Below are 525,332 nucleotides of genomic sequence, written 5' to 3' on the forward strand. Positions count from 1 at the left end.
TGCCAGATTAATAGTATTTATCTAATGACAGTATTTCAGTACTTCCAAAGTGCATCTGAATTTGAGATGAAGAAAAAAACTGGAAGAATGCTTACATTGGTTTATCAGGATTGGATGTTCAGCTAATGATTTAATTGTATTTAAGGAAATTGTGGTTTGGTTTTAGATTTTTAATTCACCGTTTGACAATGTGCCTTTTTACTAAATTGTGTCAAAAAATAATGAATGTAGGAGGATAAAAAGGTTGGTTTCTGCTATCTCAGATTCTATATCCTTAAACTTGAGAGTGTGAAATGACGTACTTTTCATAAAACCCTTCCAGGTCTGGCTTTGATTGCACAATTACGGTAGCTACTTCTTTACTGCTAATGCTAAATCAAATGAAGGGCACTTTCTATTGATGACTACTTTTTGAAAATGTCTTGTATTTACACTTGAGCTGTATTTCACTTTACAGCGATGTCTTTTGGAGGCCAGGGTTTTGCATATCACAGGAAGCCTTAGTGTGCAACTCTGTGCTGTGCTTTAAAATAAAAATCTTTCAAGAAGTATATGAGATCTCTATGGAAATCTGGATTTATTTTTGTGTAAAGCCCAAAATATTGTCCAGGAAAACTAATTTTCTATTTTTTTTTTGCATTTTGTAACATAATCTAGTAGCTGATACATATTTCTAGATATAGCATATTTCTGGAGACCAAAACATGTCAGAAAATAAATATATGGAGAGACTGGTGTTTAAATTGTGACGAATGTATTTCTATTTATTTTGGTGAGTGGGTGTGACGCAATATTAAAGTGTTAGTGTGTAAATAAGGGTGCTTCTAGTTTTAGCCAATGATTTTTTTCCTTTGGGGATATCACGTGTGCACAGTGTCTTTTTACACAATGTGACAAATCAGGTTAAAAACTGGTCCATAGCTTACCTGCTCTCTGGTGCTGTCAAGGAAGTGTATACTTTAGCACACACCAAATGCATAAAAATTTTGCTGAGTATGTGTACAATAAATTACAGGCATTAAACATTTTAGTGCTATTTCTCATTGGTTTACTTTTATGGAAGATTTATCAGAATTACTTTCTGCTGTTTCCTCTGAACTCCACATACAGCAGTGTCAGTCTGAATGTTCTCTGAGAATGGTTCTCATGCAGCCACCAAGAAGGTATGAAAAATGTAATGGAGTCACTTAACCCTTCAGAAAAGATCTGCAAGTTGCTGGTGTCTCCTGCAGTTTAGGCTGTGACATGGTATGTACTTGGAGGAACATGTATTTAGAATTATTATATGCCCAAGTGTGCCCATTGCCTTTAATCTTTTGCATTTGAAGTGCTCACAAGCAGCATCCTTCCATGTTCCCATGTAAGGAGTCTGAACTCCCTTGATGGCTGTCTCCTCTGGAAGGGTTTCTGCTTTGATGGTGGAAGTGTAAATGACTGTTCTGATCAGCTGGTGCTGTGACCCACTTCCAAATGGATGAATGGATACACATCAGTGAGCACACCTGCCTTTGTGCCAGCATTGCTGTTCCTCATATTCTTGTGCTTGAAAAACCAGTCTTCTAAAATATTGCAAATCTTCATTTAATGTGTCCTATGATTACCTTCTTTTGAAGGCATGTAATCATATCTTCCTTGGAACTACCTTGTATAGACTTCCCTTGATATTTTTAATATATCTTAACAGCTGTGATGAGTCAATCTCAGCTGTTATTTCAAGGCAGAGGTGTTCTGTTCAGGAGGAGGGTGGCTTTGCATTGAGTCATTATCTTAACCCAGCCAGTAAAGCTACTTCTGGAAGCAAAATTATTTTACTCAGATTGGGGAAAAACAAGTAATTACAGGTTTCCCTTGTTTGAGGACCACTTTTAGTTGTAGTTTATTTGGAATAAGATTTCAGTTCCACAAGACAGAACTGCAATTTATTTATCCTATAGATAGCCTCTTCTTACCCTTGGAACTGCATATGGAAACATTTATTTTTCCATGAGTCTGGGAATCTAAAAAGCCTGGGTGTACTATGGTTACCAGGCTCTGTGGGATGAAATTAAGGACAGAGGTCATTCCTGAAGTACTCATATATGTCATGAGTTTAGTTCTGATTTCTCTGTCCACAACTAACAGTTCTGGTTTTCCACACTACCTGGTGCTTTTTTGCTTTGAGGGTTCCTGCCTTTGATTCTTCATGGCAGTCTTGGGTTTTGCCTACGTCCTTCTCCCTCCACTGGCAAATTCATGATTTTGTTTCCTGGATGTAACTTTCTTAACATTCCTTGCTTGAGAACAGGCAAATATTCTGAACTGATGCCATCTCATACTCTGTCTGAAAGTGCCATCAACAATTTAAAGAATCAAGAGCTTCAGTAGGTTTTTTTTTTGGTTGAAGGAGTTGGCTTGATTCTGATTTGAAAAACACTTGAGTGTAGAGTTGCAGGTTTTGCAGTGCATGGGAATAACTGAACATGTACTAGTGAACACATGGAGTACAAAAGGCTGTGTGAGTGCCTTTACCTGCACTTTTCCATGTATGAAACCTCTCTTGTGGATTTCTTCAGGAGGGGTAAGTAGCTTCCTTGAGTGATGCAACAAAGGGTACATGATGTTTGTTGTGGGTCTGTCCTCAGCTCCCTATCACAATGAGGCAGTAATTCTCCCTGCCACCTTCTTACAGCTCTTGTGTTGTATGGATGCCTTGTGGTCCTTACATATGTTCAGTATGTCAAGATTTGGCCAAACAAATGCATATGGTAGAGCAGAGCCCCTGTGGATTGACCTGCTGCTCTGCAGCTGATGAATAACACTGATTACAGTTATTTTTGGACAGGAGGGGCACTTTATCTAGTTCTTGATCTGTGCAGAATGTGCAGGAAGGGTTTCTGAGACCTCCACAGTAGTGTCAAAATGGGACTGTAAATGATATGCAGACAGGCACCTGGTCCCACCTAGTCCTGGTGAATGCTGAGAGTTCAGGCAGAGGGATGTGCTGCTGTTACCACCCTCTTCCCTAGCCAAAAGGAGGGAGCCAGCAACCCCTCCTTTATTAGCCTGGCTTCTGTTTGCCAGCTGTGTACACAGGGAATGTGGTAATGGCAGGGCATGGTGCATGACATGGCCCAGGCTATGGACACCTGACCCCTGGACACCTTTACAAGCAGTGTGAGGTGCTGAAGCTGGCAGGAAAATATAACACTTTTGTGGAAAGTCTCTTCACTGTTATTACACTTTTTACAATGAGGGCTGATGTACCTCCTAGCTGCTGGCTTAAATCCAGCCTTGCTTGGTTGGTGCTTTGTAAGTGATTGTTATGACACACAAAATGGTCCCAGTGTAGATCACACACACATGGGTGACTTGCTGGTTGCTCAGAACAAAGGGGAGCATTGAGATACATAATGCTCTTAGTCATGATATTCCCAGAGCTGGAGATGGTTTGGGTTTTGTTAGGAAGCTCATTCCTGCCACTTGTGTTGTGGTTGGCCTGCAGTTATTACCCAGTCTTTAGTAGCTGGGATGATCACTTGAGTATACTTTAGAAGTGCAAATTTTCCCCTTAGCATGTAATATTTACAAGTCGGACTTGTAATTTCCATTCCATTACTCTGAAGGTAATTTAGACAACTCATAGCATTGCATGATTTTCTCCACTGGAGAAAATCCTTTAAAATGCTTCCTGGATAGTAGTTTCCTATTGTTGAGAATCATTTCCCCTGGCTTATCTCTAAGCTAGCAACTGTATAGATGCAGGATGTTCACAGGCAAGCAGAGTAATAAGACTTGTATTTAGAGTATGAAAGTGTGAGGCTGTAGAAATGTCATTTTCCTCTTGGGTAGAGCTGAATAAAATTCCAGAGTCATATGCTGCAAGACAAGATCCATGTCACCCCAAGACTGTAATTTTGCTTTGCCTTCTCCCTTAGCACTTGAGAAATTGCAATCTATTTTCTGTTTCATTAACCATCTTAACTTTTCTACCAAGTCTCAAAGAAAGCATCTCAGTCAGAACAAATGTCAGTACTGCTGGCGAAATGCTGCTTTTTAATACACAGGGTAACCTTTTCTGCAGTGAGGAGTTGTAATAAGAGCTGGATGTATTTCTTGATAAATCTCAGTTTGGGAGAATTTCTACAGCTTGTTTGGTAAGAATATATGCAAAATTCTATGGCTTCATTTGAAAGAGTGTTCCCAGTGATGGAGGCAGAGGAACTGCTAGAGGATACATGGAGTAGCAAGGCTGTGTGTGAGCCTGCTAGCAAGATGTTTCATTACCCAGAGATTAGTTTGCAATACTCTGTTGATATAATACAGAGTTATTCATTGCAAATGATGTTTAGAGAAGATGTTGAATCATAGTAAGTACTAAGAAATTTGCATCTGTAGTTTGGGTACAAGCTTAGTCAAGGGTGACTTCTAAGCCTCAAACAGAAACACTACTACCAGCAGCAGTGTGTCACTGCCATGGGGATGTGGTCACTGTCCTGGTTGCTATGCTTGTTTTGGTTATGTATGAACATAGAGATTTTTAAAGTGTTTCCAAACATCAAACTTACTAATAACTGTAAATATCTATCAGACTTTCCCTGTGAAATAAGAAAAATTTAGATGTTTGAGATTTAAAATTTTAAAGGAATGTTTTATTCTCAAACATTAGTCTGTGCTAAGGCCTTTATGAAACAAAATTATTTCAAATTATCTCTTTAAAAGTTTAGATAAATGTTCATGCTGATCATTCTCTAAAAGTTTAACTGAAGATGTACTATGCTTGCTGGGCAAATGATGTGTAGCACTTGCTGGAATCTGCAGTGCCTGAGGACTGAAGGATTGATCTTGTGCTGTTTTCCAAACTGAACACTGAAGCTGTAACATTCTTCATTACATCACACACAGGTTCAGTATAGAAGCAGAATCAGCATCATTAAGCATTATGTATGATGGAGAAGCTTAATGAAGGTTGTTCTAAACCTAATTATTGTCTGCTATGGCTGTATCAACAACTGTGCTCTTAGTTACTGTCTGCTTCTGGCCTCATATCAGAGGCCTAAAGTGAGGGAGAAAAAATGGTATGAGCTTGCTCCTTGTAAAAACATGCTATTATCATGCTTGGTCTGTTCCATTCTATCAGTTTTCTGGTTATTTAGGGGGATAGAACTGGCATTTGTCATCATTAACCTTGCTGGGCCTACTGTGTTTTCCACTGCATTGGCCATCAGACTTGCACGGCCCACTTTCCTAAAGGCAGTTTTCCAGTCTTTCTGCTGTGTTGTAAGAAGGCTTAAAAAATAAGAGACTAATGCAGGGAAATAAATTCATGTCAGGTTTGTATTTACAGACTTTTAATTCCATAAAGTTGCAAGTCAGTTTTGATACTGTCAACACTGAGGGAAGAAATCCCTGCATTCCTAAATGTCTGTGTATGGTCACAAGGATGGGGAGGTGTCTGGAGGGGAAGCTGTGCAAGTGGGTGAGGTCACTTGGCTTGTTCAGTCTGAAGTGAAGCGATATGTGGAATAAATAAACTTTACAACCAGATACAGGTATGAAGTGGGTATGTATGTCAGCGCCCGGCACAAGTGAGATAGCTCTCGTGAAAACTTGTGCCCCGAGCCTCAGTCTGACCCATATCTTTATTCACAGAGGTATTCCATATACAATACATTGCACAGCTTTGCCATGCATATTCAACCCCGGGCCCCGCCTGTTCTCGCCTCGCATGGAAATCAGAGCCACGTCCTTCTGGGCATGCCTTGTTTGCTGTGGTGGTTGCACAGGGGTCTCTGGTGGTCTCTGAGGCTGAAGATTGTGGTCTTGTGGTCTTCCTCATGACTGAACTTTGGAACTTTTCTCCTTTGCGCATGCACTTTTGGTCCCTTGATGCTTATCTGAGTACGTCTGTCGGCCTTGATTAGCTTGGAGACGGAGGAGTCCCTTTTTCTGGGCTCTTTGCATCCCTTGGTCTTCTCTGGTATTGTTCTTTATGCAAGAAACTTCAAAAATTTGCATTTTCCTATGCCCTTTGTACCATGGCAGAGGTTTCTTAAGTAAAAAGGTTAAAATTCAACACATAGTTCTACAGGCTAGACTTTAAATGCTTAATTCATATTGCTAATTCAAGTGAACTATAAAAATCTCTATTTCAGAAGGCGACTGAGGGAAGAGGTCATTGCAGCCTACAACCTCCCCATGAGGGCAAGCAGGGGGGCAGTCACTGATGTCTTTGTGTGGTGACCAGTGACAGGACCCGAGGAAAGGGCATGATGTGGTCAGAGGAGGTTCAGGTTGGATATTAGGGAAAGGTTCTTCACCCTGAGGGTGCTTGGGCACTGGAACAGCTCCCCAGGACAGTGCTCACAGCACAGCCTGACAGAGTTCCAGAAGCATTCGGACAATGCTCTCAGGCACAGGGTGTGACTGCCGGGCTGTCCTGTGCAGGGCCAGGAGCTGGACTCCATGGTCCGGGTGGGTCTCTTCCAGCTCACCATAGTTTGTGATTCTGTGAACAACACCTTGATCTACTGCATCCTTAAAGCTTGTTCGTCCACGGGTGTCCTTGACTGGACGCTGGCTGCTGCCTCTTCATCTAATTAGGCTTGAAAGTATACAATGATCTTACATCAAAGAAGATCCTGATTCAAGATACTTCCACATTTTGCAACACCACGGCAGGTGGAAACAGCATCTAGCCCAGATGCTCACCACGCACTTATGAGTCCCCCGGCTCCCTGATGCCTTACAAGGGTAATGAAAACCCCCGCTCCTGGCCCGTTCTCCCGGCCGAGCGCAGCCCGCCTCCCTAAGGGCGGTGCTGCCCCGCGCGGGGCCCGCCGGGAAGCGGCGCGCGCCGCCATGGCGCTGGCGGAGGAGGCGCTGCGGCGGCAGCTGGGCAAGGTGCGCGCGCCCGCGGGGAGCTGAGGGGAGGGGGCGCGGGCGGCGCTGAGGGAGGGGAGGGCGGAGGGAGCCGGCGGCACGGGGAGCGCGGGGCCGGGAGCCCGGCGGTGTCCTGGGGGCGGCTGCCCAGGGACTCCCGTCCCTCCTGTCCTGTCCCTTTGCGCCTTCGCATCCCGGTGTCTGCGCTGTCCCGATACAGCCGAGCTTTAACTTGCGCCACGCATCAGTTTACCCCCTTACCCCCCTGGTTCACGCCGTGCCTTACGACTCAAACCTTACTCTTTAGTCATCGGAAATCCATAACTTTGGTTTTTTGGTTTTTGTTGGGTTTTGTTGGGTTTTTTTTGTGGGGTTTTTTGATTTTTTTTTTTTTTTAATATTTTTGTGGCATTCCCCGCGTTCGCGCCTCCACGCCTGAGGAGCACAGGCGCGTTGTTGTAACATCACTCTCAGCGTTTTAATTCCCACGTGAGAAACGGAAGGGGGTGTATTTAGGCATCGGGCATGCCGAATAATTTTGGGTGCGAAATGAGGAAGGTCTGTATGTGAGTCACCCCGTAAATCCTGTGATCTTTAGAAGAGGACAGACTGCTTGATAGGAATGTTTTGTATTATGAGTAGAAGGAGGCCAGCTGGGGAAAGCTGACTTTGGTTTCACAACCAGATATACCAACGCCTCTGAAAAATGCCCTAAGTGTAGGTTGTGTAGACATTCAATTAGGGAACGTTGGATTCTTTTCATTTTTTCTCTACATGAATTTCAGAATCCAGTGATGGGGAGAAGCTGACTGAAAGGTGTTTTTTGTCAGTAGCTCTGTTTTCCTGTAGACAGTAGAAAATAACTGTGCCATGCTCACAGCTGTCACATTGCTGCTGGGGCAGCAGACCCAAGAGAAATTCGATTTTAGCTACTGTTTTGTGGCAATTATTCCAGGGCAGTGAGCAGCTCTTTAGCCCCTGTCAGGCAGCAGTTTTGTTTGCTTAGGCAAGGGTTCCAAAAAAACAGCACCAGGTTTCCTGAAGGAAAAGCAGAGGCTCTAATCTAGGAAATGGAAAATACTCTTTGTAACTTTGGGATGTGGGAGGATGCAAATCTCTTGAAAGTTCAGGTATTGGACTGGTTGGGGACAGTCTGAAGCAGCAGTAATTAATTTTCTCAGCTCTCAATGACAGCTTAAAAATGAAAAAAAAAATTTCCTAGAGCCTAGTTACTTACACATTTGATACATTTGTGGAAAGTGACATGTTAGTAAACTCTTCTAAAATGTGCGCAGGTGGACCCGAGTTTAACTCTGTCAGTAAGAAAATAACCTCCTTTTCCTAAGAGGTTCATATTTTTATTATATTTTTAATGTGTGCAGAGAATACTAAATTTTACTAAACTTCTGCTCACACAGCTGTAAAGGAGAAGAAATGGTATGTAAGGAGTGATGTTCAGAATTTCAACAGCAGTAGCTGTAGTTGCAGCAGAAGCTGTAATAGCTTCAAAGCTTTTGTAATCAATTATTTTTGATAATTCATTTCACATTAAAACTATTAATAATACTGAAAGGCATATTCTTCCCCTTCTTGTGTTTCTGCCTTCTATAGTGTCCTTTTCCCTAACTCTCACACAGAAGCCTTTGAAGTGAAACTTTTTCCTTTATTTTTTCCTCCCCCTTTGCAGTACAAGTTCAGAGACCTGACCATAGAAGAGCTGAAGGATGTTAGCAAGACCTACCCCAACTTCACCTTCTCCATGAACACATACAGTAAGAAGTGATACAGTAACTCTGAACTGTTTATGGGGATTCTTACTTGCCACAAATGCAGGCTGTGTGTAATAGAATGGGAACATATTTCTGTTGTGTTCCTGTCCTCATGTTGACTTGCAGTAAAATTCCTCATGCCGTGTTACTGCTCCTGAATGCTCTTCCAAGGATGCAGACATAGAAAAACCTTGGCAACTCATTTACTTCATGCTACTTCAACTTGTCAGTAATTATAGAAGATTGATACTTTAAATTCTTTATATGTAACAGCTTTTGCCCATATTTCATTATTATATTGAAAGTATTTTGATGGCTTTAGCTTACAGAGTGTGCCTTCCAGAATCCATCAGCCTGACTGGAAATTCCCACAACATCAGCATTACACAGGACAAAAGGTTTTCAGACTGATGATGTGCTTAGTTGTACCAATGGGATTTCTGTTAAAATTTCATTAAGAAAGTATTTTAAAAGGTTGGGGGGACCTTAGTAATATTCTAGCCTTAGTTCTTTCAGGAGCAGTGCATTTGATTTCTAAAGAAAAATCACTGTTGGATATTTGTAGTTGTGGATGGGATTGAGGATTGAAAGGAGTTAATTTTTTTAAACTACATTTTTAATTTCAGCCTTCAAGGATGGATCACAGAAGGACCTCCTGAATTTTAGTGGCACTGTTCCAGTGAAATATGGTAAGATAAATCAAATGTAATTTTCTTGGCAGTTATGAATCTAAATGTAGAATGTGTTGGGTTCTGCCTCTTAACAGTTCACTGTGCAGTGTCTTCAAAGGGGACTAGAAAATATTTAGTTTGAATTGGCAGAAGTCACTTCTACTGCAGAAAGAAGTGCACAGATGCTGAAATAAGGTGTTATTAATTAAACAAGTAAATTACCTATTTAAAAAATAGTGCTGTTTGAGACCATGTTGGGAAACTCTTTGATGGTAATGGAGCTTGTGTGAACTCTCTGAGACCTACACTTGTATAGACAGCATCCAAAAATAACTTGTAGGCAATTTTTTATTTTCAACTTAAAGACTTTGAAGTCTGATGCAAAGCTCTTTATAGATGCTTTTTTGCAGTAGGTGTTAAGTCAAAATGAGTATGAAATACATGTATGAAACCTTTCTTTGCTGGGGAAAGGGACAGGTTGGCTGAGAGAGGACCCTGGGAAGCAAAACAGCAACAGAGCTTTATATTAAGAAAGGCACAATAAGTAGCATTTCAAGTTGATTTGGTTTTATTAATTACCCTCAGTAATATAAATATTTTCCAGTGTGAATCTGGAAGTGCTCTGTCAGGCTTTTTTCCTTTGTTACTACAAAGTGTGAATTACATCACACGCAAACTGGTCTTAAGTGCCTTTTGTCAGTGCAGAAGTTCTGAATGGCTTTTATTTCAGCAGGCAGTTCCTATAACATCCCTGTCCGGCTGTGGATCCTGGATTCCCATCCCTTTGCTCCTCCCCTTTGCTTCCTGAAGCCAACGGCCAGCATGGGCATTGCAGTGGGGAAACACGTGGATGCACGGGGCAGGATCTATTTGCCCTACCTGCAGAACTGGAGCCATGTAAGAGGTGGGGTGGCTGCCAGGGAGGGAAGCTGTCCTGGTTTAGGGCAAATTTGTTAAAGAATCTGCAAAGGAGGGCCCCTCCAGAAAGTGAAATCCACACGGCCCCTCCCCCCAACCGGTTCGGGCAAAAATTCCTCGGAGAGAGGTGGAAAGAACCTGTTTATTTGACTGGCCCCGCACCCCCCAGCACACAAAATGAACAATACCCGATGACACCGCTCTGAGAAAGATGGCAAAATCAGAAAGTCTCTTTCGGGGGTGGTTGCTCTGTTCTCAGTCCCTCCGGCGCTGGGCCAGCCGCTGCAGCCAAACCTTCGGTGTTCCTGGGTCCCAGTCCAGAGCAGGTTCGAGGTGGTCACAGAAACAGGAGAGGAGAAACAGTCCAGGAAGCAATGTGGACTGTTTAGGTAGAACTAGCTAATAAGCAGAGGCAGAAAGCAGAGCAGAAGCAAGAGCAGAAAAAGAGAGCAAGCAAAAGCAGCAAGCTGAAGCTGGAAGTGAAAAAACAGCCTCATGTACCGCTTGTCTCTGTGTCCTGATAAGAGAAACCCAAACAAAACTTCCACTCTTCAGAGCTGGTCTTAAAGGCACAGAACAGATGAATGGGGATATACAAGCATCATAACGTCACCCCAGGACAGAAGCATTTGGGAATACTGCAGGGTGTCATCTGCAGCTTTCAGGCAGTCTGAGGCTGCTGAAAGCAGTTGGGAGTAATTCTCGTGAAAAAGGAACCAATTCTTTACAAAGCAATGTAAGCCTCATGATACTTTGTTGCTGTCCCAGTTCAGTATCCCTCAGGAAGGTTCAGTGGAAGTTTCTGCCTTTTGGGTATGTCTCTTTTGGCAGAACTCTGAAACAGCACAGAGATTCAAAAGTCAGTGCTGTTGATAAATGATTTTATGCACTGTATCAAATTACTCACTTAAATATGACTGCCAGGCCAATGAAAATTATTTAATGAATGCCAACTTTTTGAAATGAATGGGCATGTAAAATGTGTTCTTCACAGTGTGTTTTGCCTGGAGGAGAACTGAGATGCCAGAACTCTGGACAGTTGAGCTCATCTAAGAAGACTGAACTAACTTCTCTTTAGCTAGGATTTGTCTCTTTTATAATACTGGATGTGGCTATATCAAAGGCTTCCATATATTCAATGGATGCCTTCAAAAACCACTAGCACTGGTAATTTCAATTTTAGAATTCATTTTGTTAAATTCCTCATACTCCTGTTTGGAAAGTATCTTCTCAAAGTGATGCTTTTCTGTCCCTTAGGTGTTTGTTTAAATGTTAAGAGTGTCAGTATTTATAATTTGATTAAATTTTGTGTGGCTCTGGCAGTTCAGAGCTGATACCACTACATGAAACAGCTGTTCAGCTGTTTTGTCCTCTGTTTGTCTGCTGTATTTCAGCCTAAATCAACTCTCACTGGATTAATCAAGGAAATGATTGCAAAGTTTGAGGAAGAGCTCCCTTTGTACTCACTGTCATCTTCTGATGCAGCCAGGCAATCAGAACTTCTCTCCTATATTGCAAAGATTACTGAAGGTGGGGATGTTTTCATGGACTCATTTCTAATGTTCTTATAAAATATTCACTTACTGTCATTACCTGATGTCACAAAGGAACCTACATGGTTTATATGTTACAAATTGTATGGCCATGGTCTGTATGCACACCTGTAACAGTAGCAAAGGGAGTGCTGGTTTTGTGGTATCAGTGTTCAGCTTCTTGCTATTGTCATGCTTGTGTATTTCTACTTAGTGAAAAAAACATTCCTGTCTAGAGAGGAATATTTGTTTTACACCTTGCAAGTTGTGATGGATTTTCTGTGCTCAGTCTTGACTGCTATTTTGAAAAAGTAACTTGATTTAACTCTGGCACAACCATGATCCTTTATGAAGCAGATACAGTGTGGACCAGCAGCCAAGTTTGTGGTTTTCTTTTAATTGCAGGAGAGACTGACATGAAATCAAGGAATAAAATTGGAAGCAGAAATGAAGGATGTTTTAACAAAATTACTGTTGTTGGAGCTGGAGATCTTGGCATTGCATGTGTACTAGCTGTTGCAGCAAAGGTACATAATTATTAAAAATAGCAAGAGACCTGATTAAGAGAGAGGATTCCAATCTAACTCTAAGGAATACCTCATCACTTTTAACAACTGTTACTGCATAGGTCATTTGTCTCTTCAGTTCACTTAAGACACACAGAGGTGTTCATTTTCTGCCCTGGTTTCTCAGCTTTTTTAATTCAAAGGGTTGAGTATTGAATTCACTTACTTTGAAAATCCCTAAAGGATTCTTGTCTCAGCAGTAGCCTCTTACAACTGGCATCTCCTAGTTCCCTGCAAAAGGATAATCTGTAGATTGGCTGTGCTTCATCACAGCTGTATGTTAGGTGCAACAGTGACAGTATATTTTAACAGTCTTTTTTAGCATCAGTAATTTTTGACTTCCCAAAGATAGTTTAGGAAGTCTAGCTGGAAAAAACACATTACAAAACAAATAAAAAACTCACAAAACTAAATCCTTTTCCTTGTGATTTGGCAGTAATTTTGACCAGTAATTTTGTTTGATTTGTGCACAGTACAGCAAACAATGAAATGGGAGGAGTTTTGGTTTTTATTCCTCCCTCCCACACGAATGAGTTTTGTTTTGGTTTGTCTGTATTCTGATCTGTATTATTTTTATTCATACAGGATGTTGCAGACAAGGTGGTTCTTTTGGATCTTTCTGAAGGTGCAGCAAAAGGAGGCACCATGGATTTGGAGATTTTTGCTGTGCCAAATGTGGAGATCAGCAAAGGTACGAGATGCTGTGTCTGGAGCAGGAGTGGGTGCTGTACTGTGTGTGCTTGTGCCCATTGTAACAAGAGCAGGACACCTGGGGAGATACAGTGGTACATGGGCTGTTTTTATTTAAAAGTCTGTACTTGCAGGTGAGAGGCTGATGCTGAAATTGGACTCATGCAGAAATACAGAGAAGCCAAGCTAGAATTTCTGTCATGGGCAGAGGAAGAGAGGAAAGAGGGGAAAAAAATATTTGCATGGGAATTAGTGAAGGCTGTGAAAGCAGTGTTCCAAAGGCTGATAAATAAAGGTGTGTTTCAAAGTGCTGCTTTCCTAGCTTGGTGCTCATTAAACATGCACATGACCAGTAGTGAGTCCTTGATCTCAATCACTGCACACTCACACAATGAGTTCTTAATAACCTTGTCCTCAGTCAGCTGTGAGCATACAACTCAGCAGAGTCAGTGCCACAGCTCTCTAATTAGTGATTACTTGTACCCTTTGATGGTTGCAGAGGTTGAGGCCATGCAGCTCTGAAGTTTTCCCACAGGGAAAGCTGGAGCTGGATTGAGTAACATTCTTCCTTGCTCCTGTGTCATGTTTCCATGTTCCTTGCACCCTTTGCAAGATGAAATGAGGGGTTTCCTTGTGCTTCTCTTTTAATTTATCTTATTTTGGAGACAGGGACTAGTTCTGCTTCCACCAGGCATCTTTGTGGCTGATTCTGCAGAAACCTGGCATTGCCTGCTGTACATTCTTTGATCTTATCTTGCAGGTTTTGCTGCTAGCACAAAAAAGGTGTGCTGAACCCTGGTTGTGCAACTGTTCCACAAGTCTGTTTGTGCCTCTGTGCTTGCCTGTTGTATGTTTGCATTTAGCTGTGATATAAGAAGCTCAATAGTGTTACAATACTGCAAAATGCTTGTATACTGTCACCTGCTATTTTACTATGTTTATATCTAGTTTTGGAGCAAGCTGGTATTAATTATATCTTGCTTAATATGGTTTTAATTTGTCAGTGCATTAGACCTCTGCTTTGGCTTCAGCTGGTTACAAAAGTGGTGCTACAGACAAATCACCTTATTTCTGTGTCCAGGCTGATCACCTGTGTGGCACTCAGATATTCAGAGATACCTGCTCAAGGCAGCTTTGACTTATAAATTCCTGCAGCAAGTGTGGTTGTGTGTTTCTTTGGGCTAATAAGTATAATTTGTCTTTTATTTGAGTTAATAAATAGACTTTTGGAGTGCCTTTCATGTGTCTACACACCCTTGATTAAGGAATCAGATCAAAGATTATAGAAGAAGCCTCAGATAAAGGAGTAAAAGTCTTTCCCTTTCTTTAACAGATGGAATAAAAATTAAGGAGACTTTTCATGGATATTTTTTCTTTCTTGCCAAGAAAACTTGGAAAAGTTTATCTGTCAAAGCTGTCTAGATGTTTTCTGGTCTCTGCTCTGTAACCTTGGACAAATTGTAGCCTGCCTTTTGTGTCTGACACCTATAAAACAGGAAAGCAGCTCTTTGGGAGAGCTGTGTTTTATAGGTGCTGTGGAAGTGCCCTAAATTCCACACTGGGGGATATCAGGGGGACAGCAGGCAAAGAATCCCTAATTAAGCTGGATGCTGTAGTTCAGCCTTTAGAACAGCTCCTGGTTTTGCATCCAAAACTCAGTAAGATGACATAAATGTCAAAATTTTCTTTATATTTCCAGATTTTTCTGCTTCAGCTGATTCCAAAGTTGTGGTGCTTACAGTGAATTCTCTGGGTAATGCTCAGACTTACCTCGATGTCATACAAAGCAATGTGGATTTGTTCAGAGGAATTATTCCAGCAGTGTCCCACTACAGTCAGAGTGCTGTTCTCCTTGTTGCTTCTCATCCAGGTATGCTGGTCCTCTGCATCAGGTTCTGCCCCTCACCTGGCTTTTCCTCTGGCCTCTTTTAAAAACATGTTACTGCTGAAAACACCTGGTTAGTCACAAATTCTTGCTACTCTGAAAGATGTTTTCCTTTTCAGCTTTGAGCAGGACACTCTTTGAGGGTTTTTTCTTTACTGTTACCAAGATAAAAGAAAATAATGTACTTTGTTTTGTGTAACAGGTATGTATTTTGTGTGTTTCTGTGCATAGTTCCAACCTGTGTCTACATCATTAGCATCCATTGGCTGTTGTCTTGTCAGTTGTGAGTTCTGTGTGCACATTTCTCCTTGCAGGAAGGATAGATCCATGTGGGTTATGTGCCATATGATCACACTTACAGGCTACTCAGATACAAAGTATAGCATTAATAGTGAATATTGCAGCTAGATTTTGGTGGAAGGTTTAAATTTCCAGGTCAGTGGTACTGTGAACAAAGACAAAGCAAAATCACTACTTAGGAAGGGGAAAGAAGTGTGAGCCTCTATCCTGTAATGCATTGAAGCTCTTCTTACTCTCTTACCACTGTTCTTATTTTTTCACTTCTTCCCCACCTGACTTTGTGTTTTAGGTTGAAATTAACCACCAGTATGTTCCCACATGTTTATGCCTTTTCTAAAGCAAAGAAGTCCAGAGTTTTTCATAATGATGATTCAAAAGTTGCATTTGAGTTGAATTTTGAGTGGTCCTTCATTGACAACATGATTTTGTCTTTGACATTTAGTTGAAGTAATGACATTTGTGTCCTGGAAGCTGAGCTCATTTCCCAAAAGCAGAGTCATTGGAGTTGGTGCCAACCTCGATTCAGAGAGATTTCGGTACATTCTGACCAACCTTTTGAAAGCAGAGGTGCTGGCAAAAGATGCTTGGGTTATTGGTGAACAAGGAGAAGACAAAGGTAAAGTGATGCTTTTTTATCACCATGAGCATGTAACATCCTGGCAGGGCCTAAGTAACTGAATAATGAAAGAATAATTCAGAAAAGTAATGAAGATAATGAGAAAAGTAATAAGAAGAGTGGTAAATTCTCATTATAATGGCTTTAAGTAAAGCAGTTGTGGGGTACCAAATCTGTAGACCTGGAGTAGTGGCAAAACTATTTGCCATCTGTCACAGAAAAAAAAATACTACTTGAAACAAACTACAACCTCACATGCTTTTGTTGTTGTTGTTTCTCTTTAGTACCATCATGGAGCAGCTGTAATGTAGCTGCAAATCAAACAGAAGCAATGGCTGCTCGTAACTCAAGGGAAAAGGTGGCTAACAGGTAGCACCACTGTAACCTTTTTGTTTCCTTCATGTTTAGGCACTTGATTTGGCACTTGTTTACATGTTCTTCAGCTCTTCATGAAGTGGGGGAAGCTTGCTCTAAAATGTTCATACACTGAGTTTATAGAAATTTAGATCAAGTTGTCATTCACTTCTGTGGCTCTGTATACAGCCACTGTTTTTCTGAAATGCTAACATTGTGCCTGTGGCAATGTAAGGAGACACCACAATATACAGCAGAATATCAGAGCTGTTGGATTGTGTATTTAAAACAAATACTAGATGAGCCTTCTGGCCCACTTTGCTCAGAGCTTGTGTTGGAAGCATTTGCTTCAAAGTCAAGCACCAGTTTGGATGAATTTAACTGATTTAATTATCAGTTACACCTCTTGACAGGAAGGAAAATTGTTATGAGTGTAGAGAAAAATTATTGTAAAGAAATTCTTTTCAGCAATTCTATATCCCATTGTGTTGTTTTCCAAAACAGAGAATCATATTTTTATAGTACGCTTTACCTGACATGGTACACTTAAATCTGTATTTTGGGTTTTACATAAAAACCAAAATAAAAATAATTACAATCTCAACATCACTTTTTTCTCCTTTTCCTGGTTTATGTGTAGAGCTATGGAAGTCCTAAAGGGAAAAGGTCAGAGATCATGGTCTGTTGGGCTCTCAGTTGCTGATTTGGTTGACAGCATTCTGAAAGATAAAAGGAAGGTTCATTCTGTATCCACTCTGGCAAAGGTAAATATGTTACTAATACCTTTTGGTTGGCACTGTAATTATATTATTTATCCCAGATGTGACCATTAATTTTAGCAGCACAGACATCTCATTGTTCTGAAGTAGTGCTACTGCCATTACTTTCTTCCAACAACAGCTCTCAACCCTAGTCTGAAAATGAGCAAAAATCACTTGCTGTTTTAACCTGAAACCAATAGTAAAAGTGGATTATTCTCCTAAAAGTACAAGTCCAAACAGAACATACATTTAAAGCTGCTGCCCAGCACCCCTGGAATAGCTGGATTTGGCAGATGAAAAGTGAGTTGTAGTTCCAGAGTGCTTACTATTAAATGTAGGCTTTTTTAGGAGCCAAAAGAATTTTTTATCTTTTCTGAAAGTTTAAAATGCATTTTCTGCCAACATTTTATTTGATTGTTTGAAACAGCTGCTTTTTTACTCTTTAATACTTTCCTTAAGAGGAGAAGATTATGAAGCAATAGTTAACTTAAAATTGTAGACTGAATTTTGTTTGAAGTTTCTCCTGAGAGGCTTCACTGAAGCATTAGGACATTCCATATGATGAGAAAACCCATGTAGAAACATTTATTTGTCACTTCAATTTAGAGCCTTCAGAAGGACAATTTGCATGTTCCTGTGCAGGGAAGTTGAGCTGGATTCTTATTTAATTGAGTACAAGCACATACCTAATTAAATAATTGTTTCCAGTGAAGTTTTTAATCATTCCTGAACTAAATATAGATACAGAGGAGACACAAGTCTCTTGAAGTATCTATAGAATGTAAAATGTCCCAGATTACAAAAATAAATTCAATCCACAGTGTAAACTTGAATTATAGGCATATAAGTTTGATAAATTCTTTTGCAGAGTCTGTATGGGATTGATATTTGAGAAATTTTCCCCAGTTCTTAGGCTGCATTATTTAATTTATTTTGTTCAGTCCTAAAGGAACTGATACTGTACTATGAAGTGTCCCTGCTACTTCTAGCTAAGAAATGGTGTTTAGTGGTATAAACTTTGTGTGCATTACAGACATCTATCTATCTTGGGAAAATTCCCCAATTGTGGCATGGTTCACAAATTTTTATCTGCATGGTAATATTTTACAGTTTCTATACAGTAACCCACTGCACAGTATCTAAAATAAATAGTATTTGATCTAGCCAAACATGCCATATGTTGGAATATCCTTGCTTAATTTAAATAATCATGTCATTTTGTGTAATTGTATGCTTTTGTGTAGTTGCAGCATAAATAAGTAAATGTGTGTGTGACAGTGTTCTTTGTGTGTTGTTTCAGGGGTGTTGCAATATAAACAGTGAAGTGTTCCTGAGTCTCCCATGTATTCTTGGAACCAGTGGAGTGATTGAAATGGTCAGACTGGAGGAAGACCCACTGGTGCAGGAGAAACTGCAGAGCAGTGCAGGCTCAATTCATGACCTTCAGCAGCAGCTGAAACTGTAAGGAAGCACAAGGGAAGCCTCTGTGTCTGCTCACTCAAGTTGGAGATCTGCAAGGCAGAAGAGGTTGCTCCATAAATAAGGATTTCTACAGAAAACAGGAAGCTTTGTTATTTTACTTTCCAAAAGTGCTTTCTCAGTTTAGGTTTAAATAATTTAATACCACACTGTATGGCAATTTTTTCTTTGTAAAGTGCACTTTTGGTAGCCAAAATGAGGCAGGTAACACACAAGAATATTTTACCTAAATTCAGGTGGCACTTGCCTGTGGGTTTTGGCTGCTAGTTATAGCCTGATTCTTGGGTTATTCTCAGCTTTTTGCACCTCTTTATGAGGCAAAAGAGAGGGGCTTACCCAGCTCTGCAGAAACTCCAGCGTGCACAGCCCACTTGAACCCTCCCTCATGGCTTTTAAATGCTGTGTCTGAGGCTTGTGTGGGTACAGGCACACTCCAGCTCCACAGGCACTGGGGATGCAATTCCATAGCTCCATCCTCTGTGGCTGCACATGTTCTTATGTCAAAGGACTCCTGGTATTTCACTATTTACTATTTTTACTATTTACATGGTGTTCACAGTATCCTTCAAACCTGAGCTACTGGCTATGGATTTCTGGTCACACTTTATTATGTCTGAAATACTCCAGTCATGACTTGCTTGCTTTTATTTTGTGAGGACATTCAGAGCACTGAAGCACCTGCAGTTCTCACTGCACACGTGCAGCACTGGAACAGAGGCTCTTCGTGAATGGAGGAGCAGGAGCTGGGCTTCAAATAAAAATAAAAGATAAAATCCAGCAGTTAAACTGCACAGGAGTATCTGCACATTCAGATGTCAAACCAAAGCTGGCTGGGAGCTTTACATCAGCCTCAGGAGAAGGCAACAGAACCTGTAACCCTCTTCCCTGGAGACCAAAGGTGTGATGAAAAAGCAGGATGTGGATTTGTAGATAAAAACCAGATGGTTTTGAGATCAAGGGTTTTTTTGGGTTCTAACTTCTTGATTTACTGCTGGTAAAAGACTGTGTTACTCCTGATTGTACCTCAGCATCACATGGCAGGCACAGGGGACTTGGGCTCCACTCCTGCTGTGTGCAGCTTAGGAATGTCATTCCACGTTTACACTTGGAGGGGGGGCTGGTTGGAAAGTTTACAGATATTGTTGGAAATTTGTTCTGAGCAAAAGTAGGCTCTGTGGCAGAGCAAAAAGATCTGATCCTTTGTGCCTTCCAGTTCCATCTCACAAAGACCATACATGCAGGGAGTTCTGACTGTATACTGATCTCAGAACTGGATTAAACATAGAAAAAAAAAAAAAACTGAATTACTGAAGGTTATTTTTTTGAATAGCCAAATGTCTTTCACTGTAGTGGTTAATGACGGGGCAAAATTAGTGATGTCTGCAGGTAACCAACTTTGCTGCTATTTTTTTTAAAAGCTGCACTTTGGGGTTTGGTTTTTTTTCACTACTTTAAAAAAAATGAATTTAAGGTTTTACATTCTTTTTCATGGTGGTGTTTGTCATCTTTTGAGCATTTATTTTCATGCGAATACTCAAGCTGTTGTTTATTTGCTTTGGTGTTTATGTAATCCTTTTAATCTTAAAATGCTGCCAGCTCTTAGAGGCGTGTTTTGTCATTGATCCGATGTCGCGTTTGTGTCGCGTTCTTTGCTGATCCCAAAGCTCCGGCCCCGCTCGGTGCCCGCCCCGTGACGCGCGGCAGCGGCGCCGCCGCCGGAAGCGGGCGCGGGGCCGCTTCCTGTGTTTATGTAGGGCCGGGCCGGCGGCAGCGGGAGCAGCGGCACCGACACCGGCAGCGACGGGCGGCCGCCATGGCCGTGTCCGAGAGCCAGCTCAAGAAGATGCTCACCAAGGTACGGGCGCGGCCCGGCCGGGCTCGGCCCGCGGGCGGCAGCGGGGCCCAGCGCCCGCCGGCTCCGGGGAGCTGGGTCGGGAAGGGAGGAACGGCTCAGAGAGCCTAAAATGGTCGTGCCCGGCCGCGGGGCTGGGCTGGGACCGTGCCGGGCACCCGCGGGGCACACACGGCGCTTGAGCTCCCCGGCCACCGGAGGGGCAAGGCGAGCTCTGCATCACTGACCGGGTGGGGTGCGTTTGGTTATCGCCCCTGTGTAAGGAAACGGGAAAATCTCGTGGAAGGCAGGTCATTAACCACTGAATCATGCAGAGCCACGCGTGCCACTCCTCACTGAAAACTGCCCTTTGTCCAGCAGCTGGCAATGAAAACCCCTGAGGATGGCACTTAGCGGCAGTTACGGCTTTGTTGGGGGGATTTTGGAATTTTTTTTTTTGGCACTGTTTAATCATACGTGTAGCGTTTTGAAATGAAGTGCAATAGGTGAGAATCCGATCAAAACCAAAGGCACATTCACCTGCATGGAGTCATAAGCAGATTATTTTTATCAGCTTGAAAATGAGTGTTGATTACCCAGTCAGTGTCAGCAAATGAGATCATGTGTGTATTTGTATGCACCTGTCTTTGCTAAGTTAATTACTGCGATGCCATAGAAGAAATAGAATTTGAGGTGGTCCATTGTCCTTGTTCCCCCACACTTGTTAAGTTTATACTCCTGTCTGACTTCCTGTAAGTGATGAAAAATGAAGATGCTCTTTCATTATATTTGTTTTTTAAAAATAGTTGCTCTTTCTGTTCTAGAGAGGGAAGTTTAGTAATATTTCACATATTGGTTAGTTCAGTGTATGAGATAACAAAAGCTTGATCTTAGTTTGGGGGAACCTAAGCACTTAATTTAACTTGAGGTATTTACCTGCTGTCAGATCTTGAAAAGCTTCATCTTTCTGTGATCTGTTTCCTAGTATGTAAAATGAGGGGAATGCATTTGCAATCTAAGAATGGAGGAGGAAAAAGGAGTCTAGAAATTAAGAATTCAGATTAATCAGTTTTAGTTACCTTTGTAGAAATCACTAGGATCTTATCTTTTCCAAAGAGATTTTGACATTTATTGGAAATCAATCTAAGTACAGAAATTAACAGCTGAAATTAACATTTAATTTTGCTTGTGGCAGTAGCTGGAATCATACAACTGTCTCTCTACTGAGTAATCATCACTCAGTGTAAAAACCATTTGTAAGAATATTATCTTGCTTTGTTTTAATAGGGATATGAAAATGCTTGCTTAACGTTCAGGTGTTGTGCCTAATTTTTGAAAGCACTCCCAATAACCAAACTTGTGGTTCATCAGCCCTGTTGTGTACCAGATTCACAGAGTGCCTGCTGAGCAGGCAGGCATTGTTTTATCAGTTCTTGACTCAAGTGACTTGAGATTCTTGTGCCAAAAGTGGAAGTGGAGCCTGACTGCTTGCTTCTGTACTGTGAGGGTGGCAAGGTAGTGGCACAGGCTGCCTGGAGAAGCTGTGCATGCCCCATCCCTGGCAGTGTCCAAGGCCAGGCTGCAAGGGGCTCTGAGCAGCCTGGGACAGTGCCCTGCCTTGGGGCTGGGAACAAGATCATCTTCAAGATTGCTTCCAACCCAAACCATTCTATGATCCTCGTGCTTTTTTGGAGCTTCTGTTAGCAGAATCCTGCTCTCTTTTTAATAGTGATTGTGCCAGTCTTGTTGAGGCTCTATCCTGGACCATAAGGTTTGTTCCTATGAGAAGACCCTGCCTTTTGAAAGTAGCTGCTAACCAGCTGTCATTTGTCCTGTAGTGACACCTGCAGTGGGCTGGGTGTGTGCTGCCAGTCTCTGGCTGGTGTACATGAAAATTCCTCCATGCCCAGGCAATGCCATGGACAATATCCTGCTTCTGCCAGGTGCTGGGCAGGGAGGGAGGAATGTATTCAAATATTAACCAAGTTGTTGCTCTGTCAAGCCCTGCTGCACCAGTTTTACAAAGGAGGCTGAGATGCTTTGCTGCAGCCCTCCCACCAAAACAGCATCCAGGGGCTGATTGACCTCTGTGCTGGTGCTTCCCTGTGCACACAGGAATCCTGCTGGAGGGGTTGCTTTCTGTCCCACACACCAGCACTTTGCAGACAGACCATGGGGCTGTTTTGTCCTTGGTCCTTTGAGGGAGAGCAGGCACAGCATCACCCGAGGTGCTGGTGCTTCCTCTGGGCTGAGGTGGCACGGTGGGTTCATCTCTGCTCAGTAAATCCAAGTTGTCATGCCCCAGAGGAGCATCCTTGTCCGTCTCTGGAGGTGACAGGAAGAAGAGGTACTGTCTAAGCTTCACACCTCATGAGTGTGTGTCAGGGCCAAGGTGACCTTTAGCTGTGGCACCACAGTTTGCTGTTGGATGATGTCTGAATGAATTTGTTCAGATGTTGTTAACATTTGCGTGCTTTGGATGTCAGACATTTCATTGTGCTGGGCCCTTTGTCTTCCTACCACGGTTCAATGAAAGGTTGCTGGCTGTGTTCCTTATAACATCTGAAGATTGCAGTTTTTTAAAATTGTATTAGAATGAAAAAATGTCAAGGGACCACATTGCTGACTTTTAAAGCATAATTATTAAGAGAAATGACAACAAGGCTAAAGGGCTGCACTGTGTGGTGAACCAACTCTCTGTTGCCCAGGAGCCTCTTTGCTGTCTGTGGGTTGTGGCTCTGAGGCTGGTGAATTCTGCAGTGGGGTATCTGTACATTCTGTAGGGTATCTGTGCTGTTACTCCCTGCTCCTGATAAAAGGACAGGGGTAAAACCAGTATTATTGCTGGTAATATTGTGCCTTGATATGTCTGCTTTCTAGCTGACAAAATACATGTAAATGCTAATCAGTGATGGATAAATATGGTGTTGCTTTGAAAAGTACTATGAAATAGATCTGTGTGGTTCATATCCTAGATAGCTGTTGAAAACATCACCATATTTGTTTGGAGATGACTTTTTTTTTTTTTTTTTAAGATGCATTCATATTTCTCAGATACACTTGGTTGTGGTAGAACATGAAAGAAAATGCAATAGCTCTTTCCCAAATCAGTTGATGCTTACATCCTTGTTAAGAATTAACATCTTGTTAAAGTTCAATGAGTTATATAGGCAGTGGTCATTTAAGTAATATGGACAAACAAATTATTATTCCAAACTAAGAGTGGAGAAGAATGTCCATGTATAGATGTAAACTCTCATAAATGCTGTCTGTTGGGTAAAATAAAAAATTGAATTAAATTATACTAAAAATTAACTTCTGAAGTAATTTCTTTCTCTTTTGTTTTCCAGTACAAATATAGAGACCTAACCATACAGGAGACAACCAGTGTTATTAGTCAGTACAAGGACCTCAAACCTGTCATGGATTCATATGGTTAGTCTGTGCATGAGAAAATTTCTGTTGCTGAATTGCTGATGTGTTAGATGTCTTTGGTAGTTTTTGTAGGGGAGGAAAGAAGATTAACACCAGAAAACATAACTTGAGTTTCTCTTTTTTGTCTCTGACATCAACTTCTTTAGAAGCACAGACTCAGTAATATAGTAAGGTTACTTTAGAAAATAACTGTCTAATGTGCCAAGAAGTGTCACGTTTTTCACAGCTTAACTTTTAGTTAATCACTCACTGATGTCATCAGTTGGTGTCCTGAGATTGCTGGTATCTTACAAATTCAGCTTTGCTGCCATATAAAGACATTTTTAAAATTCTGTGTAGGAAGAACTGTAAATCAATGAGGAAATACTTTGTTTAAAATCATTGTGGTAGTCCTTAAGAGTATGAGGAAAACAGAGTCAAGCACACAGAAAATTGGCATGAGAATTTTAGAATGTAAATTATCAATGATAATCACTGTTTGTTAGCTGTTTTAAAGTATCTAGGTTCATTTAAGTTGAAGTGTGTTAAAGGAAGATGATACTAGGGTTTCACAGCATACAGTGAGCCAGTGTAGGTGCTGAGGTCAGCCTCCTCATGGTCACCTTTTTTTAACTGTTACCTGTGGGATTCTTCTGTGATCTAATTTATATTACTAATGCATCATCAAAAAGTTTAAAGTCTTCTGCTTTTTAAGTTGTGTATCTGGATTGAGAAATATTAAAAAGGGACATGGACAGGTAAACGGTGAATTAGTTTTAACTTGAGTAGCTGCATGCCAGCAGCTGTCACAGAAATAAAAATTCATGCAGTGACTGGAGAAACAAAACAGGAGTGAAAGGACTGTGGCTGGAATAGCTGCACAAGTTTGCATAAGATGGTGATCACAGTTCCAGATATCCCTGAGCTGTAGCCATTTGTGTTCCCTAATGCTCTTTAAGCTGCCTGGAAGAGGCTAAGCACAGAATCACTTACAGATAATCAATATTATTTGTAGCAGTGACATCAGCTGCAAGAAAGTGATTACATGTGGGAAAGGGATTTGTAGAGAATTCTTGTGTACTTCACTGTACATGACAAACAATGAACAAAGCCATCAAGAAAGTTTTTTCCATTCAAGAGAGAGGGGAAAATGTGGGAAATGGATTTGTAGAGAATTCTCAAAGCCTGACAGAAGGCTCACATAGGATGCACCTTTATGCAAACCTTGAGATAAAATCTGCTGGCTTAGAAATGCATGGAACTAGAAACAAATTTCGAAGGATGGCCTTGCAAATAAGACTTTGGAGAAATAGAACTATGAAAGATACATTATAATAAGACCTAGGAGGGATAATTTTAGATGATTGGCTTTAAGACATTTGCAGCATGTCTTACATGCAGTAAATGGTGTAGCAAAAGCTGATAGGCCAAGAAACGCTTATAGTGTATTGTAATTAGGAAATAGTTCACTTCTAATTGTGATGTTGTGAATTATAACATCTGTATTGTCTCACCCTTTTCATGAGACTAAAAACAGAATGAAATACTTTAAAATATCTCTCAGTTGCTCCATCTTTAAGTCAGAGAAGAGTATAATCTGACAATTACATTGCTGATGAGACAGTTTTCAAGTTAATATTATTAATGAAATACATATCCCCATTGACATCCCAACATGTTCTACCTGCCTTTGCAGAACATCAGCACCACAATAACTGTGCACAGTAACCTACATCTGAATTGTGGCTAGAAACTTTCAGGAGGAATTAAACAGATAAAAGCTTCCTCAACAGAAGCTGATTCATTCAGCCAAGAATAATGTATTGGATTAAAAGTGTGAGGAAACTAAATACAGCAACTCAGTAAATTAAATCAGAGTTCTTGTGCAGTTTGTGACTAATATTTGTCAGAGTCAAGCACTTTTCCTTCCTCTTCAGTGTGTTACTGTTTGGTTAAATTACCTTTACTGATTTGGTAACAAATGCCTGTGGCTCAGGAATTTTCAGTATTCTTGCTGACCTGTTTTTTTGAAGAAGGCATAGGGAATTCTTGTATAAACCTTAGATGACAGTTGTTTTTTTAAATCAAGTTTGAGTTCAGGTTATCTTTGCAGCAATTTGCATTACTTGCAGTTTGCAAGGTTCCAGCATTTTATTTGGTCACTGAATGAGGAAACAGTTTTATTTGTAGAGCAGGTAGTTTGGCAATGGTTAATCATTCATTTCTCAGAAGTGTGTTATTCATGAGGAGTTACCTGACTGAGGACAGTCATCTGCTAATCCATAAATGTGCAAGAGCTGAACCTTTCAGGCTGAGTTTATATTTATAGGTGTGTAACTTGTGAAAACTTATGCCAGTAATAGATGGGGAATAACCTGAACTGAGATTAGCATAACCAATATGTTTGTTTTTAAAATATTGTTTGTTCTCTTTCAGTTTTTAATGATGGTTCATCCAGAGAGTTGATGAGCCTCAGTGGAACCATTCCTGTGCCTTACAGAGGTATGCATGTATTATAATGATCATCATCCCCATTGTTTTCCCAAATTGCATGAAAGACTTGGATTTGTCCTTTCAACTTCACTACTTCAGTGATCACTCTTTTCTTGAAATCTTTTGCTTGTCCAAAGCAAAATATTTTAAAGAAATTGTTCTCTGTTTTTGCTGCAGGATAACATTTGAATGCTGAGCATTGCTTCTTCAGTCATTTACAGCTTTGTAGCATCTTTTTTCTTTCAGGATTGCATGTTTTTTCAGGCTTGTCAGTTGAATTGAGGGTTGCAAACCGTTTATTGCTGCAGCTAATGATAATTCAAATTAGAGTCTTATAATGTAGCATTACAGAACAAATGAGATTGTGCATTAGTGGTGAGCGATGATTGTAAATCAAAGTTAAATTGTTCTGAAAGATGTTGAGTTTGTGGCCATAGTGTTACCTATTCATTGAATGTTATTAGTAAATTTTGGCTCTGGCTTCTAGCTTTGTTAGCAGTTGAGTTTACTGGGTTTAGGAGTTTTTTATGAATCTGAATACAGGAGGACAGTTGAAGAATTGAGACAACTTCTAAAATCTTTCAAAATGTCTTTTCTAGGTAACACATATAATATCCCAATTTGCTTGTGGCTGCTGGACACCTACCCTTTCAACCCCCCAATTTGTTTTGTTAAACCCACTAGCTCTATGACAATAAAAACTGGGAAGCATGTTGATGCAAATGGAAAGATATACCTTCCCTACCTGCATGAGTGGAAATATGTAAGTATGGGGAGCTTGGAGCTCTCAAACTGCTCATTCTGCATTCCTCAAGAAAGTTGTATCATTTTTAATAAAAACCACAGTCTTTGTTAGAGATCTTAAACCATTTTTAAAATAAAATCAACTGTGTGTTTTTTGGAATGTCTTAAAGTTCAGGATGTTGCATTCTGTGTTCTGGTTATTTAATGAAATTAATTGTATTTTCTGTTACTACTTGTCTGATTAAACAGTGCAGCACAAGGTGTCCTCTCCCCTGGCAAGAGAGTGATGTGAAGATTTGTGAGATAAGAATATTTACAGAAGGAAAATTATAAATTTACTTAAAACATCTGTGACTAAAATGGACTTTTACAAGCTCTTGGGCTTCTTTATGTAGGCATTCCTGGAGCCTCATGTATATGGATATATTTGCTTTACCAGTAAATAGAGGCATTGAGCAGTGCAGGCCTCACAGAAGTTTTGGCCAAAACATGGACTTGTAAAGAAGCTGAACTGTGTTGACAGGATTAGAAAAATGATACAAGATAAATGGTTCTGTAAAAAGTGATTAACAGTAATGCATTTACTAAGGCTGGGTGTGTGGTAGTTCAGTGCTTGCATGGTAATAGTGGGAAAAGACTGCCCAGGTCAGGTGTTACACAGAGCAAGGAGATCATCTAAGGTACAGCTGATACAGAATTCTTTCCGTTTGAGAGGTTGGTAAAAATAAGTGGATTATAGAGCTAAGTAAACTCTGAATTGGGGTGTTTAATGTGATGCTGCATTCATGATGCTTGTTCTTATTTTGGCAAAATGAAATCATGCTTATTTTAAGTAGTTATAAACAGAGAGGCCTGGTTTAGCTGTATTTCAAGGAGGTTTGTGCCACTCCTTAGTGGGTTAGGATATTTTTTCTGTTGAGACATTCTGAATCAGAGCAAAAGCTGTGATGTATGGAATTGAAATGTCTAAAAAACTTGGGGATCTGTATATTTTTCATGTTGGGGGGGTGGATTTAATTTTTTAAAATATTATTATGATTCATCATTGGACATTTATACCCAGTCATTTATTGTCCTGCAGTGGATCTGGAGCCATGTATTACCCAGTTTTTTCTGGGTGTGTTTGGCTGCATGTTTTGAGTACAAGATGACTGGGTTTGGTATTCTAATAGAATCCAGAAAGAAAGTTAATTATGCACACATGTATACACATGAGAGATACACATTTTAAGAACATTTGAACCCACAAATAAAAGGAATGCTTTGAAGAGCTGATAGAATGGCATCCTATTATTGCTGCAGTCAGTTGAACTCTGTTAGCAAAATGAACAGCTTGTGGTTTGCTTTCCCTCCCAGCCCCAGTCAGACTTGTTGGAGCTGATCCAGGTCATGATTGTTGTGTTTGGAGAGGAACCTCCAGTGTTTTCTCGTCCTACTGCTTCCTCCAGCTACCCCCCTTACCAGGCAACAGGCCCACCAACCAGTAAGTGCTATCCCTGCTGATTTCTGCAGATAATCATATTTCAAAGGGATTGTTGCCCTGCAGTTAGCCCACAAATAATGCATTTTACTTTTTGTATTGCTGACTAATGAATTCATCTGGGCTGTGAATTTACTTCACTTTACCTTGTAGGACTCATTGATCTTAAAGGTCTTTTTCAACTAAAAAGGTTCTGTGAGTCTAAGAATTCATGTGAGCATTTGGGTTTTGGAGGGGAGAAATCAAGTTTGTATAACACACAGCAAAACCCAGGCAAAACCAGAACACCCTCAAAACAACCAGTCTCCTGTCAACATTCCAAGACAGACTTACAAACTGATTATTCAAATAGCTTTGTATCTGAATTTTTTTAATTCTAATAATAAAAGCCCATCTTTTAAGTATCCTGCAATTGTTGATTTCATAAGCACAAGCATGTCTTCAGCTTGTTTCATATACCCACACTCCTGTTTGTGTGGTTTGTTTTTCTTTTTTTTTCAAATTGCTGGTTGAATATTAAAAAAAAAACTTCCTTGTGATTTTTTTTTTCTTTGTTCTCTGTTAAGTTGGTGTTCTGACTTGGTACCCATTCTTATTTTCCTGCAAAAATCCTCAAGACTTTTTAAATCATTTATTTATTTAAACCTCTGGAGGCATCTTATTTTAAAGACTGGGGATAGGCAGGTGGGGGAAAAAGAAGAAGTGGGAAGCAGAAAATCTTAGAAATTCTTCCAGGAGGAGACTCTGTATTAGGTGGGAAAAAGCCAAAAAAATATTAGCATAGACCTAAAGTCAAAGACTGGGGCAGTAGGGAAGGGAGAGCAGTTTAGCTGGAGATTGTTTGTTTAATAAGGTTATAACATTTCCACATGAATCTAATGGTCCAGTAGCTGTATTTGGGGTTAGTTATTTTTGCCAGATTTTTAAGGCTGTGTCCATTTTCTATTGAAATATGGCTTTTACTTGATCACAGTGTTCCATTTGAAAAGCTGAAGTGCCATTTGTTGCCATTTCCAGCAGAACCCATTTTCAGCAAGGTTTTAGGCTCTGGACCTGTGAGAAAATGGGTGGCAAACATAAATGGGGCCATTAGGAATAATTGACTAAAGGCAGGTGTTTGGGACTTCTCAGCTTGTCTGTGCTGCTTGTGAGAGCACCAGAGTGTCCTGATTCTCCAGGAACAGTGGGGGTCAGTGTAAGTGTGGTTTGAGCAGGGACTGCCTTAAGGACAAACCTGCAATGAACCACATTTGACTGCTCTTGTAGTCACTCAGAGCTGAAGTGCTTTGAATTCCTGTTTTCAACTGAATTGAACTGAAGTACTATCAATTAGTTCATGGCTGAAGTAATTCTAGTGAAAATGCTTCAGGCTTTTGAAATTATTAATAGCTACTTGGTTTTACTAGTGTAGTCAGACTTTATTTTACAGACATATAGGGTTTGGGTTTCTTGTCATTACAGATACATTGTTTAAGAAGAAATAAAATCCTTTGACAGAAATTTTAATCATTTGAAAGTATTGAAGAGTGGAAATAGCTCCACTGTTAATAGCTCTTTAAAAAAAAAAGTTATTTGATGAAATATTCCTAAAATTGCTAGAAATGTGGGATAAATATGTCCAAAACATAATTTTGTCAGCTTCTCAAGAAAAATCTTAAGCTAAGACTATGTAGACATTTAAAGCTAAGACTATTTAGACATTTATATGTGCTGACAACAAATTTTTAAATACAACTTTTAAATAGCAGAAATTACTAAATAAGGACATGGTTGGATCATGAAACAGCTAATCAACTACTCTGAAGGTACTTAAATTATGCACTTGTTATTTAGTAGCAAGGTATCATTGGCTAGAAAGGTTAAATTCTTTTTCCAGCTATTACATAAAAAGTGGAGACAGCTCTTCAGGTGGGTCATCTTAAATACCATGTTTTAGGGTCTTTTTCTGAGTACCCTAGCTGCAGTTTCTTTTTTTTTTCTTAGTACACTTATTTGTTGTGCATTTTTAAATCAATACCTACTTTTATCCATGCAGTAATTAGTTTAAATGAATAAGAAAAAAAATCCAGATAACAATAGGATTATTTTTATATATGAGGAAAAACTTCTTTACACTGAGAGTTTTAGCTTCTGAAATGTAAAAATGCACTAAATTCTTGTTTTATTTAGCTTCCTATGTGCCAGGAATTCCAGGTGGAATTTCTCCCTATCCAACATCAAGCACTCCAAACCCAAGGTAAGAGTCCCTTTAAACTGTCATCATTTTCCTGATAGAGAATTTCACTGAATAGAGTCTAACCATAATTGTATTTTCTTATAGTGTATTTGTTGTGTAATTATTCATGTTAGAAGGGTTTGTTAAAAGTGAGGGCTGAATTCAGGTCAGTAGCCAAAATTGGGGGAAGGTCTAGCTTTCTTAATTGCTTCAAATAAAAAAATAATGAGTGTGATAAATAGATTTTGAAATTACCTAACTCCCACTATTTATCTTTTTCACTCATATATTTTTATATATTTATATTTTACATGACATAGAAAGAAATGTACCCCTAAAAGTCAGGATTTTATTAGCATCTCAAAAATTGAACAAAACTTTGCTGAGTTAATACAAACCTTGACTCCAGCATTATTGTGGACTTTGTATAATCTGAGGGAATTTGAAGAACACAAAGTTACATCAAAAGCTTTTTATTAATATTAACCAGGATTTCTTTCTATATAATAGTTAGGAATAAAGCATTTTTCCAGAAGACTTGCAGATCTGTGTTAGTAAATAGTGAGATGTTGACTACTGCCTCCTAGTGTGTACTTATATTTTTTACATCATAATTGATTGTTTTTATTAGTAATATCCTTATGTCCTGATTTTGTGGTAGGAGCATATGAGATTTTGGTGTAATATGGAGCATTTTTATTTTAAAAAGACATTTAAAATGTAAAAACTTCTGAGGATTGGGAGGTGGAGAGTGTTGTGTTTTAAGAGGAGGAAAGTTAGGATTTTTTTAAGTTCTTACAGCATGGTTTTTCTTCCTGAATATGTTTGTTTAAAGCACTCTTAATGGTTGTACAAAAGTAATAGAAGAACTGTTTTCAAAATATATAATTTATTAATTAATGGGAAGGTTTTAAGAACTATTAAATTTGCAGTTGCCTGAAGAGAGACAGAACATCATTATTTTATATTTTGCAGGGGGTTTGTGGCCACTTTGTTTAATTATTACTGTAGTTAACACTCTGCTGCATGCAGGTGTTTGTCAGTCTAGTACTGACTAATTTGTCCTTGTTTTAGTTGACAGCAAATGTATTTTAGAAAGGTGTTGTAGACAGTCACATGTCATCTTATTGTTGTTTCAGTGAGCAAATGAATACTTTTGCTTTCTTTATCCATCAGAGCAGGACTGAGGATTTCTGGAGGAGTAGGTTTCACCTTGCAACCATATTTTGCACAGCATTTTTAGGTTTACATAAAGCAGTTCATCAGTCATCTTCTTAACTGTTTTTATATTAAAAACTATTAATTTGTAATTGTTGTGTGGGAGTTTGTAGCTAGAATAATTTGTTTTGGATGCTTGTGGCATTTCATATAGCAAAACAAGGAGATTCAGGAGAATTTGTTATTCAAATGTTGACCAGGCAATAACTAGATAGGATTTCAGATAAAATGGTACCTTAATACCAGAAATACCAGTTGTGTAAGATGTTAATGTGAACAGGAAAAAGGCCTGCAATTTTAACATTTTTATCATGCAAATGGCTGTTTAACATGGTGGCAATAAAGATAATCTAGGTGGATGATATTTTACTGACAGTTGTATAACATTAGCATATCTTTCTTTGTCAAAGCAGCTTCCCAAGCTATCCTTACCCAGGGGGTGTTCCCTTCCCAGCAACCACCAGTGTGCAGTACTACCCTTCTCAGCCTCCTGTCACCACTGTTGGTGAGTACCTTGGGAAGGGTTTCTCTGAAGTAAAGCTTCTCTCTATAACTGATATGTAAAGAAAGAAAATGGAAAAAAAAGTGTTGTTCTTACTCTGAAGTTCCAAAGCGTTGATCTTTAATTAAAGTTTATTCAAATGAAGAAAAAAATACATTTTATTCACCTTCAGTCAGGAATTTGATGAATTTCTGGGCTTTTGCAATACATTGTGTGTGCTTTCTGAATATTTTGAAGAGCGCTGCATGTAACTACGTGTGATTTTCCTCACCCTTTAACTGTAGGTGACTTTTGATTGTCTGTCTTGCTCTGTTCATGGTTTAGAAAAATACCTTTATCATCATTTAAGCATCAAAGGGACTCTATTTATACTTTCTTTCCTCCCTAAATAGTAACTTTCTAAAGTAGCCATTTGGAATGAGCTTCATTTTTAGTGAGTTTCTTCTCCGGCCTCTTCCCTGTTGCTTCTTGCTGATCTCTACTTGTCACTTGCTCCTTTGTTCCCTTCAGCATCAGCATTTAGGCTGTTGACCTGTGTCTTTTCCCAGTCTGCTGCTCTGTGGCCCTGGCTTTCCACCCTGCCCTGACTGTCAGTGTATGTGTAGAAGGCTGGGAACCAGTGATGGATGGCACCCAGTTCAGTGGGGAGCTGGTGCAGTAACTTTCCAGCTGGCTGATATTCCCTTTGGCACAGTTACATGGTGAGGGTGTAGATTCTCTTGGGATGCTGTTCATTAGCAATCCATTGTAGACTCTTGAGCCCTGTAATTTAGAAATGCATCCATAGATTCTTCATCTAATGTGTGAACTCAGTTATTTATGGAATGGCCTGGGTTAGAGTCATAGAATGTCTTTTCTTTCCAGAACTGTGTGTATTTTGTGGTTTTTCTTCACACACATGGGGACATGGCAAGGGAAGAGAGATGCTTCTACTTTACTCTTACTAAAATATCTGAGGAGTTCTGTTACTACAGAGTTTGAAAGCAGCAGTAAGTTGTATGTTGTATTTTTCTTGTGCCTGATCCTGTCCTTTGTGTCCAAGTTCTTTCAGCCTTTTCAATTCAGAAGGTATCTTCTGAAAGTTCTTGGCTGCTTCAGTGGTCCCCTCTGAGGTGATGGGAGTCTGCCATGCACAGTGCCAGGAAGCTGCTGTCCCATTCAAGTCCCTCAGACAGTGCTTGGGGTTGTGGGGCTGCACCTGTGTCTTGGAGAATTCCTGGTGTCCACTGGCTCTCCTGTAGGGAGCTGATAACCTTTCTAGGCAAACTTGGCTTTCTGCAGCGTTGTTCTCAAACAAATCCAGTTTTGCCTTTATGTAGCAGAGTGTCAATTTAAAATAGAAATATTCTATTTAATTTTTTCCCTTCCTTTTCAACCCCACTGGAGATGAATAGAGGTGCAGTATCTGGCAAAGATGGAAGACTCTTCCAGTCCTGAGTTAGATCCTGTGTGATACCAAGTTGTAATGCTAGGTTTCATAGTGACAATTTAACATTACCCTGACTCATTTGCTGCAGCTAGGTAAAAGCCCTGCACCTGGTTTACATGGCTTATCTCTTGTGCCAGATGAAATGCAAACACATCTCTTTGATCATCCACTACACTTAAAATATTGTGAGGTGGTTTTGTTATGTTTGTTTTCTTGGGTGTTTTTTACAGTCCAGTATTGTTTTTTTCTTTTGAACTGAAAAAGTTTCTTTTCTGTACAGTTTGTTTGGCTGTGGTTTATTGTGATGGTTTATTTAGGAGCATATCAACTGTTACAGCTTCAGAGTTTTGTGTGGGTGGTGATGTTTCCTATAGTGAATCTAGTTCAAACCTAGTTTGAAATCAATGAAAATGTTCATGCAAATTAGCTCATGTTTTTCACCATCACTGGTTTTTCAAATAGTCCTTTAGGCTTCTTCTCTCTGTTCAGTCATCTGCCATTAATTACTTTTCTGATGCAGTTACTGGTTTGGTGATTCTGTAAGGTCACTTCTGAAACCAGACTCTGCCTAGTAAAGGTTAAAGGTTTCGGAGCTCTGTTGATTTAAAGACCATGTGCCATGAAATCTTCTCCAAGCTGGGCTAATTATGGAAGTGACAGAACATGCTATGGGTTCATGCTCTGTAAGAAGATACGTTGATTGAGCTGTATTAAAGTGATGCTTTTTATGTTCAAAGCCCTCTACCATACCTGGGAACTGTGCCATTTCTGTGGGAACTTTCATTGTATTAACTGTATTGTGATTTTATTTTTTTTTCCTCTGTCCTCACTTTACTGTTCAAGTGAGCCTTGCATAAAAGTTCCCAGAGTGAGGGATGTCAAGGGGAAAGAAAGTAAGCAAAAGTTTTACTGGTACTGGTTCTGGCTGATTCTGACTTTGTGTTAGAGTCTAATGTATTATGTAAACAGTAACTAAAATCATGCTAATGCTGTTTTTGAAGGGAAATCAAGCCTTACCTTAATCAGGAAGGCCTATACAGTGAATAAAGTCTGTCCTAGATTGTTTGACTGACTTGGTTTAAGTTTTACTTCTCAGTGTAGACAGTGCTCTTGTTCTTTTCTCCTTTTCATAAGAGGCAGCAATGATGGATTCCTGGGTTTCTGTATGAGGTGCTATTTGGCAGCTTCTGTTGCTGGCTCTAAAAGTTAACCAAGTTTTGCAGATTGTCTTGTTGACTGACAACAGGGTGATTTTTTTTTTTTAGGCCACAACTGTAGATCAGATGAAGTGATGGGTCATTTATATTTTCTTAAGGCTTTCTTTGCACCAGTTGTGTAATATTCAATCTCTTTATTTTTTCAGTGGTAATTTGCTTATCTTTTTTAAAAAGTACACATATTCTGGTGCAACTTACATGTATACAAAGTGCTCACATTAGTAATGATCAAAATTTATGTTTTGTGTATTTTAGAAGGCTTTGGTGGATTAGTAAGCATGATCTGCTTCTTCCTGTAGTTCCTGTCGTTCATTTGCACAGGTTTATTTTCCCATGCATGTGGCTTGGTGTAGGTTTTGTGGACAGGAGCAGAGCAAAAAACATAGGGAAGAGATACAGTTTTATGCAGTATTATTCTGATGGCAGAATTTTAAAAAAAGTATTCAATTATACAAGAATCACGTGAGCAGTGATGCGTGTTTTTTTATTTTGTTGTTTTTTGAAATCTAGGGCACTGGAAAATGTGATGTGCATAATGTAACAGCTTCAGGGTTTTGATAGCTGTGTCTCTGGATAAAAAGATACTCTGGTAAAAATTCTTCTTGTTTATTTTCTTTGCAGTTACAGTGTTTCAAATCTCTCTGTGTTTCATTCATAGCAGTTGTGAAGTTTGGGCACAAAAGCTGCTGTAACTCTTGCTGTGTTGTTACAATGCAGTTGAAATTTCACTGATATAGAAGGTGTGAGGCACAAACCTGGGGAAACTGACCCTGCAGTTCTTCCCACAGAATAATTGAAGTGGTTTATGATAAATATCACCAGCAGCCACTTCACATTTGCTAGAGCACTCTGAGTTTCCTGGTCTGGAGACATATTGCACTTGTTGTGACGGACACAAAGTACTCACCTTTCTATTTAAAAGTGTGTTAGTGACAGACTCTTGAAATGATCCTTGAAAGGCTGATTTTCAGAAGCTTGTTCAGGTCTCCTGCCCCTTCTGCTCACTTGCCCATAGGGATGTACTGGTTTTGAGCCTGGAGGAAGTGATCCTTGGATATTCACCTGCTCTCTTGGATCCCTCTTCCCTCTATGGTAAATTCCCATGGAATTCTTCCAAGAAGGTCTATGAAGAGGCCAAAGTTAGCTCTTATGAAGTCCAGGGTTGCAATCTTATTCCTTCCCTGCTTTCTACTTGAGGGATGCAGAACTCCATGATCTCATGGTCACTGCAGCCAAGGCTGCCCCAACCCTCACATCTCCAACCAGATGTTCCTTGTTCATTCTGCAAGGTCCAGCAGCACATCCTTCCTCATTGGCTGCAGCTGTATCAAAAATTCATTGTCAGTGCTTTCCAGGAATCTCCGGGATTGTGTTCCTGCCTGTGTTGTCCCTCCAGCAGGTGTCAGGGTGGTTCCCCATGAGAACCTGGGCTGCATGCCCTTCTTGGGACCATCCCCACTTGAGCTGAATGGGTGGTGTCTGTAACTCTCCGTTTGTCTTTCCTAGTTTAACTTTCCTTACCAGGCTAGGCAATTAAAAAATAAAACAGAAAAACAACAAACCCCAAACTAATACCTGTAGTAGGTAAATACATTGTGTTGAGCTAGCTGTTACTTTAATTCTGGTGGAATATATCCTGCCCTTAACTCTTGTTCTTCTTTAAAAGGTCTTGGACTAGTAACATTTATGGACTTCAGAGGAAATGGCCACCTCATTTTTTAAATTAAAAAAAGAGTGTGGATGTGGGAATAGTGAAGTGAATGAATGGATGCATACTCCTAAATTTACTTGTGTCCATCCTAGTGTGTATTATCTCACTGTGATCTCTTTGCTGCTTCTGGAAATGATTACAGAGAGCAGCTTATTTTAATGTCTCACTGACGCTAAAAAGTGCAGTGAGAAGTACACAGAGCAGCTTGGCCACGTGCTATTGCAGCTGGCTCTGTAGTGCAGCCCAGCAGGGTTGTTGAGCTTGTACAATGTGCTCGTGCAGGCCCCAGCAGAGATGGCACCATCAGCGAGGACACCATCCGCGCCTCCCTCATCTCGGCCGTCAGCGACAAGCTGCGGTGGCGCATGAAGGAGGAGATGGATCGCGCGCAGGCCGAGCTCAACGCCCTCAAACGCACGGAGGAGGACCTCAAAAAGGGGCACCAGAAACTGGAGGAGATGGTGACTCGCCTGGATCAGGAAGTGGTAAGCTGAGAGGAGCCTCTGCTCCCCACCTGAGTATTCCTAGTAGGGAACAGAAGCTTGGAATTAATTAATCATTATAGATAAAACAAAGCTTCTAGCACATTGTGCTTTCTCTCTTTTGCAGCTGCGGGTTTGTGCTCAGAAATAGCAGTGACCATGAGATGCAGTGTCCTGCATGTGTCTTACAAATGTCATTGCTCAGTAGTAGGGGAATAGTGTTATTTTCCCCCATTCTTCCTGTGCAAGATGTTAGTGGTGTGAAATTATTTCATATTTGCATCTCAGTTTCTTGATAATAATGTGTAACAGCAGTACTGGAGAACAATTCAGTGTCTTAGTGTAAAGAACACTGATTTTGGTCACAGCCTCCTTGTATAACTTCTCCTTTTCTTGTAGTCTCTCCTACTCACAGTGTGCTCGGAAATTCTTGCATTTTTTCATTAAGACATCTTCTGCTTAGTCCATCTGCTTCTTGCACTGCTGCTCAGGAGAAAGATTTTGGGATTGATGAACAGTTTGTGAAACCAGCTCAGTGTTCAGATGTGGTTTAAAAATTATTAGAAGTTATGAATTGGACTAGAGAACTGGGAGATCCTGCATTCTAAAGAAAATAATTACATTGGCTTTGCTGTTACTACCTTTAGCTAGTTTAAATGGTTATTTTTCCTAATGTGGCAGCTGAAATACTTGGAGTGTTGGCATGCCTTCTCTACAGTTATAAATCAGTAATTATCTGAAACAGATGCTACTTCTTTAAAAGAATCTGACAACTACGGGTTGATAGCTCTTCTGTAAAAATCATAGTAAAGATAAGCAAAGAAGTACAGAATGAACTGGTATGTCTAAAAATCTTTCATCTAGACAATTGTATCACAATAAGATAAATAAACATCTTAATTGTTTTTAGGCTGAAGTTGACAAGAACATTGAACTTCTCAAAAAGAAGGATGAGGAGCTCAGTTCTGCCTTAGAGAAAATGGAAAGTCAGTCAGAAAATAATGACATAGATGAAGTTATAATTCCTACAGCACCACTTTACAAGCAGATCCTGAACTTATATGCAGAGGAAAATGCAATTGAAGACACCATTTTCTACCTTGGGGAAGCACTGAGACGTGGAGTGATAGATTTAGATGTCTTTTTAAAGGTAGGTTTCGTGGGATATTTTTAAAATGTGCATTTTAAATGTGTTTACTTTGGACTCTTTGATTTGACTTACTAATGTGCATGATCTCTTCACATTAGAGGATCCTGTAGGAACAGGACTATTTATACATTCAAGCATAAGTTTTAGAAAGTGATTTCAGAATTTAAAGACCAATTTTGAAAGCATTATAGGTACAAAGTCATGTTGTTTCCTTCCTGTGTAGACCTTGTAGTTCTGTTTATCTGCTGTTAGAACCATTCTCTGCCCCATGGGAAGTGCATTAGTCTGATTGCACCTTATGGAGTGTGTATTATTACTTTGATAAGAATATGCGTGGAGTTAATAATCATTGTTATAATTTAATGAATTAGTTAATAATTAAAAATCATAACAAATAGACTATAGCAATTGCATTTGGTAGCCATCTGCCAGTCATTTTAAGCCAAGAAAATGCTATTTAGTAGAATAATGAATTTAGTGTTTCCAAAAAACTGATATCCCATTTGGGTCACGGAGTACATTTGTGTGGCAGTGTTGAGTTTTTGTGAGAACTTTACGGTAGCCAGCTGTTGTTTTTCTGTCTGCAGCATGTACGTCTGCTGTCCCGCAAGCAGTTCCAGCTGAGGGCACTGATGCAGAAAGCAAGGAAGACTGCTGGACTCAGTGATCTCTACTGAATCCCCAGACTAGCTGGGAAGTTGGGTTTCCTTGTGAAGCAGCCGTTCTCTTGATCTTTCTCTTAATCAGTAGGTGCCCAGAGTAAGTTATTACATCATCCAAGTGTAAGATATTTTGAATCAATAATATATTTTCTTTTTGGTAAAGACTAGCTTTTATTAATGCACTTTCTATCTCCTGTAATCTTTGTGCTGGTGGACTTAACGCTGAATAAAACTTGTTGCATATTTTCTTCCTCTACAGAGCTGTGTATGACGTGCTTTCTTTTCAAATATGCAGTGTCAGCTTAACCATGCTTTCACTTGTGAGATTTAGAAGACATGTGCCAAAGAATGACGTGCTTTCACTTGTGAGATTTAGAAGATGTTGTGCCAAACTGGAAAAAACACATTTATTATGACCAGTGAAAACTGAAAACTCCAAAGGTTCTTGGTCTCAGCACCATAACCAGCGTGGCTTAAGACTGAGCCTTTGCCTTAAGGCTTTTCATGTTCCTGCTGGCTCTGAAGAGGTTGGAGTTTATTTTAAAAACCTGGATGAGACTTCCATAAATGTATAACTGCCTGAAGCCTCCAGCACAGCTGAACACATAACATGATTACACAGGTGATGTTTGAGTTAGTGTGACTTGGAAAATAGAATTGATTTAGGTGGGTGGAAGTAGAATTGCATGTGGAGACAAAGCCCTATTAAGAAAAACGAGGAGACAGAAATAACAGTTTGTGGTTTATTTGGTGTTGTAGTTGGTACTACAGTTGGACAGTCACTGTCTTGTTGCACATAGAAACCATAACATTTTTTAAACATGCTCTGGAGACAGAACTTACAGCTTGACTGATATAGTACACAAAAATAAGGTTCTCTAAGAAAAAAAATACCCACAAAAATTCCAAAGCAGTGTTAGGAAAATACACTTGGACCTATCAACAGTGAAATATTGAAGCAATTCAGCTGGCAGAAAAGGTTGGTCAATTGGCTTGACAATCCTTTAACTTCAAGAAATGTCTTTGGTTTCCCATTGTGTAGCAATTACTCCTTATTCCTTTGAACCAACATGAAACAAGAGGAAAAGGCAAAGGGTTTTTTAGGCAGTGCTGCTTTGAATGCTGGATTTGTCATACCACTTCACTGAACAAGGCTGACTAGGTGATCTAGCTCTGGCTAAGAACATGGGTGTCTGTGAACAGGGAAAACCCTAGATTAGTTTCCTAATGCTATCTTCAGGAAACTCCATTGTTCAGATTTGAGCTTTTTGTGTGTTCTAGTTGAGATAATACATTGAAAGATTTGACTTACTTGGAAAGTGCAACGTAAGACAAACCACTAAACCCATTAAACTGCTAAGACCCAAAAACTGCTTGGGCAGGTTTAAAACTGTAGTTCCTTCTGGATTGCCCACAGTGTGTCTGCACTCTTCTTTAATTTGTCCTCTTCCTCAGGTTTTAGGATCATCTTTACTACATCAGTGATGCCATTACTGCCCAGTACACAAGGAACACTTAGGAAGACGTCTTCTTTAATTCCATGCAAGCCCTGAAAGGTACATAAGGATTGTTAGGCTAGAATTTATGTATCTCTGTATATTTCATATCTTATCAGGAAACCAAAATTAATTGAAATTAAACTAGAAAGTGATTGCTGTTTTTCAGAATTCCAGACATACTTAATTCTCAGTAAGACAAAAATTAGGAAAAAAGTGCTGCTCACCTTAACAATGGTAGAGATGGGGTGGACTCTTCTCAAATTCTTCATAATACTTTCAGCTAGGTCTCCCACAGAAAGGCCAATAGCCCAGGACGTGTACCCCTTCAGTTTGATCACCTCATAGGCACTGCAGAGACACAACACTCATTAAAGAACAAGCACCATCAACTGCACTGCTTTGAGTTTGTCAGAAAAGCTTTTGGAGGTCTCCAGATCAATTTGTAGGCATCAGAAGCTTGACTGATTTTCTGGCAGTATCAAAATGAACTCAGCAGTGAATAATTCTATTTGCATTTTACACTAGTGCCCATAATTATACTGGAAGCCTGGAAGTTTAAGCTCTTCTCTAATTTAAAGGTTATTAATAATGAAAACTATATTACTCCTTAAAATATTATTTCATGTTCCATTATGTTTGCATCCTGGCATTTGGGGCTACTGAGCTATTCTACATCTGGTTACTGCAGAACAGAGATTTTTCAATCCTTCATTATTTGTTCTTGTGTTGAAATTTATAAAAAAAGCCAAGCCAGTGTTTACCTGTCCACAACCTGCTTATGGACCTCCTTCCAGTGTTCCTTGTCTCCATCAGTTCCCAGGTCTGGATGAAGAGCCTTCAGAGAGACGCCAGCAACGTTCACTCCACTCCAGACAGGCACTGAGAGTTGCACACAGATTAATTACCTCACAATACTCAGTTCTTTTCCAACTAACATGGCTGGATTAATCTGCAACACATCATTACGATTTACCTATAATCTTAAATATAGGATGACCTATAAGGCCAGCCTAAACTGCAGCCTGAGAACCTAGGAGCACGTCAACATTTATACACAGTGTCACAAAGTTTGAATACTTTGTTAATGTGAAATACCTGGGCAATATAAACTGAAATGACAGTCACTGCTTTTTGCAAAGTTTTCCCAAAGTAAGGATTCCAGGTGCATTCTGGTGCGTGTCAGGAAGCAGACAGCACAGCTCTGGTGCCGCTTGGAAAAGTACAGGTTAAATAAGGAAAAAGTGCTTTCTCCTGTCCTCCAGACTTGCCTCGGCAATTCCTATATACAGTGATTGAGAGATGCCAGGAATGGCAGCTGAGTGACTGCCAGTAAGTCTGGTGCAGACCTCTGAGAGGCCCTTGCAGAGAACTTTATCCTCCTGCTGCTTCAGTTTGAGTTTTTTTGGGAGTTACGTGAACAGTCTAGCCTGGAAATGTTTAGCCAGCTCAGGTTACAGTAACGACCTTTTCCAAGCACAGTCATTCAGGTCAAATATAGATCATCTAGGGTTACTCTGTGCAGCGAATGGCCTAAATCAGAACTTGCATTTTTAAGGTGCTGCAGTGCAAAGGTTTTGCAGCAATATTTTGCTGTAGCCTTTCAAGGTGTCCCTGGCAGACAGCATCAGGGATTTCGGTGTAACAGCCAGCCCAATTTGCCCCTTACCACTGGAATCTCCGTGCTCGCCAACGATCCATCCGTGGCAGCTCAGCGGGTGGATGCCCAGCCTTTCTCCCATCAGGTGGCGGAAACGGGCAGAGTCCAGATTGCAGCCGCTCCCAATGACACGGTTTTTGGGGAAGCCACTGATCTTCCAGGCCACGTAGGTCAGAATATCCACTGTGAGGAGAACAGGGGCACAAGAAACACCACTCATGAGCAGATTGATAATGAGGATGGTACCTTGCATTCATCTGTAGGCATTTTACCTGCATGCTAGTTTCAGGAACAGAGCACAAAGCTGTGCCCATGGCCAGACACTGCAGTGGGCTAACATAATGACTGTTTAATATCACATAATGACTATTTTGAACAGTCTCTCAGCTCTGCCTTTTTGCTATGCATGCAATCATCAGTGACCCTAGTGTGCTCAAGATCACTTGGTCTGAAATCCCAAGTTTATTTCTCAGAAGACCAAACTGCTGAGCCTGGAGAGGGAAGATGACATTTTTTGCTATACAGATACCATAGAAAGGCTTTGGTTGAAAGGAACCTTAAAGGTCATTTCATTCCAACCCGCTGCCATGGGCAGGGACACCTTCCACAAGACCAGGTTGCTCAAAGCTCCATCCAACATGGCCATGACCATTTCCAGGAATGGGGCATCCAGAACTTCCCTGGGCCACCTGCTCCAGTGTTTTGCCACCTTCATAATAAAAGAATTTCTTCCTTATAGCTAACCTAGAGCTACCTCTTCCAGTTAAAGCAGTTGCCTCATATCACTACATGCCCTTGTGCAAAGTCCACCTCTCTTTTAGGCCCCTTTAGGTACTGGGAGGTTCTCCAGGGTCTCCCCAGAGCCTTCTCTTCCCCAGCACAAGTATTTTCTAAAAGCCTGTGCACTAATGCCACCTTACTGAAGAAAGACTATTCTCTAAGCCAAATCCTCTTAAGGCAGCACAAGACAAACCTGGGTTTGAGACAATAAGCAGCTTGCAGTCAGGGCTGTATTTAACGACGTTGGGAATGATGAATTTGAAGATATTCACGTTGCGCTGCACCAGGTTAAGGCGGCTCTCTCCTTCTTGCTGCCGGGCACCAGCAGTGACAATGACCAGCTTGGAGTGTGCAGTCACACTGTAATCTGCAGACAAAAGGCTGTGTCAAACATGACCTCTACTACACATGGTTCAAAACAGGAGTTCTCACTTCCTTTCTGCACTGGGATCTCAAATTCTCAAGTCTGAGCGTGCAGCAACTCCCCAGTAATTGTTACCCTAGACTTTGCCTCTATAGAAAATGAAATTTAATTTTAAGACAGGGGTTCTTGCCACAACATTGAGGCACGTTGCTATTTTAACACACAGCTGCAGGCAGCCTTGCTCCTTGCTTCTCAGCCACAAAGGGGACTGGGGATGGCTGTTGGGATGGCATGCAGGGTAAGTGCTGTGTAGAAGAGGAAGAAGGCTCTGCCCTCATAACCTACTACCTGTAGGAGATGTAATTAAGGTATGAGCCAGTTAAGCCTTTGCCCTACTCAAGGCTGCCACTAACAGTTATCAGAATTAAGCTGTAATGAGTTCAGGGGTTAATTGGTCATGAAATAAAGTTCTCTAAGGTGCACAAGTACTTAAGAAATCCATATTTTTTACTGAGTAGTGAACACTGGAAGAAAATTCTTAGCTGGACTGGCCATAAGAAGGTATATTTTAAAATGTCAGCTGAATACTATATCCATGAGCTTTCCCACCAAGAATTAGGGTGACAGGCTGTCCTTGTGAGACCTGAAGTGGCTACCTCCATTTAGAAACAATGGGCACATGTGAGCCAACTACTTGCCTTTGCCAGAGACGATCTTTGGAGTTTTAAGGAAGAGGCTGCCATGCTGGAGATCCAGCATCTCTCCTCTGAGCTTGTCCTCCACCACATCAACAAGGGCAAGCTCATCAGCCAAGTCCTACAAGAGACCAAGAGCAGTGGTGAGTTTGCTGCCTCTTTCAGCAAACCATGGAGTTACAATTATTTTAAAAACTACTTGAACAATTTTGGTCATCTCTAACGCTCCACAGAGTCCTTCAATTAGTCCCCTGGGATATTCACCTTCTACTTTTCATAACCACATTTTGCATGAAATAGGAGTAGAATTAAGCAGGACAACAACAAAGAATAATTTAATAGTGATTCATATACAACCTATTTGACCATCAAGAAAAGCAAGCCTGATGTTAACCACAGCATTTTCAGTATGATAACTGAAGGCAGAAGACAAGTCATTCAGAGTGTCAAGGACCAATTTTTCCAGACTACACTGCAAAGAATCATTCCATTGCTCTGCTCAAGACAAAATAATCCTCAGTTCTCAATCCTTTTGTATATTTAGAGTGTTAAGAGAATTCCTACTTAGAAGGAAGTCTGCAAGTCTCACAAAGGTAAATGCAGCTCTTAAAATGATACATAAAGGTCATTCTGCCTGATCCTGAGGCAAACTTAATCTACAAGAACTGCAGCTATTTGTTCTCTGTCAATAGCTTGAAGACTTGCTTCATTTCAGGCCCAAAAAAGGATTGTATAACCAGAAGTTCATCTAATAAGGGTGACTACTTTTTTTGCCCCTCTTTTAGGTCTCAGGCTCTTCTGCTGCTTCCTCCCAAGCCTGACACTTACCTTCATGAGGATGCTGATGGCACAGGCCATTCCCACTGCACCCACGCCAACCACGCTGATCTTATTTTCAGCATGGCTCTCCTGTTTGGCGACCGTGTGGATGAGCTGATCCTTGAGAGACATGGTGCACTGCTGAAAGGAAAGAAACATCATTTCTCTAAGCTTTGGAGCTTTTACTGATACCAAAACAGTTATATCCAGCAAGACAGACTTTATTCCAGGATGATAAGAAAATGGATACAAAACACATGAATAAAATGTCTGGCAATGCTGACTGTATGCCACAAAATGATTGCAAAATTGAATTACTGGTGACAATCCTCTGTTCAAGCTCACGCTAGCTATGCCTCAAGTACAGCCTGACAGCCATTGATTATATTCCATAGGTGGTAGCACTCCAGCAGCAGCAGAATGTTCTAAATGGCCATCCATATTACATTTCAGTTCAGGAAGCCATTTTAGTACTTCTAAGCATAGCACAGTCTGGCACTCTCTGCTCTCTCACCCTGAAAAACTGGTATTCTGTGCCCCGAAGCCTTTCCAGAGCTCTAGTTGTGCAACACTTAGGCAAGCCCTTTTTTAGGGCAGCATGAGCCTCCACGTCAACTTCATGAATTTGTTTTGAAGTGAAACTGCAGAGTTTTGCATTAAGATGGCTGGAGTCTGGTATTACCATCTCTCCCACCCTCACATTTTAGCTGCAGCTGCCCAGCATCCTGGTTAGTTGGGTTCTGAGAGCCAAGGGGGTGCAGAAATGGCGCAACGATGACAAAGGATTGTGCATTTATCCCCGTCTCTGCGTGGAAGCCACCACCACCACGCTTTCGCAGGAAATGGTTCTGCACTGGGAGCTGTGCTGGGAGCAGCCCGAGGAGCCCAGGGCAGGAGCAGCTGCACACACGGATGCAAGTACAGACACCACACGACCGGCTGCGTGCTGAACAGGCAGGGACTCGTTCAGAGCATGGGAAGCCGAGCCGAGCAGCAGGTAAAGAGTGCAAATTTTGGGGCTGAGGGGAGGACCAGGAAGCCGGCAGGGCCCATATTTAGGAAAAATCAAGCAAGCTACGTCAGCCTTCCTGTGCAGGAGCCTCCTGAAGCGTGGCCATGCAGTGCACTCCCCACGTGCCAAGTCCTGCCTCAACACTATAAGCGCTTCAAGGCTGATCAGAACCACCCACTCAAGCACGTCTCTTACACTTATTTTTTTTTCCTTTTAAGAGTGCCATACCCCTCAAAGAAACAAGAGAATGTAGGTGGTCCACTAATCTGTATTTGAAACGCAGCCCTAAGCCCATCCTCAAGTCTCTTTGCAGGATCACTCCCTGGGGCCGCACGCACCGATTACGGGAAGCGAGTTAATCCAAGGAGGCTCAAGGGCATGGAGGGAGGGACGATGGGGGGCTGTGAGGGGAAATCTCGCCGGCTGGACTCCATCCCAGGGCTGGAATCTCCATCCCAGGCCCGTGCAGATTCCATCACGGCCGGGGGGGGGTCTCAGCGGAGCAGGCGGCGTGGAGCGGACTTTGTCCATTTGTCGCCGCCTGCTCCACCGCGTCCCCCGGAGGTTTGCGGGATCAGCGCCGCCTGCGGGACCAGCATCCCCTGTGGGACCCCTTCTCGCTCTGCCCCTGCTCCTGCACCCCCGGCTCCTGCACCCCCGGCTCCCGCACCCATCCCCGCCCGCCACGGCGATCGCACCTACCGAGCGTCCTCACCCAAGCGCAGCTGTGACGGCGGGGCGGGGGCGGTGGCGGCCGCCGCCTTAAATACGGCCCGGGCGGCTGACGCGCGGCGGGCGGGCTGCGGCGCTGGGGACGTGCCCGCCGACACGTCGGGGTGGAGAGACCGAGAGGGAGGAGGGGGAAGGAGCAGCGGCGGGAAGGAGATGGAGCGGAGAAGTGGAGGGAGGGGAGCGCAGGGGCCGGGGCGGGGCTGAGGCGCTGAGCTATGCGTGCCCTCAGGACTCGTCTGAGGGCCGTCGGCCGGGGAGATTTCACTCGCTCTGCTGCCGGTCGGGATAAGGAAAAGCAAACGCACCGGCTCTGCGGAGTTTGTGGGAATTCAAGGCATTCCTGCCTTTGTTTCCAGCCCGGGCAGTCCCAGCCCTGCGCTCCTCCTCAGGGGTTCATAGCCATAGTTCCGGATGGGGCCTCTTCTCGGGTGGCTGAAAACCAGCTTCTCATTTCCATCTAAATCAATAGCTGTTTGTGGTTTTTTGTTTACTTCCCTTTTCCTTGTAGTTACGTATCCAATTCCCTCACATTTGTTGTGTTAGGTTATATAAGCCAAACCTTTTGAGCCATGCACGGTCATACAAGCGGTTCCCTGGTCATTGGGATGTATGTACTGCGGCACTTTCTCAATTTAAATGCTTTTTAAATGCTTTTTCTCCTGAGAGGGGCTGCTGCATGGAGTGCCCGGCGGCGGTGCCTCAAACACAACACCAATGTTTTCCTGAAGCTGGTGGAAATTCCATGACTGGGCTCGCACTGGTCGGTCTCAGTCACACCATGCCGTCAGTTTCCTGTCACCCTGCTGTTGGTTAGTAAAGACAAATCCTTCTCCCATTCACTTATTTCTTGCTCGGACTCCCAACAAAAAGCAAAACTAATTTTTTAAAGTTTATTTCCTGAATGCCTGAAGTTTCAATTTTGTGGGTCATCCTACAAAACTGGATTTTAGTAAATCCACGCTGCCTTTTATCCCTTTCGTTGAATAAGATGTTTTTAGTTAGATTCCCTTTGCAAGTTTTTCTGAAGAGCTGCACAGACATCAAAATCACAGGCCCAAACTGCTCCCACCATGGCTTACTTCTTAGAACTTGCTGTTTTCTGGTCCTGTGATGATGCCTTCAAGTAGGCAAATTTACTTAAAATCTTTTGGATTTGTGCACGTCAGAGTTCTGGAACTGAGAATGCCTGGCTCTTCCAGCTGGAAAACAGCAAACTGGCTGAGTTTTGCTCACCATCTGTGAGTTGTGTTCATTTATTATCTTTTACCCACTTCTGCTTTTTTTTTTTTTATTCTCTTAGACATCCTGTCCTTACCCCATGGATTACCATGTTCATCCTTACTGAAAATCAGGTAAGTATTAATTTAATCTTGTGTGAGTAGCTGTGTTACCTTTATTTTCTCATTCTTGTTTTTACAGCAATCTTTTTGCTTCTTTTTTTTTTTTTCCCTATTTATTGTAGTTGTGGTACCTTTACAATCTTTGACTTTATTTTCCTTTTGGGATTTAACTGATTTTTGGCCATATCTGTCCTCAGCTCCTAGGATGTGCTTGAGTTCCTTTGGAGGTGCTTATCTTGCTGTGGCATGCCTGGTCACACACCATCCCAGTGACAATTCCCTTCTCCTGGGGTGATCTGACAGCAAAGGTAACCCAAAGCCTCACCATTTATTTGAAAGCTCATTGGCAAAATAACAGAAACAAAAAATACTGGGGAGAAGACATCTTGAATCATAGGATTTACATAGATTTGCATGAAACAAGACAGAAAAATACAAAATTCTGCTTATTGTAAAGACCAGCACTTCCAGCAAGGGAGATTAAATATACATATTGGTTGTTAAAGATACATATTTATACATAAATATATATTTTGGTTGCACTAGATGTGCTCTGTTCCTTGCTGCTGCTGGAGGAAGGAGCAATGCCTGTGGGATGTGCCATTTCAGAAAAGACTGGTCACTAAGGAAGGGAGGTGTGGGTAGATGCTGAGCTTGCCCAAAGCCACATGAATGCAGGGTGAAAAGGAAACATAGTTCTGTCATTCTGCATTATTCTGGGTTCACTGAGCATCTTGTTCTCTCAGAAGCCTCAAGGATGGATTAGGAAGCTTAGTTCTGCATCCCAGGAATCTGTATTTACAGTGCCTCTATATGAATGGGACTGAACAGCTCATCCAGGTTGGAGTCACAGACATCTGGCAGGACAGAAAATAAACATTTGACAGGAATTAAGACCAATAAGAAATATTTTTGCCTGTAAAAACTTTTACTTCTAAAGAGTTTAAATGCAAGATAGGAAGCTTCTATGACAATACTGGCTGAATAGAATAATAAGCATTTTAAAATGGGTAACTAATGTAAAGCAAGTGGTATTTTACTACTCACAGTGAGACCAAAGCTCCCAAGAGAACACTACTGGAATTGTAAGAATCTTCTTAGGCTGTGGCTCAGACAAAATGAACTTGGACATGGTTTTCAGGGTGTAAGTTCCAGTAACATCTTCACTTGCCTTCACTTGTGTTGGCGTTGCTTGTTACTGAGAACAGAACCAAGAATGAATTGCTGTTATCTATAAGGCATCAGGTTGTCCTTATCTCTCTGGTGCCTGTTCAGATACCAGGGGTCCTACTTTTAGGACAGCAGGCAACAGAAAACCAGCTGGGATGTTTCAAGACTGTCCTGGTCCCAGTGTGTCCTTAGTGATGATGATAAGCAGATTAGAACCCTTTTTTAAATTAAAAAGTAGAGTCACCTTTCAATATGCCAGTGCTCATTCACCTTTTAACTTCTCTCAGTTACAGAACTGAGAAGGCAGCTGTGATGGCCACATTTTTCCTTTTATGTGGCCTTTGGGATCTTATTATCAGCAGTAGATGCTCAGGAGGAGAGCAGTCATCTGGCACGATTGACACTGATTTTCTGCCTCAGAGAGCCTCAATGAGAGAAGGCTCAGAACTGCACAAACAGAATGGGGGGAGCAAATTACAGGCATTTTTCTTGCACTTGGAACACGGAGGCCAGGTCTGTTTTGATTTCCTGTAAGTGATTGATTGTAGGGATGGGCTGACTTATCTCACATGTGTACATAAGAAATTTTATTCTTCCTGTTCTTTCTCCACTGCTGCCTTTTATCGTGGTGGCAGGAGGTGGTGTTGATAGAGTGATGGGAATGCCAGAAATGTGACAGTGTCTCTCCAGGGAAGCTTGACCCTTCCTCAGGCTGCTTGCCCTCCTTTTCATAATAGTTTTCACAGATTAAACATGAATAATAAAGCAACAGAAGTTGCTGAATGTAGAAACATTTATATATTTATTCTAGGAGTTAGAAACAGAGCCTTTCCACTGGCCTCAGGTGGCATTTGGTCAGGATCTGAGTGATAACAGATGGAAACAAATGCCACATTCTTATTAAACAAGGTGTTTGCCTTCAAACTATGAGATACCATTAGACCATTGTCACAAAAATAAAGACCAGAGGCAGTTATACAAGGTGAGTTCAATGTGTACAATTTGCTATTTTCAGTAAAACACGAAATGTTAGTAAATTTCTCTCCATTTTGCTAGTATACAAGAGGTTTTACATTTAATTTCTGCTCTCTCCATTTGCTCAGGTCCTGGCTCATGACAGACTGAGTCAAATCTGATGGTGGTGCAGGGGTGAGCAGGGACACCAAAGCAGGACCTGCAGGTTTGCTGAGTGACCTACAGCTCAGCTGGGAGTTATCAGTAACCCAAAGCTACTGGGGATGCTGACCAGCCCTGGAAAGGTCACTGGCATTTCTTCCTGAGACATGAGGTTTAATTTGCCCTTAAAAATCCTAGGGGCTGTTCCATTTATGATCAGTCCTGCCTTTGCTCTGACATCATCAAGGGCTCTGCTTTCACATGCTGTCAGTGTGTGAGGGAGCCTGGCACTGCACAGAGCTACATCATGTTCCTGTCCTGTCTTTCCCTTTGATTTATTCTGAGACCTGAACAATTTCCTCCAGCTTTAATGGCTTCGTTTCTCCTTTGTAAAATGTGAAGGTGTTTTTGCCTATCAACTTGATGGTGGTACTGCAGAAATTTGTTAATTATGAAACATTTCAGCTTTATAAAGCAGTATGAAATTGATGGATGGTATTTTCCTGAACTAGACAGGCCCAGACTTCAGAGTGAAACTTGACACCAAAAGTTCATAGAGCCAGATTTCTTGCATTATTCTTTTGAAATATTTACCAGGGTAAGATACAGGAGTTAGTTCATACTCCATAAAATTCCATATTTTGTGTGGCTCCAGTTTGGTCAGTACAGCCACATCAAACCATTTGAACTGATCTCCTAAGAAAACTAAAAGCTGAATTTCATCCTGGCTTGCACTAACACGTATCTCTGCACAGAACTGATTAGCCGGGATCCATACAGCTCTGGGTCCCTCTCCTTGGCTGCTCCCATGCACATGTGAGGATGCTGGTGTTACAGACATCCAGGGCTTTTGCTGCTTCACGCCCGGTTTCTCTGCACCGTCATTGTGGGCAAGGGGAGGGGCCAGCTGATGCAATTCTCATTTCCGGATGTTTACGGCTCCGTGTCTCTGCAACCCGTTTTTAAATGTGCAGGAGGGGAGTAAATATGGAGAGCTGTGTAAGTAAGAGTCAATTTCTGGAACACCCAGACTTCCACAATGTTTTTTCGGTCAGTTGTCTGGTTTGATTGCAAACTGCTTTCTAGCTGTCATCTTTCAATACCCAGAACTTCCCAGTTACACCAGGTTTTCTTTTCCCTTTAAGAGGTTGATTATGTTTGCAAGTCCAACTGCAGTGGATTATTAATTCAATATAAAGCTAGATCAAACTGTATTTTTTTGCAATGTTTCCTAAATCAACACTCTAGGTAGCTGGACTAAGTAGAAAACACGATTTTGTCTTGTTTCTCTAAGGAAATGAATTAATTCATGAAAGCGTGAGTCATCATGCAAGATTCCAAGCCAAACCCATTCCCTTGATGCAGCTCTGGAATCTTACTCATTTACTTAGGAACTGCAGGAAATGGGATGCTCTGATAAGTGATATGTACTTAACTACACAATATTGCCTCCCTTTTGGACAGAGACACTTTTCCAGCATTTCAGACCTTCTATATCTGGTTGATGCTCTGTGTGATAGCAGATTATGCATTCTCTCCCAATCAAAAATCAAAAAGTTTGTGTCCAAACTTTCATTTCTGTTAATCAGAACTCCAAGTTACTGGAGTTTGCTGGAAAGTCAGCCTCCCTATGGGGAAGAAACTGCTGGGCCATACCAGCCACTGCAGGAAGCTGAGAGCACTTCTCAGCATTACAGACACACACAGACTTGGTAGAGGAACCTGTGTAATAAATGATTATCCCTTCCTTGGAGGAGGAAGATGAAGTTTAAGTTGCAGTTCAACAGATGCAGCAATAGAAGGGAGACAGGCAACCAGGTGCTTTCAGTTTGGTTCCCACACCTGGGCCACCCCTTAAAGAGCTGCAGCTGGGCTGCCTGAGCCCAAGGGTGGCAGGCCTGAGGGGTGATGTTGGCTTGCATTGCAGACCTCAGCTCTTCTCAGAGGGGAAAAATAACTTCACTGTTTCTGCACAAGGTATTCTTTTAAATATTGGGGTTTGTGGTCGTGGTGGTGGTTGTTGGTAGCTCTGTAGGTGGATTCAGAGCCCTTAGCAAATGACATGACTGTGGCATGCAGGTGCTGTCCTGGGAGGTTACCAGGCAGAGTTTTAAATGCAATTTATATCCTGTGTGCTAACAGCAGAGCCCTGTTGTCCTATGTATGTTCAAAGTGTGGCTTGTCAGGAAGGGAAGAGTGATTTCTTCTCCTTTGCAGGAAAGAGTTGCTTTTTAGTCCAAATTTCCTTCCACACCCTTTTAATTTTAAGTGCCTGTGTTTCTTAATTGAAGCATGATATTTTGTACCATGACTCAGTACCAAAGGTCTGAACTAGGGCAGTGATTCCAAGGAAAAATGAAGATGGGGAGAGAGAGGTGCAGCCCCAGTTGCTACAGGGCAATGGTCTTTTGACTCAGCTTTACTATCTAGCTGCAGTGAGATCATGAATACGCTTCAGGCAGGCACCAAGCTGCACATCTCTGTTGGGAGCACAGCTTTGCAGCACAGGCACTGTAAAGGCACACAGCAGAAAGGGCTCATCAACTTAAGAGGCAGAATGAACCTGGGGGGTGAAAGTGGTAAAGCAGAACAATTGCCAAATATGGTTCTTGACTTGGCATGCCGTGTTTTCCAAGAATATTACACAAATACTAACTCTTATCTCCATTGATTAATTCAGGGGTTTTATTTATACTTTAGTTTTAAATAGAAAATGAAAGGTTGCTGCTTGCCTATGGACTGCCAATGAATCGTTTTCACAGTGCTAATTGTGGCATTTCTGACTTGTGTTCCCTCTGTGCATGTGTTTGGATGAAATTGCACAAATGTTTAGCAAACATTTGCAGGGCATGACCTCATTGTTTTGCAAACTGTGATGAGTCTTGTTTATGGAGGAGAATATTACCAAAGGGAGGAAGAGAGAAAGAGTGACTTTTAGCTCTTGTGGAGAAATCCTGGTGCTTACAGAGCCTCGTGGTTCTCCAAGTTGGGCCCTATAGTAAGAGGAGCAGCATGCCTGTGTCCTAAGTGCAAGGTACAAGCATTTCTCACTGGCCACCTCAATCCTGTGTTGTTTTTCTCATGGCTCTATGCAAAATCAGTTTTATCCCTAAACCTTATGCAGCTCTGGCCTTAAGAGGCAGTGTCTCAGTTCAGGAGCGCTCTAAAAGATGCCCTGTGATGAAAATGTGAGATGCTGGAAGACAGTATCACGTGTTCTCGTGTGTGTGTGTGCACAGAGCTGGATTTCTGGAGGCTGGGCCTTCTGAACAGTTCACTCCCCATATATTGTCCACATCTTTTCTGCTAGTTGTACAGCATTTCTGCTTTATGCTGTGGGCTGTGTGTTTGTGTGATATTTTGTCAAAGGAAGGGGACCAGGACACCATATGGTTCATCACAGGCCCTCAGGTCCAGTCCGGTCCCTCAGGTCTTTCAGGTCTCGTTTATTGAAGAAAGTATCAAACATTTATACAGCAAATAATAAGCTTATGAATATTCTGTAAGCCAAGCAATCTATTGGTTAAACTATACCATGAACACTTCCTCATTCCTTAGGGGTTACATCTCTCTTTTCTCATGTCTCTTTCACTGTTTGTTATTATACTACAGCTAGGCCTCAAGGACCTGCTATCTATGCAGGTACAGGACTTGGAATTAGCCACAGCTTTGTAATTTTCCATTTTCTAGCAGCTAAATTCCCAACAATATTTAATCCTGTGATGGAAGAAGGGAAAAGATAGCTGCATGCTTTATCTTTTGCTCACAGTGTGAGGGCAAACAGTGTCTGGAGTGGCAGCAGGGCTGTGCAGTCCCCTGCGTCAGCATTAACTCCCTGCCTCATGAGGAGCCTTTGGGAGCTGCTGGGCAGTGGGGCTCGCCCATTCCTTCGCTCTCGGCCTCTGGACTGAAATGTTTGCAGTCTGGGCAGTGCCAGTTTGCAAAAATGTCAGCATTAGAGTTTGAGAGACACAGGACAGAGCAGAGGCCAGGTTTTTAGCTGCTGGGATGTGGTGTGGTGTATTCACGTGCTCTGACAGATGGAGCTAGGACTGGTGCTTTCTTTATTCTGTGCGTGTGTTTGGCCGCTAACCCAGCGTTCCTCATTTTTTGAATCTCATAAACTCTTTGGGGGTACATATTTTGAAAAGAAATCTGTTTCAATCTGAAAGCTTCAAGAAGCTTTTGGAGCTTCTTCTTCTCCAGGTTTGGACTTGACAAGTGAAATCAGTTAAAGGCTGTGGTATTGAATAACTTTTGAAAAATTCTGGATTAAGGATATGTCTTTAGTGTTCTGTTTGTATGTTTAGGTGTTGAGCATGCATTCTTTGGGTAATAACCTTAAGCTTGCAGCTCCTTTTAAAATGTGCTCCTTTGCAAACAACATTTGGAGATTTGGAGTCTGTAGTGTGTTAGGTTATGGAGAGAATGAAAATGTTTTAAAAAAATAATCTCTGCAATGTTTCATCTCTCCTAGGCAGAAGTTACTGAGGGGCAGTTAGTTCGGTACATGAAGCCTCTAAGAGTTCTTAGGCATATAAGAGCAGCCAAAAATAGCTCCTTGGAAGGTCAGGGAAGGCATCTTTCCTGCGTGTGGGTAGCTTTACTTTTCCATCCTGAACATCTATATGCCTTAAGGAAAGCAAGAAAGAATGGATGGAAAGAAAGTAGAACATCAGAATAGGCTTGGAGGACAGCCAGAGCCTGTGTAATATGCTCCTATGTTCATGGGGCACTGCCAGCCTTGGAGGCTGGTTTGTACATGAATTGGAGAAAGCCTGCATTAAGTTCTAAACCATGTTTCAGAGGCAGAGTGGCCAAATAAAGGCTGGATTCAGTCTCTTCCATTGGTGAACAGCAGCAAGAGGGATCCTTATGCTTTAAAATGGAACCATAGGCTCACATCCAAGTGGTTCTAAGCTTCTGACTAACCCTGGAGCCTGGAAGAAATTTCAGCTTGTCAGACTGAGTGTTCTCTTTGGTGTGATGTCTGTATGCCGAGACAGAGTTTACGAGAAGCTTTTATAGCAAATCCCAAAGTCGGAGTCACTGCAGAGCACGTTAATTATTGAATAGGCGAGGGCTAATGGGAGAGGGAAAGGCTCTGTCGTGCTCGGGTATTAATCTCCTCCCCCGCCCCTTCCTGCCCAAATCCTGCTGTTAATCAGGTTATGTTTGCCCTATTTCTCTTGGGGAGCATGCAGAATGCAGTGCTGCTACAAATGGAGGAAGGGAAAGAGGAGAAGGGCATGCAGGAAGCAAGCGGGGGTAGAGAACGCTTCAGAAATGGAAGGCTCACTCTGACAGGGCTCCCAGGCTCTCAGCAGGATGCCCTCAGGTGTGGCATGTCTCTGTGCCCTGTCACGCTTGCTGACATGCATGGTCTCACATCCCAGGCCGTGTGCCAAAGGACAGTGAAGGAGAACCTGTCTGCCTGTGCTCATCCCGGAGGTGCTGGTGGTCTGTGGCAAACAAATCCCTTCCCCAGCACCCACCCACAGCCCGTTTCAGCTGAGAGCCCTGGGAGGGGGAAGCTGATGTCCCTGAGGGGGAGTAGCTGATGTTCCTGCAGAGCTCAGGCTGCCTGCCATTAGCCTGAAGTGCAGGTGGTTGATCCTGGGGAGGCAGAGTGTGCTGCGTGCTTCTGGACTGTCACACAGCCTTTCATCCTGGCTGCACTCATCCCCTCGGGGATGTGGCTGCAGGCCACAAGAAAATAGCACAGATGGACCCACCAAAGTCAAATGCTGCTGTGATGAGCAGGGAGCCAGCACAGACACAGAGGGCACTGCTGACCTCTCTCCTAGTGAATATAAGTTTCCCCTTAGTCTGAAGTCCTGGAGTTTAGCTGTGAGTGTGCTGTGATGGGGGTGGTTCTTTATATGGGTCTGTGCCTCAGAAATGATCGCATCTGCTCTCCTGACTGGGAGACACTGGTCCAAAGCTCTTCTGTGCCCAGTATCAAAACCCAAAGCTTGCAGGTGAAACTGTTCCAAGAGTGTGCAAAATTGTTTATTCTGAAGCCTGGGTCTAATTAGCATTAGGAGAACCAGGTAAATTGTAATGGAAGAATTACATTCAGTGATTTGAGTGGTTTTGGGACTGTGGCAGACTGTTCAGAAGGATGTAGAACTGCAGGTCTGAATGTGTATTCTATGTCTTGAGGTGAATTTATCTAAAAGCTCAAAGCCAAGTCTTTCTAGACCAAATGGCAAGGCTTCAGGGAGTTTATATGTAACCCTCTGGTCCTGGCTCAGGATCAACTGAATGTCAGACCATGCTTGCCACTGCTTGCAGACCATTTGTGCCAGGAAGTGCCAGGCCACACAAACATTGCCTAATTCAATTTTGATAAGAAAAGATGTGTACTAATGTCTTTACAAACAGTTTGATGGGTGAGGGTATGGGTGTTAATGTCTTTGAAATGAGTTTTAATGTCTCTAACAACCTGAAGCCTTTGTTAGAGATGGGCTACTGAAATAGACAAATAGGTCTGTACAAGCCTGAGTTTCTGATTTTTGAGGGAAAATGGCAGGTTCAAGAGAGGATATATGGTAGGCAGCTCGGGAAGGCCATACCTCCCTAGTGCCTCAGCCAGTGGGGAAAGGAAGAGGGCAACATGCAACTGGGAATTTCGAATAAAAGGAGGCTGCATCCTCCAAAACCTTGTGAGAGAAATCCCGTGGGAATATGCCCCAGTGGACACTCTATCCCTTCATTGGGATGAAGTCACAGAACTCCTCTGTCTCCTTTATGGACACTGACTCTTCATAGTGTGATTTTTCTGCAGTTTTATGTGCTGGCTTCTTTGCTTGGATCGTGGTGCACTGTTTCTTTGAGAGACATGGACTATTAGAGGAGGTTTTTAGCACCTCTCCTTGTTCACAGCATGTATAATGTACCATTTCTGTAGCTCTAAACCAGGTGAGTGCTCTTAGGCGTTCTTCCCAAAGCATAAACATTGGCAGGTGCAAACCTGAGCCAGTAAATCCTGTAGCTGTACCATGTTCTCGTGATTCCACATGGTCCCCAGCACAGAGCAGCACCAAGTGGGTGGCCACAGACCCTGCAAGAGTGAAGGCAGGCAGGAAATGAACCTCCAGACACCGTTCCTTGGCAGCAGAGGGCTGTGCTGAAAGGAAGGCAGAGCAGCCCTGGGCTGTGGCAGGGACACCGGTGCCTCCAAGCCGTGCAGGGATCACCGCAGCCGTGTTGCCGTGGCTGGAAGCGTGTGCTGGGCTCTCGTTGTTGCCTCAATGGCCGTGGGCTGGTTGTGCGCTGCTGCAGGACCAGCCACCAGCACTGGTGGCTTTGCTGTGCTCCGGTATCCTCTGTGCATCCCTTTTCCGGCTCTGTGGAGAAGCTGGGGCGCGGTGCTGCAGGCTTCTTTCAGCACAGGGAGCATCCCTGCCCGCGGGAGCCGCACCGAGCGAGGGGAAAGGGCTGATCCACCCTGAGCGGCTTTGGATGGATCGGCCTTGGGCAGGAGCCTGCCCCGGCAGGCTGGGCGTGGGAGGGCTGCTGGAGCAGATGGTTGGCATTCCCAGAGTGCGGGGCTGGCTGTGTGCAGGCGGGAGGAGGATGGGCACAGCGTGGCAGCCTGCAGGCGCAACCAAACTCACAGGAGGCCGTGCTGCAACTGGCTGAATTACAGCATGATCCAAGGAGCACATCTCAGCAGTTTTCTAGGCTTTGTCTACTCCTCTTTGATACTGATAGGTAAAAGGCTGTCAGTTGAACAAATATATACCTAAATCTCCTTTTCTCCCCTACCTCCCTCACTAGGCTCCCAAAACTACATGACTTCCTTAAAAAATCAGAATTTACCATCTGGTGTGCTTCTGATTGCCTTTCTGTCTGCTAAAACCCGAATTTCTGTTTCCAATAATCTTTTTTATAAGTGAGGAACTGTTTGTTCACCAAGTCCCAGGACTCCAGAAAGCGGAGCTGTAAGAAAAACTTCAGCAATGGCTCAGCCCTGGTAGCAGCACTGAAAGGAAGCAGAGAGGAAAAATCCTGCCCTGAGAGGGTGAGCCAGGGCTGGAACAGTGACCCCATTGTTTGACTTCTGCTGGAGCCCATGGATGTGGCTGCACGTCCCAGGGAGCAGTGGGTTACAAATACATAGTTCGTGGTGTGCACACCAATCACATCACAAGGTAATTGCTTAATAGAGCTGTGCAAGTAGTGGGGGTTGTGAAATAGGTTAAACAAAAAGAAATATCGACTCTCTAAAGTTCAAAGCTCTGCTTGTATGATCTGGTTTTAAGAGAGAAAGAAATAGGAAGTTTAGAGATGAAGAAATAATTATCTTGCTGATAGTGAATTTTGATAGAGGCTGTGGCTATGCTCATTTCTGTTTCTGAACAGTGAAGTTTATAACCACTTAAAACTCTAGGTATCTAATGCATTGAGGGTCTGATTTTGCAGAAAATACTGGTGCAAAATATCTATTAAAGTCAGGGCACTAAAAAAAATACAAATCTTTAGGACCATTGATACAATAGCAGGGGATGAATTTGAGGGACAGAGTTCTTCACAAGATCCATAGAGCTGGAGGTCCTTAACTAATAAAAATATAATTATTTTAATCCAAAATGTTTCATCATTGCCATGCTGTTCTGCTGAACACATGACATGGAATTTGGAAAGTGTGAAATAAAATGTTAGGATTTTAAAATGTAACTTTTATTAATATATGTCAGTTCTTACATGCAGTTTCATGTATCCTGCAGAGATCAGGTTCTTGGAAATTGGATACTTTATGTCTGGACAGTACTTCCTTTAAATACAGCCTTTTTAAGCTGTGGCACAGTTTCTCTGAAGTTTATTGTCCCCAGATTGACCTAATCTGTCTAGAAACCTCAAGCAGAGCGATAAGCTCTTTATTTCGTATAAAATATGAATGTGGGTGTGTGATCAAGTTGGTAGATGCTTAATATTGGCCAATGTATTAAATAGTTTGTTGCATTTCTAGTACTTATAATTGTACTTACAAAGCTTGCTTGTGATAAAGCAGATTTGAGAAACTGTGTCAAGTGAAACAAGTTTCTTTTCCTGTTATTTCTGCCCTTTTGAACATCTAGCTTCTCTGAAATGAGTATAATCACTGCCATCTCCTTCTGGCAAAGAAATACAAAAAACAAAACATGTTTCCCAGCAAGTATTGATAACCTGCCCAAGTTACCTGAAAATGCCTGTAATCTCAACCTTGTAACTGGACTAAAGATGTCATTAAAGGCCTGCTGTAAAAATAATTGTGCAAGGCCTTTAATATGAAAATTAGTTTAACCTTTGTGCTGGTCCCATTTCCTCACTTTATGTAACTTGCCATTATTACGTGCAAGTAATGGGGAGGAAAAAACCAACATACCCAAAAGTAAGGTCAACCAGTGGACTCTGGACTGCTTCATGGACTGCTTCATTTCCACAGATGGAAAAAATACTTCAGGGTTAAAGATTTGCCTTTGCAATCATTCTGTAAACTGTCTGCACCTAGAAAGAGCCTGAGGGCTGGCCTGGGTGATGATTTTGTTCATGTAGCTGTGGCACTTCCACCAGGGCTCCTTCCACAGTCAACCAAGAGAATTCATTCCATGGATTCTTCCTTGGGAAGAGCTGAAATTGGTTTCTCTCCCCCTTAGATGGGTTTTCAGCCATTGTTATTAGGAGACCCTTGGAGATGTGTGTGTGTCCTTGCACACAGAAGACAAGCTTGTTTGACCTGAGAGTGTTTGCACATCTCTTGCAATTAACCTGTGGACCCTCAGCAGCCTCAGACACGACTCTGATGCAATCCATGGTTTTATCTTTCCATAGAGTGTGAGGAGCCCAGCTGTGGGCTGAAGTTAGCCCTTGCCAGTATCCTTTCTACTTCTCTTCCACTCAGTCTGCTTCTAGGTGTCCTTATAAATGGTCAGTTAAGAAAAATTCAAACAAAACAGCCAATTCTTCTGGGACATTGTGCTGAAAAACAAACCTCTGTCTGTGGCCTAGATCCATTGAAGTTTTGAATTATTTAGATCACGTCTTGCAGATCATGCAGGAAACTTGGGTTTGGGAGAATGGTGTTTTAGGTTGAATTAGTTAATGGTCTTTTCTTTAGAACATTCGATGCTGACTAGGGACAGCTGAAGGGCTTTCACCACTGCTACTGACTTTTTGATTACATAAACATTCTTCGCAGCTGATGGTAACCTTGGGAAATGACCGATACTAAATGTTGTCCCTGATCAGTTTTTTCCCTCCTGCGGTTGTTTGGCAGATTCCAAAGCGGCTGTACAGGCTGTGTGTGCAGCTGCCAAGGTTTGGGCCCTGTGCTCCCCAGCTGCCCTCCTGCCAGGCAGTGCCAGCAGGGATGGCCCAGGGTTGGCTTTTTAAAGTTCCATTAAGAATTTTACTCCTGCTGCATCTGGTGGGAGTTAGATGCACAAATACTTGCTTATAAATTGTACCAGGTAGTTGGGGAGGCTGCAGACAGAGCCTGGGGCTCTGGCTCACAGCACTGCTCTCTGGAGATGCCATATGGCTCATGCTGCACCAGGATCTGTGGTGTTCCTGCAGGGCAGTTCACCCAGCCCCTTAAAAGTGACAGAGCTATCACGGTGTCAGTCAGCTGAAAGTGAGTAACATGAACTACTTATCTGATTTATTAGTGTGAGTTGGTGCAGATAGACCAGTGCTTCCTGGTGCAGCTCTAGGAAGAAGTCTGGGCAGGAACTTGCCCTGCTGCTGCAGGGAACAGAAAACAGAAATGTGATAGAGCTGTGAAGCCTTGGAGTTTGGAGCCTGGCTTTTGAGATTAACCTTTACATGAATCAAAGCCATTTCTTGGTCTAACACTAGTGCCTTGTCAGTGAGATTTGCATGGAGCTGCGAGCAGCTGTGTCTGCTTTAACAACCTGTGTGCCTTAAAGGGGGCTGGATATTGAGCAAACAGTTGATAGTAAGGACCTGGCATCCTCTTGGTATGTGTGCTGGAGGTTTTACTTCTGGCAAACTCCGGTCTTGTCCTGTGGACTGACACCCGCTGCTGACTGGAGTTCACCTCTGGTTTAGTTTTAGAGCAGGGGAACCTGCAGTGCTTGCAGACTGCCTCGTCATCTGAACCAAAGCTCAGTGACCACGGCCACTCGGGAGATTTTGCTTTAAGAGCTTGTCTGTGATGTGATTAAAATGCAAATGCAGCTGGTGCCCAGGAGCTCCGAGCTGTGTTGTGTAACACAGCAATGTGTGCTGCAGGGCTGTCTAATTATAGCATCAGATTGTGATGGTGGAGAGCTCGATATTTATCACTCAAAAGGGGGTGTGGGTGATGTTTGGGGGGCAGTAACAGTGGAATAGTGCAATGAGCCGAGGCAGCAGTGCAGGTGCCGGGGCAGGAGGGGTGCCTCCCTCCCTCTCTCCCTCCCTGGCAGGCTGTGTGCAGCCTGGCAGCCGTGGCTCCGGCTGGCACCGGGCATCGCCGGCTGCGCAGGAAGCGGAGCTGTGTTGCATAAAGGGGAGCCACGGCTGTGAGTCAGGGCTGCACGGGGGAGGCGTTCTTGCAGGGAGGGAAATGTCAGAGTTCGAATGGAGGGGGTTCTGGGCAGGGCTGTGCTGTGCCCTGTAGGATTAAATGGGAATCTGACTAGGGCAGAAGAAAAACTGCTTTCTGCTCGTCTTTCTGAGCTTTTTCTCACTCATGTCTGTGGCTTTTCCTGTGGTGGAAAAAGCATTGGGTAGTTCTAGGTGTGAATTATGATATTCCTCCTTTCCCAGGAGATGCAGATTAGCCGTGGACTGAACCAAGCTGGCAGAAAATCAACCACTGGATTGAAAAGTGCAGCTTCTCCATCTGATACTTCTTCCAGCACAGGGTCTCCTGGACACAGTCGGGTTTATGGCTGTTGACACTGACACATTGAACCCTTCTGAGGACAAAGATATCTTGGAGCAAAAGGACGGAGTAAAGCCGTCATGCCTGATGTCAGTTCTGGCTGCCTGGTGCCAGCTGTGTCTGGAGGAGAGCACTGACCCAAGTCCAGAGTGATAAGAGGCTGCAGAAGGTGCTTTTCTCTGTCCCAGTGCACACATGCCCCGGGAGTGGGGGCTGTGTTTGTGAGTGTCTGTGACAGCTCCAGCTGCCCCCAGGCAGGGTCTGTGTGCCAGGTCAGTGTTGCTCACCCTTCCCTGCTGTCTCCCTAGGAATCAACTTTTTTTGAATGTAGGACAGAGCTCCACAGGCCTGTGGCATTCTCTGTGTGAGTACAGGGCACGGGGCCTGATTCGAACTAGGATGCTGGGGTGTGGTGTAACTTCCCCAGAAGCAGCACTCCACACAGAGATTTCTTCTAGCTGGTCTCCAAGGGTACTGAAAGAGTCACTGACCCCATGGAGACTGGGCTGTGCCTTTAGGGCACCTCTGCTGCCATCTCCGGTGGCAGGAAAACTTGCTCTTTCTTCCGTGTCTCCAGATACGGAGTCTGGGATTGGCAGTACTTTGTCCCAGCTCTCATCCAGCTTGGGCATGACAGGGAGCTCTCAGGGAGGGGTTCAGAGCATGTCTGTGGCCTCAGAAACCAGGCTGCCCACACTAAGCAGGGCTGGGGGTTCAGGGATCACGGCAGGGCTCTGCCAGCTATGCTGCCCTGGGTGAGGAGGGAGCAGAGGGGATACAAAGCAGACATTTCCCTGAGAGTGAGATGTGCCTCCCTAGCTGTCTGTCATGATACTTATCTGAGCACGGGCTGGCAATGGCTAGCACCACTGAATTTGGGGGCTGGTAAATGAATGAACACTGCTGTTTTGGGAGTTGGTTTTTTTTCTGCCCCCTCATGTGCTTTGACATGAAGGTGTGTGGCACAGAGTCAGCTTGTCAGTGGTGTGGCTGGGGAATGAGGCTGAAAGCTGCTCTCATCCATCTCCTCTCATGAGTGATCAGCACCAATGAAACTGCTGGCAGTCTCTGCTTTCCAGATGGGAATGCCTGGGCCTGGCTGAGATCTGGGATCATCCCCTTTTCTAGAGCTAAAAGGGTTGCCAGTCTTGTGGTGTGAAGTCTAGAAATTGTGGCATACTCCTGGGAAGAAGTATGATGAGGAGGGATTTCCTGCCTCCCTGGGGAAAAATTAATATTAAATCCCTGTTGGATATCCTGAATAGTTCAGCTGAATAGGACCTTGCTTAAGGACTGGATCACAGCTCTGACACTGGTTCTGGTTTACCACGGTGGAGTGGTGGTGCTTGCTCAGTGTGAAGTAGTGGGGTTATCACCTGAGAATGGTAATCACAAACCCGAATGGTAACCCCGTGTTTGTCTTAGGGCTGTTGTGTGTGTTTGCTTTTGTTAAGGCAAGGTGAGGAGCTGTGCCCAGGGGAGTGGCAAGCCATGGAGAAAGGCAGTTCCATTGCTGCAGCACCCAGGATCCTCATCCAAGACTGAGGTCCCTAAAGAAACATTCACTGCCTGCTGTAAAACAGCACAAACCAGTTTGGGAGCTCTGCCTGAGGGGTGAGGGAGGCAGAAGGACCGTGAGGGCGCAATTTCCTGAGCTGTGCAGGGCCGCAGGGCAAAAGGAAACATTCTGGTTTTGGTGACATAACATCTCTGTACAGAGAGACGTCTCCCCCTGTCCCATGCCACGCTGAAGCATTTTGCACAGTGATGTGCTTCACCTGGCCTGGTTTTGCAGAGCTTACCAGCAGAGATGCCTGCTGCCTGCTCCTGGCCCAGCAGTCTTTGTCCTGCTGAGTCACACCTGGCAGGGCAGGGCACTGATGCCAGCCTTGCTCTGCGTCCCTGGCTGCTGCTGCTGGTTCCCCTCGTGATCAGCTCGTGACCGGAGCGGAGGGAGCCGTGCCCAGGCTCAGGCATTGTCACTTAGGGACCATGTGGCTTTACAGCTCTGCATTTATTTCCTTAACATGCTATCTGCAGCTGGGCAAAGGTAGAAATGGGGGAGTGCTTACAGGGAAGTGGCTGTCGTGGGGCTGTTCAGCTGGAGTTGTCAATTGCCATCATGGGACATGCTTTATGTCAGAGTTCCTGTCAGTGCTGTTTGATCTGGGTCAGCCCATCAGCTGCAGGTGGAGAGGCTGTAGGTGAGGTCAGGGAGGATGCCACCATGTTGCTGTGGTTCGTGTAACAGGCTGGAACACCCACTTGAGGCCAACACTCCCTGTGCAGCACCTGCAGAGAGGCAGCCTCTGCCCCAGAAAGTCTGGTCACCTCTGGCCAATTCCCAAAGTTTTTGAGTCTTGTGTTTTTAGCAGAAGCTTTAGCTGGAGTATGCTCCAATGCTTTTCTCTGGAACTTGCAGCCAGGGTCCTGTTGAGATGCTGCAGACAAGGCTTAGGGTTTGGGGGTTGAAGTGCAGAGCTGTGGGTGCACATAGGTTGTGTTGGCAGCCAGGTCCTTGGGAGCTTACACAGAAGGAATCTGGGATTCCCAGGCTATGAGGTGCTTGGCCATGGTGTCCAAGTGTGGTGGGGACAGCATTGAGCCAAAGATGTGATGGGCTGTGGGTGAGCACACAGGGCAGGAGCTCGCTTTAGGAGGGTGGTGCAGGGAAGTGGGGATGTCAGCAGTGCTTGAGGCTGCTTCTGCTGGGTGCAGGAATTCTAACAAAGTGATGGTTTGTCAGCATGTGCCTGTGTGTGGACTTAGAATGGAAGGGCATGGAGTGGGGCTGTGTGGAAGGTGATGCTCTGAGAACAAAACTACGTCCAGGTTTATGGGTATTTGGGGGGGAAGCTGCCTTCAGCAGATTCAGATTTAACTTTTAGTTTGTGAGGGCTGTGAAGATAGTAAAGCAACAGGATCTTAGCATGCATGGAGGGCACAGTCTAAGTCCCGGACACTTTTTCCTTGGGGAAATGCTGACGCCTGAACCAGTGCAGTAGTTTGGCTTTTTCACAATGGAGAGGAAGACCAGAGGACTGTCAGGTTTTTGAGGGGATGGAAATGTTTGTGTGGGGACACAGAGCAGCTGAGAGCATGTGTAAGTGCCAGCAGGGAGCCCCAGCCTCGGGTGCATTCCTGAAGGCACTTTTCCCATCGCTGTGGTGGCACTCTGCCACCCGGCTGTGAGCCCAAAGCTGCCTGGAGAGCAGCACAAAGGAGAACTGGCATGGTGTGGGCTGGGGGAGCAGAGTGCAAGGGTACAGAGCTGCCTCACTGAGGGTACCAGGGGTCTGTGGGGCACACACTGCCAAGGCTGGGCACAGCAGTGCCCAGGGGGTGGCTGGCTCTGGTCTGTGACCTCTGGTTCCTTCAGCCAGGTCAGCTGTGCTGGCTGCATCTTGCACCTCTGGGTCTGGTCCCTTCCACCCCAAAAGAGCCCCCAGAGAGCTCCTTCCATCTAGGAGGAGTTAACAAACTCCCTTGCTGTCAGCAGACAGACAAGGGCTTGGCTATCTTTTGGGGAGGTGATGTGCTCAGAGAGCTGAGAGGAAATGCTGTAGCCTGGAAAACATGTGGGAGATTGGGTTAGGTAATTTTGTGGCTCCCCAGGATTTTGAGCTCTGCTGTAGGAACAGGTGTCACTGGGTTTATTGAGGATCAGTGTTAGACCACCAGTGATGTCTGATTGCTATTCAAGAACTTGCTGTGTCCCATCTGGATTGAGCTGCAGTTCTTGCTGCAGGGCAGGGGAGAGCACAGAAACAAGTTGAGAATATCATGGCTCACACTGAAACTCCTCCAGTACAAAGCCTCCTAAGCCACAGGGGTACTTGGGCAGGCTCTTCCCTTAAGAAAGGGAAACAGGATGGATAATGGAAAACTGGGTCTTAAGCTTTCTCATTGTTACCTTCTCTATTTATTAAAGTGATTTTCTGGACAAAGCAGCTGTTCCAAAGGAGTTTGGGAAAGGATAAGGAAAGCTTTCTAGTTGACACCACCAGAAGCTGTAAGGATGTACTTACAGCATAAGTAAGGGAAAATAGTTGTTTTTTTAGCTTTAAAAAAAGCATCTTAAGCAGAGAGTGGTGGAGAAACTCATCCATCTGGGAAGGCACAACAGGGCCTTGGTGAGACCTTTGCCACGTTAGGAAGCTGCAGATGATATTCTTGAGAGCTACCCTGTGAGCATATAAGAAGCTACTTCTAGGGAGGCTGCAGTGGAAGGCTGTCACCTCCTGTCCCTGAGTGGGGAGAGCTTTTGGGAGAGAATCAGCCTGATCAGCCCTTTTTTGTGGTACATCTAAATATCTTCATCTGCTGAAATACACAGGGTGGTATCTGCATTATCCTTTCTCCATCACTGGCAAGCCTTGGATTAGAGTGGCTGACAAAGCTCCTGTGCAGCTCTCCTGAACCAACAGCTGCTGCACCAATATATGGAGCAAGCAGAGTATTAATCCCTGGAGACTTCAAGTGGCTTTTGTATGATAGGGAACAGAGGGACAGTAGCACTAGTAATGGTGTAGAGTTCTGAAAATGAAACAATTTGACAATAATTATATTGTAACCCTTTTCCTGCTGACCTATCAGCACCAAGGGACAGCTAAGTGAGTGACACACAGTTCTCTCAATTTAGACTTCAACATTGGGATCCTTAACAGTCTGTTAGGGATTTAATTCAACCAGAAAACACAGCCTAAGCATTAGAAAAGACTTCACTTCAGAATTCAGTAGGGTTTATTCTACAAATCTTAGATCAATGCCAATGATACAAGTTTTATGAATTCTCAGTAAAAATACAAGTCAGTATAAAGATTCCAATAGTAATATAATGCATGATGATTCTGTTTCAAAATTTAAGGAATGAATCTGTGTTTTGGACCATGCTACAGAAAAGGGGAACACAATGTAGAAAGAATAGTTACCTCCCTTTCCTTGAGGAGGGGCCTGTGCCTTATTGCCACAATACCTGAAAAAGCAATATGAAGTGCATAGCAGCCTTGCCTGTATAGTCTCCAGGCAAAACTTGAATTTAGTATCATAGTCCTCCTCCCCCTAGTTCTGGTCGTTAAGGTACATTTTGATAGCCTGATATCATTATAATAACTTAAAGCTATTGCAATACCATCCCCAAAATGGTTATAAACATCACTTCTTGGAGCTGTAAAATGTTCTTGTGATGCACTGACACCTTTTCACCGTGTTAACCATTTTGCCCAGTCTTTCCAGGAACATTAAATACATTCCAATTAAAGGTGAATTAGTTCCATATTCAAAACTCTCCTAGGATTTAAATGAAGTCTCAGTGCAGTCTAATATTTAAATGTGTTGTTCATAGCTTCAGGCACAATTAGAATGTAAATCAGACCTCTTTTCTTGACCCTAGCCCTCTGATGTGATGAAAGGTGTGCTAGCTCTCAAGGAACAGCTGGAATTTGGCCCCAGAATTGCTAGACCAAATGCTTTGGATTGGGGGAGAACAAAACTACCCTTTTTTTTTTCTGGGAGCTGCCTGCACTTAGAAGGGGATTTGGCTTCATAAAGCCACACCCTAAACCTAAATTTTAGAGAAAGTTTAGCTCTCACAAGAGGTAACTCTTGACAAGATGTGCACCTCATCCCCCAAATGCTGTGGTACATCTGTTGATTGCCAGTGCCATTTTCACCCTGTCAGGCCCAGTGGGCATCTGTGGCTGAGCCCAGTCATTTCTTGTAGCAGAACCCCGCGGATGGCGCAGAGCAGGGATCATGCATGGATCTGCAGCAGCACACAGGGAAGGAGGCTGAACAATACGCACACAGCTCTGAACAGGACTTTGGTGCAGACAGTGATGCTCAACTGAAACTCAGCTTTTACCAAAAGATTATAGCATAACACAGAAATCTGAAAGAAAAGGATCAGAAGAAGCCGCTGACTTCCATGCACCAGATAAAGAAAAAAACCCTCTTGCATAAACTGAGCAGCTGCACAGAACAGGCACCCACTTGGCTACACCAATACATCTTTTCTGCTGTAGGAATTTTCAAAAATTATCCACCCAACATCATACTACCACGTTTTAGCATCATACCAAAATGTAGTATTAAACCATCATGCAGGTTTGGGGAATTTCTTCTGCTGTACTAAAAATTCAAAGCTGCTTGCTTTGAATACATACTGTCAGTCTGATTTGTCTTTGTAGTAGATGCATCTTTAACAGTCACGTTTAACTTAAAGTAAAAAAAAAGTTCAGTAGCCCATACTGAGCTCTTGTCCAGTCAAAGTGACAAAAAAATACAAGGTTCTCATTAAACTGCATATATTCTAGAAAAGGGGGTTACTTTGCATTTAAGTCACATTTAATACAAGACAAGTTGGTTTGAAACTGTGAACTGATTCTATTTAGAACAAAGTATGGCACAGATTCCCAATACCTATGGACACTGTGTAAATAACACATTTTTCTCTTTGCAATGATTATCAATTCGCCAAAAACAGTATAATAGTCAAAAGGGAAGGGTGAAGGAAAACAGATTTAGGAGAAGAAATAAAAAATGCCTAAGAATTGAAAATAAATGACTTCTTTTGTAAGAAACTTTATTTAACTTCATTTTTAAAAATGCATTCTCTCCTCAGAACAAATGCCACCATAAAAAAAAAAAGATTGCAGTAGCACACACTTGCACTCGAAAGGAAACATGCAAAACTGATGGCTGAAAAATTTTTGCATAAAAATTGAAGACTTCAGGCAAAAGCTTGCCCCTGTGTACCTTTAGGGACCCCAGACCATGAACAGCTTTCAGTGCAATGTCTCTTGCTTCCAATTGGTAGGGAAACATATGGCAGGTGCTTGTCTTCTGACAGCTACACTCTCCCAGATGTTTGAAGCAAAAACAGTCTCAGCTATGTTTTAAAACATCATTGTTAAACTGTTGCAGGAAGTACAAACAAAATTCAAGAAAATGTCAGAATCCAGTGAAGAAAAACTTTTGAGATCTACCCTGTGCCATACACTTCTTAAAAAAAAAAATTAGACAGAAAAACAAATTTTATTAATACACCCTCTTTAAATTTTTTATTTCTGAAAGCAGCTTTTTATGCAAATCAAAAGCAGTTCCTGAGTAACTGCAGTAAACAGTGTCTTTTAAATATATTTGCGCCTCAGCTCTTCCGTTTTGGTTCTTCCTTGTTTTTCTCCCCAGTTTTCAAGTTTAATCTCAGTTCTTTTTCAAAAATGTGCAAGTTCAGTTAGCATTGTTTCCAGAAGTCCACAGCTTGCAGGTCTTCCTGCAAGAACTCTAAGATCTGCACATACCTAGGCTGTAGTCCTACCCTATTGCAGGCTTTGCTCTCAGACCTGTCCAGGATGTGCCCTCACGTCTTCTTCAGCATGCGCCGCGACTGCCACGTGTGGAACTTATTGTAGGCTGTCTGCAGCATCTCTTCTACATGACTTACCAGCTGAAACAGGAAAAGGGAGAAAGCATTGTCCCAGCTGCTGGAAACACATCCCTCCCCTTCCTTTCAGGTGCATTCTTGCTTTTATTCACTAGGAGTAATCTCGCTAAAATCAGAGAAAGGACCTTGAGGCTCTGTTGTAAAATATCTATAGAGGGAGCAGTGCAGAGAGCTGCTGAGCTGAAAGACCCCTCCATGTGCTGTCTGTTCTGGTATTTAGTCTGTGACCACTTCAGAGCTCTCCTCCCATGTCAGATTTGAAGTTGCTCAAGTTCTATTTCACAGTGGAAGTGAAAAATGAAACATGACTTCCTCTTTCTTTCTATCACTCCTGTAATTTCAGGTTACAGTTCTTGTCAGTTGCTGGCATCACTCAGCAAACTGGACAGGGAGAGACAACAGCATAACTGTGTACCCAATTTCCCTCTCCCCATTTCCTAGTCAATAAAAAAAATAAAATGTCCTAGGATAAGAAGTAACAAACCTATCATCCTCTCATAGTTAAGAATGAAATTATTAATATGCACCCACATAATTAAACAGTACTTTTCCCTTACATTTGTGCTTAAATATTGTCTCCGAATCTTTTCTTGGAATGGGCAGAGCTTTGTAACCTGAAATCTTTCCAAGTTGCTCCTCATTTTCACAACCTGAGAGAGACAGAAACCAGTATTACAATACTGAAGAATTACAGTAAGACAGAAGTTTCATTTCCTTTAACAAATTGTTCTCCAACAAAACCTTATAACTAATTCTGGGGGCTACTTTGAGTTTGTGTAGTTTGAGGAAGGAAAGTTATTCAAATATCTCTAACACTTCTCTGTATTTATTTTTGAGTGCAGTATGACTGAAAGTGCAGTGTGCCACTGTGGTTATTACCTCTGTATTAACAGACATAAGATATTCACAAAATGTGATATATTTTGTTATATATAATGTGATATTCTTATGAATAGATACAAGATATTCACAAAATGTTTTTCTTTTGCAAGCAAAGACTGGATTTTCAGGTCAGATTTTGCAGCAGATATGCAAATGTACCTGAATGCAAATTTTAATCTTTGTTATCCATGTGAGGTTAAAAGTAACAGAAAAATAGTTACAGTCATAGACCTGGCTGTAGGCAAACATCTGTCCTTGAAGGCAACTTAGTTCTCAAGAGCGGTGTGTGTTCTGAAGGTATGACCGTGATTTTGCAATGGATAGAAGAATGAGGGATACTTGCTTCTACTGTGTAACCTCACTGTGGAGGTTATTTCTTGGAGCTGGGAAAGGGAGGCTTTAGTTTTTCTCTTTTAAATGTGAACCTTGCAGCTGCAACTGAGCTGCCCATTCTGTTTGAAACTGGCTAACAGCTGCTGTTCCTAAAGGGAGCTAACAGGCAGGCAGGGACAAGGATGATTTCAATTAATAAAACCAGCAGAACTGCTGAGAAAAATAAGGTTTCATGTTATTTTGTGACTTTCAGTTCTAGGGATGAGTAAGTGCTGCACTGATTTGATGCATGTGTATTAGTTCCATACTTCAGTAATGCCAGCCATTGTAAACCACATCCATAACCAGGGCCATAAGAGGGAGCTCTGCCTTACCTTTTCTTCTAGGAATGGCGTGTTAACAGGGAAGCAGGACCAGAAGTGTCGTAGCAATTCCCCTACTGCCACATACAAGTGTTTTAGTTCAGACTGAATGTCATTTGGCACCATCTCTGCAACAGGAAAAAGGGTTTTTTCACATCACTCAAAGGGTCCCATGAAAAATGAGAACTAAGGCTAACAAAGGAGCTCAGTGATGCACACTTCCACTACAGTCACAGAATGACTGGCTGGGAGGGGACACTGAGGTGCCTCACAGCAATTAGATCAAGACTATCAGCAGCTGTTAGATCAGGTCAGCTGCTATTTATGGCTCTATACTTGGAAGCTTGTGTATTATTTAGGGAGATCCATGCCAGGCAAAGAATGGACACCAAACCCTAATCCAGGATTAGAAGCAGTGCATTTGTATTGTTCCAACAGTGTGGCACAGAAGCAGTGCATTTGTCTTGTTCCAACAGTGTGGCACAGAAGCAGTGCATTTGTATTGTTCCAACTGTGTGGCACAGAAGCAGTGCATTTGTATTGTTCCAACTGTGTGGCACAGAAGCAGTGCATTTGTATTGTTCCAACTGTGTGGCAGTGCTGCTGCTGGCTTGTCCCAACAGCACAGTGCTAAGAACTCAGTGGCACTTCAACTTTTTCACTCTGTCTTATGTTGGTAATATGGTTACAGCATGTGAAAAATGAAAAATCCAGACAGGAAAAAAGAACTATGTTCCAGATATTCTTACAGAAGAAAGGGTGACAGGGTTCAAGAACAAGGAAAGAGCCACAGCTGTAAAAACTCAAACAAAAAGTACAAGTAGTCACTGAGGATGAGCACAGTGAACTGAACAGTGAATATCAAATTTTAGGATGAGGCTGTTAAAAGAAAGAAGTGGTGGTCAAGCTCAAAGAAGTTAAAGTGTAGCACCCTACATGTCAATCAGGATGGGTAAGAAAGCCTCACCACGGCTTGCTGATTCCTTTTATTTCAGTACCATAAAGAACTCATACTTGCTTTTTCAGCTGTCTGAATGACTTTCTGCTGCTTTTCAGACCAGGTAACACAAGATAAACTGGGAAACTGTAATAAATCTTGAGAACAGGGATTCATCTGCTGTGAGACTGAAGAGACAGGAACTCAAACTGGCACTCAACGTGACAATAGGGAAAGGAGTGGTTGACTGGAGGCATGAGGAGGAGAGGCTGTCTGATTTGCTCTTGCAGTCTACAAGGAAGTTGCCTTTTTTCACAGCAAGCTGTGAATCTTAAATGCAGGCTGCAAAAAACTTAGTTTCAGATTATTATCTAGCCTTTGCTTCCTTAAGAGTTTTCAGAGTATGTTACATTCTACAATCCAGGGGAAAAAAAAGCTGAACAAGTAAAACCTCACATCTATAAGACAATTTGTATCTATCAGGTGTTTCCTTCATTAGTTGCTGTGTAAAATGTTGTCCTGTTCACTTGCCTCAGTGCTGGTGTAGCCCTTACCACCGCCATGGTGAGGCTGGTGCTGGCATGGTGCTTTTCTTTTGCTTTTGTAACCCAGGACTACTCCAGCTACACATTTCCATACTTTCCTTTATCACTGGAACATGTTTTAAGGGAGAGATGTACCAGCAAGCCAGCTAGTGCTGTGCAATGCACCAGGGTACAATTAAAGCATTAGACACCCCAAATCCTTACGGTTTATGGCTTGCTGTGTTCCACCCTGCATAAGTGCTCCTCCAGGTGACAGGACTGCAATAGTGCTGGCAGCATCACCACTGGAAAGAACCTGGAGAGAAAGAGAACAAACATTCCAGGTCATTTTTTCTAATAAATTCTTTTAAAAATAAGATCAGTTGAACACCTACATGGAAGTTCAGGTTCTGCTCTTTTCCAGAATTATGTGCTATAGCTTGTTTGCAGTGAAAACTCTAATTAGTTGTAACCTTTTCCCTGCCTAGACCTTGAACAGGCTGTGCACTTACTCTGAAATGACAGAAGTGTACTGTTACTATGCAGAAGTGTAGCAGAATGCTGGCTGCTTTACTCAGGGCCAAACTTAGTTTACAAACAGATGAATTCAGATGCTGGCTGGGGAGATTGGCCACAGGGCTCTGCTGCCCTCCAGGTGCCAGCACAGAGCTTCTGTGCAGCCCACAGCACACTGACAGCCTGAGTGCTGTCATTTAGGAGCAAAAGGCCAGTTCAATTGAAAACCTGCTCACTGTAACCTCCTAAACTTCTCAGGGTGGATGAATACACTGGCATGGGCATGACTGTCCTCCTTTAGTACCTTATACCTTTACTGTTTCCTCAAAAGAAAGCAGGAAAAGAAGAATATAACTGAGCATCAGCAATGACAGTTTCCTCTAGTGTAGATTTTAAACTTAACAGCTCAAAACCTTTAAAATAAATAGGTTAACAGAAATTGGAGATTACTGAAGTTTAAATTTTTCATGGTAAACTTCAATTGACACGAGACACAAAACTGTATAGAAAGTAAGATGCTAAACTAAGATCAAGAAGGGCATTTTTAAATATATTTCCATACCTGAGTTAGTTTGGGTACATATGCTTCCATTTCTTGTCTAATACTCTGAAATGAATTAATTATATCCTGACTAGTTGCATATTGCTGTGATTGAATTGGAGTTGGACCATGGTAATACCTGTGAGGTGAGAAAAGGGAAGTGAGAAGTGTTACTAGTAAGAGTAAAGCAAGAAAAAATCTCCTGGACAGTTCTTCTACTGTTTCTAATTTTAGATGCTTTGCAACTGTTACCAGTACTTTATATATTGACAAAGTACAATATATTGCCACATGGGAAGAGGCTGGGTTAGGCATAGTATAGCAGCATATAACAGCTTCAGTTGTTCAATCTGTGATCATTTTGCCAAAGAAAAGCCACCTTTGCCACCAGATTCTGGAAATATCATTAGAATGGAGCAGTTCACATAACTTTCAACTGAAGTTAATGTAAATGAAGTTAGGTGCACATTGGAACTGTTCACTTTCAGGTAGTACTGCTCCTTTTCTGATGTAACCGTGTTACATCTATGGTTCTCAAACTCAAAAATCTAGAAAACAGGAGGACTACCACCAGAAACATCTTAGACGACTGAGCAGTCCAAACTATCCCAACTGCACTTTTATGCCTGGGAGAGGATTCTTCTTGGAATTCTATATATTTTCATATAGGCTTTCACAGAAATTACGTGTCAAGGTCATTCAGGTTGGCTTAGAGACTTAACCCTCTGAAAAGTAAGATGGAATATGGCAGGGGTGTTGGACTAGATGATCTCCAGATGTCACTTCTTACCCCAACCACTCTGAGAAATGAAACTATAAATTTAAGGGGAAACTGGTTTATGCAAATGCTCATTTAGGTTCCTAAACTCAGTTGTAACACACCTGATGTGGCACAGTAGGGACTAAATCAGCTGGTCCTGTGTGGGCTGTGATGAAACCCCTGCTAAACTGGCTCTGCTGAAATAGCTGTGCATCATTTTAACTTACCTATCAGACTTCTTTAAGTTTAGTGCAATAGTTTTAACGCTATTATTCTTTGATAAATCTTCGTATTCAATGGCCTCCTGCAGTTTTACCTAAAATTAGCCAAATAATGATACATGTTACTAATGAAGACACAAGTCCATACATCCAGTGCTTTCTTCTGCTGCATCAAGTTTGAGCTGAAGGGTTACTAAAACCTAAAAGAAAATCCAGGTATGGAATGACTCATGCCTACCCTCCAGAGGGAGTGATGCCAAGTGTTGTTCAGGATGGGCCATTTGGAAGTCTTGGCACCACTGCTTTTTCTCCAGATTCTGCAAAAATTAGGCAGTCCCTGCCACTTCCACAACATGTTCCAAAAGGTATAATAGATAATAATTTGTGCTCTCTATTTATGTCCATCTAACTCCAGATTAGCAGAAATACTCATGATTTCACAGCTGGTGCACAGGAGTCTGAGACTAAAACCACAGTAATTACCCCAAGCTCTCTGGTGACAGCAGAGCTGTGGAGTATTAGCAGTGAGAGGTAAGAGCACAGTGACTTTGTACAACTAGAAAACTGTTTCAGAAATCCCCTATTCTTCCACTACTTTCACTCTCCTTTTCATCACATTTCTTCCAGTCTTGCTATATAATTTTCTGCTCAGTAAAACTTACAGCTTTTGAGGAACATCAAAGACTACCCTGACACTTGCCAACTTGTATTCTACAAGGTTTTCTCCCAATATAACCAAGTTTGGAGTCTCTGATGTTTTCTGTTTAGGCTGTCAGCTCCAGGAAGAGTATTCAATTCAGTTTTATAGCAATTAGAGTACTCTCTTCCACTTTGTGAGCTGCTCTGGTTAATCTAGACCAGGCTGTTGCCCTGTATTTCACTGCACCAGGTGTCACTACACTCAGTTCAGCCTCACTTCAGCTTCTGACTAAGATGAAGGCTGTCATGTGCCAGTTTCATCATCCCCTCTACAAACAACACATTTGACAGGTTAATATTGGTGCTTGAACACCGATATCCTTTTCTGATGGATGTTCTTTAGAAGTTTTCAGGCATTTGAAAGAAAAACAAAATGGAGGAGGCTGAAAATAGAACTGCAGCAAATGGAAAGAACCAGATTTCTGAGTCCAATCTGAACTATCTTAGAATTTTTTACTTTCATTGGGCACTATTGAGGAGAAAAACAGCACAATACTTCAATGTGTAACTTATTTGTGTTTACTAACACAGGTAACAAGGCTTCTTACAGGCTGTCAGGTTTTAATTCTATATAGTTCTAAACAAGGCTAAAAAAGTTTTACTTCAGATGTGTCATAAACCAAGTAAGGAACTTTCAGCAATTTTTTGAGACAGAGCTTCCAGTTCCATTCAGTTAGAATCACATCAGCTAACTTTATACCTTTTTCAGTGGTGGCTGAAAGAAATCTGAATCCCTGGAGTTTCCATCCGTACTGCTGGTCTCACTGTAATGGTCATTTTGTGCTTCTCTTAAAATAGAGAAACAGCATTAAGAAGAATTCACCTCACAGGAAACTTAAGATACAAGCTAGAGACAAAGTAAATACATCTGTTTCAAAAACTTCATATGCATGTTCACATACTTTTTTCCCCTTATGTCTTAATTTCTAGCAGTTGGTGTAGACAGAAGGAACCAACTCCTCACATTAACCCTGTTTGTCACAGGGGAAATTCCACAGCAGGGGAAGGTGCTGGTCCCTCTCTTCAGAAATAGCAGCATGCCAACACTGCATGTGGGACACAGCAAAATCGTGGCTAAATTAGAAACACTTTGTACACATAGTTATGCACCCAGGTATTAGCAGAGCTCTGGGAGCCCTATCCTGTTGTGCCTTTCTGAACTGAGAAACAAACACACTTTGCCCAAAAGAGATTGCTTAAGGTGCAGAGTACAATTTGTGCAAAACAGAGGAAAAATGTGAGGGAGCCCAGCCAAACAGAAGGAAGTGTTAACTGAGATCTCTCTCAGTTAAGGTCTGTAGGGTTTGGGTAGAGTAGTAATCCTTGCTGGTTGTCCATAAAGCAGTTGTAGAGCAGTGACCTGCCAGGTGGTTTTGGTCAGGGGCAGAGTACTGCACCTTAGGAGTCTTTCATCTGATCCATCTATGCCCCACTGCAGGAAACCCCAGCAGACCTGCTCCTGGAAGGCAGGAAATAGGAAATCCCTGCACCAGACCTCACCTCCACTACTTCTGCTGCCTTCACTAGGGCTAGACATCTAAGGTAGACCCATTCTTTTCTTTTTAATCTGCTTTATATCATAACTCAGTTAAAAATAGCAGTCATCATTTCAAACAGCTCTGAAAAACTTCTATAAAGAAAAATGAAACCTAAAGGTATTTTCATTTTTAGAGGAAAATAACTAATTCATAAAAAAATTAAAAGGTTGTATGAATAACTGAAGATGTTCTTTTGTTTTGGAAATTCCTTAAAATTTACTCCAGAAATCTATTAGACAACACTGCAACTTACTGTTTCCTGAGGCCAGCTGCAAGGACCATGGCACTATGATGATTAAAGCGTTTTATGATGGCAGCATTGCTGCTTTCTCTAGCAGACTTTGAGGCATTTGATGTAGAGGCCACAGAAGCAACACCATAGCCCTGCAAAGAAAACAACATTCATTCCCTCTTGGCTCCCAGAGCAGCAGGACAATTCTGTTTTCCCTGGAGTCAGGAAGCTCCCTCCTCTGCATCATCACCATCCAGAATTGTTTTCCTAGTTTTGCCCCACCATTTCCTTATGTACTTTGAAAAATCTCCAGTGACTATTGCATTCTGCTAACACTTGGCAATTTAGAGGTGTCAGAGGGAAGGTATCAGGTCTTATATTGGTAATTTTATGAGACCATGATTTAAGTAAAAAGTGAACTAGCTTAAAAAAATTAAGGATAACCTGTGCAAAACAGGCATTGATGGTAAGGAAAAGACAGCAATTGTTTTACTGACTGATTTTTAACATCTAGTGGCACACCAGCAGCCTACAGGCTAAAATATACCTGTCAGGAGGATGTGATACCACTGGAAAATTCAAAAAACTTCAAGCTTTAAAATGCTGGTAGAGTTCCCCACTTGCCAGGTGGCACTTTACCCCATGGGCAGTTTCATGCTTGCTGTTCATCAGCCTCAAAAGCAAATCAGGGCAGTTTGCAGAGCACTTATAACACATCTATCCTAAACTCATGGTCCACTTTCAGGCTGCTAGCTTTGGACAACTTCCACAAAAAGAAAATGAAAAAAGAAAATACAAAAAAAACCCACTAGAAAACTTAAAAATGCAGCTTCATTATTAACTACAACTGAATGGTTTCAGTTACATCAAGTGCAGAAAAGCACATCTCTCAGTTACTTCACATTATGGTACACCATTGATATGAATTGTTTTAACTTGTTCTTGGAGGCAGGTAATAATTCAAGTTAGTTGTAATTTTAGCAAAAAAAGGTATTTGAAGCTAAACAGAGAACACTGCATAGAGTGTCCTTCAGTTAGGCTGAATCAAGTATTAGTGTTCAAAGTAAGAAAAACATCAAAGACCTTTCCCTGGTTTGTGCTACTCTTCTGTACATTGTCACAGACTCTTAAAAGTAGGAAAAAACCAGAGTTCACTTTAGACTGAAAAGCCAACTGAAAGAGCAATTCTTTAAAGAAGGGAAGTCCTGTATTGACACCCTGCACACCAAGGCAGATGTGACCACACAGGTCCATGGGCACAGTCTCCATTTCCCTTCACACACACAACAACAGCACTGTTGAGTACCCAACCACTGCAACTGCCTAGCAAGGGATTGTTTTTAGAATTAGCATCTGTAGTGGTTTTAAAAGAAATATCCACATAAGTGTAACTAAGGAAGGGGTATGGTTTTCTTTTTGATTTTTTGTTTGTTTTCTGTTTTGTTTCCCCAAGTACTTACTTCATCTAATGTTTTATCTTCCAAAGCTGTTAAATCTATCAGAGGGTTTTTCACTCCTTGAGACACCATTGCTTTTAACCCTGTGTGAAACAAAAAATCATGAAAAAACTGTATCTAAACAAATAGCATAACATTGGGATCATTAGGTTATATTTAATCTTTAAAAGAAGACAGACATTCAAAAGAAGACAGGCCCAAATAACACTGGGACTAAAACCCTTTAAACCCTTTTTAAAGTTCCATTTAAAATAAGTAATAAATGTGGGAAGTTACTCCAAAACATCTTCCTACTAATTAGCCCAGTTTTCACCAAGTTCTACACATCACTGAACACTGATTAAAAAAATAAATTGAGATGCAGTTATAGTCGTGGGATCTGGGAAGCCAAAATTGCATTTCTTCTAATTTTGGCACTGTTCTGCTGTCCTGCCTGGGCAGTATGACAGTTTATATCTGGTGATAGCTTTGACTTGTCAAGGGTTTTGCATTCCTAATAGAAAGCTTTCAATACATACTATGGAATGGTGGTAAGTGATCCCAACTCTCCACATTTTGGTATCATCACAAACCTATCTCTAAAGTTCCTAAAAAACTTGAGTCAGATAATATGTTATTATTTCAGATTAAAAAGACTGACAGAGAAGAAGGATGACAATTCCTCTGGGAAATCTGGGCAAACAGGAATCTCATTTACTAAAACCCCATCTATAACAAAAGCTGTTGTAAATTGTGCACGTACTACAAAACAAAACCTATTATGTACACAGAATTATTCCATAGTAACTCATGGCACATAATCAATCTACCAGGATGGCATGCTATGGAATTTGCAGTGAAGCTTCCATCTAGTGCTGCCACTTTCCAAAGGTAATTTGTTCCAAGAAATGCTCTCACTATGAAACATGCTCAGAATGGCAAAGTTGTAGCTAACTTGCCATGACCATCTGTAGTTTTCAGAGACAACCAGCTTACCTTTCTCATCCAGTTTGGCACATTCTGCAAAGAGGTCTTTTGAGCCTGTATTGAGCCTGTCCCGATGAAAATAATGAGACTGAAAAAATCGTGTCCAGAATTCCCTCTCAGTCATGTTATGTGGAACATTCTCTGCATATTTCATTTTTACTGTGAACAAAACCCAGAACAATTACAAACTGTTCCACAAATCTTAACATGGTATTTTAGATCACCATTTCCTTGATGGCTTCCTTGCTTTCTGGCTGCTTCCATTCACTCCCATTAAATGCAAGGGACTGCAGCAGGTAAGCATGAGTGAACAGGTACTCACTTATGCCTTTAAAGCTTTGAAAGGTACAGGTAACAGTGGCCTGAACACTCCTGAATTGCCCTCACACTAGGGGCCAAAATAAATCAGTGTCAGTGTTCATTACAGTGGATGGGAAATGATGGAAAACAGGTTATTTACCTCCCAAAGGTGATTTCATGAAAAATAACAATTAATTAGAACACTGAGTAGGAGACTGTCGTGGAAATCAAACAAAACCAAAAGTCAACACAAGTTAAAATGTTTTAATTTAATAAAATCTCAGATGAACATTTTAGTCTTTCTACAGTAAAGCAGTAAAAAGGCCAATCTTAAATGGATGTGTTTGGTCTGTAAAACTCTGCTCTTACCTGCAGGGTATGTCCGAAATATGGATTCGATAATATCCGAAGTCAGGTTGTACCTCAGCCCGTTGCAGCCGTCTGTCTGAGGCCGTACATCAGCCTGAGAAAAAGCACACAGGGAAAAACCAGTCATGTCTGCAGCTTTCTCTGACTGGAGAAGGAAAAGAACTGGAATCTTGCAAGCAAAGTCTGATGCAGGTAAAAAAATCTTCTTCCTCCAGTAATCTATAGTGTATTTGATCGTACATAGGTATTTTAGAATGAGGAATGAACAGGCAAACATGAATTATTTTCGTATACTTGCCATTTAAGGGATGATTTAACAAGCAGACTGCAGGCTTTAGAAAGCAAAGAGCACTCCATTGGTCAAAACAAGGTATGCTTAATTAATTTATGCTTATCCTTGTGTCAAAGTTAAAATAAGTAAGCATACTGTATATGCCTCATGTTTTATTGTTCACTCAACAATTCAGCCAGTGAATGATCAGTGGCTATAATGAAGTGACAAAAAAGGATTTATGGCTCTTATTCCCTTATAATATAAGTATACACAGTTGTATACTAAAAACATCTTAGTGTAACTGATAAGTAACACTGAATTTAAAGCCTAAGGATTAGCCTTAGTCAGAACTTTGATCTCAGTGATCTCTTTAGGAAGCTCTGGAGGAGGAGTGCTCTGTCCAGTTCTCAGAAACAGGAAAAGTACATGATTGCACAGCCTGCTGCCTTTTCCTCCTTTTCCTGTGTACCTCAAGCCTAGCTTTTGTACCATCATCTTCATAGGCTAACATATTCTGAGCAGAGTCAGTCAGATTCAACTTGAATTGGGACACACAAATATCTAAGATATCTTCTTCACAAATGCAGAGAACACAAACATAACCAGGTGGTTTAAGAATGTTTTAGTTTTCAAGATTTGGCGGGTTTACCTTTCATTGTGGTTTCTTTTTTTTAACATTAAGGTGTAATAATAACGGGAAACAGGAAATCAGAGCAATCAAATTTGTCTGGCAACTGATTTTGGTATTTCCACAGGGGAAAAAAAATCAAATGGTTGTACAGCAGCTAAATTAAACCAATTCCTACCTCCTCTTTCCCTCCCAAATCCACTGTGAGCACAGTCATTACAAAGGTGGAAGTGGGATTCCATCTAAAGAGTCCTGTGAGTTTTGTTGCAGAAGCAGAAACATGTCTCTGTGTGAGTAATCTGATGTTGTACCTAGATTACTTTTAGACTGCACTGATTTACTCAAGCACAATTTCTACAAAGGGGTAAAATAACTGAAAGTTAGAGAAAGAAAGACAGAAAATGAGCTTCCAGACACACAAGTTGTTCTTCAAGTAGCTGAAAGCACGTACTGGTTTAAAAAATTGGGGAGGGAATAAAATCCTATGTGGAAAGGTTCACTTATGCATGTCAATGCTGCCACAGATATGCTCTTTAATTTAGTGAGCTCATACATTTTAATCTAGTGACCATATATTCACATCACTCCTGTTTTACAGAAGGCAGAGCAGCAGTACAAACATCATCTGCCTATTGGCAATGTGAAGTTCAAATTGCGCATCTTCAACTGACAAAATGTTGAGGTTGCAGATTAGAAGGAAACCTTTTTTTTTTCTCCTTTACACTTGGAAAAGCAGAGAGATGTTGAGGAACCAGCAAAGTTCATGTATATGGGAATAAAGTGCATGAGCAGAACCCCAATTTGTTTGCTCTAAAATCCTATAAGTTAAAGGTTCAACATACCAGGAATGCTGCAGAGATGCCCACATCTTGTTTATTAGGTGCTGCAGAATTATCCCCTGCATTCAGGCTTAAACGGTTGGCCCAGAATTCTTCAGCACTGATTACTTGGCTCACAACAAGGTCTTTATAGAGCTGAAACAAAACAGGATCTTCTTGCAGCATTCTGGTAAAAGAATGTATTGAATAGAATTGAAACACTGCAGAATAAATCACTAGTATTTCCACAACTAACACAAGTTCACAAAAGGAACAGAAAGCAGCTTTTCTTTCAAAATGCTGTGCATTTCTTAACAAGACTGTGTAAACAACCAATGTCAATAGCACTGCTTGTCTGAAAAGACTTAAGAAATGGATGTTAATACTGAAAGTTAGAAAACAGTAATGCCTAAGAAAAACTTATTGTGGGATTCATGTCTTGTCCTAAAATGTTCTGAGATGCTTTTGTGTCTTTGCGCACCAGGACTGGAATCTTCTGAACTGTAAAAGCACAATGAATATTCTTGCTGTTCCATAACAGAAATATGATGAGGGAGGAAAAAAGGAGATCTGAGTGCTGTCCAATTCTTGGTTTAAGATCTTAAAATTCAGTAGCTACAGAGCTCTATTCTAGTGCAAGAGTATAGATCACAAAATATGTATGGGATAAGATCTCTTAAAACACACTACTCCAATGGTTCATTTATGTTTCTGTGGTAGCAGTAGGATCTTCATCCTTTAATCAGATAATCAGACACAGCACAAGTATGAGACACGTTCTGTGTCACTACTTCCACCAGGGAGCATTGTTTACAAAAGTTATCATCCACATATCAGGTATCACTACCCAAAATGCAAAGACTGTGCATCTGAATCTTCACTCATGCTTCAGCAGCTGTTTTTACAGCTGTGTACCTTATCAGAAACCCACTGGGCTATTTTCAGGGAAGCATGCATGTGTGTTCACAATCTGCCAATAACCCACCAGTCTTTAGCTTGTACCTCAGGGTCCTGATCAACTGCAAACAATGAAAAAAACCAGGAGTCTTATGGATACATGGTCTAGGGATGAACATGGGTAAACTGCAATCTGAACAGAATGAAAGCCTTTAGCTGCTCTAAGGACAAAGCAGGATGAGGTGGAAGTGAAAGCTTTGTGACAGGATTATTATGTTTTAACCAGCAGGGTTTCTCCAGTTTTTCTTATTGTCACAAGTATGGATTAGTGGCAATTCCTACAAATTAGTGCAGCTGAAAGCAGTCTGTTATTCTTGTTATTTCATTAAAGCTTGGAATTTTGATACATACTCAACTCCCACATATCAACAAATGAAGGAAGTGCCATGGAGGAGGAAGGACTCTGGATGTTGTACCCTCCCACAACAGGCTGGATCTTTTCTGCCTGATCTGTTGCAATCAAGCTAATGAAGCCCCATCAGCAGGCTTGGGCTTCTAATCAAGAGAAGAAACTATGGCCGAGTAGGTGCAGGGATTCTGGCTTTTCTGTAACTAGAAAAGCTCCTGATACTTCATGGTGTGATGCTGTAAATCTCCATTTAAGGAGGCAGCGATTCAGAGCTAAGACTGCCCGTGTTCTCAGCACCAATACTGTCAGAAAAAAGGCACATAGCATAAAGAAACGAGTATGGGAACAGTGCCAGTGCAGGCTGCACTGCTGCAGACCCTAGTGGCTGCTGCAGTACTGGAACCAGTTAATCCTGGTTGTGTCACAGCTCCAGCACAAGGGCTCTTGCTCTTCTGCTGGGAAATCTCCTTGGACAGATCCAGTCTGTCCCATGAGGCAATGCTCTCATGTTTTGAAAAATCTACGTTCAGAGCTAGAAGAGTCTTTGGAAATGGAAGCCACAGACACAGGATTCACAGCAGACACTAAAATGAAGTGAAATTTGTCAGGGGAGATGCAGAGAAGAGACCTCTGTGGCCACAGGAATTGGATTAACAAACATGTTAAAGGAACGGAAATGTATCTCAAGAGCCCATATGGGAAAAGGACTTAGGTCCTCAACATCTTCTCAAACAATTTCTTAGAGTAAACATCCTGTATGCCAAATAACAAACTGCAGCCTCTCAAGTGAGATGCATGAAAATACCTAGCAATTTAGTAGTCTATAAAACATCAGGAAAGATTTGAGGGGCAAATGGGGCTTCATGGGGAGGAAAAAAAATCACCAGGCTCCACAAAATTTCTGGAAAAGGAAAAAAGAATCTTTCAAGCAGCTTTTCTAACTGATACATATATATTTAAGAAGACTAAAGAGACTGGCTGCCAGTTGGGTGCTCTCCTCTCATAGCTGTGGATAAGAAAGACCGGGTGGCAGCCAGACTGGCTGCCTTGACACCTCAAGAACGTGTCACTAAGCACACAAGTGTAGTCTCAACATGTGACAGTTATGCAAGTCTCATGGAACTGCCTTGAAATTGAAAGCAGGGAGATTTTTACTAGGGAAACAAATGCTGTATCATTCATGACGGTGAAATAACAACACATGTTAACAGAAATACACAACAGTTAGCTAACAGATAGAAGAAAAAAACCCAACAGACTTTTAGGATGTTATCCCTTTACCTGTTCTTCTCCTCAAGTTCTTTATTAGCTTTCCTTTTGAACTTGGGCAAGAGCTGTTGTAGAAGATCCTTGACCGCATCTCGCTCCTTCACTGCTGTGCTTTCATTGGAGAAGTGGAAGTTGGTTGTGTCCCCTGCATGCAATACCAGCTGCAGCTGAATTTTAGCTTTACCTTCTGGACTGATTTTCTGGCCTAGATTGCAGAGAGACAGACAGTAAGCTTATACAAGAAACTGTCTTCCCTAGAGTATTTACTTATAAGCAGTTATTCTCATCATCCAATTAAATACCATTACCCTGCATGTGAATTGCAGCTGCGAAAATGGAACAGTCAGTCTTCCCCTTGAATTAGATTGAATCCTGCACCTTGTTCACTCTAAAGTACAAGACACAGACAGTAACAGCCTGTTGCTTAATACCCTTCAGCTCTTGAACAGGAGTCCTGATTCATCTTTGTATTCCCCACAGGATCCATTAGAAAACTGCTGCAAATGAGGCTGTCATCACCTGGACACTTTAACCTGGAAGCAATCCAGGCTGCTGCTGAAAGGTGACTTCATTCCCCCTTTCCACTTCTTCCTGCTGCATTTCTTGTGTGATGGCTAGTGTTTGTGCAGCAAGCTGAAGCAAGCAACTGATCCACTGAAAAGCACCCCCTTTTGTTTTTGCAGCTGGCCCAGCTCCTGCAGAAGGACAGTGGTAGGAAAGCAGAGGTAGGGTGGGTAGGAGCACATCTGGATCCCAGTTTCTAGTGGTGAGCTAAGTGCAGTTAGCCACTAATGCTCCCCAAATTAATCACCAGTGCCTCCAAGGTACTACTACATCCTCATGAGTCATAAGAAGAATCTAATTCCTGCTTCCATCCTCATAACCAGAGGGAGCAGAGGCTGGGACACCTATGCTTATGGACTATTGTGCTATAGTGACTTTAGTGAAGCACTGCAAATGGCACTAACCTAACTTTTAATAGCAGCCTTTTCTCTAAAGCAAGTGGGAGACAGGAACCAGATGTCAACACTAAATCACCTTCTCTATTACAAATTTACAAAAACATCTCATCCTTTTTTTATTTCAGATGACAAAAAGCACATCTTTCATCTAAGTTAAAAATACTTCAATGCCTATATATGTGCATATTTAAAATACAAGGTGCTTAAGTGTGAGTTAATAGCTAAATAAAACCTTCACAAAGTTGATTATTACAGGTGAATGGGGCTTTTAAACTTCTTATCACTTTCATATTTAAGAAAATATCATCTTAGTTCTGATTCATCACACACTTTCAATCATGCCGCAGTGCCTGTATGTGACTTTAAACAGCAATAATCACTAAACCATTACAAAGTGACACATACAACTCACTTTTTATTCCTACTTTGGCAATAAAGCACGTGATATTAAGCACTAATTGGAGCCAGAAAGGCAGCATGCTATAAACATCTACTGTTTAGTTTTGACTTGCAAGTACTCTGCTGTTGCAACAGCAAATGCTTATTCAGAATGTTAGCAGCTAGGCCAAACTACAGAAGCTGACACTTCTGAAGCTATGGTCTATTGGATGAAAATAAAACTGAGTTCATTTTATATGAAAATCAAAACAGCTTTAGATACTGAGTTAAACAGATGACATGCCAGATAGTTTCTGTGTTAGACTGAAAATCCTATATGCTTCCTTGATCCTCCTGCCACCCTTCCCTCTACAAGCATATGGCATGGATTATTTTTCTGTCCAATTTATTGCAGAAGTTTATCAAAGTTAATAGTAAATGCAGCAGATGTAAGTTAAACATCTGAAGACTGCAAAAGTTCTGTGGTAGCATCCTTAAGCTGGTGCTACTTTACCAGTCCTGATCTCTGCTGCTACCAAGAAGCCTGGCCAGAGCTCCAGGGCCCTGACACCCCTGAGGCAGCAGCAGCCAGCAGGCAGGGCAGGTGAGCTCTGGGTGGCACTCAGGTATCCGTGGCACTTGCACTGAGTGCAGCAGGCAGCGCTCACTCACATTTGATGTCTGCATACATGTGGCTGACGGTGAAGCGGTCCTTGCCCTCGGGAGCCCAGGCAATGCGTTCGGCCATCAGGTACAGGGCCCCATCCTGCTTCTTCTGACGCACCTTCTTCACTATCAGCAGCACTTCTTCCGACGATGTTGCCATTGTGGCTACAACGAGCTGTGAAAAACATACAGTTGAGCTGATTAGCTGTGCTGTAACTCTTTCACTACTCCTATCTATATTAAAGTATTATTTGTTCATGCCTATATCATTTTGGGAGTATTTCAGATAAATGTGCTCCCCTCTTTCAGTACAATCAGCAAATTTCTTTAAACAAAATACTCCCACCTACCTAAAGAATTAATCTAATTATATTGCTGATACTACTTTTGATCCACTAAAAGACCCACAAATCTTACTAAATTTTCCTGTTTTATTGTCCTTTCACTGGTTTTTCTAGTTCAGAAGAATACTGAAGCTAAGCAATGACGAATTCCAAATCTTCTCTGGTACTGGCAGCAATTCCCTGCTTCAGCGAGAATGGCAGATGCTAAGTCATTTCAGAAAAGGGAAGGATACAAGGTATGTGAAAAATCATGGATTTTCAGTTCACTGTGCTAAAGATAAGGTAGCCCAGTAAGACTCAGGTGTTCTTATTGTGGTGGCTTTTGCCCGTGGCTTGAACAATGTTTTGTACACTTGACTGCAGCTGGCCAGTCCCTCTCCTCCGAAGTCTGAGGAACTGATGTTACATGTACAACAGCACAATCATAATTCTGTCAGCAGGCTCAGACTTTGGATTCTTGCTGCATTGTTCTCCCCAGCAGTCACTGTCATTCCTCTCCCCAGGTTCACCCTACAGCCTTCAATTCTTCAAGAGATAAAAGATATGGTGAGTATAATTATACTCTGTCAAACAAAGCTTGGCACAATTATCAAAAGTGTACATCTTTTTTTGATAAGTGTTGGTACTTATCAAAAATGTACATCTTTGCTGAAAATGTTTAATATGTCCAGTTGTTTTATTTTGTGTATCATAAACTCTACTGCTGACATGCAAAATAATATTTTTCCAATGCTAATGTGGATGTTGCATGTGCTTCAGAATACCTATAATATTGATGGGATGCACACTGAAGTTCAGATTATAACCTGCATCAGCTATCACACTACTAGTAGGTATCACAAAATGGTAGTTCTAAGCATTTAAATTCACATACTTCTTTTTTTTCTTAAAAAACCCCCCAAAACAACAAAACACCAACCAGCAGCAAGACAAGACATTTTATTCTGACAGTCTGGACAGTAGCACAGCATTCTCTTCTACAGAAGTCTTTCAAGCTCCTGTGCAAATGAGTTAAGTAACACACTAGATGGAAAGACATAATGGCAAAAGGGCTCTGCACTTACACTTCACTCCTTCACCATTCCAGCCATCCAAGGCTTTGCTAAAGAGTTCAGTCATGCTGAGCTGAATGTGGGGTTTCACATCAGCACCACTGCAGCAGTCACTAGAACACACTGTGCCACATTCAGAGCATCCCTGGTAATACTTCTTTCTCAAAGAAAACTGCGTGGCATGATTTCAGGACTGTTCCCTAGCTTAATCCATTACAGTTTCCCAGCAGCACTACTCCCTTTCAGTGCTATTCACACAACCATTTTATGTAGTTTCCTGTTGTGGGTCTGCAGTCTCACAGCACCTCATCCTTACTGGAAAAAGGCAGCTGGCCACAGACTCTCAGAGACTGGGAATCTCACCATGTGCAAGACCAGGGATTTGGTGGTTTTCTCCCTTTGTTACTTTATAGTCCTTTTAAGGTCGTTATTATCCAACGCGATGGAGGCAAAGCCACGGAACACAAAGGAATTCAACCTGTACAGAACAGCGAGGAAAAGGAAAGCATTCCCACAGTCAGGCTCATTTTGATGCCAGCTGCTCTGCTTTTCTATCATGCCATTTCACCTACCTACACCCAGTCTTTCAACTACAGAAGCAAAGAATCAGCAGCTACCAAGTTCTCCTTCAGAGCCCTTCTAGTACCCTGCAGTGTGCAATCTGTGAGAGCACAATTATCCCACAAGTGGCTCATTCCACCTTCTGGGAGGGCGAGCACATGGCTCATGCTGTTCTTCTTTCTGTCACTGCTGTACTTCCTTTTTCCTGCAGTAATTTACAGTGGCAGTGGGATGATACAACTCACAAGCACAGTAAGCGTTACCCAAAATGGAGAAAACCCTGAGCTGTCTTTTGAACAGTACATCAGAAAGAATACAAAAAAATGTTAATAATAGGGATTTAGGAAGGTTACCGTCTGTCACTAATGGAAACAAAATGGCTTCGTGTTACAAGAAGTACAGGAAAAATTCTAAAACAGGAATCTTGCTTCAAGATTTCATTCTCTGTCTCCTACAGGGAAGGCTACATCCCTGCTAAGCAAAGCACACACACTCAGCTTTTTTTTTTTTTTTTTTTGGTATGTAAGGCTTACTATGCACCAGAGAGCCATCAATGATGTACTTGCTCCTGTCCAAATCTCATAACCTCTACATTTAACATCTGAAGCTTCCAGGAATCAGTACTATGGATGATGACACTGCTGCTGTGCAGGGCAAGAACTGACACATGCACACAGACAAACGCTGTTATTTTGTGGCTTTAAGTGATAATTTTAACCTGCTACAGCATTAGTGTTCTTCAGCGGCTGGTTCAAGTATGAATAGGAAGGTCAGAAAATTTATTTTAAATTCTGCAGCAACAGAGCTTGGTCAACATTTCTAAAAGCACTCGGATCAACCAGCATCCCTAACAATGAAGTACAACTTGTCATCAGGCCTGTCTGGGGGCTGTTAATTTCAGCTGCAGTGTACAACAGGCAAGGTCCATCAGGAAGCTTCAGTGTTGGCATAGACCAAAAGAAATGTTCTGTGTGCTTATCCACCTACAAGCCCTCCCCTCATAGCTCTGTGGGAGCAAAGAGCTTCTGGAAATACCATCCAATTCCAACAGCTATCTTTCCTCCATTGCAGGGAATCTTCCTAACCACTCTTCTCTTAAGATACAGTACCTCTCATCTCTGTTTTTTACAACACCTGCTCTGAACGCTCTCTGTCACCAGCACTTTTCTCCAGTCTTTTTCCATATGGTTATGTCGAGTTCTGAGCAGAAATAAAGGAAACGTTTGCACGTTTTAATAATCCTGACTTGGCCAGGGTGGGGAGGGGCTGGCAGGCAAGCTCTGACAGATCAATGCAGGCCTTTCTGCTGCTGGGCTTCCGCTCCCCGCAGGCAAGAGCAGAACCACGGAATATCTGTGCCAATGGCCCAGGCTGACCCGCAGCGGCACGGGGACGCTGCCAGCTCCGGGCGCGGGCAGAGCAGCGGCCCGCGGGTGGCAGCGATCTGTCAGCGGGACGGAGAGGCGGCAGCAGTGCCGCTTGTCCCGGCACACCGGGGGGATGCACGGTGCTGAGGGGCCAGCCCGGCCTCCCCCGATCCGCATCACCCACGCTCCGGGAGGGATGTCACCCTGCCACGAGACCGGCCCGAGGACACCGCACGGTGCCGGCGGGGAAGGCGCTGCCACGGCACCTCTTTGTCTGCCGCCCGCAGCAGCGGGCCGAGCGCGGGGCCAAGCCCGCTGCCCCGGCAGCGGTGCCGCCAGCAGAGCGCTGCCGTATCCCCGCCACCGCCCGCGGCCCCGGGGAGCGCAGATCGGCGGTGCCGCCGCCCCTTTCGTCCCTTCCCTCACCGCAGCTCCGGCTCCGGCCCGGCCACCGTCACACGTCCGCCGGGCAGGAAGGAAGCGCGGGAGGCCAAAGGCCGCCGCGGCACCATCGCGACGCGGTCCCGCCGCCCCCGGGGACGGATTGCCGGGGCAACGCGGCCGTGAGGCGGATCGGGCCTCGCGGCCTGCCCGGCGCCGTCATTCCCCCGCGCCCCGCGCCGGCGGCTCTTACCGTGCGGGCTGCGCCGGGAGCTGCTCCGAGTGCGAGCGGCGCTACGGGGGTCGGGCCGCGGCCGCCGCCGGGGCCATGGGGCGGGCGGGGCGGGCACGTGACCGGAACGGGCCGCGGGGCGCCGGGGGTGGGGCCCGCACCACGTGACAGGGGAGCGGCTCCGAAGCCGCGCGTCCCCGGCGGTCACGTGGCTCCGGCGCCCCTCCCGGCCCCCGCCCCGGTCACGTGACGACCGCTCCCCCGTCGCCATGACGGCGGCGGGCGGAGGGGCCAGTTACGCGGCAGTAAAACGGTACCGCCACCGCCCCCCCGCCCCCATCCCCGCCGCGCCTGGCCCGGCCCGTTTCCCGCCGTCACCCATCCGCGCGGGCCCCGCTCGTCGCCCGCCATCGGCCCCGGCGGCCCGTCCTGCTCCGCTCCCGGGTCGGCGGCGCCGCCTCGCTGCGGGGGAGGGGCCTCCCCTCGGCCCCGGCCCGCGCGCCGGGAGGGAGGGGGCGCCGTGCGCGTCACGGCGTCACGTGGCCGGCGGGCGGGTGCGCGCGCGCGTTACGCCGCTTCCTCCTTCTCCTCCCCCTCCCCCTGCTCCTCCTGCTGCTCCCGCGCGGGCGGCGCGTGATGCGGCGCGGAGCGGGCGCGCGCTCCCGCCCCGCCCTCCCGCGGGTCACGTGGGCGCGCTGTTTGGAGGCGGCACCGGGAGCGGCACCGGGAGAGCGCGGAGCGCGGTGAGGGAGCGGCAGGGCAAAGGAGTAGGAGCGAGTCGTGGTTCCTGTGCCCTGCCCGGGTTCGGCTCCCGTCCCCTCCCCGCGGTTTCTGAAGGGGTCGGGGGGTTCCTCTGTCCTTTGCGATGCTGCGCCTTGCTCCGGGTGCGGCAGGCAGGGTCCCGCGGGGTCGCGGCTCAGCTCAGGCCACACCGGCGGGATGTGGCACGGAGCGGGCACGGCAGAAGTGGCCATTAAGGTTTTTAAGACGCTTTGAGAATTTACAAGCAATAACTTTTAGTTTCGCTGGCTAAATGTGCTTCTTCCCTTTTCCTAGTGCCTGGTGAGAGTGAGCGCTCGCTTTCCTTTAGAGGAAATGTAAATTCCCCCCATGACAGCTTTTCTGGGAGGGAGTTCCTTAATCTATGGGACCGCATCCTAAAGGGTACTTAGAAATTCCCGGACTTGCCTGTGCAGTGTAACAGGTTTAGCGTTTTGTTAAGCAACGTACAAGTTTAAACTTTAAACTCCACGAGAAGTTATTTTGAAGTATGTGCTGCTTAGGAAAAATGCGAGGTTGCAATTTCAGTGGTTATTTAATTCTTGGATATCACTCTGTGTTATCTGTTGAATGTGGGAAAAGACATTCAGTGGAGAGGATAGCTTATCATTGTATCAAAATGCACAAATGCAGCTAATTTAGTATAACTTTAGAATAATGGTCCCTAAATTTAGTATAACTTGAGAATAATAGTCCTTAAATTTACTTTTGGGGGAAGATATGATATAGTTATAAAATGCCAATGTTAAATGTTTTCCTTGAGAAAATTATTTTCAAATCAAGATTGCATGCTGTGGGGAAAAGTGAATTTTTCCAGAAAACAAGGTGTGTGTTAACTTTTTTTCACAGACAGGTGTAAATATAACTACAGTCTAAATATTTCCAGGTGGGTTATCCAATAGGTTAAGTTTTCAGAAAAGAACTCGAAGAAAAACTTGTCATAAATGGAGCAGTGTAGTAAACCCCTCAGAGCAGGAGTCTTATTTTCCAGCCCTTGGGCCTCTTTTTGGTGAACTGAAACCTGATGGTTTTTGAGTAGGAAAACACTTGGTGTTTCTTTAAGCACAGAACACCAGCTCAAATGAAAAAAAAGTGAGCTAATGAAGAACTTTATTTTTGGCAGGTGCAGCTAAAAGCTGAAGCCATAACACACCCATGAGTGAGCAGCACTAGTCGTGTGCATCCATGGCCTCTGTGCCAGTAATTCCAGACTCTTACAACCATGTCTTGGCAGAGTTGGAGTGTTTGGATCCATTGCTTTCTGCACTCAGGTTGGATTCCAGTCGTCTTAAGGTGAGTTTGTGGTGTATGGGTTTTTTTTAGTTTTAAAATTTAAAGTAATGACCCCATTTGGCTAATTATTTGATTAAGCTATAGGATTAATCTAATTCTTTTTGGGATGTGTGCATATCTTAGTTGTGGGGGGGGGGAGTACTTTGGGAAGAAAGAGTGAAGATAATGAACCCTGTTGCTCTGTGTGTGTTTCCTTCATGCAGCTGTGGGTGCCACAGCCTGGCACAGCCCACACTGATTGTTTAATGATCTTCACTGCCAGTGGTTCAGGAGTGGCACACACAGCTGGCAAACAATGAAGCCTTTAAAAAACCCACCATAATAATGCAAGAAAAAGATGCTGTGATCAGAACTTACCAGGTCATGCATTTTGATTTTTATTCCCTCAGTGCACATGTATAGATGTGTCAAAGAGATGGCTGGCTCTAGGCAGCTCAGGAGGAGGACTGAACCTTATCCAGAAGGATGGTTGGAAGCAAAGACTCTTTCTCACTCACAAGGTAAGGATAAAAGTTTTTAATGAAAAATTCCAAAAATGAGGCTAGAAACGAAACATTATTTCAAGTTAATGTATTTTCAGAGTGCCTTCAGCTTATTTAGGTGCCTTCAGCTTATTGGGTTGTCCAAGGAAGGTGAAGTTTTGGACTGCTGTGTTTAAAATAGGTTGTGGTTCTGGAGGGTATCCCCAGAGTATGTGGTATATTAGATTTCATGAGGTGTGAAAAATATTACTTCAGAGTGTCAGACCTTTGTTTTTCAAATTCTTACTTTTTAACAGCAGTAGCAAAGTCCCCTGAATATTTAAGGATTAGAAGAAAATTTTGAATATGAAACCAGAGCAACTCACAAGTAGCTAACTGCCAGTGTTTGAGTGTTAGAACTGTGGCATACCTGGATAAGTAAAGATAGACTGACTTACTGTTGCTGGAAGAGATTGTGAAACAGGGATTGTTATTTGTACAGCCAGGAGCTATTTCCTAGGAGCCACTGCTGCTTCCAGTATGGCATGAATGCAGCCAGTTTTTTAAGGCTGGGAGCACCAAATGTAATTCTGTCAAAACAGCTTCCAAAGGTGTGAGGACAGAGCAGTGATTTCTGTGCTTCCCAAATCAGAGAACGCACTGCAGTCCTTGCTCTTGATTTTGTTGTGCTGTTGTCAGCTCCATCTTGGAGTAAACTCAGTGTTTGCAAACAAAACCCAAGCAAACAGGAAGAACCAACCACATCTCAGCAGGGTGGTAGCATCTGCTGGCATGAATCTGGTTTATGTCTAAAGGTGAAAGCTGCACGGGGGTAGTGGCAGTACAGAACAAGTTTCACCTGCTCTTACTGCCCTGCTTGCTTTCAGGAAGGTGCCATTTCCCGGGTGGCCTGTTGTTTGCATGATGAAGACTATGTTGCTGTTGCCACCAGGTGAGTGGTCTACTCACAGACCTGAGCACTGGATTAATATTTTTAAGAAGCTTCAAGTTTCAGATGTGGACAGCTGCTGAGAACTCAGAGTTCATTTATCAGGTTAACTGGTAGAGGCCACTACAGGATAATTCTCTGCACAGACAGTTTGCCTTTTTTTTTCTGGAGTAGTAATTCTAGGTTAAGTATTATTTCTGTAACTGAACATCTATGGCAGAGCTCATGCATGTGAAATTATGATGATAAGTGTCTTTCTGAGACCTTTCAGCATAAAAAGAAGCATTTTCATTAACATGGTAGAGTGAGATTTATAGTTAATTCCACTTATATTTATTAAAATCGATTTAAATGTTTTTCCACATCCTCACTTGCAAGTGTAATAACTGTAAGAATAGCCTTACAAAGCTGCTTATACATTGCTGTGCAAAGAAGGACACTTATTCTTCTGCAAAATTAAGTGTGACACTTGTTGAAACTATGCAGCCTCAAACAGAACCAGCTCTGAGGCATGCTGCTTTGCTTGGGTCTCCTCTTTCTTTGGGAAAAAGCATCTTTATTAACTGATAAAACTTTGCAAGACTTATTTTCAACCTGTATTCTCCTTTTAACTTGTTGTAGCCAAGGCCTTGTAGTGGTGTGGGAGCTGAACCAGGAGCGTCGTGGGAAGCCAGAACGGATTTATGTTTCCTCTGAGCATAAGGGCAGGAAAGTCACAGCTCTGTGCTGGGATACAGCTGCCCTTCGAGTTTTTGTAGGAGATCATGTGGGGAAAGTATCAGCCATCAAGATTAACACCTCGAAACAAGGGAAGGTAAAATGTTGCATACTTTGATTGAGCTTCATTCACAGGGGGTGATGTGTGGAATCTCTTTGTTTATTTTGCCAAAGTGGAACAGAGCATCGAAGTAACTAATTAAGCTAATTAAGTTCTGGTAGCTTTAACTATTGGGATGAAGAATCAGTCTCTTGACACAACCATAGAAATCCTGACCCATGAACTCACCCCATCCTTATTCTGTCTATTTTGGTAATGCAATTTGAAAATGCTTTCAAATGTTCAGAATTAAAAACTGGTCAATCTCCTGCTTCTTGGAATTTACAAGTATCAAAGTTAAGGGTCTTGGTGTTTCTGAGCTTATTGGATTCTTTAGACTCCAGTTGCAGATTCAGCTGTTTGGTTTAGTCCTCAATTCAGCTGTTGGTCAGAGAAAGAGCAGTCCCAGACTCTGATTTTGTTTGGCTTTGTCTGGATGCTCTCATTCTTAAATGTCTGGGTTGGATAAAATAAATGGTAGGTGGTCATTGAGCCTACATGCTTTACATTCTGTGCCAAGGACTCACTGTTAGTGATAGCAGCCTGATTTCTAGCCCTTGAGTGTTCTTTAGCTTTTGCTTCTGCTTTCTTTTTAATCAGTACAAAGGAGCCAGAACCTGGAAGTAGTTGTGTTCATCCAGGTGCTTTCTAGCCCTCATAGAAGATTTTGATGGAAAATTCACTTATAAATAGCAAGACCATTATTACATTTAAATAAAGAGAGGGGAGGAAAGTCAGCTGTGGGAGGAGAAAAGGACAAGGCCCATGGAATATGTGTCTGTTCACACCTGTTAAAGGAACAGGATTGTTGGGTTTCTCAGATAATGCACTTTGTCATATTCTTAAGAAGGGAAATCAACTCTAAGCTGGCAAAAATGGTGACTGTCTGAAAGCAAATTCAAATGCAGTTCCCAGTAGTTTCCTTATCCATAAGTCTTATCTGAGACTGTTCATCCAGCCATGCAAACTGAGACACTGGTAGGATAAATAATATGTAGATAATTTGTGGCAGGGTAAGAGAGAAGGTGAGTTTGTGAACAATCTAATTCCAGTAGAAGTTGTTTTTTGTATCAATTAATCCCTCTGGTCTGTTTCCATAAAACTGGTAGCTCAATGTACCTGTGGGGAGAATTGGAAAAAAATCACAAAACTTTCAATAGCAGGAATGAAACCCTCTCTTAATGTTACAGGAAAAAACCCTTTATAAAGAAATATCTGGATGCTACAGGGACATGACTCTCTTGAATCTTCAATATTGGTTCTGGGAAAAGGAGGATTTAGATTTCTGTGCTTCTGAGCATTGTAGCCTTGCTTTGTAAAGCCAGAGGAGAAAGGCACTGCTCTGTCTCATGCTGTGTATTCATAGCATACATGAGTCTTTTCTGAGTTTTGCTGGTTTAACATAATGAAACAGTTAACTTTGAACTGAAGACCACCAGCATGTTTTCTCATTTTTTTTCCTTTTTTGACTGTAGGCTGCAGCTACTTTTGTGATGTTTCCTGTCCAGATTATAACCACTGTAGATTCTCGGGTGGTTCAGCTCGATTATTTGGATGGAAGGCTGCTCATATCTTCACTTACCCGCACTTATTTATGTGATACTGAAAGGCAAGTTCTGTTTTCTTTCTGAAATACTGGACTTCAGAGTCACACACAGTTCCTGAAATGACATCAATGTCTCTTTACCTAGCTCATGTTCCTTCAGTCTGTTTCTGAAGATGTTGGGAGGGGTAGTGTCAAAAGTTTTCCTGAAATCAAGATAAACAACATCTGCTGTTCTCCCCAACATTTCATGTTGGAAATGATTTCTGGGAATGTTCCCACCTTCCCATCACTAGGTTGAACAACTGGTTCTGCTGAAAAAAACCCCTTTGATCTAAGTATTCATTTCAGCTAATGAATGCACCCTGTCTTCTATAAACTTTGGGTAGGCTTTGTAATATTCATTACAGATTTTTTTAAGCACCAAAACCAATTCAGCAGCTGGGATTAAGAAAAACATACAATTAATTAGAGCTTTTATTAATGCTGCCTTCCTTAACAAGTATATTTTTTCCCCTCTAGAGAGAAGTTCTGGAAGATTGGTAATAAAGAGAGAGATGGGGAATTTGGAGCATGTTTCTTCCCTGTTGGAAAAAACAGTGGGAATCAGCAGCCATTAATATACTGTGCTCGACCTGGCTCGAGGATGTGGGAGGTGAACTTTGATGGGGAAGTGCAAAGCACACATCAGTTCAAGCAGCTGCTCTCATCTCCACCTCTTCCTGTTGTTACTCTCAGGTAGAAACGCGAGTGTTATCAGTGTTACACTTGTTTGGGATGTCCTTAAGACTGAAAAGACTAAATCAACTCCTGCTTCAGTCAAACTTCAGTCAAACATTAATCCTAGTTGTCATCTTAATACAGTCTTCTCTGAGAGGTGTAGCCAGTAATTATCAAAAATGCCAAAACCTTGGTTCTGCAGCTATGTCTGTGAGCATAATGAATGCTGCTGTTATGAGACTATATTTATTTAAGCCAGCCATGTATTCACAGGATTAAGAACTTTAGAAGGTAATGGTATTGTAGTTATGCTTGTAGTTGATGATAATTTTATTTTACAGGCAGGATCCTCATTATACTGGTTCCAGTTGCTCTCCACAATCTTTATCTTTCTCCAGGCTGCTATATTTGACGTGAGTATTGACAGCATAGCTTCCTGTTGATAAAGTAGGCTTAAAAAATTAGATATTCTCCTAATTTATATTACCAGCTTCAGGGTTTTGCGTAAGAATTTCCCAAGTGTCATGCTAAACCTGTCTCATATCTCACTTGCTATGCTTAAGCAAATGCAATCCCTGCATATTTTACATTTTTTTTAAATTTTACCTATTTCATCACAATTGATTGTTGCTTCATTAACACATACTTTAATTGCAGTGAGCACTGTGTGGTGACCTGGACAGAAAGAGGCATTTATGTTTTTCTTCCCCAAAGCCTTCAAGTCTTACTCTGGAGTGAAGTTAAAGGTAAAGTTCTTAAATGTTTCTTTGTAACACTGTCTGTTACACTAGTCATTCCTGAAGTCCTTGCCTAACATGGAAGCTATTCAAGCTCAATTTCTGCAGCTGGATTGCAGAATATTTATTAAAAACTTGTCATCTATCTGGTATATCCTTGAATATTAATCATCTCTGTGCCTCCTCCAGCTAACCCCTCCTTCCATAGATCAGAAAACATGCTTCTGGAGAAACAAAACATGGTGTAGAGTGACTCATAAAATACAGTAATTAAAATACAGGTGATTAACCTGCAGTATCTGTTCCTCTTTACTCAGGCTCATTGTCAGTGTCCTGTGAGGGATAATCTGGCTGCTGAAAGTTTAAAACCTGGTTGTTTTTTTTTTTCCTAAAACCTGCCTAAATTGCATAGAGGGAATATATTTATTTGGCAAATGAGTGAAGCCTCATAAACAGTGGTGTATTTGGTTATAAGTAGAGTCCTCCAGTAGTTATTATCAGTCAGTCTTTCCCTTTCTCCCCATTTTGGTGTTAAGTTTGCAGTACCTTTGTTGTGGAGCATTTGCATAAAGCATAAGTATTGTATTTGAAAACTTCTGGAAGGCCAAAGTTGTTTTTTTACCAGTGATTGTTTTCAGTCTGTTTTAAAGCTAACAGTTATATATTTATCATCTTTGTCAGGCTTTAATTTTTCATCTCAGAGCAAAAGGAAACTTTCTGGTAATTTAGTGTATTTTGGAATGTTTTCTAGAAATGCAACTCTGGAAAGTTTTGACAGTGTGTTCTATAGTGATGAGGTGCTAGGTCAGCAGTCCTCAGTGGTTGTTTTCCCCATGCATCTCATGCTCTGCACTCATTTGCAGTCAGGTGGGAATACGCTTTCACCTTCTTTCAGAGACAGTAAAGAGTGTTGATTAATGCCTTCAGTCCTTCAGGTATTGCCCTGTGTGTGGTTTTGCAGATATTCAGGATATTGCAGTTCACAAGAGTGAGTTGTTCTGTCTGCACACAAATGGGAAAGTTGTGCACCTCTCCCTGCTGCCGGTCGATCGCTGCGTAGAGCGTCTGATGAGAAGAGGATTCTGGACCCTCGCTGCCAGGGTCTCTTGTCTCTTCCAAAATTCAATTGTTTCTTGCAGAGTAAGTAAATACCTCTTTAAATAAATGTGCAATACAACTTCACTGTCTTTCCTGTCCCCCTCTCCACTAAGTTTCATGGTCACTGAGATTCACTTTGTTGGAATTTTTCAAGTTATTTAAACATTATACTTTAAGGATGAAAATCATCCTGCACATATGGTATCTTTTGTTTTCACATGTCCATTAGAAATAATAATGCTTCTGTTTCACTGGGTGCTTTTAGGCAAGAAAAAACCTGCCTCTAGACAAGCTGGAGCACTTGAAGTCTCAGCTGGATGCTTCAACCCAACAAGATCTCGCTGCACAACTGGAAGAACTGATTGCAAAGTTGGAACCTCTGGATTCTGCATGCAGCAGTAGAAGGAGCAGTATATCATCTCATGTACGTGTATTGGTAGTGCCAAAAATGTTATCTACAGGTTTTATCTGTATGGCTTGAAGTCACCCCATTTGCTCCCTTGGAAGATGAGGCTTTCATTTCTACCCTGTCTACAACAGCCCATAAATGCTGCATTCTAAAACTAAGTGTGGTGTAGAGGTATGAAACACCACTACTTGCATTCTGTAAGCTCAGACCTCTGCCTCTTTCCCACATCATTTTAGGGCTAATGGCTGAGATGTGGACAAAGATTGGTACAAAGATGGCTTTTTCCACAGCTCTGTTTAATGTTTTAATGTGCTTCACTAAAGGTAGTCTTGGTTATAACTGTAGTTTTATATGGTGAAAATGAATGTCTGAGTGCTCAGAGCTATCTTAGCCCTATGTAAAAAATTGTTGCACTCTAAGAAGCTTAAGGAGAAAGCTCAAAACAAAAAAAAAATCAGAGCATATTTCTGATAAATATACAGCTGCTTTTCAAGAAAGGGGAAATATTTCATAGTTGATACAATATCAGCTCCTGCTTTCACTTTAACAGTATTTAAAAGGAAAGTTTAAAAAGCCAAGTAATGTAAATACCATTTTTGATGGTATTTACAAGTTTTTCTTCATTAGCCACTGTGAAAGTAAACCATGTAGACTGACCATGAGCAAAAAAAAGTGTGTTGGTCCTGAATCTGAATTGTTTTGTGGAGTCTGTAATTGTGCTAGCTGGGTATGGCTGACCAGCAGGAGGACAGATTCTTGGGTATGCAGCTACAAAGGGGGGAAGTGACACTCTTGACTGCAGGACTAAAGCTGAGGTGGGTTTTGCCTTGCACTGGGTGCACCAGTTTTTCCATAGGCTGCTTTCCTAAAAGCAATTGCAGCACACACATCTCTTTAAAGGCACTGACCTGCACACTTGCTGGCATCTGTGCCCTTTTCCATTCTGGATATGGTAGAAGTACTCTGTTAAACAGAAGTTTTCCAGGCAGGGAATTATGAAATGCTCTGAAGTTGTTTGTGTGGGTACAGTTGGTTGAGTTCATGGCAGAAAGTTGAACAAGGGAGTGCAACTCACATGCTGTGTAACTCCCCTCCTTGGTCTGACAGGAAAGCTTCAGTGTCTTAGACTCTGGAATCTACCGCGTTATCAGTCGGAGGGGCAGTCAGTCAGATGAAGACTCCTGTTCTCTCCACAGTCAAACATTCTCAGAAGATGAGAGACTTAAAGAATTTCCTGCACACCATGAAGATGAACAACTAGAACTTGGTAATGTTTCTTAATGAAAATGTTTGTTGAATGTATTTGTTCATTCCACAGGAATTCGACTGCGTTGGCTCTGTGCTCTTACTTTCCACTTTCAAGTTATTCATTATTAATACATGTAATTTGATCAATTGAAAGAGTCACCTCACCTTCCAGCCAAAATCCTTCCTGAAACATTGGGTTGAAAAGCTGCCTCCACAGAATCCTGGCTTAAAAGCAAACAAAACCCAGTGAAACAAAAGGTCCAGAGGGCTTTACCAAGCATGGGCTTCACTCCAACTTCCCCCTCTCCATGTGTAATTGAACATTAGTGATAAGATTTTTTCAGCTGTCTATACCCATATCAATTGACCTTCAAACAAGATTTGTTTGCTGCCAATATCTTTTTGTAATATTTGTTCCAGAAAATAATTTCTTAGTCTGGATTCTGGCTTAGATTTCTTGAGGGAAAGCAGAAGGATTCTGATAAGTGTCCTTAATTTGTCACGGGGTCTGCTTTGTACAGGGGATCATCTCTTGCACATGCAAACATTAGTGGAGGGGTGCTAGAATAGTTAATAACTATCATTTAGCCCATGCAGGGAGCTTTTTTATTTTCTGACAAATGCCTGTCACTGGGCTTAAGCTGGAGTGAGACTGTAATGGGTCTTGTTCTCTGCTCTGTTTGGGATTGGGAGGGGATGCAGAAACTTGGGATGATGAGGACCTGCCTTGGAACTAAGTGTGATAGAGAGGCTTTCCTATAAAAAGGCTATTTTTTTAACTTTTGCAAGGAGTGGGTGCTGGTTGAGGATGGAGAGAATTTGGATGCTTTGGAGGAAGCCATACAGGGGAGGGAGAGTGCAGAAATTGGTATTTAGTCCCCTACTTGTCAGTAGTGTTGTCCTGCTGAGTAAGATACACTTAGGTGTACATGTGCTTCTTTACCTGCATCACTGCGAAAACAAGTGAGGAAACTCTGAAGTGCATCATTCCCATCATTAAAAGTCAAAATTCAGGTGACTTAATTTTTGAATGTCAGAAGATAGAAAGGTTCTGTGTATTCCACAAGAGATGACAAATTCACTCATTATTTCCAAGCAGAGAAATTCTAGATATTTTTTGAAGCACGAGTACTTGATTTGGTATTTGGAAGAAATGGACCTAGTGTTCCTCTGCTCACAGTGACATAAGATGTAATGAGTTTTTAGGTTTCTAGTCTGCATGATGAACAAAAGCAGCCTTATTTACAGCTAATTGTAAAGTCAGTTGTGACCTTTAGGCACTGTTGAGGGGTTCTGCTGGTAGATTTTCTGTAACAGGGCAGCATCTTTTCCTTTCAACGCTGTGGTTACTGCTGACTGTTGCAAAATGCAGTGTCATCCTGACTCTAAATGATCCTTTTTTCTTGTTGACATCACTTAAAGATACAGTGTGTGCTTGTAACAGGAAATTACTGAGTAAAACACATTGTAAATACTGTTAGGGATATGGGAGAGAAAAGGAAGTAGTCAGTGGTTCTGTATTTCTTCTGATTCTTGCCAAAGGCCAGAGAGCTGTGGACTCACTTAGATTTTTAATTCCCTTCAAATAACAGGGTGATTTATATCCTAACCATGGCTTATATGTCTCTCTGTTCACATGTAGTTTAGGTTCTGGAAATCATGGTCACAACTGACTTTACAATCAGTTGTGAATTGATATATGCCACAATACTTAATTTTCCTAGACGTATAAATAACTCAGTGGATTAAATTAAGGTTTTGTCCTCTAAATGATCTGTAAGTCTAATTTTGGGAGATAGCTTTCATACTGTTGTTGATGATTATTTTTCTTGCTGTAAAGGCAAAACACTATTAATGAAGCAGACTTAACTAGGTTCAAAGTCAGTAGTGAAATGGCCCTTGAAACCTGGCTCCATGTGTTCTTGAGTATTAAAAAGGAAGGTACAGTGGGCAGGTTATCCATTAATGAATTGGTGACTTGTAGGTCGTTTCACTATTTCATTTTTTTTGCCAGATCACTGTTTCATGACTTTTTATTTCAATTGCATTTGTCAGAGAACGTATCTCATGCATCTGTGGTGGTTGAGGCTGACCGGAATGAGACATTCCTCCCATTCAGTATTCCTTTGTCATTCCGTTCCCCATCTCCTCTCGTCTCTCTCCAAGCTGTCAAAGAAAGGTAAAACATGCAGCAGGGTCACTCATCCATTACATCTTGCCCTCTTCTGTCCCCTGGATTTTTAGCATTGTGTGGTTTAGTTCACACTCTGTTCTGCAAACGTTCCACCTGAACTGGAACACCAGAGATGCAGTCAGGTTCGCCAGGCAGTTTAAATCTTCATCTTGGCTCTAGTGAAGATACAAAGAGCTGCTGGTAACTTCAGTGGAGCCAAGGCTTCAGCCTCAGTTTTAAACAGTTAATAGTTGTTACATGTCTAGGATTGTTTACTGTTACCCTGTGAACTCTAGTTGTGGTTTGTATTCAAAGGAAAACTCACTGAATATTGTTTTGGGATTTTGCTCTCCTGTATCTTAGGGGGAAGGCTTCTTATGTTGCATAGGGACAAACATTAAAACATTCAAAGCAGATAAATATTGCTAAAACACACTTGCAAAGTGGTCTGTCCTATCCCCATATGAACTTTTCAGTGAATCTAATTGGTTTCCCAAACACTTATGGAATAATGGTAGCTTATACCTGCTGCAATTAGATCTGTATCCATTTTTTATATAAGTATTTTAAATCTCTTTTAAAAAAAAATGGAGGATAAGGGGGTGGGTGTACAAATACAAAGGTAATGGTGTTATATATCTCACTTAAAATTTCTATGAAAGTGCTGTATGTTAATTACTTAGCTAAAATGTCTCTGGCCTGGCAGTGGTCTGAAAAACTGCACAGACTTGATCCCTTGATCACTTCAGTATGTAATTGTGCCCTGCAACAAAGAATTGTTGCTGCTGTCAGCAGTGTGAGGGGCTCAGAATAAACATCAGAAGTACATGCAATGTTTTGAATTCTTTCTAAACCATAAGCAGCCTTGAGGACTTTACTAGTAATAAGTGTTTCTGTTAACAATGAAAGCTACATTTTCAAGTATTCCCTGCATGCAATTAATTATTAAATAAAATACTATCTTATTTACAGTTAATTATGTTGAGTTGGGATTTTTTTTCTTTTTTCTTTTTTTTTTTTTTTAGTTCTAGAGCAGAAAGCAGGAAGCTTATTTTTCTGTCCAAATCTTGTTGACATAGTTCTCTTCATGGCAGTGGTAGAAATAATTGAGTTCTGGTATGTTCATTGAGCTTTCTCTTCAATAAAATACCTGAAGGAATAGGGACTGCTGAGTGAAAAGGATGTTGTTGGTGAGCTTTGTAATCTGAAGAATTATTTTGAAGCATTGTCAAGTGGTTTCCTGCCACCAAGAGTGACATAATTTCCTAAAGATGCTTTATGTTTAAAAGCTTTAAAATGCAGTTTAGCCAACCTGCATTTATTTGCATACTAATCACAAATACATGTCCAAAATCTATGGCTGATGTTGGTATGTGATCCTGTTTCTCCAGCAGGAGTGTTAAACATTTCAGGTTTCTGTGATGAAAACACAATCGTGACTGGAGTACAGATTTTGAGCACATTCTTAGTAAGTTTTGTCCCTGTTGATCATCATTGCTCTCATCCTTTGCTCAAGAGTTCTTCAGATTATAAAGTCTCTGAAATGATGGTTTGAAAGAAGAGTGCTTGGTTTGTTTGCTTCTGAACTCCTGATGTTAAATGTTTGAACTTGTGATTCCCAGTGTTTCCAGCTTTGTACGCAAAACCACGGAAAAGATTGGCACACTTCATATAAGTCCTGAATCTAGAGGGAAGCATGAAGCAAAGGATGATGAGCAGCTGCCAGAACTAACTCTTAATCCAGTAGCATCTCCCCAGGAAGAAAAAGAGTGAGTGAAAATCACATTTTCTTAGCAGTTGTGCATCATTTGCCTGATGTCCTGAGGAAAGAAAAAATTCTTTCAAGCAGAATGAGTAAACTTGGCATCAGGTTTTTCCAGCTGCCTTCATTCCTGTGGTGGCTTTCAGTGGTTCTCCCAAGTCCTTTTTTAGAGCTGATGAGGCAATGAGCACAGAGCTGAGTAATTTGATATTCCAGTGCTTATTTACCACTTTGGACTAACTTTCTTACAGTTGCATGGTACTGTTTTTGCTTCAGTACCTGCAGAAATCTACTGTAGCTGCAGTAGAAGCAATAATAGAAAGCCACCAAAATAGTATTGTCTGTTGCTCTTCATGCCCAGTTTATCCATAATTTCTGTTGAGCTGTTCCTTCTTACAAGTGATAGCTTTGTATTTAATAAAGGAATTAGTGTTGAGGAAGTTTTTCAGGAAATCCTCATGTAAATTATTGAAGCTAATATATCAGATAAGACTGAAATGAATGTGCTTTTCTAGGTCAGAACCCCAGAACTGCCAGCTTCCTGAGGAGGACCATCTGAGAAATCTCAAGGCTGCAACTGCAGAAACTATGTAAGCAGAGGAACTTTTTACTGTATAGATATGTAGGCCTTTGGCAGAAAAAAATGATTGGGTTTTTAAAATTTTTCTTTTTTTATTTGTTTTACATGCATGTAAGAGTGATGCTCTAAATGTCTGTTAACATAACCTGAAGGGATCTCATTTGGTGAATAATTTGATTCCTCTTTTTGAAACCAAGCAAAAAGCTAAAAGCTCTTCTAGCATTATCCCTTTGTCTTAAGTACAGGCATAGTTTAAAAAAATCAAAATCACAAATAAAAATTCCTTCTGAAAGAAATCCTAGGGAGCTCAAAATGTGCTGAGTTTAAATGTAGACTGTGCAAAGTAGCCTCAATTCTGTTTGATGCACTCAAAATCACAAAAAAACTAACAACTGAGTCCAAGTCAAGTGTAGGAGTATAGTTACACAAAGCATATTTGAAACTTCACTTGTGGCTTCTTATAATTGTTAAACTTAGCAAACTTGTTTTTCACGCTGCAGAGCCAAGCTCCAGGATCCCCTGGTTTTGTTAGAACCTCAGTGTATGAGAAGGGTCTTACAGGAATGGCTTGTCCATCTAGAAGAAAAATTCAGCCAGGAGCATTCTGCTTTGTCTGTTAAGAAAAACAAGACTGTGTGTGCTGAAGAGCAGAGGGCAGTCCTGGAGGAGAACATGCAAGTGGCTCCAGCTGACAGAGACCCAGCAGACAAGGAACAGAGTGATATTTTGGAAGACTGTATTGAAAAGGAAAATACTGCTGAAACCTGTGTGAGCAAATCCATGTGTGAAAATGGTACTGATGTGACTGTGCCTCTGGGCTGTGGCTTTCAGCTGTCTCCTCCATGTGCCATTGAGCCTGACGTTCTGAAAGATCTCATGGAGCTGACGACTCTGTGCTTTGAGCTGCGTGTCTTTTCTGCTGGGAGTGCTGAGGCTGAGGAGAGCTCTGAGGGAAGCCTGCCACCATCAGCTTCAGGGACCTTGGCTTGTAGGTTTATGCAAAGCTACTTCTTCCTTTTGGATTTAAAGAGAGTAAAGCAGTGTATTATAACCACGTGTGCCACCAGCCCTGATGTATGGGAGACATACATTGCAGGATTGAAAGGTAAATGATGAATGTTGTATTGCTTCTTAAACTGAAAATAAGGCTGTTTGGGAGGAAAGAAACCACCAAACTTTGAAGACTCTTATAATTGTGTCTGCAGATTTTCCTTTTGCCAGGGGAGGATGCTTGGTGTGGGAGTTTTTGTTCTGGTTTTGGGTTGTTTGGTGAATTGTTTTTCCTCTGGGTACTTCCCTTGGGAAGAACTTAGCTCAGCTGGTTAGAACACAGTGCTAATAATCCCAGCATTGTGGGTTCAAGCCCTGTGTGCACCATTCTCTTAACACCTGGACTTGATGATTATTGTGGGTCTCTTTTAACTCAGAATAACCTGTGATTTCTTAAAAAAAAAGAATTGTTGGCTCCTTGGAGAGAGATTGTTCTCCTTCCACTCTGCAACTTCAAACCTGTTAGTTACAGGGGCCTTGTTAATGGAGCACTGTAGTGATCCCAGCCTGTTTACAAACATATGAGCTTCTAAGAGCAAAAGCATCTAATTAGAATCAGAAGTCTGTAGAAACAAGGCAGAAGGGAGAGGAGGAGCTTCAGCATTTGCACTAGAAGATTTGGCCTGGAAAGCAATGTAATTAATATGAAACAAAACTGAATGGAGTGGATGGTTCCATGTAGATGAATGGCTTGTGATCACTTCATGCTTCCCTGTTCCACAGAAATACTTTCTGATCTTTTTGATCTCCCTTTAGTTTTATTGAACCAAAGCTTCATGGTGATATTGGAAAACAGAATGTTTTCTGTTCTCTGCACTCAGCTTCTGCCTTATGTAATTGTTTTTAAGAGTGAACTAAAGTCTTAGTATTGATTCTGCTCCAGCTGAGAGCAGTTAAACCACACAATCTTGCTTTGAGGGTTGATGTTTGGTGTTTGTGTTTCTGGGAATCCCTTCACTGTTTGGATTCTGTGAGCCCTAGAAAGTAGTGTATGCATTCCCAGTTTGTCCTTAGTTGGACTGCACTTGGGCCTGGACATTAATACCTGCATTTCATTGGGATTGAGGTGGGTGTTGAACTTCCCATGAAAGCAGTAATAGCTGTTGTTCAGCAGAAGGATGGAAAGGAGGGCCAGGACAGGTTAAAGAAAAAAAAAATGCCCAAATCTTGTAACTTGTGTGCGGATTTATTTCAGAAATAACTTGTCACAGTCCAGTGGCTTTAGCAATGGAAAGTGAAGATATGTTGAAAATACTGAAGCTGCTGCATGACCTGGGGCCATGGGATGACAGCCCACTGTTGCTGGCACATGCTCAAAGGTTTGTATCCAAATCTGAACTTCCTGGCAGGAATTGCTTCACTTACCATGTCATGAAGATTCCTGGACTCTCTTAGAGAGATCACCTTTCAGTGCTATCTTGAATTTGCAGGAGATCTTGAAAAATTTATTTTGCTGTTTGGTACTGAAAGTAGGTTTTATTCTCTTTCTTTCTCCAGGCTTTATGAAAAATTTGGGGAAACAGCTCTTCGGCCCTTGATCAAGTTCCACCCCTCTATTTTGCCTTCTGATATTAAACAGCTTTGCAGGAATGATCCAGCTCACTTTTTAGCATATTTAGATAGTCTGGTGAAATCAAAGCCAGAGGACAAAAGGTGAGGGGAATGTAGAATCCTTTTCATCTGTCTGCTCTCTCCATCATGTAGCTGTGGTGGGGTTTTTTTTTCTTTTAGCTTTTGGGGGCTTTTTTTTGTGTGTCTGCTTTGTGTTCTTAAGCATTAGGTTCCAAGTAATTCTGGCAGTTGTAGCTGGCCTTAGACTGGAGTTTTTGTTAGGTTAGTATCTAGTTTTAAAAGGCATTTACTAAATAACTCTTTTAATGGAATTGGTTTTTTTTGGTTTTTTTTTGGTTTTTTTTTTTTTTTTTTTTTTTTGTTCCTATATCTGCACTTCAGAGTACCGGGGTTAGATTGCATGTAAAAAAACTCCAAGCAAACCAAACCCAAGAACCCCACAAACCCAAAAAAACCCCAAACCAAACGTGTGGGAAGTCAACCTGCAAACTTGATTTTCTGTGGTTGCCTCTGTTTATAGAGACATAAATTATTTGAGGCTTTTCCACACTTAATTTTATACCACTCCCCCAGCCCTTTTTTTTTTTTTTTTTAATGTTAATTTGTCCACACACAATCTCTGCTTCTCCATATCTGATATATTTAAAACTGGTAGGATTTTTTTTTAGTGTCTGCTTTGTTTTCCAGGCCATTTCTCCTTAGGTCTCTTCTGCAGCCAGAATCTGTACGGTTGGATTGGCTGTGCTTGGCAGTTTCTCATGATGCTCCACAAAGGGCAAACACTGTGGATGAGGAAGGAAATCCCAGGTAAATTGGTTTCATTCAAGTTCCTGAGTGCAGCAGAAAGGCTTAACAGGTCTGGGTTTGGGTTAGATTTTGTGTGAGAGTTTGGATCACTGATTCTTTGGAGCATTTTGCAGCATTCAGCAGAAACAACCAAAGGATTAAATAACTTTTATTTGCAATGCCTTCCAGAGTGGCTGCTCTGCTGAGACTGCACATGGTGTTTCATTCATTTTTCCTCCTCTCTTTTCATAAATTTGGCATAATGTTCTGAAAAAAATCAATAATGCTTTAAAACTGAATTTCTCATCTTCTAGGCCAAGATCACATTTGTTTACTTGGGGCTACAGCCAGCTCATTCTGCTCTTGATTAAACTTCCAGCTGATTTTGTGATGAAAGAGAAGATGGCTGACATCTGTAAATCACATGGGTAAGGAGAAAACTTGGTAATTCTAGATACTTGGTTAGTAGGTATTCTGACCCTGAGAAGATACAAATGTGAATGACCTATCTGCTTCTTGTTTGGACAGGGTTTTTTTAAAAACCTTTCCTTTTTTGAGGGTGAATATTCCATGTCCAATTTAATGTTTCAAATGGGAGTTATTCCTCTCTGTTTATGACATTCATTAAATTGAATTGCTTTTGTCTTTACTGATGTGATTGTTCTTGACTTTGGTTTGAGCTGAGTATTTGGTTCCTAGAAATCTTTACTCTCTTATTCAAGATTTTGGCCTGGATATCTTTTTCTCTGTCTGGAGCTGGATAGAAGAACAGAAGCCTTTACTAATATTGTTCATTTGGATGATTTGAGCCTGTTGAATGGAGAAGATGGTTAGTAATTCTTAAACTTTTTAAACATACTTCTGTAATGTAGGAATGCCCTTATATAACAGTTTGCCCAAAGTTGAATTCAACTTTTATCTTTTGAAGTGTTTTTGTAGCCCTGTGTATAGTACAGCATATTTGAAACACATAAATGGCGTTGTGCTCTTGTAACTTCATGCTGTACTTTGTGAAATCAGTTGTGCTAGAAAATGCTTAAAAGTTAAAGAATCTTGATTTATTTATCAGTTGGGAATAAAAGCTAACCTTGGTGTTGTAGACAGAGGAGTAGGAAGCCTTTTGCACAGCACAAAACTCCCCCACTACATGTGCAGACACCCAGAGTTAGGGTGAATGAAGCATTGTACCACAAGGCAGAACTTGTAAGAAAATTCACTCTGGCCCTAAGGTGGACAAAACTTTATCTCTTGACTTAATCCAAAGCCTCAAATACTGAACTATTGTGAAGCCATGTATGTTCACCACTAAATCTTTACACTGAGTTAGGGCAATACATTTCTGTGTACAATTTGCTTGGTTGCCTACAATTTCAGAGCAAAACAGAATAGCTAGCTTCCCTTTTAAGTACAGATACTGTGTACATACTAGGCTAGAATAATCCTTGCTTTACAAATAGTGTAACAAACTCACTTTACATCTAGGTTCCATTCCAGAGACCATAGAAGAATGGAAGTTTGTTCTGCATCTTGCACAGAATCACAGCACAGCTTCCCACCAGCACAGCCCACAGAACGGGGTCGCTGTCAGCAACGGGGGCCCGGGCTGCCCTGACGGCATCACGGTGGAAAACATCGCTCTGCTGCTGGCCAAGGCCATCGGCCCCGCCCGAGCCATGCCTCTCTTGCAGGAGTGTGGCTTGGCACTGGAGCTGTCTGAGAGGTTTACTGGTGTCTGTGAGATACTGAGAATTGCTGAGAAAAGGCAGAGGTGAGAGATGTCAGATTCTTTTTGGATTTCCTCCGTGCTTTAAACTTCTTTCTTGGTTTACAAGAAGATATAGTGCTTCATATTTTTACCTTGTTTAGACTCATCTGAAAGCTTTCCTCCTATTTTAGACTCATCTGAAAGCTTTCTTCTTATTTTAGACTCATCTGAAAGCTTTCCTATTATTTGTTTTGCAATGTAGGCATTTTAAATTTGAAAATGTGGAAACAGAAAATCATACATTAAAGGTTTATGTGAAGAGGTTGTTTGAAAGAGATCTGTCCTGCTGGGACCTGTACAGACTCTGATCTCTCCTTCTCCTTTCAAAGGTTTGAATGGTGATGTCAGGATGTTACTTCTGAAATGCAATCATATTTTTTACAAATTTCTCTTTAAAAAGCAAACCAAAGCTCTGTTGTTCTTTCTGTTGTTAGTTTTTGTACTGTTTGACTTTTTTTGTTCCCTTTGTTTTGTTTGCAGAGCGCTGATTCAGTCCATGTTGGAAAGGTGTGACCGGTTTTTGTGGTCTCAGCAAGCATAGAAAACAACTTGGGAGAACTCTGGGAACATTTTATACTGTCATGACTGTATATTCAAGTGCCTCTTAAATTTCACAGGCCCTTAAAAAAAACAAACTCCTGTCTAAAAAGTTCAATTATACTGAGCCAATCTCCATCTGGCAGGTATCTGGACCTGAAGTGGTGACAGTTCTTCCTTATTCCTTTGGAGAAGACTTTTGAACTGTAGAATATAGATTGAAACAAGCCAGTATTTATCTTGAAATTAAGCTTACAGATTTCCAAGATGAAAATTGCTGAATTTATTTTCTGAGTCTATAACTTAAGTGTTCAGGGATATGAGCCCCTAAGTATTAAATTATGGTGTATAAAATTTTTTTGCTTTTTTGTTTGTAAACATGAGAAATTCCTTGGAGGTATCTAAGCCTATACTTGTGTAACTTTCCTGTAAATGGCATTTACCTTTACTGTTGCTGTAGAAGTGTCTGTTATGGTACCCATTGGGTTTTTTCCCCTTCTTAAATTATATGGACAGGCCTTAACTATTTGAAATATGTTATTTAAGCCAAGTCTTAAAATGGGAGAGTAATATTTTTAAGTAGTGGATTTATGGTAAAAGATGCTGTTTAACCGACAAACTTGTTAAATGAACTCACTGTTAAACTACAAACATAATATTTCTAAATTGCCCATGCCTGTCTGTGCACTGTGACTGTAGACATCCATTGTGATACTCCAGCAAACCTCGGGACAGTGGATCAGAGTCATTTAAGTTGCAAAAGACCCTGAAGATCCAACCCTCCAACCATTAGCCTCCAACCACTGCCAAATCCACCACTGAGCCATGTCCCAGAGTGCCACATCTACATGGCTTCTAAATGCCTCCAGGGATGGTGACTCCACCACTTCCCAGGACAGCCTGTTCCAGTACTGGACAATGCTTTTGGTGAAAAAATGTTTCCTGATATCCAATCAAAAGTTCTCCTGGAGCAACTTGAGGCCATTTCTTCTTGTCCTATCCCTTGTTACTTGGGAAAAAGAAACCCAGTCCCACCTGGCTCCAGCCTCCTTCCAGGCAGTTGCAGAGAGCGGTGAGGTCTCCCCTGAGCCTTTTCTCCAGGCTGAACACCCCCAGCTCCCTCAGCCTCTCCTCACAGGACTTGTGCCCCAGACCCTCCACCGGCCCCATTTCCCTTCTCTGGATTCACTCCAGCCCCTCAATGTCTTTCCTGCAGTGAGGGGCCCAGAACTGGACACAGGATTCAAGGTGTGGCCTCACCAGCACAGGGGGACAATCCCTGCCTGGTCCTGCTGGCCGCACTATGGCTGATCCAGGCCAGGGTGCCCCTGGCCTTCATGGCCCCCTGGGCACCACTGGCTCATGTTCAGCTGCTGTCAGCAGCACCCCCAGGTCGTTTCTGCCCAGCAGGGTCCCAGCCCCTGTGCCCCAGCCTGTGGCCCTGTCTGGGGCTGTTGTGCCCAAGGCCAGGCCCCGGCCCTTGGCCTGGCTGACCCTCACACAGCTGGGCCTCAGCCATTGCTCCGGCCTGTCCAGATCCCTCTGCAGAGCCTTCCTGCCCTGCAGCAGATCAGCACTGCCAGCCAGCCTGGTGTGTCTGCAGCTGACTGAGGCTGCTCCATCCCCTCATCCAGATCACTGAGAAAGAGATTAAATAGGGCTGGGCCCAGCACTGAGCCCTGGGGGCACCCCTGGTGACCATACCCCAGCTAGATAGAACTCCTATTTCCCACCACTCTCTGGACCTGGCCATCCAGCCAGTTTTTTGGTTGGTGAACAGTCCATGTGTCCAAGCCATGAGCTTGGACATGAGTTTCTCCAGGAGAATGTTGTGGGAAACAGTGTCAAAAGGTTTTCTTGAAGTCCAGGTCAACTTTGGTAATTCCACAGTTAATTCTGACATTTTGGAAAGTGAGAGGCCTTATTTTAATAATATTTTTAAAAGCTGAAGGTTCACATAAGTATTTTTAGATGAATGCTGTCAAGAAAGGTTTTTTTATGTATCTGGTTGAATATGAAGATTCACAAAATTACTTGGATTTTATATCTCATTTACATAACTCTGCTTTGTACTCACACTCTTTCTGCATTTAATACATCTTTGAATGAGTTTCTTTTTTTGAGTTCTGGTTTTGAATCCTCTTCACTGTATGACTCATTTTAAGCAGAAATTCACAGCATCTGGTCAATATTCAATTTTCACAAATATCATTTAAATAAAAAAGTAATGCATTAATTGGAACCAAATTTAATTAAAACTTGATAATATTGTTGTAAAATTATGTGAAAATACTGCTTTATAAGGAATCTTTTTATGTGGACTTGCACCACTTGTATTGGTGCAAAATAATGCTTTTAATCAAAATAGGACTGAGTACAATGTTTGGCCTTTTGAGAGATGCAGTCTGCAGAATATTTCATTTTGTCAGCAAGAAAAATTTGAGTGTGGTGGGTTGGTTACTTAACGTGGGGAAGGGAAATTGCAGGGTCACAACGCATGTCAGGCTTGCAGCCAGACTGTTGCTTGTGGAAATGCCAATACAGCACTACTTCTAAAAAACAAAACTTTAAAGCTTCTGGGGTTTACATACTGTCTTTGGAAATAGAAGGCTCTGTGCCATCAGGAACACCCCATGCTCTCACAGTAAGGCTTGCAATGGGAGGCAGGCACCTACCAGATGGTGTTGGTGCCTGTTCTGTTCCCTGCCACATGAGCTGCTGCCGCCTCAGGGGCTGCCACAGTTACCCACCTCGGGCTCATGCAGTGGGTGGTGCAGCTGAGTGCTCCCCTTGCCTTCCTCAGGATTTCCTGGAATTCTGAGAACGTGCCTGGCTTACCTCTCTATAGTTCCACTCTATTTGCTTGGTGTATTTTGTGCACACATCAGTCTCTTATTTCTGTGGGGGTTTTGTACACATGGTTAACTTTGACTGAGGGTTGGGGCCTATTTTTTTTTTCAGTAAATCATAATTCCAGTTAGAGCCTTTAAAAAACAATAAAATCATGTCAGAAGGGTCATGCAGATAACATAATGGGAAGTGTGTGTTCAGATTTTGTGTCTAAAGTGATCTTGTGTTTATCATTTCAACTAACTTGGCTGTCAATAAAGAGTGAGAATGTGCTCTCTGAAGAAGAATTAGAAAATTAATGTTTCCTATTCTGGATGAGTTTGTTTTCATCTCATCTGGGTAGGGTGAAGGGACTGAAATGAGAGGGTCTTCTGTTCAGAAATGAAACAGAAGCTGCCTCAGTTGCACAGAGCAAGGCTCCTGTCAGCCAGCTGAGCACATCACTGACAGCTCAGCCAGCCTCATGGGGAAGATGAGCTGCAGCTCAGCTTTGGCTTTTTGGGGTGGCTGGTGGTGGTGGGAGAGACCCTTGAGAAGCAGAGATGAATAAATAGAAACTGCTGCTGGTATTTTCTTTTTATCAAAGAAAAAAGTATCATACATTGTTTCACTATTAGAAACCTATGGGTAAATCAATTTTACTTCAGATAAATACCTGCATTTTCAATCTGCTGCTTGAAAGGAGACAAGTTTCCAATCATTCTCCATGTCTATAAGCCCAAAGTCACTGGTAGTGTATATTCAATACTTGGCAAAACTCTTGAAATCAATTATTGCACGTGTAAGCATAAAAAGGTGCTGTTCTTTCCCAGATTAAGAAATATCTGCAGATATTACTGTTCCTGAGCTGGGAATTCACCTCATCCCTTTTCTCAGATTGCAAAATTGTGGAATGTTTGAGGAACATAGTTTGCATTCATAAATATTTACAGTTACAGGGCAACCAGCATGGGGTTGCTTTTTATCTTAACTGCATCAGAATGTACAAACCAAGACATGGTCTCCTGGCCCCCTCAGGGTGTTGTTCCCCAGTGTGCACATGCTGCCAGTGTTTCTTGCTAGGCAGGAGGAAATGCTCTGTTCAAACCCTCCTCCACGCTTCGCCTCTCTGTGTTGTGAAAGCAGCAGTGTTGGCTGCAGCTCATTTCTGTCAGCCAAGGGTCATGACCTGGAGTGCAGGACAAGGAGATATGGTGTCACATTCATATTTTCTGAAAAATCCCTTTGCCCAGGAGTTTCTCCTGGGAAGATGAGAAGCCTCAGAGAAAAAGGAAAATAAATTCTTACCTCATTTGTTTCTCCCGTGTTGTGGTCACATGTGGAATGTGTTTGGAGCTTGTTTATCCGAGTGATGATGGCTTCATTGGTTTCATGTGGATCATTTTGACTTATTGGTCAATTATGGTCAAGCTGTGTCAAGGCTCTTGAAAGAGTCACGAGTTTTCATTATTATCTTTTCAGCCTTCTGTAAGTATCCTTTCTCTATTCTTTAGTTTAGTATTCTTTAATATAATATAGTATCATTAAATAATAAATTAGCCTTCTGAGAACATGGAGTCAGATTCATCATTCCTTCCTGCCCCACAAATACAATAATTCAGGGAAGCAGGGCTCAGGCTGTTCCCTGCTGGAGCCCCGAGCTGCAGCTTTAGCTCAGCTCCAGCATTGTTGTCACTGCTGCTCTCCTCCTTGCTGGACACCAGGGGATGCACTCTGAGATGTCCTAAAGAATCCCTCTAGCACCTGCCTTCTTGCAATTGTCCTTATGTTTTGCAGAAATGCATTTTTTGTCCTCATTGTCCTTCGTGTTGTGCAGAAATGTTGGTTTGGAGAGAATGTGAAAGAGTGTAAGATTCAAAATATCCTCTACAGTCCAGAGTGTGTGAGCTCTTGTAGGGAAAGGGTTCCTTAGGTCAGTTTTGAGGGCAATGCTTTGTTCCAAGTCCCTGGGCAAAGTGCCACATGCCTGTACCCCAACTTACAGGAGTCATTCTCCTTGTTTTGTAAAAACCAAAAAGGTGATGGCCGGGGCTATCTGCAGCCAGCAGAGAAGGACTTGAGCTGCTGTGTACTGCAAGGGTGTGGATCATCAGGCTGTGAGGTGGGTTGTAGCAAAGCACAGCGCTCCAGTCCCTGCAGTGGCTAAGCTGTTACACTGTGAAGTATCAGCTTCAGGAGGGCAAAAATCTTTGTCCTTGTGCTTCGGGTTTAGATTCTTGTTGCAAATTGTTCCATTCTGAGATACATCATGCTACAGAGTATCTGTCCTGCTTCAGGTTATGGAAAATGTCTCTGCTCCCCTTAAGCCAATTTTTTTTTTTTTTACTGAAGTCCAGTGACACCCAATATAACAGTTACTGTTGACACTTTGTTAACTTTATTGCACCTCTTCCAACTCATGCCTGTGCCCTGCAGCTCCAGGAGCAAATTGTTCCCAGTAGCAGAGTTGCGTGTGGGGCAGCTGCCCTTCACTCTTCAGAGGGGCACCTGAAGGGCTCTCCTGGACTCACCAAATCATGTACAAGGGCACACAATGGGGACACCTCCTGCACACTCACTTGAGTGCAACTGCACTCAGCCCTGGAGTTTTCTGCAGGGGAAAGGGTTGTGTCAAGCTGTTAACCAAGAGGAGTGAGCAGGCTTTAAGCAGGGAGAGCACAGTGGGTACTTAAACAGTGAACCATGCCAATAGGGCCAGACAGTTGATTTAAAGTCTAGCAGAATTGTGGCTGTATGGATCTGAATTAAGTCAAATGTTTACTGCTACTTCCAAAATTTTCCACCTGAGCCCCATGGAGCTGCTGTTGCAGCAAGGTAGCTGGAGACCCTTGAGAGGGGCCTGTAAGAGCAAGCCAAGGCAAAATGAATCATTCAGAGCCTCTCGATGGTCTGTGTGTCTGTGCTATCCTAGATCAGCAGGGATGTAGGTGTATATGCTTTGCTTTGCAATGGAGTTAAGAGCAACACTTCACATTTTCCATTTCATTCACTCTGGAATTCATCTGGCAATCCCAGCACGCATGGGAATTTCACTTAGCAGTTTATGCAACCCTTCTGGTAACATTCTTTGTGCACAGACACAGACCTGGCCTCGTGCTGCAATGTGCAGGCAGTCAGGCACCTTCTCCTCCCAGCTCTGTTCAGTCCAAGATCCAAATAAAAGCATCACACTTAAGATACCAGTAACACTTGAAGCACATGGAACTCTTCAGCCTTTAAGGCAGTTTGTCAGTATGGCTGTTATGAGGAGCAAATAGTCCCAAGGACAGCTGAAGAAGTGCCGTAAAAGAAGCGTCTCTAAAAGATTGCGTAACAGGAGCTGTGGACTTTCAGTAAGGACAAGTTTCCAGTAATGATTTCTGTGTTGAAAGTTCTGTTGGGGATTTCCCAGCCATGGGTATCCTTTCCAGTTTCCTCTTTTGAAGGGTTTGAATTGCTTATAAATACCCTCTTTGAGTCTGAGAGCACACGAGACCATCTCCATCTCCTTTGGCTTTGCTGTTCTGCAGTGGTGAGTGACATTCTGAATTTGTGAGTTGTGTGCAGTGTTATGAGCTGGTGTTTTGGGAGCAGAACGAATGCTTTAGCATGTGGGGCTTCTTTGTACTCATGGCAGGAACAGCAGGGAGTGCTAAAATGCTGGTTTCTCTTGTGCACCTGCTTTTGTTGTGGAGCTTGTGGTTGCACAGAGGGCACCACTCCTTGCAGGGGGAGAAGGGGGTCCTGGGTGAGCCCTCAGCACTGAGACAGCAGCCCAGACAGAGCTGGGGGTGTGGTGGGTTCTCAGTGGTGCTCCAGAACTGCTCATCTCTCTCACTGTCTCCCAGCTCCCTGCCAGGCTTGGCCAGGAACCATGAGGCTCTGGGTCTGCATGGCGTTGCTCTCCGTTGTTCTGTGTGTGAGTGCTGAGAGACCAAGGATAGTCCGAGGAGTAGCCCAGGCCGGAAAATTTGCCCGGGATGCAGTGGGAGGTAAGCTGCTGTAACCAGGGGCCCTTCCCTCAGGAACCCCTCCCCAAGCACAGGCTACCAGCAGTCAGTGCTGCAGCCCTCAGAGCTGGGAAATCCTCAGCTCCACGTTAGAGACCCCCTGGTTTCTGCTGCTGGACGAGGGCCTTGATCAGTCCCACAGGTGCAAAGATGTCCCCTTTCTGTGCAAAGATGATGTGGGGCAGTGCCCCACTCTGTTACTGCTCCTTGGGCCTTTCAGCTCCTGGCTAAGGTAGTACCAAACTATTTCTGGTGTGACTCTTTCAAGTTAAGGTTGTTTCTGTTTCTCTGCCTTCTTCAGGAGCATGGGATATGTACAGAGCATACAGGGACATGCGTGAGGCGAATTACAAAGGTGCTGACAAGTATTTCCATGCCCGTGGGAATTATGATGCTGCCCGGAGAGGACCTGGTGGTGCTTGGGCAGCGAGAGTGATCAGGTAATGGAGTGTGCTTGGATTGTTAACAGTGAGTTATTGGGATCCAGGCATTCCAGCTGCAGTGAGGTCCTTTCAGACTTGTACTCAGCTTAGTACCTAGAAGGACAGCAGAGGGGAGGGGAAGAATTTCCCATCTGGACAGTCGGTCTCTATAGGAACGGTGCCACATGAGCATGAGCCTTTCTTCTTGTCGGCCCAAGAAGGCAGATTGCTCTCTCTGCATTTCTGATAAGGAACTTTCCTTCATTGCTGGTTCATTTACCGACATAACAGATAGAGATTCCACCATGGGCTCTCAGACAAAGGCCGAGCATGTGCTTGCATCTCACCCTGAGAAGCCTTATGGAAACCACGAGTGAGGGAACCCACACAAGGCTGAGTTAGATGCAGAGTGTTCAGGTGCCTTTTCTCCTCCCCACAGCGACGCCCGGGAGGGCTGGCAGAGCAGCGTGAGCGGCAGAGGCGCCGAGGACACCCGGCAGGACCAGGAGGCGAACAGATGGGGCCGGAGCGGCGGGGACCCGAACCGCTACCGGCCCAAGGGGCTGCCCAGGAAGTACTAGCGCTGTACTCCGCTCCTGCCACACCTCGCTTTGTACGGCACAATAAAGGAATCCTCCTGAGAACTGTTCCTTTCTCTGCGAGCATCCATCCTCCCGGGGCGCGGGACTGCGGGACTGCGGGGGCGGCCGTGTCGGTGTCGGGGCATCAAAGGGGCTGCCAAAGGGACTCCATTGGGACCCTCGGGGTGCCGCTCCCCGCCGAGGGAAGGCCCTGGGCGGGTGGGTCTCGGTGCGATCCCGGCGCGATCCCAGCACGACCCCGGCATGGTCCCGGCGTGATCCCGGTACAGGCCCGGGCGCGGGAGGCGGCAGTGGCCGCCGGTGGGCAGGGGGCGCTGTGGGGCGGCGGGCGCCGCTCCGGCCGCGCCGCCGCCTCGCTGCTCCGCACGGCTGTGGGGCCGCCATGGACCGCAATCCGTCGCCGCCGTGCAGCGATGCGGAGGAGGAGGAGGGGGACGCGGTGGGCAACACGGTGTACAGCAAGCACTGGCTCTTCAGCGTCCTCACCCGCCTCATCGAGGTGCGCGGCCGCCGGGAGGGAGCGGGCGGCGGGCCCGGCGTCGGTCAGCGCTGGGCGGGCGCGACGCTATCCCTGCCAGGGCCGGAGGGGACACCGGGGACCAGCCGGGACCAACCTGGGGACACAGCTGGGATTCACAGGGCACAAATCCGGGGCCGGGCGGGGACACAGTGGGAAAACACCGGGCGGGAACTCCCGGGTGGCGCCGGAGCCTCAGCCGGGTCGTTGTTCCCCGCCCCGCTTGTCCCAGGTCATCGCCCCCGCGGAGCCGGACCCCGGCGCCAGCCCCGAGGGAGCCCGGACGGAGCTGGACGAGGAGATGGAGAATGACATCTGCAAGGTGTGGGACATGTCGATGGACGAGGTAGGAGCCTTGTGCGGCACTTCGGGCCCGTCTGCCCCGAGTGTCCCGTCAGAATGGTGCTGGCAGCGGGAGAAGGCAGGGAATCAGCCGGCTCGCTCGTTCTGGAGCTGCTGCCCACGCCCGGGTGTGGGGCAGGACAGCTGGGCTGGGGCGGCACCGAGCGGACTCACCTCGGAGCTGCCCTGGGGAGAGGAGCAGGGCAGGACAGCAGCTGGAATTAACTGGGGTGCACAGCCTGTGCCTTCAGCACTTGGATTGTGGGGATAGTACTGGTGCCATCTCTGAACAGGGATATTTTCCTCTAGTAATTGCCAAACGTCGGGATGGTAAGCATAGCTTTCTCTGATAGATAAACAGCCTTTCAAAGTTTAGCTGCAGACTTGCAGTGGCAGTGTAACACTTAGTATTATTTCTCAACACTCTCAGATGCTGGAACAGATTCTTGAGATATATATATATATATAGATATAGATATATAGATATATATATTAGTTTAAGTATTATTTTATTCCCTACCTTGTTGCTCAGATTTTTCAAGTAAACATGGAAATGGGTCTTTTACTCCCAAACAGAAAACTAATCTTGTGTTTTAATGTGGTAAAATGAAGAAGAGATTTCCTCTTGTGTGTTCCAGTCAAGTGCTAATGACAGTCCCTTCACTTGCTTCTTTTTTATATGTCATGGTGATGTCATGCCTTAAAACATAATATTTACTGAATTCTGTTTGAGTGTCTGTTTCTGTTGAGATAGGCAGCAATTTGCATTTTCTTGCAAATGTGACTTTTTAGCTCATTCTACAGCAAATCACTGGCATACTGAACCACCAGAGGGGCTTGCTGGCCTTCTCTCATTGAAAAACAAGGATTATTGGTATTAACTCTTGGCAAATAAATTCCTTGTAGTGAGTTTGTCATCTCTTTGATCCAGTCCTTGTGCTGTGGGAGCATGTTTGATTTTGCATTTGGAAATTGCAGAGGCCCATTTACTTCTCCATCCACTTTCTCCACAGGATGTTGCTTTATTCCTTCAGGAGTTCAATGCCCCTGATATATTCATGGGAGTGTTTGCCAAGTCCAAATGCCCTCGGCTAACTGTAAGTATGGACTGCCAAAAAGCTCTCCTGTGTCAATAGAAATAGTAGATTGCTCTGTACATGCATTTACATTTATCTCCCTTCTCCCATTGCAAGTGTAATGTATAAGGAGAACCAGGAGAAAACATAAAATCAAGTTGTAAAATGCTTTTTCACTCTGTTTTTAACATGCTCTAATCAGTAAGAATTTTGGCGGTGCTGAAGCTGGTACCTGCCTGCTCACACATCCTCATCTAGATACATTGATGAAGGCCTGAGTTTATCAAACAGTTACAGGACCTTTTATAGAACCTGTCTGGCCTTTTTTTCCCTTTTGACTTGTTTCATGATTACTGAACAGAGATGGCCATGAATTTGTTTAGTCAGACCTGGAGAAGTGTGGCTGGAGGCCAGGTACCCCCCAAAGCTACTCTGTCACTCCCCTCCTCAGCTGGACAGGGGAGAGAAAATACAACAAAAGGCTCATGAGTCAAGATAAGGGCAGGGAGACATCACTCACCAGTTGCTGTGATTTGTCATGGGCAAAACAGACCCCACTTGGGAAAATTAATTTATTACTGATCAAATCAGAACAAGATAATGAGAAATAAACACCAAAAGATTACAAAAAGTAATCTTTGGAATTGTTAAGACACCAATACTTTCATTTTTTTTTTAATTTTCCACTTGTTTTGATGTCACTGATTTCCAGCTTGTGCTACACAGTGCACTGCAGGCCTCAAAATGGGATTTTCAAAGGTATTCAGTGTTGATGTAAATCCTCTTTCTCAGAAGTTACCAGATGCTTTACTCCAGATCAGTAGAGACAAATGGAGCTTTGAAAGTTTAGTACTTTGTCTTTGGAAAGTATAGCCCCAATTTGCAAGTGAGTACAAGTTGGCTTTCACAGCTGCTGTCATGAAAGTGTTTGCTGGAGTGCCTGCTGAAATTTAGCAGAGGTTATAGCATGTTCATAATTAAGAAGACAACCTTAGTGGAGAGAGTTGATTTCTGACTTTATATTGCTGCAAACTGACTCACTTTGTTTTAGCACCAGTCAGCTGCAGGTGTTTCACAGCTCTTATGGTCCTCCTTACACAAGTGTGCATCCTCTTAGTGATTACCTTGGCATGAATATCCTAATGGGATGCACTGCTTTGGGGCTTGTTGTTTCTTTTATTTTATTTTAGATCTCTTTATTCAGAAAGTGGGGTTTGCTGAAAGCTTGTATTAAGGTCCCTTTCTTTTGTGAGCAAGTGAATATCATGAGGGTCAGGTTTTAGTGATATTTTTGTTTTAGGATTCCTTTTTGCTTTAATAACAGGGCTGTCAAATTAGCTTCAAAACTGTATACAAAGAATATGCAAGCAGAGCTGATTTCAAGATACATTTGCTTTTATGGAGCACCTAAATATCTGCATGGTACCTGAGAGTATTTTAGGCTAGTCTGATAGAACAGAAAAATCTGTATGGAATCTGTGGAAAAATTTGTATCTTTTTCATGAAATCAGCAGGTCATACAAGCTTGGAAGTCAAACCAGAAAACATCTTTGAACCTCTCTTGCTTTTGTCTTATGGCTCTGGAAGTGAAATTGTGGGCTTGCAGTTGTTTCATTACACTGTGTTTTGACTTTCCAGGAAATCTGTGTGGGAATATTAGGGAATATGGCCTGTTTCCAGGACATCTGCATGTCCATTAGCAAAGATGAGAATCTCGGGTGAGTGTCTGTGTGCTTTGTACATAAACAGGTACTGCTTGTCTGGACTCACAATCAGGAAATTCATGTTGGAGAAGGATTTAAGCTTGCCTGCCCAGCCTCATCTTCATTCATAACTTTTGGCTGGCCATGTTTGTGTGGGAAGTGCTCAGGAAAGGAAGAAAGGACCCAGACCACTATTTTTGGGGCTTTTTAATTACTAATCAAGCTAGGTTTTAAGTTTGGTGGTCTTGAGACACTGGAAGTGCATGCACAGTTAGGAAATCTGCCATTAATCTCAGAACATGGCTGAAGTTATGAAATTAATATTTTTATAAATTTTTTAGAAATAAAAATGGATTTTATTAACTTTTTTCCCCCTGCATTTTCTCCTTAAAGCCAAGTGTTACTGCAACGTTTGTGTGATTCAGACTCCCCAACCCTTCTGGAAACAAGCAGGTAGGACATCTCAGGAACTAATGCATCATTAGTGTCGTTCTGCTGTGCTCTGAGGCCTGGGGAGAAAACTGACAAGTGGGCTCACTATTTTATTATCCTCTTATCCTTTTCTTTTATTGTTTCTGCATTGTTGTGAAATCACTTTGCTGTTAGATTCCTGTTTCTGTTTCCACTGTCATTGTTTTGGATTTACACTGGTACAGCTAAAAGGAGTGAACTGGTTTCTAATTTATTAAATGTGGAATTCTTGCCCAGGTTGTTGTTAACTTGCCTCTCCCAGCCTGAGGTGGCCAATGTCTGGGTGGAGAGGATCCGAGAAAACCCCTCTGTGTACGACTGTGTTTGCTTCATCATGTCCAGCTCTACAAATGGTAAGGTGCCAGAACAAGCTGGGATTTAGTGGGTGTTTGCAGAAGATTTCAAATAAAAATTTCAAATACAAATGTTTTCAGTTGGGTTAATTCCTTTAAAATAAAGGAAACCTCATGAGCTTAAAGGACACCAAAACTAACTCATCCTTCATTTGCAGTTTTATACATATATAAAAAACCAACCAGAAAAGCACTTATAGAGGAAGAAGAAAGCTCTGGGGGGGAATAAAAATATGTTTAAGTTGAAGAAATTGTTATTTTCCACAATAAAAGAAAATATCTCATTCAGGGATATACACTTGTCATTTTTGAATCTTGAAACAAGACCTCATTTAATTTGTTTTTTTCAAGTCAGATATGGATTTTCTGTTTTAAAGCTACTGAATCTCTGGAATGTGAACTGGAGGAACAGTTCAGTTACCCTGGCAGCTGAATACTGTGCAGGCTTTGGGTATGCAGAGAGTGCTACACAAATCTCTCTTAGCACTAATTTAGCAAAAACCACACCAGCCATCTAAAAATGGAAATATTTTCAATAGCATTTATGTTTAACATCCAACTCAGCTGTAACAATAGTTGTCATTTGCAAGAATCCTAACAATACAGCTTTTCCAATTTTTTAATACATTTTTTAATGCAAATTCTCAGAAATCCTGCTCCATCCAATTGAAATAACAGACCTGTGTGAGTAAAATGCAGATTGGCAGGTGGATGATTAGCATAAAACTGCATATCTAGGACCAAATCTTGAAAAGTTTTACTTCAGAAGCAGAAGTTAGGACTTCTCAGGAGCATAGCATCTCTTTGCAGAATAAAGTTACTGCTTCACATGTGGCATGACAAGGTAGAAGGTGTCAGGGGGCTTTCCCTATGTAGCCAACTCTTTACCTGGTATATGCCACATAAAGGAATTAAACACAGCAACCAGCAGTAGGTCACAAAGAAAATGAATTTATTTCAGTCCTGAATTTACTCCAAGTACTTGTATATACTAGCATTTTGTGAGCTAAGTTCTGCTGTTCATTTTTATTCTTGTTGAAATAAAAAATAACATTCTCTCTTGTGCAGTTGAATTGCTGGTGAAAGTGGGTGAAGTGGTGGACAAGCTCTTTGATCTGGATGAAGAGCTGATGTTAAACTGGATCAAGAGTGGCACCTGTCGCTCTGTGGGACCCTCTGTAGATGATTCTCCTGAAGAACTTCCAGACTTTAAGATTGTGCCTTGTATACTTGAAGCAGCCAAGCAAGTCAGGTATGGGAGATTTCTTTTTGGTTTCATGGCTGGGGAGATTCCTTGTAACCTTGTAAGGCCTGTGCCCAAACATCTTGCTTTTAGTGGCACAGTTTGACAAATCACTGGGATATGTTTTCCTGGACTTACGGTTTGATATTTGTTTGTTTGCAAAGGGAATGGCAGTGGCTGCTGATGGGCTTCTCTGTGACCAAAACACAGAACATAAGCTCAGCAAGCAGCACTTTAATTTGTCTTTTTGATGTTTGTTCTGTGTAGATCAGATAACCCAGAAGGGCTGGATGTTTATATGCATATCCTGCAGCTCTTGACCACGGTGGATGAGGGAATCCAGGCTATTGGTAAGAAGCTGGAATTGCTGTGTGTGAGGGGACCAAGAGGGGCCATAACTCCTGGATCACCATGTATTTATTGGGGAGAACAGGAATTCAGTACCTGGAATAAATTTGTTCTCCCCATATTTATTGGGGAGAACAGGAATTCAGTACCTGGAATAAATTTGTTGTGTTGGTGGGTTCTCTTTCTTTCTTTCTCAAGTGCAGGCTCCTGATGGAGGAAAAGAGACTTGGAGTTTGCTTTATGAGCTCGTTAGCCAGGAGCTTTGCCAGCCAGATGACCCACCCATCATTGTGCAGGAGCAGAAGACTGTGCTGGCCTCTGTTTTGTCTGTGCTGTCTGCTATGTTTGCTTCACAGACAGAGCAGGAGTACACCAGGATGAGGAAAAGCAAGTCATACTTTTTTTCTGTTCTTTTTTTTTTTTTTTTTTTTAAAGTTAATATTCACAGTTGGCTTTGTGTGGGTGTGGAAGGTGGCTCAATTCAGTGACATTGCATACAGTAAGACTCTTCCCTGGTTGCTCAGAATCACAGCTAGCCCAAAGTTCAGTTGCCAGGTGGGCTATAAATTCTAAGGAGTTACAGTACCAGAATCTACAGATTCTGCTCAGTCTCACTGCAAACTAGTGAAAATTTCAGAATTTATTTTTGCTAAAATATAGTAATACATTATTACATTGTTATTTTATACATCATATGTATATAATCAAAATATATGTACAACATATATTTTTATGTAGTAATTTTTTTAAGTAGGGGGAGATTCTGCACTTTCTTAAATCCCTCTATCATTTCTTACTTTTCAATCCATGGAAAAATCTTTAGAATTAAAAGCCTGTCTTGAGAATATGAGTCAGGGTCACCTGCAGCAGAAAGATGCTGTGCAGTTTGGTTTGTCAGATAGGATTATCTGGATGCAAATTTACATACTGCCCTCACTGAGTACTACTAAAGACAGTTTCCTTCTCATGTTCCTTACACTGGCATATATATTTTATAGATACAGGTCAGCTTGCAGGAAAAATGATTTGGGTTTTCTACTACATTTCCACTTGCTTCTTTAAAACCGTCTCTGAGTAACAAAACACAACACTGTCAGAATATACATCCCTATAGCTTTTGTGTAAAAATCTGATGGTGTGTTTCAAAACTCTAATGCCTTGAATGGATGGACAAGAATTTTCAGTGTTGAAGTTCACTGTTCTTGTTACTTTGTGTTAAGATATGCCACTGATTGGGAGCTTGATTCGTATTTTACAATACATGGAGGGCTGTGGGAAGAGAGCTGTTGAGAACTCCAAGGAATCTGAGCAAGAGGAGACTGGAAGGACTGATGTAAATGAGGAAGATTTCCATTTAAAAATTTTGAAGGATATTTGCTGTGAATTGCTTTCCAATATGCTTCAAGAACTAACCAAGGTAAGAATAAACAAAATTATAGTAGGGATTTCTGCAGGGTAGGTAAGAAAAAAGTATTTAATATTAATGTGGACATTTTTCTGTGCAAGTGCAGTTGCTTACTGGGAATTCATTAGAGAATCAACCAGAAGTAGCAACATGTGTGGGAGATGGGAGTGACACAGGTTTTCTGAGGTGTGTGCCAAGATTCTGTATGATAAATTCTGTAGATATATGTTACCCTTTCTTTTGAATGAAAGTCAGTTTATTTAAGGAAAGGAAATAATGTCAATATATAATCTCAGGCTAAGAGACTTGTGATGTGTGAGCTTTCACACCTTTTGGCATCAGCTGTGTCTGGCTTTCTCTGAGAACTGTAAATTCTGGTTGTTTTACCCATTTGTAAGAACAAAGCACATTCTGTAGATGCTGTGCACAGTTTTGAGTTTGTGCTTCCAACAACTGTTCATGACATGCTGGTTGCATTTCTGATTTTCCAGGAGAATACCTTGGAAGGACTGCACCAGGGACACCTGAATGAACAGACATGTTCCTGTGCTTTTCAGAACCTCTTACCTCTGTATTCTGCTTCGGTGAGTATGGGGCAAGGTCTGTGACACAGCTGAAAAAGTGCTCCTGGGTGGCAGGGCCTCTCCAAACCTGATACACAAACAGGACAGAATTGCTAAGGCACAGGTAAAACACCATCCAGTGCCAGACAGTCTTACCCCTTCTGTCTGTTCTGCCTCACTTCAGCCAGAGCTTTGCTGAGATCTTCAGCTGATGCCAGGGCCAAACTGTGCTGATGTGAATGGATGTCTGAAAATTTATCCTAGCTGAAAAGTTGTCCTGTATATTTTTATAAAGGAATTATTCTAAGTATTTTTCATAAGGAGCTTTTCTCTGGGTGGTAAAAGTTTCTGTGTTTCTTTTAAACAAGAAAATAAGGGTTTGTGGAAAGTGGTACCACTTCAAAATTTAGACCAACTGGAGTTGTGAGGTTAAGGAGGAAGGCAGCTACTGTGGGGCATTTTCCATCATTCAGTGGCTGCTGCTGGCTGCTCTTATTGGAAAGGTAAAGAAGTAGAAAGAGCCCCTGTGCCAGTATAAGAATTCTGTGTTCCATGCAAGTTGGTTTTGGTTTTTATTTTTTCTCCTTGTGTGTGTGTTTTATTTCCAGGTGGAGAGTTTCCTTGAAGTCCTGCGTGAGGCTGATCAGACCCTTGCTGACAATCTAGAAAAACGTTTCCCCAGCCTGAAGGTTCACACCCAAGAATGTACATGAAATATTTTCCTTCTTTGGAATGAGGATTTTTGACTGTTTCATTACAGCATTTCAGGAATCAAGTTTTCAGTAAATGCAGGAGAATGAGTCAACCTCTTTACCAGCAGGTGGCTTTTAAGAAATGTTCTGGGTAGCCCTGATTAACCTAGGGTTAACCTGGTCTGCAAGGGGAAAGAAATGACTGTGGATCACTTCTGCATCTTCCATCCTGTTTGCTCTGGTAATGAGAGACTGTTGATTTCTAATTGCTCTCCTGCAGAGTAGTTTTATTTGAATAACTCTCAATTCTGTGCTTTTCAACTGAAGTTGAAACAGCAAAATGAATGAAATGCACTGAGCAGTTCTTTAACACGGTGCTGGTTACTTTCAAGTTGCTGTTGGCAAAAGGAGGTTTGCTCAATAGAAATCCCCCTCAAGCATCTGATAAAAACAGTTAAATTATTTGGGATTTTTTTAGATCATATCAATACCTTGAGTAGGTACTGTAACAGAAGGGTTTCATTCTGCTCCTTTCAAATCTTCAACTTCTTCTGGAGCTCTGAGCTGTAGTGTCTCAGTGCTGTGCAGTTAAAGGATTTGAGAATATTGTTACCAATGGTCTGTGCTGCAGCTTCCAGCCATTGCAGGTGACTACCCACAGTTCAGAGTTGCAGGGCAACTTTGGATTCAATCCCTGGTGTACTTGCAGACCTGTGGGGTTTTTTTCAGCAGTCTGTGCTTCAGTGTAGGAGTGTAACGTATCAGTTCTTTCCTTCTTGATCTGTTGTATGAATTATCTCAGAATGGCATGAGAAATGCCATGTTTTCCATGGGAGAGGTTAGGGTGTTAGGTCACTTGCAGGAAATTCAGTGTACAATGTCCTAAAATTTTAACTATATGATGTTTTAACTGCATTGTATTTTTAGATCCTGTGTCTGCAGGCAATGGACCTGACATGTCCTGAGTCTGAAGAGACAGCACAGCAGCACATCAACCTCACTGTTTCTGTAAATGAGAGTGGAAACCAATTGGCCTTTATTAGGGTTGAGATGTAAAAGCAGATGGGAACCAGAGCATAGAGAATAACTGAGTGTCACATACACACATTCCCTGGCTCTCCAGGTTTTACAGACCTTAGTGTTGTGCTGGGCCATGTTGTGTTACCAGAGTTACCTGGACATGTGGTAAAATACAGTATGTGTATATGTATATATAACCTTTCCATCCCAGCCTCCAGTTTTCAAAACCAGTGCAATTCAGTCATCCCCCTGCCAGCAGCATCTTTGTTGTCAACAGGGAATTTGGAATTGCAAATACCTGACTTGTGTTGCCAAAAAGAATTGCCATGGTTTATATCAATTTTTGTATGCTATGTTTGTTGGAGAAATCTGGTGACTGTGAATCAGATGACACCATTTTTCATACTACTTTGACAGTTTTGGGATATTTTCTTAAACCTACAGATTTGTAATAAAGCTTCTTTTTTTATAAAAAAACCCCCAAACCTGTATGCTTTCCTTCATTCTAGTGTCAATTAAATTTGTTTTCTGAGCCACTGGAAATGTCTGTTACTCTTAAGTGTGTCAGTTGTAAAAAGAAAATCCAACCTCTTCATAATGTCTGTGTGCTGTAAAAAGTTTTCCTTCATTGAATATTTATTTTAACTCTTGCTTTTTTGCACAGTCATTTTTATGGTCTGGAAGTTAATGTGTGTCTCATCCCATAAACATTTTTTGAGCTTGGTTTGTCCCCAGCTGTATCATAAGTGTCTTCCACCATAGTGAAGAATTATTTCTGGTGTGCATCTCCTGGAATTTGTGGTAGTTGAAATTCTGCAGCAGCCATGTAATGTAATGAAGAAAAAAAGCTGAGACAAGATCTGTTTTTTTATTTTGTTCCTTCTCCTTTTCAATACACCAATATCCAGTGTTGGCTGATGAACTGTTAAGTGATACTGATATCTGGTGACAGAAAAAGTTACTGATGTCATGTGGGAACCCAGGTGGGTCCCATCCTCCTGCTCACCTGCAACAGAAGGAGCTGCAGGCATGGTCAGCCAGCCTTGCTTCAGCAGAATGGTAACTCAGGTATGCTGGGAATTTTCATTTTTTAATTTTTATTTTATCCTTGATGGCCAGGGTGGATTGGAGACTGGGATTCCCCCTTTGCCCACCCCTGTGCGGTGGGTGCGGCGCTGCCTTGGGAGTGAGGCTGGTGCCAGGGTGGATGAAGGGAACTGTGCCGGGTTTTGGGGCTCAGAGAGGGAAGAAATTATTTTTGGGGGTAGGTGGAGGATGTGTTTGGAGCTGGTGCACGTGTGTTTCATCATCCTGCCAGCAGGGACCTCCCTTGGCCTGTGCTTCATCAGCAGCAGGTGTTTGGGGTTTTGGTGGGGTTGGGCTTTTCCTGGCAGGGTCAGGGAGGTGTTTGGGTTTTGAATTTGGTATTTTTTAAAATTCAGTCTCCTAGACCTGTTTTGACACCCACTGGCAAGGCTGAGCTCTCTAGGCCAGTTGATTCAGAATGGTTATCTGTCTGTCTACAAGCAGGTGGGCAGCTTTCTTCCAGACCAAAGATCTGATTAACTCCAGAACATCCTCCTTTGGGCAGAAATGAGAAGTACTTGTTGCTGCTCTGTGCAGAGCTCTGAACAAAAGGGGGTACCTGAAGCATTGAACTAATACAGCAGGAGTTCAATCCTGCTTGGACAGAGCTGGATGTGACTTGTGGCATAAGAGCAGTCATAGAAAATTGACACAGAAGGCAGACTGGAAGGCCTTATTTTAAATTAGTCTTAATAGATCCATATAATAATTTTATTCAAAGGTAGGATTCTAACATTCTGTTGACTCAACTTTTATGCACATGTGGTATCCTTATCCCACATTATAACTTTTTTCTGGTGGGACAAAGCACTACAAAACCAAAGAAATTTGGGATGTGGGAAAAAAAACCAGTGGCATTGGAATGCTTTATCTGCTCCTTTAGCAGTGCAAGGAGGTGGTTACTGATATCCTAATGCTTTCCCAATATTCATGATGCAAATTTGTTCTTTCTCCATGAAACCTAAAAAGCTCTTTTCTGTGCTTCTCCATATCCATGTCACTCTGCTTGCTTAATTTTCTGTCACTACTATTTTAGTTAATATTTTTTCTAAATGCTGTGGTGAGTCCTTTGTGAGATGAAACTGCCCTATTATAAACACCTGTCACTGAAACTAAGCTGAATCCAAAAGAGATAATAAGATAAAATATTTATTTTTAAGTGAAGTATCTTCATAGTTTATTATATTGGCATTAAAAGGTACAGAGGTGTTACTGCAGTTTTGTTTGCCTGGAAAATCTGTGTTCTTTCTCACTTATTTTGGCTGCTACAGGGAGTTACAAAACCAGCAGTCTTTCTTTTATTTTTCACCAAAAAATTGGCAAATTTTTTTCCTAGAGCAGAACATTTTAGCAGCTCCCTAATGTATCTTTTATTTACCCCTCAAAATTAATTTTCCTTTTTCAATGCTCGCTTTGCTGGCGATGATGATGAAATTCACGTGCTCTGTCAAAGTCAGTGAGGAAGGAAGAACCTGCTGCACCTGGGGCAAGGACCAGTCTGCTGTGCTGTTACACAACCTCCCAGAAGCCCTTCATGTGAAGGCAAGCCCGGGCAGCCTCCTCAGCCCTGCAGGGAGTGAAGCCCCTCAGTCAGAGCCAACAGGGCGTGAGCTGAGCGAACCTGACATCGCCAGCACGGCAAAACAAACCAGGTTATTGCCAGCAGCTGTCCACTGAGGTTTGCAATGGGAAATGCTGCTCCTACACCTCCTTTTGTTCCCCTCCCTGATTCATTTCTGCAAAAAGAAAGCAGGTTTTATAATGCAAGGAGGTGACATCTAAGATGGGTAAGAGAATGGGTTTGCTTCTGAGTTGTTACTGTGGAGAAAATGAATGAACACAGGGAAAACCCAGTGGGGCTCAATTCCTCTTTCTCCCAGGTCATTGCATGTGAGCTGCAGGTCTTAGTGATGGCTCAGTAAAGTCTGAGAGCTGAATTTCATACAAAGGCTACTGTGAAAGAGCTCACAAAGAAAAGGTAACAGTGGTAGGCTGTGAAAGAAGACAGTAGTAGTAGAGGAAGAAAAAAGATTAAGAGATACTGGAGAAAGAAGGCAAATAGGGAAAAGCCTGGAAGAATCCTGACAAAGAGGATAAATAATAAGTGAAGGAGAAAAGTATTACATATCAGTAATTATGTTAGCATTCTAGATCTGTCCAGGTGGAATAGCTGGTGTGCAGTCACCTATCGAAAGTCTAACACTGATTACATTTTCTGTTTTCAAACCTGAATTTCCTTTGCAGTTTCTCCTGATCTGATGGAAATGAGACAAGCTTAAGGTGAACATGAGGTCTTAAAAACCACAGCAAGTGGGCTATTGAGTATTGCTGGATCTTTTCAATTTCTTTTTTTAATTCACTAACTCTTCCCCCATGTTTTTTGCTGGCCAGGTGAGGCATCGAGGAGCCAAATCATGATGGAGGTGAGGCAGTCAGGTGTTGCAAGCCCTTGTTTGGCATAGATCTTGACATGACAGAGGCAATTTGTGAAAGCAGAGTCCTGCAGGATTGGTGCTTGCAGCCTACAGCCTGCTCCTGGCACAGGCACAGCGACTGCCTGCATCTTTGTGCCCATGGTAACTTAAGTCCCATGTTGACACTTCCCCAATTTATGTCCCTTCATCCTGGTTTCCAAGGAAATCTTAGAAAAGCAAATGCACCTTGGTATTCCGTGTTGCAATAGTGGCAGTTATTTACTCTGTGCTTCAGGTTATGCAAACTTCATTTTAATTTTGCAGTGAGTTTGTATCAATATTATTTCTGTTGTCATGTATATAATTTTTGGTGACAGCTCTGTTTAAAGAAGATGTAACTTTAACAAGCCATCTGTTAACCTTACATAGAAAGGAAATGCTTTTGTCAATTATTCCAATGAAATCAGAAAAATAATTTCCTGGCCTCCAGTAGCAGACCAGTCTCCCTATCTTCTGTCAATAGGAGGATATTGAAACATGCAGGAAATACATGCACACACTTTTATCCTGCCCTGCAATACAGCCACAGTGCTGCATTATAATCAGCCAGTGATGTCAGAAGGTTTCATTTTCCATGAAGACTTCTTTGTAGTGCACAAACTCTTTCATTCAACATCAGAGAGTTTCCTCATTAGTCAGGTGGGAAGTCTGGACACAGAAACCATGGGTAGATATTTTGAGTTTATGCCAGCCTGATTAGTAAAGATTTTGATTTAATAAGTTAAGAAAGTAGAAAGGAGGGGCAAACACTTCAGATTAGGTGGGAATGAAAAAGCCTGCAAAATGACTCCATTTTGTCATTTAGGATGAAGTCATAACAACGGCTGAAAGGAAGGAAGAACAGTAGTGAACAGAAAATAATGGAATAATAGGGAAGAGAAAAATGAATGGAGAAAACATGGAAGAGCGAGGGAGGAGTCTGGTTTTGTGAGGTTAGTAGATAGAAGACATTTTGAGTGGACAAAAAGAAACACAGGAAATTGTCCATGAGCTGACAATTGGTGTAGGTTCAAGGAAAGTCTTTGAGAGACATAAATGTTTTGGGCACTATGTAGAGTGAGCTGCTCTTGTGGGAGAGTCCCAAGCCCAAATGAGGGGAAGATTTCTCCTTTTCCTTCTTTCCTTATTGGAAAGGTTCTCACAACTCTTAAAAGAAGATGGGAGATAGATGCAAAATATACTGGCCTTGAGCTACTCTGGAGAGGGGTTGGTCCAGGCCAATTCCTGCACAGTCCACGTGCTTATGGACACAAGCAAGAGCAGCAAGGGATAACGCTGAAGCAGCTTTCCTGCTTCTCCAGCCTTTCTGGACAGCAGAGCAGGGGGGTGAGGACAGCATCCAGCAGTGTGTCTGTGCACATCCTTTTGATCTTACCCTGCTCACTTCCCTCTTGTCCAGCACCCAGTGGTGAACATAAAGGTCAGAACCAGATCTTTTATTGCAGCTTTATCAGTAACTTTAACCAACAGATCTGGAGTCAACCCCCACAATGGAAGTATTGAAAATAACCACAGTGCTACTCCACAGCTCTCAGCTTTTGCATTAGAAGAGCTCTTGATGTTGGAGTGTCACCTGGGAGGCAGACATTTCTTGTCCACAGTGTGAAGGCTGAGGGTGCTTTGTTGGAAGAACCTGCTGAATGTGACACTGCATGATATGATTGTCCACACAGGGTAAAGGAAATGCTGTCATGATTTAATTAATCAGTTCTGATCTGCTGATCCCTGAGTTTACTTAGACTTGAAAGAAGTAAATCTAATTAGATTAAACAAAGGTCTTTCCTTCCCGCACATGCTCTGGGCCCTTTTGCGTCTTCTGTGAGATAACAAAAAGCTTATGAATAACAGGCACAGAGGTCTTTGTTGTTGTTGTTGACTTAATGCGGAAGGCTGGCAGGAGGAATATTATGCACAGGTGCAGTATGCGTGACATCAGAGGAAGATGACACATGGGTGCTTGAAATGAGTTTTTTAAAATTTGATTTCCAGTGTAAGGTTGCAAAAGGATAAAAATGTCAAGGTTTCATTGTTGCCTGTTGCAGATCAAGGTAATTTTGACAAAATGTGGTAATGTTTGATGGAAACCTTATCAAAACAGAGGAAAGGGGTAGAAGAGTTTAGAATTCAGGTCTTGGTTTATCCAAAGGCTTTTTGTGTGTAACTGCCTAAAGCTGTGCAAGCCCTGGGTGTCCTGGTGTGATTCCACAGCAGGTCTGGATGGTTTTCCACCAGCCAGAAGTGGTTCCTGTGCAGTTGTACTGGGTGCCTTTGAGAGCACACTCACAACTTTACAGTGGTTTCTTCGGTCACAGACATTGTGTAAAACATGTCCTTGTCCAGTTGTGGGCTTCCTGCCTCCTCTCACACGGAGCTGTTTCTGCCAGCAGCTGGGACCTGCCCTCTCCAAGCACCACATCTCCATTCCTGGTCTTGTGTCTGTGCTGGAGAGGTTTGTGGAGGGAGATGAGGCTTGGGGAAGGCAGTTCCCTTCTATTCTACTGCATGTACTCATGTCATGTGTTTGTCATTCACAAGTGACCCAGCATGTGGCTGTGCAGATGCCATTTATGGTGTGCTATGCCAAATCTCCCAGACAATCCCTGATAACTCCATTTACCATGTGGTTTTTCAGATGAATTTGCCCCTGTATTTTGGGAAGTTAATTCTGGATTGTATTTTCTTTAACTGTTTGTACTAATGGGATAAGAGAAAGTGGATGGGGTGAAGAAGCCTAATAAAAATGAGAATTACCCAAGCTATTTAACCCCCTTTGCTCTCTGGAGTAATTGTCACACCAATCAAAGCCAACATTGATAAACACAAATTGTTCTTGTCTAAAATCAGATTTTAAAATAAGCAAATATTTTGTCCATGTAATTTGCCAGATATTAAAGATTAGTTTGACTCATCCAGAATGAATTTTTTCCATCTTTTCTTTCTAGAAATTGCTACTATCTTTTCCAATCTGTAACTCTTTTCCATTTAGTCCCATGTGAATTGGTGCAAAGAATTGTGACTAGATGGGAGGCATAGTGTCAGTTCACTAAATATAGTGTTGTAAATTGCACTGAGCTCTGCTTGCACCTCTTTGACAAATCCTCATTAGCCTGTTTTGGTCTACACTTGCATCCTCTTGCCAGTTGTAAGTCTGCTCACAGTTTGCCACCCTAATCTTTTATCCATGATCCTGGTTACTATTTAGCTAATGCTTTCAACCTTAAATAAGCTTATAATGTTTATTTCTCTGAAATAAAATTTTGTACCTCGTGTCCCTAAAAGCAAAGCTCTCTAATCAGGCAGATGAGACTCATTAGTGTTACATTTCAAGGAGCCTTACTTTGATCCAAATTAATTAATTTTGCCCCAATACAAAATTGTCCTAACTATAATGGGAACTAAAATCTAATAAGATAAAAGAAATTCAGAGGGGAAAAAATATCTGTCATGAGAACACAGCAAGATGAACAACTTTTGACAGTCTTGGAAATGATGATGTGTTTCACAGCTCTGAGGCTGGACATTTTACAATTGCCATGTGTCTAAAGTTGCTGCTGTGAATTGATGGGTTTACATTGCTGGTTTCCATCCCTGGAGCAAAAAGTGACTGTGATTTAATTTATGCTGTTCATGCTGGTCAATGGCCAGTGTCTAGACCAGAGGCTGCCCTCTGTCATCTATTTCCTGTGTGGTTTCAGGACTTCAGTGGATGGGGGTGTCTGAAATCTGTCAACAAAGAATGGTCCATCCTCTGAGCTCACGTTGGTGTGAAACCCTGAGGGCTGAAATTTAACAGACTAGCTGGGAATGAACAACCTGACCGTGGCCTCTGTTTCAGAATGGCTGATCATCTTCAGCACAGGGTGAAACACAGCAAAAACCTGCTGGAACAGGCAAACCCAGTGTCTTCTGGCATTGTTTGGGCCTTGGAGTCATCTCTTGATTTCCCTTGGCCTGGCTTGTTTAGGGTGTGTGGAACACATGGCATACAGTCTGCCTGCTCTTACATTCAGCAAATCTAACATTGGATACACTTCCTAAACAATGTGAATATGGCAGAGGCTGGTTCCTGGCCCAAGCCCGTGTTGAGGCTGTCAGAAGTACCTGGAGAGCTCTTGTTCTCTTTCCTGAGTGGATCAAAGTCTGCTGAATCGCTTTCTGAGCTCTGCTTACTCATATCATTAGAGAGTACAAAGCTTTCCCCTTTGTTCACTTCTCCACCTCACTCTGAATACACAATATGCTGCTGTTCTACTAATTAGGCCAACAGGCTGAGGTTAACAAACAGTCTGTGACTGCTCTTATCAGCAGCCTTATTTATGCATTTGACTATTTTGCTTTGTGTTCATCTGTGATGTGAAAGCACTGGATAATTCCTGAGGTTTTGTAGTGATAATGTGGCAGAAATAATGGTACCAGGGTGGTTCCTCAATGAATGGAGTCCCCTTCTACCTTAACTTGTGCTTAAGGGATGGAGAAGTATTAGGATCTGGTCAGAAGCAATCCCTGAATGCCAGGAGGGGCTGTTTTCAGTGATGGTGGCTGAGGTTGCCTTAAGCTCTGGCACACTCTCCTCTTTTTGGATGCTTTGTCTTTAATTTTCAGGTTGGGCATCTTGCATCTGTACCTGGTGCCAGAGCCATCAGCACTGAGCAGCTTCTCAGCCTCCCCACCCTTGCCAGGCTCTGGAGCTGGGGCCAGGGTGGTGCAGGGCAGAGCTGTGACCTGGCTCAGCCCGTGAGAAACCAGCTGGCAGCCTCCCCTTCAGCCCTGCAGGGCAGAGCAGTATCTGCAAGGCTCCATGGAATATTCCCTTGTCCTCTCCAGGCTGCACTGCATTCCCAGGCAGCAGGTAGATCAGCTTGTTGAGCTTTTCCACCTGGTTTTCCCCATCTCTGGTTGATGGTTCTGGCTGGACTGAATGCTGTTTGCTCTAGTAACACAAGGAATCTCTGCTGGCTGGTTTGGGACCATGTTTAACTTGAGGTGACTTGACCAACCCTGAACAGATAAGGAAATAAAAGCAAGTTGTAATTGGCACTTCTGTACCCAGTAACTCCAGAGTAATTGGAGCAAAGAGCTCTTTCAGGGCTTTGGTTCCCAGCCAGATATTCCCAAATAATCAAACTTTGGTTTGAAATGTAGCTGATTGATATTAATTTTGTGATATAATTTTCCCTAGAGAAAACAAATCAGAGCCTGGTTTGTCCATTGTCCCAGCAGCATCTAAACTAACCTTTTGTAAGGAGTTTACAAAGGTGCTGTCAGGAAAAACTACACCTTATTTGCTCAGAGCAGCAAATAGCTCATGTCACTTGTGATTTCATTTAGCTTTTATGAAACGAAAAATATTTCCTGCCTCAGATGAAAAGGCCAATATTGCTTCTTTAAACAGTCCAAAGCAAATATACAAACAGTGCATGGTCTGTTGGCTGGCTGTGCTTCAGCAGGTTTACACAGCAGCTCTGGCTTTTCAAAAGAAGTGTGCTTGAAGGCTGTTGATACTACAGCTGGCTGAGGCACGATGAGAGGGTAATTTACCTCATTGGTTCTTGCACTTTTCATTGGAAAAAGATATTTATAAATGTTTGAAATACTTGTATAATTGAAATCCCCCTTTTCCTTTTGTCGCATATTAACTGGTTATGAAAGAAATGCTTTATTGATCAACAACTATTCAGTGGCATGAATTGTTAACTGCTTGCTAAGCCTTCCTCATGGGGATGTGGTGCCCTTCTCAGGGGCTGAGCCATCCAGGCATTTCTCTGAGGCTGCTCTGAGCTCAGGCTGTGACACTGTCACAGCCTCATGCTGGTGAAAGGCTGGGGGAATTGCGCTGGAAAGTGTTTGCTGGCAGAACTGTGGTTCGTAGAAGAAGGAAGAAAATGGAAGAATTTTCTGTAGAAAGACTTCAGGATTTCAGATCCATACATTTCTTTGAAAATTTGAAAAGCTTTGGATTTGGAGCTTTTTGACTCCCTGGATTTAGGTAAATGCCATGATGACAGGTTACCTCATTTAGGTGAGAGAAGTCAAAGGTTGAGAGAATGAAGGTTAGAAAGTGATTGGAAGTGAATGCTGTTGCTTGGGTGTTGTGACAATAAATGCTTTATAATTATTAAAAATCAGTAGAAAAAAACAAGCTAGACTTTGAGACCAGCAGTTTTTTGGGCATCAGTATAAAAGGACATTGAAAAAATTAAATCAGAATATGAGGAAGATCTGTAAAACTTATACTGCAAAGCAAACTGTGCAGAGGCCTGCATGGTGCTCATCTTCACTTTTCCCTGTGTACTTCCACAGTGCTTGTCTAAGTGCCATGAGATTCTTAAGGCATAACTTGTCTGCAGCACTTAATTAACAGAAAGGCAGAGGGCTGTGATTAGAATTTTCAGTTGTGTGCTCTGGAGAAAGTAATTATAATTAGAGCAGACTTGGTACTAAATCGTATTAAGCCTGTTTTGTTCAGGGAGTTACCACTCCATACCTTTTTCTGGAAAAGTTTCAAGTGGCCCCTTTGCTTCAGAGAAATGGTCCTGCTTGGAAGGCAGATGCCTGGGCCAAATAAAGTCCAAGGGGGTTTATACCTCAGAAGTGATGTTGTGAAATTGCTTTATTGGAGATTACAGCACTTTCTCCAATCACATGGGGAGATCAGGTAATTCCCACTGATAACCTTGATGGGATTGAGAAGACTTTAGGGCTGACTGATTCTCTCCATCACCCTTGCTGCATTCAGGTAGATAATCTTATATTTCAGCAGAAGATTAATATCCTTATAGAACGTTCTCAACCTGCTTTTCCGTGTTCTTGCCTGACCAGTTCAACAAATTCATCCTCTGACTCTGCCCCAGATTGGAACCCCTGTACTACATTGATTTTTCTTTTTTCCACCTTTATTTTCCCCTCCCAGACCAGCTTCCTCAGAGTGTTGGTAAACACAAGATTTGTGTCATGTCTGCAAAGATGTGCCAGGTAAGTTGAGTCCCTACATATCTGAGCCACAGAGGACAAATTTTCACAGAGTGGGAGGGAGAGGCAGGGCAGAAGGTTTAGGTTGTGTTTCAGAGAGCAAAAAGGGTCCCTTTAGTGTGGCCTCCTAGGGAGGGGGAGATCTGGAGGTGTGACAGCTTGGTTTTAATACTTCTCAGCCTAAAAATCTCCAGAGCAAATCTACAAATGTGTATTCCCAGGTGTCAGAACACTGCTTGATTGCAAACTCTGCTGTCAAGTTTCTGCTTAGAAGAACAAAGCAGAAACTCTCTGAAAACTAGAGCAGAGTCACCTCTGAGCTAGCAGAGGGGAAGGAGGAATAGATTCATGGTCTCTTCTGGAGATGCTTGATGTTCCTGGAGCTACTCCAGCAAAGGACTGAGAAAAGTGCAATGACTTCAGTCTGACACCATCCTGTCACTTGGATCTGAGTGAGGAGAGTTCATTTAATGAGGAATTAGGGGGGGAAAGGTAAGCAAAGCCACTCTGGTAGCCTTCATGTGCCATGATTGCTCTGTGCCAGTGAGAGAGGTTTTGTGGCAGCTGCACATGGCAAAGCCCTGTCCTGCAAAATGTGATCAGCTTGAGCCCCTTTTGAGCAGGGTCAGACCTGTGCTCCATCCTCAGGTGCTGATTATCTGTCTGGAGGGCTTTGTGTGCATAAGAGGCTGTATGTGAGAAATCTCCTGCAGGGTTTAGAGAAAAATCAGTCACTGTATTGCCTTATCTCCTGTGCCATAAGCGGAGGTTTCTCTCCCCATGGTTTTGATGTCCCAGCTGTCCTTCAGAGTTCCTTCCCACCTCAGGCTCTGTGTAGATTTCTGACATCCCACTGAAAACTCTTTGGCCTCTCTTTGCCTTGGTGCTCCTGCAGACCAACAAGGTCCCATTTCAGACCTTTTGTGGGTCAGTGTTTGCTTGTGCCACTCCTGCCAGGATGAGCAGGGTGGTTCCTGTGCATTTTGCTGCCCTGTTTGTGTTGTCTCCATACCTGACTGCTGTGCCATACTGCTCTTTTCTGTGGAGAGGGGCTCAAGCCGCCGTTCTTAAATGGTAGAATATGCTACCAGTTTTTGAGAAAAGGTAGAAATTTTTCTCTCTGTGTGAAAACACAAAGCAGCAGCTGAGCTAGTGACAGAGTGAGGGTTTTCCAAAGCCCTGCAACTACAGAACTGTGAAGATTGAGCTTTTGGATAAAACCTTTTAAGTAGTTCTTCTATTTAGCCATCCACAGATTCCTAGGAGCTGGAAACCCAGTGTGGAGAGGAGCAGAGCAGGCTCCAGTGAGCACCCAGTGGAAACAGGCTGTAATCGAGTCTGTTCATGCTTTGTGCTTCTGCCCTTTCAGATCAGGGGGCATTGGCTGTGGTGAACAAGCACTTCTTACCAAACCAGTGAATCAGCTTTAATCTGCTCCCCAAAACCCTGGGCACCCCAGTTATCTTGTTATGCAACCAATACATTCCATATTAGGTTAAATTTCCTTGGCCATTCCTGAGCTCATTCCCATTGTTTCAGTAGTTATAGGTCAGGTTGTCCATGGGTTCCCCATTCTTACTGCTTCATTTGAGCTGGGGAAAATTGACAGATTAGTCATATTCTATCATAAGTGTCTTACTGTGCCCATGTTTACACATTTGCCATTAACACCAGGCTCTCACACACTTAGGGGTCTGCGTAAAGATCCTACAAACTGTTTGCTCTCTGAGTCAGCTCATTTGATGGGGAGATTTATTCTTCAGGAAGGAAGTGAAATGCCTATTGTAGAGATAAGACATATATTGATAAATACTGCATTTTCTTTATGCAGGGAAAATTGAAGCATCTGGTAATGAAATATGTGCCATTAGCAAACTGGAAAAAAAAGGGGTTTTCCAGCTATGTCATCCTTCACAGCCTGTGCTGTTTCTGAAGGGCTGTGCTGGTCACTGTTTCCAGCTAGAAACAGGATTGTTTGAAGTTCAGTCCTTCTAGGTAGAAGGAAGACTCCGATATCATCATCGCAGATGTTGGTGCAAGTGTGACTGTTCCTGCCTGGGTTAGGTGTCACCCTCTATATTTGCTTCATCAATATGATTTACCAGGTGTGTTACACCAGTGTCTAAGGGATCTAGCTGAAAAAATCCTCAAAACCTTTTTAGGCACTGAAGAGAGAGATACTGGGGATTTTTCCAGACACTTGATTATATTCAAGTGAAACTAGCTGCTGCTGATTTTGAGCATTTCTATGAAAGGTTTGTTTAAAAAAAAACATATTAAAAGGATCAGAGTCTTTGGTTTTGGACAGCTCAAATAGAAAATAATCAATCTCTCCTCCCCAAGAGACTCCTAACACCTCCAAGAGATTATGTTCCCAGGGAACGTTTGGCATCTCCTGCTGTGGACCAAAATCCCCTTATCTTAATGTTGCCAAGTTGAGATGAGACAGTGAGGACTGGAGTCAAAAAACCATGAGTTTTTGTACTATAAACACACCTAGATATATGCAGAAAATAAATAACAACATAAATGATATGAAAAGATGTAGTTTTCTGCTAATTGAAATGCAGTTACTCTTCCTGCGTGCACAGGAGGTTTTGCGGAAAGAAGGAATACGCTGCAATTTATTTTCACAGCAGAAATGCACTGCTGTTTTTAGTGAAGATCTCAGTACATCTGCCCACCGCGTTTGGGACTTTGGGACTACAACCTGCACTATGTGCTGTTGAGAATTTAGGATGTTGCTGAGTCCAATGTGTAGCCTCAGAGGCCCCTTTGCTCAGAGCCCCTCTGCTCTAGAGGCCCAGCCCTCACCACCTCTCACTTCTGATGCAGTTTGCCTTCCATTCCCCACGGGCAGCGTACGGAGCATTTTACAGGGAGTGCACAAGTGCTGGGAAGCGCCTGTGTGGACACGGTGGAGGAGGACTCCCTCACCCAAATGCTCGCTGCCCTCGGACCCGTGGTGTGTAAATTTATGTTACCTGCAGAACCCCTAGAGTCACCCGCACAAAGTCAGTGTCCTGTGACCCCTCTTGGGTGACCCTGTCCAGGTAACTCAGGAGGCAAAGGGCTTCTCCTTGTGCGGGGTTTTCCGGCTGCAGTGACGGGGAGCGGGTGCGGGCAGTGCCCGAGCATCGCTGCTCTGCAAACCGGGTCAACATCGTGGAGGGGCCCAAGGCACCCCTTTCCCAGCCGGGCCGGGCAGCGCCTCCCCCGCCTCCCCGCATCCCTCCCCTCGCTCGGGGGCGGCTCTCGGCCCTGCATAAAGCCGGCGGGGCCGGGCGCTGCCCTGAGCCTGCCCGGCCATGCACCCCGCGCCGCGCCGCGCCGGATCCCTGGAGGCGGCGCCGAGCCCGCGGGACCCCGGCAGGCAGGTGAGGAGCGGGGCGGGCACGGGAGTGCGGGATGGGCACGGGAGTGCGGGATGGGCACGGGTGAGGGGAGCAGGATGGGCACAGGGAGTGCGGGATGGGCACCGGGAGTGCGGGATGGGCACGGGTGAGGGGAGCAGGATGGGCACGGAGAGTGCGGGATGAACATAGATGAGCACAGGTGAGAAGAGCAGGATGGGTACGGGGAGGGCGGGATGGGCACAGGTGAGGGGAGCACGATGGCACGGGGAGTGCGGGATGGGATCCTCGCTGCCCGGCCCCGGGATCAGTCCCGACTTGCGGAGTAAACGCCGCTTTTGTGGAGTCACAGCTCGGGCGCTTCGCTGTTGCATCTCTCGGAACGGGGATTTGGGAAAATCGGGAGCTTTCTGGCCCCGGTTACTTGGAGAGCAGAAATTGGAGAGACCTGGGGTGCGGCTCCTCTGGCGTCAGTGGCAGCGTTCGGTGCCGGTGGGATTGGGATGGAGCTGCTGTTTCGGGATAAAAGAGAGGAAAAAAAATCTCAAAGTGTAAATGTGAGCATATGAAATTAAGGTAGAACAAAGGCAACTTTTGGTGTACCATTGCTTAAGAGACAGAGGGTGTGACATAATTCAGAAGAACTCACTTCTTTTATTTATAATATTCTCCATTATAGTGGGAATTTGCTTAGTGCATCAGAGATCAGATAGAAGCAGCACTGGCTGCAGTTACTGATACTGTGCAGTTGACAAAGTCTGTAAAATTCCTTGTGAAGGCAAGAATGCTGACAGTAAAGTTTCACAAAAGCATTGCTTTGCTGTATCCCTCAGATACCTGGAAGCCAAATAAGCAGCTCAGTACAGCTTTTGCTTTGGTGTCTGAGGGCTAAATCTTAGGAAGAACTTTGGTGTAGCTGGAAAATGTAATGTGATATCTAGTTGTGGTCACTCCTAATATTGTGTATTCACCCTTCCCTAGAAGTGTGTCAAAAGGACAGCAACAAAGTAAGCAGCTACTTAAAGGGAAGAGAATATAAAATGCCCATTGCCACTTTTTATTAATTGTGATTAATGCAAATCAGTATAAAACATTTTGAAAATAATTTTTCATCTTCAATTTATGAATTGAAATGTGATTTTTTTAGGCAAATATGTTTGGATAATTTAAAATCCTGATTATCCATTAATATAAAGAATTAAAGCACAAAATATGCTCCCTCATATATCTTTCTCTCTGTGAACATCCTTTGGGGAGAGGGAGAAAGGAAAGATAATTGCTATATGTCCTAAAAAGTGAAACCTTTAACTGGACAGCACCTAATTATCTACGTAAATAAAGGGCTTAGAATATCCCTGTGTTTATCTATTTTCATCAAGACTGAGTCAGGCTGGTGGAAAATCAGTTAAAGATTTGCATCACTAATAAAAAACATCAGTGAAATATTAACTCCCCCTTCACCCTCCAAAAACTTCAAATGTGTTACCATGCAAAAGAAAAGTTTCAGATTTTACTAGAGCTGGGTTGCTGAGCTACTGATAGAGGTTAAAATATAAGTGAAGTGCAGCCACAGGAGGAGAGGAATTGTTTCTGTGTTACCTTTTCTCCTGTTGCCTTGCACCCAAATGATTGCTGCATTGGGTGATTGTCTTCATTTTTTAATTAACGCAAAAGGTGAGCTTTGGTGTAGGGTTAAATAATGTCTACAGTGTGCATTTGGCATTGTAAGCATCACAATTTCTCTTTTCCAATTTGTAATTCCTAAGTTAGAGGTCATTTCTAGAGCTTGATATAAGAATATTTTATGTTTTGTTGATTTTCTTCATTGATCTCTTAAACATAAAACTTCATAGATGCTGTCACCTGATCCTAGACACAGTGGAAGTTGCAGCAGCAAAACAAAAAAGAAGAGCTTTAGTTTTTGGCCCAGGTAGTCCATTCCAGCTGTGCACCTCATAACACTGCATGCAACTGTGCCAAATCTCATAAAGGCTGATTCAGGCTGAAGCCAATGATCCTAGACGTTAAGTCAAGCCAAAATGCTGCATATCAGCCTCTTCTATAAACCAGCCCTGCATTTATTGCCTTCAAAGACCACCACCTAACTCTACTTTAGTGGAGACTTCTTTGCTTCTCCTACAGCAGCCCCATCTGAACAGGATTTGGCTCACACAAATGGCTCTCTGCACTTGAGAAAACAGCCCATGACCTGTATGTAATCGTGGTGTTTGTAGCTTTTTATTTTCTGTTTGAAGTGCCTGTGCTCAGTGCCTGTTCCTGGCTCTTGTGATGGTGATCTGACACCGGAGTGAGCTGGGAAATCTGCAGGCTGCTCAGCTGAACCCTGACTGGGCTTGCCAATTTCCAGCAGAAATCTTGGTGTCAGGACTCAAGCTGATGGAGTTCATTGACTTTGGTGGATCAGAAACAGCGTGATGGTCTGACTCTGTTGTCCAGGCTCATCATATTGTGGCAACTCATTCGAAGTGGGAACCCAGTCAGAAATCGAAATATTTTCATTACATCGTTACAGTTGGAGAGACTGTATAAGGGAATCAAAGGAACTGTGCATTTTGTTTGCATTTTTATTTTGCTCTTTTCATTTCTGAAAATGTCTCAAGATAGTGATATCTTTAAAGTTGTGTCCGATCAAAAAATAATTCCAAATAGCAATATTGTGCCTTCATTGTTCCTCTCCTCTTTCTTGGTGACTCATTCAGAAACCTCTCCTTTTATTCTTTAATTTTTGCAAGGTTTGAAGACATATGAGGGATAGCCTCTCCTCATAAGCCTTGTGTTTTTTCTTTATTTTGTATTTTCCTTATTCTTTACTGTTTCAGTATTATCTCTTTTTATGGCCTGGCTACTGGTAGCTAAGAATATGATCTGTGATAGCTGCTGATTTCCACACAGCCAGGAGTGTGTTCACTAGGTGCAAAACCACACAGTCTGACAGTATGGGGTGTCTGAATTTTCAGTGTGTGATTGTGCCAAGGGTCTGAGACATGAATTAAGGGACATGGCAGATGGAGCAGCTGGGCTGTGGTTGGTCAGAGAGGGAATGTCTCTATAGCCAACAGATTCTGGTCAGCAAAACATTTTACCTCCTTAGGTTTGTCTCCTTGCCCTGTGAAAACAGTGTTTTACAGTTATGTAACAAGAGAGTGATTTTCAGTTCTGATCTACTGAATCCTGATTCATCTTTTCCTGCCTCTGTCCTGTGGGATTTGGATTATTCTCTTTGCCAGTGTTCACTGAACTTGCTAACCCCTTTGTTAGTGTTTTTGTTCAATGTACTATTTCTGATGGCATCTTATTGCTCCCCTTTCTCCCAGTAGCAATGCTAATAATAAACTGCATATTGAAAATATTTTCTGCATCCTAGGGAATGAATAAAGATGTCCATAAAATCATTCAATTAAAAAATCTTGGTATTTCAGTGTCTCACAAATTCTGTCTGTGACTAACTTTATTCCTATTATTTTGTAATATTTGAATTCATAATTTTCCTTTTGTGGTTGATCCAAGCACAGTATTACCCAAGACACCCTGAAATGTAAAAACTTACACTTTTTTCACTTCTACCTATTCAAACAATTTTTTTTTGTTTGTTTTCATCTAGTTAAATAAGTCAGCTTACATGATGATTGAAGATAACAAAGAGAACGAAGTCTATGCATCTGAAAGAGGAAGGACAGCCATCATTTTTTCCTTGAAGAATGAAGTTGGAGGACTTGTGAAAGCATTAAAACTCTTTCAGGTATGTATTCTATAATCTTATGATCATCACAGCAGCTCCCTATTTTTAAATTGTAAGGGTAGTTTTAGAGCACACAAGAATTGATTACATCCTTTTATTAAGGATGTGATTCTTAACCTGCTCCCACCTGGCACCCAAAATTACCCACAAAGGCAAATGTGTGCCTCAGAAATTAGATGATGGCTGTGGCTGGCTAAAACTCTTACCTGCACAGACAAGTTTGTCTTTTCCCCTCATGACAAGAGGACTGGCACTCAGTGGTTTTGCTGGAAATAAGAGGTGGTCTGAAGTCCCTGCTGATGGCAGGTAGACACTTGGGGTGTTGATCTTGCCCTTGCCACACTGCCCAGGCAAACTGGAGGCGGCAGAGGAGCTGCACTTGCACAGCTGCTGGGCAGGTGCTGTGTGAGGAATATGTGCAGCGCCACTGTGCTCTGGTGCGTGGCTCTGCGTGCTTTAGCCTGGGGTTTTCTCAATGTTCCTAATATAAAACACATGATTAAATAATTCTTCAGATTAAAGACAAGTGAAACTAATGCTCTGAAAACTACTGCTTTTAAATCCCTTGCCTGCTTGTGAGATAATTATATGGTGACTTGATTGGCATTTTGGTGAATTTGGCTAATCAGCTTCCTACGGGAAGGATAAAAGAAAAAGGTCCATGAATTTAAACTTCCTGACTGTGTCTTTATGTGCTTCCTGAATGTAAATAAAACTGAAAGAACACAGGTTTGCTTTCATTTTCTTCTGAATAGAAAAGCAAACCTTCGCCCCCTCCAATAAGCAAATTGCTATCAAGAGATCCAATTAACTAAAATAGCTTCATAGACGTGGTGAATAGTTCATGGCAGTAGAATATTAATTTGAAAAACTATTTTAACTTTTATTCAATTGCTTTTACCCTATCTCTTTGCGAACATTGCTTCTTACTAAACAGGAGAAGCATGTAAATCTGGTACACATTGAGTCACGGAAGTCCAAGAGACGAAATTCGGAGTTTGAGATCTTTGTGGACTGTGACAGTAACAGGGAACAGCTGAATGAGATTTTCCAGCTCCTGAAATCCCACGTCAACATCGTCTCTGTGAGCCCCACAGAGCATTTCAGTGTCCAGGAAGATGGTAGGTACAAAAGGCAGTGCTGATGAAAATGCACTTCCAAATGTGTTGGTTTGAAATCTTTTTTTTGGTTGTCCACACCTGCACTTGTGTCGTGTCTTCAGGCCCCTGCTGCCAGGTACCTGTTTCTGTGCTATGTGTGAGTGTAGTCTGGCCTGAACCTGGGAGTTCAGGCTGTGTCAGGCTGTTACAAATTGTGTGTCTGCTGTCTGTGCTCCTGTCCCTTCCCAGCACAGCCCAGCTGGCACCAGCGAGAGCTCTGCAGGTCAAAGCAGGCTGGCCTGTAAAGTCTGAGTACAGGGCTTGAGTACTTTATGATGGCAGAGGTGTGATACTGACAGGTCCCAGTTCAGTTCAGACACTGGGGAGAGTTCAATATGGATTCTGCAATTTCCTCATTTAGTTCTTGATTTTGCTGTCTTTTTTACCCACATTTAATCATAATGGCCTTCTTATATTAGTACAAAAGAGGCACCCTTTACTTTAAAATACTACCTGTTGTGTTTACACCTTTACTTTTAATTAAAGAGATGCCCAAAGTTCAGGGCAGCAGGAAACTGGTCCCATGTATTTTTCAGTCATTGTGCTTGGGAAGGGGAGATCTGAAGTTCTTGGATAAAATGGCTTACTTTAGTCCTAAGTAAGGGGAAATTCAATCTAAACAGTCTCCTGACCTTTTTAAGTAAACTGAAGAGCATTGAGGCAGAAAAACAGTGTATTAACTGCTCTGCCCAGGGCTTGGCAAAAAACTCTATTAGGGCAAAAATAACCCCAAAGTAGTTGGTAGCAAAACTGTAATGATGCTTCTGTCTCAGGCAGCAGGGCCTCCTGCTCCTCCTGCCCCCCATACCCCTCAAGGGAAAACTGGGTGCTTCCCATGTACATAACCATGGGGAATCATCCATTTCCCATGGTCAGTAAAACATGATGAGAGGGCTCTAACCTGCTCCCACTCTGCCCAGGGACGACCACAGACAAATAATTTCTTTTCTCCTTTGCACCCTTTGTGCCCTACAAGATTGCCAGCAGCTGTACACATGGAGACCTTGTCTCCATGGGATCCTCTGGATGCCACTCATGCTAGCTGTCCTTCCCAGAGGCTCTGGGGCTGGCTGTGCTCTGCAGGCAGCCTGTGGCAGTGACCAAGGAGGAAGTGTGAGCTGGAGGCTGGTGCCAGATAGGCAGAGGCCTCCCTTGTCTTCTTCATCCCCTTTAATTTATGGAGCGAGCTGTAACCGCCGTGGCCATCCCTGGAAGCAGCGCTTCCTCCCTCGGTGTGCTGGGTGTTATTAATAACCCTGTGGATCCCATGCCTTCCCCAGGCATGGAGAACGTTCCCTGGTTTCCGAAGAAGATCTCAGACTTGGATAAGTGTGCAAACCGGGTGCTGATGTACGGCTCTGACTTGGATGCCGACCATCCCGTAAGTACTTTTCCCTCCCTACATCCAGTCCATAGATGGAAACAATTCATGGAGCTGACCTAAAAAATTGCAGTTTTTCCTCCTCCCTTTACTCTCCCTCAATGGTGTCTTTGGAGGTCTGAGCACCTTCTCTTGGGGATTTCGTGTCTCTTTCTTTGCTCAGGGAAGACTGACTGAATTCAGTTCCTGTGCTTTTCTGCAGGGTTTACTCGTGCAAGAACTCCAGGTCTGGGCCTTGAGTGGTCACATCCACATTAAAGAAGCTAAAAGAAAGTTATTTTGAGGCAGGCTTTCTTCCCCCTCTATCTTTCTTCCTTACTGGAGAAACCAAGCTGGTATTTGGGCAGTGAAAACGGGCAATTTGTTCTGTAATTTTCAATAATCATGCAGGTAACAAACTCTGTATGAATACTGATACAACTAAAATTAATCCTTCTACATGGAATATATAGTTGCATAAATCAGCTGATTCCTACTTTGGAGTATTTGCTCAGTTCACATCTATTAAACATTTTAGATTTCAGCTATGAGTTTCCTGCCCTCTCCTTTCATTCTTACATATCATACTTTTCTATTCCCCAACTGCAGAAATGTCAACTGTTCTGTTTTAAATTGATTGATTTATTTATTATGGTTGGGAACTCACTGAATTGTGTTTTCCTTTCTCCCCACCAGGGTTTCAAAGACAATGTTTATCGCAAGAGGCGAAAGTATTTTGCAGACCTGGCTATGAACTACAAACAGTAAGCTTGAATTCTTCCAGAAGAAGCCTTCTGCGTGCTTTGAAATGACAGCAGAGTGGGCTGTGAGGAGCTCACCTTCCTGGGCTCAGACCAGGCTGAGGCATGCAGGCTCAGCTCAGGGATCAGAGCCAAGGAGGCGAAGGGAAGGGAGATGTGAGGCAAGATGAGAGTGTAGATCAGGCAGCCCTGGTCAGTGTGGCTTGGCCAGCTGCTCTGCAAAGGAGAGGGAGGGGAGGCAAATCCCAACGTACAGCCCACTGACCACTGAGAGTAAACTTTCTGAGCAAAAGTTAATACTTGAATTTTCTTTCCTGGTTCAACTAGCATGTGTGATGTGTAGATAAGAAGTTTTCTGTGAAAAGAAATTCTAAGAGCTTCTGTCTTTAGAGATGCCTCTTGGCAGGGGGTGGAGCTCTTAAAGCAGTAAGAGATTCATGACCTAGTGCTGTAAATTCTTTCTAAATGTGATTTTCGTGTGGCCTGATTGAATTTAGCTGTCAAGTTCCTCAACTGAACGTGGCCTAGAAAATGTCTGTATTTAGAGTTCTATTGCACTGTGTGTTTAATGCAACTGGTTACCACAGTCCCAAGCTGATTATTGCTAACCTGTTGTTGACAGAGATTCCCTTGGGAAAGCATTTTCCATGCCAGTTACCTGGCTGGCAGTGGAAACACAGTGTAATACTGGCCTTGCCACAATCCACTTTATCCAAGGTCCTGAGGACTAAATAGGAAAGAGAGACTAAAATTAATATGGTCAGACAGGCACTGGTCTCCTCTGCACAGAAACATAATTTTTACCTGATGTGTATATTTAGCTGCTGTCGCACTATGTGTTGTTATTTTAGGAAATTCTCCTTTCTTAAAACAAATTAAAAGGGTAATGGAAAATAATTGCAGACTTAGAAATCCAACATGGAAAAGGATGTGTTATCAGCTCCTGAAGCTGTGAAGAGATTGTGTAGGTATTTTAAACCTTACTCTTGGCATTAAACAATTAAGAAACTGTTTACAGAACCAATGCTTTAAGTGAGATCAATGCCAAGATTCCTGACAACTGGTTAAAGTGAAAAAAAGGCAAGTCCTCAGACTAAAAGCTTTCCAGGACATAGACCAGATCTCACAGTATTTGATAGAGTCTAATGGCAGGTGTCACAGTCATACAGGTATTAAATACTAATAGTAGGTAAATTAGTCACCTCTTATTAGCCATTTTCTGAGGAGTGTCCTTTCTTCCTCTTCTCCTTGCAGTGGTGACCCAATCCCCAAGATTGAATTCACTGAGGAGGAGATCAAGACTTGGGGGACTGTGTACCGAGAGCTGAACAATCTTTACCCAACTTATGCCTGCAGAGAGTACCTGAAAAACCTGCCCCTGCTCACCAAACACTGTGGGTACAGGGAGGACAATATTCCTCAGCTGGAAGATGTGTCTCGCTTCCTGAAAGGTAATCTGCTGCTTTCCTACAATTTTCTGATTTTCAAAATAAATTGAGGTCCACTGCAAATCCCACCATTTTGTGGGCACAAGGAAACATTCTTGGTGTCTTGTATTCATTCTGGTCCTTTAAGAGGCCTTTTGGCCATCTGTGTTTTAATGTATTTGTCTTCAATGCAGGCAGTGACACTTGAGGGGCAGTGTCTAAAAAGATTGTTAGGACTGGCTAAGGAGATACCTGGCTGTATTGTTGAATCTAGGCATGGCATCCTAGGAAATCCAGGGGCACAGAGACAGGGCCATTTTGAAAAATGTTTCTCAGACTCAAGCCTACGTTTGATTTTTCTAGTTGTGCCTCATTTTCCCACGTGCTTTTGAGCCAAGGTAGTGCTGTGGTTGTCACCTCAGCCCCAGCAGGAAAGCTGACAATGCTGTGCACCCTGTGCTAAACTAACATACAGCTTCTCTGGTCACTTTCAGAGCGCACAGGCTTCACCATTCGCCCTGTGGCTGGATATCTGTCACCCAGAGACTTCTTGGCAGGACTGGCATTCCGAGTTTTCCACTGCACTCAATATGTCAGACACAGCTCGGACCCTCTCTACACACCAGAGCCGTGAGTCATTTAATCTTGGGCTAGAATTTGTGAGAGAGTTTTGAATCTGGCTTGCCCAGAGCCAAGTTACTTAAAAGCTGTTCAAGAACACCAGCATAAAACTTATTTTTAAGGTGCTGAAGACTCAGCCTTCATGCTGAATGTAATGAATTTGCAGCATGCTGAAATGCCATCTTCGTAAGTGCAGGATTTTCAAAAGTGCAGCTTGCTATTGGAGATCTCCTCCTGATTGCAGTGTGTGCAGTTAATATCCAGTTTCCTTACACATGGGGAGCTCAGACCTGAATTTTAGGCACCTTCATTTGAAAATCTGATTTTATGCACTTGATAGAAGCTTGTTATGATCTGCTAAGTTGATTTCAGAGAAATGGGCAATGCTTTTAGTGTTTAAGTTTAAAGTTTAATGCAAGACATTGTTTCTGTTCAGTGGTGCTGCTTTTTCACTTTGCCACGAAGACAAATCAGGAGATTTCTTGTTTTGTTTCTTTTTCCAGTGATACCTGCCATGAGCTCCTTGGCCATGTCCCTCTTTTGGCCGAACCCAGTTTTGCTCAGTTCTCCCAGGAAATTGGTCTTGCATCACTTGGGGCATCAGATGAGGCTGTCCAAAAACTGGCAACAGTGAGTGTTTGAGTGCCTGGGGATTCCATCAAAACCTTTGTGCTTCACTAAGCTGATCCCATGCCATCAAATAAATTTGGAGCTTCGTGTCAACGTTAGCCACACCAGCTGCTAAATCTTTGTGTTTCACTGGTCTCTGGATTTTAAAGCATGAAAAAATTTTCCATGCTAGGAAAAAAACCCACTTTAAAGTTGATATGATTGGTATTTTTCTTCACTCTACTGTCAAGTAATGGTTTAGCTTCTGCACACTGAAATTTTATGGTCTATTTCTTTCAGACAAAGTCTTCTTTCTTCTGGGAACATGATTCAATGATTTGAAAGTTCTATTTCTTTAATGTGTAGAATGAATTGAAATTATATGGTATTGAATGTGGTGAGTGCTAGCATTAGATACTTTTCAGTCAAGAAAGTAAAATAATATAAACTAATTTTCTGGATATCAGTCTCTGGACGTCTTGGCAGGGGTATTTTAAGATTAAAAGTAAATTTTGATGAAAAATAATCTGTGCCAGTTATGGAAGAACTAGCTTGCTGATTTTAAAAATTTCTTTTCCCATGTCATGTGTAAAACTTGTACTACCTTCAGTGGGGGCAGAAATAAGCCATCTATGAAAACAGTGTTCCTTCCTGTATAGCAGCAGAAATCTGAAATTCAGCAAAGAGAATGTCTTTAATTTTACAGCACACTAAGCAAATGAGAAACAAACTGCATTGGGCTGTTCTTACTCACCAGAGATCTGCTCTACCCAGTGATTGTTTTAAGCTGAGACTGTGATTTCATGTCAGTATTTCTCAAAAGAGATTTACACCTCAATGTTTGCACTGGCATTAGCATCTTCCAGCCCAGCCGGGTGATCTGTAACATCCACCTTTCTTATGAGAAACATGCCATCCCGTGGTTCTTCATCCTTCCATCCTGGCTTTCCTCCTCTTTAAGTGTCTCAGGATAACTGAGTGATAACTCTCTGATATTTGCAAATATTGGATGCCACCTACAAATAGAAATGCTTCCATCTCTAGCTCACCACAGCATCTTTGATGAAGGCTGAATTGTTTTACTTCCTTCTGTGTTTCAGTGCTACTTCTTCACGGTAGAGTTTGGCTTGTGCAAGCAAGAGGGGCAGCTAAGAGTTTATGGGGCTGGCTTGCTCTCTTCCATTAGTGAGCTCAAGGTAAGAATGGCTACTGCTTGCTTGCCTCTTTTCTTTGTGCCTCATTACCATTGCCACTGTTTCTCCCTGCTTTTTATGAAGTATAATTTCTTGATGTTACAGTCCAGGTAACTACTTTCAGATCAAAGCTTTGTTGGTTTAACCAGATTCTGAAAATATTGCTCATTTATACACACGCCTCGTGTCTGTGGAGTCCCTTTTCTCACCCAAACTGGCAGAATATGACTGTTTAGAATAATTCAGTTTGTTAGGCTTTAATCACTGTTCATCTGCAGATAAAAATTTCAAGATGAGATGCATTAAAATCATCTCACATAATCCTTTTTCTTCACTTCATCACATGTCATCTTCCTCCTGGATTCTTTGGATGGTGATGCTCCTCTGACCCATGGTAACACCTCACCAGCACTCACTCTCTGACAGCGCCAAAGTCAAACCTTTTGATCCCAAGGTCACCTGCAAGCAAGAATGTATCATTACAACTTTCCAGGAGGTTTACTTTGTTTCTGAAAGTTTTGAAGAAGCAAAGGAAAAGATGAGGTACAGATTCTGTCCCCCCTCCCCATCTCCCTTCTTTTTGTAAAAGCAGATTTGGGTTTATATGTCTTTCTGTTGCAGCACAAAACCCTTTTAGTCTTATCACAGTTTTGTAACCATTTTTCACAGTAAAGGAGTTCTGGTTAGTATTTTCTTGGTCTTTCAGGTACTGGGTGGGAGATACATAACAATTAGGACTATTTTAAAATACTTTAGAAAAGTGGGTATTGATACTGGCTGCATACAGAGAATGCATTTGTGGTTTATGTCTTGTTCATAACATCTTCTTTTGGATATAACACACTCTTTTTTTTTTTTCTTTTTTTTTTTTTTTTTCTTTTTTTTTTCTTTTTTTTTTTTTTTTTTTTTTACCTGAACAGAGAGTTTGCAAAAACCATCAAGCGTCCCTTTGGGGTGAAGTACAACCCCTACACTCAGAGCGTGCAGGTCCTGAAGGACACGAAGAGCATCGCCAGCGTGGTGAACGAGCTGCGCCACGAGCTGGACATTGTCAGCGATGCCCTCAGCAAGATGGGCAAGCAGCTGGAAGTTTAACACCCTGCCAGCACTGGGCTGCGAGCCAATCCTCCCCTTTCCCCCACTGATTTCTTTCTAGGCATATAATGTGTTGCATGCAGAACTCACTCCTTTGCACATGGAAGAGTAAACGGCTCTTAAGAATAGAACAATTTAATCTTGTTACTCTCTGTAAATTTCCTCAGATAAATGCATTCCTCCAACCCCCTTAGGTAAAAAAGGTCCAGAGTTGCCTTTTAGAAGCTTGTAGGGGAATGGAGAAATTGTTAGATTGGAGAAAAAGTGTAGTCTGTGGATCAGGGCTGAGATCAGATGCTGCAGGAGGTGGCTTATGAGGCAAAAATGGAGTAATTCACCCCAGAGAGAATTCAATTCCTGACTCCAGCAGTCTCTGCTACTGACTGTATGGTGCTGAACACTTGACAATGTAGAAGCTGTGGTAATTCAGTGTTTCAAAGACTGTGCTACTAAGTTTGAGACTTGAATGATTACAATGCAGGCATCAGGACACAAATAGCTGGAGGTTCACACAATAAAAGGGAGGAGTCAAATCTTGCTTTCAAAGGGATTATTCTTGCCACAAAGAGTTGCAAATGTGATGTTTGGCATGCTTCTAGTATAAGGAGAGATACAGCTATTGCATGAAATCCTAATTATGTTTATTTTAAATGATTTGATATTGGCTTAGAGTTAGGATTTTTTTTGCTGTCCTTGATATTGCACCTGAGGGAAGACCTTTCCTTACAGAGATACCATTTGCCTTTTTCCTGATTGAATTACTTTAGCAAAAAAATACAGCAAGCCATCAAGCATTGATTTAGCATAAAGCCCAAAACCATTTCCAAACTGCAGCTTCATATTCAAAATAGCTTAATTTGCTCTAAAATAACATCAAAGTTTAAAAAAACACCCAAAGCTCATAGACCAGTGTGCTTTATGTAAAAATAAATATCCTATTGATTGCTCAGTCACTTTTTTGACCTGCACAAGCTACACAAATACACATTTAGTTTCTTCTTTACCTGACTTGAACACCTTCATCCCCTATCTATTAAATTATAACTGAAAGGCCCAAGCATTTCATAGGAATTCTGTGGTTTTTAAGGCAAGAAACTACCTTGTAGTGTAAAGCATACCTGATCCCAAAGAGCACTTTCGAAGTGTAGGGAAGCAGTGTCCTGCTGAATTGTCTGCATTGCACAGTAGTAAATTGCCTGTGTCGAGGGTCCCACAGTTCCAAGCACCTTGCAGAGCTGGGCAAAGCTTCTGCCACCCCTGTTCTGGCATGGACATGTGTGCAGGATGTGAGACATTCAAAGGGGAGGATCTGTGATGTGCAGGGTGTATTTAACAGCACCCTAGGCACTGTTTTGTGTCATACGTAGATCTTATCAGGAAATCCAGAAAGTGTGCTGGAAGAATGATCTGAAATCTTAAATACACTGGAGACGCTAGTCCAGGATTTTGAGAACTTGAAAGGACTTTCATGAAACCTCTGTGCTTGAAAATTAGCTTGAGTTTCATATGCTTTCTAGTTGGACACCTCTGCTCCATAAGCAATTGCCAGGCCAACCTTTCCAAGAATACTCACTGTTTAAATCAAGACTAGATAGATTTTTCTGTGGCTATTAACCCACTATAACTTTGTTTTAAAGAGCATTTAAGATGTAGAATTATGGTCTACAACATTTGTGGCTTACATTGCACTTAATTTAAAAATAGGCTTAGGAACTTTGTCTTTCTAAAGAAGAAACCTTCCTCTAATTGAGTAGTAAGGGAGGATCTGTTTTGTCTGCTTCTGTGATAACAGTTAATATTCAGCTACAGTTTTAACCACACTGAATTTATGATGTTGTTGAAATATACATAGGTCTGTGTTACTTCAGCCTTGTCTGAGCTATGTGTACGTTTCAAGTAGGAGTTCTTAAACTTGTTAAAGTAGCACCTACTTTCAAGTACTTTGTAAAAACAGCAGTTGTATATTTATTTGCATTTGTGTAGCAAAAGAAAAAGTAAACTGCTAGACATAATACCGAGACGATGCACTTCCACGGCACTAACAACGTGTATGTTTGGCTTTGCCCCCCCCCCCCCCCAAACCTTCGGTGAAACCACGATAATTTAAGTACTTTAAACCATTATGGAGGATTAAATGTCAACGAAATAAAGGAGTTGTGATAATTATCAGAACCACCAAGGCCCTTTACTACGGCACCGTAGCAATAAACACGGGAGGAAAGCTCATGTCTTTACTAACAAGTTGCTGGGTGAAGGTGTGGGTGTTAACGCCAATGAAATGGACACCAATGTTTCTAGCGACTTTGGGCAGCGGGTTTTTTTTTGAGGCCAGGCAGCTCGGCTCCTAACACAGACATGGGTCTGCACAAGCCTCAACTTCTGAATTTTGGGGTAAAACAGGATGTTCAGGGTGGGATATGTGGTAGGCGGTTCGGGAAGGCTGTGTCTTCCTAGCGCCGCAGCCAATGGGGCAAGGAACAGGGCAACATATGGCCGGGAATTGGGATAAAAGGAGGGTGCGTGCTCTGAAACCGAGAGAGGAAAATTCCACAGGTGAATGCCCCAGTGGACTCTCTCCCTCTATCCGCATAAAGTTGCGGGACTCCTCTGTCTCCTGTTTTGGACACAAAACTCTGGCATTTGTGGATTTTCCCGGCAAACACGAAGCGCTCGCTCAGGGCCGGCGTTTCCCGGCGCGGTTCGGGCACTGCCCGCCCGTGATCCCGCCCCGCGCCCGCCCCTTCCTGCCCGGCCCGCGGGCGGCGGGAAGCGCCGGCAGCCGCCGGCCCCGTCCCATGGAGCCGCGGCTGCTCGCCTGGGTGAGTGGGCCCTCGGCACGGCCCGGGGGGCGGGAGGGTGGCGGGGCCGCTGCTCGCCCTGCCGGGATGCGGCGGGCCCGCAGTGTGCCCGCTCCGCAGGGACACAACGCTGCGGTGTCACCTGGCGGGCACAGCCGGTGCGGGGCCGTGCCGGGGCTTCCCTCACGCTGCCCAGCCCCATTTGCCCCGCGGGGCCGGGGCCGGCTGGAGTGAGGCTGGCGTTGGGATGCCCGCCTGCGGCTCCCAGCCCCTCGGCTCCTTCTGCGGCTCGCCTGGCTTTGAAGGCTTGTAAATTCATGGCGAGTTACGGGCTGAAACGGGAGGTTGTGAGACATCCTTTAAGAAGACTTGCTCCTGTTAAGTAGTATCACACTCTAAAGCGCGTATCACCGGCAGTGGCTGTGAGGGAACGCTTGGTGTGCCGGTGCGGCTTCGCTCCTGATATCTCCCTGCCTGCCGGCTCTGGGCTGGCCGGGCAGCCCGGTGCTTCTGTGTGAACTGCTGGTGTTTCTGTAGGTACAAAATAGTTATTGTATAGTTTCTGTAGGTACAAACTGGTTATTGCTGAATAACAGCAGCCCGGTGGTTCTGTGTGAAGTGTCGGTGTTTCTGCAGGTACAAAGTGGTTATTGCTGAATGCGGCCGTTCAGCATTTACCACGTGCTGCATCTTTCGGGATGGGTGGAGGATAAATTGGGTGCACAGGTGAGGTAGGGATAGGATTTGCTGGGGATTACCAGCTGTGAGCATTGTGGGTTTGGAGTGTTGCTGTTGCTGCAGTGTGTGGGGTGGCAAAGGTGATGGTATTCCCTTTTTTGTGAATGAAGGTTGAACTGTTGGACATGGAGCTGAAATTGACTAAGAAATTCCCTGACTTGCTACCGTGTTGACAATTGCTGCTTTCCCCAGTGGGTTTTGTAGCTATAGTTTTGTAGTTCTATATTTATATAATACTTATACACTTATATAATTAGTACCTGTAATTGGTATATTTTCATTTTGATTTCTTTCATTTAAAATATTTAGTTAATGAGTTTTTAGTTAATGTTTCTGATTTACTTCTTTAGGTTCCAAAAAAAGGTCTTTCTGTTCTCATTTTGGAGGTAGCCTGCCAGAAAGCAGTGGCATGAATAAGACCTTAGTGATGAGTGGGAATCATTGGTATTAAAATAAAGGTGTGGTAATCATCCTGACAGAAAGGTTTTCCTCCTTATAAACTGTGCGTCTGCAGTTGAAGTTTTAACAGTTTGTATTCCAGTATGCTTTTTGAAATACTGGGGCTGCACAGACACCCTTAATGACAGCAAAGATAGGAGACAGTCCTGGTCTGTAATGCTGGGAATCTTGTGTCATATCAGGGGATTTTTAGGAGCAGGCTAACCTGTGGCATATCCCAAATATGCTTGTTTGTCCCTGGGAGTATATGTGTGCTTCTTTTGTTAACTTTTAAAAAAATGTGTTATTTTTCTGTGTGCATTTGAAGGGTGCAAACAGCTATGGACAACTTGGTCTTGGTCATAAAGAGGATGTGCTGGTTCCTCAGGCCCTGGAAGATGTTTCCTGCAAGTGTCAAGACATTGCAAGCATTGCTGGAGGAGGAGGACATTCTGCAGTTATCACTGGTAAAAACACTGCTCTTGCACGGGGTGTTTGGCTTTTAATCACTTTTTTGGTGTGTTTCCCTCTTGGTTCAGTGCTGCCACCTCTCTGTGGCTGCTGTTTCTCAACAAGTACAATCCTTAGCTGCAAAACAGTTTCCTCTCCTCCCAGCTAACTCAATATTTGGGGAAATGCCTGTTGCTCATATATTGTGTGGTTACTTTGTGGCTGTGTGAGGATTGTTTCTTCAGCCGTTTCTTTCATACAAAGATGCCAAATTTTTTGTATTGAGGATGGGGGGTGGGAAGGAGGAGTCAGAGGTTATTCAATATTAAGAAGTGGTAAGGTAAGGACCAGGACATAACGTGTGGCCCTTGAAAGGTTGTGCTGTATGCCACAGCTAATTATGTAAAGAAGGAATACAGGCAGATGTGAAGATGATAAAAAAAGCATCTTGGTGTGAGAGGTGCCTGTCTCACCATATGGATTGTGTCCCTTGACAGACCCAGCTCTCCAAAGCTATACTTATTCAGAGATATTTCTGATGTGTCAGAAACACTGTTTCTCTTAAGTTTTACTTGATTGTTGTGCCTGAAGTGACACACAATCACTGTCCTTGTTTGTCACAGCATCTCACAGAAGTAGGTTTCTTTTTAGTCTGTGAAATGGAATACAATTTGTTTGTTTGCTTTTCTTCCAGGTGCAGGACAACTCTTTGTCTGTGGCCACAACAAAGATGGGCAGCTGGGACTGAATCACACAGAGGATGCGCTGTGTTTTACTTTGTGCACTGCCCTGTCTGGCTTTTGTGTAAAACAAGTTGCATGTGGCTGGGATTTTACAATCATATTAGTAGGTAAGTCTTTCTCTCTAAGTGCTGAGGAAATACCTTGATGTAGAGAAACATGCTGAATATTCCACAACACTATTGCTTGGGTGATGTGAGGGACCTGGATGAGTTTGAGAAGGGGCCCATGGGAGCCTCAGGAAATTCAACAAATCAAAGTGCTGGGGCTGCTCCTGGGTCAGGACAGCCCTGGTACCAGCACAGGCTGGGGATGAGCAGATCCAGAGCAGCCCTGCCCAGGAGGACTTGGGGTGCTGTGGGTGAGAGCTGGACATGGCCCAGCCATGGCACTCCCAGCCCAGAGAGCCAAAGGTGCCCTGGGCTGCACCCAGAGCCCCTGGGCAGCAGGGCAGGGAGGGGATCCTGCCCCTCTGCTCAGAGCCCACCTGCAGCTGCATCAGCTCTGGGGCCCAGCACAGCAAGGACAGGGACCTGCTGGGGTGAGCCCAGAGCAGGGCACAAAGATGATCAGAGAGATGGGGCACCTCTCCTGTGAGGAAAGGCTGAGGGAGTTGGGGCTGCTCAGCCTGGAGAAGGTCCTAACCCTGGACAAATTCTCTTAACCTTATATGGAATTTGGTTTAGCAATGGTTCAGGGTTTAGCCATTCTCTGAAACCTGACATATTTGAAAGATGGCTTTCACTTTATAGCAAATATTACTGATGATCACGGTCAAAAATTCTCTTAAGAGTAATGGATTCAGAACTTGTTTGCAGCTCATTGTCAAGTACCCAGTCATGACATCCATAATCAATCTTAGTAGTACCTTGACTAGTCCCATCCACATGATAAATCTCTCTGACATCACTGGAGCAGATTGAATAGTAAGGTACTACCTACTTTGATTAAAATGGCATAACTGAGGCCATGGTGTTCTGTATTTTGCACATCAGACATAGGTTTAGCCAAGGAGCTACCACCCCTCTAATTATACTGCCTTGTATTGGATGGTGCATTGTGGTCACAAAGCAGCACAGCCCCATCATAAACTAAAGGTGCACCTGCCCTGGGACATCTGTGATAGCAGTGACCTTTCAGAGCCTTAAAGGAGCCACAGGAAAGCTGCAGAGGAACTTTTTACAGGGGTTTGTAGTGATAGGACAAAGGGTGAAGGCTTTAAACTGAAAAAAGACAGGTTTAGATTAGTTATTAGGCAGAATCTCTCTCCTGGGAGGATAGTGAGGCACTGGCACGGGTTGCCTGAGAAGCTGTGGAGGAGTGCATGTCCCATCCCTGTCAGTGTTCAAGGCCAGGTTGGGTGGGGCTCTGAGCAGCCTGGGATAGTGGAAGATGTTCCTGCCCATGGCAGGGGGTTGGAGCTGGATGATCTTTAGGTCCCTCCCAACCGAAACTATTCTATGATTCTATGTGCTGGCACTCATGGGTTTTAAGCTTTGCAAGCTAAATCACCCTCTGTTCCTTGTGTCCCAGTGAACTTGAGACCTTTTCTGGACATGGTGTGTAAGACCAGAAGCCTTTGGCCTCAGGGGCTTTGTAAAGGGACATGTTAAGTCATTTCTTGAGTTACTTGGCTGTGTTATTGTGCTTGTTATAATGTTACAGTGCTATTGCTCCTGGCTTTATTGATTCTGCTCTAACACTTCATTTTTTGCAGGATCTGGCCTTGTGCTGTCCTGTGGGTCAAACTCTTTTGGACAGCTGGGACTTCCTCAAATTTCAGGCCCATGCTTGATTCCACAAAAGATTGAGGTAAAGATTTAGAAGGTGTTGTGCTTTATATTGCTTCCAGCAGCTTACAGAGGTCATCTGACCTCAATGGGCTTTAAGCCAGACTCTTCAACTAATTTTTTATAGTGCCTATCTGCTACAGATGAGCTTACAAAGTAAAGGCCCAAGTTGAATTGAAGTGCTGAGGCTGCTTTTCTTGCTGTATGAAAAGGTTTCCCACTTCTAACAGAATCTTGATTCTTTCACTTCTCAGACAAGAAATTATTTAGCATCATGGCTCATGTCAGATGCTCCTGTGTTGCTTTTTTAATGTAGGAGAAAGAGGATGGCTGATCCCTTAGGTGACCTCTAGTGAGTAGGAGTTAGTTCACTGGATGTTCCTGTGCCCTTGATGTTTCCTGAGAGCATCCATTGCAGAATGGTGCCTTAAAATTGGGTGGTATTGACAGGGCTGATGTGAATCTCTCATCCCTCACCATACAAACTGTTCATGCTGAATATTTGCTCTTTTGGTTGGTATCCCTTAAATTCTTGGGCTTGATGCCACCTGTTTTAAATACACCTGCTGCTTTTCCACCAAGGATAGATATCCAAAGGGTTTGCAAAATCTTGTAAGAGCAAGATAGGATGTGATTGGAGGTAACAGAAGAGGGAGACTTCTATGTGATTCCTGAGATCTGTTACAGTGGAGGGAAACTTTCAGGTTTTTCTCCAGTTGAAAACAAAAGTTCCATCAGTAGGTTGTCAAGACTGAACAGGTTAATGCACCGTAGCACTGCCTATCACCAGTACTTATGTGGAGGTTTTGGTGTAATTCTTGAGGAACACTGAGTTAAAATTAAGAAATAAACATTTTTGTACGGCCAGCATTTCTTCTTTCATGTGAATATTTTGACTGTTTTTTTATTTATTGCCACAATGCTGTGCATCCAGTTGCTTTGCTGATTGCTTTTCTGATTTATTTTATTATTTCTTGAAGATGTTCCCACTGACTTTTACAGGTCAAAATGTACTTACTTTGTGATACAAAATGTTGATATGTATTGGGACATGCAGGCTGGAATTGAGAGCACTATTTTCTTAGTGTTACATTTCTGTTTGGCCTATTTTGTTTTTAGAGGCATTAAATGCAAAAAGCAACTAAATGATAATTTTCTTTCATTTGCCTAGTCTCTCAAAGAGAAGGTGGTGGGTGTTGCTGCAGGACTGAGACATGCACTTGCTGCTACAGGTGAGTATGTCATAATTTTCATCTTTTAAAATCTGAAAATTTATTTGAAAGGATAAATAATATTTTCAGTAACAAATGAAATGGGATTTTGATGGCTTGGAGGAGGAGAGGGAGGAAAAGAGGATGAAATTTATCTAATCTTTTATTTATTTTAACTATCACAGGGAAAAATACACCATCAAGTCATGGACTGTAAGATTTGGGGACAAATTAACATGAACAATAAACATTCTAGAACCATCTTCCTGGAAAATCATGGGGCAAAACTTTTACCAAGAGTTCAGAGTGGTGGTTTATTAAGTTAATTTTCTGATGGATGGAAAAGATACTGATTTCTTTTTGCTTATTCTGAAACAAAACATAAAAGGAGGTTTTTCAGGAAGGAGGGTTTCTGCTCAATCAAGGTATCTTAGGATTTGAACTCATTATAGTTACTTCAGTTTGTATAAGAGGCTTCAAAATGGAACTGCACATAAATTGTGGCTTTTTAAATTATGTGACTGAAATTGACACCTGAAAAATCACAGGTATGAAACTAAATATTTCTCCTGCTGTTATTAGATACTCTGAGTTTGTTCATGGTGTAACAGTAGAAATCAAACTCTCCCTTTTAGCATGCTTCTGTTAAAACTGAGGAAAAACAAACTGTGCCAACTAAACACAACTCTTGTTTTTAGTTTAGTTTGTGTGAATTTCAGTATGGATTCCAGGTAGTGGAGCTGAAAGTGCACAGGAGATGCTTGGAAGAACAGTGGGATCTCTGGTGCTTGTATAATATGGGAATTGAGATTCCCTGTGCTGCACAGACAAATTGGTATCAAGAGGGGGAAAGGGAAGAAAAAGTACAGGAACTTTGTGTCCATTCCTGAGGTACTGCAAACACAGGATTTCTCTTACTGAGTCTCCAGTAGCTTCCCACCTTTTTACTTTTCTTACCTGCATACTGAGACTACAGCTGTTTGTTGCTAGATGGCTTCACCAGGGTTATCTGAATGTTTTTTTGGCATAAAGGTCTTCTGAAGTGTCATTTGAATTGGTGAAAATGACTTGAATGAAATAATTTTGAACTTTCACATGATCATTATTGTGTGAGGTGATTTTTGTTGGTGGCTGATGGGTTTTAATCTCTTTTATTTGTGTTTACTTTGAAAAGACAGCGGTTTGGTGCTGCAGTGGGGGACTGGGATGGCATCTCAGGCAAGGCGTGCAAGCCAAGGCAAAGCCCTCCCTGTGTTCCTGACAGCCAAGGAGCCCTGTGAAGTGGCAGGTAACCCAGGAGTCTGCTTCCTTTGTGTGGGTGGATAGAGCAGAAATTTAATTTGGAGTGGTACATATCTTCCTTTCTACAAAGCCACGTGGTACTGTAAACGTGGAGTGGAGTACCTGAGGACACAATTTTCAGGTCACAGAAAATTGTGATTTGTGGGGAACATGAGAGTCCTGCCATGTGTGTGGCCCAAGGACAGAGCCTTTTGTTATAAAAGTGATCTCCATCCTATTACACTTGTATGCATGTTTGTGTGTGAATTGATGCCTGCTGTAGAAATTTTATCCTACCATGTTTTTTCCAGGCCTGGAAGATGTAAAGGTGAAGGCAGTTGCTGCAGGCTCCTGTCATTCTGTGTCCCTCACAGGTAGGCCTCAGGTGCACAGGTGAAAGCCCTCATCTCACCCTTCAAAGGGTTCTCTGCCTCTGAGATGTTGTCAGTTGTGGTAAAACTGCTGAAAATTGATCTGGCCTGGTTAGTGCTGGTAGTTGTTCTGTAATAGTTTTGCACTCTGAGAACTTTCCTTTTGTTTTAAGAGCGGGATTTGTGTTTCGGGTTCTCTGAGTTTTGTGGGTTTTTCTTGGGGTCAGGCCTTAGCCCTTAGGTCATTCAAGGTCTGGGCTCTTAATGGCTGGAAAGTCTGAAAGGATTTGTAATTCTCTGGAGCTGCAGCAGGATGCCCTCCTGGGTATGGTTTCTGCTGGAGCCAGTGCAGCCTTTGCCCAGGGAGAAGAGCTGTGCTGGGTGGCTGTGCCAGGAAAGGCAGCAGCAGCAGTGTAGCCCCAGCAGCGTGAGCTGATGCCTGTGCATGGGGCACTGCAGGGCTGTGAGCAGGCCTGGAGCTCTCTGAGGTGTCTTGGGCTCCACTGTGACAGTGTGTACGTCTCTGGTGTAAGAGCACAAAGCTTATTTGAAGAGTAGGAAGCTGCTTTAATTGCTTAGGCACTTCCATGATGTCTGCCATTTGTTCTGTGATCCTTGGGCTGTGCTCCCATGCTGGAGTGCTGACTATCCAGTAATGAAAGTCTAATAAAGATTTCTTTTTATTTTGACAGATTGGGAGAAGGGGAAACAGAATAGCTTTCATGCTGTAATCTTACAGTTTTGAAGTGTGTAAAATATATTGAACCTTATGAAGACAAGTCTTTGCCAAACTTCACAGGAACAAGTTCTTAGCAAATCTGCAGCCATCTGGTACCTCTGTCATCATTAAAGGAGCACTGGAGTATTTGCTTCTGCAGATCTATAGAGATTTAGTTGTATGGGGAGATGTTCCAAGATGTAACTTGTATTGAATTCAGAGATGCAAAGTGTATGCAAGATTAGTGAAGACAAACTGTAAGAACAAATAAAATCTACTTTAGATAATTGGCAGTCTCTATTTAGACAGTGAGCAGATCATTCTTTCATGCTTTTGCTTTTGATTCAAGAGAGCGGTCTATTTGGCAGCACTGGGACCAAGACTGAAAAAATAATGCCAGATACTTTTATAATGTGATATTGTTGCTGCCCTGCAAGATAGTTCTTATTTAAATATTTTGTATTTTAAAGATGCTTGATATAATAAAAATACTGCTGCAGGGTGTGTTTTATTTAAATGGGCCCTTTTTTCTAGGAATACTTTGCACTGTGGTGCAGTTTTCTTTGCTTCTGTTCCATGAGTCACTTGCTGGTGGGACATCAAATGCCTGCAGCCAGGCAGGCTTGGGACACAACTGTTGATGTGGGTTCTCCCAGACATGGGTGGGGGTTCCTTGGAAAAAAGGATGGTAGAGTCTGCTGGTGTCCAAAGGGGCCTGAACCCTCCAGGGGTGAGAATATGGTGCTAAGTCTAAGTCTGGTGTCTCAGTTTTTGCTCAGACCTGCTCAAGATATAAGATAAGGGTTGAGCATGTGACTTTTCCCAGGATAAAGCAAATACACCTCCTGTAAAAGGAGGTGACAGAGGCAATGCATGTTAGTGTGGAATATGAATGGCCACAGTGTTTCTTTGTGTTTCTGTCACTCTTTTCTTTTCTTTTCCTCTCCAGGTGTGTGTACTTCATGCTGGGAAGGAATTTATCAATTTTAGTGGAGAGTTCGAATATTTGAATGAAACAATTGCTTGACTTGTTTTTCCTTTTTATTTCAGTTGTGTTGTTTTAAAGAGGAACATGAGGAGTCCTGCAGATGACTGTCAGTACTGGCTTCTCCTCCCACTCCTTGCCAATTTTTCACCAGCAGTAGTATAGTGGAATTCTCCTGGCCTACTCTATTGCTGTTATTAAATATACTGTGGCCTAAGTTTTATTTTTTTTTTTTTCTTCTTTTCCCTCTGAAAAATTTACTTCTGTCATGGTGCTTGTAATGAGTTCAGTGCTGGCCTGAGACATCCTGATGCCTTGAATGTTGTGGAGGTGTGCTCCAAACAATTCCATGTTGGAACTTACATGGCTTCCAGTCTTTCTGGCCCATAATAATGTGCAAGATCAGGTGTGCAAAATATATTTCTTACACTTTCAGCTTGTGCAGCTGGCAAAGGCTTCAGGGAGGCCTGACAGTTCGTGTTGTCAAGTGGTTTTTGTGGTTTTTTTTTTTCTACTGTGGAGGCCTAGGAGCTGGGAGGAATGGTTTTGTCCTGAGAAGATGGAACTAATGATATGTCATGTCTGCAGAAGGACTCCTCTGGGCAGTCACTGTGTCAGTGTCCATTGGTTGTTAGGCTGTGAGCAACTCCAGCTTGCATTGATGTAAAGGACTGGTGGGTATTTCTGTGAAAAGATTTATTCCTGTTTGGAATCCTGGAGTGTGCATTTGAACAAATACCTGTTTTAGAAAAGAGATGTGGAAGGCAAGTGACCACTTACAGAAGTCTCTCAGGTGTTGTCTGGTGTGATTTTGAGGCACAATAATATTTTAATTTTGCCTTGTGATGGGTGGTGCCTGCTTCAGTTGTGTGTTCAGAGCTGCATGTCCAGTCCCTTTAGGAGGTGACTGTTCAAGGTGAGCCATGGAGCACTGGACTGTCCTTGCTTTGGGGGATTTACTGAATTTGCTGAAGCTGAAGGAGGCAGAATTGGTATGAGCAGAGCTGTGAGTCTGGCTCTTGTAGAGAGGCTGGGAGACTGTAAAGCAGAGCAAGAGCAGCCAGCCAGGCTTTGAATTATTTGCTGCAGTCCAGAAAGTTATTTACTGGATGTAATCAAAGCTTTGGAGTGGAAATAATAGCTGGTCTGCAAGGACAGGCTGGACAGAGAGAGACTGCTCACTGAATGTCTCCAAGATGCTTTGATTTTTTTACTCAGAGAAGTTGACTACTGTGGTTAGTTTTTAAATAAAAATTAGTCTTTGTTATAAACATCTAGGCTGTTTGACCTGAAAGGGCTCTCACTGCTTCAGGGAGTCTGTGTAGCCCTCAGAAAATAGGCTGTGCTGTTAAGGCCCTTGCAAATATTTCTCATAACCCAGTTGCAATGGTGAAGGGTGGTAGGAAAATGCATACAGTGAGAACATAAATTGAATTAAATGTTCTTTCCTCAGCATCACTGAACTGAGACTGTATCTGATGGTATTAAATCTGTATCCCTTTAAACAGATTTTACTTCTCTGTCTGTTGCAGATGAAGGACATCTGTATGTCTGGGGCAGCAACAAACACGGGCAGCTGGTGAGCAGGAACATCTTTCTTGCTGAGCCTAAGAAGATTGACACTCAGTGCTTCTCACATGAAAAGATTGGAGCAGTCTGGAGTGGCTGGACCCACCTGGTGGCACAGACAGGTAGGATATTTAAAAAGCAGTAACATATGGCACCCAAACAGCAGATTGTAAGCTGTCTTTGTTTCAGGCAAGCAGTGCTCTTTCTCACTGGTAGTGGCTGGACACACAGTGTAGCAGTGTCACCCAAGTTCAGTTGTCTTTTGAAAAATTGATGAGGGCAGAAATCCTTTGGCTGCTCTTTTACTAGGGCATTAAGGGCAAAGAGAAGAATATATTCAGAAGAAAATCAGTAAATTAAAATAAGCTGGCAGAAAATATTTGGAAAAGACAGGTTAAGAGAGGCCCCATTACACTCGAAGAGCGTTCCCTGAAGATGGAAATGAAGGCAGATTTCATGTTGAAGCTGCACTTTCCTGGAAGTCTTTGTGATGAGGACAGTGTGAAAGCTGCCACATATGGAGGGCTGTGGGATTAGATCCTTACCTAGGAGGACAGGAGGGTTATGTAACAGTGACATTCATGTGTAAAGGGATGGTTGAGCTGATGAAGCTCATCCAACTGTGAAGCACAAAGGCAGGAGGGAAAGGTAGATGAGATGGAAAGGCAGGACAAGCATCTGAAGCTATTTTGTGTTTGTGTTCTTTGCTTCTCCTGTTGCACAGTGTGTGGTGCCATAGTTAAGGCTAACAAGAGTGTGGAAGTCTTCCACAGAGGAAAAGGAGCAGCCAGAGCTGTGATGTGTGACTGGAAAAACAAATTGGTTGTTTTCTGTTTCATTGTTCTCACATATCAAAGTATGTGAGAGAAGCATGTAAAAATCTACATCAGCTGTTCTTTTAGCTATTTATAAGAAATGTCTGAACTCTGATTTTTAGAGGATGTTATACTGAAAATTTGAAAACTGCAATCAGTGCTATGAGCTGCTTGGAAACTTTTCAGGTGGAGTGAAAGAATTTATCTCAAAATCTGTAGTTCTTGAATTAAGTGCTTGATGTCATCCTCATTGCAACAGAAATGGTAGAAAGAAGCCATTTGTCAGGATAACCTGATTTTTAAAGAGTGAGTCTTGACAACTTGGTTTGCTTTCCTTCACTATTTCTTAATAGAGCATGCCCACTAAATAAAATTTCCCCAGAGTTTCAGTAACTTCAATGTTTCAGTTACTTGATATTTATCTGTGGGCATTACAGACATGGAATATATTCAGCAAGTGTTTTTATACAACAAGAAGAAGTGTGTCAAGGGACTAGCAGGGCTGTTTTGCTGGTGAATGTTTAAAAAGAATTTATATAAAAATAGGCTGACTTTCTACATCTGCATTAAAAAACTGGCCAAGTGATGCAGTGGCACAAGTTATTGCTGAAACTGTATTTTATGTATTTAGAATTTTAAATCTCTTTGAAGAGCAATGGACCTGAACCTAAATCATCTGGAATGAAATTTTGAATGGGCTTTGGCAGCCTCCAGACACCAGTCAGGATCCCATGGGAATTTCAAGGGTTGTTCAGCTACTAGATATAGTGTGAGCTAGAGCACTTAACTCTTTCTGGAAAATCATTTGCTGCATTAAACTTGCAGCTGAATAACTGAGAAATGCAGCCCACTTGAGAGCTGTCCCCTGCATGCAGTTGTTCCCACCAGTATTTTTACCTCTTTCTAGCAAAGGAGGAAATGTTGCTTCTGTTTCCTGGTGCTGCAGTCATAAACCAATGATCCCCAAACATTATGGACCAGTAAAGTATTTTTTGAGCATGCAGCCTCCACTATATTTACACTTATTTATTTATAAATTACATAATGCTGTAATATGAAAACTATAAAATATGTACAATAGAAATTTTACAAAGGACGAGATAAACACTACTTAAAGTATTATTTTATTGACTTAACTAATGAAAACCGTTAATAATTGATTAATAAATTAAAATATTTATATGTCATTTTCATCCTGCCCTCCAGTGGATTGTCTTGTAAATACCTAGGGCTGCATGCACTTCACTTTAGAGATACTGATACAAACATTTCCTGCTTGCTTTATTCTGTGGGAGTTCCCCAGTTAGTGGAAAGGAGGCAAAATAAGAGTGATTTTTGGACACAGGAAAATGTAAAGAAAGGGATATTGTATTATGATGCTTGTCTGCTCATTGTGGAAGATAAAAACATACTTTGGAAAGACATTGCAGTGTACAAGGATTTTGCTGCATGAAAGAATGAGTAAGATTTTTCTAGTTAATAATCCCACCACAATGCAAATTTTGGTAGTTTAAAGTTTGTTACTGTATCTGAATTGTCATCTAATGTTTGACACAGAAGGTAGTTGAATTTTAAGAGGCTCTTACAAACACCTCAGAGTTCTGTTTGAATTTTTTTTCCCAGAACATTAATCCTGGTCAGAGCAGTAATAATGGAAAACTTGTTATTGCAGCTGTCTTGGCAGTAACTAAGAACTTTTCTCATTGGAAAGACACAGGAAGGAACTGGGTGGATAAACACTGGACACACAATTCATAAATTCACAAATTCTGCCATTTCAAAATGACATTTTAATCTTTGTCTGCCAGGTGAGCAGTCCTTGGCTGCAGAACTAATGGAAGAGTGAAAAGTAAATGAATGTGATGTTGTTAAAAGCAACCATCTGGGGGAATAATTGCCAGTTCCATGGCTGCAGTGGTTTGACAATTTTAAAATGAGTCCAAGCAAGTTATCAAGTTTGTTATCAGAAAAAAGGAACACAGCATAAATATTTTTGTCTTCTGTCTTTCCCTCTTATGTAAGCTGGCCTGTTTTAAGACTTGCTTTGTTTTTCCTTCATGCTGCTGGCAACATTTTGTACTGTAACATAAAGCAAAATGCAGAACTCATTTTAATTTCTTCCCCATTCTCTCTTTACAAGGGATTTTAATTGCACCTGAAATCACTTTAATACCTGCATCTCTTTCATATACTATGTTCTACCTCACTCAGCAGAGGTTTCCTGTAATTTCTTTTTAGAGTTTGATCAACTCTTTTTTCATTTGCTGTTGTTTATATCATAAAGCAGTTTGGATTCAAGACGTTATTCCTGAGAAATTAATTCCATAACTTGAAGGTGTTAAGGAGTATTTTCACAAGATGTTGTGTTTTTAATCCTTACTTTTAACTTATCCTCATCAGCTTCAATTCCTTATTCTTTTTATTGTAGAGGTTTCTTTTGGGGCTATTTCCATTGCATGCACTCTTACTGTAAAATAACTCACAGAACCCTTCAAAACAATGAGTGCTTTCTTTTCCTGCCTTGATTACTGTTTTCTACATAGAAGGGAAGCACACTTAGACTTCATGGCATCACCAGCACTCTTCGAAAGTAAGTTATATTATTCTGATAGTAGAGGTGGTCCTAGTTGATGATGGTTGGACCAAAAAGATGAAGTTTGAGAAGCCCTGGTTGCTCTTTGATCAGGTCTCTGATGATGAGATAGGAACTTGCTGGTGCCTTTGGTTTATTTTCTGTTTTCTGTGTGAATGCTTGATTCAAGTGACTCTCAGGAATGCTTTTCATTGATGGCAGGGCAGTGCTGTTGCTGCTCCATGTGCAAGGCAGAGCCAGGTGTATTCCTGTGGCCTTGGACTCCAAGTACCAGTGCTGTTCTCTGTACAGGGCTGGCTTCCTGACCAGCACTCTGCTCAGTGGCACAAGGAGCACCACTGCAGTGTAGGTGATGTTGGTTTGGAATAATGAGCAGCTGTCTTGCATTGCTCTCCTTAACAATGTCAGCTTTAATTTGTGGTCCCTATTGAGTTAATGCAGATACTTTGAGGGTAACTGCTGAAGGAGAGGTTATTGCTTAGGTCATTTAAAACAGAGCTAAGCTGTGGCCTGTAATGTGGAAGATGTAAATTAGTCTACTTTGGGGAATGATAGAACCAGTCTGACTTGAAGGCAAACCCAAATATAGCAAAAGAGGTATTTTAAAGACTTTGAGGTGAATCATCAACTTCCATTCAAAACAAGATATTTTATTTTTAACTGGGAAGCCTAATAAATAACCTTCCTTAATCTGGCCTGCTTTATTATCTATATATTCTCCTGAATACATTCCCTAATCTATTTGTCACATAGTGTCACATGAAGTTATGCTTTGTTTGAGCTCAGATAAAGAATTCCAAGCTCTTTCACTCAGAAAGTTACACTATTTAAACTGCATTTTTGAAGTTTCTGCTGCCTGTGCAAAACTGCCTACAGCTAAAAAATCTTGGAAGAACGAAATGCTGTGACACAGTCTGAATAATATTCTAAATCCTCATTCCAAATATGCATCTGAATTTGTGCATCTTTGAATGTCCCTTGATGTCCTGTCATTTAGGCCACACTGAAGGGGTCTGACATTTAGTGACCTACACAGTAAAATAGAAACCATCTCCTGCTTTTTTCTGAAGCAAATGACAGCACGTCCCTCCGAGCACCGAGAGCAGAGTGAGAGGACGTTTCTAATGATCTTGTTTGAGTCATTAACCTTTAGCATTTGAGTCTTTCACAGAGGCTGTGGCTGCACCTCTAGGTGCCTTTTCTGATGGCAGTCACAAGGTAAAGCTGCTGGGCTTTGCTGGCAAGTTGTGCAGCTGCAGGGAGGTGAAGGGGAAGGACGTGTCTGGCACCCGAGCAGCACAGCCTCAGCCCACTAGAGGTCCTTTCCAGTTTGCTCTTGAATCCAGGCTCTGCAGCCTTCCTCTGGAAAGCAAACTTTCTCTGCCTTGAGATTTTCTGCAGCTCCTTAGGGCAGCAATTACTTCTTTGTGCGTATATATATCTCATATATATATTTTATTTTAATGCTTGTCTCTCTTTAGACATGGCAGCCAGGAGTTTGAAATTGGAGCCCTACATGAGGGAGCTGTATTTCATTGGAAGGATGTTGGGTTTTGGGAATACAGGTGATAAATACTAAAAAAATAGCTTCATCAAAACCTCCTGATTGATAGGTACTCCTGAGCTTCTTTGAAGCATAACTGGAGTTCAAGAAATGAGTATTCAAAGAAGAAAAGCCTTTGTCCATCTGCTTGGGGGTCAATTTTGAAGCTTCAGGGCCTATCTTGAAGTTCCTGCATTTCATTATAAAGTGTAGACCATGGAAAGAGGAGAGAAAGAAATGCACAAACTTGGGGACCAAAATTCAGACATGAACGCTGGGAACTGTGGGAAATTTAGTGTGCAATAACAGGATGAAAGATTCTAGATGCATATGGAAATTTCCTTGTTTTCTGTGTTGTCTTCAGAGCTGTCTTCTTGTTCTGTCACACATTCATCTCATTGGTGTTCAATTCCACAGTGATTATTTTAAAATTTTGTTCTAGGTAGCTGTAAATACCTAGAAGATTTTGGCATTTTTCTTTGGCTTCATGGGCTGGCATCATTACTTGGCTTAATTTTAAACTTAAAAAGTTAACAGTGTGTGTGTCTGTGTGTTTGCTTTGTGATTCTACACTGCTATTCTTGCTTTCTCTGCTGGGAGTTACTTCTACATGGTTTTGATAAAAGTCTTGAAGAAAATAATTCAGTGGTTTGGTCACTGAAGAGGAAGTTGGGTAAAATGAGAGCTGAAGGTACGTTCTGAAAGGTTATTATCAAGTGTTGGGAGTTGATTATATGCAAAGATTTGCCACAGAATCTTCCTAACATCATCTTTGAGTAATTGAGTTGTTTCTTCAGTCACCAGCCCTCTTTTACCTCTCCTTGTTACTAGGAACTTCCATTTGTACGGTAAATAGCTGTGCATGCCATCTTATTTCTGTGTGAAAAGAGAGGTTGTCAGGAAGATGCTGAACTGTCACTAAGTGTGATTGAAGGTACTCATTGTAAAATGGAAACATCAGTGATAGGCATAAAGGACACAGAAACTTACCTCAGTATTTGAAATTCCCTTTGTGAGCTGTGACATTGCATTGGCACATGGAGATTCAGATGGCCTGGGAAGAGTAGGATTTAAATGGATTTTTGTGAAATTTAGCTCATGAGTAGAAATGAGCCCAACAGAAAGAAAACAACTATCAAAATTTTCCAACCTGTTCTGCTCCTCTTACGTGTGGAGCAGCCCACAAAGTGCCCTTCCCAGAGCAGAAGGGGAAGGTAAGGTAGGTAAAGCTGGTTTGTCTTGGGTCTTCTCCTGGATCTGCCTTGGGTCTTCTGGCTATGGCTTCCTCTCATGGAATGGCCTGTTCCTTCCTTGGAACAGGCTGCCCAGGGAAGTGGTGGAGTCAGCATCCCTGGAAGTATTAAAAAACCTGTGGATATGGCACATGAGGGCATGTTTCAGTGGACATGGCTTTGGTGCTGGGTTGACAGTTGGACCTGATGATCTCAGAGTTCTTTTCCAGCTTTAATGATTCTATGGTTCTGTGATTCACACTTGCTTAGTCCTGTCCAGATGTGTTTTACTAAGCACTCCATGATTGCAGGAGTTTGGAAAATGACTCAGTCATCATTCAGCATTATGTTATGGGGCTTTAGGCCATGTGTGTGGAAAGAGGCACTATTACATTGAATTTCTCCCTCCCCTTTTTTTCTGTGTGTGTGTCATATCTTCTCTTTTACTAGTGGGAACAGTGATTGTTGTGGACTTAAATAATGTAACTGTCCCAGTTTGACAGAATTTTCATCTTTAAAAAGCATTCAGAAAAAAATTAAAGCTTTAAAATGTGGATTTGGTATAGATTTTGCTCAAGTCATTAGTGGGTGAGATAAGGAATTAATTACTTTCCTTGATTTTCCTTTTTTTTCCCTTTGGTTTCTGTGGTTGGACTGCTGCAGTTTATGGCTAGCCATCTATTTAGCAAATGTAATAAACAAGGTCAGACACATTAATAAGTATGTGTTTGTGTGCAGGAAATCTGTAAATGTGGTGTTTGTTCTGTTTTCAGTATCCTCCAGCACCAGAGCAGCTGTGCAAGAGGAGCTGTAGTGGGCTGACAAGGGCACCTTGTTGGCTCTGAGCTATTCCTTGGGGGTTTGTTTTTTCTTACTCTTTTTCTCTTAAAGCAAATTAAACTCTTGCAAAGGTAATGATGATAATTGCATTGAAAACACCACCCCTCTCACAACTATTGTGAAACCAGGGCACAAAGCTGATACAAATTTCCTTAAATTAAGAATAGTTTGTCCAAAAGTGTCCCTGTCTTTTTAGTTCTTCTGACTACTTGCAGCTGGAAGTGCTGGCACTGTCTGAGCCACTTGCTCTTCTGATTGGCTGTTTCTGCTTTGTTATATGTGAAGCCTTTTCTCCTGAGCCATACTGAGATCTTTCACATTGTATTGGGTCTCTGTCAATTCACCTATTTGAAGCTGGAAAGAAGCAAAGGTAAAGGCAAGAGAAAATTCACCATTTCTTGACTTCTGTCAAGCTGCCTCCAAGTTCCATATTCATAGGTATTAATAGAGTGAGATCCAAATGCAGAACTCAAAACATCACTGTTGTGTACTGCTATCACAGACTGGGCCAGACATTCTATAACTCACTTCCTTTTTTGCTTCTCAGCCTTTAATTCAGCTTCAAGTCTCCCATATGCTGTGGGTCCCAGCAGCTGTCCACAATGATGCTTCTGTATCTTTTTATCCAGCAAAAAGAGCATGGAGTAGAAGACTGGGTTGGGGAATTCTTCCCTTCACCCTCTTCTGGGAGATCTGAGTGGGGGACAAAAGAATTTACAATTTCATTCTGGATGTTATCATAGCATATGACATAGTTTGCATGTAGTAAAAGGGTGATGGGATTGATTGAAATTTTGGCAACTCAAAGCTCTTAGTGTAGAGAATTGATGTGAAGCACAAAACAAACAGTGAGAATTTGCACATCAGAATTCCTGCAGTTATGCAAAGTGGATATAACATTGTCAAAAAGTTGGAATCCTTAGAAAGGTAGAAGTGCTTTGCACTCACTTGGTATGGAATAAGAAGCTGGAACCAATCATTACCTCATAGTTGAAGCAATGTGCATGGTAATTTATTGCCAAGAACAAGGTATATGTACTCTGCCCTCTTAGTTTTATTGGTTTTTGAGGAGACAAGTGGCTACTGCATTTTCAAATAACTTCATTTAAAGCTGTGCATTTACTAAGCTAAGCATTTTTAAGCTCAGCTTCTGAAAGCAGCTATGTGAGCACCATCTATGCATGTAAGTGCATTGATCTTATTTAGACTTAGTAGTATTTTAAGGCCATTAAATACTTGTTTTCATAATCTTTAAATGACATTTCCTGTTTAGTAATTAATTATTCAGGTTTAACGAGTCTTACTATTCAAACACAGGTAGTGGGCTTTTTAAGAGCTGAGTGGCAGTTGAGTACCTCTGAAAAACAGTACTTTTCAGGAACTTTTTTTTTTCTTAAAAACCTAGACACAAACAGGAAAAATATTCATAAAGCCTACATAGATGGTTCCTTTCATGATTACCTTGAAGTAATTTTGATATAAACAATTTTATGTAAGGTACTGTAGGATACAGGAGATATATCAACAGCTGTAAATTTTCAAGAATGAGTCTTGTAGTCTTGTAGAATGGCTCTGATACTTGGGTAGTATGATAAGATCTGCCAAGAGTGTGTGGCTTTTATTCTTTAAAGTATTCCTGTTGTGAGGAATCACAGCTTGTGGTGTGGTGGTTGAAACTGAGGATGACCTGCCTCTTTTTTTGTAGCTCCTATTTGGACTTCATTGTCTCTCAGGGTAGCTACATATATTCTGTATGGATCCCAAACAGCTGAGATTGAACTCTGCAGATGAAGGGGAGTTATATTTTCTATGTTGCTTAAGATACACTTTAGGTTTTTGGGATGTTCTGCTGGATTGAGGAGCCTATGTGGTTCAGGTTTGCTTTCTTCTCTATCTAGTATTATGGGGCCCACAGTAGGTAATAATAATATAATCACAATGGTTTATTTTTGGGGGACAAAGACCTGGAGGAATAGAAGGTATTAGCATCTGATTCATGCAGGAGAGAAACCCTAGGAGGGGTGGGATTTCCTTAGCTGACTCATTCTCTGTTTTACTTTGTATCTAACTAAAAGAAAAAAATCTAAAAACCACTGTGTAGTCAACGATCTATTCAGGGACAGTGCTTCATGTCACTTTTGCTAAGATCTTTTTATAGTGAATATAGAAAATCTTACTTTTATAGAATTTTCAAAAATTTACCTTTACAGATCTGCCCAAAATAATCATACAGAAAGTCCTTAAGGAGAATGTTTTCCTGCTTGTCCTTTCCACCCCAAGATAGAAAGCAAACTGAAAATCAGTTTGGCATTTCTCATCTTGAATTTTGAATCTTGTAGCTGATGGATATTTTGTAGGAATTTGCCTGTACACACATTTCAGGCTTGTGCCTGCTAATGACACATCTGCCTGGAGCTGAAGCTGTTTATTGAGGACAAATGGACACTAAAACATCCAGAAGTGAAGGTCAGGCTGTGGGGACAAGAAAAGGGTGGCAGTGTGGATTACTAGATATTCATGTGGGTTGAAGAATCATCCTGACAAGTCACGCAGCACAACGGAGGGTGTTAAATCCTGTTTTGTCTCCTCTTGCTTGTTCAGTTTGCCAGAGAGAAACAGAACACACAATGCCAAAAAAACCCCAAAACACTGTGGTCATGCACACAGGTAGAAGCTGATAGTTGCAATACAACAAACTTCTGCTGTGTGTGATTAAAAATCTGAGTAGTTAGTTAAAATTCCTCTAGTTCACCAGAGCAGTGTTCTAACAAAGTCCATGAAAAGCTGTTTTAGCACAGGAGAAAACTCATGGTTTCTTTAGAAACTACCCTATCTCACTGAATTGTGTGAAGCATCAATAGAAGAGTACAGCTTCTTTTGATCAATATCCATTGTAACGTCAGAGAAAAGAAGGTATTGAAAAAACAGGAGCTTTTTGTTCTTCATTGGTGTCCCCTCCTTACTCCTAATGAGAAGTTCTTTTATTTCTCCCTTCTCAATTTAAAACCTAAGCCTCTGTTAGTAACAGGCTGCATAGCACATCAATACTTGCATTACAACCCTGCTCATATGCACACTTAGGTAACCTTACACATAGATGTGTTGGCACACAAGCAGATACAGATGTTGTAGCTCTATGGATGTAACTGTGGACAGCTTTGCTCCACTGCGTAAGCATCAGAAGTAAATCTCACTGGCATCATTCCCTCTTGGCTGGGAATTTCAGATTCCTTCACAGGACAGACTTGCATTGCATTCATCAGTAACATGTCTATAATTTCTAAATTTTTATAGTTTTGCTCTGTGCCTGTGGCTCTGAAATGCTGAAAACACCCCACAATGGTACAAGACATAGACACAAGAAGTCAGGAGTCAAAAGCAACTCTGTTAGGTGCATAGTGTCCCCTTGTGAAAGACGGAATTTTTTTCAGGGCATAAGTGGCATTTGGATGCTTTGACCATTATGCAACCTTTTACACCTTTGTACACTCTCTCCCTGCAGTCTCCTTGATGTTAAGGATCTTGCCATACCCAGGTGGAATCTTGTGTTGTGCTTTTATTTCTTCCTCCACCCCCTTACCTAACTCTTAAACTTTCTTGTGGGTGGAGGGAGAAATTGGGATGATATTCCAGAGAGAATACATCACCTTATTGCTCATTATTCATCTCTTGACTTCAAAGGGTATGAATTTTCCTTCCCATCCCCTTTTAGACTGTTTTGTTCCTGCTGTCAGCGGGAGCGCTGCTCATTATTTGAGGTGCACAGCCCACTCTGTCTTAGTCAATTGTAGCTGCTCTTGTAATGGTTCTGACTCTGAACAAGGCGGGTGATCTCCTGGGAGGCTCTGGAGGTGCCATTGTTGGGTTTGTGGCACTGTTCTCGTCTTTGTACTTTCTTTCTTAAGAACAGCACATAGTTAGGGTTGAACTGCATGGGATGTAGAACTCGGCTGCTTCTGGAGGGACTGAGGAAGTTCAAGCCACTTAGCAGATCCAAGGACTGCTCTTCTAACACTTTATTTCTGTATTTCTGTCTGAGGCTTGTTATCTAGTGAAATCTCTTGTGCAACTGGTCTCTGATTATTGGGAATGCATCTTGTGGCCCACAGTGAAAAAGCCCAGCTCTGCTTCAGGCTGCCATTCCAGAGCATTTCTTTTGCTTTTTCTGTGTCTGCCTTTCCACAGCATGCCCTTGAGCCTTTTGACAAGGTAAATATTAGCACTGAGAACTTAATTACCTTCCCTTTGTTTATCTCTTGTATGCACACGGCTGTTCCTTCCGAGGCTCAGATGGTGATGGGATATTGAGAGTAGCAGGATCTTGAGTTCTCCAAATTAGGCAGAGTCACAAATGTTTGCAACATTGCAGCTAGAGGGTATGCTTTTCATAAAATGGTCTAGAAAACATGCCTATGCTGTAATTTGTAATCTCTGAATAAGACTTTCTGTAGCACTGTACTGTGTTAAGTCTAATGAAACAGGACCTGGGCCTTGCCTCAAAGGGGAAAAACATCTAAGCAGTCCTTTTACAGACAAAAAATTAGGAAATTGGACACAAGAAAATAATTGGAAACAAATAAAAGCACATGCAGCGTATTATGATAGTTCAAGGGTGTTGTTTTCCCAAAATGGTGTCCAGAAAGAACTGGATGTCTTTCCAGTTTTCTGGGGAATGTTAGAGGAAGAGATGCTCAGCAGCAGAAGGAAGGAAATTCCAGGTTAGAGAGGCCTGTATGGAAAATAAAACATATAACAGTGCAGAAGGGCATGGAGATACAAATATAGAATGTCAGTAAAAGTGTATGACTCATACTGCTGTAGTAGCATAGTGCAGAATTTATTTGCAGAAGTACTGAACAAAAACCCTATGGTATACTATGATGCTTTTGCAGATAGTTTTCCATAGCTGCTTACTGTTTTATGCATCCTGCTTTTTTGGAGACATCACCAAATTGTGCTTCAATTTCCTTGTTTTCCCCTGCTTTTTGTTAGGACTTTGTTTTTAGTTGAAGAGTTAAGTCCTCTATTGAACCTTGAATGCAGCAGTTCTGTTTGCTGGGTAGAGATGAGTTAGATTTGTTTTTAATCATGTAACTAAATTTAGCCAGCAATCTGCATTTTAAGGCATTGCTATTAAAAGTCTAAAAGTGAGATATGTATCATAGTTTGAATTTAAAATAAGCCAGAGGCACAGCTGGTGAAGCAGTCATGACTCTCTAATCATGAGTGGAGGGAAATAAGGAGGGAATTTTCTCACCTTGCAGGATGAATGCAAAGTCTGATAGGTGCTGTAAAATCCCACCTTTGCCCCCAGCCCCCTTCTCCAGCTTGGTTTCATGATTGCATGGATTTCATGACATTCCCCCACTTTTTTTCATCCAGGATGATATATCTGTAAGATGTCAGAAGTATGAACACAACTGCATATGCATTTAAGTTGTTGCATTTTAGTTTTTCCTCTGGTTTATTCAGAGCTTTTATTTCCAATCTCTCCTCTAAAAGGAGAATGGAGATACAAAGTGGAAATATAAAGAGAGAGGAAAATGGCCAGTGTCCCATGGAAAACCTGAAACAGAGACAAGACTTCCAAGGCATCTGGAAAGTCCTGGAATTGGCCACATTCAGAGTTATTGTTCAGTCTTTCAAAGCAGTGAAGCATGCTGTTAAGTATGTGAATAATCCCTTTAACAGAGCATTGCCCATCTTGAGACATAACTTGGTGTAACTATGGAAGCAAAAAAGAAGGAGTATGCCTGGGTTTTAGTGAATGAAAGTCAAAGCTGTTTAGATGTTTAGAGATGTCCAAAGTGCTGGTAAAGATGGATCTGCTGGAAACGTGCATGACAAATATAGCATGTCATGGAAATGGCAAGTTATGCCTGGCCTATCATATGGAATATTAAACTGACTTAACACAGCACTGCCTTCAACAGTGTTTGCTGTAGCCAAGCTCCCATTTCCCAAGGTTGCTTTTCAGCCAGATCAAGTCCTTAGCTTGGTTTACCTTCCTTTTCACAATTGGTTCAAGCATAATGAATGCAGATGGCCTAGTGAGGAGAAAACTGTTTGGGTCTAAAATTCCTTAATGTAAAGTGTTGCCAAAGGAGCTCCCATTCTGCACTTGGAGCATTTCAGTCTGTGTTACTCTCACAGTCCTGGTGTCTTCTCTTGGTGACTCTCACACATCCTCAAAGCTTCACCTGCTTAGCTGAGTATTTTCCATTATATCCTGTGTTCATAAAAGTCTTTGAGTGTTCCGTATTTTGATATCACCAGGAGGCTCTGAAAGGAAGCAGGATGATTTTCTCCTTTTTTATTTTTTAATTTCCACAGCAGTGGGAATGGGTCACAGTGAGAAGCCATTTGTTTGCTGGATCACAGATGAGCTTCTGATTGTAGTGATGTGAAATCTTGTCAGTTTGTCTTGCTCACATCCCTGTGGTTAAATTTGATCACCAGGTTTAGGGACATCAGATGTAGTTCGGGCTGGCAGGAATCTTTGGCCCACTTCATGAGTGTAGGAGTTCTAACTGGCAAGTCCATAGCTGTTACAGGAGGCCTGGTGATGCCCTTATGGTTGTCTTCCTGTCGCTCCTGTGGCCTTTTGTTGCAGCTTTAAATCTCTTCAGAGAGTGCTTGAAAACCCTTGTGAGCTGCAGCTTGTTGTGTGGGTGCTCTATGGACTATTCTGAACCAGCTGTGTATTGCAGCCTGTGACTGCAGAAGGCTGAAAGTGGCAATGGAAATGTCTCTATTTTTCTGTTGCTGTCAGCCTTGAAATGCCTTTGCTGCTTTGTTTGAACTTCCCTGACGAGGCATGACCTCAATACTGTGCATAGATTTGTGTTTTACTGATACATTCTTAATAGCTGTTATGAATGAATATGGAAAAAATTTCAGGAGTGCCCTATTATATGAAGCTGCAGCAGTTTTTAAGGAGGGCATGGGAGGGAGATGTGTGAAGAGATGTGGACAGCTCTGGTATGCTGAGCTCCTGTGTTAAAAGGATCAGGGGGCCATCTAAACCTTTGTCAGGGCAGATTATCCTGTGTTGTACTGAAACCATGCACAGGTGCAGGTTCTGGGCTGCAGGTGTGGGGATGCCTGGTTTCCAGCTGCTGAATCAAAGCTGTCTTCAGCCAGTGTAGAATTTAGGATGTATGCATGGATGTTTTTCTGTTAGGTTTCCCTGCACAAGGACTATTTCTAGGCAGATGAGGAAGTTTCTCAGAATGGGTCAAGGACATCAGTGGTTTTCTGAAGGAGAGTGGAGATCTGTAGATTTGGGAGAAGTGTTACACTGTGTAGGGCATGGAGGAGGCAAAAGGCGGCCTCTAAATGTCAATTTTTAATGCCTGCTCCTGTGAATTTTCATGTGAAAGGAGGCATTAAGAATTTTTTATATAGAACTTCATATTTCAAGCCTGAGATTAAGCATTCAGTGTGAATATCCAGAGTTCATTTGAAAAGTAATCATTAATGCAGCCATGAACTGAGATAGCCTGGATGAACTCTTTCATCTAGTATTTATGAAGGAGAGTTCAAAGCTTGCCTGGGTACCAAATAGAGACTTCAAGGAGATAACACTAGTGCATGTTATTATGTTAAAACAGGAAAATTGATATAAAGATAAATCTGAGTCTAGTGAAAATAAGTAAATTTTAATGTACCTATTTGTCTGTTGTGTTTTACTGGGAAACAATCAACCTTTTTTAAAACTAATGTGCTTATTTTTTTTATTGCTAACTCTTTCCACTTATGTGGCTGAGCAGATTGATTAAAAAAGTGCTAAAAGGGAAAAATGACATGCTCTGCAGTCTCAGTAGCAGTATAAAACAGCACAGGAAAGCTACACTGTCAGGCAGGAAGCAACTAGAAGTGCTTTATGCAATGTTGCTGGATTTGCACTACTCTGAAGGCTATGAACTTGTAATTTTGAGGACATTCTCAACTGTCTGTACTTTGTTATACATGAGGACAGAAGGATGATGTGAAGAAAATGCAGAGGAACCTCTCAGAGAGTGGTTTGTATTCAAGCCCTTGAATATGTATGTACCTTCATCTGTATTCTGTGAGGGACCTGAGCATGTGTTTTGGGTGATTTGCTGCTGTGTGTACACTGATGCAGACTGCTGTGTCTACAGTTCAAAGAGCACGGGCAAACCAGATCTGCATGATCGTGTAGAATCCCAAACAATGTAGTGTACTGTTCTTTGTCTGGTTTACTTAAGAAGCTGTCAGAAAGTTTTTTCTTAAAAATCTTCTCTCCTGTGTCTTTTTTCCAGCTTTCTGAGCTCCTGTAATGTGTGGTTCATTCAGGTTGTAACCCAGAATAGCGCAGGATGCATGATTTTATATCTCTTACTCCTTAATTCCAAATGGTATTGAACCCTCTGGACTTTATTTGATGTAGCATTGCCTGCTGAAAAAATGAACAGTTGCTCTGAAATCATCTGGGACAATGTGGATGTTCACAGTAGAACAACTGAAATGCATTTTGGAGGCACCATGCTCAGAGCATGGCAAGATCCAGGTCTTAGGAAGCAGTGTTAGTATCTTAGAAGAACTGGAAAAGCTTTCCAGAATTGTACCCTTCTTTCTACAAAAGCTGTAGAAATAACTCCTGCCTTTTGTGTGCCCTCTTCCTGCACTGAGTCTGGTATGAAATACCACATTTTCTGATGCCTCAGCCACTTCCATGGCAGATGTACTCTGTCCAGTTGACTCATCACTGTGTATGTTTTCCTGACTCCTAATTAAAATCTGTCCTAGTCTAATATTAGACCAACCCTCCTCGTTATATCACCCTTCATTCTTAAGTAATTCATCCTGCAACCTCCTTACTCTGTATGACTAATGTCTTTTTCTCAAATATTCTTAGAACATTTTAAAATACCATCTATTTTATAAGCAGCACAGTAGCAATACCTCCCATTACAATTGCTCAATGCTTTCTGTCATAGCTCAGTGCTTTCTTTTCCTCAGGATTTTGACGAGACTCTAACCTTTGGCGGAATTTTCCATGCATTGGTGTTTGCTTCAACCTGAAATTTCTACTTGAGACTGGGTTTTTTTTGTTTGTTTGCTGAAAGTATAATCAGGATTTCATAGAAAAGGCACATCTAAATCAGTTTCTGTCAGTTTCTCTCACAGAAAAGACAGATTTATGTACTTTGAGGTTTTTTTTTTTTTTTTTTTTAAAGGATCCCTGGGCAACTGTTTTTTGGCTGGAAAATAGTAATTTTTGACCATTAGCAGGAATCTGAGCATGGGATAGGGAATATTCAGCAAACAGGAACAAGTCTGGGGAAGGAATATGTCTGCATTGATGAGCAGTGAGAAGGAACTGGTTGCTTAACTTACCTTTGGGCATTCAAGAAATTCGTCCTAAAAGCAAAAATTAATGTATCTGGCTTTAATATTTTTAAATGAATGTTCTCCATGCTTGAGTACTAATAACCACCTGAAACCTGTTTCCCTTATTGTGGCAGAAAAGAAAAAGTTAATTGCAGTGGTCTGTGTTTGTAATCTGAAACATTTTACATTTATGTTTTGCAGAAATAGTTTACATTCTGCTAAGGCTTCTGTTTGGTTTTGCATGTGTAAGTGATTCTTTGCTAGCTTGTTCAGTGAAAGAAAATAGAATCTGTGGGTGGCAGGTGTTTTGTTGCAGCTAAGCATCGTTGCTGTTATAATCCTTCATATATATTTGCAGTCTTGAGTTGCACTGGAGCAGTACCCTGGTGGGATGGTGCAAAGGTTCATTTTTGTTTTGTGAGTCCTTTTGTGGTGTTTCTTGTTCCTGTCTGGGTCCAGACAGAACACCAGATTCATTTGAGGAAGGAGTTGTTTCCCCAAAAGGTTGAGTTGAGAGAAACCTTTGTTGCCTCTGTGTATGTTTAGTGCTGCGGACTGTGTGAGGATCTGGGTCTGCATTACCAATTCAAAGCTTGCTTTCTCAGAGGCCTTGCAGCTTGCTGATGTTTTTGCCTGTGGCACTTGATACTTTTGGCTTCTGAGAGTTGAAATGCTTTAATTCAACTACAGTTCTTGGGATCAATACAGCAATGTCTGGGTAGGGCTTGAGAGCCTGTGGTAAATTAATGATCTAACTAGATGTTACAAAAATTCTTTCTGGCTTTAGATTTCATAAAACTCAGTTTCAGTTCCTGTATTTCATATAAAATAGAGCAGCCTGCTTATCCTTTCTCAGTCCACTAATAGGGTTCTGTACAAAGTGACCTGGTCTGATGTAAAAGCCTGAAGCTTAGTGTATGTTCAAATTTTTTATGTACATTTTTGCAGCTGCAGATATTTTTAGCAGAGATCTATATAAATTGCAAAGTAAATATACTAACTTCAGAACAAGCATGTTTTTTAAACCTCAAACTGTCTTCCTAATCCAAGATACAGTGGTAATTCTCTTAATGAAATTTATTTTTATCCTTTAACCTAACAAAATGTAACTACTATGTTAAAAGGCCTCACTTGTATTAAATGTAGTATGTGACTGTTTTCAGCTTTTCCCTGAACTAAGAGGAAGCTGCAAAGGAAAAAAGCTTTGTGCCCTTGAGAGAGAAGGACAACTAATTTTATCACTTAATTATTTTAGGGGAAGCATTATCAGTGAACTGAGGGAATGCATCTGAAAAACTTGCAGTGATTGGAGTGAATGATACCACTGCCAGCAGATTTCCAAGGAAAATGCCTATACTTCTGTATATGAACTGAGGTTTCCAGTTCATTTACAAAATGCCTTATCACCTTAAACTCCACAAACCAGCAGTGCCCACCTGTGTCCCTATCAAGACAGTTTAACAGCACCCTAAGGAAAAGGGAGGTGTTCAGATTTCCAAGGGTTTGTGTTTTGGCATCTGTTTAGAAACCTCTCAGTTGTCACCTTTGGGTGGTGTGACCGTACCCCCTGCCCCTGACCCCTCTGTGGGGCAGGGAGAGGTGTGGATGTGTGTGCAGCTGACTTGTTGGCTGCATGGTTTTTTCCCCATATCCACATCTTTTGGCCTATAAATGTGATGATTTGAGTTCAGCTCTGGAGAGCAGTTTGAGGCTTGGCTGAACATTACTCAAGGTCATTGCAGGTTTCTTTCTGGGCTGGAATGTGGGCTGATGCTTCCACTTAAAACCAAGTTGAGGACTTTACCTTCTGCTGTGTGTATATAACTTTTTCAGTTGGAAGCCCAGAAGGGACAGGCTTATCTGCAGGGAGCTAATCACTTCATTAAGAAAATAAAGCTGTCACTTTGATTTTTTTTTTTTAATTCAAGGAAAGCAAAGGTAAGAAGGATGTTTATGGATGTTATCCATACAGGAGAATGATGTTTTGGTTGTCAGTCCTGCAGCAGTGCACTTGGAATAATAACCCTTGGAGAGAAGGATGAGCCATATAGTGCTGATTTCATTTAAAGTTGCCTTTCCTTGGCCAGTGTGTGATTCCTGTGAAAACAAACCATTTCCAATGCTTAATGGCAGTTGTGCTGGTGCTCCGACTAACCAGCTGTCTCCTGAGGACTATAGCTCTGCTAACACTAGTGACAGAATGTAACTTCTATCAGGAAAACATAAAACTCTGTTAAATGCAGGTCATGGAATGAATTGTCTATGGCAAAGAATGGGAATAGAAAATAATTCTCTTTTATGTACAAGAATAAGCTGTTTTGTTTGTGCTTCCATTAACCTAAAATATGTCCTTTGTTTAACCAAAATGTATTTATTGTATACAGAATATCCAGGTTATGCAGCTTTACTGACATGGTTTATTTACAACCCAGGCCATCATTCAGATGTTATTCTGCTAGAAAACAAGTAAATGAAGAATGAGTTCATAGAAGTACACTTCATAGAAATATAACATAATATCCTGAGCTAGTTTTTAATGTTTTGCTTTTGTTCTGTTCCAAGAAATGACTTCTCACCAGGCTTTTGAAGCTGTAGATGAGATGCATTTACAAGTTCTGGTTTTGAATTGGCATACACAAGTTTCAGGAACTTGGTGAATAAGTAATCTTGAAATGTATTTTGTGTTTAGAAGCTGGCAAGGTGTTCACCTGGGGCAGAGTGGACTACGGGCAGCTTGGAAGGCACGCCGTGGTTCCCAGTGGGCAGCAGAGCACAGCACCTGAACACTGCTTGGAGCTGGGGAGCACCCCAGTTTCAGTTCCTTGCCTAAATGGAGCATCTCAGGTAAATTGTCATTTCTACCCTCTCTCCATTTTTTTCCTTTCTTTTTTTTTTTTTTGTGCATTAAAATAATCAGAACAGTTTCCCAATAGAACAGTCTCAAATGCTGCAGCACAAACCTTTGCTTTCTCTTCCTGTAAATTTAGAAATTAGTAAGATTCAATTGTTTCTTTCAAAAGGCTTTTGCATTCAGGAACTGATCTTTTTTCCTTGGTGGAATCAGCCTTAGTAAAAATTCCAAGTTCTCTCAGGTATCAATGTGTGCAGGTGTAAGCTGTGCCTGCAGTGCAGCTGAGCAGAGGATGTGGGACTTTGCCCAGGTGTAGCACTATTTTTGTCTGAAACTCCAGACCAGCACCCCACAAATCACAACCAGTGGTCTCTCTGATCCATGGGAAAGGCTTGCACAGCCATACAGTTGTCCTGGCTTGTACTGCAGCTGAGAAGAGTGGAAATTCCCAGTACTGTGGGGGCAGGAACAAAAACTTGTGATGTGTTTGAGACATGTGGTTGATGGCTGATCCAGAACTTCTGCCCACTAAGCTTACTCTTGATCCCTTGTGCTCCTTGAGAAGTCTCCAGTTTGAGTTGTAGGGTGAGTGAAGGAGGGGATGTGTTCAGGAAAGCAGAGATGGGGGAATAGGCAGAAGGTGGGCTTTGTTTGAGGTGCAGCTTTGTTGGCTTAAAATCAGATTATTGATCTGCCCAGGTGCCACTCAGAATGTAGTCATCCAGGGCATTAAACTTTAGTGAGATATTAAAGAGAACCTGTGAAACTTCTGAAGACTTGCCTTGTTCTAAAAAAGGCCGAAGAGTTTCAATCAACCAATCCAAAACTTCTCCAGCCACGTGGCCCAAGTTGCAGAGGGCAAAGGCAGGGACAAGGAGAGGGAAGCAGTGCTTACTTTCGGAGAAGACCAGGTTTGAGACCATTTTAGGAACCTGAAGGTGCACAAGTCCATGGGCCCTGATGTGAAAAATCCATGGGTCCTAAAGGAACTGACAGAGCAACTGACTAGGCCACCGTCCATCATACTTGAGAAGCTGTGGCAGTTTAGTGAAGTTCCCAATGAAAAAAGGGAAACATAACCCTGATTTAAAAAAAGGTAGATAAGGAAGACCTGGGGCACTACAGATTGGTCAGACTCACCTGTGTGCCTGGCATGATCATGGAACAGATCCTCCTGGAAATGATGCTAAGTATATGGGAAATAAGGACAGCCAACATGGCTTCACCTGACAAATCTGGTGGCCTTCTATGATAGGGTTACAGAAATGGTGGATGAGGGAAGGGCAACTGACATCATCTACCTGGACCTGTGCAAAGCATTTGACACTTTCCCACATGACATCCTGTCTTTAAATGGAGAGACAAGGGTTTGATGTGTGGCTGACTCAGGATAAATAGTTGCTCCATCTCTGCAGTCATGGGCTTGAGGTCAGTGGGGGGTGGTGTTCCTGAGGTTCTGGTACTGGGACCAGTGCTGTTTGTCAGTGACAAGGACAGTGGGATTGAGGGCACCCTCAGCAAGTTTATGACACAAGCTGTACCATGTGGATGACATGCTGGAGGGAAGGGATGCCATCCTGAGGGACCCTGTCTGGGGCCCCAGAGCCCATAATGCTGCACTAATGTTTAGTCACCCCTGAGCCTCAAACAGCTTTCTTACCTGTTTTGATACAGGTGTCCCTACTTTTTGTCATTAGTTATGTATATACAGCTCCATTTGTGAAGCTGCTTCACTCTGTTTTTCATCTGTGCTGTGTGCAGTGTCTCAAGTACGTTGTTCTGTTGTTTCTCAGACAATACAAACCCCAGGCAGCTGCAGCTTTTGCACAGTGGAACTTACCCTTGGCAGGACAAGTGATCCATGAAAGTGAAGGGATGTATTCAGATAGATTCCTTGAAAAGAAAGAAAAACAACAATCTCATCTTTATTCTGCTGCCCTCAGCGCTGTTCCTCCTTATAGACCTGTGAGAGACCTGATTTGAGTGATTAGCAATGGCAGTGTTCTGGAGCAGACATCATTCTTTGCAGAGATAACAGCACAAAGATGACTTAAGAGGATCATCTGCATCCTAGGAGGAGCTGTGTTGACGAAAAAAGGAAAAACAGATAATAAGGACCTAAATTGTTTCACTTCAAGATTACAAAATAATTCTAAAGCTAGAATTTATACTTGAAAATGCTTTAAATTGCAGTATGTAGGCTACGTAAAGTGAGCTGTTCTTTGTTAAAACACAAGCTACCCCTTTTCCTATTTGTTGTCATGTGGAGATAGGATTTGATTTGAGAGCTGAATTGAAAGGAATATAGAGATGAGTTCTTTTCCATGTTTACCTTGAATTAACAATTCCAATTTTTGTGTTTAATGCGGAGAGACAGTTTAACAGTTGAGGATTATGACTGATGATTTTTATTCATGGTCTATTTTTATAAATCACTTTTAATGATTCAACTGAATTTTTGGCAAAGCTGTGGTCTGCTGATTGCCTCTGCACTTCAGTTAATATTGTTAAAGTCAAAGTGGAGAAACTAATCTAAGGATTAGAGGACAGTATAAAAGACACACAGGTTTAGCTCAAGGACAGAGGAGTAGATTTAATGTCCTGTGTTGCTCTGTGTCTCCATGCCCATGGCTTGCCTACTTTCTCCACCAAAGACCAGGGATTCTCATTTCTTTGAACTGACACTGTTAAAATGTGTCTGCCACTTCAAAACCTGATTCTTGAAGTGTTGTGAGTGACCTCTTCCATTGTGAGTTTGACTTCAACTGAAAACATTGACCTTGAGAAATAAGAGTACTTTTTTCCTTTAAACTAAAGCAAAGTAGGGACAAAAGCCTGAGTTTTAGATAATTATCCACTAATCTGAGTGTGTCTTCCTGGGAGGTTGAAAGGCATGGAGGTTCCTTGTGGTATCCACATTCTCTCAACAGAGAGAGACATAATTCTCTCCCCTAGGATTTTTTCTGGGGAAGGCAGTGAGAAGCTTACAGAAGAGAAAACAATTCTTATCTTCACTTGCTGCTCCTGTTGTTTGGCACATGTGAAATGAGTTATGGAGATTGTTTAGTTTGTTAATTGGACTCTGCTGGATCGATCGACCAATTGGGTCAAAGTTGTGTTGTGACTGTCACGGGTTTTTCTTTAGTATCCTTTTAGTATATATAGTATCTCTTTAGTATAGTTTTAGTATAGTATTAGTATAAGATAACATAGCTTAATAAAGCAATTCTTCAGCCTTCTGAAATCATGGAGTCAGAGCACATTATTCCCTATGCTGGAGTCACCCTGCATCGATAGTTCCAGCTGTTGAATGTGTTTAAAGTTCTTGCATTTTGCCACTGCAGGTCTGTTTGCTGTTTTGTTCTCAGTGCTTCAATGCCTAACCAACATGGAATGAGCCAAGGCACTGAGAAGTTGTTGTGTGAGGCATTTTTCAGGCAGTGCTCTTGTGTTGTGGGGTGTCCTTGATGGGACCTCTTCAGAACATCTGACTCATCTGATGTGCATTCATCCACCGCTCTTCAGATGAAAGGACAATTAAATACAAATGGCCCGAAATATGATGAGTCTCTCTATTTAGCAAATGCTACAAAGATCTGGTTTAATGTTTCCTCCTTGTCAAAATGCTTTTCCAGTCTGTTTGATATTTTTGGCTTTAATAGCTATCATTCTACTGTTTGTGGTATGTTCATCATGCCATTCACATTGCAACAAACATTTGCTGCAGCAATAGACAAGTGAGAAGTGCCTGTGCAGTGCTGAACATTTCTTGCTGAGCTGGATGGAAGGAAGGGCTGCAGTTTTGGCTTCCCATGGAGCCATGTTTTCATCATGTCCTTTTCTACTCAAAGCAAACTGTGCTAGATCACAGTTTTCTGGGGAGGGATCTCTGAAAATTCAGTTGGGAGATTAAAAAATAATCATCACTCAACTTGAATCTTGATGATGGATGTAGGGACCAGTTGTGTCAGGGAAGGAACATAACTGATAGACTGGTGACGTGTGCCTACTGTGTTTATCCTGATCCTGCTGTGGTCCATGGTTCCAATGTGCATGTTCATCCTGTGCAATTCAGTTTCCTTTGGATCCTCTGTAGGTTCCTTTCTTTCAGGGAATGACCCCATAAATACCCACATTCTCATGGTGCTTTGCAGTCCAAGTTTATTGCTGTTCTTTTCAGTGCAGTTGCAGTAAGATATTTTTGTTTAAGTGTTTGAAATATAGCTTTGGTATTAGCATATTCTTGTTTTCCTTCCTTTTCCCCATTCATGTTGCAAACTATGAAGCAACTGCCTACAAAACAAATCTAAGGTATCTGTATGATGACAATTAATTGCTCATATAACTGGTAGTTTAATGTATACACATTATTACCTTAACACATAGTCACAATAATATTGAAAATGAAGCCTTTTAATTTTTAAAAAAATGACAACTGTTTGTGACTTATCAGGGAAATTTGTTAAAGGCCTCTTTGTAAGTAAACCTATAGTTGAGGCTTTAAGGGGTATCAAAAGAAATAACCTCATATTATTATATGTCATCTCTATGCTCTGTGTGTGGCTTTAAATACTTATTTGTTTGCCTGGCTACTGTAAGTGCTTTTATTTTGAATGTTCAAAATGAGAAGTTTGTATTTTTGTGGTAGAGAAACAAGTTGAACTTCCCTAAACCAGATTTTACTGCTAAAAGTTTGAGAGTATGTGTGAAGTAACTGATCCAATAAGCTGCTTAAAAAAACCCACTTTGGGTGTTAGGGAAGGAGGTAAATGCAAAGAAAAAGTTGAAGTGATGTCTAGTTTCTCACTTGCTAAGCAAGTAATACTTTGGTGTGTGTTGAGAGTTTTTTGATTTGGTGTTTTTTTTTCCAGTTATGATCTGGTGTCTTTTATGCGTTGGTTTTGATCCACGTCTTTTGAGAAATGGCATTGTTGAATTTTCCTTGATTGATTTGGTTATGTGGTTTTAGAGATGCTATGATGAAAATTTTAATATAGAGATGGTCCCGTTAATATTCTTGCAATGAGTTCTTGGCTTATCAATTAATTTTAAGAGACAATGAAGGAAAATAAAGGCCACGGAGAAGTGGGTTCAGAGTGCAGCTCACTGTGTGAGTGACAAATTGCAATTAAGGATGAAACTAAGAGACCAAATGGTTGAAATTATTATTAAGGGGGAAAAACCCAAACAGGATGTAACAGAAGATGGAAACTACAGTCTGCATACAAAATGCAGCAAGTCTGTGTTTGATTAGGTGTGTTTGTGTGCTCTGCATGCCCTGTGTAGGAGAGTAACACCAATCTTGGCAGCACTGCAAGAACATTGGGAGTTCACAGTCATGTCACAGGCAATGAGGGAACAGGATTTATTTCTTAGCTTAGTCAGTTCTCTCTGCTGCTCTCCTAAGCAGAAAATTGAGAGCAATACCAAACTGCTGCAACCCAAATGCCACTTTTTGCCTAGGTAGCCATCCCACTTATTCTGTGCTTTTCTTATCCCATTAAGACATGACCGTGGTTTGTGAGGAGTATCTCATGGCCTGGGTAGAGAGACATTTAACATGCACAGCAAAGTCATTTCTGCAAGTTAAGAATAGCAGTGTGTTAGGAGCAGAGCTTGGCTCACCAGCTCTGGGTCTGTAATTTTTGGAAAGCAAAGAGGAGGTGATACTGGTTCCCAGCACTGTCCTTCCTGCCACCCCTACCAATTTCCCTGCAGCTGGCATAGCATGGAGGGAGCTGGGAAAGCAAAGTCACACGCAGGGAATGGCAAAGGAGAACTCCCGCGCTGCCGCTGCGTGCCAGGGAGCACATGCTGTGTGGGTACACACTAGAGGCTTTCCAAGTAGCACTTCTGCACATAAGGATTGGTTTAGAATGACCAAAATTGCTCTGCTGGGGCTGTACTGCAGCAGTGAGGTGGCAGCCAGGGCCAGGCTGCTCTGCAGTCTGTATGGGAGACCAGGAAAGGTCGATTTCCTGACAGATGGGGTGGTGTAGGAGAGGAATGACATGGGATAAAGTCAGGAGGTGGAGACCCACCCAGCATGTGATGACTGAGGTGTTACAAATGTGACTCTGGGCAAGACTTAGTCTTCATAAGTCATAAATTAATTTTCAGTTTGGTGGTGTGTTGCAGTTAGAATTCCAAATGAGTATCTCACTTGGAGATCTCTGAAAGTATCAGGAAATGAAAAGGGAATAAAACTACTTGCAGCAGTAGCCATGGCTTGTGCAGACAGGCATCAGCTGTGGGTAGTGAGGCCCCAAAAATGACACCAAATTGGCAGCTCTATTTAATGAGCTTGTTGGCAGCAGAATACTAATCTAAGTTGCCTTGCAACTCTCTGATCTCTTCATGTTTACTGCATTCCTTAACTTAAAAACATGGGCTGAGTCCCATCCTTCTGCATGGATTGTTCTAGTAACAGTGCACCATGACTGCAGCTCTGAGCATAGAGACAGCTTGTGATCCTGCTCCTTGGAAGGATTTCTTTGCACCAACCAGTGCCATAAATGCTCAGTAATGCCCTTCAGATGCATGCTGCAGTTAGTGCTAATCAACCATGGGCAGTGCTGCAGAATTACTTGAAAATGTACTTGGTTTTGAGTCAGTCTCTGTGAGCAGCAACCTTGGAAGTGACACAACTCCAGTGCTGCCTCACTGGTGTGGTTTTGGCTGTCTCGTTCGTCCATGAGAAACCTGAACAGAAAGGCTTCAGTATAAAATGCACCCAAGCTAGTTTAAGGTGAATCAGATCTAACCTAGGGTAAGTGCATGGACATGTTCCAAGTTCAAGTGAAAATATGGTTTGAAGCTAGAGGCTGGTGGAAAAGGCCCTAAAGCATGCAGTTTTTCATTCTCAATTTGTCATTAGGACTGTTACAGAGAAGGGATTAACAAATCAATGCAGGCTAAAACGAGAGAAAATCAATAAGAAACTGTAGTGAACTGGAACAAAGCTATCAATTTGCAGTGTTCTCTGCAAAGAAATCTCATCCATAGCTCCTTTTATGGATGGGAAAATAATGCCAAAATGATGATGATTTGAGGTTAGAGGTATTGTTTTTTACCTGGCTGACCTCAGAACTTTAGGTCAAGAAACTTCTGGTGTAAATCCTGCTTATCTTCCCTATTTCAATTGTGTTGATGAATCTTATTGGCAGGTTCTGTGAGACTGTAATCTTATTGAAAAACAGTCAAGGAGAAATACATAATTTAAGTTACCCTCACAGGAATTTGATCAGTCCTTTTAATGGTTTACTTTTTTGTATTAGTGGAAGTGACTTTGTTAGTTGTTCATTGTTTTTCTGTCTCCTAAAGAAGAATGTTACTGCTGCAAAGTTATTCTTTAATAGGTAGTATGCATTCTGTAGGTAGAGAAATGCAAGTATGCATTACTGGGTATGTTACTGCAGTGAATGAGATGGCAGAGAGCTTAGTGGTGCCAACACTACCTGTTTATTGTGTTGTAACATTGGTCCTTTCAAACCCATTTGTCACTGTGGGGCCATAAATACACCAAGGCAGTGCCAGCAAACAGACTGCTTCTCCCTGCTTTTAATTTAGGGGTTTTGGATTTGGTTTGAGCCTGGCTTTTATGCCTGTGATGGTGTTTGTTTGTGTTTTCCTGATGTTTCCAGCTTTCACTTACCAATGAGTCACTCAAGCTCTGGGCCCTGCCAATCCCTCTGGCCTTTGTGTTTAGGTTCTAAGTTACTGTAAAGCTGCTGGTTAAGGAAAGATTGAGCAAAGGGAGATTTGTGTTTCTGCTGTGAGGCCACGGCACACAGCAGCTTTCCAGGACTGCTGTACTGGGAAGCCTGCTCAGGGACCTGTTTGTCCTCCCACCTGGTGGCTCTTCTCCCTCACCTATTGGCTGCCTTTCTCTGATTTAAACTGAAGTTGTCAAAGGCAGCAGCTACTTCTGGACTCTCTTTTTCAGATGGTCTAATGCAGTCCATGGCCTTTGCCCCAGCATTGAACCAACAGAACTTTTTTTGTGGAGGGAGGAGGGGGAAGGGGAAGAAAAAGTAAATGTGATTCATCTAGTCCTGTGAGGACAAAAATGCTAAACTGTCTCCTGTTTTAAAACCTGCCTAAGGCGTTTTTCTTGGTCTCCTGGCAGTTGATTGCTGAGGTCTCCATAAATTCAGTGGATTTTGCATGTAATCAAATGCCAGCAAAGACTGGAAAAAAACTATTCCTGGCAGTACTTGTTTTTTGGTCATAGCAAAAGTAAATAAAAACCTTTAAAAAGAATGAAAAAAAATCATTCTCAGAGAGAAAAAATTTGATAGTTCTTACTTTAGAAGTATAAATTTGAAAATGCCTCCTTCTACAGATTGCCGTTTCAACTCCCATTTTTACACCCTCCCAGGTGTAAAACTAATGTGATCAATTCCTTCCTTGGTAACAAGTGCATCAGGATGCAGTAAGGAGTTTTTAGGATGTGTTTGTTTTGCTGGAACATTGTTTGGCATTGTGTTGTTCTCTTAAGTGTTAAATTAACAAATATTAAATAGCCAGATTTCTTACTGGCGATTGCTTCAGTGGAAATTCCTTTTGTCCAGCTTTATTATTTTTTTGAAGTTGTCAAGGTTTTCCTGCAGCCTCCACTGTTGTCTAATTTAAAAAGTATGAACCCACTTAAAGCCTTGGAAGTCTCAGACCATGGTCCATTCCTATAGAAGGAAAAATGAAAGTTAAGTAATAAAAAGCTGGGTGCTGCTGGACCTCACAGGAGAATACTGAGGCATGAAAGCCATTTGATAATGGCTAACAGATCAGACAATGATAATACAGTGTCTGACATTTGATTAAGTGTTATGACAAGATACATTGCTGGTGGTTATAGCTATGCAATTCCTTTATTGCTTTTCTGTATGCCAAGGTGTTGTACTTTGTGTTGTTTTGTGTTCTGATGCAAGTACAGGATGTGAATTTTGCTTCTTGGATTTATTCCCTGCTTGTATCTCCTCTGTTTGGCTCTCTATTTTGATTTCTCATGGGTTTGTGGTGTGTTTTTTTTCTTTTTAATGTGTGGATGAAGGAAAATCCTTTTTCTTTGGTACTTTTGGGAAAGGGTTTATGATTTAAACACACAAAAGTTAATTCCAGAAGTAGAAGATAGTGAATGGATGTTTTTTTCTTTGATTTCTTCATCTGCTACTGCTTCTTTTTAGGATTTAACCACTACAAAGAAAAGATAAAGGCATCCTGATTTTTTTAAAGATGTATTACTCACTGTGGTAATGAAGTTGAAATGAAAAAGGAGCGCCCACTTCTAGGGTAAGCAGCTCTGTATCCATAACATTTAGACAATAATTGGTTTATGATTATAAAAAGAATCCAACTTTGTGACTTTTGGAAACACAGTTACAAGATTTTTTTCAAAATGTTGCCAGAAAATAAGGACAGGAAGTGAGATAGAAAGCATTACAAGGTAATTACAAGCATTACAGAGGCAAATCTGTCTCAACATCTCACATTAGAGCAGCTGGCAAAAGTTAATCTTTTCACCTTTACTGGTCTGCCCTACATGTATGAAGAACAGATTCAAGTCTGAAGCCTCTGTTTGATCCTACCCTTTGTTTCATCTTCTTGAGTGGATTGTTGGGCAAGGAGAGCATTTATTAAAACAATTCTTATCAGTGCTGGAAATATGAGTATTATGGAGCCTAAGTTTTATTACCAGTGATCTTATCTTCAGCTAGTAGGTGTCAGCTTGTCTTTTGAGCATTTGAATTTTCCATGTCTGAAAGGATTACTTTGAAAGTGCATGCCAAGTTCTTTAGAACACACAGATTGATTTTTTTCACTTCACAGTGAATCTAATGTTTTCACTGGGAAGGCAAGTCACAGGTTGTGGTGGGAGGGGATGTTGTCAGTCTTCAGAAACCAAAAATTCACAATCTTCTTTTTGCTGTTTCATGGCACCTGTTGTGCTTGGATTCCTAATTCTGTTTTAAAAGAATACAAAATATTATTTCATGGTTACTCTACCAAGTAACCTTAAACAAATGAGGTAATGGAAATCTGTGATGACGGTCACTTCTAAAATTTTACTGCACATTCCTGCAACTTCCTCCTCTCTGATACTGCTGATTTGACTCAGTATTTTTATCTGGGACCTCTGTCACAGAATTGGGGCTAAGAAAAATGTAGAGACTTGTAGAAATGCATTTACACGGTCAGTTGTATAACTTTCTCAGGATTTTTGTTGTTCAGTTTACATGTTAGACATAAATCTCCTAAACAAAACATAATGTTGAGATTTGCAATTTCTGAAAATGAGAAAGTACTTGGAACAGAGTAATAGAAGGGCTCTCTCTTGGTTCATCTGTTTGTATTAAGTCTTACAGGATTAATTTGCTGTCTCTGTTTTCCTTGCCACAGCAAGTCTGAAATGCAGACTGCTTGGAGGAGCATAAAAAAGGAAAATACTTGTGTCTTTTTACTTAGATTAAGATAGTATTTGTGAATTACAGTGATGGTTTTAAGACACAAATGTTTTAACTTAGCTGACAAGCTGCTCAGAAATAGAAAATGGGATTTGATGTGATGTTAATGTCTGTCATGTTTGAGAGATAATAACCCCCATCTCTAACAAATGAGGACAGAGTAGTGTCCTGTGTTGCTTTTCTGCATGGTACATGGAGATATCTACAATGTCTTGTGGCCAAATGAGTCAGGGGTGCACTGCTGGTGTTCAGGGCCTTCAAGGATGGCTGGTTTTGTGTGTGAGGTCTCAGTTTTGCAGTCAGATTGGCAGAAAGCCAGTGAGAAAGGACTATTTATTCACTTATGTTGCATTAATGCTCAGCATGCCATGCCAGAGAGAATTCAAATAAAGTCATTTTATCAGAGGACTTCAAATTTAGCAATGCTAAGTATGTGAGGGATTACTGATGTACCTGTGCTGAAATTAAACATACATTCCAGATTTCTCTTTCAGTCCTTTTCCCCCTGTACTCTTCCTCTTTTGCTTTGCTTACTGACAACTTCTATTAGATAACTTGTGCTCCTACAGGGATTTCAAATTATACTCCTGCTTATTATCTTTTGGCAAGAGGTAACATGCTTCAAAACCATCTCTTCATTCAGTGAGACTGCACTTGCAGTCCCGTGTTTGCAAGAGAACATTCTCTTCTTTGGTAATTATGGAGCTAAGCACTCTATTTTGATAATTCAAAAAGTCAGGAGCAAAGTCTAAAAAATTTTATTCATGTTAGATCAATATGATTGTGATGCACTTGTGTCATATGCTTATGCATTTATTAAGAGAAATTTTTAATATACCACATAATGCTCCTATTTGAATTCCATCTAAATCTCTTGTTCAGTGCTGTATGTTGACTGATACTCAGTGGGAAGAGGAGTCAAAACCATTAAAACACTTGGAACTTTGAGACTGAATTAGTTTTATATTTGAGCTAGCAAAAGTGAATCTCTGAATTCTAGCTTAGTTCCTCAATGAAGCTATTTTAATGTCATTCACTTAGTAATTTTTAATTCAATTCATGGTAAGACAGTGTAAGAAGTGTTTGTGTTGTTACATGTAAATTTACATACACCTAAATATAATTGAAGAGGATTACTTCCATTTTGGAGAACTAGTATTAGAAAAACTGTGGTTTTTACTTTTGTCCAAGCTGCATCTCCCAACACTTCAGGTAATTTGCTTTCACTCATAATTTGTTTGACAAAGATCTCTCATGCAGGACCATAATCATTGCACAGGCCTTAGCTGGAGCTTCCTTGTGAGGTGTTTAGCTGCTGTGCTTTTTCCTCTGTTTTTTTTCCCTTGCTCTCTTGCCCAGGAGAGTTGTTGTTGTGTAGACCTACTGAGAGCCATCTGGTGTGCCTGCTGGGAAGCCAGAGCTGCGCACCTAAACAAGCCTGTCACACTGTTCACATTTGTCACAGGGCTGGACCTGCACCTGGGAGGGATGCTCTGCAGATTGTTACCTCTTTTGAAAATGTCTCTTTGGCCACAGACTTTTGGATACTTCAGTGCATTGCTTGTTTCTCCAAGGTTCACGTGGCTGTAAGCAGGTGTCCTTAGCATTTGAAAGCTCTTCAAGGTCTGCAGTGAGTTTGGACCTTCAGGGGATAGCATTCAGGCCTGCCAGTCACTGTCTCCAGGACACTGTATGCTATACATCTCCTACTTTTGCAAAGAAGACACATCTGTACTGTAGAAGCCTGAAGATATGGCTTCTTACTCATCCTTTTTTTTAGCTAACAGCAGTACCTTGGGGTGAGATGTGGTAGCACTTTTATTTCCCCTGGATCAGTGTCAAACTTTTCAGCTGAAGGTTTAGCGCTGACCTGCCTGATCCTTAAATACTCATTTTCTTGCTCTGGCTGTGTAGCAGCACATTTCCCCCATCCTTCCCTGGCAGATTGTGCTACCAGAGCTGCTGAAATTAATAAGACTTGGTGGTCAATAGTTACATTTTCCACCTCTTTCTCAAAGCATAAGCACTGCTACATGTAGGAAAACCCCCAGATGTTCCCCTCCTATCTGTTTGTCTTTGTAAGACACTTCAAACCTGCCATTGCTGGGTGGAGATATGTGAAGACTTGAAGACCAGCACCTTGCCAGTCACAACAAGGCAAATTTCCTGATCCTGAGGGAGCAGGAGGAATGCACCAGTCATTTACATGACTGCAAAATTATTTTGTCAGCTGAGTGTGCGTAAGCCCAGCTGCATCTTCCCATCTAGAAGGTTCAAAGTACTGTTTGTACTGCTGCTCTTGTCTCACTGCCATGCTAAAATCAGAAAGCATTGTGTACCTGTCTTCTGCTCTGAGTCATGTCCCAGTGGGCAGGGTTCTCAAACAGTCTTTGCAGGTGAGCTGGCTCAGAACAGCAACACAGTTCACAGCTTATCTTAGGAAAACAGCTGCAAAAGGGAGAGTGGTGAAGCCCTCATGGTTAAATAGAGCACTTGGGTTTCTGATGGATGCAGGAGAATGAAAGGCACGAGGTAAAAGCTAGCATGCATTCCTATGTGCAGTGTAACTCTCCATAGGAAGTCTCATGTATAGAACCCATTGATATTGTCTTGCAGACAACACTCAGCTCTGTAGTACCCTTGACAGGAGACCCAAAATGCAGCAGGAGTTCCTGGGTCAAGTCCAGTGCTGATACAGAGAGGTGCACTCAGGTCAGTGTAGCTCTGCAGTATCCAGAGGAGTTGCCCAGCAGGTTGTAAAGCCGTAAGATTGCTCGATTTCTGGTGGCTGTCACAAAAACTGATGGTATACAAGTGTGTACCTGGGATTCATTTAAGGTAGTGATGACATGATCATCTAGGAGAAGCTGAGTTATGGTGTCCAGGCAACTTTTCCTTGAATGGCTTCTGGTAACTGTGATGGGTTTAAAAAAAGCTGTATGGAAAGCTTGTTTTCCAGAATTCCTCAAAACATGAAATTTCAGGTTCTAATGCCAAAGTGAAAGGTCAAGATTGCAGCCTCATGTTGCCTTTTTAAAGGAAATCTCATGATTTTAATTTAGCTGTACTGGACTGTTGTACTTTAACTGAGTTTCTAAAATGTTTTTGGATAAAATATTCTAGCTGTCATTTGATAAACATTCAGTTTTAGATTCAGCTATGAAAAAAATGCTTAATTAGGCCTATTGATTTGAGAAGTAAGGTAAAGCTGGAGACGTTAAGTGTAACAGATTTTAGTGCCATGCAAATGTTTTTAAGAAATGAAACACTTACTTATGAGCAAGAATAAGCATACCAACTTTGATGGGGGACAAGTGAATAAACTGGCTAATAACACAGTCGGTGAAATAGTGGGAGAAGTTAATGTTTGTTGTCAAGTCTCTTTTTTTTCTTTAAGGTAATTGAAGGGCACTGAAAAATGAAGGCAGTTTTAAAATGTGCTGCTGTATTGCTGTGTGTGTCTTGTGGCAGCTTACTGTTCATGTGGCTTGGTATAGGCTGCTCAGGCTGACTTGAAGTTTTTTATATTGGATTTGAGAAATCTTCTGGAATTGGGCCAGAGGGTTATGAGTTCCAGTAAATGACTAAAAGTGAAATTGTGTCTAAATGACTCTTTCACTGATATCTAAGCCATTGGAATATGTGTTATCACAGTGACTGAAAAATCACTTAATTATTTCAGAGAGCTTGATTTTAGTTAATGTAACCATCTTCTTTTTTCTAATACTGATTTGGTTTATGATCTATTAGATTCAGTAAGTATTTGAAGTTTGAATGTCCATGGCCTATGTCATGTTAATGTGTTTTTAATGCTTGGAAAGCATAAATTATTCCTATGAAGGTTTGCAGAGTAATAGCACACAGATCCTTAGAGAAGAGAGAACTTTAACAGCAATATTATGAGCCTAACCCAGTATATTTTAATACTGCTATGTGTGAAGGCAGCATAGCATTTTCTGTTCTAGCTTTCTGTTTGGTTGCCCAAATTTATTGCAGTAATTTGCTACTCAGGAGAGAAATTTCAGTGTTCACCCTCTGTTCTGAGTTTGCTTTATTTTGAAACAGTGACTAAAACCAATCCATTCATCCTTAAATTGTAGGAGACTTTGTTCAGCCCTAGAGTAGTATTGATGATGCTGAAAACATAAGATGTGTTGTTCTGAGTAAATACTTGCTCAGAAAAGGGAACTTCCCTTAGAAAAATCAGAGTTCAAAAGCCCACTCCTGTGAGATGATTACAGTTTCTTTGAAGATCATGTATTTATTTTAAGACCTGAAAGTCGGGGGCCTGTTTTGAGGAGGTTACTGTCTCAGTACCTTGTTTACTCTTAACTGAAACTGATGGATGAAAATCTCATGATGAAAACCTTACTAGGTTTGCTCAGCAGGGAGAAGAGAAAGTTTCAAGGGTACAGAGTAGCAGCCTGGCAGTGCCTACAAGGAGGTTCATCGAGGAGATGAACTTGGAGAAACAAAAGACACAAATAGAAACACGAGGTTTGGACTTAATGTAAGGAAAACCTTTTCCACCACGAGGACAATCAAGCAGGGGAACAGGCTGCCTGGGGAGGGTGTACCATGTGAACCTTATGGAATGGAAAAGATCTCATGGCTGATTTGCTTGGGAACAGGAGGTTGGACTGAACCTCTGGAGGTCACTTCTGGAGGTCAGAATAATAATAATTATTTTGGATAATCCTGTGATCCTGAGGTCTTGGTTTTGTCCTCAAAACATGCTCCACACATGCTCAAGGCTCAGAATTATGAAGCTTCAGCCCAGTGCTGTAATAATAAGCTGTCAGAGGGATGAGTTTTCAGGGTAGTTGTTAAAATGTAATAGTCAAGACTCAAGTTCACTTTGCAGGAGCAATGCTTCTTACTAGGGGCAACCAGTGAGAGAGAAGGAAATTGAAGAAATCATGCTGCTTTTTTCCTGTCAGCTATAATACACATTTTGGGTGCAGCAAAATGTATAGAAGCATTATGCAAGCAGTTCAGAGCTCTCAATGTGCCCCTCTGCATAAAATAAGGTCCTTGTATTACTCTGATAGGGTAGAAGCTGGCATCTTCTTTCCAGCACTGACTAGGGAAAAGAAAGCCTGTAACTGAAATAGCAGCTTGGAAAAACTGCTTCATGGTTCAGTAGTTCTTTGTTGTTATTTTGTTTCAGCCCAGAAACACTAAAATTAGCTGTCCTCTCCTCTTTGTTCTGATTTTCCTTGTACTCCAAAGTTTGCAAAGTAGAAAATTAGTTGAGAAGCCACTCTGCAGTTTAACTATCCATGCACTGAAAACCAGAGCCCTTGATCTGGAGGCTTAAAATGATCATTTTGATTTTCAGGGCTTGTTCTGCAGTTTCTCTAGGTGTGTGCCATCTTCTAGCATAAATTCCTCTTTGGTCATATAAAATTAAGTTGAATTGGTTTATGCTGACAGTTTATAAGACTAAGTCTAATTCTGTGCCCTTCTCCCTGTCCTCTGTTTTCTTTTGAGTAGCAATAGATGCACAGGCTGTGTGACAGATAGGCTATTGAAATGAGTTCACTAAAAACAGGCTCTGCTCTTCAGAAAATTAAAAAACCTGATGTCTGCAATGTTGTGTTCTTCTGCAAGGGTAAACAGAAAATGAGACAGAGGAGCTTAGAGGTGACACAGATGTGACTTTGTCATCATTAAAATGTTTCTTGAAAAAGACTGTCCTGATTCATGAGAATTTTTTTTATTTGAGTTTTTCTTCGGAGTTGCAGTATTAGTCATCTAGAATCATGTATGCTGTCTGCAGTTCTTTTTAAGGATCTTTGATTGTCTGAAGAAGTTCCCTTTATTTTTCTTCTTTCTCATAGTGGTTTGTGAACCTTTAAGCACAAAGCTAACTTTTTCACCTCAGTTACTCTTGACATGTTAAGTCAGCTTTATCCACAAATAACTGTGCTAGAAACAAGGCTTTTGTATTTAATTTGTTTATTTTCTACCTATACCTGGACTTTCTACTTTGGGTTTGAACCCAAGGCCTCACAATCAATTTTGTGGAAAAACAGCACATAGTCTAAGGTTTATTTTTCTTTGAGATCTGCAAGACAGCTACAAGGAACCTTTTCAGTTCTTTGCAAGAGCAGCACAGCAGCTGTTCTTACAGACCATGATGCTTGTGGATCTGATGGAATCAGACCTAATGAAATCACTGTGGTTTGAGGAGCTGTATATTTGCAAATCACCTAAAGCACCAGCCTTGCTTTTCAGGGATTAATGCATGGTGAATATGCATTAATTCCTGATATTTGCTTCCTAGTAGATGCTCTATGCAGAGGAGAATAAGGAATGGGAGAGCACTGATAGTTTTTCATGGCAGGTAAAGCACTTCTGTGGGTTGCTTGGGTACCTTCTACAAATCTGCTTTGGATTAAACATGGCTGGGGAGAGCAAGGGCCTGCTCTGTGTGCAGAGCAAGTGGGAAAGTTGTTGTGGTGGGTGGCTCACGGCTAGTGAAGATGCCACCCCATGTGTCTGACTGGGAAACTGCTTTTTTGGAGGCTTTCCTGGAATGTCACAGCAGGGTCAGCACCACTTCCACATGTGGACAGTCCAGGTTGTTGGTTCCTTCAGTGCTGTTGGCAGGGATGGTGGCTGCTGGCCTTGAATGCTCTGAAGTCAGAAATCTGAACAGCACTGAGTGATGCATCCCATACGTGATGCTGGAAAGGTGCCTCATCAGTTTACTTGAAGGCATTGAAAGGACACCACAGGGGACTGAGATTGTTTCAGGTGCTTCAAAAAGTTTGAAATGGTTCAAAGGCAAAGACTTTATAAAGGCTGTTCTGAATGCAGCTTGCCATTGAACCTATAATCTCCTGTGATACCTATTAATTTGAATTTCTGTATAACAGCAACGTTTGGGGCAAGTGATGAAGTGTGAAATTTCTGTCTTTTCATACATAAAACTTAGCACTACAAAGGGTGTTTCTTGCAGGTTTGCAGATTTTTCAAAATTCTCTGTAGTTGTGAAGCTCCAAAGGGTTATTGCAGTTAGTGGTATCATTCTGTGTGTGTCATAATTGTGGAATGGGCAAAGGAGAAACATAAAAAATAAGTTACTTTTTTTTTCTCACATGTTAAAGTACATTAGAAATCACATTAGTTACTTAAAAGTGCTAAATCCAGTAATTGTTCAGGTAGAGAGGGCAAGTCATAGTGGTTCCCAACAGGATCTGATTTCACATGGAGTTCAAAATATGTACATCTGTAATGCCAAATGAATTTTTCAGAGAGTTGTGGCTATCTCTGCAGTGTATGTAGAATACCATTGAAATACATAATATTGATACATTTGGCAGGATTTATAAGCTTTTCTGGTACTGACAAAGCAGACATTCTTTGCTGTTTCAAGGTGAAGTCCAAAAATAAGCACCTCAATTTATGATAAATAGCCTGTGCATTAGATGTTGTCAAGGGCTCTTGAGTTAAACATGCTTGAAATTTTTAGATCAAGCTGGTTTTGAGAGATGATGTGCCAAAATAGAGCTGGAAAATTTTGACAGTGGTACTGCATTTTTTCCATTCTTTCAGTCACAGAAGGGAACAAACAGACCTGAAGGAAAGGGACCTGTATTTTCTTACCCCCCCAGCCCTGCCTTGAAACTACTGCCTGATAAGTGTAGGCATTGAAGGGGAAGAAGGAATTCTTTTGTATTCTGTCCCCCTAAATGGTTGCATGTCAGAGTTTATTTTGCTCATGTTGTAAGAGTGGTACTGCAGCTCTGTAGGAGCATTCTGTGGCTGTGAGCCTCTCTGGCAGCTTGATTTCACGCCTGCAACTTGGCTTGTTTAGTTCTACACAAGAAATTCTGCTGAAAATGATCTGGTCACAAGGGTGTAGGCATTTTTGTTGCTGCTGTTGCAGAAAAGGAGGCATAAGCTGGGAAAAGAAAGAGATTTACAGTGGTAGATTTATTAGGCTGTAAAAAAAAATCCCCAAACTTATCCAGAGGGATAGAGACCCGAAGAACTTTTTTGCTGAGTTACAGGTTAAGTTTTAGTCTGTTTTAATCAGGGAGTAGTGGATAGCAGACTTCACTCTCCTGGTTTGATTATCAGGGAGCCCTGCTCTCCTTTGTATACGACTGACAGGATAATAAAATCAGGTGGTGTTTCACCACATTTTCCTCAGTCAGAAACTCAGAATGGAAGCTGAAGTGGATCTCTCAGAATGAGGCATGTTGACTTCTTGGTAATTTTACCACCAAAATCAGCTTTCAGAGTTCTGACACCTCTGATCAGGGACGGCTCTGTTGGTGTTGCGTGACTGTGCTACGAGTCTGTACTTGGAGGGCAGCAAATTTGTCCTCTTGGAAGAAGGTAGGTTTATAGCACTGCAGGTCTGAAATCAGAAGTATGATCGAAGTCTGGGAGCCAACTTGAAGGCAGAGCATCAAGTTCTTCCTGAAAACTTTTAAACTCATATAATGAGTGAGGTAAAAAGCTGTATTTGAAGAGGCAGCTTTCGCTTTGGAAAACTAACATGGATATCAAGCAGCTTTGTGGTTTGTGGTTGCATCACTTGTCAAGTGGCACTGGTTATGCAAGTAATGTTTGAGTGCTCTGCTGTCCCCAGAAGAGGGAAAATTGGGGTTTAAGGTGTGTTTCAGGTTTCCAGTCTCACTACCAGTCCTCCTGACTACCTAAAAGAGAGAATGACTTGGCAACCTACCAAAGCCCCTTATTTTAGTGGGCTATGTTCTTCTAAAGATACCATCAGCTGTCCTCTGAAGTTTGAAAGTAGTGCACACTGCTCAGATCAGTAGGTGCACTGTCTGGATGGTGTCCTCAGCTGTGCTGCAGTCCCCTTGGAATTGCTTGGAAGAGCTGGAGCAGTTTGGAGCAGCCCAATAGCCCAGGGTGTGACTGCAGCCTGGAGGGGACTCGTGGTGCCCCCACAGCTTCTGGGAGGCTCCTGGCAGGGTCTGGGATGCAGGGCTGCCCTCAGGAAAGCCTCTGGCATGCAGAGCTCAGGGCTGTACTGCTGCTCAAGGCTGCATCTGCAGGCACTGTGACCCCAGGGGGAGCCTGGGGACAGGTGGCACCAGAGGGGCTGTGCTGTGGTCCCAACTGCTGGAGCCAGGGGCGTGCTATGTTTGAGCTGGCTGGAGTGAGCCTGGGCTCTGCAGGGCTCTGGGAGCTCCTGAGCTCCAGCACAGAGCTGCACCATCCCAGTGTGAGATTCCAGGCTGGGCTTGGTTGGTGTGGCTTCAGTGAGTGCCTGGGTCAGCCTGCACCTCTCTGTGCAGGTGCTCCAGGGCTGGTTTAAGGACAGCCTGGCTCTTGTGCACTGTGCAGCCGCCCTTGTACTGCACTGCAGATATTTGCAGGGTTATGTTCTGGGGTTTGGCTTCTGCATCTGGGATTTGAGGGGTGCAGAAGTTGGACAAAGCCTTGCTCAGGTTGCAGTTTTTGGTCTGTACCTCTGAGAGAGACAAAATAAAATCTTTTTTCCTCGTATTCACAAAACAAAAAAAAAATATAGAGAACCAAAACTGGATGAGAAATAGAACAACCTAATGCATTCTAAGAAAGCAGATATTAAGGCAACTGTTAGAAATAGTGGTTTATGTCTCTAAACTATTTATAGTCTAGTCATGATGTCTCCAAAGAGAGCAATACTATATCACCAACATTTGATAGTGGTGCTCTGAATAGAGAACAGAATGCAAGACAGTACAGATGGCTGACAGACTGCAGCAAATTCCAGCTAATGAAGAAATGCAGTATGTTTGTTTACATGCAAGTTGAAACAGTTGGCTGTTAAAATTGGTTTTAAATCCAGTTCTGAGCTGTGTAAACATAGATCACCCTTATGCAGCTAATAATAAAAGATTTGTTTGCATTTAAGGAAAGAAAAAAAAGCCTTCCTTTTGACAGCATTGCTGCAGTTTGATAACTTGGCTGTGCTGTATTCGATGATCTTCAGTGCATGTGCGAATTAATGCTGCAAGAAACAATCCCAGTTTACTGAGTGAATTTATGCTTAGCCTCAAATTGTGAATTTATATCCCTGAAGTGTAGGTTTTATGTTTAGCCTCTGGAAAAAAAATGAGTAATTTGGGTAAATTTTGCAATGCCCTGTACATATAATTCAAGCAGAGGGAACAGTGAAGACCCAGACATTCTGCTGAACTGCTTCATCCACTGGATCGGGTTATAGTTTTTCTAGGAGTTTACACAGTGAATTGGGGAGGTGGGAGTGTCTGATTCCTGAATTTTAAGAGTGATTTTCTGATTATAGTAGTTTTTTCCCCTGCCTCCTTCAAAAAATGGCATTTTTGAGCAGCCAGCAAATCTGTTGTTATTTAATATTAGGACAGCGATGCCATACAATAGGAATACTGCAATCTCTTGTGTATCAGGAAGAGACAGACACAGGGAGAATAAAATGAGGACTTATTAGTACATCCTTTTCTGTAGTACATCTCCAAAATTCATGATTTGCTTGTCAGAGTATTTCTGAGAATAAGTTCACTTTACTGGGGCAGCATTCATCTCGTTTGCTATCATTTTTTAAAAGCATCATCTGTATTACAGAGAGCTGTTAAAATTCTGGAGCACGTTTCAGGAAGATGTTTCAAATGTAGCTTATTTGCTCTTGTTTTCCTTGCTGATGGGTGTTTAGAATGCATTTGCTGGTAAGCATTATGTGACAATGAAAATGTTCTTTACTCTCCAGCAGCAGGGACAGGCGGCTGTTCTGCAGCTGACCTCAGTGGGCAACTCTAGAGCAGAGGCCATTGATAGGAGAAAGCAGTAAACAGGATGGGTTGTTGTTTGTGTTCTTTACCATAACATTTAAAGGCTTTCCATACAGATGATGTGTTATCAAAGCATTACAGGCCTGCAGAAGGTGAGATAAATCACTGCTTCATGTGGTTGGCTTTCAGAGGCATGCATGTGCTTGTGCAAAGGCCAGTCCTCACATGTGGGCTGTAGGGAGACCAGAAACTCCTCTGTGAGGTATACACACATGCATTTAGTTTATGCTGATGAGGTGGGTTTTTCACTTCACAGATTGTAGTGTGATGGACAGTTGCTGATTCATGGAGAAAAACAACCTTCCTGCCAAGAACTGGAAATCTGCCATGATGCTGAACGATCTGAGATCCCACTCCCAGGGGCATGTGTGGATTTGCAAATCAACCAGGAGTCAGCCTACTGAGCAAAGTAACATTGAAAGTAACCATCAAAACCAAGGTTTATTTTTGTGGCTTTTCTCTCACTCTGACTCCATAGTCCAGGACTAAGAAGCAATTTAATGATTGCATCTTAGATTATATCCCATAGAGTGCTTTCTTGATTTGCCAGATATTTATTACTTACGTAATTTTCCATGTAAACCAGAATCTGTTCTACTTTTGCAGCCAGAATTTTTTAACAGATGTTCAAGCAGTAACAATTCAGATTAGAGCCTTGGATTCTTAGACAGCTTTTGTTTGATTAAAAACAATAACAAATGCTTTGGAAAAGGAAATATATCATAGCAGGGCTCAGTGGATGTTTGGATGCCAATATTGAGCATTTCCAAATTCACATAAAAAAAGCAAACAAAGATCTGTATAGTCTCTTGAAAGGATATAAACTTTTATGGACCCTAAAAATAGACTTTGTAGGTTATTGTGTAACTGTCTGGCGAGGGTTTCTGTTATGTGCTTGTGAAACACTTGTCACTGGAGTGGGCTGATCCAGTATAGTAATTCATTTGCTCTTCCTAAACTCCAAGGCCTCACTGTGTATTCTCTACTTGAATTGAGTAGATGTGAGGTTAGAGAAGCAACTTCTTAAGGTATAGGTTTAGTTTTGTGGTGCATGGCTCAGGAAGCTAAAATCAAATGAGCTGTAAAATTTAGTCCTGAGGAAAAACTGTCGAGAGGATCTCTGCTTTGCCAGGAGCTTTGCCCTGGGACAGCCCTGAGGGTGAGCTTATCTTCAATAAATAACTAGGCAGCAAAATAATCTCTTAGTGGTGTTGTTGATCCCATTGTAGGTAGGAACAAAGAAGCTCTGTACTTTTAAATACCCTCTTTGCTTGCCAGGTGCATGTGAATTATGGTAGATCTGTCACTAACAAGTGTCCCAGCTGCGTCCTTCCTGCAGAGCCCTGTTGGAGTCTGTCTGCTTGTCTTGGGTTTAAATGTGAAATACTTGGTGTGAGGGCACTGGTGGGTAAAAGAAGCAGTCTACAGCAGTTTTTTGAGGTTGAGTTTCTTCTGCATCTGCACAGCTGCTAGTCTAAGGGTGCTGCTTTATGTAAGCTGTGCTTCTCGCAGGGTTCCTTAATAATAAAAATGCAAGTCTGGATTGCATCTTCCATCTGAGGATGAGAGGTCCTCCTTGGGTCAAGGTAATGAGTGATGAAATATAATTACCTTGTACATTATAATAATGACTCATATATTTATAGGTGCCTGTGGTAGAAATTTGGATGAATTGCACATTCTGATGGATGTTTAATTTTGTTTGCTCTTGCTGTTGGCTGGTATCATCCCACTTAATGGATAATCAGACTTCTTGTTGGAGAGATTTTACATAAGCATTTTGGGGTCCATTTTTAGGAATCATTGGTTTATTTAGTAAATTAGTGTGATTATGGTAGTGCAAATGCAAAAAAAAAAAAAAGCCAAAACCCATCACAGTGCCATCAGTTTGTGGCATTTGCCAAGCCACAAGAATTAGTTTTTAGTATTAGTTCTTCCTAACCAGAAAAACTGATCATATTGCACATGAATAGACTGCTGCAAAGGATTGAACTTGTGCTTGTGCACAGTGGGACTGCTTTGTGAATAATTGCTCCTCATGCTCCCTCCTGTACACAATACCTTCTATAAATGATCCACAACTGTAAGGCACTCATGGCCCTACCGGGTATGTTCAGTACTTTTGTTGCTGCTTTTATTTATCACCAGTCTATAAGTTTGTACTAGTTTGAGTGTTTTAAATTCAGCGTATCTAATCTTAAGACACTTAAAATGTTTTGGTATAACAATTCTGACTAACTCTCAAAACTTTTCTTGATAAGGATCTGAGTTTTTAAAGTACAAAAATATTTCACTGAACAGAAGAAGTGTCTTGCCAAGGGTTTGGTAAGACCCACGAATGTTTCATATTTCAGTGCCTTCTATGTGCAAAATATTAGCAATCTATGGTATCCACCGCAGAACACTCCAGTTAACTTCAATGCCCAGGAAGGAAGTAGTGGTTTGCAGTATAGTGAATTACTGCCATATAACTTAGAGGCTTGGCAGTTGGATTTCTTAACTGAGGCCCATGTTATGGCCATTTTTTACAATATTTCCCTATAAAAGAAGGGAGACACCTGCAATTTTTTTTTTTGCAGATAAAGGAAATATGACCAAACTCCAGTTTCTTGATCGCAGAGGTATTCACCTATTACACCTTAACTTTGGAGCCAGAACAGTCCTAGCTGTCTGGAACAATCATTAATTTTCCAAAACAAATTTGTCCCTTACACATGTATGTGCAAGTAAAATCTGAAGTTAACTGCAAGTAGAATTTGAAATTAATTCTTAAGTGGCTGTGTCTGAAGGAGGAATTTGGTTCTTGCATGTAAGAAGATAATTTTAATAGCTGTAGTGAGATTAAGTTTACAACTTCACTGGACATTAAGGTGTAGAGCCCCTCTCTAGTTAAGAATAAATGACAGTGAAAGGAATTATGGCAGATTTTAAGTGGCACAAGTTCTAAGATTGATTAGGTAATCCAAAGAAAAGGTACTAACTCTATTAGCTTTTGCCATTTTCAGCCCTTGAGTAGAAAAGATCCTTTTGGATTTACTTTATGCCTAGCAGATTTAGTAGATTCAAAATGAAAAGGCATCTTTTAAATCTCTGGAGCGCTTTTGTGTGGCTGCGTTTGACGTCAGCTGCCGAAGATGACTTCAGCGTAATTAGGCTCCGCTGATACAGTACTTTTCCACTGGATTGACTCGCAGCTCGCCGGGCTGCTGGAACGAGCTGCACTGCAGGCTGCAGTATCTGATTGTCATGCCAGGAGCATCACTAGCGTAGAGCTAAATAGAGATTGGTGAGCAAAGTGGGTCAGGAAGCAGGCCTACTGTACCTGCAGAGACTGCAGAGAGCAGCGAGCCCAGTGTCCACAGCATGGCACTGTCCTACCAGCCATCGCGAGCGCAGCGCCTCAGCAAGTGCTCCAGAGAGGATAAGTGGCATGGCTGGGAGCTGGAGATGCTGCTTTTATCCTCTCTTCTCTCCCCTACCATACACACTTGTTTTCCTGGGTGATTTTAGCAGGGCCCATTTCATTTTTCTCTCTCGGTCTTTCTCTCTCCCTCTTTGTCTTCTCTCTCTCTCTCTCTCTGTCTTTCTCTCTCTCTCTGTCTTTCTCTCTCTCTCTGTCTTTCTCTCTCTCTCTGTCTTTCTCTCTCTCTCTCTTTCTCTCTCTCTCTCTTTCTCTCTCTCTCTCTCCTTCTCTCTCTCCTTCTCTCTCTCTCTCTCTCTTTCACTGCCAGCGGACAAAACCATCCTGTCCTGTCAGGCAGACTTCTAGAGACTTGCTTGCTGCTGACACAGAGCTAGATGTTGCTAAGGACTCTTTCCTGCAATTTTTGGATATAGGAGAGGCAAAGGTGTGTAAGATGCTACTCTGTAGACCTCAGTGTTGTTGTTTAAAAAAGCTTTTCTGAGCTTTTCTTGCTTCACTTGCAAAACTAGTCTTGCTAGAGGTGACATTCAGAATAAAATTACACTACAAACTGAAAAAGAGCATGAAAACTGAAGCATCTCTAAGCAACCAGTTGGACAGGCCAAAATTAGCTGAGAAGTGGAAACTACAAAAGAAAGGGAGAAAAAAATTCCCAGAAGAGCCATCATAAGAATTTTTGCTCACATGTAAGAGGAAATGGTGAAAGGAACCAAAAAAGATAATTTTGAAGTTCTTCAGTTTCCTCTGCTGACTGCCTTTGTCACTGTGGAGCTTAATTGTTGTGGCTCAAAATAGTCCCTTTTTGTAAGTCTTTTGGTAAGCTGTGTGCCTCGTCCATGTCCTGACCTTAAAGAGGACATCTAAAGCAGGGGACAATAACAGACTAAAAAAAAGCACAATAATCTTTAGCCTTAGACATAGCTGGTTTCATTATACTTCATTTATTTGAGAAGGAATATATTTCACTCATGAGATTTGAGACCTGAGAGTAGGAAGGAAAGACAGAAAGGTAGTTGTCTGTTTTTCAGTGGGGCAAGGCCCATACTAAAAGGGAGTGTTTTCCAGGAATCTTTTGGAGTGTGAATCTATTATTAATCCAGGAAAAGGAAGCGGATTGGGTTCAGAGGCCTTCAGACCTTAGGTGGCAAAGCCTGCAAGGTTCTTAGATTCTCAGCTTCCACTGCAGCTTCCACAGCACTGATAAATGGTGTAAACCCAAACACTTGTTGGCTTAAGCAGAGGGATTACCACTGATTAGGTTAAAATAAAAATTGAAGGAGAAATAAGGTAGCTTGATACTTGCTACCCTGTTTGTCTCAAGGTTTGGTTGTCAGAGACATGGTGAGAACAGGAGATGGGCCACAGCCATTTGGTGCTAAGAAAAGCAGGGTGGTGCAGAGAGCATGATCGTGTGCCTTCAACCTGCTTCCATTAATCTTGGCTTGAATTGTTGTGCAGAACAGAACATCCACACTGGAACAGCATGGACAGAGCAGATCAGATCTGCCAGTAACTCATGCTCATCATGATTGTAGGGAAATCAGTTGCGTGGAGCACTCAGACCACCGAAAAGTCCTCTGTTTCATTTTGTGATGCACATAGAATGATACTGAGAAAATGCTTTTGAAAACAAAGCTTTGGTTTGTAAGCAACTTGGATACTCAAAAGAAGAGACATCCTCAGTGTCATAATTTCCAGACTGTGTAATAAATGAATGATAACATTAATAGCATTTCAAAGACAGGAGAATAAATGCCTCAGACTGAGACACCTTCAGTTGCTGTAGTAGCACAGACAGTTTAGGGAACTGAATGTATTAAAATTCATGGATGCTAGCAGCATTAGTTTTATGTTTAAGCCTGAGAACAGCTTTACTGTGATAGTTCTTTTTTGTTTTGATTACGCTGCTGAATTTTCTTCCCTACTATGGGTATTGCAGATAAATCCTGTGAATTTCCTGGTGCAGGTTGCTGAAATGGACAGTGCTTTGGGTCACTGCTGCTTTTCTGAATCAGCTGCTGGGGGGATCCATTGGCCATCTAAAACTGTTTCAGCTCACAAGCCTTGACACAGGGAGCATAAACATATAGGGGTAAGCAAACATGTGCCAACAGTAGTAGTGACAGCATTCCCTGGCTTTCACTCTGAAGGGAGATGACTTCAGTTCCTAAAAAGACAATTTGCAGCATGTACCACATGATCTGTGGACAAGATCATGGAGTGCCTTATGTGCTATTTATGTTTAAATACCAAGTAAAAATCTTGCTAAGCTATCAAGGCTTTTCTTCTTAGTTGTTCTTTTATTTTGTATTTAATCATGGATGTGGAGTTAATGTGATAACAAAAAGAGAAGGTGAAATTGTATGTGGTCTTTGCTCACTTTCTGGACTTTGAGTGCTTGTGCTGCCTTGTTCTAGGCCTGCAGTTGTATCAGCTGTGCAGTAGATTTTCTCCTGAGCAGTATTATCAGCAGTATTATAGTAGTATTATCTCCTGAGCAGAGTTATAGGAATACTAACTTGGCCACAGACTTGGTTCAGGTTGGAAAGGACCACTGGAGGTCATCTAGTCCAACCTCCTTGTTCAGGCACATTAGTCAGGATTGTCCAGATGGCTTTTGAATATCTCCAGGGAAGGAGACTTTACAACCTCTCTGGGCAATCTGTTCAGCACTCAATCACCTGCACAGTAAAGAAGTTCTTCCTGATATTCAGGATAAATCTTCTGTGCATCAGTTTGTGCCCATTGCCTCTTTATTGCTTGGCAGCCCCAAGCAGAGCCTGGTTCCATTCTCCTGACAGCCTCCTTTCAGACACTGACAGACACTGGTGGGGCACCCTCTCAGTCTTCTCTTCTTGGGACTGAGCAGGCCCAGCTGTCTCTGCTTTTCCTTGAGAGAAGTGCTCCAGTCCCTTAATCATCTTCACAGCCCTCCAGCTGCTGGACCCACTCCAGGACCTCCAAATCTCTTGTCCTGAGGAGCCCAGAACTGCGCACAGCACTCCAGGTGAGGCCTCACCAGGGCTGAGCAGAGGGACAGGATCACCTTCCTGACCTGCTGGCAATGCTTCTCCTAATGCCCCCCCAGGATAGCATTGGCCTTCTTGGCCACAGGGGCACACTGATGGCTCATGGACACCTTGTTGTCCACCAGGAACCCCAGGTACCTCTGCAGAGCTGCTTCCCAGGGGATCAGCCCCAGCCTGTACTGGTTATTCCATGGGGTTATTCCTCCTCAGGTGCAGGACCCTGCACTTGCCTGTGTTGAATTTCAGCCAGTTCTGCTGTTGCCATCTCTCCTGTCAAGCCTGTCAAGATCCTTCTGAAGGGCTACACAGCACTCTGGGCTGTAACTTTTAGGTCAAACTCTTTTGGACAGAATTTTTTTTTTAAAAATAGGACTGTTATAGTGAAAGGCGCCCAAACCTCTCACACTTGTGCAGTGTGTTGTGACAGTCTGGATAGGAATGAGCAGGTAATAGCCCAGAGTTTTGGAAGCTCTGGTTTAAGTCATACTCTGCTGTTAGTCACATAAAGCAGCTGATTTTCCAAGATCCTGCTTGTCTTGCAATTTCCACTTGCCATCATTTTTAGAAGTAGGGTATTTAAACTCCTAGATATGTTATTTAACTGTGTTAAATTTTAATCAGATCTCATTTTAAAAAATTATAAAATCTTTGGCTCTCCCCGTGGAATGACTAAATCCTTTGACAGTACTGCAGACAGGCCTGTAGAGGGGTTCTTCTGAACTCCGAGTCTTTGGAGGAGATGTAGAGATTTTTGTGGCTTTTTTTTAAAATTAACCTCTTCATGGAGGGAACAGTGTGTTCATCCTGTTCAGTCCTGTCAGCTCCGTGTCACCTGTCAGGAGAGAGGCTGGCCTATTTCTCTGGCTTTTCTGAGTTTGCAATTGGCTTTTAGTTTACCATTGTTCCTGCAAGCTGGATTAAGCAAACTTCTGCCTTGCTTTTCTTACTAGTAAAATATGCAGGGTTTCAGAAAATGTACTTATTTTCACATCTTTAAAAAAAAATTGCTAGCTATTTTCTTAAAGACCACCAACCAAAAACTTGAAAAATTCACATTAAAAGCAATAATTTCCTAAAGAAGTTTTTCAAAGTTTGAGCTCAGAGATGCAAATCCTTCTTCTCAGCAGAAACTTGTCCTAGGAATGCTTATCACACCACCATGTTGGCCAAGAATATCTTAAAGTAATTTAACTTTAGTTACTAATGGAGATGATGATGTTCCCAGTGCTTTAGGTATTCTGTCCTTGGTGCTTCTGACCTTGCAACTAAAACTATTTCTTTGGGAAGTTGTATGGCCAATTACAATTTTTAATGTAATTCTTAATTTCAGGCCCCATGGACTTGGAATTTCTCCCATATAACTAATGTGCAACCCTTTCTCCTCTGGTTTTGGATGGGAGCTCTTCAAAACTGCTGTTTTAAGCTGTATCATCAGTACTTGATCATCATTTCCCTTGAATGCTTTATTAACCTGTCAATGGCTTTCCCAGTGGGATAGCTGCACTCTCAGACTGCATTTTTCCTTGTGCCTCCTGTGCTACCCCATATGATTCCTTGTCTTCAGAGTCCTTAATATCCTTACTGTTATTTTAAATTCTACAACCCTTATGCTCAACCCTGGTGCTATAAATATGTGAGTAGGAGTGGCAGACTTCTGTTACAAGCTAACATTTCTCTTCCTTGTATTTTGCTTTTAGGATGTGTGTTTGAGTGATGAGGAACATTATTATCTTATTTAGGGTAGAGGCAAAGGACTTCCAGACAATCCTAAACCTTGGTCAGAAGTTCAGTGAGTAGAAAGGGAATCAAGCTGCTTGTTCTCTTCTTTCAGAAGAAGGGAATTTCTAATATGCCCAGATTTAAATGCAGTAGATAACTTAACTTAATATGCAAATCCCTGGTTTCAGGATTTTGCATTTCTACCGTATTTGAAATAAGGTAAGGCTATTCTTGTTCTTCTAATTGGAAGTTCTCCTTTCAAATGGAGTTTCTTCTGCTGATGTGTTAGTGATAGAGGATGATGAGGTTTTTTTTTTTTACTTCTCTCACAAATTTCACTTACATTTTCCTCAGGCTCCCACATGTACATAGCAAAAGGGTGCCTTCTTCCGCTTCTCCTACCTTGTGAAGAGTTAGCTTCTGCCTACATAGTTTTTGCCTTGTCTCCTTCCAGTTTTATTCATTAAAGATGCCTTCCATTGTAAGGAGTAGGTTTTCTTTTCCACAGTAATTTAGAATTTGGTGCCTGTGATTTTGTGTGTCCTTTTCTAGCATTGCTCCTGACATCTGGCTCTTAACATGCTGCTCTATTTGTAAAGTTTTTAAGAGGACAAGGACTATTGAAATTACATAGTCATATTTTCTTAACTCAAGCTGGACACTTTACTCAAAATGTTCCTGCAACAGGAATAAGTTTTTTTTGTGTGGTGGCATCTTTCTTAGGCTACCCAGTCATGACTTTATATGGTGGAAAACTCAGCTTGTTCCTGTTGAAGTTGCTGCAGTAGCTTCTTTTATCTTGAGCTTGCCTGTTCTTCCAGAGGTAAAGTTAATATCTGTTGTGCTGCAATGTCCTTTATTAACAGAGGGCCAAGAAATTTGAAGGTTTTTGTAAAACTTATCAGAGCTAATGTGATTCTTTTCCCCCAACTGTCAAGGCTTGGGTGTATAATTGTGTCTCTGCTGCTCTTGTAGCAGACAGTTTCTGAACTGCCTGTCTTCTAGAGGAGCCTGAAGCACTCTTCTCTAATGAATCTCTGGTATGGTGTGACAGCCGTTTGCTTGCAACTATATATACACAATTGATGCTGGAATTACCTGTGGTTTGTCATAAAGATGTATTTCAGGAACACGCTGTTATCTTTATAGATAGCAAGACATAAAAGCAGGAACAGTCCTGTTTAATTTGATTAGTTTTGATCCTTTGCCAGCTTCCAGTCTTTTTGGATGTTTGTATCCCGTGAGCAAGTTGCAAATTCTGTTGTGCCATTTGATTGTGTGGGGGGTTACTTTTGCAGCTTTACAGTCAAGAGATTGCATGCCAAAACTTGAACATGTCAAAGTTTAAAACTCCTTTAAGCAGAAACAACTGATGAAGTGTTTTCTCAAGTGATATTTATGTTTTGAACAAGTCCTTATTTTTTATTCTTTGGGAGTGACAATTGATCACTTAAATATTTGAGTAAAAAAAAAATCTTGCATTTCAAGGGGAAAAGATTGATGTGTTTTTGTTTATCTGAAAAAATAGGAGGAGCAAATGAAACAAGGTAAATAACTCACTAGTGTAGTTTAAGGTTGTAAATTATTCAAATGCTCTGTTTGTGACTAGTTTTTCTCAAGACACGTGCTGCACCATACATTTTCTCTGCCTTTAAACAGCATTAGTGGAATGATAAAAGTATGTGTAAAAAGAAGCAGCTTATATGTTTTGGTTTTTTTTCTTGGTTTGGGGAAGTTTTTTCTGATCGCTATTAGAAACTGAAGTCTCTTGCTGCAGAAATGTGCTGTAGATCTTTATTGTAATCTAGTAATTTTTCAGAAAACAAAACAAAAGATGAAAGCATACTTGATTCCAGCAGATCACACTTGTAGTGTGTGGTGAGGTGACAGTTTATTAGCTTGCAAGCTGTTGCTGTCAGATGGCACTTTGAGAGCCCAGCCCCTGCTCTGCTCCTGCAGTGCCTTTCTCTTCCCTGTGCTGTGGCCATTGTTGCATCTTTTCATGCAGCAGTGCTCCAGACAGGTGCAAGGTGTTGTCTGATCCTCACAGATCCCTGTGCTAAGTGGTAATCTGTAGATAACCTTGGTGGAAAGCGAGAAGCTTTGCTGAAAAATGTCCCTGTGATGCTGTTGCTACGGCAACTGTGTCTATTGTGTGCGCTCAGCAGCGTCTGGCTCCTGCATACTGCAGTGTGCAAAAGCACTGCCTCGAAAAGGGCCTCCCCTCCCCCATTTCTGGGGGGCTTGTTGGCAGCCAAGGCTGATAAGGCCTCCCTTATCAGGCTCACCCTTCCTGTTTTGCTTTTAGTTTTGCTGCTAGTTAAGGCATGCTGCCTAATAAGACAGAAGCACGCTGAAAATGGAAGGGCTGCTGATGTCTGGCTGCAGCTCAGGCTCTCTGTTGCTCTGTGGTGATAATCCAGGATGATTTGCAGAGGCAAGGCAGCAGCACAGCAACAGGGCAGGGGATGTCCCCTTTCCTGCCCTGCAGAGGGAGAGGAGCCTTTTGTCTGTGACAGTGAGGCGGCAGTCGTGAGCAGTGGAAGAGGACTGGAAAAGATGTGTGCTGCACAGTGGAGGAGTGGAGAGGAGCACACAAGGGATGCCAGAAAGGTGGGCTGAAAAGACCATTCATCAGCAGGACTCCTAATTTGTACTCACTGGGCAGTGAGCTGGCTATTCCTGATTCATAACCATAAAATGTCAGCATTTTCTTAAACCAAAATAACAATAATAATGATGATATCCCAGTCTGCTTGATGGTGCAATTTTCTGCTACTTTGAGAGGGTGCTGGGGGGGTGTCAATCAACCAAAATCACCTTCTGCAGTTTCACATGGATAAATATTTTTTCTTTCCATATATAAATAGATATATGTACTCATATATATTCTGTAGAACATTTAGGTGTGTGTACAGTCCTGTTCTGTGCTGGCAGTGTTTTAGTGGCAGATGATTGAAGGGTACCAATATTGTGCCTTGAAGAGGCTTGAGAAGCAAAAAAAAGCCGCATTGATGTGGAAGTGCAATGGGAAATAATTTTCTGTAATTAATCTAAAATTTATTAGGCTGATGAAGTGGATGTCAGATTCAGCATTCCCTTCCCTCAGCTGCACGACCTTCCTGTGGGAATGTGCAGATGCAGTAACTGGATGTCCCTCTCACCATGGATAACAAACACCTCCTGCTTTGGAAGTGAACTTGCCCGAGTCCTATGCCTCAGTCTGATGAAAGCTTTCACCCTCCTCCCTGTGCTCTGTAGTTCAAAAGGGCTTTAAAAATTCTTTATGAATCAAGAGAGCCCCAGTTTTTGCTGCTAGCTCCTGATTTAATATTGCTGAATCTTAGAATAGGGCTCTGTGTATTTTTATCTGAGGTTATCTGAGTGAGAGAATGAAGGTGACGTGAGGAGATGCAAGCGACATGCCAAACAATGAAGCTGTGCTTGGACAGCATCTGAATGGAAGCCAGGGAAATAATTTTAATGGATAGCCTAGCTACTCATTTTTTCCCCCTCCAAAAGAGTCTTTTGTTGTCAAAGTATATTTTTAGTCTTTTTTTCTGTCTGGTCAACATTTCATTCATGTTTGTGTTGAATAGATTGTTCCTTCAGTTTTCAAGGGACTGATGCCTGTAGAGGTGGAAACAATTTTCTTAATTGCTGAGGCTGAGGTGAATGCTATGCCCTTCATCCTGACCTGAAAGAACCTCTTTCTTCAGGCAGTCTTGTGGACAATATAGCTTTTCATGTTTTAGTCAAGATGTAGCCTGCGTAAAAAAGCATGTGAAAAATCCTTCTTTTAAAAATTATTTTAAGAAGCAAGATTTTTGCACTCTGTAGATCATAGTCTTATACTGAAATTATTCTTTTTAAAGGTGCAGCCTAATTTTAAGCTTTTTCTTATTTCTGTTTGTTTTAAAATTAGCAGTGCCTTCTGTTCTCAGGAAGATCCAAAATAGAAACTTATTTTCTAAGTATGGGCTTATATATGTTCCTAATAGTGATAAATTTAGGGTTATGCTAAATATGTTCCTCATAGAGTAAATTAGCAGTAGTAGTAGTCTGTTCTCTCTTGTATACAAGGTTGCTTGCTCTTTGGTGAGGAATTGAGGGTGGGAAAAATGAGGAAACAGTGTATGGGAAATGTTCAAAAGCCTGATAATTTTCCAAGGCAGGAGGGTAAAAGAGAAACTTTGCACTCCCCTTTACTTTCAGTCCCTTTTCCCTTTCTGTTTTAGATCATGGCAGACTATAGAGTAAAGTCCACCAGGAAAATCTACAGAATATTTTACTCCCTTGTTTTCCATTACAAGTGATCTGAAACCTCTTCACAGACCCTCTGCTCATCTATTAGCTCTTTTCCCCAATAACTTCACTCAGGTGTTGTTTTACTTCTGGGTGAATGTAGGATGTCCTTCATGTACTCACAGAAAGAAAAGAAGGTAGGAGACTGCAGAGGTGAAAAGAGAGGATGAATAGGAAAAGGAGTAGTAGTAGTCCAGGAGAAGTGTGTGTGGCACTTGCAGATGGTTTGCTTCATCTCACACAAATGATGTGAAGAATTCAGCAATGAATCAATGGTCAGAATTGTCTGACATGTATGACAATGGTGCTCAGCAGTTGAATTATGGAATGCTTCAATCCTCTGAGCTCAGGAATGGATTTCTTCCATCTCCAGCAGTAGTCCTATGAAACACTCTTTGGGCAACTGGATAGGTGGAAGCTCTTTAAAAAAAAAAAAGATTTTCAGGCATTTAGTAAGAAAAATGTTTGCAAATATGAGAAAGGTGTAAAGATTCAAAAAGACGTGAAATGTAGCAGAAATTCCTGGACAGGTAAAAAGTATTTTCTTGGATAATATAACATTTGAATTAAACGTAAGCTAATTAATCAAAATATTTTTCAGGTTGTGTGATTCTAAAGGTATTATGGCTAACCAAACTCTCCCCTACCCAGTAAGTACCATAGTGTTTCAGCACTAGGTTGGTCTAGTGGGATAGAATATAAGAAATCAAAGATAGTGTAGAAAGTAATCTTACCCCTAAAGAGTTGCAGCTGGGCCAATTAGCAAAGATTAGGAACAGGCCTGGCTTTCACAGGCCACAGCTGTAACCAGTGAGAAGAGTGCTCTAAAAGAGTGGGGTGGGTGAGAGGGGAGCTGGGGGTCAGTGGCTACTTTGTGAAGAAGTAAGAGTCAGTCCTCTGAGGAGTTGCCCACGAGAAACACCCAGAAGGTATGGAACTTTTGTGATAAGGAGACAACAGTATGGAACTCTGTAAATAAGATGAACACAGGTTGGAAAGGCAAATTGCCTAAAGCTGCCATTCCCATTTTTTTGTGGCCAAGTAGTTGGGGATGAAGTGCTGCTTTGTACTTTGCAATGCCTCAGATATTTTTGAGGTGAAATCTGCTACAGAAGATGATAACCCAATATATTGAAACAGTTGGAAAATCAGATAATGGTCTCTTTTTTTTCCTGCCTGCAGTCATTAAATGTGTTTTGAGTGATTGGAAGTGATGGACTTGAGTTGCTATTTTTATTTGAAATGGTAATAGCAGGGCAGCAGTTTTGTGCAGAGACCACCTCCATTAAGAGGATGTAGCTTTTGTTTAGTGTCGATATTGGAGAGTCTGGGCAAAGAAGTAAATGTTCAACCCCTTGTGCATCAGTAGCCTGGGAATGTGAGCTGCAGCTCTCACTTGTTGTGTGTCCAGGAATGGTGTGCTGGCCAGAGAGTGCTCATGTGAGAATGGCAAAATCTTTGGTTACTGCCAGCCTCCAACACTCCTGATATTTGCTGGTGTGCAATCATGTGTGGGCAGGAGAACACACAGGTCAGGTCCTGCACAGCACACTTGGGCAGTGGTTCTTAACCTCCCACACATGGTGACCTTCCTTGTGAGGGTAAATCACTTCTGAAGCTGGATGACTGAGAACTCAAGGCAGATAAGGGTGGGTTTTTGTGTTATGCAGTTATTTCAGTTTAATCAGGTTCAAGAATATCCAGGGAAGGCTTTCCTGTTGTTGTTATTCTTAGCTGGGCTTCATATTTTGCTTTAGGTTAAATGAGTTCACCAAATGTCTGTAAGGTTCTGAAATAGGGAGAATTGCAGCCTCTTGATTTCCAGTTAAACAGTGATGCCACTTGGAATTACAAATGCACAAGAGGTGGGTGTGTTTTGTAATTAGTGGTGAAGTCTGGTGGGCTGTTGACTTTAATATAACCTCAGTACTTTTCATCTGTTGCAAAAATGCAGCTACTTTAATAAAAGATATTAAAACTCTGTTCTTGAGAGTTTCTATATTTTGTCTTCTGTCAAGTGGCATAGACTGTTGTATCAGATGAAGCTAGGATTTAAAACCACATATTATTTAACTAATATTTTATAAATTGAAAGGAAAGCAGGTGTTGTGAAGGGTTTTCTGATCACTAAATATACAGATATATATCTAATATTTAATACATATATCTCATAATATCTATGTTAAGCTAATAATATATATATACAGATATATATAATGTAAATATACAGAGTCACAATGACTCTCTAGTTGTACTGAGGAATGTATTCCTGTCTTCAGGATTTATTTTAAAGCATCCATTCATTTTTATAATGAGCATATAGCACTGCTCATGAAATGTTATTTGAAAAATTTTCCTGTCTTGATGATTCCTGTGTGCTGTTACAGAGCCACCCTGTGAGAGCAACAGGAAAAATGTGATTTAACAGTAGGAGGATAGGGGCCTGACTTCTGTGCACGTGGGAACGTTGTAATCTTTCTGAGCAGCAGGAAGACAGATGAATTCATGCAGGATGCCACTGACAGTATCTCTGCCCTCCTCGCTCTCCTTTAAGCCATGATGCAACAAAATATTTCAGTGTGGAACCTTACGGAAAAGGTGATTGCAATATCAGCGACTGTGGTCACAATTTATTCAGGAGGAGGGCATTTTATATTAAAAATATGGGAGTGGGCATTTCATATTAAAACTGCATTACCTGTTTCTAAGTCATTAACAAGTTGGAAATAAGAGGTTTTAAGGGATATCCAACAGGTGGGAAATCCTTCCAGTCCCCTGAATTAAAACATTAGGCACTGGCTGCAGCCTGGCCTGTGAGCTACCACAGCACAGAATGACCAGCTCCAATTAGGGGGGATAGGAAAAGATCCTGAGGGTGAGTTTGCTCTCAGACAAATAAAAGAGACTAAAACATCCTTGTTAATCCTAAAACATCTTAAATATGGCTATTGGCAAAACCCTGGGAAGGCAAATTCTGTATTAGTAGAATTTTCTATTTTGCATTTAGGGGAAAAAGCAGAAGTATCATAAAGGAATGAGATTCTCTTCTCCATACCAGCATTTTTTTCAGCCTCTAGAGGTAGAATTTTAGAAATCAAAGCTGCAACTTTTTATTTTTGGGAGTTTAAAAAGAGATGGCTCAAGTGCTGTATAGGTTGTTGGTGTGAATAATTTTTCCCCAGAATGTCAGGTAAGTTTCAGAAGATTGGTTGGAAGACAATGCCCTGCCAGTATTTTGAAGGACTGAACAAAATGACTCAAATAATTTTAGGCCTGTCAGCCTGGTATTTGCCTTGGCTAAGTAATGGTGTGCCTTGACATGAATTTGGATCAATAAAAGTTTAAAGGATGATGATGTAGTTGCTTGCAAGCGAGTATGTGACTATGGAAAATATATCTTGTCAGTCTAATGTGATACCTACTTTTTGTGAGATAAAAGCTTGATAAATGCTTCAGTGTCAAACACAGGCCTAATATACTTGGATTTCTGTCAGGCAGTTGCCTGGACAGTGTATGGCATTCTGATCAGGAAATCAGAGAGATATGCAACTGCAATAACAAAAAAAAAAAGAAAAAAACATTAAAAAAAAAGACAAATGGGCTCTGAAAGGTCCTAGAAACATGACTTCAAATCAAAGTCTTTATCAAATGTGTTTCTTGTGGAAAAACTGGTATTAATAAATTACCAGGACTGCTTGTGTGCTTAGGACTAAACTAATCTAATTTCTTGCTTTTTGTGTTGCAGTTACATATTGAATGGATATTTCTGGTGAATTGTCTACAGTGATGCTATATAGTTCCCCTGAGAGGTTCCAACTAGTTTATAATCTTTCTGTATGTTTGAACAGTGCTAAATTATTCTTTTTGGTATCCAGGAAGATTTATTATGCTCTACCTGACCATGGTAAATTTTGTCCGTCTCAGTCTTGCCCATTTATCAAGCTTTATGAACTTCTTCTGGAGGTTTGATTCAAGAACTCTAAATGAATTCCCATTGCAGAACCTTCAATATCCATCCTGTTCCCTTTGTAGGAGGAGCAGTAAGGAAAGGGGTCAGCAGAACTGTTACTGCAGACTTCCAAACTCTTTAGGAGCCTGGTTGACAGAGTCCCTTGGGAGGCAATCCTGAAGGGCAGGGAAGTCAGGAAGGCTGGACATTTTCCAGTAAGGAAATCCTAAAGGCACAGGAGCAGTATGTCCTCATGTGCTGAAAGAAGAGCTGGTGCAAGAAGACCAGCTTGGCTGAACAGGGAGCTTTGGCTGGAACTCAGAGGCAAAAAAAAGTGGGTTTATCACCTTTGGAAGAAGGGGTAGGCAGCTCAGGAGGACTACAGGGATGTCATTTGGTCATGCAGGGCCAAAAGCCAACTGGAATTCAATCTCGCTACTACTATGCAAGACAATAACAATCTTTTTATAAATACATTAAGAGCTAAGGAGAATCTCCATCCTTTATTGGATGTGTGGGGGATATAGGGTGACAGAGAATGAGGAAAAGGTTGAGCTGTGTAATGCCTTCTTTGCCAGTCTTTAATAGTCAGACAAGTTGTTCTCCAGGTACCAGTCCCCTGACTTGGAAGAAAGGGAGCAGAATGAGGCCCCCATAATCCAAGGGAAATGGTCAGTGACCACTTAGACACACACAGCTCTTCAGGCTGGAGGAGTCCGCCTGAGGGAGCTCACGGAAATGCTCACCGAGCCACTTTGCATCCTTTATCAGCAGAACTGGTGCACGGGGGAGGTTGCAAATGTGACACTGAGTTACAGGAGTGGCCAGAAGGAGGATCTGGGGAACTTCAGGCCTGTCAACCTGACCTTGGTACCTGGGGAGGTCACAGAGCAGATTGTCCTGAATGCCATCCTGTGGCACATGAAGGACAACCAGGAGATCAGATAGGGGCTCATGAAAAGGCTGGTCCTGCTTGACGTACTTGATCTCCTCTGACAAAGTGACCTGCTGGGTGGATGAGGAAGGGGCTGTGGATGTTTTCTGCCAGGACTTCAGTAAAGCTTTTAACACCAGTTCCCACAGTGCTCTCCTGGAGAAATTGGCAGGCCGTGGCTAGGACAGGGGCACTCTTTGGTGGGTAAAAACTGGCTGGATGCTCAGGCCCAGGGAGTGGTGGGAAAAGGGAGGTGAGTCTGGCTGGTGTCTGGTTACCAGTGCTGTTCCCCAGGGTTCAGTGTCAGGCCCAGTCCTGTTCAGCATCTTTTTCAATGTTCTCAAACATATTTTTGAATCTCAATGATTCTATGATTCTCTAGTTCAGCTTTTTAATAAAAATACCTTTATATTAGCTGTGTAGAGCCTCTTCAGACATGTTCTTTTCCCTAATTCTTTCTTTGTGTCTAGTATCAGGGCTCAGTCTCACTACTTGAGTCCTTTCAAATGGTAAACTTATTTATTCAGAAGAGCTGTCTTTCTGATTTTTGCATTGGACTCTAAGCAAGTTTACATTTTATTTATTTCCAGCAAGCTTGCTTTAGGGAGCTGTGCTGTTAGTAAGTGCTGCAGAAACAGAGAATCCAACATTGAAGAGCAGAGTTACATGATACCCTAAAGACATAAGCACCATTTATTTGGAGAGGTAAGGGAGCGGACAGTCAGCAAAATTCATGGCTTGGTATTCTTGTACAAGGATACAGAAGCTGCATGCCTGCAGCTCTTCTGGAAAGTAAATGAACCAACAAAATTCTGTCCTCAAGTTGAGGTAGTTGGTGTATGAAAGAGTGTTTTTGTCTTCCTCTGTTATTTACTGTGTCATATTTTAGAAGAAGTTCTTAATATGCTGGTGTTTCTTTGGCTTTGAGTTACATTCACAACATTTCAATTTTTGCATGCATGTTTGTGGCGGAGGGGGAGGTCAGTGAGTGTCATGCTGGAAATCAGGCAAAGATTTGCATTCTTGAACAGCTGCTAGTTATCTTGAATAATATTTCCCAAAGGCATTGGGTCCCCATAAAGGATCCTTCTAATGATATTACACAGTAGTATTCCAGTACTTTAAATAACCTGCTCATTTCTTTCAAATAACATGAAATGTTTTGGAAATTAAGTAAGTTTTTTATTTCCTTTGATGGCACTGTACTTGTGTACTGCCAGTTGACACAAGCGCCCCTGCACTGTGAAATAGGGGTAATATTCCATAATGACATCATTACTGCTATTATTTTGATAATATTGCCTGGAGTTTTGGATGCAGTTTTTTTATGAAGGATTGCATGGGTAAAAAGCATGTTAAAGAAGAAAATACTGTAAGGATGTTGAAAAAACCCCACATGCTAGAAAAGAAGGGTTATGGAGGGTGAGCAAAGTCAGACCTGACAATGGTGGGGTCAGTTCTCCCTGGCCCTAATGAGGTGGCCACAGCCACACTACAGCACTTGCTTCCTTTAAAGGGGTATTTTAGGGACATTATCTGCCTCTTCACAGCATCCAGTTAGACTACCCTGACAGTCAGTTGTTTGAGGGTATGAACTTCATAAGAAGTGCTCTTTTTCTTTTGAGCCCTAAAAAAAAAAATGCAGGGCTTTGTGCTATTGTGTAATCCTGCAGGCTGAGTGTCCCGAGTTCACTGCAGTGTGTTTGTTGTGGAGAGGAATTGTAGCGACACGTCTTGCAGTAACAGCACAGTGAGGGGAGAGCTCAGTGCCCCTGATATGTGTGTTTGATTGCTCTCTGATTCTCCCCAGCTGCACTGAATATTCCAGAAAATATTCCAAATGCATTAAAAACAGTGGACTGTTTTGCCACAAGGAAAGACATGTGAAACCCAGATTCTGTTGCAAAACTTAAAACTGCAGTTATACATCCACAAAAGAACGTGGTTGTTTAAGTGGAATTCAGTGTTTTGTTGCCAAATAACATGCTGTCATGACTTTTATTCTAAGCCTATAAAATTATTAATAATGATATATACTTTGACAGAATGTTTGTCTGTAATCATTGTTTAACAGAACCATTGCATTAATTTCAAAGTACTAGAAATTAGCACATTCAGATAGATAATGATGACATTTATATGCTATAGTGAACTTTGTTTTTTTGCTGTTTTCATGTACAATACAAAGAAAAGACAGATACTGACTGGGTTTTTTGCATGCTGCAAGCCACAATTCTTGACCTGAAAACATCAGAATAATCTGATCATAAGGATGTATGTGTTGATGGTAGAGACAAATCTGTGCATAAGGATGTTTTGTAGCTTTGTGTTTCTGTGGCCTTGGCTTCTTTAATTTCTTATGTCAAAAGGGTGTTTGTGGCCTCAAAGAACAAACTAGTTGCAGTCCCCAAAGCAAACCTGAATAGATTGTAAGGTATTCATTTTAGTGCCTGTCATTCAACTTATGAGAGAGTGACACTGAGAATGCACGGAGCTGGGAGTTGTGCATGAAACAAACCAAATCAAAGTAATCTTGAGACAAATGGTGAAGTTGTTCCCTTGGGTGAAACTGTGCATTTGCTGAAGACCCCATTCCTCTAGCTCATGTCTGGATGTCTGTAATGTTAGTAAGGATTTTGGTCTTGTGGGATTTGCAGCGCACAGTCATAGGTTTAGGAGTATGTGTATGTTACCAGGCCTGCTATGATGTATGATTTGTTTTTCAATCAGTAGGAATACTTCAGTCCTAATTTTCACAAAATAATGAAGCCTGAATGGAGAGCCTGTTACAGGAAATAAACTGAAATTGAATGACAATTACTTCGTTAATTTTAAAAATGATGAAAGGACAGGCAAAAATTGCTTTGTGGCTGAGGTCTTGATTACAAAAATGGAAAATTTTGATGGACCAGTGTGGCTGAGGGATATATAAAAGTGGCAGAGCTTGATTTTCCTGGAATGAAAGATACTAATGTTTTCTGGACCCCAAGGGAGGGAGAGAACTGCCTGAAGAAGGGTAAAAGAACTAACTGGAAAATCTTGAGGCAAGAGAGAAGAGCCAGCTGACCTTGCTGACTTGTAAAGATTTTTATCACACTTGTTTTGGCTGCATTCTTGTCATTCAACTAAAACCTAATACCACTGAGTGTTCTTACTGAGATCTCAGCACTTTTTGTTGTTCTGGAGTCATCTAAAGATGAGGTGTTTTTCATAGGTGGACACAGATCTTACTCTGTGTTGACCTCCTCAGTCTTTTCATTCTCACCCTTAGGCAAATGGTCCGTATTTACTTTTTTCGATGTAACCAGGTTTTCAACCAGTTATCTCCCTTCAAGTAGACTTAGGAGGCGCACATGGGTTACTGTGATGTAAACCTTCAGTGAAAATGTTGGCTGCTTTAACAAATAGCTTTTCTTTCCTTCTTTTATTTTCATCTCCTGTGCCTTATCACTAATGACAGGGTTTTGGGGTTGTGGTGTTTCCTCTCTGATACTAAAAGATTAGTTGGTTTTTGGTATGTGGTTTTATTTTGGCTGTTTGGAGGGGTTTTGTGCATTTGTGGGTAGTTGTGTTTTTTTCTTATTGGTGGTTGGGTTATTTTTGTTGTTGCTGTTTGTGGTTTGTTTTTTTTGTTTTTTTTTTTTTTGCTTTGTGCTTAACAAATGTTTCCATCTTGTGCAAGCACTTGAGACCCAAGGTGCACCAGCTGAATCACAGAAGAGCAACTGCACCCTGTCAACCACAAGATGGCTTTCCTGGAGGTGTGGTGCTCAGTCAGGGGAGAGCAGAGCAATTTCTCACTGTGGTTAGTGTCACAGAGTGGGAAGGTGTGCAGGGACACACATATGTGTCGCATGGCACAGGGGGTGTGAAGGCCAGCTCTTGGCTTTTTGGTGACTGTAAGGCAATTGGCAGGGCAGGGTGTTGTTGAGTGATGGAAGATGGGACTCTGAAATCAGTGGCTAGAGAAGCAAGGGAAATGCTGCATGGGGGAAAAGCGTTTTGTGTCTTGTGCTAAAAGTGATGCAGGCTTGGAATTACTTTCAGGCAGGGAGGGCATAGATCATAACTCTGGAAGCTACTGGGAGCTGTAAAATCTTCCTTTGAAAGCTTACTGCATCCTGGCAATGCCTTAATGCTTCCTCTTCTCCTCCGTGCTTGCAAAGGTCTGCTTACGTGGCACGTTAGCTTTAGGTCAGGTGTGTTTTGAGAAGAAATGTTTTCTTCCAGACCTTATTAGGTGTGTTCAGCTTAAAATTTATTGTGAATTTTCTTATTGTAGGGGAAAGTAAAACTACATAAAGACTTAAAAGCCAATCACACAACTATAAAAAAAAAATCTGTTTTAAGTAGAAAACTTGATGAAAAATGGTAAATATCCTGTGATCTACAGGACACTAGCCCTCTTACTTTTCACCTGCTTCAGCCAACAGCTAGGAACATGTTCTGCATTAAAGTGGACTTAGTCTTATGCTGGCCAAGGAGTGTGACTAGGTTAGCAAGCTGCTTTCTTATCAATCAGGAGTCAAATGATCCAGAAGAGGAACACAGAGTTCCTAGTAAAGGATCATTGGAAGCAGGACAGCTTTGCTAATTAGATTCCTTTTACTTTATTTTTACACATCAATAGAATTCTGCATACAAATGCAGTTGCACCGAGGGTGTCAAACAGTACAAATTGTTGTTACACACATTAATCAAGGGCACGGAAGAGCAACTCCGGGAGAGAAGATTCCCCTGCCTTATGTAAGCTTTGATCTGCAGTCTCTCGGTCACCTCCTCTCCTTCCATTAGGACTTCTGATCTCAGGAGGAATAAAATTTGCCATCTTCCGGCCCTGGCAATTTCCTTACAGTGAAATTTGTCAAAGGACATGAGATGCCATGGCTAAAGTCCTGGATCAAAGTACTTATGTGCCCACCCTTTCAGAGGTCTCCTTCCCTTGCCTCCTGCCCTCTCTCTCCCTGAAAAAGAGCTGAGTGCAATTAGGAAGACAGAGACTAGAATCTGCATGCCACTTAAACATCAGTTCATTCATCCTTATAAATCTTCTTTGTACATCATGCTCTCATCTCTAAGAAGTGATAGAAGCCTCCACAGCCTTTCATGTTTTGAGAAATAATTGCACTGAAGGGAATTAACGTGCGTTTGTAGGGTGGTGAAACAAAAGTAAATGGCATTGAGGTATTTTTGTTGCTCTAGCTTAACACCTTGATGTTTGGATGCTTGTGACTTTTCAACCTGTAATCCCTCTTGTGAGTCCAACTCCCTGTGCTTCTTCTTTGCAACCTCTCCTGTGGTGTCCCTTCCCCTCTGCTGCAGTGGGAGGTTGATTTTGCCTGCAGGTCTGATTCCATTTTTTTGCCTGCAGATCTGATTCCATTTTTTTCCTGGTGGGTTCCACTCAGTCCAAGCGCTGGGGTTACAGAAAGAAAAGAAAGAATGGCCTTGTGGTCATGGTACTAGCCTGAAACTTGGATTTTTATACACTTTGTCAGACTTGTTTTGTTACAGTACTCAGAAGTCCCTTAGGGAATGGTTGGCAAAAGGTGTTTTTGTGTCTTAATTACCTTTTGAAATCCAAGGGAGACTGCATGTCTAAATATCCACAGGAGTCTTGTCCTGTATGTGTTGGCTTGCTGTCTGCAAAGGTGAGATCTCTATTCTAGACAGAAAATGTTTTGTCTGAACTTTCTTCCTTGATAAATATCTTGTTTAGTAGATAACCTTCTTTTCCTAATGTGCATACATATATATTTTTTGTATCTATGCACACACCCAGGTGTATATGGGAATGTTTATATAACATGTGCTAAACATTATTTTGCTTCTTCATGTAGTACTTTTAAGATACAAAATATTTCACTTAAGAATAAAATATTTTTCTCTTTTTTGCATAACTCATTGATTTTACATACAGTCAATTAATTTTTGTGAGGACTGGGCCATAAGCATATATGTAGGCTGCAGAAAGGTGTTGGTGTTTTGCCCAGAGTTTGTGGTTGCTGTGCTAAGGTTTTTCCTCACCATCCTTGCAGCTTATGTCTGTGATTATGCTATTTATCATACTATTTATGATTAATAAAATGCTGGTCCCTTGGCTGCTTACACCAGACGTGTTAATTCTGGATGGATGGATGGATCTGAACCACAGCCATTGCTAGGTACAAAACGGCTTGCTAGCACACAATTTGAGGGAAGAAACAAAAAATTTATGTATGGTTGAAAGAGCACAGATAATAAGGTAAATAAGTTCTGGGTGAAATGGTCCCTAAGCATTCTTTGCCTGCCTTATAGACATTTGTCACGTGAGATCATTTATATAGAGAACACAATATCCTTCACAACTTCTCCAATTTCCCTCCAAACTGAGAACTTTAGTGTGAATTCTTTACTGTGTAGGGAGTTGTGTTTCTTGAGCTCACAGAATGCTTTGCTCAGTAGCAGTCTCTCTGATTTGTCATTAAGTTTAGTGATTTTTTTTTTCAATTAAAACATAATGTAAAATTATTGCCCAATTAGAAAGCATTATTGTGTGTTTATAAGCATCCCTGAATGTACTAACCCACTGGAAGCGTGCAGATGTCTGTTGGAATTTAATTTCTCTGCAGCACATTGGGGGTGGGGACAGAAGAGAAGTAGCCAGAAAATTATAGTTGCTGCAGTAAATACCAGGCTTCTCCCAGTGACCTGCACTGACTGAAGAGTTTATTACATCTAATGGAAGCATAAAACATCTGTTCAGCAATGCTGTTCCCTGTATTTGTACCAGCAAATCAATCACTCTTGGCTGATTGTTGCCTGTTGTGGGGAGTCACAGAGAAAAGGAGGCGCCACATTTTAAACTTTATTGTATGAAAGATGTTGTGGAATACCTGCAAGGCTTCAGTGTACATTAAGCAGTGGCAACCTTGCTTCACCTCTGTGGTGTGGTCCCTCCTGAGCTCCAGAGGCATAGGTGGGCAGGCCAGCAGGAATCCTGTGGGTGGATGGAATAGCCTGTAGCAAGGAGCATGGATCATGGACAAGGTGTTCCAGAAAGCTAAATTTAGAGCTCTCCAAGTTGTTTTTTTTTTTTTAATCTGGGGGTTCCTACAAAGTCAGTCTGTGTTGTCAGGTGGTGACACCCTGTGATAAGGCAGAGGTGTGGTGAACCTTGTGCTCTAAATTGAGCAAATTCTGCTTTGGAGCATAGAACTGCTGCTGGTACAGGGTGTGTGCTGTCCTTGCTCTGGGCTGTCGAGGGTGAATTCAGGGCACTGCCTTCAGCAGAACCATTTAACTTGGTTCCGGTTAAAGCTGGCACTTCACTGAGGTGGTTTTCACCCCCCAGAAGAGGTGTTTTTGTGCTTTGCAGCAGCTGGTACCCCATCAGCCCCAGAGCTGCAGCATGCTGGCCATGAGTGGCTGCCTTGGGGGCAGCTCCCCAGGGCTGGCCAGTCTGTATAAAACAGCAATTTGGCCAAGCCCCTCACAGCCTGATAGCCGGCTGGTGGGAGCTCTGAATGGTGGCCAGAGTAACAGCTCCCTGAGCAAAGCTGTTTGACATCACCAGCGTTCTTTTATTGGCTTTGCAGGCTCTGTACCTGCTGCTATTGGATGTAGCAAAAAAAAAAAGGCTTCTTTGTCAGGGGTGGTTTTTTGCAATCTAAATAACACCTTGTTTGTGTGGGGCTTTTTTTTTCTCCTTTTTTTTTTTTTTTTAATGTAGTGTTTCTGGAGCAGGTCCTGGCAGTGTCAGCCACCAGCCTGAGCAGTTCCGTTTGCCAATGCTTTTGAATCTCTGCCTGTGTCAGTGTATTTCCTAGGGAATTAGCCAAGATTATTCACACCTCAGATAAAACTTATTTATTCTATTAGCAGTAACTTCAATATATCCAATTTTCAGCACTTGGTGAAGAGGAGAATTTTGCTTTTTTTTGCTAGAAAGCCTTTGCATGTGCTTCCATGTGTGGATCTTGTTGCCATGGCATCAGCTTATAAGCCTGAGAAGCACAGGTGGGAGCATTAGCCAGTAAATAGGCATTAGGAGCCAGCCCTGCTGCTGTGTAGGGCTCGGTCTTGTCGTGAGGATAGAGATGTGGGATATGGCAGTGATTTATGTATTTTCATGGCTGGGACTTGGAGCTTTTCCTGTCTGCAGTATTGTGGAATAAAGGACTCGATGCAGTCCTGCTAGTGCTCTTTCAAAGGCATTGCTTTTCCTGCTGCTTTGTCTTGATTTTTCTGAAGACGAGGCCATGCTGGAATGTGCTGTCACTTGAATTATTTTTCTTGCACTGTTTTCCCAAATGCTTTAATGTCTTGTCTAAGGACCTTTATTCTAAAGAGTCTTTTTCTTCTTCCTTGCCATTGTTGTGTTGGGATGGCTTTGCCCAAATATTTTCATGTAGCAGTTGTGGCACAAGTAAAATGTGCGTAGTAGTGATTGTGGTGCTCTTTTGTAACAGACGAGCTCAAGCTACTCAGTGTGTCAGTCTTGGGTGTCTCTTCACCAGTAAATTCTCAAGCACAGTGAGCTGAGCACAAGGCCTGTTTTATTAACTTCTATGGTTTTATGTTCTGCAGACATGGAGGTGATTATAGCTGTTTCTCTGGCTGTAAAAGCTATAAAGTGATGCATGCACAGAACCATATAAACTTTTGATGGTATAGAACTAGTTTTTAATATAATTGAGTATATACTCCTGTGTTATATTTTGCCATTGCAAATGTTCTTTAGGAAGAAAGTGCTTATTAGTTTTCTCCAGCTCAGTATTAGGTATAATGGGCAAGTACTTTCAAGACAGTGAACTGGATACAGAATTTTGAGGGGGTTGCTTTTATTTAAATTAAAAACTTGAGGACACTCAGCAGAGTAACCTTGTGTGAAATCTCGTACATCAGACAATTATGCCAGCAGTGACCTTGCAAAAGAAATTCTGTGGGAAAGACGAGCCCTTGCAGTAAGGACAGGGGGCAGCTCTGGGTGCCTGTGTTACCATCATTGATGGACAACTTACAAAAACTCACTGCACCAAAGCAACTTAAGCATCAGGCATGTTCACTGCACCTACAAAGAAGGATGAAAAATACCTGAACTATAAGTTTGCTTTGAAAAGAAATTCATTAATCATTTAATGATTTCCATCATTAATGAGCTAACAGAAGGGTTGAGTCCCAGGGTAGTTTTTCTCCGTTCTAGGCAAGTGACTTGTAGGGATCATATCACATCAGGTTTATCACACTGAGCCTGTATAATTTGAGCAGTTCCTCAGGGGTCAGCTGGAAAAACAATATAGGTAACAGAGGTGGAAATCTTCATCACCCTTTTGATTCCCAGCTGCCTCTGTATGGATTAATCTGTGTTTGCTCTGTGCCTCTTGTTGGATCCAGTGGGTGTTGTCAAAGGTGTGATGCTTTTGCAGAATTGTGGCCAGTCTTGCTTGAAAGGGTTGAAATGTCTGCATTTTGAGAAGAAAATACCTCTTTATTAAACAAACAATCGTGCACTCCTGCCACTAAGCCCCTAAGTGAGGCTACAAATGAAATTCCATTTAAGAATGGGAACACTTCAACCTTGATTTTTGCATCCTATAAACTGTAGTTGTTTGTTTCAGGTTAATTTTTAATTTCCTGTCATAATTGTGACTGTTTTCCTTCTGGTAAGCAGGTAGTGATTTAGTCATTCATATTTCTTTTTCAGATCGCGTGTGGCTCAGAGCATAATCTGGCAATAGTTGGTAAGTAGCTTAATTTTATAACAAATCCTCTCACCTTTTTTTCATTTTTAGTAGCACAAGATGAAAGAAAAATGTGTACATCAAACATACTGAATGATTATGGGCATTGCGTGCAGCTGAAAGGAGGAAAGTAACATATAGATGTAGAGGAAAGAAGAGAAACTGGTGACAGTAAGTGCTGGTGATGAAATTGTGGCCTTGTAGACTAGCCCCTGTAAGGAGAGAGGGGTTGATGGATGTAACAAGAAAATACATTTGCAAAGTGTTACAGCCTGTTTTAGCCTGGAGCCATTGCAACAATCCAGGCTGCAGATTCAGAATAGCACCCAAGCTTGGTGCTGGTCAGAAGTATCTCTGTTTAACAAGATGGAAATTATTAACATGGAAATTATTGTTGAAAAGAATCCTGGGTCTTTTGTTGTTCAAAGCTTGGAAAATCTTCAAAATGTCAGTCAGTGGTAGACAGGTTCTTTAGTGCATTTTAGCATAATGCAGCTGTAGTAATAATGATGGAAGTACTAGGAAGCTAATGTCGGTGCAGAAATTGAATTTTGTGTACTAATTCCAGGAACAATCGGATTCTTGCTTTCATGTGATGAGTTGATAACTGAAGTTTGATACATGATTGCTATTATATGTAATTACTTGTTTAGGAACATTTTTAACTGTATATTTTCGAGTGCTTTGTAAAGGAGGTCAGCATAATTATCCCCATTAATAGACAGGACAAGACAGATGAAGAAAGGAATTCTGTGCTAATGAGAGCTGGAAATGAAGCAGCACTCCATCCACTTAGATGTTTTTGATTGCTGTGACTGATGCATTGAGGTGTCAAGTAAAGAATTTCCTTATTTTTCTAAAGTGTAGTTTGACAGAGGTACAGAAAAGCAGCTGTTTGGTGTTCAACCTGCTTTCCATGCACTATTTTTTCAAGTTCTGTTAAGTGACCACAAAGGTGGCATTTTCTATATTTCCATATCTGCTGTAGTATATTTTCTAATTATCTTTCTCCAGTTAAACCTTGTAGTGAACTTGTTAAAGTGCTATTAAGTTTATGACTGGGTTTAAGAAAAGATTTTTCTTTTGCCTTCTCCCTACTTGTTCAGTGTCACATGCCTGTATTAATTGTCAGGCTGGTGCTTCTGAATGTCGACTGAAGAGCAATCTTGTTTCTTGCTGAATTGATGAAGTAAAAATGTGCTGCTGGCAGATTCCTCCAGTGTGCATGAAAGCAAAGCATTGAGTTTGAACAACCTTCTCTCTGCCTATGTCCTTTTAAGCTTTCTGCCTTCTAGGCAGAAATCTCTGGAAAAAATGGGTTGGGGAAAGAAATTCTAGAAGAAAGTTACAATAAAGGAAGAGCTTTGCATATGTAAAGAACACCATATGCCTATCTAAGCTGCATGCTATGCTCATTGAATTCAATGGGGGAATTATCAGTGCTGGAAGCCAGTCAATTTTATTTTAAGGACAACAGAAATGTGATGTTGCAATTTTTTTGAACTAAAGAACTATGATACAATTTTCCCTGAATTGAATTTTACATATGTTTTTAAAAGGTTGACTTTTAGAACATTCTGTGGTAAGATTTCTCTGATCACTGGCCATTCTTGGTTCCAAGCTGTCAGCTGGTATAGTTCTTAAAAGATATTACACGGATTTCCATGAATGTCTACTTGATTGTACAAATTTCTAATAACTTATTCAAGCAGAGTTCATTTATAACAACTATATCAGCCACGTCTTTCTTAATTAGTAAATGCTTGAGTGATTGACTTTTAAACTGAAATTATTCAAGTTCAGTATGACAGGTAAACTGAAAGGCCTTTAACAGTATAATATTCAAGTCATTATTTCTGGTTGTATATACCAATGTGCTTGTGCTTTTTTTGTTGCATCATCTTTTAAATGGAAAGATTTTTAGGACAGAGAGGCTGGATTTATGATTCATTCCACAAATGCTGAAGTAGTGTCCCAATCATCTTGCTGGTGATGCAAGCTGTTTGATTTGTAGGGCTAGCAAGCAGTTAGGTATTTTCATGTGGCTTTATGTAGTCTGCATCCATTTGTACAGTTCAGTTATTTGAATTCTCTTCTCTTGCTTTCTTCTACTGGAGTCAGTGCAGAATTTTTCTGCTCTCTTCACTGTGATGGCTCTTGCTCCTTTTTTTGTGGCTATATTGGTAGTATTTTGGTTTTCATTTGGTTTTCATCATGAGGTAAATGTTTGATATAAAGGCGAATGAGATGTAGGTTGTCTTGAAACGTCCCTGGTTTTCTAAACTTAATGAGTTAAAAGTTGCTATTAGTTCGTAAAAAAGTGTAAACATCACTTCTAGCCCTTGCTGAAAACACATTTTTATCTTCATTTGGGGTTGTACTGTGAAATTAATTCTAAAACTTGTAAGTGTTGTAATATTTTTTTACGTTTGAATGACTTTTTGCTTGAGAACAAAAATCCTTGCCTGTTTAGAGAAGACCTTGCACTTTTCACCTCAATCAAGGATTAATCATCTTAGGAGCCAGCCTATTTTTGTACTGAAAGAAATGGGTAGTTATTTAATAAATGTTGTATAACATATCTGAAAAACACCTTGCTACACTGAAAACTGTGTATGTATTTACTGAGCACCACAAAGATGGCTTTTCTACCTGAATGTGATAGCTGCAATGTTAGTGCTGAACTTTGTGATACTGAGACAGTATCTTTGAATGACTGAAATACATGATGGAACTAAATCACTGTGACAAATCTGAGCTTTTTCCAGGTTTAGGAGCTATAATGTTTTCAACACTGAAAAGGTAAGGAGGTTTGATTATTTTCCTAAAAAGCCTGTGTTTAGAAAGAGTATTTATGGAGAAGGCTCTTATCAGTTTTCTACCAACTCCCCAGTAAGAATTTGATGCTCCTTTTTTGAAAAAGAGAATAGTTATCTTTAAGAGAACACGTAATTCATGCAATGCTGCAACTTAAATAGTCAAGCAATATTAACTGTGCAGAAGTAGAGATGCTGCTAAATGCAGCAATGCCTTCACTGTGCTGCAGCCACAGAGCACAGGACAGAATGCTGTGAAGAACCTCCAAATGCATATGTCTTATTTTAGTAAAAATTAAACCATGGAATTTTATTTAGGCCTCCTGAAGGGAAGTTAAATCCCCCTCGCGCCCCAAATCATTACAAGGGTGACAGTTCTGTAGTCTGTCTCCTCAAAACCTTGGTGATGCACTACATCCCTTTTTGGTCTTGCTTTTAGACATTTTCTCAACCTGTATAAACTAATGAAAATCTTTTAAACAAAAGGTAATGGAGGAGATGTAGGGAGGAGTGCTTGTTTTAAAAGCTAATTAGCTTCTGTTGAAGTCCAACCTTTAAAGGAGCCTTCAAAGGGGAATTTGTTTGTTTGGAAGAGAAAGATGTGGATCTTTCAAGTTAACATTTTCTGGTGTGGTGTTTTGAAGGGGATAAGTGTTGGGACATGTGGCTACTTCAGATAGCGCAGAAAGCTTTTTCTTGCACTTTCCTAGTCAGCACAGTGAATTAGGACTTTGCTCGTTTTCTTGCCTGGAAGATTTAAAGCATCTTTCAGTGAGATAGTCCCCAGAGCCTGGCTTGGTCACTGCTATGTGGTGACCCACAGCACAGAGGCACTGCCAGGGCAGGTGGTGGGGGTGCAGTGGTGCTCACAAGGAGAAACTGGGCTTTGTGATGCATGGCATTGTTACTCATTTGATACTTCTCTCTGTCTCCTTTGGCTTTTTCCCTGCCCAGGTTACTTACTCAGCTCTGCTTAACCCCCATGATTAGTGATAGTGGAGAGGGCACCATGTAATTAATGTTAAAACAATAAAAATGAGCCCCAAAGGCCCAAGCTGGCCGCCCAAGCTGGCCACCCAACCATAAGAGTGTTTTGCACACGGAAGTGCAGGTGATCTGTGAGGCGACGAGGCCCTGCCTGATCACACTGAGTTTGTGTGTTCAGTGCAGCCGCATTACATTTTTAAAATCACCTCTCAACTTTCTGCTAAACCACAGGCCCTTCGGAAGAGGGTTAATTGTCTCCCATTGCCTTTTTTGTTTTCTGTGGATTAGAACAAGCTTCAGGATTTTGTCTTCTGTGGTTAGTGTGCAATCACAGCTGTAAATATTACAACACGGGCATTCACATCCTTCTGAAGCTGCAGTTGGAGAGTAAAACCTAATACTAAATTTAATGGAAGAATAGTCTTCGTAGAGAAAATTAGGATTAGACATCCTTCCACTCAAATTGTAGCTCATGCCTCAAGTGGTCTGAATTAAAGTATGCAGTAGAGTTAGAGGGGCAGTAAAAGAGCTGTTACTCCATGCTTTGCTGAGATTTTCTTTTTATATTCCTATCCTGGAAGAACATAGCAATTATGAGCTGGAAAACAAATGTGGTCAAAGCAATCAAAGCTTAGGGAGATGGTGATACACATCCTAAAATGGTGGTGGGTGTTAATGCCATTCCAAACACTTTGGTTCTATATTTTTTGATGAGGAAGCTGAAGGGTTCCTATGTGCAAGCCAGTCCCTCTTAATTAGCAGGGTTCTGTACTTTAGTGGCGTTCCGTGGTTCGGTTCCACGATTCCGAGTGAATTATTGTCCAAAGCATCAGCTGGGGAAGGGCTGTAAGAGATGATGGAAGATGTTTCTCTGGCAGAGTGAGCAGCAGTGGGGAGGGGAGGCCGTGCAGGCTGAGGGACGGATCCCTGCCCTGTGCTGACAGTGTTATTTAGCTGTTCACAGCTGCCCTGCCGAGCAGCAGACACAGTCCTGTGTCTGACACTGGGCCCGGGGGACTCAGCAGTCTGTCACGAGGAGGAAAATCGTAAATTCTCTCTGTTGCTGTGGTGGTTGGAGGAATCTTCAGCGTACACGGAGGAGGGCACTGGTGTTCAGCAAGGAGCCTGAGTCTGCTAGTCTGTTGCTTTATTTATTATGCATGAAAAATCCCAGTGCAGCCAGGGACTGTATTGTAAAGGTTTCCTGGCAGACCAGCATGGAGTCATGTTGCAGCACGCTGTCTCTTTGCATTGCAGCACTAATCACATTCTCTGCTTATTAAAGGGCACCTGGCAGGACTTCGAGTAACCATCACTGTTGTCATTTTCATGCGGGTTATATGTCGACCTTCTAAATTTATTCTCTGGCAGAGCCATTTCGTATGTCATCTAGCTCTTAATGTGGCTTTGACTGTTAAAATAGCTCTTCAAAATATAAGCTCCTTTGGTTATATTTGTTGAGAAAAAGCAGCCTCATATCTATCATTACCTGAGCGCTTTGGACATAGCTGGATATAGATTTGACATCACAGTTTTCCTGTCATAGTTAGATACAGTGAGTTGTTAAAATATCTTCTCACTTTGTATTTCTTTTTTGTATACTGTTGGTGCTCCAGGCAAACTAATTGTTCTTCTGGTAAGATGGAAGCTGAAATCGAATTTCAAATTTCAGAAGTCTGATTATTTAGTTATTTTCAGCAGGTTATACTCAAAAAATCTGTTCCTGTGATCTCTTAGTGTTTCTTTTCCAAGGGCTAATGGAAAGCCAAGTTGCCAACTATCTCAAGAATTTGTGGGAGTAAGGTGATGAGGAGAGAAATGAGGAAATGCTAATTTGAGCGTTTGGAAAAGCCTTCTGACGGGGCTAAAAATGGCTTTGTACCAACTGAATTGTCTGAAGTCAGTGGCTGCTGGCTATAGGAAAGGATGGATATTTTGCTGCGAAAAGCTGATTAGGTTCACAAGAGAAAACAGAATTGCATTGACTCCCTAAAAAGAAACTCCAGAGTTTAGGATAAGATCTGACTGAACTGCATCTTCTGTTACTGAAATGAAGTCTAGGTTTTACAGCTACCTTTTCTTGCAGGCTTTGTCACTGTATTGAGACATGTTTTGGGTGACTTAACTCTCTGGAATGCTGTATTCAGCTTCTTTTCTCTGTGTGGCTTGTCAATTTACCTTGTGAAATCTTTGGAATATAAACTGCCTCTTGGTGTATTTTAGAACTGTCTAGAGTAAAGGGATCTGATTTTTATTTTTAGTATTGCATTGCAACTAATAATAGTTGCAATCACTTCCATTCCCCTCAGAGAAGCAGTTTTAAAATATAATTAGTCGTGGTGTGTGTGTCTCTATCTTAATTTCTATCATTTAGCATATAAACAGGTAATAATGCAGTGCTTGTCATATTGTTTACAGTGTAGTTTCCTGCTGCTACCAGATGCAGAGCTGCTTAGGCAGGCTCTGAAGATAAAAGCTGTAATTTTTTTTGCTGTACAAAAAGCTAACGGTTCTTGTAGAATTTTTGTCTGAACTTAGGATATCACCGTGGGGTCAGCTTAGAGTTTGTCTAGAGCTGAGCTGCTGTGTGCTGTCAGTCTGCTTCCTGAGACACTGCATCACATCCACAGGGATGAATCTGCTGTGTCAAGAGCCCTCCTGTAGACGGGGGAGAGGCAAGGGAGCAGTGTTAACCTCTGGTGACAGCTGAGCCCATCCAGCTGGAGCTGGGAGTGGCAGCCAGAGGAGATAATTGTCATGGGAAGACAGTAAACAACCAGCCAATGCTACCAAGCAAGAATTTTTGCTTGAAGCTGAGCGAGTGGGGAGCCCTTCCTTGCAGATATTTGTGGAAAGGAAAAGTCCTTCCACCTGGTTTTGGAAAATCACAGAGGATGAGAGCACTCTTGAGAGTGGGAGCTGCAGTGTCGGTGCTTGGAGTCCTTTGTCAGAGGGTTCACTGGATGGATACTGAGAATTTAGAGAACAAATCAGGTTTTATCATATTTGTTTACTCACAGGCTCTAAGCAGAGCAATTACTTTGAAGGAGAACAATAGTTCCAAGGCATATCTAAGGCATATTTACCTGAATTTTCAAGGAAGCAAACAGGAGTCCCGAAACCAGGCACCCTTGGTCACTAAAGAGAGGTTAAGTGTTTGGTGGCTATGAAATGAAATAAAAGGGAGGACAAATGTCTGCCTTCAGGGAGTCATCTGGAGCATGTGGGAGAGGTGTTCACCCAAGTGAAAGCACAAGCCCAGCAAAGCAGCTCTCAAAGCACTTGGAGGGCAGCAAATGAAGGCTTTGGTGCCCCTCTGCTGAGCAGCCCTGCAGTGAGCTGTGCTGGTAATTCTGGATTCTGTACATACAGCCTAACTTCACATTCTAAGTGTGTCACTGAGTAGAAATTTTGCAGCTAAATGGCTGGCTGGCAGGAGGGCAAGGTGGTTTATATTTAGAAAGCTGGCATGAGGAGTGCCCTGACCCTGCTGGGCGATTTGTGGCTCTCCAGGAGGGAATATCTTGCTGCAGAACCTTGGGTTGACACCCCTGTGTCAGTGTGTAGTCACTATCCACATCCTTTATGGAGCACTAAGAAATTTTTCTCTCAGCACATGGGTAGATATTTGTGACCAGCTTTGTAACATGCTCTGAGTGAATAATCTCTGAAGCTTTTTCCTTTTGATATTTTGTGTGTGTGTGTGTTTTACTAACACCATCTTAAATACTCTGAGTAGCTTTCTGCATAATAAAAAGATGGAAGGGATTTTCAGAGATTGGCTTGACTGAGTTGGTTTTTTCTCAAATGCACTTTAAAAGTCATGTTTGCTGCCCAGTTTTTGGATTTTGCAGTGTGTTTTGGTCATACTGTTCTCTTTCAATTGTGAAGGTCAGAAAAAATCTGTCAAGAGCCAAAGCTGAAGGCAGGGTTGCTGACAGTGACATGGGTCTGAGAGATGGTGTTGTAAGGATATATGGGAAGTATTGCCAGGCTGCAGGTGAAACAGGAACACTTCTGGGCCAGCACTGCTCTGTGTGGCTAAATGCACACATCAAAGCAGGCTTCCTGAAGCTTTTGTAAACCAAGGTGGGGTGGAGAATTGTTTTTGTACCTTTCCATAAGAGCAGATCCTCTTTTCCCCCTTTAGGATTTGGGACTTGGAATTTGAAGGTAGTTAAAATTGCAGTGGAGACAATCTTGAGGTATTAGCTGGCAGGCAAGATTATTTTACTGCTAATAACAAAGAAGAAGCTGTTCAGGCTTGCGAGCCTAGAGCAGACTTTCTGGGTAAAAATGAAGAATTTTATTAAAAATCATTGGTTTTAGAGAGATAAGTATTTAAGAAAAATATTAGGGGAAAAAAGTCAAATGAAAAGAGATTAAAAGTTGGGATATTTATAAAAATTACCCTTTACTTGTCCTTGCTTTTTGAACTTGTTTCACTCAAGTGCTTCTTTATAGAAGGTAGGTAACAAAGTAATTAAAATTAAAAATGCTTTTGAGACCCATTTCACTATTGTGCTTTTTCCTGTGCTTTTTTTTCAGTGTCTCTGAGGAGCAACTAGGCTAAACTGGAACTTTTATTATTTCTGAGAAATGTCTTCACATAATTTTATTTTCAGATTGTTGGTCTTATTTGAACTGTGAGAAAGTGTGAAGGACTGAAAGCTATATGAATAGGATTTTAAGAGGTATTTAGCATACAGCATTTACCGTTCCTGTTGGAGCAGTGAGAAGGGTTGATATATTCCTGGTGAACAAGTAAATCACACAGGACTCATGTCAGGCATGTTACATTTGTTTATGGTGAGGCTTCAAACAACTGGTTACCAGGAAGCTGAAGTGAGAGACTACTGCCACATATACAGGTCTTGGTGCCCATTAGTCTTTGAGGAGCAAAATGCCTCTTTACCTGAGCATTGGATAGCTCTGAACTTGCTAGGATGGCAGCACATCTGTCAGTGTTCTCAAAACCAAAGAAACCCAACCACCACCACCTGCAGTAAGACACAGGAACTGTAATGATTTTAAAAACCAGTCTGCTGAGGCCTTCCTGGCAGATTTTTCAGATGAGATAGTGACGTTTTACCTAGCTTAGGTCTGGCTTACATCCTCCTCCCTTCTCCAAATCTAATGGAATAATTACTTTGAGAAGATAATATAGGATGTATTGATCCTGGTATAAACTTTGTTTGTATTTATTCTAGCCCTGATTTGCTAAATTAAATGTTGTCTAGGAGGACCTTTGTATGATGCCAGGAATTCATGCTATAGGCTTTATCTTCCTCTGTTCAGATTTAGCATCTTATGCTATCCCTGCCCTGTAGCCTTGCATTGGAACAAATGACTGGATTATTGGGAAGTGGTTATGGTGGGGATCACCAGCCCAAATGAGCCCATAAGGAACATGAAATCCAGTTTTAGCTCTGCTCCTATTCATGGGTCATATCCACTATGATTTTTTTAATGTGAGTTGTTCAGTGAGCGGGAGGTAACACCCAGGGAGCCTGGCCACCATATCTGCTCTTTTGTGCGCCTTTTTTTGGAATACCTTCAGGCAACTCAGGGATGCTGTACCACAATGACACTTCCAGTGCTTATCCCAGCTGTGAGAATGATCTCCATGTCCTTTATGGCCCCCATTTGACCTTTCCAGCCCCCTGTTCCTCTGGGGAATTTAGCAAAGATGTAGCACACTCTCAGTTTGGATGTTATGTGACCTGCAGTGCTGGTGACTCAACACCCTACAAGCTGTTCACAGATCTCCTGTTATTCACCTTGTAAAAGAGAATCCCCCAGAGCTGCCCATGACACGTGCTGTAATGCCAGACACAGTGCTTTTCTAGTAAGTGAAGGATGTACATGGCTAGAAGATTTTAGGTGCCATTTTTCTCAGTAGGAAAGAATTTCTGTCAGCTAAGACTTTAGAGTAGGAAGGATTTGGAACTTGATGAGTTTTCTTTTTGTTTTCCTTGTGGATAATGCTCAGAACAGCAATTCAGTCAAACATGGGAAAATTATTTTATCAGGATATATCATTAATCATCTCCCCTTCCCCTCCTTTAGGCATTTTAATATTAATTAAAAAAAAAAGTAGTTTGCCATGACCTTGGTGACAAATTTGACTTGCCAAGAGATTGAACAAGTAAGCAGCTGCTTTGCTGAATGTCTGATATTAAGCTGGAGGTTGGCTTCCCTATGCCTTTGGTTTTCAGTGACACCAGCTGCTATCTTGCTGAGTTGAGACATCTCAGAAAATGGGCAGGATGACAAGCAACACTAATCATATAATTCTGAGTAGGAAGCTCACTTGCCTTGAAAGATAGTTTGCTTTGGCTTTCAAACTTCCTATTTTTTCCTCCTGAACTGTTTCCTCTTATGCACTGCACTTTTTTTTTTTTTTTTTGATTTATGAGCATTTCACAGTCTTTTAAAATTGAATGAGATGAAAGGTGTATCTCTTAAAGGCCAGCAACATGTTGTACTTCTAAATGAGCACATGGGACACTTGGTGTGTGATGTGGTAGTGGTGAAAGATGTATGTATGCTCAAGGGGTAAGAACTTCTTTCCAGTGTAGCCTGCTGGATTTTGTTCTATTAACAGAATCTTGGTAGCTGTTACGTTTTTCGAGGTGTGGGATTTTTATTGTGATATTGATTTAATAAATGCTTGCTTGCAACTCCTGTAAAATAAATTGTTCCCTAGTTTTAATAGGAATAATTCATGATTTGTTACTGTTCCCTGCTGATAGATCAAATCTGAGACCTTTATTTCAAGGGAAGCTCTATTACTGAGGCCTCCAAAAGGAGTTATTTCAGAAATACCAGTTGCATATGAGTTCATCATGTTAATGTGTGCTTCACATTGAGCATGCAGGATAATGTGTGAAGTATGACAAATTTGAAGCACTCACTGGTTTTCTATGATGTAGACCCAGTGTGTGGATGATTCTGGCCCTTTTGAGAAGCAGATGTTTGCTTAGGCAAGAAAAGTATTTACTTTATTTGTGTTACTTCTGTCCAGAGGAAGGGAAAATTGTCACCTGTGTCTGTGTTCTACAGTGGGTTGTTGGACTCACCATCTGGTTTGTGGTCACTGAACGTGACTTTAGTCTCCTTAATTGTGAGGCTTCTTGGTGACTATTGAAAGGTTTCATACTGGAAGCAGCTTTTAGATGTGTTTATTTAATCTGGAGTCTTCTTTAGTCCCAGTAGCAGTTTTGTTCTTCTCCCATGGAGAAATGCCAGGCAGGAAGCAGCCAGCTGTGAGTTTCCCTGTGCCAGATTGGAGCCTGCAGACAGGACCAGGTTAGTCTGTGCTGCTTTTTTCCATGCATCTGGCCAGACATAGCCTTAAAGCTCACGTGAACTTACTGCTGCAGGCACAAAAGAGAAAAAAATGTTAAAGATATCAGGAATTAGTGTCCTTGCTGTTCTGAGGTCATGCACCCTATTTTCACGAGTTTTTTCTGGCCCAAGACTCATCTTGCCACCTACCAATGAAAGGAGGCAGGAATCCAAATGTATTCTGCTTCTATCCAAACCTTGTGTTGCCTGCCATTTATAGCAGGAGTAGTGTGATGGTTTGCTGTCACTCAGATTCCTTCAGTCTTGCTACTATGCTGTTGATCAAGTTAACTGCAAGGCAAGATTCATCCTAGGTAGATTCTGGGTACCCTTAAATAAAAAAGCTTGAATGCTATTGTGTAGCTCTGTGGATTTTTTGAGTAAAGAAGCTGGCACTTTAATTTTTTTAAGCACTGTAGTAAAGAAATCTTGTTCTGTTGACAAGTTCAGCATGTGTCTTGTGCAATACTTCTCTGTCTGCTTGGATCCTCCTCCTTCTCCCATCTGCCACCTTCTCACTCTGGGGAAAGGAAACTCCATTCTGTCAAAGCAAAGTGCCAGTGAAAAATGGGGAAGACTTTTAAGAGTAGCTTTTGGATGAGACCATTCACTAAAATCAAAACAAATATAACCACAGCTCACTCCAGTTTTGCCCTGTGTACTTAGCAAAAGGTTAAAGCTGACAAGGTAGTAAGATAGAGCACCTCAAGTGAAGGCTGTGCAGTTCAAAAAGGCAGAATCATTTACTTCTGCCTGTGATCAGTGCTCCATGGCAACATGTGCTTTGCAAGGAAAATAGCATGAATACCTATTAGGCAAAGAGATTCCCCAGCAAGTGAATTAAATGCCAGAAATCGAACAAGAGTGGGGTTGGTGGTTTTTTTTCCTTTCAGGGTAATTGGGTACCTACCAATGAAGTATCATAATTGTAATGGATGCTCTCTGAGTCTTCTGAAGTATGAAATGTCCCTCATTTTGAAATATCCTGCTTCAGAGACTCTGCATTAACTTTGAGGATTGTTTCCCTCTGCAAAGGTTTTGTGGTTTCTTTTGCCTGATGCTGACTTGCAAAATCAGTGTGAGCAGTTAAAGCCTTAAGAATGATAAACTCCTATTATTACAGCGACTTTGTGCATTCATTGAAGTCCCCAGGACTGGAGCTCAGACTTGGTAATTGTCTTGGATTAAATGAATGTGCCAAGTTTCACCCTTATGCCTGCAGCTGGTGATCTCTGCCTGGTAGAGTGAAGGATTACAGAACTTCAGGGCTGTTCTTGATAGTTCGGCTTGATGTGCAGTCACCTATAAAATAATGGTAGTAAATGTGCTTATGCTTTCTTTATAGCTGGAATTTGGTTGGCTATTTGAGGCAAGGGCAGCAGAAATCAACAGGACTTTGTCTGCTGGATGTGCTGAGCCTTCAGGCTCCAGAACTCAGAGTGCTGAATATCCAGGGGAGTTAAACCCCTGGGGTTCTGCTTGAGTCACTGTGCCTCACTCTCTGCTGCTTTGGGCACTCCAGATTACCCTCATCACACATTTGTTTGGGTTCCTGTGGCCATGAATTCAATGGTTTTCATTTCCTCTCTTAACAGGGTTTTCTAAATCCTCATTCCTTGCTTGTCTGCAAGCATGCTTTACTATTCAATGTAGTTTTAGGATATGTGCTTCTCTCCTCAGCCCTAAAACCTAAGCAAAAATTCTAAGTCAGAATTTTGTGATCTCCTTGCAAAAAGGTAGGATAGGTAAGAAAGAGATTATATAGGTGAGAACTGTGTAGGTAAAACTTGTCTGAAGTCCAGCTCCTCTGCTTTATCGGGGGGAAGGACTGCACTGCCTCTGTAAAGGCAAAAAGCAAGTATTTTTTTCCTGTGAAGAGCTGATTTCCAGTCTGTTATACAGCACTGTAAAATTGTCTACTGGCTGCCTTTGTGTTGGCTAGAAGAATTAAACTTGGAGTTGGGCTTGAATCATATTTTAAGTTGCTAAACCCCTGGCCAAGATAGTAAAATGTTGATGATGCTGCAGTACTGCAAAGCTGTAATTTGGTGAATAAATACTTTCTATAAAATAACGCTCCTCTCTTTGGTATTCCCTACATGATAATGAAAGGCATTTTGAGACATAGAAGTTAAAAAAATTAGTTTTATTCCCTTAATTTAGACAAAAAAATGTTAAGCAGAAGTTACTTCCATCTAATTACATTTTTCCTGCTCAACTTGAAGCCAATCTCATGGGCACATTCTCTATCCCTAAGTATAGAGAAACCATGCTGGAAGAAATGGAAAATCATGTCATACTTTAGTATGCAGTGGGAAAGTTAAGTTTGTAGTGTGTGGTGCAATGATCCATCTGACTTGGCATTTAAAAAAATTATTTATGTTTTTAAAAAGCTGTTCTGTGGCTTGGAAGAGCTGGAGTTCAGCTGTTAGGCTATTCCTAGCAAGCACAATATCCAAAAAGCCCCCATGGAACTGTGATGAGGAGGTTTCCCTGGAAATGAACTTCACTCACTTCTAGTCTAGTTAGCTGCCATCAATAAATGTACATATTAGTTTAATACTGATTTGTTTCAGAGCTAATGAACCTGTGTCATCCTCCTGCTCTGGAATGTTTCTGGTGCACGCTTCCCTGGTAAATGGGACACATGGCACTTGTGTGGAATTGGGCTGATTTCAGCCAAGTTTTTTAGAATTATTTTAAGTTTAGTAATTTTTTGTACGTACATGTCTTTTGGACACACAGCTTCTTGAGTTCTTAAGGCAGGCTGAATTTCATCACAGTGGGTGATAAACAGGCTCACTGTGATGTATCAGATTGATTGCTGTCTTTGAGTATTCCTTTTCAAAGTTTTACTGTTTTCATATTCTGGTGGTGCAGGATGGTTATATGGTAGTACTCCTCAACTGCTTCCTAAATCCAGCCAGATTGCAGCCCCTTCATTCTAGAATTGTAAATTCTCATGTCAGAGCCAGGCAGATGCAGGCATTTAATACTTCAACTCTTAGAAGAAACAACTGGATAAGTTTGAACATACATATGATGTATTGACCTGGGTTTGTGAACTATTTACATTCAGGTTGATTCAGGTGTTTGAAAGATGTGAAAGCACATGTACAGGAATGACATCTCAAAGTTATCTCTTTTTCATTCATGTTCCAGGACCACAGTGCAATAAGTTTAACTTATTTTCTCTCCATATTACAATAATTTTAAATATTAGTAGTTAAATTCAAATAATGTTAAATCCCCTTTCCCTAGAAGGCTAGGCTGCTAGTCTAGAATATAATAGAAAGTATTTTTAAGGATTTCTGGGTCTGGTTCTGAGGTCCCCCCAATTTGTAGCCATTTTAAAAAGGGAATAAAATAGTTTTTAGTTGTCTCATTCCTTTTTACTTTTTTTCCTGAATAATCTGAGAGATGCTCAAGGTAAGAGAGATTCTCAGGCCATTTTTAATGTAGAATTCAAGAGATCTGCTCAGTAACTTCAGCCTTCCTGTTTTCTGCGATCTGCACTACTTATCCATCCTGCTCACTGAGAAGTGTTGAGTGTAGCTGAATTTGATGATCTTCCAAGTTTTGTCAGTGTGATTCCCAGTTTAAAAGTTCAGGTGCATTATTTTGTGTATTTTGGACAGGCAGAGAAGTGACAGGAAAGTTGATACAGCTGTTCACAGGAAGCCATTGGGTGACAGATGAGTTGCAGTAAGATGGATCACTCTGAAATAGAGGGGGAACAGATTTCTCTGCAGGACACAAGGAACAATCTGAGATTCTGATAAATGCCTTTTCAGAGGGTATAAGATGACCCAATTAATAATTTCAGCAAACGTACAGCCGAGCCTTTGATCTGAATGTTAAGCAGTTAGAATCTCTAATATTTTTGTGAGGGCAGTAGTAATCAGGCACTCCTTTATAACTCCTCTAGTGTGACCCTCGTAAATTTGGTGTCCTCTTCTCAGTACCTTTACTTGTGTTCTCCCAAACCTACCTTAGTTTTTATATTAATATTCACTGAATTCCTTCTTAAAGTTCAGCATCTCTTGCTCTTCAGGATTTGTGCTTTCTCTTCCATCTTAGACTGGCACTTTGCCATGTTGTGATTTTGGTAAAGCAAAGTCATTTTAAGGGGACCTTCAGCTTTCCTGTCATGCATTGGTGCTGCTGTTCTTCATGGCAGTCAAACGGGAACAGCTCTGCCATGTGCAAGTCAGTGCTCAACAGAGGGGATGGAGTCTGTAATAATTCAGGGCAGTGGTTGTTCCTTCAGAGCACTGAAAGCTGCATTGCACTAAAGGAGCAGTGGTCTCTAAATAAGTGAAAGACTCCAGCATGTGCAGAGCCTCTGCCTTCCTCAGTGGGTTGGTTCACAACAGCTGCAACAAAGGAGAAGGGGAAAAAAAGTTTGTGAAAGCACAGGAAGTGCTTCAGCTTCCTCATAAACAAGCAAGACATTTCTCCTCTGAGAATGCCTCTGCCAGATTTGCTGTGCCTTCTGTCTTTATCACAGCAGGTTGGAACAGGCATCATAAAGGATGACCAAGAAGAGGGAAATGTACTGGATTTGTGTCTAAACATGTAAAAACTTTGTAAATGTGATAATTGAAAGCACTTTATTCTGGGGAGAGGAGGGGGTATGCAATTTCCAATAGTCAGGTACTTTTGTGTACAAATAGCTGGGTTGGCAGCATGCATTTTGTAATCCTGAAAACAAGGAGCATTCATGTGAGGACTTAGGTGGGCAGTGTATGTAAATCTTGGTTATTCTTCTTAGAGAATATTGGTCATTCTCCAAAGCTTGTAGAATTCATTCTCACATAGCTTCTTGCTTCTGGGGGAGTTGTACCCAAATAGAATTAACGAAGGAGTAACAGACTAGACCAAAAGTTTAGTATCATAAAGTACTTCTCATCTCAAACCAAGACTCTCTTTGAACTCTGAACACAGAGTAACTAACTGTCTCCATGATCATCTCCATGATAATCAGCTTATTTCCGACCTTTTTTAGACATGTATTTTTCTCTTCCAATGCAATTTAAGTGTACAGTGATGAAACTACAAGGAACATCCTCTCAGAAGTGACAGAAAAAAGGATTCAGTTTTTTTTATTTAATCATATGTGGTATGCTGTAGTCCAAGTGCCAGTTGTGGGGTTATCCTGGGATGTAGCAATGTCCAGGAAAAGAAGGTAGTTTGATATTAAGGGTTTGTATTTATGGTTTCAGTTTAAATTTGTGCCTGAGTGCAGACCTTGCACTGGGTTTGCTCTGTGCACAGAGGGCTCAGCCCTGAGGCTGCCATCACTGCCTGTTGGGGGAATTTCCCCTCCACAATCCACAGCTGTATCTGTGGTTGGGCTCTTCACCCAAAGACAGACAGGGATCCCATTTGAAAGGGCACATTGTCAATGGCCACTGCCATGGTGCAGTGCCTCATTACATCATTAAATGTATCTGTGAGTGTGTAGATCAGCTTAAACTGTGCCTGATGCTTTTCTGCTTAGCAGCATCTGATTTTGCATATTTTAGATGTTTATCCAAAGGCCTCCAGAGATGCCTTTCATGGTTGGCTGCAGATAATTGTAAGTTGGCAGTTTTCCTGTTCCTGGATGTCAGGTAGCCTTTCAGTGAACCTGGCCCTTTCAGAGGTAGCTGTTCCCTGTGGCTCAGTGGTGGGAGCTGTAGCTCCGAAATGATTTGGAGATTTCAGTGGTGCTGATGGCTCTTTACCATGCTGAGTTTTTAAGAAACCTGGCTTGCAGCCCTAAGAGGCACGACTCACCTTGGGTTACCCAAGGTTTGACTACATGGCTAATTAGTGATAGAGGAAATCTGACAAATATGTGACTAATGCGCAGGGATTCACCTAATGAAAATAACACCTCTTTCCCAAATAGCTCCCTTGCAACATTTAGTTGTGTAGCAACTATTGCTGTTTTCTGAATGAAGTGGATTCCCCAGCAGTCTTTGTGCACACCCCCACCCCCTATTAGGCTCACAAAATTAATTTTAGAGAATATAAGCAAAAATACACATGGTATAGGTAATAGACAATACAGGTAATACTGCAGCTACACTAGATTAAATGTAATTTCTCATTCTTGCAGAAGGCTCCTTTTCTGTGAACCTAAAGTATCCTGGAAATGTTGGAGTTTGTCAGGAAATGGCCAAAAGCGGGAGAGTAAATTCTGCAATGATAAGGTTCCATTCCTTATTGACCATGTTTTTCTCAAGTCGTGAGGAGGCAATGACAGCACATACAATTCTGATACCTGATAAAATTGTCTCATTTGGTCAGGGTGAGAATAAATTTAAAGAGCTGAAAATACTGCTTTAAATGATTGCTCTGCTTGTAGTTAGCAAAAAATTCATCCTAAAGAGCCAAATAAGCATATAATTTTGTCGTGGCTAGTCAAAATTTCAATGTACATTTAAAAGGAGGGTAATTTTCCCATTTCTATTTTAGAATGTTCCTTATTCTGCCTTTATAATTCTGTCCATTTCCTTATTAGTGCTCCTTTCAGAGCCCAAACATGTCAACAGTGACACCATTATCAGCCTGAAATAAAGGAACAAATGTTCTGATCTTCAGTTATGGTTTGCCTATGGCAGATATTTTTAATTTTGCAGCTGCTGGAGGATGAGGCAGATTTGCAGCTGAAGACTTGGCCCCTGTATCACACGTCCACTTTCCAAATGCTCTCAGAGGTGTCAGGAAATGTGGGGCTTTCCAAGGGGTCTCTTCACTGAAGTAGCACTTCTGGAAAAAGAGACAGGAGGGAGCATGAGGCAAAGCACTGGCAGGAGAAGGGAGGTACCCTGCTGATTTAGCATTTGCTTGCAGATGTTCAAAATGGAGTGTGATGTGGCAGCTGATCCTTATTTTTCACCTAGTGTGAATATGAGCTGAAAAACCTCACACACTCTCCCGTGTACTCTGAGCAGTGCGAGTTCCAGCGGGTCCTCAGCCTCCAGGATTTTTCTTTCCTGGAAAAGGAGGTAATGTGACTTTTTGGCCATGAGGAGCAACTTGTGCTCTTCCCAGCCTTGACCCCTGCTGACCTGACCTTCTTGGCTTCTTTTCTTCTCTGTCGAGGTCGGGATTGAAAGCACTCAGGACAATATTTCATGTTCAGACTCAAATGTTTATTTTTTCTTACCTGTGTTACAGTCTGACAGGCAGTGAGTTCTGCAGTGTTCTACTAACAAGGTACAAAATGGCTAACTATCTCTCCCTACAAGGTCTTTTAAGGCTAAACTATGCAATCAAGAAATGACACCTAAATTATTTTCTCTTTTAACCCAATCACTAATCACTCAAAGTCCACAATTGGACTTTTGTGTAATTGGACTTTTGTGTCCAATTACATAATACCACCCAAACCCATGAAGAAGGTGAAAAAAAAGGATGAGCCACTGCCCTAAAACCTCCATCTTAGCTCTATATGTGTTACTGTATTCTGAAACCTTAAACTCTGAGTTTTCCACCCTGTGATATTGCACACTTCTAATCAACTACACACCCATAATCCCAGTGCTGTCAATCAATTTTGGACGCCTTCTCCATGGACTCAGGTCAAATGCAGTGCTCTCCTGGGGGTCAGGGTCTGTCAGCACACAAAGTCTAATGTTCTCATCATCCAGAACTCCAACAGAGCCCTGTTCCAGATGGGTGCCATGACTCTGAGTTGCAGATGAAGCTGCAGAGCACACAGGAACTACAGTGACCTGGGCCTGCCTTGACATGGGCATTCAGCCACGTGAGCTTTGGTGCCCACCGCTGGCAAAAGTGGCCAGGCATGGAAGCACAGCTGTGGGAGTGTAAACATTATTTATTGACTTGTCACTTCACCTAACCTTGTTCAGGCCTCAAAGTGCTTCCTTTGTCTTTGTGCCAATATTTCTGTAATTTATTTACAGTGATAGAAGTTAAGATGTGGCAGTGCATTTAGTTAGTACCTCTGAGTGATGTGGATGATAAGGATTGTTGGTAACAATCCTCAATTTTCTTAGATGCTGAAACACCAAAGACTTTATTTTGTAGCTCCCCACAGTCAGAAGACAGTGATGTGAAGAACTGAGCCTAAATGATGAACTGGTTGAAGGTTTAAATGGTAAATTCTCTGTTTTGGAACTGAAATATGTTTTGAAACAGTTTGTTTAGTTTTATTTTGTCTTTGGCATTTGGCCCAAAATGCATTGCATGTTGCCTACTCTTTTTGCCAAAAATTGAGTAGCAGTGGTGCCACATGTGTTTTCCCTGAACTTTGATATCTATGTTAGTGGATCCAGGCAATTTGAAAGCTGCATAGATTTTCTAGTGATCCATAAAGAACAGTTTATCTAGGTCTTGGACAACTTTAAAGCTTCAGAAAGATAGTTTTTTTTCTTTTGCTGGTTTGCAAACTTGGACTAAATTGACTTGAAAAATGTGATATTAACTATTAAAAAATAATAAAGAGGGTTCAGATACTTCCACATTTGGCCATGGTGTTAATTCGGTGGTTAAATACTTATGATCTTTTGGTTTCATGTGTAAGGATCATGGAAAAGTAATGCAAGTAATTTATTTTCTAATAATAATAATAATGATGATGATGATGCTTGTGTTGAGCGTCTTTGCTTGAGTACTGTTGTTAATTATCTTGCTGCTCTGAACTTAGCTTCCATTCCTGTTGTTTACCTGACCTATTGAATAGTCTGCTGTATGACCTTGGACTTTTTGATCATATCTCTCTGAGAGTAGATATAGACATGCACATATAAATAGGGTTTCTAATAGAGGCAGGTTTTATTAAGCAGAAGCATTGCTGGGAGAGTTAAAGAAGAGAATGAAGTGATGTGTCTTTGAAGTGCAGTCACTGCATTAAAGTGCTCCAATGTAACACTCTTTTGATCTCCTAAGAAATAAAAAGGCAGTTCATGCTGTAGCATCTTGGAGAAGCTAAGGTCTAAAAGGACATCCTGTTGAGAGTACTTATTAGTTATGCAGTCTAAAACTGTGGAACATGCTTAATCTTGTAAAAAGGGCTCCATGTCTTCATTTTGTAAGGAGCTTAATACCCATCTCTCTTGCTTTCAGGTGACTAACAGGCCTTTCAGAAAATATCATATTAATTTAAAAACAACTGTCCAGAAATGTCAGGCATCTCCAGTGTCACTTGTGCCCTGTGACCTGATACCACTTAAGTGGATAGTATACCTTTGAAATGTATAGAAGATAAACCTTTCAAACATATACATTAAAAATATATGTCAACAGACCAGCTTTACCATGACCTACTGGCTAGAAATAAGAATATCTACTTGGTGGTTTGTTGTTTTGTTTTATTTTAAATCCGTAGTCAATCCCTAGCAAGATGTGGCAAGTCTTGAGCTTGAGATGGTCAAAAATGCAGAGCCAGGCTGTTTGCAGTGTGTATTTCATGTTTTTTCAATGAATGGGAAACTGACTGCAGCTTGGCTGGCAGGGTCAGTTCCCTCCTCGTTCTGTGAGCACGTTTCACATGTCCTTGATAAGGGACTCTGTGGTTCCCCTTGTGGTGATGTTTTTGAGCTCATCTCTCTCAGCTGGTAAGGCCACGGACTTCTCGCACAACTTGTGACCTACAGTGCCTCCAGCATCCCTGTAAATGACAACAGCTGAAACTCAGGCAGAGCTGAGGCTGTTTGGATTGGATTTTCCCTCTGTCAAAAAACCCCAGATTTGGCAGATTTTGTTCTTAGAATAGCAGGAAGGGAGAAACTTGGTTTCATAACTAAATAACAATAAAGTTAGGTTAATGAGCCTGTGAATCATTTGAATGGTTCAGCCCTGTGTGCATCTGCTGCATGCTAAAAACTTCCCAGCAGATTTTTCAGTGAAACACAAAGCTGACATAAAGTCAGTTGTCTTTGATCTTTGCTTGGTTTTGGGGTGTGTTTGTTTAAGATTGGGAAGCTATTGATGTGATGAAATGAAGATGCAGTATTAACCCAGGGAAATATGCTAGTCTTAGTCTGTCTAGCTCAAATAAAACAGCAAGGATGTAGCATATTCTTTGTTTGTTCACTATCAAGCATGAAATGGTCGATAATACCTATTTCAATCTCCTGTTTTGGATCCTCTAATAAGTTCTTGCTCTGTAAAGTTCATGCTGTCCTCTTCCTCTCTCTTTTAAGTAGTCTGTGGCTGTTAGGTCTAAATTTGCCAGCTCTCTTCATGGTATGATAATCACGAGATGCTTTGGATTGGGAGTTGCAAACACAGATCTTTTGAAAGAAGGTCTTTTTAATTTGGAACATTTTGACTGATTCCCTCTTGTCCCTTGCTTTCCCTAACTTATCCTAGTGAGGGGGCTAAAAAAGAAAAACTTGGTTGTTCTGTCAATAGAGAGGTCATTAGGGCTGCTGTTGTATCACTTGTAACATGAAATCCTTTGAAACCATATCTTGCAAGAGTAATACTGTAAAACATATTGTGAATGCAGGCAAATTGGAAGCCAGGCATTTATATTCATGATGCAATATAAATAACTGGGTTTGGACATTTAGCTGCAATGCAAGAAACATTTCACTGATATAAGCAAAGTTGTCTGTGTCTTTTTATCCATATGAGAAGACTGGCTGCATCCCTGGCAGTGAATAAGTTAACCTACTTAGTGTTTTGTGTGTAGGCAGCATGCAGTTCTGTGAGATTGCAGTGGGCAATGAAGCAGCAGAATTCAATTTGCAGCAGTGACCTAAGAGGGACTATTTTTAGTAATAAAATAGGTCAGGGGATGTGGTAGTGCAGACTGATAAATGAACAGTCTTCCCTTCCACTTGTGGGGCATGTTTTTGTTCACCATTGATGAAGCTCTGCGATGGAGTCTGTGCTGTCACGTGATTATAGTGTTAGGAGTATTTTATTATTTTATTATTTTATCATATAGGAAAGTGCTAAGTTTTATTTTGGTGAAGAAATAATATAAGTAACTACATAGGGATTCACGGAAGGTAAAGCCAACTTGGGAGCAGGGTGTTTTGAAGCCATTGCTCAAAGCTGGTCTCAGCACTGCTGGAGATCTCATTTTGCAGTGTTGTCCATGTGACAAGTTGTTCTTGCAGTCTTTTTCCCTTTCACTCTACTGGCTGTTCTTATGTGTTTTTTTAGCTTGCTTCTGTTTCCAGTTTGCTTTCTCAGTAATTTATGCAGATGAGTGTTAGCTTCTTCCTCTCAGGATGGCAAAGATGAAACACTGCTTTATCCTGTTCCTTTGAGTCTCTGGGCTCTTGCAGGAAGCTTGCAAAGGATCTGTTCAGCCCATTCTTATGACACAGAGCAGTCCAAGTCTCTTTTTGCATTATACTACTTGACTTTTGCATTTCCACACTTCTGTGGCCTCCTTGAAATTCTGTTTCAGAGCAATCTTGGAAAGTGCCTGTCGACTGTTTGTGCCTTTATAATCCTGCTGTTAATTACCGCTGTGGCAAAGTCCCCAGAATCTCTAGTCATGGAGCAGTGTGTCTTCATGCCATATAAATAGCAGAAAACCATCAACTTTAGCCCTAAAGCCTTTTGATTTTTACCCTCGAAAAAGTGTGCTTAGCAGGAAGCAAGTGATCTCCAGTCCTGGCTGTAGCCGCATCAGTATCAGTGCGTCACCCTGCGTGAGAAGTACAGTGCAGGATGCTCAGGCTCTTGCTGGAGCTACCTCCAGGAGTTAATGAGCCCTGGTGAGATGCACTGGGATGCCCAGTTCTCCTGCTTTGGAACTAAGAAGATTTCTTCCCCTGGGGCTGCTTAATGTTGTGTGAATTACATGCCTGTGCTGGTGCTTGTTCCTGCCCTGCAGTGCTCTGTGAAGTACAGATATGTCTGTATGGCATGGGGGAGAGATGTCCTTAAACTTTCCCTTATTTTATATCCCTTCTAGCAAAATGTGCTTAATTTTCATGGTCTAGTTAAGACCATGATGAAATATCATCTAGCAGAGTTTTTAAAGTGCTTAAAAGTCCTTGAATAATATCACTTTGATATCATATTTATAAGGAAAGTAAGCTCAACATTGATCACTGGCTTAAAAATTGTAAACTCAAACTGTCCTTGACCCTCTTCTTTTTTTTTTTAAGGTTACAAGTTAGTTATGAATCATCCTCTAATTTAAAAAAAACCTTAATAAAATGGTTAGTAATTTGAATTTATAACTTCTGTATTTTTCTGCATCAAAGGTCTGTTTCTATATTGCAAATAAGCACTGCACACCTCAGATAACCAAGAGCGAGCAATGGGAAAAATACAGAAAGACTTCCAGTGGGATCAATACAGTGGAGTTATTTTCAGCAACACTCTAAGAAACATGAGGGGGGCTTTTGTTCATATTCCTTCATCAGTGTGGTATAATGTGCTTCTGAGGGACATCTTTTACTATGAATACACTGCCCTGCACTTTCCTTTCTAAAGAAAAGGCCTGTATTTTTGTTTTATTTGTTAATCTGTTTTTGCAAAAGATAGCTTGACAATATCATAGAATATAAACTGAATCATTTGGTGTTCCTGTCTATCCTGCTCATCATGGGAGCTGGAATTCCATGGCAGTTCTCAGCCTGTTCACTGCACACTTGTGGGTCAGCTCAGGTGATCAGAGCACACTGAGCCAAGAGCTCATTTATTAGGCATGCAATGAGAGAAATCCACAAATACTCACAGTTTTTCTTCTTAGGAGTTTGGAACACTGCAGTCCACCCTCCCCATAGTCACCCACCCTGTAGATTACTGGCCTGTCCCATATCTGGTGTGCTATGCTCTGTTCCTGAAATACCAGAAGTGGAAAACTTGCACTCAGAAAGTAACTGGGATCATCCTTTTGCTCCTAGCATTTAATGATGGTTTCACATTTAGAGGGTGACTTTTTCTCTCCATTACAAACTAATTTATTTTAATTGATTTATGAAAACTCTTGCTTTTCTCTATTTCCTCATGTTTTCTCAGCATGACTGACTGAAAAAGCACTTTGTGCCAAAACACAGAGCTGGGAAGATGGCTCTCTTTCTCTCCTGTGAATTCATTTTTGGTGTGGGTATTGCAGATCTGTTTGTGTGCAGTGTTTTCCAGTGCCTTGGTAAATGCGATAAATGCTCCAGCATTTATTTTTTGCTTGTTGTGGGGGCATGAGCCTGGTGGGGAGACATGAGCTGCAGTATCTGACAGTGGAAGGTCTGGTGGGAAAGTCCCCAGTGACTCTGTGACAATGCTGTGTGTTTATTCAGATTATCCAGTCAGCACTTGGATTGCCAGTAGGCTCAGGTATGGGAGAAGTGCATCCTGCTCCTGCTGCTGCTTTAGCTGACATGAGGTAAATGTCCTCCATCATGTCTCCCTCCCTCTTTTCATTTGGAAAATGAAGGTGATGATACATGATCTCCATCAGGCGAAAGGATGTATATTCATCATCGCTAAGCTTTTAATCTAATCTTTCCAGAGTAAAGATTTTGTGGGTAATTTCTCGACTGGTCTTGGCCTAGAGAGCTGCAAGAGGAGCCATGTGGTTTGATCTGACTATGTGCTGCTCAGAAGGAAAATCTTTGCTTTCTCTATTCTGGATATATTTCCAACCAAAAACCTAGGAGTGAAACAAGACTTTTGTCATCCCTCTGAAAATCCTAGGTCTCTTCCAGCTCAAAAGACTTCCCAGAACAAGTAGCTCCAAAGTTTACTCGAAGAATGTGATTGTAATCCAGAGGTGGAAAACACAGCACTTTCACACTAGGCATGTCCAAAGCCAGTTCATACTTTGAACAGCCTTTTTTTCCTCTTGCTTTATATGCATGCACACACATTTGAGCAATGAAGAAAACTGAGGCACAGCAATCTGCCTGTGTTTCCCAGTAGTATTTCAGCAGGAATGCCAGGAATGAGTTTTATGTCAAGTCACAGATAAATTTGTCCCCAGATCCTCTCCCATGTTTGCTGGTTTTTCAGCTCTTTTGTGTAGAGGCTGTCTGTGTGTACTGGGATGCCCATGACCTGTCCCTTCCCACTGTGGCATGGCCACAGGGATGGATTGTCAGAAGAGAGAGGAAGCACAGCCCCACAGGGTGGCATAAGCAATGGATTCTGAGCATTGTTACTAGCGTGACAGGACCTGCAAAATTAATATGCTAGCTGGAAGGTACAAAATGTAGCTCTGTTCTTCCTTTAGGCTCTGACTCTTCTCAGGGCACAGCAATGCCTGCAAAGAAGTGTTTCTGGTGTTGCTGTCACTCCTGGGTGTATTGCCTGGAGGAGGCAGCCTGTGTAAGGAGCAGGTGAGCTGCAAAGGGCAGCAGACGGTGTCCTCCCAGCAAAGTCTAGTGTCCTGAGAGGACCCTTAGAACTTGTTTTTTGCTGTGTCTAAGGTAAGAAATTGAGAATATACAGGGCAGGCTCTAATGGTGCAGCGAGCTTTCTGACTTGCCTGACATAGTGTTTAATAAAATTATTGTTGGAGGTTTCTCTCCTTGCCTGCTCCCCCAGTTCTATTTCATTGTATTTCATCACTTTAATTCCTACTGTTCTGGTACAGGGCCAGATGAATTGAGGATGTTAGGGCTTTTTTTTTTTTTTTTTTTGTGCAAAAGTAGTGTTGTGTCCTTTAGTGGACTCTTCCTACTCTCCTGCCTATTATTGCTCTGCTGATCTGCAGGGCCAAGCAGAGCTGGCAGCAACCAGGCACAGTTCTCCAAGCTGCTGTTCACCATCCTCCCAGGAAGAAATTGAATTAGGGGCTGTGTTTCTGCTTGCATTTGTAGGTGCTGTCATGCAGTTCTGATCAATGTTGGGTGACTTTGGGCTAAAGACCTGGTCACAGCAGTCTATGTGTGCAGGTGGAAACCACCTTGTGAAAATTTGGCTGAGAAATGGTGTATCAGTTACAACTGAGAGAACAGGTGCATTTTGTTGCACACAGGGCAGGTCTTGGCTATGGTTAGAACTATTTGGGAGGAGGAAAATTGGGTTCATTGCCAGGTTTGGAGGTGACCTGAAAGGATTTCTGTAAAATTAAAGGTCTCTACTGTGCAGAGACTTCGATTAATAAGCTCAGTGAGGAATCATAGCTGCAATAATTGTAATTGGAGGCAGGCTTTTGCTGATGAGTCACCTTGTTGGGGCTGTCTTGACTGCCCTCCTTGAGCAAGTGGAAATCTGGAAGAGAGGAATTGGTGTGACCTGTCAGTACCAAGCTGGCAGTAGAAATTGGCACAAGCTAGACCCTGCTGTTGGAAAAAGCCTGGAGAATCAGCACAGCCCTTTGTGCTCAGTTGGTGCCACTTTAGGTCACAGGTGTGTCAAAGTTGTATCCAAAGGGAGAAAAGCAAACCAATAAAGATGATTTCAGCATGAAGGAGTGTGGTAGAAGTGAGAACACCAGGGACTGCCAGGCAGCTTCGTCCTTCACTGGCCCCTTAGATTTCAAAAGTTTTGAGTGTGATCATTTGGAGCTTGCAGAGAATACAGTCTTAGTAGGAAAACAGTCTTGGCTTTTGCCACTTTTGTGTAAATTTGGTGATGGGTTTATGTGAAAAACACAAGTAGCTCCTGCACTGAAGCATGCATTTGCAAAATTCAATAGAAGCATGATCTGGTTGTTCCTAAATTTTTGGGGAAAACTGGAGGGAAATAAGAAAACTGTTGGGATTTAGAAGATGAGCTTTGGGGAAAAAAGACATGTGCAACTCAAAGGCAAATAAGTTTGACTCAGAGCAGCTTCACTGAGGCCTGAAAAACTTTTTCTCAATAGTCACTTGCTTTGAGCTTTTCCAGAGATACTGTTTAATTTAGTCCATTGTTGCACAGAAAATTGAATAGTAAGTGAAAATTTTCAAAATGTCTTTGACAAAACTTTAAGAAGTTATTTTTGTCTGTATCCCAAGGGTAAATCCCTTGAGTCCCTGATGGAAAGAGCGTAGAAGCTTCAGGCAGTGATAACTTTCTGCATGCCTGAAATCTGTTTGTATGAAGTGTTACCCAAAAAGGGAAGAGCTAGGGTCCTTTTTGGAAAGTTATAGCTATCTATGCACTAATAATTTGCTGAATAGTCACAGGCTGTTTCAACCTATAAAGTAAATTTTCTGATATTAATTTCTTTGAGGATTAGAAACCTGGAAAGAATAATATGTTCTGACACAGTGTTCTTGGATGACACTTAAATTTAAAATAACATTATATTGTAAATGGTTAAGAATTAAAGAAACAACCAATTGGTAATGTAGGCCTTGAGCAAAGTACAGTATAGGAAGCACTGAAAAATGTTTCTCTGCATGATTAAGAGAGTCTGGTTTGCTGTTTGATTTATTGGCTGGCTGAATGAATTCATTAATTGTGTATGACTACTTTTACTTCTGGGTGGTCATTTTTCATTTCAGATTTCATTACTGAATGAGCTTTTCCTAGGGATGTTCTTATCATCCAAAATTAAATACATGAAAATGTTAGGGAGGCTCAGCCCTCCCTTTTCATCTTGGTATTTTTCATACCATGGTCTTACCAACTGCAGAAAAATTTACTTAGGCTGCAATACCTTAAGTTTTGTGCTCATTACTTGAACACCAAAAGATTCTCTTACTGCAATACAGGCCATGTTCTGTGTTATGATTTTCAAAACAGTGGTATGGAACTAGAAACCCTCTTTGTTAATTAGATGGTGGGGAATGAGACAGACACTTGTTTCTGAAACATTTCAGGTGTTTCAGATGTCAGCATTCAAACATCCTTGTGATTCCATTTGTAGAATGGGAGTTCTGGGAATGCAGCTCAGTGGGAGGTAAGGATAGGTAACATTTGTAAGGAATCAGAGGACTTAGGGAGAGATGCTGAACATCTTGGCTTGTGGTTTCAACACAGTTTTTTTAGGAAGGACTCATTTCCTGGACAGCTTGCAAACAGTATGGTCTGCAAACACTCCTCTCTTCAAGGATCTTAAGGCTTTCAGCTGCATGGAGAAACAGCATTTCAGGAAGCAGATAATGCCACCACTTCAGCAGCCAAGGATGCTGTTCCAGGGAATGGTGCATCTCCTGGAAGGCAGCTCAGCAGAACCTCAGTGGCCTTGCCAGCCCTTCCAGCCAGAGGGCAGCAATCTCTGGATGCGCCCTGGGCCCATAAGGGCAGGGGGTTGGATATAGCTATTAGGAATTAATTTTATTCTCAAGTATTCTCCTTAAAGTGAGGGAGGGGGGGAAAGGGAGTGTAGGGAAATCGTCATGTTCTTCCTTTTCTTTCTTAGCCCTCACTTTCAGGTTTTGTGTTTGCAAGTAGAAGCTGCAGAGTTGTTAAAGACTACAGAGTGAGGACTTTGTCATCCTGTCTCTCCCCCTCAGTTTTGGCTCAATGCTGACCCCTCTTCCTGTAATTGTGTAGCAGATGGGGTGGGTGAATCCCCAAGTTGGCTTTGTGGCAGAAAAGGCTACTGTGATATTTTGACAAATCTGTTCTTGCCTGTGGGCTCTGGCACGCCCAATGTTACCTCGTGTTTTCTGTGAGAATTATCTCTGACTATGTAATACAAATAAAAGGTCTTGTGAGGAAAGGAGGTGAATGAGGGAACACTTACCCTCCTGTAAACATATGGATGTGATGAGCAGGAGCCTGGGTAGGAAGCATTTTTCCTGCTAGCTGGCTTGGTCCCATTCAGTACCAACAAGCTGTAATTATTGATCTCTTCCATAGTTTATTTTTTCTCTGCCTTTACAATATTGATACATATCTGTAATGTCAAACTCTAATTTACACCTGCTGTCCAAAATGGGAATAATAGCTCATGCTTCTCTACCAGTCACTCAGCGGAGACTGACTGTAGAGAAATAGAGCCTACAGAAATATGATTATTGCTGTATGCATGATGTCTGTGGGTAGTTTATTTTTAACAAGAATAAATTCTGTAGTGCAAAAGGTGAGATTTGTATTACTTTGTTTCTAAAGTCATTAGAATTAATAGAATTTATACTTTTTTTCCAGGTGGATTAAGTGAGCTTTACCTTGGTAGTCATGTACTTAGATAACAAAATATAGCAGAGACATTAACGATGAAACTGATCTGAAGCTGGCTGATAAACACTGTGACAGTGCCATCCTATTTTTGTTCAGAGCTTCCTCCTGCTCCAGGGTCTGTAAAGTGACCTTCTCTCCATAATTTAGGATGCACACTCATCTGAACACAAACACAGCAATGATTCTCACTGGCATAGGGCTAATCAGGGTAAGTAAGAGTCAAAACAGTATTGTCCTCCCAGCAAATAAATGTATTGTGTGAAGTTAGTTTCAGCAGATGAACCCAGCAGCTGGCCTTGAAGATCATGCAAATTGGTCTGTTCTGGGTGACAGGATTAAGGCTGGAAATGTCAAATCTTGTTTTGGAGAACATATTTAGCCTGTTTGTGAATATATCTCTGTGTGTGCATATAACTTACAAACACAGATGTGCACACACATGTAAAGAAAGCTCAAATTTGTGAGATCCAGGATATGGATTTGGGTTTTTTTTCCTTAGCATTCATTTGACTTCATTATAAATGAATACTCTGCTGTTGCTGACTGTGTTGTCTCTGTATAACCTGACCTCTTCCTTGCAACACAAGGTCCCTGTCACTCTGTGATGCCTCTGGCCTGGAGCAAAGCTGGAACATGGCAGCAAGGGGCACATGTCCCTCCTGTCCCCTCCTGTTACCCAGGCCTCTCTGGCTGTTGGTTTGCTGAGAAGTGTTTGATTGCTGGTTTGGGGGTGAAGAAGGACATTAGCAAGACAACTAATATCAGATGTCAGCATTCATACACCCTTGTGACTGCATTTGTACAATGGGAGTTCTGGGAATGCAGAAGATGAGGAAGTTGGACAAATTCATCATATTCTGTAGCTCAGTCTTGATACAACCAGAATTGGCCCTTAACAACAAAAAGCCCTGTTTAATGTCTGTTATTTTCCACTCTTCTCCAAATAGCAGTCTTGACACCCTGCAGGATGTCAGCCACAGTCTTAAGGACTTGAGAACTCAGATTTTTCTCTCAGTTCTCAGCAATGTATTTGTGCAGTGAGACACTTGACTGCTTTAGGGACATCTCAAGAAACTTGAGCATCTCTAGGGATGTCACATCCTGCAGCCAGAATGTGGTGAGTCAGCACCAAGGATAGCAGAAGTTCAGTCACTTCCTCCTCTTCACTGCAACTGCAGGATGTCACTACTTACAGTTCCCTCCTGTTGAGTAACTTCTGATGTCAGTTCTTTTTTTAATATTTATTCAGTTGGAAGCTATCTGTAATTTTGGACTGCTTATGAGGCTTCTTTTCTTAATATCATCATACTGGGAAATCTGTAGAAATGGTAAAGATTTAGGCCTTGGCATAATGCCTTTACTTCCAAGGTTTGTTATGATGTTAGGAGAGTTGCACCCCCTCAAAGTCAGAGTACAGTAAGGAAAAATGATATGGAAAAATGGGACTGATTATCTTCACAACTGCCAAAATCAGTGACAGAATGGAGCCTACAAAAATATCTGCCATATTAGGACTACTTTTGGAGCTCTTTTGGGTTGTTTCTGGATAACTTACCACCTAATCCTGTGTGAAAAAATGAGAGAGACTGGGCTTGACTTCAATTCCTGTGCATAGAGGGGTAACTTAATGACAGTTTGCTTTGTGTTGTGGGAGGTAAGTCAGATTTATCATGTTTTGTTTGTTGTTTTTTGTTAACTGGCATTTCTGTTACGATTTGTCTTCTTACACTCCAAAATAAGTTGCTAACTTTTATTTTAAAATGAAAGAAAAAATCTCCAAAATCCCTGCTCCATGCTGTAAATGACATGTTTTTGAAAAGACTCCTATTTCTGCTCCCTTTTCTTTTCCTTTGTTGAAGTTCCTGGGCAAAGCTGAGTGTTTTGATAGTTTAGTACTGCTGTTAGTAGATTTCTCTCCAGGAAAATTGCAGACACAGGAATCTCACTCTTCATGGGCATGTAGGAGCACAGCAAGCCACATGCTGCCTGCTCCAGGAGGGCTGGATTGCAGCCAGTGGTGCTCGGTGGTGAATCCACAAGGGTGACAGCTCTGATCTTGTGTTCCCAAAGCTCAAGGCAGAGCTTGCTTCATCATGGGAATTTAGGCAGAGTGATAAGAGGACCAAAGAGAGGAAGAACAAGGAGAAACCCAGATTGTTACCCAAACTTACCTTAATTTTTTGTTAAAAAACGACCTTAAATAGTTGTTTAAATTGTCACGGGAACAAAATACATCATGAAAAATGAGATTACACTATTAAACTGTCTCCTTGTGGTGACCACTTGTGGGCTTCTCTGCGTCTTTACAGACAGGCTTGAAATCTGTAAGAAATTTATTTGTGAACTTTAGGCAGGCCAAACAATGGTGTGTCCCTGGGGTGGAAGCCCATTCACTCTATGCTCATTTTGGACTTTAGATATTTATTATTGTGTCTCAATGTGTAACAGTTACAGCTTTGTCCTCTCCCATGCTTTTAATTTTTAAACTGGAGCTGCAGCACGCTTTCAAATGCCTATGCTATGGGTTCCATGCGATTTTCATGAAGAACCCTGTCAACAAAAAGGATGAAGATTGAACTCAGTGTTGCCTTTCACTCTGTCCTGCAAGTGTATGGAGGGGAAGGGAGGGGGAGATGAGAATTGCCTCCAAGTCAGCTGGAATAAGCAGCATGGCCTTGAATTGACAAAAGCTCAAATCTGAGAGACAGCACACAATGGTAATAATGAAATATCCCAAGTTATTGCTTGCAGGGCATCAGCAATGAGTGTCTCCTCTCTAATTGCATTCAGTCTTGCCACTGATTTTCTTTATGTGAATCTAAATATTTTAGCTGTGTCTGAGACTTAGGAGCATTTCCTGTTCTTCCACACATCTCCCCCTTGGGAGATTAGTAGCCACAGCATATTGATCATCACCATTTGATTGGGGCTTGCCCTTTCTCTCTTTTGCTGCACTCTATGGTACATCTTCACTTGTGTTCATCCAGCAAGTTAATTGTCCAAGAACCAGTGCAAGTTTCTAGAGGAGGCTCCAAGATTTTTACAGATCTCGAATAATTAGATGACTGCATGTTGCTATATTCCCAAAATCAAATAGGTCTCCTTAATTGGAGATAATGTCTTTGACTGGATGAGAGTAACAAGAAAACAAAATGTAATAACACTTACATTGCAAGGACCTCCTTGTTTTCAAGCTGCATTTGGCTTTCTTTATTCTTTCATCAGGTAATTTTTCCCAGAAGTGACTAACAGGTCTGTGAATCCCTCAGGTTTTGGTTATAAGAGTTAGTTACAAGCAATGAAGATACCGGATTTCAGAGGGCAGGAGGGGCCAGTTCTAAAGCTGTAATTCTTTATTGAGTCTCACCAGGAATAACTTTGTACTCTTTAAAATGCTCATGTAACTCTGGCGACATCTAATTCTGAACTCAAATCAAGCATTTGTATGTGCACTGCCTTTAATGTGCACATGTGGGTGATCACAATCATGTCTCTCCATCACACTTCCTCAAAGAGATGGACTTATTCATTAGGCATTTGTAGCATCCTGTATTCTTAACTCCCTTTCCTGTGTTTACTTATGGTATTTTTTTGGGGTTTTTTTTTGTTTATGGTATATTTTTTGTTTTCAAAGAGACTAGTGAAGGTAAGGAGATTTGTTTCTTCTGTTTTATAAATTGTGTGTTTTGCACTCCCAGTGCAAACTTGCTTACTGGTATGATACACCTGGAGGACAACAGCTTTAGTCTTTCCTGTTCCAGTTACCTTCATGGACCAATGTAATTTAACACTAAGGTAATATCTTACATGGCCCATAAAGAGATAATATGATTTTGAATCCTCCTTTTCTGGTTTTCATTTTAGAATGATGCTTGGTTTTGCAAACCCTTAGTTGCCAACTTCAGTTTCAGTACTTGTATAAAAGTTAAGTGCACTTTGGGTACTTCAGTGTAAAATCTGACTTTTCCTAGCTCAGATTTAAAACAGTTTGTACCAAGGCAAAAATATGTCCCTTGTTATCTTGTCCTGTCTGTGGGCTTTGTTATGCTGATGTGTGGTGGTAAGATGTTCCAGAGTATTGTAAAACTATTTTTTGTCTAGATTCAAGGATCAAATTTTCCACTTGGATATCATCCTTGTGTGTAAGTAAATACTTTCCTTGAATTCCTTCATATCAAAAGGCAAACTCGGGCCTGTCTAAAATGGGAATAAGGAAGCTTGCAAACAAGAGTAGCAAAAGGATCGAGTGTGGAGGTCACAGAAGCCAGATCTTAGTTTTGTAAAGGTTTTTCTGTTCTGCCAAAAGAGAAAAGCAGGGGCACAATTGTTTTTATTGAATCTCTCTTTAAAAGGGACTTCTTTTTTGATAACTGATTCTGATACACATTCAAAGTGAAACTCGCTGTCTCAACCTCATGGCAGAACAAAGGCCAGCAGATGTAATTACTAAATTCTTGAGATTCAAGTACTGGAGAAATCACCAGAGTTAGCAAGGGCAGTACATTTAATTGCTTGCAAAGGTTATAGGTGCATTTGCTTCTCTGATTGGAAGGCTGGAATTCAATTTAAAGTGAGGCAAGATGTGACCTTGTAAAACTCAGTGCAGATTACTGATAGGTGTGTGAGGGTGTGGGGTCTGCCAGCTCTGCTCAGAAGGAAAGGAGACTGTGAACAGCCCATCTGAAAGTTGAGCCTGTTGGTTGCAAAATGTGTTCAGGAAGAAATGAGCTTGGAAAAGGCAAAGATGGTTGTGTTTTACCCTTCCTTATGGTAATATTTGAGGAGAATTGCTTTAGCTAAATCCTTTAGCTATAAAGTACAAAAGATCTCTCAGTGTGAGGGGATTTGGGTAGGAAACAAATGGGAATGGTGATGGAGGGGTATGGATTGAAGGATTAGGATATCTAGTGTCTCTCACTGTTCAGATGCTGAGATGTTGGTATCAGCCTTTAGGAGTCTGTTCAGTTACAGCTATAATTCCTGGTTTTCACCTTTTCTCTGCTGGCCATGTTTAATTTCCCTTGTCCTTGAAGAAAAAGGAACAATTTCTTACATGTCTAGCCTTTTTTTTCCTTCCTTCTTTGTAAAGGTTATCATTGCCCATAATCTCTCTCAAGCAGCTGCTGGCTTTTATGCATGGCACCTTGCTAGATGGCTGTAAATTTTTTAGAAGACCACCACTGTTTTCAGTGAGCTAGAAAAGTGTAAGTAACTATTCACACAGCAGGGCTCTTGAAATTCTCTGCTAACTTCTGACTGCAGGTATTGGGGTTTTTTTCCTGGACTGCCAATTTTATATTTTGTCTATCTGCTTTCAGCTTGTGCTTGGGGACCCTCACATTTTCCCCTTAGAAATGTGATTAACCTAGACAACTCTAAAGGAGGAAACATCTGAGCTGTAATTGCCAGTATTTAGAAATATGATTGCTTGTCCAATTCAACAAGCCCTACTTTCTCTGGTATTTTTCCTTTCCTTCCTCTGTCTCTTCAGATTTGCTATCATCAAGAGTTTTTAAAATATATTCACATTTCAGGCTTAAATATAAATTTAGATTAGCTACCATTTAATTAAGATAACATCATCAGGATAATTAATTTCCTAAGATGGAACAACTAAGCCCTTGTGATTTACAGCCTGTGCCTTGTGATTTTTTTGTTCTGCACTGGAAATTCATGCAGGAGTGACATCAGCTTTGAGATGCCACGTCTGGTCACAGTGCCACCCCCAGCCTGGCTTGCTGGTGGGAGAGAAATGGGACTGGCTGAGGCTGAAGCCATAGCTGGGGGAAAACTTGACTGCATGGGAAGCAGTGCTTTTCTGGAGCTGCTCTGAGCTATGGACTCATAAATTGGTTGTGGAAAAAAAAAGGAAAAGTACCATATATTTCATATATTTTAGCTGTGTTGCTCCCTAAGCTCCTAAAAAGCTCTTTCTGTACCTCCATTTTGAGTTCAGTGAGGTAACCTACACAGGAAAAACCCGAACAACTTCGTGTGCATTCCACAGAGATTTGCTCCTGGCAACCTTTGAAACAACTTATTAAAAGAAATATTTCTGCATTTGTAACTAATTTTGTAGGAAACAGACTTTGGTTAGCAAATGTGTTTCTATGAGGACAAGCTGATTCATGCTTTTCCTTCTACTTCATAATCTATGCAGATGAATATTACTCTTATCCTTCCCATGCAGTTCTTTCAGAAATATTTTATACTAAAACAAAGTAATTTTTTTTCAAAAGTAACAGTAAATTGACTCAGTGGATTGAAAATTAATATTTAATTCTTGAATAAGATGTTGCTTGAGGAAATGAAAAATCAAGACCCATAATAAATATAGCGGTTAAAGATTGGCCAACTGGAAGTTTCTGTATTTTAGATCCAAAATATACATTAGCTGTCGGAGAAATGGTTAGACAGATGGATGTTTAGTGTATGTGGATGGGATTTTTTTCTGGAGTTCTTGATTCAGCAGATGTACAGATGAAGTCTGTAAGATAATAGTGCTGAGCCAAGGCAAAGTTGCTGAGTACAGTGCTTTTTTTTTTTTTTTCAACTTATGACTCATGGGTGAATCTAAACTAGAACTATGTTTAATACTAATATGAAATTCAAATGGTGGCTTTCATGGCAGACACTGGAAGTACATCTTTGGATAATCTTAAACCAGGCTCTTCTTTCCTCCTGAATGTGGTCTTCCAACCCACTGTAAAATTTTGCAGTGAAGAAAACTTTAGAAGAAACAAAATTGATGCCCTGGACCATATTTTCAGCATGCTTGTACATAATCAACAACTTTCTGCATTTGCTCTGTTTGCCACCTCATGCCCAATTCTCACCAGTTCTCCAGTATTCAGTGCCAGTTAAGGCTCTCAGCTTGCATTTCCAAACCCTCAGCATGTTCTTGTTTTTTCCCCTGGGCAAAAGCCTCCCTGCTCAGGCACTGTGCAAACACTTCACCTCTCTGTGCTGCCCTGTCCCCTGCGGTGCCATCGTGCCCTGGGGACAGTGGGTGCCCCAGACTGGCCCTGTTTGCCCAGCCCTGTGTGCCCAGCTACCCCTGCAGTGCCCTGGGGACAGTGGGTGCCCCAGAGTGGCCCTGTGTGCCCAGATGCCCCTGGAGCTCTCCTGGCTGAGCACAGGCACTGCTGCTCTGTCTGGTGCTCAGCTGTGCTCCTTATGGGTATCTCTGATGCTGCTGTGGGCTCCTTCTCTGCAGGAAGGACTAGGGGAAGCTCATCCCAGCAGCTCAGCTAAAGCCAGGCCAGGAGTGAAAACCTGCTCTGCAGCTTTTTTGGCATGGTCCGTTCGCCTAAAACTTGATGAGCTTCTTAGGTAATCCTGATGCATTCTAGAATGTGCTGTGCAGGCTCCATCGGTGCCTTTGAGCAGGAGGTGAGGTGTGTAATGTTAGCAGAGCCCTGCCAGTGCACTCAGCATAATGGCTTTATTGGAGTCATTCAGGTGCCTGAGCTGCTTCCAGGCAGGTGTAGGCAGACTTCAAGGACAAGATAAGAGCATATCCTGAGCCCTTGCAATCAGTTGCTTGAGCTGGTAACTACTAAACAGCAAGTTAGGGAGTTTTGGTTGTTTGTTATTATGTTTGTTGGGTTTGTTGTTTTTGTGAGGGTTTTTGTTATTGTTTTGTTTGTTTTTTTGCAGCAAAAGGCTGCAACTCCTCCTCCTTTCCCCCTGCTCTCAGAGTCCTGTGAGAAGAGTTTTGAGGTATGGATGCCTGCCTGCAGTCCCTGCAAAAGGCAGCAGTGGATAGCTCCAGCTAGGAGCACCTCGGGCTGTGCTTGTGCCTGATGGCTTTGGCGTTAGCAGGGAGCAGGGGCCCTGCAAAGTGCCACAGTCTGCTCCACACCGAGGGCTGCTTCTGAGGCAGGGAGGTATAAAGGGAGGAGAGAGCTTTCCATGAAGATGCTTCCTCAGGCTAAACAAATGCTATCCTGTGTACTTCCCAGCTGAGGCTTAAAATAGAGATAATAAATTGATACATGTTGTGTTTTGTTTTTGAGCTGGTCTTCAGTCTCCAGATTGGCTTTTAAGTATCCTGTTGCTATGGAGAAAGAACAACTCTCTCTATGCAGTGGGTGAGGAGAGCAGCACTCCTCACAGCGTGGTGCTGTGCTGCCTCTTCATCCTGCAGCTTTTTTTCCCGAGGAAATACTGCTGTTACTGGTGTGCTGCTGTTTGATCTTGTCTGTTCTTGTGATTGATTTCCTCCCCCCTTTTCCTCGTGCCCTTTATGAATGCGCTTTCACCATCTCTGATTTTCATCTCCTCTGCCTTTTTTCTCAACGAGCACTCCCTTCAGTTCCAAATGAAAATTAGGCTGTTTGCAAGGAGTTATCCTCTCTCTCCCAGACAATTTCTTTTCTGTATTTGTGGTCGGTGGGAGATACCAGATTTGCGCTGGGCACAGGAAAATACTTTGCTACTGATACATCTGCTTCTCTTCCTTCATTGTTTTTTTTGGAAGTGAAAATGAGCCGGCACTCTGGCTCTACACACACAGCAGAGACAAAGGGTGTTTATGGAGGTTGCAGCAGCATTATGCATCTGCTGCTGCTGACTCCTTAGAGCAGCAGAGTGTGTCTCAACAGGCAGGCATGTCAGGAGCTGGACATGTCTGGTGTTGGTGTCGCTCTGCTCCGTGTTGTTTCCCTCACCTTGGGCTGGGTGCCCAGGCAGTGCAGGCTGCAATGCAGTTTGCTCACAGGTCATCTCCCCGATGATGAGGTGATGTCTGTGCTGGGGGGAGCGAGGAGGAAGGCCAGGCCCAGGTGGTGGCAGGGAATACAAATGCACAGCCCCATGTACCCCCTCTGTCCTTGGGACGTCAGGGGAAGGAGCAGCTTGTTCAGCCCTGCTGTGTCAGAGCCCTGGAGCTGCACATTCGGGTGCATTGCTGAGGCTGTATCACTGAGAGCTTTTGTTTTTATGCTTCTCCTCCCCTGCTGCTAACTGGGGAACCAGTTAGGAAAATAAGAATGGTATTTTAATTGGAAATACACAAATGAATAGGGAAAACTTGGAATGAGCCAGAGGAAATGCTGTGAAAGCAAATTCACCTCCTTTGCTGGTGGTTGCTTGATATCTAGGGACTGTTCCAGTTATTTTGAAAGGGCTCAGCTCCCAGTGGGACTCTGAAGTGAACAGGCCGCTTTTTCAAGGCCATCTGCTGAGCTTCTGGGTGCTGCTCATTTCTGGAGACCTCTGAAAAAATCTTGTTGTCTACTTGTTTTATCAATGAGAATGCCATGTGCATACCAGATTGACCCAATTTTTTCCCTTTAATTTGCTGTATTAAATTGAATCTGTCTCCATTTTCTGAATTATCTCTGATCCCCTGCGGTGTGAAGGAAGGCTGCTCATCTCCTGCTGCTTCTCTGAGCTGATATTACATTGTTGAATTGCTTGTTGCTCACAGCTACTTCTGTGTGTCTCTCCAGCCAGGGAGGTCTGAGTGTGTTGCTGCTCTGCCCCTAATCCTGCAGTGTCCATGGTTGTCTGCCTACCCTTGGGTGGCCTCATCTTTGGGTCTGGCAGTCTCCGATGGTGGTGCTTTGTGCAGCCCAGAAAGCAGTTCCAGGAACAAGGCTGGATTTACCTCAGGGGAGTGCAGCCATGCGTGGAGGGCAGGCCAGTGCTCCAGGCAGTGACAGATCTCGTGTCAAAAGGCTGCCTCTGGAGAAACATGACACGATTCCTCTGGTGGGCTCCACCTGCCCTGACCCCCTTGGCAACCCAGCCCTTGTGTCAGTGTGAAGTGCAGTGGCTTTCTTGCTTTGTTTACAAGGAAGTGGGTTCTCAATCACTAATTATCAGCAGTCATTGTTCAATGTACCGAACAACAGGGTGTTGAGAACATAGGGCATTACAGTGTCTGGTATTCCCATCAGGGGCCCTTTTGGTACTACCAAAAGAGAAATACTGTTAGCATTTCAGTACTGTTGGTATTGCTCTGAGGTGACCTTTAGGTCACAGTAGGTTGGCAGTGCTTGAAGTGTTTGCTGTCATGGTCATCTTGTGAGCTGAGAGCTCAGTGATCCAAGTGTGAAACTTGGCAGAACAATCTCGGAGGCTTTTCCAGGATTCTCTGCTTGTGTCTCCATGCCGACACTTCTGTTGCTGGGCTACTTTTTTTGGAAAACGATCTTCTTGTTACTGAAACAATTATATTCAGTGATATCTCCATGAGCAAAGTGCTCTGCCACGCTCCCTTGGTGAGGCTGGAAAGGGAGAAGGGAAGAAGGGCACTTTACAATTCAGCTTTCAAATGGTAGTTGCTAGAAAAGGAACTGTGTGCCTAGAAAAAAATTCATTCTATGTTTATGAGCAGATTTAAGTGTTTCAGAATCAGACTTAGAAAAAAATGTATATGTATACATAGCATTAAAATAATTGGTGTATTTCTGTAAAAACAGATACCTACTTATCTGCTGAAGGGAATTAAGGAATGCAAATGCTACATCATCATCATCTCTGCTGGCAGGATCAACCCAAGCATGAAGCTGGAGGTTGTCAAGATCTCTTGTTCCTGGGATACAAATTGACACAATAAGATGAAGCCTAAAATCTCACAAATAACACAGATGTGAAGAATTTCTGGTTTCTTTTAAGGCAAATAAGATGTTGTACCAAGGAGTAATGGTTTGATATGTCCATATTTTGATTTAAACCTATACTTAGATGTTTTGGGTATGTGTGTATATATGTAGGAGTGAACAGGTTGTCTCTTTTGAGCTTGTGCCTTTTCCTGTTGGAGATGACAGGAATTTTTCTGTGTTCTGCAGGTTACAGTCCCAAGTCCTTCACTGGGGCTACATGTTATGGTCATGTAGTGATAGGTTGGACAAGAAGACTTTTTTTTTCTCAGTACCAGGGCTTAAGCAATATGTTCTTGAAGGGCTCAGTCTATTGTTTAAGACCTTGGAAAAGGATGAGATATCAAGGCCAGAGCTTCCCCACTCACATGTATTTAGGACAGTTAAGCCATGGAAGGCAAACTGCATCCTATCACATGGCAGAGTTTGGATTGCTCCTCTGTAGGAGCCCAGGAGACAATCCTTTCAGCATTTCAAAATGCTTCCCTGGTCCTCTAACTCACCTAACCATTAGGCACTTCACTGAATGAAGGACAAATGGCTTATTTTGACAAGCACTGTAACCTTTGTTTCAGTGGTTTTTTTTAATCCTCTCAACATGTCTTGCAATAAGAGATGTTTGCAGACTTGCAAGTTTGTAAAATTGCAGTTATTTAGGAAATTTATACAATGTGAGCTGCAGCAGTTTCATCATCAGTGCGAAGCCTGTAGCTGGGAGAAGGAAGAGGAGGAAAAGACCTTGAAGGGCTATCATTTAGAGCTTCTGTGCTGGTACATTTTGAGGCCATATCCTGATGGCTCAGCAGCCAGCAAGGCTCAGTCCCTCGCTCTGTGGTCTCTGTGTCAGCAGGGTGTTTAATATGACAGTGCTTTTTGTGATAGGAGCTGCTGACTTCTGGGACTACCAGACAGATGGTGACTACGTGAGAACACGTGTAAGTGGCTGACACTGTAGATCTTGTTTTCCCCAGTTGTCGTGCTGCTCAGGATGCAGTATTTAGGGCTAGAATCAGCATAAAGGGTCCTCTCATCAAGAAAAAAAGGAAAAATAACCATCCCCAACCCAAATCAAACCCAAACACATTGAGGCCTCATGGTTCTGAGGCCCTGAGCTATAGGGAGCTTGTGAAATGTCCTAGTCTGACAGGTCTGCCAAATTTTAGAGAAGGCAAAAATAACACTGCAGAGTAAATTTCCGGTGAGGAGTCGAGAAGTATGGTATTATTGCAAAATTCAAGCTGTAAATAAATGTGGATCTGTGTAAAAAGAGGACTTTGGAAGCAAAGGAACTCAGGGGCCCAATGTATATAAATAAAGCAATTTGCAATTTCTTACATCTCCCAGTAAGGACAAAGGAAATGACAGTATCGTCTCTCCTCATGAGTGTTTGAAAGCTGCACTGTGGTGCTGGATTCCTCTTTGGCAATCTTTTCTTACCCAAGTGGCCGAAATCTGTCATATTCCAATGGACAGAAACAGAACCTGATTTCAGGGGGTGTAGTTGACCTTTTTCTGAGACGGATCTCAGAAACGTCAGCCTTCTGACGTTTGTTCTTATATCAGCATATCTGCAGCTTGTGGAAGTTTAAATATTAAAGCATAATGTCTGAATCATAGCAACCCTTCAGTGTCCAATGAGAAAGCCAATCTGTCATATTCACATGGTGTGTTTTACTCCATCTGCAGAAAGTAGCTGTATGTGAGCTTTTTAAAGTAAAGAAAAAAACTGAAAATCCAACCCTTTTTGAAAATTACACTATTTTTCAGCTGGCTAGTGCATAGGATTTTTTGCAGAGTAACATTGAGTTTCTCAGCAAGAATGAGGATTTTTGTCTGGAGAGAAGTGTGAGTGGAGGAAAAGCAAGATACCACAAGTTTGCTCATCTCAACCAAATTTCCCATTTTTCCAAACTTTAAGCTGCTTCAGAATACCCAGTTGCTTCCAGCTGTCTCTCTGGGTACTGTGCCTGGTGCAAAGTCTAAGATAGCAGTGCAGAAATTTCAAGGCATGGGAGTAGTTGTAGTAGTAGGCACTCAAGCAGAGAGGTTAAGCAGATGGTCTCCAGAGGTTCAGACTAACTTGTTCCGTGTCCTGAAGCTGTTCTTGCCTGGGATCCATCAAAGTTCTGAACAGTAAGTTGGGTGTAAAATACAGACATGGAAAAAAGGAGAGTGGTGAGGCCACACTGGCTTTCAGGCAATAAAAATTACATAAATTAGCTCAAGTGTCACGACTAAACGGAACTTTCATGAGGATGGGAGGCTGGGGGCACTGTACTCCAAATGTCACTATGTCATTCTCACTTTCCCATAGGCTGTTTGTCTCCAAAATTTTGGAGAGACAGATGCCTGGGTGGAAGGACATTTGGAAATAGTTTGGTAGCCAGTGGAGATGCCCAGGCAGCAGCTAAACCCTTAAAAAGTAACAGGAATGGAGCACTGTCATATTGACCTTCTGAGCCAAGGGGAACTGCTGTACTGCTGAGATACTGCTTTTTATTGCTGAAGGGGTAAATGAACGTACTTATTTAGCAAAATACTCAGAAATTTGGTTGTATATTGCACTGCTGATGAAACTGGATAATGGTTTTGTTCAGGTTATTTTTGCATGGTGGGAGAAGGGACAATGTTGTGTACTTTGTGCGAGCCTTTCCAAGACAGGGTGTCACTGTCCTGACCTGCTGTCCTTGGTTGTCTCCTAAGAGAAGGTGGTTAAATAATGCTGGAGTTGTATGACAGGAGTTTTGTAATGTGAGTAAATATCATCTGTTTAGCTGTAAGCAAATAAATCTTTTAAAATATCACAGTGGATACCTTAGGGGAAGAAGAAATAGAGCTACTGCGTAATGCTTACACAGTGGGATCCTGGTTTGGGGGAGGGCTGTGCCTGCAGTTATTATGTCTTCATGTTAATTACAAAGCCAGGAAAAGGAAATGGGAGTATTGTTGGAGGAAATCAGTGTATTTCAAGTTTAGTTTAAAAATAACTAACACCTTTAAAATCTTGTACAGTTGATCAGGAGATTAGTGTCAGGGTTTTTTTAGAACACTTGAATCCTGACTATAACAGTGGATACAGACAGCCATATTCTTGACAGTGCTGGTGTGTTCTGGGAAGCAGAGTGTGGAAAATCACCCCTACTCGATATCTCTGAAGCTGAAACCAGATAAGTCTGGCCTCTTTAAAGGACATATTGTTCCTGCTGTCACTCATATCTCTTCTGACATTGGTACTTCCAATATTCTGATTCAAGATCTCAGAGCAGTAAAGATTTATGGTTGGTAGGTCTGAGAGTTGGTTTTCTTCCTGAATGACTTGTCTGAATGAACCACTGGAGTCCTACCAGGAATGCTGAAACAGAGGAATATTGTATACATGAATGGAAATTAATTAAAATTTTAAGATAATAATTTATAATGTATGACTTTTGTCATGGTTTCAGCTGGGATAGTGAATTTTCTTCCAGTAGCTGGTGAAGTGCTGTGTTTTGGACTTCAGATGAGAAAAATGTTGATAATACTCTGAGGATTTAGTTCTTTTGAGTAGGCTGTGAGAGGGGGCATAAGGAACTGAGAGGGACCATGGCCAGGGTCAGCCAGCCCAAACTGCTCACAAGGATATTTCATACCATATGGCATCATTCTCAGCAAAAATTTGGGAGGGGAGCTGCTGCTGCTTAGGGGACTGGCTGGGCATCAGCTGGGGGGTGGTGAGCACTTGTATTGTGCATCACTTGTTTTTGTGTATTCTTCTTTTATTATTATTATTCTTTCCTCCTTTTTTGTCCTATCAAGCTGTCTTTATCCCATGACACAAGTTTTCAGAGCTCTTTCCCATCCCACTGGGGGGCAGTGAGGGAATGCCTGCCGAGTTCAACCACAACTACATTAGAGAAAAAAATGCACCTGTTTTTTCACAGTATGGATTTCTTGTCTTTTCAGCTTTGCTTTGCTGTTTTGTGATCCAGAATAGAGAGCTTGTTAACTGTTTATTACTGTACTGGTAGTCTTAACATTGTCCTTAGTTATTTATAAAGAATGATTTAATAGAGTAATAGTAGCATTAACCAAGTCTTGCTTATTGATTTCCCGATATAATAATAAATAAGTGTACTGACATAGTTAACTGTACAGATAATTAGTGGCTGCATGTTTGGAGCCAGATGCTCTGCTATGATAGTAGTGAAATAAGTGGAGATTTGCCAGCAAATAACTTGGCCTGTTTTCTGTTTGGCTGTCTGGAAATGCATTTTTACTTTGTAAGCTCCAATGTTTTGAAAGATCTGTCTGCAGGTATGTCATGGTTAGATGGAAGCTCTAATTTCTAGCAAGCAGCAGATGTTTAGTGTGTCTAGTGAGTGACAACACTGGCACTGGGCTGATTGTCACATCCTTAATGGACGTATCCCTGGTCAATGGTCTTAAGCCAGTAATAATCAAAGACCTGATTTATTGAGTTGAAGTGGTTGCTTTTTTTGAAGGGGGAGGAGGTAGGGCATATCGATTAATAAATTAAAAAGCGGCTTCCTACATGCACAGGATTTTAATTTGGGAAGCTGGTATCTATTGCTGTGTGGAATAACAATTTTAAGTAGCTGAACTAGAAAAGTGCATGCTAACATTGTTTGTGAATAAATTAATTCTTAATGTTGTAGAGCATAGCTGGATGCAGGGAACATTAAAAGAGCTTGACAGTATGTAAACCAAGATTCTGGTGTCCAACAGGAGGTAAAATTCACTTTATTCTAATAATTGATTAAAATTTTATTAGCAGACTTTAAGATACTGGTGGGGCAGCTCTTCAGGGATGAGCAACCTAAACATGTGCCTTCCTGTTTCCATAGCAACACATCATTTTCATCCTTTCCAGGCTGCTAGGATTGCATTGTGTACTGCAAGAGTATTAGATTCAGTAGAGCTATATTAACAGCTCAGTATTTTCCCTAAACCTTGCTATTAAATATTTTCATTTTGGGTGATGATTAAAATAAAAAAGTAGTTGTGATTATTGTGCGTTTTTGAGAGAAATAAATCGTGACAGCAGAGCAGGAAATGAGACCTGGCAGCTGGGGTAAAGTGTTTTGGTCCCATTCCTTGACTGCAAAACTGGCAATTCCTGTGGCCATACAAATCCACTATGTCAATAACGTCAAGGTTTTTGCAGATCTAGCTCTCAGTCTGGTGGTAATTGTTAAAATCTTTGGAAGTGTTTTGGATTCATATTGTTGAAGCTGTTGGAGAGAACTGAAGCAATGTAGTAAAGGTTAAGGCTATAAATGTTGGCCATTAGCAAGGATCAATTTTCCAGCACGGTGGATCATGGCCTTGGAAGCACATTTAGAGGTGGCATTTTCAAGCTCGACGTAAGTGATTTGGTAACTTTCCAGGATATTTGCGGCAATTTCAGACTGCAGCATATTCATATTTTGCTGTGAGCTTAAAACTGTTCTGTTGGATTTGGAATGTCAAACTTGTCTATCAAGTCACAGAACTCTTTAAGACTGGGACAAAGGATATCAGTATCATTTTCACACAGTTCTCAGCTACTGTGAGCAGAGGAAAATCCTTTAAAATGCATATCCTTTGGATAGAGAAATACCTTTTAGAAAGATGTGTCTTTTGTCTTGTCTGTTGAAGATGAATAATTCAGTATATCCCTATGCAAATGTTTGTTACTCTATGAAAAAAATGTGTGCACCTTATTCTTCTCTTCATTTATGTAGTGTCAGTTTCCCAGTGATGAATCTTTGTCAAATACAGCCATGTGCTATAGTGTTTTCTGAACTGATTGCAAGTGTATCTTATGTTTTGGCATTGTGGAGGCTTAAATCACTGTTGAAACTGCGAATTTTAAAATGCTATTTTAATGTTACCGCTATACAGTTAAAGAAGCAAATTGCCACGAGGAAGTATTTAAGCAATGCATGGAGATGCAGATCACCACAATATTTTCCTTTGGCCTTTAGGATGCTTAATTTTCTGTTTCTCTAATTGTATAAATTTTTCCACGGGTTGTTGCAAGGCGTGTCAATAAAAATCGAGAGCTTTCACGGTAGTTGTCGCTATAGTTACACACTGCAGCTCTTAGCCTCCTGCACAGAAAGTAAACCTCCTGCAATCCCCTAAAATCCTTTATTGGCAGAGAAAGATTGAAAGAGACGCTGCTGGTGAGCAGGTACCAAGCAGATTCTCTGTTGCACTGATACATTTGCAGCTAATGCTGTCTTCATGCAGAGGTCTGCAGAAATGTTGCGTGGATGAGGATAGCAGGGAGAGCAAACAAAAGACATCTTTTTGGGGGGAAAGAGGTGCTGGACACAGAAAGAGGAAGGTAAGAAATAAGTGCCAAAATGAATTAAACAGAATCTCAGTTCATAGATGATGTCTCCATAAAAAAAGGAGGAAGATGCCTTTTACAGCCCTGTGAGCTGTACCCTCCACAGGAGCAGAAGTGTCACGCTCTCAGGATGCTGCTCTTCTCCTGACTCTGGAATTCCGTGCTTCACTTAATCCTCAGGGTCTGTGCAGCACAAGTGTGGAAATCAACACTGACTCCTAGCAATAGCTTTTTGTCTCAACAGATCCCATGTGCATTCAGGAGCCCTCATGGCTTTTAGCATGACTTCTCTGTGCTTAACTAGTTCTGCTTTCACTCTGTATTATTTTCTTTCCTCTGTCCTGAATGGCCATTTATTTAAGGATGTTGTATGAATTACTCCTGTAAATAGTGAACTTCTAAAATGTTCCCTGGGATAGTTAGATATCCCTGGACTAGAGATGGGGAAAAAAAGCACTGAGGAGCATTTTGCAAGGAAATAATTCCTTAAAAGCAGGCCTATATAAGTCACCTTTGCCTTAATGATTCCTTCCTTAAGTTCTTTTCATAACTGAATAAAGTAATATGGGTTTATTTCATGTCAGTCACCATGTGAGAAAGGATAATTAAGTGCATAATGTCTTATGTTAAATTTGACTGTTCATTTTTTCAAGTGTATTTTAAACACAGGTGAACCAAATAACACCTTCAATTTGGGGTTTTATTTTCACTTCTTTTCTCAAGTTCCAGATTTACAGAGCACCGTGAATCTAAACCCATGGATGATGAAATACAATAGAGATTTTTAGAGCTTTTTCATTATTTATTTTCATTACAGAACATCTGTGGGCTCAAGGTGAGATGAGACCATGCAGTAGACCCTTGGCCTGAAGAGATAACAACCTAAAGTAGCTACAATGAGGTGGGGAAATGTAGAAAGAGCACAGTCAGAGTAGCCTTTAGCCAGTAATGCTGCACTCAGAGGTTTAGTCCCCTGCTGTCTGCTGCTTCTTGTGATGGTTTCTGCCATTTGTCAGAGGGAAGGTCTGACCAGATCCCTTCAGAGCTCAGGAGGGAGCATTATAGTTCTGCTTTGTGCAGGGCAGTTCTTCCTCTGTAATGAGAAAGTTTGGAGCACACAGCTAAAAGGAGCAAAGCGTCAGTAATGGAAACAGATAGCTGGAAATGAAGGAATTAGTCATGACTCAGGGTTTTGCTTTCAGTTGCACTCAAACTTTTTTCCTCATGGCTTCTTTTTTCATTTCAAGGATAAGAAATTGGTCCCCTTTGCCTTTCCCATCAAGGCTTGCCTTTGCTTCTTAAATCCTGTTAAGACCTTTGCTGATTACCAGTTGGAGAAGCAGCTTTGAACCCATCCATGTAGCCAGGCTGAAGGAGAACTGGTTACCTAATCACACTGCCAGCTAAGGAGTTTTTGCGCCTCCTGGGACTTGGGTCAAGCCAGTGCACACTGACATGAGGCTGAACTTGAATTACATTGCCTTGTGGATGGAAAGTTGTGGTCAGTATCATGTTAGTCAAATGAAACTTTCAAAAATAGAATTATGCTTTGGGCTGAATACAATGTTGTCATTGTTTAATTGTCCCCTGGAGAGCCAAGAAAATTTCTCAGTAGCAAAAGCATCCAAAAAGCATCTCTTGCAGAGAAAGCAAGAAATATTTCTGCCTGAGAGAGCTTTGGGAGCTTTTTAAAACAAATAAAAAAACCCCAACCAAGCCAAAAAACCCACAACACCTAATTAAAAAAAAAAGAATTGAATTCAATAAAGTGCTGTGGGAACTGTAGACTAATTATTAGAAAGACTTCCTAAGAAATTTCTGAAAAAGATAACCTTTCATGCTGGAAAGTAAACAATTCCATGAGCAACCTTTCAGCAAGACATGCTGGCTAGGAGAGAAGGTGTTGAAAATCAGAGCAACCAAGAGTATTCAAACCATATTTCAACACAGTAATTTAAAGTGTTTGAAGCAGTAGCTACTACTTAAACATAAGAATAATTCCCATTTCTTCAGAAATTACTCCAATGTAATGTGTTTCCTCCATAATAATAGGCATTCTCATGCAGAAATCGGTAACAATCCATCAAATCCCAAGCTGAAAAAGCTTGGGAAGTCCCTTTGGTATATATTTGAATGAGCTAAAGATACCAAAGATGCAGTAAAACTAGGAAGGCACAGTTTGGTGCTGAAGGGGCTCCTAATGCAGAGCTCACCATCTTGCTATAGAAGGTTTTGTTAGGTTGACAACATTTAGAGTTTTCTGTGCATAGATGACATTTTGGACAGGTTACATAAGTATGTTCAAAATTGTTTAAAAATTTGAAATGTCAGTGGGTTTCTGATTTTGCCTGGGAAGCATCTAATGTTTCAGAAAGCTTAGTGTCTCCTGGCAGCAAGTTTGTAGAGCAGGTTGGGCTGGGCATCTGGGGCAAGGTCTGCTTGCTTTGACTTGAAACTCTGCCTGAGCTAGTCAGCTATCTGTAGGCAGTGGAGAGGAAGAGATGGGTAAAAGCATGGTGGTTTTGACTTCAGATATTTGCTTTGGGTGAGATGAATTCCGCTGTAAAACAGCCTGTTTGTCACTGGAGTGTCGGCTGATTTAGATTCCTCTGTGAAGGATGTCTGTGTGCATGCACAGGTACATACACCATGGATGTTTTGGGCTTAGGCAAGATGAATCCCACTCATAGAAACTCAGGTACTCCAAAACACCGGTGAACATCTGCAGAGGAATGTGTGCAGAGACAGAGATCGTGCTGTGCCACAAATGACAGAAATCATGTTGTTGCTGTCCATGCAGGGTCTGAAAGCGTGAAATCTGTTTAGCAAACATCCCTAGTTATACGTAGACTACATGTCTGTATGTGTACATAGAAATATTTTGCAAACACAAATATTAAGTGTATTATTGCCACTCATGTTCTAATCCTTTTTAATATCTGTTTTTGGACCAAAAAAAATGACACATGGTTAGCTGTGGTCATCTTGAAATTATTTGACCTGGATGGTTCTTGTATCCTTTGTAGTATTTTAAAGTATTTTTTTATTTTTAACCATTCTGTGTCAGTAATTATTACAGAGAGCTTTAAAATGCTGATAGTGCCTCCTCCCTCTCCTCCCAAGAAAAAGAAATGAAAAGAAATGAAAAGGCTATAAATCAGAGAATCCAAGCATTTTTAAATCTTTAGATTAATTTGCAACATGAATCACTTCTGCTAGGTTGATTGAATGCTTAAAATTCTTATTCTTGCTTCATCTATTCTTGAATAGATTTAAGAAACTTCCATATATTGGGTCTCACTGAGGTGGAGTTCATTTTCCAGAATCATGAGAATTGCATTTTGGTTCACCCATGAACAGAACTTAAGTTCTGTTAGTAAGTGAGCCTACAAAGTAAGGATCTCTTAGCTGTACTGTACAAGGAATATTTTCGTGATTGGTGTTCAGCAGGCCTTAAGTTATTACAAAAAGAGAAAAAAGCCATTTCAAAGTGATTTAAGAAAACATCTCAATATTGTCTGGCTTTGTTGTTTTCATATTTGGTTGTTCTGTTTTCCAGCAGTGTAAAGAATAAATTCAGCTTCTCTCATATTCCTGTTGCAGGTTAGTGAGAACTACTTTGTAAAGTGTTCATTTGTTTGGATGTTATATACACAGTTCTGTGGACACACAAGCATGTCATCTATTGCTTTTCTTGCTGCATACTGAAACTTGCTGTTTTACCAGAAGTTTGAGCTTGATTGGATTTTGGTTTTTTACACTATTTTCTCAGTATTATTATCTATCACTTTAAAGGTTTTCATGCTATTGCTTTTTCTCTTTGAGTAATGATAAATATTTGTTATAAGGCCAAATGTGGCTTTAAAATCTACCTAATCCTTTTCTGTCTCCCTTTCTTTCTAGGCTGCCTTCTATATCTGCTCCTGCTGTGTAATTAGTCTAGTGCCAAATATAAAATGGAAGAAACTGGCTTTCTGCATGGACACAGGAAAGAGCAGTTAGGCTAGTGTATGGAGACCTCACATTTCCAGTGCTGCTGTTTCCTCCAAAGTGAGGAGAGCAAAGCTCCTGAATTTTTAATTTGGTCAAATATTATTTCAGAGATTGAAGTATTTGTTTTGTTTATCTTTTTTCTTTTGAAGAATACTTTGTTATTCCATGTCTCTGGTAGATATAATCCTTCCAAAATGGTGTCAGATATTTCTGTCTTCAGTCTAGCTAGTTTCTTCTTCTCCCTGAGGTTATGCAGAGGATCAGATGGGAAAGTGCTGAGCGGCGTCTCAGGGACCCAGCTTGCCTTGTCCATTCTGGTCTCCAACCTTCTGGAGCTGGCATGGTGCCTCTGAATCCCTCTGCCCATCAGCTGTTCTCCCTGTTGTGGTGCCAAACACAGATTTTACTTTCCCGCTTTGGATCCTTGAACCTGATGCGTGAATGCTGTTTTCTGTACAGCTAATTTGCCAGCACCCAAAAAATGTAGCGGAGCAGAAACTTTCAGAAAACATCTCACAGCATTGGTTGCAGGAATTTTTCATCTCAGGACACTGTTTTGTGCTCATCTTTCCTCAAGGACTGAAAATAATCCCTCTGCTTAAGGAACTACCCCCAATTCAGAATTTAGGTGAATGTTCTACTGATGGAGGCACAGTGGTGAGGTGTCCCCAAAATGTACCTTGAACGTTATGTGTAAGGGATATTTTTTGCCTTTCCTAATCAGAACAACTGAAATGGTGTCATTTCCCACCCAGTGGCATCCCAAATTGCGCCAATGTTTTTCTCCTTGCCTTGTGCACTTCCAGGGAAGATTAGGTAAGAAGGCTGTGAAGGGTGAGTGTATGGATATCTGACCCACAGAGGAGGGTGAAGGTAGAAATATGAAGAAGCTGGGCTACAGCAAGGTTATTTTCGGACTACCTGGCCTGAATATGTAAAAAATGCACACCCATAATCTGCTCTGGGCCACTCAGGATTGGGATCTGTTTAGCCCTGAGTGTTGCTTGAAGTGGTCGTATTTTGCCAGCTTGGTTTTGAAATTTAAGCTTTGTTTTTTTCCATCAAGAATTATGGGTTTGTAATGAAATAGTTCAGTGAATAAAAGTAATAGAGAATAGGGTAAAATTGGTCCATGCAGATAAAAAAAGATAAAAGTTTGCAAGCTATGCTTTACATGTTGCCCAGAATCTCTGTTCTGCACCAGAAGTGATGTCAAAAGCTGTTTCCATCTAAGCAAACTCGCCTTTGGTTTTAACACGTATTGATGGCAGAACTCTTCTTTTGCTTAATATCAACAAGCAATTCCCCCAGACCTCACTCAACAGTCATGTATGATTTTGAAATGATGATTGGAGAAGCAGATCCAATCCTGCCTTATAGGCACTTTCCTTTTGAGGCTGTCTGCTTTGATTCTCTTCCTGACCATTTTTAATTCTTAATGGTATAGTACTTGTTTTTAATTATAGCTGGCTATAGAGTTCTCCCACTTTTTCTTTCATAGCCAGTTTTGACCATTTGCTTACTTTTCCCAGAACTCTTAGTGAAATGTGACACTAAGTGAACTCTTGCTTTAAAAATACATTTAAAAGAATAGAGTTTTTATTCCTATGGTCCTGGTCTCCCTAGCTATTGCTTACCTGTGGCGAAAATTCATGCATCCCATCTGGTACACATTATTTGGCTCATTACTTTGTGTAAGTTTCTCAACACAGTGATATGACTGAAGTTCCTGATCTTTTCCTAGCCCTTAAGAAATAGGAAGAGCTGGATCACTTAGTCCTTCTTGGCAGAAATCAGACTAATGGCTTAGCCGTGTGGATGAGTGTGGGATCTCAGCACCTCAGGACTGAGGTGCTGAGTCACCGAGACCACCCTTGGGGGGCTCGGGAGTCCTGGAATGTTGCCAGAAGTGTCTGGTGGCTGGACTTTGACCCTACATAGGAGACGACACCTGTATGAGGATAGGAGGATTTCACCGGGGTGAATGGTGAAGGGATTAGTTAATTAGAGGGTGAGACACAGGGTTTAGGATTTCTGTACAGGGGGGTTTAGAGAAGTAAGATGGAAGAATTGGGGCGTGTCCTGTTCTTCTTCTTCTTCTTCTTCTCCTCCATCTTCTGTGGTGATGGTGGCACTTTAGGATTGGTCATTACTAAAAGTGCACCGGGCAATAAGGGTAAAAGGTATTGGGGAAAAATGATAACTATTGTACACGTACCAATGGGTATAAAGATAGGTGACTGCCCGGAGGGCGAGACAGTGTGCTCATGGCTGGCTGCTGAGCAGACCTCTGTCGGGCCGAAAGAAAATCTTTTAGATAAACAATTAATAAACACAGAGACCGAAAGAAGAACTGAAGCCTCTTCTCGTCCTTTGATACGCGGGCTGCCCCAAGGCCACCTCGGGCCTTTCCAGGCCCTCCAAACAGCCGAAAACCGGACAGATGAGACTGAGGGTGCAGTTTGTGGTGTTAATACTTTTCAGTTTGTGTGAGGTTTAGTTGTGGGGTTGTTTGAATTGTTTTTATTCAGTATTGCCGTTGGAAATTAGCACCAGCCCAGCCATGCAGAGCCAACCTTGGGTAAGAGCATTGTGTTTCATCAGCCCTTCTGAGAAAACATGGCTTGCCTTTGGTGCCCACACTTGACGTAAACCTCTCTGGGGTTTGTGTTTGAAGTCTGAATCATGGGAATTTTTTTTCTTTTTTTTTTTTTATTGCTTGGTTTCATCTTTTGTCATAGCTCTGTCAGCTGTCTGTTTTCTTCTTTGAAATGGGTCCTGTTAGTTCACAGAACAATATTGTATGAGGCAGAGGGCAACAGTGGCTGCAAATGCCATCAGTGTGAATGTGATAACGTTACCACTTCTTACTTCGTTTCTAGGTGCTCAAATGACCCAACCCTTGTTGTGTCTGAGCAGGTCTAGAGCTATCCCATTCAAACTCCCACTCAGTGGCGAGTATAAGAGTCCCTGTAACAATAGGCACAGGCTGAGACAGACAGACGAGACAAGGCACATGACCCACAGGAGTTTTATTAGACGTGCGCTTGCACTACAGTACAGTGCAAGTAGGCACAGTTGAACCAGGTACAAGTGGGTTAACTCAAGTACAACAGTTGCAGCACAGAGAAAACTTGCAATCCACAAATCCTGCCCAGAAAGGAGGGTTAGTTCACCCCGAACTCTCTCTGACTTACAGCTATGCTATAGCTTTTATCGAGCTATGTATTTTAAAGCTCTCACAGTGCAGTACTACAGTGCTGTCACTGTTACAACTGCACTGTGACACTTGCAGGGGTGCCACCATCTGAGCCATTGTGATACACCAAGATCACAACTTGAAACTTTGCAAAATAAGGCATCCTAATATCAGCACTGCTGAGCTGCAGCTACTTTTGTTCTGTGGCGATGTTTGCGTAGCAGTGAGAAAATCTACCAGTTTAATCAGAAACTCAGCAACTCAGTCACCACTTGTTTCCTTGATTTCTCTCTTTGCATTTCTAACACTAGCTTATGACTGCTGGAATTGATCTCAGATTACTTGTTAAGCATGGGGGGGGAAAAAGCCCTCACTTGTTTAATATCAACAAGCAGTTTTTTTAGACTTCACTCAACAGTAATGCACATTCATATTGTGTGTCTTGAAATTTGACCAAAATGCAGCCTTGCAAATTGCTAAGGGACAATGAAAGGGAGAAGTTCAAAATAAAGCCCATTTAAACACAAAGCTATTTTACATAAGATGTCCATGTGGAAGGTTTACACATTTCAATTCTTGGTTCTGAGTTGGAGAATTGTGTTCTGCAGAAAAGGATACCTTCAGAGATAAACCCCAGAACACTCACTTTTGTTCAGTGCAAACAGCCCTTCAGAGGGAAGAGAATAGCAGTCAGAAGAGAGGAAATTGTAGGTAAGTGTAACCATATGGACTATCTCTTCAGTTTTTGTTGTATCATAAGTATTTTCTGTAAGTTGCCAAGGACTGACAGTCATCTATAGCCTGGTCTGTGTGGTTGCCTTAAAGTTCATGCTTATAAATAGACCAGTGTTCTACAAAGGGTCGCTGTATGAAATATGTTAAGCACCAAAGCATTTCCAAAATATCCTTTTCCACCCTAGCTGTTCTTCCTTGATGAGAGAATTCCTGAGAGCCCAGTGGGGTCTCTTGTTTTAGACTTCAGCCAGCAAAGTAGGAAGAAGCACCATTTCATCTGCATGCGCCTGCTCATCCTGCTGACTGTCCTTTCTCCTGCTCTTTGATTTGCTTAGTGCTGTGAAAGCTACATGTAGGCCTGGAATGCAGTTTGAGGGGATTCTCAGATTCTTGCTTCTGTGTTCATCTATGACTTTTCCTAGGCCTGTGCTGAAGATGCCCTTCCGTTCTAGGTCTTGGAGGTAACGTTGTAGGTCAGATGAATCACAGCTGTCCCCTCCTTTTGTTTGTGTCATCACTTAGGTCAGTTTGAAGTGTGTGCAAATTTGAGGTGGTAATGCTTTACTGCCCAGAATGCACGGGCACAAATGGCCCTGGCACCACATGGTCCCATGGGACACTTGGATAACTCACACTCTTCTAGGTGAGCTCTGACATTCTGCCTTGCGTGGGTGACCTCTTACTAAGCACTGGGTGTAAGGTATTTTCTGCATGTTCTGTTTCACATAGTACAGAGGGTCATGAAACTGCAGTCTCTAGCCCTGTGGTGAGACTGTGATTGTCTAGTTCTGGTCATACAAAGTTGAAGCACTGTGACACATTGAATGCCTGTCACTGTGAGAGGCAGGGATGTAAGTTCTGAATGAATATCACTCTCTGCCACGTCTGATATCCTGATGGAACAGACACTAGTGCCACGGTCAGAGCTTCAGGACAAATCTCTCCATTAATTAATTTCTGTCAGGTGTTTTTGTCCTGTACTTAAGTGACCAAAATTCAAAGATTTTCTTGTCTTCTACAGGTGTAGAAAAAAGCATCTTTAATGCTTAATCCTCTCTGCACTGCAGCTGCTTCGTGTATGATATAATCCTCATGTATTGTCAGTGGCCCAGTAACGTTCAGTCTTGCACAAAGTCGTGAGCCCAGGTTTTGTTCTGTGTTGAGTTGGAGATGCTTTCCTGTTGGGAAGGAATTGACAAGTTTGAGTAAAACCGAAACAAAAACCTTGTGCAGCACCTGTGAGCTTTAGACATAGTTAATACCATTCATGTTTCCCCATGGAAACAGAAATGTGAGCAGATAATCCTTGCAGTAGACTTCTGTCCTTGCTACCTACACAGAGCAAAGCAACCATCTCCATCCTACAGGGCTTCAGTTCCACCACAAAACTGCATGGGTGCATCTGCCCAAGAAATCTGTAGTTGCAAGTCTGTTGTTTTTTAAATCCTAGGATATAATTTTGCAAATTTCTTCCTTTTTTTTTTTGGTTTAAAATGACTGTGCATAGCTGAGAAGGAAAAAATAAATTGTATCATAAACTAGACTGAGTGGTAACCTAAACTGTTTATTTGATGTAATGTGGAGTAATTCTTTCGAATAGATACATATTAATTGTGCAGTGAGCCATTCAGCTCCTGCTTTGAAGTGCCCTGCGAGAACAGAACAAAATTTCTATTGTCATTGTAATTTGGCAAGATAGCACTTCCTCTAGGGGTGGGCTCAGTTATTTGCCTGATGCTAAAAACAGTGCACAGGAAAATGCACAGCAGGCTTGCATGGATCTGCTACAGCTTTTTTTGCTAAGTGACATCTTACTGTGTTTTTCCCCACTTCTCTGCATTGCTGGATGTGGGGCTCCTTCTCCACAGACAGTTCGCAGGCTGTGGCAGATGTGCTACATTTCCCTTGGAAATTATCATAGATGTGATTCCTTTCCCTTCCCATTTTGTAACTCCTGGCTACTTATATGCTGTGGAAATGAAACAGAGAAGATTAGATGTGCTCTGTACTGCTCTTCTGTTTGCTGTTTGTGGGGTAGACACTGACATGGAAGTACAAACTAGAAATTAGACTTTCCCAAGTGAAATTTAAGTGCAAAGGAGATGTGTAGCCTCATTGCTGCATTTTGCTGTACTGCACATGCCTAAGCTCCCACTAGGCATATTGTATTCTCAATTTGATTTTCTGACTCTCTTCAGTAGGTGGTTATGGATTGTAATTGGATATTCTGACAGCTGGCCTTGAGGCCGTGACCCAGTTTGAAGTCCCTGCTGTATTGCACAAGATACAAACCTAGCCAGAGAGAAGGTCCTATAACAAACCAGGGCTTCTGCTGGGGAAAAATAATAGTTCACATAACATATTAGTTTAGAGATGTCCACACAGTGCAGGCTTTGTGCATTTGCTGTGATGAATTGTTTGAGGACATTGAAAGTGGCTCTTTCCAGGTAGCAGGATGAACCACAGACACATGACCTGAAGTCAGCTCCCTTTTCACTTGTGTAAAACCTCTGCTGAGGGGACTGAGTGGTTTAGGTCTGCTGCCTGAGGAGAGCTACTAATGATGTCAAGGTGGAGTGAGGGCAGGTTGTTGACTGGAGGCTAACTTTGAAATGAACATGCCTTTAGCACCATGGCTTTGTACTTAATATCAAACACGTATGGTGTTTCTTACCTGTATATTGTGTTAGCACTGCAATGTGTCTGATTTTTATCCAGCTCACTCCCTTGAAAGCCAGACACACATTTCTGTGGGTTGAACAGCAATTGGATGGGCTGCCAGGAGCACATGACAGCTTGCTCCTTGAAAATGTGGAAAAATGAATGTGATTCTTATGGTTCTTTTATAGTTTAGGAGGTACAGCTGTCTATTGAGACGATGCCATCATACATTCCACTTACCAAGCTTTGTCTTTATTGAGATTTTGCCCAATGCCTAGACTTCCCTTTTAACTACTAATACAGTTCCATGTTTTTCTGCAGAAAGCCATTTATATCAAGCCTATTTCTTACAATTTAAAATTGCAGATCTTTTGCACTAATGGCAGAGTTGTTGCTATTAAAAATACAAAAGTTTAGAGGGATGCTTATTGCCTTTTATTTTATGTGACGCCCTGAAAACCAGATGGCCTGAAAAAAACAGAAAAACATAGTAATTTGTGTTTTGCAGCTCTCTGGGAGAAGTAAAGTCTAAATCTCCTTCTGTGTAGTATTACAGAAGGAGAGGTTTTAGTATTACAGTTCTTTGAGAGGTTTTTACAGCTTTCAGATAATCAAGGGAAGGTGGCTGAGATGCCTGAATTTTGTTTGTGGTCCAGCCCTGATGCTGTTTAAAGAGTTGTGACTTGATCTGCTTTGGTCTCCTACCTACTGTAACTTTGTCTATAACAAAAGAGTAGAGTAGCGCTAATTTAAGGTAAAAAAGAAGTAATAATTTGAAGTATTGTGGAGTTTTGCTATAGCCAATATAATAGAGCTGTACTAAAACATTTTAACATTTCCCTAAAATGTGAAGCTCTCTCTTGAATAACTTGACTTCAAGATACTTTGCTTGTCTGTAAGCCAACCTCTGTTTATTTGCTGGTAGAAGGAATGGGAAAGAAGAATCAGAAAAGAGAGCTTTTAAAGATTTTAGTGATAAGCTTCCAGGGCTACGGCTGGTTTAGAAGCAGACTGTTTGTAGCCTGAAGCTAGGCTACAGTGATATTTGCAGCTTCCTTGTTTCTAGTTTTCTTTGCTTTGCCTTCAGACCAGTTGTGAAGATGTGATTTAATATAACCTGTCTTCAGCTGCATAAAACTGATATGCCAGGGCTGGGACAATCCCCTGGTCTCCCTTTATTATCACCAAAGTGAGACAGACTTGATTTTCACACCAGTGTTTGCATGAGATGGATATCTCACTCTGCTGGAGAGATGCAGATGTCTCTGTTGGCTTTTGAGAAATACAGAGGCTAGTGATCTGTAGCTAAGTTGCTTGATTTTTTGGGTGGCTGAAGTTAAGTGCAGTGAATCTCACCCAGAGTGCCTTATTTGCCAACATTGATTCTTCCATCTGAGGATTCCACTCAGCAATAAGGAGCAACTCTAATTCTCGTCTTTCTCCAGAATTCTCTCCAGTCTTATTTTATCTTATCTACTTTTCTCTTACTATTTCTCTGCAGCTTTATTTTACCTAGAAATATTTATTTTACTCTTCTCCAGTTTAATGAAGCCCTAGATTGCTGCTGTCACTTCAGTTATCTTGAGAAAAGCCTGGATAATTATTGCAGACAGAAGGAGAGCAGTAGCCCCTTCTTGTGTTGTTTGACCAAAACAGATTTGCTCAGAATTTTGTTGTCCCTCTGTCTTGTATATTTAATATTTTGGGAAAAATCCTGCAGAACCTGACTCTGAACTTTGATTAGAGTTACTGTGAGTGCAACTGAAATTCCCTTGGGATTCTGCTGTGTTCCATGTGAATTCTGTGGGTTTGGTTTGTACTTTGAGTACTCATGTTTTAAAAGAGAAGAGTAAATGCAACATTATATGTGGTTTCACTAAACCACTAACATGGAGTAATCTTCCCTCACTTCACCAAACACAAATCCTTTGGTTTGAGAACATGCCACAGTGCTTGATCTAAATATTGTTAGAGGCAATTTGTAGATGTGCTAATACACATCATTCTAATGCTCTTCCATGCTGGGAAGGTCTGACACAGACATAGAAACAGAATTTTCTTGTGAAGGCATGTAGGGCTGCTGGTTCTGTGTTTTTATCAGCAATAAACTGGGGGATAAAAGCAATCAGAAATAAAAGAGGAAAAGGAAAAAAGAAAGGAAGGGGGACATGGGAAAAGGAAAGAAACCATTAAATGGTGCCCTTTGTCCAGAGGCTAGCCATTAGCTCTTCTTAGGGTCTGCCTTTAACTCTGCAGATACTCCTTTTATGTAGTTTTTGAAATAGATGCTTCATTACCTTCAATCTTCACTGACTTTCACATCTGTGCCAATGATTCACTCACTTGTTCCCTCCTGGCCACTTTGACTGCGCTCATTTTGTCCAGCCCACCTCCAAGTTTTGTTAATGTGCTGCTGTCCAAAAGATGGACTTGGTGTGTTTTCTGCATGTTCTGCTTTCTCTGACACAAGTCAAGCATCTGGCTATTTCTGTGTACAAACCTTTCACTGAATCTTCTACAGGCAGATGTGGTACAGTTGCGCCTTCCATTTGCACAGCAAAAATTCTCTGCCTTTTGGCTTTCCTGGTTCTGACTTGATGGTGATGAGAAACATTTTTATGGCCTGTCATTCCATATCTGTCAGCTGCCCTTTCATCTCTTCAGATTTCTGCCATCTCTCCATGGATGTACAAGGCATTTTTGTGTAAGACCATTCATAAATCCTACTTACTTTCTATTTTTCTTTTGCCAGTTTTCACTCTTGTCCCATTTCCCTGACCTTAGCGATCACTGGAATCATGTAGAAAAATCTATTTTGGTGGCCTTTTGACATGCTTGTATAGAAAAGACTCCACAATCATTGCTTTAGGAAAGATGTTCTTGTCTAGGGGATCCCTAGCTTGTAAATTTTTCTATGATGTTTTTTCAAAAGATGTTTCACTGGATATGTTTATTAATTTGAGAAGTTCATGTCCTAATGCACTGTTTCTCTGACTATTTATTACAACAATGTTCCACTGAGCAGTTTGTAATACAAAGTGACCAGAGCATTTCTGGTTTCCTCTCTCTTGTCCTGATGGGACAGGATGAGAAAAGAAACAAGAAACCCTTTAAACAGATGTAGTGAGTCTTCATAGAAGCATGTAAGTTGTTGTTGTAATTGCTGGTGTCTAGTTACAAAAAGTTATCACTGTGATCTTGTTAAAGTTAGGGCTTGTTGCATTCTCTTTTCTTTACATTTGTAAGCTTGGCTCATTCTGCAGGGTTCACATATTAACTGTGCCAAAAGATGTCTTTTCTTGGGTGCAGCTTCCTTGAATGGTTAGTCTGAGATGTGTCTCCAGCATGGGCTTGAGGTGTCTTTTTTTTCTGTGTTTTAATATTTACAGAAACGTTTTTACTTGGAACCTTACCAAAAAGCAAAATTCCCTTAACCTGTAGGACGCTCTGTTGATTTTTAAATGGGATATGTTGCTCACTCAGATTTTGGCACTTTTTGGCAGCACATGTGAGTGCATTTGGGGTGTAGGTTGTGCTGTCAATGTTGCACATGCACAACCATGAGAACATCTGGTGACTCCTGAGATAAGAGAGGCAGAACTTATGTATCAGGTGAGATGTGCCTTGCCTGCTGTGATTTTCTGGTGGTGCTTTGTTGTGTTCCACTGCCTTAAAGATTGTCAAGAAAATGAAATGTCATTGCTTAGTTACATCTGGCCTCAGTAATGTTTACAGTTCATTGCAGAAGAGGGGAACATCAATATACTGATAATGTAAAGAGAGCAGAGGACAGTGAAATGTTACAGGATTTGCAGGGAAGATAGCCCTGCTAGCTTTGCAATAATCTGTTTCTGAATTTTGAAAAGTAAAATTGTGACTGAAATTATGACTGAGATTAGAGTTTGTGAATTTTGGCACTTTTCTTCTCATCATTTGGAATCCAGAATGCTACTTCCTGCTGTTATTACCTGCTGCTTTTCAAAAATAACAATGGCATCACTAACATGATTATATGGCAGGATGGCTTTTTTTTTTAGTACAGAAAGTCACAGACACAGTCTCTGGCAGCTAAATAAGGAATAGAAAATAGCGAAGAAATAGCACTTGTAGTTCAGAACAAGGAGGTTTTGGTGGATTTTTTATTATGCCAGCCTTTTATAGAGCAAAATTTGCATGTTGTGCTTCAATAAAGAGTACTATGGGGTAGTAATAATACATGAATTGTTATTTGGGATATGAAAGAATAGATATTACAAAAATAAATAATAATGTGGAAAAGTAAGAATAATAAAATCAGTGGAATTATGTCAAAGCAAGCCCAAGAGGTGGGATGATTAAGAGTAGGGCATGCTGTTGAAGGCTTGTATTTAAAGGAAAGAGGTGATATGTGAACTTGAAGCTAGGAATGAAATGCAATGTGGCTGAACTCTGGCTTTGTGTTCCCCAGTCCTGCAGATCGTGCTGTGAATGAATAAAGTCACTGCTCTTGATTTATCATAATCCTGCTTGCTGGGGGAAACTTGAAAGAGATTCTACATCATTTCAGGGAGGGCTCTTAAAATGCAGAGAGATTTCTGTGGGCTCTGCATAAATACTGAACTATGTATTTACTAAGTGATTTTCAAGTGTCTTTGTTATTTTGATCTCTCTTCTGTTGCTAACACTATGAAACAGGATGGAGAATCAGTCATTTGGGTTTATTTACATTTTGAAGAAAACCAGAATATTTTTCCCACCTTAGCAGAATTTCTTAGAACCTAAACAGAAAATGACTTGACAAATCTGCTCCTCAAAGCTAACCAAAGCTGTTGTGTTACTGTGGTGTTTATTCTGTATTTTCTGTCCTCTCTTACAGATGGCCAGTGCTTCTCTTGGGGATGGAATGAGCATGGGATGTGTGGTGATGGCACAGAAGCGAATGTTCATGTCCCAAAGCCAGTCAAAGCTCTTGGCTGTGCAAAACAGATCTTAATTGGATGTGGGGCAGGACACTCCATGGCCCTCTGTCAAAACTCCTCACTAGACCCAGCACACCTGGAATCATAACATCATGGATGTGGATGGAGTCCTTTGGATTGTGCAGCTCAGAGGCACTACAGGGGAGCTGCCCATGATTAACAGTTGGAAACTGCAGATATTTTTCCTAAATCCCAAAGGAACGACTATGCATAAAAAGCTGTAATATTTTAAAAAGTGTTTCCTGGGCTCTTGCCACAGGAATTGACTTTCTTACCCACAGACATTCTGCCTTGGTGCAATACAACTGAAGACAGATTTACATTTTCTTGTTCTTCTGAGAAGTCTTTGAGGAAGAAATTGACTGCTTAGTGGCTTACTGATGTATAAATTCAGTCTGAAGAAATAGTCTGACAAAGGTGGTTTTTGTTATTGTATCTTTACATCATGAAATGTTTCACCTGCCAACTTCTACTGCGGTTGTGACCTCCCAGCAGCTCAGAAAATTGTGTCACAGAGAAATGCCAGTGAAAGTGGCTAGATGCATGCACAGTTTTTAAGCAGAAGATTAGGATTAAAAGAAAAGAAGCAATATAATTTAGCAGGCTGGCAAAAAGGGAAAAGGAGGCCCTTTTGAACTAGCTTTGTCTTGATTAAACTGAAAGGAGCAATATTTTTCATCTATTATTTTCTCTGCCAGACATCAGTTTATAGATTTACAGGGATGCAGACCTGCGTAAGTTATTAACTTGCAAACCAAACCTGAAGTTTCTGAAGCTACTGCTTAGGGAAGAAAAACTTCTAAGAGCTCTTAAAAACATTCAAAAGGTTCCTATCAAAGGGCATAAGTCAGTTGTGGCTGCTGAGGACAGCTTGATCCAGTTTAGCTCCTGTGTTTCCATCTGCCTTGGAGTAGGAAGACATCAAAATCTAACCAGAAAGATTTTACAAGTTCTCCAGCCTAAAAGGCAGACCAGAATGCTCCTGATAATTTCAGGTTGGTTCTCACTTCTGTTTTGCAGCCCAGCTGATTTGCTGTTTCACAGCATGCCCACAGCACTTGTTCCAGGTGGGGGTTTGACAGAGAACATAGGCCTAGCACTTGTAGGAGAAAGGAACAAGTGTAAAATGTGATGTTTGCCTGTTAGTAGTAAAATTTTGGAAGCTATTTATAAAACTGGTTTTTTTTCCATACAAATACAGTGGATGCCATTAAACTGGATGTTTACCACCCACAACACTTACATTTGCTGTGGTATTTAACGTATTTCAAGTTCTAAATATAGAGAATTCTACTGTGTAGTAAATGCACCTTTTAATGAGACCTACTGTTGCTAAACAGTGGTTTAATTTTTAAAGCAGGCTTGCCAAGGAAGAAGCCTTACAGAATTGCAGAGTGCTCAGAGAAAGGCTCTTAGGAAATAGGACAGGAAGACCTTCTAATGATGTATCAGCTTACATATGAAAGGGAAGGAATTAAGGTGATAATATGGGCTGCATGGGTTTTTTCACCCTTGATTTTACAGCAGTTATAGTTCTTGGCTTCGCTTTCAAGAGTATTTTATTTTTCTATTCAGCAGATAAGAAACTTGAGCAGACTATGAAGTTGATTTTAACTATTACAGATACCAAAAGAATAATCAAATGGATCCTATGAAAAATATGTAGAATTCAGATTTCTGTTGTAAAATGGATTCTTTTAAAAATCCATGTGTTAGCTGTGGCTCTTCATGGCAATATACTGTTCCAGGCTGTGACCTCTTGCACTTTTAATTATCTAAGTTGATATTTATTGACTGTTCTCAATGCCACTTTCTGGATACAAAAGATTCTCTATTATATGCACTGAACAGTTTCTCGTGCTTTCTTTCACAGTTTTGTCTGATGTTTCTATTTATGATTTCTGCAAAATCTGTCTACCAAATAAACGTGTTCTCTTGCTTCAGTAATCATCTCCTCTAAATAAGTCTGTTCCTAGATTAATCATGCCAATATGTGCCTTACATGAGGTTTACTGGACTGGACATGTTGTGACTGTGTGTGCTATAGCTGTAGTTCATTACAGAGGAGTCCAACAAATTATGTAACAAATAAACGTGAATTGGGTATTTGAAATTGTTTTCAATTTTTCATTCCTGTAACATGAACACACTTTCGGAACGCAAGGAATGATTTGGGGTGATATGGTGAAGATGCAAAGGAGTATGTGAGTTTGTTCCTGGTCCTGATCTGGTGTTTCATATCTGCATCTGATCTTCCTCTTTGAAAGGCAGGAACTGCGTTTTTCTCTCCTTTGTTGTGCCTGTACAGCTTGAAGACTTGGGAAGTAATGACTTTTCTTGACGTAGTGAGGGCTTTGTCATCAGTCAGGGCTTCTGGTGCTGTAGTACAGAGTGAATTGAATTCATTGTAGAAGGTACATGGCTGAATGTCAACACCAAGTTGCTGCTCGTTCTTTCAGAAGTGAATGCCCTGTTTTGTATGTCAGTGGCTTTGTTTGCAGAATAAAGCACTGTACAAAGTCAGCTATGGCTTTCTCTGTGAGGAAGGGAACACACAGTGAAAAGTTCTAATCAAGTGGAAGGAGACAACTTTCCATGCTGATGTTAAGAGTTTATGACTGTTGCCTGTTGATAATGCTCGTGGATAAGGTCAGTCTCTGCAAGGCAAAATGCAGACCCAGTGTGCTCTGGTTCACAGAGTTCTTTAACAGGTCTTCTGTGGTAAATGAAGCAAGAAGCCTGTTACATAAGCATTCTGCATTCAGGTTCAATTGGAAATGAACTGACAAAGTTTATAATATATATATATATATATATATATATTTTCAAAAAGACACTGGAACAAGTTAACCACGTGTCTGTGCAGCTGCTCTCCCCTCCTGTTTTCTGAAGATAAGTAAACCTGCCACAGTGAGCTGACATTCATGAGAGAGAACAAGTTGTGAACTGCTGACCTTCAGTCCAGAGAATTTTCAGGCCTTTTGGTGGAGGGGGAGAAAGAGAAGAAAGCTGTTGTGTGCCTTTCTGTTATTTGAAGTCCTAGGAGATCTGCAGATGTACTCATGAAACCTCCATGTGCCCCTGCACAAGATGCTCCTGTTCCAGTTCAAAGAATGTTGGTAGGACGATGTGTGTGTTGTGTCAGAAGTTTCTGTCTCTCGGCGGATTTTTTTGGGCCACTTGGTGGTCACTGATATTATTTGACTTGGTGTGGCATTCTCAGTTATTTGATGCATTTGTGCTCAGCGTGCCAGGCTCTGTATTTGAAGTGTGTTCATTTGAAAGATGGAAGATGGTTTGCCCAGTCACTGCTCCTTATACAACACTGACTTCTCTGTCTGCATGTGGGCAGTCCTTTTGGTGTCTGACTAGTCTTGCCATCTGCAATCACCACAAAGGTCACTTCTGGATGAGTGACAGGAGCTTTTTCTCAGCTACATGTTTTGAGCACAGAGAGATTGTGGAGAGGGTAGGAGAAAGTGATTTGATTGTGCTTTTTATGGCATGTGTTGAGTCGTGAGACTTAGAAATAAGGATGGACAACTGATCAAGGAGATCAGTTTGAATGTACAAGAGAAAGGTGACCATGGAAAAATATTTAAATCAATGGCAATAGAGAGCCTGATGCAGTCATCTAAAACATAGGGAAAAGGAGGGGGAGGACAGAGCCAAGATACAGCTCCTGAGGACTGAATAATCTCACGACACAACAGCATTCCAGCCTGCTGCTGTGGTGGGAGTGAGATGAGAGACAAGCAATTCTGTTTCATTGATGTTATTGTTCTCCCACTGTTTATTTATAATAGTGTGAGTTGTTGACCTGCAGTGTTTGGGTGTTTTCTCATCCATAGCATATCTTGAAATTTCCAGTTCTCCTCAGCAAAACCAGCAACATCTATCTTCACCTTGCAGACTCAAAAATATTTTGATCAGGCCTCTGATCTAGTCCAGCATTTAACCAAATACTTACTATTTTTTCCATTTGATTCCATGAACTCTGGATCTGATTTAAACAAGACTTAAGTAATTTTGGGATTCCAGTTCCTTTTTCCATGTTAGAGATCAAGACAATGACAGACCTTGGTCACTCTGAGCAATTTTGATATTTTTATGGTGCATGGTAAGTCTTGGACTTTTTCTTTTAGCTAGGTATTTTCTAGAAAAGGACTCCAGAATTTTTTATCAGTGTTTGAGTCCTGCTTATGCTATTTACTACTAGCTGCAAATTCCAAAGGCTCGGAATGGATACAGCCTGGGGTTGAGAATAATTTTGTGTGGTTTTGATTGTGGTTCAAAATGTGCACAGTAGAAAAGTGGCACCTATATGGAATTTGCTGACAACTCCAGCTTACACAAAAATAATTGGCCACTTTTAACTTTTTACATATTAATATCTTGATACATGTGCAAAAAAGAGGCAGTATGTGCTTTGTTCTTTTGCTTTAGCTTTTGTGCTGTTCTTATTTCCCAGTAAATGCTGATCTCGCATGTTTTGCTCTATGTTAGCAAAAATAATAGCCTTGAATTTAAATGCTTTGCTTTTCTGGAAATGGCCTTCTACTGGGTGAGTATAACCGAAGATGTAGGTCTGTATCATATGTGCCTTTGAAGCTAATTTGGAGGAACTGCATGTGTAGAGCCCTTGTTGTTTTGTAACCCATTTAGATGTTAAAGGACTGAAGTCAGGCACAGTCTTGAGCTATTTGTGCATTTCATTCAGGTTCATCAGTCAGTTGTCTCAGCATTCACCTGTTTTTAATGCAGCAGCAGTTTTTACTCATCAGTGCCTCTGTAAAACATCAAAATAGAGTATGTGACTGAAAATATTCACCAGCGAAAATAGTCTCTGTGTTTGAATCATGGCCTGGATGAACCACGTGTTTCCTTGTGGGAGAGTGAGGAAGCATAAATTTAGAGTATTGGGAGAACACATTCTTCAGCTTGATTGGAAACAAGAACAACAAAGTAGTTATGCCTGAATAAAAGCTGGCCTAAAGAGGAGAAAATTCAGGAGTGACATTTATTTTGCAAAATTTTCTCTGGCATTTTTATTTGGTGACGTGTTGGATTTTGTCTCATTTCCAGATGTGCCTTTGCAGGTTGGTAGGGGTGGAGTGTAAGTCCAATTCCTGTGTTGGTTAGCCTCTCTCTCAGTTTGTTTCCAACTTCCTCATCTGTTTCCAGGCTGCTTTGCCTGTAGAGCACCTGATTATCCAGATACTATGCAATCTTTGGGGGCAGTTCTGTCTTCAGATTTTGGGGTTGAGAGTTGTAAGTGGAGTTTCAGAATGTCAATTCAGTATTGTTCCAGTACTCCCTGGTCACCAGAGTTCTTTTAAGTATATGTGAACACTTTGCTAGCAGACTGCGTTTTTACTTTTTTTTTTTAAATTTAGAAGTGAGGCCAGGAATTGGGAGATTTTTTATGTTCTGACATGACTTTAGTTTTTGGCTGCAAATGTCAAGTGAGTTTAGCTTTTGTTTTGTTTTTACTGATTTGAATGCATGAAGACATGTGGTACCTAAATTAGGGCAGCAGAGGAGTTGCCAATCAGTAACGAAAATGCTCTGTCATATTAACTGTGTGGGTGCTTAATAATTTTCCATGATAATCCTCTGCTTTAAAGTACAAAAGAAAAGGGATTCCTACAGGGCCATTGTGTTCTTCTGCAGACAGGGAAATATGGCATCTTTTAAATAATGAAGAGATACTTCTCTCCTCTGGTGCCTTAATTCTGAGTAGATTATAATAACTATTCCTTCTTAAATATGGCTTTTCCTCTTTTGACATCAGAACACTTAAAAAGAGCATAATGTCACAGAAACAGAAGCTGAGGCACAAAAAATTAAATTGGCCCAACCAAGGTAAGCCAGCATGTCCACAAGGGAGTCAAGAATAAAATTCCCATTTCCCTAGTCCCAGGCCAAGGCTCTACCTTGTAGGCTAGTGGCTCTTGAGGATCATTTTGAGTTAATCTCACTGCCATTCTTTCCCCTCTCCGCTGATTGCTGTTTCCACTGCTCCTGCTTGCATAACCCATTTTCCAAACTCATCCCGAGTCCTTCTCATTTCCCACCTCCTGAGCTGCTGCCTTTCCTCCAGTCACCCACTTGCACTGACACCACCCCAGCAAAGCGTGGCCCCTGCTGAGCTGCTTTCCCTGGGCTTAAGCCTTGTGTGCTCTTGTGCTGCTGTGACTCACAGTCAGCAGCCTCTGCACAGGCTGTGTCATCCCTGCTAAGCCCTTTGAGTCCAGAGGCACTGCAGGTACCTCGGAATGACAGCTGAGCTAACACAAATGTAACATTTTGCCTTGTGCTGCCCAAGGAATCTCTAGCTTGGGCAGCAGGAAAAACGGTGGAAGCCTTGGAGCACGCACTTTCAATATTTGGTGTCTGGGGATGTTTGGACCTATTCTCTTGCATTAAGTTTTTTAAGTGTTCAGGTGAATGCTGAGAGTTGGAAACCTGGCTTTGCCAGGCTGAGACAGGGAAGATATCTTGTTATAGCGTTTGCTTTGTCAGATAACGAAAGTCAAGGGATGCAGTTCTGGACCTGTTTTTTAACATTCGGTTAAATTTGAATTCAAATATTGTTCTTGATTGCAAGTGAACATTTGTATTTCCCTAGGAGAAAAACTGGGCCCTTACAGTCCTAGATGAATGCAGAGGCTTTGGGAGTCCTGAACAGACAGGTATTTTATGCCCAAACTCAAGTAAGTCAGTGACTTAAAAATAACCTTCATCATTTAAGCATGTTTTCCTGAAGTGAAGGTAGTTTGTGTGTGAGCTCAGAGGCAAAGTTCCTTCCAGGATTTATGTGGAAAGCAGAAAAGTAGGTTGCTTTGTTTTGAAATTATGAAAGGGATATGCAAACTGGCAGAGTAATATCTTCAGGATATCTTTTTTGTAAGCAGCTTTGTGCTCAGTTCTTTTTTGAATGCTCTCGCCTTAGCCCTGCTTTCTGTCTTCTTTATTTCAGTCGGCTCATTTGTCCTAGCAGACATTTGTTTCAGTGATGTATTTTCTTTTTGGCCCTGAAACTTTAAGGAGAGAGGAGGCAATTTACATGAACAATCACTTTATCCAGATTAATGACTGCTGCACTTGACTGTTATCACAGTGGTTTTAGCTAGGGTTTTTTTTTTTTTTTGGAAGACTGAAAAAGCAGAAACCTCTTCTCAGAAATTTCTTCTGTCTGAAATTTCAGTTGTAGAGACACATCAGGTTGGTCCAGAAAAAATGAGTACCTTCATGCAGTCAGAGGAAAAGCTATATATGTAGAAGTTGTGGTTGAGCTTTAAATGTTAGCAATTAATAAACCACTAATTACGTACCAGTGGGTACAGATGAAGGGTCAGCACTGGTTCTTAGAGGTGGGAACTCGCTGCTAAAAGCTGAGTTTACAGAGGAGGAAGCACAGATGTTCTGGAAACAGGCAGAATATAACTGAGCTGCAAAATCAATTTCTGCTCTTGCAATGGTGTGAACTCAGGAGTAGCTGGTGGCATTACTGAAGCCTGAAGTCAGAATCTACCCACATGGATAGTTTTAATGCTTTCATAAAGATATGCACCTCCTATAGGGAGAGGGGGCAGGCATGAAGGAATTAATGTTTTAATCATAGTACCCAAGCAAAAGCTTCTTAACTGCAAGGCAGCTGGGACGATGTGGTAAATTTCCCTTAGGATTCAATGCAATAGCTTGTGAGATTTTCCACTTCTCATTTCCCTCTCACCTTGTGTTGTCAGAGCTGCTGCTGTTGTGCAAGGGGAACTCTGGGGTCAAACAGATCTTATGCTTTAGAGCATCTCTTGAAGGGCAGTGGATGGTTGTGTTTCTGAAGGGTTTATAGAAGTCACCCAGAAGACATGGTTACCTCAAATCAGACTAAGCAGAGAGGAGAACCCAAATGAAAACGAGAGTGAAGAATGTAAAATGTAGCCAGAGTGACAGTTGTCCAAACCTGTCCTCTAAGGCTCAGATAGATGCAAAGTGCAGTGGAAGGTGAAGACCTACATGGGATTTACAGGGCTGAATTGTTGGTATTCCTTATTGTAATGGAGAATTAGCACTGGGCCCTTCAGTCAGTGTTAAATAAAAAATGGAGTAGGTTAATCTATTTCTGGATTCCTAATACGTTATAAGAGGAAAAGTTGTTCATTAAGCAAATCCTGGATGAATCTGGATCTTACCTCTGGAGGTAAGAAATTTCATCTTCTGAGAATGACAGCATAGAAACAGTGTGAGAAAAATAGTTCTTGGGAGAAACTAAGCAGAAATCAAGTACCTAATGCTGTATCTAGGACTACAAAGGAGTTCTCTAATGCACAGCCTTTCCTCTATCCCTAAAACACAGCTTGAGGTCTTCCTTGTGTTTCTTTTGGAATAGAGTTTTGTGATGACAAGGTCCAGCTGCAGGTGGGGATTTTTTGTGTATAATTTAGCACTTACCAGAGCCATGAGTGTTTCTTCTGGGTTTTTTTTTTTGGGTTTAATCTCTACTTCGTCCAGACTATAGGGACATTATTCCTTTACATTTCCATTCCCATCAGTAGTTGCAGATGCTGTAGGTTGCCTAGAAGATTGCCAGCTTTTTTGAAGTTCCTCACATGAGGATAAAGGTGTGTATCCTTCCTTTATAGAAGTACTTTACCGAAAATGCTCAGGCAACTACAATGCTGTTGGCACATAGTCCATAGTGGTCATTTGTAGCATCTAAAATGAAACTTAATCCCATTGTGTTTCTCAGATCTTACTGGTGCATGTTTTGTGTGGCAAATCAAGTGTGACTCGGACGCGTGGATTTCTTTCCGTTTCGGATCAGGTGAAGTGGTGTGGCTCAGTGATGAACAAGTGAAGGACGGGGCCCAAAGAAGTAAGAAAAACTGAATTCATTTAATCAGCTAAAAAGACAAACATTTATTATTGTTGGGGAGGGAAAGGAAGATACCTAGATCATTATAGGGGTTTTTAATCTTCCCTTGTAAAATTACTAATGGTGTGAATTCTTTAGACATCAGTTGTATCAAGTGTTTGCAGGCTTCATTTATTATCTACTAACCAAAATTAGCATTGTAGAACCAAAGCAATACCAAGCTTTTCTCCTACATTTCTGTTGAGAACACTGTATTTATTCAAGATTTTAGAAGCAAGTCTCTGGAAACCCCTGATTGCTTCAGAAAAGGATTCCCCTTTACACTATACAGCAGGCACTGAAACCATGATACAAAATTTATTTTCATGCTAGAATTGTTTTGCATAACATTGTGCATGCATTTTACTCAGTACTAAATTGCATACAATGCTGTTGTCTTGTTTCTTAAACTTTGAGACCATTTATACTTGAGTATTTTCCTGATTTTGTACTATAAGTCCCAGTTTTAAAATAACACCTCTTTTGTTTAAAATTCATACTGATTACTTAATATGAACAATTTATGAAGGGTCTTTATGTTGGATCTATACATCAATAAAATACAACATAACCAGAGCTGGAAAATTACCAGCTGTTACTGTCAGGTCCGAAGGAAGGTCCCATGTGTCACAAGCATGCCAACAAAAACAGACAGGAAAAAGTTTTTCTTATTTTTATACACTTCTAGTTGGATTAAAAGTTCTTGATTTCCATGTTGGTGTGATGAACTGTGAAGGCGTGGTCAATATGACCGATGACTGCCTGATTGCACTTTTTAAAACCATTACTCTTTATCTTGTATACAAAAAGAAGCGATCCATAGCAAAGAAATGTACAGTTTTATAATGTTTTACATTTTCGCTACAACAATGTATGTAAAAGTAAAGAGCTTTGAAAGAAAATATATAACTTTGCTTTTTTTTTTCTTTTTTCTCCTTAATCATACATTTGCAGTATTTCTTGTGTGTGTGTTGTTTTGTTGGGTTTTTTTTGTTTTATGGTTTTTTTTTTTTCATTTTCATTTTTGTCTTCATGCAAGTCATGCTTTGGAACAAAAAAATAGATTAAAAAAAAAAAGAAAGATCTTCTACAGTTTTGTTACATTTTGGCCGTAGAAAAAGCCTGCATCTCTAGTACAACTCCAGAACCACGAAGAATCATCCATAAAACCTGCATGGAGCGAGTTAACTTTGTCCAAATGAGAAGGTCTTCTATGCCTGCACAGTTCCACAGAGATGTTTATTAGCCATCAATGTTCATCTCCATCTTGCCTTGTCAGGTCACTCTGACTGCCTCTGTTGGCATATATTTAGCAATGACTGGACTTTCTTTGCAAAGATCTGCATGTAAAGAATACAATCAGTACTTGAGCTTCTTCCCTGCGCTTTTCACATCAAGCTCGGCATCTTAGTGTTAAAGGAAGGAGGAAAAGGTGAGATAGCTACATGCAGAGGCAGCCATATTCTTCTTCAACAGGATTTTTTTTCCCATGCAGTCAGCCAGACTGAGACCTCTCTACAGTGTGTCTTAGTATTGCTTTCAGCTTAAAATAGGTGCCCATGCAAAGTTTCATCCTACTGTGCTTGTTTGCTCAAACTCCTGCAGGGTTCCTATGGCTCAAAAATATCCTGAGAAAAGCAAAATCTTCCATCGTTGGCATGTTTCAGCATCGACTAAACGCCTAACCCATTCCATACAGAGCCAGTAGATCCACCATTAGCCACAATAAGCATATACTAGCAGGATGCACCAGGAAGGAAGCTATCTGGTGCATCTACCCTTCATCCTATGTAGTGATACCATGCAGCACATATGGCCCACCAGTGCTACGCCAATGCCTGCCTATTGTCATCTGAGTGCTATTTAGGAGTGTTGTCACCTAAGCATCAGAAGTAACACCGTTTGCAGCGGGTGCTACTGTGAGACATTGCATCTTCAGACTTAGTCACCTGGACTATATGCAACATCGCATAGGCTAATTGAAAGTAAAGCTTTTTAGACCATTCTCTGCTACTGATCCATGCTACAAAATAGATGGGATGGGAGACCAAGAACGTCTCACTGGGCTAGGAGAGCTGTAGGGCGCAGACACTGAGGATAATCCTATCGCTTTTCCACTTATGCCAGCTATGCTGTTAAGGCTCCGTGACATTTCGTAACCTTCATTTAAAAGAAAAATGCAAAGTACAGCATTGGATCAATGACAGAATGGACTAAGAATGAGGTCAACATTGTAGCCAGTTCAATAGCATCTGCATGCACGGACATGCCGAGAGTAGTATCGCTTGCAACATGACTCAGAAGGCCGTTGGAATACAGAAAAAATTTAAAATATATACATTTAAAAAAAAATTCATCATTTCTCAAGATGGTCAGGCTATGTAATTGATCCTACAGGCAGCAACATGGTTGTACCCTAAAAAAAAGAAGAGTCAGTGGGAGGGATTTTCTATGTCTCTGTCATACACTCACACATACCTCTCCCTTCCACTTCATGCATTGTGACCTCAGGCAAAATTAAGGTTTGTGATATCTTTGTGGGGCAGGAGGGGGACAAGGCAGCAAAATCCATAGAATTGAATGTGTTGCTGTAGAGATACTACTCCTTTGTTCTCAGCGTTAAAAAAAAAAGAAAATAAAAAGAAAGAAAAAAAAAAATTGCATGCATTCAGTTTCCCTCCCTCCCTCCCCCCTTCTTTTTCAAGCATGCACGTAAACAGCAAGTGTACAGAGAGTTGCACAAACTATGGATGAAATTCTGTTGGAACAACAATTAAGATGCTCTCAACATGTTTCAAACAGGCCAACAATATGCTGACGTATATTACTCTTTAGCCAACCAGCCTCTGTTTCATTCAGGAACGAGAGGAGGTTGCAGTGCATCGTGAAAACCATACATTCCCCATCCCAAAGGATGTGCCATTTGGAGTGTTCCCCTGATCCACTGGAACCACCTGAACTCGCCCAGGCTGAATGAACACGGCCAATGCTTATCCAATACAGAATCAAGTAAAACGCTTTGCTACAAAGGTAAATTTTAGAGAATATACTTTCATATGAAAGTCTTGTGGTCCTACTATATCTTTGTTGATGATAAGCTTTAGACTTATAAACACATACGCTATCTATAACTGGCATTTACTATAACTATTGCCCATCATACAATGGCACATGGGAATTCCATACTCCATACTCAGTGTATGGTTATGTCATACAATCTTTGCAGTTTTAAAATATTGACTCTATCTTATACTATATACAGTACACCAGTGGTAAACACTGATTTGAAGAGAGTGAGTTCTTTTCCAATTTTCCCATTCCTTTGATGCATATAGATGTAGATCTAATTTTGGGTTTGTATGGTTGCCTCACATTAAATTATTTAAGCAAAACAGTCTCTTTTAAGAAGGGAATGCTTTTTTAATGGGATTTTACTTCAGTTGCTAAATAGATTGTTCTGGCCATTAGCAAGCTACTTCTGAGAGGTTCATACCTGTCAGAAGTCTGAGAAACTAACTAATAATGATTTATTTATGAAAGGATTTTAGATGGATTATTTTCTGATTTTAAGAAACCTGTGCCAACAGATGTCCGTGCTTTTCTTTCTCTCTTGAACTAACCAGCTGTGAATGTCCAAACATTTCATTTTAGTGCTCTGTTAAGGTCACCAAATAATAATTTCTTATTTTCTTGAGTATGTTTTGCTTTTGTGTTTTATCACTTCTGTCTGCCACCTCCAAGACTGTGCTCCTCAGAGTCTGGTAAGCTCTGTGAGCTTTCCAAGTGGCAAACCTTCATTGCTAGGATACATTAATTGGTCTGTCCTTATGGGATGGGCTAATTTAAGGACATAGTAGAACATCCTCCACTAAAGCTTCCTGCACCAGCTGGGGTGGAAGACTCGACTGCCTAGCATATCTGCACGGGGTAGTTACAGCTCCTCAGGCTTTTCTTTCTGAAAGAAATAGGTTAGAAACTCCAAATGCAGACATCAGGTGGTGGTTTCCAGCCCAAACGTGCATCTCTACAGCAAGCGCACTATCGCGTGCTACAGCTAAGCTGACTTTCTCTTAGTTATTTAAACCGGTTGCTAGCTACGTAGTACAGGGCCCCAGCTACATACCCTTTCTTATTCCTCCATCAGGCGGGCAGGGATATTCCCCGGTTGATAAGAGGAAGCAGGGTCCATATCTCTCCCGAGTGCCAGAGCGGGTAAAGGGCAGGCCCTCATCAGGCGTAATAGCCTGGTCTATGTGGGGACAGTCTTCGTTTGCCAGCGCCGCCTTGGCCACCTCACCATTCAGTTTCGAATCTTCAAACATATAAGCAGAAGGCTATTGAAACACTATGCACTGTTTATTAGAGTTCAGGTGCAAATTAAGGGTTCACAGCTAAAGACTTCTATAGCGACACTCTAAAAGGTAGCACATCTGTCCTAGACACTGCGTTCGTGTGCACTGCACCAAAATAAAATAAAGTCTGTTAAGTGGGAGGAGAAACAAAAGATGATCCCGTTAGGTGTGACAGCAGCCACCTGTACGTCCGCACTGAGGGGCCCTTTCAGAAAGGGGCGTGCAGTGGTTCCTAGTCCTGCGAGCAGAAGACCGCGTTAGAAATCAGAGTATGTTTTTGCATGACATTGGATGGTGCATGGATGACCTGTTTGTCATGGAGCCTACTGTCGCTCAGAGCTCTGGAGAGGCAGTGGACTGAGAGTTGTTTGAGTATTTGAGTATATTCTGGTTGTGCTGGTTTACACCCATGTGCGGTATTACTGAGGGGGAAATTCCTGCTCTTCCCCTCCCCAAAATTTACCCAGATGGTTTTATAGCATCTCCAGTATCAGTCATGCAGAATGGCTGTACACATTTTAGACACACAGAATACGCTACTATGGAAATACGACAGCAGAACGTGGATTTAAAGAAAACCCAATCCATTTTCTGATGTTCTCCTCTGAAACACATAGAGTATTTGCAATGCCAGCACAGGACACTACATACACAAAACACTACAGCAGGCCATGAATTTGGAAACTAGATAGAGTAAAATTTACTCTTGGCTGTAAATAGCGACAATAGGTTGTCAGATTTGCCCATTTTGCTCCACACATTCCCATGAGGATAGACTGAGAATCATATGTTTTCTCTGTGCGACTGGGTTTTACATTTATAAAACAATTTAAAGTGCTAAAAATCCTAAAGTGTAGGATTTTTTTTGGGTTTTAAAGTGCAAATTAGTGTATTGAGAATATACTCGAAATATGGCACAGCTCAATATGAGTATTTTGGTTGAAGGGAAGGAAAAACAGTCAAAATGTGCTTTCTGAAGCTCCACAAATGCCGAGATATGTTAACTGAGCAGTACTGGCAGCATCCTACACCTCGGTTGCACAATGCTTATTACCTAGACACTGTAAGGCAATGGGTGATCCTGCAAGTCTTTAAGGAAAGAAATTCAGTGGATAGATTTAATTTTGGTTCCCATTCTACATTCATGTACTGGCTTGTTCTAAATGCTATATAATATCATCGTTTAATTTGCAATTGTTTTGAAGCCAGCTAATAAAACAAGCCTCAAAGAAAAAAAAATACAGTTAGGTAGGGTTTGAAGGTATGATTTTGATCATCTGATGGACAACAGATAGGTAGAAGGCAGAAGCATTTTCAAGTTATGTTTCTTACTTTACATACACACACACACACACACACACAGGTGTACATGACACGCACTGTGCACCTATCATGCACTAGTAATTGCATTCTAGGCCTTTATTTTTCTTCTATTTAGATGTCACTGGCTTGTCACAACATAAACTGTCGTTGCTGCACATCTCACCTCTGCCTCCATTTTTCTTTGTGTAGTATCAGCCAATTTTTTCCCCTGAGAGGGATGTAGTAATGTTTTGTTTTGTTCTGTGAGCAATGAAATAATTAGGTCTCTCAACACATTTAAAAATGTGGCAAAAGCTGTAGGGGCGTTTTAATACTTGTAGACACTAATTTCAATAGGATTCTAGAGTTTTAAGGTTTCACTGTGTTGCAATTTCTTTCTGTTCATAATAATCACTGCTATTTAATACCACTCTGAACAAAAACCTGGCATGGCTGCCATAGAAACCGTGACACTGCAGGAACTGAGCCATGCGTTTAAAAATCACTTAACTGTGTTTGGGGAGAGCTGCAGTCCTCCTGAGGAGGAGCAAGAACTGGGCTGCTTCATAAGCCTCTACTGCTACAAGCTGGTAGCTCTAATCCTGAAATGAGGCAGCTGAGTCAGCAGAGCTCTGCACTGAAATCTCCGAGACACCCACTGCTGCTCCTGAGCCCAGGTTTGCAAATGAAATTCTTGGTGATCAAGGGCAAATTGATCCATTCAGGAGCTCAAAACAAGTCTGAGCAGAGTGGTTGTGGGTCAGGCTGCTCACTGGTAACAGCCATTGATTCTTTTGGGAGCAGCTTGCAGGCTCTGTTGTGCTTGAATGGCAACAAAATTGACCTTCTTCAAATTAATTTATTAAATTGCATTATAAATCTCTAGTAGCTTGAGCTGGAACTTGCTCTTACAGCCTCTTCAGGGTCCCTTAGCGCTGATGATTTTTCCTCTATGCTTGTTAAAATTCCACAACCTTGTTATTTTATTTCCATTCAAGAGGAAGAGAACAGAGTAGCTGGAGATGTGGGCAAATTACTGAACTATCCTATTCATGTCCCTTGAACATTACAGTCACAGGCCATGCCTTAGGGATTACATTCTGGATAGCCATGCTAATCCACAATGACAACTTGGGTGAATATTTAGGAAGCAGAGAAATTGCCAACACAGAACACTGCATCTATTGCTGGTGTATGTAAGTAAGTGCTAAGTAGAGTAGTTGTGTTCCAAACCACTGGCTACAGTACCTAATTCTCTGGAGGTGTGTGGATTAGTCTGTTAAAGGAGTAAAGGAAACATAAACATCACTGATGCCATCAGTCCACGGTTAGAAGTTCCCGTTGTTTTACCTAGCAGATTGACATGCTGAACAATTTTAGGAATAAGGTCTAAAGATGGAATGAAATTACATTATTTCAGGTTGATTTCTTCAATTTCTATTTGCATGTTTGCTTTTTCCAAGACTGACCCTGTGTTTGAGAAGTGCAGATAAAGAAAAACTATGCAAGCATTGCTGTCTGGTGACTCTGAGTCCAGTTATACTAATGACAACTATTTCCAGATGCTTAAAACTTCTAAGGATTGATTTTGGCCAAACAAACTTGTGAGTCCTTCCATCCCTGCTAGCAGAATCTGAATTAGGCTCATACAGCATTTTTGTTCTTTAGGTTCTGTTCTATGAAGAGAAGTCAATATAATCATCTCTGTTTTACAGATGGGTAAAACTACCATGCAGTGAGGTGACTTGCCTACTGCTATGTAAGAGGTTATTTACAACAAAATCTTCTGACTCTCAGCTTGACACTTTATCTCCCTAATTGTCCTATCTGTGAATACCTAGCAAACTGCACCAGCTCAAAACATTCTCCTGCAGATATTTGGCTGAAAGGGTGAAAAAAATATTCAGCATATTTCCCAGGTGAATAATTTGTGTCACAACTACATCATTTGTGTGGTTTCCACTTTCTTTTTTTTTTTCCCTATCTCATCCCTCTTCATTTGTAGAAAAGTACATAAAAATGCCTTGTGTGTTTCCAAGCAAATGCTGGATTTCAAAATGGGGGGAAAGAATTCTGAAAAATATCTCTACTTAGGAGAACTGCTGGATTTTGCATTAGCGTACTCTGCTTATTGTGGAGAAGCACAGTAGAGCTGCCCATGTACCTGCTGCTCCATTACTCATGTCTTTTGCCACAGCAAAAGGTTGTAAATTGTTACAGTGGTTTTACCAGTGCTGCTGGTTTTGATTATAATCAAGAGTCTGACACTGACTCTCCAACTATTTGAATTGCACCTTATGTTCAGAGTATCAGTGGACATAATTGTATGATACGTTTATTGACCTCAATCTATGCTTAGAAATGTGGCACTTGTGCTGAAATGGTTCCTGCATGGGGAAAGTCACCCCAGTCCTCTTCCCTGAAGCAAACACTGCCATTCTCCAACAGCTGCCAAGAAACAAGTTCATGGCCTACCCTGTAGGTATTGTCAGAAGTTATGTTGGTGTCAGGGGTGGTGGCAATTCTCCCTGCTTCATCTCAGGATCATAGCTGTGCCCCCAAACCCCCAGGCCTTCCTCTCCCATGTGTTTACAGACCTGTGCAGTGGTCACTTATTCCAAAGACTGGATGAGTTGAAAGGTACTCTCAGAGGGAATAATTTTCAGTGTTTACAGGATCACTCTGGCTGAAACAGGGTGGAGAGAAACCCCACAATCCACAGCAAGGTATCTGAGCATAGTCACCCACGAGTCAATGTCTGAACACACGCACAGTCACAGATTTGTCCACATTCTGCTAAAGAAAATGGGGTTTTCTCAGCTCTAGATCAGGAACAGAGCAAATAGGAGACTTAGTTTTGGGGTTTTTTTGTCAAATGAGGTGACTGGCAATTTCCTCCAGAAGAACAGAGAAAGTGTTGCTCCTACCCTTGTTTAAAGATTGAAAGAGATAAGGACAGAGCTTGAGTACCTACAGCTTTCCTGAACAGACATTGGGTGACTTCAGAGCTTGTTTTGAGGGAAGGGTTTGACAGGCAGGAGCAGCTGAGAACAGGGCCAGGAAAGTAAGTTTCTTGAAAGATGAAGATCTTGCCATTATTACTGTTTGTGGATAGTCCCACTCCTGATCAACTGAGTGTCGTTTGGTTCTTTCTCAGAACATGAGGGTCATTTTCATTTAAAATGTGCCATTAATGTTTACAGTAGCTGCCTGAGGAGTTTTATGAAGAAGGATCTCCATGAGATTCCCTAAGAGCAGAGATCTTTAATCCAGCTGGCTCCCTGAAGAAAATATTGGTATGTGTTCCACAAATTAATTACTCTTCTGTATTTCAGTCCTGTCATACTCTCCTGGTGATGTAAAAGGGTTGTTACTGTGGCAAACATTATCTGTGTCATACTCTGCTGGCAATGGGGAATTCTTCTTGAGAAGATGGGTTTCCCTGGCTTTTGAGATCGTGACAGAAAGCTACAGGAGCAGGGGTGGCACAGCTGAGGTGAGGGTGGAGAATTGCTGTGCTCTAGCTTTTCTTAGCTACAAGGCTCTTATCTGGAAGTGGGAAGTAGAGCAGCCGTGAGGCTGCTGGAGGACAGATTTTCCCAGCTGTCTTTTTCTTAAGAAAAAAAAAAAAGGCAAGGATTTTACATTCTTTTTTGCATCCTGGTTTTGCAGCAGCACTTTTGCCTGATAATTCTTGTGTTAAGCAATGATTACGATTAAATTAGGAGTAGGAATTCAAGTATTCAAAGATATTTACTTTCATTTGTGGAGGAGTTAAGAGCTGCTTGCTATCTGAAAATATCCATTGACTTTATATCCCTAGATTTTACTTCCCTAGTCAGCCAGCTAGAGAATATACCTCACTGGACCTGTTGTTTGTGAACAGAGAAGGGCTTGTGGGTGACGTTATGGTTGGAGGCATCTTGGGCACAGGAATCATGAAATGATACAGTTTTTGATTCCTAGAGAGTAAGAAAGGGGGGTCAGCAGAACTGCTACCTTAAACTTCTTGAGGCAGACATTAGGAGCCTGGTTGACAGAGTCCCTTGGGAGGCAATCCTGAAGGGTAAAGAAGTCAGGAAGGCTGGACATTTTTCAATAAGGAAATGCTAAAGGCACGGGAAAAAGCTGTCCCTGTGTGCCAAAGAGTGAGCTGGTGAAAGGAGACCAGCCTGGCTGAACAGAGAACTTTGGCTGGAACTCAGGAAAAAACAGGGTTACTTTCACCTTTGGAAGAGGGGGTAGGCAGCTCAGGATGACTACAGGGATGTCATGAGATCAGGCAGGGTGAAAATTTAAGGGGCCAAAGGCCAACTAGAACTCAATCTGGCTATTGCCATAAAAGATAATAAAAATCTTTCTATAAATACATTAGCAACAAAAGGAGAGCTAAGTAGAATCTCCATCCTTTATTGGATGTAGGAGGGATATATGACAGAGGGTGACGAAAAGACAGAGGGTGACGAAAAGGCTGAGCTATGTAACACCTTTTTTGTCACAGTCTTTAATAGTCAGGCCAGTTTTATTCTGGTACTCAGTCCCCTGAGCTGAAAGACAGAGATGGGGAGCAGAATTAATCTCCCATAATCCAAAGGGAAATGGTCCGTGAGCATTAAGACACAAGTTTTCAGGCCAGAGGGGTCCACCCAAAGGTACTGAGGGAGCTCGTGGAATGGCTTACCAAGGCACTTTCCATCCTTTATCAGCAGAACTGGTGCACTGGAGAGGTTGCAAATGTGACACTGAGTTACAAGAATGGCCAGAAGGAGGATCTGGGGAACTTCAGGCCTGTCAGCCTGACCTTGGTACCTGGGAAAGTCACTGAGCAGATTGTCCTGAGTGCCATCCTGTGGCACATGAAGGACAACCAGGAGATCAGGCCTAGCCAGCACAGATTTAGGAAACACAGATCCTGCTTGGCCAACCTGATCTCCTTCTATACCAAGGTGACCCACTTAATGGATGAGAGAAAGGTTTTCCATAGCATTCTTCTAGAGAAATTGTGTGCTCATAACCTGGAAAAGTGCACTGTTCATTGGGTAAAACACTGTCTGGATGGCTGAGCCCAGAGTCTGGGGATGAGTGGATTCCATCCAGCTGGCAGCCGATGCCAATGATGCTCCCCACGGCTCAGTGCTGGGCCCAGTCCTGTTCAAAATCTTGATTAGTTTTCTGGATGAGGGCATGGAGGGCAGCCTCAGTCAGCTGCAGACACACCAGGCTGGCTGGCAGTGCTGACCTGCTGCAGGGCAGGAAGGCTCTGCAGAGGGATCTGGACAGGCCGGAGCAATGGCTGAGGCCCGGCTGTGTGAGGGTCAGCCAGGCCAAGGGCCGGGGCCTGGCCTTGGGCACAACAGCCCCAGACAGGGCCACAGGCTGGGGCACAGGGGCTGGGACCCTGCTGGGCAGAAACGACCTGGGGGTGCTGCTGACAGCAGCTGAACATGAGCCAGCGGTGCCCAGGGGGCCAAGAAGGCCGAGGGCACCCTGGCCTGGATCAGCCATAGTACTGCCAGCAGGACCAGGCAGGGATTGTCCCCCTGTGCTGGTGAGGCCACACCTTGAATCCTGTGTCCAGTTCTGGGCCCCTCACTGCAGGAAAGACATTGAGGGGCTGGAGTGAGTCCAGAGAAGGGAAATGGGGCTGGTGGAGGGTCTGGGGCACAAATCCTGTGAGGAGAGGCTGAGGGAGCTGGGGGTGTTCGGCCTGGAGAAAAGGCTCAGGGGAGACCTCACCGCTCTCTGCAACTGCCTGTAAGGAGGCTGGAGCCAGGTGTGTGTTGATCTTCTCCCAGTAAGAAGTAATAGGACAGAAGTAAATAGCCTCAAGTTGCAGCTGGAGAGGTTTAGATTGAATATCAGGAAACATTTCTTCACCAAAAGGGTTGTCCAGCGTTGGAACAGGCTGTCCAGGGCAGTGGTCAGGTTGCCATCCCCAGGGTTATTTAAAAGTTGTGTGGGTGTGTCACTTTGGAACATGGTTTAGTGGTGGACTTGCAGTGCTGGGTTAGAGATTGGACTTGATGACCTTAAAGACCTTTTTCAACCTAAAGAATTGTGTTATTCAGTGATTTCTCTTTGAGATGTTGCATGGAAAGGTAGTACTTACAGTTAAATTCCCAACTCTCTTGAGTTTCTTGAAGTCAAATTCCACTTGTGTTAGCAAGTGTTTCTGTTTTAGTTGCCTGGAGAGTGTTTACTCTGCATTAATATTCATTGTCCACTCATCAATTGCATCAGTATAAATTACTGTATTCTTTTATGCTGGACTGCATGGAAACTCTGCTGTGCTTCTTCACTTATTAAGAGGGGGTCAGAGCATAACAGCAAATCAGGTAGTAAAGGAACTTCACCCTGAGACAAATAAACTTTTCTTGAGTTGGTACATGACTATAGTGACTTCTGAGTTCCTGACAATTAAGAATAAGCAATAAGCTTCGTGCTGTCCCTCTGGAAAGGGATCAGAATGTCTATCAGCTACTTTTTACCATTCTTTAAAACTAGTTTATGGGAGTAATTGGGGAAGATTGTAAAACAAAATGCTTTGCTCATGACATCATTCAGCAAAGTAACAATTATACTTCTGTGCCAGACAATCTTAGGCTACAGAAATCAATTTTACAGGCTACAGAGCTTCATGCAGGATTAAGCAATGTGAATCCCATGGGTGGGGGCTCATTTTTCTTGTTGTTTAATCAGGTCCTCAAAGTGAAAGGGATATAACTATATTACATTAGAAAAAGAATTATGTAGAAGATATATTAAACCACAGACAAAGCATGACAAATGATGAAATGATGACTTGGAGAGTGTGAAAGGAAGTTTAGCAGAGAGAAGAACAGCATAGAAAATATGGGTTTAAGCCTTTGAAAATAAGCAATGATATGTTGACATAGGCACCATTGGTTTTCACATGAGAGTGACAAGAATCCTAGATTGGTAGGTTTGGGAGTGTTTTCTTCTGGAGATTAATGAAAATTAATTTTTCCCATGCAGACTATCTGAAAAAAAAGAAAGTAATTTGACTAAATAGCTCTATTTTCATACCAAGTACTTACTCTTTGCATTAATACCTTGCATCAGGTTTTGTGTCACAACCTCAGTGAAGTTACCTATAGTCTGTGACTTTCCTGGTTCTTTTGCAATAAAGAACTGTTTTGTAATCTCCTCGGCTGCCCAACATGGAGCTCAGGTTGATGGGAATTGGAGAAAAACTTCACAGAATAAAATGTGACAGTCTGTAACATACACAAGTCGCAAGCAACGTAGAGCAATAACAAGTAAATGTTAACAAACAGAGCGAAAGAGAAAGAGAAAAAAGAGAGAAATGTGAACATGTAAAAGAATTAAGATTCCTATATAACAACTTCATTTTAGTTACCCCAATATTCTAAGGTCATTAAAATCAATATCTACGTATGTTTATTATAGTTTCCTGGTTTTTATATTACTGCATATTTTGAAAATTCTGAGTACTGAAGGACTTTACACTGCACAAGAGCAGAATTTAGTATGCTACATGAATTATGCAGAATCCTTCCAACCCAACCTACCTCTTCAACATTTACTCACCACCAGGGTCCCTCCAGGAAGCCGTGTCCCCAGGAAAGGCACTCCAGTGACGGTGGTGACCGTCTCTCCCAGTACTAACTCGGCCAACATAGTAACGTCACTCCCAGAGAATATCACCCTTGACAGGTACTACTTCTTGAAGTGAGGTGACAGTATGTTGGCTGCCTACCTACTGGTACTGCTAGAGAAGTACAGGAGCTCTAGGAAAGTCGATCCAGTGCATCTTGCTATTTACAGGCATTATTGGATATGTGCTTAATGCAGTGCTGAGAACAGTTGCTTCTGGAAATCCTGCATTGCAAAGAGCTCTGGAAGATCCTTCCTAGTTTCATCCTGATCCTCTCATGGGTTTACTTATACCTACCCCGAACACCTGAGAGTCTCACTATCACCAGGGGGATCATTGACAGGTTACAGGAAAATGCAGTCAGGTGAGTCATGTTACCACCTTATATTGCTGCTCTGACTGAGGAATACAGTATGATGATCTATACAGTATGGAAGGTGTCTGAGACATGGAACGTGGATGAATGAATACAAAGAACAATGACAGCAGGAATGGTAGAGTGCTTGTTATTCTGGCTTTGTGCTTATAAACAGACAAGCAAGTCAACAAAAGGCTCAGAGAAAATATCCAGCAAGTATAGTCCAAGAGGGATACAAGCAAGTGGACTGGGCACAGAACTGGGACCTCATACCCTACACCTCCTTGCCCCTGGCCTTTTGTAGTAACAGGTAAGTGATCTGGTGTGTTTAATTGTACTGCAGCAGAAATGCACTTGTTGCACAGAGGTGCCTTTTCTTGCATCTGTCCTGCAAACACCAACCATACTCAGTACAGCAGAAGGAACTTATGCCAAGAGTATCTTTTTCATATTCCAGGAATGCATTCTGCACTGGCTGGCATAGGAACCATGTGCTTGAGAATGAGGATTTACCATATTTATACCTGCTTTATGCTGGAGGATTGGCGCAGGTTGGCCTTATTTGGCTGAAGTGCTTGTATCTGTGTTTTCCCATGACTCCAAGTGCCTTGTGCTCATTAGGTTATTAAGGCATGAAAACTCCTAAAATTTATTATTTAGTTCTGCATTTGTTTTTTAGCTTAGTGCAGTCCTTTCCCTAAACACCCTCAGCCCTGGCTGAGGTCTTGTATGGTGAGATTTTCTAATTTTATAAGTATTTTTTCACATCTCACCTAGTGCCAGAAAAAAGCATGAAACATTAAGCACTGTGCTTGGATACATCGCTCCTCCTCTTTGTTTTTAAATTACTTGACATAGAGGATGTTATTTTTTACTCACATTCTAAAGTCAACAGTTGTACAAGTGACACCCACCGGTTTTATCTCTACAGGAAGTGACTGATGAATAATTGTACAACAAGGTATTACATTATATTAGTTATAGATTCTGCTTTATATGTGACCCTCAGCTGTGAGGTTGCAGGAATGCCACACGAGGCAGGAGGCAAGGAATAGATCCAAAGTGCTTCCACAGAACTATAGGCACTTAACTGACAATATTGAATTAGAGCTGCAGTCACCTGTGATCTCTTATGGAGAAAGACACCCTCAGAGGACAACTCAGGTCATAAATGAGTGGATTACTGTTGGAGGCTGCCTGGTTCTTCTTCTAATATAAGGGGGGCCACAGACAAATTAAAATTAAGTTAGATGAGAAGAACTGAGTGTTATTCCTTTTGTTTTGAGCTGTTAGCAACTTCTCCATTAGATCCCAAACACTCCATCATCAGTGATATCAAGATGTGATTATTACCTCATTTGCTATTTTGGAGTGAGGAGGTTTGGATTTTAAAGACTAGGAAGGCTAAGTATAGTGAGGAAAGAAAAAACACTTCCCTATTACCTTTTCCATTGCCTTTTTAGTACTTTTTATGTCCAACACCTTTAAACACCTGAGCTTTTTAAGCTGAAACAGACCTAAGCTCTTAGCAATTACTTTGCCATCTATTGTCCATCTTACAGAGAAGGGCAAAGGTTTTATGGCACTAAAATTAGATGAGACTTTTTTTATAGTGTTCAGAGACACTTGATCAGAGAATTTGCTTCCTGGAGGTTTGAAGGACCACCACAGTAACTACATACCTATGGCTTTAACAATGCTTTGTTCTCCATCAAAGCCACCGAGGTTCACAAGCTGCAGTGAAATGTTAGGCAGCAGAATGGGCCTCTGACAAGAGCTGCCTAGAGTTCCCAGCTCCCACTGAGCACTGGCACTAGAATTACAGTGCTCAGCACACTTCTGACGTTAGAGGCAGTGTGTTGCACAAGGAATAAGGGTTATTTAGGTTATGATGACAGAAGAGATGAAAAATGAAGCCCTGAGAAAAGAGCAGCTCCTTCAGAAAGCATGAGTGATAAAGCTGGAATGGGTAATTCCACACGATTTCTTTAAAAGGAGATCAGCTCTCTCTCAGGAAATTGCATTGAAATAATGGGTTCCTAACATAACAGTTTGTTCCAGTTCATCTGACCATGGAGTACACTGGAGTCAGTGCAACTTTGTAGCTCCCTTCTGTCAGTGTTAGACTTGGATTACTTTAACTATTCAGACATCAGGATAGTCCAGGAGTGGGTTATTGAAAATTGACTTTGGGGCAGAGAAGTAAAAGAACGACAGAATGTTTTTCTGAAGCTGAAGTCTGTGTTAGTAATGACAGATATTACCCCTCTTCTCTTAGCTGCCTCAGTTATAGTAATTTTTTTGTGTATTTTACAGCCGTGCACTGAATAAAGAATTTTGCCACAAGTACACTGTGAAAGAGCCTGCACAAGGATATCTTTGGAGTATAGCTTAAGTGAAGACGCATGCAGAGTGGATAAGAGAGGTGAGAAATTCTTAATTTGGCCATGTTAAAGTCAATATAAACCTTTTTTGGGCTGGTGTTGTAAATATATTTATGAAAAGAATAAAAGGGTGGGGTAGATCTCTGAACAAATCACAAATAACCTATCTCCTTGGCTTATGTATTATGAATGCATTCTTTAGACCATTGCTATGTGGCGCCAGACAGTACTGTAGGCATCAAATGAAGTTATGAATTCTTGAATTCTTGTTCTAAATTTCTTTTACATATTGGGAAGTTACATTCACTGCTTCATCCAGTGACAACTCTGAGATGTCACCATGCAGTCAACTGGTCCAGCAGGTGAGCACACAGCTCATGTAAGAGAAGGGCTGAGGAACTGGGCAACACTTTAAAAACAAAGCTGAGAGCTTTTAATATTTGCTTTGCAATTTTTGAGGTCTTAAAATGTTTCACTATGTACTGAATTAAATTATTATACCTGTAGGATAGTGTGAGGTTTGGGACAAAAGTCATGTTTAAGTGGTTGGAACCATCTTTCTCTGGTTTTTGGTGTTTTTTTTTTTTCTCATTTTTTCTTTTTTTTTTTTGTTTTTTTTTTTTCTACTTCTGTTATGATACTGACTGTTTAGAATACTCAAGCCTTGAGATAAAAGACAGTCCAGCACAGTGTTGTCAACCATAGACTATGGTTGACTGATGCTTTTTTAGTTGTATTCAACTAGTGACTTTGCCACAGACCTTTCAAGTAATCTTCCTCAATTAAATTAAGTCCTGTGTCAACTGAAAATATTGGAGATAATTTCAATTTTATCTTTGCTGTCCACTTAGCCTGTTGGGTATTTGATTGCAGTATAGTGGTTGTCCTGTATAAAGTGATGCCAAAATGACGCCCTGATCTTGAACAGGGCCTGTAAACAGCACTGCGTTATAACAACATTAATCCTTTGACATGGAGATGTTAGAATTTGGTGGTGTATGTTAAGTGAGGGGGGACACCTGTTCTCTATAGTTTGAGATATCCCCAGGTAAAGGAGTTTTGGTCAAATTGGTCAGGTGAAATCTGCTGCTCTGTATCAGGCCCAGTTTCACCAGGCACTCTTTAAGCAGACAATGATTTGTATAGAGGAAATTTCTCCTTTCTTAATACTGCTGGTGAAGGTCTGCCTGCAGCTCTAGCTCTGTCATCCTCTACTCTGAAATGCCTTTCCTCCCTTTTGCTGGTTTCCCAGCCACCCACTGGTGGGATCAGACAGGATGGAAAACAGGAAGAGCTGCTGCAGGAAGGGGAGGTAAGGTAGAATGAAACTGTTGTTCTTGAACTCTGACAGATTAAAATCAAGTGCTGTTAATTAAAGATACCCTCCTGCCAGGTGTAGATTAGCCCATGACTGAGCTGCTGAGAGTGTTGGGGGCAATAAAAAGATTTAATTCAAACCTGCCAGTCTTTAAATTCAAAGCATCTTTGCTTTGGCTGCAAATGACCACAGCAGCTTTGGCAGCAGCTGTGCAGCCTGTGGGCAAAGCTCTGCTGTTTGCATGCCTGTGCCAGGAAAGTGCTCCTTATCCTGGGAGGAGGCCCCAGGCAGAGCTGTGCTGAGCTCTCTGCAGAGCCCCCTTGGCCCTGAGGGCATGGACCAGGAACAGATGTGAAGGGCTGACTCGAAGAATGAGAGAGAGAGTTCATGTGTAGAACTGCTTCATGCTCAGCCCTGTTTGGTGATGTGTCTAATCACTCCACTACCAATAATATATAGAATTAATAACTTCATGTGATGTCCTTTACACCTGAGCAACTAAGCAGGCTTTTTGTTTTTTAATAACATATTGGATAAAAATCACACGATCTTATGTGACCTAGACACTGTCACACTGAACCTTTACAGTTAAAAATTACAAGAAATATGCTGGACAACTTGGACACTATTTTAGAAAAGTTAGGCACCCATTCTGTGTTCCTAATGCAATATTAGCTATAATATTAACTATATCTAGTTGTTTACAGTTAGATGATGTTAACCAATCTAAAGATATTCACTGCTTGCAAATCCCTGTATTCATATAGTGCTGGTTATGGTTTCAAAAACAAGTCAGTTCCTGTGAATGCTTCATGTTACAGAAATGAAACTTAACATCCGAGGCAATGCGGATCTTGTCTTAACAGTTTGGTCCTGATGGTAGTATTTTTTGCTTTTCTCCTGCACACATATAGATCTTTCCCTATTTGGAAACTTAAAGATGCAGGCAATATTTTTTGTTGCTAGTGGTGCATAATAATTATCAGAAACAGAACTCCAGCTACAGTGTTACAATTTTGTTAGCTGAAGTGTAAGTGTGCTTTGTTGCTTCTTAAAATATATATATGCTTGTATATGTATATAAAAATAGTCTCTCTTAATTATTGCAGAAATAGGTAAGTTGCTGCTACTATCAATACTTCATGGATATTGTGGTAACAGCTGAGTTTAGAGCACTGGTGGTGGTGAAACAGTTCCACATTGAACCAAAATTACATATATTCTCAGGATACCAGGGTGGAATTGTACTGAACTTATAGAGTTCCTGGTCCTCCAGTTCGCAGAGAGGACCAGGGTAGGTAATAGAAGGAGCTTTATAAAGCCAGGGATTTCTGAGCTGATTTCATGCTGTAGCTGACTGCTAAAGTACCTCAGAGTCTGGCATTTTTTGCACCCTATCATGGAGCAGTTGGCACATTGCTCATGGTAGGATACACACAATACTGCTGTGCCCTCTTTCCCTCTTGATACATGATACCACAAAAGCATCTGCTTTATGAGGAAGTTTGCTGCTTGAACATGAGCAGTGATAAGCATTTGCAACCTGAGGGGAATGGATGACAGAACCATCGCTTGTGTGCGCCAAGGGTACAATTGGTACAGTCTATCAGTCACGTGAATTGTGATTGGCCTGTTGCAATGGAAATAGCCTTTATAAAAACAAAATGAAAGCTATTTACCTTTTGAATGGATTTTACATACTTGCACAGAAGGGAAAAGAAATAGGAAAGGAAGAGAAAAGAGAATAGGAAAGAAGAGAAACATTCCCACCAGCTCTTCCCCTCCAAAATTAGCATTGGCATTGGTGAAGTCACACACAAAGGAAAGTCTCACTTTCTTTGTGCTTCTCACAATGACATCAACATGCATGGCTATGAGATGATGAGAAAATATCTCACTCACAATGAGTAACAAATCAGAATTTTCTTCAAAGCAAAAAATGATAACACAAGACCATCATAGGTATATGCTAGCTTTTCCAAAACACCTGTTTTGAACTCTATATCTGTTGAGATCACTTGGCTGGCGATCTGTCCTTTCTAATATAATGCAGGGGGACATTCTGAAAAGGCTAAAGAATGTCTACTATGCAACTTGGCTGGAATATCTGCCAAAAATGAAGTTGGCATTGTTTTCAACGTGGTTATCTACTTTCAAATTACTCCATAGAATAGATAGTGATATTCCATGGGTAGAGGTAGATTATGGGGTTTAAAAAATCAGATTGGAGCCCCGTAATTTTGTGTGCTATAGGAGTCTCATAGAACTGAGATATTCCCATAATTAACCACTAGCCATGGGATATTATAATATATTCCATGGTGACTAGTATTCTTTCCATTTCCCTCCCCACTCCCAGTAGAATTAGAATGGTTAATTTAGCTCTGGTTTCACCTATTGCTAACATAAATCAGTACAATTAAAAATAAGAATGAGGCAATCACTGTTTAGGCCAAACCAGTCGGTAATGACCAGTCAGACCTTTTCCAGTTGGCCTTTGCTGCTAGAAGGTTGAAAGAGCTGTAACTCACCAACCCATACTTGCAAAAGGAGTATGTTTTAGAAAATGTGGTTCAAAACTTGTCATAGTTCTAAATGCTAAATTCTAGTGGAATATTATAGAATAGATTGATTTGCATGCCATGGAATAAACATCCTTACTTCTAGTCTTGTCTCAGAGTGAGTCATTTTGCATTAGTGTCAAGAATTTGAGCTGTTGTTCTACTTTGCAGTTAATCATCAGAAAGAGACTGGATTGTCTCATGAATATGCATGATGGTATAGTTGTCCCTTCAACTTACTAGGCACCTAGTTTCTGTAATGAGATGTACAATATCTGCCATTTAAAACAGCTGAAAGATCCCAAATGGGAACAAATGAGAAAGCATCTGGCTGTTTCGAATTCCAGCCCTGTTTTGTCAGAAAGCTCTGTAATTGCTGAGTACTTGGCTCCTACTCTGCTCTATGAAGCATTCAGCTCTCAGGAGCCTCTGAGATGCATTACACAGTCCAGCAACACAGCTGTAGAACTCTCAAAATTCTTCCACTAGATGTAACAGCTTTCCAAAATATCTTGAGACTTGTATGCCCTTAACCAGGACCAAAGTTTGGGCTCCTAGAGCGTGCTCTCATGCTTAGTTTTGCTGATCAGCCTCCACTGTACCATTTGTCCCTGCAACCTAGACTTCACACATATTATTCACTGTGTGATGGTGGGACTAGAATGGATAAATGTGCTACCCATTGCTCTAAGAAAGCAGTCTGGCTGAATCTTAAATCACTACGCGGGATGGAGGTTAACGGTCAGATGGACATTCCTCTAAGAGGTTTCCTACCTGCTCTGTTAATTTCTAAAATTTCTTCTTGGGCCAGTGGGCAAGTGTCGCTCTGAGTACTGTGGTGTGGAGAGTTTACGACAGATTTACAATAATTGGGGGATCCCAGCTGGGGTGGCCTCGGGATATGCTTCTTTTTTTTCTTTGGTAGCTTCTGCTTAGCCATAGCTAAGGAGTAATACATTCCGAAATTGTTCACAATGACAGGGACAGGCATGGCAATGGTCAGCACACCAGCGAGAGCGCAGAGGGCCCCCACCAGCATGCCTGACCAAGTCTGAGGATACATGTCTCCGTAGCCCAGGGTCGTCATGGTGACAACAGCCCACCAAAAGCCGATGGGGATATTTTTAAAGTGTGTGTGTTCACTGGCACTAGGGTCATTTGGTTTAGCACCTATTCTCTCGGCATAATAGATCATCGTGGCAAAGATTAAGACGCCCAATGCCAAAAATATGATGAGCAGCAAGAATTCGTTTGTGCTGGCACGGAGGGTGTGTCCCAAGACCCGCAACCCGACGAAGTGGCGGGTCAGCTTGAAAATTCGCAGGATTCGCACGAAACGGACTACACGGAGGAAGCCCAGGACATCCTTAGCAGCTTTGGAAGACAGGCCACTGAGTCCAACCTCTAGATAGAAAGGCAGTATGGCCACAAAGTCAATGATGTTCAAAGAGTTTTTGATAAATTCCACCTTGTTTGGGCAGAAAGTGACTCTCATCAAGAACTCAAATGTAAACCAGACCACGCAGACACCTTCGATGTAGGTGAGAAAGGCTTCCGTCTCTGCTTCCCTGTAGTGCCGCACCTGGGTGTCATTCCCGATGAATTCAGTTTCTGTCTTGTTCACAATGGGGTTAAATCTCTCATGGGTCTCGAGGCAGAAGGTGGTAATGGAGACCAGAATGAAGAACAGGGAGGCAAATGCCACATACTGTGGAAAGAAAGATATGAGAGAAATGTTAAACCGTAGGTTAAGTACGGGGGCTTTGATTCTGAAGCATCAGGGAGAGGCAAGAGCTGTATTAAATGTGACTATTATGCCAAGCTTTCTTCCTGTGGGCTTAAGATGCCAAGTCTCACCTGCAAAGACAGCCTAACATTCAGCCTGGGAGGGAAAGCAGTATAACATGTTAAAATCCATTCTTATACAGATAGTGCCTTAGTGAGAGTGTACATTTAAGCAAGCACTTTAATCTCAGGACTGTCTGTGGGATTGAAGGTTAAGGACATATTGAAATTGTACTTTCCTGATCTTAGTCTTTTGTTACTTCCTTGCCTTAAAGAGAGAGCACACCTTCCAGGACAGCTGCCAGGCAGTACTTTTCTCGGCGTTCTCTCAGCAGTACCATGGCTGCTCTCAGCTTAGTGAGAGCTGTGATATTTCAGATCTCAGAAAGGTGCTAGTAAATACTGGTGGTAGTCTCAGGTGGGCTCTACAGCAAGGAGCAGAATTCTTGGCATCATCAAACTTTCTTGGCAAACCCCAGACACAGGTTGAGAAGAGTTACATTATGAAACAGAGCTCTCAAATGCCTCTGTTCTCAATTCCCTTCTCTAGATCTTTTGGGAGTGGGGGATAGGGGGAATAAGGAAGAGGTTTCAGATAAGCCTGTCAGCTGATCCCGAAGGACACAGATCTATTGGCTTTCACCAGACACAATTTTCTTGAAGAGATTCTCATTATGGTGTAAGACTTGTACTAGAATTAGATGAATTTTTTTAAAGGATGTTGGATTACTATTACAATCTGGCCTTGAATGTTTCCAGGGATGGAGCATCCACTACCTCTCTGGGAAATCTGCCCTTGTGTTCCACTGCTTTCATTGTAAAAAAATCTCTTCTAGCATGAATCTTCCCTTGTTTAGGTTAAAAACATTACCCTCCGTCCTGTTACAACAGGACTTACAAAAAAGTCGATCTGCATCTTTCTTATGAGCTTCCTTTAAATATTGACAGGGAGACCTTGTTGGCAGCAATAAGATCTCCCTGGAGAATTCTATTCTCCAAGCTGATCAAAGCCAGTTTTTTTAGCTTTTCTCAGCATTTCCTCAGCCTAAAGGAGATCTCTTGGTTGTATTCCAGGATAATTGAGGGGTACAGTCAGTGCAGTCAGGCCAAAATTCACACGTCTTGTAACCACAGCTGCCCTGCTCAGTCCTCCTTTAACCAATTAAGTAATTTGCACATATCTAAGTCTCTTTGTGTGTTTGAGTAGTACAGTCATGGTAATACCTCTTGCCACTCCACTCCCTACATCTGTTAACCTTCTTGTTTGTCATGTGTGTCACCTTGACAAGAGATTTCATATAAGGCATTTCCCTGTCTTTATGAGCATGAGCAACTGTGATAATAAAAATATTAGTTTCCTGTTCCTTTTAGTTGCCTGTTACTCACAGTGTCCCTTTTTCAACAATGTAGTCAACACAGGGGTTTAAAAGAACTAGTTTCTTCTATCTGGGTGTTGCCAGTAATGCAGTGCAATAGTCTGAACAAAACTGCTGCCAAAGGAACAGACCCATTAAAAATAACCTATACTTCAAACTATCAAAGCTCTCCTGCAATCAAGAAGTTCCTCCTGTCTGCCTTCCTGGGTAGACCTAGTGCAGAATTACACTTGACCTTCTATATTAGCAAACAAAGTCAGAAGCATGGATTTGCCACATTTTGAGGCGAACCATTTAATAGAATACAAAGAAAATGGAAGAGAATAAAATCACGAAGTCATTTAGGTTGGAAGGGCCCTCTGGAGGTTGTTTGGTACAATTTCAAAGATGGACCAGGTTGCTCTTGCCTACTCCAAGGCTGGAGATCCCACAGCCTCTCTGGGCAGCCTATGCCAGTGTTAGGCCAGTAAGAGCAAATAAGCTTGGAAGGATATAGAAGCAAACAGACTCTTCTACTTTTCAAATTCAGCGTGGTTGCCAAAGAGATCAGAACAATTGTTGCAGATTTAAACAATAAAGTGATATTTTCCCATAAAGTCTTCAGGTTCTCACAGCACTGTTATGTGAAGATCTGCTATACGTGTTCATATGTGCTAAAATCAATGCCTAATATATCTGGCAGATAAACAATATGAAGATTAGGGAACTTGAGAAACAGGATTTTTGGGTATATTTTTTTGTCAGAATCTCCTGTTAAAGAGGGAAATTTCTTTATGCACCATTTCTTCATCTGTACAATTGGTGGTGTTGACCATGTACTTTGTGATCCTATATAAATGTGTGCACGTTCTATATGCTTTTATCTAAACATTAGTGTCTTTAGTATATCAACAGTCTTCCTGAAAAACCCCTTTTGTGTACGATATCAATAACACTCGGAGATTACTTGTCTACATGTGAGTAAAATGAGAAACGAAAAGCATCTTGCAGCAAGCAGTCAGGAAGATGTTCCTAGCAACCTGAGCATGTCTGCTGTGTTCCAGCCTGGGGCAGATTGTCTCATGGAATCATAGAGCCCTGAGAATTCAGGCTACAGAAGGAAGTGCTGACACTTCCTTAAGGCAGGTAGGATGAGGAGAAAGGGCAATAAAGCCATTTTGCATTTTAAGGGCTTATGAAGATGGCCCCTTTCTTTATCCTGACTCCAAATGCAATCCTCTTCTTGGTGTATAAAAATATATCTCCTGAGTGAGTTTTTCCTGCTTAGGACAACCTTCAGGCTGACCTCGCAGAGCAAGTATCTTGAAACTGATGTTTTGCTGTATTAAAGAGAACAAATAACCAATTCTGACCAGGCATTAAGTTTTCTGCAGTGGTACAGGTTGGCAGTGCTAGCGGTAGAGAACATCACACCCATCATCTCTCATTGTTAGCCCTTTTGTGCTCACACCTTGGCTTCAGAGAGTAATTGAGAGCTTTTAGTCCCCACTTCAGCAGAGCAGGAAGCACCTCCTAAATGAGTGTGAAGTGTCTGCTTCCTCCTATCTGGTTTTAACAGCATTTTTCCCAGGGATGGGCATGTTTTTGTAGGCTTTGTGGCTTTGAAAGCATGAGTCTGCTTTCAAGATTTCATTAAACTATGTATGAGTAATTGTATTGACAGGAAGAATCCCAGTATTTTTCTCCAATTTAACTTTTCTCCAGTTTAAGTTCAGAAATGCCTAAAAGTCAGGCCTGACAATTTGTTCACCGCATCCATCTCTGATAGATTTATCACCTGCAGCCTCTTGAAACACAGGAATTTATCAGCTTACTGCAGGTATCACTGGCACAGATTTATGTTTGTGATCCCCAGTTTATATTGCTCTCTTCCCTTCTTTCTCCCGAATATTTTTCTTTGTTAATCATCTGAGATTTAGGAAACTGTAAGCATGATCTAATAGCACAAAAATCGGTGAGTGGACTTTTCTAGGAAGACCAGCATTAATTTTTTCCAAAGATGTGAAAAAAAAAAAAGAGTTCTCCCTGGTCTACGATCAGAGGGCCATTGAGTCTAACATGATAACTTGTCAAATCCAGAGATGGGCAGTGCTGAAAAAATCTGGTGAAAAATATGGGACTCACACGTGTTCTATTGCCTGAAAATAAGTCCATCTCTTTTTATTTCACTAATAGTGGTCTGAAAACTAATCAAACCAATGGATTGCTCTTGCATAATTTAGTGGTACTTTATCTTATATTTTACAGCAGTTTCTCTTTCTCCTAGGATCTGGATGGGCTGAGGGAAAAGAGTGAGGATTTTAAGAAGTGATGTCACATGCTGTTGAGTTACATAATGGCATCTAAAATTTCTATAATTAAAGAATATACTTAGGTAAAGTGTTTGAAGTGATCAAAATTCTTTTATTTGATTTGACATGTGAATGATTTCTATTTCACTAGAAATGCTGCTCCTATCACATTTTTTTTTCTGGCTCTAATACCAACAAAGAAAAATCTCAGATTGTCCAAAACCACAAAAGCCATAAGTAAAGGCAGAGAGGAGATTTAACAGGGGAGATTTGGATTAAAATGTTTAAAATATTTTCATTCTGGAGACAGAAGAAATTACACTCCTGCATAATTTCTCTTAATACTGGCTATATTTTAATAGGTTTATTTTGAAAGAGTCTAAAAGGTGTCATGCCCCTAAGTGGGGAATTTTGTAACCTAATTTATCTTGCCTCTGATTAAATCTATATATCTATCTATCTTATCTTTCTACCTACCTACCTACCTACCTGCTTCTTCTCCCTGCCTTATGCCTAACCCAGCCATTTTTGCCAGGGCAGTGGGAACGTGAAGTACCAATTAATTCATAACAGTAGTGTTTCACATCAACTTTGCATGGCTTTAAAAGGAGCAAGGTAATGGAATCAGACATAGCCACTCATGAATAATTGTCCCGCATCTTTTCACTCAGCATGGAAAGAAAACAAAAGTTCAACAGCCTTAAAAACACAAATAAATCTTCTAATACTTGAGGATTTAGAGGCTAGGCTTACATAAAAGGTCTGAGTATTGGACTAGACAGTATTAAATACAGAGGTTTTGCTCTTTACTTCTGGGAGTAGCTTTCTAAAACAGCACTTTACCTTGCATAGTTCTGGTCTTAGAGATAAGAAACCTTTTTTTATGCTTGGGTCCACACAAATATGCTGAGTAATATGCTAGAATTCATTGATATGGTGCCTGGAATTCCCAGACTTCAGTGCAGATGGGCAGTGAAGGCTGGTGACGAAAGTACCAGATCAGAAATCAGGTGACTGAGGCTCTTTTCCAACCTCCACCATTGACACATTCAAGCATGTGGGTCTGCATCTTTTGCACCATCCTTTTTTATTTTTATTTTTAATTTAATTGAGATAATGAACTCTTTAAGGCTTGGAACTCTCTGCCAACTTACATCTGCTCCCTGTCCAGACTGATGTATGTCTGGAGTAGGGACTTGGGAAGGGAGGCCTTGGCTGAATCTTGGCAGCACTCTTCGAGACAACAAGGAAAGTGTGTGGTGGCAGTGGAAGCAGCAGGGCTTTGCAAGGCAGGTTTCAGTGACTGCAGAGTTTGTTTTCTAGGAAATAGCGTTGTACACGACACACTATTCATAATTCATTCCGGATCACATGTTCAGAGTGAGTTAGTAGCAGCTGCACGCCGCAGACACGTGCTCTTCTCCTTTGATACTGCTCAGAATCATTTAACAATCCTACTCAAGCTAGATGGGAGAAAAGAAACACAGCACACTCAGAGAAGATTTGCCAGCCTTTTCCTTTCCATCTGCTATCAGAAATATTTTTGAAAGTGATTCTTAATCCCTATCTTTTTATAGGGAAATTCAGGAAATTCTACCCTCCCTAGAACCTCTGAGTGAAAAGCAGAGGAAGGTGGCATTTTGATTGAACTACATCTGTTAAAGCATCAGGAAATTCTCTGTATAAGTAGCACCATCTCTTTGCTGTTGAACTAAGCAGTTGTCATCTCAGTCTGCATGAGCAGGGCACTGAGCAGCAGGAGGTTTCCTGCTTCTCTCTTAGGAGGACCTGGGGCTTGCCAAGACTTAAATGGGAGATGAGAACACAGAACTCACCACAGAACTTTGTCTTTGAGGGAGAAACAATGGTAGTCTTACTGCTATGGAGTTTCCAGAAAAGTATATTGTGACTCTAGTGAGTTCTACTATGTTTGGGTCAGTTTGTTTTGGGGTTTTGTTGTTTGTTTTGGGGAAATGGGAGGGGGCTGAGGGGTGTGGATGGGCAGAATAATACAAAAATTGCAAGTCTAGTAATTTTTCACACTGTCTATCACTGCTACACACTTGCAGGAAAAAGTTAGGCTCTGAAGAGTTTCAATAACATGTGCTGGCAACAGAGGAGTTGGTTTTCTACAAAACATCGGTAATTCAAATATACTCAGAGACCTGTACTAGACCTGTATAAAGCACTGGGGTTTCTATTTACAAGGTATCTCTTCAAGTACTTTACCAACTTTCTTTTACAGTAGTTTATCTGATTGAGGTTTGTCTCTCAAAACCACTGCACTTCCATGAAAATGCCAACATTTGCCCATCTGTGACTCGAATCTCAAAGCTTTGCCTAGTTTTTGTTTTAATCTGTAAACAGTATTTTAACCACTTTTAATTTAAAAATAATTTAGTTCAGCCTATGTGCCCCTGGATTATTTAACAAGACAAATCTTTTTGCTGCAGCTCAGCCAAAGTATGGGTTAAGTGAAAGCTGCCTTAAATACTTAGCTTTATTTTATTATGTCAAGACCAATTTTCCAGGCTTTCTTAGAGATATGGACCCTGATTCAAACAAATGACTCATTTTTAATGTGCCGATAATTCTGCTGAATTTTTGAAAGTAATACTGAATCTGTATGACTGATCAGATGATTAAATGTGGGCACATGATGCCAACAACCAGATAATGCTGGGGAAGTGAGCAAAAGCTAGGACTCTGTCAAAAAGCAACCTCTGCTATATTTCACTAAGAATCCTGATGGAAGATGTTTCAAGATCCTGTGAGCAATGATCACAAAAAGGAAATTATTTGCATGGGAAAAAAAATCTAGATTTTTACGGGTGTGGTGTAGATATATGAGGGCACAATCAGATGTTAGCACGAAGCTGTTCTCAGTGAAGGCAGAGATGACCCTCTCAGCAGTCTGCCTTTCAGTGAGATGATAATACAATTGATAGAGAAGCTCACATCAGCAAACATGCTCTTTCACTCGTAAGATTCAAATTCATGGTTTGTAGCTGAGACAAATGGAAGAAGGAGCCTTGTGGATAGACAGAGCTTGCTCTAGAGTTGGATAAAAAGTCCACTAGCAGCTCATGGATCAAATGATTATGTAATGCCAAAAAATATATGACAGATTGCAAAAAAATCTTGGAATGCTTTGTGGCACACAGACATGAAACAGCGTGTTAAAAAAAATGTGCAGTCATCTGTGGAAAATATGCTTAAGTTATTCGGTGTTGACGTTGCAATAAATAAATTAGAAGCTGATCTCTCAAATGTTAGTCCTAGCAGGCAGCCATGTGCTTTGACAAGGTAGTTACTGGGATAAGCAAGGCTACATCAAAACTGGAAGTGGGGTATGGACAGTGCTCCTCTGGGCCACATGGCCTGCCAGGTGGTCACCAGGCAAGGGCTGGAATGGTTCTTTTTAGGTCACAGGCAAGCCTTCCAGTTTATCTAGGACAGATTAGGTCTTGTGAATTAATAGGAACATTGACACAGTAGAGAAGTGAATTTATTTTGCAAAGCTTCCTTGCTGCTCCCTAGTCCGGTAGTGAGAACTAAATGGGAACAGTATGGTGGGACCAAGGAATGCTTCATATTGCTCAGCAGTGGTGCAGTGGAAAATTGTTAACATATATAGATTCCTGATCCAAAAGGGCCCCAAGACTCCTGCAGCTGAGTATATGAGACACAGCAGAAGGAGCTGTAAGTGTGAAAGTTAGCCTTGCATCTCTGAGGGACTGCAGAAATGCATGCTTAATAGGGACCTTCAAAATTGTCATTTCCCTGTCCCAAAGCACAGTCTTTGATATTCCTGAAAGTTGTTAAGGATCTCTACTGGTGAATATCATGGAAATTCTGCAGGAAATTTATCCCAGTACTTCACCATTTTTTATCTATAGTTTTTCTTCCTAATGCCTAAACGAAATCATCTTCATCTTAAGCTTTTCCATTTTTGTCCTATCCATCACAGACATCTAAGCATTTAGAAATTTTCAGGCATTTTCCTTCTTTTGTAAGCTAACAACCACTAAACATTCAAATACCCCATGAGTCCTAGGCTTCTGTTTTCATATGCTCGTACTTTTGCTGCATAAATTCAATATAATTATTAATCTCATTTTCAGATGATGCCATACACTTTTATGCTATCAGTTCTATCAAAAGCTTTAGGATTAAAGAAACTGAGAAAATCATGTAATATCTAATACATGGAACATCTACTAACACATGGCAAAAGAAACCAGAGAACTTTAAGTGCCCATTAATAAAAGGAGTTTCAATTTTTTTCTGTTAGGCAATTGGTAACATTTTTTGGACTTCACACAGTTTCTGTTCTAAACTGAATGGGAGAGTTTTGTAGCAATGAATGGTGGTGGTGTCATGCGTTAGGATTTTCAGGATCTCACCTCACCACCTTTGTTCTGGATTTATCTCCTGAGAAAATCACACTTCCTTCCCCTCTAACTTGCTGCTGGTCTATTTTTTTCCCTTTTTGTTACAGCTTCTGCACTGTGACTTGCCCAAAGCTGGCTTAATTCATATGCTCATATGCTTATATGTGTGCAGCCTCTCTCAAACCTACTTTTGAAGACATTATTTCTGCAGCCTTTTGGAGCCCACCCTCAGTGAGGTTTGATTCACCAACCTCAGCTTCACAGCAGCCCCCAGGACTGAAATTGTCACAGGTATGAAGGAGGCAGAGGGTGCTTGGTGGTCTCCAGCTCCTTTAGAAAGAGCATGCCCTGCTTACTTACCTTTTTTTTTGCAAGAGGAAACCCTCCAGTGTGTGGGTGTATTGAGTAGAAAAGTCCATAAGGAAACACCTGAAACACAGGGAGGCTTTGCCCTGAATGTAAAACCCTTTAACTTAACATGCAAGGCCAACTTTCCTCCCTGGGGCTTTTAAGCCAAGGTGTTTGGTGTGTGTTCCAGATCATGTTTGTGTGCAGGCAATAATGCTTCTGCTTCAAGATAAATTAAAATGAGTACCTGTCCGACCCATGTGGGACGGCTGGCTACAAAACCAACCTTGGACAGGGTGTGAGGTCTGTCTGCACACCTTCCACACTCATTCACACAGAGCTGCTGGGGTGTGGCAGGTATAGGATGATGCTGGCAGCTCCTACTTAGCATGAAGTGGAAAGTCCAGATTGCATCAAGCCCCAAAGGTGAGCAGTTTATATCTGCAGCCTAAACCCAATTTCTCTCCCAAAGCAATACTATAGCAAAAATAATTATAACAGAATTCATCTACAGGCCAACTTACTTCATGTTTGACCATGGATTTTGAAACCTTGGTTTCTGACTCTGTGGGATATGTTCCATAGAAATTTAAATTCTGGGAGCAGCTGAGTGTTTACCCTCTGATAGTTGAGTTTAGCACCTCAGAACAGAGGCACTCAAAATAACTCCTCACCCTCAAAAACTGGAAGCCCTGGGATCACTATAGTGCCAGTAAACGTTGAGCTCAGGATTTCCTGTTTTCACTGCAGTTTATGTGGATGGATGTCACAGATGATGTATTCCCTGAAAAGTCAGAGTTCTTAACAAGGTGTCTAAAAATAAGGATGTTAAACCTCAGGCATTTTAATTCATTTTGGATAATTTCACCATTTCTTCATATTTTTTTCCAGATTATGACTAGCAATGTGTTGTGAGCACTTTCCCTTCCTTATTGTTTGCTTGGCTCAATCCATAGCTAGCAGTTTGTTCTTTTAAAGCATTATGGCCATAATTCTTTCCTACCTTTGGGCAGTGTGTAGCACAAAAGTCCTGTTAAGCTCCTAGATGGCCTAAATATGGTACTAAATATTGAGACCTTTTTGTGCCTTTGCTGTACAAAACCTAAATATCAAATATCAGCATTATTATATAATTATATAAAAGTATATCCACCTTATTTGTAATTGCAACTGTTACAACTTAAAAAGAAAACCCCAAAATTATTTAAAAAATAGGCAGTATTTTGGAAAGCAGAGGATGTTTTTATTCCCTAGTTAGGCAGAGGCTCCTGCACAGCTTAATTTTTGCAAGGATAATGCACAGGATGGGAACGTACAAAATTTTCACTGACAGCAATCTTTGTCAGTACTGGGTTTTGACTGGCTGTGAGCCATTTTAGATGTCCAAATTAGTGACAACATAACTTATAAAGCTGTGTTGGTAGCTCTTTTAGGCAACTTCCAAAATAGTCTTTGTCATATAATAAAGATGAGGACGAATGTTTGAGCAGGGCCTGTTGCAATTACATGAGAGTTAATGGTTTTTAACTTAATGAGGGAATCAAGCTTAGCTATAAGGAAGTTTTTTCATCATGAGACTGGTGAAACACGAGAGCAGGTTGCCCATAGAGGTTGTAGATGTCCCATCCCTGGAAATACTCAAGGTTAGGGCTCTGAGCAACCTGATGTAGTTGAAGATGTTGGACCACATCACCTTTAAAAGTCACTTCCAGCCTAAAGGATTCTGTATAGGCTGTCTTGACTCAGACCAACAAGATTGAGGGTATTTTTTAACATCAGCTCTCCTGTCTCTCTGAAGAAGAAAATATTTATTCCTGTATTTCTGTGGCTCCACTCTTCAATGTGTCAGTAGTAAGCAACTGGAATCATAACGTGGCCACTAGGTGCCAGTCTCCTGTTCAGACAGTCACACACTTTGCTTCCCCAGTAATTTTTTAAATCTTTATCTAATATCTCATGGAAAACAGCCCAGTTTGGTATTGGTGAGATTCCACTGTTTTGTGGGCAAGTAGAGATGTGCTATTTACAGAAAGCATAACATACAACCCAGACTCATGAGGACATCTGCCGTGGCATGAGCTGCCACCATGGTGACACGGGGCAGTCAGAGCACATTGCCACCCCCCTTGCTGACAGCACCATCCTGATTTCAAGGAGAAAGTTGTAGCATCTTTTCTTTCCATGGTACAATATTTTCTCCTACTGTACCCAATCTAGCCACAGTAGTGGCTTAGAGACTTGCAAAAACTCTGTCCTGACATGGAGGAGAGCAATGAAAAAGCCTTGTACTTGTTACGTTTTTTAAGGCTAAATTGGTCACATCTAGCACCTGTGACACCAACCCTGCTTTGAGCTGCAGGTGGTGCTCACCCCTCCCATAAGCCAGTTCAGGGTTGGCAGCTGTGGAGGCCTTGCAGAGGGAGGATTTCCAGGGGCTTGCTGCAGAGCTGATTGCTTGGCATTGTCAAAGGGGCTCCCTACAGCCCCTTGCAGGTGAGAGCCATTCTCTCATCTGGTGCTGCACCAAGTACATCTCTCTGTTAACCCCTTTCAGCTGGGACTGCAAAAGGCCCGGGTGGAGCCCTTTGAACCCTTCTGGGAGGTGTATTGCATAAGCAACAAGCAAGTACTTCTAAATCCAACCTCTTGTGCAGTCAAGGTTAAAAGAAAGATGGAAATATTCAGAAGGATCACAAGGTAAGTCATAGCCTAAACCTAGAGGAAATTTGCTTTCTGCACAAGATGGAAAGAATGTGCAATATTCTAAATGGTTTGCTAGCAATATTATGCAACAGTTTTTAGCTAGTGTTCTGCAGTATACTCAACATTTTGTTGGATGATAAGATTCTCTCATATATTATTGTTTACTGTCTTCTGGCTGTATCATCTGTGCTGTATTTTCATTTCTTAGGTTTATTCAAGTGCACATGCTAAGTGTGGTTGGAGAACCAACTCAGTTTCTGAATTCTAACCTCAGACATAAAGGAAATATCTTTCATTTGAAACAGCTCTGTTTGAATATTATGTATCTACCTGCAGTACAAAGAATCCAAAGCACTCTCTAGCATCTAACAGTGTGGAACTCTTCACCTGCTGTTGAAATGTTAATGTAGGTATCAATCTCTGCAACTGTTTTGTAAGGAAAAACAAGCAGCTACTGCTTCTGTGCCACAGACAAAGTGATTGTGTTTAGAGCTTGTGTTTCTCAAGTATAGTGTTTTAACTTAGAGTACACAACTGCCAGTATTGAGAGCTTGAATTGGGGTAAAATTAGGGGCTGGGATTAAAAATCTGCATCTTAATATCTAAACTTTCCCAGGGTGGATAATCTGTGAAATTTGGAGTGCTGGGCTGTTGTTAGGATACTGTGTCTGTTGGCCAAGTTATGGTCCCCCAGAACTTGTGTTTGCAGAGTTCAAAGCAGGCTGGTTGTGAAATTCCAGCTCAGACCTTGAGCCGTTTTCTTCCCTTTAACCTTGCAGCTCAGTGAGTCCAGCACACAGCAAATGTGTGTAGGGGGTGTAACGAATGGGGGGACAGGGCTTGGATCTGTGTAGGCTTTTAGAGTTTTGTTCTTTGCGACATCAATGACTGTGGAAATGGCACCTCTGGGTTAAGAAAAGTGAAAACATTGCCACTGCCCTTTCTAGTGTCCTCAATACTTTGTCATGAGACTTTGAAGTCCTCAGCACTAGGAAATCTTATCAGATATTTTTCTGTGATTGGACTGATGGCTTATTAAAATTTAGCCCTTCAGGAGATTTTGGTTTGGAGACTCAATAACAGTGAATTGCCAGAAATCACTAATCACTTCTGGAAATCTTCCCTAGCAAGTATCCATATAATAGGCACCAAACTGCATAAAAATTTAAGGGAAAATGAGAGGGGACTGGGGGTGAAGTTGGAGAAGAGAGCAGAAAGGCAGGACTTGTGTTCAGGGCAGGTATTCTGTTAGCAAATAAGGATGAAAAATAACATTCACCCCCAAGGGCTTATTTTCACTAGCTCCATTTCTAATTCTTAAGTGATTTGTGGCAATTGTGTGCTGCCATAAGCCTGCTTATAACATCAGCTGTGTGCAATTTAATGTTTTGGGAGAGCACAAAAAACTGTTTCCTAGGGAGGGAAAGTTAAAGGTGATTTTTAAAATGTAGAGCTAGCTGGGAATCAGAAGATGTCCAAATCAACGTTTGTGATTATTTTTAAAAAAATATATTTATTTATCAATCAGAGCTTGAAGTATTTTTATATTTAACTTGCAGTAAAACCTCAGTGGAGTGAAAGAGGCAGTGTGACCTCTTCCTTGAATGTCCTGTGTTTCGGATTGAGGTGCACAATTTTCTGGAAAGATGGAAAAGCCTTTTCCTGTCTTGGTGCATTAGATGCAAGCAAGCTCCCTAAACAGATTACTTGCAGTTTAGCAACATAAATGCCACTTTAACCTCAGGATAATTCAGAGGACATTGATTTGAGTGCAGTAAATGGTTTCCTCCATAAAGCCATCCTTTCCGGAATAGGAAGCACGTCTCGGGTGCTGACTGGAGCCTGGGGAGGTGAATGTTGTCACTTCATCTGCCTCAAAAACAAGAATCCAGGATTTCTGACCCTTTTCCCCATCTTTCATTGAGCAATCCAGGCAGCTGCCTGTTTGTGAGGAACTTTGATATACAGAGAATTTGAAATGTGGTAGGAGTCCATTTCTGCACCTCTTCTTCCAGTGGGCACCAGAACTGGGTTTTAATGTGAAATGTTGAGCTGAGTATGTGATCATCAAGCTCTTCATAATCCAAGATTGTGGATTCCAGATCTAAGCTGTTCGTAATACAGTGTCTCACTGAGGTGAAGATTTGTAGCAGAAAAATTAGCTTATCTTTAACCCGGCGTTGTGGGTTGACAAAATTTGCATTTTGCAAACCTTTTGTCTCAGTGCAAGTGCTGACAGAGTACTAGGATTTCTCTTTTTTGTTTTTTAAATTCCTTATCAAAATAGTCACAAAAGTTGGGGAGGGAGGAATTGCCAACCGTATTTTAAAGGAGCTGTAGCCATGGTAACTGAGGTACCTTCAGTTGCCACGGTAACAAATGCAGCTCGACTGCCTTGCTGTAAAGCCAGACAAATCTACTCATGATCTGTTGATTTTAAGATGATTTATAATTTGTTGAGCTATTTTAGGCACTTAAATCCATAAATCAAAATGTCTGTTAAAACGACCAATACACTGTACTATTTATGAATTATTCACCCCATTCTTATTTCACCAACTGGATTTTTCCCCCCCTATCAATGTATCTAGGCTTTTTCCAGTCCCAGTTTTTCTTATTTATTGTTTAGAAAATGATCTTTCATCAGAAACAGATGATTCATATTGCTGCTTGTAAATCTCATTTATTTGAGAAATTCTAGCCCCCTCCCATACCTCCCCTGCTCAGTCCTGCAGACTCTAAATGGAGCTTTATGTACTTGTGCCCTGAAACAACAAAATATGCTTTGCTAAAAATTTGCTAATGAATTAAATCAATACAATTTGGAATGAGTTCCATCTCAAACAATCAATACAGGCCCAGTGATGTACAACAGGCAGGCAGGTAAATTGGTCTAAATAAATTTACAATTGATTTTACTTTTAAAACCAAATTAGGACACTTACAGTCTTACCAAATAAGATAAACTGCAACTTATGCAAACAAGAGTATTCCTGGTTTTGTCTTTTTAATATTAGTAAATATCTGTTACCTTTTAGAGCTCAGTAACTTTTGCTCCTGGGGTAATATGCACGATTTCATGGCCTAAAAGCATGGGCAGAACAGGTCATGTTTATTCATTTCCTCAGATTGTTTTTGCTAGTAACTTCTGGTAGCCTCTACTTGTTAATGAGCACTACAGCATTGCATAATTCAGTGTAAGTTATGTAATAGGTTTGCACTCAAATAGGTTTGTGTCGTGGTGTGGATGTGCATGAGGGCCAGGACCTGCTTCTGAAGGCATTGCTGGGTTGGGTGAGCTCACCCAGCACTGTGTGCCTTTGTTTCCCTCTTCCCCATATGAATTCCCCACTTTGCCACTGGCTTTTGTGCCCAAAGAAGAGTAGAGTCTTGAAGGAGAATGCCTTTTGTCCAGCTGGGGCATTGTGCTGAGCCTACGCTGCTTGATGCTGGCAGGAGCATGTCCAGAACCACGCAGTCTGAGGTCATCAGAGCTGCATGGGCATCGAGGGCTTGGATCTGGAAGGATCAAAGCTGTGACAGTGTGCCCAAGTCTGCAGGATCTGCGTTCCTAATCTGCTAATTTGGAGGTATTTCCCCTGCACCGATGACTCATGCAGAGACATGCGGCAGGCACATCACTGCCAGGGGGGCGAGATGTAGAGATTCAGAAATATGCAGTGCCTGCTGCATTCATTTCTTGTGTCTCCAGCCATGATTTTTCCATAGTTACGCAAAGCTTACAGTCTGAAACCAAGTAAAAAGTCTGAAAAGCTGAGTTGTAGAAAGTTCTCTCGGGTCTGTTAATTTTAAGTAGTGGTGTCAGCAATGCTGTAAGACTGATAAGGTTAAGAAGCAGTCTTTAAAACCCTGTAGATACTTAGGCAGATGTTATGGGATTTAACAAAGCCATTGGGTTTTAAAGGTCCTTATTTTTCCTGAGCAACACATGCTTGCTCAAGAGCATGATGTTACAGTCCTCTGATCTAGTGCAATGACCATTAGCAGTTGTTCTCCTTGCTCAGAAAATCCTATTAATTCTTCACATGCATGCACAACTCACACTAGTATTAAAGATGAGCTCACACTAGTATTAAAGATGAGCTCACACTAGTATTAAAGATGAGCAAATCAGAGTTATTAGGTGGTGCTTTACCCCTAGGATTTTAGCATATCAGATGCTGAATTCCTACAGATGCATATCAGATACATCATTCTTAAAAATCTGGGAAGTGAGAAATGCCAAAAGGTGTGTTTGTACATCCTGCTGCAACTGTAAGGATCTTCCAGGGTATTATAAGGGGTTTGTTTCACTTCCTTTAAGGGAGAATTTCAGAGTGAAAGAATTTAATTCAATTTTTTTTAGCCTCATCAAGCTTTCATTCCATTATATTCCTATTTACATGCTGCTTAGTTTTGCTTGACCTTTTCCTCCTTGGTCAAAGTGCCCTTCAGGTTGTTACAAACTAGTTTTTTGCCTCTCTAGTCTGTTGCTTAGCAGAGATGGGAATATTGAATTGGTTCAATCTGTCTGCTTAGTTTCAACTGTTCCAGCTTCCAGATGTGTCTTTTGATTTTAGTGATGATTGCCTAAAAAATAAGGATTGGGAATGCTGGGATCTCTTCAAAGCTCAGTTTAGACTGTAATGTTTTTATTTTCAATATTAACCCTTAAATGTTATTGTTCTTATTGATGGAGACAATGAGATATCTTGCACAGGCAATTAATAGAATGTTATAAGGGTTTTACTTCTCAATACCTCAGTTAAAAAAAAAACCTAATAAGTCTGCTGCTTTGTCTGCATTTCTAACCTACTCAACAAGAGCTCAAGTACAAGATGTTCTTGTCTGCTGCAAGTGACAGATTCACTGCACACACCCAGCCCTCCTCTCCCTGCCAGACAGGGAACTGGAGACAGTCAAGCTGCCTGAACATGGAGAGCAACTCTGTGACTTGTGGATGCAAGAAGCACAATGCAATGTGTTTATTAGAGTGTCATGCTCTCCTAAGTGGACTTGGATCTCTGACTGGCTCCCTGGGATTAAATATTTTCAACACTGACTGGAGTGTTTCCCTTCCCAGCTCTCACTTAGGTGTCATGGCAGCCACATGGCTGAACTTTCCTTGGGAGATGTTTGGAAAATGACCTGGTTTCATTAATCTCATGGGCCTGGAACCCTGGATATGCCATGGCCATTAATGCTAGAGCCTAAATACAATGGGGAAGCACAGAGATGTTTTTTTGTAACACATGCCTTTGTGTTTTTCAAAAAAACCCGTGTAGTGGAAGGTGATATGTCAGCAGTTTCAAAAAAGAGAGACTAACTCCTAATCTCCTTCAGAAAGGCAACACTGGAATTTGCTTTCATGCCAGAGACAGTGAATTTCATAACTGTTGGTTTTTTTAAGTTCCAAATGGCTGTTGGGCTGACTTTAGGCCATGGTCTTGCAACCAGAAATTCAAGTAGAGCCTCTGGTTTATCACAAGCATCTCGCGCTTAGCAAAAGTGCTGGGAGTGGAAAAAAAGGTGTAAAATTCAAGCATTTTAGCTAATGGTGATGAATGAATGGTGGCTGTGAGAGCTGAAAAACGCCCCTCCTTGTGCTGTATGTAGGTGATCTCAGTCTCAGTGCCATCAGACTCTGCTTAGCATTTCCTTGTCTGCCTTATTTTCACTGTCTTACCCCCTTACCTTTATTAGATTTGTATTTGCAGTCAGTTTTCGCGTTCTGGGATCCCTTTCTCATCTGTGCCCATGTGTGTAAGGGTTGCAGGAGTTGTTTTTAGGACCTTCTGGTATTTCAAATACAGAAATAGATTTGAGTCTTCTGAAAAGGGAATAAATTCTTCTCATGCTACTAGGGACATGTATCGCTGGGTTAAAAAAAGAGTGCTGATGCAAAGTGAGTCTGTAGCTTGGCAGAAAAAATCTTTTTGCTCTCCACACTCTGAAAAAGATTACTGTTGTTTGGAAGCAAAGAAATACAAAATGGGCAGAAGGTGATGTGCCTAAATGGATTACAGTGGATAGCTTTAGAATAAGGCATCTCTCACCCTAGCAAATGAATTGACAGAAGCTGTTGTGTTTTTCTGGCAGCCTTTTTTTGCTATGTGCACTGCAGCACAAAAGCTAAATTCTCTAAACTTCCCCTCAAAAGGAGCTTCACCAGCACAGCAGTGAGGGTATCTCCGGTGGGATTACCTGCTGTATTTCAGCTGGCTGGGCTGGGGGTAGGTGAGCAGCACAGCCCCACCAGATGCTTGGCTGGAGATGTTAATGTGCTCTGTGACCAAAGCTTATGGCGATTTGCATTAATAAGAGCAGCTGCTCTAAAGGAGGGAGTATTTCCATGGGCTGAGTGCAAAACTATGCTTTCAATTCTCTTGTTTCCTGCAGCCAATTTACCTTTATTTTGGGAATGTTGAGGAGCAGTGTGCATGTAAGTGGGAAGGGGCAAGAGATGAAAACAAGGAAACATGACATTGTGCTAATTAGCTTTCTGCTGCTTGGCAACAACTAAATACTACCTGGGAGCAGCAGAAGGAAGACTGGAAGGAAAAGCAGGGAGCTGAACTTAGAATTTGAAATTTTTTTTTTAAGTCCTCAGGTCCTTGCTCTCTCTTCAAATCATAAATGGAAGAATAAGGATCTGAGGGAGATTTTTCCCTGTCCTTGCATGTTTTCTTTGGGAACATATAACTGCCAAATGATGTATGCTCATAGTATACCAAGTCTTGTGCATTGAACACAAAGTGATGGTGTCATGAGACATGGTTTTCCCTTCCCCAGCTGATGGAGATTTCTAGATACATATTACTTCATTTGCATGATAATTTTGCTTGGTTTCAGATAGCTTATTTGTTTGCTTGGTTTATTTCCATTTTTCCAGTAAAAAGAAATTGAGGAAATCTATATTTTTATGTACCAGCCTCAGAGAGAGCTCTTTGTAGAGCTTTTAGATAAGTCTAAAAGAAGATCTGTCCTATTTTTTCTCCCTGAAACCAGCAAGGTTAGGCCAGAAATGGCCAGGTACTCTGTGACACTTGGAAAAGAATGGGAAAAGAATATAGTTATTTTAGATAGAACTTGCTTGAAATGAGAGACTGTTAAAGTAGAAAGCACATTAAAATAAAGTCTTCATTGCCATTTTATGTAATCATCTAGAACATGCTGCTGAGACCTAGAGAGGATTACAGGGACCCCCTGCAGCCGGGTTTGTGCCTGATGGCATCTGCCAGGCTCCCTGGAATGCCTGGAGCTGATTCTCAGCCCACCTCCCCTGTGATGCCTCAGTGAGGGGTGTCTGGCCCTCCTTTCACACACCTGCCCTCAGCTGACCCAGCTGTTCCCTCCACCATGGAATTACATTAGTCAGTTTTATGCCTTCACCATTTGTAAGTGGCACATTAATTTTCAGTCTGATCCCTGCTGCACAAGGCATGCTTCTGGCAAACTTTGATATTATAGCTTTGTAGGATGTCAGATGTGTGACGCTGCCTACCAGATATCAAGAACGAGTGGCTTTTTTCATCCATTATGATGGGCTTTGTTGTTTTAAAGAAAAAATGTGGCCAGGTCAAGGGTACATTTGTGTGAGAAGAACATCAAATGTAACCAACCTACAATGAAATTAAAGACAAACTCTTAGGGGTTGGAAAAAAATACATTAGTGAGGAAAGCGAAGCATTCCTGGAAAATTCGTAGACCAGTATTAGATTTTGGTGTTCGGTGCTCTTCCCTAGAAATCAGTGTTTCAGTTGTGAATGACATTGGCAGCAGATATGCAGCAGGAGCAGTCTGCTGGGTTTGATCCTTCCAAACCCTTATCCTGATGGACTGAAGGTCCCACTCTGGCTGTTGGGTTCTGTGCCTGGGGCAGGGTGCAGGGAGGCAGTGGAATTCCTGAATGGAAGCCCAACTTCAGACACTGTATTTGAAAGTTCCACAGTGCTGAGAAGTAAATCCTATAAATAGAGTCCTATTACTTTGTCTCTCATCTCACACACTGTTAGGGACATTCTGATCTACTCACACAAACCCCAGTCCAGTGGAACCTACCTCTACAGCACCGAGTCAAACTGCAGAACTGAACTTTCAGTTTCAGCTAATAACTTCTTGCACTTAATTCCTTGTAAGGTTTTGACCTAATTGAAATAGGGGAATGGCAGGTAGTTGGGGAGAGGAGAAGAAGAGATGGTGTTCTGCTCATTTTTTCTAGAAATCAGTGGTAAAGATTAGTAGTGTTGTAAACAACTTTCCTCATAAGCATATCTCAAACTGATTTACAAAAGAGATGGGCTAGCATGAATTCCCCATTTGTGGTTGGGGAGGACCAAACTGCAAAGATGAAATTGTATTTGCTCACTAGTGAAGTATATGTGGTTCTAGGAAAGAAATAAACACAATCCAGAATGTAGTGTGGAATGTAGATATGGCAAAAACGTCCCTTGAGAGCAGGTATTGCTTTTAAGCTACAATGTCAGTGAGCATTCAGGCATGACTAAACATGATTCATTAAGTCTGTTTCTTTGAAAATTCTGTTCAGATAGAACTAGAAATGGGGCAGTAGCCAGGCAACTTCCAAATATCGGAGCACTGTGGCTTATGATGCCTCTATTCGTTTGCTGAATTAATGGTACAGCTTAATGGAACTGTAAAGAAAAGGCAAATGCCAGTCTTTAGTAGCTTTAGCCTGTTAGACATGTATTGAGTCTGGGGTCATTCAGAAAACCAAGTTCTGTAGTCCATTTCCTGCTGGTTTAAAATTGGAACAAGAGCACTCTTCTGCACCTCCAGGGATGTCGTGACTCTGAAAAAGAATAGGGCCTGCTGCCTTATTTTTCCCTGACTCATTATTTAAAGAACTGGTGAGATTGGTAAAAGATACAGGCTTCACAATTTCATGTGTCAACTTGTGGCTTATTTAAAAGGACCAATGAAGTGGGTCAAGACAGCTTTGGTTTTTATTGTCATTATGATTCTAATACTAGCAGATTTCAGGAAAGAACTTAATGTTTAAGGCTGCATTCAGGGCGCAGCTCAGTTGTGGCTTAAAATCAGTATGTTCACCTCAGACCAAACTAAGGGGAAAAAGGACATTGGCAAGATAACAGGAATATCACAACAGAAGATAATGTAGCACCCTAAGAAACCAATTCCCAAGCAGCTAATAATGAGTACCAAGACTGGTGGGAGAGCAAGGACAAACTCTATGTGCTGTGTTTACAAATCTGCTCACTGGCTCTATTCTGGAAAAAAAATCAAGTTTTTTGGTGTACAGAATAGAACTTTGGAAATAGGTAGCGATTTAGCAAACTGGATGATACAATTTTCTTGTCAGGCTGTCCTTTTAACTTGGGCATCAAGATACTCATAATCGACTTCTTTGTCATAGAGGGTTATATTTACAAAGCAGTGTGCACACTTTTTTTTTTTATTTTAACCTGGGGGCAAAAGTAAGGTGCTCCTTTCAAAGTGGCTGAACAAAAAACTAGTGTGGAGTTTGTCTGCTTATTGCACAGGAGTATGTGTTTAGAAGCATTCAAACACAATTGAAGGACTGCTTTCTTATGGTCAATTTATTCCCATTCACATGGAATAATAAGAAACCCATGTACATAATGACTTTTGCAATTTAAATATGTATTTTTAGCCACGTTCCAGGGGAGATGAATTTTCTCTGAAGTGATTTGCCTGAGTAAAATGAGGAGCTCCTTGAAGTGTCATGAGCTACACAGAAGGCCTTGGAGTTCAGTGCTTTAGCTGCAAGACTATTATTCTTGTCCTATTTTTCCTCCTTTCAGTGAAAGTATCAGTGTAGGCCACAGTCATGCTGTTTTTGAAATTGGTGGATAATTTGTGGCTTGTTTCAGTGGTTAGAAAATTTGTTTTCTGGTGTCCATGGAGCAGTGAATTGTGTGTTCTGTCCAAACCTGTTTTCAGTCATTAGAACAGTTGTGAACCTTTCGTTATTGAGCCAGACTCACTCATAAAAACTCAGTCCATAGCTTTTTTCTTTCTCAGTTTCTTGTTATGTGGTTGACGTGGAGTTTACAGTGCATGGAAAATTTATCCTTTCTACCTGTAAACAACTAGCTACATTTTGAAGCAGTTGTTGAAGTGATCCCAAAATCGTGAGTTGCTGCAGAGATGGAGAGAGATCTTTGTGTCATGGGGGTATGTTGGTGATGGGTGAAAACACCAGGCAGCTCATCTGGCATCAACCTGTGCTCATAATAAAGACAAAGCTCTTTCATCTGTAAATGCAGCAGGGACCTCTGGAGACCCCACATCTTTCTGTTGATGTGGAAATCTCATATCCTATGAGAACAGAACTGGTGAAAGCCATTTGTCACAATTTTGGGTAGGACAGCAAAAGATTACAGAGGTGTCTGTCTAAACCACTACCCAGACTTAGCAGCTTGGTTAATTCACTTGCTTCTAAAGAGTAATTGTTAAATAGTTTGTTTTACCAGCCTGAGGACTAGAATATCAACTAAGTTCTGGTTTTATCCCCTTTCCACTGTCCTATTTTGCCAGGGAATCTGCACTCAAATACACATAGCCAGAAATACTGTTCCTTCATGGTTGGGGAATACCTAATCTTTTAAAATAGATTCCTGACTGTCATGCTGTGGGTTTCTTGAGGGCAGAACATGATGTCCCATATGTACGAAGGACTGCTGAGAAATACCATCAGTGAGACAGGCAGTGAAATTCCTGGGCACAGTCAGGACTGGATAATGCCAGTGATGGAGAAAAGCAGCCAGTTCCTGGTGGGAGAGAGGTGGGGAGTTGGCAGTTGTTCATTTTTTTGCAAGGGGAAAGAGAGGCACAGTTAAAGAAAGATACACGTACAATTCTTGCTAGCCAATTCCCACTTCACAATTCATGTAGCAAGTTGGCATTATTGACTTAATCTTCAAAATACTGGCCTTCATGTGTTTTTTAGGTCTGTGCAACAAAGATATCTGTGTCTTCCTCTGTTGTCCTCCAGTTTATGCTGAACTGTAATACCCTTGAGAGAACAAATGCCACAACAGCAGGTTTATAGTGTAATTTGGGTTTTGGTTATGCATGTTAAGTCCAAGGCCTTTTTCTTTATTAGGGTACAGCTGGCATTAGTTTTATACCAGCCAAACTAGGGCATTTGACAGCAGGTACCAGAAGGCAGAAACCTCACAGCTAATGCTTTGCCTGTGTACTGCTCATCTTGATAAACTGGGAGAAATATGTAAGTTTAATAGCTCTTCATGATCTCACGTATCCCTTTTCTTTAATGAAGCTCCAGAACCATCTGCACTGATCTTCCACTGAGTCTGAGCTAAGGCATCCGTCCTAGCTGTTACCTGGAAAAGTCCTGTGTTTTCCCAGTGTGCTGTACCCTTGGTAATCCCTGTTAAACTGGGATTGGTGATGGTGTGGAGAGGAGAGGTCACTGAAACAGGGCTGAAATTGTATACACAAAAATTAATATTTGACAGCGGATGCAGCAACCCCTCAGAAGCTTTCCGACTTCCTGAACCCCCTCTATCAACAGAGAGGTTCAGCTATCTATCCCTGATCCACAAGTTCTCATTTCAATTGCCTTCTGCCTGACACCATCCACCACCCCCCAGCATCCTGCATATTTGCAGATATTGTCACAGAAAATTGATGTCATGCAATGATGTGAGAAATTCTGCATTTGATAAATTGTTGTGTGACTACATTTAACAAAAATGTTCTTTCCTTAATGTTCCTTGAAGCCACAGCAGAATTTCCAGCAGTGTGGAGTTTTGGCATGAGGGTCACTAAGAGCCAGAGGGGCTCAGTGTGGAATTGAAGTGGCATTTCTGTGCATTGTGTGGTAGGGGAGCAGCAGAGAAGGGTGGGCTATCTGTGAATGTAGTCTGGAGCAGTGGGCATACTCGAGGGCATTGGAGTGTAAGTAAGGGGTGGGACACATTCCATTTGCTTGTTTGTGTTCAGTGTGGCTAGAAAAGGTGCATTATCTTTTCATGTGAGCCTCATGTTTGTTGTGGGTTCAGCTTCCTGACAGGAGAACAAGCCATGGCTGGGTTGTGTTTTGCTCAGGGCTGTGTAGCCCTGAGCGGTGACACACATTCAGGCTGTGTGCTATATACACCTGATGGCACGTGGAGCATGCTCCCATTACTCCTTGGAAAGCTGCTCAGTGTGTGCAGCTATACAAAACCACTGACCCTCACTACATGTAATAGAGCAGGGAACAGGCCGTTAAAAAGGAGAGTAAGCCCACCAAAATGTGGGATAATTAAAAATAATCCAGCTTTCCAGAGAAATATACCATGTGAAGACATTGCCACCTGGTTAGCTCTGGAGAGAGGTCTTCTCAGCGTGTACTGATTTTCCCTTTCCTCAGTTTCCTGTGTTTGATTATAATGGGGAGCACCCATAGCAGATCATTCATTCATTGTAGAGTGCTTAGTTATATTTCAAGATGTTTAGGGATATTTTATTTTTCCAAGAGATTTCATAGTTAGCTGACAACAATCCTTATGCAGCCCATAAAAAAACCCCCAGACAAAACAACAGAGCTTTGCTCTTGTCTGCATTTTTTTAGGTTGGCAAGAGAGCATAAGGGTCCATTTGGGTACCACAGCAGCGATGCTGTTCAGCATTTTATTGCTTCCTATGCTCAAAGCAATTTCTGTGGATTTATGTGAGTGTTGACAAGCTGATCCTTACAATTTACTTCTGAGATTGCTGGATAACTGCTGTTAGCTCATGTGACAGACCAGGAAAAGGAAGCAGGTGAGAAGAAACACTGAACCCTGGATAAAAGGAAAACCAGAAGATTCCAGCTCATCTTCTGTTGCTTCAGATAGTGTTTCATTTCAGTTCCTGGTTTTAAACATCACAGAGCTGCACTTAGAGTCTAAGTACAAGCAATGAGGTAACTTAACAGCAAAGCTATTTGGACCAGCTGAAATCACAGCAAAATTGCAAAGTGATCTCTTGGAAAAAGTAAACATCCCAGAAATCAGTAATCAGAAAAAAATCACGGGGCGTGCTGAATTTGCATCTTACAGGGTCTGCAATAAAAGCTACTGTGAGCTTTGTGTTAAAGTCATGCCCTGCAGAACCAAAAGCTCTGCAGGACCCACAAGGGGCGTTTGGTGCCCTGGCCTGCGCAAGTTGCACTGTCTCTATAATTACAGTGTATTTCCCCCTAGACTGGGCACGTTGAGCATGTATTAAGTGTGCTGCCAAAGTGCAAACTGTGATCTGTTTGTAAGTTATTTTCTGGCTTGCTAAAGGAGCCATCTTAGCAGGAGCTTGTAAATGTGGCTTATCCTGTTGAGATTCCATTTCCTGGACCCTTACAGTCAGAATTGCTTTTACAAACCAGCCGTTTCCCTCAGCTGGCACTGCTGCATTATTAATATGCTTGCCTTGCTCCAGGAAGATACTTTGCCAGTGTAAGATGAAGTTTAGGTGACAGGCTTTCATGACTGCCCTCCCCTACCTCCCCCATAAGCTGCTGCTACTAGCTGGAATTTTAAGCTTTTATGTTTAATCATTAAATTTGCATCATCTGCAATAACTTAAGCCTTGATGGATGGGCTACTGCAAGTACTGTATTGGCCAGGCTGCTCAAGCATGTTATCATCTGCATACATATTGCTGGGTGCTGCACTCCACATGTGTCTCCCTGGATTTAAATTAAACTTGCCTTCCAGTTGTTGTTATTCCAGGAAAAGCCAGGAAGACAAAGTATATTAAGACTGCTGTTATGATTAACAATAGATTTCCTTTGTTATTGACAAAATAATTACTACTGCTTAGTAAATGCACACGGTAATACACCCTGACAGGAAAAACATCTCTAGAGAGATGACTTGGAAGAGAAGCCCAGAAAAGTGAAAAGATTTGCTGAGCTCTCACAGCAGGAGGTTAATGGCAGAACCTGCTGGTCTCCTGACCTGGCAGGGCAAGGTGTCTGGAATAGATTCAGTTAGCAGAAGTTGCACTATTTTTTTAACTTTGCTGTCATTAAGAAAGGGTTTAATGTGAGTTAATGTGGCTTTGTGTGCAGGAAGGAGGGAGAGTTATAAATAGCCTTGCCTTGCATTGTGCTGCACCTTCTCTCTGTGGATATTGAAGCCCTTGACAGATTAATTAAGACGCATGACTCTCATAGGAGATCCATAAAACATCAAAAGCTGTTGAGTTACCCAAACCCTAATGATTTTTGCATGTCATCTGAGCAGCTTTAGTTGACTGGGAGCACCCTTAACCATTGCCAATGCAAAGAAGGGTTCATTGGTGTAAATCCACATGAGCATATTTAAATCATAAGGGTGGTTATTGATTCCTCTACTTGGAAGTGGTGGCACAACAAGCTGTGGGTACATGATGGTTGGGAGGCTCATTCAGGTAATCCCACTGCAACAATGTCCTTTTCCAGAGGGAGACAATGGATGCCAAGTGAGTGAAGGGCATGTTCTAAAATGAGCTTGTCTCTGGTTTCACTCTGGCCAGACTCTCAGGTTGCACCCAGAACACTAGGGGGTACTCTTAGCTTTTCTCCTGCAATGGGAGCTCAGTTTTTGCTGTTCCCTATTAGGATAGGGATGAGTCATTCAGAAAATTCTGGGTTTGTTTAAATTTGCAGGTGATGGCAATCCCTAGAAATAGATTAAAAGACTTGAGGGTGTTAGCTGGGATTTTTGTAAGTGAACCTAAGTGGATTAGGAACCCAGCGCTCTTCACAGGTAAGTGGGATGGGGCATGTGATTTCTGAAGATTCCTTGTAAAATCTGACTCTGCCTAATTATGCAAAATGCAAAGAGATGCATTCAGGTGTTGTGAAATAATGGAAAACATGAATCTAATGTGAGAATCTAGGCATGAATTTTATTCCTGTATATCCACTCGTGTGTTCTGTGGCAGACTATGAACAGCTACTTCTGGATGTCATTTTCTAAAGGTTCTGTGAGAAAACTGGGCCAGGAATAGCACCAGTAGACAGAAACATCAGACATCCCCTCCAGCATGTAGTGAAAGACTGAGTGACTTAGCAACATGGGATTCCAATTTCTCATGAAAGGATACCTGCTGTGGACACTGGAAAAAAAAAAAAAAAAAAAAGGAGGGTGTGGGGGAGGCTTGATTTGCCTGGTAGCTGAGGATCAGCACTCCTGGGAGCTGGTGCATGCATTAGGGGAAGCTCGTGTCCCGAGGTCTCCAGAGCTGTCACGAAGGAGGCGTCAGGGTGCCCAGGCAAGCAGAATCCACAGAGGGGGATCTGCAGGGCTGCCGCTCTGGCAGCACGGATGACTGCAGTTGTCACTTTGGGGTAATGTGATGTATGCACTAAAAGGGGGAAAAAATAGCCACAACAAAAAACCTCCCTGAAACCCCTGTCAGCTGCAAACATTAGTCTTCAAGCCTTGTACACAATATGTGACACAACCATTTATTTTTAATGCCTGTGTGCTCACCCCACTTCCTCTCTGCTCTTGCCTCCTCTTTTCCTGTCTTCTTGGCTGTGTCCATGGAGAACAGCACTCCCAACAGGCTTGCATCTGCCAGATTCTCCTGTCCTGGACTGCCCCTTCCCTTTCTGCCATTTGGTTGAGTTTTGATCCAGGGCAGTTGGAAGCCTTGCCCCTCACATGTTGTTTCAAAGTGCCAGGGACAGAAGATATGCTGCAGGCTTAGGGTATAATCCAAAGCCATTTGGCCTTTTGGATCAAATCTTTTTCTGTTTTAAAAAGCTGGCAGCAAGGCTTGGGACTGTGCTGAGTGAGTGTGGCTTCAGGTCACTGATTTATTTGTATTTATGAAGTACTGGTCCATGTAGCTGTGATGGCACTAATCTCTCAGGCCTGTTGGCTTTCTCAAGGAGAATGCAGGCAGGCGGCTTTTTAAAGAAAACATTTTCTCCTTTTTCTTCCTTCTTAACAAATTGGATGTTGAGAGAAAAAAATTAGCATCCAAATTACAGCCAAGTCAATGTGGTTGCTTTAAAGAGATGAAGAAAATAAGGAGCAAGAGCAAGGAGCTTTTGGACTCTGAGACTTTCAAGACCCCACTCTAACCTTGCTTTGTCTGTGACTGCTTCTAGGTCATTCCTTATCACAGTCCTCTCCTCTTGACTCCTTACACTTTTACTTGCTAGAAAATGGTTCTTGTTTCTATTATTTCAAAATATGGCTGGTGAAGGTTTTGTCAGGCTTTTCTAGGTGCTTCCCAAAGATGAAAGGTCTTGTTGCTGTGGTATGGGAAGCCAAATCCCGTTCCAGGTTAGCAGCACGTGGTGCAGCTTGCGTGTCCTTGTCCCCGTGAAGTGGGACTGGGCACACCTCATTTCTCTCTCCTCCCCAGCCCCGCTGGGGTGCCAGGCAGAGCTCACCAATATCCTTAGGGAATAGGGCTTACATTAGCAGGGCTCCTGGGGATTTCAAGCATCCCCTCTATGCTTTAGCAGAGCTGTAGCAGTGTGCTGTGGGTCAACCTGAGGTTGGCTGTGGTTTCAAAATGTCTGAGAGCAACCTCCTGCTGTAAAGGAGCAGGAGCTGTGGTGCCATTCCCCCTCGTGCTCCCACACCCAAGCCCTGTTTTTGTTGCACCTTCAGGACAGAAAGAAGAGCCTCTTTCTTATTAATTACATTTAATCAATGGAAGAAAAACCAAAGTCAGCAGGGTATCTGCTGGATTGGCTCAGGAATTCTGCAGGCAGGCTCTCTGTTGCCGTTCTCCTGCCTGTTTCTACAAATCTATCTCAATTATGGTATGCAGCATTTTCCCCTTCCCCTCTGACTTTTATACAGACTGCCTATAGTAGCAGTTTTTGCAGTACTTCAGAAAACCATCTTTCCTCCCTTTTCCTTCATTCCCATCCCTGTTCTTTTTTTTTTTTTTAATTATTTCAACTAGTTTGACAGAGACCCTTAAATCCAGGGTTCCTGAGGAATAACTGAAAGATGAAAGTTATATTTTTTTGCTACATAGTGAAGTTGTTTAGCTGTCTTTGTTTTCCCATTAGCTGAAGCCCCAAAATAGACCACATAATTTAAAGGAAATAAATCTGAAATCAAATCATAGAAGCATCAGGGATAGATATTTGGCATCGGCTCTCCACATCAAACCAAGATAACAAATCAGAACAAAGAGGAGAAAGTAATTGCTTTCGTTTGTCTGCGCTATTCATATGAATGTCACAGATTAATACATTTTACAGGATTTGGAAGCCTTTCAAAAGCCAGCATTGCAGTGGGATCATCCCTATAGCAATATTTCAAAACAGCTGTTACTAGAAGAATAACATGAAGCATGATTTCTAACTAGCTCCAAGTTTATCTCTGTTCAGCCTAATCTCCTCTGATATTCCATCTCAGTATTAAATGCTTGCTTAGATTGATAAAGGACAGAAGAACTGAGCAATTGCTTTTCTACTGGACACAATTTAGACTTCCACTCTTCTTCTTTCCAATATTTATAGTAACTCCTCTCACAAAATTAGCAGATCTGTTTCAGTTTAGAAGCAGATTTTCATATTCAGTTGCCTAAAACTCTTGCAGGGTAACATGAACACTCAGCTGCTTTCCCAAAAGTGATGTCAGCTCAGGCAGTGCAAGCGCTTAAATGTTCAGCTCCCAAGCAAGAACAGATACTATTTTTACATGGAAAAATGAGTCTGGTGTATTAAAACAATAAAGACACACTAAGAGTAAGGACTCAAACCTAATTTTTTCCCTATAAAAGACATTGTTGCCAACCATAGAGGCTTCATTGGAAATTGAGCAATGGTGTTGGGCACAGCCCTTTCCAATTCCAATTTTCCAATTCCAACAAAATTATCATTAAGTAGAAACCCATTTATAAAAGTGCTGTGCTACAAAACTAAGACTTGTGGACTGGATTTTACATGCAACAAGATGAGGCACCTAACTGACAGGATGAATGCATACAGCACTTGCAAAAATTTCAGGTTCACCTTACTTTGTATTGTCATGCTCTTTTTTAACTTCAGAAAACTTTTATTTTATGCTTTTCAAAAATTGAAATGTACATTGAAGGTTTTACTGAGAGGCGCGTTACTTACAGAGAAAATTAAATTTTTGTTATGAAACCAAATACATGGAAGTCAGCATTTACTCATGTAGGTTTTCTTTTTCAGTTCAAAAGCATTCTTAATACTATATTTTCCTAATTTTTAAGCTTTATTGAAAAGCAATTTTAATATTGACAGAGCGCGTGGGGCATCTCTAAGTGACACCAGTGCACCATCATGAAACTGATAGGAAAAGCAAAGATTCTGGAATGGATTTCAGGAGTTCATAATCTAAGCTGGGGTCAGGGTGTGAAGGGAGTTAATTATTTGTGGTGATTTGGGAGTTTTGCACATGTGAGTGAAGCCCCATTGTGTTGACTTATACTGGCTGACTATCTGACTTGGTTCAATGGAAACTTCTGGTAAAATCTCATCCTTGGTTGAGCTCTCTTATTTTTGTGGTTTCCAGTGAGTAGGGTAGAAATGATTGTTCCCCCTGCTGCCTCTTTTCATTTTAGAATTTTGGGCTTTTGATAAAGATACAGTGGTCAGCCTATCTTGCCCTGTATTTGTCATCCTCTTTCCGTGCCCATGCTTTTTTGGGTTCCCTCTGGTGTTTTGTGCCGGTCACAGCATTGCCTTCCCTCTGCTCCCAGTCAGACTTCCCTGCCTGCTTTGAGAAAGTGCTTTTGCTGCTTAATAAGAGCTTCAGTGGTGCTGTGAATTCACCTGGCTTTCAGCACCTAGTTAACACTCAGCTAAACATTTCAGAACATGTAATGCAAGGACTGGTGCTGGCCGTGCTGAAATGCCTTTCTAATTAGGGGCCAGGTGCCACACCAGGCAGTCAAGGTGACAACAGAGAATGAGTTTGAAGGTAAACATGTAGATTTCAATTTTAGGTGATGTCTCGTGTTCTAGAGGAATATTAAGAATTCAAACTAGGATTATAATCTTCATCTCAGCTGGAAGGTTTAATTCTTATGGTTCAGAAAGTATTTTTAAGTCATTGCATGAATGTCACTGCTGATATTCTTACAGTGTGTTTTAAGATTGTGTTTTAACATGTTACTTATGTCAAGCCATTTGGTCAGGCTGAGGACATAAGTTAATTACTTGTTTTTTCTCCGGAATGGCTGCAATGACCTTGGTCATGAACCTCCCTAGAATGATAGAAATTAGTTCTTGAAACAAGGAAACAAACTTGAAGTCATGCCTTGACTTCTTTCCGTGAATGACTTGGCTCAAGGAAGAAACCGAGGCACAAGGAAAGTGCCATTTCCAGCAGCTGTCTAAAGACAGCTGTAAGTAAATAAACTGAAATGAATTAAGTGGAACTAAAACAGGTTGACCTCCTAATTTAACCACAAGTTCTTTCTTCCTTATAGTAAGATCTTTCTTCCTTATAGTAGGTAGAGATGTACATCTGCTTCTATACACCTTGGAAAGAAAGGTAGCTTTCAAATGCAACTATATCTAGAATGCGTCTGTGCTACTGCATTGACATTAACCTCAGTCTGTAAAATGTCTGACAGACCCACATCTCTGTGGCTTTAAAAAAATCTATATCTCCATTGCTTCCTACACATGAAATATGTATTTTGCAAAGAATACAACCTAGTCTGTTAATGTGCTGTCCTGTTCAAAGGAACTCTTAGGGCTGTGACTGCCTGCTATGTACCTTTGAGTCTCCTTGAGTACTATAATATCTTCTTGTTACTTTTTGTGTCACTTAAAATAAACCCCAAACAAATTTAAAAAAAATCCTGAAAAATTCTGATTAGGTAATGCAGCTATAAATTACCTTAGCTCACAGCCCAAGAAGCAATGCATAATGTCCTCTTCCATGCTATCCTCCTCCTCACTTCAAGATCCTCCCACCCACAAAAGCCTCTAATGAAGTAAGTACACAGTCACTCAAAGTGCTGGGCCAAGGCTCAGATGATGGAAAGGCTTTTTCATAGCTCTGCAACAAACTTCCTTCTGGCAGTCTTGGTCTATTTTCAATTCTTACTGGTAAAATGTGATTCATACTACTTCTGTTTTTCTTACCTTTTGACAGGCCTATGCAGACTTTAAACTCTAGATATAGTTCATATCTCACTATGTCTTGCTATGCTTATAACTGCATTGATCATCTGTCTGGGGAAGACGCTGTCAGTAATAAATGCAGCAGCTAATTGCAATAAAATGTCTCATTCATGTTGGCACAGGCAAAGGTTCATGTCATAATCAGGGCTGATGGCAAAGGAGGAAGAAGCAGGCAAGGAGCTCGGGAAAGGACCTGCAGATGGAAGGGATTTGCATACTGAGAAGTGTTTTACCTCTGATGTTTTTATTGCACTTTCATGATGCATTATCAACACCCCTCAAAATCACAGTCCAAACCTTTCTAGCTTGTAGCGTTTTGAGCTTTTAGTACAGATACTCTTGCAAATTAAAACCAGCTGACAGGAAAGCTTAGGTCTGTTCTTGGCAACAGGATTTCATAAAAAACAGTCTTTCTAGCAAAACGGGAACTATAGCCAAGAATTATAACTGCTGTCATCAGTTTTTATGTCCAGACAGTTTCTATCATACTCTTTATTCCCATTCACAATAGGGGAGAATCAATAATAATCAATTAATGTTAGTGTTTGCAAACATTTTCAGGTTGGGTTTTTTTTTTTTTTTGCATATTGAATGATTAGAAAAGAAGGTTATTATAACAAAGAATAATGAACAACCTCATAAAACTGCCTATGTTTCTTGCACTGCTTCTAGTAGCTCTGTGTTTCAAAAACAACCAAAAAAAAGGATATGACAATATGAATCTGATAGTGACCTGTCACTTTTTCAGAAGTCTAAGAGTTTAATGAAATTATGTGTCCATGAGAAGTAAATCAACCAGATAAATCACAAACATGGTGGTGTTTCCTTGAAGAACAGCTATACTGGTCTTCAGCACAGGCTTTGAACACTGCTGCCTCCTTCCTGTCCTTTGCCTTTTCTACAGTGATGTGATCTGAGAATGAAACCATGCCCTGCAATAGCTCTGTATCCCATGGTTTTGAATAGAATTGTTTTCTTCAAAAGGTGAGGCAAGCATGTTTTGTTAACTATTTGCAGACTGCAGAAAAGACAGAAGACCAGCTTCCTGCAGCTTGCAAATCAACCTAGTTCCACTTCCTTCAGCAGTCATGGTTATTTAAACAAGAGCAAGTGGCTTTTTCTCCTTAAATTTCTGTTATGAAGGGTACTGAGTACCCAGATACATTTTCCCCTCCTTGGAACCTTTAGATTTACTTCAAGAACCAAATATAGATCCTTGCCTTCAGGATAGGTTTGCATCTTATGTATTGTAAAGTCTTGGTCTTTCTTTTTTTCAGCCATGACTGAAAAAGATGATTTTTTGCTCCTAATTAAATCAAGATTTTATAAGCTATTCTAGGAAACTGTTGATGTCATAAATCATCAATTTCATTAAAGAAAGTATGTAAAGACACATTTTTGGGACACACATTTGGGCCCCAGCACACTGTGAAACAAAGTTTAGAGTTCAGTTCTTTTGCTTAGAAAAACTGTCTGCTCATGGAAACTTATCTCAGCTTGGGAAATGCCCTGTGAATGGGAGGCAGTAAGAAATTGTGCCTTCTTGGAATATTTGGCCTCTGAAAGCACTCAACATCAAAGCTGTAAGTGTACTATTAATGTTTTATTATAGTAGTAATAATGTATTTTGCATCTGATGTTAAGATGACTTAAGGATGGACATAAGGTCTGTCCAGTATTTAGATGCAGAGGATTCTCCCTGCTGGAGTGTGAGGCATCTTGTGGAGATGTCTGGGCTCCGATTTCATTGGGAAGTAGCTCCTTCTGAAGAGACTGTGGCATTGCTAAATTCAACACACTCCAGCTTTATGCTGAAAAGCTGAGAGAATTTTAAAGATTTGAAGAAGAAAAAGGGGAGTGCTTCTTGACCAGGGAAAGATAAGCTGTTCCAGTTAAAGAAGAGAGGAGTAAGGCAGAGGTAGAAGAAAAGACTTATTAGATGTCAGAAGCAAAGAGAAGAAGCTTAGGAGAAACTGAGGACAGGCAAAAAAAGTCTGAGCCACAGGCAGAGAAGGCAATAATCTGCAGTGTGAGCAGGCTCAAAATAAGGGGCTTGAGAAAGAAAAGTAAGCTTGAATTCAGTGTTGCTGCTTCCCAGTGGAAAACAAAGGGCCCTTAAAGAACAGGGTAGTAGTAAGGGAGTGGAAGAGTGCCATAAAAATGACATCAAGACAGAGGAGCAGAGTTCATGGGTGACTGAGCAGGTGAAGGGTGGGTGGTAGGAGATGATTCTTACATTGTGACAGATTCCCAGTAATAGCAAGGGAGAGGTGTTTGGAATAGAATGGAAACAGAGAAGTTGGCCAACACATGTTGGGCATGGTTGAAGATAAATGGGGAAAGCTGGTGTGCAGATTTGGGGGAAAATCCAAAATAATACGTTAGGAAGCAAACCTGTGTCTCTTGCTTTTCATGAGGTTTATGATGCTTAAGATTGTTGAAGAATGTCCATGTATTATCATAATCACATTGCGTAAAGGTATAGATACACATAAAGAGGAGGAGAATGTAGAGAATAAAGGAAAAGACCAAAAGTACATCTCTCAAAAAGTTAAAAAAAGAATCAGAGAGGGAAAGGTGAGGATACAGAAGAATAAAAATGAAAATACATAACTTAACACTGTATTGAAACAGAGGGAGAAACCTTTGAAGTCGCACATCTTTTCCGGGGGTAATCATCTTCATATAGATGTGAGCTGGCAAGGCAGAAAATTATTGTCAATGATTCTAAAATGTTATTATCTTGTCAGACTGATTATATTTGATTGTGTTGATTATGGCTATTAAAATAATTTTGCTCTGATGAAAAAATGTATCCTTGCAGCTTAATTGCAAGTATCCAAAACATAGATTTAATGAATTGTATATGCCCTCTGCTTAAAAGTTCTCTTTTAAATATGGAGAGGTGAGGGGGAAAATCAAACATGCAAAATATGATTATTTGTTTTGAAGTACTCTTTCCTGGAGAACTTGTGTTCTTCCTTGCTCACCCCTGAAGTAGTGCAGGCTATGTATCATTCAGAGGAAATAAACTGCTGGGATTTGGAATTGAAGGCTATGCTTAGGTAACTCAGGTGAGCATTTTTAGTTGTTTTATCAGAAAAAAAAATTAAAAAAGAAATGTGTTGTGGAAAGTCCGAATTTGAAAAGTGATTAGGGTAATAGCTAATCTCTCATGTAAAGGCAGAGAGAACTGGGACTGTTTAGTCTGGGGAGGAGGGGACTGAGGGGGGGCTGCTGTTAAAGAATATGGATACCTGAAGGGAGCATACAAAGAAGGTGGAGCCAGGCTCTTGTCAGTGGGACACAGTGACAGGACAAGAGGCAAAGGGCACACACTAAACCGCAGGAGGGCTTCCTTTCAAACAGGAAACACTTTGCCTGAGCAAAGGATCAGGTTACTGGTAGAGGCTGTGGAGTGTTCTACTTTGGAGATACTCAAAAGTCCCCACAGATCTGGCTCCAGGTGACCCTGCTTATGCAGGGGTGTTAGACCAGATCAACATCCTGTACCAGTGTAGAAACACTGGACTTACGTATTTTTTCAATGCAAAAACATATTGCATTGCATTTGGAGATAGCCAAATAGAAAAAATTCCTTAAATAAATTCTAAGTAGGGTACAGCAACTATTTCTCCCAGAAAACATATACATTAGACCTTAGTTGTCATGCACAGAAGAAAATCTCACACAAATCACTCCAACTTGCCTGTGTGAATCAAGAACTTGATTTTTATGAAGGTGATTGTTGGTGGAAGCTACTACCTTCTGACTTTTTTTTCACAGATGTAGTGTTTTCTAACAGTGAATGTGCATTTTTTTTTAACAGCTTCTCACTCTTTTTTTTTTTTTACTGGCTTTATGTGATTGTATCTGAGATTAAAGAAACACATGAGGTTTGGCATAGAACTGGGATTTGTGTTGCATATTATCTTGTGTTCTTTGACTGAAAGCAAATAACTTTTTTTTCAGGGAGTTTGAAAGCTGGTGCTGTTTTGCAATGGTATCCAATACATTCATTCAAACTGAGCTGCAGACCTGTCACTTTGATAGGCTGGTTGCCTTCCAAACTCCACTTCTGAAAAATAAAGATTCTTGCACTATATGTAGGTGTGCCTTTGTGCTGGAGATTGTGTTGGCATTTCATTTCATGGCACTTCTAAAATTTTCATCCTGTATATTGCCTCAGTGGCTTCCTCTGGAAGGCTAGCTGGAAATGAAGATCTCACTCAATTTTCTCAATGTTGGGACAGGGAGAGGAAAGAGAAAAGTCACAACTGAGCGTCTAAAATCAAGTGGCAGACTTCATGAAGCTGGTAACAGTTCCAACTGTCACCCAAGTTATACATGGCCTAACTTTGTCCTTGGCCTTTGAAATATTTTTTTTTTCATGTGTGGAGCTAAAAAGAAAAAAAAAATAAAGAAAAATGAAGGAAAGTAAGAAGGGAGAGGCAGAGAAAATGATGACCTAAAAGTAATGGAAGTTGGGACAAAAAGTAAAGGATTTAAGGACTAAAGAATTAAAATATGGAATATTTTTGTAAATCAGATACTATGTAACAAAGTTGGCAGGAGGTGGGAGAGAGCAGAAAGAATTCCTGAGTGTTTCTGTAAGTCCTCTTCATTTGTGAATGGTTTTGCCCTGTGATTTTGAAAGCCTACAGTATTTTGTGTGTGTGTTTATCTTGTTTAAAAATGTTAAATGTGCCCTAAAGACTTAGAAGTTGAAGGGCAATTTGAAGACTAGGCTATATTTCTCTGTGGAGAGAATGTCTGTGGAACTAGAGGTGTGTCACTTTCTAATAATTGGACTTTGTTTTGGTTTTTGTGGTTTCAGTGCTTTTAGAAAACATTCTAAATCTTTACAGAACTCTTTAGTTAGTAAAATATTAGCTCGTGTAGTGTCAGCTTACTGAGGACAAATTAATATAATAGGCTTTTTTTTTATAATTAAGATGCTCTCAGTGAGAGTTGCAGGCTACAAGGGATATTGAGCTTCTAAACAATTAGGATTTCCATGGGCAGCTAACTCTCTCCCATAATTTCAACAGGCCTAAGGATGAATACTAATGAGGAGAAAGTATGTGCCAGACTCTCAGCCGGTGGAAGAGGAAATCATTCTCTTCCCCGCAGTGCTGCCAGGTTCACTTTCATCACACGAGGGTCTGACCAAATATCCTGGAAGACAGTGCAAGGCATATGTAAGATCAGCCTAGGAAAGCCTAAACCTTGCCTTAAGTAAGTACTAAAAGTGGTAGGAAGGCTGCCTTCAGAATTTCATCAGGAATGGCTTTACCACCACAACCCTATACCTGAACCATCCAGGACACAGCACTGTGTGTAATAAATAACCCAGTTGTAAGCAAGGGAAGAAATAACTAGTGGTGTTGGGTACATGGTGTATAGCACTTTTTCCCCTCTACCCATTGGTTCCAGTAAATATTGTGCGTGCATCTTCCAAGATCAAATTGCCTGAACAAATAGGTAACATTTTCCTGATGAGCATTCCAGAGCAGACTGTTGTTCTAAGGCAGACAGACCTGAGACTGTCAAATGTTTGCTAATAAAAAAGTTAATTTTGGAGTGCAGCGTAGGTGTTTGTAACATCTGTGCATTCCCCTGAGTAATGCCTTGCTGTCAGCTGTTCCTCCATAGACTTTGCCAACCCTGTTTGTGTCCTAAAGAACTGGCTGAGCAGGCACACCCCAGGAGAAAACAGAACCTGGCTGCCTATTTTGCAACTTCTCTTTCCCGGTGTTGAAGTGTCTTTAGGAGGAAATAATAATCTGTTTCCTCTCTGTTTTCACACTGGAGTTGTGTGCCATCAAGAGGGAAGGAGGCTGTTGCTTCAGTCAGGCAGGTCTCAGTCCTGCAGCAATTTTGCCTAAGAGAAGCTCCCTTTGACTCAAAGATTCAGTCTGAAACACTGTGACTTAGCCAATTTAAGTACCACAAAGTGCCCCTTTGCAGTGTAGAGGAAGTTAAGCAGTATGGCTTTTTACCAGGCATGGGCAGCTTTGTCTCTGAAGATCACACTGGTCCCCTTTCTGTGCTGGGATTTGTGGGCTTCAGTTCAAAAGTCCATTTGGAAATAGCTGACATACAATATGAAGGACAATTGCAGGCAGCTGACACTTGAAGTGTAGATCATTATTGTTTCACTGGGTTTCTGGGAATAAGGTGATTATTTCTGTACCTTTCAGTAGATATTTTATGTGGGAGGTGGAATGGAAGAGGGTCAGTCTGGGCAATGCTGCGTGGACTCTAATCCATTTGTTTCTCCCATTAGGCAGCATTGTCATTCAACTTTTGCACCTTTGAACACCAAAATCTACTTCCTTTCAAGTAGGTTGCTTTCTAGGTGAGTCAATAATTTAATGGAAAGTTTTGCCTCATTTTAGAGGACAAATCAGTGCTGCATCATCTCTGTAAACACCAGTCTACTTATAATGCATTTCCTTGGGGCTTTGTGCATGTGACTTAGACATCCACAAAGACCCCTTTTCTTCTGCAGCATCTCCTGCTAGTCCTGGGGACAGAAGTGGTTTGGGCTGGCATTAGGAAATGCCTTTAAATGAAGGAGTTAAGCTTCCTTCTTATTCCTTTCCTTTTCAAGCCTCTCCTCCAGCCATCTCAGACACCTGGAGATGCATCAGCCCCTGCCCTGGTCTGCTAAGGGGTGCTCACTTCTGCACCAGTTTTAGGGGGGGCAAGGCATTCGCCTCTCTGTGAGGCTGCAGGGCAGCTCTCCTCTGCTCTGAGGGACAGGAGGCAACAGCGGGGAAATATTTACTGCCTGCAGAAACAGCAGGCACTGCTGAATTATGAGTGGAATGGTTCCCAGGGAAGAAACTTCCGTCCCATCTGGGACCTTAACTCTAAGGGTGAAACTTGGCATCCATCTTAAGACTATTAAGTTTTTTAATAGCCAGCTTTTGTATTAAATCACTGCTTTACACTGCCTGAAGGCTCTAGTACTGGAAGTATCACACTCCTGAGCAGCTTTGTAATTGCAAGGTAATTGTGCTGTCTAGCCAGTGCATGCGTTTTGGTGCATCACCTGCCCTAGAATGTGTGGTTTTGTCCCAGCTCTCCAGGATAACTGAATGCATGGTTTGATGAATAAACTGATTTGTAGAGATAATGATCATATGTTTCTTCTAAAACTCTAAGGAAAAAAAAACACCTAATTTTTTACAGGTCGTCTGGGTTTTTTTGCACATTTTTATGAACAATATATCTAGTACAAATTTGGACTTGACAAGTTTACTCAAAGACTTTGCACAAGTAAGCATTGGTCAGGATTAGAAGGAAAGCCCGGCCTGAGCTCTTTGAGGGGTGGCAAGTTTGAGTCACATGCTTTCCATGGAAAAAAATGCGAAGTGATTATATTCCTTGTGGTGCTTTGAAAATCTAGCTGGAAGTTTAGCTCCAGAGACAGAAAAGCTTTCAGACAGAAGAGAGCCTGAACTATAGAACAGTCTGGAAAGTTGCTTGCACAGGCACAGTGGCAATCCATGGTCAATAGGGAATTTGGAAACAGGTGATAAGATTTCAAAAATGGGGGTTGTTGCAGAAAAATCAGTTGTGTTCACTCACTTGTGTTACAGTTGTTGAAATCACTTCATACACAGAGAGTCTCAAAAAACACAGAAAGGACACAAGCATATTTGGGGGCTAAATTTGACCTGTTAGAAGTTGCAGGAGTGGTGACCTCGAGGTCTATTTAATGATACTCATCTCATCTGATGTGTCTCTGTTCTGCTCTACTTTTTGCCTTTTGTCTGTCCATTGACAAATGTAATAACTGCTGGTAATGACCACCTCTAGCTGGTATTTGTGCAGAGCCTGCCATAAAGGGCTCTCAATGCTGCTTTTGGGGCCTCTAGACATTTCTGTGCTGGAGATAATGGTCTTGATATGCTTCTTGTTCTGGATAGTTACATTTCTGCATTGAGAAAAGTAAGACTTCAATTTTCTTTTTATTTAATGAGCTTTTCTTCTTGGCTGCTGGTAATAGTATCCTGTGTGTATGAGTGTTTTATAATAGGAAGGATGCACTAACCTGTAAAGCTTATCTCTGCAGAAAGGTGCCTCATTTATTGTGTGCTTTTAAGAAGTGGCCTTAATGTACAACTCATTTATCAGGCAGATCTGTGAGATTTGTAGACCTCAATGGTACAGTGAAGGGCATGCAGAGAGGACTGTATTTAAATATTTTTAGTGGGAATCAATCAAAATATTAAACTATGAATTATACTAGACCTTTGAAATGATCATGGTGAAATAAAAACAAGAACTCAGTGAAATGTATGTTTTTCTTTACCCAATTTCCAGAACTTCCAAATGCAGTACCACTAAAAATGTTTGCACTTGCAAATGTGTAGCATGAACGCTGGGATTTTCATGCTATGGTGCCATTAGAGGAAATAATGCAGCAGTAATTAATTAATTATCCTTGTCTTTTGGTAAGGATTGGCTAGGCCATAGGTTTTTACAATCTGTTTTCCAAGTAGGTCTATACCATCTTGTGGTCTTCAGAAGATATTAAAAGTTTCTGAATGAGAGGGAGGACTGATACTAGTGTCCTTTTAAGACACCAGCAATGTGACCTCAAACTTCAGTATCTGCTGGGGAAAGGCCATTTTCAGGGAAATGCAGGTCCTCACAGTTTACTAAATTGTTAGAACTCCTCTTTTTCCTCAACTGAGATACCAAGAATTTTCCTTTTACATAATATGAGCATTCCCAAATGTAGTTTCCTCCTGACTTCCATATGGCTTTACCATGATTTTGTTTATATAGCTTTGCTTTTGCTCTAGGGATTATTTTATTCAGATTTCAAACTAGCATGGCAGCAAAGTGGGTCTGTGTTTACTCTGTGTTAAATATCCTTATTTAAGTTATAGTGAAAGAGTCTGAAAGCTTTTTAAAATCCACACACTTAGTAGTTCTAGCAGTACGCTAGTTAAAGCAAAACCAGACACTGCTGCAGAGTGATGAATTCTGAAAATGCACGTCTTAGTTTTGTAAGCACAAAGTTAAGAAACAGAATGAAACTTTGATTTCTTTCTCCCACCCAAAGCTCTTGAATCCAACAGTTCCTGCAGAAGCCACTTAAAAATGTTTCTACTCATTCACTGGGTGCTGAACACTTCAGAAAATCAGGTCAGTTCCTTAGGTTTCCAAATACAGATTTAGGATCCTAAATATAAGCATGTTAGTCAAAGAAAAATTGGCTTCTCTTTATATAGACTGTGAAGCTACAATCAAATTCACTTGACTTATGCTATTTGCAGCTCTTATGGAGGTCAACAACAATTGTATTTCCTGCTTTAGCATGAAATTTTCCTTCCTTGCAGGTGAGTGGGTGTGATTTTCTAAGTCTCTGATTACCTGCCTTTCCTTATTAATATAACAGGTTATTTCTTTTCACTCCCAGCTATCCAAGAGCACATTAATTTCTTCAGCTCTGCTTATGTACAGAGAGTTGTACCTTCCTTCCAGATCAAACCCTATCCATGTCCTTTCTTCAGGTTTATTCTTTGTGGGATGCCCTAAGTAACTCTGGTTACTCTTGGGTGAAGTCCTCAGGGAGAGCTTTGTCTTAAATGAACAAAGTGGCTGTGAATAGCACAGTTGGTGCTGAAAGAACATGCAGAGAGTTTGTACTTAATAATATACTTAATCTCTAGCCCCTACTATTAAAGCAGTGTTTTCTCCTGAATTGCTTTCACATCACTTTCTTTTGCACGTGAGGGCTAAACTGGAGACTAATAAGAATGCCTGTCTCTTACTATCCCATGTTTTAGCCTGGAGCCTCTATCCCCCAGCATTCATTTGCCATAAATCAGAGCACCTCTAAACTCACTCTGGTTGATTTCAACTGAAAATCCTACCCTAATAAATATAAAAGCCCACATACAACACCTACAAGTATAAAATACGTGCAGGAGTCAATTTTCTCACCTCTGGAATAAAATGTGGCATATGGTTAGCCACTGTAATTAAGGACTGAAAATTAAGTCACTTTTGAACAAACCTGCTGGAAGAGCTGAAGTGAACATGGTATGGCTGCAGTTACCCCACAGGGATCTGGCAGGCGTGCAGACTCTGCTCCCAGAGGCCTTTGAAAGCATGCAAGTCAAATAGCTGGGTGCTAATGGCCATCTGGGAATTCAGTTGGCAAAAAGGAGCCATGGGCTGGCACAGAGCTATTGGAGCTGCTTCCTGCACTTGCTGTCCCACTGCTTTTCCATGTGTTGGAGAGTGAGGGTGCAGGGAATGCTATCCCTCTGTCAGGATAGCCTGCTGCACATCTCACCTCATCCTGCAGGAGCTTCTCCCCAGGGCCACCAGCCCTCAGGGTCAGAATCACTCTCCCCAGTGGCTGCAGGAGGGCTGAGCTGCCCTGGGAAGGCTGCCAGGAGGGCTCTGTGGATAGGAAATGACTGCTCCCTCTCCCAGCAGTTCCAAAACAGAGCACCATGTAGAGAGGCAAACTCTAAACGGCATGAGCTGGAGCGAAAGGCTGCGTGTGAAGTTCAGTCTCTGTGAGACAGAGTGCGCTGTCAAAGCAACGCAGTGAAATTTATCATGGTGCCAAACTTCCGATAATTAAAGTTTCATTGTGATGTACCACTGATTCCATCTCTTAATCTTCCAAATAGCAAGTGTCTGAAAAAAAAATGAAAATCTCTCCTTGCTGTCTGTTATGTAAGTGGTTCTGTAAGATTTAAAACAAAATCATTTTCAAAATGTTGAACCCACTGAGTGCAAGTCAGCAGCTTCCCCTTAACTGTTTTATAGAGACATATGTCTCTTGGGATCACTTAGCAAGGAAGTACTTTTTTTTTTATAAGTTTGCTTGAGGCCAATTTATCCCAAGCATTGAATTTATCCAGCTGTAACTGCAAAAAGAATTCATTTCCTGACTGCCAACTTGCAGCACTTCAACCAATGTAGAGAAGGAGGGATTGTTATTTACCAGAAATGAGGGGTCCATTTCTTTGATTAGGCTTGCATGCCTATCCTTGTTTTCATAAGACAACTTCTGCCTTTTCATTAGTAAGAAAAAAAGAAGAACCGGAATCAATGAGTCAGATCCTTAATCATTATAAATTGCAATAACTTTCTAGTTTTTCAATATTCAGCTGGCTGTGCTCCGTTGACCTCAGCTCTAGATACCTTAACTGTCTGGTGCTGAAGTGAATTTTCAAGCTTGTATCTCAATCCCTATTTGCTTCACTCCATCAGTGGTAAAGAAGGCTTGGTTTCCAAGGGTAATGTTGATGTTTTATCTTACTTAACTTAAAAACAAAGCTGTTTTTGATGAAATGGGGCAATCTGCAACATAAAGGTGAAATTACATTTGTCATGCCTTTGTTAAAAAGCAAATGCATTTGTCTGTTGAGTCATGCTAGTCCCACTAATGGAGGAGTAAAAATAGTATTTTTGGTAGGGAGAACATGGATTCACAGTTTTAGGAGTAGGTATATGCTGTTGCTTAGGACTGTCAGCTGAGAGTTAGCGGATTCTTTTCACTTCCTGCTCCCCAGTCCTGTCCTGAGGTGTGATACAGGGAAGGGGAAGAAAGGTTTGGCTGTCTATCTCAAAGCCCAGGAGGCAGCCCTGGGAAGTGGAAGGCAGAATTAGACAGGAACCCCTTCTTCCTGCACCCCTGTGCACAAAATGTATTTGGCAGGAGCTTGATAGTGGCAGCAGCGGAGGGTTTCTGCCTATCCTTCCAGGCGAGGTGGCAACACTCAGGAATTTTCCATTGAAATAGATTTCAGTTATTGAAATCTGCATATTCTGGAAAATCTGATTTTTTTTTTATTCCCCCTTGTATTACACCTGAAAATTTCAATTCAGTTGAAATACTTTAATCTTCTCTCAAAGAAACAACAATTGAAGTCTAGGACTTCTGATCTGTTCAAAATTAATTAGGCTTTGGTATGGTAGTTCTTGGTGGGAATTCTACTGGTGCTTCTTTGACTCTTGCTTGTGCTGTCTGCTTAGGTTTTTTGCCATGTTATACAGCAGCCTCTCTTTAATTAAGCTGTTCCATGAGTTCATGTAATCCATATTAATGCCCTCTCTCTCAATTTGGGGCAGAGAAAAATTACTGTTCCAGCTTTGGTAAAGCTGGTCTTCTTTGGACTCTGAGAGAGTAGGACATGCCTCAAGCCCTCCCCACATTTCTTGGAGTGTATCTTCATTTAGACCTGAAGCATCAGACTGATGAATCCATCTACTCACCTTCCTCTCTCGGGGCAAGAGCAGAAACAACCCAAGAATGCCTTTTTGGCATTGGTTTCCCTTTTGTTGCATTGTGCTCATTTTCCCCAACATTTGCCATAGCACCCCTGGAGAGCAGATGGAGAACTGAGCGCTGACGAGAAGGAGGAAGCAAAGAGGAGCACTGAAAGCAGGAATGCTTTGCTGCCAGAGGTATTTCCTTCCTCCTGCTTTCAGTGCAGGATAATGATGCCCTTTGTGCTGGCACGGGTGGTGGTGGCAGATGGACCGGCCGTGGCAGCGCACAGCCCACAGCTGCTGGCACACGGGGAGCGGCTTTGCTGCCATGCCTGGTGCCACAGCCAACAACCAGCCTCAAAGAGGGGCAGGGGGAGATTCTGCACAGCTGCTCTGAAGAAAAGATACCATTGAAAACTTCAGAGAGATGGGTAACTAGTGAGCAAGTTTTATTAAAAAGACCTGTATAATTATTCCTATAGCATTTTAATGTTCTTTCTATTTGCAGTTATCCATTATTTTTACACTGTTTTCCTGCTTTTTTCTTTGCTATGTTTGGCTGTTTATGTTCCCAGCTTGAACCTCAAAGTGAGGATTGCACAAGGCATTGAGAATCAATTTGACTCACTCGGCTGGCATCAAGGAAATTCAGTTAAAACCCAGTGTTAAACTTAACAGCATGCAATATATTCCAGAGCTTCCCAGTAAAGGTGCCTTCTAAAATCCTCAGAAACAGCTGTGTTTTATTGGGTTAGAGGTTCCATTAATGTCACCCAAGTCTAGCAGTTTCGGCATTCTTACGGAGCTAACAACGCAGGAGTTGAGCTGTGAAAGTGTCGCAGTAAATTCAGGACTTAAGCCATTTTACAGGAATAGAGAATGTATCTATCTCCCCTATAAAGGCCTGGTTTTTTTCCTTGGATAACTTTGTAACTACTTCTCACCTTACTGTTCTTTTTCACCTTGATGCTTTTGACCCTGTCCTTGCTTTTCTGCACAGAGAAATTTTGCAATTGATGTGAATCAAGATGGGCCCCCACCTGCTGACTGCTAAAGCTGCTTCTGCTGATTGTAACCACAGGATTACTCAAAGGCAAGTCTTGGCAGCCTGTAGACTGTTTGGGGGGTGGTGGTATCAAGATGTTGCAAGCATGGTAAAAGATCCATTCCAGAATGAAATTAGTGCTTTTGAACTTTTAGGCCAACTATTTGCGATTCCTATGAGAGATCTCTCATTACTGGAGAAAATGAGAATTGGGGATATTTTTCCCCAGACCTTAAAGGTAAAATTTGCAGCATGACTTAGAAATTATCTGATCTGGAGAGCAGAATGAGCATATCTCTTGGATATTTCTCCTATCCCTAAGGAAGAGTAAAGCCAAATGTTGTTGACAAAGCAGTGATTTTTACCAGCTCCCTAGTTTCAAAAAGAGGTTGTTCCTCTAATCTCAACTCTGTCATTGAATTTCAACCAAATTGTATATTCCCTTTAATAAAATTAGTGCTATATCTCTTATTAGTCTCACAGGCTCAAATCACTTATTTAAGTGTTTGAAAACAATTTTGGATTTTCAGCTGAATAATTTTGCATATACTTGAGTTTGAGCAAAGATTGTGTTCATATAAGCAATACTTCCCATTCCCTCTCTTTTTATAACAATAGCATGAAAATAATCACTTAAAGATGGCCCAGGTAAAGAAATTAATATAGAAACCCCATGAGTTGTGTGGCCTGATCTTCCTCTCGGTTTGTGTTTCTAACCCAAGTTAACCTCTCCTCTGTCAAATCCATCTACATCTGTTTGAAAGCTACATTATGTTCTTCTCCTTTGTAGTGTTTGATCTATGGATTCCTTTTGCATATTAAAATTGTTTCTAATTTCAGCTGCAAGTTTATGATGATAATAATGGCAAGTGCTCTGTGCAAGGTACATCTGTAAGGATTGTCTTTCAAAGGATCTTTTCACTTGTATAAGAAACTGTCTTTGACATCTTATTTTTTCAAAAAGTATTGTTTCTACTTGGAGGATGGCTCTGAATTTTAGATGAAAGGAGAACGACTAAGCAAACCAGTTTTTCCTTCACATTAGTTAAAGGTCAATTATCCAAAGCTCTTCTGCATTACAAATCCATGTCATAAGAAAGTGAATTAGGATAGTAAGAGTAATTGTATTAGATTATTTGAAGCGATGATATTCCATAGCAGCTTCACAACCAGGCAAGTTGCAGTAGCATTGATCTCTCAGAAATTGTCTCTCTAATTCAACAGGGATCTCCACTCAGAGAGGAGCAGCACAAGGCACACCCAACTTTCTTATGCTGATATCTTTTCTCAGTGCTGGGCACTGAGGAAGCAATTGTCTTTTAAGATCAATGCATTTGTGGAGGAAGAGTAGCTACTGATCACATTAATTTGAAGTTCATTTATTACCAGACAAGTGGAGGGGAAGTGTCCTCTTTGTGAGAGTACTCTTTGCCAATAGCCCAGAGGGTGGGCAGCTTTCTCAGCAGAACTGAGAAACAAAGAAAGCATCCTTATCAACTCACGTTTTCCTTGAGTCACACTCTGCCCATGTTCCCCCACTGAGGCTTAACTGCCTAAATGAAAACAAAACAAAAAACCCCCAAAACCCAACCCCAAAACTCCCAGATACCCAAAAGGCTGAAGTTGTATACTGAGGTAAGATGGTGTGCCTCTGAAATTGCAAACTATCCAGCTAAACTCTCTTTTAACTATACATACCTGCAAAAGAGCCACCTGCTGCTTTCTTTGAGCATCAGTTTCAAACCTTTATGCCAACCTGTTTGTGCTGTGCCACTCACAATGTTTGTATGTGGGTGACACCGGCACTCGTCCTTGCCCTCGTATATGAATGTCAAGATGGGGAAAGCAGGGAGGAACTTTTTTATTGCTCGTATGTCTCTGCCAAGATATTGGATTGGTCCATGGTTTTCTGATTTTAACGAGACTGGAACTCAGCCCAGACTTAGTCATTGCAGTGAATTCAGATGATTTTCCTTTCCTGCACATATTCTATTTTCTCTAATTCAAAAAAGTAGTTTAGATTGCATCCAGTCATGTGACAGAATAATTTTATTCACATGAAAACTTTTCCAGTTAAAGATGGATGTGCAGGTGCCAAGTCTGATTTATCATTCTTTTCATTTAGGTTCATAAGAAAAGAGATTTGGATATTGTGATCTGTGCCTGCTTTTCATATGGGTCCTAAGTTAAACCTTTGTAGCTGAACATTACTGAATTTCAGCAGTTAGAAACTGCAGCTCTTCTTTGGCAACACTCTCCTGAAGAATTAGAGCAGCTCTTCAGCTACTGCTAAGAGCAATATATAGCATATTGTCTTAGCATAAACCAAAATGGTTTCCACAAGTTTTACGATCCTTAAAGAACAAGTGGTACATAATGCTTTTTCCCCTTTAAGTGTTGATGCAAACTTCCACCTTATATCTCAGACTCCTCCTGTTTTCCTTTTAGGTTGCATCCCATGAGCAGTATTAGAGCACACAGCAAAACCAAGTCATGACCTGACAGCAAATAGAAATACCAGGGCATAAACCAAGAGCCTTGGAGTAGCCCATACCATGTTGACATTAGTGAGTTAATCCAGTGGAGGAGAGTGAAGAGGGAAAGCCATTTTTTTTCTAATTAAAAACAAATGTATTGCAAACACTGAAAGCACAAGGCTAGATCAAGACACTACAAAATAATTCTTGAGTAACGTTTTTGTTTGATTACATTGTCAGGATTCTGAAACAAATTTTAGTCACTTTGCTTTTCTCTGGCTTTATCAAGGTATTCTTATCTGTACTGGAGTTTGTAGTGAGCAGATTTTATATAATCCTGGGCTCCTGCTGAGACCCTTCTCCCTGACTGATGACCAACTATTTCTCACCTTGAAACGTGAAAAACAGAGGTTGAAGATTCTGGCTGGGGAGAAGGGGGTTGTTGGCCTGTTTTTCTTTGGGGACCGTGTCTTTAACTGGGAATTTTTTGTTGGGTTTTTTGGTTGTTTGCAGGTCTTGGGAGTTTTTTGAGCATTAACTGTGTATGTTTTCTTCCTAGAGACTGCTTTCAGATACCTTCAGCAGACTAAGGTGCAAAGTTCTTTGAGAAAATACCAGTCATGAATGCACGGGTCTGGCAGTGCTGTCACAATGCTAGGTTTAAGGACTGCCCTTAGTTTCATTAAGCTTCATGTCAATTCCTGAAAGGAGACCAACTACTCTGTGAAATCACACACTTGGTAATCTTGCTTCTGCTTTGATTTTTTTTTCCTTAAAATCACACAGGGTTTTCACTGTCTTTTGGGGGGCAGGGGAGAGGGAGGCAGAGTACATCATATGGCAGTGTTGCTGGTAGCACTGTTCCATACTTGGCTAGGGATGCCTCAGAACTGCAGTGGTAAAATCCCAAGGTTCTGGTTAGTTTCAGCCCTATTTCAATGGATCTTGCCAGTGCTTAAATGCATAGAAATGGTCTAATATTTAAAGTGCTTAAAAGCCTTACCTTCTCTATTAATGGGGAAGTTACAGCAATTAGTTATCCTTGTTTGGCAGTGTGGAAATCAAAGGACAAAAATGCAAATGTCCCATATTTCTGACTTGGATCACTTCTAAGCAATCTCTTGATGGGAACAGAAGGCAGTCACAGTCAGGGTTACAGCTGCTGCCTACCTGCCAACAGTTCATGCAAAACTACATTGGCTAGAAGTTGTGGGGTTTCTATTGTGGTTTGTTTGTTTATTAATTTATTTTTAGCCAGCCATTCTTTTGTAAAAGCATATAAGAGTACTTAAGCTTTGGACTTGGAATGCAATCCCGGAATTCTTGGCTGAGCAGGATATCATATGCTTGTCCTGCTCATTCTGTTCAAATTAGAAAGAAGACTGGATATACTCTTTGTTTGACAAGTAGCTGCCAGTACGATTAAAGGAAGCTTCAGTTTCATTCAACTGATGGCTATAAAATTACTTTACATTTTAATTTGTTCAAGCCTTTTACAAATCTCATGTCTTTAGCAATACTTATTGGTGTTGACTGGTCTGTTGTTATCCTATTTTCCAGCAGCTAACTTATTTTACTCATGCTAGCAACACAAATTATGGTAATTTGCTGATGTCATGTTATATACTATAATGTATCGAGACACAAAAAATATGAATTATCGCCTATTTATTAAGTCTTCCAGTTTGATATTTTAAAGTTTTTTGGTTTTATTACCTTTTTTTTTTTTATTCTTCTGGGTTCTAAGCACTCAGGTTGTGGCCATCTCTTCTGCCTAAATTCTTATGACAATCAATAGAACCATTTAGTCTGGAAGGATGTTTTAGGCAATTAAGTTAAGCATGTGTTTAAAGGCGTTTTTGGTTTAAGATGAAAATGGTCAGCAGCTGTTGGAAACAAGTCCTTAAGCCTTTATTAGAATGCATAATTAATCTTCTGACTTGATGAGAAGGGAAATATTAATTGGGTAATTTTCTGCCAGGTCTTAAGTGGCTTCATTTTGTCTAAATCAAAGTAATTAAAAGAGACTAAAAATGTAAAGTTTATGCAGTAGAGAACTGCATCTAGGCAATTCTGGTCTGCCAAGTGAATGAATTTCAGACAGGAAGAGTGTTCCTTCTGAAAATCAAGAAAACATTACTGATAAGATATTCCTCCTAATCTTTTTGAAATTGACTGAGGTTTTTCTTACCTTTTGAATGGCAGGGTTTTCAAGTTTCCTACCAGATGCTGTTGTTGATTTTTGTAGTCCTGATTGGGTTCAAAGTAGGTCTTGGTACTGATGCTAAATCAGGCTGGAAGGACTCTTTGTGATTTGAATTTGATAGAAATTACAATCCTGCCAGCTGTGTTTTATGTGTTCGGGCTCTGCATAAATAAGCATAAATCTCTTAGATTCCTTGATAAAAGTAGGTGTGCTTCCTTGCAGCTTTAAATGTGGGACCTGGAAGCAAAATTGTATTTTAAGCTAAATGTCAAGCTTTAAAAGTTAAATGATTTGGACTTGAGGTTCTCCCCCTTTTCTTTCTTTTTGTCATTAAAGTGATGTAGTAAAAATACCTCATAAGAACAAAATGATTGTGTGGGCCAATCCAGTTAATGCACAGTAATTTAACATTAGAATTAATGCAATGCTGTGGATTTCAAGTGGTTTAATTGACTTGCAGACCCCACTGCTCACCTCATCCTTCCTCTGGGGCTATCTAGAAAATCTTGGGCCATCCTTAAGGCAGATCCTCTTCTTTTGTAATAGCCTTGTCTCCAAGTCCTTAATGCTAAGCAAAAAGGATTACTTTGGTTGTGCTTGGGAAGTAATTGACTAAAGATACGAAGTAATGATAGTGTATTAAAACATGTATCATGTTTAAATAGCACTTGTATGACTCCAAAGGGAACGAATGGAGATGTGGAGTCATTCAAAGCCTATCTAGGGTTTATGATATCCTGTACACTATTTTTAAAAAGGTTTACATCTAATGGTTTGGCAAGGTTTGAGCATTTTGCAAATAACACTTTGTGGAGTGAGGATCGGCTTTCTCCCAAAAGCCTTGGAGGGAAGCGAAGCTTACATTTTATAGAGTTGGTTAGAAGCAATAAATGTGCAACAATGTTATTGCATTTCAGTGATTTTTACAGTCTTGTAATATATTGAAATCTTCTCCTACGAACACCAATATTCCTGTGCTTAAGAATAAGCAGCTAAATGGTGTTGGCCATATTTCCATGCTAGAAATGAGAACAAAGTGTGCACTCTGTATGAAGCAGTTACCAGGGTATACCCAGAGTTTCAGGCCTATCACTAGTCTTGAATTTTCACATTCCTGTAGAGGAGCTACACCATCATGCAGTCCTTGCACATTCCTTACGCTAATTTAGAAATTAGCCCCTAGAAGAGGTGATTTGAAACGCTGACCCGGCCTCAAATCATTGAGTGCTGGCATTGATTGCAGTGAAACCTGCTTTTCGCTGCAGGCCTTCTGAAAGGGGAAAAATAGTTGATAAAATGAACATAGTGGGAGAAATCCTGCCTTAATTGCCAAATGAGAAAGGGATACAGTGAACTACAGGATCCTGAATACCTTCCTTTAAAGTCAAGAGTGCAGAATAGGAATGTTTCCTTTATTTGGATTTGAGGGCTCTTAGGAATGCAAGCTGGTATCTGGCTAAAAATGGACCAGCTTTTCAAAACTGCTTAATAACTTCCCTTGTTACTGGGATCCAAAAATCTTTTTAAATGCTATCACTGTCTCTTTAATGGGGTGAAGGGACCCATCCTGGACCTTTGCCCTTTCAGCCATATATTTCAGAAGCTCTAGAAAATGTGAGTTGTAAGAATTACAGGAAAGGGGTTGAATTCCTCTGAGGGTGGGCACAGCTGGGCAGACCCAGCTGGGGGATGCAGGTGTCCGTTGCTAGGTGATATGTACTTACCTGCCAGAGGTGGCTTGGAAGACTTGAAAATTTTGTTTGACTGTCTGTGGGGGACAGACAGCATGCATCAGTCTCAGCTCTTGGGAGGGAGGGGGCAGATGCCACGAGTCTGCAATGCCATGCTCGGCATCTGAGCCAGCTGTGCCAGCAAGTACCAGGCATGATGTCTTGTGCTCTGGGGCTAAAAGTGGGAAAACTGAGAACTGCAGAAATGCAGGCTGTTTTCAAAGAGCTGAGGATTAAGCCTTGCTTGGATCACCAACATATAATTAAAGCAATTTTCAAGATGAAAAGGAGAGATATGTTGTCTCCTACTTCTGAGCCTTAGTCCAGCTAAGCAAGAACTACATGTTTAATTCTGAAGAGTGAATAACTTTGATGCCCAGTTCAAATGGGCTTAAGTTAATTGAGCCCTTAGCTAGATTGGGGTCATATTTTTTTGTTCCCCTCTCTCTAATTAGTGCAACTGCTTAGCAATGATATTTCCCACGACTTAGTGGTAAGTCACCACTTTATAATTTTCTTTTAACATTTCTGAACTGATTTCATTTTGAAGATCACTACCAATTAGCACTAATCTTCCTATGGACATTGGTGGACTTTCAATGCTTTGTGAAGTTTATGGCCTACATTGAACTGAAGTTAGTTTTAGAAATGCAAAATAAGGGACACAGGGCTGAGGTTGGGTTTTTCATAACATCACAGTTATGTGTCTTTAATAAGGATTCTCTGGTACTGAAGACATTTCACAGGGTCAGAGTACTTCCTTTATTTCATTAGAGTGAAATAGAGACTACAGATAAGTCATTAAGTGGCCTGGAAATCCCTACTCTTGCGTGCAGGCTTCTTTCCATCATGATTTATGCTAAGCTTAGAATGATCTCTTTAGAACTTTAAATACAGTAAACAAGACCAAATTTCACGTTGCACTAGAGCTTTCAGATAGAACTAAGTAGAATTATGGCAGGGCTAAATCTGACTAGCACGTATGGATTCTCTGGCAGTAAGATGTAAGAAGGGAAGGATAAGGGAGATCAGTGGTTTGGTTTTGATCTCTTGGGACTCACTGTAAATCAGTAAGGCAATAATCTAAAATTAATGCAGTGACCATGGCAATAATGATGTGAGAACACACTTGGATCCATTAACTCCTCATTCCAGTTGCTACAGAAGGGCTGGGACCATAGTGCTTGCTCTAAGCACTATGAAATGCATTTTCAGCTGTGGTTCATACCCAGCTGGTTCAGCCATCATCAGTAGTGTCTGCCTACCTGTCTAAGCTGCCTAGCTGCTCTAAGAATTCAGAGGATCCATGCAATACTGGAGAGATTTGCATTCCCAAAACATCACTTCCTGTCAGATTCAAATTGAGAGAAATCTCACTCCTAATTGATTTCTTCTTTTGCATCAAAAAATTATCCCTAAAGTATTTTCAGGGTCTTGTACCTTCACAAAGCAAGTTCAGGAAAAAAAATTGTTCTGTGATCTCTGTGGCAAAATGGTCAACCCTGAGCCAAGTTAGCACAGCCCTCAATTTAAATGTTCTCTGCAACACATGCAGAGGGACTACAAAATGCTTTGTTGCTGCTATGTTTTGTTAGATGATCTTGACGAGAATTAATCTGAGCTCTGCATCCTTGTTATCTTTGCGGCTAGAAAATACAGCATCATGTTATTTCCATCCTGTCCCAACAATATTGTTGTTCTGGGGAGACAGAAATGTTAAAGTGTCAAATATGGTAAAAAAGCTGAATTAGGAGGATGCAAAAGGGAAGAGTTTCTTTTGTTACAGCTAATAATAGTTGTGCCTCCTTGCGGAGGCCACCTTGTGCCTGCTTCTGGAGCATGGTAGTCCATTGCTGGGCCATGGTTGTGGCTTTTAAACCTTTTGTGCAGTATTTCCCTCCTTCCTCAGTCAGGAGGAATCAGGAGTGTGATTTCCATTTTGCAGCAATGAGCTTTTCACTCTATGTCTTGGGGGAGTATCAGCAGAGTTTGGAGTATCTCCAGTTCTCTCTGATACATCATTTGTGGAACTTGTGTGTGTCCGTCCCCTTCGTTTGGCACGTGCTGAATGCTCAGTGCCTCCATCCACACCAGGCAGTCCCTGAGCTGCCAGGGTCTCTTTACATCTGCAACAGCAGCTGTGATATCCCTACACACAGAAGGATTTCCCTCTGTCCCCACAGGGAGCTGAAGGGGCTGTCTGAAGCGAAGCTGGTACAAACGCGATCTTCCTGGAGAGTCTTTGCCTCTGGAGGCATTAATGACTTTGGAGGCCTGAGGGCCAGGCCTGAGGCAGGAGGACTTTGTGGCTATGTTCCAAGTTAGCATCCCTCAGAAAGCACTTCATCCAGGAAGGAATATCCTGAGAGGGGAAAGACTACAAGACTCTTCTCCTTATGTTGTTCAAAGGAGACTTGTGTAAACTGATTGCTTCTTGGTTGCACTCTCTCTCTCTGGGTTTTGTTTTTTTGTTGTGTTTTTTTTTTTTTTCTGAAGGATGTAGAATAATTGTTAAACAAAATAACCTTGTTAAATCAGAATGAGATTAAACCAGCCTGGTTCATTCCGACTACTTTGTTTGTTAGCTGTTTTTCCATTTCAGTTGCGTGCAGTGTGCTTTTGCTGGCATTATTTTTGTTCAGCGAGAGGGCAAGCAGGAAGGAAAATGAACTCTCACTGCAAATATTTGGAAAGAAGGAGACCGGACTGTGTGTGTGAGGGAAATATTTGAGCTATGTGATTTTTAAATGTTGCTGTACTATCTGGCTGTGTTTTACCTTACATACCACAAAACAGGAGAACCTGTTAGGATTCTCCTCACTAGTAAATAAAAGGTTTTCTGCTTCCCTACAGGCTGCCTCATTTTCTCCCAGCAGTTCATAAAACTGTGGCATGTCAAAAAAAGCCCCTCTTGATGTATTGACTTGATTTTTCCATTAAAATTAATTGCTTCCTATTTGATGAATGGTGATAAATAATGACCTTTCAAATGTGCTGCAGTCTCAAGTATACTTAAAGCTCTTAGTCAAGGGACTTTGCAGGTATCTGCAAGTCATGGCTTCACAGAGGGGATGCAGGGAAGAAAGATTTTTGTGGTAAAGCACCACAGTCGAGTTGTTAACTCTTACCCATAAGTGGGAATGACTTTAGTTAACAGGTGGTGTATACAAAAGCACCATTGTTGTCCTACTTGAGTTAGTGCCACATTGAGATCTGACAGATCTTTTATTTCCTTCCTAGAAAATCTTAATTCAGTGTAGTTGAAAAGAAACAAACTCAACCCCCAAAAATTGTACAAAAATCACATGCCATGTCAGGATGTTATTCTGTGGTCAAATTAAGACCCTGACCAACTGATTTAGTTCAGTTAATTGGAGGAGCACACGTGAGGAACTTGAATACATAACCAAAAACATTGCATGTAACATTTAGACAGGTCTCCTCCTGTTCCCACCCTATTTAAAAGAACAAACTTCTGGTTTCCTTTTACTGTCAACTGCAGCAAAATTTCAGTCAGATTCAGTTATGTTTTGTCTCTTATATCTGGCAGGTTGCAGGTTGTCTCGTCTTACTCCAACCTGTCCAGCAAAGTTTATGTCCATGCCTGCTCTGGGTGCCCTAAAATGGACTTAAGTCTCAGCTGTTCCACACCATTCATTGCTATCAGCTCCTGCAGCTCCTGTCACTTGTATCTTCCTCTATGTACTTTTCTGATTTTTTATTTCAGATCAAATTTGAACTAATATTTCAATTGAATTTATATCTCTTCGTGCTTCTTCCCAAGCTCCTTGGTTTTTAATATTATTTTTCAAACACTGAAGAGCATTTTAGAAAACATTGAGTGCACGCAAAATATGTTTTTAAAGATTTTTATTAATTGGGCAATATGCTCAAAAGGAAAGAAACTTTTGTTAACGGTTTTCTGTTTCTCAGTTCTGTTCCCCTTGTCTGGCTCTTTTTCTAGTGTCTCAGAGCTCTGCATGCAGATGAAGCAGAGAATGTGAATGGGGAGTGCAGAGTATCCCTAAGGAGTCTTTAAGCATCATAGTGGTAATGTATTTCTTTTTCCCCCTAATTTCTTGTGCCTCTGAAAGAAGACTTTTCAAAAAAGCCAAACCTTTTCTCTCTGAAAGCAAAGCAACATCTTTTTTGTAGAGAAACTGCATGGTGGATCCCTATATGATTTGCAGTGAGACTGCTGGGCTGTGTGTGAGGGTTGAGGGTAGACAGGAAAATCTGCATGTAGCACATCAAATTATTATTAAACAGTTCTGGCAGAATCTGTCAAGGAAAGTAAGATAAATCAGGGTGAAGGCAAAAAACAATTGTGTAAGGTAGTTTATACAAAGCAGTTGCCATTATAAATAATAAAGCAAAAAGGCACTTTGGAAGCTTTCCAATTCATTTTTACCAGTTCTGCCTTAAATAACTGACAGTTTTTGTAGTACTTTGTGTTCTCACTCATTCCTCTTCCTTTGCTACGGGAATCTCCACAAGTACTCTTGGCTTCTTGGTTTGGATCATAAATCTGCATCTTTGTTTCTTGCTCTTGTTTGTTTGTGTTTTGTGTGCCACATCCTAGGACCTAATCACTAAGGCCATGTTCTTTATATAGATCTCTTGGCATCCAAGGCTTGTTTCTAGCCAGAACCCTCCCAGATAAACAGAAACATGAAACCTTGGCTGTTAATGCCCTGCCCCACTGAATCCTTTGTTCTCAGAAAGAAATCCCAAAAACCTGTAAAGAACGTCTACGTTTTAAGGAAAAGTGAGACTGCTATGGGATTCTGACCAGACCATAATTAAATATTGGTACCAATCTATCTTTCAGTTTGCAAGCAAGCAAATTATTAATCCAGGTTTTTAAATCTGAAGAAAATTGATAAAATAATTAATTCTTCTTGTCAGGAGTAGTTACAGAAACGCTGTCTCTGATGGCCCAAATTCTCTTGGCCAGAGACAAGGCTGCCAATTGCTGTATTTAGCATCAGTGCAGCATAAAAGTCCTGCTGTCTCAGACATCTGTCAATACCAGATGAATTGTTTGGCTAAGTATGGAGGACAGAATACAGGTGAGGTTCTCTTCCCATCGCAGTCAATAATGAAATGCTTGCTGATGTCCAAGGGCAGTGTAATAAATATGTGGGGAAATGTTTAAACCCATGACATCTTGAAATATTAATTAGTATAATAAAATGTCTGATTGTTTTGCACATACCTTGCTCCTCCCTTTTTCTTGCCTTGGGCTAGTGGTCTTATTATTTAAGTCTGAGAAATAGAATAAATATTATCACTGTTTTAATTCTAGGTTAAATATTAGCCAATCTTAATTTAAAAATACTTCTCTGTTAAAGCAAATGGTAGGTGATGGTTTATATACTCGAGCAATGAGATTTATTTTCCTTATAACTGGATAAAAACAGGTAGTGGTGTTTCTCTTAGTGTAGTGAAATGCTGTTTAAATATTCAGAGAACCTGTAGTTAACCTGCAAATTAAATTATTTTATTTTTAAAAAAGCTGTTAATTTCAGTAGAATCAGAGAGGGCCATTTGTAAAATAATGGATCTCTGTTTAGAAAGTGTCAACTAAAGTTGTTGTGCAATTAAAAAAATTAACTAGAAGATCCTTTCTCAAAATGACAAATCTGTAATAGGATTTGTTAACGTAGTGCCAATTCTTCTTGAGATAATTATTTCTTAAATTTGAAAATCAAAAAGTATCACTCGATATCCATCAGGTGCCTTAAGCATTGCCTTTCAACATCTGCCAGATAACAACATTTCATGGAAAGGGGCGCCTGAATTGAGCATGGAATTTTTCCTTCAGAATCAGGCCTCTGGATCTGCTGACTGTCCTTTTCCAAGGAAATGGATTGGATCCTAGTTGCCTTCAAACACAGGGTTATCCAGAAATCCTGAGGAGGAATCGGCCCAAACTGAAAGTGGATTGGGCCCAGATTTGACCATCTGAACTACTGAGAGAGGAAGGAGAGGCTACAGCAAGGAGAAATGAAAGCTGTTGACATGTGGCAGATGTGTCATGTGGATTGATTAAAACAGAGCTAATCCATGGGGGACATCTTTAGTGTGGCCTTTGGGATTTTGCTTTTTTCCTGCTTGCCCGTGCGATTGTGCCGGGCAGCCTTTGGAGCCTCTGGTGTGAGAGCAGCTGGGGGTGACCTGAGGTTGTCCCTGTTGGAGCAGCTGTTGAGCTGGGAGGGGAGGCTGCTCCTGCCTTTCCAGGGCCATCCCCCTCACTGTGAAGCCGTGCTGACTCAAAGTGCTTGCAGCTCTGTAGCTGGCCTGGTGTGACAGCTTGATGTGATGTTGGAGAGCAATGACAAACAGCCAGGAGGTGATGGGAATAGCTCTTGCCTGTTGTGAAAGGAAATGCTAAAAGCCAAAGAGCAGCCCTGCCCTGGAGAACTCTCCTGTGAAAAGCAACTCAATGTCCATCTCCACTCAGAAGCTGAAGTAATGTAATATTAAAGAATGTGCTGTAACACATGCAACACTGGAAATGCAGCTGTGGCACTGCTGAGTCTGAGCATGCCAGGACCAGCTGGACACCTCCATTACCCTGACTCCTGGGTGCCAGAGCCAAGTGAAGCCAGTTTTGCCATGGTCAGACCTAACACTGCAACAACCTGGGTTTGCCAGCCCAGTATATCGTGCTCGGGCTGTTTTTTTTCAGCCATGTCACCATCACATCAAACAACTTCCAGAAATAGCTCCACCTTGCTTCTGCCAGTATAAGTCTATTGTTGACTGCAGCAGGATTTGGGCTGCCAAGCGATTGGTGTACGTCAACATATTTCTATGGAATTATTTGGCATCACTTTAGCACTTCAGGTAAGAAAGTGATTTAGCTGAGAATGCTGTGGTTAGGGTAGCCTGAAACATCTGTGTTAAGGAGCATTCTTCAGAGCTAGATTGAGAGAAATGAATGACTGTGCCCCATTTTTTTTAAGGAGCTAGTCCTGTGTCTTAGTCAACACACATTTCATAAAGCATATGTGGATGGTGAGAAGCTGGTGGAAAACTAGTTCAAGAGTTTCCATTCTTGCAACTTGTTTGTCTTCCATTCTTCTGTTCCTTTCATGACTAAACAAATTTGTCTGGATGCCTTAGTTTCTACTCAATGAAACTTCAGTACTCTGTGGGAATTCAGTAAACCAGAAACACAACTTGGTGCTTGAGAAGCTGCTTCCATTTTGAGAATGTGTTTCTAGAGAAGTAGGGTGTGAGTAGATGTGGGTAGTGAAAGAAATGGCACCAATCATTGCAGTCTTGATTTCTGAAGGCATTTCCTGAGTTATTTTAAAGGTTTTACGTATGGTTACTGAAACCTTAACTCTCTGAATATGAACTGTTTTTCTAAAATGAAAACTATTAAGCCTGGACTTTGTTGCTTCATTGCAGTCACTTGAAACACTTTATCCTCTGAGATTCACACACAACAATTTCTTCCATTGAAACAATATGGAGAAAAGCTTTACCTGCTCTTACCTTTCACATCATGTCATCTTCAATTTGCTAGTATATACGTGTATATGTTTTATACTCTGTACTTTTATGTTTTCTGTTGTGTCATTTTTACTGAGAGAGTTTACATCTGCTTTTCTAAAGAATTAATTTTTCTGTGGAGACAAAAATCAACTGGGTTTTATTCTAAATTAGAAGTTGTATTTCAGCATTGGCAAGGTATGGCATGTGAGGTATGTCACATAGGACATTTGCTGAATGGCTTCCAAATGGAAATAATAAATACTGTAGGCATTAAGTTACCTTGTAGAAATGGATCATAAATTGAGTCAGAAAAGGTATATATGTAAACCAGACTCAAAGGTAGCTGTTGTTTACATGCCAGCAATTTACACTGGCTTCTTTCTCTGTGCAATCAGTCGTTACCACAGAAACTGCAACAACACACGGCACTGGGAGAGACAAAGCTCCTTCATTAAGAAAGGCAATCACTAGCCATAAAATTCTCTTCATCTTATCCCTGCTGTTCAAAGGGTGTAAAATGCTGGTATGTCACAGTCTCATTGCAAACAATGTAAATTCAGCCTTTTTGCAGGAAAATGCTGTTGGTTATGGCCATTGGACAATGCAGGTTTTACTGAAAGCTCATCTTTGTGCTGCTGCTGGGTTAGAAACAGCCCCACGATGTAGACCTTGAATGAAGCATGGAAGAATTTGGTAAGAATTAACCACTACCTCTAGTATTCTTTAATCAGTTATGGGGAAGGTGTTTTAATTGTTTTTCCCCACAGGAGCCAAATAAAAAGGCATTCAGATGCTCTTGTGCAGGTCCGAACAGTGGGTCTGAGACTGTACAGACTCAGTTTCTATGAGAATGCTGATGGAAGTGAGAACACCCTTTCCCATATCTTTTTCCTTAAGGCAGAACAATAGGTTGGCTGCAGACATAAAAACCCCTTGAATTTGAGGGAATTTGTGGCTGTGGAAATTGTAGTCAGGTTGTGTCTCCATGGCAATACAAGGGTGGACAGGGACTCTTCTGCCATTGCTTTCCCTAGAAACAGCTATGCGTAAGGGCTGGAAAAAAGTAGACAAACTCATGTGCCTAAGGCCCTTAAGAAAGGAAAGATCAGACATTTCTTCTTCATAAACTCAGTACAGCCTCTTTTTCCTTTACATGAGCCTGCCTTTAGGCTTTGACTGCAGACTCATCAGGAGTGGACATTTTAGGGATTCCCTGTGGGATCCAGTCTGCTCTCTGAGCTCTCCAAGCAGGAGTTCTATGAACAAATAGAGAGGCAAAGGCTTTTCCATGCTTTAATAATGTGTCTTAATATGAATCACTTTCTAGGTGCAGGAGCATCACTATATTTTCATCTGTGCTCTTGGTGCTTGCTGGAGCCCTCATCCATTTGCAGCAAATGTTGGACACCAGATTTGCCTGCAAGGGTCAGATTCCCACTGCAGGATGTGCAGGACAGAGTGGTAACCCCAAGCATGGGCAGTGTTGGTGCTTGTCAAACAGCACCATCTCTGCTGCTGGGGCACCTGAGGTCACAGTGGAAGTACAGGTAGCTCCAGGGAGCCAGCATTCCTTCTGTTTCCTGTAAGGCAGTGGAAAAAATTCAGACTGCCAGGAGGGAGAAATGATGGAGCTCACTGTAATCTCACTGCTGAGTATCCTGTGAGATGCTGACACTCTGCCTTAATGGGCTTGAGGTAGCTTACATCCCTTTTAGGAAAATGATTTAGTAGATGGTATAAGCCACAGTCTGGCATGATAAACTTCCATGGATACCAACAAATTTAGGCAGAGCTCCTGAGCTGCTCTAGACCTCTGTCTGGTGGTGCTATATAGCTTTAAATGAAGATATTGCCATCAATCAGCTTGTCACCTACCTCACTACCCACTTGTATTAAATGATTTCACTATCAGCTAAGATGGAGCACACCACTGAGTGTCAGATTATAAGTGTCTAGAGAGATTAGATACTGAAATTAGATGGATAACATCAAAGCTGCTGTGCTGGATCTCCCAGTATTGCTGTTGCCAATGTGTCCTTCTCCAGTCAGATAAAACCTTACTGTGCTGTGCTCCCTCACTTGCTTCCCTGAACAGAGAATGCAAAAATGAGGGTTGTAAAGTCCTGAGAAAATCCCAGCATCTTGGACACTACATGAGCAATGTGACATCTAATTCTCCTCTACAAATGTCTGGTATGTTGCAGCATGTGCCTCAATTCATCAGATGCCTTAGCAAGCTCTGACTATGTCTTGTTCAGTTTCTTAAATCAGTTCCTTCTCAATCAGCTTTTCCTTGGGCTGGACTTGGTACAAAGATAATTTTAAAAAGTAGTAATTACATTATTGGTAAAAAAAAAATGGTGAGCTAAGAGATCTGAAAATTGGTGAGGCCCAAGATGACAGTCATCCTTGGGGAAACTATCCTTCTCCCTGGGAAAACTGATTTAATGTGTTGGAGTAGCATGGGATTTAAAACTGGATGCATGGGTGTTAACATAATGCCTCAGTTTCTGTTTTCTTATGACAGGAAAATATTCTGCTGAGAAAAAGCTAAAGATATTGAGAGACAGCATTTAAATTCCTGTTTCCACTGGTGTTATCCTTTTCTAAGGGAGGGGAACAATCTTAGGAATATGCAAAGGGACAACTGGGTTCATTGGTGGACTCTGATACAGGAGGTCAAAGGCCTTGTTGTAGATGTCTCTGGATTATGTTAGAAACTGTTTCGTGAATGCTGTGGAAATGTTCATAAATGTGTAGGAATTAATTATTCATAAGTCACACCTGTAGAAACAAGCAGACTGCTTTTGGCTCATATTTTGAGTGATAAAGAGGAGTACAAGAGTACAAGAACTCATTAAACAATCACAGTGACTTTTCTAAATTAAAAAACATAATGACTTAGGGTCCCTGAGATTTATACTGGGAGAGGATCTTCTCTATTTTCTGTAGAAAGATTTTTTTTTCCCAGCTCTCCAACTAGATTCCACACTTGTAGAAAAGAAGAAAATGGTTCTTGGAGTTTAAATATGTATGTGGATGTATGTACCTATAAAAATTAAGGTTATTTTGCTCATACTAATTATCATTGCAAACTATCTCAACCTCCCTACTTAAGTGAGCTATCATAGCATGGCTTTGTTCTGTAATGGCACCCTCTGAGTGCTCCTCCATGAAAATTATAAACTACACTGAGGAAAATAAAGTAATAAAGGCAGTAGTATGTCTCCAAAATAATTTTGGGGAATTTTCTGGGAACTTTTTATGGTAGAAATGTTATTTTTTGAAATCTCTGTATCTATTCCTGAACTGCACCATTTGGCAGTGTTGAAACAGAATTTAGTTTTATGCCAACGATGCCCTTAATTCATGTATTATCTTAAAATCATTCCCTGCAATTTGTGTTGCAAAAGAGAATTATTTTTTTAATTTTCTTTTTTTTTTTTTTTAAGTGGAAGGTTAATATAGTTGTAAATTAAAATTTTCAACCCTGACAGGATCACATGGAAGAATTCCATCTCAGCTTTACCAGCAAGTACCAGGGTCAACTATCAAACAAAATACAAAACTACTCAAGAACTCCAAGAGAAGAGCTGAGCAATGCTTCATTTAAGAGAGCTGCTTCAGGAGTTTAAGGTAGTCAGAAAGTTCAAGCTCCTTGCCCAGATTTCTGTTTAGCAAGGAGCCTGAACTTCAGTGCTCCCAGTAATGGGGATGAGCTCAACTAATGAACTGAAGTATTGCTATAAGCAGACATGGGAGTGTAAAGGGATCCTGCATGTTTGGGACTTAAAATTGGACCATTGGGCAATCCCATGCACAGCCTGCTGAAGGAAGGTGAAGGAGTTCTGGAATGTTTTAGCGTTCTTTGTTATGGGGGAGTAGATGTCCAACTATGATGGAAATTGTGCCCAGTGCCTCTGTGGTGCAGAGGAGAAATAAGAATTTCAGTCTACTGGCAATAGTTTTAAACTGAGCACCTTGCAAGCCAGTATGGTCAAGCCACTGAGGGGAGCATCTGCAGGGGATGGTGAGGAGGAAGGTGGGAAGGGCAGGTGCTATGTTGCTGTTGAGAAGTGTTTCTGCACTCCCCTTTCCTCCTGTGGGATTCCTCTCATTTGTGCCCTCGGGCACAAACAGCTCTGTTGACTAACACGGCACAGCTTTTCCTTTCATTGCAAATCTCTCCGCTGTCTCCTCTCAAGAGGTGGCTCTGGCTCACCTTGCCTGCCTCACCTTGCATCTTGTAGGATGCACTCGCCAGCAGCTCTTGGCCTCCTCCCTGTGTGTGGTCAGGAGGGGACAGGGACAAGTCCATGTCCTTGCCTGCACCCCGGTGGCACTTGGTGAGTCTAAGATATTTGCACATCTGCTAGAGAACAAAGATGGATATGCATGGAAGAAGATCAGGATGACTTTACAGATGCCCATCTGCCCAGAAAATACTGAGCCTTTGCTACCCTTCTCAGGGAGAATCACAGGTTTTAGAGCAGCATCCATTGGTACTAAATACAGCAGAGATGTCCCTTGATCTAGTATTACTGCTTTTGACCTGTTTACTGAAAATGGTGACTCTGGTGCAATTTTTTTTAAGGAGGGGGAGCCAGGACTTCTTTCTCATTTTTATTAATTATTTATTTTGATTAATTTAAGAAATAAGCAGTGTCTTTTTCTGCCACAGATTACACATCTTGTGAGAAAATTGAAAGAGTGCTTCCATATCTCACTAAGGATACTGAAAGGATTAAGTAATTTTTGTAAAGTATTTTTAATTGCTAAAAATTTTTATGGACAAGGAAAATATTTTTCTCTTTGTGTAAATATGAAATGTCGAAGTAGAGCAGGGATACCTATGATAATCTAAAACTCATACATTTATAAATCCTCCTCTTTTTTTGGCTATTCTTATAGATCCTATTTCTGAAGATGCTCACTGTCAGCAGTTTGTAGGCAAGTCACTGGAATTTAGGGATGCTCAGCCCCAATGCTGATTATTTTTCTTCATCACAATTCACAATGGTTTCTTTAAGGTCAGTGTTGAAGACCAGGTTCTTGGCTGGAGTAAATGCAGGTGATTGTGTTCAGCTGAACAGCTGAACATCTCTATGCCTTATTTGTGCTAGATAAAGGTCATGCCTATATCCTGATGTACAAATGTCTCAGTTTGCACTGTGAAAACTATTGCTTTTTGTTTTCCCAGTAGTAAAGATATTGCAGAAGAAATAGGTTTCAAAATCCTGCTAGTCATCTGTAAGGTGGTTTAGAGTTCGTCCTGTTCTGCTAAGACATGACATTCATAGTGCAGGGCCTGGTGAGGGAGTAAACTGGAGCAACCTCATAGCTGCCAACATCAGCAGAGACAAGTGGATGCTGCTGCAGGGTTTAGCTGGTATTACTTCAGAATAAAATCCTTTCTTTAGGGCTTTAACTCCTGCTGACTGTCTAACTGCAGCTGCTGTGCTGCAGAACCTCCTGAAAAATTGTATCATATGGATAATTTCAGACTGTCAGCAGTACCAACAGTAGCAGGCAAGGAGATTACAAAGAATGGGTTAAATCACAGACTTCTTGCCTCTTCAGTATTCCTGGATAATAATCCACCTACAGTGACTCCACTCTGTGGGCAGAAAATGCCTACCTCTTTTTAAACATAATTTATGCACTCCTTTGCCTTTTGAAAAGGATAGACACCAGCCAGGTAGAAGACTGCTCTGCTGCATTAGGGCTCAGAATTAACCATCAAATGTGTGCCTGATATGCGAGTCAATCTGCCAAGTCATAAATGTTACAAGCAGACATCTGACTACAGCGTGTATTTTTGAAGTGTGCTTTTTGGCTATGTAGCCTTAGCAAACACTGTTCCTTCCAACCTGTGCTAAAAGGACAGGGATACATATGCTGTTAACCTGGCACAGTATGAAATCTGCCATGAACTGATTTCCCCAGAGGGTTTCTCCCTGCAAGGGCTGTGTGCTACGAGGAGGTGGCTCCCGGCTGATTCCCAGTGTCCTTGACTGGATCTGCAGCGAGCAGGAAGGTGCGTGATACTTTCTTCTGTGATGCAGTGGTGGCATCTGAGGGGGCTGAGGGTGTGAAGGAAGCTCATTCCTCCCCCCCCCACCCCACCCCCATGACAAAAACGTTCCTGGGCTTGGACCTGAAGGGGTTGGTTGGTGAGAAGTTTCTGCTTCTCAAGTAAAAGACAGACCTAGAAAATTCTATGGTGGTTGCATAAGTACTGAAATTGCCACAGAGCTAAAGCCTGAGCAGCAAGCAATTGACTAGGGAACATATTTCTAATAGAATTACTTTTTGACCTTTTTTTATTGTCTTGCTTTGAGTTTTGATTAACTTTACATTAATTATAGTTAGTGAACACTGAGGAAGAAAGGAATGGTTTTGTTGGTTTGAGTTTTTGGTTTTGGTTGTTTTTTTGGTTGAAATTCCAGCAGCTTTCTGTTGTTATTCTATTTGGAAAAGCAGTAATTCCTGGTCCTTTCAGGAATTACTCAAGGAAAAAACATGAACAAAGAAGTCAAATTTGATGCTCTTGATTCCTTGATTTAGGTAATGATATAAGTGACTTTGGGCTATCCCTGTGTGCTGTAAGGAATAAATCCATGGTAAATACGAGGTAGAATTAATCCTTCAAATGCAGTAGGTATTTTTGAGGAACGCAGTGGCCCCTAAGCAATGCCCAAGGCATCCAGCCATTTTCTGCTCACCTATAGCAAGAATTTCCAGATTATTTCAGTGGAGTGTCTTGTGCTGCTCACATATCTGCAATACGCCCTCTGGTCTGCATCCCAGTCACAGGGCATTTTCAGAGACATTGGCATCTGGGCAACTGTCTTATCATCTGCCTTACTCCCTGAGTCTCCAGGGCATAAACTGGGCAACTCATTGTCTCAACACAGTGCCAGAAGTGGTCCCAGTGTCATTCTCCCATGTCTGTCCGACTTCTCTGCCTCCTCTCTGATCTGTAGCAATACCTCTGTCCCTTCTGGCTGAATGTTTCCCTGGGAAGTGATCAGCTCACCTTCAATATCTGCCTGATGCCTTTGTGTCAGAGGTCTTGTAACATGATGATGATCCTGGAGACAGAGCCAGCCCAGCTGAGGAAAAGGTGAGTGCTCCTACTCTGCTTTCTGCCTTCCTGGGATTGCTCAGGGTGTCCCAGTGTGTGTCAGGCTTCAGCACATACAGCATCTGCTCTGGCATCTCATTCCATAGAGTGCTGGTCTCTTGGGAGAGGCCCACCTTGCCAGAGACAGCTCTCAGCTCATACAGTCTGCCTGCTCTAGGAAGGCAGGATGTGTTTTCTGACAACAGCCAAGACAAAAATCAAAGGTTCATTCTTTTGCACTTCGGGGATGATGAATAACTTGCTCCTTCCATTCAGAACCTTTAATCAGAATACACAGATTATGGAGAGAGAGGGTTAATTCACTTAAACTGTTTTCCAACTTTATGGGATTGCCATAAACCAGGGCCAGTTAAAATGTGGGGTCTGGTAATGGCATGTTAGTGTTTAACTTTACATGGTTTTGTTTTAAAAGGCTTATATGAGGAGATATATGTTTAACTTTTCTCATTATGTAATTAAAAGTTATTTATTAGATCTGATGATAGTCTGTTTGGCACAATGTGCTGGGTGCATCTTGCATTAATTTTTCATCTGAAATGGCAGAAATAATTTTGTGGATTTTAAACTGTTTTGCAGATGCATTGTTAAGTGTTACTAGATTTTACCTTCCTCATCCATGAAAGCTTTGTTTTCTCATTTCCTGTCAATCTTACTGAGGAGTGCTGAATAATCAGAATGAAGCAAAGATAAAATTGCCTTCTGATCTCTCTGATTTATTTTGAGAAAACTTTGGTTCCTTCTGTGTCATGTCCTCACTTCACCTGCTTAGAGAAAACATGAGAGTGGAAATTCATCTAGTGTCTCCAATTTATCTCCAAATTACTGTGCAACTGTTAGTCTCCACAATACCCAGAAGAGTTAGATAAATAATGTTCTATTATCCTGATTATAGATGTAAATCATTACCAAGAAGTTGTGGCTTGCCAGAAGTCTCATTTGAAGTCGTGGCAAGAGCTGGTGCATTTCTGGGCTTCCCAAATAAAATTATAACACTTTTCTTTGCTACCTTATCTCCTTGTTGCTTCAGCCCCATCACTATATCTGCCACTGAATCTTACACATATTTTCATATTGGAGTTCTCAGTGAATAGAATACATTAAGAAGCCACAGCTTTTCATTAGACAGCAAATATTCTCAATTAAAGATTGCTCATATATTCTAGACCCCTTAAAAAAAAAAAGTGATCAAACAAGGGCAAAGGGGTGCATGAGGATCACCTCCAGAATAATTCCTGTATGAGGACCACTGCTGGAACCAGCACAGCATCTTTTAGTCTGATATAGCAAGTGCCTGTGGTGTGCTCTCACTTCCACAAGTGCCCTATGTATTCAAGCCAGTTGTTTTCTGCTGAAATCCCATTTTTCAGCTGAAAAGAGACTGTGAGTGTGGTGAAGGACATAATGCTTGTGCAGGACTCCGGAGTGGAGAAGGTAGTTTGGCTAGGTTGGAATGCTGAAACATCCACTCTAGAGCTCTTAAGGAAATGAAGTTGGCCTCTTTCTCTCTTTTTTTTTGTCCTGCCCAGTTCTTCAGTTCTTGTGCCAGCCATCAAGGTGTCTCACCTTCACAGAAGAAAATGAGTGCATCAGAACAGGCTGTCCAAAGTCCTCACGTGTCCTTACAGCAAAGGCTTCTCCAGAATTAGCACTGGTCACAATACACAAAGCTTTTCACGTGGAACCTAATCCTTTTTTTATTATTTGGCAAACTTGAAACAGCAAAAGCTTCTCTTTTGACCTCAAAAATCTTACTGCAAACCCCCTTCTTCCTGGGCTCTCATGAGGGCTGTTTCTTTGCTTGCAGCACATGCAGAAGGTACTGCATATTGCTAATTCACTTGAACTATTCTGAATAGGTTGTCACCTTGCTGAAAAAGGAATTCCTCTAAGTGGCCACAGTCTGAGATTTCAAACTCCTGACTGTCTCTCTCTCCTAGCAAGCTGCTGATTTGTCATCCTGTGTTCCTTTTCCAGGGTCCTAACTCTATTTGTCCCTCAATATCCAGTGAACCTTGAGGGATGAGACTTCCCTCTCCCTACAGTGATTTTCTTTTCTAGCTCCGAAGACTCCTTCCATTTCCTATTTCTGGGAGATATATCCTCCTCCAGGCATTCTCCTTCTCACTGCTTACATTGCAACCACTATTTTCTGCAGTTCCACTTCAGGAATGTCCTTCTCACGTCTGATGGTGACTGCAGTTCCTCCACTGCATAGCATCCCATGCTCTGTGAGCAGGAGAGCAGCTATTCAACAGTGATTAAAATGCTGTTTAAAACCCAGAATTGGTGCTACAGACTCTGGGTGTAAGAGGAACTATCAGAAGGACAAGAACATATTGATGCTTCTAAAAGAGGGAGTATTTTTGTGTCCAGAAAAGCTAAAAAACCACAGTGCCAGGTTGAGAATCATTTGAAGATTTTTTTTTTTCTGACCTACAAGGAAAGCTGTTTATATTCCCAACTAATTTTGAACAAACCAAACAAAAAACCCTCGCCTCAACAAGATAGACTGCAATAAGGTGGATGTGTATTTGTAAGTAACTCAATGGAAATTATGAAAAGCAATCTGGAAAAAAAAAGATCCTTTTTTCCTTGAAAACATTCAACAAGGTTTGTCATGTTTGTCCTTCAGATTTCAAACAAACAAGGTTTTTTTCTTACCTACAGTTTTTAGCAAAATATTGTGCAGAAAGTCATTTCCTTTTTATCTCCTGGTATTCCCTCTTAAATTTTGCTGCTTTGTTCTTTTTTTTTTTTTTCTTTCTGACTACCATTTTTTTTCCACTTTTTTATTAAGTCAGTGTGAGGGAGAAAAAGAAATTAATATTGGGGAGAGAAGAGAAACTGGGATTTTTCCTAATGGGGAAAGGATAAAGCTTTGAAAAAGTGTTATTTGAGAGGAGGGGGAGAAATTGGAGAAAAAAAAATTTTGTTGCCAAAATGTATCTATATTTATTTGTCCAGCCCTAGATCTGAAACTGGGGTACATACAATATTCTTTCTTAGCCAAAATGTCTGTGTATTGTGAGAAGGCATCCTAAATATCATCTACAAAATTTTCAAAAATGTAAACCACCAAAAAGATCAAGTCATGAATGGTTTCCCTTCCTTGCAACTCTCACGAGCAGCTGAATTGGAAAGGAGAATAACTGTGTGCAATAAATGCTAGAGGAGCTGGTGGCAAGCATGGTGACTTTACTTAAGCCTCATGTCTTTCTGTGTGTTTAAAAAGAAAAAAAGTCTCTGCTTCAGCATAATGAGAGATTGAAAACCATGAGTGACCACTAAGGATTTTAATGAAGGCAGATGTATTTAAAAAAGAATATATTCCACCCTAAGCTGCGAGCCTGTGGTGAATTTTGTTAACTAGTATTTGTAATTTAGGCAACTGAGTTGGCTTAAAAGCATTTTTGTGGCCTGTGGGCATTTTAATAGCAGGACTCCACTGAGTGTTATTGGGAATTATGCAGCTTGAGAGTTTAATGCCATCCTGAAATTCTTCTTGATTACGGCTAGTACCCTATACAGTGTAAGGACTAAATGGAAAACATTTTTTTTTCATTTGAATCCAAGTCCTTATTGATATTCCTGTCAAAATACAGTTTCTGGTCTCTCAAACACAGAGCAAGACTTGTGAATGTAGTTTTCACACATAATTTCTGGATGTATTTGTGAGCCTTTTGCCATCTGTGTACATTACAGCACTTTAGAATAAACTGCTGTGCAAGCTGTACAAGCAGTTGGACAGTTGTACAAGCTCATAGCAGAAATCTCTCTTTTTACTTTTTATTTTCTGCAATTGTCAAAGTGAGGAGCAAGGGATGTCACATAAAAGTATTTCTACTATAAGTTTTGCAGTTACTAAAATTAATTATGTGCCCACAGTTATCATAAGTGGAAATTGCATCTGTTAGACTGATACTGCTAAATAAAACCTGGTTGACTACTGTGATGAACAATATCCTCAGATATCCTTGTGGAAGTAAAAATACCCCAATTATTCCTAATATTCACATCTGAAACCTCTGCTTAAATTTACAGTAATTGAGATTTAATTGTAAACACATACATCTCACTTCTAAAATAGATTTAGAACAAAAATATTAGATGCAATTTCTCACTGGTCTAAATTAGATCTTGCTATTGAAGTCAAGAGCAAGAAAAGCTTATATTTGCAAGAAATGCCTTCAAATCAATGAGCAGCTCTGTGTGTTGTTCTCAGCAGACATGCAGCTGACTTGAAATCCTACCTGGATGAAGAGAATACAAAAACCACTTCACCTTGGTGCTTACAAAAATGATACCTGAATGGTAAAAGCAAAAGCCTATGGATACACACTCTCCCTGTGCAGGATTCTATAACCACGTAGACCGAGGGAAGAGAGCAGCTGCCTGCTTTACCCAGCTTTATTTCCCATCAGATAGAGGTTGTGTAATATGTCTGTATAAAGGAAGACATGGCTCCAATTGCTTCAAAGGAAAGTTTTCCACCTGCTAGCAGAAGGAAAGTAAGTATGACCTCCCCAGATTCCTACGTGTGAAGTGTAACATTCCCCTGTTTGCAAGAGCCCAGCAGAAGCCTTGTGGATGTTCCCCATTCCTCTGAATTTTCTTACAAGGTGGCCTGCATCCTAATTGCCTGGAGTATTTTGCCCTTCAATATTGAATACTTGCTTCAAATTCTAATAATAATTTCATTATTATTGTCCTTTTTGTTACAGTTTTTAAAAGTTTTTTTATTAATTGTTGAGACTCACAGAACCTTGTTGATGCAGGGTAGCATTAGTACCAGCAGTCTCCTTATCAGATGTGATAAATAGATGTACGAAGCTACCACAACAACATTTTAAGTTTTTTAGTGCTTAGAATCTTTGGAGATCAACTTAAGGACCATCTGCACTCGTCACTGACTTCTAAGAGAGCTACAAAAACTGGGATCCAATGCTGGAATTTCTGTTGTGGCTGTGGTGAGCTCAACATTTATATCTAGAGGGGACTTTGATTAATGTAGAATGTCAAAGGCTTCATGAGACCATGGAGACAGGACTCAGCCCAATGCCTGAAACAGGCTTGAGATTAACTTGTTTTTAGATGTGGTAGCAAGTCTTAGGGATGACTGAGAGTCTGGAAAATACCATTCCTCCTATTTCAACAGCATAGTTAGTTTTAAAAAGTGCATCTTTAATTGCAAAATAGGCTGGAACTGTTTTCATACAGAAAGCAAGGGGCTTAGGGGCACAGCTTTAAACTTCCTGGCTTTTGCTCATATTCTGCCACAGCTCCCAGTAATATTTCTCTTTCATCTACATTTGCTATAGTTCCTTCTTTCTTACTTTCTAATAATTTAAGAGACAAGATGACAGAACAGATTAAAAAATATCTATAAATAATACCGTACGTAAAAAGGCATTTACCCACTGAGTCTTAGAACTCATTCCCTGATTTGGATCTATTTTTATAAGCTTCATCTCACTTGACACTGACAATGATTCACATAAATATTAAGTGTTCATTTTTAGTCCAGTGCACATAAGTGAAGTTAAACTGTAGTGTTCTTTAGAGTTTTTACCCCGGAGGTCCTTACTTAGGATGGCAAGAGGGTTAGGGGCATGCTGTTCTTAAGCACTTTACAATCATCACAAAGCTAGTGTAGATGGAGCATTTAAAAATTTTTCAGTGACATTCACATTTCAAATGGGTTTTTTTTTTTACTTTTTTTTTTTTTTCCTGTAGAATATAAAAAGAGGGTATGTTGTCCTGAATTAAAGTCTAAACCTGAAGGCTGTGGAATAACATGGTTTCTTATTTATATCTCTTTTGTGTTGTGGTTATGTTCAACTTCATCACTATTCTTTTGCTGCATCTTGTTTCTTAATTTAAGCAGCCCTGAGATGTTTTATTAATCGTCCAAACATTTTGTTCTTTGTACTATGCAGCAAAACTATTTAAACAATGAAAGAAAATTTTTATTTCAATTTTTGTCACTTCTGAGTTCTAATACAATTGTGTTTCTGTTATAGCAGGAGTATGTTTGATAACAGATGGTAAAACTGCAAAACCATCTTCGCTTCATTAGCGTCCCTGGCAAGTCTTCCTATATAGGGTGAGTTACATCAGAGAGGGATATTTAACAGCGTACCCTTTACAGTTTCCAGTAAGATTTTGGACTAGTTTTAAGTGTATCATGAAAGCAGTGAATGTAATAGCTAGAATGCCCATTGATCACTTGTGTGTTGGTTGTTAAAACCAGAACTAAACATACATGCTGTAAAAGGCTCGGATCTAGCAAAGACTTGTTTTAGTGCTTTTCCAAGTCAGATTTTTCCTGGCAATAATTTCATTGAGGTCACTTTCCTTTAATGATGATCATGGTTTTTTATTAAGAAGTAATAAAATATAAGTGATCAATCTCCATTTAAATTAAAAGAATGCTTATGTTAAAATATTAATGAAAAGGCAGCCTTCAGAGATTTTAAAAATGCTTTTATTTCCATGGCATGAGTGAAAGGTGACAGATTGATAGCCCTGGGAAACGTAGATCTTTTCAAAACAAATCATGTGATGTGTCCTCACACTGACTTTGGAGCTCGCTTTGCAGCATGGCAGAATTGCTCAGGCTCTGGGGTGAAAAAGTCCTCTCTAATTTTGCATACCATCTACTCTCATATCACCTCCTACTTTTCTGTGCATTTTGCACATTCTTTCTCCATAGGGTTGCACAGAGATCCCAAAATCATAATGCATGGCTCATCCTGAAGTCCAATGCATGAGGACAACATATGGTTATTTCCTACCAGGACCTGGCTTCCAAAAAGTGAGTGAAAATAAAAGGACCAGTCTTGTCATATGCCAGCATTAAACTATCTCTGATAATGCCACTATGTATATCTGGTTTGTGCTATTGATCTTGCTAAATTCAGTAGCCCAGAATTACCACAGAGGAACGGCCTCTTCCACATCATTGGGAAATGCTACTTTGCCATCTTCCCAGTATAATGGTTTGTGAAATCCTCATGCTGTGCAAATTGGATTAACTTCACTAACTGCCTGGATTATGCAGCTTTGTGAAGTGGGGAGGACTCCCAAGCAGAGATGGATGGAAATTGTGCAGTGAGAGGAAAATATTAAATTTGAAATTTCACATTCTAAGCAAAATACAGTAGCCACTAGTTTATTGCGTCGAGGGAACTGTGTCGTACCACAAATATCTCATGTTTTTGTTTAAGTATATTTTTTACAACAGTGTATATTCACAATGTATTTGGCAAGTTCATTTAAAGGATTTTCCTATTAGTGAAGGAAAATTATGGGCATCAACCAGGCTTTGATATAAGGTAGTTGCCAACAGTGCTAAGGCAGTTTTGGGCACAAGCAGAAACAACGCTGTAGGTACTGGGAAATTTTAATATGCATTAAAAAAAATTACAAATTCATGGTTAGTGTTTTGGGAATTCTAAGCTTGAACTCACATGGTGGTACCCTTCCATGAGTCTGCCCTCAGAAGTGAAGATGTAGGAAGTGACTGCTAGATTTCCTGGGTGCAGGAGGGATGGAGAAGGTGGCGATGGAGAAGCCCTGCTGTCTGTGCACTGGCACACACTGCACCTTTGGAAGGATCACAGCCTTGGGGAATCTTCTGCTGCAGTCCAGGTTTATTTGGAAAACACTACATGTGAGTATAGTGTAAAGCCTTCCCTTAGATGCTGTCAACTTGCTGTTTTTATAGTACAAGCATTTAGAGGTGTCACAGAAATTATAACTCTATTGTGCTAGCTCCTGAAATAAACATACAGTAAGGGAGAGAGGAAAAAGTGCAAAGCAAATAACCTTAGAAATCTTGTTTTTCTATTTTGAAATCAACATAGTAAGATTAAACATCTTGTATGATTTCACACACAGTAAAATTCAAAGAAAATGAGGGGGGCTGAAGCATACCCAAATGATGTGCCATACTGAGCTAATAAAATGTGGTGTGTGCTTGGGCCCATTGCAAATGTTCATTTGCTGAGCTAAATACGTGTGACCTGCCTTTGCACTATTGGCATGCTGCAGATGTTGCTCCTGAGAGGATCCTTCAGTGCTAACATAGGCAAGCAAGCGGGGCTTTGGTCAGATCTTCTAACAAATTCTCATTCTATAAACTGCATTAATTCGGTTGCTTGCAATCATTTGTACAAATCTCAGGTTTGGGAACTTTTTGAGGGTTTTGTTTTTTGTTGTCTTGTACGTTTCCACCGTGTAGGTCTGTGTACTTGTCTCAGGACATGTGGGAAAGTTCTGAATGAATGTTAAAAATCACCCTGTAAGAGCCAAGGCTTACCCTGCTGTCCCAACCAAGATATGCTTTGGGAACAGTAAATGCACAGTTTTAGACATTCCTACAGCTGATGGTAATATGGACATGAAGATAAATTTGTAGTTTGGAGTTGAAGATACTATAAAATTTTTACTTCAATTTCAAACTTTTATTTGCCTGTAATCCATGGCACTGACACAGTGAAAACTGAGCTTCTTTACTTAGTTTCTACTTAGAGCAGGTTCTCCAAAAGATGCTTTCTTTAGACCAGTGAATGCACTTTTGCACTATTGATTTCCTGCTGCTTAGACATAACTAACATTTTAAGTAATCTATACAGTTTTGAAATTTACATTAGGTCTTTTAATAAAATCCCTAGCACCTCAGGGACTTCTTGGTAGGATAGACAGTGAACTCCTATCAGCTGAACACTAAACAACAGAACACTAAATTTCAATATCACTTGAGCAAAATTCTGACCTAAGCTGATCTGCTACTGCCCCGAAACCTGAAAGCCAACCATCACCCCACAGCAGTTGCCTCTGTCTGGGTATTGGTTGAGCTATGAGAGCACAGTCAGGTTGCTCTTGGTTTGTCCTTACAAGTGCTTTACTGAGAAACCCTGAGTTAAAATCAGTTCTGCATTATGCGGGACACATTCCCGAGAAGTGCTAAGACGTACTGTCACTAGATTTCTTGCAGAACTCCACACTAGATGAGAAGGGGAGATCCATGCTAAAAAAGGAAACAGGAATAGCACAATGTGGCTGAGATCATGTTGTGGTGTTTTTAGAGTAGAGATCAAAGGCTGCTGAGAAGGCAAGCCCTTTTGCATTGCATGTTGTGGCAATTACACAATTGTCCTTGTCCTGAAAATTTTTACCTGAAATAGATCTGCATGGGTCTCTGTTTGGATCCCACTAAAATCAGTGGTAGTTGGGACTGTGGTCCTACAAAGTGGGGTGGGATTTTAGCAATGGTCTGTTCGCTTCCTGCCTGTGTCCTTTTCTGCTCTAGGACGTGACCTCCCTTCTGCTGGAGGTTGTAGGTGCTCAGCACTTTAGAGATTTCTTCCTTTTCATTTTGTTTTGAAGTCTGTTATCAAGCCTGAAACATTCTGACTGAAGGTTTTAATTTAATTTATAACTGGATAAATCACAGAACTGACCTGCACCATCTATACCTGTCAATTGATCTGGTGCAATTGAAAACTGCAAGAAGCCCAAGCTGATATATAGAGCAGGGATATTGGAATGAATTTTCAAGGGAAATCTGCAGCTAATTTTCTTAGGCATGTTAAATGATAAGCAACCCCAGCTGACCAGATCGTTTTGTGTTTAAGAATGTGATTTTTGAGTGCAAATGTGGGCAGCAAGAGAAACTCTGCTGCAGAAACAAGTAGTTATTAAGTAACCGCTGATGTATCTCTGTGTACCTTTAATTTTTTTTGTGAATGGATAGATGATCAAGAACATTTGGAAGAGAAGATCAATTTGGTTTGGCTGTGCAGGTGAAAATGTATGTCTTAACTTTTATTTGCCTCTGAAAATTATAAGACTCAGTAGCAATAGGTTTTGCCTTTGCTATTTAAAAGCAAATAATCCATTTTATTGCCTCTTAAAAGGGACATTCTCTCCCAGGTTTCCAAGGAAAAAGCCAGTATGACATTTTAAGCTATTTCTTGTAGTCATAACACCTCAGTGGTCCTGACCCAAGATTTTTCAAAGTCAATCTAGCAGTGCTGAGAGTTACTGCTTCTCCTGAAGTATCAACATAATTACATAAGTGTGTGCCAGCAGTGTGTGCTTGTATTGGTAGCTCATGTGCAGCACACACATTGCTGGCTGTCTGCAGCGCACTGAAATCTGAGATTTATTGCATTTACAAAAGGCCATTACAATGCAATTTTAACTTACTGTCATTAAAGGGTCTTACATCATAAGAAATCACTGCAAAAAGCCTTGGCCCACGATTTATTCATAATTTTTATTGCATGATTTATTAGCGCCTCTGTTACATTTTATAAATCTTATCAGAAAGAAATTAAAATCAATTAGGGCCTGGTCCTTTTACCTTTACCCGTGTTGGGTGGTACCTTGTTCTCAGCCTGACGGAAATGGGGATATTCCTGGAGTAAGCTATCACTACAGGAGTAGGAGTGAAGATAGCAAAATCTGGTTACTTAGTGAGCACAGGAGAGAGATGTAAAAATTATTCTAGAAATGACAGCATTTGGTTTATATTCCAGGGGGAGGAGGTGGTTCTCCATGGATTCATAGATTTCTCTGATTTCATCCGATCCTACCGCTTCTGTGTACCATTTGGAGTGAATCACATATTTATGTAATTCAATATTCAGCAGGGAAAGCCAAGTCAGCCTTCTAAACTGTTCTTTCCTCAGATCAAATTCAGCATATAGTAACTGAGCAGCTAATTGTAAGACAATTGCAAAGATCTCAAAATGGCTTTTCTATCAGTCTTATACCCCAAGAATGCACACAAATCTCATAAAATCAAGCTTATACAAAATGGAAACTCAGTTTTGCCATCTATATTTGCATGAGAAAGAATTACGCACTTGATTATCAGTTAGGGCCCAATTTTTCAATCAGAACACCCCTGCTTGCCCTTTCTATTACGAAACACAGCGCTTGGATATGATTTAGTTGAACATTAATTGAAGTCATGTGGTTTAAAGGGGGATGTATTCTACAGTCCTTTGCAGTAGAAAAAGCCAATAAGATCATGATGAGCTTTGTCAGTATTAGAGCTCTGTTTTGATGCAGTGTGCTAAAGATGCTCATGTCTTTAAAAGATTATGAGCACATGTATTTGAATATGTATGCTCCTAATAAATTGCTAAGATCTATTGCACTTCAGTGCTTTGGAATGGAAATAGGCACCGTGTCTATTAAAAAAAGCAGCACACAGCAATTAATTTTTTACTCTGAACCATACTGCAGGAAAATTCATTTCTATCCTTGAAGTTGGTGGTAATTTTGGCTGAGTTTCAATAACAGTAAGGCTGGGCCCTCTGTTGCTAACATCTCTCCTTATGTTAAGAGAAAGGCAGTATGTATAGACTTTACTAAAGTACTACTGTAAATATACACTATGCATTTGTACAAATAAGACTGTTACATGCTAGATCGCACAGCAGAAGGGAAGAACAAAATGGAAAAATAGTTTTCCTAGGTATAGTCTAATACACCACAGTTCTGTGAATAGTTCTAAAATAGAAATATTATAATTGATCCACAGATCTTTTTCTCCTTTGTCTCATGATAGACCAACAGAGAATTACTAGTATTTTGTTGCCTTTTTTGCCCTAACCAAAACCAAAATGGCAAATGTCAGGAGAAGGGCAAAGAAAATAACTGAAGGTACATAGGGATGGATTAAAGAGAGAAGGGACCAAATATCTTTCTGAAACCAGCCACTAAATTCACATTGATTTCAGTGGCACCACGGTTACTTCTGCAGAAATATTTTGGGGTGGTTTAATTTTGAAGTCCTTCCTCATATGGAAATCCCACTCAGCATCGTAGGAGGTGGCAGCAATAGGAAGGCATATATATGTGTATGCATATGATGGTATGATCCATACAATCACAGCCTGGGCTAAATGAAGTAAATTTTGTAACCTAGAAACATTAAAATTAAGTGAGATCAAAAAAATTGAATTAAAATGGCAACAGATGCTGTTCTTTTTTAAGGTTTTAGAATAATACAAATAAAATTGGAAATAGGAAGATAGATTTTAAAAAAATGTCCTTGAATCCCAACTGCTAAGTCTGTACTAGGCAGCCATGGAATTGTCAGGTGGGTAACATCATCTCTCTCATCTCCCTGTGAGATCGTGACTTCAAAGAGATTGTAAGATTTTCTGGGCAGACATCATATCTTCCTGTGTGCTTGTGAGCAGCTCAAACTGGTGAAGCTGTGATTCTGCATGGCTGTTCTGATACTTTTAATTCTTTTATTGTGTGTGGTAGTTTAAAAACATATTACTTCTGAATTTGGATGGACAATTCCCAGGAGTTTCTTGTGTACCTGCTCCCACCGTCACCAATTTGATGGGGATTGGATATTTGACTTGGAGCAGTGAACACTTTCTAGCTGGCATTGCAAAGGTTTCTTTGGTCAGGATGCAGAGAAGACTACCATGCTTACTAGTGGGTTATGTAAGGATTTGCAGTAACGTGTTCCTTGATGGGAGAAAATAGGAATAAAATGGAATTTTAGGAACTATATTAATAATGAATGATAGAATGGTAGTTAATAGATGTCTGTAATTCTATTATACTACAAGTGCAAGGGAAACCTCATTTGATGTGGAAAGATTCTCATTTTTCCAGAGCTGTAATGCAGCGTGCAGTTAAAATTAGGCTGTCTCGTTAATTGTCACAGTATATGGTGAGAATTCCTGCAGCCAGCCTCAGTGCAGGATTAGATATGGCTCTGCAGGAGACACCTTCCAGAAAGGCTCAGGGTGGGAGAGCAGCTCCAACAGGGCCCCTTGGAAGCTGTCCCTGAGGAGGGTAGAGGGAAGCGAGCAGGGCAGCTCTCATCCCCTCTGTTCCTGCTTGGTGGGAGGCTGCAGACCACTGTCTGTGGAGTCCTCCTGTGCCAAGCATGTCCTGCACCACACATCTATGGAATAAGCTCTCCTTGTGCAGGATGAGGAGTATCTGTTCCCACTCCCTGAGATCTGCCTCAATTCCTGAGCTAAGCCGTGCTGGCCAAGGGTAAGGAAAGAGCAGAATCACCCCAGCCTCTAATCCTCAAGACAGTGTGGTTATTCAGGAACTAGGATCCCATAAGCCTTTTCATACCTATGGGTTGTACTTTATATAGAGAAAAATCAGTTTAAATGAACACAGCAAGGTTGAAATGCTCCTGAATGTACAAAAGAAAGCTGGAAGAAATCCCTGGGGAATACCTTTCTCTCATCTCTTTACCACTGTCCTTTTTCCTGTCTCCTTCTCAGTGTCAGAAACTTGTCCTTCAAAAGTCACCCACTGAGGAAAGCAGATTCTTCTGCAGGATGTGAAGGGGAAACATGAGGGAAGGGTGAGTGAGAGTTTTGCTTTTCCTCTTACAGATCAAAGTGGTACAGCATATGCCAGGATTGCAAGTCAAGCTGTTGAGGACTTTCCATAGGACCCCAACCAGCTTTTATTTAAAAAAGAGTAAAGGTTTATTTGGAAGGACTACAAAACCTTTCCTGAGAGTTCATTAAAAAAGCTTAACTGTCCAATTTGAATGTGAGCAGTAGGCACAATCTCAGCTAAAAGCTCCTTGTTCTCAAACACTGAGTAACCCAAGGAATGTGAATTAACACAAACACAACCTTATCCTGCTGAGGAGGAGGAAGGGGAATAAATATGTTAGATACCTGCAGGCCAAACTCGCCAGGAAGTCAGTGGGAGCTTTACTAGTGGAAGAACAGCATGACCAGACATAAATATAAAGGGGAGAGGATGCCAAGAAAATATTTTTCACACATTTGTGTACTGAGGGATCTATGAAGTCTAGTAAGTACTGAGGGCAGGAACTCTACCACAGTATAACTCTCTGCTGCTTTAGCACAGCTTTCTGGCTGGCTGTATTTCCCCCTTTTTGCCTACTTAGAATAAATTAATTTACAAAGTTGTCTGATGATGCAAAAAGGACAGTTCTAATGAGCTTCAAAGAAACATCAGTTTAGGTATGGTCCGTGATATTTAGCTGTCTGGACAGATGATTTTGGATCCCTGGATCTTTCCCATCATCTTTTGTTACTCTGTTCAGATCTCAAGGCACAAGATTTTGCCTCTGATATCCAAACATGGGTTCTTTAGGTTAAGGAGAAGTGTAATACCTGTTTATCTTACTAAGATAGATGTCTAAGGCAGTTTGTCATTTGAAACAAACTGTCTTTTCTTATTATAGATATAGAAGATTATGCAATTTTGAAGTGTTTCCTCTTTTTAGAAAGAACTACATTATTAAGAAATTAGAGCAGAAAAAACTTGAAATTAATTAAAATCAGCCACTATTGTTTTAACAAGCAACTGTTGACTATGTTGCACCTAAAGACAAATGATTAGTGACTAGGAGCTTTGCCTAATCAAAGTAAGAAATAAACAAAATTTGCAGAGTTAGCTGATTTTGCCTGACGTATACAAATGCACTTCCAGTCTTCCCTGGCTGTCTACAAGGAGATCAGAAGTAATTTAGTATGAGTCAGGTGGGGGTGAAGCAAAACAGTCAAATGTACCTGTATTTGCAAGCAGCGTCCATCAAAATCCTCCAAGAATGGCTGGATTTGAGTAAATGCTGAGCTTTTCATATACAGTTCCTAAACATTCACTGATCTAGGATACCAATACAGTCCAGAGAATCTTGCTTTATACAGATATGCAGATTTTCATTTAATCTTAATATTCAGAAACTGTATTCTTTTTACTTGCCCAAGTGTAACACTATAATGGTTATGTAAACTGATGCTTACATTGAGATGTTATTTTGACATGCATTTTGGTGCCATATGTAAACATCAGAGGTCTGTAATAACTACCCTTAGTACAGGTCTCAGTTCCCTTTAGGAAGAGAAAATTTTGTGGGTTTTTTTTTTTTTGACAAAATGGCATTGTGAATTTAGATTTTTGCACAATGAAATTGCAGTTTGTAACTAAAAGAAGCGGACTCAATTAGAAGTGGGGTAACAGTGGATTTGTTGCCTGACTCTACCAATAATTTCCTTAATATACCATTCACTTGTTAATGATGTTATCAATTATTTTACTATAAATTAGCTATTGTGAGCTTCAGGTCTTTTTCAATGTCTGTGATAGGTTACAGGAGCATAAATCAAACTCCCATCTCTTTTTACATCCATAACCATAACTTATGGCTTTTATTAGGAAATGTTAAGTGTCCTATAATGTCTTCTTAATGGACAGTGTGTGCATGTGTTGATGAGGAAAGCCATCTTCCTTCATGCAAAATATTAATGCATGTGGCCTACGTCTCCATAGATACAAGTTAAAGAATCATATTTAACCCATGAAATATTCAGAGTACACATATTTATCTAGTCTTAACAATCCTCTAAGGAAAGAACAAGTCAGAGGTAAATCAGAAGTTGGATTCTAACAGGTATGCACAAGTGAATGTGAATAAATGGTACATCATCCACTCAAAAAAAAAAACCCAACAAAGCCAAAACATTTTATTAAACACCTATTGCTAAATGAAAATACCCTCAGAGAATTTATATCCGTCTAGAATTCCAGCCTGTGCATCACAAAGACTGCTAATATTGGTTATAAATTCTTGTCCTTCTCCTAAAATATCATAATGCCTCCAAGAAAAAGGGTGTTTTAAGCTCTGTATCCTTTTCATTGGGACAACATTATCCATTTGGATTTTGAACCATTTCCCAAAACCTTGAACAAGCAAATTACTTTCACTTGAAGTATGTTTTACCAACAGATTCCTGGGTACCAGAGAGATCTGCCATTCAGATTGCCTGCTAACACTGGGCTTGATTAATGGAAACCAAGCATTTTCAAGGATACCCTCCAGCCTTGTTCCCTTGGCAGAAACCAGGAATTTGAAAGCTGCACTACAACAGCATCATCTTTCCATCTTGTGGTAAATATTCTATTATTCTTTAATCCTCCATGCTGTTTAAAGGAATTAATTTAAAATATGAACTCCTTTGTTCAGGGAGGAAGTCTCCAAATGTGTATAAACAAGAATCTTTAGAAATGCACCAAGATATAACTCCAGGATCTGCTCCAGCTTTCCCCATTCATTCAGTTTGCAGACCTGGTGTCTCCCTGCTGGAGATCTCTGCTCAGACCAAGTCTCCGGCAGCTGCTATTCAGCCACCCATTCATACACAGCCAGCTCCCTGCTCCTTGCATTTCCACTTCTCTTTCCTCCATCCATCCAATTTTCTCCCTAATCTGATCTCACTTCTTTGATCCTTCTCAGGAACACTGATCACCCTCCCCCACCAAAGCACCACTCATCCTTACTGAGGTCTGGCAAAAATTAAGCTCTAACAAAGGTGCATTTAAGAGTAGAGCCTATGCCAACCAATTTCTTTATGAAGGCACTATCCTCCATCTGTTTCCCTAGTTATCAAATTGACTATCTTGGGAGTTAATCCTGCTGCTGTTCCTGAAGCAAATGTTTTCAGTACTTTTGATTTCAGGAGCAGAATCAGCCCCCAATTAATGTAATTATTCTCATAGCATGAGGAGGTGCCTAAAGCAGTTGGATGACTGTTACAGACCATTTTTATCCATACCTTTGTGTGAGCTGCACCAGTGTGCATTCCCTTTCCAAAACAACCGCAGGCACCAGGAGGGGAGGAGTTGTCCTTCAGTAGCAGGCAAGAAACCTGTCAAACACTCTGTCCCTTCTACATGAATGAAACCCTTTCCTCTGATTAATACTTTGCATTTCCCACAAGGGAAAAAGAGACAGAGTGAGCAGCTGAATTACCCATTTTCAGAGAAGTATGTTCATAAATATTTAACTTGGTATGTATGAGAAAAGAGGCACTGACTCCCTTTCCAGTGCAGGCTGAAACTCTCCAAATCCCCTGGTACCACTGGGAATGCTTGCTCCCATAATCCTTTCCCCATCTCGTAAAGGGGAGAGAGCCATTAGCTTGTAAGAGGGCTGGACAAGGTGTCTCTCTTTACTGGGGGATGTCTGACTGTAAGAATCTAGGCATAGAGGGAAATTTCCTGGTGTAATGGAGACCTCTCTGGCCTATGACCGGGACCCTGCCCCAGGCCAGGAAAATAAGAAATTAGAAAATAAGGGTCTCTGGAGGCCCACATCTGAGTACATAGGCTCGGGCCTTGGTATCTACTAGTTCCCCATGCCTGGGGCCTGCTTGAGAGTGTGGGCTACATCCCCATGGACCCCACGTGGTGATTTTTGTATGGCCACACACATGGATGGCTGCTCTGCTCTGACAGTGGAGAGAGCCCTGGTGATGCTGGGAGGAAGTGGGACCGCAGCGAGGTTTGAGTGTTTTGATGAGGGTGCTGATTGCATTGCTTACCCTTGCATATCTGGAGGAGTAGGGATCCTCAAAGAGTGCCCAGATGCGGGGCTGCCACCGTCTCCAGAAGCCCCCAGACCTGCCATCTGGGGAGTCACTAAGTGCTAGGCGTTTTGTCATCTCCAGCTCATCTTCACCATCACCAGAGTCTCCGGTGCCATCTATGTCTCCGTCCTCAGCACTGCTATCCAGGGGAGCCCCACCAAAGCTGTCCAGAGCCTCTTCGGCGTCGCGGTGCTGCCGGTAGGTCATCCAACAGCAGGGCTCCACATCGGTCTCATCGATGCCCCAGAAGGCCAGCTCCTCCTCATACAGGGGCCCGCACACGTCCGCGGGGCAGTGCAGCTTGCCAGTGCGGTAGTAATTCAGGATGTGGGCGAAGACGCCCGGGTGCCGGTCAAAGAAAAACTCATCCGTGCGGGGGTCATAGTCAAAGTGGCTGTGGGCATCGGGCTCAGCGATCCAGGCCAGCCGCGTGCCGGGCAGGGTGCGCAGGGTGCTGCGGTAAGTCTGGTGCCTAGTCCCTCCCACGTTGATCACAATGCGGTCGCTCTCGTCGCCCTGGCCCATCTCGTCTCTTATTAGGCATGTCGCAGACTCATCCAAGCAAGCACGGCAGGCAGCAAGCCCGTCAGGGGACGGCTGCTCGGCGGCAGTCGGTGCCTAAGCCGAGCCCCGCTCCGGGCCCGCGGGGGCGAGGGGCCCCGGCCAGCCCCGCTCCCCCGGGGCCGCTCCGAGGCGATGCCGGTGGCGGTGGCTCCCGACGCTGCGCCGCCTCCGTCTGGAGTCAGACGCTCGGGGTCCGCGGCAGCTGCAGCCGCGGCGGAGGGGCAGGGGCAGGGGGGGCCATGCTCCGGGAGCGCGGGCGCTGCGGTGCCGGAGGGGGAGGGCCTTTCCCTGGTTGGACGTGGCCAAAAGCACAAGGGAAAAAAAAAAAAAAAAAAGGAAAAAAGAAAAGGTGGGGGGGGTGGGAAGAAAAATCCCGGCACCGGCGCTGCCCACAGGTGCGCGGGGCTCCGGTGCTGGCTGCAGCCCCCGCGGGAAACGCGGAGCTGTGCCCTCGCCCCTCCCAGCGCTGCGGGCGGGGGGCGCCGCCGGTGCTGAAGGGACAGCGCCGCGCTCCCGCCGCCTCCGCCCCTGCGCCCGGCCGGCCCGGGTCGAGCGCTTGCCGGTGCGGGCGGCGGGACCCGCGGCGCTGCCGCTGCTCCTCCCGCCGCTCCTCCCGCCGCCGCCGCTGCCGAGCCGCTCGGTGCAGCCCGCCCGCCGCCCGGCACCGCCGCGCAGGCGCCGCTCCCGCCCGGGTCCTAGCGCGGACCGCGCCCGCCGCCGGGACGGGGGTGCCCGCTCCGGGACCCGGGCTGCGGGCACAGCGCCCTCCCGCCCCGCGCACCCACCCGCACCGCGCGGCGCTCACACCGAGAGTCCCCTTCGGGAGCGGCGGGGGTCCCGGGGCTGCCCCTCGCTCGGCTCCGAGTGACACTCTGGGGCACCACTGACATGAGTCACGGCTGTGCTCGTCCTGCCTGGACCCGAATGGCTGAAGGGCACAATTCAACATCTCCCCAGGCGTAAAATTCTTGCCTCACGAGCAGGGGTACCCAGGGCTGTCCCTTCCTATCAGGTTGTGCTTTTATTCGGTTCCACGCACCTACACCACTTCTCCATCTTTTCCTATTGCTCACTTGGGTTTTTTTCTGAACGCCTATGTTGGTAGGAAGTTGCAATTTGGGTTTGTGTTTTCTATTCTTTTTTTGTTCTCATTAATACACAAATAATGACAAGGGAAGTTTCGAAAAACCCCAGCTCCTGTTTTGCAAGGAGCTTGAAGAACAGCAAGAAGATGGTTGTATGCAAAGGAAGTAAGAGAGGTATGTAGATGTGTTCTGTATTTTGTTTTACTTGCTGCCAACGTCTCAGGAGGAATGGGCTTATGGGAAAGCCTGGAGAGCTGAGCCTTTGTGAATTGACCATGGGGGGGTCATGTCATGATGAATGGGAGAGGCTGGTGAAACATACAATGGAAAGGTACATGGTTAGGGAATGCTGATGGAGTGTACAAGTGGTAGGGACAACACCATGCTCAACAGAAGAGGGAAGACCAGAGGAATGCAGTTAGGTTGAACTTGCAAGTATGAGAGAAATTCAGATGTGTGGGAACAGCAGGTGAAGAGCAAGTGGAAGGCTGTCAAGGAGCAGTCAGTGTGCTCAGGTTTGTGAGATGAGGTGTTTGGTCACCTGCAGCTTCCTTGCAAAGTGCATTGCATGGTTGGGATGCAGAGAAGAAAACTGCAGTAACTGTGGTGAGACATTCCAAAGAGGTCTAACCAGCAGATTTGTCTGTGAAAATGGTAACATGGTAACACTGCTCTTTAAGCTTGTGGGGTAGAAGGAAGGCCTGGGACCTGGTGCTATTTGTGTGCGACTCTGGGGAAAAGGGAGGGAATACAGCAGGAATGGCAGTATGTTACTCGTATCAGCTATGAATGAGAAATGGGAAAGTGAGGCTAAATCAAGGCAACTCTGCACTTCAGCTAGCATAAACTGATGAAAAAATCTCCAGGAAGAGATGCCAGACAGCAGCTTCAGCACTGGGACTGAACAGAGGCAGAAAGGTTGATGACAGAGGGAGAATCTGAGAATCACAAGTACAGAAATACTATCTAAAATCCTTGAGAATTGCCAGCCAGAGGATGCAGAGGGAAAAGAGGGCTGCGAACCCAAGCCTGGCATTAAGAAAGGAAAAGAGGATGTTGACTCTGACATAAAATAATACGTGCAAAAATTCTTTTAAATCATAGTAAATGCCTGGTTTTGATAATAATAGGTCTGGGGACCAATGGGAAAGAGCTGTAGGGTAGGTTCGGGGAGTTAATGAAGGCTGTGGAGGGCAGGTGACCCAGGAAAGATGTTCAGGGCCTGTGAATCCTAGACTTGTGGGTCCTTCTGGTCACATCCATAACTTTAAAGATTCTTTCCCAGCTCATTAACTCCTGCCTTCCATGTTACCTTGCCTGCAGTGAGTGATTCCTCTTTAGGAATTTCAGCGTTGGGATCTAAGGCAACTGTGGGAATGAAAGAGATATGGTGCAGCTTCCCTTGCTTGGGTTTCCCTTCTTGTCTGGGGAGCTGAAGGAGGATGGTGCAGGACCTTAGAAGTCATCTGGAAGTACACATGAAAAGCTAGAAACCTTGTTTAAGAACAGTTTTCATGGACTTAGGTGGGAAGGCCATGCTCAAGTGACCTGCAAGGTTTCTTTGAAGTTACTAAAGCTGTAATTGATAAAGCAGCATTGGTAGAATCAGAAGAGTTGGATGTTTCAAAAGACATGAAAGAGGGCCCCAAATCAGAGGCTGATGGGCAAGCAGGAGCTTGTGAGATCTGGAGCAAGATAGCTGCTGAAATACAAGATCTTTTAGAAATATAAATTGGAATGTAAGTTTAGACATAATTTTAGCGTGGAAAATGAAAGATAACATCATGTTTGAAGTTGATATTGAAGCTTGAGAGGGAAAGTGTTCAAAAATAATATCTTTATTTAACAAGGATCCTTATTTAACAAGGATCATGGCACAAAATAACTGCATATTAAGACACAAAGAGTTTGCTTTGCATGGTAGATTGCAACATGATTTGCTTTTGTTTAACTAGACACAGTTGATAACACTGCATGGATGGCTGTTGGTTTGCATGGAATGGAGGGTTTAAGACAATCTAGTGTCTGAGCAAAGTTTTGCTTAAAGCTTGCCATATAGCAATATAAAATTCTAGTTTAATTAAAAAAAAAATCATAATTAGAAATGTTTGGATTATGATAGACAAACGAAATCATCTAATTTTTCCAGTTCCAATTTGCAGACAAAACTTCCTTTGGAATTATGATTAATCCCAAACTTGATAGTAGCACTTCTGTCCTCCTAGTCCCATAAAAAATAATAACTGGATTTTATTATAGTTTATCTTTGACATCTTTAAATCCTTAAGCATCTGGTTTATATTTGATATCTTTAAGGAGGACTTAATATGAAGGTGGATGTGAGAGTCCCCAAGGCATCTAGCTTTTCTGTGATACAACTTGTCATTTTAAGTTAACTTATTAATTAATTTTACTAAGTTTTACATGTTAAAAAGAACTAAACCAGCTTTAATAATGCTGGGAGACCTCTGTAGGAAGCACAGGGTTGGTAGTTATCAAAAGAGTTCACAATCTGTTTGGATAAGGGTTATGGTATAGCAACAGCATCTGCGGAGATGGTGTTACCAGAAAATTTTTAAATGCATTAAAATCCATTCATCTTGAAAATACATTTTTTCCCTGAACTGATTCTAATAACTGGTGAGAGATTTTGATGATCATCTGTGCTGAGTTGGGGCTGACCAAAATCTGGCATAAGTGAGGAAAATGAGCTGTAGAGTTTCGAAAGGTCACTCTGAAGGTCTCCCTTGTGGCACACCTACTGTCAGGAGACTATATGTGCACTTTGAGCACTCCTGTTGGTCTATCTATAATTCTAGCTGTTCTTCTAACCCTCTAAAAGTTTCAGTGGTGGTAGTGGAAGAATATCTTTTAGCCATAGATATATTTTAGTTTTTAAACTACTGTGCAGCTGAGTTAGAGAGTGAGTCCATTTGCCAATTCTGTCACTGGTGTTAGGTCACCTCACTGTTCTGATGACATGGGAAGAATTAGTCCTTCTTTTCCCTCTGTGTCTGGTGTACTGGGATCACCTTTGTTGCCCTATACTTCAGCATCCTCAGGGCAGTCATATGCAAGAAAATGTAGATTGTCTTTCAGAGAGAAGTCGAAATTTTGTCTACAAACTGAAAAAAAAAAGCTAGTAGGTTCACATGCTATTCTTTTGTTAATCCCCCCGCTCTCTACTTTAGCTGAGAACTGCAGTGATTTCTAACTCCAAAGTAGCTTTCTTCTCAATGTGGGAGATGACTGAGCATATATTCCCTAACACTCGTAAACTTAGTAACTCATTAATTTGAAGTGAAATTTTCACCTTTTTCTAAAATTTTATTTAACTGTATTCATTATTGTATGAAGGTATTTTGCCTCTTACCAAAGACGTTGGATTGACAGATCTGAATCCCAGGGCTGTATAGGCACAGAAATGCACATCAGGAGCTTTGCTGTATGCTTTGGTGCTTTACTAGTGTGTCAAGAGTACTTGATTCTGCACTCCTCTGTAGCCTCTTCCTTCACTGGGGTTTCTAGAGAGGACACTAACAATGGTGACTGCTGAAGAAGCTCCCACTCCTGAAATGTAAGCCTAGCTCTGACTTCATCACTCAGTTTCTTTTCAAAGAAAAAGAATGACCCATTGTAACAATATGAAAAGATGTTGAGAGAACCTGTGACTTTGCGCACAACTATGAATATAACTGGAGTGTACTTTCAAAATGTTTTAAAGCTGGAGGAGGCTGAGAGCATTATTTGTAAGAGTTATAACCTCAAAAGAAAAGGCAGCTGGGGTTGGAAGACCAGTTTTGCAATGCTTGAATGCTATAATTCAGCCTGTGCTCTCTTGTATTAAGTTCATGACAACTCAACAGTATTTCAGTACAGTTTTTTATCAGTTTTAGATTACATCATGCTGTGAATTATTGTATTTGTTAGCACTGACCCTTGTAAATTTGGTTTGAGGTCTTCAAATGGAAAGCTGTGATGGACTTCAGCATGCAATGTACTCATTTTGTCCTTGAAAATCATTTAAAAATAAAGCAGCTGCAATTGCATAGATGTTATTACTTTTCTGAAAGGCTAGATTTACCCCTCTGAATTGTCATTAATTGGATGAAAGCCTTTCATAGAAAGAATGAGAATGGAGAAAAAAATTGTGGATTCGTGCTTGGTGTTGACAGAGGGAGTCATAGAGAGGTTGCATATCTGAAGAGATGTGTAGCCCAAAGCCTGATACAAGGTCATGATACTTTTAATGAGAGTAACCAGAGTAGCAGAAGTTATGGCTAAATGCTTGTTCCTGCACTTCCATAGCTGGATATTTTTTTCTCTTAATTACTTCAGTTTTGCTTGAATATGTACTTCATTCTCATCCATGTTTTCCAAGTGTTGCATGGCTTTGCTTTGAGCTGAGAAGCATTTGCTGTGCTCTGCCTGATGAGTTGGACTTGTTCATCCATTTCTACTGGGCTGATATTTCTGAGTGAAGGTTCTTTTTGATTTGCAAATTCCTTTGGGACCCTTCAGAAAGTATGCCTCAAACTGTGACATAAATGGAAGCTGCTCTGGAAAAAAATGGAAGTAATATTGTGATATGTTAGAGATCATCTTTGGTCTTTACCCACCCTGTTAGCTAAGAGAAACTCCCACCTGAATCCATTTGGTTTTGCTGAAGATTGATGGGAGATGGAACCAAGCAGATGCAATTATGGAGATTGTGCCTACAAGTAAGGCAAGGTGGTGGAAATGGTGTTCTGCTGCTTGCTGAAGGACTAGGGAGATTTCTGAACTGTTTTACCTGTAGGGAAAGAGCACCTTCCTTGCAAAAAGGGCAATAAGCACTGCAAAAAATTGCTGAGTTGTCTGTCTCACCCCCAGCTCCTTAAATCGGGCCTGGGTGAGGCTCTGTGCTTCTTTTGGAGCATGTCCTCAAGTCAAGGCTGTAGTAAAAGTGTCAGAATTTTTCTTTGATGAGATCTTCCCCAAAACAGAAATAAGTGTTCCTCAAGAAATCATGGACCTAAATCACATCAAAATCTACTTTAAGCATCCAAAATTAGGCATACAGCTAATGTGCTACTTTGTCACAATGCTGTGTTATGGAAGGATATGGATTTGTCCCTCTCCTTCATGCTGATCTAGGTGTGATCCAGCAAAAATACAGCTGGTGATGGGGAAAATTGAGCTTACAATTGGAAGTTTCCTGTCAGCACATAACAAAAAACCCCTTATCTAAACTCATTACTACAAGCTGAGCTCAGTCATCCTGAGGACTCTGAACCTGCATTGCCAAAAGAGGGCACATAGGTTGGAGCCATTTAATTCCTACCATGTACTACAGCTAGAGTTTCAGAAAAAGCCAGGGACTTGGCTTTATTTTATCAGCTGATTTGTTTTGGTGGTCCTAGAAGATCCTTGACTTTCTCAGACTGGCCTAGTCAGCCTTTTCTGAAAACAAAACTCTACTAATGCTGTCATTATGTTTTTAAGATCTCAGCCAAATTGCAGGTGCATGAACATAGCAACAGACACAAACACATAGATACAGACATATGTATTTCACAACTACTATATACAGAATACAGAACAGGAGGTGCTAGTCTTTTCTTGAAAAAGGCATGCAGCTCTCAGCACTGCAAGTGTATCTTTTTCATTTAACCACCAAAAAACTAGAAAAAATTAGGGTCTGTTCCTGACCGAGGACCATGGAATATGCTCCATTTTATAAAATGTATGTGCTTGGCCATCAGCTGGCTAATACCACAAAATAATTAGAAAATTTCTTACCTTTTTTTTAGTGAAATGAGAACTTTATTTTTGTTGAATGTTTCACTTTTCACAGCTGTTATTACTTCTTCAGCCTATTGAGTTTACAATAGTAACTGAAATGTCCTCAGACAAACAGATGAGAAAATGGCCTCTAAGTCTTTATTGTTATAAATGATTTGTAAAACTTTAGATGTTGAAAGGTAAGAGTAGTTTAAATAAATCTCAACAATGCTGACTCAAAGGTTTAAAGCATTGCTTAAATCCCTTGATTAACCTAGCTTCTCAATATTTGACATGAATCAATAACTCTGAGATGTCTTTTCTGTTCTCTAGCTTTGTAAATATTTACAGCCAGTCCCATGAATATGATATTTAATCCTATTGAAGTAATTATTTGAATGCTGCATATGAAGAGATATAAAGTATAATAGTTCCACTGATGCTAGTTAAATAATTGGCACTAAGGATGAAATCTGCTGCATTTCTTTTGTCAAAAGCCAGGATTTATACAATATAAATGTGAGTAAAAGAAAAGCAAAATCTACTTTCTGTCCCAAATCTTGGATCAGCTGCTGGAAATGAAGGTTTCTTTATCCTGTCTCATACCTGGGCCTGTGCCTTAGCATTGACAGCAGCCTTTTGTTCCAGTTAAATGAAGTGTTGAGAGCTAGAAGAAAGGCAATAGCGAAGGGATGGCACATCTATTAGCTTGTCCTCTGCCTTTCCCTTCTGGGACACACTGTAATGAATGGTGTCTGCACTCCAGGAAGCAGGAACATGCTCTACCAGGTTTCCAGGACCTGGGGAAGACTTCTGTAGGAATCCCAGTGCAATAGGATTATACCAGCTCTCCAGACTGTGGCTGAAATTCCTGTTAAGATTTGCAGCAGGTTTGTATTTAAATGATTTAACTTGAGGCACAGTGATATGCTTGTTCCTGTGACGCTGCACTTTTAGTCATTGTTTACTGATTCAGTCTGATTCATCTGTGGGTTCTGCCAGGTTTTGCAGTTGTAGTCTTTGCCTCTAGGTAGCCCAGAAGTAGAAGGAATTGGGAAATAATGAGGAAGCAGAGAAGGAGCACAGTGGGACAAGATATTCAGAGTTGGCCTGCAAGAAATCAGAGTTGGGTCTTCCTTAAGAAATGCTCCATTCTCATGCAAACTTGGACCTTTCTGTTCTTGTAGGATGGATTCTCATCCTAAGATGGCCTACAATAGCATATTTATTTGCTTTCCTATGGAGCAGTGAGAAAAAAGGAGGGTCCAGTTCTCAAATCTATAATAAAGCCCTTTTTTTCTTTGAAAATTTTCCAACTCTAATAAAAAATACAAAAGGTTTCTACTGTTTCTTCTGAAACTGTTCTTCAGCTTATTCTGCCTGTTAAAAAGTGGAGGAAATGGTTGATTGTGTGGTAGTAATTCAGGATGTGGACAATGTTTTTTAATTGCTTTATCATGCCAAGCCCCTTCAGAAGCCTTCATTATATAGAAAGGTCTCCATGCAGAAGTGCTGAAGTGATGCTGTCCTTGTGTGGCCCAGTTTGATCACTGCATAATCCAAGCAGACAGATGCATGCTGCAAATAGCAGGGCTCCACAGAAAAGGTGACATGGCAAGTCAGAGAAATTACTCTATTTTCCTGAGTTTATGCTTGTAAAGCTCTTAGGTGGTATTTTGACCAATATACCCACAAATATGTATAATTCTGGCTAGGGCAAAATCCAGATGATTGCATTTGTGTTATTACTAATGGAATCTTCTTCAACTTTGTTTCCATATTCTGTTGTATTGCTTCTCTTATTGATTATTTCTCCCCTCTGAACCCTAGGCTGAATAGCAGCTGCAGAATGCTGCTTATATTTAGGGATGTGCTTTCAGGTACTTTGGGATTGAAATAAAGAAAAATGTCTCTGAACAAAAGTTTTCATTTTCATTTTCGTTACACCTGAAAGTTTTGAATGCCCAAGAGATTTGAGGGGATTTGGTTCAATTGGAAATCAGGCTAGAGATAATATCAAAGTATAAATTAAAACTTTCAAAGATGAAAATATAAAACTTATTATCTTGATTAAGAAACAATAAAATTTTTTCTTAGTCTGGCCAATTAATGTTAATGTGTACATATCAAGTTACCAAGTGCATAAAATAGTAATGGGACAAATTAAGAGAGGAGCCCTAATGTGCATAGACATTTGCTCAGTCAACCAAAGTTCCTAAAGGCTCTGCTGCAAGTCCAGAAAACATAAACATGGTTGTCCAAACTAGAAAATGTTATTTTGGGTTTTTTTTTCTCTTTCTACATTTTGTGTTTTACCGCAGAAGCAAACAAAAAAAAAAAAAAGGGCTGCAGGTAATGGTCATGGAGTGCTTGAAGGGCATCTGCCTTCCCTCATCACAAAGTGAAGGTATGTCAGACACTTCTAGCTGCAAAACATACATGCAGGAATCACTGTGGGATTCATCTGTGAGGACTAAGCGATCTTTTTCAATCTTTTCTGTATCTCTTGTTCATAATAATTATTTGTACTTAAAAGAAGGAATAATTTGAGGAATGGTTGGTTTGGGGTTTCTTTTCCCTATTAGGTGCAGAGCAGAACTCAGAATTCTCATGGCAAAAAAAGGCCAGAGAGCAGATGAGGTGAGATGACAGATTGGGGTAAAACATGAGCAGCCAGCTCACAACAAGCGAGTTCATTGCGTGACAATCTTCCTGCTCTTCCCTAGGGAGTCAGCACAAGGGTTCAAGAAGGAGCAGATGGAAACAGCTGCCAACAGATGAGTACTGGAATGAATTCAAGCCACACTACTTGCTGGAACTTGAGAGTTTGTGAGCTGAGTTTTGGGCCTGAGCTTTCCCAACCACAGGTATCTAAGATTTGGAACCAGGCAGCTGTCAGTCAGTTCTTATTTATGAGGACCAGAAAAGCTCCACTCTTGTCCTGTAGTGTGCGGCATCTCTTAAGCTGTGGTTGCAGATAGTACTAAAGATAAAGAATTCTCCTAAGATATTTTTCATGAATGTGTCTATCTCATAGTGCATTCACTTAAAATAGTTTTTCTCTTGACCTTGAGCTGAGATTTAACAGGTGGGTAAAAGATAAATTTAGGAAGGCCAGTGACGCAATGCTGACACTTTTATGTCTTCTTGCATAATTTCGAGCGTACCATGAAGAATAATAAATGGCAAAAGCTAAAGTGTCCTTGGCAAACAAACAAACAGAATAGCACCCTCTGATATTTTTACCTTTGTTTCCTCTTACCACACACAGTTTTTACTCCCACAGAGCTTGAAATATTAACCCAGCATGTTAATTTATTTCTTCCAGAGTTGCCCTGACCATTGCATTTAACATCTCTCTTGGAAGTACTTCAAACCAAGTGGCTGGCTCCATCTCTAGCTTTGTTAATTAGGCACATTACTTCGTTGCTTTTTTTCTTATCGCTTAATGTAATTGGCATTTGTGAAGCTTTTGAAAAGCATGTTTGGGACTACATTTTGTGCAGCTGGCTTTCAACTGCAAGCTGTTTCAAGTGTGTAGCTCTGCAGAGGACAGCCTTTGAGAGCCTAGAGCACGAGTGCCTAGCACATACCCGCTTCCTTTCCAAAGGGAACAAAGGGATGTGAGTGTGACCTGTCCCATACAAAGGAACACGTGTGACACATGAACCCCCTTGCATCCATTTGTATTTCCATGCCATTAGATCTGTAATGAGAGCATTACGTGCCCTGGATGGAGAATGGGTCTTCCTTTACAAACTGTTGTATCTATGCTTTGCTCTGTGATGCTCTTCATCCTGAACTTTAGTCCATACATAGGGATGCCTTGCCATATAAATAAAAGGTTTTTTTCCCATAAAAATGCATCTTTGAGTATCCAAACTCAAACCATGAGCTTGTACTTGCTGTAATAATCCAAATATACTGTGTCAACTGCCAGCAAGACTGATGAATTTACACTGGCTAGGAATTCAGCTCATTGATTTAAGTTGTTGCAGTGTAAAATGACGCTCTCTACCTGAGCTGAGAAAGAGTTAGATGTGAGAGTTTAGGGGGGGAAAAAGGAATGTATATACTAAAAAAAATCCCAGATGTCGAAGTCCTGTTTTTCGTGGAAATGCTGCCCTCCGGTGGCCCGGAGAAAAGCTTACACACTGCTTGTTGGTTCAATAATGTAGTTTCACACTGCAGCAAGCAGCAGCTCTCAAATGTGAATTTCTAGGCTCCTGCCTCAGGAAACTCGCAGGTGCCATAAAAACAAGTTTAAAAATTCAGAACAAAAAGGTATGGTTTCATTTTGTTTAGGATTCAGAAGTAGAGCATTGATGTGAAAGAAAGGAATGTTGTGTGGCCAAAGTATAAAAGGAATCATAGAATGGTGGGGGTTAGAAAGGACACCTTAAAGATCATCTTTTTCCAACCCCTCTGCTATGGAAAAGGGGTTGGAACAAGACCTCTCACTAGACCAGGCTGCTCAGAGCCCCATCCACCCTGGCCTTGAGCACTTCCAGGGATGGGGCATCCACAGCTTCTCTGGGCAACCTGTTCCAATGCTTCACCACTCTCACAGTAAAGAATTTCTTCCTAATACCTAATCTAAACCTATTCTCTTTCAGTTTGAAGCCATTCTCTTTTGTCCTGTCACTACATGGCTTTTAAATAGCCTCTCTTCATTTTTCTTCTCTTTTCCCTTCAGGTACTAGAAAGCAACCCTGAAACCTTCTCTTTTCCAGGCTAAACCATCCCAACTCTCAGCCTTTCCTCATAGGAGAGGTGCTCCATCCCTCTGATCATCTTGGTGGCCTCCTCTGGACTCACCCCAACAGGTCAATGTCCCTTCTGTGCTGAGGACCCAGAGCTGGAGGCACAGCTCCAGGTGGGATCTCACTAGAGCAGAGTAGAGGGGGAAATCACCTGCCTTGGTCCGATGGCCAAGATTTGTGCCCTACTGAGGGACTTTGTCACCAGAGAATGTCACTGTGATCCTGCTGTCATCTGCAGTTCCTCTGCATCTCCCCACCTGCCTTCTTGGCAAGCAGCCTGTCTCCCTGAGGACCACTGCTCTCAGCACAAGCCATACAATGCATTCAAAGACCTTCCATTTTCTCTCTCCTTTTGTCTTTATTTTCACTTAAAGAAAAATAGAGTGGTGCCCGAGAATTTGTCTAGCAATAAAAAAGCCAAAACCCAACCAATCATACTATTCTTACAATTTTTTCTCTCTGCTTCTGTAGAAGGTTCTTGGTAGGGAAGAAATTGTTTTTTCTAATATATTTTTCTTGATGTTCTTAGAGTATAGACCTCCAGGTTCTGTCTGAAGACTGTGAATATCTTTGCCATTTCTGCACCAACAAACCTTACATTATGGAAAGATGATAAAACAGAGCATGGAGTTCACCAAGCAATGATTTCAGGAAGAAATGTAGTTAATATTTTTCCCAGCAGATGTGGCTGTTGGACCAGAAAAGGCTCAAGGTCAGTTGAGTTGGGTTAGGGAGAACTGTGGAGATTGGGGGACCCTTTTTACTGCAATGGATATGCAGAACTAGGAGGTAACTGTGCTGAGACACAGGCTTCTGAGTGAATCTGACTCCCAACAAAACAACCCAACATCCCAAAGAAAATTGCAACCTCCCTCAGTCATGTGATTAAGTGGCTTATTGTCTGTTAGAGTTTTTAGTAAATTTTTAATAAATAGTTACAGCATTTGCCTTGCTATTGATAAATGTGAGGTTATGCATTATTACATAAATAGCACAGCTGTTGATGTTGCTAAGATGCCTGTAGATGATAAAAGTTATTGCTGTTGTAGTAAGAAAATGTGAATTCAGTGCCATGTTGACTGTATTATTGGGAAAACCCTGAGGTTTTCTATCACCGCATGGTTACAGGATAGATCAGCTTTCACCATTAGCTTACCATGTTAAATCTTTATTCACAAGTGGCTGTGTATGCAAAATGTAGGTTTCTGGGTCCACAGGGAAATTTCTGGGTTCCTTGTACTGACCCAAGTGGCTCTGTCAGATGTGTTTCTAATTCCTGCTGGGTCCTGGGAGGGAAAGGCCAATCTGACAGCTTTTCTGTATTATGCTAGGGACCATCCCCTCCCTTGTTAGCCCTGAAATGTCAAGATGGAAAGGTCTCCACTTTAATGACATTCCCAGTTGCACAACAAGCCTGTTGAGAAGGGAGCATGCTGCATCCATCAAGGAGAGGAGGTCATGGCTGTTCAACAGTTTTACTAGAAAACCAGTGATTTGAGAGGCTGAGGGAGGGTGAGCTGATAGTAAACAGTGCTTAATGAGGTACTTGGATGTGCCTCCCAAGATGATCTCCAGGTCATGCTGTCAGAGATTTGCACTCTGACTCTACACGGGCCTTTTTACCTCCTGCCTGTGAAGCCAAGATTGCCACATGCAAGTTATGTGAAATGACCTTCATACCATCTCCTGCTATCACAGGCTCCGTGTCAGCCACTCATTTAGGAACTGTTGCAGGCTTTCAGCACTATTATGGGGGCAGTTTCTGGATGGTACTTTCAGGATCAGGTAAGCACTAAAGCCTGGCAGCTTGTTCAGAGGCTTGTGCTCAGGGGGACCAGCACATCTGAGAGCGTTGTGACAGAAATGGGTCAGTGACCAGAGCACAAGCAAAGGGTCACAGCAGGGAGTTTGTCCTGGCTTTGCACTGCTACCTGAACACTATCCCAGACAGTATTATGTACAGTAGCCTGAAAATATTCCTACTGAAGCTGGAAATATTCCTACTGATTTCAAGGAAATTTTTAAACAAAAATGAAATATTAATTAATTCATTCGTTACAATTCATGAGGTATGAGGTACAAAGGTTTCCTTGTCTCTTTTGGATGTAGTTCTTCTGAAGATGGGCAGTTTTGGCTCTTTGCACATTTTGAACCTTTTAAATATCTCTGCAAAATGTAAGATGTAAAATGAAAACTGTCCACTTTCAAGGGTTTTTTTTAAAGGTCTTTATTTTGAGTTGAAAGTGACAAGTCATTTTGGAAGAGCAGTATCTGGTGTGAAGTAACTGCCAATTTAATATTTCTTTAATATATTTGGATACAGATAATAAAATCTTTTTAAAGGGAAAACAGATACCAAGAATAGTTCATATATCTTTTACCTAAAATTGAATGTTTGGTATGTGAAATACTTCTGTAGCAGTATTGCTATGATAATGCAGGAAATGGTGTTTAACATTGTTATTTACAATTTTATTGCAGTTTGTTGTGGAATATTGAAAGTAGGAAAAAGATCCTCTTCATTCTCATACTGGCAAATGATCTGATGAAATGTAAAATTGGAGCATTTATTACATGTAAGTGAGATATAAATTTATTCCTCTTCACTTTTTCCACAGCAGTGGTTTGAGTAAGATAAACCAGTAGTACTGAGCCTGTCATGCAGTGCTTTCTTAAGCTATCAAATCAAATCAAACATTCCTAAAATGTGCACATACCATTATATTTGAAGACAACTACTTTCCTTTATTTGTTTGTATCTATATGACTTTCCTTGTGGAGGCAGTGTTCCTTAGGAAACATCATTTTGAACTGGAAAGTTTATGTGGCAAAAACTTTCAGACTATCAGTGTGTGTTTGGAGCCCATGCTGGAGTGTTTCTCTAGACCAAGATAGGCTGCACTTTGTCTTGTAGGATCAACCCTAAATGCCTAAATTCATCTTCAGGAATCCAGTTTAAGACCCAAAGTTTGCATATGTTGGATCGGCCTTGCACATGCTCCTTGGCTGTGTCAGAACTAAAGCTCTGAATCCACATAGTACTGGCCTCAAAATATTTACTCATAGACTGGGATATATTTCTATCAGTTACATGCTGTCCTCTTCAAGTACAGGGCTTTGTTTTAAATACATTTATTACCTTAGAAATAAACAGGAAGAAATGGCACAAGAGAACAATTTTCCTTATCTAAGTAAAAAATAAATATATTTGTAACCTAAACATGTATTTATCAGTGCTGATGCCCTTTGGCCTTACTCCAGTGAACTTTTCTCACTGACATCAATGGGAGAAAGATGGGCTCTGCATAGGAAACCTATGAATATTTTTTCCTCATCATCCATCCATCTATTTTGGGATGTGCTAAATGCCTGTTCTCTGTTGTAACATTAACATCAGTATGTGGAAACTCGGGTGGCTAAAATAAATCAGTGAAATGCAATATACATGACTTCACATGGAACTGCATGTACATTGTTGAACACAAGTGCCCTGTGCCCATTCTGCCGTGCCAGCCCTACAGCCAGGTACCCCTCTTTGTGTCCCTCAGAAGTGGAGTGCAAGCAAGGCAGGCATGAACTGTGTACTGCCAGCATGTCCAGAGCCTCTGTCATTCCTGAGCTGCCAAAATACCTTTGGTTGCCATTTATTGGCAGTAAAATGGATGCTTTTATGGCCTCAGATTATGAGGATTAAAAGATCTTTAGTATTTCACAAGCGTGTTTATTTGAAACTTTTGCACTGTGGGTCTGATAGTTTGCTGAAGGCAATGAAATTGATATTGATAATGTGTGAGGTCCTGATTTGTGAGGCAACTGTCTCTCCTTAGCTTTTGTAAGGCATACAGGCTTCCAACTAACCTGGGCTATTTTTCCAGCCTTAGTAGAGACCCTGCTGACTAATGATAGTATGAATTAGCACATTCTCAAGTTAGTTTGATTTTGATCTTTAATGGAAAAATCAAAGGGGTAAGCTCAATCTTTATGGGCTGGAGTGTTTTCTGCCCACAGTGGGAGACCTTTACAAAGTTGGACTTTGATGAAGATGATGAGTGGCCAGTCCTGCCTCAGAATCTCCTCTGATCTGTGGAAGCCTGGGCTGCTCCACAGAATGGTCCCATGCCTCGACACTGGTTTATCATCCACCATGACCCCAAGCTCATGGATGAGGAAGGAATACCCATGGCTGCTACCATCCCCGCCCCTCTGGCTTCAGAAAAATCACCAAGCTTGGAGCATGACTGCCCCAGGAAGAAGGAGAAGTAACTGCATTGCTCTGCTCAACACATGGCAGCTTGCTCCTCTCCTCTCCAGAGAACATTGACCTTCAAGGCCATACATGATTAAAGGATTGGGAGACATTCCCTGGTATTAGCTGTTCCCTCTTTCTTTTTCCTGCTTAAGGTAAGAGCTGCACAAACTCCCTCTATAATAGTCACCTAACAGAGAACACAATGACTAATCTGTCATCAAAGTATTTAGGGACGATGACGATACCTACATTGATTTTCAGTGTGCTTTTTGTTTTTATTTCACTGTGATGTTTCTACAAAATCCATAAATCATAGGGATGTGATAAGACACAGGTTGTAGTTGCTGGTTATTCTTGTCCAGATGCACAGAAACACCCTGATTGTTACTTTCCAATGACAACCAGCTCAGGGCTAAACATTTTTCAGTTGCACAGCCAGCTTTCAAGGTTACACATAGATACTGAATGAAACAGAGCCCACTGGTTATTTTTAGAGAGGCTCTAAACAAGAAGCAAATCCCTGGAGCAGTGCTGCCAGAGATGCATAAAGTTCAAATCCAAATTAAAACTGCCTATCTTTGGCCTACATTCCAACTTGAACTTGAGGAAAACTGTGATCTGTGACTTGAACTTTATGGCCAAAACTCATTTGCAATTAGTTTCTAATACCTGAGAATATATGAACTTGGTACAAACACTTGAAAAATAGAACTTGAATGAAAAATGTAAACACTTGTCCCAAAATGTAGTACTTGTTCTTGTGAGTTTTGTGTGAGGTTTCAGTAGCTACACTGGGATTTGGAGAGTCTCGTTTTTTGGGATTCTTCATTTCAACACATCTTTGTAAGATCAAGTGCTCCAATGTAATTGTAAATTTTGGGGGCAGGAGGAGAAACATGCTTATTGATTGATCCCTCTAATAATGACCTGTGATGCTCAGGTCTAGCTTTAGCAGTGACCACAACAGAATATGAAGAAAGGAGACCCTTTGACAGCAGCATATTTATGCAAAGTGGTGCAACTGAAGCATGTTCTTGATTTCTTTGCTGAATCAGAGCCTGTATCTTCTTCCTGCCAAGGCAGAGATCTAATACCACTCCTAAATGCCCTAGTAATTCTAGAAGCCCTAACGAAAGTCAAGATAACACCACAGATTTTATAAATAAGGGTCTTTATTTAGAATACTGGTGAAAACATTCTTGGCAACCACATCGTATAAATATATAAAGTTAAAGTTTGACACAACAAACCAAGCAATATTAAATATTTTTAAAATTTTCCCCTTTTTAAGTTTTTGGTTTTTTATTTTTTTAAAATTTATTTATTTTGCTCTTTTTTTTCTTTTTTTTTCTTCTTTTTTTTTTTTTTTGGAAAGCAACTCTTATTTACAATTATACAAAAGTTTTATAAAAAATGGTCCACAACCTCATTTTGGCCAGAACAGGAGTAATAGGAAGGATCTATCATGCCACTACTGCTGTAGGTTTCTATTTTCCTTCACATTCAAGAGCCAGCTTCCTATTCCCCACAGCCCAGATTAAACATTGGCCATTTCATGGTACACAACTTTATCTCTAGACGTATTAAATAACTTTAACAACCAATAAATAACTATGTGTACTTTGAAGTGATACAGCTTTGCAAAGTTAGATAGTTGAAGGAATTTTCAGTAATATTTTAAAATTGGAACAAGTCTTAAGAAGTCTTTTCAACCTTAGAAGGCAGGTCTTGAGCGAGGTCAAACGGAGCAAATTGGTTTTGGTGCAGTCCAGCTGGAGGGGTCCTTATAGCACTTGGTAGATGGGGTTGCTGCTGCTGCTATCCTGGGGGACTGGGGTGCAGCTGGTGGGGGAAGGAATTTGGGCTCCACCATCACTCAGACTCACTCCTTCTGGAGGGGAACAGGGACTCCCTTCAGCAACAGTTTCCACCGGAGGCAGTATAGGGCATGTGGAATTATCTGTGGAAATCCTCTCTACAATGCTTGAGAGGCAATCGAGACTGGAAACAACAGAGCTCTTCCCATGCTTTGGATCTAAAAACAGACAAAAAGGTGCTCAGATTATCCAGTGGGTAATTAACACCAGTGGGCACTGCACATTTGTGGGCATGTGAAGACTCAGAGGAAATTAATATTGGTGAAGGACACCAATAACCAGAAAATAGATTGTCATTTCACAATGGAAGAGATGTGCAACCACAGTGTGCTGCTCTGGGGACAGGGAGAATCTAAGGCTTCACTGAGTTCATAGAAAGGGAAGAGTGGATTTGAAATCAGTCATAAATTACTCCATTTTGGATTAATGATAGAGTGAGAAGTCTTCATGTAGAATATGGTTAAATGCTGAAATTAGTTGCAGACAATAACATACTTCTATCCAACTGTTAGACTTGCAAAATGGGAAATACAGCTATAACACATCCCCATATTTGCAAATACATCTAGAGGAAATCCAGTGCCCCTACCAGCAGCAGTGGCTTGCTGGCTGGAAAGGCAGGTTCCTCTCTGAGCCCAGCTGGACACGGAGCAGGCACAGGAAAGCTGCCGCACTGCCTGCCTCTGTCTCAGTGTTTCACACTGCTGTTAGGGCATGTACTCACCATTTGGGGACTCTGTGTAGTAGCTGCTGTCATAGCTGTTCCTTCTGTGAGAGCTGCAGGGAGGCCCGCTGTACTCCATCTGTGAAGGAGAGAAATCCAAGTGAGGTCAGACTCTTACCCAAATCCCAGGAACCATCTAATTTCATATTTCAGGCTCTGGTCTGTTGCCATCATTCCAGTCCTGTCTGAAATACCATCAAGTAGTAGATTCTTTGAGTAAGGAAAAACGTGGCTAGAAGGAGGTCCACCCCAGAATAGTTTATGTGGCACAGCTGTTCCACAGGAAAGTTACCACTCTTGCATAGAATGCTGCAACTTTACAGATGAGATGACGCTTTTCAGCATTCTGACCAGCCCTTTATGTGTCTTTAGTTTACAACAGGGAGACCTGAGTGTCCTGAGACCTGTGTGAAAGGGGAATTATGTCTTTTTAATTTAGGTTTTGAAGATTTTTCTAAACATTAATTCCTCTTTAAAAGCCTCTGTCTACCTTGTCCCTTAGTATTTCCTTCCCTTTCTCTTCCCATTTCCATTTTGTATAGAGAATGCTCTAGAACATTGACTAATATATTTGTTTCCAATAGTTTAATCCACAATCAAATTCCTGTATTAGAAGAGGCTGTATCTTGAAGAGGAATCATTTGTGTAAATCTCTCCAATCTGTTAAGTATCTCAGTCACAGATACTGAAGGCAGTAACGGCTATCCCTCCAGAGCACAGCAAGCAGTCTCTGGTCTGAAAGGGCAGTTCATGGCCTATCCAGAGCGCTGTCCTGCACTCTGGTCACCACATCCCACCAGCCCAGAGCCCGACCAGAGGCTGAACCTACAGCCCCAGCCAAAAGACATGGGGATGAGACACCCTCTCTGGCACCCACCCTGCTTCTCCCATGCCCCTAATGTACAACCTGGACTGAAAGCTTGGATTCTCCTTCCTATTGCTTGTAAATATCTATGGAGGGGATGGAGTGAGAAGAGAAATTGATAATCTTTTTCTGAAGGGTCAAAAAAACCAGTTCTTGTTGCTTAGACACTTCTCCTGTTGTCATGATGAATGGCAGAAAACAAAACCCAGACTCGCAATTCCCGCGTAACTACCATGTCTTAGGGGGCCCTTGCTCTCTGCTGTCCTTAGAGGATTCAAAGGTAATGATACAGCAGAAGATGGAAACAGAGATGCCTCAGAAGCTATGGGATCACAGGCAATGCCTCCATTCCAGGCAGCTTCCCAAAGTTCTCCCCCAGCAACTTTGCCCTGGCTTCTCCAGGACACAGGGAACCTGCCTAACTTCCTATCCCAGGGAACAAAGTGTATAAGAGATTCTTCTTCTTTCCCAAAGATCCTGCCACGTGGGAACCCCACCTCCCTTCGCTGTGGGTGCTCAAGGCATGACAAAGGACTTTGTCTTCTGCCTGGGGAGGTACAGAAGGCAGCTGCTATAGGAAGGGCAGGAAGAGGCGACTCGCCCTGCTCAGGTTTGGACAAGCAGCGTCCAGGGCACCTTGGTGGCAGGGAGTCCTCCCTGGAGCACTCACCATGCCATCGGAGCAGTTGGAGCGGGGGCTGGAGGCATCCGATTCCCCGCTGTAGTGCTCCAGCACCGGGTAATAAGCGTCCTCCTGCTCACGCAGCAGGGCCTGCAGGCTCTCGATGTAGCGGATGGCGTTGCGCAGGATCTCCACCTTGGGCAGGCGCTGGTTGGGGTTGGTGGAGGTGCAGCGCTTGAGGGTCTCGAAGGCCTCGTTGACCTTGCTGAGCCGCCGGCGCTCCCTCATGGTGGCGGCCTTACGGCGGTCGGCGTTGGTGGTCTTCCTCTTGCACGCCTTGCAGGCCCACAGCAGGCAGCGGCCGGCCTGGTGGTGCCCGCTGGGCGCCCGGACGTGCTCCTCCTCGTGCCCGTGGTGGTGCCCGTGGTGGTGCGGGTGCTCCTCGGGCTTCAGCAGACCCCCGACGTGCACCAGCCGCGGGTCCAGGTCCTCGAAGAAGTGCATGTCCGACGTGTTGAAGCACGGGTCATCGTAGAAGTCATCGGCGGCTGTGAAGGAGCAGAGGGAGCCCTCCGTCATCTCCATGGGGCCAAGTAAGTCCATGGGGGCGGCTGAGGGGAGAGCGGCTAGGCCAGAGGGGACAGCGAGGGGCTCGGAACGGAGGGGCCTTCGACCGGGCTGCTCTGCGGCCGGGCGGGTGCGCAGAGCCGAGACTCTCGCAGCCTGTCCCAGGCGAGGCCACCAGCGCTGGCAGCTGCCCCGACCCCCTCCGCAGCCGCGCCGGTCGGGAGCGCCACTCGGGGCCGTATTTATGGCCGAGCCCCCCGGCGCGGCGGGTCGGGACGGGGCGGGTCGGGGGGCGCGGCCGGGCGGGCCGGGGCGGCGGGGGGGCGCGGTGTCCCGCTGGGGCAGCGGCAGCCCGGGCGCTCGGATGCGCGCAGGGCTACATTTCCCCAGCTTGTTTTTTTCCTTTCTCAGCAGCCCGCCTTGCCGCCGAGCCAGGGAGAGCGGCCGCCCCGATGCCCGAAGGTGCCGAGTGCCGCTGGCCTCTCGCCTGGGGGGACAACGGCGCGCCCCGCTGTCCCCGCACACACCGGTGTGAGCTTCTTCCTCACAGGGAAACAGCTCCCAGCCCCTGGACAGATCTGTCCGCGGCCACAAGGGTAATTACTGCGGGGGCTCCCGGGGACACCGCGGGCAGCCGGGACCGTGCGGCACGGCGGGGAAGCGGGGACACCGCGGAGAGCCGGGAGGTGCCGGGCAGAGGAGGGAAGCGGGAACACCGGGGAGAGCCGGGAGGTGCGGGGCAGAGGAGGGAAGCGGGAACACCGGGGAGAGCCGGGACGTGCGGGGCAGGGGGAAGCGGGAACATCGGGGAGAGCCGGGACGTGCGGGGCAGGGGGAAGCGGGGACACCGCGGAGCGCGGGACGGGCAGGTGGCGGCCACCCGGTGGCGCTGCGGGTCTGTCCCAGCGGGAAGCGCCGCCGTGCCCAAGGTGAGCCAGCCTTCCTCCTTCGGGAATCCATCCCTGCGAACTCTGCCATTCCGAGTTTCCTCCTCCAGCTCTGTTCACCTTCACTCGAAAACATTGGGAGAGATGGATCGCACTCCGTGCCGCGGCGTTTTGCTGCGGTTGCGCTGCAGTTGGACGGCTCGTTCGATAAGGATTTATTTCTAGCAGTGGCAGAGTTTGGAGCTTGGGGAAGTGGGACGAGTTTTGGTAACGCCTGTCAAGGGTGCCAGACTTTTTACTCTGGCTTTTTTGCGTATCATTTGAGATGGGAAATTAGGTTCTTCTCAGTGGAATTCAGCAATTCAGCTGCGTGATTTCACTGACTTTGTGATTAAAAGAGTAGTGCATATATTTAATGTCCCACAAGCTAAAATTAATTTCTGTTCTGCAGTTATAAATGTTGGTGAAATTTCAGCTTGTTCAAAATGAGCAGCAGAGCTCTGTCTTCAGTGGGACAAGGGGCTGACTGACAGAATCGCAAAAGGTAAAAACATCCATCAATGATCAATTCCCAGTCCCTGTGACTTCTCAGATGGGCTGCCATGATGATGGCTTCTTTTGTTGTTACACGATTTGTTTTTGGTAAAATTTTTTGGCAAAAAATTCCTAATCTGCACTCCCCATTTTCTACTTACCTAAATATCTTTGAGTACGGACCAAGATGAGAACTGTGAGTTGCATTCTGTCAGTATCTCTAAAAGATAAGTTTTATTTAAAGATAAAACTATATGTAGAAATTCATTCTTTCAGTGTACTCAATGCTGAAAAGCAATATGTCCCAAGGAGGGAGATCAGCTACTGACCACCCCTACACATTTAGAAATGTATCTCCCTGCTGTGTCTGTCAAATTTGTGGAGACAGTTCAATGTTATTACAGATGTTCTTTGATCCAGAAGGAATAAAGATAGTTAATTTTAAATCTTTATTGAACAGCTAACAAAGTAAAATAATTTGTATTCAAAATAGTGCAAGGTACACAATAATGTAAAATAAATTTAAATGAGAAAGAGTTTTGTGCTGTAACAACTGAACATGTAAAATGGGATATCAAGGCTTTGTGCTGGCAGTGTAACCCACGCAAGACACTTAAACTATCTTCAGACCATTGGCTTAATTTTTGGAAAAAGGTAATATTAATTTTACTTAATATTTAGTCAGTATTGTAGCCTTTTCTGCCTCTGTGTGTTTGTAGTGTACATGTGGCCCCAGGAAAAGACACTCATGGACATGAGTGAGTAGGGGTTAGCTTGGGCAAAGTAGTAACAAACAGTGGGGCTTGGACAAGCACCACAGGGAGTTTGCCAGTAACTGCCCATGAATGTGGGCTCAAGTGCATTAATTCCTCCAAGTGAAAAGGTCAGGAGAAGGCTATGACCACAGAGTAAATTCCACACAGCAGTCTTCCAGTGAAGGTGCCCTTGAGGATGCTTCTTTGGGTTTGGACATGCTGATCTCCAGATGTCCCATCCAATCCTAACAATTCTGATTCTGTGGTTCCCTGCTGATGCCACCACTAACACACACTTTCCAGTCTCATTCCCAAAGACAGATTTGTCCAGAAAGATCTTGCCATCTACAATGAGGCCTGAAAAAATGTCCTTGCAAAGAACAAACCCTGAGAATGCTCTTCTGGGTTTTGTGTGGCCATAGTGGAGAGGATGAGGGACAGAATTATCTCCACTTGGAAACTTTTAAGGACATTGAGAGCAGGCAACCATAGGTGGTGCTTATGGCAAGCTTTTACAAGGATTCTGTTATTAAACCTCTTTGAAAGCCTCTGGGGCTGTAACTCATAATTTCAATTAAGATAGGTCTCTCCTGAGCTTCCAGTTTGGATACTATATTTAGGGTACTGGTGCTACACTAGCTATTCAGAGCTGTCCCAGGTTGTGTGATTGGATTGTTTGGGCACTGCTTTGGAAGTACAGATGCAGGGAGTGTGGCTCAACAAGCATTCAGCAGAAAAAGATAATTTGCAAAGTTTCTATAACAGCTGTTGCCCTTAACTTATTCTACATTCATCTTTGATATATTGTTTTTCAGGATGTGATTGGAAAGTAAGCTGGGAAGGCAGAAGCAGATTGTACTTCCTGCGTTGAGAAACATGGATAGACTCATCCTATGCACACCTGACAGGTATTGTTAATTTGAGACCACGCTCACGAGCGTGTGTGCCCTCTCTGCAGAAGCAGCATGGGGACAAGAAGAGCTTATTATCTACAGTAATGGATTGATTTCTCTTTTCTTTTTCAGAGGATAGAGGCTGGGGAAACAGCTGATTGTGAGTTTATCTGGAATTAACAGAACTGTCTTTAGAGGCAGAGGGCTCAGAACATGTTTGAGCAAAGGAAAAGGGAGAGAAAAAGACTTAAATTCTTAGAGTGTGTGGATACATTTGGTTAGAAGATGAACATGAGAAGTCTGAGAAACAGACATGGCACTACCTCATGGAAAAATTAGAGGCAAGTAAGTCTGGCTCTGAAAAATGTAAAAGTTGGGTTCTTTGTAATGTTGGACTTTGTTAAATGCTCTAAACCATCGAGGAAGCTGTAACTATGTTTCAGGTCATCACCTTTTAAAAAGTGAAGGTTGTTGAACAAGTAGGTCAAACATTACTAGTAGTACATGAAGTAGTTTTATACAGCACTAGTTTAGAATTCAGTTAGTAGCTTTGCTCTGGTCACACTTAGTGGGCTGTATTTTAATACTGAGGGGGAAGGATTCCATTGCTCTTATTCATGTTGAGTTGCAGTCACTGGAACTAATTGTTGAATAAGGTATGCTCAGCATGAGGATGGGTGATGGAATCTAGCCCAGATGGAAATATATTTTAGACTCCTGCTGTATTTGAGAGCAGCAATCTCAACACAGGCAAATCTAGCATGATTCTAAAAGTGCTTTGAGCTATTGCTGTGGCACATGGCAGTATTTTTATAAATGAATACAGAGGTTGTTTTAAAAGTGCTTGTGTTCCCCATCCCCACCCCAAAGTTCAACCACATTCACAGAAAAGACTGGGAAAACATCTGCATTGAAATTTTCTGTCCCGTGTTACAACACCAACAGAAGGTGAGCTTTGCAGAAATTGCTACTTAACTGTAGCTGTATCAGAGTTTACTAAAAATGTTTCATTTATGAAGTGCTTTAGAATAATGCAGTTTTCTGGCATTTATTTTCATTCTGTGCTTCATTCATGCACAACTTCCTCAGATGCAGAAAAATACTGGCCCAGTTTTGTATACATATGCAAAATCTCTTGGAGAATAATACCAGCATGCCTGGGTGGTGAATTGAGGAGCACTGGAGATACAGACATGGAAACTGCATTTATTTTCAAGCAAAACAGGAATATCAGCCAAAGTATTAAACAAAAGTGTGAGGCAATCTTCCAATGAATCAAATCCCAACTGCATAAAAGATGTATACAATGATAAAAAAAACCCTAACTGCAGGCAGCTGATCTAGCCAGTTGCTCTTCCTGGGTGACCTTAGGAGCCAGGGTACAGAATGAGGCACTCTGGTAGGGGACTAATGAGAGGAATTTGGACACCTCTGCACTTGAACCAAGCTGGCTAACACTGCCCTAATTGAAAGGCAAAACTAATGAGTAGCCGTTCTCTCTGATGCAATTCTAGTTAAGTGTGCTGTTTTTTCACTAGGATCTCATGCCCCTACTTGGGACCAAATAGGGAATGTAAGAAGTAGCAGGAGTGCCACAGTAATACCTTTAGTGAGCTAGCTGAGATAGGGCTCTGTATTAGAATTAAAGCAATCATGCTATGTTAAGTCTGGACAAGGAGCTACTCACTTTGGTGACACTTGCAAAATATGCCTTAGAACCTCTAAAGTTCCCATCTAATGAGAACTCCTAATTTCTCTCTCATCTGCTTTCTGAGGATGAGAAAAGCCAATTAGGCAATAACTACAAAGAAATCAGCACATTTTCTTATTCCCACTGTTGAGGAATGTTTGCATCCTTCATCCGGAAGTATACCACTAGAAATAGCTGATCAGTAAATGCATTAGGCTACTTATTTAAATGGCTACTATGATAGAAATAAGACAAAAAACACATTGTTTTTGAATGAGTCTTTTTTAAAAGTTCATTATTTTACCATACCTGTTAGTAATTTAGAATACTGAATAGTAAAATATTCAGTAATATAAAACTAAATATTTATATATTCAATAATATAAAACTAAATATTTGGATTTTCTGCCATGTAAAAGTTTCCTTGCACTAAAGGTGCAGTGATTTCTTTTTTATTTGTTTTAAAATTTATATATATATCTTAAAATAACTTGCACTAACTGATCCTATTAATCATTTAAGGGAAAGAAAAATCTTAAGAACTTTTGGCTTCTAGGAAGAATTGCATAGATAAATGTGACAATCTAGCTGGCAACCTTGCTATCATTTAAAGCAAACAGTGGTACGGGCTAGATTTGGAGCCGTGACTCAGCACAGGATGAGGGGATGGGGTGGAAAGCAGGAGGAGGGACAGAGCATTGTGTCTCCTGAGTTTTGGTCCCATCTCCACCCTCAGGACAGATTTGTCTGAGGAGCTGCCTTGTAGCTGCAGCAGCCTGAGCATTAAAGGCCCTCCCTGCCCTGCTTCACCTTTGCTGCTGTGCCATCGTTACACTGTGGCAGCATGGTGGTGCAGTGTATGGTTGCATAGATTGGCCCTACGCCATTTCTGTGCTGGGAGCATTCTCTCTGGGGTCTCTTCAGACCTTCTGCAGCTCCTGTGCACTGCTGGAGAGGCGGGCAGGGGCTGCAGTGATCACTGGACTCTGGCTCTATGCTGGTCCTGAACTCTTTCTGCAGCCGGTCCATAAAGTAGTCCCCAAGACTATTTCTGCCATCCTGGGAACAGTCAAGCCTGCGAGCATTGGTCAGCAGATCTCCCATCAGCTTGATCTTCTGGATTTTGGGCCCAATAAATTGTTTCTTGATAGTGCTTGCACTATGAGGGTCTGCATTTTCAACACTCAGGGCATAAAGCTCTTCAAAATACCGTAGCATAGTTTTCCATTGTACCATTGCTAGTTCCAGGGCCTTCATCAGACCAACTGCATAATCACAGTTTGGTTTCTGAAAACAAAGAGAATTGCATTTACTCAAAAGAACAGCTCATGCATCTGTATTCATCAATGGATTCCTGCAACTTAACCTGGTGCTCTGTAAAAGTTGTACTAGGATTTTGCAACAATTGCTTCCACTTTGGTACATCTATTGTTTTTTGCAGGCTTTAAACACAAGTGGCAGAATCCAAGCACTTCTTCAAGGAACAGAATTACATAGCAGCAGCTATGCCTGAAGAGGGTTCTTACACCAGGAAATCCAATCACAGAATGGTTGGGGTTGGAAGGGACCTTAAAATCATCTTGTCCCAACCCTTTGCCATATTCCACTAGACCAGGCTGCTCAAAGGCCCATCCAACCTGGCCTTGAACACTCCCAGGAATGGGGCATTCTCTACTACTTTGGGCAAATTTTTCTGGTGTGTTACCACCCTCACAGTGAAGAGGGACTTCCTAATATCTAGCCTAAATATCTGTCCTCTTTCAGTTAAAAATCATTATCCCTCATCTTAACACTGAGAGAGTCCTTCTTCCTCTTTCCTGTAGGCTCCCTTTAAGTACTGGAAGTCCTAAGCTCATCCTTAATGCGAACTGAGTGTTAAAAGAGATTTTAACAATATTCTTTTTAATTTCTACAGCTTAACTGCTATGATGGACAAAAGAGGAGCATTCTGCATTAACTAATTTGGTAGAAGAGAAGCAGCCTTTTGGTCTTAAACAAATGAGGTGGGTTATTTTTTTCCTGAAAACATTTGAGTTATTCCTTTGTACCTTTGCAAGCCCAAGTTAGATCTTAGACAGTTCAAATTCTGTTATGAGCTCTAATTTAGGAAATTAATTACTGCCCCAAGCTGGATGTTTCTCCTTCCTTACCACTCTTTTTAAATGCTAGTCATGTCTAAGCTTCCACTTAGGTTCAGTGTGAAGGAGACAAGTGGGCTGTTTCAGCACAATTTAAGGGGTCATAATCCATTACAGCATACTGGAAACAGCAGTGTCCAGCTGAGTAAAAGGAAAGGGGAAAACTGTTCATATTCTTTTGGGCTGGAAAGCAACCCCATAGAGTATGTGTGACAGTTTCTAGGCGTCACAATCAAGAACAAAACCATGTACACAAGTATGCCAAATAAATTATAACTGGAAATCTAATAATGGGTGAATGCAGAGATCTGAATTACCAACAATATAATTCACTAAGTTAAATGGATCATAGCTGCTTGAAAATTTGCTGACTACTACCCACCTGGATAGTTTTAGAGCAGTAATGGCCTCCTCTTTCCTGCTGATACTTCATCAGTGCCTCTGCAGCTTCTCTCTCTTCCAGAGCTTGATGCAGGAAGAACTTCGAAATATTTGGTAGAGCCACATGTGACTGATCAAAATATTCACCCTAAGGACACAAAACAAGAGTGTTAAGATCTGCCAGATACGGGACTCACCTGCAGCAGAATGTGGCTTTAACAGAACTTGGGAGATCCTTCCAATGGAAGGTATTTTGTTTACAAAGCACAATCACTTTGGAGACCTTGATCTGACTTCTACAATAAATGAAGTGAGTAGTTAGAGTATGAAATGAAAAATCTATACTTCTACTAGAACTCCTTCTATCCTTTAATATTGGTCAGGCAACTGTAGTAATGATGTTGCTCTTGCAGTAGCAGTTAAAAGATCTTCAGAATATTTTATTTATGAGTGGTTAGCATGTGTCTGTTTTGTAATTGTGTTCTGGGGAGGAGTTTTGTTTTGTTTTTTAAACTTACTGCCAGAATAGGGAACATAAAATTTATCCCTGCAGGCCTGCATTCCAGTCAAAAGTTAGCTTTCAAAGATATGAGAAAGATGAGGCAAATACAAGCACAACTTTAGATCTGTTTCTCAGTTTTATTATGGACAATGGTATTCCAAAATAATGGATACTGCTACTGAACTATACACCTTCAATATAATATATAACTCATGCCTGGGAAGGCATCTCAGGAAGAATATAAATCTGTTGGAGTGAGTCCAGAGGAGGGAAACAAAGTTATCAGAGGGATGGAGCACCTCTCTTGTGAGGAAAGGCTGGGAGAATTGGGTTTGTTCAGCCTGAAAAAGAGAAAGTTCTGGTGACCTAATTGTGTCCTTCTGGTACCAGAAGGGAGACTACAAGAAAGATGGAGAGGGAATTTTTATAAGAGCATGCAGTGACAGGACAAGGGGGAATGGCTTAAAACTGAAAGAGCAGGTTTGCATTAGGCATTTGGAAAAAACTCTTTACTCTGAGGATGGTGAGACACCAGAACAGGTTGCCTAGAGAAGCTGGCCCTGAGCAGGCTGGTCCTGGGAAAGGTGTCCCTGCACATGGCAGGGGGTTTGCAACCTGATGATCTTTAAGGTTCTTTCTAACCCAGGCCATTCTTTAATTTCAGAAATATTACAACCCTAAATCATCTGCTGGCCTTGTTCTGTATGAGAAAGTAACAACTTAAACCACTGCCATATTTAACCATGCTAACAGATCTAATAGGTCTTATATTTAGAATATTTTATCCATGGTATGGGTGTCTCGTAAAGAGAAGCATTACAGGGAGGTAGCAAATGAGTGCCAGCAGGTTACACGGTTGGAACACTGGTTCTGCACAGCTCTGATGGTGAAGACAATGACAGGCAGCAGCTGGGGCTATGCCAAGAACCAAACTGAGGGAGCTACAGCATCCTGATCTGCTGGTGCCCTGGTGTGCAGCACAGCACAGCTTCTGTCCCTTGGACACGTGTGTGCAGCACAGCACAGCTTCTGTCCCTTGGACATGCTCTGCACCACAGCACACATAACTGCACATCGAGCTGTTGGCTTACAGCCTGCCTAGGAGGGGCAAGCAACAAGTGTGTGCATTGCCTAAGTTCTGCTTCTGATTGTCTTCCCTGCTTTCCTCTACTACACTGCTTAAATAAGAAATACTTTCATTTCACCTATGTTCAGAAAGAAAATGAAGACATGTTAGGCACACAAGTTTATGTTTTTCTCTTATATTTTCAGGGCCTTCTTCAGATAACCTAAACCTGTGACACATATAGATGCATGCAACCATAAACCATTGAGGAGAAAGCACATACTGGAATGTTTTATTAAGAACATTCATTGCTTTATTTGCAGAAACCTTTTCCTCAAGTCACTCATTCCTGTTTCTGTTGACAGCACAGCCAAGATTGAATGTTTTATAAGTAGTTCCTCAATGAAAGTGTGCAGCACAACTTGGAGTTCAAGTTAACACATCTGCTTAACTGTTAAGGTAAGTCTTTTATGTCAATCATTCACTATTTAGGATGTTCACATTTCTAGGTTTATTTATCCACAGTCAATTTCTAACTGAGTTTTCTCCATCCCATCCAGCTGCCAATCACTACAACTTTTTTCTTCCAGAGGTTTAACAGATTTTACTGCCTACTTAAATTTTCATTGAACTTATACTTGATACCAAACTCAGTTGAAAGATCTTGGGGATATACTGAATATAGTTTGTGTTGCTTCCCCGTGGATGCTTGCCATCAGAAGTTCTGGCATTGATAATTTTGACTTTTCAAATTATTGGTCTCTGTTAAATTATATGTTTGCATTAACACTTGATATGTAGCCAGATATAATTCTTGCATGAATTTGACATGGTATCAGTGATACCTTTTATGATTTCATGTCCAAAGTTCGTTCCTGTGGAGCAAGAAACCCTAAGCCATCCACGATGTTCACAGACTATAGTTAACCACACACAACTATTCACAAAAGTTTGGGGAAAAACCCACTCAGATATACTCCAAAGCTGTTAGCATCCCTGTTCCTGTCCCTTCTCCCCGGGCAAAAGGCCCTCTGTGAATTACCCAAAACACAGGCGCGCTCGTTTGTTTCACAGCCCGCGCGTTACGGACCCTCCTCGTTGTTCCGCGGCCGTGCGGGCGCAGCGGCCGCCGCCGCCGGCGGGCCGGGCAGCCCGGAGAGCCTCCAAACCCCTGGGTCAGGACACAGGCCCCGCTGTGCCGTCCCTGCCCGCCTCTAAACCCTCCTCAGCCGGGTTCCGCACCCGCTCTCCCCTCGGCCGGTGGGCAGAGGGGCACACGCAGCCCGCCGTGCCCTCCCGCGGCCATGCGAGGCCCGCCGCCTTACCAGCGCCTGCAGGCAGTAGTGCAGCTCCAGCTGCGCGCCGGTGAGGCCGCAGAGCGCCTCCTCCACGGCGGGCGGGAAGCCGTGGCGGACGCGGCTGCCGGGCAGCGGGCGGTGCGCGGGGCAGGCGGGCAGCGTCACCCGCGGCCGCTTGGAGCGCGGCTCGGCCATGGCCGGCGCCGCCATGGAGCCGCCGCTGTGCCGCCGCCGTGCCGCCTGATATAGCCGGGCACCTGGGACACACCTTGCGCGCCGCCGCCTGCCCGCCCAGGGAGGAGGAGAGGATGTGGGTGTGCGGATGCGGGGGGGCCGACGGGGACTGCCGTGTGTGCAGGGCCCTGGGCAGGCGCGCCGGGAGCGCAGACAGCTCCGAACAGCACGGAGAACCCGCGGGTGCCCGCAAACAGCGTGAAGAATGAATCACTGACATAAAAGATTTACCTTAACAGCTAAGTAGATGTGTTAACTTGGCCTCTGCTTGAAGTCGTGCCGCACACTTGTGCTGAAGAAGTGGTTTTAAAAACATTGAATCTGACTATGACTGACTTGAGGAAAAATCTTCTTTATTAAAAATGTTCTTAATAAAACATTCCAGTATGTACTTTCTTTTCAGTGGTTTATGATTACACATATACATGTGTCACAGGTTTGGGATATCCCAAGATGGTCCTACAAACATAAAAGGAAAACATAAACTTGTGTGTTTGACATGTCTTCATTTTCTTTCCAAACAGAGCAACACAACTGAAGTGAAAGTATTTCCTATTTAAGCAGGATAATAGAAGAAAGGAGGGAAGACAATCAGAAGCAGAAGAACTTAGGAAATGCACACACTTGTTGCTTGCCCCTCCTAGGCAGGCTGTAAGCCAACAGCTCGATCAGCAGTTTTGTGTGCTGTGGTGCAGAGCATGTCCAAGGGACAGAAGCTGTGCTGTGTTGCACACACGTGTCCAAGGGACAGAAGCTGTGCTGTGCTGCACGCACATAGTCAGGGCACCAGCAGATCAGGATGCTGTAGCTCCTTCAGTTTGGTCCTTGGCAAAGTCCCAGCCGCTGCCTCTCATTCTCTTTGATATCAGAGCTATGCAGAGACAGTGTAACCTGCTGACTCCCCTTTGCTTCCTGTCTCTAATACATTGTCTATATGGGACAGCAAAACCATGGATAAAACTTTCCTAATGTAAGACCTGAGCCCTTTTCCAGGCAGTCACATTCAGTACCTCTGGTTCCAGCAGCAGCGTCTGAGAGTGTGACCAGGCTGGGCCGAGGCTGGAATGGCTGGTGAGAACATCTAGGCAGAGGCAATCCTGAGCTCTGAAAAGTCCTGGGAATTTAGCAATGTGTGCTTATGTCTTGGCTACAGGGTAAATTCTTTAGGTTTTTTGGTTTAGTGCTAAAAATGTTGGTGCTGAACTGGTCCTACCTATGCTTGTTAAACTATCTCCAGTATTTTAGTAACCAGTAACTCTCAGCTTGTACAGTAACTTCAAATACACGTTACTGATTTTTTCAACTGTTTTACCACGTGGATGGAGCTTGGCATTTCTTGAACATTTCTTTACCTTTAATAGATTCTGACCAGTGGAGGGAGAAGAAATATGAGTAATCTCAACACCCTTCGAAATCAATAATTTTCTCTTCGGTGACTTTGTTTAGTAAGCTCGATGTTATGTGCTGTTTTGTGGAATATTTTTGTAGCAGACCACTCCCCCACCAGCCCAGGATGCTAAGGGCAGAATCGTTTTCCATTGCCTGTTTTAATTGTTATTGGATCTGACTGCCTAGAGCCCAGCATGCATCATCTGACAGTAGTCATGTAGAGATATGAGAACATTGCTCATGAGAAACTTAAATAATCCTTGTTCACTGCCTCCATCTCATATGCTATTCAGTCCTCTTTGTTTGCTGTAATTATCATAATTATCCATTTTTTTAGTTCTGATTCTTCATGTTGCAGTTAAATTAGGAGTTTCACTTTAAAAATCAAACAGCATTTAAGCATTTGGGTAAAATTTCTTGTGAGTAATAACTGTAATGTTTGCAAGCCTAAAATAAGTACCCAAAGTCATTAAATGAGCAATGTATGACCTTATTCTGAAGTTCTCAGTAGGCATCCTCTTCTTCACTGTAGCACTAGGGACTTTTGCTAGAAGGATATATCTCTATCAGCTACCTTTTAGCTCCTTCCATTCCAGCTGTCCTTGTTTTGGCCTGTAAAGTAGTTGGCCTGTAAAGTAGTTGCTAGTGTTTTATTATTCCAGAATAATCCCTTGATTCCCTCAGAGGAGGAGGAAGAGGAGCAAGTGTGGTGCCTCCATGTGCGTACGCATTGACATCTCAACCTAAACTGGTACTTTATGGCCTCCTTTCTTGAAATAACTTGAAGTGTGAAATAACAATAACAAGCAAGTTAGCCAGTGTCCCCATGGAAAAGTTCGTAGTTGTATTTAGTTAATTGGGCATTTATTATGATAATTTCTGAGCATATCATCTAATAGAGGTTTGTCTCTGTGTTAATGGGCTTTGGAGCCTTGGAAAACATTATTAAGTATCCCATTTCAGTGATGGACAGCTAAGAGACAAGGGCAGTTCTAAAGGCCATCTGTGGTGCATGGAACTGATCTGAAAACTGACTGTAAAATTCTTTATACTCCATGTGTTCATTTTATAAGAACACCATTCGGTTTATTTTGCTTTGTACTTCATAGAACTAAAGGAAATACACACCATTTGCATGGTTATCAATTGTATTATGGAAAAATTCCATGACAAAGTAATATAGGCATTCTTGCTACATAGCATGAGGTATGCTATTTGTATCTGGACTAGGGAAGGTATCATCTGCTCCAAAAGCTTGTGACCTCAGGAAATGCAGCATTCCAGGGAGCTGGCACTTTGTTCAGTTTCTTAGTTATGACTTTTCAGCACACAATCACAGAATATTCTGAGTTGGAAGGGACCCACAAGGATCATCAGAGGGTTGGTTACAGGCACATGCCTTGATGAAAGGTATCTTTTTATTTTTATCATTTGGCATGATTTTGGTACAACATATTTTAAAGTGTGTTGAAAGTATATGGCAGAGGGGGAAGCCAAAACACCCCAGTGTGGTATATAGAACAACAATTAAAATTCCATCAATATAGGCTCTCTTACACATAAATCCATACCTTCTCTGCTCCTCCCCACTCCTTTTCCTATTTATTCTTCGGCAGAGTGCAGTAGAATGATTGTATGTGTCAGTGGGCTTTGCAAATATTTAGTTGTATTTGGCCATTTTCTACCCTAAATCCCTCATTTAAAGCTAGATTCTTTTGGCTGCACTTTGTGATCTGGAGTTAGTATTGTTTATTCTTTCACCACAGGTAGTAAGAGTTGTGGCTGTTGCTTCTCTGCAGCTACCTTCTGTTTGCTTCTTTCTAGCTGTGATGGGTTTTTCATGTGCTTTGCAAATAGTCTATCTAATGCTGCCAGTTTTCTCTCATTCAGTGCCTATCAATAGCCTTGATGGTAACAGAGGGCTGTGTGAGGAAAAAGTAGAAAACAAATAAATGTACAATATGTATGCTTGTGAATTGGCCTTCTTCATTCATCATTTTGTTTTGTAATTAGGTGAAACCAAAGCTCTCTGGCAGGAAATTAGGAATGATTCATATGAACACCCATGAATTCATGATTGCTTTTATTGGATTAGAAGTCCTTTAACCATTTTTCTTACACTTTTTTAATCTCAACAGGTGCTTCATCTCACTACTTTTTTCTCTTGTTTACTTTGTTTATCCATGGAGGAAGAGCCAGCAAGATTTCTGAGTTGTTTTGTTGCCTTTTTGCACTCTATGACTCATAAAGCTAAAAAAGAAGCCTGAAATTTGGGTTGGTACTACGTAAGTAAGCATAGCAAAATAACCTCTTTTAACTGACTTTTACTGAAAGTGGTCATCAGCAAAACATGAGATGGCCCTGGAGAGGCAGCAGTGTTGTGACCAAGCTGCAACATGGATATTCTGGAAAATATTTTTTGTCTCTTTGTCACTGACCAAGTGGAAAGCACCAGTTTGCTATAGTGCTCTGAAATCAGCATGTTTTAGTTATACAAGAGAGGGATTGCTCAAAAATAAAGCCTAGTCTCTTTGAAGTCAATCTCTTGTTGCTGTCAAACACAACAGACAGAAGCCTGTATTTTGGGTTTATAAGTACTGAAAATTACTGTGCTGTGCCAGATCTGCACGTTTTTTGCATATATTCAGTTTAATAAAATGAGGTACCATAATGAAATTCTGTTTGAAAAATACTTGGATTAACTTTTTTAATTTTGGAAATAATTTTTAAATGCCTTTTTTTTGACACTCACTTCAAGTACTCCAAACCTTAGTTTTCATTTGATTTCCTTTTCTAGAGTCCCAAAAATTTCTTCTGTCATTGAGATTTTTGTGTTTGCCAAACATCCATTATTGCAGTGTTTGAAGCCAGATGAGGTGTTTGAGGATGTTCTCATCCCTGGGACCAGCCACATCATTTATGCCTTGAGTTTTTTCAAACCTTGCTTCAGTAGCTCGATAATGTTGCAACATTTTTCATTCTGTTGCAACTTTTATCTCAGACACTTTGTTTCCATAGGCTTCCCAGGCCCAAGAGTGCACGGCGCAGATATTGAGATGCTGGCTCATTGCCTCTCTTCCTCGGCAAATGAGTTCTTCCTTGAGGAACTTTCTGAATGCTGGATAACATTGTGATAGATATAGAATTCTTTGAAACTTCACTGATTGAAATCTGTCCTTCAAACAGAATGTGTCCAGAGCTGACAGGCAGATCTCTGCTATGTCTAAAGCTAACATAAGAGACAAGCTTGTAGTAGTGTCTGAAATGCAAGCCAAGCTTATCTTAAGCCTTGTGTCACAGAATGCATATAGGAGGGTTTTCTAATCCGTGCTGTTTTTTTCTCTGCAGTATTTAAGTTAGATTATCTGCAGTTAATGCTTGCTGCTACCATGGGACCCTTCCAGAAGCAGAATTTGGAGATGGACAGCCTCTGTTGCTTCTCATCTGGGAGCTGCTCTGGGGCTTTGGTGTACAGGGCACATCCTGCCTGAGTACCACCAGCCCTCAGCCTCCTGCTGGTCTCCAGGTGCCCCTCCTTTCTTCTCTTTCTGCCTGGGGGCTCTCTCCCACTGCTGCACAGCCACAGTGCTCAGACAGCCTCATCCTCTCCCTTTCCTCTACTCTCCCTTCCCTGGACCTGGGGGAAAATTCTGTTCTAAGAGGAGATTTGGGGTCTGTGTGTAGCTCTGCAGTCAAGCCTAGAAGATGTAAGTGCATCTCAGGTGCATTGACAGACTCTTGCTGTGACTGTTGTTGTGCCCCAGCCCAGTTAGCATTTGCCACCTTCATCTTTCCCATAGCATCTCAAGCCCAGCTGCACATGGCTGTGTTTGTGTGACTGCCTACATGTGTGGGGCTGCAGGTCAAACTGGGCTGTGACCACTGGTTAACTCATGTCTAGAAGCTGTGGGCCCCTATTTTCTCTTAAGCACTTACCACTCTCTCTGCAATTTTGGGTGTTGATAAGTCACCTACACTGAGTTGTTCACCGTTGTCTTTTCTCCCCATATTCACGGCATCATTTCCTGTCCTGACTCACCTTACCAGCTCACCATGTCTGTAGGAGCCCAGGCTCTGGCAGCACTGAGGAAGGCCATGGCTGGGGCTGGGCAGAGGCAGCAGGGAGAACTGGAGCCCAGGGGCAGTCAGTGCTCCCAGCCTGGCTGCAGAGCACTGGCAGCCTGGCTAAGGAAGCTCCAGCCTGGCCAGCAGCATTGGCTCTTCCATCTCCATTTCTGCTCTCATAAATACACTTGAGTTTTAACTGGACTGTTCATTTCAAGTGCTACTGGCTGATACTACCCCTTTGGTTTTTCTAAAGAGGCTGTGCTTAGGAGTAAGTTTCTATAAATTGGCAGGGTTCTTCTGCCTCTGAGATTCTGCAATTGTTATTTCAGGTCACATTTATAAAAAAAATAGGCCAGCAAATGTAAGGCTCATCCATGTAATCTGTCTATAGCATATCATAAATTCAGTCAGTAATTGCAGGTGGAAGGCAAAGGGCCTCAGCACTGGAGCATATTTAAGGGGATTCTGAGGAATTTCTGAAAACATGAGGCTTCCCTCAGGCAATGTGTTGCATAAGGGAGTTGTGCAATGCCAAGCTGCCTAAAGTCTGTCATAATTTGTCTGCTTTGTGTACTTGCCTTTCTAGTCTAACTTCCTTTCCACAGCTGTGGGTTAGCATTTGTACTTAGTCTTGGTAAATGAGAAAATAAGACTTGACACATTGAAAAAGGCAGAGCCTTTTTTTGTGTGTGTGCAGCCTGTGCCACCTGAAATCAGTGACCAGGTAATGCCTTCCAGGCAGTGTCAACTTCAGGAGGTGCAGCCAATGCTCCAGGTGGCCCTTGAGGGGACATCAGGCCTCTTTGAGGTCTGTATGAGCAGGTGCACTTTGTACATACTCAGAATATCTGGGTAAGAAGAAGTAAGCTGTGGGCAAGGGATGAAGGTCCAGAAACCATTTATTGTCTTGCTGCTGTATGCTACTGATAATCAATGTTCATAGGGTCCCTGCTAGTACCAGGAGCACCTTATTCTGAAGTACAGGGACTCCTGGGAGTTAAACTGGTTTGACTGATGCCATTTGCTACTTGGCTTTAGAGAGAAGAAATTAAAGCCACAGTTGTGGTAAGAGGAGTGTCAAATGTTTGTAGATGAAGAGGAAATGATTCTGAATGTTTTTGGCTTTTGTAATCACCAAAAAAAAACAAATCATAATTTTTGTAAAAGAATCCTTTCCAGGTCTTGGTGAAACTGCTTGAGAAAAAAGAGATTTGAAATTTTAATGTGAACATTCATCGGCAATATATTTGTTTTAAATTTTGAAATAAGATGGAACCTGTGATGGTGAATCAGGCAAAGCAGAAGTGGATAATTTCACTCAAACATCATGGACCTTAAAGGCAATGCTAAACTCCAATGAAGTAATTTCTCCTCTAGTTCAGTCACAAATGGCCCTTTATTGCTGCTTTTTGGTAAAACATGTCTTTTAGACCATCTTCATTATTTTAGTGTTGTGATTTTCCTGGGGTATGTCTTTGCCTATCATCTTCTGCCTAATTCCATTTTAATGGCTTTAAATGCATTTTTACACCTTACTATGATAGGTAGTATCGCAGATTGTAGTAAGTTTGTGGCAGTATGTCCCAGACAAAATCTTCTCTGCCAATCTGCAAGGATCAAACAATTTGGTTTTTTTCAATTTCAGTGTCTTTTTGCTGAGCATTTGTTGAATTTTGAATTGAACATTCTCCTGATTTCACTGGAATTAAAAGGTAGAACTCAGAGTATGTTTGGCTCCTGTCACTTAAAGCAGTCAGCACCGTTAACTGGTAATCTTGGTAAGTTCATTATTCTGATCTTTAGCACACAGTGGCATTATCCACAGTGATGCAGTGAAATGCTTTACTTTTTGATTTTTAAACCACTCCAGTTGCTATCACTTTTTTTTTTGGTTTTTTTTTTGGTTTTTTTTTTAAAGAATTTAGAATTTACTGGGCTGAGTATTTACAAATTTCACAGAACATTTTGTTCTCTGATTTAAATCCTGCATACCAAGTGCCTGCCTGGGGCAAAGACAAAAAAAAAGTTAGCTTTGATACTCTAAAACTGGTTGAATAAATCCTGTGCAGCTGGCCTGCGTGAAATGTGCCCAGTGACAGCAAGCGGCAGTGAGGATTCAGAGGGATAGGGAGAGCTCTGTGCTGTCAGATGTTACAGTGTTTTATTGCTTTGCCTGGGAATGGCAGGAATGTGTAGGTATCTCTACTGCTCAGTATAAGGGTGCAGAGTGGTTCCCTCAGGCATGTACGTGGACCAAACTGCTGCACAAGTGTGCAAGGTTGCCTTCTGCGTGTGCTTGTACATGTTCTGGTGTTTTCCAACTTTGGAACTGTGGTTAAAGCCTTAAAGAGAATGTGTGAGTCTGCAGCAGCTGAGAATACATTTCCAGCGCTGGAGGTTCCCATATGGTTTTCTGTCTGTCCCATCCTTGGTGAGGAATTGTCTGACCTGTACTGTTGTGTTCATCAGGGGAAATTCTTGGAGATTTGTTAAAATGTTCAAGCCAATGCAGTGCAGGTTACACTTGTCTGTACTTGTGGGTGAGATGTCAGGGACTATTATGGATTGGAGAGTGTTTTTTCTGCCTGTGCTGTTCTCACTACCAACTGTGTCTCATCACTTTGCTTCTCTTTGTAATATAACCCAGATGAGACCTGGTCCGAGAGAAAAGTGGCTTAAATCTGAATCTTGAAAAGTCAAGAATTAAAAGATGCATAGCTCAGGAAAATAAATTTTGGAATACAAAGTTATGATGGCTCTGACTGCAACTTGCAGTAAGGTCATGTTTTCCTCTGATAGTGCATCAACAAGAATTTGGAAATCCTGCTTTTACTCGTGTGATGTGAGCAGAGTGCTTTCAACCATGCTCTGCAATGCCATATCTGTGAATTCAGCTCCATTCTCAGGCTCCAGAGAGCTTCCAGGTTCTCCAAAGAAGCACAAGAGTAACTGCAATGATTGAGACCAGATTTTCAGAACTGGCCTCTGGAGCTCAGAATAGCAGTACTCAGAAAAGAAGGAAACATAGAGAGACTTTCATTAGTTCAGGTGTTTATCAGAAATACACTGAGAGGGACTTTAAAAAGAGATTTATATGTATTGGATGGTAAACAAATTTCCAGCAAAATGAAAATGAGGTAAGAATAAAACTTGCCTCGGAGACAGTTTGGCCAATAGTTTCCGACAGGTTTGTTTGTTTGTTTGTTTTCTCTTCCTGCATAATTTGTAGAGATCCTACATTGAAATTATGCTCTGTCCTACAGGGACCCCTGGCTTGAGCAAGTGCATGACAATTCTTAGGATGCCTGTGCTGAAAGTCTTCTCTTAGTGGACCTTGATGGGTTTGGTTTCATTTGCTCCAGAATGGATTGCCCTTGTTGCTGTTGCTGCAGGCTCATGATCTAGACTCAGCCCCAGGACTCAAGCAGGGTTGAAGGACACATGGTAAGATTGTGTTACCTGTGCTCAGGAGGATGGTGAAATCTGGGATATGTAGCTTGTGAATTTCACCTGTCTGGTCTGAAGCAAGGGACAGGAAATTTCTGTATTGATGGAAGAGCAATGGAGAGCAAGGAGAGGAGGTAAAAAATCCTTAGAAAAACTAGCAACAGAAGAGAAGCAGCACTGAGAGTGAGCCAAAGCTTCTGGTTGTGTATGTGAGCATTACTCATATAACTTCAAGAGGGTACATGCTTTAACTGAGCATGTACCAGCTGAGGACTTGGCCCATAATGTCCTTTATAAAGCTCTGGTTCCTCCCCAAATAGTTTTTCCCTTCCTCTTCAAAGGGCACCTGTTGTTGGTGGAGTTGGTGATGATACTGGATTAGTGCACATGCAGTCAGCCTGCTTGGCCTCGGCCCTTTGGACCCAAAATGAACTCCAGCTGCTGCTGCCCAGAGCAGGTGCTTCATCCAGCCTGAGCAGCTGTTTGAATGCACACTGTCATGGCCAAGAGGAGGGGGAGGTCCCTGGAGGACCCAGAGGAAAGACTGATCAGCAGCAAGCAAGGAACAGGGGAGTGTGCCATGGAGACCTGGGTTTTATACCCAGCAGACAAAAATTGTTCTAGCATTTCCTTGTGGAAATAGAGAACAGTGGCTGTCACTCTGTATCCACAGAGCTTGCCCAGTACCATGATGGATTATAGTTCCCAAAAAGAGGCTGAGGGACCACTAAAGACCAGCAGGGCTGGTTGTAGTCACTGGTTTAAGGCTCCAGTAGTGGCCCAGCAGAAGTAAGATTGGGCATAGAACAGCGCACAGGCTAATGGCCTGCTACCTGTGAGAGCCTGGGCTTCACACTCACACTGCTAGAGGAAGGGAAACAAAAGCAGAGATAATCTCGAGTGTGAAGCAGCTACAGGGAACAGAGGCAGAGAGGATGACCTGGGGGTATATGGAGATGTGATGGTTGGGAGTTTGAGGTCAGAGTTTGAGCATGGGGCACAGATAGTTTGTGTCAGAGAAAGCAGCAGCAGCCCATGATTAGAGTGACAGGGACAGGACAAGGATGCAGGTTTTTTGGAGTAAAGGAATCACAACCTTTGAAGGGATGAGGGCAGCTTTGAGACCTACAGCAAGAGGTAGTGGGGAGTATACCTTGCAGAGCAGGGAGTCTCACAGGATAAGCTGTTCAAAGTAATTTCCATCACTGGCGTCACAAACTGCCCTTTCCAAGTCCCTTACAGCATTCCTTCAATTTATTCCCCTTCAACTCTTGTCACTAGCAGTGGTTCCCATGCAGTCCTGCACTGTCAGATTATTCCCATGCTGTTAGCAACAGTGCTCCTGGCCTCCTTTTCCAGGAGCATGCACACTCTGGTTCTGTCTGCATATGTCACTGTTGGCATTAACACCAAGTTTAACGTGACTCCTCAAGTCCCATCCTCTTACCTGTATTCATTGAAGTTACCAGAGTCCTTCCACTTCCTCTGATAGGCTCACTTTGTGTCCTGTCCTGTGGGTGATTTTTGTCATATCCCATCAGCCACACTTTTCATTCAGACATTTTCATTGATTGCTCAGCCAGGTTTCCACTGAACCTCCATAAGGAGGGCTAAATGCTAAGCAAGGATACTTCCTTGTACAGCTGCAAAAGGATTATTCAGGCCAGATTTCATTACAGCATAGCCTAAGAGTAGGAGAAAACATGAATATCAGAGGCCTCTCTTTGTCAGGAAATGGGATTTCCGCAGGTGCTTGGTTGTAAATGCTTTGCATGCTTCTAAGGCTTGGCCCATGGCATTGCTGAATCCTGATTCAGGATGCAAGAATGTCTCATGACCCCTGCCATGAAAACTGGTGTCTGGCCATGTTTGGAAATCAGCCGTCGATGATGACAGTAGATGAGTATGGGTGAAATGAGCAGCTTGGCTTCCACACTAAGCAAGACTTGTTAAACATTGTAAATACAGATGTCCAATTCATATTTTGAATAATGAATATTATGAACTTTTCTCTAGCAAGTGGTAAGAAGCTGGATCATCTTTCTTCATCTGCTCACTGCCTTCACAGGCTTTGCAAGTGTGACAAAGTATTTCATCCCTTTACAGGATTAGGTAAGATTGGTAACCATTAATTCATGGGTACAGTTGCACAGAAATAGTCTAGATAGCCAAATATATAGACTTAAAGTTACCTGTGTGGTGGCAGGGAAGTTGTTTCCATTTTGGTTTATTTGTTTCGTGGGTTGGTAAGGTTATGCAGCTGACTTTGGTTGTTTATTCTTTTGGATGAAAATCTGCAGCTGTACAGGCCTGTACAATTTCTGTCCCAATGTAGCTCTTCCATCAGGTATTCCTGCTATTTGGTTTGCTTCTAGGAATTAAGGAATTGGACAAATAGTACCAGAAACTCTACATGAATGAAATTCTCAAGGCTGTTAAGGAAAGAGATGTGTCAGGAGTAGGGTGTTTCTGTGTTCTGTTCTCACATCCCTTGCACATCCACTGTTATATGTGGAAAAAACCACAACTGTTAGCAGTGTGTGGTGTAGCTCTGTGCCAGGGGAGCTGTCCTCTGATGCTCCTGTGGATGTACCAGCAATAGTTCTGTTCTGTCTCCTTACCTGTCTGATAGCATGGCTGGCTTATACCCACACCCCTGATCACCTGGCAGCTGCTCCCCTGCCTCCTTCCTCTGCCCTTCTCTTCCTCAGCTTCCTTGAGCTTAAGATGAATGAAAGTGCAGCTTTTCAAATCTTGGTGAATTCTTCTAAAACCCAAACCAAATGCCATTTTCAGAGTGGCCCTGTATTTAAGAGGGGCAGCGCATTTAATTTGGTATTCCAGAGGTTTTTAACAACCTACTTGTAGATAGAAATTTTTTGAACATCTGTCTTTTGCTGGTTAAGATGTAATTAGGTACCAAGGATTGAAACCATCCTAAAGGATGTGTGGTAATGCCCAGTGTCCTGTCTGATGAGGAACAATGGAGTGAAACAATTTGGGTGTGGTAGATCATAATTTACTAACTGCTGGATTAAGACTAAGGAAATAAAGAGCTTGTTAGCAGGCCTCCACATTTGGGGGATCTGGAGAGCAAAGAGGTTTGCTTTATATGAGGCCCATGTTATGCTGTACAGGAATTCCCAGTTCAGGGTCAAAAATACTGAGAGGGCCCTTTCACCAGAGAGCTGACAATGAGCTTGCTGCCAGCAGGAAAAACAGCCTTTAAGTGGTGAGTGAACAGGGTGTCAGCAATGGACCTGGAGAGAGGGGCAGCACACAGTCAGAGCCAGTGACATTCTTCACACCTGCTGTGGGGCATAACAGTAGCTGGCTGCCTCAGCCCGTGGCACTACAAGCAGAGCATTGTGCTGTGACACAGCCTGGACAGCGATTGAATTACACACCGATTAGGTCTTCGCCTTCTCCCTGTCACTGTGGACAATGGAGAATCACAGAAGTGGACATGAGAGCTTTAGCAGGCCTTGTGCTCTCCAGCAGAGGAGGATTAGTTTGTAAATGGTAAATTGTGTTGGGGCCAAGAGTCGTAAAACTGAACTCTTGCCCTGCTGCTGCCTCAAAGGCACAGGCTCTGCAGAACAGTGCTTCTCCCCCCTTCTGCTAAATCTGTGATCAGGGGAGGGCTGGACATGTGGTGGAATCTGCTCCTCCTTTCCTCTGCCAAAGAAGGGAGAAGAAACTGGTACATTGGTACAAATTTTGCTCCTCACCATCTCTTACCATGTTTTCTAAGGAAGGGTGTGGGGTAAATTAATCAGTCTTCTGCCATTTCCACAGGATGCGGATTTGCCTCTCCCCGAGGTGCTGCTGGCTGGGTCACTGCCTGCTGGAGGGTGTCTCTAATACCTGACTTAACCTGAAGCATGCACTTCCTCAGGAGGTCTGCAGCAGGGCTGGAGGACTGCAAACACTGCATCCCTTCCCTCCTGGCAGCTGCTGCCACATGACTGCAGTGCCTGTGCTGTGCTCTCAGCTCCCTCCCCATGAAAAGTTCCTCCTGGTGGTTTGTAAGGAGCTGCCTTGGAGCAGGCTTTGCTTTTGGTAGCAGTATCCCTTGTTGCCATGTCATTCATGAAGAAGATGACTTTATCCTTGCCTTTATTCCACTGGGACCAGCTGCTCTACCCACAGGCACCAAAAGTGACAAATCTGCCATAACCTTTTTTAATTTTCAATTGAAACTCTACATTACGTGAACTTCTTGGGGTTTTTTTGAGAGGTAAAGACATTTTTTTCTTTTTTCTTTTAGAAACAACACCAAAAAACCCCCCATACACCACAGCCCAACAAACCCAAAGCTAACAGAAAAAAAAAATCAAAACCCACACATTGAACCCAAGTTGGAGAAACAACTGCATTGTGTGACTGATACAGTCCATGGGAGTACAAAGCATTCCAGTCTGATCTTGCACATCCACTCCCTGCACCTATTAATAGCTTTTAGGCATGGGCATAGAGATGGAGATGGGCAAGAGTAGTTTGTCATGCAGACATTTATCTGGGATCTATTTTCTAGAGCTAAAGATTTCAGTGTGATAAAATGGACATTTTAAAGCATTGGGGGAGATAAGGGGGGATGTAACTGCCCTTAAACTGAGGTTGGATTAGGCAGTCTCATATCTTGGAGTCTGCCAGTGAATAGCAAAGTATATGAGCAATGGAAATATGTCCTTCTTAATCTGTAAAAAGAAAAGGACTGTTTTGAAAATCCATCAATCTTTCAAATCATCTTAAGGCATATTGATCCTGAATCATCACAGGGGAATTCAATTCAGGGGTGTTCTTGTTAGTGATCTAAAAATAAAAATGTGGTCGAATACATGCAAAACTGTATCTTATTCCAGTTGTCTTTATTACTGCAATAAATGATACCAACTCTCTCTTCCTATAGACTTTATCTCATCTGTTTATAATGCTGGCATTTATTTTGTTTTGAGCTGAGAAACAATGCATGCTTAGATACTGTAAGGTTGTAGAGGCTTTATGAACATACAATTTAAAAGGAATTGTTTCTGCTCTGGTTACTAGTTTGAACTGAGAAAAGATACTTGTATTTCATACTACTGAAAGAAATAGTAGACTTGCTGTAGTACAGCAGTTCTGATTAATCTGCTCATAAATGATCCATTCCAGATCCAGAAAACTCCCAAATCTCTCCCACCTATTTTCTCTAATAGGTGGCAGATCCTCAGTAGCTCTCAAAAATGCTCACAAGTCTGCAGGGCATGAAGGCTTTTCTTTGGTTTTTTTTGTTGGTTTTTTTTGTTGTTTTTTTTAAGCTTAGTAAAAAAATATGAATGAGAAATTCAGCTGTTGTTCAACATAGTCAGAATTGATAACTGAGTTAATTTTCAAAACTGGAAAATAACAGCTATTCTAAACAGTCACTGTTGGTTTTACTGCTATGGAGTTTTTCAGAGGCAGGTTTTAAAACAAAAATGGAAAACCAGTCATTCACGAGTGCTGATGCAGGAATGACAGAGGTTAATACCACTGACATCATGTTGGAACTGTACAGCATTTTGTTAATGGTTATTAATGCCCTGCTGCTGGGAGACAGACAGTGCCAGCTGCCACTGGCGTGGTGCCTCTGTGGGTGTGCCTGGGCCTCTGCTCAGGAAGGAGAGGGCCCTGAGGAAGGCTCAAATCTGCTCCCTCCACTGAAACAGGAGGAGAGGAGACAGTGGGAGAAGGCACTTGCAGTGTCTTGCTCAGAACAGGATTTGGGGAGTGGAGCAGGAGCAGCAGACACCTATGGAGTCATGTCCAGGAGGCACTGAGGACTTCTGTTCAATTCAGATCTCCTGGACTAAACTCATGATACACATCCTTTGGAAGAAAACAGCAACAAATTCAGATAAACATGCATGGAAATGATGCCAGTAAGCCTGGGGAAGAAGCCTAGGTTCATGTAAGAGAACTCAGAGCTTTGTATATCAGGGGAAAGGATACAGAAATGCTGCAGACTGAAGGAGAAAAGCCCTTGCGAGGAAGGGAAAGGAACTTTGTAATGGCAGAATGATGATGGATATGGAACAATTAATTAGCTTTGACTACATCATATTCATTGTACTTCTAGATTTGTGGGTTTAACTGCCTCACTTGGGGCTGGCTATTACTTTGTGTAATACCTTTGAATTTCATCCACCATAAGGGAATGAAACAGATACAGAAAAGTGCAGTATGTCAGTGTAGCATATCAAATTGAGACAGGCATTTTTAGCAGTCTGTACTGAACAGAGGTTTAAGCCTGCATTAGATTATTCCATAAGTGTATTGTTGTTATGACAAACCTGAAATGAGCTAAAAGCATTTCAGTAGATCAAAAAAGGAAACTTTGATTTTCTTTCCCACAGCCTGGACCCAAAATGGGATTGCCAGCCAGTCTTACATGGCCTGGCTGTGTACTACACAATCTCCCCCTGGTGAATGGGAGCAAAACACCTGGAGATGAGTTGTGAGACCTGAAGAAGTAACTGGCTCACCAGGTCTCTCCAAATTTTTCAGCTTCTAGATCTCTTTAAATGCTAGGGCAGGGTAACCTGAATAATGCACTGGGAATTTTTAGACAAGAAATGCCTGATGGCCCAAAGACATTTTGATGATGACTGCTGTCTGATGTGCCATGCAGACTGTTGTACTCTCTTTCATGCTAATTAAAAACTTGTATATCACTGGTTATGTCTTCTAAAAGGGAAAAGGTGAGTTTGATCCCATGAATCTCAGGTTTGGGCACACAATTTAGTTTTAAACCCCATTAATTTTGCACACCCATTAATTATAAGAAATAAGTGGAAACATCCATGCAATATTGTACATGTACTCACTCCCCAGTTATGCAGCCTAATATTCAAACACAATGATTTGTACAGACTTTATTTTCTCTGACTTTTACAAATAGAGTTGCCCATACAAATAGTTTGCAGTCAGTTTTCCTCAGTGCAAAGTGTGAGCAGCAGGAGCAGCAGGTCAAGGGGAGCAGTTTTTCTCCTCTGCATGGCATTGCATCATCATTACTGCAGGATTATTGTTTGTCTGGTTTTAAGGATTTCATTATTATTTTTCTTTTAAAATTTTCTTTGGCCACCTAAAATGGTTCATGTTACTCTTTCCAGTAGCTCAGACTTCTATAATTACTTCAAAAAATTTGCAAGGAAAAAAGAATGTGTAACCAAACACACTGGCTATTTTGAAAAGTTTCAAATTGAAAGTAACATTTTAATTCAGTATTTTTTCAAGAAAATATACTCTTACTCATTAACTTCTAATCTTTGATTATTATTTCACTTTGTTGGTAGATAATATTTAGAAGAATTTTGAATGGCTGGGGCTCAAGCTTGACTTTTCATTTGCATTTCAAACTGGAGCAAATCAAACAAACCAGAATGAAGCTTGAATAAGCTTCTACTCATGCCAATCAGTGCAGGATAGCCTTTGCAATCTAATGTATTTCTAGGCTTTGCCTCTTGAAACTTTTCTTCTGGGGATGAGGAAAGAGGAGAATTTGTCTATAATTTACAGTTAACAGAGTCTATAATTAATAATTAACAGAGTAGAAATGAGCCTCTAAAAGGTGCTGTTATCTTGAAGTAATAAACAATCAATACAAGATCATTTCTGAAGGATAAAATGGTAGTTTGGCTTGGGTGGGGTTTTTTTGGTGGGTTTGGGTTTCTTTGCATATAAGAAAATATGGTAACTGGTGCCTTTTTATCATGCCTACAATGTAACTGACTCTGGAAGCTTGATTTATTGTTTTGGATTTGTAGCTGGTGAAAAGGAAGTTAAAAATAATTTCCAAAAGCTGATCTCTAGCAGATGAAGATCTTGCAGGAAAACAGTCAGGTATGTTCCAATGCACCAAGATTTGGGTCTTCTTTTGGGTGTTGCATTATGAGTCTGTTCAAGATACTTCATCTCTTTAAGGTTTTGACTATGTTGCCATTTCCCTATAGTTGCCAGAGTGGTGCCTGTCTGGAAATTAATCATCCTGTATTTGTGTAAACATGAAGTGCTTGTCTGGAGACCTGTGTGGAATGGTTGAATGTGCCATGGGCTGGTTATTGGTGTGTATGACTGCTATGTACTGAGCTATTACATTGAGCTATTTCTGGCTGTGTTTTGGGGGATTTGAGCTGAATTCTGAGTGTGTTTATTGACCCTAATGTGTGTGTGTTTTCTTCCTTAATGGAAAGAGAATAGGACTCTTGAATTGGTCAAGACAACAGAAACAATGAAAGACTTTCTTGTGATGTGTAATATCACTAGTATGCTCACTGTTGATAAAAGTAACTCCCTAACCTAAAATCATGTGTGCCAAGTTACCTTCACTGGCATTGTGAGAACAGCAGCAAAAGGTTCACATAATTATTTTATGAACTTCTATGGGTAAAGTACATACAAGTATATACCTTTCTCCTAGAAAGAGGTAGTATCCTACCTGGTTTCACTCAAGCAACAGAAAGAATTTTAAAATTACAGAATGGCCTGGGTTAGAGGGACCTTAAAGGTCATCTCATTCCATCCCCTCTGCTGTGAGCAGGGGGGACATCTCCCACTAGACCAAGGTGGCTCAGAGCCCCATCTCCAACCTGGCCTTGAAACACTTCCATGGATGGACCATCCATGCTTCTCTGGGCAAGCTGTACCAGTGTCTCATCATTCTCACACAGTAAAGAATTTCTTAATATTTAATCCAAATCTATATTCTTTCATTTTGATACCTTTCTTCCGATGCCCTGATGAAAAGTCCCTTCCCAGGTCTCATAAGCCCCCTTTAAGTACTGGAAGATGCTATAAAGTCTCCTCAGAACCTTCTCTTCTCCAGGCTGAACAGCCCCAGCTCTCTCAGCCTGCCAAATTTCTTTAGTATTTGAAAAATGCTCAAGAGTACTTGTTTTTCTGCCTTTTTTCCCCTCCTCCTTATGAAATGGAAGGACTTGCACTCTTGTTACTTCTTAGCAGATACATTAATTCATCATAGGCTTTTCTATACAAACAAGTTTATGGAGTTGTGTTGCCAAATTGATAATACCAGAGGAAGGTGTAAAAGCATAAGGGAAACATGAAATTGAATGTCTTAATTAAAGGTGCAAACTACAGATGTGAGCAAACAGTAAAGTTATTCAACCTGTGAAGGAAATGAGGGGAACTGATTTCATTGAGAGCTGAAGATGTTAAAGAAACACCTTGAGTAGAAAGGATGCTGGCAAACACTGAGGATGGGGTTTGGCTGCTGGGGAACCATGTGATGCTCCAAAGCTAGTTTTTCTTAGGGGGTACAGTGTAGAGTTGGATAGGCTTATAAATATGAGCACTTCAGTCACGTGCCTCAAAAGAATATCTCTTCAACCTGTACCTATTATTAAGGAGATTAAAAGGGAGAAAGTTGAAGAACTTCGTTCAAATGCTTAAGTATCTGGAAACAGCCAAGTGAATCAGACTTGTCTTGCAAAAAGAATGGTGTTCTAAGTCAGTGTTGTAGGCTATCATAAGTATCTGTCTCTGAATCTGCATGTATGCCATCATGAAATTGCAGAACAGGGTTCATAAGAACAGTCTAATATATTGGTTAGTAGGGCTTAAGGTTGAGGGCAGCTCCTTGTCTGCAGACTGCTTTCTTTTTACAAACTGAGGGCTTATTTTCCCCTGCCACAACCCTGTGGCGATTGGCAGCACCTCAGCCTGATCTATGAACTTAAAACACATTTGATCTATATGCTGGTGCTCACTGCCAGGTCCTGCCACTCCACCTGAATAACTATAACATGCTCATAAATCAGGGGAGAGCATTCCTCGCTGACACCATCCCAAATGCCCTACTGAGCTGAAGCCTGTGTTAGCCATCAATGCCTCTTACATAAACATGTCATACTTTAAAGTAGGGTCTTGCAAAAAGCACAAACAATATGCTGGTATGGAGAGGCCACACAAAGTCAAGAGCTGTTAAGTGGGGGGAAGAGGAGGAGAAGAATCTCTTGATGATAAATATATCTACCAGACACATATGGAAAGAAAGTAGTTAAGTCTAGCTTACATTTCTTTCAAAATGAAATAGTCAGATGTGGGAATGATTGTCATGTTCCCTGGGGAACGTGGAAGCTAGGAGCCACAGGAAAATAGTGATGCACAATACTTTGGCTTTTGCTGTATTCCCTTCAGCCTGCTCTTCATCCCACACCTCATGCATCAGATACCCAGTAGTCTGTGTATTGGATTAGGTAGCAAAAAACCTCAGTTGCATTTGGTTTGCTATACAAAGCTGAGTATGAACAATGGCCCAGTCTGTGTGTGCATTCAAAACCACTTCCTAAGCCTTGTTTAAAGTCACTCACCAACATTGTGGCTGGTAGTTCCTGTCTCCCAGATCTCAATCCTCACAAAAACTGATGCCAATTTTGGGCATGTTAAGAGAAATGTTGAGGAGCATCCCAGGCACACCTTTGTTAGAGCACACAGCTGAGTGACTTGTAAACCTCCTGTGTTTGTGTTGGTACAGCCTTTGATGTGACTTGGTAAGGAGAGGGCTCTCCACCCCGGCAGCTGGAACACACACAGCCAGAAGTGACAGCAGGCTGTAAAGAGCGTCTGCGGCCTCCCCTGTCAGATGGGTCACAAATCACGGGGCTGACAGGTGCCTGTGCTGGATCCTGAGCCAGGGTGTGCCGTGGTGTGCAGCAGCAGGTAGGAAACCTGCCTGGTGGGTGGCCACATTGTACAAATGACTCAAATTCTCTGCTCATGGGCAGCCTGTTGCACAGCTTGGTGCAGAATCAGGAACATTTGCTTTTCCTTAAATTGGGATGAGTGTTGCTTATGCTCTGACTTCAGGTTGGGTTCAATTCCGCACTCTTTTATAGTCATGATAACCTTAAGGTTAATTTGTAGTGTTAAGGCAAGAGGTTTTTGTGAAACACAAAACTGAGCCTGCAGTTCCCCAGTTGCTCCCACTGAAAGCGTCGGGCCTTCAGCACCCATGTTGCTCTCCCAAGGAGGGAGATCCAGCATGCAGGCGGGAGATGTAAGTGCTCACATCCTGGAAGGGCTTCAGGGTGTTCTGAAATGGATTTTTCTTATGGAATATCTAATATCTAATCTATCCCTGTGAGTGATTTCTAACTGATGAGGATGATTGATTAGTATTACTCTGCTGTGGGAGCCTGAGCCATAGTTAGCATTTGTGATGGTGATGACCGTCCAAAAATGCATGTGAGAGACATGAAACAATTTTTTTCCACTGGCTGCTTAGAATTGGTTTTTACTGCTTTACCCTCTACCCATATACATTAATTCCTGAGCTGCCCTTACTCCCTCACCACCTCCTGTATATAATTTAAGGTCTTTAGGGATTGATACAAAGCAACCAGCCTGTAGTAGATTGCTGTTTTCATTCTAACCCCTCATTGGTGTTAACTGGCAGCAGCTCTCACCTTATGGAGGCACTGTAGTGCCTTGTGGCAGGTCTGTGCTTTTACATCCCAGCCTTCAGAGAAGCAGGCAAGCTTTTGGTCAGGGACAACAGCTTTTACATGACTTTTTTTAGAACCAGAAAGCAAAGGCTGAGGCAGCAGCTCTGAACATGTGCTGGCCTCCAGAGAGGCTCCTCACTGCTGTGCAGCTGTTGTGAGAGCTGGGGAGGACATGGGGCTCCAAAGCCCAGTGCCACATGTGCTTCGGCAGCCCCTGGCAATCCTGCCTCAAGTCAACTTCTGTTTAGGTGGTGGTGGTTTTTTTCTTTTTCCAGGCAGTCACTTGATAGGGTATAATCCTGTAAGATACTCAGCAAAGAAGCTGATACAGGAAAGTATTTCTGCAGATGCTTAATTTTCAGTGAATAAGTGGTCCTTTTATGTGGGTGGGAGCACTCATGTGCTTAACGTTAAGCACATGCTTAAGTGCTTTCTTGGATTGGGGCCAAAATGCTAATGTGAATGAGATTCCCTTTCTCAAGTAACTGCAGTGTTCAGGACTTCATGTGGACCCCTGGGCCTGCAGGATTACTGAAATACACCCATGACTGGTGAATATTGGACACTTTTGTTCTTAAACTTTTCATTTTCAACAAAACCTTCATACAATGTTGCTATATTATGACTTTTACACTTTGCATGCAAAGAATAGTTCTTTACTAGGCCTGTGACAGACTTGAAGCCCTTTTGCTGGCCTCAAATTGGCTTACTTATGAGGATATTTTATTTTTTCTGTTTGAGGAAAAAACAAAGTTTCCTTCAGGACCTTTTGCTCTGTTTTAAACTGTTCTTACTACACTTCTGGAAGAAAATCAGCCTTTGAGGGGCACCACTAAGATGCTGAATTCCAACTGCTGGGAGTCTCTCGTGTGATGTTGCACTTGCCGACGGTAGTCTGCTTTGATGACAGCAGTGGTAACAAGGCCAAAGCACACATGTGTGGGATGTGACAGGGCTGTGCACCTGTCTCAGGCAGGGGGCTCCAGGTCTGCCCCGTGGCAGCCTCCTCAGTGGCTGTGCTAATCACCGGCAGTGACACGGGGGTGACACTGCCATGCCTGGCGGACAGGAACGAGCAGGGTGCTGGGGCTCTAAGCACACAGCTGCTGCTCAAATTATGATGCACAGGGTCAGAGGGCACTGCAGAAAAAGCAGATAAAATTATGCTTCCTACTGCCACCATGCCACATCAAAAATGGTAAATTGTTTGTTTTATAGTGGGTCTGTCAAGCTGTTCTGCTGTAGCAGACACATGAATTTCTCAGCTCACTTGTAGCCCTTTAGCAATAAAGGGGTTTGTTTTCTAGAGATTTCTTTCTGTTAACTGTTGTCCTTTGCTGCTATAAAATAGAAGTTTTTTAGGCATTTTTAAAGTGTTTCCCTGGTGGTGATGCTTGGCAGCAGGGTGAGGGTGTCGGGCCAGCAGTGCTGCAGGATTTGTCTGCTCTGGCCATGCTGTGTGTGGGCACAGCAGCTTGTGGCTCCCCTTGGATACCTGGGGTATGGGATAAGCTGTGGGCAGATGGCTGTGCACAGGATGAGCCATATAGGTTAATGACCTGGGCAGTGCTGTCTGCTTCTGTTCCTGTTTCAGAAATAGGGCAGATCTTTATCCTGTGTGCAGCATCCGCTCACTTTTCCCAGAGTTGACACCTCTCTGCTGTCCTTTCCACTTGAATTTGTACTGAACAAGGGATGGTGCTTACAAGAAACTTGTGGAACTAAGAGTGAGAACCAGGCTGGAAAAACCATAAGAGTTCAAATATGTAGGGTATGTGATGCTTTCTCCAGCTTTGACTTTTTTGAGTTCCTTTTTATTGTGAAGGGCTTGTTAATTTTTTGTTAAATTCTTCGACCATAACTGTGACCAAAGAGAGGAATGCATTTGACAAGTGCAATAAAGCAACTGTTCCGTGTTTATGGCAAGTGCTATACTTTTATGCTATTAATTCAAATTGCCTGGATTTTTATAAAACTGAGACAGTATAGGATTACCTACCTTCTAGAACAGTTGAAATGGATCACACTACAAAGTAGTCCACATCTCCCTATCAAATTTTAGAGGAAATAATCTTGGAGTCACAGGGGAGGTGTATGTCTCTGGAGCACAGTTTTCAGATGCGTTTTTGTAGCCAGCAAATGTTGGGAGTCCCAAAGAGAAATAACAGGAAAATGCCATTAAGTAAAATAGAAAGTTTAGTGCAAAAAGAAAATCAGTTGCACTGCATATGAGGTAATGACACTTAGGAGGACACAAGTGTCTCAGAAATATGTTTTGCTGTAACTAAGCAAAGAAAGTGACTGCAGTACTCAGTCCTCTTCCAAGAGGAAAAGTGGTGGAAAGTACATGGGGATGATTTCCTTGAGCAGACTTCTGCTGAAAACCAGAGATGTGCAAATAATTGGTTATTTTTCTTCAGCTTGATGGTTGTACAGTCAAGGAAAAATCATTTGGGACCAGAGAAATCTTTAGAGAATGAAGAAAGCATGAATTGAAGAAAGCATGGTGTTACAAGGCCAATACAATGCTTCAATTCCTGGTATTTTTAATTTCTTGGGTTTTTTTCCTAAGTAACAGCAAGAAATCTGGGGTCTTGTTTGTTTGTTTGTTTTTGTTTGTTTGTCTGGGGATTTTTGGCTTTTTAATTAACAAGGTAAAATTCAGAAGTCATGTGGAGCTCCAAGAGGGAGGGAGTGTGGGCATCCCTACCTCTACATATGTCTAGCAGGGTTAGCATTCATGTCACAAAGCTGTTGATGATCTCCTGTGAGCCTGGTAGGCAGAAAGAGGGTCTGAATTTAAGTTTCTGCATCCAAAAATAGTCTGACCACCGAATGAAGGATATGAAGTGGAAAACCTGATAAGAATGACCATAGTGACCAGTACATGAATTCCCATGCATGTGTGACTTGTTTTCTTACACTGAAAAGGAATAATGGGGTTGGGTAGAATCGACTCCCCCATATAAGCTGGGAAGACTCTCTGAGACAAACCTGGCCCAACATTACTTGAGTTTAGGATAAGTGCAGATAAGTAATGAAATGATCTTAAGCTTTCTTTCACTTAGGCTTTCTTTGAAGCCAAAATTTTTGGTACAGAGATAAGCTGCTGTGCTGCTCTCCAGTGAGGACTGGATGTTTCTCCCTGCTGGATCTCATGTTCACGGTGTGCTCAGTCACTTCTGGTCAGTGACTGCAACCCGATAGCCATTGCTAAATCCTCAGTGTCTTCTTGAAGGGACTCTGTGGAAAGGGGATAGTCACCATGGCAAGAACAACTTGTATTAAGGTCTGAATGGAACCAAGGCATTTGGATTTTGGAGTTGGTTGCTTATGTACCAAAGAGGCTAACCCCTGTTTTTGTCAGCTCCCCATCTTTGTGGGATAGTCTAGTTCTCAATGCCTACTAAGCAGTTGGTGTGCAAATGTTGGCTTTTTGAACTGTAGTATTTGTTTGAGCCTTGTGTCACCTGACTTTGAGGTCAGTGAATCTCACCATTCATCTTGGACAAATTCTTCTTATATTGTCAGGCTTCTGTTTTGGAAATGAAGCTATGATCCTTGCTGTCGCCTCATGAGTGACAAATATAAGGCAATGGAAAAGGACTTACCCCTAATCCTGAAAAATTAATTTCATAACAAAGCTGATCACTGAACAAGAAAATAGAGCTGGGCAGAGAGTCAAGATATCTCCATTTGGTTTGAGCCAACTTCTTCCTGATTAAAAACTGTAACATATTTTCTTTATAATACCATTTTTGAACTCTTACATTTTATACCACTATCTTAATCACTTCAAAGCTACAGTGTTTGCTCAGGTCCTTAAGGTGACTTCTAACAATAGTAGCAGAATGATCCACTGATGCTTTGTGAAGATAATCCTGAAGTCTGTAGCACGTCATCAACCAGAGGGTGTCATTCCCTGCCCATTATGATGATTTTTTTCTTGTACATGAGAAGCAGGCTTGTATTTGAGGTTTTCAGTTTAGACCTGTGTCCTCTGTTCTGAAAACAATTCCTAAGCAGTTCCTGAAGAAGCTTTTCCTCAAAGGTTTGGGTGGGTAGAACTAGAAAAGTGAAAGTCCTTCTAGGCCAGTCTTTTCTTATGTATGTTTCTTTCTTGGAGTGCATTGTTAAATGCACTGTGGAGCCTGGGATGAACAGGTCATCCCATGCTATGTGTTACCCTATAGCTAATGCCAACTGCAATTTCAAGTGCTCCCTCCTAATCTCTCCCCCTCATGCATTATTTCCTTGTGCAGCATTAACACACCACATGCTGATCCACTGTTGCTTCATGGATTTAGGAAATAATCTGGAGGCCTGCAGTGATGTAAAACATTAAATATTGTTTTAAATATCGGAGGCGCCATCCTGCCTACACGGTACTTAGGGTGGGCAGCACGCCAGCGCCTTTGCTGGCATGTGCCTGAGAACTGGAGCATGCCTGCTCCCAGGGAACAAAGCAAAGCCCAGGACAATAAGGCAGGAACGATGACAGACAGGGAAGGGCTGGCTTATGCCTTGTGCTGTTTGACCATAATATCAGCTTTGGAGACTGTACTGTCTGGAGGGCTAAGAGTTTCTTTCTACACTCCTGCCTTACTGCCTGCACCTGCCCATCCGAGGGCAGGCAAGAATGAAAGGACACTTTATAGAGCTTCCAGGGGCTTGTCAGTCAGTTATTGCACAGTGGGATTTCACTGGATGCTTCATACTCCTTCTCTTACTCAGCATTGCCAGATAACACTGGGCTGAGTGCTTTTCTTCTTAGTTTGTTTCCCTCTTTCTCTTTGACACAGCAAAAAGCTGGTTTGTGTCTGGGAGGGGAAGGGCTGGGGAAGCCTGTGTGCTGTGTGTGTGGAGGGAGCAGAGGTAGCAGAGGGTGCCTGCTGCACTGTTTTGGGATACCTCTGAGCTGTGCCTTTCCTTTCTGCTTCAGAGGAGTAAATTGCCACTACAGCTCTGCCTGTGGATGGGCTCTTCTTCAGCCCCAGGTTTTCAGTGTTGTATCCACACCCACGCTCACTATTTGCACAGGGACAACTAGAATAGAGCATGTGTTTTCTTTTCCTTGCAGTGACTTGGACATGAGTAACCATGGGGAGTCGTCCTGTTTCCATTCTGCAGAGCTGCAGTTGCATGATGTCAGCTGAAAAGCTGCAGAAGCTCTGAGTGGTGTGTGCAGCTGCTCAGCCCTCTGGGCACAGCCTGCCCCTCTGTCTGCACTGGGCACACAGAAACTGAGCCATGGCTTTGGGTCACTGCCTGAGGACTGCTGACCCTGTCCTTACCTGCAGTGTTCCTGATGTTGGGAAAATGTCAGTGCCCTTTAACTTCCTCATCACCACACCAGCTCCTGTCTTTGTGCCCATGGATCCCAAGTCCCTTGTGAAGGAGAGCACGCAGCCTATGCAAGGTGGTCCTGCGCTTCTGAACTCAGGCCATAGTGAATGATGTTCTGGAAAGCAAAGCCTCAGGTACCATTGGAAACATCTCCCCATGAGCTGCCTAAGACAATTCATTATATTGTAGTGTCTGCATGAAAGAGGCAGGAGAAAGGGGTTGCCCACAAATGTTATCAGTACAAATCAACATGGTATTAATGCAGCCAAAGGTATGGTCTGTTTATACACCCACCTTTAAGGCATGTGAATGTGCTTAATTCTGTGAGAACTTGCAAAGCCAGGAGCTATATGAACTTGGCTGTCACACACTTCTTAAAACATTGTTTCTTCTTTTGCCTGCAGATCCCTCTAGTGCCAAATGGCCCAAGAACTTCAAAGACATGCTGCAACTCAAATCTGTCCTTCATGCTTTTGCTTCCTTCAGCATCTAGCTGTGGCAAGGCCAGCTTCTCACTGGCTCTAGAGGCTCTCTCTTCAGACTTTTAAATGTAAGTGAATTGGGACAGTTCATGTCACCTGGTCCAGCTGCACTAGAAATGGGCACCTTGACTCATTAGAACAGCAGGCATCTCTCTTCCACTGGGCCCAAACTCCTCATTAACTTTGAAATATTTCACTCTGCTCCCACCCTTCAACTTGCAGCTTCTCTGGCCAAGTTCAAGAATTCTTATTTCCAGAACCTGCTGTATCTCAGAGGGCTTCTGAAGTGCTCACAAGGTGACTAATACAGGCAAGGTACCTGACCTAATTTTCATATAATTGGCATTACTTTCTGAAGTTACTTTTTCTTCAAGAGTTGGAAGTGCAGAGCATTGATGTGCCATCTTTGAGCATTTATAGGATGAGACTCCTGAATTTTCTCTCTACTTAAGTTTGTGTAAGTTTAGTCTGTTTCTTATGAAGAGTTGCTGTAACTACAACCTTAACTACTGCAGTTACATTGGAACACAAAATCAATGAAAAACAGAAATGCAATTTAGCTAGAAACCCCTAAATGCAGTATTCTCATGCTTTAACCCTGCTGACTGGTTAAGAGAGCAAGTGTGGAAGCAACACTTCCCACTCCTGGATATCCCAGTGTGCTGTTCCTTCCCTTGCTGGCCAGCAGCAGGCAATAGTGTCCTGTCATGTTCATGTTCAGATGTTAGTGGGTTTCTAACCTGGACTGCTAATGGAAGCAATTAGCTCTGAATGTGTGCAATAAACTCAACAAATGGAAAAGCAGAATGACTGTATTATTTTAAGACCATATGTGTTGTTGAAATATGTATATATCTCTTCTTTCACTGAGCTGTGGTTAATCAAAAGATTCATGTTGGGTTATTTCTGAAGAAGAGACTCCCCCATTTAATGTCCAGCATAGGACATTGTTGTTTTAGCCTGAGCATGTGTGCTTTGCTTCTGGTGTTTTGGAAAAATGTGATCATGTCTAAAACAAGAATTATGTGGGAAAGACATGAAGATACATAAAATGTTGAAAATCCATGGGTAGAAGGATCTCGTTAAGTGGACTTAGGGGATTCTCATAAATATCATTTTAGTGTGATGTAGTTCACATGATAACAAGATATTTTGTTCCACCAGCAAAATGGAGAATTAGCTTAGAGGACTGGATTACTCATGGCACAAACATGGCTGTTATGTACAAACTTTCGGTGTTCTGCCAAGGTCAGTTTGTGGGGGTTGAGATGAAACTGTTTCCTAAACTGTGAAAGTGATCCTGGGTACCCAGGCTGCTGGAATGCCTGGAGGTTTTATGGATTCCTTCCCCTTTAGCCCACTAGCAGGGTATCTGCTAATGCAAGCTCCCCTTGCCTGCCTGCATCGCTCTAGTGAGGCTGGCCTTAGGAAAAGCATTGCTTCACCTCATTTTGTTTTCTGACTTCTTGTTTGCCCGCAGAAGGAGCATTTACAGCAGCCTTTTCTGTAGATACCAAAGGCAAAATGTTGACCTCAGGCACTGGAAAAGATGAATGTAACACTCATGTTTGAATATGACACCAGACCCAGGATAGGAGTGGGAAGGTGTCAAGTTATAGTCAGATCTACTCTCACATCACCTCAGCTGAGAACATTTGTTTGGGAAGGGCTGGTTTCATGTCATGCAGGTTTCATGTCATGCAGGTGAAGGAAACAAAAGGTAGGAAAACAGATTTTGGCCTGGGGCTGAGGATCTGCGTTGGGCTGGCTCCTGCTGCCCGCTTAGAGGGGATGTGCACTTACAGGTCCTATGACCAGGCAGGTCTTGGCCGTGCCTGGAGCTTGCTTCTTGGAAAGACCGTTCCTGAGGGTGCCTAGCAGAACTCCAACTATGTTGCCCGTGTGTCAGGCTGGCTTTGTGCCCTCCCCTTGCAGCACCCAGGCTGTTGCTGGTCTGGCTGTGCTTGCCCAGTGCTCCAGAGCCTCAGCCGCAGCTTCCCATTCCTGATGGCTCAGAGCAGAGCATCTCTGCTAAAGCTTGATCTTAGAAGCATGCACTGAAATGGAGGTGTCAGATGGCCTCTAACTGCTTGAAGTGGTGCAGTTGCAAACTGTGTCTGTTTAGGAACATGCTTTGTTATAAAAAGGTGTGGAAGGCTAATGGAGGGAAGCTGATAAGCAGCAAATGAAGTTGAAAATACGTGTTCAGGGTGACAGATTATATTCCTATGCCTAACTGCCTTCAGATTTTATAATTCATTGATTTTTTGCCTGTGTTATACAGGATGCTAATTCAGGAATTAAAAATATAAGGGACATTTAAGAGGATTACCAGGCCTCCACAATGTCACTGTCAGACTTGGATTCTGGGAAGCTCTGTTGTAGGGCAGGACTTGAGGACAAAGGTTCTGTGTAAATACCCAAAGTAGGATTAAAATTCAATCAAAACTAGAAAGAAACAGTAGAGAGCTAAAAGATATCTTCCTTCAGCTGAAGTAGTTACTCTCTTCATACCTGTAAAGAGGACCTTGCCCAAATTCCCTTAATTTGCTTCAAAGTACATCTGAGGCCTCAAGTAGATCTCAGCTCCAGTGTATTTACTGTCCCAACAGAAACAATGAACTACAACCTCACCCTAATTTTACTGGAATCAGCTGCCACTACTCTGGAGAAGAAGCAAGAAAAAAAAATTAATATCTGGATAAACAGCCTATTAATTTGATGACAACTGTTGTTCTCCATGTCAGGGTCGACAGAGCAGCCTGGGCAGTGAGCTAATGAGAACACCAGAGCCGTGCAGCCTTGGGGGAGGTGGGGGGTAGAGAAGAAAACAGAACAAACACTCCTTTTGTAGCTTGGAGCTAAGGGGATTCAGCCAAAGGTTAATTGCTTTCTACCCTAAAATGCTGTGAAGTGTTGCTGCGTGGTGTCATACAGCTGCTTCATCCCAGCCTAAGGGTGTCTGTTTCACTGGTGGGTGGCATGAGCCAAGATCCTTTTTTTAACCACACGGGGGTGTTGCAAGGTCTCTTGAGTTAAGGCTTCCAGAAATCTGGTGGAGCTTGGTTGGTATTGTTTAGGATTTCACCACATCATGGGAGCAGTTAGCAAAAACACCAAATGAGCACCAAAAAAGCAGATTGCTCTTCACGAGGAAATTCTTTTTAGGGGCTGCAAGTTCATTGTTAGACAAGCAAATGAAAGAGGCTACAGGACTCAAGAGACAGGACAGAAATGAATGAATAGTAAACTTCATCTTACTGTCACCTTTGCCTCTTAGTCAACGTTTGTTGTGTGAACTTTAATTTTAATGCTCAAATCTGTTATTCCTAAGAATAAAAAAAAAATCTGTTATTTTTTTCTGTTAACAATTCTGCTCATGCAACTTCTGCACTGTGTAGAACTTAAAGCAATAAAATAACTTTCTATTAGAATGGGGCTGAGGTAACCAGCTTGGAAGTCTTCTGGTTGGTGGGACATGAAAAATTTCAAAAAACAAGAGAGTTGTACATGGGGAAAATCATCCTGTGATGTTGTGCAGTCTCATGACAGTGCCCAGATTCCCTTGTCTGGAGATCACCATAGTGGAAGAGAATTAGAGTATTTAAGTTGGGAGGGACCTATAATGATCATCTAGTCCAATTCCAATTGACATTTGTGAGATTAAATGGAACTAAATAGAAATGTGATGTCTGATCTTCCTGTAGCATGGGTAAATTTCTGATTTTAGTGTTTGTATGTGAAGTCTCAATATTGCAAGTAATTCTGCTGATGTCACTTCTCTGACCTGTTTGCCTCAGTTTCTCCTGTCTGGTCATTCTGCCCATTTCCTCGTGAACATTTTTATCTTTTACTTTACTTGTACTTTCAACGCTTACTTTAGTTCATGACTCCACAACTGAAGTTTATCATATACAGGGTTTAAATTCGTGACCAGCAAGCTTGAGCAAGTGTGTGCTTGTTGAATGTTGGAGCTTGAGTATTTTCAATGCCCAGCTCAGGTAAGGAGGAGTGTTTCCTCTGTGATTCTTATGCCAAATGACAGGATGGTCTGAGAAAACCCTGAACACTTCATTAGTGTCTCTTCCTATCTCAGTCATGTGTGCATGGCTCACCCTGCACTGCTGGGAGCCCAGTCTGGTTCCACCCATCCCTCAAAGGCAAAGTGTGGGGTCACAGCCCTGTTCCAAATAGCCAAGGTTTCCCCAGAGTTAATTCCCCTCAGAAAGGAGACAATTCATGCAATAAGGGAACTAGAGATAAGAGTGCTTTGGGCTCTTGTTTGCCCTCCATGCAGGTCCCTCCCTGTCCCTTTCTGATAACGAAAGAACAGGTCCCAGTTCTTCTGCTTCCAGGGAATAGTGTTAGGTCTCATGGTCCTCAGGCAGCTAATGGTTGAATTGGGAGCACAGACAACCCTTAGAGCAGTTTTACCATATGGGAAATGTTTGAAGCATTTTTTCAACAAGGTTTTGGGATGTTCTGGTTTTGAAGTCTCCTATTCCAAACAGGGATATGTGTGTACCTCTGCTTTTGTCGGAGCTGAGTATCACAAACAGGATGAGGCTCTCTTTGCATGTTAGCAGAATAGAAACCCATGAGTTTTCCTTGGAGAATTTTGTTTGACTCAGCAGGATTGCCTAAGCTTTCAGAGACAACTGCAACCCACACTACCAGTGGTAGAGTTGCATAGTATCAATCCTATTTTCTGTTCCTTACTTAGTCCTCTGGCCTAATTGAAGGTGCTGACATGTTAGTTTGCAACATGAATGGTCACTGAGCCCAGTGGAACTGGGGAGAGGGCTTGTAATACTGATCGCATGACTCTACTAGCAACAATTTGTGTGAGTAATTTGGTAGAATAGTTATGAGCCATCTGCCTGCATCTGCAGTTACTCAGCAGCCTGAAAGTGCACTTTGAAGTCAGCTTTAGGAGCTTTAGTAAGTTCTTGCTTTTCATTCCTAGAAATGTTGCACAAAGTTAACATCAAGTGCTGCCTTGGAATCCTGGATCTTTCCAGTGAAGCAGATAGGAATTCTGAAAGGTTCTGCAGTGTCCAAGAGATCTCGAACATAGCTTTAGACTTTTATGACAATTTCATGGGAAACAAATCTTTCCCTCTTTTCTTTTTTTTTTTCCACTTCATAAGAGCATTAAACTCATTTTCTGCAAACCTGCTTTCAACGGTCTAGCTAATTTTTACTGGAAGTAATTGGACACACCTAATGAAAAGCAGAGTGGAATTTTGCTGTTGAACTGCAATGTTCTCTTCAAGTCACTGCTCTCTTCCATTTGATAATTGTCATAACAGCAGTTAAATAACCTGACTTCTCTTTCCTGCCAGTGATGAAAGCTTAAAATGAGTCTTCAAAACTGTCACTCTTCTCTAAAATTTCCTTAACAAAATGGCATTTAGTCCTCTCTTAATATCTTGCTATCTAACATTAGCTTGCTGTTCAGCCTTCAGAGAGCTCTCGCTGGAATAGTCAACCAGGCAAGGGCTTTAGATACTCTTGGGGTACTGCTTACCTTGAGGAGTCCAAGGGGATGGTGGTGATGCTGTTTGTGACCTCAATATCTTGTTGTGTAGGGACCGCATTAATCTACTCTCAGATCCATAGTAAATTCATGTTACTGCTTACTCACTCATTCCATAGTGGGATTCTGCTCCATACCCAGAGCTGTGCTGTTTCTGGACAAGAGCAGCATTTGGGCTGCTACTGTGGTTGCTGTTTTTCCTGGTGTGCCCCTGGCATGGCAGGTGCTGTATGGACAGGGTGTTGAGTTGTTCCCTCAGCTCTTGTGCAGGATTAACCAGACACTGCCTTTCTTGTGCTTTGTGGGATTCTCAATCTTGTAGCCTTCTTCAGCCTTCAGAGAGGCTGTGGAGGTGTGTACAGAAGGCACCACAGGGCTGTCAGTGAGCTGTAAATTGCTGCCATCTACATGTAGGGGGCTCCCACCTGGTGTGGTGGATGCTGGGATCTATGCTCTAGCTCCAAATCCTGACTCCTAGGATTTATCTTTGACCTGGCCTGTTCTCAAACACTTGAAGGAGATGGATGCCTGGTCTGATCTCTTCATAGACAAACCAACCTTGTCTGTAATTGCATGTAAAAAAACTCCCAAAGACCCAAACCCAAACAAAACCAACAACCAAACAACCCGACCCCAAGCCCACAAAAAGACCCTCAAGCAATCAAACAAAACCCAAAACAGCAATGTAGATCTAAGGTTTTTTAGCAGTCCCTGTCTAGCCTAACTTCTATGGGACTTTTTTATGTTACAGACTCCTGCCCCAGAGGGGTTTTTAGCACTCAAGAGGGTTGGAAGGTATTTGAGCTGCCACAGTGTATCGTGTTCTCAGCAAGAGCTCCTGCTCTCTGCTCAGTCCAGAGAGGGTCTTAGCCCATCTCTGTGAGCATAACTGTAATGCTATGAATTATTCCTTGTGGAAACTTTAGCTATTGTGCTTAGTGGGTTTACTGGAGCTTTTTCAGTCAGCTTTTAATGTATTTGTGTTGGTGGGGATTCTGAGTGGAATTACATGCCCAGGCTTTCAGATAGCTGCTGTAAATACACAGATCCACTCTAGTCCCTTACTTCACAGTAGCAGCTGCTGTGGTGTTGCAGAAACTTCATAGCTTTGACTGCATCTTATTAGTTCAGCACACTATTAATATCCCAGAAGCTTTTTGTATTAGTTTCCACACTTCATATTGGTTCTCCTTCCTTCTTCCCTGCCCCCCTTCACTCTCAGTCACTAAACTAAATTCATCTTGGGGCTTTTTCATTTAAGATGCCCTTACTGCCTACACTAAAGAGGGGAACCAGACTGGAAGCAAACCAATTGTGCTAACAGTCACCTGGTATATTTAGTGGCAATGTCATCTAACATGCATTTATGCTCAGAAGTAGTGCCTTTCTGCTTCTATATGGAGCATTTGTAGTGCTGGCAAAATCTTTCCAGAGAAACAGCTGCTGATTGGCTCTTCTTGTCTATTTGGGGAAGGATCTGCCCTTAAATACTTAGTTATTCTGCTTTCTAAAAACAGTATCAAGCACTTGGCACTATCAGGACTGGACTTGAAACTTTTACTGGGATGAATTGGGTGCATTGCACCAAGACCTGGTGAATCCTTGTCTCCCCTAGAGGAATGACTGCACAAGTACCAGCAAATGGGTGGAGGAACACCTAGGGCAAGTCACTGCATGGGGCTCTAAAACGCCAATTGCAGTCTTCCTCTGGAAGGCTTCAAAGGCAAATGTCACATTATTATGGTTAAGTGGCTCTGGTGAAAAGGCTACTGAGATGCAGCTCAGCTAATATTTCTTCTGAATGTAAAGAAATCCTGTCCAAAATGGCAGCAATGCCTCTCCTTTGAGGTGCTGTATCTCAGTAAGCTGGAGAGTACAGGCTGTCTTCTGTGTAGGGATGGGGAGCCAACTTGCCTTTGCCAGTCTGCTGCTGCCCAGAGACAGGGCATGGAGGAGGCCTCCACCAGCATTTGGCACGACTGCCCCAGCCTCCAAATACATAAACCATCTGACTGACACCTCACTCTGACTGAGGAGAAGCTCTAGGGTGAGCAGCTCACCAGGAATAGGTGTGGTTTATCCCTTTAGTTGACCCTAGGTGCTTCCCATTGCTCCTCAGAGCTTGCAAGGTCAGGAAAATCTGACATCCAGAGAGCTGCTAGAGTACCAAGGGAAGGGTTTTGCCCCCGACCCAGGGGCTGTGCTCACCTCTGAGCTCTGGCTGTGACACCTCCCTCAACCAAGGGTGAATCGTGTAACACTCCTCTGAATCAGAGGCTAGCTTAGGACAGCTTGAGGGTCTAGGACACTGAAATATCTTCCTGTCCAAAATAGTTTGAATTAGTTGATCTGCATGGCATGCTGCCAGGCTTCAAGGAGAACTGGGGAGACCTGGCCACTGGTCAGCAGGCTGGACTGGGTGGTAGGAAGTTATTAATAGCTGCTCTTCCATGGAAAGAATGAGTTTGGCTTAGATGTGATGTAAAGCTGCTAGCTGGGACAGCAAGCAAATGCTGAAAGTCTTGTCCATTATCACTTGAATGAACTGTTGTGCCTTATGGAGAGCCTTGAGCCTCATGGCCTCAGCTCTCCTGGTATTGGCCTCTGACCTGAGCTGTGTGGTTGGGCAGCACAGGTGCAGGTCTGAAGAAAAGAAGCTGTCAGCTCTTGGTCAGCCTCAGGGAGTGGTGGATGTATCTCCTGTTCCTCAGCAAGTTTAGGCTCCCTCCAGTTCCCTTATGCTCCAGTTCCCACCTGTAAGAGTCAGCTCTTTGTTTCTGAAGCAACTTAAGGACAGGGAAATAAGAAAGATGCTTTTCCACACACTAAAAGCTTTGGAAAGAAAGATTATCTCAAAAGTTCAGACAAGACCAGTTTGGAACAAAGGGTGGAGGGGATTGGGTGAAATAAACAAATAAAAATTCTCTTCTTGAGTGGAGAGGCAATGAAGAATTTCTTATGGGGGATTTAGCTGGATCAAAGGTTACAGTAAAGCACAAGAAATAGATTTACTTTAAACTATGCCAGCTGGTCTTCTCCTTCTAAAAGCTTGTGGCAGAGTGGCTTTAATGATGTCATTGTGGGTATCTGTTGAACTTGTTCTTGAACACCTGATTAGAGTTTGTTATTTTCAGGGTGAAGGCTAGGAAAATCAAGTGGTGCTGCATTCAGAGTGAAAATTATATTTCCTTTTGTATTTTTCAGTTCCCTTCAGGAGCTTTTTAGTTTCCTTGCAGGAAACTAATACAAGGCTCTGGGTTAATACACAGAGGTCTCCAAGCCAAGCCCAGTTTCATCCCTTGTAACAACTGGTGCTTCTTAAGGGAGACGCTAGCTCCCAGAATAACTACATGGATCAAGTTTGTCATCTCCCTCATCTCACACTTCTGATTGTCCTGCTTAGAAGGAGGGAGAATGAACAAGAGTCAATGGAATATCCATTTCTCATCAAAAATAGTTCTTGTCCTGACTATTGTAGGGAAACTCTGTTTCCTTGGTGGCTTGTTGCTGATCTCTGCTCTTGTCTGTGGGATTTCCACCCTGGAAAACAGTGTAGAGATGCTATAAGTAGCAAGAAGTCTGATGCATGCAGTGAGTTCCTTGAAGACTCTGAATTACAGTTTTCCTTCCTGTGCTACAACCTCAGGTCCCTGACCTGCAACTGCAGCATATTTTGTGTGACTAACAGCTGTAATTCCCTAATTATCATGCTCTGTTCTCCTGCTGTGCTGTAGATTTTGTTACCAAGGAAGCAAACCAAGTTTCCTCGTTCCTACCCTTGCTCTGTATGCTCCCAACTGTTTTAAATCCACCATTTGATGCAGCCCATAAAGACAAATGACTATCTCTTGTTTCAAATATTCAAAGTTTCCAGAACACATTACGTAGCTGCATGCTGGGGACAAAGAAGAAAAATTAAGTCTTTCTGGCCTTTCTTTTAGTGAAGGCAGCTGGTCCAAAGCTATTGCTAGGTTAGAAAAAGTACCTTTATTAGCTGTAACCATCCTGTGTGGAGGGCTGCACTAGAGGTAGTCTCAAACAGCGGGCCCAAGCAAATGGTACTGCTGCAATGTGACTGACAAAACTGCTGTAAACCCCTGGAAAATGAAGGTGTGCATTAAATGGCAGGTTATGTGTGCCATAATTTCCACACAGCCTCATCATTTCAGGATGATTTACAAGGGGTCAGTTCCTTTTTGCCTCCACTGCTTTTGAGATTGGGGATAAATGGTTGTGTGCCACATGGAAATGTGAGTAAACCTGTGCTAATTGAAATGATTAGATCAATACAGCCAGACTGTATTGTGACAGACAAGCAGCTGCTTAAAGTATCTCAGAAACTTGTTAAGAAGCAGGAAAAACTTCTAGTTTCATAAAACCTCACAACCTTTACCCCTCAAAGTGTGCAGAGGTCTATTTGACTGCTGCATGCACTGAGATGATGCCCATCACTCTCCTGCAGGATGCACAAGGGCCAGTTTAGTTCTTTAGGCAGTTGTCAGCTTGGACTCCATCAGTCTAACGTGTCCACAACATCTGCATGCAGCCCCCAGTGCCCTGGGGGGCAGCCAGCGACAAACAGGAGTGCTTTCCATGGGCCCAGCCTCCAGTAATTAATTCTTGGCTCACTCCAGAAATATCATCCAAGCTGCAATAGGAATGATGTCTCCTGGGTCACAGCATAAAAGTGACTGACTCCATGTGGGGGATTTTCTGCTTGACTCCTCTGGCCATTAAAATGAGAGCTGGGAGGCTGCTCCTTCCTCTGGATCTCTGGGATTAAATCCACAGCTGGGTCTGGAACATGTGACACTCAAGGTGGGGGGACAATGAAGGAAATTATCTGCTTGGCCTCAAGCAAAGGAGAAGGAAAAATGAAATACAAATACCAAAGAAAAGGAGTAAGTTTAGACAATACAAAATATGTCCCGGGAAGTAAGATTGTCCAGCATTGCTTTATTTACAAACTTCACAAGGGGCTTCAACAGAGTGCATTATGTAGCTGTCAAGCATGGATCAGGTATAGAGCCACATAAATCTATGGGCACCATTCTGGATGTATTTTTCACTACAGAATAATGGTGGGATAGCCTAGATAACATAGGAGGATACTTTTGTTCCATTTCTGGAACTCTGCTCTTGTGACTAAGTCTGTTTAAATATTAAGTATTGTATACCTTAGCTCATACATGTCAGAATATATTGGTGTAACGTGGAATTTTGCCTTTAAGATGCATTAAACTCCAGGTTAGAGATACAAACTTCAGTACTTTATAGAAACTCAAGTTGTGATGGCAGTTCAGCAGATGTTTTGACTTCATGGCACTCTGAGCTGGTGTTATGCTCTGCTAGATTGTACCTATAATCTCCTGAATTTTTAATTTTTTGGGGGGAGAACTTACTGTTTGATGTGATTGTACCTGATTTAGGTTTGATGTGATTATACCTGATTTAGGTTTGTGTCCACACTTGTGAGGCTTCCTGTGATGGCCAGCAGGCTGCAGTGGATTTGCCTGGGTCTCAGGATGGGAGGAGTCACCAGCACACGTTGTGTTGCCTGTCACACATTGTGTGACCCTCCACCAGCAAGGCATGCAGGTCCCTCTCACCCCTACCTCCAACAGCATTCTTTCTCATTGGTGCCAAAATCCCTTCTAAAATAGGAGCTGGATGTGTAATTTAAAACCTTTATTCAGAAATAACAAAGGATCCCCTGTGTCTCTTTCCTTTGACAAGGCCTGGGAGAAACCACCTAGTGCCACTGTGTTGCCAATACTCATGAAATTGGTACCTCAGAAGGGTATTGATGGAGGTAGTTTCCATACTTTAGTTTCACTGAAGATGTGCACTCCTTTTGTGCAAATTCTGAGCTGGTCAGTGCTTCCAAGTTTCATAAAGTCTGGAGGTAAAGTTGTTGTTTTCCCAGTGAACTCCAAGGACACGTGCTGCTGGTGGCCTCAGGCTGGGAGTGATTTTGGTGGGTGGCTCTTGGTGAAGAGAGTGAGTGACACTGAGATAGGGAGGGACTCCAGAGGGGAGGAGAGTGCCCTCACCTGTTTCTGACTCAATACATAAACAAACAATTTAAAAAACTCCAAAAACATTCGGTCCTGCTCTCCTCAGCCCCAGCATGGGCCTGCACCCTGAGCTAGAACATGCAACAGCTTATTGTGTTTAATAGCAATTTTTTTTTTTTTTATTTTTAAGGTGTGGACTTCCACCACAGCTGACCTGGTGAGTCACTCTGCCCAGGATCAATCAAAATACAGCTCTTGCTCCAGGCTTGGTTTATTAACAGCAGTTATGTGAGCCAGGCAGGTCTGTGCCTGCTGGGCATGCAGGAGAGAGAAGGAAGATGTGTGGCCACCAAAGCTATGCCCAGCAGGCAGGAGCACTGTCCTGCAGCATTCCTGCTAAGGCTCAGCCACAGCTGAAGCACTCAGGCTGTGGCAGGGGGAGTTGGGTTACACAGGGGAGCAGGCTGGCCCTTCCCTAGCTGAGCATCTGCTGTGCCACAGCACAGGCACAGAGAGAGGTGTCTGGGGGCTATGACTTGCTGCTGTGCAGGTAATGCTTGCTGAGAGTGCTGGAGTGGGCATCTGCTTCTCCTGAGAGGGGACAGAGGGTGGCTGGTTAGCCACCTTCCTGAGATGGAGTGTTTTACTTGGGAAAGGGTGCATGTGCCTGGCAAATCAAATGGAGCTTTGAGCAGACAGCTGTGAATTAAGTCAACCAACTTGAAGCTCACACTGCAGAGGGATGGTTGCTTTTATACCATAATGCTAAGGTACAAAAGCTTTTTTGTTGTTGTTGGTTCTGGTTACTTGGCTTCAAACAAGTCACTCAGGTAGGACATTGAATTAAATGTTATTAAATATTTGGGGAAATGAGTGTCAGTCTCCAGCTTGTAACAGCCTCCTGCTCCTGAGCTACCCAGCTGTGTCTTCAGCACTGTGCATGGCACTGTGCAGCACCAGGCACAGCATTGCCTCAAGCAAGACTTGAATGCATCCTGCTAATAGTCAAGGTCAACAGGACAAGTGCTTTGGGAAGGCTGAGATGGTCTAGAACAAATACCATGGATGTTGTTGGTGTTTGGATAAAGGTGATGGGCAGAGGGAAGAATGGAGATGGTGAATGCTGCTTTCCCTGCTGTACTACCCAGGGGGGATGTGCTGAGTTCTGCTTTTGCTGACTGTCAATGTAGGAAAGGAAGAGGCTGGGAAACCTGAGCAGGCAAAGCAGGAGCAGCACGCAGACCCTGCCTCCACCCAGGCTGGCAGGTGTGGCTGGTGCCCCGTGTCTGCACCACAGCCCTGCCTTGCCTGCCATGTGAGCAGTGGGGAGTGCTGTGCAGCAGGGAGCTGTGTGTTTCAGGAGTGCAGGGCTGTGTGTTTGTGTCCCCAGTGGGGTGTGCACGTGGGCCATGCTCGAGGGGTTTGTGTCTCACGCATGCAGCACGTGTGGCTGGTGCAGTGCACGAAGCAGCACCCTTGGGTGCACTGCACTCCCCCACAGCTGCCCTGCAGCCTGCTCCAAGCCTGCCCAGCAGGGCCAGCATGGCCAGCTGCAGCTGTCTGGGATGAAGTGCCCTGCTGGGGTGCCAGCCAGTCTGGCTGCTGTGCAGCAGGATTCTGCCTGCAGTCCTGCTGGTTCCTCAAGGCTGGAAGGGTTTTCTGCGCCCCACTCCCCCTCACAGCACAGCCCTGGCTCTCTCAAGGGTGGCCTAACATCCCCCTGCACACAGGAGCAGCTTTCTGTGACTGCAGGAGCCTCAGCCCCACAGGTGAAGGTGCAGGCTGGCAGATTGCTCTCATGCAAGCACCCCCACAGCAGCAGGAGGGATGCTGAAGGTGCAGGAACATGTCCAGCTGGGCTGGGACAGAACTGCAGCTCCTGGAGCCGAGCTGTCTGCTCCTCCTGCTCAGGGAAGCATATCTGCAAAAAACCTAAATCCAAAGCAAGGTTATTAATAGTTAGAGACATTTCTCTTTCCAACAGCCTGGGTTTATAACTCTAAGGGATGGTCAGTCTCCCAGCCTGCTGTAGGAACTATCTTGCAAGCCTCTACACTAGTCAGTGTAGAGCCAAAAAATCAGTAAAGCTTGGGCTCTGAAGCTGTTTTTTACTGTTTAGCCTGTTTTCAGTTGCCCCAAACACAGAGGGACAGTGCAGGGAGGCATTAGCTGTCTGTTTTCAGCCCACTCACCCCAGTGTCCCAACTCTTGATTTATATACCACCTCATCAGCTGGACCACAACTGTCTCTGGTCTTGCATTTTAACTTACCTGAAAGAAAACATCATATCATGCAGACAGTTAGAATTAATTATTTTTGATTTGCAAACCAGCGCCTTCAATCTGTTGCTAGCAATGTGTCTATAAAATACACTTGAACAACAAACAGATGAAGCAGGGGCAAGGGGTGCTGTACATAGCTCACAGCCAGGCAAACCCCATGGTAGTAATTCCCTTCAGAGGTTTTCCACTATTTCACCATGCGCCAGAAAAGGCTGATTCAGGCTGCTGGCCACGTGCAGAGGGGATTTCTTCAGCAAGATTTCTTGCACAGAGCCTGTGGGCTCAGCTGCTGCCTGAAACAAGAATCACACAATAGAAAAGCTGCAAAGATTTGACCCAACAGCTGCTTCATCTTCTGCACTGATTTAAAGCGCCAGAGCCCTTTGTCAACCTGGCAATAAAGTCAGGCATTTATATATTTTTTAACATGTACATAAATGATGTATCTATAGATATGTGTGTGTATTTATATACAGCCATACGTAAGTACATATATATTGACATATTTGTACATATTTTTATATACATCTATGGAAGGGGGAAGATGGACATGTACTTGACTTTAAAAAGACACTTGGGGCAGCCAATTAACAATCAAGACTTTATTATTCATTTCAGCACAGAGTGCAATCCTGTGCATCTCACAAGCCCAGCTGGCAAATGAAAATGCAACCTTTTCTGTTTTAGCCTGCGTGACAAATGGCACGAGTGCAGCCTAGGGGCCAGCAGCAGCCTGCCTGCCATTGAGGGCCAGTCACAAACCCATTTCCACCTCAGCAGCAGAAACTGTGCCTAGTATCTTTTTTAACCCCCCATGTCACAATTTTTAAACAGTCAACAAAGTGAGATTGAGGGGTGAATGACAGCAGGAGGGGGAAAAACTGCATTTCCAGAGACATGATGGTTCCTGAAGTCAGACAAGAGGTCACCAGCCCCTGCTCTGGGGTGAGGATTCCAGGTGCCTGTACGGAGGTGGCTTCTGCCACTCAGGTGAAACCCATCATTTCTTCCTGTGGTTTATTCCATTCCAATGCCTTCCTTCCCCTGCCTCAGTCTGGGGAACTCAGCTCTTGGTTGAGACATGAGCATTGAGTTAGCTGCTGTGCATTTGTAGCTGAAGTGTATTCAGCACCTACTGAAACAGCTACAGCGCTTTATATAAATGTATAAATATATATAATATTAGATATTGAGATAAATAATACTATGTATATATCTTGTCTATTGATATGTGTAGATATAGATAAAAGGTATAAAAGGTCTTTTATAAGAAGACCTGTACAAAACCATCTGGCATATCTAGGTGACCATCCAACACTGCCCCAACACCTCTGCCACCTACAAATGGGTGCAGGAACTTGTCACCAGAACTAAGGCAGCAAATACTGCAGGGTAGGGTCACACACCAGGGCTGTGCTTGTTGGCCTGCTCCTTGGAAGTGAAAGCACAGGGTAAGTTACCCCACAACATACGTTTTTTCATGAGAGGAAAGCATTTACAAAGCTTACAAGATGATTCTATGGCTGTAACAGGAGCTTGTACCGTACGTGCCTCTGATGGTGCCTCGTTACCAGGCTCATGCTATAGAGCCCTCTATAACACATATAACAGATAACACTGCAGAAATCTTGGTCTCACTGGGCATTTTCTGCACACGCTTTGCATTCCTCCTGCTTTCCCCAGTCGTCCTCTTCCAACAAAGGCTCTTTTTTCCAGGAGAATTAAAGCACAGATCGTCGTATCTGTTCCAAGGGCAGAGTGCGCTGCTCTTACTCTGTGAGGAGTACTGGCATTCATGGGACTCCAACAGCTGGATCTGAGCATTTCCTTTAATTGAACAGGTTTGCAGTCTCTCTGTGCTGAAGCAATTCTCCACATCACACAAGCCTGCATTCCAGAATAAAATGAAAATTTAAGAGCGTTGGCTAACGAGACCGAGAAGCTCATTGTTTAAACAAAAGGCTGATTGTCTGGGTGCTCCAGTGCCCCATTCCTCCAACATGAAACCCACACGAGGGACAGCAGCCTAATCCACAGCTTGCTGCCAGGTGGTACAGAAATTAATCTTCCACTTACCGGGGCTGCTCCTTGTGGTGTTTGCAAAGTTTGCAACCCAACGAAGCGAGAAACTAAAATTCTCCCCTTGTCATAGACGGGCATGGCAAAGTGGTGATATGAAATATCAGCCTCCAGGAGCGTCTCCCATGGAGAGGAAAGTGTGGATGATGTGTACCAGGGAGAGGAATGGCATCCCATTAAAATCTTCTGTTTTAACCCAGAGCCCCAGGCTGTCTCACTGCACAGAAAATGTGTGGGAGGATGAGGGATGGACTGGGAAAGCCCAGGCTCACCAAGGACCTAAGCACAGGCCACCATGATGTGCAGGGCTGAGCAGGTTTGGTGTTTATGAAGACAGGAAATAAAAAAAAAAAATTTTTCTCACATTTTAACAACACCAAAACTCCTGTTTCTAATCTGACAGGCTGTTGTGTGTACTGGACACACAACACAGAGACCCTCATTAGATCTCCCAAAAGCTTAGGGACCTGCTTGCCAGACATTTCACTTGTCTTCCAAGCAGGATATGAGAACAGAGGAGGAAGAGAAATCCAGCTCTTTATTAGTCTTCTGCTCCCTTAAAATCCAAGGAGGAAAGGGAAAACACTCAGCAGCAAGCAGGTGATCAAAACAGGAGCCACATAAACATAAACATTTGGAAGGGTAAAGCCTCAGGAGTGTTTAGCATGGTTGCTTCCAGTTTTCATCTGCTCACATTTCACTGCAGACGTAATTCGCTGCAAAGCACTGCCAAAGCTTTTCACAACCCCGAGGCACGTTGAACTCCATGCAGATAATAATATTTACAAATACTGCAGCTTTGCCCCCATCCTTCCCTAATGTTCTCCCAGCATCTTGCCATCCCATCTGGCTTTGGCTGTCCTTTCTGCCCTCCCAAAGACTTTCCCTGCCTCGGGAGCCCGTGGCTGTGCCACAGGGAGGTGGCAGCCGCCTGCTCTGCCTGCCTGGCTGACCAGCCCTCCTTGCTGTGCCAGTGGAAAAGCAAACAGCCAGGGCCCAGTGCGAGTCAGTCCTTTGCCATGTGCTTGGGCATGACTCTGACTTGGTGCCCAGGTATGTCTCTAGGGCATCCCAGGTTATTCCCTAATCCAGAGAAATGTTTTGTACAACAACAGCTTTCCCTAAACAGTAACACCACAGTCCCACTTCACTCCATATAATCCTCCTGTTTGTGTCCTCATGTGGCAGCAATGAACAGTTCATGCACCAGCTTCTTCCATGTCTGCTTAGCAAATTTTCAGATAGGCCAAATTCTTATTTCCCCTGGGTTTAATTAGGCTGAAGTTCCAACTTTTTGCAAGATGAAAGAAGAACTGAACAAATCCAAAAGACCATAATGCAGATTTTTAGTGGATCCCATGAATAGCAGCAGAGCTAATGCACAGCATGGACTTAAAAGAATTTGAATCCAAATTATTTTTCTTCCTCATCTGGCTTGCTTTTTAAAACATACAGCCAATAATTCCACAGCTTCTGTCAAACTCCTTTCTAAATATAACAATTTACCATTGAAAAGAAATGTAAAGGGTCAGAACTATGCACAGAGATTCACTCAACACTCACAAAAGGAGCTTCTAAATGCATTGGACACAGGCAGAAAAGTCAGTTTACCAAAAATGTGAAGAACTGAACAAATGATGATTTTAGTTGTTCAGTTTATATATATATATATATATAAATAAATTATAAATTATATATTTTTCACTCTAGTCCTATCCCATTCTTTTAAATCTGGTATTAATCCCACCTGCAACCACTGCCCCAGGATGAGTCCCTAGGCAACACAAGCCCAGCAAAGAACAGAAGGAGATTTGCAGTCCCTTCATCCTTAGCTGTCACTAGATCCAGACTGGTAACTCCTTCTGGAATCAAAGCTAGCAAACCAGTAACGGGGTGCAGCTGGGGTCCTGGCAGTGGGAGCTGCAGGCTGGCTCTGTTCAGCGAGATGGCTTCATCCCTGACCAGCCCTGGATGGGATAAAGCATTCTCCTTTTCCTCATCCCACTTTGTCTGAAGTGCGGGATCCAAGAACCAAAGCAGCAGCCTCAGCTTTCCTGAGCTGGAGCCTCCATCTTGATGCCTTGTGAAGGCTGACCTACAACAGAGACTAGATGGAATTAAAGAATAAAGTAGGGATTTGTTAAAAGGCCTCAATGGATCCACCTTGGGCAGCACAAGAGCCCAGCCAGGTCTACACCCAAGATGAACCAAAACGGTCACAAAATGGACCACCGATCACAGGGTCTCTCACTTTTATAAGTTCTGGTCCATTTGCATATTGGAGTTAATAGTCCAATTATAACTTTAGATTTTGAAGTCCCATCCTTGTTTTCCTCTCTTCAGTTCATGTTGTTTATGCTCTGGGGCCTGAAATTTGGATAATTTGTCCTTTGTCCCAGCTAGAGAAGGAATTGCTTTGTCTACCTACTCTGTGAAGAGAGCTCACCATCCCCTAATGTGAAGCTCAGAACTGCACACTAGAGCAGTACAGATCTGAAAAATATAAAAGCTAAAACCCAAGGCATTAATCTCAGCACTAGCCACTGCTTTAAACCTTACAGAACTTTTCAGTTTAAGAAAACTGAAATTTAACCCTGCCCCAAAGAGGAGCAGGTTCCTGCTGGTGTCAGCTCTCAGATGCAGGGAATGTCTCCACAATAAAATATGTTTGAACCCTTTGGTTGGCAGCCTTAAAGCTAATCCCAGTTCCACTCATAAACAAAGCCACAATCAGCAGAACCTAGTCCCAGTCAGCGTGGGTCTTTCTGGCAAATGATGGGCAGAAATGTGTCTGCTAAATCTGGTCTTTATCTTGTAGCTGCAGGTATTTAAAGGTGCACCAGTTACACTGGCTCAGCTACCTCTATTTTTCTGAAACACCTCTATTTTCCAGGTTTGGTGCTAATCCTAAAATGAACATCAGACAAGGGGAGCAGCCTGTGCAAGGGACAGCAAGTGTCAGAAACTGACTGACCAAGACTGGCAAAAGGCAGCAGACCCAGGACCAGCCTTCATCTGGAGCAGCCAGAGAAAAACACCACCCTGGGTCCTTACCCAGTGAATAGAGATAGTCAATTGTCCATGACCCTTTTTTTAAAGAACTTTTTTTAAAGGCAGCATTTAGCAATTCCAGCACTAGCTCTTGCTTTGGGAGGATTTGTTTTACTGTGTCTCTGTTTTCTAACGGAAACAATTGCTTCAATTCCAAACAGCAGCCATCAAAGTAATGCTCTTTTAATTCCTCTTGGCTGAACATATGGGAAATGATGCTAATCTCTGCTGTCCCATCTCCCTGTAATTAATGTGAGCTGTAAATAATGAGGCTTCTCTGTTTCTCAAATCAGACTTAGCAAAACTGAACTCTAGGCTTAACAAAAGCAATAACAAACATCAATGATTATTCCTTCATAAAAGAAGGTATTATATTAAAACAATACCAGTGTTCACACTTATAACTAGAGACCTCAGACTTTCTCTTTAAAGCTAATTTGTGTTATTAGTATTCCAACACTCAAATTATAGTTACAAACATGAAAATATGTCCCAGAGCGTTGCTCAAATTCTTAACTTACAATAAGACCAGCACAGATTCCCACTTTGGAACAGCAATCATCTTAAAACCTGCTAATTGTACTCTCCAATGTTTTTTATCACTATTTCAATAAACATTTACTACCAAAAATATGATAAAAGAGTTTTTGGAGTAACAGACCTAAATACTGTTTCCATTTAAGAGGTTACCAATATTTCTCTTATATAACACACTGTAGGTTGGGGCTGTAATATCACTATAATCTGTTTTCTCCTAAAAGTGTTTGTTACTCAGCATAAGAAAACCATTCTATTTGATAGTAAATACACTTTCAAGTAAAGTGTATTTTATGTTTTAAAAAGACTTAGAACTTAAATAAGTTGTCTTTCTATGTACAATAAATAAAAAGAAACTCCACCACAGTGCTAGATGAGTCGTGTGCTACCTTGAACAGATGGAAATGAGGGTGGAAGTGAGTGTGGTTTACAGGACTGACAGTCTTTAAGCTAAAAACCCCAAACCAACCCACACCAGAATTAGGCAGTCACGGGCTTTGCACAGTCATTGCTATTGAATACAAGTGGGCAGAGGAGTATTTGCTTTACACAGGCAGCACTTTTCACCCTGTGGTTTAAACACAGCCCAATGACTGCTGCAGGCACCACAACCTCAAACACTTTGAGCCAAATTCTGCCCTTTCAGAAATCCTCCTCCACAGCCATGAATCTTTTGTGGCTGTCTGTTCTGCACAAGCCCAGTTTGCTGGGTACACCACCTCAGCCCCCTGGCAGCCCCAGCCTGGTGGTGAGCATCTCCATCTGACACCTCTGGCCCCACCTTCTAAACTATGCCCCAAAATGGGAATTCCTGTCCACACACTCTTGGTCCACGCGTGATGAGTTGAGCAGAGCTCTCTTTTCCCAGCTCAGAGCTTCCCCTTCCTTTTAAATCAATTTTGGAAATGCAACAGCATCTGCCAAGAAAGCAGTCCTCTACCAAGGACAAATCATAAAAGCATCTCCAATTGGCACCATTACCTTTTTGTTCAAAAGGAGCAGGAACACTGAATGGCCCACAACCCAGCATCTATCCAAAGGCATGAGGTCATCTCCCACTGATGCACTTAGGGACACTGTGGCACATCTTACAGGGCCCAAGGGCATGAGGGGCCCATGGGGCAAAGCCTGGGAGCACTGATGGGCTGGCCCTGTCACCTCCCTGCAGCTCAGCTCTCACTTGGAGCCCTGCCCTTGGGATGGGTGTTCACATGCTGCAGTTCCAGGCTGCAAGATCATAAGAGAAAGGAATAAAAGGAAATGCATTTTTTTAAAGACTGGGTATTTGTTCTTCCAGTTGCTCTCCATTTCAGAATATTCTTTATGTCCTTCATCAGTCTTGTACTTGGTTACAGATGGAAAATATTAGCTCTGGTTTACACAACATGGCCCCGTTTCCTGTAACACAGCACAGGTTGGACAAATCTGTCATTTGAGTAGTGTGTCTGTTCTGTGGCCAATTCTGTAATCTACAAGCAATGTGATCCTAAACAAGGAATCTCATGTTAGCAGCCAAGATTGGAAAATCCCTGTTTAGTGTGATTGCTGCCAAAACCATCTCACTTGCTAAGGACAAGCTAATTTTCAATCTGCAGTTTGGAAGCTGCTGCTTTTCCTCTTCTTGTTTTCTTTTAGGTTTTTTTTTCTCTTATTTTTAAAAATATAAATAAATAAATAAATAAAAGCTCATTTTTTAAGATGGCAGAAATACACACTTGATTTTACAAAGTGAAAATGGATTTAGGAGACAGTTTAGGGTATGTGAAAAATACTCCACTGTCTACTAAAAAAATTCTATTTTTGAACATAATTTAAACTCAACTTGAACAACTGCTATTTTACAAATAGAAGAGTTGTAATTCAGAACAAAGAGCAACAAGACTGTTGTGTACAAATAAGAGGAGAAGAGCAAGGAAGCAAAGGAAAATAAAAGTTATATGATAGACATAGGACGTAGATCGAGGATGATCCAGATACAGCTTTAAATGAGAACTTGGCCTTATTTTTCAAGATGTATCAAGGCAATATAAATAATGGCGACAAGGATATGAGATTATCAAAACTAAGATGGAAGCAAAGCTCAAGAAATTTAATATATCCAGGTTGGCAGGCACAGAGATGAAAGGCAGAAGAAGCTACATTAATTATTTATTATAAGCTTTCCAGTTCACAGATACTTCTAGCTGACAAAAAAGAAAAAGCCACTGCACAAGTGTCAACAGTATCCTTAGGTCAGTATGCTTCCACTCAGTATTTAGGAAAAGGGAATTTCATCTGGAATGCATGCAGAGAAGAGTCACAAAAACCCCATCTTGATGCAGAACTGGCCTCATTTGCTATCACATGAACTTTTTTCAGTGTTAGAATTCTTCGTTCTGTGCCCCTTTCAATGCTCCTTTTGCAGTTTCCTACATGAAGAGATTCCTTCTGTTTAAGAGGATGGGAGACTGTGGGGTTTTCATTTTGTCTGAGCTTTTTAAAGCCAAATATTAATCTTGTCGATTTTTTCTTGCCTTTTCACTCCTTATACCAATGTCAATTTTTCTTGCCTTTTCACTCCCTATAAACATTTAAATTCATACACATTGTAGCATCTCATGCTTTGCCAGCCCACTCAGAGGGTTGATGGCTTATCTTAGGACATGGGTGGCAAGACAGGAGCAGGAGGTTGCACTGTCAGATCAATCGATGTCTGGGACAGTTTCTCATGGAGAAATGTCTGACCAAGACTCGAGGCTGTCAGGGTGAGCTTGGTAAGGATAAGAGAGGGGCTGGCCCACATTTCCCATACAGAGAGCTCCAAAGGACAGGAACCATGATTTTCCATGGGGTACTGACATGGCAATCCAGGTGCTATTGTCTGTGTCTGCCCTTTGCCATCTGCAAAGTGAAGGGTCACCTTGGTCCTTCCTAGTTTGATAAAGTAATACTCAGAAAAATTTCAGTTTAATTCCCCACGATGCCTCAGCTTCTGACCTTTTTGTCTCTTACCCAGCACACTCAATTGCAGTAATTAGCAAGAATACAGTGCCAGTGTTGGACTCAGTTATGTCCAGCACCCCTCTGCATCTGTGGCCCCTCATTTCTGTGTGGCACAGTCTGGTCCAGACCAGCTCCCACTGGGAGTCCTGGAAGCCTCAGGAAATTTGTCTGGTCCCATAAAGAGCTTCTCTCATCCCAAGCATCATCTCTAGCAGAGTGCAGGAGCTAATAATATCCCTCTGCTTCTGTAATATAGCATTTCCTCCTCTTTAACTTTTACTGGTTGCATTACCAGCTGCTCCTTTGCCCTGCCACATGACTGAGTGTCAAAAGAAGTCATAAATCAGATTATGGCATTCATCGAATGGTGAAATTGGTGCTTTCTCCCCTTCTGAGCAACTGGAATTTCAAATGCAGCTTCTAAATACACTTTAAGATATTATTATTTTAGTTAGCATTTAAAAGATTTTTTAAGAGACAAGACAAGCCCAGTTTTTCTTGAGAAAGTGTTTACTGAGATTTCCTCAATAAAGTCACAGCCACTGGCTGGCACAAGAGGGACAAAGCCACAGTTCCAAACCAGGGATGTGCTGGCAGCCACAGTCTTGGCCATGACAACCAGAACCCTTCCCTGGTGCTGTTGTGCTCATGCAAACATGTTTGTTGGACAGCTGGAGCTTCCAGCAATTTCTTCCTTCAATTGCTATTACTAATAAAACATGAAATATCAGTATCAGAGTTTATGGCTTCCTAATAAAAATGCAGCAACTGCACATTAAAAATGAATGAAGTATATGATTATGAATGTATGATATGTGATTTATTCTTATCAAACTGGAAAAAAGTTTCTCTCTTAATACTTACATTAAAATTCTCTGTCGAGATAGTTTCCTGAAATATTTTCTCAGCAACAGTGATTAGGTTTCAAGCATTAGATGGAAATAATGAACGATTGACCAAGGGGAAACAAAATAGAGCTAAATATTTTTTTTTAATTCAGCAGCTAATTTAGAACAACTGAAATTTAAGCTGCTTGCATTCATCTAGGAAATACTAACAGGAGTAACTATTTGCTCTCTGCTAGCAGCCCGTCTTTGGTTTCACATGGATGATAATCCAGGCTGCTTTTGCCTTAGGAGCCGGGAGTTATGTTTCCCCCTAACCTTCTACAGAGCCTTCCAAAAATAGGGACCTGGGAGAGGGATGGCACCAAGCACCCATGGAGTGCTGGTGGCTCTTCCTGCTTTGCACCAGGGATGCAGAGGATTTCAGCTTTTGTTTTCTTAAATGCTTTTTCATCATTTCTCTACAAAGGTGACCACAAAAACACTAATGGAAATCAAATGCACTTTTACTCCCTATTTCTGTTAAACAAATTCTGTTACATTTCTCTTCCAAAGAAATAATTTTAATATATTGCCACAAGCACTCAGGAATGACTTTGTGGAGCTGTCAGCTGCAAGTCTTCTTTTTAGGTATTTGTTTCTCAGGGTACATGTAAAATTTTTTACATGTGATGACTTCAAGTCTGATGACATACATAGAATGCACAAAGTGTAAAAATGAAGGGATTGATACACTGCAGTCTTCCTCCCCTTTGAAGAAATAGAGAGTGAACACCTACAAGGAAAGCCAGGACACAATGAACTAATATTTAATATAAAATCTTGTGTTGTATCCTCCACTTTTTAGAGTTCCTTTCACACAGAGGATAAGTAGAGATACAGTAAAGTTGTTCACATTTAAGATGACTTTTAACCCCTACTACTTGTTTTCAATTCTTGACCAAAAGACCAAATGGCACCACAGTTTTGTTTCTAGCTGAACAAAAATCCCCAAACAGTGCCCTGTCACAATTCTTGAAAAGCAAAAGCCTTTCACATGGAATAACTGCAACAAATTCATCTTGGCAAGTGACACTATCTCACAGAGTTATCCATATCTACTTTTGGGAATGAAAAAATGTGTCAAGGTCTTTGACAGCACATTTTCCATTTATCACACATTCTATTTCACCACATTTGCTGCAAGTACTACAACAAACTTTTTGCTAAAGCACAATGGACTTTTTTCAGGAGGAAACATTAATTGTTTTAATTGTTTGGAATTTCATACCCTGTGCAGGTGTGAAAGGCACCTGTGACTATTCCTCCAAGTGGTGTCCATTTCAGTGGTAAAACACCACTAATTATCCAGGCATGAATTACACTTTTCCCTTATTCTTAAAAAAGACCAAAACAAACCCCAAACATACACATTCCCCCAACCAGTCCTGCAGGGGTTTTATGTAGAATTGCCACCTTTATATGGTGAATTTCATATGCTTATTTCCACAAAGGAGTTTTTCTTCACAAGCAATTTTATTCAGATAGCTCCTCTGCTGACATTTCCAGATTACAGACCCATTCCACCCCAAAAATAATGGATTTAAATAGCATAAGCATTAAGAGCATGAAAATAAGATTCAAGGCACTAGGAACTACTCAGAAGCCATAGTTCAGCTACAGCAGAGCAGTCTGTGGGAAATGTTGGTTTTCAGATCCTCATTGAAGCGAGCCTCTATCTTATCCTACAGAGTCCCACAATAAAGCCTTGAACAATGCTGAAATCATCCCCACTGCAGGCTGGATTGGCACCACAGATGAGCCACCTCAAAGAAACCTTGCCTGGAGGTAGGGAGGCACATTGTCATCCCAAATGGGGGGATGTTTTCACCCTGCTGTGCATTGCAGAATTTCCAGAGCTGAATTTACATTATTACAGTGATGGATTTCCCTGCAGAGGAACACACCAACCCACAGCTGATAAAGTAAAAGTTTAGTCCCCTGGGTAAAGAAAAATAATGTTCTGAATACTGTTCCAAATGCCACCCAAGGATACAGGAGTTAAAGTGGTAACTTGGTGTGTGAGCTTTACCAAGAGCACTTTTACAAGTGCCACAAAGGGAACAGGAGCAGGAGATGTCTTTGCACTGAAAAGCCACAAACAGAAGGGTTGACAATAAGAGATAATTCCCTGGGGTCACTTGAGCACTGTCTCTGTTCACCCTTTGCAAATGCAGATATCAGAGTTCCCTTTGTTAACATCATGGTGGCACTAGGTGACTGCAGGTATTTATTATTGCTGTACCAGGCCTTTTTTTGCTCATAAGTAAAAATATCAAATGAGCATGATGTATAGCACATTTATCCCCCCTACCCTTCCACCTCAAATTGTGAGCACAGAATACTGTAAAGATCCAGAGGCTCAAGAAAATTTGTTATATATATTTATTTATATATTTATACAAAGTTATATTATTTACATAATTTATAAATTATTATATATAAATATACAACAATTGTATATATAAATATTATGCATATAAATATAATATATAATTTGTTTTATATAAATTATAAATTTTATAATTATAATAAAAATATAAACTATTATATAAATGGCATAATTATATAATATATGAGTATAATTATATGTTAGTATATTTATATTATATTATTATGTAATTATATAAATATTTTAATAGATACATTGTTATATAAACTATTATATACATTATATAAGTATATAAAATATACACATGTATATAAATTTATATAAAGTTACATATATTCATGAATATATAATTTTTATATATTTATATATAAATTGCCAGTGTCCATCCTGGTAAACTACTCCAAAGAAAATGCTTGAAACTTTTTATTTCACAGAGTAGCTAAAATGAAAGAGTTTTCAATTTTCTTCCTCAAATGCTCAAATATTTTGGGTAACTGAAGCCATAGTTTGGATGTGTAGGTACAAGATCAGAAAAGCTAAGGCAGAGATGGGATAGGGCTTGCCAAGGGATGTGAAGAATAACAGGAATGGATTCTGTAAGTGCATAGGTCAAGAGGAAAGGCCAAGGAGGGTGTGCAGGATGGGAATGAGAAAAGAGAACTGGTGACTGAAGCCATGGAGAAGGCTGAGGTGCTCAGTGGGTTCTTTGCCTCAGTGTTCACTGGCTTCCCAACCTCTCAAGGGATTCTGCCCTCGTTCAGCCCCACCTGGAGAAGGAGCTGGGTCTAGAGGAGAGCACTGAGATGATCAGAGGGTTGGAGCACTGCTGGTACGAAACTGGGCTGAGATTTGTTCAGCCTGGAGGAGAGAAGGCTCCAGGGAGAGCCCACTGGGCATTCCAGTGCCTCAAGGGAGCCTGTGGAAGAAGGAGAGCAGCTTTTGCATGGGGAAGTAGTGACAAGACTAGGGGGAATGGTTTTAAACTGGAAGGGGGCAGATTGAGGCTGGATTTTAGGAAGAAGCTCTTTACTGAGGGTGGTGAGATACTGCAAGGAGTTGCCCCAGAAGCTGTGGATGCTCCATTCCTGGAAGTGCTCAAGGCCAGCCTGGACAGGGCTTTGAGCAACCTGGTCTAGTGCAGAGTGTTCCTTACCATGAGATGATTTCTAATTTCCCTTCCAACCCAAACTGTTCCATGATTTTCATTTCAAATTCCCCTAAAATTATTGCTACTTTTGAGGGTACATGGAATAAAAGTTTTCCTATCATTTTTGGAAATTATTTCTTAGCTGCCTCAATCAGCTTATGTAAGCTACCAATGTACAAGTTTTTCCAACAAAAATATATATGCTAAATACCAGATGTCTCTAAATTCTACCAAGAGGTGTTGATTAGACAGAAGGCAAAAGGCACCAGCCTGGGTGAGCAACAGGGGCTGTCAGCAGCAAAAAGAATACAGTATTACAATAATGACAAGAGAGGCCTGGTTATTTACTAATTTGTTTACAAGCACATGCATAAATTCCTATTATAGATAATTCTGAATTTGAATTGCTATTTAGGGATTTACTTCCTTGCCTAGCATTTATCAAAATTTTAAAGGAAATCTTCTTGTTGTTCTGAGGAAAAAACAAAACAACAAAACAAAAACACCAGAAAAAAAACCAAAAATCCCCCAAAGGCTATTTTGGTTCAAATTATTTTCATAACATTTTGGCAAAGCAATTGTCTGCATTTTCCCAAGACTTTTAGGACCAGGACTGCACCAATTCCTGTTATCCAGATGTGGAAAGTCTTGGTACCAACAAGTTGCATATAAACATCAGGGCCCATAAAGGTATATCAAGGTGATAAAAAAGCATCCCTTCAAAATTAAAACTCACAACACATTTAATTTAATTATCTGCCTAAAATAAACCTGAGCATACAATATCAGGGCAGGGGATGAGACTCCCAGGGGATTTCTGCATGAGGGGTCTCTGGCACCACGTGAGGGATAACTTCATGTGTGCCCACAAGTCAGTGAAGTATTTGGCCTTGATGTCATGAAAACAACAGAGTTTTGTTCCCCAAATAATCTAACTGGCAGCATCTCATTAATGATACAGTCTATATGTGTGCTCAGTGCCAAGAAATTATGAATTTTTTTGTATTTTTATATATGCAATCATCTGTAATTGTCAAAAAACAAAGCAACCAGCAACCAAACAAAGCATTTCCTAACAGAGGGACTTTCTGTCGCACTCTGCACTGCTCCTGTGGCAGTGTTTGATGACAGGACAATCTTGAGTTTAAAAAGAGCAAGAAAAACTTTTCTGTCAATTCATTGGTTACTGGTTCCACCTAATGGGACTCAATGAAATTCTTACCTGAAAAAAATTGCATAGTTTTTATCAAGTATGCAGAGTTAACAGAAGCACAGCTCCTTTACACCCACTAGGAATGATTCCACCAAAATAAGTCACCTTTTCAATTTTCCAAGGCTGGTGCAATAACCTGAGTTTCCATCACCATATTATGCTGTCACAGATTTTCACCAAGTTATGTCTCCCCATTACAGTATTATGGAAACAGTTGCCAATACTGACATTATTAAAAAAATAAATAATTTTTTTTGCATAAATAGGAGCAGCACTTAAGAAAACTGTGCACTGACAGAGTGGGTCCAGACCAGTTTTTCTTGCAGGTCCTCCCAAGCCCTTCACCTAAGCTGGGCCAAACCCTGCCCTGCACCTCCAGCCACAGATTCAGCTCCTGGAGCAGGGGGACCCTGCAAGCTGCAAACCATCACGAGCTGTCAGCAACCTCCACAAATCTCACAGACATCTGGGGCTTATCAAGCCAGCAGCATTTTTCCTACATTAATCTCCACTAGGCTTGCCCCAGCTTTCATTTCAAAAGACTTGGCATGGTATCTTCAAAAAAAAAAAAAGAAAGAAAGAAAGAACAAAAAATTTTAAAAAAAATTGCTTGATTTCTTGAGATGCAGCTGGTTAGGAGCAGGGCCTTTGAAATGTGAGCACATTGCAGAGATGTGGACATGCTCATTGCAGGCAGCTTGCAGCACAGGGGACAGCACTAATGACTGCAAAAGGCTTTTAGAAGCTGCCTTTGGGCAATCCCTCCCTTTCTTTTGGAGAGTTTGGGGAGTGCTTTAAGTATCTGCTGTGCTGGGGATTCATCTGGATACGGGGCACTTGTGCTGAGCACTCTCCAGCAGCCAGTGGTTCTCCAGCAGCTCTCCAGGCCTGCAGGAAGGGCTCACACCCTCCTGCTGCCCACCCTGGCGCTCTCCAGTGCTGGCTTGGCAGATGGGGGCCAGGTTAAGGCAGCAGCCTGCCCTGCTGGTGTGATGGAAGCCCAGGAAGCTGCTCCACCACACTGCCCATGGCCACCTTGGACCCCTCCCCTCACTGGCCATCGTCCTTCCCACAACCTGAAGGATCTCTTTCATAAAAATCTTAGGGCATAAGCAGTAATCAACACTCATTTCCTTTGCACAGCCAAGAAACCATAACGCCACAAAAGCCCAGCCGCCAGTGCCTCAGTTTACCTGAGCATACCTTTCAATGCTCCTACAGAGTGCAAGTGGGGCAGGTAAATTGTCTTTGTCATCCTTGTGGGTCCAAAAGCACAGGAGTAAGGCTGGCTGTGCTCCTCACACATGGAAAAAAAAAGGACTAATGGTGTTTATAGTTACAGCCCATTTCCAGCTCCAGCTGTCTCAAAGCAGAGTGACATAAAACACATAAGTTCATTGTATTTCACAAGAGGATATCCATATCCTTTCATATCACATTAAAAATGTCAAAATATCTTTTTGTCCTGAGCATGCATGCCAGGAAAAGGTCAGAGCAGATTTTCAGTGCTGAGCACGTGGTGCTCATCGCTAGACCAACTCTTCCTTGCCATGAACATCTCAGACTGAGTTATCAACTCAGATACCCTTCCTTCTACAGCAGAGTGATGCATTTAAAAGCAGGAAACAATTCTCAGGTTAAAAATTTAATTTCTATTTTGTCCAGAAATTCAATGAAGCCAGTTCGTGGTTAATATTTTCAAGACAGCTGGTAGCTCACTTACCTCTTTATAGGGGTCTATATATGTTCTAGGAAAGATTCATTGCATTGTGAGTTTGAAATTACTCACCTGAAGCAGCTTGGGAGTGGCTCTCAGTATCACTGAATGTCCAATGGATCCATTAAATGAATGGGACCAAGACCAAGATGCTTGTCTTCAAGTAGGCAGGAAAAATTGTGACTAAAAATTTAGTAACTTAAAATATCTTTTCAAATGAAATTTCTCAGCCAATTCATCCTAGTCCTGGAGAAGCTGAGAATTTACAGCTCACTTACTATCTTGAGGCAGAGGTGTAGTTAGGAGGTGTTGGAGTCCCATCAACTTTGACATGGGACTTTGTTACATTTAGAGACAAGGAATTTAATAAAAACAGGGTTTCATTGAGAGGACTGCCAGAAACACCCATCCAGTATCTCAGGGAAACTCTGGTCTTGCCTTACTAATCATTAGCAGTCACAAAATGTAACTCCACACCAATTATCTGATGAGCAATTTGAAAAAAAATTCTTACATCCAGTCACATTTCTTTAAAAATTAGATTTTTTTTTTTTTTTTTATGTAACCAATGTGATGATGACTCAAAAAGACATGAAATCTCATCCCTCTACCTCTACACTGGGTTTACAATGTCCCATTAGTTCTGGATGACTTTTACAAAGCAGAAGAAAGCCTAGGGACACGGGGATGAGTGTCCTAGGGATCACAGCATCACAGAACCATTTAGGTTGGGAAAGACCCCTGAGATCATCAAGTCCAACCTTTGACTCATCACCACCTTGTCAACTGGACCATGGCACTGATGCCACATCCCGGGGCACTGAACACCTCCTGAGATGGGGATTCCACCACCTACCTGGAGAGCTCATTCCAGTGCCAGACAATCCATGAAGAAATTCCTCCTGACTGGCAGGATCCTGCATTCTTCTCCAAGTTCCATAATGCAAACTCAGGTTTACAAATCTTATATTTCATATATTTCAAACATAACAGGTATACAAACCATATATATTTCATATATTTCTTATATTTCATTTTCTGTCACAAGAAAAAAAATATACTTCTAAATTAAAGATCTTTTTCCCATCAGCAAAGTTGGTAATTCCCCAGTGATAGAACCCAACAGACATCCTTAAGAGAAAAATTTGAAAGAATGACAACAAAATAAATACAGTTACATTAATGCAAACACTAAACTAAACCTTTTCACTCCACTTTTAACACTTTATTTCTCTGATCTACTGTAAATCTCTTTAGAGCTACAGATACCCACCTTTCCATGTTCAAAATACCAGCCTGTAATGGAAATGCAATACCAGTTTGCATCTATTGACAAAACACCACTGGGGCCGCCTTTACTGGGGCAAATCCTTGAACCATCAATCATTTCATCCTTAAAGGAAGTTGGGAACATCAAAGCACATACAGTTTCCCATTTAATGTGAAGCAAAATGCAATTCCATAGGAAGACACCTGTCTGCTCTTATCTGAGAGATATTTCTCTTTTCCTTTAAACTTTCCCCCCATGCTATCTCATCTTGACCTATTTCTTTATCTCAAGCACTGTTATTCCTAATGTTTTGGTCAACTAGGGATAAAACTGCCACTTTTTCTGGCGCCCATTCATGTCCAGCCATAGAGATCTATCAGCTGTTGGCCATGAACTGGAGCTATTTCTGGTTTTTATTTTAAATAGGCTGATCCATAGGAAAAAAGAGAACATTGTTTGTCTTGTTCTTGTTGCAATCGGATTTATAGAAACAGAATCTGCTGAGCTGGAAGGGACTCGCCAGAATCATCAAGTCCAACTGTTGGCCCTGCTCAGGACACCCTGAGAATCCCACCATGTGTCCCAGAGCATGTCCGAATGCTTCTGGAACTCTGTCAGGCTGTGCTGTGAGCACTGCCCTGGGGAGCTGTTCCAGTGCCCAAACACCCTCAGAGTGAAGAACCTTTCCTGATATCCAACCTGAACCTCCCCTGACCACGTCATGCCCTTTCCTCAAGTTCCTTTGTATACACATTTTGTCTACATAAAATACATATTTGGATCAAGCTCTCATGAAATCTGAGCATTTCAAGCTGAAATGGTATTGAGTACTCAGGGTTTAGAAGCCTTCCCCCTTACCAGCAGCTTCTGTCTCCTAAGTGTTATCCCTTAGTGTGGCTTTTCAGCTTTCCTTGGCTCTGGGTTTGCCTGCCACCAGCTAAACCACAGAAAAACAGAGCACATTTCATTTCCATCTTATCTGTTCTCAGCCTTGGGTTTAAGTCATGTTTTCAGGAGCTCTGCTCCTTGTTCACAGTAGCTTTTGCACATAAGTCAGGAGGGTTGTTAAGTTGTTAGGCTCATGCTTTCCCCAGGTTTCAATTGAACTGGGTGGCAGTTTTGGGTGTAACCCAAGTGTTTGTTTCCATAGGAATATTCTAGAGCACTCCTCACTGTGGAAAGTAATGCTCTTAGCCCTACTGCCCTCTCACTGCTCAGTGCTTTACTGGCATCACTGCTGTAAGCCTGATGTCACCAAAGCCCTCCTGCACAAACTCAAGATTACTCATTTCCTTCAGCTGCCCTTTATTGCCTCTCTGCTGTTCTTCTCAGTCATGGCCTGGTTTGGAAGGGACCTTAAAGATGATGTAGCTCCAAAGCCCTGTATTGGGAAGTGACACCTTCCACTGGAGCAGGCTGCTCGGAGCCCCATCCAGTGACCTTGGGCACTTCCAGGGATGGGGCAGCCACAGCTTCTCTGGGCAGCCTCTTCCAGTGCCTCACCACTCCCACAGGAAGGAATTTCTCTCTAATATCTAATCTAAACCGCCTCTCTTTCAGCTGAAGTCATTACCCCTCGTCCATCCTGTCTCAAGTCTTTAATTTTTCTGCTTGCATTTTTTGCGTCTCCTATTGTTGCATCCTTTTTTTCATAAAGCTTCTTCACCAAAACCAGTGCAGAACTCTTTCATTGTTAGCTGCTTCCCACCCCAAACAGGTCTTTCCCCACATCCTATTGCAAGAGACAGGGTTTACCCAGCACCACCAAGAATAGTGTGGGTCAACTTCAAAGCAGGCTCCTATTGACACTCTAATTCCCTGTCACCTCAGAGATTCCATGTGCCAATTTCTTCAATAAGTAGGCCCTGCAGCAAAGAGGTGAAATTATTGTTTTAATATTAGCCTTCCTTTTATCTCTGAAAAGGAGCATTTGTTTTGGCACTATCAAGACAAACCTTAATAAACGGACTGGCAAACAGTGTTTAGCAATGAAAATGATACCCGGACAGGGATTAGAATGCAAGCAATAAAAGGGAATAGAGAGATTTAGGAAAGGATGTGATTTATAATGACTTTAAGGAGGATAAGCTTCTACATCTGTGATTGCTTGATTCTATAATATTTTAATTGATTATCAGAGCTAACAGGTTTATTTTTTCATGTGAATAAAAGCTGCTTTACTTCATCTTTTGCTTGCATTTATTTTACAGCCCATATTAACATGGATATTTTTTCATAAATTTTGGCTCCCTCATGTTGTACTCATTCCATAGGCTTAGAAACCTAAATTAGCTTGGGCTGGGGGAGGGAGCTAGGAAAGTTGTGGTTACACCTGTTACTCTGCATGGTAGTGGAGGGGGTTTTTAGGATTTTAGATGAAAACAGTATCACCCTGCACTGACTCACCCTCCTTTTCTCCACTCTCTGCTGCCATGTCCCCCAGCAATTACCCCTCTCCCCTTCAGGCTGGTTTGCAGACATGCTGGCAAATTAAACACAAACCCAAGCAATTCAGGGAGACATCTCAAGCCATCCAATGTACATTTTTTGCACCCCACTGAAGGCAAAAGGTACCAAGCTGATAACTCACCCTCCAAGCCTTTTCTGAAACAAGTTAGGGTTGGTTGCTATTTATTTCTCTATAAATGAATCATTCTCTCACCAGCTCAGGGAAGGCTTTAGGTGCTGGCAAACATGTACATTTTTTTAAACAGGTACAGAAATTCACAGTGCTGCTCATTTTGGGTGGCTCTCATACCATGGTTTTAACTTGCATTTACAAAAAAGGTGGGATTTGACAATATTTTAATAAACATTCTATTTTTTATAGAACATATTATTGATAGATTTTTGCTAACAGAGTGCAGGAGTGAAGAGGGAGCACACCCTGAGTTGTACCTGCTTGTGTTATCAGGCACCTGTTTCTGAGGCTTTCAAGGAAATTTTTAGTTTTTGTACAATCCCCCACCCTCATTCAGCATTTGGGGATGGAAGCAATACATCAAAACAGTTATGGTTGGGCTCAATGTTCTTCAAGGTCTTTTCCAATCTAAATGAGTCCATGAATCTACAAAGCTCTGGGGCTCCTGAAGGTATCAGTCAGGATGAGATAAAACAAATCCTGGGAGAGCCCCTGGGGAAGAGGCAGAAACAGCCTAAAGCTCAATGGCTTTAAGCAAAAATAGTAGAAGAAAGAATTTTCTGTCACTCAAACTAAACAAAAAACCCCAAACAAACAAACAAAAAAAAAAAAACAAAAACCAAAAACCAAAAAAATCCAAACAAACAAAAAAAAACCCAAAAAACCCCATTAAACATCTCTATCAGAAAGTTTTTAAATCTAAACATCAATGAAAGCATTTAAATCTAAATATCAATGAAATTTTTAAGAACTGACATTTGAAAGCTCTTACCTCTTTTTACAAAAAGTTCAGTTCTTCATGGCACTGCATTTGCTTGAAAATCAGGTTATACTACATTAATCCCATTCATTTCCTAGCTAGATTTTTCAACTAATATTTCAATAATTTTTTTTTATTCTCTTCTGAAGTTTCAATAAAATTTCAGTGTGGTCCCTCCACAGAAAGCCCTAGAAGCCAAAAACTTTAAGTAAAATTTACCTCACTTGATTCAAGTGCTTGTGTAACAGTGGGCTCATTTTGGGAAAAAAATTGCATAAAAATCAAGGTCTACTTGTAGATGGCAGACTTACCATGAAAATGGTAAACTTTCTCTAAGCAGTGAGCAGTGCAGATATCCTAAATGAATAGGTAAAATACAGGTTCAGGTCAGAAGAGTTCAAATCTCCACTGTGAAAGCAAGAAAGCCTGAATATCTAAGTCTAAAAATTATTTCAGCGACATTTGTACGTGCAGACCAGCCTTCATATCTGCAAACAAATAACAGAATAATTAAATACAGCCTTAAAATTCAAGATAAAACAAATGCTTCATTTTCTCTCCCTACAAATCTTTCAACAATTTTTGCTCCATTTCAAAGGAAAGCAAATAAAGCTTTCCTTTTGAAGCATGCATTTGATTTGCATATACGCAAAACATTTGCTTTTATTAGGACTGTTGGGTAAGAAAAAAAGAAAAAGATCAGATTAACTGGCTATTGCAGTGGGTATTTTTAAGGGAGTAAACATCAAATTGGAATGAAGGCCATCCCATAATAAGTTGTGCAGCTCAGAGTGGAATCAGGCCCTATGAAGATCAGTAGGGATTTTGCACATTTGATCTGTATTGGATATGTGCAGATCACCTTGCTCCTGGCCCAAGGCTGACCTGCATTTTGAGCATCCTGCAGTGCCAGTTTTTACCTTTCAACACTTGATGGAGCAGTTTCCCTGGATTTCCTGCTCCAGCCCACCTTCCTGCTACCTCAATCCACCAGGAGCATTTCCCCTCAGCTTGGTGCTCTGAAAGAACCAGCCCAAACTGAGAGGCTTGCAGAAAAGCATCCTACCAAGTGTAACATCACACACACACAAAATAGGAGCTTAACATTCAATTCCTTACATTCATATTGGTAATTTAAAAAAAAACTGCTGCAATTCTCTGGTTTTTAAGCGAAGCCATTACAATATATTTTGGCACAAGAAAAATTAAAAAGTGTTTGGACAATTCCCTCAGGCACGTGGTGCAATTCTTGATGTGCAGGGCCAGAGCTTGGACTCCATCCTGATGGGTCCCTTCCAACTCAGCCTATTCTGTGATTAAGCAGGGATTTGGAGAACAGACCTCAGGGCTTTGTTCTGGAACATCTTCCAGAAAAGAAATTGGCTGGCTGGTAGACAGTATCAGGTATGGCCAGCATCCTCCAAAGGGGAATGAAGTTTGCTCATCTCAGTACAAAACCAGACCTCATCATGGCTCTCCCTCCTTGTAACAACACTGTCAAAAACCTGCTTCTCTTTCACAGAAAACTTCATAGGAAAAAAAAGAAAAATAAAAAAAAACAAAACTACAGATACAGCCAAAGGAATGGACCAAACTGATTTGGCAAAAAGGACACCTCACATTTACCTTGCAAAATAAACCCTTCACTTCATTAAAGATATACAAGCTAACATAGAAATAAGGACACAGGACATTCTTCTGAAGACTTTAAAAATCCTCTCTAATCAATATACTGGCAAAATACAACTTCAGCAGCAGCAGTTCAGTATCTGGCTTGCATACTGATCCTTTAATCTTGTCTGCTACAGTGAAGCTGAGAGTGCCAACAAATGCCATGCCATAAAAGGTGGGTATTCTCACATACCTTCCTATGCTTTGCATGATTAGAGCTTAATTCTATTAATCACAAACTTCCTGAATAAAAATGGGGTTTGGGCAAATTGTCAAGATTTCATGATGACACTTGGGAATTGTAGTCTTTGGCTGAGAAGTATCCTTTTAGACATAATATGAGTCAAGGTTGCTTCCTCCCTTTTCTCTTTGCAAATTTCAGCAGTTTCCCTTTGTGAAAAGTGATTCCTGCTCTGTATTTTTAATGTAAGGTTTTGCACTGCCCTGATGGCCAAAGGTGATGGAGCTGATGCCATGGGTGACCCCCAGCTTGCAACCAAGCCCTCCAAGAACTGGGGAGGCACATGGACAAGATTGCAGACTGCTCAGAGAGATCTGTTTTAAAGAAAGCTGCTGCAAGTTTCTCATAGTCTTGTGCTGCAAGGTATTGATTAGTAATTTGATTAAGACAAAGACATCCTAAGAACAGACTGCTGTCAGTTCGCACCTCAGTGGTCAAGTCAAATCTTCTTATATTTCCACTGGAGTAGAGACTCAAACGATAAAGAAAGTCAGGGACAGAAAAAAAAAAAACCAAAAACCAAAAAAAACACCAAAAACCCAACAACAAATCCTGAACAAACAAACATCAAGAAAACCCACCAAACCAAACCAAACCAAACCAAACCAAACCAAGCCAAACCAAACCAAACCAAGCCAAACCAAACCAAACGCAACCCAACCAAACTCAACCCAACCAAACCCCAAAATCTCTGCTTTGATCCCATCTGATACAATTGTAAAGGTCAAAAAAAATGTACAAGACCAGCAGGAGAGGAAGGAGGGGAAGATAAAGAAGCAACCCTAACATGATTGCAGAGCTGCTAAAATTGGAGTATTTTTAAATAAAAGTCAGAGAGGCTTCCTTGTATCCGTGTTTTAGGCTGGCCCCTGGGCCAGGTCCCTGCCTGGCATAAATCCCAGCAGCTTTGCTGGGGCTGCCTGTATTTATAGCAGGTGGAGCTGGCACTGAGCTGTGCAGAGCCCTAGGTCTGTACATGTGCAGCTCCTGAGGAGAGCGTGGCAAGGAGGGCTCAGCAGCAAACCTCAGGTACTGTCCTGGTGGCTGAAGGTGTTCCCTTCTTCCCCCTAAACCACTGCAGGAAACTGGCCAGGCTAACCTGGAGAAAACCAGAAATCACTTCTTCCTTTGCCTACTTCTCCTACAGCTCTGGCACTGCTGGCTTTCAGGGACACCTTGCGAGCATTAGAAATTCCTCTTGCTCAGGATGACTGAAGGCTCTCCTCCTTCATGGTGTGACTCAGACATCAGCAACATTTGATCCCCATCACTCCAGGACTTGACTGGGCACAGTGTGATCCACCCTATTCCTCTTAAGCTGGAAAACACCCTATAAACTTGCTCAGTCCCTGTGCTTTGTTATTTAGCATTAAAAAAAAAAAAAAAAAAAAGAAGAAGAAAAAACCCCAAAACAAATCCCACCCTGTGGGTTAAGCAGATCAGTGAAGATTAAAGGAAGCAAACGTGATTCTTTACCCTCAGGGCTCTCCAGACTCCATCAGGACAACAGCAGCACAGACCTTTGAGACTACTTGGCTGGAAGGGTTGTGGTGAAACTGGAGCCAAGGCCACTCTGGGGGTACACCCTGTCCTGGCCTGTGGCAGGAGGGCACAATGCACAGGCTCCCCTCACATACATCCTAAAATTCCTGCTGCCATAACCCAAACTGAACTGCTCCCACCTTCACACCCTGACTTTTTACTCTATTTTTCCTGTGTTGTTGGTAGATTTCTCCTTTCCAAGTAAAAACAGCTTTTGAGCTCATTACTGAGCAGACCTTATCTGAAAGGAGCTGCTGTCCCTCAGGAATGTAGTGGAAAATATGAAACCACAATGAAAGTTATATCTGGAAACTTCCCCATGTGATGAGCTTAAACTTTGTTATGGTAAATATGCTGCTTCTGTTCAGCAACAACCTTGGCAGAGCTACAGTTTTTTTCCCAGAAATGAAGTCCTGTATTGCTATGTGACAAAAGTAAATAATGACTCATTAAATGATCCTAAGAAGAAAAACTGAAGGCTTGCTCCTCTCAAATGTATTTGCACTGGGAAACTTGATAATGTCACCAACCACAGCAGCAGACATTACTTGAAGGTTTTCTCCCTTGGCTGAGCCAGCCAGGAGCATGCTGAAACCGCTGCTCTCTGTGGCTGTGCTGTCACCCTCACAACAGGGCTTTGTTTTTCCATCCTCAAAGACTGATACAGAAAAAGTGGTATGTCAAAGGGCAGTGTGAAGAGTTAGGAGTGTCCCAGCTGGTGTTCTCAGTGCCAGGCACACTATGTTTCAGAGACCAACTCTGGCACTGGAATGCTCATTTCAATTCTACTGGAGTTTAGTTAAATACCCCAAACCCAACTCCTTTAAAAGCCATTCACAGCCCTTGTGCTAAACCAAAGACTCATGCAAGGCTCCCAGAGGCAAGAGGCAGGTTCATTGAGCAAAAGCAGGAAACCACAATACAGCTTGTGCCATTTGGAAAGTCCATGTGAAAGACCTGATGCTCCACCATGCAGCAGGGACTCGAGGCCAACTCCAAAGGCAAATTTGGATTTAAATAAGTTGTTCTTCCCCTCCATTTCACAGCAGCTAAGGCATCAGCTCTGGCACAGGCAATTTGTTTATGCCTCTTAAGTCGCCTGTCCATAGAACATTGTCTTGGCTGGGTTTTGATGGGGGAGAGGAAGGAATGAGTTGTCTTTATTTGCAGCCACCACCCTGGCATTGTAAGGCCCCTGCAATAATACTCTTCTTAGGAATCCCTCCAGCACAAGGAAATGGTGCCTTGATCTTTGAGAGAGACTAGAGAAGCAAAAGTCATGCCTATTAGATTGAAAACTAGAGAAGTTCCATTTAAGAACAAATGAAACCCTTTTGTGCAATTGTACAACAATTTATAGCAAATTCATACCTGGAACTTTAATTTATTAGATGTAGCTGTCTACAGTAATGAGGATATTCATTCATATTTACAGCTTGATTCTCTACTATTGAGATTTACAATATTTTCAATACATTTTCATCCAAGTACATAGAATTAAATCAGATACAACATTTCTACAATAATTTCTTTCACGGTGTAGGTTTATAACTACATTCCTTTTCCTTTCAATGGCCATATCTTTCCATGTGCACTCCTTGGGTACCTCTGGGATCTCGAGGTGCTCCCCAGCACTGGCTGCCACTGCCAGGAGCTCCCTGCACACTCAGGAGCCTGGGTGCTATCCCAGCTCCAGCCTTGTGCACATGGAATGCATCATTAAGGCAGCACTCATCACCCTTTCCAGTCCTCATCTGACAATAAGCTGTGGCTGGGTCTGTTTTAGAGGAAAATTACCCTCTGAAGAGGAGGACCTGCCTGCTCAGAGAGGGATGATGCTCATGTGCAACACTGGGTGAGTGGTCATCCTGAAATCAGTAGAAACAGATGGATCCTCTGTAGCTGCTGTCCACACACTGCTCTTGGCCTGGGTAACTTTCACCAGGTGCAAAACCTCTACCTTTATCCAACTTCCACAGAATATACTGGAAATGCTGTGTCATTATCAGTGGGTTAAGTTCATTTTGTGGCAGTTCCACAGTCTCAGCAATTATTTTTTTAAATCTGCATTAAAAATACTCAGATATTTTAGTCCCCTTTAAGATGAATAAAGCCAATACCTTTTTTTTTTCTCATTGGTTATTTGCTCAGGGTTTAAATACAATATTTTGGGTACTGCTCAGCTCTGAAGTGTCTCTAACTTCACTTTTAGTTTCCCTCTTCTGCTCCCCACCTTCCCCACAGACCACATCCTGCTTTCTCACATCTGTATCTGACAACACACAGAATACTCTGGAAGGGGAAAAGACAGCAGTAAAATTTTGAGTCACACTAAAAGCCAGAGTGGCATTCTCTCAATGTCTCCAAAGTCAATGCTTTTTGTGAATTGCATATGCATGTCAAAGCTACCAGGCTGTGCCCACATCCCCATTCATGTCTCATTTCTAACTCAGTTCATCCAGCCAGGTTAGCACAACTGGAGGAGGCTGTGCTTCCATCCCTGCTCATGGAAAGTAATGCCACACATCTCCAGCTTGCTCTCTTCACCGTGGTCAGCTGGGACCCAGTGTTGAAATGATCCATGTTTGTTAGGTGACAGCCTGTCCAGAGGAATGGAGCAGCTCTCTCCTGCAAGGACAGCAGGTACAGCCACCCCTGCTTAGCATGTGCAGGACACCTTCCCCTGAAACAACACCTACTGCAGTAAAGCAAAGCCTCCCTCTGCAGAAATTACCCAGGCTCTGCTGAGGTGCAGGAAAGGGTGGCAGCTATTTCCACCTGACAACCTGCTCTGGGGACATCCTGCTGCACCCAGTTTTGTCAGCACGTGTGTTTGAACCTCTGGCAATGTGTGCTCAAAGCCCAAAAATCAAACATGTCCTGGGCTGTGTCCAGAGCAGCATGGCCAGCAGGGCAAGGGGGGCGATTCTACCTCTCCCCCTTCTGTCCCTCTGTTCTTGACATCCCCAGTGCTGTATCCAGCTCTGGGATCCCCAGCAGAGGAAGGACAGGGACCTGCTGGGGCATGTCCAGTGGAGGCCACCAAGGGCTGAAACAACTCCCATGAAACACCTCTCATGTGACAAAAGAATGGCCAAGTTGGATGGGGCCCTGAGCAACCTGACCTGGTGAAAGATGTCCCTGCCCACGGCAAGGGTTGGAACAAGGTGACCTTTAAAGTCCTTTCCAACACAAGCCATTCTATGATGACTGTGAAGTATTTAAGGAAAAACCTGAAAGATAACTCAGAATCTTATGAGAGACTGCTCTGGCTGGAAATACCTCATCAGAATCACAGAATCACAGAATTTCTAGGTTGGAAGAGACCTTTAAGATCATTGAGTCCAACCCATGTTCCAACACCTCAACGAGATCATGGCACCAAGTGCCACATCCAGTCTTTTTTTAAACACATCAAGGGATGGTGACTCCACCACCTCCCTGGGTAGATGATTCCAGTATTTGACCACTCTTTCTGTAAAATACTTCCTCCTTAATTCTAGCCTGTATCTCCCTTGGCGCAGCTTGAGACTGGAGAAGATTAGCCGAAAGCATGAGGCTTTCTCTGTCATAGACCCTGCCAGAGGTGCTACTAAATGTTATCAACTGATCTTTCTGGTGAGAAATCCCTGAATTTCACCTGGAATCCCTGACTTTCATTGCAGATGGCTGTGAGAGTGGCTTTTTCCTGAGCAGCTCGGGTGTGCCCCTGCAGTGCCCTTCTCCCTGCGAGCTGCCATCCACTGCAGCACAAGGGAAACCAGCTCACAGCAGGGTGGAACTATTTTAGGTAGTGATGTCTGATACTAGAGGAGCATGAAATTCAGTCCTATCATAGCTGAAATGCCTAAACCCCCCCTCCCACCCTGAAAAAAAAAAAAAAAAAAAAAGCTATTGCAAAACCCTCCCAGAGGCTTAGAAACTGAACTCTGGAAGTCGCTCTCAGGTTGTAAGCCAGTAAAAATTGTGTTACCTTACAACGTGCTATCACAAAAATGAAACAAAATACAACTATATATTGCAACAGTCACACAGAATTTTATCTGTTGCTTCAAGGCTGAGCTGTAGACATAAATTTCCAGGCCTGCATCCTCAGACTTGTTGTTGTGCACACCAAAGCAGCCCACTCAACAGCAACGTGCAATTGGCAGTGCTGACAGAGGGTTTATCCATGGCAGAGAAGACACTGAGGAGAAAATGCACTGTCACAAATGCCTGTAAACACACAGCCCTTCTCTTCCAACACAAAAACTAGGGCCAAGGAGTCTCACCAGTTTGGCTTTAGCCAAATACTGAAACATACAGGATTACATCTAGAGAAGTCAAACTCAGCTAAAAACACAGGGAATGGAAGAGGAAGATCTGAATTGCTCTTCATGTTACATTCATCACCCCACATAAACAGTGAAAAAGCCCTGAACTGTGGAATGCTTAAAGCTTTTGTCTGCTGAGTTCCCCACTAACAATCTTCCCTTCACCAAGAAAGCCACAGACAATGCAATCAAGAGAAGTCTGGGTTAGGCACACCAGGACCAAGAAGGAAAAAGTGATTTGCTCAATGGTGACAAACCCCCACTCAAGTGCCCCAAAACAAGAGACTTTGAACCCCCTCATCAGCAGCATTTCCACAGTGCCTGGAGAGTGGGATGTCCTCTGTCTGCCTGAAGGCAGGCAGCCAAAAATGAGGTGACCAAGGCCCTGACACCCCCAAGGATCCCTTTTCCCTGGTGCAAACCCAGAGAGGCACCTCTTCCCTAAGCTCCTCTACACTCTGCTTATTGCCTAAGCTTTAGCAAGAGACCATCTCAAGCCCAAGGCACGCACAAAATCAAATTGGGCAAGTCTGTTGGGTTTTGATTTGTTTTTTGGTTTTTTTGGTCCTTTTCTCCACATTCTTGAATGATTTCTCCTGATTTAATATGACATTTTAGCACTGTTATTAGTACACTCAGCCCTTGCACAACAGCATAAGCAGTCTTTACAGCAGATGATTAATTTTCTTAATGGGTGTACTAAAACACCTGATTAACTGCATTTCTTTTTCACTGTAAATAAATCATAAAAATATAACAGAAGCTTTTTTTTCAGAGCTGGTATTCAGCTGATGTCACTAATGATAATTTGCTGTACCTTTCTGTTGCATGCAGAATGCTTTGTCAATGCAACTTGATGGCTGTGGAGGAAAAGACAGGCCCTTCACCGGGGTAAGTTGTCAGAAATCCACTGGAAAATGAAAAACTGCAGCAAGACACCAGCTAAGCATTTTCATTCAGATGCAGCTGCAGCCATAAGATGCAAAAGTCATTTTGCTGGATTTTATCTCTGCATGGTAACATTCCCCATCTTAAAAATAATAATACAAATGAACAAACACAAACAAAAACCTAACAACACCCAAACAAACAAAAGCAACCAAACCCCCAAGAAACAAACAAACAAACAAAACCCCAAAAAGTCAACTAGGCAAATTTTGATTCGTTGTTGAGAAGCAGTGATATTGCCGTGGCTCAGCAGATATCTTCAGGTACAATTCAGAATAAGAGGGAAAGCTACTCCCATCTCTCAGTACAGACTTTTACTCCCATTTAGAAGCTGAGTTGTGAACTAGCGAAAGAGCAGGCCTGAAAATTATACGGCCACTTCAGAAGTGAGGAACATCACTTCCTGGGTGCTTATCCTTCTTCTGAAAAGCTTAAATGATGTCTAACACACCAAGACATGTTCACAAAGGCAGTGGCAGAGGACAAAAGCATTTTTGTAACTTCAGGTTGCTAAAACACTTGTATACTAAAATGAAGATGTGAAAAAAGTTGTCACATACTTAACACTGCCTGCCCTGCTCAAATCCAAAATATCTTCATTTAAAACTAGTATTCCTCTTGGAGATAATTCAGAAAGGCAAAAATAACAGCAATAACCAATGGAAAAAGATATTTTTCTAAATATTAGTGCTCTGAGTTGAGGTCTTTTGCTATCCCACTCATGAAAACAGCAACATGTATCATTACTGACAGAAATTGAAGCCAGGTTAAGGCAGTGTCACACTACCCCGTGTTTTTAAAACCTTTTTATCATGTTTGCCATTTCCTCCCCTTTCTCTCTTGTGAGAGCTCAAAACCTGAACCTGCAGGCAGCTCATTCCTGCAATGCCCAGCATTTACCCCCTCGCCACATCCAGGTGTCACAGGGAAATGCAGAAATGCTGCCAGCAGGAAGGCAGAGTGCACAGCCCCAAGGACAAATGGAGCACAACAGGAACTGCTCCTTCTGCTGTCCAGGTGCTGTGTGGGCTATTTATGGGACTTTGAACCATCCAGTGCTTATGGAGGAACAATATAAACCTGTTCTTCAAAAAGGATAAAACAATATCTAAGTGCTGGTGGCACCTATCCATGCAGTAAGAGGTCAGGGGAATACTTGTACAGACACACTCCCCTTACATTACTTATGAATGAAGAAGCCCTGGTTTAAAAAAGCAAGAGCAGCTGTTAAGCTGAACACTGAGGTCTTTGAAAGTTATGTGACATCTTTAGAAGGGGAAAAAACTATAGCTCTAATCACAAAAATGTGTTGCTTATATAAGTGATGAAGTAGAGGAAAGAGTTGAAGGATCATTATTTTATTTTTTTTTAATGACCATGACTAATGCGAGTCCTCTTTGGTTACTTGCTACTGAAACATCAGAGTGTAAAAATATTACCCACCTATTTGGTGCCTGTTGGAATAGGTCACTTTGCTTGTACCACACTATAAATAATGGTATTAGAGGCAAACCATCTAACACGAGCAGATCCCCAGCACTTTAACTTGTCTGGGCAAGCAAATGCTTCAACTCCACACATCTCTTAAGAGAGCAACTGTTGGCCACTAAATCTTACAGTCATACTTTTAGATTGTGCTTTTCCTGGGGCTTTTTATTTTTATTTATGACAGTTTCTGCTTTTCAAGAATGCAAAGGGAAGCACAATCTCCTTTTAGAGTTAGGGTTTCCTTAACCATTTCCTGCAGGCTACACCCTGACATTCTACTTGTGTTTTCTTTCATAATGTCCTTGTAACTGGATCATAGGTAGAAATAATTAACATAGGTAGAAATAATTCACTATGCCACCTCCATAATAAGAAAGCCTCTAGGGGCTTGGGTAGAAATAATTCAGTATGCCAACTCCATAATAAGAAAGCCTCTAGGGGCTTGTCACTATAAGCACTATAAACTAGGTTCAGATCTACATTTTAGTTAAAAACCTTAACAAAACACAAACCCAAACATTTTCACCATGTTGTCTGTTAACTGCTCCTTGGATTGCTTAATCTGATACAATGATCTTTGTCTGAGATCTCTTCAGAAGGGCTAATATCATAAGAGTTTTACCACCTGAACTTTTAATTAAAGAAAACCCAGCAACTTCTCATTCTCGTTTCCTGTCTTTCCTTCATGGGGTGAAGGTTGCCATGAATTGTTTCCAGCCCCATTCTTACACACCAGGGTTCACTGTGCAGCCTTGCTTCAGAGAAAAGACTTCACCTCTCAGTCATCAGCTCCTCATGCCAGGTTTCATTTTTGCTCAGACCTTCAGAAATGCCTCGGTCCATAGCACTGCCTGAAGTAGCACTGCATGGACCATGTCATATCCAAGTACCAAGGGGATTTTCAAGGATCTAACAAATATGGCAGCTGCAAGGAACTGTTTCTGGGTTCATACCATTGTTTGTTCTCTCATTAACACCTAGAAACAGAAGTGTTTGAAGATTTCATGAAGCATGTGAAAGGAATTCTTCTCTTCCGTGTGCTGGACTTGCTATCTCATGGAGTCATTTTGGGTGGAAGGGACTATTAAAGGTCATCTATCCCAATCCCACTGCAATAGGCAGGGACATTCTCAACTAGATCAGGTTGCTCAGAGCCCCATTCCACCTGACCTTCAAAGTTTCCTGGGATGAGGCATCTACCTCTCTGGGAAACCTGTGCCAGTGTTTCATCACTGTAAAAAATATCTTCCTTAAATTCAGTCTGAGTCTCCTCTATTTCAGTTTAAAACCATTACTCCTTGTCCTTTGCCTTAACTTTATCAGTTCATCCCAGCACATCAAGCAAAGAGGATGCAAAGTGTCAGTTCAGGCAAAAAAACACCACCATGGCAACAAACATTGTAATTTCCCATAAGCCACACAGAAATTCCAGTGTTATTAAAGGCAGGTTGTCTTCACAGGCAGCGTAGAACACAGTTTGCATAACCAGGATAGTCACAGAAAATCACAGGTTGCTCACGCTGCAGCCACATGGCACAAGGCAGAGCATAAATGTGAGAAAATGGGAGAAGTCACCAAATGTCAGGCATTCCTACCACAAAAAACAATGCAAAGTCATGCTGGCATTAGAATAGAAATTATAGCCAACTTGTATTTGATTAGGAATATTTACTAGGGATGTGCAGGTGAAGCCTTTTGCCCTATTGAACGGCAATGGTTCCAATAGCCTTTTTATTTTACATAAATATTTATTTATTTTGAGTTAAGCTTTGATTTTACCTGAAATTTACCTGATTTTACCTTTTCGATTAAAAGCCTTCAATTGCTCATTTTTCAACAGAACAGGTTTGATTAGTCTAATCTGCACTCTCCCCTCTGCTGTGGGCAATGACGAACTTGCATTTCAACGTCTTGAGGTTGTCAACACTCACTGAATAAAGGATAACAGTTTCTCTTTCAGCTTCACTGTTAAAAGTCATTTTTATGTCAGCAAGGATTTACTTTTCTCTCTAATACAGCAACTTAGCTATCTAAAAAGCTATAAATGGGATGAAAAACATGCTTGAATGACATGTGCATCAGCTCCATCCTTACACTCACCTACCCCACCAGCCTCATGTAAACAGGGCATCCAGGGCAGGCTCCACACTGCCTCCAGTCACTCCCCCTCTACAGGCCCTGAACTCCTCAGAGCCCTTTCTGTTGGCTCTGAACTCCTTGCTGAAGAAATTGCCTTCTAATGCAATAAAATTAACATTTCACCTCAACAATTGCTCACTATGCCAGCAAAAACCAGCCCCAAACCAAAACACACCACAAAACACAGAGAAACAAACTTCTAAACAAAAAGGTGACCTAAACTTAGCAGTGATTTACTCAAAGCCTCATAATTTCCAGGTCTTGAGTTGAGATCAGTTTTACAGGTTCATCATTTTAGTTAGTATTAAAAAAAAAAAACCAAACCAAACCAAAATGAAAACAAATGAAGAAATATCCACTTCCTTCCTCAAGTGGAAAGTCAGTTATGGGAGAAGATTAAAAAGAAATCTGAGGGAGATTCAGTTTGAAACCCAGTTTCAGTTTTAATATTGAATTCAAACTGCTGTGTCTGTTGTTTAAGCATAATTTATGAAAATTAGAGAATCCCTTTAAAAGACAAACTTAAGGTGAAGTTATCCCACTTCACCATATTATTACTGTTAATTTTCACAAGTGTACATTAATTTTTCCACTACTAAGATTTTAGGCCTGTTGCTCTCTGATGTCCTTAACAATGCAATAATATTTATAAAAAATGGAACATTTTTTTTAACCCAAGGGTTGCTTTAAGTAACTAAAGGATAATGCAAAAGTGTTTTGAAAAATAGAATGAGAAAATAAATGAGGTTTCTTTTGCCTACTACCAGAAAACACAATCTGGAGTGCCTCCATGCCCACAGGATAAATTGGAAATAAATCCATTGGTTTCAGCCTACAGCCATACATCTCCTGCAGTTAGAAGGGGCTCCCCTTAGTCAAGAGGCATTAAGCATTAGCAGGGGTGAGGGGCTGTCAGCTCGGCCCCATCCATCTGGCAAAGTGCAACACCAGTCCATGTCATCCTCTGGAAAAGTAACCAGACACCTTCCCCAGGGCAAGGAGAGCTCGTGTTTCCTGGTGCATGGCCTGGGGAAGGGCTGGTCCAGCCTTGCAGCTGAGGGAGGGGAGGTTGGCCAATGTTCAATGCCTTGTTCAGCATGGGTGTCTCCTCCCTGCCCCGCGGGCTGGAGCTGCAGCCAGCCCACCTCAAGGTCTGCTGCAGATCCCTCACCAGGCTGATACTGAGGTGAGGAAGGGCCAAAGGTCTCCCTGAAACCAGCGCTGCCCTGTGCACCCTCCCAGGAAAGGCAATTCAAGAACATTATTTCAGCTCCCCTTTTTCCCTCCTCACCAGCCGTGTGAGCTATGGCAGTACAGAAGTGAGCTATGCCTTCAGAATCACAGCACCTTCCATGGCTTGAGTCCACTGCAAGGAAACCTACTCCTCTCTTGCTGCAGCACCAGGGAGATTGAGGAGAACAGACAAATAATAAAAGAATGAGACAACATGATACTGCTGTTGATTTCCCCTGGATGCTGCCATCACTCACTCTGGGCAAAGTCACTGCAGGAGCCTCAGCCCCATTTTCACAACCCCAAATTACATCCCATGAAGGAGAGTGCTGAGAACAGGGAACTCTCCAGTCACTCACAAATCATTTCCACCCCTGAACTCTCCAGTCGCTCACAAATCATTTCCAACCCTGAACTCTACCATGAGCCCCAGGCTGTGAGATGCTGCCACCCTGGAAGCAGTGTGGGAGTTAATTAGTTTTGGCAGGGTGGGCATTAATTAATTCTCCCCATACCCAGAGAGCACCAAGGGCTCAGTGTGGCTCCCTGGACCTCCAGCTGCATTTATTCAATGCCCATCAGCACTGTCAGCTAAGTAAAGACTCTCTCCTCAGAGGAGTTTTTTAAAATTTCTGTCACTTTCAAGTGAAAGTTCCAGGAAAACACTGAAGGAGGGGACAGCTTTTAATTTTATTACTGTCAGACCATGAACCATCACACAGTCACGTTCTTTCTTGAATCCATGAGTTTGATGTTTCCACTGTACAACAAAGCTCTGGAATGCAGCCCTCGCATAGCTGGAGGCACAGAAACAGAGAAATGATCAAATAGGTGAATATAAAAAAGGGTTTAAGAGTTTAAATTTCAGCCTTGGGTACAATAGGAACCTGAGACATGCTCTTGTGTAGAGAGCATAACTTTCTGTGCTCAACACTTCACATTTTTTAATCATGCTGGAAGAAATTCTGACAGAGGCATATTCCAGGAGCTAAAGGGATATAGTGCCAATATTCTTCTGTGTGCTTTTTACTAAGTGAAGGGCACACTAGTATTTCTACATAAATAGTCAAGAAAAGAAGGTACAAATAATAAACTGATTTCAACAGGTGGAAAATATTACCATTACATTATGACTACTCTTGGCAGATTAACCTTGGGTCTCAAGAGACCTGAAGAGTTCAACATCAGCTTTCATTCATGCACAAAGATGTAAAAAGTTACTCTCAACCTACCTGAACATTTCTATATAAATGCTGAACTACTTTACATTTGGGTGTAGGAATAATAATAATAATGTACTTCCAGAGCATAAAAATAAACACATTATTTCAGCAATTACTTGGACTAGGATAGAAGCAAGAAAGGAAGTTGATGTGAATGCCTAGGAACCTACTACATCCTTCAGCTTAAAATATTGCAGGCAGGTAAGTCTGAATATTTGCTAATAGTAAGTATTGCAATAATGACCTATCATTACTTAAACACAGAACAAGAAAGTAGTTACATGTCAAATTAATACTACTGACTTGCAACATCAACTGAAATTTGCTTCTAATGTACATCTTATTTGAGAATAAGATACTATGTAAAACTGTAGGCATTTACAGAGGAAAATAAACCCCACAACCAAAACTTACTCCCTCCTACCTCCAAACCTAGAGCACAGACCACATTAAGGGCATAAGAGCTGCCCTGATCCAAAAAGCATCAGCTGGCCTGAAATAATGAAAAAGTCAAAAGGCATAACGATGGGATTTCCCCTGTCCACCATTTGTTACTCAAGTTTTTCAGGAATAGAAAAGGGGAAAGAATAGCTTTCCAAATACAGAGCACCTCTAGTTATTTCTCTAACTTGTGTGCTCTAAATAATTAGATTTGCTTTTCTATTGATGTTAATCCTTATAATATTGACTACTGTGTATTAATTAAAAATTAAGAAAGTATATTAAATATTAGTTAAGTAATAATTTTCCAACATTAAATTCTGTTGTTACCCTTAATTTAATTTACCAAAAATAACAAATACCAGAGAGCCTTATTTTGGCAGCATATTGTACTTTGGAATAATGCAATTAATCTGGTCTTAGTAAAATTTGGAATCAAAGTACAGCTGTTGAGTTATAATGATTCTTGAATCCCTGGTATCACGCTGAAAATGCTTCCTTTCTCACATTACTGCAGGATGGTCTAACATTGGGGAAGTTTAGAAAGATAGAGTCCTATTTCCTCTAAAAGTACTGATAATCAGGACTGAAATGTGCTGCCTTCCCTGGTCACACTGAAGCAGTCCCTGATTTCAGCGTGAGCCCAGATGCTGATTTCTATGGCAAAGATGGTGGTTTCTATGGCAGAAGATGCTGATTTCTATGGCAAAAGGTGATGATTTCCTTTGCAAAACATGGTGATTTATATGGCGAAAGATGCTTTCTACGGTAAAAGATGCTCATTTCTATGGCATTGAAAGGGTATTTTAATCAGCAGCCTGAGGTGGTTTCCCCCCCTATTCAGCATGCCCAATATCCATGTTTTTGCTGCCGTTTGCTTGCGCCGGGGGACTGACCGCACCACCAGAAAGGCACAGAGGAGGCAGAAGCCACCCATAGCCCACCCCAGCAGTGCCCACCTTGGCTCCACACTGCACCGCTCTGTGCAGCAGCCCTGCATTCCCGCTGCAGGCAGAAATGCATTTCCTCCTGCGCAGCAGCTCGGGGAGCCCTCACAGTTTCCCTTAGCGCCGATCCCCGCGCAGCTGCGGGCGCTGCCGCGGCCGGCCCTAATCCCGGCATGGCCGCCCTCCCGACAGCGCCGCGCGAAAAAACAGATGGCAGTAAGCGATACGGGCTGTAATCGTGGCCAGTTAATAGCGAGGATAAGAGTGAGATAAGGACCCAGCGCCGGTGGCCAGCTGCTGCCGAGTTAACCCTTCCCGGCATCACCTCAGCGCCTGGAGATGCTCGCTCAAACCCAGGGGTGCATTGTGGCTCTCTCCAGTTCCCCTTCTCTGCTTTTATTTTGGCTGTTTCATTCATTTCAGGGCTTCGTGCCTATCAGAATAATTGATTTGAAGCTGGATTCTTCCCTTCCACCTTCTAGTCAAGGATCTCAATAGCCACTGTCGTGATGGAGTTTCTTAGTGGAACAGGTACCCTGGCTCCATTCTAATGAGAGGTCAAAGAAGAGAAGTCAAGTGACTTCTCCAAAAGCTCAGGTCCAGATTTATGCTGGTATTCATCCAGCACAACCCAGTTTAAACAAAGGAGTTGCTCTGTGTTTCAATCAAATTCAGCCTTCAAAGTAAATATTAAGTTCCTTATTCCAAGCTACCAGCGCCAAATTGAAAAAAAAAAAAAGAGAAAGATAAACTTCAAAATTAAGATACACAAAGCACAACCAATTAATGCAAAAGCAAATTCTATCCTAAATCAAATGACTGAGATATTGAACTTTATCTTAAAGACTTATATTCCCACACCATAAAACCCAGAACAACACAGACATCACCCCATGAGGTACTTGTCATGCACTGCTCATGTTGTCAGCTTCTCACTCCAGGAAAAAAAGCAACTGTTGTTAAAATGTATTCAAAATAAGTTCATCTTGTCTATCTCCCATCTGAACTCAGGGATACTTTAAAGCCAAGACTTTTGGGAAAAAACTGAGTCTGACAACATAGATTTGGGTTAAGATGCTGAAACTTAATTCACATCAAAATATCTTGTTTTAACTTCCTAAGAAGGAGGAATACCTAATTTTACTTTGAAAGTATATTGGAACTTTCAGCATTGCTGATCCACATATTATGAATAGAAAAAGGGAAACTCAAGGATAACCATTTTCATGGATTTTTCCAAGAACAAAATGGTTTAATAACTTAAAGGTTTCCTCAAGAGAAAGCTTAAAATTTTTTCACTCTAAACTGAAAGCGTGACTTTTCAAACTCTTAAAATCCTATGCAAAACCCCAGTATTTTCACTCTTCACAAAATCTGTGACAGCCCTAGCTTGCTTATGTAAAAGGCAAGTACTGGCCACATTCAACAAAAGGGCCTCCTATGTACAGCTCAGGGCAGCCATGGTTGGCATTACCAACCATATGGATTTGGTAATCTAGTTAAAAATTATCCTGTTTCATAAAAAAGAAGAAGTAGATATGAAGTAGTTTCACTGTATATAAAATATATCACTATTTTAGTCTAAAGCCTGTGGTTTATCAAACTCCTCCACCTTTTTTAGCAAAAAAGGGTTGAACCACCATTGTCAGAGAGTCTCTGAGCAGCTGCAGGCTGTGTTCCAGCAGCACATTCCCAACCCCACATCAGGTAGTACTCCAGTGTGGGTGCAGTCCTTAGGTAGCAAATGCCCTTTCCACAGGTATCTCAACTCTGATTAAAGTGTAAAACAGAAAAGAATTAGAATTTCCCTTCCCCTCTATTATGGACACTAACAGGGGAACCACTTCACATCCTCTCTTGAAGCCTGTACCTCCCTACAAACAAAGAACACTTGCTGTTCTTGAGCATCAAGAGTAAGAAAAACCCAGACATGAGCCAGTATGGACTTTCCATTGTTGCTCTCTGGCAGGTATCAGGAAGATCTTCTCCCATCCCATACAGTAGTGCATGTAGAGACCTGTTCCATCCTCTTAATATCACCACCATTCAGAATGAAAACAGGCCACAATAAACAGTTTAATTACAATAGCCATTGTGTTACAATATAAAGACATCATCAAAACAACATCAGTAAATGCAGCAGCAAGAAGTCATCATCAGGTCAAACACTGCACGGCAACACAGACAGTGCACACCGCTGTGAGAGGCATCAACTTCTGTTATATCCATCATGTATCTACTCCAATATTTCACCATTTTCATTCATCTCAAAAAAAACCCTCTGAAGCTATTTTAGAGACTTAGTAGGAAATTCTTTGAGGGTTTCTCTCCACTGTATCTGCTTGGGAGAAAGAAATGGGATTTGGGCTGATGAAGATCTCTCCATCCTGTGCAAAGAGAGTCAGTCAGACTCACAGCTCATCCAGCAAGGCAAGTGAAAAGGCAGCAATCTAAACCCTTATATTTAGGGCAACATACACCTAAATGCAAAAGTTTTGCATCACTTAAGAGGTGTCAAAAAATGCAGCAAACTTGGGTATCTCCATTGTTTTGTCTGCCAGTTAGTAAGGAATTGAAGGGTTGGCTGCATATACCATTTACCCCTCAACCTCTTTCAGGCCACTCAAGCTTCTGAAAAATGCAACTTTTTCCTTCAGCTCAGTTTGATCAGGAGCAAGTTTGGCGTCTAGCTATTAGTGACATTCTTATCTGTTTTTACTTTCACTTCTTTTCAGAAGAGATAGCTGTTCCAGAGCACTGGATTCTTCTTCTCTTGATTAGCTACATTTTTGTTAACAGCTCTACTGGAAATGAGTTCCCATATTGTAGTTTTTAAACTTGTGGGGCGTGTCTGCAGCAGCACAACAGAGAAAGCATCTCCTTGGAAATACTGAGCTAAATTCTGCAGTGCCATAGAGGCACTTCTTGGCTAAAACACAGGAATGACTATGGCTTGAACCACATGGAGCATAAGAAGATTTCACCCAAGTACAGACCTCATTGGGATTAAGACAAGTATGAGCCACACCAGCACCGGGACGCCACCGTCACTTGATGCTGTACAGTGCAGGGATTGTAACAATTATACATCTTCTAATCCTGCTTCCTTCTGGCAAAACAATAGATTTACTGTGACTTTATGGCCACAGTGTGTCAATCAGTTGGGTTTCCATCCCCAGCATTCCTGCCTCACCGCTGGCACGTTGCTGCCACTTGGCCATAAGCCGCAGGCTAAACCCTTTCGTGCCGTGGGGTTTGATTCGGGCAGGAGGAGCAGCCCTGCTCACGTGCCCCTCCTGGAAGTGCACAAGGCTGCCGCTGAACATCTTGTTTTTTCATTTGCTATAGACATTTGTTCTTGCAGCTGACCATGTGCAGGAGAATTTGCTCATGTTCCAGGAAAAGACAGCTGCACCACAAATTACCTTAAACCTCCTTGCTCCAGGGATTATCTGGGTACAGTGAAGTGTGTGTATCCTAGGGCAGGGGTCTTTTCTTACTATAAACAGAGTTATTAACCTCTTATTTACCAAAAGTGTTTATAAACTCAGTAATGGAGACAGTTTGGATATCAGTAGTGACTTCTTCCTGGTAATAATTTCTTGGAAGGTCCATCCATTTGCAGTCACAGGCTGATTTTCTTGACTAAATATTTTTTTCCATTATTTACATCTGCCACTAGCTACCTGTCCTTAAGGGACAACATGCACCTGATGGGGATGACTGCATGCAGGACTAATGGCTCCAGCCCCTCTTTGCCATGTTCCCTGCTTGGATCCTGCTGCAGCAAGCTCCCAGAAGTCTTCCAGAACCTTTATTGAGCTAACTCCACAGTAACTATGCCATGCATGTCTTGGCTGTCAGCACACTTATCTTGGCATTTACGAGAGATGGAGGAGCCTCACTAAAGCCAAAGACAATCCAAAGAAACATTTCCACCTCCAAATTTGTAAGCATCCCTCCAGCAACACTGCAGCTACAGAAATAAATGTCAGTGCAGGCAGCAAGCAGTGTCCCCAGCTGACTGCTGACAGTTCAGCTCCAGGTGAGGAACCAGCCAAGGGAAAGGCCAAGACAAAGCTGTGGATACAGGTCCAACCAACTTCTCACAAACCTAAGTTATGATAAAGACATAGCTCTATGGACCTTCACGACCTACTTACCAGCTATTTGAAATCAATTCCTTTAGTCTTCTGTTTTTCTCTTTTTGTTTTCCTTTCACACAGACATTCTCAATGCAAAGAGGCTTTGAACACGTAGCTCATTAGAACAGTGTTGCCTGCCTCTGGCTGAGATCCATGCACCACCTTTTCACTCCTGCTCTAAACCCAGTTCCTGCCCTTGGACACTGCAGCAAATCCTCTGCTACTACAAAAAGCCCTACCCATTCTCAAGAGCAGGGGTCCTGGCTCACTCCTCTCCAAGTTCTCCTCTCTATTTAGAGCATCACAATAAATGAGAAGTTGACATACCTAACTCATGCACAAACACACTCATTATACAAAACGTTCATATACAAGTAATAAAGCTAAACCAAGAATTGAAATAATAGAAAGGGACCTTAATGGGACCCCTCCACAGAGAGTTCCCTGTTTTAACATCAAAAATGCTTTTGTGAAATTAAAATATGTACCTTCAGTCTAACTTCAAACAGGATTTGAGGGGAAATTTCATGCATTCTCCATCTCTTCCTTTGTAACTGGATGCCAATAAAAAGGTCTGGAAACACATGCCAATTGAAAATCTGAACCGTAAGAGATACTGTGCAAATAAAAAAATACTAAATTGAATATACATCCATATCTCTTCATAGGCATCTCTCTTAGTGTGCCTATTAATCAGTCTCATAATTTTTTAAAGACAGCTAAAATCTCATCTACAGATACCAACAGACAGCCAAACACAGGACAGATTTAGGAAGACATTTTTTAAATGCAGAAAGCACTCTAGGTATATCCTCCTCAAAGTCAGAAATTAGATTCCAGCTGTCAAGGCAAAAATTAACATCTTTTTAAAGAAACAAAGAAGCAAAGAGATGAAAAACCAAACTATAAAACAAACCCCAAGACAATCCTACTCAGCTTCTCACCAATGGAAGAAGCTGTCTAAAGTGGTTTTCAGCATTTTTAATCATAAGCTGCCCTGATAAAAGCACTTGTGACCCTCCATGTCAGTGCTACAATGTGATCTGGCAACACGTTGACTGTCCTGTGTAGAGTCAAACATTTCCTACACCCAGATAATCCTGTATTTCATTTTTAGGCCACTCTCCCATTCATAATACTCATCAGCCATAACTTGGAGCTATTTGCATACATCTCACAGTTTCAAGATCTTACCTAATAAAAGTAAGGATATCACTACACATTAATTCATCAAAGCTTTTGCAAGCACAAGTTCTGGCAGTGTTCTAGGAAGTGTTTCCATTTGTTCCATAACTTTCACTCTGATTGCAGGTTGCATTATCACTGTGATGTTTTTTATCTAGGATGTATATTGTATTACACTCCTAGGAGTCAAGGGTTAGATATTGCTGGGAAAACTATGCAACACAAATTCCTGAAGTGTACTGGCAGCCCACAGCCACATCAAAACCAGTCTAAAAATAAGCCAATTTGCTTTGGTCCAGAAAGCAAAGTACCAACACCAGCTCGTTGACACAATCTTCCTTCCATGATACCAAACAAGGCAGAATCACTATCTGCAAAAGAAGAAAGCACAAATCCTTGCCCTCTGGTATAGTAGTAATTGATGAACTTGAAAGCATATTTGAAAATAAAATGTCAGCTGTGCCTCTGATGTTGGAGTCTGTTTTTATGTCACCACAGAGTCCTGCCTCTCAGTGTCTGAGGCTGTCTGTAGTGTCTGTGAGCTGCATACAAATTTCTCTCTAAGATATCCCAAAAATCAATCTGGAAACCAGCAGACCAGATCATTTCTTGGTCTCTTAAAAAAATCCCAAGCAAAACCAAACCAAACCAAACCAACCCAACCCAACCCAACCCAACCCAACCCAAACCAAACCAAACCAAACCAAACCAAACCAACCAGCACCAAAACAAACCACATTTGCATTAGTATTCTTTAGTACCAAATGAGAAATAGAGAAAATTCTTCAGTTTTTCTCATCACTGCTTTCCACTACAGCATGTAGGAAAGTCCAAGACACTGGGAGGTACCAGCCCTGTTTGCATTGCTTTGGAACAGTTTCCTTTTCACTGGGAAGTATGGAACAGGGAATATCTCCTGACCAGGAGCAAATGTACCCACCACCCTTGCCAAAACTCCCAACTCCATTCTTCTACCACCAGAGCAGAACATCTGCAAGGAGACCATCTATTCTGCCTTTTACCTTTTAAAGCCTTTTTCTCCTCAAGCAAGTTGCACTGGTCTAACAGAGACTAACTGGTCTAACATCAGCCAGTCTTTTTCCAAAAAAAAAAAAAAAAAAAATTTATCCTTACTGATTCAATACACACCATCATCTAGGGATGGGGAGGAACTGTCTGCAATCTTTCAGTCCTTTCATGGTGGATCAGATGATTCAGAAAAGAAGCAGTATCTTAGACTCTAATGGATACATTTGAATTGGAATCAGTCTTTGTACAATCTTTGTGTACTTTAGCCATATATTCTAAGACTAAGTTTTTGTGGATATTGCACTTGTGAAAATACATATTTCCACTTGTGCTGGAAATATTCATTGATCAGTACAGTTTCCCACAAGCCTCCATGCTATAAAAAGCCCACATCTCTCATTCTGTCAGACTCAGTTTCCCTTTCCCTCTGTACAAGAAAGGGCCCCCCAAACAGCTGGCACAGACCCCCATTTCCAGGTACTGTATTTCCATACAAGGTCCCAAAAGCAGGGAGAGGGACAAAATGTCCTCAAGCTCCTGCAGGAAGGGGGAAGGCTGTATTTCAGCAAGGAACATGTCATGTCCTCCACCCAAGGCAGA

General features: G+C 41.8%; 12 protein-coding genes and 5 long non-coding RNA genes across 32 annotated transcripts; 12 read left to right on the forward strand and 5 right to left on the reverse strand.

Moving 5' to 3' along the window:
- The first annotated feature begins 6,819 nt into the window (after window positions 1-6,819).
- On the forward strand, window positions 6,820-18,557 carry UEVLD (UEV and lactate/malate dehyrogenase domains). Of its 3 annotated transcripts, none has more exons than XM_064714859.1 (12): window positions 6,820-6,879; window positions 8,546-8,630; window positions 9,254-9,316; window positions 10,029-10,195; window positions 11,611-11,746; window positions 12,154-12,275; window positions 12,900-13,005; window positions 14,704-14,874; window positions 15,632-15,805; window positions 16,090-16,174; window positions 16,800-16,923; window positions 18,221-18,557. In XM_064714859.1, exons 1-12 carry the CDS (start codon window positions 6,838-6,840, stop codon window positions 18,383-18,385), a joined length of 1,440 nt encoding a protein of 479 aa, XP_064570929.1. In that variant the 5' UTR covers window positions 6,820-6,837; the 3' UTR covers window positions 18,386-18,557. The 3 variants fall into 3 exon arrangements, with proteins under 3 accessions (XP_064570929.1, XP_064570930.1, XP_064570931.1); XM_064714860.1 differs by having other exon boundaries at window positions 10,032-10,195; window positions 18,221-18,521; XM_064714861.1 differs by lacking the exons at window positions 6,820-6,879; window positions 8,546-8,630; window positions 9,254-9,316 and having other exon boundaries at window positions 10,070-10,202; window positions 18,221-18,521.
- A 1,547-nt stretch (window positions 18,558-20,104) lies between these two features.
- TSG101 (tumor susceptibility 101) lies at window positions 20,105-39,205 on the forward strand. Of its 2 annotated transcripts, none has more exons than XM_064714862.1 (10): window positions 20,105-20,254; window positions 23,581-23,665; window positions 26,081-26,146; window positions 26,737-26,900; window positions 28,238-28,364; window positions 30,531-30,597; window positions 32,205-32,299; window positions 36,936-37,138; window positions 38,046-38,285; window positions 38,873-39,205. In XM_064714862.1, the coding sequence occupies exons 1-10, from the start codon at window positions 20,213-20,215 to the stop codon at window positions 38,960-38,962; spliced, it is 1,179 nt and encodes a 392-aa protein (XP_064570932.1). In that variant the 5' UTR covers window positions 20,105-20,212; the 3' UTR covers window positions 38,963-39,205. The 2 variants fall into 2 exon arrangements, with proteins under 2 accessions (XP_064570932.1, XP_064570933.1); XM_064714863.1 differs by having other exon boundaries at window positions 32,208-32,299.
- A 471-nt stretch (window positions 39,206-39,676) lies between these two features.
- LOC135448663 (L-lactate dehydrogenase A chain) lies at window positions 39,677-46,668 on the reverse strand. 2 transcript variants are annotated; one of them, XM_064714874.1, is made up of 8 exons: window positions 46,476-46,668; window positions 44,771-44,902; window positions 43,946-44,063; window positions 43,077-43,250; window positions 42,113-42,286; window positions 41,208-41,325; window positions 40,671-40,794; window positions 39,677-40,496 (listed from the first exon to the last, which is right to left on the reverse strand). In XM_064714874.1, exons 2-8 carry the CDS (start codon window positions 44,891-44,893, stop codon window positions 40,332-40,334), a joined length of 996 nt encoding a protein of 331 aa, XP_064570944.1. In that variant the 5' UTR covers window positions 44,894-44,902; window positions 46,476-46,668; the 3' UTR covers window positions 39,677-40,331. The 2 variants fall into 2 exon arrangements, with proteins under 2 accessions (XP_064570944.1, XP_064570945.1); XM_064714875.1 differs by having other exon boundaries at window positions 44,771-44,899; window positions 46,476-46,620.
- A 20,096-nt stretch (window positions 46,669-66,764) lies between these two features.
- Window positions 66,765-90,762, reverse strand: GTF2H1 (general transcription factor IIH subunit 1). The gene is made up of 15 exons (XM_064714872.1): window positions 90,350-90,762; window positions 86,398-86,566; window positions 84,398-84,590; window positions 81,835-81,997; window positions 80,091-80,184; window positions 79,431-79,580; window positions 78,459-78,538; window positions 77,020-77,150; window positions 75,929-76,016; window positions 74,536-74,624; window positions 73,570-73,687; window positions 72,717-72,807; window positions 71,043-71,158; window positions 70,011-70,103; window positions 66,765-69,456 (listed from the first exon to the last, which is right to left on the reverse strand). Exons 2-15 carry the CDS (start codon window positions 86,549-86,551, stop codon window positions 69,370-69,372), a joined length of 1,647 nt encoding a protein of 548 aa, XP_064570942.1. The 5' UTR covers window positions 86,552-86,566; window positions 90,350-90,762; the 3' UTR covers window positions 66,765-69,369.
- HPS5 (HPS5 biogenesis of lysosomal organelles complex 2 subunit 2) lies at window positions 80,144-113,725 on the forward strand. Its single transcript, XM_064714876.1, has 26 exons — window positions 80,144-80,282; window positions 84,866-84,947; window positions 86,850-86,971; window positions 87,239-87,281; window positions 92,232-92,401; window positions 92,791-92,901; window positions 93,750-93,814; window positions 94,433-94,625; window positions 96,104-96,241; window positions 96,698-96,909; window positions 97,233-97,304; window positions 97,549-97,637; window positions 98,590-98,768; window positions 98,992-99,150; window positions 100,243-100,402; window positions 102,439-102,562; window positions 104,179-104,325; window positions 104,834-104,908; window positions 105,399-106,003; window positions 107,144-107,267; window positions 107,446-107,601; window positions 108,208-108,327; window positions 108,621-108,734; window positions 109,029-109,135; window positions 109,789-110,074; window positions 110,552-113,725. The coding sequence occupies exons 5-26, from the start codon at window positions 92,294-92,296 to the stop codon at window positions 110,610-110,612; spliced, it is 3,405 nt and encodes a 1,134-aa protein (XP_064570946.1). The 5' UTR covers window positions 80,144-80,282; window positions 84,866-84,947; window positions 86,850-86,971; window positions 87,239-87,281; window positions 92,232-92,293; the 3' UTR covers window positions 110,613-113,725.
- Window positions 113,726-114,801: 1,076 nt separating this feature from the next.
- Window positions 114,802-118,513, forward strand: LOC135448534 (serum amyloid A protein-like). 2 transcript variants are annotated; one of them, XM_064714636.1, is made up of 4 exons: window positions 114,802-114,925; window positions 117,286-117,429; window positions 117,749-117,887; window positions 118,309-118,500. In XM_064714636.1, exons 2-4 carry the CDS (start codon window positions 117,312-117,314, stop codon window positions 118,448-118,450), a joined length of 399 nt encoding a protein of 132 aa, XP_064570706.1. In that variant the 5' UTR covers window positions 114,802-114,925; window positions 117,286-117,311; the 3' UTR covers window positions 118,451-118,500. The 2 variants fall into 2 exon arrangements, with proteins under 2 accessions (XP_064570706.1, XP_064570707.1); XM_064714637.1 differs by lacking the exon at window positions 114,802-114,925 and adding an exon at window positions 116,894-116,969 and having other exon boundaries at window positions 118,309-118,513.
- Window positions 118,514-118,813: 300 nt separating this feature from the next.
- Window positions 118,814-128,759, forward strand: SAAL1 (serum amyloid A like 1). The gene is made up of 13 exons (XM_064715203.1): window positions 118,814-118,970; window positions 119,221-119,334; window positions 120,344-120,427; window positions 122,045-122,124; window positions 122,503-122,562; window positions 122,818-122,933; window positions 124,002-124,185; window positions 124,444-124,526; window positions 124,723-124,911; window positions 125,745-125,941; window positions 126,421-126,513; window positions 127,101-127,197; window positions 128,112-128,759. Exons 1-13 carry the CDS (start codon window positions 118,854-118,856, stop codon window positions 128,147-128,149), a joined length of 1,452 nt encoding a protein of 483 aa, XP_064571273.1. The 5' UTR covers window positions 118,814-118,853; the 3' UTR covers window positions 128,150-128,759.
- A 761-nt stretch (window positions 128,760-129,520) lies between these two features.
- On the forward strand, window positions 129,521-156,217 carry TPH1 (tryptophan hydroxylase 1). 2 transcript variants are annotated; one of them, XM_064713870.1, is made up of 11 exons: window positions 129,521-129,559; window positions 145,709-145,846; window positions 146,784-146,967; window positions 148,287-148,387; window positions 149,063-149,130; window positions 150,382-150,578; window positions 151,049-151,184; window positions 151,679-151,805; window positions 152,885-152,980; window positions 153,387-153,520; window positions 153,898-156,217. In XM_064713870.1, exons 2-11 carry the CDS (start codon window positions 145,727-145,729, stop codon window positions 154,070-154,072), a joined length of 1,338 nt encoding a protein of 445 aa, XP_064569940.1. In that variant the 5' UTR covers window positions 129,521-129,559; window positions 145,709-145,726; the 3' UTR covers window positions 154,073-156,217. The 2 variants fall into 2 exon arrangements, with proteins under 2 accessions (XP_064569940.1, XP_064569939.1); XM_064713869.1 differs by lacking the exon at window positions 129,521-129,559 and adding an exon at window positions 142,021-142,110.
- Window positions 156,218-156,824: 607 nt separating this feature from the next.
- SERGEF (secretion regulating guanine nucleotide exchange factor) lies at window positions 156,825-298,480 on the forward strand. 4 transcript variants are annotated; one of them, XR_010440551.1, is made up of 12 exons: window positions 156,833-156,891; window positions 158,375-158,513; window positions 159,191-159,346; window positions 160,954-161,048; window positions 162,198-162,258; window positions 163,412-163,525; window positions 163,830-163,892; window positions 167,125-167,283; window positions 186,231-186,385; window positions 195,578-195,683; window positions 234,697-234,733; window positions 296,265-296,324. XR_010440551.1 is itself a non-coding variant. In XM_064714896.1 (12 exons), exons 1-12 carry the CDS (start codon window positions 156,868-156,870, stop codon window positions 252,544-252,546), a joined length of 1,128 nt encoding a protein of 375 aa, XP_064570966.1. In that variant the 5' UTR covers window positions 156,833-156,867; the 3' UTR covers window positions 252,547-252,565. The 4 variants fall into 4 exon arrangements, 3 of the variants coding, with proteins under 3 accessions (XP_064570965.1, XP_064570966.1, XP_064570967.1); XM_064714896.1 differs by lacking the exons at window positions 195,578-195,683; window positions 296,265-296,324 and adding exons at window positions 251,993-252,086; window positions 252,516-252,565; XM_064714895.1 differs by lacking the exon at window positions 195,578-195,683 and having other exon boundaries at window positions 156,825-156,891; window positions 296,265-298,480.
- On the reverse strand, window positions 287,832-411,178 carry KCNC1 (potassium voltage-gated channel subfamily C member 1). 4 transcript variants are annotated; one of them, XM_064714891.1, is made up of 4 exons: window positions 409,953-411,177; window positions 325,973-326,906; window positions 309,408-309,596; window positions 287,832-289,926 (listed from the first exon to the last, which is right to left on the reverse strand). In XM_064714891.1, the coding sequence occupies exons 1-4, from the start codon at window positions 410,520-410,522 to the stop codon at window positions 289,745-289,747; spliced, it is 1,875 nt and encodes a 624-aa protein (XP_064570961.1). In that variant the 5' UTR covers window positions 410,523-411,177; the 3' UTR covers window positions 287,832-289,744. The 4 variants fall into 4 exon arrangements, with proteins under 4 accessions (XP_064570961.1, XP_064570964.1, XP_064570962.1 ...); XM_064714892.1 differs by lacking the exon at window positions 287,832-289,926 and adding an exon at window positions 305,326-307,444 and having other exon boundaries at window positions 409,953-411,175; XM_064714893.1 differs by lacking the exon at window positions 287,832-289,926 and adding an exon at window positions 305,326-306,624 and having other exon boundaries at window positions 409,953-411,173.
- LOC135448679 (uncharacterized) lies at window positions 337,963-384,855 on the forward strand. Of its 2 annotated transcripts, XR_010440554.1 has the most exons (5): window positions 337,963-338,089; window positions 370,575-370,664; window positions 371,470-371,562; window positions 381,892-381,977; window positions 383,755-384,855. It is a non-coding gene; the product is annotated as an uncharacterized LOC135448679 (long non-coding RNA). The 2 variants fall into 2 exon arrangements; XR_010440555.1 differs by lacking the exons at window positions 381,892-381,977; window positions 383,755-384,855 and adding an exon at window positions 374,551-374,725.
- Window positions 411,179-411,184: 6 nt separating the features above from the next.
- LOC135448678 (uncharacterized) lies at window positions 411,185-430,579 on the forward strand. Of its 2 annotated transcripts, XR_010440553.1 has the most exons (6): window positions 411,185-411,820; window positions 420,136-420,276; window positions 422,702-422,884; window positions 424,654-424,748; window positions 426,181-426,573; window positions 430,362-430,579. It is a non-coding gene; the product is annotated as an uncharacterized LOC135448678 (long non-coding RNA). The 2 variants fall into 2 exon arrangements; XR_010440552.1 differs by lacking the exon at window positions 430,362-430,579 and having other exon boundaries at window positions 426,181-426,925.
- On the reverse strand, window positions 427,618-431,267 carry MYOD1 (myogenic differentiation 1). The gene is made up of 3 exons (XM_064714898.1): window positions 430,558-431,267; window positions 429,023-429,101; window positions 427,618-428,456 (listed from the first exon to the last, which is right to left on the reverse strand). Exons 1-3 carry the CDS (start codon window positions 431,110-431,112, stop codon window positions 428,206-428,208), a joined length of 885 nt encoding a protein of 294 aa, XP_064570968.1. The 5' UTR covers window positions 431,113-431,267; the 3' UTR covers window positions 427,618-428,205.
- Window positions 431,038-437,812, forward strand: LOC135448680 (uncharacterized). The gene is made up of 6 exons (XR_010440556.1): window positions 431,038-431,102; window positions 431,488-431,672; window positions 432,415-432,507; window positions 434,068-434,160; window positions 434,278-434,490; window positions 437,751-437,812. It is a non-coding gene; the product is annotated as an uncharacterized LOC135448680 (long non-coding RNA).
- On the reverse strand, window positions 435,262-441,432 carry LOC135448677 (ferritin light chain-like). Its single transcript, XM_064714899.1, has 3 exons — window positions 441,248-441,432; window positions 438,356-438,502; window positions 435,262-437,122 (listed from the first exon to the last, which is right to left on the reverse strand). Exons 1-3 carry the CDS (start codon window positions 441,428-441,430, stop codon window positions 436,619-436,621), a joined length of 834 nt encoding a protein of 277 aa, XP_064570969.1. The 5' UTR covers window positions 441,431-441,432; the 3' UTR covers window positions 435,262-436,618.
- Window positions 438,424-468,458, forward strand: LOC135448681 (uncharacterized). 2 transcript variants are annotated; one of them, XR_010440558.1, is made up of 3 exons: window positions 438,424-438,664; window positions 466,928-467,327; window positions 467,598-468,458. It is a non-coding gene; the product is annotated as an uncharacterized LOC135448681 (long non-coding RNA). The 2 variants fall into 2 exon arrangements; XR_010440557.1 differs by lacking the exon at window positions 438,424-438,664 and adding an exon at window positions 440,294-440,381.
- Window positions 450,212-455,149, forward strand: LOC135448682 (uncharacterized). The gene is made up of 3 exons (XR_010440559.1): window positions 450,212-450,355; window positions 452,375-452,470; window positions 454,157-455,149. It is a non-coding gene; the product is annotated as an uncharacterized LOC135448682 (long non-coding RNA).
- Window positions 468,459-525,332: the final 56,874 nt, after the last annotated feature.

The sequence above is a fragment of the Zonotrichia leucophrys genome, chromosome 5 (genome assembly GCF_028769735.1).
Source record: "Zonotrichia leucophrys gambelii isolate GWCS_2022_RI chromosome 5, RI_Zleu_2.0, whole genome shotgun sequence".
NCBI classification, from domain to species: Eukaryota; Metazoa; Chordata; class Aves; order Passeriformes; family Passerellidae; genus Zonotrichia; species Zonotrichia leucophrys.

Coding starts and splice junctions, on each gene's coding strand:
- TPH1 (XM_064713869.1), top strand. CDS start 142,042: ATGCACCCCGCGCCGCGCCGCGCCGGATCCCTGGAGGCGGCGCCGAGC. Junction 146,968..148,286: donor TTTCAGTGTCCAGGAAGATG/GTAGGTACAAAA, acceptor TGCCTTCCCCAG/GCATGGAGAACGTTCCCTGG. Junction 153,521..153,897: donor GAAGCAAAGGAAAAGATGAG/GTACAGATTCTG, acceptor TTACCTGAACAG/AGAGTTTGCAAAAACCATCA.
- LOC135448663 (XM_064714874.1), bottom strand. CDS start 44,893: ATGTCTCTCAAGGATCAGCTCATCCACACGGTCGCCAAACAGGAGAGC. Junction 44,064..44,770: donor CCATCAGCATCCTCATGAAG/GTAAGTGTCAGG, acceptor GGTCTCTTGTAG/GACTTGGCTGATGAGCTTGC. Junction 41,326..42,112: donor CGAGCACGGAGATTCCAGTG/GTAAGGGGCAAA, acceptor TGCAACTCTCAG/TGCCTGTCTGGAGTGGAGTG.
- LOC135448534 (XM_064714636.1), top strand. CDS start 117,312: ATGAGGCTCTGGGTCTGCATGGCGTTGCTCTCCGTTGTTCTGTGTGTG. Junction 117,430..117,748: donor TGCCCGGGATGCAGTGGGAG/GTAAGCTGCTGT, acceptor TGCCTTCTTCAG/GAGCATGGGATATGTACAGA. Junction 117,888..118,308: donor TGGGCAGCGAGAGTGATCAG/GTAATGGAGTGT, acceptor TCCTCCCCACAG/CGACGCCCGGGAGGGCTGGC.
- UEVLD (XM_064714859.1), top strand. CDS start 6,838: ATGGCGCTGGCGGAGGAGGCGCTGCGGCGGCAGCTGGGCAAG. Junction 9,317..10,028: donor CACTGTTCCAGTGAAATATG/GTAAGATAAATC, acceptor CTTTTATTTCAG/CAGGCAGTTCCTATAACATC. Junction 16,175..16,799: donor AGGGAAAAGGTGGCTAACAG/GTAGCACCACTG, acceptor GTTTATGTGTAG/AGCTATGGAAGTCCTAAAGG.
- MYOD1 (XM_064714898.1), bottom strand. CDS start 431,112: ATGGACTTACTTGGCCCCATGGAGATGACGGAGGGCTCCCTCTGCTCC. Junction 429,102..430,557: donor CCAACTGCTCCGATGGCATG/GTGAGTGCTCCA, acceptor TCTCCTTCACAG/ATGGAGTACAGCGGGCCTCC. Junction 428,457..429,022: donor CTACACAGAGTCCCCAAATG/GTGAGTACATGC, acceptor GTCTGTTTTTAG/ATCCAAAGCATGGGAAGAGC.
- SAAL1 (XM_064715203.1), top strand. CDS start 118,854: ATGGACCGCAATCCGTCGCCGCCGTGCAGCGATGCGGAGGAGGAGGAG. Junction 122,563..122,817: donor ACCCTTCTGGAAACAAGCAG/GTAGGACATCTC, acceptor ATTCTTGCCCAG/GTTGTTGTTAACTTGCCTCT. Junction 122,934..124,001: donor CATGTCCAGCTCTACAAATG/GTAAGGTGCCAG, acceptor TCTCTTGTGCAG/TTGAATTGCTGGTGAAAGTG.
- TSG101 (XM_064714862.1), top strand. CDS start 20,213: ATGGCCGTGTCCGAGAGCCAGCTCAAGAAGATGCTCACCAAG. Junction 26,147..26,736: donor CATTCCTGTGCCTTACAGAG/GTATGCATGTAT, acceptor TGTCTTTTCTAG/GTAACACATATAATATCCCA. Junction 37,139..38,045: donor CTCGCCTGGATCAGGAAGTG/GTAAGCTGAGAG, acceptor AATTGTTTTTAG/GCTGAAGTTGACAAGAACAT.
- HPS5 (XM_064714876.1), top strand. CDS start 92,294: ATGGCCTCTGTGCCAGTAATTCCAGACTCTTACAACCATGTCTTGGCA. Junction 98,769..98,991: donor ATTCAATTGTTTCTTGCAGA/GTAAGTAAATAC, acceptor GGGTGCTTTTAG/GCAAGAAAAAACCTGCCTCT. Junction 106,004..107,143: donor ATACATTGCAGGATTGAAAG/GTAAATGATGAA, acceptor GATTTATTTCAG/AAATAACTTGTCACAGTCCA.
- LOC135448677 (XM_064714899.1), bottom strand. CDS start 441,430: ATGGCGGCGCCGGCCATGGCCGAGCCGCGCTCCAAGCGGCCGCGGGTG. Junction 438,503..441,247: donor ACTACTGCCTGCAGGCGCTG/GTAAGGCGGCGG, acceptor TTGTGTCCTTAG/GGTGAATATTTTGATCAGTC. Junction 437,123..438,355: donor ACTGCTCTAAAACTATCCAG/GTGGGTAGTAGT, acceptor CTTTGTTTTCAG/AAACCAAACTGTGATTATGC.
- GTF2H1 (XM_064714872.1), bottom strand. CDS start 86,551: ATGGCAACATCGTCGGAAGAAGTGCTGCTGATAGTGAAGAAGGTGCGT. Junction 80,185..81,834: donor GCATCTCTGCAGCATTCCTG/GTATGTTGAACC, acceptor GCTTTTTCTCAG/GCTGATGTACGGCCTCAGAC. Junction 77,151..78,458: donor AAGATAAAACATTAGATGAA/GTAAGTACTTGG, acceptor TTTTCTTTGCAG/GGCTATGGTGTTGCTTCTGT.
- KCNC1 (XM_064714891.1), bottom strand. CDS start 410,522: ATGGGCCAGGGCGACGAGAGCGACCGCATTGTGATCAACGTGGGAGGG. Junction 309,597..325,972: donor TTTAGAAATTAACAGAGCAG/GTAGGAAACCTC, acceptor ATATGTTTGAAG/ATTCGAAACTGAATGGTGAG. Junction 289,927..309,407: donor TGATGGAGGAATAAGAAAGG/GTATGTAGCTGG, acceptor CCTTCCCAACAG/GAAAGCATCTCCAACTCAAC.
- SERGEF (XM_064714895.1), top strand. CDS start 156,868: ATGGAGCCGCGGCTGCTCGCCTGG. Junction 162,259..163,411: donor ACATGCACTTGCTGCTACAG/GTGAGTATGTCA, acceptor TACTTTGAAAAG/ACAGCGGTTTGGTGCTGCAG. Junction 186,386..234,696: donor GCCTAAATGGAGCATCTCAG/GTAAATTGTCAT, acceptor TTTCTTTTTCAG/ATCGCGTGTGGCTCAGAGCA.